This window comes from Centruroides vittatus, unplaced genomic scaffold (assembly GCF_030686945.1).
Source record: "Centruroides vittatus isolate TY-2023 unplaced genomic scaffold, ASM3068694v2 scaffold_1782, whole genome shotgun sequence".
Classification (NCBI taxonomy): domain Eukaryota; kingdom Metazoa; phylum Arthropoda; class Arachnida; order Scorpiones; family Buthidae; genus Centruroides; species Centruroides vittatus.
Window position 1 is genome coordinate 1 of NW_027122685.1, and position 536,640 is coordinate 536,640.

Consider the following 536,640-nt stretch of genomic DNA (forward strand, 5'->3'; position numbering starts at 1 on the left):
TTTATTTTTAGAAAAAAATTATTTTTTTAGAGGAAAAAAAATAGAAGTTAGAAATAGTTTTTCTTAAAGAAAACGACGCGAACTTTTAAACAATAGAACAATGGGGAAACGTAGATCGTCTATCTCCGAGTGGGAATCGAATTAAACTTCGATTTTGACCTCTCCCGCGCCCCCGAAAGGTTTCGAATTGTCACCAGGTGACGAGAAGAGACCAATCGGAAAGCGGAATCGGAGGAAAACAGATAAAACCTGAGAATTCAAGGACGCGAGGGCTTCTTCTCCCGAAAGTTCCAAGTGACGGATCTATTGTTGTGTGTGTGTCTGGTGCCCATCTTCGTCTCCGTCTCCCGACCTCGGATCGACATCTTTCCATCAACGGAAGTCGACCGCATCGTCCTGGAGTCGCGGAGTCGTCGAGGGAACTGGCCATTCGCGACCTAGGGACACTCCTTCAAAATGAGACTATATTCGAAAGGAGAGGAAGACCCAGAGGCTGCTGCCGACCTAGAACTTCCAAGATCGCGGAAATCTTGTAAGCTTCTTTCGTGTCAAATAAACGGTTTCTTGTAACCGTAGAGTCTGTCTCAGTGCCGATCGCCCACATACGACCCTTCGCGACCGCTCGACCCTCTTGACATAGTCGGCACCCTGTCGGCAAACTCACACTGGTGTCAGAAGTGGGATTTTAAATGCAGAATTTGCACAAATTCAGCGGGCCCACACTATAGTTGAGGATGCCGACATCAAAATTTCGCCCCGAAATTGAGTTAAAGGTGGGTCGGAACGATAGATGCTGAGACAGACACTTCGGCGCGAACTCGCGAGTTAGTTAGCAGTTCTCTTTCATTGGCCTTGAGAGGAATGATACCTGCTTTCTTCGGTGAAAGTAAGCGTATTATGACTTCTTCGATCCCTTAAAAAAATATCGAGCTTAGCTGGATGATCCCGCAGAAATGCTTTAGTTAACCAAGCGCAAGCTCGCAGGTGCGACAATGATAGAATAAATAGGCTTGACCGAGCAACAAAACGCCACTATAAAATAGTGCCAGCAGCGGAAGTAGGCAAGATGTTCCGAGGTCAGTTTTTCAAAATATAAGTAAAAACATTAAACTGAGCGTCAGGATGCTTGGCACTGCTTCATTCACAAAAGCTCTAAAGGTAGCCATTAGGGAAGAAACGAGTGACTAGCAGAATGCACAGTTTTGTCAGGCGCGAAGCTGAAACGGCGGAGAATAACCTAATGGATTCGGGAAGAGTGAAACTCCATAAGAAATCTGCGTTCGGTGCAAAGATGGGTCAAAATTTTAAACAGTTTAAAACTTTAGGAAAAATTGTTAGATAATCGAACATTGTCAGTACCGATAACTGGTGCGCAAAGATAATATTCAGAATAAACAAACAGGACAACCCATGGAACGAGGGAATAGCGAAGTAGGAAACGCACACCCCTATCCGAATTCGCTGCAATGCTTTTCACAACCTCATAACATGCAACCACTGTCGCCCGATTGGTACGGAGAAAAGGACGTCCCTCTGCCATCTCTAGTCGAGTGGAGATCGAGGCCAATGCGTTGCAGGTTCCGATTATAAATCCATCGTATTCATTGCGATATAGGCTAATTATTTCAGTAGATACTCTTTCATCAATCGCAGAATAGGCAAATCGAATCCGAAGTCGATTGAAATTTAGAACAGGCACTTTATGTAGAGGATTTTCTGACAGTATTAGCCCGGAAACAGGCCAATGCGACCGCAACTAGATGCTTAGCTTTTCTCAGTCCCAAGGTAGACGCAAAGCAAGCAGATTGTCAATTGCAAAAAAAAAATATAGCAACTTTAACCTAAGGTCAAGATTATAAGCGATTACGGTATCCTACTCTCTATTTTCTATCGGTCCGGTTTTGCGAACTGTGAATGATGAACTTTCATTCTGGAGAGGAGAGATCATCATAAAAACAAAAGCGAATGTTAATTTTAATTGAATTCACGTTTTCTGAAAATAAAAATTGTCGCTGAAAAAAAATGTATGCAAAAAACGTGCTTAAATGTTAAAATTGTCGCGAATCGGAATTCAAGTCAATGTGAGCGTGGTGCATTTCGAAAGGGAGCCATAGTATTGTTTTTGTTTCGTGTAAACTGTTCTGTCCATCCCTTACGAAGCGCTCACGATTGAGCCTACACTGGTCAAGGGAAGAGAGTCATGTCGGGGAAGCGACTTATCTCCTTGGTCAACGCCTTTCCAAAATTTTCTCATACTTAGGATAGATGACAGAAAATTGTCACTTTGTCCGTCCTAGAGAGAATGAGGATTTGATCACTCTCGAGAAAACTTAACGATGATCTTCTATTTGATTCGCGCTCATCGGAAAACAATTTTGTCGTGATCAAAACATTGATGAAAACTTCTGTTATAGATTGAGTAATTTATATAGTCAAAATGTCAGAAAATTTTTTCCTTTTTTGCGTACATGATGATTGATCATACCTGTCACAGTCGAGACTGCGAATAGACTCTGACCAGATCAAACGGAAGTTACGGAACAACACTCTGAACTGCGTGACCTTGATTAGCGGTAATCTGCGTCGGAAAACCGATGATAGAGAACTGTCACTGGTTCAAGAGACTGACATCCGGAAGTTATGGCCGTAAAGACATTGGCAAGATCACAACTGCACACCGTCAATGCAGAAGCTCCATGATCCTCTTTCGGTCCAGTACAAAAAAAAAAAAAAAAAAAAAAAAAAAAAAAAAAAAAAAATGGAAAAGATTCGACCCCCATGGTAAAGACGAAGTTTTTCAGAAAACTTGGAACGGAACTAGATGCATAGCTTCGAAAAGCACGTGTCTTCAACTTAGATCCAGAGAACTCCGCGCTACACGTGCACCGGAAATGGCTATGAAGTTCCCAAGTTCCAATTCTGGTTGAGACAGGCGAATCAAACTAAACGTTGAACCTGTTATCAGATTTCTGAATCAGATGTTCCGAAAAATTAGGAAGGGAACACGAATACATTCCATTCCCCCCCCTCCGTTTCAGACCATTTTCTGAAAATTTTGAGATAGTGTGAATTGCTCAGTCTGAAAACGAAAAAAAAAAACTGTCACATGATTTAGAAAATAGTTTGTCGATCATTTATGTTGTTAAAATATTATTTGATGACCGTGATTGTTATTTGATTATTTGTAACCAATCTTATAAACAGACATGTGATGTTACACAAACATTTCGATGAATTGTAAACGATATTCTATACCATTCAATAATGTATCGAAAAAAAAACTTTGTTGTAACGCGAAACCGAACGCGCGCCAGAGAAGGCTGGATTCTCAGACAAGTATCGCTGTTACGTCACTTAGCAAACAAAGGGAGAAAGGACTGTCAGCTTTCAGAGCTGCCAGCTAAAATGTCGTTATTCCGTTACGACATTTTAAATTGGCGGGAAGCTCTGTGAGGCTCTGGATAGGTCCGAACCTCACTGAAATTCGCGTTAAAATCATTTATTTTTAGAAAAAAATTATTTTTTTAGAGGAAAAAAAAATAGAAGTTAGAAATAGTTTTTCTTAAAGAAAACGACGCGAACTTTTAAACAATAGAACAATGGGGAAACGTAGATCGTCTATCTCCGAGTGGGAATCGAATTAAACTTCGATTTTGACCTCTCCCGCGCCCCCGAAAGGTTTCGAATTGTCACCAGGTGACGAGAAGAGACCAATCGGAAAGCGGAATCGGAGGAAAACAGATAAAACCTGAGAATTCAAGGACGCGAGGGCTTCTTCTCCCGAAAGTTCCAAGTGACGGATCTATTGTTGTGTGTGTGTCTGGTGCCCATCTTCGTCTCCGTCTCCCGACCTCGGATCGACATCTTTCCATCAACGGAAGTCGACCGCATCGTCCTGGAGTCGCGGAGTCGTCGAGGGAACTGGCCATTCGCGACCTAGGGACACTCCTTCAAAATGAGACTATATTCGAAAGGAGAGGAAGACCCAGAGGCTGCTGCCGACCTAGAACTTCCAAGATCGCGGAAATCTTGTAAGCTTCTTTCGTGTCAAATAAACGGTTTCTTGTAACCGTAGAGTCTGTCTCAGTGCCGATCGCCCACATACGACCCTTCGCGACCGCTCGACCTTCTTGACATAGTCGACACCCAGTCGGCAACCTCACATTGCTATCTAAAGGGTTTAGAAGAAGTGTAGCCAATCTCTGTCTTTGTACCAGAGGCCATAAAAGATTCTTGTATTTAGCAATTCGTGTAGATGACGTAATAGCAATGGCCACAGACAAACATACGTTACAATATAATTGGATTGCTGTATGTTAGATTTCAATGTAAAACGTCTGTGTAATCCAAAAAATTATGGTAGACGGACTCTCAGCAATTCTCAGTTAGAATTATGATTTTATTTGGAAATTGAACTACAAATCCATTTTGGGTTGGTATAATATATTCCAACTCCTCCTCAGTGCTGTTTTGAAAAATAATAAAAAATAAAAAACAAAAACAAATTAAAAAATTAGAACATGACAACGAAAATACTAACAGAATTATTACAACAATCAACTTACAATTTTCAAATATATAAATTAAAACAGGAGACAACACCTCTTCCTTATTTCCGACCAACACATTACACAAGAACAAATTTTCTAAAAGTCACGAATAGGTACATTGTATATACTCGAAGAGCTGTATAAGGGTTTAATATAACAAGTTTACATTAATGCTAAAAAATAAAGTTGACAATCATTTGTAAAGAATTAATAAAGATGTATTAAAACTTACATTACTTTCATATTGTTAAAATACATCTACAAGTAAAGATATACAGTGATTAGGATCCACACTTCCTAGAAGACAAACAAATACCATACTCACAATATTTAACTCGACGTAGCTCCCTCTACTAATTTATACCAATGGTAGTCAATTTACATACATTAAGAACTGTTTATTAAATTATTTTTTTGTTGTTTTTTATTTCTAAATGTTCCTTAAATTTTCTTTTATAAATGTCTTTTTCATTATGTAAAATTTTTATATTATTGCGATTGATTTTACAGTTATTATTTTTTGTATGGTTATACCACGGGGAATTATTCTATTTTAATCGAATGGCCGTTTCGTGTTCTTTAACCCTAACCTCCAATACGCGTCCTGTTTCACCTATATACATATATAAATTCCAACAATTACATTCTAATTTATACACTACACCAATTGAATAAATTGAATTGAATTGAATTATACACTACACCAGCCGTTTTAAGGATATCTGTATTATTACTATTACTCTTATTAATGTATCTATAAAAAGAAGATAAAAGTAATTTAATTACAACTATAATTCCAAATTTAAAACGTATTGGTCAAAAGGATAAACATAAAATTAGTAAATATAAAACTAGCATAAAATATGTTATAACTTTTCTTAAAAAGAGTAATATTACAATAATAAAAGCTGATAAGACTAAACAATTAGTAATAATAGACAATAATAATCTAAATAAAAAAACTATTGAACAAGTTAATAATGATAATTATATTCAATTAAATAATAACCCATATGAGGAAATAAAAAAGGAATTAACAAAACTGATTAAAAAAAGTTATCTAAATAATAATATAAGCAACAAAGACAAAAATTATATTCTTGATTTCAAAAATAATAGAACCCCAAAGCTTAATATAAGATTAAAAACTCACAAAGAAGAAGAAAAATTTAGACCTATTGTTGATTTCAAATTTTCCATCCATTATTATTTAGAACAATACATTAAACAGCAGTTAAAATATATAGAAAATTCTATCTATAGTGTTAAAAATGCTGATATTGTTATTAATAGAATACAAAAATTAAAAAAAGATAATACTGATAGATTAATGAGTTTAGATATAAAAAATATGTACCCCAGTATAAATTGGGAATTGATAGAAAGCAGTTTAATTGATTTTTAATGTACGTGAAACTTTAATAGATTTAATGCAATTTGCTTATAGTAAAAACTATTTTGAAGTTGGCAATAAGTTCTATAGACAGATTGATGGTATTAGTATGGAGTCAAAGATGGGGCCAAAATTAGCTGAATCAGTAATGATTAATATAGATAAGCAAATACATAATATCCAGGAAGTAAAATTAATTATGAGATATGTTGATGATTATTTAATAATATATAATAGTAATTTAACAAACAACAAAATTATCCATAATTTTATAAATAATATAAATAATAACATCCAGTTTGATATTGAAGATGAAGAAAATAAACAAATTAATTACCTAGATATTACTATAATAAACAACTCTGATAAATTTGACTTTATAACATATAAAAAATCGTGTAACGTTAATAAAACTATCAATTACCATTCTTATATTCCTGAATGTATGAAAGAGAACTCATATATCACGGAATTAAAAAACATACATACATATATATCTGATAATCACAATAAAGAAATTGAATTAAAAGAACTGGAAACAAAATTTATACTGAATGATTACCCAAAATTTAAACTTACTATGTGGAAAACACATTTTTTGAAAAACAGGTATAATACAAAGTATAAACATGAAAAAACATATAAAATATTCCCGTATATAAAAAACATTTTTGAAAATTGCAGTAATAGCCTTAAAAAAGATAAGATCTGCTTGGCCCCATCTTTAACCAATAAGATTTCACATATTTATAGATACATTAATAAGAGTAATAATAATAATACAGATATCCTTAAAACGGCTGGTGTAGTGTATAAATTAGAATGTAATTGTCGGAATCCATATATGTATATAGGTGAAATGGGACGTGTATTGGATGTTAGGGTTAAAGAACACGAAACGGCCATTCGATTAAAATACAATAATTCCCCGTGGTATAACCATACAAAAAATAATAACTGTAAAATCAATCGCAATAATATAAAAATTTTACATAATGAAAAAGACATTTATAAAAGAAAATTTAAGGAACATTTAGAAATAAAAAACAACAAAAAAATAATTTAATAAACAGTTCTGAATGTATGTAAATTGACTACCATTGGTATAAATTAGTAGAGGGAGCTACGTCGAGTTAAATATTGTGAGTATGGTATTTGTTTGTCTTCTAGGAAGTGTGGATCCTAATCACTGTATATCTTTACTTGTAGATGTATTTTAACAGTATGAAAGTAATGTAAGTTTTAATACATCTTTATTAATTCTTTACAAATGATTGTCAACTTTATTTTTTAGCATTAATGTAAACTTGTTATATTAAACCCTTATACAGCTCTTCGAGCATATACAATGTACCTATTCGTGACTTTTAGAAAATTTGTTCTTGTGTAATGTGTTGGTTGGGGATAAGGAAGAGGTGTTGTCTCCTGTTTTAATTTATATATTTGAAAATTGTAAGTTGATTGTTGTAATAATTCTGTTAGTATTTTCGTTGTCATGTTCTAATTTTTTAATTTGTTTTTGTTTTTTATTTTTTATTATTTTTCAAAACAGCACTGAGGAGGGGTTGGAATATATTATACCAACCCAAAATGGATTTGTAGTTCAATTTGCAAATAAAATCATAATTCTAACTGAGAATTGCTGAGAGTCCGTCTACCATAATTTTTTGGATTACACAGACGTTTTACATTAAAACATACATTAACCGAATTTGAGACCAAAATGAAAGAAATGTTTAAAATCAAGAATTTAGGTGACTTAAAATATTATCTGGGAATACAATTTGAAAGAGATGAGAACAGAATATTTTCACTCCACCAAGAAAGATATATAGAGAATAAATTGCGAGAATTCAACTTATCCAATTTAAGACCGTCTAATATTCCTATGGATACAGGATACTTAAGAAGAAATGAAATGCCTGATACGTTCAAAAACAATAATGTATACAGAAGTGCTATTTGATCTTTATTATATCTAGCGACTAACTCGCGTCCAGATATTGCGATAAGTACGTAGATATTACCAAGAAAAGTAACAAAACCTCGGAAAGTGATTGGGTGGAAGTAAAAAGAATCTTTTGTTATCGGAATTCGACATAAAAAAAACTTAAATTAGGAAATAGTAATGAAGAATTATAACTTAAATGTTATGTAGATAGTGGAGGTGATCGTATAGACTGGAAATCAAACACAGGACATTTGCTCTTGCTAAAAGGAAGTCCTATCCATTGGATTAGTAAAAAGGAACAGTGTGTAGCACTTTTGTCCATCGAAACCAAGTACATAGCCTTGGAAGAAGCTACTCAAGAAATTGCATAGATAAAATGACTTCTAGAAGAAATAAATCTATTGATTACAACACCTATCAAAATTGTTTAAAATTCAATTTCTTTAAAAAAGATTTTTCTTTCTTAAAAATAATTGGTGAAACTTTACAGTTAAGAACGAGAAGTTCAACCGTTGAAATGCGGTCCAGATAAAATAACATCAGAGACAAAGACCACTGGGTTTTATCTTCGTTATTCTTTATTTTACCACGCATTTTGGATGCACCCGAAATGCACCCGATATTTTAATTACCTAGGTCAAAATATTTGAGGAGAATCAAATTTGTATTCGACTTTTAGAATTAGGAAAGGCACAACAGCATACAAAACATATCAACACAAAATACCATTTTGTACATGATTTAAAGAATTTGGGAGAAATTATTGTAATCTATTGTCCAAGTGAATGGATGATGGCCGACTTGTTAACCAAATGAGATTAAGAAATTTACTCATGATATCGGATTGTTTTAATGATCAATCATTGAGGGGGTGTCTTGGAATCAACAATTGAAATTATTGTTAAATGCTATATAACAGGGATGGCCAACACGTAAACCGCGGTCGACCGGTCGACTGCAAAGGTTTTGAAAGTAGCCCGCAAAGTTAAAGTTGAATAATTTGCTTTCACTTAAATTAATGTTTAAAAATCTTAATTTGATAATTTATTCTTACAATAATAGACTGTCTGTGCAACATACCCATACTGTTTGTATTTATCCTGATGAACAATGCAAATGAATGTTAACTGTTAATTGTAGTTGCAACGCATGTACATATAAATGGCAATTGCATAAAATGGCACAAAATCATGTGTCAGACAGTAATGTGACAGCCCCTGGCTTCAATCCACTTGTTACTCCTTGTTTGTGCACTTGTATTTACTTTCAATTTTAGTTTTTTTTTATTTATTCATACAGTGAACAGAAGCAGGTATGTTAGTTTATTAATTATTGTTTTAAATGTTATTAATATTTAACCCTATTATTTTAGAATGAATAAACCAAGTACAGGCTGGTAAAAATAAAAACTTATCATTATTTATTTATCATTATTAATTATTTATTAAAATATCTATGAAAAATTTGAAAAATCCTAAAATTGTTTGCCCATATACATAGTCGCCCGCAGACTATATTTTACTGAAAAAGTAGCCCCTATGGGATAAGGGTTTGGCCACACCTGTTATATAACATTGTTATGTACAACGCATTGTGTCACAGTGATGTTTTGTAAACGTTTTTCTGTTACGTAATAAAAGGTTGGTGGTGCTGTTAACCCCCCGAGGAGCCGTTGGTGACAGTGACCTTGTTTCACTCTCCCCTTTCTCAGTGCTGACCTTCTGTGAGTCAAGACAATGTAATCTTTATGTAACAAAGAAAGAAAGAATACACAACCAGTTACGCAAGTCTAACTAGTATTTACTGATCTCCAAAAACTAACATCAAGTGTAACACTTATCACACCTTGTAGGTCAATCTCTGACTCCGTTTCATCACTTAACTTACAAGGTGTGATAAGTCTGTGCAATCAGCAAACTTTGGGCTACATCAGGAAGCATTAACCTCGACGAGAAACGAGAATATCTAAGAGATCTTGGGCTACAGTTCGTTAAATTAAAATATTAATTTCAATAAATTTGTTAAATAAAAAGCACAAAACTGGGAAAAAACAAGGAAGTGACTAGATTCTCTCCATGATAACACTCTAAACAACTCCTCTTCCTGGAGCAATGATTCACCCAAAAAAGTAGAGAATAAAATACGAGATTGAATGACAAAGGAGTTGTCCATCCAATAATGACTTTTTTGGTAACACCTTGATTCAGAAAGAGGACAAAAACAGATAAAAGGACCAGGAAAGGTTGAAAAGGTTGTCTAATTTGATCGTCATCCCTCAGTTTAGTTCAGTTAATCCCTCAACTACAGTCCAGTTTAGCTGCCAGTTCCAATTCAGGTAATTCCAATCAATCCAGCTGCCACTTCAGATTAAAGAACAATGGACTTGACCCAGTTGTGACCATTAACATTATAAATTATTACCAAGAATCTTTGATAGAAGTAAGAGATGCCACCAGCAGTCACCAAACCTCAAGGATTCAGGTATTTAGATCGACCTGTGATGATTATGTCAAAATACTCTCCCCCCACAGATAGATTATAGACTAGTCTGTTAGGATATAGGAACCCTTATAGATAAATCTTATTATTATGCCATATTTATGTTGCATGTATCTGTATATCTGGTTGTTAAAATTAAATGCTTATACAGTAGACCCCCCTATAACACGGGTTCATATAACACGGTTTCCTATAACACGGTGGAAAAAATTGCGATTGGTTTCGTTTAATACACTTACTTACTTACTTAAATGGAGCAGTCCATCCTTCCTGACAGTTCATCAGGAGGTTGGTACTCCAACTTTATTCATTGACCTTGCTTTGCAAGGGTTTAAATACATACATGGGGATGTAGTCGCTATATTATTATCCCGACATTGTTATCTAATTTATAATTTATTTGTATCCGGATAATGTTGATGAGTTCGAAAGTTCACTCATGTTAGAATGTTTGTTAAGTTTTTGAGTAGTGACAGTTTGTCTTTTCCTTGTCTAAGCTCCTATGAACTCCCCTAACACTTTGTGCACAATACTCACTTCGGTATTAAGAGGTTTCTTATGTCTTATTGTGTTGTTCTATGGTATTAGTGTGTATTTCTTCTTCCTCCCCGTTGTGTTTTATCGCTGTTTTTCTGTCCTCCATTTCGTTGTATTCTATCCTTTCTCATCATACTATTCTGTCGTTCCCATAGACATATTCTGTTGCATGTTTCCAATACTTACTTTGGTGAGGATAGGGGTTTCCTGTCTTTGTCATTGTGTGCTATCATAGTATTCTGTGATTGTGTTATTCCTCCTAGTTGTTGTGTTATATCTTTCTGCTGACATTGTATTCCATCATGGAGTTTTATTGGTATTTTCCCTTCGTTGTTAATCTTGTAAATGTGTTTGCAGTTAGTGTTTCATATGAAACCATTTCTTGTTTCAGCGCGTTTTCTCAGAACGCACTGGTTGAGTTCTTACATGTATTCCATTATATATTAGTTATCAGTTGTTATGGTTATAGAAACAATAATAATATTAATTGCTTTATAATACAGTGGAGAGTGTATCACTATAATCTATGGTCAGCTATGAAAGTTTATTTCACAAACTATTCCAATAGTTGATAGGAATATGTTAGATAAGGCACCTATGTGGTGCAGGTGGTTTTGATGATTTAATTTACTTAAGTGAGCAGTGCAGAGTATATCACTATAGTCTAAAGTCTGCTATGAAATATATTAGCACTCTCATACTATTGATGTTGAAGAGGTGAACAATTTGGCATTTGTCGTTCAAATGATTTAGTTATGTACATTTGCGGAAAGTATCCTAAGCAGTTTGAATTAGTGTCCACCGTAACACCTACGTGTTACGGTAGAGAGGTGAAAGTCCCATTGCAGATATTATGTATTTCACTGAACTTTTGGACCTATTTTATATATAGAATTCAGCAATCCCAAGGGAAGCACTGAGAATTAACGTATAAAGAGGATGGAAGTGAAATGGAATGTCCTAAACTCAGCATTGAATGTGAACACTAAAGACCGGTTACCAATTTGTACTACCCTAACTGCTACAACAGAAACATTCACCCCTTAGGAAGAGCTAGTTTTTATCAAGATAATTTCGATTATAGAGGTTTCCCAGCATAAATTAGCTAGCTGTTATTTACTTATGTGAATTTTTTTTTTTTTTTTTTCTATATTCTATTTTTATAGCTTATTTTAATAAATTCATTAAAATGATAGTAGATATGCTCATTATTGATCAAGATTCGTTTTCGTACTGGCCATTGATATCCTTCTTTATTGCATATCAGCATTAGATTGTCTTGGTAATTCATATCTGATACAGTCCATTAGTATGTGCGTTTAACACGCTAAAAGAGACTCATATAACACAGTAAAACATCATCGCAGACTTGTATCGTGACAAGATTGGTTGAATCTAGACCAATAGTGGACTAGCAGCCGAACTATTTGCTGCTGTCCAGTGCCAGGCGTGTATACACGGAGAGTTTAGGCGGGAAAGTATTGATAAACTTTTATACAGTTCTTGTGAAAACAACATTTACAGTATTATTCAACGGCCATAAAAATTATATTTCTATTAACGATGTCTCCAAAGTTTGGCGAATTCTTCTCAAAAAGAATAACTTATCAGGAAATGCATCCGCCGTTCGATTAGTTGCTCCGTGACGAAAACAAGCTTAGGCAATGGCGTCTTCAAACAGTACACACTCGGTAAGTAATCCAACAATTTTTTGTTTATAGCATAATTTACATGGATTATTCCCAAAAAATTATACATGATTTGGAAATGTTGAGTCAAATTATTCTAGAATCGATTAATTTATGGAAGAAAACCTTTCAAACAGCCGTAGCCACTAAACTGCACACGTGCCGGGCTGTGATTGGCTCATATTTAAATATATAAGCCAATCACAGCCCGGCACGTGTGCAACACGGATTCATATAACACAGAACTACCGTGTTATAGGGGAGTCTACTGTACTTTTATTTTAGTTAATTGAGTTGTCGAGTGCATTACTTCTAGACCTCCCTCCTCTATCCCTTACTCTGTAAAGTTCCACATACGTGGCTGCTTGCATGTGTACAGATGGTTCCTATGAGTCAAAAGTCACAGTTCATGTCAGACCTGACCCGAGGGGGTGCTGCCGCCCTGTTCATATATTTATATGATGATGGCTGTCTGCCACACAGGTGCATTCCAAATTTTCTGTGGGCCATAGTTCCATTGATATGTTGCTTCATAAAAAATGCTCGTCTCACCAACCTCTGTCTCTCTCTGCATGCCATATCAGAAATCCTGATGTCAGCAAGCACCTGGTTAATAAGTGGTTAGTAAGGCACCAAGGTGTATCCTGGGGGAAGTTACAACCAGAGTGGTTCCCTGTTGCCTTCTCTGATGTGCAATGTTACGTGAGGGAAAATGCCTTCCGGGAGGTCTTTAACACCAACCTCTACCACTTCCTAAAATTTATGGTACATTTAACATTAACATCCTGAGTATATGCAATACACACAGTGTATAAGAAATTTACATTCTCATCTATTTTGTTATACATCCAGTAATAATTCAATAATAATCAGAATAAAGAATTAGAGGAAGCTGTTATGATATAGTAAAAATAAAAAGTTAGACGATTCTTTCATGTAAATTTTTAATATATTTAAACAAATCTGATATCATTTCATGCTTTTAATAGTATATTAATCATTAAAAAAGTCTATAGTTATTTTGCTATAAGAAATAGAAGATTTAATTAAAGTTAGAAAACAGTATTTATAAAATGAATATAATAATATATTTTATATAATTCTTACTGTATCAGCATAAACCCTAGACTAAGTAAAGAGATTATAAAAAATTTCAACTCTAGTAAATTATAACTCCCTTAACATTTAAAATTTTTTTTCAAAACTTTGATTTCAAAATTCATTTCAATATATAATTTCTAAAGTTAATGAGTATGTATATATGAGGTGTATAGTTTCAAAAATGGCCAACTTCACTTTTTCTGGGTCTGGAACATAAGGGCAATGAATGAGACTGATTTTGAAACTAACTTCCAATTTTCATTTCCCTTTTCATTCCTTCTTTGTTTTGTGGCTAGTTTAGAAATTTATTACAATCACCATTGGAGTCTGAAAAAAATACTTAAGATTAAATACTTTGCTAATTTTTTTAAAAGACAGTCTTAACTGTTTTTGAAACTATACACTTCATATATTCTAATTATTCATAGCTATTTTATTATATATTTTTTACATTTCTTCACTATTTTCAATCATTCATTAAGAGAGATATTAAAACATTTATAATTTTTTAATTCTTTAATCTGTCTTAATTTTTAACTAGGAAGTATCTTTTCTTTTTAATTTTTCCTCAGAGATTTTTAATTTATGCTTCAAATATTCAGTGCTAATCGGAGTCAATGGATTCATAATGCAAATGAAATTTATTGTTAATATAAACAACACCTTTAACAATCCAGCAATAAATATTTAACGTGATAACAACAATTTCGACTATCTCAAATAGCCATCTTCAGTTAAACAAACTCAAACCAAAAGAATGCAGAAAAATAGAATACAAGCAATACAAACATTCAAAAGTTCAAATTAAATTCCAATGTCAAAACGCAGTCACATATTAGAAAACATTAAAATGCGCATGTGCTATAAATAGTAATAATAATAATAAAACACAACAAAAATATTGCCGCAATATAGGCATATTACAAGATAACCATTACGCATTATGGTAAAATGATTTCCATGCAGTGCATCCGCATCTCTGTGGTTAATACAACTCGCACTAATGTGGGCCTTGTAGATTTCTAGCTTTTCCAGGTGCTTCAGCACTTGTTTGTTGTTCCTGGCCCTAATGATAGATGCTTTGTCCCAATGCATGTTGACATCCTGATGCTTAGCGAAAGCTGCTAGTACGGTACTATCCAAGCACTTATTGATGGAGTATTTATGCTCCTTAATTCTCTGCCTTAAATGCCGCATGGTTGCACCAACATACACAAGATCCAAATTAAAGCGACGATCCCTTAAAGGTATAGAATATATCCGTCTTAGAATCCTGATCTTCTTTTTTCTTGTCGTTTCTTAATATTCTATATATTGTAGGATTACGTCGATATAACAAAGTTAAGTTATTGTTTCTGGTGACATTCTTAACCAATGTGTGCAAGAAAGGTAAATAATTGAGAACCACCTTTCTTTCTTGATCTATAGGAGGATGCTGTCGATTTTTTGGCTTCTGAAATTTAGTGATAAGCCCATCAATTTCTTTACTTTGGTATCCCTGCTGTAATGCTGTAGTACAAATGTAATTTAATTCTTTATAGGTATCAACCACACTGGTACAATGCATGTAAGCACATTTGATTCACGAATGAAATGCTGCATATTTAAAATTCCTAAGACCGAAAGAATTTTTTGGGATAATAATGGGCTGATAACTGGGTTTTCTATAAATGTCCGTCCATATTTGACCCACTTTGCATGTGATGGCGAGATCAAGGAAATTTACATTAGAGGCACTTTCTTGGTCCAGTGATAATGCCAAACCGTATGGGTTTCTGTTGATTTCGTTAAGGAAATCCCAAGCACTGCTATAATTTTTCCAGAGGATGAAAACATCGTCGACGTACATTGTCCACATTAGCGCAGGTTGTATTAACCACAGAGATGTGGATGGTTTATTCAAGTTTCTCTGCACACAAAGCTAGAACTAATTTAAAATCGTAGGCACAAAAAACCTTTCACACACTATTTCTAGCAGACAAATTAATGAGCACAAACGTTTTCGGCCGTTTTAAAAGGCCTTCTTCAGGTGCACTGAGGACGGTTGGAAAGTCGGATAGCCAATGTTTACGTGGAACCCCTCATAAACAATGACGTCACGTAAACATTGGCTATCCGACTTTCCAACCGTCCTCAGTGCACCTGAAGAAGGCCTTTTAAAACGGCCGAAAACGTTTGTGCTCATTAATTTGTCTGCTAGAAATAGAGTGTGAAAGGTTTTTTGTGCCTACGATTTTATTCAAGTTTATTCACTGCATGGAAATCATTTTATCATAATGCATAATGGTTATCTTGTAATATGCCTATATTGTGGAAATATTTTTGTTGTGTTTTATTATTACTATTACGGATTTTGAATTATTTATATCAAATAGAAATAGTCTAACTGTACTTTGTTCATAAATTATACTGGAAAGAAAAATACTGGGCTAAGCACTACAGATATAGTAATAAAATAAGAAGTAAAACTGATATAAATTAAAAATTATTTGCAAAATTATGATATTAATCTAATAATATTTAGACTGGAAAATATAGATAAATGGGAAATTATTATGCTTTTGGTCAATAAGATAGTAACAGAAACATTACTTACTGATGAGAAAAGTTTACAATCTCAATATCATTCTTGGTACAAAGATATTTTGGACTATCCTATTTAGATTGGTTATCTTTAAAGTAATTTCTCATTCACCACAGAAAAATTAGAAATTTCATTAATTAAACAGTGAATACCTATTTTGTAGCAAAGAAAATTTTTACTTAAGATTTTAGAAAAACCTCCACGATGATGGAACTATATAAGTTATTAAATGAAGAATCCTTCCGGATAATCTGAAGATTAACTACATTTTTAAGATCATTAACAAATTATAACTGAATTTTTTAACTTAACTAATTGTAATTACAGAAACAGTAAATGACATAATAATTGTATCATTGCTTTACTGTAACATGAATAAATTAAATTAAATTATAATATTGTCAGTAACCTGGAGATAATTTTACTTTAGTTACTTTAAAATATCTGATATATTCTAATTAAGTTTCAACCTGTTCATTAACAATAACTCCTGTTCCTGTTTTTCTTTACCATTAGTTGGCTAAATGAAACTTTTCTAATAACATTTGAACTTGAGAGCATATTTAAAAAGATGAGAAAAAAATGCTTAATTCAGGAAACCAAATTAAATTTTATTTCATTCTTTTGTAAGATCATCATCAACTGTGAAAATTTTCAACTGCATTAGAATGAATATATTTGAGAGAGAACATTTTTCTGTTCAAAAGTTTTGAAATTTAAAATTGAAAGGAAAATCATAATTAGAAAAAATCAATAAAATAAAGTAAAATCAAAATAAATTAAGACAAGAAAGTAAACAAACTTAATTAAATATAACAGCATAATGCTAAATGCAGACTTGTGGCTAGCCACATTACATGACCTTCGACACATACCTCCCATGTATAATTGTGACGATCGTTCGCCAAGTTTTTCATATATCAGACAATGCCCTTTGTTTATTGCATTCCTGAACGTTCCATCGTCTGTTAGACCCGGAAAGGACGATGGAACAGCAGGGGGAGGCAGGAGGGTATAAAGGGTGATAAGGCCGACGGAAAGGGACTTTTTACGGACTATCTCGGAAGCGAGCGGGATGAACAACGGAGGAACAGTGAAAAAAGATGATCGACGATCGAGCTGGAAGGTGAACAAGGAGTGGGAAGAGAGCTTCTAGATGGTTTCGCCCATGTATAAAATTGTATACGGTATATATATATATATATATATATATCTTACATAATGATGCTACTTCTTGACATATCCTTTCCAACTTTATCTAGAAGCATCAATATGTAGGGTGGTATATTTGTTGTGAGTTGTAGTGTGGCTGGCCACAAATCTGCATTTAATGTTATACTGTTATATTTAATCTAATTTATGTATAATTATAACTTTCCTTGTAATTTTAAATTTCAAAAAGTTTGAATGTAGAGATGTTCTCTCTTTCAAATATATTCATTTCTAATGCATTTGATAATTTTCACAGTTGATGATGTTCTTATAAAAAATAAAAACGTTTCCAAATAATATTTAATTTGGTTTCCAGAATTACACATCTTTTTTCTCATCTTTTTGAACTGTTTCTTTTTCCAGCTGAGTCAAGTTGAATCTTCCTGCATTCTGGTCAGTGGAAATGTCCTCTAAATCAGCGGTCCGCAACCTTTTTATTGTTGCGGACCATGTTTGATAATTTTACCGCGGCCCACTGAGGGGGGACGTTGATTGTTTATATTATAGATTGTTTTGATTTAATAATTTTAATTTTAATTGTATTTAAACATGCCTTCAAAATAAAATACAGTTACACCAAAACATGAATATAAAGTGCTATAACATTTTAACTCACTAGAACGCTAAATCAATCAGAACCCTCAGCTTGTTTCTTTGCAACAAGACGGGGTAATAGGAGACAATGACACCCAAAGTGTGTTGCTTATGTCCAGTTTATTCTGTTGTTTTGGTTTGGTTGCTGTCACTACAGAAAACCCCGCTTCACACAGATAGAATGTCGGAAATGGAGATAGGGCAATAGGGATTTAAGTGCTGTGGTGGCGATCTCAGGGTATTCCACCATGACTTTAATCCAGAACACCGGCAGAGTTGTTGTCTTGAACGTAGTTTTAAGGCCACCGTCATTTGCAATCTCCAGCAGTTGATCTTCTTGCACAGACATGCTAGATTTGCCTGATTTGTTAACAAATGGGTCGTGGATCTATTCCTTACCAGTTCGTGGGTCTTTTGTGGTTGGGAAGTAGCACTCAAACTCTTTTAAAAGCAAATACATGTGATTGTACATCAACTGGGAGAACGAATGCTCAGGCTCAGTCTCGACTAAAATCCTCGCTAATGTCTGAAACATGTCCAAAATGCCTCTGTTTATGCGCCGTCCCCACAACTCCAGTTTGGCTTTAAATGCAGCTACTTTGTCTGCCAATTTGAAAACAGTTGTCATTTTCCCCTGAAGGGACAGATTGAGTTCATTGAGCAGGCTGAATATGTCACACAGGTAAGCCAGTTTTGTGACCCATACCTTGTCATTGAAATGTGCTGCCAGCGGTGACTTCTTTTCTGAGAGAAATCTTTGCAATGGCTCTCGTAATTCAAATACAGTGGTGCCTCATATAATGTACTTAATCCGTTCCAAGTGCACGTCCGTTAAGTGAAACGTCCGTTATACGAAACACATTTTCCCATAGAAATACATGTTAAAACATCTAATTCATTCCGCAGCATAAAATAACCGTACTGTATCATAAAAAATGAACATGGGGTGCGTTCTTTTATTCCTCCATCTAACTCTGCACGAGCGACATCCATTTAAAAATTCCTGCGGAACGCGTTCCTAAATTCCGGTGGGAGTGCACGCCGTCGAACGGCAAAAACGGTCGCTTGTAGCAGTAGTTTATGGTGGAAAGCAACATGGCGTCCTCCATGGCTCAGATAGTTTTGTTTCCGGGTCCATTATGTAGTTTTATGAATGAGAATTTAGAAATTGTGAAAGCGCGAGTTAGAGCACGTGGTGATGTAAGTGTCTTTATGAATTTTTTTTTGAGGCTATTTTGAATGCTCTTTCAACAAATATTCCATTTTATGGTTAAATTTTACAATTGGGACCCTTCTTTTGCCTTTTAAAGCTCATATTTTAGAATTATAGATTCCTCCATCACCATACTATCGATAGTGCAGGTGCTGTCATCTTTCTTTCTTTCACCGTCATTTCTAAATGCCTACAAACAGCAGCGCACTCCCGTAGTAGCGGAGACGCATTAAAGAACGCATCCATGGAGCAGTCACCAATTATTCCGGAAAGTCCGTTGTTCGCAGCCAGTCCGTTATTCGAGGCGTATGTTATACGAGACACCACTGTACTCTGGTTAGCGATTTTCCTCTGGAGATAACCATCTTATTTCTGTGTATAAGAGAAGGCATCTGTGCTCTGCGTCCATCTTCTCACAAAGCTGCTCAAACAGGCGCGAGTTAAGGACATGTGCTTTGATGTGGTTAATAACTTTAACGATATCAATCAATACGCTGTTAAATTCCAATGACATTTTTCGGCTTGCTGGCATTTCCCTGTGAATGATACAATGCGTAGATTCACTCTCAGGTGCAAACTCCTTAATCCGAGCAGTTAAACCAGACAGTTGTCCGGTCATGGCAGCATAGGTCAGGCTCTCCGTCTGTGCATATGTCAACACAATTTTAGTTGTCCTGATATATAACCATCCAGTGACTTGAACAGTTCTGCTCCTGTGGTGTTGGTTGGCAAAGATAGTGCACATAACAAATTCTCATGCACATCCTCCTGATATAGATATCGCACATAAACAAGTATTATTGCCTTGTTGTTGATATCTGTAGATTCAACCTGGAGTGCGTACCACAGTGATGTATTAATCTTCTCCAACAATTGTGTCTCGAGGTCTTTGGCTATTTCCTCAATGCGCCTAGTCACAGTGCTAGCCGACAAAGGCACATGTGCTATCTTTTCCACAGCAGCCTCTCCTAGAAGTTCATGGCAAATGTCTTTAGTGGAGGGCAATATCAATTCTTCACCGATAGTGAATGGCTTTTTAGCCTTAGCAATACAGTTAGCCACCAAATATGATGCTCTCAGTGCATACTCCCTTATTGATGTAGTGGCCCTCAGAAATTTCTTCTGTCCTTCGTTTTTTTCTTTCAAAATACTCCAGGGGCTTGTCTTTTAATCCGGGGTGCATGGTGTTCAAGTGCCGAAGCGGTTTTGAAGGTTTCATTGCCTCATTAGAGAGCTGGTCGCCGTAAACTGTGCAGAGCTGGGTTGGTGTGTGGGAATCACCTGTCCCGATAAATTCATATTTCAATTAGGACTCATGGAATTGTCTGTTAAAAGTTTTATGTTTCTTTGATGTTGAAGCTCTTCTTCTGTCTTTTCACTGGGCCTTTTCTTTTTCCCAAGTAAACTTTCTAATGACGTCTGTTTCGTACTCATTTTTGCTAATTTGTAGGTTAAATTTGAACAAACACAATATACATGTAGCACTGTTAAACATGAGAAAGTACCAGTGAACAGAGAGAAGAGCAATACACACCTTCTCTCCACCAAAGCTACACTGCCACTGCCGCTTGCAGCCACTCAGCTCCAGACGTCACCCGAAACCGCCCGATATCACTATATTCTGCGCATGCGCGGTATTGGTGCGGCTTTAGGTGACGTCTCTCAGCTCCCGGTTAACCTTTCGTCCATTGAAAGTCGCACAAACCCGAGAGAAATACACCACAGTAAATAAAATGGAAATAATTTAATGTTCCTTGGGCAGCCCGGTACCATTTGATCCATGGACTGGTACCGGTCCGTGGCCCGGTGGTTGGGGACTGCTGCTCTAAATTGTTAGTGCCAAGAAGGGATAATTAAATGAGATGAGGATTGAAAAGGGTAATTAAGACAAAATTACAAATTACAAGTTAAAATGTACTGTACAAATGGATCATAGACCATAATGACAACAACCTATACATTCTATTGTCTACATGAACTTTCTGTTTATTACTTAAGTAGAAAAACATACAAAATAGTCATACAATTCTAAACATAAGACTGTACATTGGATCTCTCAGTATAAAATATCTGTATGACAAATTCAATGGGCAATAAAATGAAATTCAGATTTAATAATTAAAATAATTATTTATTGTGACATCATCACAATGCCAGGCTGCAATTTTAGTCATCTTTTAATTTAAAAAAATCACATGATTTTCAGTTGATTCAGTGAAGTTCATGTATATTTATTGGAGTCTCTGACCCCTAAGCTTTCTATATATGCTCTTGATTTTCATCAGTTTAACTCCATTCTTGAGTTTAAATGTTCTTGAAACCATGTTTTTACTGTATATTGAACACTGAACACAAAACCGTGTTATTTATCAAACACCTGGCTTTTTCAATTAATAAAGGTGGAAAAAGCCAGGTGTTTGATAAATAACACGGTTTTGTGTTCAGTGCTCAATCCATTCTTGAGATTAATGAAAGACAAACAGACAACAATGGGAATGTATAGATCTGCAATTTTGAAAATTAAAGCCCAACAATAGATAGCAGTTCACTTTGGGACACTGTTATTTATATATTAATTAATAATTATTATATAAAATAATTTTTGTAATTAAGATGTTACTGAATTGGACATAAATCCAACATGGTATGGTCTCCTCAAAGTCTAAATTTGATGTATGACAGTTCATTTTAGGGCATTGTAAAAGATAAGATATTTACACTAGATTTAAAAACAACTATCAGGGACTGTTTTAATAACTTCAAGTGTCAACATTGAAGTGGAAAGCAGAAGAATATGGGAAGATAGTGCTCAGGTAGAAAGTTAAAAAATGTGAAGAGAAATTAAAATTTCTGCAGATAATAGAAGGCAGCATACAGACAATTTCTAATTAGAGTATAGAGGCTGTCCATAAATGATGTCCACACTGGAAGGGAGGGAGGAGGTTATGACAGGTCAGATAAAGCCAGATGGGGAAAGGAGGGTTGAACTTCAGTAGATGTCCATTTTGTTGTATGAAATTTTATACAGTTTATGCATTTTATTATATCTATTTCAAAATTTCTTGTACGTTTCATTTCTACTAATGGTATCTATCATTCATAAAGTGATAAAGGTTTAAGGAGGGTCAAGTTTTGTTGAATGTCTGAAGAGGAGAGGGGATTATGGAAACTTGGACAAACTGGGACAAGAGGAGAGGGGGAGTGAAAATTTCAAGAAAAATGGAGGTGTAATTTATGGACAGCTCCATAGAAATTTTTTTATACAATTAAACATTGATAAAAAGTGTAGAATTTGCAAAAGAATAGAAAAAGAATGGCATTGGTAGAATGTATATATAACAGAATTATTTTAATAATTATTAAATTTTTAAATAAGTAAAAATTATTCTTTTACTTACTTTTAAAAGAGTTGCTATGTGTTCTTACTCTAGGTTCCTATATAACAATACAACTTTATTTTGTAATAAAAAATTATATTATATTTAAAATTATTTCAATTATATTAACCGTTTTAACTACTAAACATTACATCAGATGGCATATATAACAAATGGGTTTTAAAAACTGAATTATAATTTTGACAAAATAAATAATGAACTGTATTCTGCTAAACAATTATTCAAATTTTGCTGTAGCAAAATTAGCTAGTATAATAAATGTTTAATTAAATAAAGCATTTGTATATTGATAAATTAGGAACAATATTATATGAAAGAATTTGTATAATTAAGATTTTTAATGCTAGTCATAAATTCAGCTAAACCCACAATGTAATGGTTTGATGAGGAGGGATAGAGCCAAATTTATTTGATCAAACTTGCTAAAAAATTTCTGAAGAACCACCACAGACTCAACTCAAACCCCTCAGGGTGACAAGTCTGATGTTTTTACTACAACAATCATGTAGCTATCAATAATATGTTGAATTACTACAACACTAAAACAGTGTCTAAAAATATTAATTATAATATGTAAAAAATAATAACTTTCATCTATTTTTAATTTCATGTTAATAATTAGATAATCATATTTCTATTAATGATGTACTGTACACACATAGCATCATAAAATAAGTTATAATATCTAATTTCATAAATACAAAAGAAATAACTACGTTATAAATTTGAATGATTTAACATGCTAACAGAACTTAGTCTATGTAAAATTAATACATAATTATTCAAAATGAATAAATCAACAATAGAATTTTAGCAATGTGAATTTTTAATATCTATTAAACTGTATCTTAAAGTTGAAAGATCATAATAATAATTATATTAATTTGCAATATTGGGTGTGAAATATTTAAAGCTTTAGCTTTTCATTTATTTTTTATAAAACCTAATAGAATATTTGATTCTTATATTTTTGTCTTTAAGAAAGTCCTAAGATTTTGTATATTTTTTAATTTATTAGTTTATTTTATTTTATTATGAGTTTTGTGCATTCATGTGCTTAGTATAGAAAATATGAATAAAATAATGGTGACTTATATGTGTGATGCTTAAGATAATTAAATGACCAAATTAGAAAACCATTTCTAATTTGGAGTCTGTTGTTTTCAAGGAAGTCAAAGTCTAGGCCAACTCAAATTTTTTTACATGCGTTGACCTGAATAAATTCGGCCCTTCCCTCACCACCTGGTTGCATTCATTGTGAGCTAGTCATTAATGTGTATGAAGAAAGGCTCTGTCAATGCCTACAAGACTAAACAGCTGAAATTTAAAAAAAATGATACTAAAAAATAATAAATTTAGAAATAAACGTAATTGTAAACCAATACTAAAGTAATAAAACAGTGCTGGCTAAAGCATTATCCATTCAATAATTTCTGTCATTTTATAGAATGAAGAATGATTCATGAGACTAGTTGTTAATAACCAACGTAGGGTTTCTCAAATGGGATCCTGGGATTCCGGTTGTTTTTTTAACCCGGGAAATTTTTCTTATTCCGTGAAATCCCACAAATTTCTTAAAAATTCACTTTTTTCTTATTTTATGTTAAGGTTGAGGAAATTTTGCAAATAGAAAGTATAATTAACTCATAAACTGTCAGAATATATTTGTATTTATTAATTTTAAACCTACTTATTAGTTTTTTTAATTTTTACTCGTTATGGCACGTCACAAATGGTCGATAATCAATACGTAGCTTATTTGTGGCAGGACTCTCGAAATTCTTTACCAGTAAAATCTGGAATAATTGTGCTTATGTTGTCTTAATTTTTAACCATGCCCAATAGCTTCAATAACTGCGTAACGCCAAGTTGTGCAAATTGGGCCAGGATACGAACGAGTACGAAGTCAGCAAGTACGAAGTTTTTCTTCATAATACGATTATTAAAGACAAACAAACTGCCGAATTATTGGGCTACGATGTTTCTATTAAAGCAGTCGAGGTAGACAAATCGAGAATACTAGGGAACGAAAGAAGTACCGCAATCTCAAAAACGAACTAGAAATCTTTCAGGATACAAGTGAAAAACACAATATTTGTCTTCTCTTAAATGCATTAAACACGATTCCAATCACATCAATTGAATCGGAAAAGGCATTCTCGGTAGCAAGACCTTTCATTACTAAGATAAGAATTAGACTGAGTGATCGCAGTACTGTATTGACCATCTTTGCTTTTAAAATCTTATAAAAATTTACAATATTTTGTATTATATTTTATTTAAAAAACAAAAATTACCTTCTAAGTTAGAAGTTTGATCTAAGTTCTTTTTTTTTTTTTTTTTAATTTTCAACTCAATTCGAAAGGCACTTTTGTTGTTGTTGTATGCAGTTTCCAGCAAACTTTAATAATTTTTTCTATTTGTGAAAATTTCTACATAATTCAAAAGTAATTTTTAATATATATCTTACACAGCATTATTAATATGATTTTGGACGTTACAGAACATATTACATTACTTTAAAAAACGAAAAATAATTATATCATTTGGTTTCATGATATTTTATATATCTTAAAAATAATTAATTTTGTCCCAGGATTTCCTGGGATCCTGGGAATCAGTTCACTTTTATCCCTGAATTCCGGGACAAGCAAAAGACCGGGAAATGAGAAACCCTAAACCAATGCATATATTGAGTTTTGATAGTATCTGAATACAAATAATTCTAACTGTCTTGATGTCAAGATACAGTAATTCTTTGACTTGGAAAAAGATTCTAATTTTTATTGTACAGTACATGTAGAAGCAATCAATAAAAATTAATACAGTATACTTATATTAATTAATGACTTGTAATGGCAATAACTGGATGCATTTAATAGTTTTTCCAACATGCTAGCATATGTATACTGTATATGTAAAGCTTTAAAATCTTTGAAGAAAAGTTTAACATTTAAAATTTAAAAAAAAATTTAACCAATTCTTTACAGAATTAAGAATAAAGCCAAATTGATGGGAATATTACATTTCAAATTTCATAAAAAAGAAAAATTGTAATTGTTTGATATAATTAGAATAAAATTAAAATAAAATTAAGGATTTAAAAATTTAATATCAAATTTAATAAATTTATTTTAAGATGCAAAAAAAAACTACATGAAAATTAATTTTTTTGTAGTTTTATATTGTAAAGAATGTATTTAGTTTTTCAATATTTAAAAGTAATAAATCTAACATTTTATAATGTTTAATAGTTATTACAGTAGCAGAAAGAAGACTAATCCAAGCAAATAACAGAAATATATTTGATTATCCATTTAAAAATATAATTATTAGTAGGGATGTCACGGATAAAACTAAAAAATGAAATTTCTGACATCCACATATACTGATGGAAATATAAGTGCTATACTTATCTATAACAGTGTAATAATGATATAATATATATTTAATAAAATTACAGAATAAAAGTTTTTCAAGAACAAATTTCATTTAAGACCATTCATCAATTCTTAATACTTTTCCTTTTTCCTGGTTATAGTTTTAAGTTAAATATAAAATAATGAAAAGAGTATCATATAAACCAGGGCTGTCCAACTGGCGGCCCGCCAAATTATTTTTACGGCCCGCAAGTACATTTTACTATGAATAAATTTATGTTACTAAATTATTATTATTAATATTAAAATTATTTTACTATGTGAAAATTACGGCCACAACGTTCTCATTAATATATTACGAATATTTTAAAGTTTTCTTTTTAGTATAAATAAAATATTTTTTTAATTAACATAAACTGACTTTTCATTTATCAACTTTCTTGGCCCCCGAAATGTTTGGTGAAGAAAATATGGCCCGCGGGCTATGATAAGTTGGACAGCGCTGATATAAACATTTAATTGGAGTCTAACAATATTTTATTTCTTTAAATATTTATATTAATCAAAAATATTCTTCAAAATTATTATTAAAATTATAATTCATCAAGGAATTTTATGAATACTGTATATAATTTTCCGATTTAGTCCAGTTTTACAAAAAAATAACATATCTATAGAAATTTGTTGTCTTCTCTTTTTTACTCATTGATTAATGTATTTATCTTTGATAAATCAATGCAAAAATATTCAAGTCCAAATTAAGCTAATATTTTTATTTAATCCAATATAAAATAATGTTAAAGTTCTAAGAAATATAATGGATATATTTTCTATAGTTTCATATGTAAAATTACATCTCATTTTTGTTCTTAGAAATTGAAAAAGTAAAATAAATAAACACTAAAGTTTAAAAGTTAGCTGATGATATTCAGCAAACTATAGTTTTGTAACAAGAAATGATGTCAGATTTGTTTATATTACAGTTTAAGAATTACAGTTTAAAAGTATAACATTTATGAAGAAAACCGTTCAAACATAATCTAATTCAAACTGCTTTTCTTGGAGCAAAAACTTGTTAGAAAACACTAACACTTTCAGGATCTATAACTCTCACCATTCTAATGATGGATATATTATATATACCTATTGTGGCCAATCTGTGGCTCTTCTTAAACCTTATTGTGGCTCCCATCTATTTAATTATTATAATTAATATACAGGAGTACATATACATTACATAAAATATGGTTTCAATAGAGAATGCAGCTCTCTTATTTCTGATAGGTAATATGTGGTTCCTGTTGTGACAAGGTTTGGCTGTGCTGATATATATAGTTAGAAAGGACTACAGTTTTCAAATAGTTTTTACTGTTATAAAAGTAATTTGAATTAGATTAGCTAAAATAAAAAAATGATTATTTGAATGATTTGTTTCAATTTGATTACTAATTTATTCATATATTCCTGCTTCAATTTTTTTTCTATATCTTTAAACAAAATTGAAAATTTGATCATTCTAAGTTTTTATAAAGTATGAGAAAAACAATAACTAATAGAAATTCTTTAAATTTAGTGTTTTAATATTAAAATAAGATAAATGATTGTATTATTAAAATAAAAATTTCATAAGAAAATAATTATCAAAAATAAAATATAGTAACACAGTAATAATTGAGACTCTGCAAATATCCATGTTGGAAAGTGTAGAAATGGATATTAAAAATAGTAAAAATGCCTTTTGTATGTGGATGTAAATATGAATATCCGCAACATCCCTATTATTACTATTATTTAAAATTAAAATTCTAAAAAAATGTTTACATTTTTTATAATTTAAATATAGAATTATGATAAAAATTTAATATTTTACAAAATTAAATATAAATATAAAAGTAATGACAATTATAAATAAACATTTTTATTAACTGTATCAAAAATAATCAGCTACTTTGGAGTACATACATACATGCTTCTCTCCCTCTTCATCTATTGGACAATCAGAATTACATGGTGAATGGGGCTAATGCGAATTAAATATTTTATTTTAAAGAATTCAAAGTTATATAAGCATTATTTAAACATATATATAAATGTATAAAATATATTAAAATTCAATTACTTACATTTTCACTGCAAACTGTGTAACATCCAAATATTACCAAACCCTGAACAAAAAGATATGTAAATAATTTTCCCAATATATATTATTCATTTTAAAGCATAAAAATATAAAAAAAATCATTTAAACAACAGTGATATACTAAATTAAATTTTTTTAATACTTAATAAAAATTTAATTATTATAACAAGCTATATTTAATACAGAAAATGTCTTCTGGAGTAAATAGAAAAGAAGTATATCATCTTGTTATTATGACAGCATTGAAAACATAGAAATCTTGGAAAAGTAAATAGCCTTATAAAAATACAGAAAAGACTAAGTCATCTTCCTTTCCGTCTTGTTCAATCACCAAGAACAAAAACAGTTTTCCTTTGCAGAGATGACCTTTTATTAGAGAATATGCCATTGCAAAATTATGTAAAACAATTTAAAAAAAACTGTTTTACATACTGTTTGTTCACTGATTGTTCCTGGTGATTAAACAGAATAAAAAGGAAAACAATTTAGTTTCTTCTGTATTTTTATATTGTGAATATACTGTCTGATTTTAAAATGAACTTAAATAGTCTTAGTTCTAGACAAGTTCACAGTCTGTAAATAACATAAATCTATCAAGATGAACTGCAGATTTTACTGCAAATTCATTAAAGTAGAGATCTGATAAACAGATGGATATTACAGTTGACAACCATGTAAAAATAAAGTATTAAGGATACAATACATCCCAACAACTGGTTCGTATAAATATATATATCACTCATAAAACCAACTCCAGCAAATAACAAGAAAAAAGAAAAATTTACAAACGTTTTCATCTATGTGAAATAGCCATCCTCAGATATATACGTTATCAAACAAATGGCTAATGAAAATAGAATGTTTTTTAAAAGTTTGAACTGATTACGTGATTCGAATACCTTAAGTTAAAATTTATATGTTTGGGATAAAATTTCAATATATGTATATTATTTAAACAATAAATGAATAAATAATCAATTAATTCCTATGATTTAATATCCTCCATAGTTTAAATTTTCGTTAATGTGAGTTTATGTCGGCAGAATCTAGTTCAAAAATGGCATGCCGTGCTGTGGATAGCATGTCCATTTCCTTGAAGTTAATAGCAACTCTCTGTTTAATTGCACAATAGATCTCAAGTTCTTCAAGGTATTTGAGTTGTTGTGCTTTATCCAGCACTCTGAGTACCAATTTTGCATTCTGTAGTTCAACTCGGACTTCCTCACTACCCGCATAGGTTGCTAACGCCGTGGTTGTCAATTTTTTTCTTATGGAAAATTCGTGTTCCTTCATCCTCATGGAGAGACCTCTTGCAGTTGCTCCAATATATATTAATGAGCAGTTAACTTGGTCGTCATAAAGAGGTACAGTACATTGTAAACCCCTGAAGAGTATGAGTCACGTATATAGTTTTTATTATTTCTGATGAGAGAGAAGATTGTTGGAGAGTTATGATATGCTATGTGCACTTTAGTGGTCTTGGCTATTTCTCTCTATATATATATATATATATTAAAAAGTGTTTCATTGTATGTAATTCTGGTTGTTCGTACTGAGAGATAGAAATGCCTGCAAACAAACATTACTAAGAGGGATACATAAAACAGATGTACAAACAAAATATACTTTATTTCTCTCCAAACCAGTTCTTTTAGTACAGATCCCAACTTTACCAATATTAATATTACTAATTAACAAAAGGGTGGTCTATTGTCCCCTCATAAACATATAGGTAATGCGTGTGTATACATACAGTGTCAACCCGACCAACTTACAATTAAGCTTATACCTATCTTAAACCTAAGAAAAAAGAAAAGGAAGAAACAGAGACTTAAGGAAGTATGTCAGATAGACAGAGGAAGGTAGAAAATATCTGGGTCTTCCTAAGTGGTAGGTACCAATATGGAAGGTCTCTCTTCAATATTGTGCTTTTGGATGCCTCCCTCCTTTGAAATAAAAAAAAACGGTGCCTCGTAGATCTCCAGCCATACTCACTGTCTTTACAACCCTCCTCTTTCTGTTTTTTTCAACCACTATGGTTTTCCTCAGTGTTACAGTCCCCTTTATCCCTTTTTCTGGTTTGGAACACTGCCTTGTCCTGTCATCCACTCTGAGATCTTGACCAAGAATGACTCTTCTGTTGGCAGTTTTGCCTCCGGTCCTTACCTTCCTTTTGTTTCCCCCAAAAATTCAGAGAAATGATAATTCCCCTAGCCTTTTGTTCTACCAAGAGTTCTGAGAAGGGGTAATCCCTCCTTAAGGAATGAGATTTAAGACAGAAGCTTCTAGAAGGAAGTTATGACAAAAGGGAGAAATCGAATATAAAGATAAATAAAAAATATAACTAAAATACATATAACAATATGGCCGACAGACACACAATAACTTTCATTCATTCTTCTTGTAGAATAGTTCTGTTCCCCTTATTTGTATATTGCTTTATAAGTCATTTGACCAAAGAGGACGGATATCCTTGAAGTGTTGCTAGGCCTTGATCCAAGATAATTCACTTTCCTTTTCATTTTGCTTCGAACAATGTGTATGGGCCCTTTTTACCAGAGATCAAAAAGTGGAGACTTTGTAACAATAAGGGTCATGTGAATGGTTAAGTATAAATAGAGGTGTATATGACTCCTTATGGAAAACACATGGACAGATGACCATGCTTCATATTGACGTTAATATCCAAAAAATGTACTGTCATACAACTCTCTTGTTCAACTTTTAACAACAGGCCATAGGGGTTATCGATGAAATAAGTACTGAGTCCAGGTTGGGTATCTTGTTCTATACTATGAGAATGTCATTAATGTATCTGACATTTAATGCTATGTCCACATGAAATTTAGGTAATATGGCATTCTCGTGTTTTCTGACCACTAATTCACACAATGTTCTTGATATTGGGTTACCCATAGGTACAGTACAGTACATCCCATGTCTGGTGACATCTTCATATTTGAAGAAGGACGAGTGCACCATCAAGTGCATTAGATCTAACACATCAGGGAGATAAGTGCCCTCCACTTTTGCCAGAAGAAAATCTCTCAGCTCACAGAAACAAGGTTCCAGTTTTATAGACAGGAACAATGCTTCATAGTCACATATTGTGAAATAGGCCACTGTTGAATTGTTGAGATTCCATAACTTTTGAAGTACCTGTTCTGGATTAGTGATGGTGTACGTATGTTCCTCAAGATTGCTAGTGATTAGGGATTGCAATTGCTGGATCCCTCATCCAGCAATCCAGCTGGATCCAGCGCATTCTTCGGCCTGCTGGATCCAGCACCAGGCGCTGCGAATCCGCAAATACTCAATTAACTTTCTAAATAATGGCGCAAAAGTCTATGTTGTCGGCATTGCTTCTTTGCTAACTACAAGACTGCTACTAATTACTTACTCACTACTTTACTAACACTAATAATTAAATTACTTATAAATAAACTATACCTTTATTAATCCAGCAAAATTTAATAAAATGATAACGTATTCAATCGCTTTTAACAATCTTCCTCAGTTACAAAAAAAATACAACATTAATTATAGAACATAAAATGTGTTTGGAATAAATATAAAAAGAATAGTGCTTAATTACATCCCATTTTTAAACAATAGATGTACTGCCAGGTCTAATAATTTTTGCATATTGTATACCGATGTAATCCCACTGTTTTCAAACTTTTAAGAAACGATAAAAAGAAAGAGGATCGGAATTCAACGACGGGTATATATTTGGTGCCTTTACACGACCAACGTTTCAATTCCAAGCTTGTTTATGTGGGTGCAACGATGTGCAGTTTAAAACAAAGGCTCAAGGAGTACAAACATACAATCAGTAAGAACCTTGACAACACTGCACTGGCATCATACGCAAGACAGAAGGATGTTAACGTCCAATGGGATCAATTGGCAATTATAAAAATGATGACGAATAGGCAACCGGTCAAACATCTTGAGAGATTAGAAATTTCAAGGTGCAAATGGCAACTGGTTGTATAAACCATAGAGATGCGGACTCATTGTCTACCGCATGGAGATCCTTTTACATTAATTAATGTTATTAATGGACAATGCTGGTTTTGTTGTTATATCTTATATTTTTTTTCCTTCTCTCGATTTATTTTGTCTTTTTTATTTATATTTTGTCCGCTTCCAAAAATTTTTATATTTATTCCAAACACATTTTATGTTCTATATTTATTGATCTATTTTTTTGTAACTGAGGAAGATTGTTAGAAACAATTGAAAATGTTATTATTTTATTAAATTTTGCTGGATTAATAAAGGTGTAGTTTATTTAACTTATTCTACTTCCAGTACATAGTTTTTATATAGCCTACTTATAAATAACTACAGACTAATATGTAGAGCCTATATAAGAAAACTGGTAAGACTGATAGCTACTTAGCCACTGATTATCATTCCTTACATTATTATAATATAATAAATTAATATAAATTAATTAGTAGAATTACCTTTGCTATTATTTAACTTAAAGATTATATTATAATTATAATCTAAGTAAACATTTAAAGTTAATTATTTCATTAAATAAATCTACACCTTTCAAGGGTCCAGCAAAACGTTTAATTCTATAAAAACGTTTTCAATCCCTTTAAGAGATCTTCAGTTATACTTCACAAAGAAGCAAACGAGAAAATTCGAATTTACATAAAAAGGAACAAAATTTCAAAAAACTCGGTTATACATCCAACAGTAAAACGTAGAACCATTCTTAATAACGTTAAAAAAAAACAACCAATAATAATAACATTAACAAAGCATATACAAATCACCCAATGTCAAAAATAAAAATTAAAACAGAAGTAAACCAAGGTGACGTCTGTGGAGTCATAAAAAACTACGTCAAATCTTTTACGTAGAAAGATTTCCAGGCCGTGGATAAACTATCGGCATCTCTATGATTAATGCATTGTGTGGTGAGCTGCGCCTTGTGTATTTCCATTTTTTCTAGATATCTCACCGATTGTGCCGATCTTGTAGGTTTAATAATCGCTGCCTTGTCCCAATAAACCGTGACATCCTGCTCCTTGGCGAATGCAGCTAGGACCGTACTATCAATGCTTTTATTAACTGTGTATTTATGTTCTTCGATCCTTTTTTTCAAACTCCTCATGGTAGCACCTACGTAAACCAGGTTGGAGTTGAACCTATTATCTTTCAAAGGTATAAAGCAGTGTTTTTCAACCTTCTTGAATACGCGACCCCTTTACAAGTTAAAAAATTCTGGCGACCCCCTAGGGCCATATTAAGAACGAATGCCCCTGAATGGCAGGTCCCAATTGTAGGTTCGACAATTTCACCACGATATAATTGTATAGAACAGATACCATTTTATCAAGCACGTTATGGTCCTTGTGGACGAGGAGTTGATCAGAATAGCGAACAGTTGACATTTTCTCAAGCGCGTTATGGTCAATTCGGTCCAGAAAGTAGTTTTAATAGTGAACGAACCCCAGTTAACATGTCCTCTCCTAGACATTTAGCGTTACCAGCTCCTGAAGATTTTAGGCAAACAGAAAGCCAATCGCAGAGAAAGAATGGTAATGATGTTGATGTTAAGAGAAATAGAAATAAGATAACATCAGTAAAAACAAATGAACGACCTGACCTAAGATGTGATGAAAATAGTATGCGCAAAGAAATGCGCTTAAATAGTATAAGTAAATCAAAAGGTGGAGAATTACCTCCATGTACCATAATTTGCGAAGTAGAAAATAAAACAGCAAGATTGACGATCGACACAGGTGCTGCTGTGTCCTTGTTATCAAGGTCCTTTTTCCAAAACTTAGATGAGTTAACTAAAGTGGAAATTGGGACTTTGGATTTAGTCGGTGTCACTGGACACACAATTGAGACAATAGGAAAGTATAGGGTCAAGTTTAGACTAGGTCGATTGACATTTTATCATGACTGTTATCTTGTAGACTCCAAGATTACGGAGCCAAATGATGGAATTATGGGTATCGATATCATTGCAGAATATGATCTAACTATCTCTATTAAAAACGCAAAAATGATTTTCCCCACAGGTGACGAAATAACTTTCAGGGAACTAGCAGAGATATGCCATAACACCAATCTTCCTGCTGAGAGAGAAGCAGCACAAGCAAACAATACCCAAAATAGTGACAATAGTAAAAATAATGAGCAGAAGAAAAGAACAGATAATCGAGCACGAACGAGGAAACAAAGTAAATCTCGGAAATGTGTAAAACGAAACGTAACGAAATTCGAACAGCTAGAAAACACTATCCCTAAAGGAAGTGACACTTCAGATGATGTCACACTTGTTGATGACTGCGTCATACCCCCTCGATCAGAGGTAATTCTAGAAGGGCGAGTAAGAGGAAGTAGATATAGAAAAGTAGGTGTTGTTGAACCTTTACCTCTGAAGACCAAGGGTTTATATAGTGCAAGTGTGTTAGTAACAACTCAAAAACGTGGGAATATACCCGTTAGAATAGTGAATACAAATACGCAACCAATTAAATTAAATAAGGGAACAAAGATAGGAGCATTTTTCAAGGCAGAAGAAGAAACTAAAGAAGAAGCAAATCAATACAAAATACCACACTTTGATAACAATGATCTGACTAGAGCCCAATTAGCGAATTTGTTTGATCTGAGCGAAGTGGAAAAGGATAAACTGATCCCTTTGTTAGACCTATTATACAAATATAGAAGTGTGTTTGCAAAAAACGACTTTGACTTGGGATATTGCGATTTGATACAACATAGGATAGATACAGGGAACAGTTCCCCGATCCGTCGTGCTCCTTATCGCATCCCTTATGCCCAACGCGAAAAAATGGATAAGTTAGTAGATGACTTGGTACAACACGGTATAGTTGAGCCTTCAAGCAGTCCATGGGCTTCGCCTGCACTCTTGGTAAAGAAGAAAGATGAAAATTATCGATTTGTTGTGGATTATAGGCAATTAAATAGGGTTACAAAATTTGACCCTTATCCTTTGCCATTGGTTCAGGAGTCGTTGAGCCTGTTGGGAAAGGCAAAGTATTTCTCTACGATGGATACGTTGAGTGGATTTTGGCAACTGGGTTTAGAGCCAGATTCAAAGGAAAAAACTGGATTTAGCACTCCATCAGGACATTATCATTTCAATCGCATGGCAATGGGTTTAGTAAATGCACCTGCAACATTTTCTCGCTGCGCAGATTTAATTTTGAGCGGATTAAAGACCAAAATCTGCCTAGTCTATATGGATGACATTTTAGTTTTCAGTTCCGACTTTGAAACGCACCTGGAACGTTTGGAGCTTGTCTTCCAGAGACTAGCTGCAGCCGGACTAAAGTTAAAGCCAAAAAAATGTCACTTCTTAAGACAAGAAATAAAATTTTTAGGGCATGAAATATCAGATGAAGGCATTAAACCAGATTCGGAAAAGGTCAAAGCTGTCCGAGATTTCCCAAGACCTCAAAATGAACGTGATGTCAGAGCATTTCTGGGTTTAACGGGATATTATCGCAGACATATTCCCCAATATGCAAAAATTTCAAGACCTCTTTCAGATTTATTAAAGCAAGATGTAAAGTTTCAATGGACTGAGGAACATGAAGCCGTCTTTACTAGGCTGAAGGAGATATTAATAACTGCTCCTCTATTGCGATCCCCAGATTTTAGCAAGCCCTTTATTTTGGCAACCGATGCATCAAATTTTGCAATTGGTGCAGTGTTGTCTCAGGAGGACGAACATGGAGAAAGGCCAATAGCCTATGCTAGCCGCTTATTAAAAAAAGCAGAACAGAATTATAGCACCACAGAAAAAGAATGCCTAGCCCTAATTTGGGGGACAAAGCATTTTAGGCCTTATCTGTATGGAAGACCCTTTAAAATTATCACGGATCACAGGCCACTTAGATGGCTTATAAATGTTAAAGATGAAAGTTCAAGATTGAGTCGTTGGAACTTAGCACTGCAGGAGTATCAGTTTGAAATAGTGCACAAACCAGGAAAGATCCATTCTAATGCAGATGCATTAAGTCGTGCACCAGTAGCACCCATCCGTGAGATTCATCCAATATTTAGTAAAACGCAGATTAGAGAGCAACAACAAAAAGACCACTTTTGCAATCAGATTAGAAAACAGTTGTTAGATGACACACCCTTGCAGGAATTAAATACAAACTCTAACACAAATTATTATTTAGATGCAGATCAGACACTTTATCACAGGAAATTAATCCCTGAACGAAATGAGATTTGGGATAGATTAGTAATCCCTAAAATAATGGTAGATTATATCCTTAAATTATTTCATGACATTCCAAGTTCGGGACATTTGGGCGCAAAGAAAATGAAGAAAAAATTACGCATGCAATTTTATTGGCCTGACATGAACAAAGACATAGCCCATTACTGCGACAGTTGTCAGGAATGTGCTGTTAGACGACGTCCACTTCCCGGACATCAAGCGCCATTACAGATATTTCCTAAGGTATCAAAATTATTCGAACGAACAGCCATGGATATACAGGGCCCATTACCAACAACGCAAAATGGAAATAAATATTTATTAGTCTTCATAGACCACTTTTCTAGATGGGCTGAAGCCATCCCAATACCTGATGTAACTACTAAAACAGTTGCAAAGGCTTTTGTTACACAAATTATCTTACGGCACTCGGTTCCTAAACAACTACTTACGGACCGAGGTACAAACTTTACTTCAAAAATGATGACCGAAGTATGTAAATTATTGCGCATAGAAAGACTTCTCACTACGGCTTATCACCCTGAATGTAACGGAGTTGTTGAAAGGCTCAATAAAACACTAACTGATATCTTGACATGTTATGTCGATAGGGATCAAAGAAATTGGGACATTATGGTCCCTTACGCACTTTTTGCCTACAACACAACGGTACACGCCAGTACTAACGAAACTCCGTTTTTTCTATTATATGGGAGAGATCCTGTTTATCCTTTTGATATAGCTACCGAACCGAATACAATCAGATACGATGCCGATGAAAATTACGTAAGTGAATTACGGTTACGACTCTCATCAGCTCACAGATTAGCCCAAGAATACTCGGAAAAAGCTGCTAATGACAGAAAAACGTATCATCAACGCAAAAATAAACCATATGCTTTTTCCATAGGCGATAGGGTATTTGTTAACGCGACCACTGTTACGCCAGGCCTAAAACGAAAATTAGCGCCAAGATGGTCTGGTCCATATCGCATTATAGCCGAAACCAGCCCAGTAGATTTTAAGGTGCAACATATACATTCAGGAAAACAATTACATGTACACTCTAATAGATTAAAACACGCAATCGCACGGATGGAATTTGGAACCTCTACTTTGGGAAGTGACGTTCCCGAAGGAAGAGATCTAAATAACCAAGCAACTCACGTAGAACAATTGACAGAACTTTTAGACCCCTGGGATGAAATTATACTGACTTCTATTCCTTCTGGTCAAGTAGATGATCCGGAAGAGGAAATTGGAATTCCACAAGTAACCAATCAATCGCAAACCTCGTCTAGGTATGCTCTTAGGAGTCAGGGTCCCGTGGAAGAATACCCTTGGGTCCTTCCAACGCCTACGTGGTCCAGGTCACTGGACACGGAAACAAATTCAAGGGCGGAAGTAGATCAAGGTTCTTCAGTTCAGGGCCAAGACCCCGAGCAAGAGCAACCACCTGTGCCCATCGGTCTCTTTGGAGCTTGTAAATGGTGACCTTTCCCTCTTTTACAACAGAAAGGACACCATCACAAAAAAAAAGAGAGAGAGAGAGAGACGAATGGTATAGAATTCGCGTATTAGTTAAATATTAGATTATCGGAAATCGAAAATTATATTAATGTGAACTCTTTTGTAGATCACAATGGGAAACCTCGTACTACTTTACTTTTATATGATAATTATGACCTTTAATTACAAGGCATATACGATTGCACCGGCACTGACAAAAGGGATTATCTTCCTACCGCAAGGAAATTTCTTGATGACTACAAGTCAATGGACAATAGCAATAGAAATTTCATTTAACGACTATGATAGATATCTCAACGATCTACGCTATCACCTAAGTTCATTAGTTCCTGTTATTAAAAGAGCTAAGCAAAACAAGGACGATCCTATGGGATCTTTATGGTCACTGGCAGATACCGAACTGGCTACGATAAAACAAGAATTAGCTGACTATGAATTAGAGTATAAAGAATTAAAGTCCACGGTTACGACTGGTAAAACTACAAGAACCAAACGAGGCCTTATAAATGTGGGAGGAAAAATATTAAAATTTTTGTTCGGGACAGCAACCTCAGATGAGATCGAAGCCACTAATAACGAGATTGACAAACTGAACAAAAACAATCAACGAATAATACACATCTTAGAAGCCCAAACGACGGTATTAAACCAAACACTTCGAGCCGTCAAGGACAACCGGAAGTACATCGACATGTTATTACGTAGACAAGAATATTTGGATAAAGTCCTACAAACTTTTAGCTACACATTTTTCATAAGTACTGTCTTACGATACGCCGAGAGCGCTATCGCCGAATTCCGATCAAGTATCACCGACCTACGACAAGCAATTGAAATGTTGGAGCGCAACCGACTTAGCTCTTATTTCTTATCAAAATCCCAGTTATTGAAGATGCTAGCAGAAATAAACGGATACTTACCTAGTGGAGTGTCCTTAATAGAACCAGTATCAGAAGATAACGTATTTAAGTACTACCAATGGATCACGACGACGGCAGTCGCGCTTCCCGGTATACTTCGGATTTTCGCTAAGTTTCCGTTAATCACTCCGGAAGGGTATTTCGACCTCTTTGAAATAATAAAATTCCCCGCTTATTTTTCGCACACGAAAGTATTCGCTTTTTATCAAGTTGAATATCCATACATTGCTCTGTCGCGAGATCGGCAGTTATATATGTTATTGGAGGCCCACGACCTTCAGAAGTGCAGAGCGAGTGTAGTAACCGTATGCGCACCGGAAGTAGCAGTATGGAAATTACCTTATCATTCGTGTGAATATGCATTATTTATGGCCGACGAACCATCGGTTAATAGAATGTGCAAACGGAGGGTTACAAGTTATCCAAAACCGATGTTCCGCCGAATAGATGAGGAAGGAACTTGGATCTATTCGACTCCTTCCCCCACTGAATTTGGTGGTCGAATGTCGTCAGTTAAGCAACTTACCAAAACCCGAAATTAAAATGATAAAATTAAATAATACCGGCATTTTTAAATTACCAATGACATGTACTGGACATGTGCCGGGAGTTCGTCTGACATCACACTTTCAATCGAGAGCAACCTTCACACTCGCAGCTCGCAGTCATTACGTCATACCAGCAATATCCGATATACTTAATACTACGGAAACCAAAATTCTCCAAGAGTACATCCACGGAAACTCGTCCCCGAGTTTTCTCCGAGAACGAAAGGATGACTGGTCTTTAGAGATCGCTGGACGTGCATTACGCGATATTTCTAGGGATATCGCGACAGTGAAAACCGATGTCTTTCAAAATTCGTTGGAGGCTTACAATCATCCGTTATTAAATTGGAATATAGTCGTTATCGTTACTATAATAGCAGTTATTATAGGTCTCGTAACCGTTTGGCGTTGTCGAAATCGCATACGCCGAATAAAGAGATGGAAAGAGAGAAAAGCGACCTCTTTTTCCAGACCGAGAGAACGTCAAGAAGCAACGCCAACTGAGTTGGTAGAATTGACTTTGATTCCGAGCAGAACCGATCAATTACAGGTAAACAACACATCAGTGGAAAAGATCTTCGTTCCGGCCGTACGAGAGGGAAATATGATACCCCTCCCCGGAATAGAAACTTTGCCGATACAAACGAGACGATTATAATCAAGAAGCTGAGAGATATCTGTGTCACCCAGCAAAATAAGGGACTTAATCTCCTCAAACTTTACACTATCCAGAATATTATATTAATAACTTATTCCCTTTCTTTTCTGTTTTTTTTAGAAAAATAAATAAATAAAAGAATGGAGGGACAGGAATCAACCGAATGTCGGGAGGTGTCTGGAGTCACTCAGGCTATTCCTCCATCTTCGTCAACAGATCCGGCGTTGATGACCCTCTTCCAATGCCCGGTTTGTTATGAATACATTAGACCTCCGGTCTATCAATGCTCCACGGGACACGTTGTATGTGCAGAATGCAGGACACGGGTTCAAAGATGCCCCACCTGCAGGGGATGGATGAGGGACAACAGGAATTTCCTACTGGATCAGGTGGCGGAGATGCTGGCGCTCCCTTGTAAATTTAGAGACAATGGTTGTCAAGAGATTTTGGCTCTCAGGGATAGACGAAAGCATGAGAGACGGTGCGCTTTTCGAACTTGCGCCTGTCCGTCGCTCAGCTCAGGCTGCCATTGGGAGGGAACCCATCACCAGGTTATCCCTCACGTAGTAGACAAGCACCCCCGAGTGATTCATTTGAACAATCATACCGTTTACATGGCATTACTCGGTCTGGACTTGCCTCAACGTTTGGCTTGGACTACCAGAACGACCTGCTACCGACATCATTTTATAATCCAAATCATCAAAACCGAAACAGAGGATGATTTTTACCTACTTCATCTCCTCGTCCGATTGGTAGGACACCGGGATGAAGCAACTCATTTCAAAGGACGGATAGAGGTGAATGGAAGAGGAAAGACATCGATTTGGGAGTCTATTCCCAGAGACGTCGCAGGAGACATAAACCAAATCACAAAAAACGGGGATTGTATGACTATCCGCGCACCCACAGTTAAACAGCTTTTAGTGAATCGCATCTTGTCGATGGCAGTATTTATACGCCCAACACAGACGGAAAGGAACAGTTTGACTGTGAATCAGGAGGAAGAAGATATTTAATGATACAGATCGGTCCACTATAAAACAAAAACAAAAGGGAGGAAAAAGGTTTCCTATGAGAAAATGATTATGGTCATAGTCCTTGAAATGTATATGTATATATCGGTAATCATGATTCCCTCAAGTTTATTTTGACTGTCTCTTTCTGTATTTTACCCAGACCGAATGGCGACGGGACCAATCCAGATCCATAGTTCAATCGGAGAAGGAGACGGCCCCGATAATTGGGATGATGAGTGGGAGCCGTTTGTTTCTACTTCGACATCCCATGAATCGGTGAAAAGAGAAGTGGATACAGAAACGGTCCGATATGCGATCGAAAGAACCCGCAGAAAATTGAACTCTCCGAGAGCTGAAATTCTCGTCCTACCGGAGGGAGTCGTGTTAACTGAGGAACTTCAAAGGGATTTGGATAGGGTAAACTCACTCGTCCAGGTTAAAGCGGACGAGAGGGGCGCTACGATACAGGAAGAAAAGAGCACAAAAGAAAGAAAAACTTCGACGGATCTAACCGAAGAAATTACACAGAAATCTCCATTATCCGAATCCCAAGGTCAAGGTCGGAGAGCGGCATTTTACCTGGCTTGCCTGGAGCGAGCGGGTGCGATAGGATCTACTGATGTAGGAGGAAGAGGAAGAACACTAGAGCGATGTAATTCCAACGACATCAATCCACAAGGAGGTAGATCAGTAAGAGGAGCGTCCGTTTCAAATACTTCCAATTTTAGAGGAAGAGGAAAAGGACGAAGAGCTTCCGCTTTAAATACCACTAACGTTGGAGGAAGAGGAAGAGGGCATGGACAACCGATCTTAGACTCCCAGTAGAAAGGAAAGAAAAACAAAAGAAAAAAAAATAGGGAGAGAAAAAAAACCCTCCTATTGTATACACTGTTTCTATAGAAAAAAAAACATTTAAGATAATCCACCAAATAAATATATACTACGTATATGTATATACAATATATGCTTTGTTTTAAGAAAATATATTCTTAAGATATACTTATTATTACTATTGAAAAATTTAATAAAGCCAAATACAGTAAGATGCTATTATGTCACCTATTTTAGAAAAATCATTTGTCAAAAACAGAATTTATGTTATTGACATTTTATTTCGATAAACGCGATTGTTAAGACATAAATACGACGTTACTCTGTCATATTAATTATTGTACCTACCCTGTTTTTGTTATCCGTGTGATTATACCTTGAAAAACTGTTAAGTATCATAAACTTTATATGTATCCCAAGCACTGAAGAACGTTATTCTGGGTGCGACCGGAAACACCTGATATTCATGATTGTAACGCGAAACCAATCTCGCGCGCGCGCAAAGTAAACTTCGTCTCCTTGTCGCGTATCGCAAGGTGTGTAATAACCGATTTAAAGAAAAATGTTTTTTCCGCGCGGTCGTACCTATGGAAAAATGTTGCATTCCATTTTGTAGCAACATTTTCAAAAGCGCCGGAGCCCTGTGAAGCCCGAGCGATACTCGAGCTCATGTGTTTTTGATATCATAAAAAATGTCAAATCAGGGGAACAAGCTTTTGATTCTGATGCTCGTAGAAATTGGAAGGATACTTTAAATCGGGAAATATTAAAGCTATTAATCGAGAGAAAAATGTTCTTTTTTTAACCTTAAAAGGAGATGCAGCGCTGATATTATGTATCAGACTTATAAGAATTCGAAACAATTGAATACGAGCAGAGGTTTCAAGTTGCGATTAAATTCCCTTGATCGGAATAAAACACAGTGTCGAATTTAAACCTTTGATAGCTCGAAATGGTCGGTCGTCTGCCTAGAGACAGGAAACCGACCAATCAGGAGCTGGAGATCCAGGGGAGAAAGATCTTATAAAAACCTGGATCTCAAGGGCAAAGCAGACTTTTCTCTGCCTCCCCTTGTGAAGACTTCTCCCAGCTTCTGTCCGTGTCAACCACTGTTCAGACTTTCCCCAGCTAACAACTATAATCAACTGTCCAGACTTTTCCCTGCCTCTACAAGTGGACACCATCCGATTGAACTTCGGGCTTTCACCATTCGTCACAACCTCCCACGGTCGAGCATCAACTGTCTGCCCCGGGGCCAACAACCGAACCATCAAGAGCCACCAGAAGACAAGACACGCAAGACACACTAGATTGTAAGACTTAGTGTAAATAAACGGGTTTGTTTGTCACTGCAGCTATTTGCCTCACTTTCCTTCACCCCACATACGATAAGTCCTGACATTTGGAAATCACGAATTCGGCGACCTCACACGTAGGTGCTACCATGAGGAGTTTGAAAAAAAGGATCGAAGAACATAAATACACAGTTAATAAAAGCATTGATAGTATGGTCTTAGCTGCATTCGCCAAGGAGCAGGATGTCACGGTTTATTGGGACAAGGCAGCGATTATTAAACCTACAAGATCGGCACAATCGGTAGATATCTAGAAAAAATGGAAATACACAAGGCGCAGCCCACCACACAATGCATTAATCATAGAGATGCCGATAGTTTATCCACGGCCTGGAAATCTTTCTACGTAAAAGATTTGACGTAGTTTTTTATGACTCCACAGACGTCACCTTGGTTTACTTCTGTTTTAATTTTTATTTTTGACATTGGGTGATTTGTATATGCTTTGTTAATGTTATTATTATTGGTTGTTTTTTTTTTAACGTTATTAAGAATGGTTCTACGTTTTACTGTTGGATGTATAACCGAGTTTTTTGAAATTTTGTTCCTTTTTATGTAAATTCGAATTTTCTCGTTTGCTTCTTTGTGAAGTATAACTGAAGATCTCTTAAAGGAATTGAAAACGTTTTTATAGAATTAAACGTTTTGCTGGACCCTTGAAAGGTGTAGATTTATTTAAATTGATACAGTTCCAGTAAGCATTTCTTTATATACAAGGGTGTCGCCAGAGAGGGGCAGAGGTGGCAGTTGCCCCTCCCTAGACATGCGAAAAAAATTATTTAAATGCTAAGTCATTTATTGCCCGATTTATAATTCCCGCGCGATGCGACCTGAAACGCACACCTATGCGTGTTTATGTTGAATGTAAAAACGATGCCATGCATTTGTATTAAATATAATTTTTTTAAATCATAAAGTGACATATCTTTTCTATAATAAGGAAGATATTATAAAAGAAGTAAAAGAAGCAGAAGCATATAGTGTATTAGCAGACGAAACAGCTGACATTTCTGGAACAGAACAGTTATCTATTGGACTGCGTTATTTTCATGAGAAAAACAACGAAGTCCAAGAAGTGTTTGTTGGATTTGTTGAGCTAAAAGGTCTGGATGCGAAATCTATCGCACAAACCATTGATGAATTTTTGACAAAAGAAGAACTTATTCCAGTAAAATGCGTTGGATTAGGATTTGATGGTTGTTCGACAATGTCCGGAAAAGAAGGTGGTGTACAAGCAATCTTACGCAAAAAATACACTGAAGCTTTGTTCTTTCATTGTTCTTCGCACAAACTAAATCTAGTAATCAATGATCTCAATGCTTTGACTGAAATTCGGAACACCATAGGAACCACGAAAGACATTATTTCATTTTTTCGGGAATCAATTTTGAGGAGGAAGTTAATACCTAATATTTCCACGCTCTGCGAAACAAGGTGGAGCGAGAAACATAAAACCATCAGAGTTTTTAAGGATAATTTTCATGTTATAATGGAGGCCTTAGAAACTTTATCGCGTGATGGAAACAGTGCGACTCGAAATCATGCATTCCAGCTCCGTGCCGCCGCTTCAAGAGTTTCGTTTATTCTGTGCCTTTTGTTGATAGCCAAATACTCGGTTTTGATGGAACCCGTGGTAAACGTACTCCAGTCTGTAACTTTGGACGCGATCAAGGCCTCGCAGCACATTAAGAACATTATGCAATTGCTTAAAAGACACCGCGATGATGCCGATAAAGTCACAGATGAAATTTTAAGGGATGCTTTTGTCATTGCAAAAACACTCGGACTGGAGGAGGACATGACATCAGTGCCGCGCATTTTTGGAAGACAAAGTTATCGAAGCAACCATCCAGCAAGAAGTCCTTCAGAATACTGGAAAAGGTCTTTAATAATACCATACCTGGACTCCATTATTAATTCTCTTAAAGGACGATTTGCAAAAGAAAATACTCCATCATTCGCATTATCTAAATTACACCCGGCGCAAATGCAAACCATGTCCATGGAAAGTCTCACAAAAGCTTGCCAAACTTTCTCTCAATTTTACGATTTACCAAACATAAAATACGAAATTGAACTGTGGCAACAATTGTGGCAGGATAAACCCAATGTAACTGAGCTGGCCGTTGTGGATGTTCTAAAAGAAACGAAAACTTTCTTTCCCGAAACGAGTAAAGCGCTAAAAATTTTGATTACTCTACCGTGCACAACGTGTACTGTAGAGCGATCCTTTAGCAGCCTGAGACGGATGAAAACCTGGCTAAGAAGTACCATGGTGGAAAGTCGCCTCAATGGTCTTGCAATGATGAGTGTCCATAGAAAGATCATCAATGAGAACATAAAGGATTTTAATAATAAAGTAGTAGAAAAATTCACCAAAAACCCAAGAAGATTATGTTTTAATTAAAATAATCTTCTTAAGCTTCTTAAAATTTATGAATCGTTTTTATTTTACCTACATACAATTCATATCTTCTATCAATTTATATCATCTTGCCCCCCCTGGCCCATTGGCTGGCGACGCCCTTGTTTATATATGTTAATTATTTCTATCTCAAGTGTTAAACTGAACAAAAGTTAAGCTTACTACCTAAATGTGTAAGAAGTTTTACTGATTTATAGTGACCAGTCTAAGTAATAAAAGCTTCTTAAGTATTTTAAAAAAATGTTTTGTTTCTTTAAAAAAACCATAAATTGCTGGGTAGATAGATAGACAGATAACACTTTATTGCACCAAAAATACATCTGGATTGAAAACACTGCTGGATTGCAATCCCTACTAGTGATATATTTGTTAAGTAGTCTCTCCATTTTATAGTGGGAGAAGTAGTTTTATCCACTACCACACATAACTGTTGCCATTTTTATGGGTTTTATGGATGCAAATATTTGAGGGAGGGTCGGCGACATGACTCTCATTGCTGAGAGATTCAAAGTATTAGTAAGGAGAGTGTTGAAGATCTTCAACACCTTGGCAGATATTTTTTCAAGGAAACCATGTGGCACTATTGTGCATTTCGTGTCTAAGATATTCTGTGTTCTGGCATTGCAGTATGATCCTTTTTCATAAGCACGGCGTGTTTTGATTTATCTGCCCTTAAGGCAACAATGTCATTGTCAGTCAACCATTTTCTAGATGCCCTGATGTTTGGCCATACTGTCCTGTGCAAAATAATGCCCTTTCTATTGCATATTGCTACCAATGATTTCCATCTGAAATATTCCTTAGTAGTGTGGTCTAGTCCTTCTATCATTTTTTCGACATCTGGTATTGTGCTAAAGGTAACCACTCATTAATATATATTGGAGCAACTGCAAGAGGTCTCTCCATGAGGATGAAGGAACACGAATTTTCCATAAGAAAAAAATTGACAACCACGGCGTTAGCAACATATGCGGGTAGTGAGGAAGTCCGAGTTGAACTACAGAATGCAAAATTGGTACTCAGAGTGCTGGATAAAGCACAACAACTCAAATACCTTGAAGAACTTGAGATCTATTGTGCAATTAAACAGAGAGTTGCTATTAACTTCAAGGAAATGGACATGCTATCCACAGCACGGCATGCCATTTTTGAACTAGATTCTGCCGACATAAACTCACATTAACGAAAATTTAAACTATGGAGGATATTAAATCATAGGAATTAATTGATTATTTATTCATTTATTGTTTAAATAATATACATATATTGAAATTTTATCCCAAACATATAAATTTTAACTTAAGGTATTCGAATCATGTAATCAGTTTGAACTTTTAAAAAACATTCTATTTTCATTAGCCATTTGTTTGATAATGTATATACCTGAGGATGTCTATTTCACATAGATGAAAACGTTTGTAAATTTTCCTTTTTTCTTGTTATTTGCTGGTGTTGGTTTTATGAGTGATATATATACAAAATAACATATAGACAATACATTATTACTGAAATACATTTAACTAGGGATAAGGTTAATAAAATAATATTGCAAAAATAATTGCTAACTCAAGATTATTTTGGTAAGCGGTATATAAATAGTATAGTATAGTAAGCAGTATAGTATATTAGCAAAATTATTTGGTAAGCAGTTTTTAGTTAAAAATACATAAAAATTGATTATTTACTTACCAAAAATGCTGAACAGAGGGAGAAAAAGTACTTAAAGATGCTATCATCAAAATTAATGTATAAAATACTTGAGAATGAAACTAATAAGAGAGTTGAACTGATGATTAATGACCTATGTAGCAATCTTGATCTGTAAATAATTCCAAAGAGATGATGTTTTCATGTCAGAATTTAATTTTATTAAAATTATTTATTTTTCACTTAGGCTTCATCCATAAACAATGTATTCCAATTTAGGGGAGAAAGGGATAAGGTTAGAAAAAACCATGTGGTTATCATTATTTTAATAAAATAAGTGAATTTAGAAAAATTAAAAAAATCTATATATTAAATTTAATAATACATTGATATTTTTACAATTAGTCAATTAAATTAGCCTATTTTCTTGCAACATCAGTACATGATCTGTATTAAGTAAAAGCACTATTTGCAATACTTTTTGTCCCATTTATATAGCACATGGACTGTAAACGTGTGCATTTTGTTTTAAACAATCAATGAAACATCATGTGCTGACATCAGTATACCAAATATAAAATTTCTGTTTTTATTCGAAAGATTAATAAACTGTACTTTAAAGCAGTGTTTCTCAAACTTTTTGGTCCGCAACCCACCCTTTTGCATTTAAAAATTTCAAAGGACCCCGAAGAATGAGTATGTGTAGAAAAACATCCTGGAGGGAGGGGGATAATTTAAATTCAGGAGGAGTTAATTTCTTTTGTTTAATTAATCTATTCCATGTTGAAATTTCTCTCTGTTGCATGTCACTTTGGGTTGAACTTTTGTCAATGTTAAGACTAACAAATTTTTTTTTAAAATTATTTCTTTATTTTTCACAAACAAAATAAATATATTGAAAAATATTAAAAACAAACAACATTATATTTCAAAAGTTAATCTAGTCTCAAAACGTTCCGATTCATCACAACATAGTCCTCAGAAAAACAAGCAAAACTTACCATTCACGATGGGAAAAAAGTCTCGTTCAAATACTGGCACGTCCTTAAGTACCCTCTCATGGTCACACCAGTGCTGCCAGCCAAAAACACATATCAACTAAAATAATATCGGAGTATCCCAAGACAGAGCCAAATATTGCAGCACCACAGCACTAGCGGAAATTCAAATTTGCCAACTGAAACGTTTTTGGTTGATCAGTTTTCGGATAATCGACGCTCTACCGTATTTCTAACTCGACTTGCCTACAGACGCAACGCTGTTCTATCATAGTTTAGGCAGAGAGTGGAACTTGGGATTCCCCAATAGTACACAAATTTATGAATTTTATATTTAGGCTCGTATTTAAATATTTATATTGTTTTTATTATTTATATATGCAATTTATTTAAGTAAAAATTATTTTATATTTTTTTATTTCTATTATTTCTAAACACGAATCTATAGTAAATTTATAAAATATTTGAAAAAAAAATCGATCTGGCATCAATTTTTCAGCGACTCCCCAAATATTTTTCATGACCCCCATTTTGAGAATCACTGCTTTAAAGGAATATAACACCAGAGTAAGAGTAAGAATATAATTTTTAAAATAAAATTAATTATACATAAGATCATAAAAATATTTATAAATTGGGAGAAGTGAGAGGATTGGATCTTCCAGAAGATTTGGAGAAATTTAGTAAAAATGGAACAACATTAGTTTAAATTGAAGTGTGAGAGAAAGTAGTAACTCGTGGGTATTAAAAATATATTTCGTGTAGCTTGAGTTACTAAATTTATATTGTTAGAAGTAAGCATAAGATTGCTTAAGAAAACTAATTACAGGAACACAACTGGGATAGATATACAAACTGTATGGGCTGTGAAAGAAATACATTTCAGACTATATGCCATCAAAACAAAAATAGTGGTGGATGAAAAATTTAGTTGACTGATGAGAGACATAATGTAATTTTTCCAAAAAGAGAATCTTGAATTCCACATGGTTTTTTGGGGGAGTAAAGACCAAATTTAAACATCAAAAGATGAGAGAAGTTTAAACTTTAGCTAAAATAAGACATGGTTTATGAATGAACACTTATGTAAACCTCCAACTAAATTTTAATTACAAAGTTTACAAAATTATTTTATTTTAATTTTTTAAACATGTCATATAAATTTATTTCAAATTAACTTAAATTAATATTTTACTACTAATATATTAAAACTGTGATGCTTATAGATAAAAAATTATTTGCAAAATGATAAGACAAAATACCTATTTTGTAATCTTCCATAAAAAATTTTCTAAAAGTCTAACTTTCAAAAATATATAAATTTCACAAAAACTTAAAATTTTTCTAAGAGTATAGAAATAAAGAAAAAAGCCAAATATCTAATTGCTGCATTTATCAGACTAAATTTGAAAATTGATTTAATAAGTTAACTATATAAACTAATAATTCATCCAAAAACCTTTTACCGGTTAAAGTATACTCAAAGTCCCTCAGCGAACGTGTTCGGACACCTCACTGTCCTTTCTCAAGCTTTCTTCTCTTCTTAAAACGATTTTCAAATTATCGAACTCTTATTTCCGCGACGCACGTGCCAACCGAAAATTCAAATCGTTCAAATAGCTTCCGTAGAAATTCCAAACGAATAAAGCTTCAACTGAAACACTTATCTTGTGCTATTTACAAATTTTTTACAAAAAATGCTCCACAATTCCTTTAAAAAACGATCACGTGAGCAGATATATGCTGATGTAATACGATGCCAAAAACATACTCTAGGGTGCAAAACCATTCATACCCAACTGTGTCCGAACCCCTCTTATTCATATGCCTTACGTTATCCTCCTATCCTTTACGTTTCCCTTGTTTTATTCCGTCTCTTCTTTCTGCAGTAGTGCCTGCCATGCTAGCGATAAAGTTACTTCATCTTTGGCGTTGATTGGCTGGGATGACTGGAAGGCTTTACATATTTCTATTTGTTCCAACCATCTAATGTGGTCTGTGCATTTTGTGGTGACTAGTAGTTTAGCGGCCTTGAAGTCTGGGATGATTTCCGGATCCGACACATATATTGCTAGTAAAGGTTCGACTTCTGTACTGGTGTGAGCAAATAATTCACATTCAACCTTTTAAAAACCAGTAATAAAAATTTGAAAACAAACGTTTTCGACCGTTAACTCGGTCTTCATCAGGTTCTAACTATTGAGATTCAAAACTGTTCCAGAACGTATTCAAATTTTCGAATAGAACCGTTGCGCATTCGTGTTACGTGTTGGCATGCGTAATACGTGTGGCGCAAAACACAACGAAATTACAATCCATATACAAACGAATTAAATGGAGCTATGGGGAACATCCCCTTCGTAACAAAACTTCCAAGCTTGAGAAATGTTACACGCATCTTTAGAATTGATGCAGGTTGTGTGCAGTCCAGCCTTGTATATTTCCAGAGTTTCCAGGGATCGCAGATGGTCCAATCGGTGGGATATTTTAATCAATTCCGCGTTTTGCAGATCAGCACTTATGCCCAAGGTCGAGGCATAAGCAGAGAGGGTAGTGGTGCCTCTGTTGCGGTCGATATCATATTTATGCTCGCGTAGACGCTTGTCGAGCGACCGTTTCGTTGAACCGATGTATACAAGCTCTCTTTGGAATCTGCTATCCCATAATGGAACAGAGTATACCACCGGTGCCATTCTTTTATCTACGATGTCCTTGGAATTGCGCATGAGGTCATATATAGTGTTACGTCTCTTGTAAGCGATCTTTTTGTTGGTGTATGCGGCAATTTCCCTGTAAATGGAGTCTAGGTGTTTATTATATTCAACTACTACAAGTGCTTGAGTGGTATTGGAGTCATTAGTGCGTGTGTTGGTGTTGTCAGTACGATGCAAATGTGCAGACGCAAGGTTATGAACTAATGTACGGCTATAGCCGTGTCTTGTGGCTATGATCTGGATGCGCTCTAATTCAGATATGGTGTCCTCGATTCTGGAGTGGTGCGTGAAGGCTCTTTTCGTAAGGGCACGGAAGGCAGCTACCTTGTAAGAGAAGGGGTCCTCCGAAACGGCAGGGATGAATAATGGAGTGTAGCATGGTTTGTAATGGACTTTAGTGGATATTGTGTTGCCATCTATTTGCATATGGATGTCTAAGAAGTTTGCATTTGTGTTGCTTATTTGGTCAAGCTTGATGTGGAGTCCATATGGGTTGTTGTTCATTGCATCGATGAACCTATTTATATTGGGCTTAGTTTTCCATAAGATAAAGATATCATCGACGTACCTCCTATAAATATGTATATCTGAATTAAAGAGGGGTATGATTCTTTGTTCCAGTTTTCTAATGACCAACTCGCATAAATCGCCCGACAGCGGGCTGCCCATCGGAACACCACGTTTCTGCAGATATGTTTTGTCGTCGAAATGGAAAAAGGAAGTGTTGCACAGAATGTCGGCTAGTTCCAGGACTAGTTTACGGTGCGCTCCGTGCGATGTTAGTAAGAGATCTCTAATCGCGCAAAAGCACGGTTGGATTTTTATCGACGGGTACAATGAAACGAAATCGAGAACAGTGATGTATGCACGGTCCGTTACGTTGAGGGGTCTCAATACGTCTAATAATTCTTGTGGGTTCCTGACTGTCCATGGATAATTGTTTAAGTCGTGAATTATGCGCTTGTGCACCGCCGCATCCAGCTCTCTAGTGGGGGATCTTGCCTTGTCAAGGACAGGTCTTAAGGATGGCGTATCTTTGTGCGTTTTAGCGAACGCGAATAGCCTGGGGGTATCAGGGGAAGGTACCACTGCTCTGCTAAGGTTCAGCTCTCTGGCTAAACAAGTTTGTGTAAATCTTTTCACACGTGCTTGTAGCTTGTTGACAAATCCATCATCGATGCGTTCACATTCTGTGTCGTTGATGTATGTTTGCATCATGGAAGTGTATGTTTCTTTCTTCAATAACACGAGAGCCTTGCTTTTGTCCGCCTTGAGGACGATTATGTTATGGTCTTCCAACCATTTTTTGGATTTGGTGACCTGTTTCCAAATCGTATCCTTTTGTTTCCGGTTGTTAGCAGCTATTATCTTGAAGGCAGATTTCCATCGGTAATATTCCTTGTGTACGTCATTCATTCCAGAAATGAGGTTTTCTACGTCAGGCATGATCTTTTCCGGTCGTATGTACCTTCTCTTACAAGGTAGCTGCCTTCTGTGCCCTTACGAAAAGAGCCTTCACGCACCACTCCAGAATCGAGGACACCATATCTGAATTAGAGCGCATCCAGATCATAGCCACAAGACACGGCTATAGCCGTACATTAGTTCATAACCTTGCGTCTGCACATTTGCATCGTACTGACAACACCAACACACGCACTAATGACTCCAATACCACTCAAGCACTTGTAGTAGTTGAATATAATAAACACCTAGACTCCATTTACAGGGAAATTGCCGCATACACCAACAAAAAGATCGCTTACAAGAGACGTAACACTATATATGACCTCATGCGCAATTCCAAGGACATCGTAGATAAAAGAATGGCACCGGTGGTATACTCTGTTCCATTATGGGATAGCAGATTCCAAAGAGAGCTTGTATACATCGGTTCAACGAAACGGTCGCTCGACAAGCGTCTACGCGAGCATAAATATGATATCGACCGCAACAGAGGCACCACTACCCTCTCTGCTTATGCCTCGACCTTGGGCATAAGTGCTGATCTGCAAAACGCGGAATTGATTAAAATATCCCACCGATTGGACCATCTGCGATCCCTGGAAACTCTGGAAATATACAAGGCTGGACTGCACACAACCTGCATCAATTCTAAAGATGCGTGTAACATTTCTCAAGCTTGGAAGTTTTGTTACGAAGGGGATGTTCCCCATAGCTCCATTTAATTCGTTTGTATATGGATTGTAATTTCGTTGTGTTTTGCGCCACACGTATTACGCATGCCAACACGTAACACGAATGCGCAACGGTTCTATTCGAAAATTTGAATACGTTCTGGAACAGTTTTGAATCTCAATAGTTAGAACCTGATGAAGACCGAGTTAACGGTCGAAAACGTTTGTTTTCAAATTTTTATTACTGGTTTTTAAAAGGTTGAATGTGAATTATTTGCTCACACCAGTACAGAAGTCGAACCTTTACTAGCAATATATGTGTCGGATCCGGAAATCATCCCAGACTTCAAGGCCGCTAAACTACTAGTCACCACAAAATGCACAGACCACATTAGATGGTTGGAACAAATAGAAATATGTAAAGCCTTCCAGTCATCCCAGCCAATCAACGCCAAAGATGAAGTAACTTTATCGCTAGCATGGCAGGCACTACTGCAGAAAGAAGAGACGGAATAAAACAAGGGAAACGTAAAGGATAGGAGGATAACGTAAGGCATATGAATAAGAGGGGTTCGGACACAGTTGGGTATGAATGGTTTTGCACCCTAGAGTATGTTTTTGGCATCGTATTACATCAGCATATATCTGCTCACGTGATCGTTTTTTAAAGGAATTGTGGAGCATTTTTTGTAAAAAATTTGTAAATAGCACAAGATAAGTGTTTCAGTTGAAGCTTTATTCGTTTGGAATTTCTACGGAAGCTATTTGAACGATTTGAATTTTCGGTTGGCACGTGCGTCGCGGAAATAAGAGTTCGATAATTTGAAAATCGTTTTAAGAAGAGAAGAAAGCTTGAGAAAGGACAGTGAGGTGTCCGAACACGTTCGCTGAGGGACTTTGAGTATACTTTAACCGGTAAAAGGTTTTTGGATGAGTTAGTGGTTTCAACCCGGTGTTTTTAGGTGATTATATATAAACTAAATAAAAAACATTATATTTGATCTGTAAGATGAACTATCTGCATCCATATTTTCCAGTATAATAAGTCCTGTTAATATATAAAAAGTACTAGTATACAAAATAAATTTAAATTAATTAACTATATAATTTGACTAAAAGTTAATTCTTATTATAGTATAAGAGAAATTTTGTTTTCATGTCTTAATATATGTGGCTGGATGCCATAGTTTATATATATTTTATTTTAATTTTTGTATAGCTTCCTTTCTTTCCTTTGTCTAGTGTTTGTCCCTTCTAGAAATTTCCTTCTCAACTCTTTCTTCTTGGGTGGTGGTGACTAATCCCTTTGGAACAAAAGAGGAATTTGGCTCTGAGGGCTGTGTGTGTGAACAACAGCCATTCTTGGCTGGGACTCCGACAAAACAGGACGGAAGAAGTAGATTCTCTGGTACGTTTCAGCAGCGCATAAAGAAGAAGAAGTTGGATGAAAGAATCAAGGAAAATTCGATCTAGAAAGATTCTTGAGCTCCAAGATTACCATCGAAGTGAACTGGGAAAGAATAAGAACTATCCAACTCCTCCAAGAAAGCAAATGTTCTGAAAATCCACCACCCCAAGATCGTCACCAGTATTTGGGTACCCACTTTCCTCTATCATCTATCCTATCATTGGTTTCTGATTATAAAATTCTTCATCACTTAGTTGTAATTAGTTGTAAGTGCATAGTTATAGTTTATATTATATGTGTTGCAAATCTATTGAAGACAGGAATTAATAGTGTCGCAAGTGTAGAATTGATAACAACCTGTTATACAAATTGTAGAACGGCTTGTATTATACTGGGACAGAGACTAGCTGGCATCCCAAAAACCTGTCTTACTTCACGCAAAATAAAGATATTTATTGTATAAAATCATATCTTGTAACTCATTTCGCACCTATCACCACACATATAGTTATTTCTATAAATGATAAATGCTATTATCCAATACATTTGTGAATTCCATTACAAATCATTTTAAGTAATGTTTTAGTAAGAATATCTTAGATAAAATAGACATAAATCAAAAAGTTTCAATTTTTTATTGATTGGAAATAATGGATAATTCTCATATAATTCACTATATTATAACCACAGTTCCATAAGATTATGAATATAAAAAAAGTTTTGATTAGGTTTTATTTCTAGCAACTACTCACAGTACACTTAAAGAGTAGAAAGTTTGGTGAAAAAATAAACTCTCACAAAAAGTGATCCAGGATTTATAAATGGAACTATCACAAAGTGTTTCAAGTGCATTGACAAAAAATAAGTGCATGAATAAAACAGTAGAAGAGTGTTTGAAGAATCATACTTTTCTGCAGATGTTGTCTCAATCTCTCCTAATGTATGAAAAATGAATATAGCATTACATAACTTTAGTTCTAATAATATTCCATATTGTTTCCTGCATGCTCAAAAAAATAAGTACAAGTATCAACTTATTAATTCATGATTGACCTTATATGTGAAAGGTGACTGAGATATTAATGTGAAATCTACACTACTGATTCTTTTGATCAAAATATTAGATTATAAGATACTAATCTTTAATTAGAACACATTAATAACTTCTCCATTTCATTTTATCAGTATAATCAAGATTATTGAACTTCATTGAAAATATCAATGTGAAGGTACTGTAAACATTTGCAATCTCAATTACAATAGTTCTTGAACAGAAAAAGTGTATATTTTAATATTGTTTAAGATTCATTACAGTTCAGTTGACAATTACAGTTTTTTTCCCATATATGAATGCAAAAAAGGGTTTGTAGAGAGAGAATGTAGAACAGGTTACCAGACCACAACTCCAAAAAAGACAGCAAGACACTCAACATTGATGACAGTCTCAAAGCTCAAGATAGACTCCTTCTATCCCCTCATTGATGTAATAAAGAACCAAATGACTGGTAACAATGTGACCAATGTCTAATTCTAGGAAGCTATCCCCAATGTCCAGATACAAAGATATAAGGGGCAGTCAAATGAAAACAAGACAGATGGGAAAAAAGTAAGTAAACTGTTTATTATTTCAAAAGAAATTGCCAGAACTGTTAATACATTTATCCCACTGTGAGACAAGACAGGCAATGCCTTCATGGAGAAATGTTTGCAGTTGCCTACAGAACCATGTTTGTACTCATGTGCGCACCTCTTCGTCTGAAGCAAATTGACGGCAACGAATGTCTTTCTTCAGGGCTCCAAAAATATGGAAATCACATGGGGAGAGATCGGGAGTGTATGGAGGATGTGTAAGAGCTTCCCAGCGAAACTTCTGCAGCATAGTCAAAACAACATTGGCAACATGTGGGCAGGCATTATCCTGCAACAGAATGATGCTGTCTGTCATCATTCCTGGGTGTTGGGCTTGATGGCACGCTTCAATTTTTGCAAAGTTTCCACGTACTGCTGTGCGTTAATTGTGGTGCCGTGTTCCAGAAACTCACCTCGCCATTCCTCTTTCCCAGCCTCCATAGTGATGTCGAACGCACATACGACTCGCCGACCTCACTTCAAGCAAGTCTAACAGACAAATGGCATAGCGATGAATGTTTGTGCTGTTCCTTCCTGATTCCCAATAGAGGGCACTTCTTTACACACATTTACCTGCATTACCAACTTCTGCACCACGCTCGTTATATAGTCTGTCTCATTTTCATTTGACTGCCCCTTATATGTTGCCTTCTGAGGTGCTTTTCACACACAACTGTTTCTCCACAAACAACTGCACACATTATACAGAGGTAAAGCAACAAGTTACAAGTTTTATGCATTTTTATAGAATCTCTCAATTCAAAGTACAAAACATTTGAATCTTTTATTTTTGTTTTGTTAAAATCAGTTTTCTTTTCCTCTCTCTCTCTTCTCCATCTTTTTCTTCTTATCTAATTAGTTAAGAGATAACATCTAAGATTCATGAGCCTTAGTAACAAAAATGTGTTGCTAGTGCTCATGAATCCCCAAACATTTTATTTTTGGGATATTCATGAGGATGAATATAAAATAAAATAAAATATTCAAAATTCAGAAATAAGCTTTAATTACAATTTTATTTTTTTATTAATGGCAAGCTTTTATTTTTCTTGTTTTAAATTAAAATAAAAAAAATTTATATATGTAAATTTTATGTTTATTTATCAGCTTTTCTTAGTTGAAAAAAATATATAATGAAAAACATTCATTATATTATCTAAATTTGTTTCTTTTATTTTTTCTTATATAATTGCTGTAATGTAGTGGTTAAATAAAGTTTTTTAAATTAAAAAAATCCTGTAATGCATTGCATAACTATAAGGCTGTTATGAGATTTTATTAAAAAATAACTTTTAAATTATTAATTAATAAAAAAGGCAAAAGGCTTAATTTTGAGGGTATAAACGAGTTTTTAAAAATATTGTAAATGCCAATAATAATGAAAATTTTCATTAAGTTCGACACCACCTGAGATATGACATGACCTTCCTCTACCTTCTTGCTTTCTTGAACTTTCCCCATTGAAATTTAATAGTATCAATGCCCCTTATATACAAATTATTATGCAAAATTTCATTGCTTTATCTTTACCCCATCCTGAGATATTAAATGAAATAGCCCCCAACACACACACACTTGCAAAATTTTATTCCTGGTTTTTTTGACCTTTTGGGTTCAAAGGGGTCTCAAAACATTAAGACTTGCAAAAAAAACCTGGAAGGTAATATCTGACACAACTGCAATGCTTTTCCATGTTATAAACATAAAAGCAGAAAAAGTAAAAGGATGTCTTAATGAAATAAATATTATTTTCTTTTCATAGAGTCTTTGCTAATACTGTAGTAGACAAGTTTGTATTTTAAATTCAATTATTTATAATATCAATAGCAACAAACTAAAGATATGAATAATTTAAAATAAAAAAGTGCAGTATTGAAAGTGAAATATTACATCTTTCATTACAGTAAAAAGAAATAGATATATCATTATTATATTTGCTTTTATTAAATACAAGAGTTCTGATTAACTGACACTTGTTTCACCCATTTAATGTGGTGAACTATTTTTTCCATAGTTCATCACATTATCTCTGGCAAACTATGGAAAAATACTTCACTAACAAAATCAAGAGAACATAGTACAGTGGAACCTTGCTTAACAAGCATAATTTGTTCTAGAATCTTACTCGTAACGTGAAACATTCGTTAAGTGATTTCCCGTATAAATTAATGTAAAATACAATAATGTGTTCCACGCCAAAAAGTATACTCAAATATTTTATGTATAACATTTATTCAACAAAAATTATACAATGCACTGTATTAAATTTAATACGAGATTGCAGCATAACTGCCTACCTCTAGTCAAATTAATTAATTTATAATATTTAATTATAGCCTTTTTATAGCCCAAGAATTTGGCATATCATTTGGCATGTTTATTATATAATGGCTATTGTTGTTGATGTTTATATGTAATATGTCTGAACACAAGTTTGAAAAAATATGTGATCACAAGCGACACTAAGATGCTAGCAGAACGAGTGCTAAACACAGACTGATGTAGCATGCACACAATCCAGGACTTTCCCTCTCCTCGTCACTCGTTATGCAAAACATCGCTTGTTAAGTGAGTCATTTTCTTTACAATTTGTTTTGCTCATTATGCAAATTACTCGTTAATTAAGGTTCCATTGTACAGTACAGTACAAGTCACTTTATGAATCTCAGCTGGTTGATGTGTGGTACTTGAAAGGGATTTGCAAAGTTTAAAAAAGTTACTCTGGTAATTTCCCATAATATAAATTTTAGGAATGATTATTACTTTTGTTTTATAATGATATTCTTTCATTCTGTCTATTACTTTGTAGTAAACATCTGTGCTACCCAAAATTTTGATTATGCAAGGTACAGTACATTCAGTCCACATTGTCTTGTATAATCAAGGGATTATACAAGATAATGTGGGACTCTACAGTACTACTCTGTAAAATTTTGATTTATTCCATTAATGAAGAAAATTTGTATACTGTATTTTGTTTTTAGTATTTTTATAGTAATTCTTTTATGTATAGTCCCTTTTTAATAACTCATATAATCACTGTTTTTAATCAAAAGTGATATTATTTATTAACTAAAAGTAACATTAAAATGATTTTAATTTAACTATTTTATTATAAACTGATAATGGTTTTAAATCAAACATATTATCTTATAAATCATTTAAATACTGCTTTATCTCTTTTACTTTTAAAAAATATAATTTAATATTGTAATATTTACCTATTTTTCAATTTGTTCTGTTTTAATGGATCTATTTTTAAATGACAACGTAGTTCTGCTTTCACTGTCAGAAATAATAACACTTGAAACTAAAAGAATGAAAATACAAAATAAATGATAATAGCATTATATATTTTGTTTAAAAATACTAAAAGAATTTAAGTACTATTGAAAAAATTTATGCTTAAAAAAACAAATAAAAAATATGAAATATATCTTTAAATATGCTATGTTAATTAGCATATTTATAGAATAGAACGCTAAACACTAAACTCCTCACTAAACCACTGCTTAAAAGCTTTAAATTAATAATTTTCAAAATACAAAATAACAATCTATATTTATAAATAAATTTTGTATTTGAAAGTAAATATTTTCTTAATTTTTTAATTCAGGTACATGCATATTACTTACACATTTAAGATACAAAACTAGTATTATTATTTAATGGAAAGAAAATTAATTGCCATATTTTATTGGCAATTAATTTTCATCCCTAGGAAATATTTGAAATAAAAAATTGGTCAAAAATTTAATTTTTGTATATACTTTTGCTAATGACGTTAGCTGAAGAAGAATGATTCAGACCATCACTTTTTTCTAACCTTTTCTGCTCTGTGAGCATTGTGAGGCCATTATGGGTTTGGCCAGGCCCATAGTTGGATGGCTGAGTGGTGAGGGATGGGCCTGTTGTATCTGGGAGAGACCACACCAAAAAATTCCTAGAGATTGATTGCTCAGATTTGATCTCAGGTCTCCTAGAGCAATAGGCTGATGTATTGATTACCTTGGTCATTTGGCTGAAGATCGTGACTTAAATTAGTATGATTTCAATGGCATATATTAACATACTTAAGCTCTCTTTCTTTAAAACTTGATAAATTTAAAAGTTTATACATAACTTTAAGATTAATTCATACAGATATGAGTAGAAATTTTTCAGTTAGATCAACTGAACTACAATGATTCTGTGACAATTAGTCGAACATTGTCAACCTACTATTTCTGTGAATTACATGTCTAAGCTTTTTTCAAAAATCTTTTCTAGACAATTATAAATTAATTAATAAAATTATAAATTTGTATTATTATTATTAACTTTCATTAATAGCCTTTTAAGTTAATGAATATAAAAATAATCTAATAAAGAAAATGTAATATAAAATTATACTTACAAAAGATATTGCTAAAACTGATGTAACATAAGCATAAAAATAATTTGTGTGAATTTTTAACCACCAACTGAAAAAATAAATAAATTATATAAGAAATTTTTATATCTTCATATTATTTTAAGTTTTAATATAATAACTATCTGCAAAAGTCAACCTTTCCAAAGCAAATCCTTCTAAAACTTGAGCTGCAAGTGTTGCTCCCACTACAATCATTGGAACAGCTGCGAGTGAAAATAATAAGATATAAAAGAAAATTTGAAATATAGTTCAATTAATTTGATTTCATCAAAAATCATAAAACTTTTGAAATTTAATGATTATTTTTACTATAGATATGAAACAATGTAAATATTATATTAATCAAAAATTAAAATTTATGAAAATGTACAAGAGAATCAATGGAAATCAGAATTGCTAAAATAACTATAGATGAGTTCAGTAAATAAACTTGGATATCTGTGCCAGTTCTTTCAGTGCACAGGAATGATGTAATACAGCAAAGAATTACTGCATGATTAATGCATGCTGTGAAGTTTAGGGCGACAAGTACAAATAAATGACTAGATTTTCATTCACGTGACAAAGTAATTTATTATCGCTCTAAACAAGTTCGTTGGATCCCAACAACTACAAGTAATTACTATACACACGCACGCTACAATATATACTAACGAACAAAAGATCAACGCGCGCGACAACTATACGCGGGCCGAAACTTACAAACTAATACTTATGCTAATTACAACTAAGGAAAGACGAGAAGATGGAAAATAGAAGAATGAGAAAAAATAGAAATACCCGGGATTTTCCTGGTTTTAACGACTTGGGTGAGACACTAATCTTACGCTTTTCTTGGGGTAAATGTTGCACCTCGATGTTATGCGTCGGCGCTCTTCAATTCCTTTACTAGTTCTTTAGGGTGAACGTAGCCTCAAATCGTCTAAAATTCGATCGAGTGGCTACCCAAATTCCGACCTTATTCTTCAAGATTTGAGTACAAGTTTCCCTTTCGCAACTCCGTGGTCTCCCGATTAGCGTGCTAGCTATATCGAGCCTTCCTTCTCTCAGTCCGTACTCGTTGAGTGTCCCGACCAAAGTGTCTCTACCCTTTGTTCATCGGCTCCAGGGCCTTGCCTCACCCTTTGTTTACGTACTCCTTTTCTCAGAATTGGTAATCCCACCCAAGGGATAATGAACCAGAAAGACAAAGCAAGAAAGTTCTAGAAGGGGATGAGACAAAGAATAGGAAAAAGAAAGATATCAAACTAAACTTAAATCTATATTTACAACAAAAAAGTATAGCGTACAGCTACAATGCTTTTAAAATAGTTGAAAAGTAACTTTTAATTCACTAGTCATTTTCCATTGTCCATGTCATTTTCAATTGTCTGAGATAAATTCTTCATCCAAAAATAAAGGAAACTCATACTATGTGTAATGAAATAGGTAATGTGGAAGCAACTGTATTATTATACTGATGGAAAATTGAGTATAAACATAGTGCACTCAGTGATGGCACTGGAATCAATTGGTTTTTTTCTAAACACTACATACCAAAACTGATTCTTTTACTAAATAATCTGTACAATTTCCTGCCTACAACTTGTAGTGGCATATAATCCACAGATGATAACTTTTCATTGACTAAGAAAGTTTGTTCCCATATTATTTGTGCAAGTTTGTATCAATGTTTATTTGTTTCTTGACACTCAGCAATAAAATTCAATAGTTAAGGATATTTAATAAATAAAAAGAAATATTTTCAAATCTATAAAAGAAATTAAATAATTTATTTTAAAGCAGTACAACAAAAGTTTAAAATCCTGAATTATAAAATGCATTCAGCCCTTGATTTATGCTCAATTTCCAACAACTAAAACTGATATAAACATCTTGTCGCACCTGTGAATGTGAAATGTAATGTAATATGATTTATTTAATTTTTCATAAAAATCTCTGAAAAAAATAACTGAAAATTTATATAAATTGAAAAACAAGTTCTTACCCCATCCCATTGAAGCTATTTTAAGTTCTAAATAACGAATATTCCTAAGATTTACTAATTCTGTATAAATAGTAAGTCCAAGGCACAACTGCATACAAAGTGCTGCTAAAAGGAAGAACTGAATAAGAGAGACAATATGGGGATAATATTTCTGAAAATAAACAAACAAATAACTTTATATAAATAAATGATTATTATATACTGTATATTATATAATCTCAATATGAAATAAACAAATAATATTTAAAAAAAAAACAATAATTATTTTCAAATAAATAGATACACTAATAAAAATAGTAAAGTGTAAATATTTTCAGCAGATTGCTATTATCATCATTTTGCAATAATTCAAATTTGGAAATGTGGTGTTTTCATTTTTTAAAAATGAAATTGTACATAAGGAGGTTATGTACTTATTTAATACAACATAATACAATCATATACAGTGGAAACCCTCTTAATCAACCTTTACTGGATCACACCTGACTGGTTAATCAGAAGAATATAAATACTATACCATATCAGTATGTAAATGAAAATTCATAAGTACATTGTCATTTTAAAATGATTTAATACATATGTACTGCACCTCAATTTATCAAATACATATATTGTACTAATGTGTATTGCTTTACCTTGTTAATATACTAGGTACAATGAAAAACTAAAATACTGCATATACTTTATGTACAGTCTTCAGTTAAACTCACTTAAAAAAACTCTGTGATTGTTCTTTGATTTTTGCAATCATTGCTTTTTTGAATGAAAAATTGTGTCACTTTCTAATAAACATCACATCAGCAGCAGTTGACTCACACTGCTGTTCAATGTATCTTACTGCCACATCCATTAATTTTTTGCTGAATTGGATGAAGAAGAATAAGAAGAAAAAATAAAGTGAGGGAACCCACATCATTGATGGCTTGTGTAAACTTAGCATAGATAGGTAGGCTACTATAAAAATGCAATAGTCCAAAATCACTAGCAATAAATTAATATGTAAAGATCTGCCATACCAATGTGGCAGCTCACTGGTTTGCATATGACAATGCTCCATAAAAAAATAAAAAGCTGAACAAGAACAAGTATTAAATCTTATTTTCATTTACCTCATAACTGTTTATGTATTTGAGTCTGATGTACTTGTTTTCTGTTTGATCAGTGGTCAAATGCTTGTAACTTTTTTATGCTGTTTACTTTTAAACCCATATGAAGTGGCAATGAGGGCTGGCAGAAAGTTAAGGGCAAAATAACATTAATGTAAGAAATGCTGTCCCTTGATAACCCTGTGTGGCTACATCTCTGGATTTTGTTCTAAAATTATATTAGATCCTTTCATCATTTTATGTTAGATAATAAAATTTACACTTAATTTTTTTATAGAATAGTATTTTTTTAATGCTGATTATATTCATAAAAAGTATTTTTAAAAATAAAATAGAATAAACTTAGAATTAAGAATTGAAATATGCTTTTAATGGATTCATTATACATTTTTACAAGTTTTTTTTTGACAGATAAATTGAAGTATTTCCTTTTATTCAAATTATTACTCAGTTTTGTTCACCTTATTAAATAATAAAGAATATTCTAAATTTTATTGTTAAAGAGAGGAAAAACTTAAATGGATGACTTCTGAAAACCTACACAATATTCTGTCAACTTAATCCAAGTTTGATTTAACTTGGATTAAGTAGAACTATCATTACTCTTCCAAAAGTCAACTGACAGAATTTGTTTATTGGTGTTCAAATTTCTTGTTTTTGAACTTTATTAACAATTTCAAGATTGGAGTAAGCCCTTGCAAATAACTCTAAAGACTGGGAAGTTTTGGACTACAAAACTACAAAAAAAGGAACAAATAAATACACACTACACACATAACCAAAATCCAGCAAGAAAAACTGGATTAGAAGCATCATCAGGCAGACTGACCTTTACAGTTCAAAGGCAGTTTTCTTGTAGTTTCTTGCTGGATCTGGATTTTGGTTATATGTGTAGTGTGTTTTACATTTACTCAGTTCGAGAAATTGAATTTAAGGAACAAATAATATTTGTTATAATATTTTGGAATTTATCTGTACTTTTATTAACATGAACAACCAACAGAATAATCATTAAAAAGAAAAAAAAGGATTTTTTTTTCTTTTTAATGATTGTTCTGTTGGTTGTTCATGTTAATAAAAAATTAGAATAAAATGTCTTTAAATTTAAAAAAGTCTGATATGTATCAGATCGCACCAAATGGGATAAAAAAAAAAAGGTTCAAAAATTTGTTTTGGTAGTCAGAATCACTAAGTCACAATTGTCATTATTTGAATTATAATCTAGTTCTTTAACAGACTTTTCTATAATATTGTTTATCTGAGAAATTCTCAAACTTCTCCTAGGCCATCAGTCTTATATCAAACACTAGCTGTGCCCGCGGTTTCGCCCGCGAGGAATTCAGTTTTTGACTATAACAGTATCAGTAAAAAATCAATATACAAATTTTTATCACTCTCCTAAAGTAAGTATTTTTATTCAAAAATCACGTAAATTTTCATTGTTAACTTTTTAACGTGTACATGAAAGTTGCGGAAAGTTTTTTTTAGCGTTTTTTGTATTTTTTATATATTTTTGTATATATTTTTATTTTATTTTGTATTTTTTATATTTGCCTGTAATTTTTTGCACGATTTTTTAAAGTAATGTTGTTGTTGTTTTTTTTTTTGTATTATATATTCCACTCTTTTGTATTTTGTAATTTCTGTTGTTATCTGTGGTAGACATATTTAAATTTATTAGTGGCTTAGAGCTTCTCTGTACACAATGTTTGATGTCGTGTTATTTTTTGGTAGCAAAATGTACTGTTTCTGTGAAGTTCCAACTCGTGATAAACCAACATATAGTTGGCCGTGAGAAAAAAACTGTTTTCGTAGGTCCATTCCAACCAAAGAGAAGGTTTGTCCCTGGGACTTATTAATAGTCATCGCAAACGATGTTTTTATGGGAAATTGCAGCCGTTTGAAAGATATTGGGAAGTCCGTGGGAATCATTGGAATCCTCGGGATGTTTGCCAACTGGCCAGCTGCAGGGCCGGTGAGGATGGTCGCCACAATTAAGTTGTCTTTTAAGTCATTAATTAGTAGCCTTGTGCCATTGCACATGTTAGAAGGGCTTAAATTTCTTAAAAGCACGATAAGTGTACTGACTTTTAATGGTAGTTCGTGAGATGGCAAGCCAGAAGGATTAAGTGAATTTAAAAATTCTTGTGGATAGTGGACTGCATCCTCGATATTAGTGACTGTGTCAATCGACTTATAGTTTTTGATTTGGCCGAGGACTTTTTGTATAATTAGATTGTTGATTTCATTGACAGTGTTGTTCCTAGGCAATACTATTGCCCTTGGACACAGCCAATGAAAGTCTCTTTCAAGTAAATTTTTAAGGCCAGAATATACTGCATCTATAAGATGCTGCAGACTGTGGACTATCTGACCTAGTGTCTCATTTAGAATGATTTCAGCACAGTTAGTGCTCAAATTTGGAGAAGGAAAAACTCCTTCCCCAAGTTTGAGCAGTTGTTGTGGGAAGTCGTGTGTGTCTCTGCTAAGATAGGCTCTCATGTTAGTTCGCAAGTTCAGGTTTTGAATGAAACTCCATAAGGGAGACGATTTAAGGCATGCTTTGATGATATCTGTATGCGTCCCTTTTGTAACTACAGGGAGTGTCTGCCGAAAATCACCAGCAAACACAAAAGTAACTCCCCCCATAATGGCACTCCAGTTTCTAAGGTCCTTTAACGTTTGGTCCACAGCTTCAACATGGGCTCTGTGACTCATGGTACATTCGTCTCACATTATCAGTGACGCGTCCTGTAACAATTTTCCAAGAGGCCCGTTTTTGCATATGGAACATACGGATTGTTGCTCCAGAGATACTGATAATGGGAGTTTGAATGTAGAGTGTGCAGTTTTCCCGTCACTCAACAGAGTAGCAGCAATCCCCAAAGAAACAACTGCGATAGCTATTTTTCCAGATTGCCTTACCTGTGCTAGTAATGAATTGGTGAGGAATGTCTTTCCCATGCCTCCTGGGGCATCCAAAAAAAAATTTTGCCTCTATTATTTGTCACACTGTCAATTATTGTATCAAACGCCTGTAATTGATCTGTGACAAATTTTGACAAATTTTTGTTGACAAAATCTGTTAACTCAGTGACGTTGTACTGACGTACCAGCCATGTACCCATCACATCATTTCGTGAACGAATAGGAGAGGGTAATCCGAAATCACTTAAACTTTTGTCATTCAATTCCAATAACTTATTATCGATTTGTATCAAACCTTTGTTGTACATATTGTCATTGAAAGGCAAAGTAAAATCCTGATTTTGGTGTCGAATTCTGTGTCTGATGTCTTCACAAAAATCTTTGAAGTTGTCCCACAATTTTAATGGTTCAGATGGCTGACAAAATAGTAGAATGACTACAAACAACTCCCTCAGCTTCAATGGACATTGCAAAATCGAAGCTTCTCTCAAAGTATTTTCCCAATGATCATCAGTTTTGAGCAAACCTCTACCTCAGCAAGCTGCTTGATACATTTCTTTGACAACTCCGTTTACAGTTTTTAAGTTCTTGAATGAGGTTGGACCACATACGTGATGCAGTAACATTCTGAGATAAAAACACTCAGATTGAGAAGAATGTACTGTACACCATATATTCTTCCCAAAGCAGCGTCTTTCTTTATGCCTGGATGCCCATCAATGTTTTGACCACACCTTCTTCTTGAAAATTTGTTATTAGCCCACGTATAATAGTGTGGGACTTCATGGTACAATAGAGTTTTTACAAATTCGTCCGTGTTGCAGAGCTCAAAAAAAGCTAAAAGTGTGGTTTTGCGTGATTTTGGGCAAGTTGTTGTGCCGTTCATGCCATGAAGTACACCCTTTGACAGTTTTTTAAGTGTACAGCCAAATGCACAACAGCAGGATACCAATCATGGATCAGAAATTCTAATATTCTCCAGACAGATTCTGATGTACTTATGTACCAGCCATTTAAATAGTTTTCCACCTCGTCATGAGGATTTCTGATGCTGAAAGCAACTTGGTCCGATCCTTTATTCATATATTTACATATATATTTGATCGCCTGAACTGAATGGCAGTATTCCACATTAATGTGGGTGTTAAATGATTGACACAATATTGGGGAATACAGGACAATCCACCTATTGTCTATAGTAACCGTTCTTCCTCTGATGTTCAAGGTAGCATTCCGACCACCATTTTCAGCGTCACAGCAACGATATACTGGATACCCATCCTCTCCGGTCTGGGTGTTGTTGATGAAATGCCGAGGGTATTTTTTTGAACAAATACCGTTTTTCATACATGGTGATGTTACATTTTGATCTCCACAGGGTCCGTGCACCATATTTTTGGTCACAATATCAAATAATACATGGCCGTCATCTTTATCCAGTAATTCAGCAACTATTACACTGTCAATTTCATCTGGTTGTATTTTTCTTTCCAACCAAAACAACATATGACAGTGTGGTAATCTGCATTTTTGCCACTCAACACTGAGCATATGGCATTTGATTTTACCAAATATCTCGTCTTTTGTGAATAACTTGATAATTTTCTTTATCTTTAAATGGAATACCCTGGAAATTATGTCATGACGATCGAATGACTGCTGGCCAGGTAATAGCTGTTCCTTAATCTGTGGCCATTCTGGGTTGCAAGTAAATGTCACAAATAAATTGGGTCTCCCATAGTTTCGGACATACGTCATAGCATCCTGAGTTTTTTTGTGCATATAACGCAGGAATCCCGTGAAAGTTGAAGGCATGATGATGTGTTGTCCAATATTTGCAGGGTTAGCATTAGCATCCTGATTTAAAGTATCTCATAGATGTATATAGTAGTCAGCTCTCAGTTGTTGTTGATTTTGACGTATGTAATTTAGTCTTTCTGATATCATTTTAGCCATCATGTCGACACAGTATTGACTGAACAAATCTCTGTAGTAATGTAAGGGATTAAAACAATCAGCTCTGATCATCATCCTATATGCATAAAACTGCATACATGAACTATTACCGTTTTATTCCTCGCTGAATTTTGTTGAGGGATTGTCAAATAATAACCATCTTCACCTTTTACAAACATTAAAGGGTATTGCAAGGGATCATACGCACAGTGTAATTCAGTGATACTCTTTTTAGGTGGCTATCTTTACAATGAATCACTATATCCCTAGGTCCTTTGTTTTTGTCGACTAATAAGACTGCAACTTCATTTACTGTAGGTGAATTGTATCTTCCTTGATGTTGATGTTGGGGGTGCGGTCGGCATAAATTATTAATTTTAAGTTGTCTGATGAAAAGTTATGCTGTAAGTTGTATTTGAAACTGCGAATGTATATATTATGGCTGCTTAATGCAGACTGCAACTTGTTGATTAAATCTATTTTTAGGTTGGAAGCAATATTAGATCGCAATGATAATTGATTGGCATCAGATATGAAATAAATCTGTAGAAACTGCAGACTTTGACCTAAAGGTGGGAAGAGACTATCAATCAAATGGTACACCTGCCCTTCTACCTTAAATGTAAGCATAAAGTTTTCTTCGTGAATTTCTTTAGCACTGAATGATGTCATCTGAAACAGTGTATTATACCTGCGTATGTTATTTAAAAAATGCGCAGATAATGGATGACTGCCTGGCAAAAGATCTTTTATTGGTTGTGGTGGTTCCTGTATATTAGGGAGAACCACTTTGCCTCCAGCACAACACATACCATTTGGTTCATCACTCCATTTTTTAGCAAAGCACTTAGGGCAAGTTCTGTTCATTCGTCCAATTTTTACAGTGTTTAGCTGAGCATAATCTATATTTGGATCATAATTGAAAGCTGATCTATTCCCGTGAGCAACAACATGTGCATCTGAGACATGCTGTCTAAGGCTAGCAAGCTGCTCGGAGCGATCACAGCTAGATTCCCTAGCACGGACCTGCAATGCTCTTATATTTTGGCAAGCGAGTTGCTGTGAGCCTTCTGCTTGGCATATTTTAGCTGCTCTTGTCCGAGATGTTTGCCGTGAAAGTTGTGATTTTCTTTTAGGCATGTTGTTAAATTTTTCTACACATATTTGTCAACGAAAACATGATTTCGGACACATGCACTGCGAATCTTGCCGACCACATGACTATCTCGTATACAAATGCGTCTTGCGCCTCGTTACCCGCTGACACCAAAAATATAACACTTACCTAGATGATATCTTTTAATTTATATGAGTGTTTAACGGAATTTACATCCAAACTTAGTTACCTCTTTATAATACAGTAGAGCATCGATTATCCGACCCCCGATCAACCGTCACATCGGTTAACCGACCGCGTTCTAGTCGGCAAATTCAAGTGTCTGCTAGTGATGTGGTGCTACAATATTTGGCTATGTCTTGGCTACTTTAATATTATTTTTGTTAAATTTTTGCGTGTTTTAGCTGGCAACATGGCTCGACCATGAAAGGGGGGCCAGTATTTCAACCAGGCTTAATTTTCAATTTTTCTTTATTTTTGTATTTATTTTGTGCAAAATAAAGAAATAATTTTTAGCGACAATTATTATTTTAAAAAAAATTTTGTTAGGCTTAACATCGATGAAAATTCAATGCGAAGTAGGTTAATAGCAATATACTAATATACTAATTACATGGGATATACTAATATACTATACTAATAATGTATTTTTTCATACCTTTTGGTTATCCGTTTTTTCAGTTATCTGACCAACCCCAGTCCCCAATCGAGTTGGATAATCGATGCTCTACTGTATTATCAATAGTATAGAAGTATAGATAAAAACATGTGCGTATTCAAATGCAACATTGTGTCAAAATGTCAAAGGAATCGGTGGGAACAAACGAATGTTACATTTTTATTTGTATAGATAGATAGAAAATGATCTGCTTTAATCCATCCTCACAGAAAAGCAAACTTAGGTCGTCGGAGTTAGCGCCATCTGTTGGACATAAAAGCCTTAATCCTAGATGATATCTTTTAACTTATATGAATGTTTAACGGAATAATATATAGCCTATGTCCACCCTAAAGGTCCATTCTAAATATTGGCAAAAGAATTTTTGAAATTGGATGAGTAGTTTCGAAGATTACCTGTTACAACCAAACTTAGTTACCTCTTTATATATTATTAGTAAGTATTAGTATTAGTATTAGTATAGATATAGATATAGATGATCTTGTGGCTGTCAGCCATATTATAGTTTGTATATAGTTCATAATTCCTTTATTTCATTTCTATTTTCTTCTTTCATTTCTATTTTCTTATTTCCTTTCTATTGTCTTCAAGAACTTTCCATATCACCGTTACTGCTTGACGGGGAGGATTACCCTTTCTGAGAACCAAGAGTTAAACAAAGGAGAAGGGTTCCTTTGTAAAAAGGGCTGGCAGAATTACAATTTAATAAAAAGTAAAAATGCATTACAGATGGATACTAGTCCAATCTTCACTGCTTGCCATGTCCAATCACCAGGAACAACTATTTCCATTGCAGAGACAACCTTTCTTAAGAGGCTATGCCTCTGCACAAATATGCAAAACAGTTTAAAATGTCCACAGGTGACAATCCCAACACAATTAAAAATATATTTCTTTGTAAAAGAAAGGCTGTCTCTGCAATGGAAACAGTTGTTCCTGTGATTGGACATGGCAAGCAGTGAAGATTGGACTAGTATCCATCTGTAAGGTATTTTTACTTTTGATTAAAAAGGAGAAGGGTATTAGGACTTCCCCAAATTTGGGAAAATAGACAAAAGAAACAAAAGCCCGAGGCAAAGAGAAAGACGAGTGGTGAACACTTTTTGGCTGGACCTGGAAAGGAATGGACGTACAAGGCAGTGCTCAAGACTCGGAAGGGAGAGAAAGAAAGGAGACGGCAGATATAAGACAGGACTGTCGAGGCCAGAGAATAAGAGGTACAAGGGACTATAGGACACAGAGAGTCGGAGAACCTCTATAACAAACTGCTGAATCAGTAGAGAAGAATAAAAGATCACAATTGTGAAAGGGCACTTCATCGAGGATATCGATTTACCAACGTGGACCAAGATATTTACTATCTGTTTGTCTATCTTTTCTATACTTTCCTAAGCCTATCCATTTCCCTGTTATATTAGTTTTAAGGTAGCCATAAGATTAGTTTTTAAGTCAGTTATCAAGGTTTTGTGTTACGCGTGCGAGTATTATATACTAGTACGAGAATAAAAGGTGACCCATTTCCCTGTGTGGATACTAAGGTATAAATCTGTCAAGCTGGGATCTTTGTAACAAAATAAAAGAAAGAACAGTGTTCGGAGAGCATTAAAGGAATATTTGTCGCACACATATTTGTTTCCGTGTTTCTATTTGTAACATTTATTCACGGAATTACAAATCTCTCGTTACAAACAACCACAATATAAGACCGATAGTCCATCTACATTGACAGTGCTCGAATTGAATACAATTTTTTTGGTTTCAGTATCAGAAGTATCTATATCTGATCCAGGATTATCATTTATTAAATCTAAAGCTTCATTAACCCTTAATTTTCTGCACATGGCCATTATGTGTTCCTATGTATGTAAGTACAAGCAGAACCAGTTTTAATGAAGTTATTGTCCTGGTCATTTACAAAACATTGAACAATACATGTTGCTACTATATATATATATATATATATATATATTTCAAATAAACAAACACAAATTTACAGGTATTTATATAATAAAAATAACAATAAATTCAATATACTGAATATATTTCCTTTAGTTATTAAATTTATTAACTAAAGGAAATATATTCAGTATATTGAATTTATTGTTATTTTTGATAATTTGATAAATTACTAATTCATATTTAAAATTTTAAAGCTAATGAAATAATAAATTAGATATTAAAGCATACATACCTCATGTAAAATGTCACTAATAGCAATCATGATTGTTATGTAAGCTCCTAAAAGAGCCAAACATACTTGAATTTTTAATGCTGTTATGGCACCTTTGATGTGTCTAAATACAAAAAATATAATAATTATTGCTTTTTTTCTATATTGTGTCAAATAGTAATTAATTTAATGAATATAGTAATAGTTTAATTACAAATCAGAGTTTTACTTTTATTTAGAAAAATTCAACTTATTATAGTAAATATGGTATATAATAAAATACATAAAATATATTATTATTTTATCACTTTAAAAATTTTCTATCAAATTATATTAAAATTAGATAATTTCATTGTCTCATTGTTATGTTTTTCATATTATTTTTTGTATTTTATTTCAATTTAATTGCTCTTATAATTGAAAAACTTTTTCTATCCTTTAATCATCATCACTTTTTTAACAGTTGTCTGATCTAACTAAGCTAAGATTTAGTATTCTAATGCAAATAAAAAATTGCAAATTAAATTGTTTTACAAAAGCATTTTAATATTATATATAAATGTTTTGATTAAATGTAGTTTAAATTATTTCAAATTTTATAACAAAAACAGAATCTTTAAAAAATAAAAAAATATTTGATGGTTAATTTTATTTTGCTAAGTTGAATATATCTGTTAAAGATGATTTATATTATCATTAGGAAATGTTTAAATTGCTAAATAATCTACAAAGTTCAGCAATATTTTATGTGAGAAAGAAATATTGTTATTAATGGCACAAAATAATTGATCTTACAAAAGATTTTTTAATTCATACGAATACATATTCAACATTTATTTGTTTACACCTTAACCATCTTCAAGTTTTTTCTAAACATTTTAAGCATTATAACAATAAATTTAAAAATGTGATTTTAATAAATTGTATGCCATTAAATTAAAATATCATATTTATAAACTCCTTTAATCATTGGATTAATCAAAATTATCTTTTAAGTATTTAATTACAAACAGTATTAAATAAATAAAATTTTATTTTAAAAAGAAAGTATATTTTTGCCATGAAGACATTTCATACATTTAAAAAAATCATCTTTCAAAAAATTGGAATATAATAAACACTGCAAAAACCTAACAAACCAGTGACAAAATTATAAACTAAGTACGAACATTTTTGGCCATGTTAAAAGGGCATTTTCAGGCAACAACCGCTGAGAAAAAGTTAGGATTGCCAAACAAGTGTGTGGGGGAAGATGGTATGAGGTAAGAAGAGAGGAGGGGAGGAAAAAAGGAGTTTATATTTTATAGAAAGACTTCCAGGCAATGGGGAAGGAGTCAACATCATGATAGTTTATGGCTGAGTTATGGTGGCTGGCCTTGTAAATTTATGGAATATATTTCAATTTTTGTAAAACAATTGAAAAATGTTTTAAATATATTCCAGAGCAAACCTTTGTTATCTTTGTTTTAAATCATTTGATATTGTTTTATACCTTTGTTATCTTTGTTTTAAATCATTTGATATTGTTGACACGAGTATACTTAAAGGATAATGTAATATTAATGTTTTAAAAATATCAAAGAACAGTTATAAAAAAAGGAAGAAATAAATCAGGATTATTGAATTTGTAGTGTCAGTGTGACTACCAAAGTATACAGACATAGGGTTGGGTAAGGGTATACGAAGGACCTTACAATTAGAACACACCTTACTAAATGGTTATTAACAAACTTTATAATACTAATGATCATATACACATACAAACTCACATGAATTACAACTTAACCGTTACTGTTACGTGACAATTCAGAGGTTACTGACACTTAATCTTAAGGATATCTAATACACAAGTACAAGCTAATATCAGGATAATAATAAATTATTAACAAATATGTACAAGGACGATCGATTGATGCTGATCCACTGAAGGACATGGGTTAATAACAATTATTATACAAGCTCAATTATTATAGAAGCTCTGTGTGCAATGTTCCTGTTAGGAGTCTACCCGTTGATTCTCAAGAAAATAATCTAGTATGTAGATTAATCTGGTTATATCCTTCCTTAGTATCAATTGATTTGTGGCTGTACGCCTTTATTTATGTATAGTTTTTAGTTTAATTTATATTCTATTTCTATAAATCTATCCTTCTTTCCAATTTTCTTTGTCTCATTGTCTTGAACTTCCGAGAATTCGGACTTACCCGTAGCCCACCAGGAGGTAGGGGAAAACAATAGACGGCGACGAGCCTGGAGGGAGAAGGAACGTTCCACTGAACATTCTTTGGCCAGACACGAACGAGGAAAGACGTGTGGCTGCAAACCTCAAGAGTGAGAAACTGGCGAGCTCTGTGGAATAGGGCCAAAAGGAACAGATCGAGAAGAGAATCCGATCACTGGAAGAAAACGCTAAAAAACCATCTTTGTACGAGAGAGTATATGAGCAATATAAGTCGAGACAAGGATCTCCGTCCAACAACAGTCAAGGAATTGGGTACCCATCTATCCTATAATCCTTCTTACTTCCCTTTTTTCTTCTATCCCTTCCTATTAGTTTTAAGTCCGATTAAAATTCGTGCGCGTTAGTTAAGTAGTATTGTCGGGCGGCATTTGTAACGGAACTGTACTCGCAAATTACAGTTACAGTACGAACACCGGGGAACAGCGGGAATCCATAAAGAATTTGTACCATTTATTTCCAACGCGAAATTAAATTTATTTTAATTGATCAACATGTGTACGTGTTTTTCTTTCACGTCATACTTTTAACAGATTCACTCAATTTCTTAATGCTCTGATGTCAATGCAAGTAGATTTCAAGCTCCGTACCGTCGGTTCTTTCTGTTTCCTTCACCTTGTGTGTCCGACCCTTACCTCTCCTTCCTTACTGCTCTGGTGATCCTAAGTTCTCCCCGGTCATTCAGGTGAAAGCAGGCAAAAAGGTGTACACACATGGTGTGAGCATACCTTTATACCTTCCCGCCATCTGGGGCACTTATGACGAACACGTGATGCTGGTTGCCCAATCACGAGTCATGTAACGCTACCATCTAGATGGTATGTGAGAAACAAAATTATCCTCCCCCCCCCTTTTTACAGACAAACATGGTAACCCAACAATTCAGAAAATGCAATGCGGATTAACCAACACTTACGTTACAATGACAGGATAACATAATAGATACATTAGTTGCAAAGCACTACAAATTTCTTAATCATAACAAAAGATATTTTTCATCATAAAAAAAAATGAAAGTTTTTAATATTGTTCACCACATAAAAAAGATAAGAAAATGACTCTGTAAATGCCAAATTATACACAATTCAGACTTCCATCATATCAAAAATCTCATTGAATATAATTCCTTTTGTCTGGTAAGTCTTTGCTTAACAACAACAAAACAAAAAAAAAAAAAAATGTGTGTAAAATTTAAAATAAGATTGTAAAAATTCTTAATAACTATATGTCTGTTTTAAGCTGAACTATTTGCAATATGGAAGAAAACTTCCAATATTAAACAATTATTGTTTAAAATAAAAATAAATTATGTTTAAAATGTGTATATTATTGAAGTTTATAGACCAAAAGTTACTTTTTATGACTTCATACGTGCTACAATTTATGTATTCTTATATAATATATTTTAATTATAGTAATTATTTATATTAATTATGTAATTAATTAATAAAAATGTCCTCACCTCCACAAAATAAGTAATAAAAGAAGACAAAAAGATATTAAAAAGGCACAAATGGCACAACCAATGCCTGCAATTATTTCAAAGCCTTCATGGACATGAAAATCATCCTGAAAATTAAAGTATCTAGTATTATTATTAAATTCTTCTACATCATTAAAACTTAATTAGTCGAAATGTTAAAAAATATAACATTCAAAATTAATTTAAAATGTTATGTTTTATATTTTTATAAATTATATATAAAAGATGGCTTGAAAATCAGTTAACTGATTAACTAAATATCCTACTCAGCTCCTTAAACAACAAATCATCCAACACCTGTTGCTGAGAAAACATTTATTAAAGAAACATTAATGTTTTCGACCTACTATGATAGGCCATCTTGAGATGTAACAGAAATTCGAACGTATTTAACATTTAAACAGCAGAAAGTTCAAACGCTTTTTATATTTAAATTTACTGAATAAATTAACAAATAAATACTACATATACTGAATTAACTAATACAAAAACGATGTAAATAATGTGATAAAATAAAAATATATGTAAAATAAAAAATAAAAATAATAAAATAAATACACAAAAAATGCCACTAAGTATAAGGGCAAGTACAGATTAAGAACTTTTGTGTTTTAACTTTTCTTTTATGAAGAACTTCCATGTGGAAGCTAGTCCATCTGCATCCCTGGCATTAATACAACCATCTTTTACTTTACTTTCGTATACTTTGATATTTTCTTCATGCATTGCCATTGATGGAGAAAGCATAGTCTGGAAAATAGTCGCTTCGTTCCACTTGACCACCGAGTCCTCTGCCTGTGCCATACAGGATAATAGTGTTGCAGTGCCCTTTGTTGATATTGTATTTAGCCACCAGACTTAAGGAGCACAAATACAATATCAGCAAAGGGCACTGCAACACAGTATTATCCCGTATGGCACAAGCAGAGGACTCTGTGGTCAAGTGAAATGAAGCAACTATCCTCAGGACTATGCATTCTCCATCACTGGCAATGCAAGAAGAAAAAATTGAAATATATGAAAGTAAAGTAAAAGATGATTGTATTAATGCCAGGGATGCAGATGGAAGTTCTACATAAAAGAAAAGTTAAAACACAAAAGTTCTTAATCTGCACTTGCCCTTACGCTTAGTGGCATTTTTTGTGTATTTATTTTATTATTTTTATTTTATTACATTATTTACATCGTTTTTGTATTAGTTAATTCAGTATATTTAGCATTTATTTGTTAATTTTTCCAGTATTTTGTTTAAATTTAAATGTAAAAAGCGTTCGAATTTCTGTTACATCTGAAGATGGCCTATAATAGTAGGTCAAAAACATTAATATTTCTTCAATAAATGTTTTCTCAGCAACAGGTGGATGATTTATTAACTGATTAATTTATCTTGATAATTAACTTTAACAATTCAACAATCAAAATATATTTACATATATAAAATGAATATTTGATAATTAAAAGTTTTTATTTCTTATATTATGAAAATTATCCTGCAAATTGAAAGCAAATTAAAATTCCTTTATATATTATGAAGAAATATTATGTAATGTTACTAATATCTACTATTGCACACACTATTAGCTTTGTGTTTAAAGATAGTATTTGATGAATATTTTTGAGGATGATGATAAAACTGTAAAATATTCAAATAAATATACATAAAAAATTATTTCATTACACCTCATATGATTTTATTTTGTTTTAATATATTTAATAAATCATAGAAAACAATGGACTTAAAGTATGATTAAAAAAACAGACTAAACATAAAATTAAATGTTATAATTTCCTAATTTTAAATTTGTATAATCAAACTAATTAAATAAATAGAAATTTCTAATTTTCCAATTAAAAATGTTTACTTTGTAACTACTGTAATTACTGCTTGTTCCCGTAACATTTCCATGATGCTCACTGCAATCATCATCAAATGAAGCATAAGCAAATGAAGTAAAGCTAATATTGAACAGTACATTAGTATTAGAAAATAGTGATTACCATTAATGATAGAATAAAAAACTTATGATAAAATTTTTCTGAAGACATTATCTATGATTAACATAAGAAAAGATCTGGTTAAAACTACATCGAAACATCTTGTATTATGCAATGAAGATAATTTAGTCTATCTATATTCTCCTTTCACTATTTTCAAGATAGCTGATTTTATAATTATATTCCGATAAAACCTAAAGAAGATTCATTTTTCTATATAATAATACTAGTTTCATATATAATAATACAAATAGTTAAACGGCAAGGCCATTTTTGGGATGAGACTATGTCTCAGAGACTCGGGGCTCAACTGTGCACCATTTTCTAAGGAAAAGAAAAAAAATGAGCACACTCCAATGAGGAAAAGTCGACACCAGTACTTGAAGACCTGGCGCAGATTACGGCGAACTTCATTGCCACCGTGGTTACGACGGGTTGTGTTGTCACAGGCCTGTTATTGGCTACGGTAAGTGGGATCACTTCGACACTCGTGGCGGGTCTTGTTCTCATTCTCCAATCTTCTTTGGTATTGCTGGTTTTGAGCACAATCGTTCAAACTTCTCCAGCCTTGGCCACAGCCATGACGACAAGGTCGTCCACAAGACATTTTCGATGAAATTAATGGGTCAAAGGGATCCGAATGAGGTGTCAGCAACACACAAGAAAATCGAAATGACGAGAGCAAGAGAATACATGCATAATGTGTGTCACACATTTGTCAAAATTTGATTTTGCAACGTTTGCATTTCAAACTTCCCAATGAGCAACGCATGTGCAAATCTCACACTAATGCCTGTTTGTAGAAACAGAGTTGCCATTTTGTATTTTATTTTGACCTGGTTCTCAGTCCCTGATACCTACAAGCCTAGTTTTTTTATGTGCACATGATTTGGTCACCAAATACTCTGTGCCAAATTGCTACTCCTGACATGTACTCCTTCATACTTCTAAGGTGTCTAGCCATTGACAACAGCATCATTTTATAGGTGAGACATAGTCTTGTCAATAATATTACATTTATTATAGTAATTATAATTGCTAAATTATAGTAGTAATACAAATATATTAAGACAACTCAGATAATAGATCATTAACTTCTTGTACAGGATCTGGCCATGATCTATAAATCATGTGTTTATGATCTATTTGACTTTTTACTAAATGAGAATTGAGGATGATCTTAAAATGTAAGTGACTAAAGCATACAGAGCACTGATCACATCATTTCTTTCTAGTGACATTGATGGAAAATTGATAATTTTAATATTCAACATCCCTACATAGCTATATGTTTGTGATAAAAAAAAAAGTGTTTAAGGGCTGTCCATAAATGACATTCATGCTGAGAGGAAAGGTCATGACAAGTCAGACAAGGTTGACATGGAGGAGAGGGAGGAGGGTGGACATCCATTTTATTTCATTAAATTTTATGAATAATGAAATGCATAAACTGTATAAAGTGGTAGAGATTTTGAGGAGGAGTTGAGTTTTGTTGGACATCGAAATAGGGGGAACTTGGACAAACTGGGACAATGAGGAGAGGGGGAATAAAAATTTCAAGGTAAATGTGGACATAATTTATGGACAGCCCTAATCTCTTTTTTTCTATTACCAAATATTTATGTATATAACCCATAGTGGCATATATCCTGCAGAAAATTGCTAGAATAAAACTACAGTCTTTGCATAACCTGCATCACTGTACAATCTATGCCTATGGGAAAAGCAATTGCTTCATAATTAGACCTGAGTTCATAATTACAATTTAAAATCAGCATATAACCTAACCCTACTCTTTCAAACTGCATTTCAAATTCATAACTTGTGGGTTATACACAAAAATCTTGGGAGGTCATTTTTTGACCAATAATTATACTTTCACTTTGTTATATATAACAGAGCTAGGAAAGTAAACATACAGTAATTATATAACTTATAAGTAAAAACATAAAAGAAATTACTTAGTTATTGACAAGACTATGTCTCGTCTCTAAATCATGCTGATGTCAATGGCTGGACACCTTAGAGGTATGAAGGAGTACATATCAGGAGTTGCAATTTGGCACAGAGTATGTGATGCCCAAATCATGCATACACAAAAAAAACCAGACTTGCAGATAGTAAGGGACCGAGAATTGGGTCAAAATAATACAAAATGGTGAGACTGTTTCTACAAACAGGCACAAGTGTAAGATTTGCAGATGCATTGCTCATGCTCTGAGACATAGTCTTGTTCCAAGAATCGTTTTGCCATTTTACTTGTGATTAATATATAAATTTGAACTTAGTATAATGATTTTGACATAAATAAGTAGCAGACAAGTAAATTTTTTAATTTTATATTATTTCCAAAATTATTTGTATAAGTGCTATTAAAAATTAGTGTTAATATAACATTTAAACACAAATAGATACCAAAAGAATGAAAAATAATACAATGAAATTTTCTATATTGTTAATTAAGCTAATTATATTAATTTAATAATTTACAAAATTTTAAACTATATGTAAGTATATTGTCTTCATACGTGTCGTTTGCGGAATCTACAGTTCTTATAAGATTAAATTATGTCCACGATCAGGATAGCAATAAAATAACTGCTATGATTATATTCCAAATAAAAAATAATTCACTAAAATTCTTTTGGATCACCTTCAGCCTAAAATGGGATTATAGTATTCACATAAAAATTAAGGATTAAATTTAGAATTAAACCTTAATTTTAAATGTGAATACTTCCTTATTCTAAGTAATTTGCTCTAAGCTAGGTGATCAGACTTCCATTTTGTACAAAATTTAATAATTTAGAAAGTTCTAGGCAAATATTTTGTCAGATACACTAAAATTTACTTAATAAATATTTACTGATTGCAAAATTTTATAATGAATGATTTATCGCTCTTGAATTTTAAAATTTTGCAAATCATATAAGTTAAAACAATTGACCTAATTATAGTCCAGAAGTTTTTAATGCACTGTTTTGATAAATATATATAAAACCTTATTTAACTTAAATGTTTGTAAATCAGACAATAATAAATTTAAACTATGTGAGGTCCTGAAAGTGAAAATGTTCAGCCATTCACATTAACAACCCTCATTTACATCACTAGAATTTTCACTCTAGGAAGGCAGAGATGGAGTGGAACATTGTTTCAGTGGTGTGGGTGTTATCTGCATATTTTATCATCAAACAAACTAATTTTTAGAATTTAACAAATCAATTTTTAGTATCACATAAAAGCAGAAAAAATTTAACAAGATCATGTAATTATTTGGTAAACAACCAATTCATATTTAAAGAAACCACCCTATAAGCTATTACTTGAACAAATTATTTCAGAGTAGGTGGACAGGTGGGAAAGGATATTTTAGGGTAAGCCCACCCTAGCACCATTCCTGCCTCTAATAATTTTGTAAAAGAATGTGTTTTTTCAAATCCATCCAATGAACAAAGCGATAATACAAATATGTCTCACTAACCTTGTATAGCTTTGCAGGTAATACTTAGAACGTACCACTAACGTTTTCGACCCATTTCTAGGGTCTTCTTCAAAAAAATTTGTAGAACATTTGAAGAAGACCCTAGAAATGGGTCGAAAACGTTAGTGGTACGTTCTAAGTATTACCTGCAAAGCTATACAAGGTTAGTAAGACATAATGTGTTTTTTAACTGAATTGTTCACATCCTGTTATGATAACAAAAACATTGTTGTTTGTTCCTGTCAAACTGACATTCCAAGCAGAGAATTTACAAATAACTTCAAACTTAATATCCATAACTGTCAATGAAAAGTACATACCATATGATTTAAAATGAGGCTCCTATAATTACAATTGAGATTGAATTAATTGTCAACGTCAACCTTTTCCCACAGCCAAGAAGGCCTCTAATTTCACATAAAAACATATGAAGGACAAATGAACTCATGAGAAAAAATGTTCAAACAAACTAGAATGTAAGATTGAGAGATCCAATGTATATAAACCCAACTTAGAACACAGTGCCTCTCTTGTTTAGTTTTCTGTCTAGCCTATCATGCACTCTTTCAGATAATTCCTGCCTGGTTCACAGTGTTCTCTATCTTCCATGTGACTCTTTCTAGATTACTGGTTACAATGCCAAGCATCATCAGAGATTTGTGTGTGTGCTTCTGAAGCCTGTCTTCAAGTCCTTCACCAAAACTTTGAGTTTCATCACTTTCAATATCTAGAGCCTTCCTCCTTTGGAGAAATGACTGGACTTTCTTTGCTGGAATCAGAACAAAGAATCCTCAAACCTTTTGTAAACAATTGTAATATTCAAATGAATCAGATATTGCAAAAATATCTCTCTCAATAAACAGCCTTTTAAATGGAATAATGATCATCTTTCATCCTGAGCACCCTCATCCACATATGTGACCTTTCTCTGCTCACACTATCCAGTTACAGTGCCTTTCAATTCAAAAATCAAAAATCTATAAAAAATTATTTTTTTATTTCACTATCTCACTGATTAAGATTATATAACTTCAGAGCATTGCTAAAACATTTATAATGATAATTTCAAGTCTTTCTTGTTCTACAGTAATTTAAGTTTTTTATTATAATTATTTTCAAAATATTAAAATAAAAATAATTACTATTTGAGCATAAGTTGTCAGCAGAACAGCATACGTTCCAACTCTATCACACTGACATATTGAAAAGTTTTCTTTATGAACTGGACGACAACCTTCCATAGAAAACTGAACACTAAAAGCAAAAAGAAACATTTATAAAATTTATTACTATTTATTATTGATATATTAAAAATAAAATACATACATACATACATACATAAACCCATGTCCAATCCATACACTGAATAAAAAATAAACAAAACTAAATTTATGTGAACATTTTCAGACAATAAATATACCTAAAATCAGGGTCGGATTTACATAAGCAGGCCTAGGAGTGCTATTTCCCCTTTGAAAAAGTGAGAAAAGTGAGTTAAAATACAGAAAAAAGTGAATAAAAAGTGAGTGCAATAGTGACAAAACAAAGTGAAAACACAGAAGGAAAACTCAGCAAAATAGCAGTAAAAATTGTTATTTTCTTTTTATTCTGTTATGGTTAAACACATTTTAAAAATTTCTGTATATACTGTAATATAGTAGCCACTCGTTATATCGCGTTTTTTTTCTGTCTCCCGATAACCAGTGGCTTCTGTATTTCAAGTAACCATGAATACTTGAAAAGTCTTTGGCTTCTGTAAATAATCAGTCATGAAAGATGATGTTCTTTTATTAAGATTATTCTGCATGTTATCAGCTTCTTTCTTTTTCGCTTCCTCTTGCTTTTGAACACTTAACACTAATAAGCATCACACGTGCTGCTTGTACTTCATTCATGTTCTTGCTGTTAATAGCCTTCTCCAGTTTTTTTTGTTCGCTGCTTCTAACTTGGACTGTCGCATGTATTTCATTTTCTTCTACATTTTTCTGGTTTAAACTCAATTGCAGTTCCATAATCTTCATGTTACGAACAACTTTCTTTTGTTGTTCTTCAAAACATTTCTGTGCTCTTTTTTCCGTTTCTCTTATTCTTTTAACTTCTTTTCATTTTCCAATCGTTCTTGATAATTTCTATGCACCGAGGAAGCTAACTTCAGTCGTCCTTTGTAATAGGTACAAGATATGGGCTTTGGTCATACATGTTCAGTCCCTCTTTAACAATCAAAAGTGAATTAAGCATTCTTTCCAACACTGATGCTCTATCAGGAGAAAGTGCCCGGCATAAAATTGATCCTCTCTTTCATGGGAACGGGATTTTCGATGCTGATTTCACTAATTTGGCTATTCTCGGATATTTATCATTATCAGAAACTGTTTATTTTTTAATGCTTCGAGATGTGTAAATATTGATTTCAAAATAAAATAATAAATCTGAAATAAATATACTCCAAATAATATAAGTAAAATAATATTTTATTAATGATTTCATAAATAAAAAGGAACTTGTTCCTGCAGATGACTAAAAACCAACATCGTTGCAAAGTTGTTAACCTTTGGGAAGCCTGTGAAAATCTTTCTCACAAGCAATTACCTGTTGTACTTTTTACAACACTTCGAATATTTTAATTTATTTGGTAAATTTTATATGTAAATATGAATTTACATTTTCGTTTACTTTTTTAGTCTCACAATTAATGCACAATTATAATCGGCATAAGAGAAGATTAAAAAATGGATATTTCACAAGCAAAGTAATCACACATTTTATGAAAATAACACTTACTATATGGAATAATTATACTTGTAGTCAATTTAAACATACATTTATGGGAAGATGTAGATGTGATTTAACGTTAACAATATGCTATGAAATCATTAAAGTAATTTTATTAAACTCAAGTTTATGAAATTATTTAAAGATAAATCAAGTAAAAAAATATTTTTGTAAACGACAACTCCATAACCCGATTGTTAATTAAAACCAAATAATCTGCCAAATTATTGGGCTATAACCAGGATAACTAAATGGTCAGAAACGAAATCTTTTTTAGTGGTAGGAGGTTACGTTACTATCTCGTGTTAATTTTAATAATTATATATTTTGAATTTAAAAGCGGCAGCAGTGTTGTCAGCTTGAGAGATTAATCCCTCTGCGTAATGTGTTTTCCCCTGCAAAAGGACTTTAGTGATTTTCTTAGAAAACAGCCAAAACCGCAGGGATGCTTAGAATACTTATTTTTAAACTCTGTAGAAGGAAATGCAATTCGGATAAGGTAGATTTTGGCGAATAATGAAAATATGGCATGAGTACATAACTTTACTCAACACTGGCTTCTGAATTTGTAATGAGAGGGATTTTTTAAGTGCATAAAAGATTTTTTTAAATACGTTAAATAAATTTTTGTTTCCTATAACCTAACGACACTGAGCGGGCAGATGCAATTTTGAGTCTGCTCAGGGCCGCATATTTTCTTCTGAAAAATTTCTCTTCCGATAGTCCGATAATTCGGCAATTCGTTTGGCTTTAAAATTATTTTTGGTTTGTCCCACATCTTAATTAAGCATGTGAAAATGACCAAAAAAGTGAGAAAAGTGAGAAAATGACCTGAAAAGTGAGAAAAGTGAGGATACTTCAGAAAAGTGAGTACAAGTGAGAAAAGTGAGCAACTGCGAGGCCTGCATAAGAACATTTGGGGCCAGTGCCCAGGGCCCCCACAAAACTATGTTTAAACATAATTTTTTTTCTATTACTGCGACAGCCTAGTGTGGCCTAATCATGAGGGCCACAGGCAAAGAAAACCAAACCCAGGAAAAACCTATGAAACGTCGGAGAATTTCGGGAAAAAATTTTACATAGGTATTTTTCAATTAAATTAAAATAATTAGTTTTACACAATAAAATATATGTAAGATTACAATAACCTTATTTTTAAATGAAATTTACAACTTCCTAGTTGAAATCTAGTTGAAAGTACAGTATTTTGTGTAAATTTTCTAAATCATCAAATTTGCCTACTCTTAAAGGGGGGCCCCACCGAATTTGTGCCCAGGGCCCCTGGATTGGTAAATCCGGCCCTGCCTAGAATGTAGTCAAATGTATTAAAAAGCACAGGTTTATATAAAATATGCAGGCCCCATAAATACAGCAGTAAAATGACATTGTTTCTGTTGTGGTTTAATCATTAAGGACCTTTTGTCACTGTTTTATTTCATGATACTGACAGTAATGAAGCCACAAAGACATCTCACAGATGATTTCATAAAAGAAAAAATTATTAGAAGGTTGAAAACAGACTAATCACAGATAGATGTGTCTAGGATCTGAAAGAGTCACAAAGAATCACATCCTGGCTTTGGGCCAGATTTCAAAAAACATATGTTGGACATCAATCAGAAAGTGAATGTCGAAGAGATATCACTCTTCAAGAGGATTGCAATTTAATGTTAATGGGGCATTGTAACAAAAGAATGTTTGGTAGGCAGATCTCTACAGAACTGTTACCACTGAGTGTTTTACAATGAACTGTCTACAAGTGACTTCAGACAAATAGCCTTTTTTCAGACCCAGTATATTATTGTATTCCATTGTGTGAGTTTGCCAACTTTCAGTGAAAAATTTGTTAATCCTGTGTCAGGAAGGCTAGGGTTGTCGATGTGTGAGTGGTGGTGTCAGAGACAGAGATGACAAGTGCCCTACAAAAACCTGTTTATTGTAACTGAAGGATGCTTACATTTTAGTGTTGTTTCAAAACAGTTCATCTGAATCTGCAGTAGTTCATGTCAGTGCTGAGGACAGATGTATTGCCAGACCTAAGATAGTCCCAGCTGGTCAGTCATAGCCCCAGGGCAGACGAGACGGGTTCCTTCATTTACGGCATCAATGGGTAAGTGATGGTAATGCAGCATATGGTGCAGCGAATGAGACACATAGCACAACTTTTGTGATACACAACTTTGAGATTATTCTGGAGGGAGACTGCTCCCTTGACCTTGAATCTTTGATTTTTATAGTTTTTCTCTCACCATCAGTTTTTCTGATTGGCCCTACATCCCTTTCCTCGCTTCCTGATTTGTCTCTCTCCTGTCTCCAGGTAAAAACCAGGACCTGTTTGGGTTGTGAGAAAGGTCTGTTTTGAGGCATCTATCTGACACCTTCCATTGACTCTGATTGAGAATCATTGACAGAACTATAAATCTTGTGCTCGTAATTTATCCCGTTGTTTCTGCTTTCTGTTAATTTAGTATTTTCATGATTGCATGCAATGTTTCTTTAATTGCCAAATCTCTCTCTTTCTGAATTTCTAACCTAGATCAATCATTTACGAGCACTCATGTCACAGTCCCATCTTCCCGGGCTGACATTCCATCTGATCCAACACATCATTTATCTCTGTGTTGTGTCTGTTTTGACAACTACAGTGTTTTTTCCTTCCTCCTCTACATAACTTCTACAATATTTGGTCCAACTTGGCAATAGTGATTTTCTCGTCTAATATAACTTGTAATTAATTTGTAATTTCGACCTGTGTCGAAACCTCACAACTGACACCCGTACACAAAAGAGATCGTCATCATTAGACTTTGAATGAATGGGACAATGTTCTGTAGACTGTAATTGGATAAATCCAGGTACAGTCTACTGAAAGATTCTCATTGGATTAGAATCTGAAGCAAGTGAGCAACCCGATATAGTCCAATGAAATTGAGGAAAGAGACCAATTTTGGTGACACTCATATCATGGTGTGAGGTGGCATTATACTTAATGACTGCACTGAGCTTAGTTTTGCAAGAGATGCCATTACTGCACAATGGTATAGAAACAAAATTTTGGAACCCCATATGAGACTTTTCCTAGGTGTTATGGATGCAGATTTCATTTTTATAAACAATAATGCTCATGTACTATACAATACATAGGACTGCACTCATCAATTACTTTCTTGATGACAAAGATACTTGTCATGTGGAATGGCAGCAAGATCTCCAGATCTAAATCACAAAGAACACAAATAAAGTGATCTAGGAAGACAGGTTGCATCCCTTCAGCCTCTACCAAGAACACATCAGGGGCTTCAAGATACACTTGTTTGAGAATGGACTTTGCTTCCAACAGAGCTGACAAACATTACAACCAACACGAGCAATAAGTGTGCAGCATGTGTGCATGCAGGAAGCAACCACACAACATGTGAATCATTTTCTATGCAAAAAGATTTACAACCATGTTTAGTACATTTTCTTGCTGTTTTAGTTTGATGTAATGTAGTTTAAATTTTCGATTGTTTTTTTGCATAAAGAATACAATGTTCTGCTTGTATGTCAAATTTCACATAGGATGATCAATAGTTTGAGATACAGACCAAATTAATGGTCACTTATTTTTTGGACATGGGTATATGAACTAATTAGCATTCAATCAAAAAAGATTCAATAACAAAAAAAATGAATTAAATACTATTTAATCATCTAAAAGATAAAAAATAATCATAAAGCTTACTAAATTGTCATTAAAACTAGTGGTATAACTAATATTAAGGAAGGTTAAACGACATTTAAGGACCTATTAGATAAGACAACCCTTTAAGCACTGTTTCTACAGAATGGTATATCAGAACTTTTTAATTATATAAGAAAAATATCGATATTTTTTGTTTTTTCTCACTGGGAACAATTAATTTTAAATATATAAATTTAAACTATTTATTTTAGACACTGTTTACAGTTTATTTGTTCTAATTTTGCATCGTTGCAAAATGATAAGTTTAGCTCAGATTCAACATTCTTCAATTTAAAAAAAAGTGGTCTAATTGTAGTTAGCCAATAATTTGACAAGAAAGAATATGCTGTCCAATGAAACATCATTACTTATATATGATATAATTAACAAAAGTAATAGATTTGCAATTTTAACTTGGTAGATGTAGAAATATACTTATATACAGTGGAACCTCGCTTAACGAGCATAATTCGTTCCAGAGTCTTACTCATAATGTGAAACATTCGTTACGCAAAACAATTTTTTCCCATAGAAATTAATGTAAAATACAATAATGCATTCCACGCCAAAAAAATGCTCAAATGTTTTATGTATAACATTTACTCAAAAAAAATTGTACAATATACACTGTTAAGGAGTGTGAATCGTCATCATCTTTTCTCCTAGTGCTAAATGAACCATCCTGAAATGAGAATTCGATTTGCAGAAACAAAAAAAAAAAAAAATTACAGCTCATATGTTTGATAAACACTCCAAACGATATGCCAAATTCTTGGGTTATGTAAAGGCTATAATTAAATATTAGAAATTAATTAATTTGACTAGAGGTAGGCAGTTATGTTTCCATCTCGTATTAAATTTAATAATTATAAATAGTTAATTTTTAGTTCAGACATTTCTAAAATTTAATTTGGAATCGGTCATTAAATTTAATGATCCAAGAAGTTGGCATATTGTTTGGCATGTTTATTATATAACGGGCTATGGTTGTTTATGTTTATAAGCAATGTGTATGAAGAACACAAGTTTGAAAAAATATGTGATCACAGGCGACACTAAGATGCTAGCGGAACGAGTGCTAAACACAAACTGATGGAGCATGCCGCATGCACACAATTCGGGTGTTTCCCTCTCCTCGTCACTCGTTATGCAAAACATCGCTCGTTAAGCGAGGCAAATTTTTACAATTTGTTTTGCTCTTTATGCGAAATACTCGCCGTGCAAAGTGCTCGTTAAGCGAGGTTCACTGTATTTTGTATCCATTAATCCAATTACTTAATCAAGATACTGGCTGTAAATCTTATACGACTGCTGTGATTATTTTTGTAATTGCTTTGTGATTTTGCTTTTGCAAGTTTTGTACTTTTTTCCTCTGCTAATTTTTTGTTAAAATGAATACTTTTTATTTTGTTTATAAATCATTTTGTAGATTTATTTTTAGAATGTTTTTTCCTGTTTTATTTGATATTAAATTTGCCTACAACAAAAGAAATTCTAATATATCTACCTATAATATTTTCTAACAATTTAAAAATGTTTAAATTTCTATACCATCATGAATATGAAGGGCTAGTCTCTAAGTCTAGGGCCAGAATAGGGCCATTTGCCATATTTTGTTTAAGAGGCTAAAATTAATAGTTATGCCACAGATTATAAGATATAAAAAATTCAACAGAAAGAAAAAAACTGCATAAAGAAATGATTTTAAAATATCTGAATCAAAAATAAATCATTTTGATTAAAGATAAATAAGTTAATTATCATATTACATAAATTTATTTAATCAGATAAAAAGCACAATCTTTAGAATTCTCTGTCTAGGAAAGTGTTGTATAGCTAAAAAATATAATTACCCTTGAGAGAAATCAGCCAATCCACAAGAGATGTTCCAAGTAATTTGTCGATTCTAATCAAAGAATAATATAAAATCTACATTAATATAAATATTATATTATATATCAATAATTCATTAGTAATAAATAACAAAAATTCCAAAATTAAAAAGCATTAAAATACTCAAGGCTGGCTGGATCCAATGAGTAGGCTACATTTTCAATGCCAATAACATATTTTGAAAACCATAGGTAAAAAAAGGCAATTTTGCAAATAACTGCACTTAAAATTAAAAAAAAAAAAATATGCACTGTAAGTTATACATTATTATTTTTTCTGTTTTATCATAATTATTGTTGAAATATTTGTATAGTTTTTAATGTAAGTATAATTGTTAAAATGGGGGGTCCATGGATATTTCTTTAATTATACAATAAATAAAGCTGTTCTCAGCCAAATTTGTTGATTTCTGGTTGCAATCTTCATTACTGTATTAAAAAAGTGAAAAGTTATAAATTGAATATTTTGGGAATTTAAGTTCCTTTGAAATAAGGAGAAAGCTTCTAGAAAAATGTTTAATGAATTCATTTATATAAACTTTTGCCATCTTTAATAAATATTAATAGAATCCAAGACAGAATAACATTTAAATACTTGAAAAAATACTCCTTTCAGTACAATTCCAGTCTCATTTTTTTCCATCAAACATTTTTGGTTCCTTTGATAAGCCTGCTTCAATCTGTCAAAGATTCTAAATGTTGATGTTCTGTATTGGTATGTGTTGCATGAACACACAATCCAATATAAAACAGTGACATTTAGTATCTTTGACAGACTTGAAGCAGGCTTATCAAAGGAACCAAAAATGTTTGCTAGAAAGAAAAATGAGCCCGGAATTGTACTTAAAGGTTTTTTTAAATATCTTTAATAAATTATTATTTATGGTGATGAAATCTCAAATAACATTCACAGAATGACTCAGATAACAATATTAATGATAAAAATATTGTGATTAATAACAATAACTTGGTATAAAAGCCAATGCAAATGCCCATTATCAAGAGTCAATTACAGCAAAATACTTTTTCCCTAGTTGATTCCCAATGATGAGATAACCAAAAATTTTAAAATTTATTTTGTATACTAGTACTTTCTATATATTAACAGGACTTATTATACTGGAAATTATGGATGCAGATATTTAGTTTTACAGATTAAAAATAATGTTCTTTATTTAGTTCACCTGTTTACTATTAATTAATTTTCTTTTTCTACATCATGTTGTTGTAAATTTTTGCTGATACTCACTGGTAAACTCAACGTTGGTAATTTTATGGCTTCTATTTTACATTTCTGTAAATACCATATTTCTGTTTTTAAATTTGTTATATCTTCAGCTGTGTTCCCCATTCTCTGCATTCTCCAATTTTCCAGAAATTCGGCTATAGATTATTAAATAATGTTTAATTATTATGCCTTTGTGTCCTTTTTAACTCTATTTAAAATTTATTTTGTATACTAGTACTTTCTATATATCAACAGGACTTCTTATACTGGATGACGACATGATGTAGAAAACATGAGGAACGACGACATGATGTAGAAAAAATAAATTAATTAATAGTAAACAGGTGAAATAAATAAAGAACATTATTTTTGATCTGTAAGACTAAATATCTGCATCCATAATTTCCAGTATAATAAGTCCTGTTAATACATAGAAAGTACTAGTATACAAAATAAATTTTAAATAGAGTTAAAAAGGACACAAAGGCATAATTAACCAAAACTTTTCCTTGCTATTTCTAGAAGGTTTTTGTTCTGAGAAAAGCAATTTGAATTTGAAGCATTTCCCTTAACAAGTGTGTTAAATCAAAGTTGTTAAATGTTAAATATTTGTATTAAGTCATAACTTATCAATAAAAATATTCATTGATAATCAACCTCATCCATAATGAAACCCATAAAGAATGTCTCTGATAAACTTCACAAGTCCAAATTTTATTAGAATAAAACTTTTTCGAAACTTTAAAATTTCATATTTAGATCAAAGAATATAAATAATATACACCATTTGAATGACATATTATTTATATTCTTTACATTTGAGACTTGAAAACTTTATGTTCGAGACTTGCTTGAGATTAAAGATGAGACTTTAAAGGCTTGAAAAGTTTATTCTAATAAAATTCTGACTCCTAACAACTTTGTTAAATTATGCATTGTCCATTGTCTTAATTACTCCCTTCTGATCTTTTAATGACAACACTTTCATTTATTTTCATAAAATTTGTTCATCTGTATGCTTGATGCTTTAATAAAATTATATCAATTATAAGTTCTCTATATTTTACTTGTCTGATCTCAAAGATTCCTAGTGGTCCATCTTCAGTGGTAATAAATTATGTTATTACTTGTGGCCGTACGCCTTATTTTGTATATTGTAGTATATGTTATTCTTAGTATTTATTCCATTTTCTTCCTCTTCATTAGTTCTTTTGTCTATCTTTTCCTAGAAACTTCTTTCTTCCCTAAACCTTCCCTGTTCAAATGGTAGTGACCTAATTAAAAGACAAAGAAAAGGTGATAGCCTGAGGGCTAAGTGTAGGACAAGAGGTAACTTTTCGACTGGGACGTTGGAGAGATAGGACTTGTTGTGAAGGCCTCCAGGTCGTTCTGGCATCGACTGGAGAACAAAGGAGACGACAAGCCTAAGCTGACTTTCGAGAGAAAATCCGAAATATATCCCGATATAGAAACCTCGAGAAGCTTATTGAGAGAATTGGATAGACGTCCTCAATCAACAACCCGAAAAGTTAATAATCTAGCAAGTGCCACCATCACCCCGAGATCGCCGACACTTTGGGTACCCATTCTTTTCTATCATCATATATCCAACTATCCTATTGTCTATCTTTTCTTCTCTCTTTTTTTTATTTGTATAAGTAGTTTTAAGTATTTAGTCTTAGTTCCTTATTTTTGTAACGCGGTGAATATTCCTTTGTTGCGAGGTTGCTTAACGATTTCCTGCAGATACTCGGGTATCCGCAGGAATTATATGTAGAAAAGGTTAATAGTGAAAGAACGAGGAGTGTCGGAATTGTAAAAGAATCCTGTAAAGTAAATAAACACGGGTGACGAGAACATTTGTGTGTGTTATATTCTCTTGTTGAATAACTCACCACGTGCATATCCTACAACTAAAGACATCCAAGAATTTCAAAGTTAATAAAACCTAGCTTCTTGAATAACATTTTTGTTTGTTAACTTTTGTAAAAAAATAATTGTTTAATGGTTTAGAAGATTTTATGTATGTTTCTTGATTAAATTAAATATATTTTTTATTAATTTTCAATGACTGTGAACTGCTTAAGAAACTTTTTCATTATTTACAATAGCTGTTCTCAACTTGGGTCACAGCACATTAAAGAGGCCATAGACTAAAACCATTATAAGAGGAACCTAGAATTTACAGGAAAAGCCAAAGAAACACCGTGGATGAAACATTTTTAGACAAAGAAAAAATTCTTTGTTGTTAGAATAACAAAAGTAAAATATTCTATTCGGTCGTAAACAAAACTTCCTCAACTCTGATACAAAACTTTCAGTAAGTTTTTCATTACAACTGAAATATATATTGTAATCAATATAAGAGCAGATGGAAGAAATTTGTCAACCAGACTTGATTGCTTCATAGCAAGCTGTAGAATTTGACAAGAGTCCTGCAGAGGCTGTGGCAAAAAAAAATAAAAGGTTGAGAACAGCTAGTGTACAATAATGGTTGGTAAACTTTTTTAATCATATAGCCCTTTATCATTTAAAAAAAAAAAAAAATACAATGCATCTCATTCAACATAAATCTTCTGGAAATTTTAGAGATTTATATTTAAAATCCTAATATGTACATACAATATTAGAAAAAATTGTTGTCATCCCATTTATTATTATTTTAAGATTATGAACATTTAATTAACCAATATACTGAAACAATTCACAATTGACACAATTTTTATATTCAAAAAAAAACCTTACCTATTTACTCCAGCAACATTTAATTGAAATTACAAATGTTTTTGGCCACATTCAGAGGCCTTCCTCGAGTAAAAAAGCCATTCCATAGATAGAACATTCAAAAATGAAGAAATGTTCCAAACAGAATAAGACGTGATTTGAAATGTACAGTACATTATACATCAACCAACAACACATTATAAGGTTTACATATGACAAATACAATGGATTAATATAAATTTTAAAATAAAAGTAAAACATTTGTAATTTCAATTAAATGTTGCTGAAGTAAGTACATGAGATAATTTTTGTATGTAAGTGTCAAGATTATGAACTCATTTTACACTTAAAAACAATATTGACTAATTGAAGATTTTCTCATACACCCCAAAAATTTTTATACACGTTGTGAGTGCACATATGTCAACTTTTGGCACTACTCACGTACAAAGCAAAAAGTTAGAAATTGATCAAAAACTTTTACACTAACTGAATAATATATTCCTTGTTAATCAAAATCTTCTTGTATATTACAATAACAATAATTATTCCAAGCAATATTTGAAAAAATAATTACTACAGTTATCTCTTTTACACATATATATATTATATATATATAAACAGTATTAATAGAACAAAGAAAATCATTGAAAATTATTAAATACTTACAACAGTATGATTAAGATGAGCCAAACGGGCTATGATTTTCAAAACTTAATGATTTTGTTCCTAGCATGTGTTCTCCAGTTTGTATAGCAACAGAAATTAAACGAGAATGCAACTGGTATTCCATATCCTGTGAACTATATTACATTATCGTAAGTGATTATGCATGCTAATATATTTAATATTGAATGTGACAGCTCAATCATAAGCTGGTATCAAATATCATCAAATAGTTTAATATATTGGAACACATCAATTTAATAGATTTAGTCATGTAACGAAAAAAACAGATTTAATTAAAAAAAATTATAATTCTTTTAGGTTCACATAAAAAAAACTACACAAGAATAGATAAAAATAATCATGTATGAAACTGAACTTTGGAAAATGCTAAAATTCCATGCAGCACCAGCTCAATGGTAACTTGATCTGAAGAGAACCAATTTTTGCTGTGAAAATTTCCAAACTGTTGTCAATAGAAAGCACTTCTAACACTGACATGTTTGTATGAACTATTTATAAACAACTTTAAAGTACATTTACAGAATTTTATTGTATTGGCTTATTAGTTTTATTAATTTATTTTTTCCTTTTGAACATTTTTGACCACTCATTTTGCTGCTTGAAGCAGTCACTTTGTCACCTCACCCATCAAGGAGGCCTGATTCCAAGATTATCTAACTTTGTTTTAAATCAAAACAAGTAAAACGGCAAGGCCGTATTTCGGCAAGACTGTCTCGGAGACTCACTACTAAGCGGGATCACTTCGACGCTCACGGTGGGTCTCATTCTCATTCTCCAATCATCTTTGGTATCGCTGATTTTGAGCACGATCATTGAAACTTCGCCGGCCACAGCCACAACCACAAGGTCTTCTGCGATGCATTTTCATTGAAATTAACCTATTAAACATTGAAATTTCTCTCCATCGCATGACACCCCAGGTTGAATTTTTATCAATGCAAAAGTTTCCCGTTTTTGAAAAAAATAATGGTGGCTATTGCATCGTTCACAATTATTATTTTATTTTGCACAAACGAAATATATATATATATATATATTAATAAATGTAAAAATAAAAAAGAATTCTATTTCAGAAGTTAGTTTTAATATAAAATTATAACGATGCGCCATCAATTTTCAAAAAGTTCCGATGATGAAAAAAGAGATCTCTGGTCAATTGGTCAAGATTAGCATATGGAGACCAGAAATATGTGGGGAATAACACGGGACAGGTAAATGGGATTTTTTAAAGATTCGTTTGTCAAAATTTGATTTAGCAACATTTGCTTTTCAAACTTCCCAACGCACGTGTTTGTCAAAATTCGATTTCACAATATTCGTATTTCCAACTTACCAACCAGCAACGCATGCGCAAATCTCGCACTACTGCCTGTTTGTAGAGAGTGTCATCATTTTGTATTTTATTGTGTTTCGATTCTCGGTCCCCTGACAACCTACAAGTCTGGTTTTTTTATGCACGCATGATTTGGGCATCTAGTACTCTGTACCAAATTTCAACTCCTTCATACCCCTAAGCTGGTAAGACAGCAAGATGTACGATTTTATAAACGAGACATAGTCTTGTCAATACACTACGTTGAAAAAATGGCAGCCTGTTTCCAAAGTATAAAAATTTTAGGATAAAAAAAAAAACTCATCAAAATATCTAAGTAAAAAACTTCTAGTAAAATGTGACTACAAAACAATATTTTCCAAGATAAAAGATATTTTCAGTTGTGAACCATCAATGTTGGATCTGAGATATTTGCAAAATTTAGTGAATACACTAAATTTTTCAAATAGTGTTTTTTCAAATAGTTTCCGTTTAGTGTATTCAATTGTGTAGACACAATTGAATACTCTAAAAGAGAGGTGATGGCATTAATGTCAAAATTAGCAACAGCTGCCAAGAGCATGGGTCTGATCATCAATGAATAGAAGACTAAATATATGGTTATTTCTAAAAAGAGAGAATCCCACAAAGAACATCTAACTGTAAACAATATGACATTCAGCACTATGGAATCCTTCAAATACTTAGGGACTGACATAAACAGAAACAATGACATCAAGAAGGAGATAGAGACTCGCCTACTAAAGGGAAACAAAATCTACTTTGGACTCACACACATAATAAAAAGCAGACTCCTTGGTAAAAGGACAAAGCTAACTGTATATGAATCACTGATTAGACCTGCAATTCTGTATGGATGTGAAAGATGGCCAATGACAAAGCAGGAGGAACTACAATTAGAGATTTGAAAACAAAATACTAAAGAAAATCTTCAGACCTGTGGAAGATTATGATGATAATGGTATCATGGTTAATGGAGAAAAACAAACCAAGGACTGCATATGGATTCCAATATGGAGAAGAACAAACCAAAAACTGCAGACAATGTATGATCACATAGGTGATTAAGGCTGAAAGATTACATTGTCTACGCCATGTTGTAAGGCTTCCTATAATGGCAACAGCTTCACGAGAGCTCCACTATGAAGGAAAAGGGAAGAGGCCAAGAGGCTGTCCCAGAAAAAGGTGGATAGATGGGGTCACTGAAGATATTCAAGACCTTGGAATTAAAGATTGGCAGAAGCAGGCTATAGACCAAATGAGATGGAGAAGGATTGTGGCTAAGGGCCTCCAAGGACCATAATGCCAGACAAAGAAGAATTGTTTAGACACAGATTATTGAAAATGATGTCAGCAAACTGGAAATAACCTGGAAATGCTTTTGAACTGAATTCCAAATCACATGGAAGCTGGATATAAGTTTTATCCATTCCCATGTGAAAACATAATTATTCGGAAATTAGAATTCGAAGAAACTCATAAGTGTAATCGACGGAGAATGGATTCAAGTGGCAAAAAAGGTTCCCAATTGTCCAGCTTTACATGAACAAATTATGTTGTCAATTTTACAAGATTTTTCCTTGAAGTTTAAAATGCCAGTATTTTTTGCTGGACAATGTGTGCATTTACGTTCATTCAATATTTTACATTTGATTAAATGAAATAAAATTAGAATTGTACTAGTAAATCTAATTTTCTTTATTTTGATCTGTAAAGTCACAGCTCGTCCTGTATGCGAGGTCGTCTTATATGTGAGTAAATACTGTATTTTAGCAATTTCATGATTTTTGTTTACAAGAATTCTAATTGGCATTTGCAGATCACAACTGGAAGCATTCTTCAATTCAATAAAAATAATTTCTATTAAAGAAAATTTCATCTATATATTTGTTTCTGTAAATGTATTCAATGACATATAATAAACCAACAAATTCTAACTAAAAACTTTTAAATATACAGTAGAGCATCAATTATTTGAAACAATTCGGGACTGGGGTTGTTTGGATAATTGATTTTTCGGATAAACGATTATGTACGAAAAAATATATTAACCTATCCCATGAAATTCATTCAAATCCTGGTGCAACCTTAAGTACCCTCTCATGGTCATGCCAGTGCTGCCAGCTAAAACATGCACACGAACAAAAATAATATTGGAGTAGCCCAAGACATATCCAAATATTGCAGTGCCACAGCACTAGCGGAAATTTAAATTTGCCAACTGGAATGCTTTCGGTTAACCGATGTTTCAGTTGATCGATATTTGGATAATCAATGCTCTACTGTATAATATTTTTTTGTTTTTATATAAATTAATAAATATGAACATTTCATGTTCAGAGGCTAATGTTATTGAACCTATATTATAATAATAATATAATAAAAATAAATAAAAATTTTACAGATTTTATAGACACACAGATTTTGTTATAAAATTTAGATAATTTTTTAATACATACCCATGCCGATTCAAAAATCTTTCTGGTAAAAACGCAGAAAAATTCTTGTAAAATACTACAGCAATATTTATTGAAGTATTAACTGTAAAAATATTAATTGTATTTAATATGCTGTTTTACGTGATACTGAATATGTTATAAAGTTCACAATTTTATACTAATAATAATAATAATAATATTTTAAATTTTAACCATTACATTCATCGTGTATCATTATTGTATATTAATGCTATAAAATCTTCAATTCAAAACAAAATGAGTTACAATTAATATAAATAGAAATATAATGTCTGCTTAATAACGCAAGATAGAATATTCGACTCCCCTCCTGAAAAAATGAGTTTACACTGTACAATAAGCTGTGTGGTGTGAACTCATTTTTCAGGGGGAGAGTCGACTTATCAGAATTCTAAAAAGTGTGAAACAGAAAAAGTATGTTGATTTATCCAGTGGTGACGAGTTAAATGATGTCGAGTATACCGAGTTTTTTAAGGTTAATAACATTAATGCCTATGAAAGTCGGCCGGGACCACAAGAAATTGACTACATTACCGACGAGTGACGAGTTATCCGGGTGTTGACTTATGCAGAGTCAACTGTATATAAAATCACACAGTTTATGTGAATAAATTAATTAAAATTTTATACATCTAAAAAACAATCTGTTCAGAATTTCAAATTTTCATCTAATATAGGACAATATTGCAATTATGCTATCTGAATGTCAAATAGACATTAGATAAGAGTTGCAGATTTAAATTTCATAACTGGTAGATTAGATGTGTGATGATATATAGGGTACATTTGTAAAGCTGAACGAGTTAAATGAGGTTTACAACAAAATGACGCAATTGAAATGTCTAACAAAATGTTCCTAAAATCAAAGTCATGAATGTTGTTAGTGTAGTTTTATCTGAAATATTTTTCTTAGATTGTTTCAGATGGACAGTTATTTGTGGATTAAAAGGTGGACCCTTTCTTAAACACTCCAATAGATTAAGAAACATCGATATTGCCAGGTACCATTTTCTTCACAAAGTAAACTAACTTTTCATGAATTTTGCCAGAGTTTCATTTGAAATGTCATCAAACATTGAGCATGCGCACCAAGTGAAATTTGTACTTTATGACAGACTCGTTAGTAATGAATTTAACTCATTCAACTTTACAAATGTAATCATAAATACTGCCATTTTTCTTAGGTGCTTCGTTCATTCATTCTTCTTTGTCTGGATCTAATATGGCTAGATTTTTTAGTTTGGAGAATGTTTATATGTTTGCTTTAAACAGAATGAGAAATTTATAAAGGAGCAGATAATGACTGACTCTGTGTGCTTTGGAATGATAAGAACAACAACAATTGACTATTACTTATAAGACCTTATTGATTTGTTATTTACAGAACAAAATTTTGAGACTAGAAAAAAAATAAGAAGACTAAATTTGAATTAATTGCAGAAAGAAGATAAGCAAGATTTTGAGAAACAAAAGCGAATTGTTAAATAAACTTCAAAGGAAATCTATAAAAAATTTATGTAAAGAAATCTCTGGTGAAAACATGTTGAAAAATTAGAGCTCAGCAAAAACATATAAGTAAAGGAAACTTTTGAAAGTTGTGACATAAATGTACCGGAAACAGATTTGACAGTAAGACTCAATATGTGAATAAAGTGCACATTACACAGACTACAATTACAGGAAATTTTGAATGAAGTAACATCACCATAATAATAAATAGGAAAAATAATCATCGGCACAAAAAAAAAAAGACTTCAAGCTCTACTTTGTGCCTTAAAAACATTGCGCATACTGTACATTAATTTGGCTGAATGTTAAAACATCTTATGCAGTATCAGTGAAAGAAGTTTGGGGTAATGGATTTATGAGTTACTAAGGGGAGATGAAATCAGGGGAGGGGTGGGATGCCGTGGTAGTTAAACATGTCCTAGTAAATATTGCATTTATAGAAAAATTATTAGAATTGGTTTGGTTTATTTGGTTATGGCAATGTGACATGAGTGATCTGCCAAGGAAAATGCATCCCAGAAAGACTTTTATGTAAAGCTGACTCAATTTAAGTGTTACTAATGTAAAGAAAACCCAGAAAACTCCATATGGCCAGTCCACTGGCCTTGCGCAAACCTACGACTGACTACCGTGTTCATTGGTTTTGTCCACTCGGATATTGGAGGGTATTTATTCAGCTGCAATTTGAAAAATTATAGACCTATAAATTCCGAATGTTGTCCATCCACTCTGTCCTTCCTTAATCTTGAGAATGGAATTAGATAGATGAAAGTTGAGACCAGACATGGAAATCATAAAAGAAATGGACTTGATTACCTTATATACAAACTTCTGATTTGTACCGCAAGTCATGTTATTTCAATTAAAAAATTTTCCTCTGAACAGCGTTATGCTAGCACGACTCTACTGCTAATGGGAAAAGTATGATGTACAGAAGCAAAACACTATGTGCTACCTGTCGCAGTATTGGCATAATTTTGCACTATATCATTAGTGCAGTAATTTGATGAATATAATACAGTAAGACCCCGCTTAACGCTGTCTCGCTTAATGCTGATTCAATATAATGCGGTCTGCTTGATGCCTAAAAAACGCTCAAAATTTACACTGATTCAAATTAACATGGTATTTCATTGATTCGCATATAATACAATTATTCCCAAACACGAACCAATCAGCAAAAGGTGGCAATTCATCATATCGCTGTACTTCCCTTAAATCTATGTTTGTTTTGTGCAATTTTGGAAAAAATATAACATCATGGATGCCATAAGAAATATCGACTTCATTTGGCAAGAATTAACTGATAAGTGCATGAACGAAGTGTGGAAGAAGTTATGGCTGAAGATATCCAAGAATTCTCATCGAGAAGAGCCTATTGCTGCATCGTTAGGTTGACAAAATTGTCAACTTAATCGATATAGGAGATGTAGACGAGCAGGATATTGGGGAGTTACTGCAGGTTTCTGGTAAGAGCCTTACCAACGACGACCTTCAAGAACTGGCAGAACAAAGAATTCGTGTAGAACTGGAAAATAGAGATCCTGAAGATAAACCCAAAAAATTTCTCTACAGTTCCTTAGTAAAAGTTTGGTAACGATAACTGAAATCGTTGGTCAAATTGTACCAGATTTGATCGAATGATCCAGATTTTCATAGGATGCCAAAGCAATACGAGGCATTTTGGATGCTATCTTCTGCTACCAACATCTGCTTAAGGAAAGAAAAAGAAAGTGACCAATGAAACCTACATTACTTCATTGCAAAAAACAAGAATTTCAGAAGAGCCAAGACCTTTGTCACAAAAAATTAAATTTACATTTCTGTGGGCATATGTTTATGTGTTATTTAACATATATTATTATGCAAAAATTTATATAAAAATAATTTAAAATTATAGTACAATTTGCTTAGTTTTTGGTCATGTGTTCTCCTATCCCTATTTACTATATGTTAAAATGGTCTCATTTAATGCTGTTTCGCTTAGCACTTTGTTGTCTAGGAACACATCCCCCACGTTAAGCAGGATCTTATTGTGTATGTATATATATATATTTTAAATTATATTCTTTTTTGTAAGAATTATACTTAGTTAATTATTTTGTTAAATTTTTTCCAATAGATGACACTACAGGTAAAGCCAGCAATCAAATGTAGACAGAAATTAATCAATATATAGAAATTCAATCAATAATTTGGGATGGGGTGTATGACAACATATAAGTTAAAGTATTTGAACGTAACTGCTGAGTTTCATAGCAATTGGTCAAATGGCCTGGCATGAGGATGTTTGTTATATATATATTATAAATATACAAAATTTATACTTAAAATTTTTAAACTTACTATGATAAATGTCTTGAAGTAACCAGGTGTTAAAATTTAATTCAATGGAATCAGTCATCCAAGCAGGTAGTAATGGATATCCTTCTTTCTGTTTTGATTGAGAGTTACGACTACTTGGAAATGTTAAAATATGATGTCCTTCATTTTGTATCTGACCAACCTCTATAACTAAAAAAAATTATTATATTATCAATAAAAATGTTTGAAAAATAATTTTTGTTTTCAGTTTAATATTTAAAACATTGTAGTAGTAATAAATGCATTTTGTCAACTATTAATCTGATCCAGATGCAGCTCTTGGCTGCCTAATATGAGAATGCTGAATAACAGTAGTGTAACTAGAACCAATATTGGGTTGAACCTTGTTACAATATGCAAGCTTACATTCATCCTTGTACCACTATGGATATAACCACTAGCACTATGAATGAAGAGTAAACTTTTAGATATTTTGCATTCATAACATATATATTTTAAATTTAATTAAAATAAATTAATTCAAGGTTTGATGTTTTTGTCTTTTCCATACTAATGCTTACAAGTCAAGGAGTACTCTGCACTCCTGCTTTGACTCATTAACTAATTTCTGTCATGCAGCCACACTACTTGTGGTAGCACTACTAAACAGTGCAGTACAATCTCAAGCATTTCATCAAATCATAACTCATGATGGATGAATGAGCAGAACCATTCTCTGAATGGAAATGTAGGAAATAGCACTGCACTGTAATTGTTCAATAGCACTGTACTGTTGTCAAAGGAGAATGTATAGCATGCAACCATCCTAAAAGAATCATTTTTATTTTCTATACTGTTTTGTTCAGTACTGGTTTTGATAAAAATATTAATTTTAATCATATATAATAATTTATATGATTTCTACGTAATAAAAACTGAAACATTATGTTAAGTATATCATTTTTGCAAGTTATGTGTTCACAGATAGTGAGTAGGATACCTTACAAGTAAGTATAAATCATATAAAACTACTTTGATCCATTTTCAAAGACACACTGAACCAAAAAGTGGCGGGCCCAACAGAAACGCCACTCCATGGCTGTTTATTCATTTAAAGAAAAAAAATACAAACAAAAGATAACACAAATCATTGCCACACATATAGGAAATGACAGGAGAGAAATTTAACACATTATTTTATGATTATCTCTAATAATTTCTCTAATTTGAGAAATACAAACAATGGCCACAATGGGCAATTTCAAAATGCCCTTAAGTGATTCAATGGTGTGGTTCCTATGTTTAAATCTGTTACTCATCAGAATTTATTCATTTATTCTGTATTAAGTGTTTAATCTGACAATGAAATGAAAAGGTCTCAAAAACATTTAATCAGAAATAAATAAGTTAGACTCATTGAACTGTATAGTAATTCCTTGAATTAATATAATGGAGTTGATAATTTCAAAAACATTCTTAAGTAAATTATCCTGTCTTTAAATCACTTTCATCACTTATATACAAGTGATTGTTTTATAAATTAACATTTTCAGCATTTTTTAAAATATCAGCATTTGTAAGGCTGATATTATAAAAAATATCGATCCAAATCACAACATTTTTTCTCTATCCAAAAATGACACTTTGACAATGAAGCAAAGATTAAATTAACTTTTCTCATTATAAACTTGTAAAATCAACTTTCTAATAAAGCATTTTTATACATAATACCACAAATTAGTATGTGTATAATTGTGCATAATATGTATTTGTTCTTTTAAAGACAATATAAAAATAATTTTGAAATTTTTTATCATCTTGTACTTTTATGAAGTTAAGTATTAAAATATACACAAACACACACAAATGGTTTTACTTGCTACTTCCAGCACCAATGTTTAATAGATGAATAGAAGAAAACAAACTTTTTTGGCTGCGTTAGTTTTGTAGCCTCCTCAGGTTACAAAAACTTTTTTCACACCCTTTAAATGAGCTTGTATATTTGATGAAAATATTTTTATCAAAATATACAAGCTCAATGTATCTGTATGTAAAAGTGCCTCTATGTGTTTATTAAATTGTTCCAGCTTTTAGGAGTAATCTTGAAACAATAACAACCTAAATCTTTTAAAATTAACTAATAATTGCTAAAAGTTTAACCAGTTTATGTATATTTCCTGAATTATTGAATTATTAAAGAAGAAATCATGAAAGATGTCAAGTTTTATTTTAGAAAATGCTAATTGGAAAAACTTTTTAATGTTGTTTAAAAAGATCTAGATAAATGCAATCAACATATAAATTCATCAGGAACATATTGTACTTAATAAATATAAAACACTTCAACAGTTATAAATAACTTAAATATAAAAAATATGTGTTAGTAATTACTAAATATAAATATTTTTTGCTTGGTGAAATGAATATTTTTCAATTTTATATTATATTTGCATGCAAAATCTAATTATTATCTCAAAGCTTTAATTCTAAATTCAAAAAGTCATGTTTCATTATGCTAAAATAATTTCTTTTTAATATTTTTGATTTTATAACTTATTGCAATCATCGATATAGATGTTTTTCATTTTCTAAACTTTAATCTGTTTGATATTTTAATGATTAAATTTGGTCCATAATCACATTCTGTTTGCTTGCTTGTCAAAACACTCTTTTATTATTGAAGAAAGGAGAAGAAACAATGTCTCACAATTTTGTAACATTACAATTGTAAAATAATAATACAGTAGAGACTCGTTAATCGGAACCCCGGTAATCGGAATCGCCGGTAATCGGCACGATTTTCAGTCGGACTGTGTCGTGCCGAATCGAACGTTTTTGATACTAAATTTACTTCTAAAGTATAATTTTCATGTTTTTATATTCTTCAATATATTTATTTTGTTTGTACAAAATGCAGAAATAATTTTTAACGATACGATAGCCTCGATTATTATTATAAAAATTTTCGTTAGGCTTAAAATCGACGAAAATTCAACACGAAGCGACACGCAACGGAGAAAAATTCAACACGAAGCGACACGCAACAGAGAAAAATTTGAACATCAGACAGGTTAATGTGTTTTTTCGTACATAATAGGTAATCGGAACAAATCACTAATCTGAACAACCCCAGTCCCCAATTGATTCCGATTTTCGGTTCTCTACTGTATTTATGTATATAACAACTATTTCAAATGTATAAAATCTAAAAAGTGACTACTGTATTTTGTCTTTATAACACATATAACTAGCATTTACAATACAGTCATATGCTTTCATTTTTAATATAACTATCATTTAAAAAATAATTTCAATCTCATTTTGTGTTATTTCTATCAAAATAAAAGCAAATTATAAATAATAACCATATTTTAGAACATTTTAACTGTATTTTTTTCAGCTTTCACGAAATAGTTACATAAAATTCAATGTACAGTACTTAGGAACAAGTTTAAACAATAATATGTCAGCTCTGCCGGTGATGTGCTTAGTTAGTATATTATATATTTATATATTAACTATAATATTTTCAGCTTCGAAAAGATCAAGTAAACATTTAAAAATAAAAAGTTTTGATAATTTAAAATTTCTATGTACAGTTATATTTCTTTTTTCTTTATTAGTATAATTTTGTCTATTTAATAGAAAACTCTTACATTGATAGATCCATTAATTAACTCATCAATTAATAATTACACATATTATTAGTATAATTTATTAATGTTACCTAATGCTGATCGTTCATGAGTAACAAAAGTATTTTCTTCAATATAATGGCCTTGCAGTAAACCATAATTTATCACTTGTTGATGTAGTTTCAAAACTTGCTAGATTAAATGAAATTATATTAATATTTAAAAATAACAACTGCTTATATAGTATCATTTATAATATACATAATGTGCTTAAATGTAGAAAATTCTGTTAAAACAATATGTAATCACATTATTATAAATAATAAACCTCACTTATAAACTTCACAAAATCACAATTATTAGTTATTATTAAATACAAATGATATATTATGAATAATTGAGCAAAATTATATACAGGGTATCAGAAAAGCTGCACAACTCCACTTTTTGTTCTTGTAAAGGAGATATCAAAACATATGTCATTATATATATGTCAGAATATATATAAGGTATGTTCTGACATATACACATGCAGGCCTAGGAGTGCTATTTCCCCTTTGAAAAAGTGAGAAAAGTGAGTTGAAATACAGAAAAAGTGAATAAAAAGTGAGTGCAACAGTGACAAAACAAAGTGAAAACACAGAAGGAAAACTCAGCAAAACAGCAGTAAAAATTGTTATTTCTTTTTATTCTGTTATGGTTAAACACATTTTAAAAATTTCTGTGTGAGTTTGCCGACAGGGTGCCGACTATGTCAAGAAGGTCGAGCGGTCGCGAAGGGTCGTATGTGGGCGATCGGCACTGAGACAGACTCTACGGTTACAAGAAACCGTTTATTTGACACGAAAGAAGCTTACAAGATTTCTGCGATCTTGGAAGTTCTAGGTCGGCAGCAGTCTCTGGGTCTTCCTCTCCTTTCGAATATAGTCTCATTTTGAAGGAGTGTCCCTAGGTCGCGAATGGCCAGTTCCCTCGACGACTCCGCGACTCCAGGACGATGCGGTCGACTTCCGTTGATGGAAAGATGTCGATCCGAGGTCGGGAGACGGAGACGAAGATGGGCACCAGACACACACACAACAATAGATCCGTCACTTGGAACTTTCGGGAGAAGAAGCCCTCGCGTCCTTGAATTCTCAGGTTTTATCTGTTTTCCTCCGATTCCGCTTTCCGATTGGTCTCTTCTTGTCACCTGGTGACAATTCGAAACCTTTCGGGGGCGCGGGAGAGGTCAAAATCGAAGTTTAATTCGATTCCCACTCGGAGATAGACGATCTACGTTTCCCCATTGTTCTATTGTTTAAAAGTTCGCGTCGTTTTCTTTAAGAAAAACTATTTCTAACTTCTATTTTTTTTTCCTCTAAAAAAATAATTTTTTTCTAAAAATAAATGATTTTAACGCGAATTTCAGTGAGGTTCGGACCTATCCAGAGCCTCACAGAGCTTCCCGCCAATTTAAAATGTCGTAACGGAATAACGACATTTTAGCTGGCAGCTCTGGAAGCTGACAGTCCTTTCTCCCTTTGTTTGCCAAGTGACGTAACAGCGATACTTGTCTGAGAATCCAGCCTTCTTTGGCGCGCGTTCGGTTTCGCGTTACACCAAAGTTTTTTTTTTCGATACATTATTGAATGGTATAGAATATCGTTTACAATTCATCGAAATGTTTGTGTAACATCACATGTCTGTTTATAAGATTGGTTACAAATAATCAAATAACAATCACGGTCCTCGAATAATATTTTAACAACATAAATGATCGACAAACTATTTTCTAAAACATGTGAGTTTTTTTTTTCGTTTTCAGACTGAGCAATTCACACAATCTCAAAATTTTCAGAAAATGGTCTGAAACGGAGGGGGGAGGAATGGAATATATTCGTGTTCCCTTCCTAATTTTTCGGAACATCTGATTCAGAAATCTGATAACAGGTTCAATGTTTAGTTTGATTCGCCTGTCTCAACCAGAATTGGAACTTGGGAACTTCATAGCCATTTCCGGTGCACGTGTAGCGCGGAGTTCTCTGGATCTAAGTTGAAGACACGTGCTTTTCGAAGCTATGCATCTAGTTCCGTTCCAAGTTTTCTGAAAAACTTCGTCTTTACCATGGGGGTCGAATCTTTTCCATTTTTTTTTTTGCACTGGAACGAAAGAGGATCATGGAGATTCTGCATTGACGGTGTGCAGTTGTGATCTTGCCAATGTCTTTACGGCCATAACTTCCGGATGTCAGTCTCTTGAACCAGTGACAGTTCTCTATCATCGGTTTTCCGACGCAGATTACCGCTAATCAAGGTCACGCAGTTCAGAGTGTTGTTCCGTAACTTCCGTTTGATCTGGTCAGAGTCTATTCGCAGTCTCGACTGTGACAGGTATGATCAATCATCATGTACGCAAAAAAGGAAAAAATTTTCTGACATTTTGACTATATAAATTACTCAATCTATAACAGAAGTTTTCATCAATGTTTTGATCACGACAAAATTGTTTTCTGATGAGCGTGAATCAAATAGAAGATCATCGTTAAGTTTTCTCGAGAGTGATCAAATCCTCATTCTCTCTAGGACGGACAAAGTGACAATTTTCTGTCATCTATCCTAAGTATGAGAAAATTTTGGAAAGGCGTTGACCAAGGAGATAAGTCGCTTCCCCGACATGACTCTCTTCCCTTGACCAGTGTAGGCTCAATCGTGAGCGCTTCGTAAGGTATGGACAGAACGGTTTACACGAAACAAAAACAATACTATGGCTCCCTTTCGAAATGCACCACGCTCACATTGACTTGAATTCCAATTCGCGACAATTTTAACATTTAATCCCGTTTTTTGCATACATTTTCTTTTCAGCGACAATTTTTATTTTTAGAAAACGTGAATTCAATTAAAATTAACATTCGCTTTTGTTTTTATGATGATCTCTCCTCTCCAGAATGAAAGTTCATCATTCACCATTCGCAAAATCGGACCGATAGAAAATAGAGAGTAGGATACTGTAATCGCTTATAATCTTGACCTTAGGTTAAAGTTGCTATATTTTTTTTTTGCAATTGACAATCTGCTTGTTTTGCGTCTACCTTGGGACTGAGAAAAGCTAAGCATCTAGTTGCGGTCGCATTGGCCTGTTTCCGGGCTAATACTGTCAGAAAATCCTCTACATAAAGTGCCTGTTCTAAATTTCAATCGACTTCGGATTCGATTTGCCCATTCTGCGATTGATGAAAGAGTATCTACTGAAATAATTAGCCTATATCGCAATGAATACGATGGATTTATAATCGGAACCTGCAACGCATTGGCCTCGATTTCCACTCGACTAGAGATGGCAGAGGGACGTCCTTTTCTCCGTACCAATCGGGCGACAGTGGTTGCATGTTATGAGGTTGTGAAAAGCATTGCAGCGAATTCGGATAGGGGTGTGCGTTTCCCACTTCGCTATTCCCTCGTTCCATGGGTTGTCCCATTTGTTTATTCTGAATATTATCTTTGCGCACCAGTTATCGGTACTGACAATGTTCGATTATCTAACAATTTTTCCTAAAGTTTTAAACTGTTTAAAATTTTGACCCATCTTTGCACCGAACGCAGATTTCTTATGGAGTTTCACTCTTCCCGAATCCATTACGTTATTCTCCGCCGTTTCAGCTTCGCGCCTGACAAAACTGTGCATTCTGCTAGTCACTCGTTTCTTCCCTAATGGCTACCTTTAGAGCTTTTGTGAATGAAGCAGTGCCAAGCATCCTGACGCTCAGTTTAATGTTTTTACTTATATTTTGAAAAACTGACCTCGGAACATCTTGCCTACTTCCGCTGCTGGCACTATTTTATAGTGGCGTTTTCTTGCTCGGTCAAGCATATTTATTCTATCATTGTCGCACCTGCGAGCTTGCGCTTGGTTAACTAAAGCATTTCTGCGGGATCATCCAGCTAAGCTCGATATTTTTTTAAGGGATCGAAGAAGTCATAATACGCTTACTTTCACCGAAGAAAGCAGGTATCATTCCTCTCAAGGCCAATGAAAGAGAACTGCTAACTAACTCGCGAGTTCGCGCCGAAGTGTCTGTCTCAGCATCTATCGTTCCGACCCACCTTTAACTCAATTTCGGGGCGAAATTTTGATGTCGGCCTCCTCAACTATAGTGTGGGCCCGCTGAATTTGTGCAAATTCTGCATTTAAAATCCCACTTCTGACACCAGTGTGAGTTTGCCGACAGGGTGCCGACTATGTCAAGAGGGTCGAGCGGTCGCGAAGGGTCGTATGTGGGCGATCGGCACTGAGACAGACTCTACGGTTACAAGAAACCGTTTATTTGACACGAAAGAAGCTTACAAGATTTCCGCGATCTTGGAAGTTCTAGGTCGGCAGCAGTCTCTGGGTCTTCCTCTCCTTTCCAATATAGTCCCATTTTGAAGTAGTGTCCCTGGGTCGCGAATGGCCTGTTCCCTCGACGACTCTGCGACTCCAGGACGATGCGGTCGACTTCCGTTGATGGAAAGATGTCGATCCGAGGTCGGGAGACGGAGACGAAGATGGGCACCAGACACACACACAACAATAGATCCGTCACTTGGAACTTTCGGGAGAAGAAGCCCTCGCGTCCTTGAATTCTCAGGTTTTATCTGTTTTCCTCCGATTCCGCTTTCCGATTGGTCTCTTCTCGTCACCTGGTGACAATTCGAAACCTTTCGGGGGCGCGGGAGAGGTCAAAATCGAAGTTTAATTCGATTCCCACTCGGAGATAGACGATCTACGTTTCCCCATTGTTCTATTGTTTAAAAGTTCGCGTCGTTTTCTTTAAGAAAAACTATTTCTAACTTCTATTTTTTTTTTCCTCTAAAAAATAATTTTTTTCTAAAAATAAATGATTTTAACGCGAATTTCAGTGTGGTTCGGACCTATCCAGAGCCTCACATCTGTATATACTGTAATATAGTAGCCACTCGTTATATCGCGTTTTTTTGGTTCCCTAAATTTTAAAAGCATTTGAGTCAATTAATTTTAAATTACCAATTACCACCGAATTTCTATTTGCAACGAAATACGAGAAAGAGCTAAATATGCAGAACAGGTGGATAGATCGATTGTCATTTGTTTCCTTTTGATGTAAAAGTTGTTTATTTATTAGTTTTAAGTACAGTCTCCTCATTTACAAGTTTCTGTGAATTCGAAATTTCATACATTTATGTGAATTAACGGTATTGCGTCAATTCACATAAAGGTGTGAAATTTCGAATTCACCGCATAACGTGTAAGGAAAAGATCTCTCTAATTCTGAACGAAAACTTCTAAAATTTTTATACAGTAGTAACTTCATTTTGCTTTTTAGAGAATTTTTACTCTGTAATTTTATAAGTTTTGATGTTCTATTATATATTCAATATTCATTTTTTTTAAATTTTCAATTACAGCATTTATAATTTTTATTGAAAAATATAAACTACACGAATTTCTAATAAGCGATTTATAGTACTGTATAATAAAATCGCAATTGATGTTTTGTTTTTATATCGACAGTATTTGTCTTTCAATGTCATTGTTAAAGAAACAATGCTAAATGGGCGTTCATGGTTTCGATGTTTACGTAAACGTCAATTAATTCGATATAACCTACGAATAAAATTCAGGATTGAAAAACTAAGCTTATTTTATATCAGAAACACTTGCTGATGAAAGAACAGAGATTCCATAGCATGTATAATCTGTTTAGTAAAAGCCCAGAATTTTTATTACTCGGTTATATCGCGTTTTTTTTTTCTGTTTCCCGATAACCAGTGGCTTCTGTATTTCCAGTAAACCATGAATACTTGAAAAGTCTTTGGCTTCTGTAAATAATCAGTCATGAAAGATGATGTTCTTTTATTAAGATTATTCTGCATGTTATCAGCTTCTTTCTTTTTCGCTTCCTCTTGCTTTTGAACACTTAACACTAATAAGCATCACACGTGCTGCTTGTACTTCATTCATGTTCTTGCTGTTAATAGCCTTCTCCAGTTTTTTTGTTTGCTGCTTCTAACAAAACTTAGACTGTCGCATGTATTTCATTTTCTTCTACATTTTTCTGGTTTAAACTCAGTTGCCGTTCCATAATCTTCATGTTACGAACAGCTTTCTTTTGTTGTTCTTCAAAACATTTCTGTGCTCTTTTTTCCGTTTCTCTTATTCTTTTAACTTCTTTTCATTTTCGAATCGTTCTTGATAATTTCTATGCACCGAGGAAGCTAAGTTCAGTCGTCTTTTGCAATAGGTACAAGGTGTGGGCTTTGGTCATACATGTTTAGTCCCTCCTTAACAATCAAAAGTGAATTAAGCATTCTTTCCAACACTGATGCTCTATCAGGAGAAAGTGCCCGGCATAAAATTGATCCTCTCATTCATGGGAACGGGATTTTCGATGCTGATTTCACTAATTTGGCTATTCTCGGATATTTATCATTATCAGAAACTGTTTATTTTTTAATGCTTCGAGATGTGTAAATATTGATTTCCAAATAAAATAATAAATCTGAAATAAATATACTCCAAATAATATAAGTAAAATAATATTTTATTAATGATTTCATAAATAACAAAAAACTTTTTCCTGCAGATGAATAAAAACTAACATCGTTGCAAAGTTGTTAACCTTTGGGAAGCGTGTGAAAATCTTTCTCACAAGCAATTACGTATTGTACTTTTTACAACACTTCGAATATTTTAATTTATTTGGTAAATTTTATATGTAAATATGAATTTACATTTTCGTTTACTTTTTTAGTCTCTCAATTAATGCACAATTATAATTGGCATATGAGAAGATTAAAAAATGGATATTTCACAAGCAAAGTAATCACACATTTTATGAAAATAACACTTACTATATGGAATTACTACATTACTTAAATTGACTACAAGTATAATTATACTTGTAGTCAATTTAAACATACATTTATGGGAAGATGTAGATGTGATTTAATGTTAACAATATGCTATGAAATCATTAAAGTAATTTTATTAAACTCAAGTTTATGAAATTATTTAAAGATAAATCAAGTAAAAAAATATTTTTGTAAACGACAACTCCATAACCCGATTGTTAATTAAAACCAAATAATCTGCCAAATTATTGGGCTATAACCAGGATAACTAAATGGTCAGAAACGAAATCTTTTTTAGTGGTAGGAGGTTACGTTACTATCTCGTGTTAATTTTAATAATTATATATTTTGAATTTAAAAGCGGCAGCAGTGTTGTCAGCTTGAGAGATTAATCCCTCTGCGTAATGTGTTTTCCCCTGCAAAAGGACTTTAGTGATTTTCTTAGAAAACAGCCAAAACCGCAGGGATGCTTAGAATACTTATTTTTAAACTCTGTAGAAGGAAATGCAATTCGGATAAGGTAGATTTTGGCGAATAATGAAAATATGGCATGAGTACATAACTTTACTCAACACTGGCTTCTGAATTTGTAATGAGAGGGATTTTTTAAGTGCATAAAAGATTTTTTTAAATACGTTAAATAAATTTTTGTTTCCTATAACCTAACGACACTGAGCGGGCAGTTGCAATTTTGAGTCTGCTCAGGGCCGCGTATTTTCTTCTAAAAAATTCTATTCTGATAGTCCGATAATTCGGCAATTCGTTTGGCTTTAAAATTATTTTTGGTTTGCCCCACATCTTAATTAAGCACGTGAAAATGACCAAAAAAGTGAGAAAAGTGAGAAAATGACCTGAAAAGTGAGAAAAGTGAGGATACTTCAGAAAAGTGAGTACAAGTGAGAAAAGTGAGCGACTCCGAGGCCTGCACATGTCCAAAACTTGAGGACGGATAATAGAGAAAACTGTAAATGAATGCAGGCAAATATGGCAAGAACTGTATTACTTGATGTCTAACACAAGGTAACCACAACATACCTGTTACAAACTAAAGCAATAAATGTAAGTCTTTGGTGAAAAAGATATATACAGTAGTTGGGCATAGGTGGAAAATGAATGGAAAGTGCTTACCAATACCCAGGCAGAGAGATCTCTCAGTATGCATTTGCTCTCTGCTTTGTTCAAACATCTGAGCAAATTGACACCAATTGGCTTGGTGATTTTTTTTCTAGTTATCACTGCTAGTAATTGTGTTTGTCCTTAAGTTTTGGACATGTGTGTATATTTTTATATCTCCTTTACACAAACAAAAATATGGGGTTAAATGATTTCCCAGACACCCTGTAGAATTCATGTAATAAGTTTTATTATATTAAGTTACATTAAATCTTTGTAAACTCCAAATTTCAAAACAATTTCTTTTACAATGATATTAAACAAATCAAGTTTAAAATTAGAAATTAGAAGTACTACTATTTATTTAACATTTTTGGTGATATTCCACCCTTATAATCTGTACTAAAATGATGTTATATTTATATAAAAGAACTTCAAAATAACTAAAAATTCATACAATGTAAATCTTATGACATTTTCCTAATGTAAATGTCTCATCATCTTTATGTAGATTCTGAAGTTAGGGCTTCTTTAAAAAAATTGAATAAATAGTATGATAGTACAATTTATACAAATATAATGCTTAATTAAGGAACTGACTTGATGGTTATTCATCCAGAAATGCTTTCAGCTTATGTGCAGCCATCTCCAGCATTGGATAATACAAAGAACAGTATTAACAATATTATATAAGTTGAATTATATAAAGAAGCCAATTTTATTCAATTTGACGATTTATTAAAGTTTTGTCACTGGAAGTAAAGGTTATTTAGTGTTATCAATTTCATTCATTTTGAAAATAAATGGTACTACTTTTGACTTTTAAATTTAAGCCTGATTTGTTTATTTATTTTTAAATCATCAGCTATCTTCATGTTATTTTTGATTTATATATAATCAAAATATATATTCATGAAATTAAAAAGCTTTTTTATTTAATGATACTAAGTTTACATAATTTGGATATCATTTTTGTATTCATTGTTTTAAGATACTTCAGAAATTCAAATAGTTTAGTTAAATCATGCTTAAACAGTTGGAATACTTTTATTTATAAAATCAAAAATACAATTTTAAAAATATTAATATTGGTTATTAAACATTAACTATATCTACAATTTTATTCGAAACATTAGTTAATTTCCTTACTTACGGACTGCTTCTGGATTAAATTAGGTGAATCCAGTAATATTGAAACAACATCAAGAAACACCTGTAAATAACATTTTTTAAAATATATACATATATATTTTTTTTTATCTGAAAGTTTGAATATAAATTTCAGACTAAAATATTATTATATAATAAATTATATAATTTTCATGTTCCAAACTAAATATTATCTTGCTAATAATCTAAATAATTAACAAAACATTATAAATTAAAATGAAAAAATTTCATTTACTAAAAAGTTTCCTAATACAGTGGAACCTTGCTTAATGAGCATAATTTATTTCAGAGTCTTACTTGTAATGCAAAACATGCATTAAGCGAAACAATTTTTCCCATAGAAATTAATGTAAAACATGATAATGCATTCCATGCTGAAAAATATACTCAATAATGTTTATTCAAAGAAAATTATACAATAAACATTGTTAAGGAGCCTGAATCATCATCTTTTCTTCTAGCGTGGAATGAACCAACCTGAAATGCGAATTCAATTTGCAGAAAACCAAAAAAATAAGATAATTTGTCTGATAAACACCAACCGATATGCCAAATTCTTAGGCTATGCAAAGGCTATAATTAAATATCAGAAATTAATTAATTTGACTAGAGATAGGCAGTTATGCTTTTATCTTGCATTAAATTTAATAATTATAAACAATAACTTTTTAATTTAGACATTTCTGGAATTTAATTTAAAATCGGTCATTAAATTTAATATGAGATGAAGTATAACTGCCTACCTCTAGTCAAATTAATTAATTTCTAATATGAAATTATAGCCTTTACATAGCCCAAGAATTTGGCATATCATTTGATGTGTTTATTATATAATGGGCTATGGTTGTTGATGTTTATATGTAATATGTGTTGGAAAAAGTTTGGAAAAATGTGTGATCACAAGTGACACTAAGATGTTAGCTGAACGAGTGCTAGATGGAGCATGCACACAATCCGGAACTTCCCCTCTCCTGGCCACTCATTATGAGAAAATTCACTCATTAAGTGAGTCATTTTTCACAATTTATTTTGCTCGTTATGCAAAACACTCGTTATGCAAGGTGCTCGTTAAGCGAGGTTCCACTGTATAATTAAAATTTTCAATTATAATAATACATAGCCAATATTATTTACTCTTATTTTTCTATTAAATTTTATAGTATAATCTTCTTTATAACTGAATTAGTCATAATTTACAAATTAGACTTTACATTAAGATTTGTCAATTTTATTTTCAAAGAACAAAATAATGTTTCTATAATATCATTTGGCTATAGTGCTAGAATTTTGAGATGCTGCTATTTTTCTACATGCAAAATTCCTTTATAAACAGAAAAGACATGAATGTGATTTTTCCATTTGGCATGACCTTTATTAGAGTTTTTGTTTGTCCATTATTTTCCATGTTGAATTTTTCCATGATAAACTTTTTGGATCATATTGTTTTTTATCATTCTCAAAGAATATGTTTGACTAGTTAAAAATACAGGAACATAAGCAATAATTCTAAATATAAAATGATAATTATTGCATTCCTTTCATTTCATCATATTATTAATACTTTTTACAAAAATTTGGTATTGTTAAAATACCAAGTTTTTTTTAATCAGATAAGAACAAACTATTTCAAATAAAATATATATGTCGATATTTATTGTGAAATTTCTCTACAGCTGTCCATATCCACATCACTAAATTACTAAAAATGTCATTGCCTCAATTACTTATATACTAGAGAATTAAATACATTGTAAATTTGAAACTTGCCTTTGAATTATTATGTATCTCGTAATATAGCTGAAGATTTTTTTGTTGGTAATTTAAAACTTCTTCTAAAAAATCAACAACAGGTTCTCCCTCTGCAACGTGATACCTTGTTTTCTTTGAATTTAAGTAACCCTTTAATTCATACAGTAATGATCCTATATCTGTTATTTGATATCCAAGTTTTAAACTATTAAACTATACATAAAAAAACAAAAGAAAGTTATTAGAAGTTACTTATTATATTGTATTATACATGAAAAAATATCATATTAAGATTGAAATACAGTGGAACCTAGTTAATTTAATGTTGCATTTACTTGAAGTCATTTTCTTTCCCCAATTTTCTAGCATAGCATGTTAAATCAAACTGGTTAACCTCAATTCCAATCTTTTTAACTTGAAGTTTGAATTTTTTCCCCAACTGATTCAAGTTAACCAGGTTCCACTGTATGTATATTTAACTTTTTCATTTAATTATTAGCGAGGTTAAGGCCAAAGTTTTCAACGCAAAAACGTGTACGTTGCACGTTCGACACTGCTTTCCTGTAAGCCTAGAAGTTTGGCAATGGCATTTGGAAAGTCAGTAGAATCATGCTCGACATTCCAAATGCCATTGTCAAACTTCTAGGCTTATAGGAAAGAGGCGCCGAACGTCCGACGTACACGTTTTCGCATTTAAAACTTCGGCCTCAACCTCGCTATTATCTGCTAACTAGTATGTCAAAAGAAAATTTTAGTAAAAAGTATAATTTAAAAAATATTTGTCTAAATTTCTTAAATTTATGATTCACTATTAAACTTTAATTGTCATAATTAATACACTTGATATATCTTTTCATTTAAATATATTGAATAATATTATATTGATAACAAATCGTTTCTATCATCCAATATGAATGTCGCATCCATATTTTCAATTTTTGTACTTATAAGGATCAAAGTATTGAAAATAAACTATTTATATCAAACTATGATTGATATGTAATGCTATGAGAATAACAATTAATCTTAATTATTAGTAGTTTAATATGCATAAAATTTTTTTATTACTAACATGATCAGCAGTTGTGATCAGAGTTAGCTTGTGGAATTGTGAGTCCTTGGGTCTACTTAGGTGCTGGTGCCATCATACTAATTATATTATTTTTTGTTGTAGGTTTTTCAATTTTTAGTTCATGTCCTAAAGTCACTCCTAAGTGTAAATTATACTTATAAAAAAATTGTAGTTAGTAATAAATAGTTGCATAAACTTATCAACAATATAGCAAATACACAGAAAAATAAAACTCTCAATTCATTTTTTGCATATGTTGCAAATCTCTAACTGTTATATGTATTTTGCTAGAAATTTTATAGAAAATTCAGTAGTATTAAAGAATTTTATTTTATTTTAATATGATTTAAAATGTACACTAATTCTTGCATGCATTTTACTTTGATAATTTAAAATATCATCCTCTTACCTTTTTTCTAATTTCTAAAAACTCTTTAGAAAGGCATTCTGAAAAATTTGGTTTATCCCAAAAGGCTCCACTTTCTTTTTTCAAGACACATTGCCTTTTAACATTACCTAAAATAAAATTATGAAAATCAGCTTTTATGTAAAGGTTAAAATATATATATTTAATATCTTTACAGTAATATATTTCTATTTTTTTAACCTGCATAAGAAATTGAAGTTTATTATATTAAAATGTAATTTTTTATGCATTTAATGAATCTGATTTCTGTACTTTTACACAATATTGAATCCAGCACTTTATATTTTATTTCATTTTTTTAAGTTGAAGTGAAATATTGCAATCTTAATTACTTCTCAATTTGACTATGATAATGATAAAGTTATGATTTTAATATGATTATTATTCATTTCAAAATATTTTCTAAAAATAGCAGTTTATTGATATCAAATTCCATATTGAGTAATCAAACATTCTAGTATATGACCTACCATCAAAATAATCTAATATTAACTTAGATTTGCTCTTTCTTTCGATGTGATAGAATACAATTATTATGCTCAACACAATTTTTCTTCAATCAAAATAATGCTTTTTGTATTTTAACCATCACTTAGTTTATAAATATATGGTTCAAGACTATTTTATTTTACCTATCATATGTTAATCCTATGCACTAATATCAAAACGTCCATAAAGTTTTTGACTTAATATAATTTTTATATATAGTGTTAATAAACATAAGTAGTAGTGGAATTTATGAATTTTATTGACAAAAATCATAAAAAATGTTCAGGATAATTAATTTAGAATTTTAACAAAATGGCTCCTTCATTTGTCAAGTGCTTCAAACATACAGTTTTGTATTCTGAAAAAACAGTTTAAACTGGATTTATTTTGTGTTATTTATGATTGTACGTTTAGTTTATGTCTCACGTAGCAAGCTTTTTACAAAAAAAGTGTTTGGAATAAGAACTGGTATACATTATTACAGGAAATATCTTTTATTAATGATTTTATTATTATTGTTGTTACATGATTTTACAATGTAGGCAAATAAAATCTTCATTAAATGATTATCTTAAGTTTGAAACTTGTACCATAGTTTATTACAATATCTGAAAACGTGTGCTTATAATTGTATTATTATTGTAAAATTTCAATTTAAAATAAATGATACAAGTGAAATATCCAGCCAAAAGAATCCTAAGATATGAATTATGATTCAGTTACTTTGAAAAATATATCTGTGGTAATATTAAACTCTACAAAATTTCAAATACACAGAAATCAAAGAAATTGTTTTTGCATTGAGTAAAAAGTAAAAACAACTTGCAAATTGTCTTTACTTTTTTCCAATGCAAAAACAACTTCTTACTATAACAACTATTAATTCCTGAAAACTCAGAATTTCACATTTTACTCAGAAATTATGCAATTAGATTGTATCAAAGAGATTGTATTATTAGAACACAATGATTGAAATTGTTAATGACTGTAATGTTGATGTTTATATTGTATTTTGTTGTGGCAATTTTGTAAAGTTTTTTCTGTTACATAATAAAAGGTAGTGATGCTGATGTCAACCCCTTAGGGAGCCAATAGTCACAATGATCTCATTTCACTCTCCCCTTTCTAGCACTGCCCTTCCTCTAGACAAGTTGTGTTATCTTTGTTCTTTGTTCATGTAACCAGTTCTATAAGTTTAACTAGTTACATCACAATCTCTGACAAGCTCAACAAGTCTAACACATATGCAATTTGAAAATTTCTATTTTTATCAAGAAATTATGTTTTATTTTATGAAACAGTGTCCTTTTCCATATTTCTGACTTATTAAACACTAGTTTTATAGTGTATTTCAAAGACACCTGGTAAGTTCTTCATCAGTTATCTTTATTTAGTTGAGTTGATACGATACATCTTTTTTGTATGCGTTTCGGGCTATGCCCCTCCTCAGTCAACTATAATATTTATTACAGTAGGGAAAACGTACATAAAAATTAATGAGTACATAAATCATATATAGACATACCTTTAGGTTACACGTTGTATAAATAAAAATCTTGTAAAATCTGATTTTTAACTATTTTAAATCCTTTTGTGGATAGACAGTTATACATTACAGTTTAAAAAGTTTTTAAAATTTCTTGTGGATAAACATTTATACATTACAATTTTTAGAAATTAAGCTTTTTTTTGCCCCCTTTCCTCTCCACCCCTCTCTTGACGTTTCTGCTGGTATTTTGATGTTGCCACGTATGACGGTTAGTCACCTTGTGGTGGTCTGATTGTGGAATTGTGAAGAAATTGTTTTAAAACATTGGAAAATTTTTTTATCAAACAGATTACAAATTATTATTTTCAATAAAGTTATTTCAAGAAGTAAATCAATTTTTAAAATATTTAAAATAAAAATTATTAATATTCTGAAATTAATACCTGAATACCCTGATGGACAACGATGAATATCTTCTGTGTTAGCAGCAGCCAAAGACCAATTTATTTTCATGAATTTTTCAGGAGAACATGTAGGAATCTGTCCTTTAACAAACATAATTAATATTATTTAAGGCTATATATAAATTTAAGTTTATTACTGTAATATAATTTTTTGAAGTAATAAATAAATAACATCGCTAGACCCAATGTAGTATAAAGCTAGACTCCAACCAAATGCCAAATTCTATTGGGCTAGTAATGCTAAATACTAAATAAATTATGCAGCCAATCTGGCACTAGAGTGAGGCATTCGGCACCATCTCTTATTAGCTTTAATAATTATCATTTTAATTAATTAATTTAAATAATTTAGAATTACTGGAAGAAAAAAAAATCGGCCTGGAGTGGGACTCAAACCCACAACTCCTGCTTATCGTACAGATGAGTTGCCAGTTATGGTATCCGGACATCCAGTCCAATCTCCTCTTCCAGCACATATAAGCTTACGTTATAACTGTCGATGGTATTATAACCATCGACAGTTATAATACCATCGACCATGTACCTTAAGCTTATACTATATAATACCATGTAAGCTTATATGTGCTGGTATACGCTAAGAAATTTATGATTTGAATGATTTTTATTATTTTTTTGCACTATTATTAGATTTTTATTGATTCAAGATATATAAATTAAGAAATATAAAATAAAATGTGTCTCACTAACTTTGTATAGCGTTGCAGGTAATACTTAGAATGTATCACTAATGTTTTCGACCCATTTCTAGGGTCTTCTTCAGATGTTCTCAATTTTTTTTTTTTTTTTTGGTTCGATTCCGATCTTTAACGCTCCAGTCTCCAATGCTTCTATCTTCGAATTTATTTGTCAAAATTTCAAAATTTAAATCTCTGAAAGATGTGCCTGCGCCGGCTGTTATAGAGTTGCATCATAAATAGCCTGCCATGCTCTTGATAGTTGTTTTTCTTCTTTATAATTGATTGACAGGCCTTTGCAGTCTGCTTTAAAAATTTCTAATTCCTCCAGATTTTACAGTTGGTTTATATGCCAGATTTGTCAGATCATTTCCACTTGTTGTAGATTAGATGTAATTCTGTTTTCATTGGCATATATCGCTAAGGCTATATTGCTTTTCTTTTTTCAATGTCCGTTTTGTGCTCGCAGAGACATTGTTTGAGCAATCATTTTGTAGATCCAACATACACGAGGTCTCTATCGAATCTGTTATCTCTTAGCAGAATTTTATATACTCCCAGCGCTCTTTTAATTTCTGCGTAATCCTTCTCATTTCTTAATGTGCTGAATGTATCTGGCTTACGTCTGTAGGCTATTTTTGCATTAGTGTAAGCTCCAATTTCTTGATATAGGGACTGCATAAGGCACTTATATGTTATAGCTATACAGTAGAGAGATGTATCTTGTTGTGGATCCTTTCAGAGAATCTTATTTAATTGGCCAAAGTCCAATTAAATAAGATGTGAGCCTAGGTATACAAAATGGTGGCGCTTCCGGTAACCTTGATGGCAAGTGTTTTTAGAAAAGAAATGTAGATGGCACTGATAGTAATGATGCCTTTGTATACAAATATCCATCAAAAAATTCCATTCAGGAAACATGAGGAATAATGTGAATTTCGAATTTTGGTTACGATGTAGACGGATTATGCGCGTTGTTAATTTTTTTAAAAGTGTCTGTGTTTTTTTAAAGTTTGTACAATTTACTTGAAGTCTAAAGTTATTGAGGAGGAAAGTTTGTCAATGGTAATTAACATGTTAAACGTGTCCTTAATGTGTTTAATGAGTGTTAAGTGTCATAAAAGCGCATTAAAGGTGTGTTAACATTGTGTGAGGTAAAAATTTTGTAAAAGGTTTATGTGTGGTACAAATGTGCGTTTAAAGTGTGTAAATGTGTTTAAAAGTGTGTAAATGTGAGTTAAATGTGTTTAAACGCGGTTTAAATGTCCGTTTATAGTGTGTAAATGTGTTTAAAAGTGTGTTAAACATGTTAAATTTGTCATAACCAAGGATATGTAATAGTGCTTTCTGACCCGAAAGACAACGTGGACGACACATGGAAGGCTAGATGGCCGTGGATCGCAGGTGCCACCCTTTGGGAGACGCCTATCGTAGATGAAAAGACGAGAGATGTGAATCCTAAGACTGCAGTTCTTAAGAGGAGTAAAATTTATGTACAATACAGACAAATTTTGTTCGAACCACTGATGTATAGAATCTCATAATTCACTTCATCCATGCATTGATTGAATTTATAGGTAGTATGATGACTTTTTTATTTTTCATTTCTGGTCCAAGAGTAGGAAAAGTAAGTAGCAAATTTACGTTTTAAAAAAGTTTAAATATAGGCGCATTTAGGTTATTGTCAACGGTCGCCATTTTGTATACCTAGGCTCACATTAATCGAACTTTGAGTTGGTTTTTTGTTTATCTGCCATTCTATATATTAGGCTTTTATTGTAGCCATGATTTTCAGCAATTTCTGCTATTTTTCTTATTTCCCTCCATTTGTCCTGTTCTTTGCTACAGTGTGTGTAGGCCCTTCTGATAACCGCTCTAAAAGCTGCCATTTTTTTGTTGTATGGGTTGTGTCGTTAGAATTGGCAGGAATGTATATTGGGATAGCACTTGTTTTTCGGTATATCTTGTTGTCATATTCGCTACCATTGAATGTCATACTAATGTCCAAAAAATGAGCCTCTTTATTGCTTATTTGTTCCAATTCAATTGTAAGGCCATATGGGTTGCAATTCATGCACTGTGTGAATTCTTTGATGATTGGCTTTGTCTTCCATATGATGCATGTCATCGATGTATTACTTATATACTTTAATATTGGGAAGGAACTTGGGGATGACCTTGGCTTCTAGAAGGCTACAATTTCAGCTGAGTCCCCTGACAGTGAGCTACCCATAGGTACCCCTCTTTTTTAAAGGAACATCTTCCCATCAAATTGTAAGCATGATGTATAACATACTACATGCGATAGTTCTAGTATTTGTCTTTGGTCTGCATTGTTTGCCATCTTAGTCATGAGCCAATCTCGTAGACCACAGAAACAGGGCTCTAGTTTAACTGACAGATATAGCACCTTGAAGTCTAAAATAGTGATCCAAGATTCTTCATATGGTTTGCAGTTCTGTATGACTTCAATTACTTGTTTGGAATTGGAAATCACGAACTGATAGCCTTCTAGGTGTTCAGCCAGGAGCATGTGAATCTTCTGTTCTATTTTTCTGGTGGGTGTGTTGGTTTTGTCCAAGCTAGGTCTTAATTCCATGTGTTTTGGCATAGGCAAATAGTCTGGAGACTGCTGGTGAGGCTATTGTTGCATTGCTCAGCCCTAACTTTCCTGCCAGTTGAGTGTGTGTAAACCTATGGACTCTTGATTGGAGCTTGTCGATGAAGTCTTTTCCTACCTCCTCACATTCCGAGTCCTGTATATATTTTTGTAGGATGGTGGTATAGGAGTTCTTCTTCATCAGTACTATAGCTTTATTTTTATCCACTTTTAAAAGAATGACGTTATTTTCTCATAGCCATTTTCTGCTCTTATCCAAAGCTCCAATATTCTGTTTCTCTGTGGTGTTTCTTACAGTTACATTGTTTCATTTGGAAGTATTCCTTCCATCTAAAGTGCTCCTTTCAAGTTTCATTCAGGATATGTATGAGGGTTTCGATTTCTGGCAAATTTAAAGAAGAAAAACAACTATCAAAAGCATGGCAGGCTATTTATGACGCAACTCTATAACAGCTGGCGCAGGCACATTTTTCAAAGATTTAAATTTTGAAATTTTAAAAAATAAATTCAAAGATAGAAGCATCGGAGACTGGAACATTAAAAATCGGAATCGAATCAAAAAAAAAAAAAAAAATTTGAGAACACCTGAAGAAGACCCTAGAAATGGGTCAAAAACAGTGATACATTCTAAGTATTACCTGCAAAGCTATGCAAGGTTAGTGAGACGTATTTGTATTATAGCTTTGTTCATTGGATGGATTTGAATGGAATATAAATACACATTTATACAAATAGAAGTAAGATCACTTTAGTAATGAAAATATTGGTGAGAACTAAATGGTAAATTTGGATAATATTAAAATACTGTATTATGTGAAAATAAGAATTTTTAAAATTGATAAAGAGAAGCTTAGAATATCCTGTTTAAACATCTGAAAGCCCAATGTTATTAATCTAAGTCAAACAATTGCCACAATGGACCAGATTAATAACATCAGACTTTGAGAGGTTTATTGCAGTGATCATTTGGCTTATCCTGTTTAATATTTATATGCAGAAAAATGATAACAGTTGAATAATTAAATATCAAACCTTGCTAAAATTTATTGTTTTATTTATAATTAGCATAAGTAATTTAATGCTTAGAGAATTAAACTACAAATTGTATTGTCATCTATTGAAAACTTTAATAATTAATAAATTTGAATTTAATTTAATTTAATTTTAATGTCCAAAAAATAATTTGTCTGAAGAGAAATGTAAACAATTTTAACAGATAAGTGTCTAACAAATTTTACAATCTACACTCTAGATATAAACTGACCAAGATATATATTAATTTTAGAATATAATCACAGTAGTTATTTAATATTATGCTGGTGAATACAACATCTGATGGTTCACTAAATGGCAATTTCTGGCTATAACTATTCTTGCGATGGTAAAGGCTGGGAGGGTCAAGATCCTTTGCTTACTTGAAATTAATATATTTTTTGTGTTTTAATTTTACAACTTTTTTATTTAGATAGAGTTAGATAGCCTAATAAATAGGATTTTAACAATTTAGAGGGCTTGTTGGACACCAAGGCCAACCGAAAACTTTCTTAACTTTTTTTTCATTTCAGATTTGAGTCTTTGTGGATAATTACAAGATTTAACATGAATAAAACTGAATCTGATATGAATATTAGATGGGGGAAAAAATACAATATATAATTGTTTGAAATCTGCTTTTAAATCAATAAAGCATATTTCAGCAAAGTGAGACTATGGATCACACTGCTGGAATTAGTAATAAAGATTCCTATAGATCTGTTCACACATCACTTAATCTCATACTTTGAGAAATTAATTGGTTGTTCCATTTGCCTACTATAAAAACAGATTTTTTTTTTTTGTAGTTACCTAAAAAGGATATGTGTTTATTAAAAAATCATAAACATTCAAATTTCTTGAATGATAATAATTGGTATGACTTACTCATCTAATATCTGGGATATAAGACTATATTAACAATAAATACATACTACATAAAACTGGATTAATTAAGTCCAATGCACCTAAAACAAACATTTCAACTAAGGTTTATAGAAAACCAGAGTATAAACCACTATTCATTCCAATAGAATCTAGAGACCTGTATATATTTAAAACATCAGCTTATAGAGCACTAATCAAAAGAGCATTCTCACACTGCACTATACATCATTGACAGAGAGATTGAACTAAACTACATCGCAAGCATAGTGAAACAACATGGGTATACTTCCAGCCTTGTCCATCCATGTCTCATCCATGAATATCAATCTGGGTACACATCCAACAAGGACAAATCTAAAACCCACCACAAAGTTGTCAGGTTTAACCCAAGAACAAACTAACTTAGTCTCTTCTACATGAGAAATCCAACTGTATTCTCTTTATTACAGAATGTCAAGGACTCTTATCAACACACAGAATTCACCTGAGATCTATTCTATTGCATTATAGACAACAGATTCAACAAAAAGTAGGTCTATATAAAAGCAATGGATCAATCTCTTTACGAGCATATCAAGAAGCACCATTATTCTATCCAAAAGGGTCTTTCCACCACGTTAGTGACATTTGCATCTGAAAATGATATAAGGGTACTTCTCAATGAAACAAGATTAACACATCCTAATAGAAACCGGACTTATCTAAAACATCTAGAGATCCTCAAAATATACAAAGCTATTTTTAGGACACAGCCATAAATTACAGGGAGGCAAATAGATCTCCATTCCAAGACATGGAGATCTATTTTTGAAGTAAAACTATAAATTAAATCTTGTTACTTAAAAAAATAACCATCATTTTTTGTGTTGGCATTTTTCAATGAAATATATGCTCCATGTGTTTTAAAGTGAAGTTTAAATTTTTACATTGATTTTTGAATGGCTTTAACCTGAAGACGACAATTTAAAAATTTTCAAAAACATTCGTTTTTTCTTTATTTTTAGTAAGTATAATTTGTGCTGGATATTTTTGATATATTTACATCCATTGGACTATATTAACTAAAATTATAAAGAGTATCCTCACTAAAACAAGAATATATCAATATAGCAATAGTTATTGTTTACGGAAAATTTTAAGAAATGATATGCAAAAATCTTTCTAAACAATACAGAACAAATCTTTGTTTACAAAATTAGTTTTCATTAAATATTAAATAAGATATAGAAATTAAAAACAAATAAGGACATTGGATAACCTTGTTTATATAATGCAATTTCTGTTAACAATTTGAACTGAATAATTGATATGCTTGTATTTCAGGAAAGAGTTGCCATATTCATTCCAAATAATTTTCTTTTTTTCTCAGAAGTATCAAAAATTGAAATTAATTAAATTAATTCATATTCTTTAATCATTAAATTACTTAATCAGCTTAATTATAACTTAATATAAAGCAATCTAACAAAATGTAGCATTTACTAGATTATATCATTAAATTATATTTATAATATTAAATAAAGTGAATCCAAATATAACAGATATCTTAAAAAAGCTTTGAAAAGAGAAGATTAAAATAAGATTTCAGTAATTAAGAAAGTTAATTTTAAAGAAAGTAATTAATATTCATCTGATAAATTTTATTAAGATAAAAAAAAGAAAAAGAAAAATTTTATATTTTATATTTAAAGCTATCCAAATCTGAAAATATTATATAACTGAATATCATATTTTGAATATAGAATTTTATAAATATTTGATGTAATAGATTTATAGAACTTTTTATAATTTTATTTTATAACTACTTATTCACAAATTCAGATTAGTTAATAATAATTTATATATAAATAAATATAGGTCTATTAAGTGATAATGAGATAAAATGTTATGTAATAGGACAGAGGATACTTTACAATATTTATTTCAGATTAAAGTAAGTAACCAGATATCCTGTATTGTGTGAAATAGTTCTGTATTTTGACCTTGTGTTTTGTTGTCCTAACAGTTACTGCAAAACACCAAAATGTTTTGTATTTTTGAAGAATCCCAGGGAATTCTCTCTATAATCCCAATTCTTTTAAGTGTGTGCATATTAGCAAGTAAACAATTGCTGCTGTTCATTAGATATTACTTTTATTGATATAGAAGTAAAGTGAGGCTGTATGTAAAATTTTTGGGCATCCTCATTCTTTTAATTGGCAGCAAGCACTTTGCTACATAATCAGGCAGACAGTTGTCTGCAAATAAAAGTAAACAGTGTACCAGTACCATATATTGCTACACATGGGACTTGCTGAAATAAATAATAATATAAATAATTATCATTCATATCACAAAATATATCTTCAATACAGATGCATGATTTTACAAATTTTGCTGGAAAACAAATCATTACACATTCATTTGAAAAGTACACAACCTAGTGTATTGAAAATCCTACAGCAATGTAACTTTGTTCTTCACAAATTACTGAGGTAATTAATTAATTAAATACAAACGAAACCTTTTATCTAGTAACAGCACTTCAACAAAAACTCGAACATTTTCGGCCTTCACCAAGGTCTGCCTCGGGATTTTTAACGAAACTGAATTTCCAAAGTCAAATGTCAGAACAATGATGTTTGAAAATTGCTTTTTTAAAATTTCGAATATCTCATCACGCAAGGCAAATTTTACAGTTGTTTGACTAAAACTGTAAAAATGTGATCGTATGATCCATACCAATTTTTTAAACCGTATTTATTGTATACATTTCATACATGCACTTCTATGCATGCACCACTGTATTGCAGCCCTTAAAGTTAATACAATTGCCTGTTAGGCTGGCTTTATATATTTCCAATGCCTCTAGGCTACGAATATGATCTGTTTGAAAGGCCTGCCTGATTAACATGGCGTTCTGGAGGTCTGCATGTATTTCCAGATGGGTGGTATATGTGAACAAGGTGGTGGTATTGATGTTCACGTACCCTTTTACATACTGATCGTTCGGTTGAGCCAATATAGACTAAATCCTTTCAGAATCTATTGTCTCTTAGAGGTATAGAGTACACTCATGGGGCTCTGGTTTGATCAGTTTTATCTTTTGCATTGTGTAGCAACTTGTATATTGTACTGGATCTCCTGTATGCGATTTCTGTACCACTCTGGCCTGCAATCTGTTTGTATAAGAATTTCAAATGTTGATTGAACAGTACTGTGCACCTGGAGCCTGTGATGTGTTGTTCGTTTCTGTTAGAAGCAGACTGAATGTTGGGACCGTTGTGTGTGGCAAATTGGTTGGCGTAGTCGCTGGCTAAACCATGTACCAGGTCTCTTCTGTAGCCATGTTCTACTGCTATATCTTTGATACATTGTAGCTCAAGTATAGCGTCATGCCTATTAGTGTGATGAGTGTATGCCCGTCTGGTTAGGGCATGGAAAGCAGCAATTTTATATGAGAAGAGGTCAGACGAGTTTGCTGGAATGAATTGTTGTTGTTGTTGTTGTTGTTATAAAGGTGTGGCGATACGCCATATTATTGTATATATATATGTAGCGTTAAGCCTAATATTAAGTTTCGTTAATCTTTTGTTCTATATCTTTTCTTCAAATTTTCTAACGGTCTTCCCTTCCCGCTGGTGGGAACGCAATTTCGTAGAGTAACACCGGAAACAAGTGTGTAAAACAAAAACCCTGAGGCAAGTCAGGGAGCGGGTGTGAGGCATTCCGAGGCTAGCGCTGAGAAGAAGCGGACGGAAAAGAAAGTGGTCGTCGTCACGGATCGAGACAAAGTGCCTAGGTCGTCTACAGGAAAAGAACTGACATAGACGAAAACTAAAACCGAGAGTTTGGCGATATAGATTCTTTCATTTGATCGGAGCTATTGAAAAGGACAACTACAAGTGACTGTGGTAGAAGTCTCCATTTCGTCAAGAGTGAAGACCAGACAAGAAAGAAACCCGGGTACCCCACCAGCATTTTTCTTCTATTCTTACTCTTCATTCTCTTCTCCTCTATTTTCTTTTAGATTATAAGTTAGTTTAAGATAGTTTAAGATAGTTTAAGTTAATTCGTATTATCTCGGTAAGGGCTACAAACAAAGAACATTGTCACGTAAACACATCAATCCCCTTTGTGTGTACATGGTTTTACCGCGCCGACCATATACAGGTATATATCGGCGGTGTATAGTTGGGATCACAAAGAACATAGTGTATAAAGGACCACGTGAAACAATAATAAAATATTATTCTTTTGTGTAAAATCTCATATTTATTGTTCGTCCTCATGAACACCACAAAGGATTAGAGGGCTGTCTGTTATGTAAACTGACTTTACCCTAAGGGTTGAAAAGAGAGAAGGTTGGGAAGAATTGGGAAGAACTTAAGACGGAGAAAGAAAGAGAGAGATTGATTGGAAAGTGGAAATGAAGGGAAAGGGGCCCCAAGAGCTGTTAGTATTTATAAGGATCAAAATTATACAAAAGTTACAAAAATGGGATGAATACACAGATATTTACAATAATGGATGGGTTACAACATAGAAAACAAAGAACAAAAAATGTAGTAAAACAATAAACAAAAATAAAAACAGAAAAAAAAAACATGCTACATTGCAGTGAAAATAACAATAAACCAAACCAGTGAGGAGGGCACATATAGTCAGAGCTGGATGGACAATACAATGTCCTGGTCCTGCCTACCAATGGGAAAACTGCAGACCACAACCAGGGTGCAAACCCTGACAACCAGAATGATGGATCACCACCTTTGCCACCACTATCATAGTAGTTGTCCTCATCCTTGTTATCACTGTTGATATCAGAAGAAGCTGGTAAGTCATTATTGCTCATTTGGTTGGGCTCAACAAACATTGGCATAAACAGGTGATCTGTGGGAGAGTCCTGGTCTTGGTGATGAATTTGCTGAATGCCATAAAAAGGGTACTGTCCATGACTAAGTCCTTTTCATTAGGAGGTCAGTTGTAGCTGACAGAGAGGCATGATGCCTCAAACTGGTTGCATTGATTTTCATATTTGGTACACTCACATACAAAAAATGATTTACGTCGTCATCTTGTTCACTGTCAATATTACAATTTTTAGAGTTGGTTTTCCGAAAGTGGTAGAGGTAACTGTTAAAGTTCCCATGCTGGGTGAGGCACTGGGTGATACCAAAAAAGGGTTTGAAATGTTTATTATTAATCATCTTGTGAACAAAGGGGAAGAATTTGTAACAGTGTCTACCTGTAGTTAAACTGTGCCACTCTTCCTGCCAAAGCCTATCGGTGATGTCTTTAATATTTTTATTGATGTGTTTCAGAGGGATCCTACTGTAAGTAACTCGTGTATTTGAATCAGCCGCCCTTTTAGCCAACTTGTTGGCCTGTTCGTTGCCATCATGTCCCTTGTGGACCAGGATGCAATGAAAAGTAGCATTGTGTTTGGTATGAATGGCTTCAGCAATTTGGATAGGGTCTAATGCCAGCTTGGAGTTGGCAGTTTTATTTTTGAGAATATGCAGTGTAGCTCTGCTGTCTGTGAATATTTCCGTCGGTTCTGTATAATAGTTGCTATTTTTTTGGATGTGTTTTAGAGCATTGAACATGGCCCACATCTCTGCTTGGATGACTGCAATAGTTGGCCATTTTCATGGAAGCTTGGTAAGTTGTACAGTTATTATTGTTTTTAATTATTATCCCACAGCCAACTCCTTTACTCATGAGAGACCTATCAGTGTAGATTTTCCAGAGTTTTGTTTAGTTTTCCATCAAAATCCATTTCTACCTCATAACTCTCAATCTCCGCTGGGTTACTTGTTGCTGTTTTATCTGAGATAGTATCGATTTCATTACTATATATCTTTTTAATAAAGTCAGTATCAGGAGGAAGGTCACCATTCTTAATTTTTAAGTTAGTTTCCTTTTCATTATTATTTTTTTGTTTCTCTCTTGTAATATGCCATTCCCACCTTTGCTCTTTGGCTTTGAGGTGGATAGGTTTAATGTTGGTGATTACCAGAAGAGCATCTGTAGGTGCAGTCTTGTAAGCCTTACAGACCCTTATTGTTGCTTTCCTTTGAAGAGAGAGAAATTTCTTCCTGTTGTGAACATTATCCAGAGTCTTTCCCCATACCTGGACACCATATAAGACCGCCAGCTCTATGGCCAAGGTGTAAATCATTCTGACGTTGTCTGAGGATATTCCCCCAGGTGTTCCTGGAGATATACTGTAGGCAGTTGGCCCTTACAATAGCTTTCTTATAGGTCTATATATGGTATATGGTGGTTCCAGCTTAACTTTCTGTCTAAGTATATCCCCAGATATTTGATCTGCTAGAAATTTTTGATATTTTTCACATCAATTTAATGCCAATGACCTTTTTAAGCTGACTTCGTTTGTTCTTCCTAGTGCAGACTACTGCTTCACATTTGTTATGGTTTATGTGGAGTTTGTTTTGGTGACTCCAAACATTCACTGTCTTGAGAACTTTGTTTACCACATCCCTCAAATGATCACAGCTGGGATGAATAGTGGTACGTAATAGTGGTACGTTATAGTGGTTTGTAATAAATGCTCATTTCCACTCAGCCCCTGTTGAGATGCATGCTGACATCTAAGAAATGACCACTACAGTTATTTATTTGGTCTAGCTTAAGGGTAAGATCATAAGGGTTGTTGTTCATAGAACTTAAAAACTCATCGACCTCTGGCTCCATCTTCCATAGGATAAATGTGTCATCCATATACCTTTTGTAAACCATAATGTTTTCTAAGTACATAGGTAATATCTTGTCTTCTAAATGTCACACCACTAACTTGCATAGGTCCCGATAGGGAGCTGCCCTTGGGTATACCCCATTTTTGTAGGTATGTGCTGTTGTTAAATTGAAAGAACAAGGTATAGCACAAGAGGTGTGCCAGCTCCAAAATTTGCTTGCAATGCAGATGGGCCCCATTTTTGCTTAGTAAAAGGTTCCTAAGTGCACAGAAGAATGGTTGCAGTCATACTGATGGGTATAGTGGTACGAAATCAAAGGCTGTAATGAGGGCCTCGTTACCTACGTCTACCTGCCACAAGATATCAATCAAATCAATGGCTTTATTGAGAGTAAACATATAACTCTTCAAATGGTCTGAGGTGGTGATGTGTATAGCCTTCTTGAGTAGCCTAGTTAGCAAATGCAAATAACCTTGGAGTGTCAGGCAAGGCAACCTCCGCCCTGTTTATCTCCCACTTCTTAGCCAGGGAAGTGCGTGTAAATTGCGAGATCCGAGTTTGTAACTTGTTTACGAAGTTCTCATCGACAGGTTCACAGTCAGTGTCCATGATGTACCGTTGCATAAGGGATGTGCAGGTAGCCTTTTTTAAGTAGTTCTAGCTTTTCATGCATGGAAGTCTAGGCTAATACAATTTGGGTGACTTACTTACTTTTGTGTCATTTTGAAAATAATTTGGGCCACATTTCGAGGAGTTCTGTTTTACTTTTTATAAAACCTATCATATAACCTGTGAGGTTTTCACCAGACACATTCTATTCACACCTGCAGTTTGTTTCTATTATTATTAATTAATGAAATTATCATTCTGTATACATAACCATATCCCTTTTGCTTAATAAATTACATCAGTTACCTGGCATTTGGCATATTATACAGAAATATGTAAATGTTGAATAATTTGAACTCAATACTTCAAAGTGACAATTATTTTGTCTCTTGAATTTCAAACTAATGAGGATTTTGTGTATTGACTAAACCAAAATCTGGTCAGATTATATTAAAATACTATTTTATAATATACTGATACAACTATTAATGATAGAAGAACAAGAACTTCTGAAAATAGTACTACTATATTTTGAAATAACACATTCTGTGTTATTTTAGCTTATTGAATTTTTAATTACTTAATAAAATTAAACATTGTATTAAGTTTAAATTTTAAATTACTTCTAAGGTTAATATAACATACTTACTATCAGAAGTAAGAACAGTAATGACACTATCTTTACGTATTGCTCCTGCACTGCTTGTAATAATACAAGTATATACAGTAGAAGTTATAATAGATTGTAAAATTATACGACTGCCAGTTGGAAAAAGATCTTCAATTAATTCTGGTTCTGAAGATGGATTTAATATTTTGCCATTCTTTAACCAGTTATAACCAAAATTTCCATATACACTTTCTTCTGACAAGCAAGTTATAATTACATTTTCCCCTTCTTTTACTGTTGCTGTTAGAGGATGAATTTTTGGTTTAGGAGTTGAAGTAACAGTTACAGTAATATTTTGATTTTGTATGGTTCCCCAATCAATAACTTCACATGTAAATACACCTAGAAACAATAAAAATAGGAATATTTTCTTGTTTATTAAAATCATTATTTTAATTACAGTCAAACCTGTTTTTATGCGCTCTTTTTATGTGCGATTTTTATTTGTGCGATTTTTTTAATGCGAATTTTTAATTTGTGCGGTATAGTTGGCGACTAGTCTCGCGCAATTCGTCATGTCTCACGTTGACTTATTATAGCTAAATAAACTTATTATAGCATAAATGCACTTATTATAGTAATATTATTGCATGAATATGCGAAAAATGAAATAATTTACTTTTTAAGTCAACAAAACACCACCTGGACAAAAATATGTAAAACAGACGATAGACCAGATGATGCAGTCAAGTGCTGACATCTGTTGTCAATAAATTCTATTTCGTACGGTTTTGAGTTATTTTCTATGTGAGACTTTTTTTATGCGGTCCCTGTTGACCGCATAAAAAAATTATTTTTTTAATTGTGTTGCGAAAACTATTATTTACAGCCATTCGTGAAGTTTTCATGAGATTTTTTTAATGCGTTTTTTTAATGCGGTCCCTATCCCCCGCATAAAAACAGGTTTGACTGTACTATTAATTAAAAGTTTAAGTTCACTTAAGCATATATTATAGTTTAAATAATTAAAACAATATAATAAAAAAGTAACAAAATTAATTTAAAACATTAATTAAGCTGTTATCTATTCACTATTAAAAATTTAAATTATATTATATCTGTGTGTGAGTGAATGTAAAAGCTTCTCTAAGGTAATCAGTGAATGTGAAACAAACTGTTTATTTTTAAAATAATAAATTCACATTCACTAATGATTGTATACTGTTTCTAATGTGTTTGTGAGACTGCGGATTTTAGCGGAAAAATTTCTGTAAATGAAAGAAAACTTTCATTTTTTTGATCAAAAATTTTGTAAACAATCACTGATAGAAAAATATCCTCGCAGAGAAACGGAACAGAGGTCTTCAGTAACTATCAACAGTTAGGTAGGAAAGTTGACACTTAGCTGTCAAGAATTTGCAAGTCATTGTCGTCAACTGACCGCTTCCCACACTAACACTACAAAAGCTTGTGCCACCGGAAACTTAGCGCGCTCACATAGGAAGTTGTTTCTATACTTGTGTCCATCTCCATGCCCAGGAATGAAATCCCATCAGAGAAGACCTTCAGCGACTCTTCCATATCATCGGTGACTGCCACACTCCAGCCATATCATTGGCAACTATATCGTCCAATCTCACACCAAGAGGTATTTTGTTAGGACCTTTGTAAACTCTCTCTCTCTCTCTCACAACAGCAATAGGTTTAACGTATAGCCATCTTAGTTAGAATCTGTAAACTTGCATATACTTGCATTCAAGCGTATGTTAACCGCATTTAATCTCATAATTTATCGTAGGATAGTTTGTAACCGCCTTTGTAGTTTATTCTAGTTATCCAATAAATGTTTTGTTTGTTAACCTGTCTCCTATCAATCCAAACCGCCTGTCTACTTACCGACGCACCTCCCCACTCATCACTTTTTGCCCTCCTAGCCATCCAACGACAAAGAGATCGGGTTTTGCCAACCCGTGCAGAGTAAGTGGTCAGCGAAGATTAACCGCTGACCCTCTGCTTATCTCACATGTTTGTTTGCTGTGAGATGAGGTTGTGAAATGTAAAGTTAAAAGAAGACAAAAGAAACCTTTTAATTAACGTTTTTATTTATTGCAACAAGTGAAAGAGTTATGAAATTTAGAAGTATATAAAATGCCATTCTTCTTGCATTTACACTTCATAATCTGGCATTTCAAAGTGCAAAAATATTTAGAAAAGGCCTTGTCCTGTACAGCAAGATTGGATAGATGCAATTGTCCTTCAAATAACAGTTTTATCTGAAGAACTTTACATTCAGCGATCAATTTTTCAGACAAGCCAAGAATTAAGAACTTGAAAACACTGTAGTACAGATTCACTTGTTACTTTAGTGAAGATATACAGTACAGCCACTGACCATCTGCTTTCACTGTAAGATACACATCATTAGCATTGGATGGTCAAATAAAAACAGAACTTGTAAGAAATAGCATGAGATACTTGGCAACCTTTGAGCTAACCATGTTCATTGTATCACTGGCTGAAGGTGTCACAACTCTGACTTGCAAGTTCTATTTTTATTTATTCACTATGTACAAACAGCTTAATTTGATTAAGAGTTATTACTTCCTGGAACGGGACCGGACTCACCCTGTGGGACCTTTTGGTCAGCCAGTTGCCTTTTGTTAGCCACATCGTCGAGTCATGTAACTGTTACGCGAGCAGAAAATAAACGTAGTTTTGTTACTGTTCGTCTCATTCGTTTTTAATCGCGCGGAGTGACGAGAAGCAAAATTAATAGCAGTAAAAACACAACATTGGTGACCCGAACCCGGACTAATAACGTAATTCAACTAAGAAAACTACCGAATCCACCCATTGGAACCTTCATCAGGTACGTCGTTCTTCCTTGTTCACGACTTCAATCGTCAGATCATGGCCGAGATTGGAGCAGTAAAAATCCCTCCGTACAACTTTTCCGACCCAGCCTTATGGTTCCACATGTGCGAAAGCACATTTGCTCTAGGATCTCCAAAGCCGATCACGGAAAGTGCCACAAAGTTCAACTACGTAGTGGCTCATTTACCACCGGAAGTCGCATCAACGGTTAGAGACATTATTATTTCTCCGGACCGTACAGACCCGTACGGTCACATAAAGGTGGAACTTATTAAACGATCCGGCGAATCGTCTCAACAAGAGTTACGAAAACTATTGGCCGGAGAACAGCTAGGAGACCGCAAACCTTCCGAACTACTACGTGTTCTAAAGCGTCGGGCGGAAAATTTTCAAATCCCGGACGCAGTTATACTAGAGTTATTCATACAACATCTTCCGACTTCCGTCCAATCTATCCTAGCCGCCATTACCCCACTCGACGTAGACAAAGCAGCGGAAGTAGCGGACCGCGTGGTGGAAGTAACCCCTGCAACGATAGCTTCAGTGTCGCAACCTGAGAAGCCCGATACCTTAACCAACAAAATACTAGTCGAAATAGATAAACTTAACAAGCGAATCGATAAACTAACGCAGGCACGTCGGGATCGCAGCGACCATTTTTCTCGACGCTCCCGCAGTAGTTCAGGACATCGCAACAATTCCACTCACCGCAGTATCAACAACTACTGCTGGTACCACAACCGTTTTGGCGCAAAGGCACAAAAATGTACTCCGCCGTGTAGTTTTCCAACAAACGAGAGCGGCGAAGCGTAGAGGCGACATGCACTTTGCCGGAGCAATCTCGTCGCCTGTTCATCCTAGACAAGAGAACGAACGTAAACTTTCTCGTCGACACAGGTTCCGACGTATCAATATTTCCAGCCTCCTCGTCACAAAAGAAGCGCGCATCTCAAATGACCTTGATGGCAGCAAACACAACTGCAATTCATGTCTACGACCAACGAACACTCACTCTCGATTTTGGGTTAAAGAAAATTTTTCGTTGGAAATTCCTTATTGGCAACGTGTCAACAGCAATAATAGGCGCAGATTTCTTGTATCACTTCCATTTGGTACCGAATCTTAGACGAAAATGTCTCACAGACGTTCAGACAAAGGTAAACTCTCCAGGCAAATTATTAGAAACCTCCATCCACTCTATCAAGATAACGACCAACGACTCCATATATCATAAGATATTGGAAGAATTTCCTGAGATCACCAGACCTCCACGTCCTAACCAACCCGTAAAACACAACGTTGTACATCACATAGAAACTGTTGGTCAGCCCGTAACTGCGAAACCACGTCGCCTAGCACCCGATAGGCTTAAAATCGCTAAGGCCGAATTCGATAAGATGATAGCTCTCGGCCATATGCGAACATCAAAAAGCAATTACGCATCACCACTCCACATGGTCACCAAGAAAAACAGTTCAGATTGGCGACCCGTGGGAGATTATCGTGCTCTAAACGCACAAACCATAAAGGACAGATACAGCGTTCCAAACATCGCAGATTTCACATCGGAACTGCACGGAACACAAATCTTCTCTCACATAGACTTAATCAAGGCCTATCATCAAATACCCATCTACCCACCGCACGTGCACAAAACAGCTATAACGACACCGTTTGGTCTCTTCGAGAGTACCAGGATGCAATTCGGATTGTGCAACGCATCCGCAACATTTCAACGGTTCATCGACGAAGTAACCAGAGGACTCCCCTTTGCATATGCTTTCGTCGATGACATATTAATAGCGTCACGCTCCCAGGAAGAACACATCTCGCATCTTCGCGACTTATTCCAACGCCTCCAAGAATATGGGTTAACCATAAATCCGTCGAAATGCACCTTCGGCGTACCATTAATCGAATTTCTCGGATTCAAGGTCTCGGGAAAGGGTCTGGAACCACTCCCTGATAGAGTCAGAGCCATCCGAGAATTTCCCAAACCTTCGTCTCTCACTCAACTTAGACGATTCTTAGGCGTAATAAATTTCTACAGGAGATGCATCCCTCGAGCGGCGCACACCCTCGCCCCGCTAGTGCAGCTACTAGAAGGAAAAAAGAACGGGAAACGTACGTCACTCACTCGGAAAGCAGAATCACGATCTCTGCAATGGTCAGAAGCGGCAGAACAATCCTTCGTATCAGCTAAGGAAGCACTGTCCAAAGCCACACTTCTCCACCATCCACTACCCGGAGCTAAACTATGCATATGGGTAGATGCGTCAGACGTAGCGGTTGGAGGAGCACTGATGCAATACAACAGGAAATGGGAACCCATCGCCTTTATCTCAGCGAAACTGGCACCAAATCAACGCAACTGGTCAGCTTACGACAGAGAACTATTGGCAATATACACATCAATAAAACGATTTCGCCACATGCTAGAAGGCCGTGAATTCACGATCTACACGGATCAAAAACCGCTCATATATGCCTTCAAACAAAAACCAGATAAATGTTCACCACGACAAATGCGGCATCTCGATTTTATATCCCAATTCTCTACGGATATACGTCATATTCCGGGCACAGCTAACACGATAGCAGACGCGCTCTCCCGCATCGAGATAGATTCGATCACCTCTGCTTCTCCTGTAGACTTCCGAGAGCTAGCCACAACGCAAGCTACAGATTCGGAACTTCATCAATTGTTAAAGGATCCTATGTCGCTCAAATTAGAGCCGAAATCCTTTCCACCTAACGAAATCGACCTATACTGTGACACATCATCCGGAACACCTCGCCCCTTCGTGCCGCATAATCTCCGACGAACCATTTTCGACCATCTACATGGACTTTCTCATCCAGGAGCAACAGCAACCACTAAGCTAATTTCGAGCCGTTATGTTTGGCCGGGCATGCGGAAGGACATCCGTCAGTGGGCACGACATTGCATCCCCTGCCAGAAATCGAAAATTCACCGCCACGCCTGGACACCGATAGGAAAGTTTACACTTCCGGAAGCAAGATTTTCCCATCTTCACATGGATCTGATAGGACCACTTCCGCCAGCTGACGGGAAACACTACTGCCTTACAGTGATCGACCGTTTTACCAGATGGCCAGAGGTCATCCCAATTGCCGACATATCTGCTGAGACGGTATGCCGAGCCTTTTTCTCAGGTTGGATCGCAAGATTCGGATGCCCTACTACGATCACCACCGATCAAGGACGTCAGTTCGAATCGAACCTCTTCCGAGAACTGACCAGACTTCTCGGCACCAATCGCATCCATTCGGCAGCATACCATCCCCGATCAAACGGTTTAATAGAACGATTACATAGACACCTGAAGGCATCGCTAATGGCACACGAATCCTCCAAATGGACCGACGCCCTTCCGGTAGTCCTCCTGGGAATTCGTTCAGCACTTAAAGCCGATATAGGCGCAACAGTAGCTGAACTGTTATATGGTACCCCGTTAAAATTACCAGCTGACATCATTAGCCCCGACACCCCACGAATTTCTTGCGAATCTTTTGTCAGCCAACTAAAAACCCACATGGCCAATCTGAAACCGTTAGCAACTTCCGCTCATTCCACAGAGAAAATTTTCATTCATCCAGAACTAAAAGAGTGTACACATATTTTCTTAAGATTCGACGCAAACCGACCTCCTCTTCGTCAACCTTACTCAGGCCCATACAAAGTGCTAGAAAAACACGACAAAACACTAGTAATTGACATCCAAGGTCGCAAATCCACCGTCTCAATTGACAGAGTAAAACCAGCGTATATCTTACAGGACGAACCACTTCAGAAATCTAGTATAAAACCCGTCCAATCAAGACCATCACAGACACCATCTTCATCTGCAACAGCGAATAACAAAAAACTGGAAACGACCTCCAAAAAAGATCAAACTGTTACCACGAGATCAGGCCGTCATGTTCATTTTCCTAAAAGACTAGTCACCATAATGTAACGTTAAGCGATTCGTTCGACATCAGTTCTATCGCTCGTCCCTCACTGGGGGATACTCTGTGGGGAACGTCACTCTCCACATCTTAACAGTCGTAACGAACCCCAGGTGGTAAGAGTTATTACTTCCTGGAACGGGACCGGACTCACCCTGTGGGACCTTTTGGTCAGCCAGTTGCCTTTTGTTAGCCACATCGTCGAGTCATGTAACTGTTACGCGAGCAGAAAATAAACGTAGTTTTGTTACTGTTCGTCTCATTCGTTTTTAATCGCGCGGAGTGACGAGAAGCAAAATTAATAGCAGTAAAAACACTACAGTATCACTGGCTGAAGGTGTCACAACTCTGACTTGCAAGTTCTATTTTTATTTATTCACTATGTACAAACAGCTTAATTTGATTAAGTTAGTTTAATATTCAATATTGAAATATTCACACATTTGAAACTTTTTCATCTGGAATATCAATAAGTAATAGTACTTTGTCATCAGGATTGGACTATGATTTCCTGTAGGGGCAGAGATGGAACAGAACATTCATTTTGTCTTTGATGGTGTGTGCACATTTTATTATGAAGCTAATTTTTACAATTTAGCAATCAATTTTCAGCCAGATACATAAGCAGATAAAAGTTTAGTGAAAACATACAATTATTTGGCAAACAATCAATTTATAAAGAAACCATCCTATAGTGATCAGTAGACTTCAATAAATTATTTCAGAGAGGGCAGACAGATGGACAAAGAGACTTTAGAGTGGCCTAGTGCCAATTGTTATTCCACCCTAGCATCCTTTATGTCTGTCGTACTTCTGAATTAGTTTGTTATATCATAATATTACAATTTAAAGCCAAGTTTGTCTGCTAATTTTAGATTCTAACATCAATTTTTCAGATAGGAGTATTAGAATTATGGGAAATTTAACAAAAATAATATCTGTGCACTTGTGCTACAAAAGCAAGTAGAACTTATATATCTAAAAACAAAAGAAATTTATAAAAATATAAACAGTGATATTACTTATCATCATAATAAAAAAAATATCAAGATAATGACAGGAAAATAAATGACTGTCATATTGCTATTGTTTCCTTGTGAAGTCATATCATTTAAAATGTCAAAACAGAGACTCACTATTGATGCATCTAACTTTAATAGATTTTTATCTTATACCATAAAATTTTCTTAAAATCTTTATGTAAAGAAATTCAAAAAACAAAAATTATTTTTTGGGCTTTCTCTATGTAATAAAATATTTTATATAAATCTATATATGCATACAAATCATATATATAAATTCAATTTTTAAATTGTTTTAAAATCTATTTTTATCTTACTTTCAATAAACTATCACTCAATCCATAACAAAAGTATTTAAATGTAGTTTATTCAATATAGTTTGTTCAACACTTCAATCTATTTTAAATCTTATTTTCATAAGTTGAAGATATATTATTCAAGTTTTCCCTTTCTTTTTTTCATAAAGATCCTTTCAGAATAATGGAAACATAAATTTTGTTTGTATTATTATTATATATTTGATGTATGGGCATTTTGTGACAGCTTTTATTCATGTAAGTTTAAAAATTGTAAATTCTTTCTAAATTTTGAAATAAAAATACTTGTTGAAATGTCAAATTCCACATTAAAAAATGTATAGCATCTGTATAATTGTGTGTTAAAATTGTAGTGTTTCCTGTAGATTGAAATCCATGGAGTATCAAAAAAAAGTATTGTGACAAGGACTCAATCATCAACAAATAACATGTGCACATAATCAACAAACAAAAATCTTTATTCTAACAGCAGGATAGCACAGTGAGATCGATTTACACAATATATCTAATTCACGACTTAAAACTAACAGATTTTCAAGACTATATGCACACTTCCCTTTCCTCATTTACAGTTAATGTACTGACACATGGTAGCCCTTAGCGGTCCACAATAATATATTAGTTGTGAATGTGACACAGACACATGTGTTTGAAACACCAATATCATGAAACTAATAGTTCTATTGGCAACCTCGATGTAATTCAATGCACAAGACGTATATCCCTCATTGCCATTCCTTAATTTAATTTTGGTTCAATGGAAACGGATTGTACTACTCAAATAGAAGATAGTCCTTTGTCTAGATTATGATCTCCCAGTTCAGCTTGGAGGTCCTTGCTGACTTCTCACCTGGCTAGCATTCCCGAAAAATCCAAAAAGCAAGAGAGCACAAATTCATAGTATAAGTTCTGACTTATACTATGACAAATTGTGAATGTTCACTAATTTATACTTCCCGCTCTCTAGAAGTTGGCTTCTCTATGTGTCACATCCCTGGACCAATCGGAAGGCTTCTCACATGGCACCTAAGAAGAGGTGACGTCAGGACAAAAAAGGGAAAGTGCACATGACACCGTACAACACGACACAGAAAAAATAAAACATTAAAGACATATGAAAAAAAATTAATAATAACAAAACATAGTCACATAGTGCTACAAAATAATTTCACTAATTATATAATATCACATTCTTGTAATATGTTAATAAAAAATATGTTTCATAAAAATTATATTAAATGGAGTTTATATATTCATAAACTAAATATTAAAGGCAATTCTAATGTAACCATTCTGAGATTAGGCCATTCATTATACTACATTAAACTAATTTAATTACAAAATTATCAACAGTGTGACCGGAAGGTTGGCATCTCTTTAGTGCCTCATCAGGACTGATACCACCGTGTCCCGATTGACGTGGAAGCTGAGACAGTCTGTTGATTTGGTCATGCGAGCAGCTGCGTGCACAGGCGATCAGATCTGGGATGGAGATGGGTGGAGAGACAGTGTACCGGAAGTGAATCACTCGGATACCAAGTTAACAACTAATAACGATTTAATTTCAAAGACAACGTGATACACTTTACAATTTCGCTACAGTTTCCTTAGGCCTTAACTTCAAGGGATTGTTAAACAAAAGCGGTCACGAGAGAGAGACAGTTTACATGAGATTCGTGTGGCAATAAATACCTTGGGCTGATGATGTTCAAAAATAGTCTGATGCTCGTTCCTGGGAGGTGTTCTTGATCATTCTTGATCGTGTAGCAGTGTATCTTAGTCTCCTGAGATAGAGTTCGTCTTCAAAATGCATACCCATAGACAGGGAAGTATCTGTTAAACTGAAGTATCCGCAAGAACTAGTTATATCCGTTGGCACTGAATTAGACACTAGATGAGGATTGATATTCCATTGAGGGACTGGGGCGACAACTGCCTAAACTTGCAGTTTCTGGCTATATTGACTTGGAGAAATCGAGATGGTAGGTCAGGTCACTTTTACTGCTGAGAACTTAACAAATGATTTACTCCCAGGTGTGAAAGTTGATGTTATGACGTTAAATTGTTTATGTTGAAATCCGATTTCTCACATCAACATCACATTCTTTCTTTCAGTATAACAGAGATTAGAATCTATACTAGAATTTTTTTTGTATTCGTTAACTCAAATACAGATTTCAAATTAGTTTGCCTTAATTTTATATAATATTAATGACATATTTCATGTATTCACAAATCTACAAAATCCAATATTATTATCCAAATTAAATAAAAAGCATCATTGCATTTTTTTTGTGTTATGCTAACGTTAGTAATGTAATCAGTTAATAATTTTGTGAAATAATGTCATCACTTTTTATGAATTTTAATTATTAAATTAATTCAGAAATATCTAGATAAAAGACAGATTACTCAGTCTGGAATTCAAATTTCTATAGGTATGTTGCAACTTAAACAATCTGGGCTTAACCACAATTCTAGCATAAAAATAACTAAGAAGCACTTTATTATTTGATTTAAATAAAGCATTATTCATCTATTTTTGAGAAATTGTAAAGAAAAAATATATATATTCATTGACAAAAAAGTCACACACAAAAGAGGAGGTACTAGAATCAAATGAAACTTCATTAGGATACTTGGGGTGATACAACCGAGTTTGGAAGCATACAAGCACTGTATATTATTTTGTGACAGATTTTGCAACTACTTCCAGATGTTTTGCACTTGTACTTGGCCAAAACTGGCTTCTCATATGGTCCCACAAATGCTTGATAAACAAACAAATCTGGAAAGTAGGTAGACCAAATAAGTATAACAATATGATAGAGACAATGCCTTTCAGGGAAACTGTAGCTGTATGTTGGTGAGCATTATGATGCTGAAAAATGGCTGTTTGCAGTCCTGACATGAAAGGCAAAACATGAGGGTGCAGCATTTCCTGAATATACTTCTGTGTCCTCAACAGTGTTGCTACCTTTTCAAAATTGCTGACCCAGACATTTTAAAATTAGGGTGTTATACTTAGAAATAAAAAAATTAAGTTTCTTTACTGTGAGTAGAAAATAAATATCTTTTTTTTATTAGAAGGTAAACATGTACAGTACATGATATATTAATTATTAAAGTAATACAATAATCACATGTGGCATATCCAAAAATAATTAATAACAATCCGATGTTGACATTAATTGCAAAAATAATATATAAAAATAATAATAATACCGTATTTTACGGACTATAAAACGCACTTTTTTCTTCGAAAAATTGTCTCCAAAATTCAGATGCGTCTTATAGTCCGTAGTGTCTTATAGGTATTTTTTTTTTTAAATTGCTTAAAAATTAAGGTGCGTCTTATAGTACGTAGCGTCTTATAGTCCGTAAAATACGGTAAATAAAAACACACAACAACCCAACACAATTCCCTGACTAATTTAAATTTGAAACCGTATGAGGCATGCACGATGTCCTTCTACAGCCAAGAACTGAACAATGCGCATGCCAGTTTTAAACCAGTTAGGGACCTGTGTGGAACAAACCTAATATTTGCCAAAGATATTTGCAAATCAGAATTTTAAAAGTACATTTTCTGTCACTCTTAACCCAGGGATAAGTTTGGATGGGGCTGTGAAGTTAAAGTTTTTAATTGTAAAAATAAAATACTCGCAAATATCTGTTTATTAGAAGACACACACCGGTAACAGGCTCAGTGGTATGTTTTGTTTTTATTTTACTCCGATGTAGTATCACTGCTGTTGTTTTTACTTATCTTTGAATGATTGACCAAGGTGTCATTGTGGCTGTTAGCAGTGGCAGATCCAGAACCCAAAGGGAGATTCAGTCAAAAATGAAAAATATTTGATTAATTACAAGTACCTTTTATTAACGTGTACAAGATGATTGTATTGCAGATTGTCTTATAAACCACATTTGCCATCATAAATGTTTTTAAAAATAATGTTTTGAAGTTCAAATAGAAAAATTGGAAGCCCCTGTTGAGATCTGTCCCTGCTGTTAGTACTTGTCTCACACAAACTATTATCTTTCTTGGTGATCTGTCTGGGGCATCTAGACCCTATCCACTGTATAGGTGTCCTGATATATTCACCACTTCCAAAACCTTCTCACAGTCTGGTCAGAATGATCCAGAAGACATGCAATTTGGCAAAATAGCCATCCTGCCTTCCTTAATCCAATGATTGAGCTTTTCTCAAACTCCATCAGCTGTGCATAATTTTTTGACTGCATTGTACAGGCATTTCTTGCATTAGAGGACCTCCAAACAACAGGTACTATACATTACAAACTCTGAATACAATGAACTTCTGCAAGCCTTTACATAGGATACTGGGATAGCAATTTTAAGGCACTCGGGTGACATTACCTGGTTTTCAATTGGCCTACAATTGTAATTATTTGCAAACCTGTGTGGGACATAGCTGTATGTTGAGTTTTTCAGTTATTGGACAATTCTACCTGGGTGGATAACTTTATTTATAACTGAATGAACAAAACACAAAGAAAAAAACATTATGAATTTTTTTGGTTGTAAACTGCAGAAAGGGAGAAAAACTTTATTTTTATTTGAATACTAGTTTTTAATAATGATTGGATAAATATGTAATTTTCTTTGTGTATATTTTTATAAATATGAGTGCTCTATAAAAATTTACTAGATCATAACTCTTATACCTAAGCTAATTGAAAGATTTTAAATTATAATTAAATTATCAAATTTTCTTCTTCATTTCAAATAAAATACATAAAAAACTCAGTTTAAAGAGCCAAATTATAAATTTATATCATCACCAAAACCTATATAAATTACAAAACATTTTACACAAATCAAATTACTTTAGTTATGTTTTGTTTATAACAGTCATCGAGAAAGATTAATTTTAATAATCATTAAATTAAAAAAAATCAAACACCTTTAATGTTCGCTGAGAAATTTATTAATTTAACTAACGTTTTCGGCTTATTCAATAAGCCATCTTCAGGTTTTTAACTTTCGAACAAAAAACAATATCGTTCTATTAAAAGAATACCATAGTTTGAAAAAATTCAAATCATTAGTAACGGTCAAAAAATAAAACAAAGAGGATGAACATGGTAATAAAAATAAATAAATATACATAAATAAATAAAAATGGTAATATAAATAAATAAGTATACAAAAATATATAAAACCAAAAAAAGAAAAAAAGAAAAAAAAAAAAAAAAAGGAAGAACGTGGTAATATAAATAAATATACAATAAAATACAACAAATGTAAGGTAAAAACGTTTTACTCGTGCCCATATATACTACCATCTATCCTAACCAGAAATACTTCCCCATAGAACTCACGTGTCTCTTATAAATTTTTAACTGCATATTTCCAAGCTGAAGGAAGACCTTCTGCGTCCCTTGCGTTAATACATTTATCTCTTAGTTTGCTTCTGTAAATTTCTATCTTTTCAGCCGCTCTTGCCAAAGTTGGGGAGTGTACCTGCTTTATGATTTTCGCCTCATTCCAATGTACTAAGGATCCCTCCGTCTGCCCCATCTGGGCTAATACCGTCGTGTTGGAACCTTTTCTAATATCATATTTATGTTCCTTGATCCTTATTCCTAGGTTTCTAGTAGTAACCCCTACATAATCTTTATTAATACCTAATAGCTGGTTCTCGTAGGGAATCTTATACACACCCGCCTTATCTTCTTTTTTAACTAACCCTTTATCGTTTCTAAGTATTTTATACAAATTCGGAGCTCTTTTCAAGATCACCCTTGTATCCTTAGTTCTTGCTATTTCTTTCATAATCCCTCCCAGATACTTATTGTATGTAAATTTCGTGTATCTGTAAGGCCCGTGCCTGGTGTTCTTATCATTACTGGCCTCAAATTTTCTAATAATTCCCTCAATGACTTTCCTCCTATAACCTAATGTTCCTGCTATCTGTATAATTCTTTCTATCTCTGTATCCCGGTCTATCACATTTTCACAGTATATAAAGGCCCTTCTAACCAATGCTCTAAATGCTGCTAACTTATATTTATAAGGGTCATTAGAGCTTGCAGGGATATATAGTGGGCTATGTGTAGGTTTAATGAAAACGCCGGTGGATATATGCCCTTTGTTAAATATAACATTAATGTCTAAGAAATGTACTATCCTGGAGCTTTTCTGCTCTAGCTTCAGGTTAAGGCCCTCTTCGTTCTCGTTAATTCTATCTACAAAGTTAGCAATTACTCGATTGTTCCTCCATATTATAAAAACGTCGTCTACATATTTCTTGTAGAATACTATATCCCTTTCGAAGCCCCGCAATACCTTTTCTTCTACTTTACTAACCACAAGCTCGCAGAGGAGCCCCGAAATTGGGCTTCCCATCGGTACTCCCCTTTTTTGCTTATATACTTGTTCTTCGTACCCGAAGAAGGATTCGCAACATACTAGGTTAGCCATTTCTATAACCTCATCTCTGTGTTGTGTTAACGTTGGGTTATCTCTGAACAAGAACTCCATAAGTGCTTCTACACAGGACTCAATCTTAATAGACGGGTACAAACTTTCGTAATCTAACACAGTTCCCACTTCTTCATCCTTCAAAGCGATGCTTTGTAGCTCTTTAACTACCATAACAGGATCCTTTACCACTAATTTATTATTTTCCATCCGTGAGGAGAGGTACTCTTGTAATCTTTTTTCCAGGAAAAATGTAGGTGCTCTTCGTTTTTCCACAATAGGCCTTATTTCTTTTCCCTCTTTATGTGTTTTGGCGAAGGCAAAGAGTCTAGGGAGCCCTGGTCTAGGGTTCCGGCATTTACGGACAAACGGTATGATCCTCGCTAGTTATGGCCCCGACACCGGCTGAACTTTATAAAGAATATAGGAAGTTGGCGTTGAAACTAGTCAAGGCTAATTGTAAGTTGGAATTTTTAAGAGAATGCATGGTGAACAAAGTTTTTCCGATGTCCATTTATAGAATCTGCATCCCGAAAGAGTGCAGCTCGCTAAAACTAAGAATTTGTTTTGCGTGCCTTAAGAAATCCATTAAATTTACAAAAAACAAAAAATATGGGGTCCTGAGAAACCTCATTGATTTGGAAAACAAAGTTTTTAATGAAAAGCCTGATAAGCTTATGGACATGAACTTAGGAGTGGCACATTTTACTGATAAGGTTTACAAGAACTTAAAGAAACGCTATATTAAGAGAATGAAGTGGATTATCTATAAGCAGGTTCCAAAAAATAATAGGAAGAACGTTACAACGTACGTAGTATGGGACCAAATTGAAGTACCCAATAGGGTAAAAGAGCTGCTGAACAAAGGCCCGAACTTCGTCCCGGAGAATGCGGGGATATGGGAAACGTCTTACCAGGAGATCGAAAGAGGAATTAGTGGTTTGGACCCGGTGGAGAAGGACTATTTTCGTTGGAAAACTGTGTTAAAAAATCAAAATAAATGGAAAGGAGGAAGCTATAGCAAGGACATCAGGTATACCAAGGGATGGTTAAAAGAGAATAATTTGATTGCGGCAAGGGCAGATAAAAGCAAACAAATTGTCATAATGAGGAAACAAACATATGATAGAGCCTTAGAGGAATATATCAGAAAAACGGAATGTGTGAAGGTCAACAGTAAAATAGTTCAAGCTATTGATAGAAGGGTTAAAAAACTGGAGGAAACCAAACTAGCGAGGATCTTACCGTTTGTCCGTAAATGCCGGAACCCTAGACCAGGGCTCCCTAGACTCTTTGCCTTCGCCAAAACACATAAAGAGGGAAAAGAAATAAGGCCTATTGTGGAAAAACGAAGAGCACCTACATTTTTCCTGGAAAAAAGATTACAAGAGTACCTCTCCTCACGGATGGAAAATAATAAATTAGTGGTAAAGGATCCTGTTATGGTAGTTAAAGAGCTACAAAGCATCGCTTTGAAGGATGAAGAAGTGGGAACTGTGTTAGATTACGAAAGTTTGTACCCGTCTATTAAGATTGAGTCCTGTGTAGAAGCACTTATGGAGTTCTTGTTCAGAGATAACCCAACGTTAACACAACACAGAGATGAGGTTATAGAAATGGCTAACCTAGTATGTTGCGAATCCTTCTTCGGGTACGAAGAACAAGTATATAAGCAAAAAAGGGGAGTACCGATGGGAAGCCCAATTTCGGGGCTCCTCTGCGAGCTTGTGGTTAGTAAAGTAGAAGAAAAGGTATTGCGGGGCTTCGAAAGGGATATAGTATTCTACAAGAGATATGTAGACGACGTTTTTATAATATGGAGGAACAATCGAGTAATTGCTAACTTTGTAGATAGAATTAACGAGAACGAAGAGGGCCTTAACCTGAAGCTAGAGCAGAAAAGCTCCAGGATAGTACATTTCTTAGACATTAATGTTATATTTAACAAAGGGCATATATCCACCGGCGTTTTCATTAAACCTACACATAGCCCACTATATATCCCTGCAAGCTCTAATGACCCTTATAAATATAAGTTAGCAGCATTTAGAGCATTGGTTAGAAGGGCCTTTATATACTGTGAAAATGTGATAGACCGGGATACAGAGATAGAAAGAATTATACAGATAGCAGGAACATTAGGTTATAGGAGGAAAGTCATTGAGGGAATTATTAGAAAATTTGAGGCCAGTAATGATAAGAACACCAGGCACGGGCCTTACAGATACACGAAATTTACATACAATAAGTATCTGGGAGGGATTATGAAAGAAATAGCAAGAACTAAGGATACAAGGGTGATCTTGAAAAGAGCTCCGAATTTGTATAAAATACTTAGAAACGATAAAGGGTTAGTTAAAAAAGAAGATAAGGCGGGTGTGTATAAGATTCCCTACGAGAACCAGCTATTAGGTATTAATAAAGATTATGTAGGGGTTACTACTAGAAACCTAGGAATAAGGATCAAGGAACATAAATATGATATTAGAAAAGGTTCCAACACGACGGTATTAGCCCAGATGGGGCAGACGGAGGGATCCTTAGTACATTGGAATGAGGCGAAAATCATAAAGCAGGTACACTCCCCAACTTTGGCAAGAGCGGCTGAAAAGATAGAAATTTACAGAAGCAAACTAAGAGATAAATGTATTAACGCAAGGGACGCAGAAGGTCTTCCTTCAGCTTGGAAATATGCAGTTAAAAATTTATAAGAGACACGTGAGTTCTATGGGGAAGTATTTCTGGTTAGGATAGATGGTAGTATATATGGGCACGAGTAAAACGTTTTTACCTTACATTTGTTGTATTTTATTGTATATTTATTTATATTACCACGTTCTTCCTTTTTTTTTTTTTTTTTTTCTTTTTTTCTTTTTTTGTTTTTATATATTTTTGTATACTTATTTATTTATATTACCATTTTTATTTATTTATGTATATTTATTTATTTTTATTACCATGTTCATCCTCTTTGTTTTATTTTTTGACCGTTACTAATGATTTGAATTTTTTCAAACTATGGTATTCTTTTAATAGAACGATATTGTTTTTTGTTCGAAAGTTAAAAACCTGAAGATGGCTTATTGAATAAGCCGAAAACGTTAGTTAAATTAATAAATTTCTCAGCGAACATTAAGGTGTTTGTTTACACAAATCAAATTACTTTAGTTATGTTTTGTTTATAACAGTCATCGAGAAAGATTAATTTTAATAATCATTAAATTAAAAGAAAATGAAACAGTCTGAAAGAATTTGGAATTCTTTCAAGAAGTTCTATTACAAATGACAGAACTTATATTTTCTAAGTTGATTACCTTTTCAAATTAATATTATTTGAAATACTACTAAAGAATATCTTTAAATTAGAATCTTTTAGGTTTCTTTACAAAAAAGTATAAACGATTTAGCAATTACAAATTTCATCCTGTTCCAAAAAATTCTAAATATATATATATATATATATATTTAAAACAAATTTAAGAAATATATTTAAACGTTACAAACCTGAATCTAATATATCAATTTTATCAAATCCTAGTATTGCTGTATATTGTTGCTTTGAATTTTTAGGTACAAGAGTCATCCAAATATTACGATACAAAGTATCGACATTAATAGGTCTGTTATCCTTATACCATTTAACCTTAATATCACTTGATCCTTGTATAATGCATGCTAAATTAAACTCAGTACCTTCTATTACTGGTATTCTTTCTGAAGACTCCAAATCTTGAATTTGTAATGCTAATAAAATTTCAATATAAATTAAATATATTTTAATAAAGATGTTTAAAAGTGAAAGCAAAATTATTAAATTACGTACGAGGTTCCGATTCAAATCGAAAATAATCGTATGCCAAATGAAATTTTTCTATTCTTCCACTTTTATAGGCATCTTCCATTATACGTTTCGCTTCTGCCGAATCTTCTTTTTTTCCAAAAAAATGAAACTGAATTTCTAATCCTGATCTTAATAAATTGAAAAATAATTTAATATTTGAATGAAATTCAAAAACAGATTTAAAAATTTGTAACTTAAACTATTAAACTTTTTCTGAGTTTCCTCTAAGAACTAATTAGTCCAAAACAAGGCAAGCATTGTTCTAAACTAATTAGTTCTTTTAGGAAACTCAGTAAATTAAGTGTCTTAATGTGATTCCAAGATTTACAAATTAAATAACTTATCTATGTATTTTGATTCATCAATAATTGAAAAAATTAATTAAAATCTTTGAAACAATATGCAAAAATATATTTGGGCTGTTGTATAGATTGCACCCTATGGAATTTTGGAACTTATATACGGGATGAGTATATGTCTGAACTCGGGGGACCAAGACGAGTTTAACAATACCCTACTTTTAGACTGGAGACGAAAAATAAGAAAGTCATCATATTTACGATTTCTTGCCTTTCACAATGCATTCTACGCCATTTTTCCACTAGGTGGTGTTCGACTATTTGTGCTCCCAACGGACTCCTCCTGGAGGGAAGCTGCCGGCAGGCCGCCCAGTGTTTAACGTCAGTAGTTATCGATTCATGGTAGTTCTTGAACAAAAAAAAAAAAAAGGAAACATATACTGAACTACAAGCAGCGCCACCTAGTGGAAAACTCTAAAATGTTGTAAATGCATTGTGAAAGGCAAGAAATCGTAAATATGATAACTTTCTTATTTTTTATCTCTGGTCCAAAAGTAGGGTATCGTTGACTCGTCTCAGTCCCGAGTTCAGACATACACGGAACCTCGCTTAATGAGCATAATTTGTTCCAGAATCTTACTCGTAATGCAAAATGCTTGTTAAGCGAAACAATTTTTTCCATAGAAATTAATGTAAAATACGATAATGCATTCCATGCCAAAAAAATACTCAAATATTTTATGCATAATGTTTATTCAAAGAAAATTATGCAATATACATTGTTAAAAAGCATGAATCATCCTCATCTTTCCTTCTAGCGCAGAATGAAACAACCTGTAATGCCAATTCGATTTGCTGGAAAAAAAAAATATATATATATATATATATATGTCTCAAACAACCAAACAATATGCCAAATTCTTGGGCTATGTAAAGGCTATAATTAAATATTAGAAATTAATTAATTTGACTAGAGGTAGGCAGTTATGCTTTCATCTCGCATTAAATTTAATACTTATAGATAATTAATTTTTAATTTAGACATTTCTAAAATTTAATTTGGAATTGGTCATTAAATGTAATACGAGATGGCAGCATAACTGCTTGCCTCTAGTCAAATTAATCAATTTCTAATATTTAATTATAGCCTTTCCATAGCTCAAGAATTTGGCATATCGTTTGGTGTGTTTATTATATAACGGGCTACGGTTATTAGTGTTTATATGTAATATGTGTTGGAAAAAGTTTGGAAAAATGTGTGATCACAAGCAACAGTAAGATGCTAGAGCAGCATTTCTCAAAGTGGGTGATAATACCCCCTCGTGGGTGGTAAGTAAATCTAGGGGGGTGCTGGAGGCAGGGTACTGAACGGTGACCAAAGGCAAAAGTTGGAGTCACTGATAGCCGTTTCTTTCCTCTGTTAAACAGATAAGAGGAAACATTGCATTTAATGGTTTCCAGATGTTGAGGGCAATGTACGGTAGGGGAAACTTGCCTAATTCGTACCCCTTAAGGAAAAACCATCATATTATCGAAATTAATAAACACAAATTATTTTTTATTTTAAGTAACTTTTATTTGAGAAATATTTTATTACTACCATAATCAAATTTAGCATAAATCTTATAAACTTCTGAGAAATAAATGTGAGATCGGGGAGGTGCCGAATAAGTCGAAACCCCACTCGATTGACACCAATATGTGAGATCCCGGGGGAGGTAAGAGGGAGTCGTACCTCTTTTACCGGCAACTCACTTGTCAAGGATGGCTGTTATGTTGACGGCGTGTTACGCGTTACGCGAGTGGATTAGGAGGAAGGATGGGGTCGACGATAAGGCGAAGCCGACAGTCAAGAAAGACACCATTTTATAACAAAACAAGATTTATTAAAAGCTAAACGAACAAAACTACACTTCTACCCTCATATACAAAAAGGGGTCCGGAGAGAGAGAGTTTACAAATATTTTTCATACCTCTTAACAAGTCCGTAACAGACGAATATTCTCTCAGAAGTGACGATGATTTTCGGGATGACGGAGAATCAGTTAATGGGACGATGGCACGTAGAACCTTAGAATTCGTAGACTGGACAACGGCACTTAAAAACTTAAGAAACTTAGAACTTTCGGGTTCGGTCGACGGCGCAGTGCACTTCGTAATGGAGAGACGATCGAAGAGCCCTTTAGGGGGGAAAGGAAGCGTCTTTTATAAGTTTTTCTTGACGGGAAAACCTATCACGTGATCGATAACGGATCGCAATTTGGGCCATAGGTGTTCCCGGGAATAAAATAAACGACTAGCTCGGACGCTAACTGTAAACCATCGTGCAAGATGATCTACCTGCATCCGAGGGAATAACGGCTTGTTGACAGTTAGGGGGCGATCGTTGCCCGTCGAGGGTCAACAATTTCCCGGGTATGGAATGTTGTTGATTAAGTCGTTTATAACTGGAGTGAAAAAATTCAGAAATTTCTAGGTTTTTAACTTCCAGATTTCACATAAACAATTTAAAAAACACTAAAAAAGTACGATTTAGAACCATTCATCTTAAATCGTACTGATATATTCTTAAATCGTACTTTGAGATCCTATCATTGGTTTGCATCTTAAGAATCAAAATCTTAATCAATAATGTATTAATACGTGTGTAGATTTGGCTGATGGTCTTCGCCAATTCTTGACAGTCATTGCAGTTGTAATCTGTTGCTTTTTATTGGTTCCTGTGCAAAGTTCATATACCTATATCTCACATCGTGTGCATTCGATCATACTTTCTTTTACGTCTTCTTGGCATAATTTACAGTACCAACTGTTATTTTCATTTTTTTCTTATTTCTTTTTTTATTCTCCTTTTGTGATAGTTTATTAGTTTTACTTTTCTTTGCACCAAGATTCTTTGATACGTTTTTGTTCTTGAATTCTTCTATTTTATTCTCGAGCTCTTTTTTATAAGGACTTTCTATAAGAACAAGAACGCAACTTATGTGTGGTATGTGCTGGCAGAGAGAGCATGATTATTCCATAGTCCCTTGCAAGATAAATGGCATCAATGTTCTTCGTGTGCGTCGAATGACCGTCTAAGATGAGAAGAACTTGACTGTCTTGTGATGTTTGCAGTCTCAGACACTTTATAAAATGTTTAAGCCATTCGACAAATAATGTACTCAGAATCCATCCGATTTCTAAACAACTGTACAACGTATTCGGTGGCCCTCCACGCTTTAAGTCATCAGCCATTCTTTTACGTTTACATACGAGCATGGGTGGCACGAATTCTCCAGCAGCATTCATACAGCAGATGCGTGTGGTGTTGATACCACGTTCGCTACTAGTGACAGCTCAAACCTGGTGTTTCCCTTTTTGAGCCAAAATTTTAGAAAGCTTATAAACCGTCATTATATTTTTTAATCGCTTCTTCCATATTTTCTTTACTCCAAGAATTATATTTTCTTTTTGACATGTTGTTCTAAAATTAAAGACAATTTGGTTTTAATTTGTTTTGAACTTTTGCGGTTATTTTTGAAATCAGTAACTTATTAAAAAAATAACAGTTTACGAATCAGTAATTATTGTGACATTCATCTAAAATAGTTTTCCTAAATCGTACCAGTACGTTTTAAGAACTTGCCTGGAGTACGAAATAGGCACAAGAGTCGAACAAGTTTTGCATTTGCCTCCAAAAAATTTGACAACAAATACTCGTATATCATCACATCAGGTGAAATCACAAAAATACGCATCAATACATCACAGATAGTTAAAAAACTTATACACGATCCAATTTGAAGAAGTTTCTTACGAAATGTGCAAAAATATTACAGAAAAAGTTGAAAAAACTTACCTTTTCAATATTTTTGTCAGAAGCAGCGTAACAGTGTGTTGTCTGTCAGATGGTAATATGGCCGACTGTTATTTACTTTTTTTGTCACTAAAGGCACTAATAGCTATTACCGGAGTTGAGATATAAGCGAAGTACGAATTAGAAGCAAGTACGAATTAAGCAAGTTTCACCTAAGAGCACAAAGTGTGAGATTCATAGAAAAGTTTTCCTAAGAATATTTCTGTCAAAGTATACCTAGGGCACCCCAATGGTGGTGCTATGGCCACGCTTCCAACTGTTTGTGCTCCCGACTGATCTCCCGGAGGGGAGCCGCCGTGTGCTAAATGTCACTAGTTATTGATTCACGGTAGTTATTGAACAAAACAAAAAAAAGAAAAAGTTACTAAAAATATAGTTAATCTAATCTAACCTAACCTAACAGAAGCACCGCCATTGGGGTTCCCTAGGTAAACTTTAACCAATATTTCCAATCCATTCTCACACAAGAGAAAATGAGTTAGGGGGCATTGGGAACTTTATGGAACAAAGGGGAGATGGATTGAAAAAGTTTGAGAGTCACTGTGCTAGAGGAACAAGTGCTAAACACAGACTGATGAAGCATGCGCACAATCGGGACTTTCCCTCTCCTCATCACTCGTTATGCAAAACATCACTTGTTAAATAAGCAAGTCGTTTTTGTTACAATTTGTTTTGCTCATTATGCAAAATACTCGTTGTGCGAGGTGCTCATTAAGAGAGTTCCACTGTATACTCAAAGTCCCGAAATTCCATAGGGTGCAATCTATACAACTTCCTATATCTGTATTTATGTCTGTATAATATGACTATATAAAAAATATTATATAATATCTGTAGGTCTATTTATTTAAGTACAGCTACAGAAGTTATATGTAGGTGTTACATATAACATCTATAGGTCTACTATGTAGGTATTACATATAATAGCAAGGTTGAGGCCGAAGTTTTCAATGCAAAAACGTGTATGTCGGATGTTCAGCGCCGCCTTCCTGTAAGCCTAGAAGTTTGACAATGTCCTTTGGAATGTCAGTGGAATCATGCTCGACATTCCAAACCCCACTGTCAAACTTCTAGGCTTACAGGAAAGCAGCGCTGAACGTCCGACATACACGTTTTCGCATTGAAAACTTTGGCCTCAACCTCGCTAATCAGTATTATATGTAAATGTTATTTCAGTAGACCTATAAATGAACAGATGTTGTATATGTCAGATGTTTTATTAATAAAAACTGGTAGAAAATGACATTTTCTTCCAGTTATTTCCTTTCAATTTTCATTAATAAAATCTGAAAAAAAATACAAAGTGCATAAACAAATATAACTTAATTAAAAATTCCAAATAGGAAATTATACTAAACTGTAACCAAACAACATAACAACAAGATATTTGTTTCCAACAGAATCTTTAATAAGACAAATGTTTCAATTAACAATAGACGTCAACCTTCATATCTGTGATAGTCCAAATGAATGCAGTTGACAAGTTTATTTCAGAATTTCAGCTTTATTAACTTTTATAATAAATTTTCTTTACATGTAATTAAACTCATTTATATACTTATGAATACAAGATTTTTTGTACTATTAGTCAATAAATATTTTTTAAAAATTTTTGCTGAAAGCAAAAGACATCGTGACCAACCTGGCAACACTTACTGTGCCCCTAGATTTAGTCTTTTGTCTCCCTCTAGAGTCAATCTAACCAAGTATATGGTACTTGTGACAGTCTTTGTACTTGACTCAAAATAAATTTATTTTACCTTTTAAGATCTGTGTTTATTTGGTCAAGAACCCAAAGTGGTGAGCCAGACGTGATCACAAGAACTTATTTACCCAATTCTGTATTTTTATTAGCTATATATTTCTGTCATGATCAAGAGCGAAGACCCCATCGAGGTAGCACAAGTATTGGTGAAAATTCCAGCCTTTTGGAGAAAGAACATTGAAGTATGGTTTACACAGGTGGAATCACAATTTACTGTCTCTAATATCACAACAGAGGTTACAAAATATCATCATGTACTAAAATTGCTTGACTGTGAAATAACCGAATTGGTTGCCAATCTAATATCCCAATCATTGACAAGCATGCCCTACACGGACTTAAAAACGCAATTAATCAACGAATTTGAAGAATTCAAAAGTAGAAAAGCAAAAAAATTTACTCCTAAAAATCAAACTGGAAGACAAAAAGCCCTTGGCACTACTAGGAAATGCGGGCACTGGCCAGTATGCAAGTAATGGACGAGTTCCTTAGAACACTCTTTCTACAGAGGTTGCCTAACAATGTGCATTCAGTTTTAGTGGCCAATCAAGAGAATCTCTGTACCTTGGCTGCTATGGCTGACAAGATTATGGAGATAACCAGTCCTAATTCTGACATTTGTTCCACCAGTGGTTCAACCACACACCAGACAGATCGGCTCTCTTGTTTGGAGAAAGAAGCATCAGAACTTGCCATTTCAATCCATGAGTTACGAACATGTTCTCTCTCATGCTCAGAGAGAACATGAGAAGACTGGGAGAACGCTGTATGACAGTGTTCTCCCAGTCCTCTCATTGCACAGCATTCTTCTGCATTCTCCCAGTCCTAATCTACTGGGTTATAATGTTTGTTAGTATCACTTTAAATTCAAAGCTAATGCCAGGAAGTGCACACCACCTTGTTCTTTTAAACATGTCATCAAGGAAGCCTTGAGAAACAACTAAACCTCACTTGCTCTACGACTCAGAGGAGCAGAGAGAAAACATCCAATCACTTATTTATTTTTGATACTACCACTGGCTGCAGATTCCTAGTAGACTTAGGAGCAGACATCTGTGTCTTACCTCCCACTGTTCTAGAAAAATGACATATCAGCAATCATCAACTTTATGCAGCTAATGGCTCCATGATACCTACATATGGGGAGCGCCTCCTTAAACTCGATATTGGACTCTGATGCATGTTTTGATGGCCATTTACCTTAACAGACATACAGCACCCTATTATAGGAGCAGACTTTTTGTCACTTCAACATTCTCGTGGATTTAAAGCACAAGTACTTAAGAGATTATCTCACTCACCAATCAACCTCAGGAACTACCAACACCATCACTAATCAGCAAACTGTGCTAATGGTATCACCTCAACAGAAGTATTCTAAGCTTCTCTTGCAGTTTCCCAATCTCCTGAAAGAACAACCTACATATCAACAAGTTAGTGACCATAATGTCTATGATACAATTGTCAAGACAGGAGCTCCAGTAACTGCTAAGCCAAGACGACTTCCTCCAATAAGCTTGTACAGGCAAAGCTGGAATTCCAACAAATGATGGACATGGGAATATGCAGGCCATGGGCGTAGCCAGGAAGGGGTACGGGTGGGCGCAACCCCCCAGTTAACCTGGTGCCCCTCCCATAACAAAATCCTGGCTACGCCAATGATGCAGGCCCTTCAAAAGTTGCTGGTCTAGCCCTCTACATCTTGTAGAGGGCTGGACCAAGAAGGATGGTTCATGGTGTCCTTGTGGGGACTACCAGGCCTTGAACGCTATTACTATACCAGACCGGTATCAGATACCCCACCTTCAAGATTTCAATTGCCAACTAAGAGGCAAATCCATGTTTTCTAAAATAGACCTGGTATGGGCAATCCACCACATACCCATGGCACCTGAAACAGGACATTCCAAAAACAGCTGTGATCACACCCCTTGGCTTATTTGAATTCTTAACCACTCAGCAGTGAGGGACGTATATATATACGTTGAGGGCAATCATGTGGCTGTGGTGAGGGACTTATATATCCACTAAATTCTTTTGGGGGTATTGCCAAAAACTAGCCAATAACTACTGCAAAAAAAAATTCACAGAAAAAATGAATTATGTAACAATAAAAAAAGACTTTTCTTTACTAGACATAACTGTTTACAAAATCTTTTTCTGAAATGGTAATGAGAAAAAACATGTGAAAAAATACTTTAAAAATTTTCCAGGTATATTCTCCACTACCTTGGGATAGCACCACACCTGACTATCCCACTGCTAAAAGGTTAAAATTGCCATTTGGACTTGACTTAAATGGAGCAGTCCATCCTTCCTGACAGTTCGTCAGGAGGTTGGTACTCCAACTTTATTCACGACCTTGCTTCGCATCTTGCTTTGCAAGGGTTTAAATACATACATGCGGACGTAGCCGCTATATTATTATCCCGACATTGTTATCTAATTTATAATTTATTTGTATCCGGATAATGTTGATGAGTTCGAAAGTTCACTCATGTTAGAATGTTTGTTAAGTTTTTGAGTAGTGACAGTTTGTCTTTTCCTTGTCTAAGCTCCTATGAACTCCCCTAACATATTGTGCACAATACTCACTTCGGTATTAAGAGGATCCTTATGTCTTATTGTGTTGTTCTATGGTATTAGTGTGTATTTCTTCTTCCTCCCCGTTGTGTTTTATCGCTGTTTTCCTGTCCTCCGTTTCGTTGTATTCCATCCTTTCTCATCGTACTATTCTGTCGTTCCCATTGACATATTCTGTCGCACGTTCTCGATACTTACTTTGGTGAGGATAGGGGTTTCCCGTCTTTATCGTTGTGTGCTATCATAGTATTCTGTGATTATTCCTCCTAGTTGTTGTGTTATATCTTTCTGCTGACATTGTATTCTATCATGGAGTTTTATTGGTATTTTCCCTTCGTTGTTAATCTTGTAAATGTGTTTGCAGTTAGTATTTCATATGAAACCATTTCTTGTTTCAGCGCGTTTTCTCAGAACGCACTGGTTGAGTTCTTACATGTATTCCATTATATATTAGTTGTCGGTTATTATGGTTATAGAAACAATAATAATATTAATTGCTTTATAATACAGTGGAGGGTGTATCACTATAATCTATGGTCGGCTACGAAAGTTTATTTCACAAACTATTCCAATAGTTGATAGGAATATGTTAGATAAGGCACCTATGTGGTGCAGGTGGTTTTGATGATTTAATTTACTTAAGTGAGCAGTGCAGAGTATATCACTATAGTCTAAAGTCTGCTATGAAATATATTAGCACCGTCTCATACTATTGATGTTGAAGAGGTGAACAATTTGGCATTTATGTCGTTCAAATGATTTAGTTATGTACATTTGCGGAAAGTATCCTAGGCAATTTGAATTAGTGTAGAAATCACCTATGTGTTACGGTAGAGAGGTGAAAGTCCCATTGCAGATTTTATGTATTTCACCGAACTTTTGGACCTATTTTATATATAGAGTTCAGCAATCCCAAGGAAAGCACTGAGAATTAACTTATAAAGAGGATGGAGGTGAAATGGAATGTCCTAAACTCAGCATTGAATGTGAACACTAAAGACCTGTTACCAATTTGTACTACCCTAACTGCTACAACAGAAACATTCACAGACTGTATTCATCCCTTAGGAAGAGCTAGTTTTTATCGAGATAATTTCGATTATAGAGGTTTCCCAGCATAAATTAGCTAACTGTTATTTACTTATGTGAATATATATTTTTTTTTCTATATTTTTTTCTATATTCTATTTTTATAGCTTATTTTAATAAATTCATTAAAATGATAGTAGATATGCTCATTATTGATCAAGATTCGTTTTCGTACTGGCCATTGATATCCTTCTTTATTGCATATCAGCATTAAATTATGTCTTGGTAATTCATATCTGATACAGTCCATTAGTATGTGTGTTGGGGTTTCCTCAGTTCCGCAGTTTTCGCAAAGACCGTCACTCCCATGATTAAATCTTCTGTGGTAGTCTGCAAAATCTCCGTGTCCTGTCAGAAATCTTGTATTTTTATGGTGTATAATAAAGTAACTATTCGTAACTCTTTGGTTTATATCCGGTAGATATTCAAATAGTTCTCTGCCTGTTCTTGACTCTTCCCATCTTCTTTGCCAAATGATTAAATATTTATTTTTTATTTCTCTTTTTATATATTGCTCTGACAGCTTACTGTATATTTCCTTTAGTGTTAAATCACTGGCCTCCTTTGCCAAGTTATCCGCCTTCTCGTTGCCAATGTTTCCCATATGGGCTTTAACCCAACTAAGTTGTATCTTATTTATTCCAATTATGATGTTTTGTCTAATACTGTTTATAAGTTCATGCGTATTGTTTGGGTCATTAAGTGCCTTTAGTATTGATTCACTATCCGTGCATACTAGTATTTGTAGATTCTTCTTGTTTGTATTGATCCACTTTATTGCCTGGTGGATTGCAACCAACTCTGCTTGGTAATTATTACATCTGTTATCTAGTTTAAATTTTTTGTGATATTGCTCACGTGTTCTTGTAAAATAGATGAAGGCGGCACCCACTCCCGTTGAACTTCTTGAACCGTCCGTATATACTCTGTGAGGGTGTGATTCATTGTATTGTGTGATTTTGATATGTTTCCATTCGAATCTTTTCAGATGTTGATGCACTTTTAGTTTCTGTTCTATTATGTCTCCGTTTCTGAGGATATCATGGGAATTTATATTCTGTTTAATTATATTTCTGGTGTCTCTTCTTTTATTCACTTCCAGATCCAACGGTAGCAGTCCGGCCATTACACATAAAGCGTCGTTAGATGTAGTGCTATATGCACCTGTAATTCTTAGTAAAATTTTTCTTTGGAGACTAATTATTTTTCTTTTTGTGTGTATTAGATTTACTCTTTTCCCCCATACTTGTGCACCATACGTGACAATTGGTATGATGACACCTTTATAAATTTGTATTAATGCTTTCCCACTCCTGCCCCATTCTCTTTTCGCTACCTTGGCAATCTCTTGGAATAAGTTACCTACTTTATTCTTTATTTGTTCTATCTGTGGTGTCCAGAGGAGTTTATTATCTATTGTTATTCCAAGATATTTTATTTGAGTTGTGCATCTGATTACCTTTCCATTCATTTTTATGGTTGGTTGTCTACGTTCAATTTGACATTTTGTAAAGGCAATGGCGTTTGTTTTGTCCGGGTTGAATTTTAATTTGTTCCTTTTCCCCCAATTAACTATTTTTTCTAAGGTCCTATTGCATTCCTCCTCTACTCTTAATCTGCTACCTGCCGAACAAACTACCATTATATCGTCTGCGAAGGCTGTAATTTTGTTATCTTTTAGAGAATTATCATTTAAGAGATCGTTTAATATTATAGACCAGAATAGCGGGCCCGAACACGAACCCTGCGGGCATCCCATAGTCATGTCTTTTTCTATTATAATATTTGAGTATTCTATGAAGGCCTTCCTGTTTGTTAAGTAGTCACATATGAGTGCGTAGAGATTACGTGGGCAATTTAGTTCTTCTAGTTTTGTATGGAGGAGAGGCCACCATGCATTATCAAATGCGCCCTCTATATCTAAGCTTAAAGCTATGACCCATTTGTATTTTTGTTTGTCTGTTTCAATTTCGTCTATAACTTTTGATATGGCGTCTTCGGCTGAACAGCCTTCTCGAAACCCGTATTGATTTTTATTTATCCATTTCATTGAACCTAGCCATGCTGTAAGACGATAGACTATCATTTTGTCTAGAATTTTCCCCATTACCGGTAGAAGGGAAATTGGTCGATAACTTCTCGGATCCCGTTTGTCTTTGTTTTTCTGTTTATATATTGGTATGATTTTTGCTTGTTTCCATTCTGATGGAAATATTGCGTATTGTAGGCATTTATTATATAGAGTGTGTAATAGCGATGGAATCTTATTATTTATGATATTCACCATTTCTATTGTTATTAAATCGTGACCGGGAGCCTTTCCTTTCTTAAAATTAGATATGGTCCATGAGATTTCTTCTTTTGTAAATTCTGGTATATCTGGTCCATTTGTTTTATAGTTAAGTTGTTCTCTTATTCTCTTTTGTTCTATGGTGTCCAATATGGGATTGTCTTCTTTGACAAATTCATTGATTAGTAATTTTATACATTCGTCCTGATCACTTATAAGATCACCATTTTTGCTCTTCATTTCTGTTAATTGAAAATGTTGTCTTAATTTCCCCGCAGCGATTTTATATATTAACCCCCATGGATCACTTTCACTTTTTTGACACAATTTATCCCAACTCCTCTGTTTAGACTCTTTTATTTGTTGTTTGTAGTTCCGTTGTTCTACTAAAAACTTTTCCTTAAGGTATGTCCTTTGAAGTGGGTCTCTACATTTGTTGTATTTTCTTCGTTTAGCCCGTACTTTACTTTTAAGAATTGTCAGGTCAGATGTCCACCATTTTGCGGTGTTATTTTTCATTTCATTGCATATCGGGATATGTGCACGTAGTGCTTTATTTAGGTTATCTATAAGTTTCTTTATATCGCGCTCAGCTGTAACTTTGTTTGTTGCTGTTCCCAGATGTGTTAGTGTTGGTTTTATATCCTGTATAATATTTTCCCATTGTGCTTTTCGTAGATTATATTTCTTAGTCGTTACTGTGCTTAGGTCGTGGGTGATGTCATATTCTATATATCGATGTTCAGATAAGCTTATTTCGTCATTTACTATCCAGTTACTGATTTCATTTAGGGCTAGGCTGTTTACTATGGAAAGATCTATGTTTGATGTGCCATTTGTACTTTCAAATGTACTAACCATACCTGGTTCATTCAATATAAATAGGTTTCGTCTATTGACAAATTCCTCTACCTCTTCACCTCTAATATCAGAATTATCATCAAACCAAACGTACGAGTGGGCGTTACTATCCCCTCCAAGGATCATTGCATGACTTTGTTGGTATTTATCGCAGAGCCTGTCTAGTTTTTCTAGGTATTCTGTTATATTTGAGTCCATTGGAATATAAAATGTGCAAATTATCCAGTTTTTGCTCTTGTGGTTGATTGCTATTGTTGTCATGTTATTGTCACTGTATTCTGTGAGTAACATACATTGTATGTTCTTGTTGTTGATGGCAATGATAGTCCAAGGGGTTTGTTCAATACAGTGATAGAGAATTTTTGTTGCCATTTGGACTATGCAACACTGCCCAGTCCTTTCAAAGATATATTCACAATATTTTACGTGAATTAGACTTTCTCTACTCATACTGTGGCCGTCAGCCATATTTTATTTATATGTATATATTGTGGTAAGTGCACGTGGTGAGTGATTCACAATGGAATATAACACAAAAATATGTTCTCGTCACCCGTGTTTATTTAATTTACAGGATTCCTTTACAATTCCGACACTCCTCGTTTTTACAATAATAACCCTTTCCACATATAATTCCGGCATATGCTCGGATAGGATCGTTACGCGACCTCGCGACAAAGGAATATTCAGCGCGTTACAAAATATAATGAACTAAGACTAATTACTTAAAACTAGTTATACAACTAAAAAAGATAGGGAAGAAAAGATAGACAATAGGATAGTTGGAAGTATGATAGAAAAGAATGGGTACCCAAAGTGTCGACGATCTTGGGGTGATGGTTGCAAATACTAGATTGATAATTTTCTGTGTTGTTGATTTTGGACGTCTCTCCGATCCTCCCAATAAGGTTTTCGAGGTTTCTATATCTGGATATACTTCGGATTCCTCACGAACGTTGGATTAGGCTTAGGCTCTTGTCCCTCACTAGGCCCTCAGGCTACCACCTTTTCTTTGTCTTTTAATTAGGTCACCACCATTTGAGCAGGGAAGGGTTAGGGAAGACAGAAGTTTCTAAGAAAAGATAGACAAAAGAACTAACGAAGAGGAAGAAAATGGAATAAATACTAAAAATAAAATATACAATATACAAATTAAGGCGAACGGCCACAATATATAGTTCATAAGTTGTAAATACACGTATATTTTCTATCTTCCTTCTTCCTTCATTTCTATTCTCTTATTTCCGTTCCTTTATTCTTTGTCTCAACAATCTAACCATTATCGCTGGAGGGCAGGATTACCCCTTCTAAGAACTAAAAGGGAGTGTGAACAAAAGAAAAGAGGAAGCCCTGAGGACTAAAGGGTAGAAGAACGACCACTTTTTGGCTGGACCTCGGAGGGAACAGACGTCGTAAGCAGTGCTCCAGATTCGAGAGAGAGTGGAAGAAAGGGGGCTGCGGCCGAGAGAGAGGACCTGCCAAGACCAGAGAAAGAAAGAGGTACGAGGGTCTATAGGACACTGGGAAAATTGGAGATCCTAGACATCGAACTGCTGGTTCAGTAGAGACAGAAAGGAGATCACAATTGTGAGAACACAAATCATTAAGGATATCGACTAAACCACTTGGACCCCGGGTACTTTCTATCTGCCTTTCCATCTTTTCTTTACTTTCCTAGGTTTATCTGTTTCCTTTCCTTATCAGTTTTAAGATAGCTATAAGGTTAGTTTTAAATTAGTCATTAAGTTTAGTTTTTAAGTCGGGTATAGAAGTTTTATGTTACGCGTGCATGTATCATCGCTTGTACGTGAATAAGTGGCGACCCCCCCTTCCCCAGCGGGAATACTCAAGTTGGGATCTTATTGTAAATACAAAAGAAAAGAACCGTGTTCCAGGAGTAATAAAGGATTATTTAATTGTATACAGGAGTTTTTTTTTGTTCATATTTGTAACGTTTATTCGCGGACTTACAATTCTCTCGATACGAACAACCACAATACCTTGATGACCTTCTTGTCGCATCAGTCAGAGGAAGAGAACTTGTTCTATTTAAGAACACTGTTCACAAGACTGCACAGGCATGCCATCAACATCAACCTGTCAAAGTGTGTTTTTGGTGTGCCAGAGGTTTCCTTCCTAGGCTATAACGTCTCCAAGCAAGAATTATTTCCTTGCCCGAATGAGTTCAAACCATCCGGAACTTTCCACATCCAGATATCATAAAACAGCTCTGAAAATTTCTAGGACTGGTCAACTTTTACAGATGTTCACTTCCAACACAGCATCATGCAACAAGCTCTCTTTGATGACCATTAACTCTTAGCAGCATATTCAGCAGCTATTTAGCGAGATATTTCAGCCACATCTTAGAAGGCAGGAATTTCACAATATACAGGGCGAGATTTTTATCTTGAGACAATGAAATATCTTAATTGGATCTCATTATTTCAGAAAAAGGCTTAGACAAAAGTTGTAGGGTTTCAAAGGGGCAATCAATTGGTGACCTTGGATATGACCTTGACCTTCAAGGTCATTTCTGTTTTTTTTCCAATGGGAATACATATTCTTGACCCCAGCAATGGAAAGAGCAGGAAATTTCACAATCGGATATATCCTTGACCTTAAGGTCTAGGTAAAAGGTTAAAATTAAAAGCTTTTTCTAATAGGAAACCATACTTTTTAATAACTGGAATAGACAGGGAAATAAAACTTACATTTTTTTCACTACCTTATTACTTTGACCTTTAAAGCATTCACTACTTTTAGCACTACCCAGGAGTAACCATGTGGATGTAATAATTTTCTGCTCTCTTTGAGGTGCTTATTTTCAGTGGGTCCCCTTGCCTCTCACTATCAGGTGCTGTTTTTGGTGAGTCACTTTACTTCTCACCATTGCTTGAGATATTGGTTTTGGGGGAAAATTTCATAACAAATGTTCAAAATGATGCTCTTCCACTTCGATGATTTGTTGAGCCACGCTTCAAATAATCACACTTGAGAAGACCTTCAGAGGTCAAATTTGGGGTATTCAGGGTCATGGCTGATTGTGAAATTTGTTGCTCTTTCCATTGCCAGGGTTAAAAATATGTATTCCCATTGAAAAGACAGAGGACCTTAAAATGACCTCGAATGTCAAGGTCAAGGCCACACCCAAGGTCACCAATTGATTGCCCCTTCAAATACCTACAACTTTTGTCTAATCCCTTTTCTGAAATAATGAAATCCAATTAAGATATTTCATTGTCTCAAGATAAAAAACCCACCCTGTATACCAGCGGTTCCCAACCTTTTTTGACCAGGGACCAGTTTGATTTCATTGTTGTTAGCAGGGACCACAAGGTTTAAGAAAAATAAACTGTGTCAATCTAAAAATAAACTTTAACGATTACTTATGTTAAAAGTTTTGATTAGAGTAACATGCTTTAACAGTACTATTATAACAGAAAACATTCTTTCGTAAAAATTAAATTCAGTTTGTATCAATGTGGGAATAATAATTTAAAATGAGTAAAAGTTTTAAATCTTTTGCAGACCATATTTTAGCTCTTGCGGACCACTGGTTGGGAACCACTGCTGTCTCCAAACATACATATTTCCTAACCTACACATTCCAGCAGCATTCGAATAACGCATTCCCTCGCCAACTCCGTCATTTAGATTACATAGGTCAATTTGCCACAGATATCATGTACATCCCAGGGAAGGACAATGTAGCAGCAGACATCTGCTCAAGAATTGGCTCTATTTTTCTATCATCTGGAATACCTCTGGAAGATATTGCCACTGCACAAGCTGTGAACAAAGAGCTTGCTCAACTTCAACAGACGCAAACATGTTTGCTGAAATTTCAAAAGGTTTGCCTCGAAAATGGAATTGAAGTGGCATGCAACATCTCAACCAGTAAATACATGCCTTATGTACCTGAACAGTACTGCTGGCTAGTTTTTGTCTCCCTACATGGTTTAGCACACCCGGGAATAAGGGATTCAGTGGATATGGTCAGCAAATGCTTTATTTGGCCATCAGTAAGGAAAGATGTCAGATTGTCAGAGAGACGAAGTGGGAAGACACACCAACAGTGCAGTGGGGACCTACAGCCAAGTCGATCGCCGTTTTTCACATCAATGTGAATATAGTGGGCCCCTTGCCACCTTGCCAAGGCTTTACTTATCTAGTTACAATCAAAGATTGATTCTCACATTGGCCAGAAGCCATACCAGTGGTAGACATCTCAGCTGAGACTATAGCCAATGCAATCCTTTTTACATGAATTGCACACTTTGGCATACCATGCATTATAACTACTGACAGGTTGCCAATTTGAATGCCAACTTTTTGCTGATCTCACCAAAGCCCTGGGAATTAACCATGTAAAGTACTATTTTTAGTATCTTAGGAAACTGACACTAATTGCGGTCGGTAAAACTTCCGTTAACCTAACGGGTACTTTACGTGGATTCGAGATTAGTTTGCCAGGCCTGGGCTTTTAAGCGTGCACCGAAAAATTAGTACATAATAACGATAAATATCAAGTCAAATCAAAAAGTTCAAATATATTTAATTAGTAACTAGAATGTACTACGTACAAATGTCAATAATCCAAACAAAATTTATTAACGAAAATCAACAAGTCAACCCGACAATAAACTCAGCTACTTAGCTTAACTTAATATTAATTCCCCTTTGTCTATCTCCCGGTGATCCGTGATCCCACATTATAATAAAGTTGAATAAGAAAAATTAACAAAGTATTAAAAACAATTTCAAATTTCTTGATTTAATAGCAGATTTTGTATTTAATAAATAAATTAGTAATAAATACTATAATTAAAATAAGTGAACTCATTCATTTCATTTAAGTTGTAGTAATCATGCATGGTCACTATTGAAATTGTTCTTTGTTTTATTTTTTTACTGTTTCCCTGTCTAATTCCTCTTCTGCTAATGGCTCTCAGCAGGATGACTCTCTTGCTCAAGAAATCAAACCTCAGGGGCAACCCAATATAAAAGAATAAAGTTCAAGCAAGAGAGAAAATTCTAAAAGAAAAATGAGAATAAAAAGAAGAAAAGGGGAGCAGGTATTGAATTTGTTCAAAGGGAGAGCTTTTGCTGAAGAATGATAAACTTAGACTATGTCTGAAAACATTAGTATCTAATGCTAAATTGTTTACTGAAGATTACAAGGTGAAGTTGTATGAGTAAATAGAATCCAGTTAGCATTCATGCACTGAAGAGTAAGGAACTGGGTAAAGTTGAGGTGAATTATTTTCTTAGTTTGGTTAAAAAAAGACTATGGTGTTACCCAATATGTTTGGTGTGATTAAACCTACAGGAAATCACTAAATGTAATGAACTTGGTGAAAGTAAAAGAATTCCCATAAGTACAAGTAAGAAATTAACTCAAAATCCCTTGTGTGTATGAATTATTCTTTTACTCTTTCATAACTCTTTTTGTTTTAGTCTTTTTTGACTTTATTTCCCAATATTTTTAAGTGATAAGTTTTAATTTTTTTTTTATTTGTATACTATGTTTAAGATCTTTGAAAAAATTAAGAAATGAATGTGTGAAGTTTTATTGATGTACAGTACATATAAAATAATTAAAGACATGTGTGGATGAAGTTTTGAGTAAATTCATGTTCAAGTTTTTATTACATAATTATTTCAGTGTAAATATATCCACAAAATAGTGTATTGTAGGCAGTATTACATTAAAATTCAATTTTAATTTCTGAGATTTTTGGTGGCAATATGTGAGAGACATAGGTTTTGATACAACACACATTTATTCATACAAAACAATTATTTTTTGAATGATTGTAGCATAATATCTTCATCCACTCATGTCTTCAATTGTTAAATATTACTGTTAAAAGAAAGGAAATTAATCTGTTAAAAATATATAAAATTTGTTTTTGTTCCATAATCACAACACAAATCATCAGTTCCACTGCAAGGGTATTTACTAATTAGCTTTTAGCATTACATTAATTTGTTTTCTTAGCTTTGATGATAATAACTGAAAAATTTTAAATAATATACAGAATAGCTGTATGTAAATAAAGTAACAAAAATAAATGCATAAACATGTCAAAGATATACCATAATTATATAATGAGAAACAACTCAAAGTTCTTTAAAATATAACAATAATAAAAATTCTGCTATATTGGAGTTCACTCTAATAATAATTTTTCTCAAACAGTTCAAGCAAGTGCTTGAGAATAACTGTTATTGGAGTGAACTCCAATATAGCTGAATTTTTCTTATCGTTTATTATATACAAATGTACAAAATTCAAGAAGAGGTGATTTGATTCCCAGGTATACAATTAATTTAATTTCTTAGTTAAGATTACAATTAAATTAGAATACTTTTATTGTCAAATTATATATAATTCTCTTGATTATATTTCAAATTATTTATTGAAATTTTTTAATGTTAAACTACATAGAGACAGCATTAACATATTAGGTTTGTAATTGCAAGATAATCAAATTTAAATAATTTACTTTTCAAGTTCAAATATTTTACTTGCAATAAAAATATAATGACTGTTTTATGTAGACTATCATTAATATAAAGTTTGAATTTTATCATAAAGTGTATTTGTTATAATTCACAAATCAACTTTTTTACAAGTGTTTTCAGTTTTCAAAATGAGTTAAAATCTTTCAATTCTGAAATGCATTGATAAACATTAAAATAAGTTAACATTAAACATTAAGATACAAATTAAAATATGAAATCATAAATAATATTTTAAAATTAAATTATAAATACAAATGTAATTAAATTAAGTTCTTGTATTTAATTTATTACAGTTATGATTTATTAAATAAAAATGTTTTTATTTATGATAAATTATCATAAAACTAAATTTCAATTCTTCATTCAAATTCACTTATCGGTTTATGTAACATGTAGTAATAATCTTCTGCATTTTCTTCAAGTATAATGAATAGCTATGAGCACAAAGTCACATATAAGACAGTTATATCATTGATTATAATAGTTCTGAACAAATATCAACAGTTATAAAGGTAAAGAAATGACATGAAACATAACAAAAACAATCATTAATATCAACTATAGACAACATAGTCTATGTATAAAGATCGCTTTCTATTTACTCCACACAACAGAAAACAACAAAAGTGAATAAACAATACATAAGTAAAGCAGTAACAGTCATAAATATACAAGAAGATATAAGAGATGATAGAAATAAAGTTGCCAACTTTAGCAATAAACATCTATTATGCCTCTCCCATATTCATTTTTCTCCAGTCTCATATCAGGAGAGATGTAACATCAGTATTTAGGAAAACCATTACAGAACTAACACTGAATAAATTCTAAAATCAAAAATTATAAAGCTAAAAATAATTAAAATTTAAAGAATTATGAACTGAAGAATGAGAGACAGAAATTTGAACTTTTATTTACTTATCAAACTGAGTATATGTAAATAAACATTACACATATAACCGATATCTAGGAAAACAAAACAAAAAAAAATAGAAGAAAGCAAAAATTTTCATCTGCATCATCAGCATGACAATGCTCATTCAAAATGGATGAAAACTTTTGCTTTGTTCTATTTTTCTCTTCTTCTTCTGGATATTGATTACACGTAATGTTTCTGAACTTTTATATTCCAAAATACAGCTGTACTATAGATTACCACCTATGGAATTTTGGGACTTTGAGTATATATTTGAACTCAGGGGACCGAGACGAGTTCAATGGTACCCTACTTTTGAACTGGAGACAAAAAATAAGAAAGTCATCATAGTTTTTAAGTTATCATACTTTTTTAATGCTATCATGCAGACAGCACCGTAGTTGCTAGTACTGCCAACTTGCAGTAAAGTCTGCAAACTACAACGTCGGACTACGGTCATCTCCCGGAGGGATAGGTTAGGTTTGTTGGACAAGCCGCGAAAGCGGCGCATAGTGCTAGCCGACACGCTCGCTGTCGCTTGCTCGCGGTCAGCAGCCGAGGGGCCATAGGCCCCAAGGTCGAGGAGCGCGAGGGTGTGCGAAAAGGACTTAACTCCAACTGCAGACGATCTGTGTGCTCGTGGATTGACATCTGCCTCTGTTGAAAGTATATATGGCCGACTTGCCGGACTGCCTGTTAAATACGCGATAGGCTTAGCGGAGAGAGCAACGTGATTCCCAATCGTTGTGCGATCTCCGAAAAAAGAATGATAACTTTTTTATTTTTCGTCTTCAGTCCAAAAGTAGAGTATCGTTGAACTCGTCTCAATCCCCTCAGTTCAGGTATATACTCAAAGTCCCGAAATTCCATAGGTGGTAATCTATAGTATCCCTCAAAATACAAGCAATAATAAATTACAAATTTGTGGAACTGTATAGATTACAATAATCATGTAATAACTCAATTATATGAAATAAAAAGCATCAAAATATCAAATAATTTTACTTTTATTACACCAAAAGTATTATCAAATAGAATTTCAAGAAAAAGAATTACAGGAATTATAATTTAAAGTTTAAATTACAATAACAGTTAGACAATTATAACACACCTTTTTCATTGCCGAGATAGTTTTATTTATTTAAAACTAATGTTTTCAACTCTATTCTATAAGTCATCTTCGGGTTGAAATGGATTGGAACATCTGCATTCCATAAGATAGAATGCATACATTTAAATTTAAAAAAATTGACAATGGAATAAAAACAAGAAAAATAGCATAAGAGTAACTTATAAAAATATATATATGAAATAAAATAAAAAACTCAGATATATTAATAAAAAAGTTTGGAAGTTTATATTCAAAAAGTTTGCCATGAACTTGTTATTTATACATTAGTCTATTATCAATTATACCTTAATCATTTATTTTAATGTTCAAAGTAATATTACTGGATCATTATTTTTATTAATATATCTGAGTATTTTATTTTTTATTTTATTTCATATATATATTTTTATAAGTTATTCTTATATCATTTTTCTCATTCTTATTCTGTTGTCAATTTTTCCATTTAAATGTATGTATTCCATCTTATGGAATGCAGATGTTCCAATCCATTTCAACCCGAAGATGACCTATAGAATAGGTTGAAAACATTAGTTTTAAATAAATAAAACTATCTCGGCAACAAAAAAGGTGCGTTATAATTGTCTAATTGTTTGCCGAGCATGTTCTGTTAAATACAATAACAATATCAAATGATCTAATGTCTTATATTCTCATGATTAAAACTAATAAAATTTAATAAATTACTAATGTATAGTTTTAAAAAATTAGATATATATTTTTAAAATGTAGGGGAGATTATTTCATGTATGGACAGCTCCACCATGGACAATTTATACTTTGCAATGTGTATCTCATAGACTTCCTGTACGTGGCATCCATGTACTGAATCTGCAGCATGAATTTAGCAAGATGAGGATAACCATGTGGACATAGGAAATGATAAATAACCAATTTCAGGGATTTTATTTAATTTTTTTAGGCAATACTTGCAAGATTCTAACATTCATTCTAGCATGTTTTACAGCACTCCAGTTGAGACCAACCCTTGAAGAAATAAGTCTATTCGGATGCATACAGATCCCTGTTACATTGTCGTCAAATCAAGAGTCATTATCACACAGTAAAAAACACATTCCATTTCCACAACCAGACAATACACACAATTCCACTAGCAAATGCATCCACTGATGACATGGATTTTGTTTATATTTCAACAGGCTTGTATCAATATTGAATCTTTTAAAACTTAATCATTATTAATTAAGAGCCATATTTACATCATTAATAAGTACAGGCCAGATTTATATGAATTTAAAACTGCAATATATTTGTATACATATGTAGGTAAAAGTGTCAGATATGTGCACTGTTATATGCACATTATTGCCTGTTAAAAGCACCGGTAATATATGCTAAAATTTTTAGGTTGTATTTATATTTTACTTCTGTCTGTGAAAAAATCTTACTAATATCTATTACGTCAGACTGTTTATGTGGGAGGGAATAAACGTGCAATAATAACTGACACTAGGGATGAAATACATATTAGAATAATATTTCAGGTAGGATGTGCACAATCAAGTAAATTATAATAAAATTACATGTTCAATAAAATTTTATGACTTTCTACACTATCTAATTGATCATTATTAAACTTACTTCTATATATACACAATTGTTTACAAGTTATTTGAAGATGACTGGGTTTAAAGAATGTTAGATATTTAAATTTAAAACATTTTGAATTTTGCAGTCATCTGTAATTGAATTTCAGAGTGTTATTTCTGACAGGAACTGTAAATGCACAAAAAAGATTCACTGTACAGATAACAGAAACAGATTATAGCTTATTTGAAAAAATAGCACTTGCAATCATGGACACAAGCCATAAAGTTTATAAAACACTTTTGTCCTAAAAATGGTCAAATCTATCAAATATGCAGTAAAAAATCATAAATGCATATAAAATGTGTATTATTGGATGACCTTAATTTGATCTACTTCACGCAAATTGTGTTTCTGTAGAGGTTTCGACATCATAACATTTGACAAGAAAAACAAGCACTTGCATACAAATCTGGCCTTTATTAATATGTTTTCTAGGTAGTATGGATCTTCAAATGCCATAGACAAAGTATTGACTGAATAGAAATACAGGATGAATTTGCATCTGATGACAAACTTCTTGTCACGTTTTGCAAGGAAAAATTGTTCGAAGATATTATTAACATGTGTAGCTTTTGCTTTTAAGTAAAAAGTAGATATTATGTATTCAAAATTTTTATATTGTGAAATGAGTGTCACTCCTTTCATTCTCAAGTGATTTTGTAATTACAAGGATGATAGTTCTAACTTTTTACAAAATGTGCATATTTAAATTTTAGGTTAATGTTACCGTAGGTAGCCAAGATGGCGGCTTGTCTCCAATTCCAGCAAGGAAACAGTGGGATGCATGTTCTAACCTAACCTAAACTATTCTAATAAATACCAATGATTATTAGCAACCAAATTAATAGAATAGGTTAGGTTAGATTAGAATATGCATCCCACTGTTTCCTTGCTGGAATCAGATGCAAGCTGCCATCTTGGCTACCTAAGGTAACATTAACCAAATTTTATTTGGCTTGAAATCTTTATGTCCAAAGGTAGAATGCCACTGTCTGGTCAAATATCACCCTGTTTCACCATTGGATGATGTGCCATTTTTGATATTGATATTTGATGAAGTAGCAGCATCAAAAGTTGCACAATGGACAGTGCTGTGACTGAGTATAATTAAGTTTGTTCTCAATTAGCCTTAATTCATAAAAAATGACTGTAAACCAAAAAATGTCTAGATATAGAATGGTCTCCCCTACATATATACATATACATAATTAGTTAATACTACTAATTAAATAACCAAAATTTAAACTGACTTACTTAATGCTCAAAACTGTTAAGTTCTCAGTTTGTACAGATCCAGCATTAAATAATTTTGACAACTGGAACATGAAACATATTTATTATTTTTATGCAAAACTTAAATTTAATTTAATAGAAGTAGTATTTTTAATATGAAAGTCATAAAAGATTTCAAAACATTACAAACTACACCTAGTTTTTTAACAGTAAAACTATACTACAGAATTAATAATAAATGTTTTATAGTCAATTTATTTTTATAAGTATCTTCATTGAAAATTTAGCATAAAAATAAAAATGCTTTATTTAAAAAAAAAATAGCCCAAAATTTAGATAAAAAATCCTGAAAAAAATTAAATCATCACATATGAATAATCGGAGCCACTAGAAGATCACTCAAGAAAAGGCTGGCAGAACACCAGAGAAACATAAGAAGCAAACAGCCATGCACAGCGCTGGTGACTTACATCCTGGCAGACCCCCTCCAAGAAATCCAAGCTGAATGGGTCCACGCAAGATTAATAAAAACAGTTCGCGACATAAAGCACCACCGATATGCAGAAGCATGACATATCTGCAAAGCCAGCCAGAAAGGACAATCTATCAACTTCCGAGAGGCTAGTAAAGTATCTGCAGCTTGGCGCTCAAGCAGTATGTAAATGTCAGAAAAGTGGATAAGTGAAAGCTTACTTAAGAAAAGTGGTTAAGCAGAAGATTACTGAAAGACAGAACCCATTAGTTATTGTCTTCGCCCAGCTCATTTCCTTCTCTACGTTCGTTGCGCCGTTCGGTTTGCACTTTATTTTTGTATTTTATTTTTAATATCTCCCTGGAGCCTATTATGTTTCATTGCGTTTTATTTATTCTTATGTATTTTGTTATTTAATATTCGTCGATGTAGAGATGGTGCACGTAATTCTCTTTAGAATATCTTTTAAAAACGTTCCAAACGCTTGTTCGTTACTGCAAATGTTTTAAGCGTTCGATTTTTTGCTGTTTTTTCCCGAAGAAGGTCGTTAAATACGATCGAAAATGTTAGTTAGTATCTAATAAACACGACTGCAAATTTACAAGGTGTTCTGAGTATGTTGTATTGATAAGTTATGCAGTCTACAACGAGTTCATCACATATGCTTTAAAAATAATGTGAAATGGATATTTATAATGCAATAAGGACAAAGATTTTATGAATATTTTATAAATTATATAATTGATTTTTATTCATATAACATTACAGTTTCCTAAGCAATTACACAAAATTGATTTAACACTTGTAATAATGATGGATGCAAGACAGATTACTTTGTTATAATCTGGAATCTTGATTATTTTTCTGTTATGATTACATTTATTTTACATCTTCAATTGGTAAGAAAATTTTAAGTTTGAACACAGAATCAGTTATGATTATAAGCTTTATATATTTTTATCTAGCAATTGTTTTAATGAAGAATGATTAAAATAGATAAGAGCAATTAGGATAAAGTATCCAATTTATGAGTTATAATGTTAACCAGATAAACAATGGCAAGTATTAGCTACTCTATTCCAGTTGTAAACAAAGAGATCAGCAGAATTTGTTTTGATTAAAGATTCTCTTTACTCTTTGCACCAGTTCTACTAATTGCAAAATCCAATAATATAGAAATTGCATCTATTCCTTGAATTACGTGACAATCTTTTCGACTGCTGATTCGTAACTTCCATAATTTACAATAAAAAACAAATTATAATGATTTTATTTTCTATTCTGTGATTAAATTGCATCTGTCTTTTTCTTTACCAGTACTTCATACAGTGGATTTTCCTTTAGAAACCATCATACTTTTATAAAAGATAATAATTACTTTGTTTAATCAACATGTTTGTATCTCCAATGTTAGCCAGATTAATAAATTGACACCGATATCGACAAAGATGGATTAATAAAACATTATCTTTTTACATGTTATTGTAATAATATTAATAAACTTAAAACATTTAGCAATTGTATTATAAAGTTACAGGCATATTTTAATGCTAAAAATTAACATCAAACATGAATGATGTAGTAAAATTACAATTATATACTTCAAAACATAAATTAGACCAGTACATTAAATAATTAATTTTAAAACATTTTGAAAATATGATGATCTCTAAAGTGATTTTAAAATTCTATAAAAAACATTTCTAATACATCTCATAAAAATGGAAGCTCCTGTTTTATAGAATTAGATTAATTTATTCTTAAACCTAATAGATAGTTTATCAGCCAATCTATCTCCAATTAAGAAGAAATTTCAACAGAAAATAAGATCTATGAAAAGACTGATTAATAATAACAGAAGAGAACATCATCATTGCTCTGGTTCTGAAAACAATAATCTAAATCAACTCTTACGAAAAATATCCACATAGGTATTACAAGAATTAAACGAATATACAATTTTTACAATTGTCTACCATCAATTTCCATACACACAAAATGGTGATTAGGTTGCCAATTTTCAGAGCACAAATTCCAAACAGTGTGAAAAAAACCCCAACTTGAAAAAGTGTCGAACAAAACAAACAAATTCGAACACATTTTTCTCCTTCCTTCGAAGACGACGACGACGACGAAGAGGAGGAGGAGCGGACGGCCGGACAACCGAGGCATCGGCCCAAGGCCGAGGGGACCCAGGATCGAATCCGACGAGCAATCCCGGGAAATTTCGTAATCGGTCCGTTCCGGACACGTCGGGCCCCGACCCTCGCCGCTCGACGGCCGCCGTCGTCGGCTCGACCGGACCCACGTTAGGTATAATTAAAACGAGTTCTTGGCGGCCGAGGGGCACAAAGAGAGAAGAACGGAAAAACCCTAAACGGAAGGGAAAAAATAAATCGGAGTACAATTAGAAGTGCCGACTTCACACGAGGGAAAAAGAACAAGCCGGAAAAAACACGCACGATTCGTTCATTTTTCGAAACATTTCCGAACAATTTTTAAAAAAGAACCGACATTCCACGGCCTACGGTTCGGAAAAATCCGATCGTCGACAACTCTACAGACGACTACATAAAGTTATATAGAATAGCGTCATTCGGTATTATCTCGAAGGAAAAACTGCTCGTGGTTTAGCCACGTGCAGTTTTCTGGGTTTTCTTTGTTTGTAACATCTAAATAAAGATAAATTTCCCATAAAAGTTCTCCCGAAAAGCACCTCTTCGGCAGATTGCCCACGCTTTGCATTGCCATACCCATAGAAAAAAAAATCAACATCCAGATGCATTAGTGTTGCCACCTTTACAAAATCGCCGACCCGGACGGCAGGTCGGGTTCGTTCGAACAGAAGTTCCCGACGCATGCGCAATGTCATTTTACAATGCAAAGAATAACGTGCATGCCGGTTCTAAATCAGTTACAGTTAGGAACTAGGGACTTGGGTAGGAATAGCAAGTAGCATACAAGCAACAAAAAAAAAAAAAAAAGGTTGCGAGGTAGGTCGCGCGTCACACGTCAGCATAAACAGAGTAACGTGCAGAGTAACAGAGTAATGGCAGACGAGTTTCGGCGAGTGCGAGGTCTTTCGTCATTCAAGTGGTTTAAATTTATAACAATATTTGCAAGAACTTTGTTTCGTCATAATTTCACAATTTCTACAAAATTCCCGGACAAAATTAATAGTTCACCCGGACGGCGAGTCAATTCCCGGACCGTCCGGGTGGTAACACTAAGATGCATACTCAATCTTCCATCCAAATTGCCCCAAATTTCAATATCACCTAACAACAGAAAATTCACAAATATAGAACACTAGCCTATTCTGCAAATATAAAAGAAACTAATGAACATTTGTCCATTGTCCCATGCATCTATTCTTACGTACTGTACAATGTGGATTAGTCTCTGTAAACCATACAGTGATACCATACAGCAAGCCGACTATATATTCTTACGTAGTTACTTGTTAGCCAACTCTCGTTGGCAAGTGTTGCCAGACAATGTTTGGGATCTCTGGCGCTGGCGGCCACACGCGGAACACTTACAATACATTAGCTTTAAAGCAAACCTTTTTGAAATCGGGCGCAGTCGGTCTAGTAGATGACGACATTGGCGTTTGCCGATTACATTCCCATACAAAAATTATTTTACATTGTATTGATTTTTCTTTTACAACAAGTTTTAACTGTATATTTGATTTTTTCGCGGAACATCTGAAGTGGCTTCACGGAGCATCCCTGTTCCGCGGACTACGGGGTTAGATGATAGATGGAGCGGTCACGCTCCCTAGTAACGATGATGTTTTGAGTATTCGCTGAAGAAGGATTTTAATATACGTGGACTTGTTTTTTTTTTTTTCTTTTTTAATGTTCGCGAGGCAGTCACTAATCTTATTGATGCCGATGTCTTGAAAGTTCGAAGCCAACTTAGCACCGAGCGCAACCGGTGCTACCTTGTTCACCGACGTTGAATCATAGAGTTTGACGCTTCTTGCACACTCTACCATTCCATTTTTTGATGGCTTTTGCTCTCTCTTTTCTATAGTCCGCGGGCACCGTTGTTTCTACACCACCATAACTGTCGCCTCTAATGTTATACTGTAGTAAAAGTAACGTTTTTCGTTATTAGATTTTCGAAAATTATTATCACTAATAGTGCATAATCCATATTGCTTGATGCAATTTTAGTAAAAGAGGCCTGTGTTGTATTTTTTAAAATAATCCGTCCTGTGAGCACTAAGAGCGTTTTTTTTTTCTTTTTTTTAGCAAACCCATTATGGGTTTGGCCAAGGCCACAATGGGGCGGCCGGGTGGTGAAGAACGGATCCCGAAAAATTTCTGAAGTGTTTTTCACCTGTTTAAAAAATCTCAATATATATTATTGGGGTGTACTATAAATTACCCCCTATGGAATTTCAGGACTTTGATTATATATTGGAACTCAGGGGACCGAGACGAGTTCAACGGTACCCTATTTTTGGACCGGAGACGAAAAATAAAAAAGTTATCATACTTTTTCACTTACCATACTTTTTTAATGCTCTCACGAAGACGGCACCATGGTTGCTAGTACTGCCATCTTGCGGTAAAGTCTGCAAACCACGACGTCGGACTACGGTCATCTCCAGTAGAGATACGAGAGCGGAGAGAGCGACGCGACTCCCTATCATCGCGCGATCGCCGGAAGAAAGTATGATTGTTAGGTCACGCGAGTGTATGGCCAACGAAAGGACAAAAATTACAATAAAACAAAACTTTAATTCTAATGTAATAGAATTAAAACAATTGTCTACAAAACACTTTTTCTTCTCGCGTGATGATACACAGGATTCTTTCACGACTTCGACTCGGGACCTCACACGTGCGTAGGCAAGGAGTAGTAGACAAAGAAAAACAAAAAAAAACACGTGGTTCACACAAACGAAGTGCGACTCGCTGATAGCGAGTTACAATGGAATATTAACCCCGAAATGTTATAAACTAAGACTAAAACTAACTTACAAACTATATAGAGAAAAAGGAAGAGTTAGATAGATATAGAGAAGTATATGAAAGTATAGGGGGTACCCAGGATAATGATGCGTCCTTTGAAATCTTCGGGTCGGGGAATTATATTTAGACCCTGGCTACTATTCTTCGTCTTTTTCGGTCGTATCTCTCTCCCGCTGAACTAGAGCCGTTCGGATCCTCTCTCCACATCTGCTCCGTCTCAGCTCCAAACCAAGAAGGACCGTTACTCCCGTTCTTGTACCTCAGAGTCTTTTTACTCCTTTGTCCTTCCCCTTACTTCCTGGAAAAGGACTGCCCCACCCGCAAGGAAAGTGAAAATAGAAAGATCGAGAAATAAGGGAAATAAAGAACAAAGAATTGAAAGATTAATATTAGGCTTATGACTATCGCGTATATACAAAATTATGACGTACCGTCCATGATAACTTTTTTATTTTTCGTCTCCGGTCCAAAACTGAACCATTGAACTCGTCTCGGTCCCCTCAGTTCAGATATATACTCAAAGTCCCGAAATTCCATAGATAGTAATCTATAGTATCCCCTATTATTGTATTAAATTTTAATTGGTTTTCCAACGTATTTATTTTCTTACTTCTATCTTCCTCCATTATCTTGCATTTTCTCGAAGTTGTATTGTTTCGTTTATTGATTCAACTCATTAAATTCTAGTCCAGTAAAATGTGTAAAAAAGTAAATATTAAAAATTATATAAATTCTATTGTTCGACAGATTTAAATAACTGCAGTCGCTCGGACAGGTCTTTTGACTCTTCGCCACACGGACCGCGTAAAAAGAGAGAAGATAGGCGTACTGCACTCGATACAAGCAAGGCCGAGTGGGCCTACTTCAGTTTACGCTCGTACGTACACAAAAGAAGCCCAAAAGTTACAGTTTCGCTAATGGGTTCCGTGGCACTACTATACACGAGATAGGGGCGGATAAGAAATCATTGGCGAAGAAGTAAAACGGTGTCTTTACATCAAAAGTTGTTTATTGCGCTCAAATTTTACAAATGTCGGTGCAAACAAGACACGCGAAGAAAACCCAGAAAACTGCATTCGTCGAGGGCGTGATCGAAGGTTTTAATAATAGACTACGTAAGAACGTCCGTAATTGGCAGCGGCATCCGACTCGCATTCGTCATTTTTCATTACTCCACACGCACTGAGTGCATGTTTCGTAATTCTACACGCACTCAGTGCGTGTAGAGTAATGAAAAAATGAACTTTCTGAATTCCAGAATCGATAGCTTTTCAGAAATTGGAATAAAAATTGGTGATTGGTCGAAGTGACGGGTAAACAGAGGTGTAAAATGGCTCGACAAATAAGTCGAAAGAATTGGTCTACCAGAGGTTTCATGTTTGTAATCGTAAGAAACACTTTAAATTAAACAGAATGAATTTCTTAATATAATTTTCCCCGTATTGGATAGTTTAAATATTGAACTTATTTAATTAAAATGCAATAATATTGAAATACAACATTTTTTCACCTGGCAATAGCGAAAGCCACAATCGTAAAGCGTATATATTTTTATATATATTTAGAACGAAAGTGTTTACGGGTTATCAATAAATACTGTACCATTATCTATGTTTTTTAGAACTCACAGGTTAGTACTCACTGCATTTTCAATTTCTTTCTTTAGTTGCTTGTCAGCCACTTGCAAATAATCCTTATTCTTATCGGAAATTTTAAAACCTATCAGGAACCTCGTTCTGCCTACAATACAACGTTTTGATTTATAAAAAAAATATACATTAAATTATAATTAATAATAACAGTAATTCGAGATTTTAATATCGAGACTTAAGTTCTAAATATAAAATAAAATAGTTTTTTAAATTACGAAGATTGCGACACAAAGCCACTTGCTCGCATTTTGACTTCTCCGAGTGGTCGAAAGTTTGTCGTATCGAATTTTTTACTCCTCTTCAAATTTAGAGAACTTATTAGGACCGTTTTATCTGTAAAATATTATCCTTATTTTGTTACGCTACTCGCTAATCGGTACTAGCCTATACGTAATTCGGATAAAATCTTATAATCGAATTTTTAAACCGATTCGAGCTCAAAGAGGCCTTAATTTTGCAAAATTCCGCAGTGTTTACGGCCAGGATTTTTCGAACAGTTTCGATCGTTTCGTTTCTAGAAACCAAGAATACAAACAGACAAATTCCGAGATCGACGGCCACAAAATTCTCGGATGATTTTCTACGTTATATCTACGAAATTATCCCGAAACGGCATCTAATATTATAATTACCGGTGTAACTGGTATAAAGTCCGTAATGTTTCCTCTCGATTATAAATATTTTTAAATACGCTATAAAATAAATAAATTAAAAACAAAAAATTAATTCGGTTAATGGCGAATGAATCGGTATTAATAAAATTTCATTTCGTTTATAAATATTTACGTTCGGTATTAAAATTTATAAGAGAGAGAATTGCTCCGGTCAAACCATTAAGTAACGTATGCTATGATTTTCTTTTTTAAAATGGAAATACGAGAAAGCGGCAGAAACGAAGAAAGAATTTTATTGAATCCGAACCAAAAAATAATCGAAAATCAATAAATATAAAAGAAAGTCATTGATTTTCTATGATTTCCTTTCCGGGAGATTCGGTGATTCTCTACGTGTGTATAGCGCGGAATGAGACGATAGTCGCGCAATAGGGAAACTACGAACCATTTTCTCATTAGTATAAATGTCTTCGATCGTGGCCTTAAAGCAAATTCTGTCATATTATTACCCAATTCGCTATCAATTTAGATGCTGCCGGGTTCTAAAGTTCAATACGGCGCTTATGTTTAATATCAATCAGTTTGTAGCCGGAAGCAAAATGTTAGGTCAAGAGCGAGACGAGCTATTCCCGAGAAGATAAATCGATATTTATACGAATATAATAAGAAATATTTTCGTAACTTTCGGTTTTATATTTTTACTACACTTTTTGTCAGTTAAAAATAAGAATAATAATAATAATATTCTATACATCGACGAGGAAATATTTACGCCTAATTAATAGATACGTAAAGAAGAAACGTAAATATTTAGTAAAATTTCGGTATAAATTAATACCGCATTATTGTTTACTTACTATTACTATATATAGTATAATATTAATCAATTATTCGTGATAATACATTTAATTATTGTTATTAAATTCAAATTCAAATCGAAATAAAATAATGTCTGCTTTTAATTTAAGAAATTTAAGCCAAAATTATAACGAATATATACCTTGGCGAACGCAGTTTTTCTCGTCACTTTCTAATTTAAAATCGGGAGGACAAGTGCATTTATAATCTCCATTCGGCGTTATTATACAGGAGTGAGAGCAACCGTACTTTGCACATCCAACTAGAAACAATAAATGATTTTTAGTAAATAAAAATGAAAAAGTTATATTATTAATCGAAGCAACTTTCTGTTTTTTCGATATTAAATGCTCGATAAATAGAATTTTATGAAATACTTGCGTTACGAGCACTTAACGATTTACCCTTTTCGCTGAACCTTTATCCTTTTCACTAGACCCTACCCGTTTATCCAGGAAGATCCTCGAAATACGAATATTTTAAAGGAATTTTAATATTTAAAATAATAATTTTTAAAGATTTAAAACGATGGCAGACATATTTTAAGAGTTTATCGTGAATTTTTTCTACGGTCACGACACACGAAGCATAAATATTTTTGGGCTGTGTCGGAAAATCGGAATAAAAAAACGAAAAATATTACTAATTTTTAAAAAAATTAATTTAACATATTTTAAGAAAAGGAATGAAATTTCTTCCGAACAATCATAATTCGCCATTCATTTAAACTTTTCATTTAATTTTCAATTAATTTTCTCGTCGGAACGGTTTTAAACCCTTCAAATTTATTCTATTTTAAATTAATATACGTCTTCCTACCTTTTATAAGTTAATCTCGACGTATTTTGCTAAATAATCTTGTATATAAACTAAGTTTATAACCTATAATTACTCGAATATCAAATAGTTTCATTCAAAAATCATTTAACTCGATACGGCTTATAATGAAGACAAAAATCGATAATTGATTACCGTCTTTCTACTCTCGATAACATCTTTGAATCTAAAACGACGTATCCATCATCAGAATTGGAAATTACTTAATTTTTTTCCTTCTTTTTACTCGGATTCCCGATCTAGACGTGGTTATTTTAATGAAAAATGGATGCAAAAATAAATAAATAAGAAAAGAAAATCGAAGAACGTCGAGTCTAAAAATGAGTATCAAAACAAATAAAAGTTAATTTTATAGATAAATTGATAGACTTAATACAAACGTTTACACGAAAATTCGTTTCGTATCGAGCGATTAATCATTATTTTTGACACGATCGAGAACATGGCGACGACTCGTTCCGATAGGAAAAAAATTATTGGCAATTCCTTCCTTTAAAACGACCGAAACATAAAATCAATTAAAAACTTTGTATTAAATTTAAGAAAAGAACAAAACAAACCTTTAATCGCCGACGACGATCGAAGAAAATCAACAAATATCACTTTAAGCGGTATATTTTGTCATTTTTACCTTAAAGCGGTAATCCGTTCGCTCTCGATGCACTTTTTTAAAATCAAATATCGCTTTATAAATATGAATTTTTTCTAGTATATTTTGATAATTTAAAGTAAAAAAATTGCATTTATTTATAAATTTTTTGCTATCGTTTTTATTATATTAGCATTAGAATCTACCGGCGACTCGTCGAAATTCTGCCGAATGCGCGATACTTATAACGTGACAAAGTGGTTGCGTACGATTAAATTCTACTTGTAAAATTAATTTGCTTATGAAATCTGAAATTTTTATTTTATAATTAGTAAATTAGACCACTTACATTTGGCAATGTCTTTCCTCTCTTCGCATTGTTCTCCTTCGAAATTTGGTAAGCATTCGCACGTATGGATCGAAGAACCAATATAATATCTACAAATTTTAGAAAAAAGCAATAAATTCTCGAAACTTTTAAACAAATTTACGGTTTAAAAGTGATAGAATTAATAATTATTAAAAAATACAATTTTAAAACGTAATGGGGCGTCGAAAATGGCCAAAATTTAGTATAGAAATAAACATTTTGAAGCAAATATTCTTCGTACTTCTCGTGGTAAAATAATAATAAAATTTTATTTCCATTTAATATCGGAACGAACTACAATTTTAGTATTTGATTTTATTCGTTTCCGAAAGAAAATTTCCGCAGAAATGTGTAAAACATTCCATAATTAATATATCGAAATATTTTTTATGTTCGACTTGCGCGTGGTTAGACTCTAGTGCAACTCTCGAATAGTTTAAGCTGTCGTAAGTGCTGCAAATGCAGAAGTAATCCCTTCGTTTAAGTTTCTATAGATTTTTTGCACTTTCTAATTTATCAATTTAAGCAGAATTATATATTATAATGATGTCTTAAGCTGGTTACACACTTCAGAAATTTATATCGAAATGAAGTGATTTGGTGGATCGCGATTGTCCACGCTTCTAAAATCACCAGACCAGACGTTTAATTTATAATATTTTATTCACAAATTGCTTTCATTTGTTGTTACTAAGTAGATTCGGTACGGGAACACGAAAATGAATTTAGATGTTACGTAAAACGACATTTCTTCGTAGTTTTTATGGATTTAGCCGAGGATTTTTTTGTAAAAATGTATAAAGTTATCTATATTTCTTTTTTCCTTTTTTCTCGAAAGAGTTTTGCCGCTTGACACGTCTTAAAACCGCAAAGTGCGTCGAATTTCGAGGCGAAAGCTTGTCATCGAGAGAGGAAAGATTGATGAAGGCGGATGTGCTATCACGTCGAACACTCAAACCACAAAGGATTAGAACGATACGCAACATTTCTTCACGTTTTGAATAACAAATTGCACAACTCGAACAGATAATGAAACATCTTTGGAAGCCATCTTACGTATGCATAATAAATAAACCTATAAAATGCCAAGAAAATTTAAGCAATCTCGAAGGTCGAATTTCGAAAGAAGAGATATTTTTATTTGTATTTCGTTTTTTTCTTCTTTTACCTCGAAGAAAAATAAAATAATAATTGCATTTTCGAGATGTTGTATTACAAATTCAATTTTTTCCATCAAATTAAAAATTGTTTTAGAAAATTTTATCTTAAGTTTAAAATTGCATCGACAATTCTTGCTGATTTTATGCTTTAAAATGTTCATTTTCTTTATTTTAAGAAGATCGAAGCCATTTCCGATAAAAGAGTATGTAAATTTGGCCATTTTTATTTCATTTTATTTTTTCGCCGGTAGACTTTTATCTTCAATTAAGAAACCTGTACAAATAACGAGAGATAACGGCGGACACTCGAATACGAAACGTTACGGCGCATCTACTTCGATATTTAAATTCTATTAAATGCTCTTAAATGCCCGAAAACAAGTAACTTTTGATATTTTAACCATAGTTTAACCCATAAAATTCCCTATAAAGAACAAACTAAGGATTATCGAGAGAATAAAGTAAGCCACCGACTCAAATTTTGCATACTGATGCGGGCATTTTCTTTCACTGTTTTAAATTCTCATAACAGAAAAGTGATTTTACAAGTTATCTTTAACATCTTTCTCCCGTAAACGTATACAGGGTGATTGAAAAAGTAATAAAAGTGTAAAACGTGTATACAATGAACAATCGATCGCGTGCCAATATACTAAATTTTATTTTTAAAACGTCTTTCGATTAACTTGTACGGATATCAATTTGTCTATATTTACATAAAAATGTGGCCCGCAATTTATTTCGCATTTAGAAAACACGATTTGTCACCGCAATCTACAAAATTCCAAGCCGAAGCGTTAATTTTTAATCAAATAATAACATTGCCTACACGCTACGAAGCGATCTTCGCGTCGCGACGCAGACCTTCCGAATCTGCGTCGCTCGTTTCAAAAGTCGACAGTTGCGTGCGCATTCAAATCGTTCGAATATGCACGATTTTCGTCTGCGTCGCCACGCAAAGGCTGGGTCGTAACGCAGCGAAATTATACATACCGGTAGGCTGTATTTTAAATTTAAAACCGAAATATATAAAGAACAACCGGGTTAATAATTTTGCTAGGAAGCCCGATAAATTAAATTTGTACGTGTTAGATAAAATTTTTCCTTCGGCAAATTTAATTTCCATGAATTTCGATCCACTTAAAATCCTCCTACTTTAGTAATTTCAATTTTAAAGCTATTTTAAAAATATATTACGTTACATTTTTCAGATAATACGGTAATAGTAATTATGAATACGGTGAGATGCAAATCTTCGGCAATCTTCATTCTTACGCGAGAAAGGAAAATGGATGAAGAATGACGATGATAAGCTTCGTATCAGCTTATGAAGAGATACTTTGTAAGATCTTTCTCGCGTGTCTTAAGAACGTTCGGAGTGAATGCAGATTTTAAAATCGAATTAAAACTTCGGTGATTAAAAGATAATCATTTATATTCCGAGAAAGGAGCGAATAAAGACCTCTCTTTCAAATGTACAACTCGAGATTTTATATTCAAATCACGTACACGATAAAAGACTTTCCTCCAGATTACCACAAAATATTATTCGAAATTTAAAAATTAAATATAATTTTAATGTGATTTATTTCTAGAAAAATAAAGATTTTTTTAAACATTTTATCAAAATTATACCGAAATTAACTCGTGTTTTCGCGTGTGACGCCGTGTCGAAACGATATATCGACTTTTTCGATATTCCTATCTCTTCTCAATTTTTCTCTCGGTCATTGAGTTTCTTCCTAGGAAGACGTTAATATTTTAAATAATTTTTGAATATTTAAATGGTAAAAATTAGGCAGTGGCGCTTGAGCTCGTGACGTGACGCGTCGTTCGCACGTGCCGCTAAAATGCAGATAAATGTACATTAAATAACTATCAATAGTTGCGCAGTACACTTAAAACTATAGTTTAAAATTAAAATAATGTACAAAATTTTTATTTAAAACACGCACACGCACGCAAAATTTAGTATAATTTCTCGACACCAGATGGAAACACTACACAACTAGAAATCGCTAGGAACTCCGACCTCCCCTTTCTTTCCTCTATTTTCACAATAGTTTCTGTCTATTTAAATTTAAAAATATATATATTTATGAATATATTTTATACATTTTAAAAGTGTCACATCGATCGGAATTTATCCAGGGGAGTGGAAGGAGGAGTAAAAACCCCAACTATTTACACCATCGAGTATAAAATATTATTTATAAAAAGATACCTGGCATGTTTCCAAAATATTTTGAAACATTAATTCAGAAGATATGCAAAAGTAACATATTCTTCCACTCGATAATCGATGAGGGAGCGAGTTTCGTGTCAATGTTTGAACATGGAGAAGAGGAGAGAGAGGATGAAGGCAATCCTCTCTTGGCACAAATCCATATACAGTACCACTTTATAATGTGGTCGACACCTTCTGTAAAGTGTAACGTAGATGAATGGCAAATGGCATCGTGATAAATTTTATTATTATTCTATTTTCTGTTATACTCCTCCCTTACAACACGTTCCACATCCCAATGTTATCGGATTTTCAACATTTTATCACATGAATTATTCTTTCCCACTTATTTTTTTTATCTATTAAGTACTTCTTCTTTAAATGTATTTTAACATTTATTATATTTTTGAGGTATTTATTAAATTCTTAAAAGATAATTTATTATTTTCTATAAAAATTTAGGTGCGGATCGTTATGTTTTAGCAAAATACAGCAAAACCTGTTCAGAACTTGTCTAAACGGAAAAAAACTCTTCGGAGCGCAGCGATTTTCGGTGCTAAAACGAACCTGTTTAAAACGGAAACCTGCCAAAGCGGAGGAAATATTCGGTTTCGCGTGAGTCCGGTTTACACAGGTTTCACTGTATAATCGGATATTTTCAGATTCGGCGAGTAAAAATTTTAGGAATTAAAACGTGTTTTGTATATCCATTAAGTATTTTATATTTATATACAGTAAAACCTGTCAAAAACAAAACACGAATAAAAAGAAAACCTGCCTAAAAGGGAAAAATTCTTCGGTTCCGTGCGATTCCGGTTTACATAAGTTTTAATTTTAAAACAAAAAAAGATTTAATTACAGTAAAACCCGTGTAAACCGGACTCGCACGATACAGAATATTTTTTCCGTTTTGAACAGGGTTTACTGTATCATTTATAAACGATTGCAATTACATTTTTAATTGTGTACATTATAAATTAATGAAAATTGCACGATAAAATTTAAAATTTTGGCATCGCTTTGCCACGCCATTATGTAAAATATTTCATTTAACGCGTAATGGCGTAAGTTGGCGCGTATCATTTTCAAAATTTCTCACTCAATTCTAATTATAATTAAACTGTAAATTTAATACAAATTATATAAACTATTTCAATGACTTTTTCAATAAAGAATTTCACTTAAACTTCCGCAATTCTGTGGCAAGAGAAGAATACTTTACTAACGCACGTTACTTAGCATTAAAAATGGCGGAATTTTAGCAATTTATAGTCATTTTGAATAGCGAATTATGTAATAGCAGCACATTAATTTGTCATCGTTACAGAAACATTCATCTAGACTACATAAATAAGCAATTAAACAAAGTTGCTTCGTTATTCACAATCTACAATTGTTGCATTCAAGATTCTAACTTCTGTTATTGTACGCTTTATAATACATGTCGAGAGAATTGCGGCATTTCTAACAGAATTTAATAGTCAACATATACAATTAATCCATTATTTAGATAGTTTGAAATTTCAAGCAACATTTCATTATATAAATTATAGACCTACTTCATATAAACTGTCTATTATTTAACTTTTAAAGAGCGAAACAAATGCATTTATGAATGATTTTCCTGTTTAAAAGTAATAATAAAGTAGGCCTAGATATGTAACGCGATTTTGTCACTTAGAATAGTTCACGTAAGGCGTGACGGACAAAAAACGCAATTTTAAACCTTACATTTATATAAATAATCTGAATTGTATGAATTGTTAAGAAACAAATCATTAAAAAAGAAAATACAGCAACGAGTTACGTAAGACAAATTAATTCGTTGTATTTCCCTACCCTATCGACCTTTAACCTCCAAATTTTAACAGCATTAATTTCCCTCCCTGCAAAATTTTACAAATTTTCGGCAGAAAACACAGGGGTTATTAAGCTTCAAAGTGGATGAACAAAATCGCGCCCCTCGTCACATCCATACAAACAAAAATCCCTAAATTTTTTGCATTTCTCGATGTTTCGAAGTCTCCCGAGTCCAAAATTTTAGAGCGGGGTCATTTTTTTTTTACCGATCGCCATACTTTTCCTCTGTTATAAGTAAAAATCGTTTATTTGCATGAGGGCGCGTCACTTTTGCGCAACGCGACGCGCCGAAGCGTTTGGTTGCGACGACCGCTTCTTCGCGAACGAAACTTAATTAGCAAATGCTTAATAGTTGATTTAAACGCTTAATTTATGATAAATATCTACAAAATAAACAACTGGTTTATCTTCCACGCATCATCTATCCTTAGTTAAGCCTTCATAAGCTGAATTTCTCCTTTAATGAAAATCAATAATGTATGTAAGCTTATCGTAAATGCATTTAATTCTTAACGACAATTTGTTAATACAGTTATTTATTTTATTTTAATAAATAGTACGACATCGAAAATTGCAGTTTTAAATATCGAACGAGGAGCGGAAGAAACGGAGAATTTCCAAATTTCAACGAAAAAAAAATTCCGTGTTCTCTTTGCCATACGTAACGATCGGATTTCAATTTATGGACCCGTATTGAATTTACATAAACTTCAATGCCGAAATTTTGTTGTAAAGTTAGAAACTTTGACACAGTTCAATATTTAAAGCTGAATGACAAGAATACAATGATAATTACACGAAAAAATACAAATATTTAGAAAGATTTTTCCATTAAGAAAACGAGGTCAAGTTTTTAATTTTAATTACTGTAGTCGTTTGTTTGTCTGTCTGTCTGGCCGTTATCAACGTTAAAATATCATATTGTTTACTACGTTATATCAATTAATTAATGAAAATATTACACGAAAAATTCGGCTCTAAACTCGATTAACCGCATTTTGCAAATTTTAGCGTATCGAACAAGAAAGAGCCTCATTTTTTCAGGTTGTTGCGAGGTCTGTAAGTAATGAAGTAGACGAACGAGACAAGAATTTGGCATTACAAATAGTTAACTGACTTTTGGGCCATCCGTCGTTGGCGCGACGCTTTGTGACATCGACGAAAGCGACGCGCCAACTAAAATATTTTAAAGAAACAAGAAGTAATGAACAAAAGGAATGTAGATAAATCGTGATGATGAGATGCGATGCGATGCGATGCGACGCGATGCGACGCGATGCGACGCGACGCGACGACTTCTAATATAATGAGTAAAATTCAATATCTAATAAAATGCGCAATAAAAAAATATATAAAATTACGTATTAATAAGCTCTTAAATCTTTTTATCAAGGATACTAAAATAAAAATTTTAATTAAAAACACCAGATTAAATAAACATGGAAGAAAGAAAGAAAAAGAACTATTCAAAAACGAAAGACGATGTAATAAATTTAAAATTTCTAAAATTAGTCAACTAATAAATAATAATTAAACTTTAAGAAAATTATGCAAATCTTAATTTATCGAAAGAGTCGCACGTCAATACAAAAATTAATTATTCAATTCTTCAAAAATGATTTCCATTCTGAAGAACTTTATCCGCATTGTTAATGCCACTAGAAAATGTAAATTAAGGATATGAATTATAAATTTATGCCTTAATAATTAAATGATAAATTATATTGCTAAACGAATATACTTACGAAGATGTTAACAACAATCGAAAGCGCTAATGCTGTACAACCGTTGCTTGATTGTATTGAATTAACGTATTGTTCGAGTCCCTCTCATAAATATAAATCATGTCAATATCTTTTTGGACGTAATTAAATATATATAGGGGTAGAACTCAGTGGCGTAGAGTAGTGGGGGCGGCGGGGGCGGCCCGCCCCGGGCGGCACTTATAGGGGGCGGCAAAATTTCCCAATAAATAATAATATCTTGTAAAAGTACCTAAATAAGGGGGCGGCGAAATTTTTCTCCGCCCCGGGCGGCTGACACCAACGTTACGCCACTGGTAGAACTATATTGATTAGTAAGTAATTCAAATTTTAATTTTTAAAATAAGTATAAGTATTCCATACTTTCATATGAAAACTGAAAGTACAGTATCTCATTATAGTCTCGTTTAGACCTTAGACTCCTTGCTGTTATGTATAATAGAGAGAAAGTATGGCGATGTGTCAAATGATAACCTCCAAGATTTTTACATTTTTGTACTTCGGGGGACCGTCAAACGTCTAGAAATACAAAAGCCAGCTCCAAAATTTGGGGGGTTTCTGTACGTTTGGATAAACGTGTGTGGGAGCGCGATTTTGTACACCCAATTTGAAGCTGAATAACTCCTGTTCCTTTTGTCGAAAACGTTCGAGATTTTGCAAGTAGTTTTAGATATTTGGGGATCGAAGTTATTAAATTTTGCTGGTTAGAGGTTGGGGTGGGGAGATAGAAGGTGTCGTGTGTCGTATCTCGAGTGGAGTCGGACTTGACGATTTTATTCGTTATTAGCATTTAATTTTTTTAAATAAAACTCGTTTCTATCCTCCAAAATTAATCTTTTTAATATTTTATAATAATTAATTATGCAACAAAATTTTAAATATCATAAGAGATGGCGGCAAACGCAATTTTAAATGTTGCTACCGGGAAAGTTACGCAATTTGTTGCTGGATTTTTAAGCCTGTGCATTGTTAATAAAAGTAGTACAATTGTAATTTTATAAAGTGTGGTAGGGTTTGTTACTTTCTTCTTCTTCCTTTTTTTCCTGCCTTTTTTTTCTTCTTATTTTTTTTAATAAACGAAATTGCTTCCTTTAATTTATAAATTTTCTAAAGGAAAACATCACAATTTTACTTGATTAATTATTTGAAATATTATATGGATACTTTTACTTCTTATCTTGTTCTCTACCTTCCCAAATTGCGTGTAATCCTTCTAATTTATTGCTTATAATCATTTTAAATTATTATTTTCGTTCATGAAACCTTTTTAAAGATAGGAAAACGTAATCATGCTTTTTATTTTTCTCTCATTTCACAAATTTGCCTTCTTGTTTCATTACTTTTCAGTTCTTTTTATGCAATTTTCTTTACAGGAAAAATTGGCTTGATTGATTAATTATAACATTAATTTCACTTAATAAGAATAATACGTTAATGTAGGAATATAAACGGTGAATAATAATTTAATAAAATGAATTTCGAAGATAGGAAGAAAATTAATTTAAAAATTCGCTTTTGAATAAATGCAGTCCTTTGCTATATCTAGAAAGAATAAGAACGCTAAAATTTAATGAGGATTGGTTTAAAATATAATTCCTATAACAACAATTGGTTTATAAAAATAATTAGGCGGAGTTACTTATATTCCAGCTTTCTAATTAGAAACAGAATATAAATATAACTCCGCCTCTTCTATTTCTGACCAATCTTCGTTAAGAAATTTTTAAGTTCTAATATCTTACGTATATTGCGAAGGACTGCATATCTTAATAGATTTTATTTCGATTGTTTCTTCTGTAATGATTATCAAAGTTATTATTTATATATTATTATTATTATTATTATTTTATTTGTATCATAAATAATATTCAATTGAATAAGGCTTACACAGTTAGAATTTATAAAGTACTTTTAAAATGTAAATAATAAAAACGAAAGTATATAAATTCTATATACTGCAGTTTAGTTAGAAATTATAGAAAAAAAAGGAATGTGGATAAAGATAAAAATTATTTTCTATTACTTTGAAAATGAAATATTTTTAAAATTGAAAATACTATTTTTTGAAAAATTTTAGGCAAGTGAATATAGTGTAAAGATTCTTTTACAATTATTTTTATTAAAGATTTATCCAGTTTATATATATAAAATTAAATAATAAATTTATTTCGTATGAATTTTATATATATCTTATCTTATAAAAAATTCGAATATCTTAAAAATTATTTTATTAAATAAAATAATAAGAAATTTTTATTCGTAATTAATCACTAGATCATTAAATATTTTCTACGCAGCTAATTTCAATTTGTGAAAAATATTTAAACCTAACAAAACCTTGAATAATTTACGAACATAATAAACATCAAAGGCATCTGTTTATAAGAATTCTCATTTAATTAAAACTCATAATTTAATACTTTCATAACGAAGGAAAATTTTAGATTATTCGCAGCAACAGCACAATCAATGTGGGGGGAATTAAAGTCGGCCATTTTTTTTATTATTATAATTATTATTTACTTTTGAAAACTTTAAATAACATCTAATGATGGATTACAAGATACGTTTCTTATTAAAAAGTTTGAAAAAATAATTTATTTTCTACGAATGGTTTTTATATCGCTAATTCTACTCTTAATTTACACGTCGTGTATATATTTAATGTAATTGAAGTAAATGTTAAATTTTTAACCTTAATAATACATTTAATTAAATTATCTTCGAATTAAATAAGAATTTTTCCAAGATATTCCGGCTTTTTCTCCCTTCTTATTTTTATTAATGCATCCTAAACTGCAATAAAATACTTTTTCTCTCCCCCTTCTCTCTCTGGCATTCGTAATTACTAACATCTGATAAATGATATTAATAAAACTCGAACTAAGCTGAAATGGTAATAATCAATATTCACAAGGATATAATTTGCTTAAATACAACTTGAGAGATTTCTTTTTATCCTCCTCCTTACATACACACGTACATAAATTTGAAAAAAGGAAAAATTTGGGAGGGGAAAAGCTGTAAAATGATTATCAAATTTCTTAAGCGCATAGAAATATTACTTTAAGTTTTATCCTATTGAGTAATATGTAAATGGAAAAAAATCCTATTAATCAAAATCCTTTCTAACGCATTAAAATTTAAGCGAATTTGTTTACGTAATTATTTGATAAAAACTTGTTTCCTTACAAGAAAAATCGATTGATTCTGTTGTAAAATAACGTGTTAAGGCCAGAATTTAAAATATTTTCTTGTTTAAAATTAGAATAATTATCGGAATAACATCGATTTGTTTTAGTAACTTCGTTACAATTTTTACAGATAAATTTTTTTCGTTCTGTTAACGATAATTCGTAAATTTAATTGTCTTCTTTTTTTTCAATAACGAAGCCAAAGAGTAAATACTTGAGTAGATCAATTTGTCTGTTCTTAATAATGGTAAAATATTTATACAGATTTTGATGAAATTTTGTATTTGCGAGATGAAAATCTATTAAGATATGCAGTCCTCCGCGATATACGTAAGATACTAGTAACTTAAAAATTTCTTACCGAAGATTGGTCAGAAATAGAAAAAGAGGAGTTATATTTATATTCTCTTTCTAAGTAGAAAGCTGGAATATAAGTAACTCCGCCTAATTATTTTTCTGGGCCAATTGTTGTTAAAGGAAATATAATTTTAACCAATCCTCGTTAATTTTTAGCGTTTGATTCTTCCTACATATAGCAAAGGACTACCTTTATTCATAATATAAGAAAATTCTTTTATTATATAAGAAAATACAGAATATATTTTAAAATTCCTTAGTATCTAATAATTAATATTCATTAAATTTAAGCAGTTAAATCTTAATTAGAATATTAATTATTATTTTTGTGTTAAAAAATTAAATATTATAAGTTTATTATTTGATATTTTTTTTAACGTAAATTTCTCATAACCTCTCTTTCCTATTTCCAGTTGTAAGAAAGGATTAAGATGAAAGATTATATAAGCTACAGTTCTACTCGTATGTATATAAAAATCCTTAATTTTCTAACACGGAATAGGGCGTATATACATGTCCTGGTAGTAAAATTAAATTATTCAAAAAATACAAATGCAATTAATTAGTAAATTGACTACAAAGTATAATTTCCAAAATGTTTGCCTTCAGACACAATTAAATTCTGCAGACGTTCGTAAAGTTGTCACTAATACGGTGTTTTACCGCTGCCGAAATTCCTTTCATTGCGTCTTCTGAAGAATCCGCAGGTTCTTCATTGGAAGCACATAAACATTATCTTCAGTTGCTTCCATAATGTAACGCCTGGGGGTTTAAATAGGGACTATTTTGGAAACCGCCCTCAGCCTTTTTCTGGTGCTTTCAGAGCTACAAATATGGGACAAAACACTTATTTTGGGTCGTCAAACACTTCTTGGGCCTAAATTGTCTCTCTATAAAACTCTCATATACAACTTTTCTACTGTTCAGAACTTATAGTATTTTCCCTCCAGGACATAGGACTACATATGCTCCATACTGTAGCTTTAAGACTTCAAGTAGCTTTATTTGTATTAATAAAATTTATAGGCTTCAAAATATATCATTAATATTCTACTAATTTGTATAAATTTAAATAATAAAATATTTAATTTCAATTGTTTTAAAGCCAATTTACATTAAAATTAAAGTCCTTTGAAATTAAATAATTTATGCAGTCACGATTTAATCTGTAAATCTATAAAAATTACTACAATGTTGGGCTACAATTTTTAATCATATTTTTAATTTATTTAATTTAAAATATATGATCTCTACTTCAAATTCGTAGTGGCTTACCCCTGTACTGTACATCATACTTTTCTTGTTAGCAATAGAGTCATGCCGGTCATCTATCTAACTCCGTTCCGAAGAAATTTTTGAATTGAAATAACGCGACTTTTGGTCTATACCGGAAATTGAATACAGTTAATCGAGACCTATTTCCCCTAAGGACAGACAGACAGTGGGAATTTATAGGTCTACAATTTTTTAAATTGCGGACCAACAATTGTAAGAATAACGAGAAACAACAATAATTATTATATATATGCATAAAATAATATACAATAAACAATCTTTTCATGTAGTAAAACCTGTGTAAACTGGATCGTACAGTACCGAATATTATTTTCCGGATTACCAGTTTTTCGTTTTAAACAAGTCTTTTCAGCACCGAAAATTGTTGCGTTCAGAAGAATTTTCCTGTTTAGGCAGGTTTCCATTTTATTGAAGTTCCATTTTGAACAAGTTTTACTGTATATAATACTCAAATTATGTATGTATGTTAGGTAAAGGCTTCTACATCGTTTAACGTATATTCACCAAATTTGGCATGAATATTCTTCGACACCTTAAAAAAAATGCTACCCCTAAATCTCACCCCTCTTAGTCTAGGTCCTAGGTTGAGGGACAATATTACAGGCCTAAAGTTATAGAAACAATCTTAAAACAATAAACGATAGTAATATTATTATAATTTTAAAGCTTTTTAAAGAATTTCCTACTAAATATTAACTTCTAAGGATATAAAAATCTGCTTTTTGATTTTACTCTATTGATCTTTATAGAAAAAAGTATACATGGTAAAGCTTATGCACAGTAAATTTGGTATTATCAGAATGGTATTTTGAAGGAGATTTATTGTTTTTTTAAATTTATTTATATTTTTAAATATTAAAAAGCAAAACTTAGGTAGGTAGACTACTTATTGATTCCGATACTTTTCTAGAAGATAGTATTCTATTACCGATAGGAAAATGTCAAAGCTGAATGCGACCACCGAACTGCTATACTTTCTGAATGCATATGCGATCCGATTCTTTGTAAAACAAAAAAGACAAAAGTGCTTTGGACTTAAAAAAACACCGGGAAAAAATCAAATAAAGTCAATTCTCGTTTCAAATCACGAAAATCCAGATAAGACATATAGGAATCAATGTGTAGGGGACCTTATGTTATTATGTAAAAAAATTTCTTCTGTTTGCTCATCCACTGCCATTCGTAGATGACTGCAGATGTTTGGTAATGACATATTCGTCTCCATACCGATAATCTCCTTTAGCTAAGAAGTTTTCTGCGAAACTTTATAGCAAATAGTCACAAGAGAATAAAATTTTAAGATGGTATAATTAATTTTCTTTTTGTTTTTTTAAAGTCATTTCTAGTCTGAAAGTTAAACGAAATGAATTTAAATTTTTAAAATTTAAAATTGTAAAAATTCGTGTTGAAGTACATAAAAAGAAACTGTTGTTTTGCTTGTAATTTTTAGGAATTTAATTGAGAACTAAAAATAATGTTTAATTTTTTAAAATATATTTTTAATTAATAATTAAATATAGAATTATAAAAATTAATATTTTAAAATGATCGTTATGCAATTTATGTTATTGATTTTTAAATTGAGTCATAATCCATTAAAAAACGAATTTTTTAATTTATAGGACCCCGAAAATATTTTGTTACCATGTTGTTGTCAGGAAAAGTATGATTTACAGGGGCAATGCACTACTAAAATCGAGAGCATATTTTAAATGAATAAATTAAAAATATGATTAAAAATTGCTGTTCGGCATTGTGATTGTTACAATAAATAATCGCTTGTATTGAAATTAACAACGGTGACTTCATCTATAACTGTCATGCTTTAAATAACTTTTACAAAACAAGTACCGAGTCATATAAAAAATTTTCCCACAAAAACTAGAAAATGTCAGACTTCAATAAAAATTTTCGTTACTGACAGTCGTCATATTTTAGATATATTTGAACAATACTTTTTTATAGCTCGTCCGTAGTACTTTTTCAGGAAAGAATGATGATGTATATATGTAACGCTGATGTATATATATATATCGCTGAAACATTAATTTCGAATTTGGAATAAATATTTTCGCGATTCACTTCTGTGTTTTTACTATACGAGACATTACAAAATCACATCACTCAGTATATCCGTAACTATTGTCAAATCTCTTTAATGGCGACAACTTAATCATTTAAAAATATTTTATAATCTAACGAGCAATTATTTATTGTGACATGGTCACAATGCCAAGCTGCAATTTTTAATTATATTTTTTATTTATTTAATTTAAAATATATGCTTTCCACCTCAAATTAGTAATACATCATACTTTTCCTTTAACAATAGAGTGATGCTGGTCATCTTTGTAATTCCATTAAAGGGAAATTACGTCACTTCAAGTTTTTATTCAGGACGTTCTAATATAGTTGATCGGGGCCTCCTGCCCCTAACATTTCATATTTTTTCTCGGCTTTCATCTATCTAACTCCATTCTCGATATTAAGAAAAGACAGACATAAATTCTCACGGTTTAAATTATAAATTATCTAAGTCTACAATTTTTTCAAATTGTAGCCTAAAAGATACAGTAAAAATCCAGGATAAAATGAATATAAATATCTTTATTGTTCATATAGAAAAATAATTGTAATTATAAGGTCTTGTCTTTCACGAATTGTATCAATTGTTTCAGTAACAAATGTAAATTTTTCTTCCTTGTAAATTTAGAAATTCGTTAAATTGGAAAAATTGGTACCGGTAACATTTCTAGTTTAGAGGAACTTCCTCCAAATTTGTTAGATTTAGTGGCAATATTTTGTAATCTATGTCAGCCCTTCTTTAACTACTGAGATATGTAACCCTCTCCAAAAATAAAATAAAAAAATGTTTGCGATTGTCTGTATGAATGCACGTTTGTTTCTCTATGTAGATTATATGTATGACTAGGAATCGCCCACAAATTACGTAACACTACTTTTAAACTATCATCTACCCCTTTGCGATGCTCTGTGACGCTGTCGCACGTACCCACCCCTAAGACGATTACGTATAAATTTCATTGAAAAACGCAATATATATAAAATCCACACCGTTACTGAACAGAATTTTTGTTTAAATTGTTTATTTAATTTTTAAAAATTTAAATTTAAAATAAAGTACAAGTAATCTTTAATAATAAAAAATAATATAAAGTACTAATTTTTTTCGATATTTTAACATCATAAATCTTCTATATATAAGATTTATTTTACAGAATATATAAAGATTAGCCTATTAAATTCTTCACTTAAACTTTCATCTCTATCATTTATTCCTCTGATAATATATATAGAAGTTATAAAATTCTTCATAAATCAAACTAAATATGAGTCATTCACCGAGGGACAAATATGGTCTACGTGAAAGAATGATCAAGAAGAACATCCAAGTGATCTCATTTATGAAAAATTCGATAAATCAATAAAAATGTGGACCCATTATAAAAAGAGTTATCCAATAAAATTCTATAGAAAAAAATCAGGTTAAGCACCATTTTTATCCGTAAAGTAATCAAATCATTTAATATTAAAATGCAATTTAACTTCGAAAATAATTAATGTAATTCTTAGTTATTTCTCTACTCGAGTGGGGTGACCTTTGACATTTATAAATTTAGCTACGAAGATAATCTTACGTATATTTTACTTTTTTACTGTATTAAAAATTGATTCGACAAGTTAATCTTACAGAAAAGACTGTACGGCTAAACTGTAAGATAAACTTAAATCTATATATATATATAATTCAAAACTGGAAAGGAAAGTACATCGATCTAAACGTTAGTTACATAAAAAGTACAGATTTATATTATATTAAATTACCATTTTCAAATAAAATTACTTTCCCTTTCCTTGAAATCAACTTTGATGAATATTCTTGTTTGATAACTTCTTTTATATCAATTTGCATTACAAAATAGATAAAGATTCTCTTGAAATATTAAAGAATTTCCTTCTAGACTGTAATTCCATACGTTTTTTTCTAGATTTATTTAGTTTTGTGTGTGTAAAGATTCTTCGAATGTGAGCGCAATTGATTTTATATAGAAAGAGATTCTGAGCACGAAATTGTATATTACCAGAAAAATCATATTAGAAATACATAATGCAACATCGTTGTATAAAGTCCATATTTATATACATTTTTAAAAAATAATCCGCATTCAAAAGTCGAATAAATTTAATGATTTCGATGGAGAATATCCATTAAATCTTTGGAAAAAATCCTTTGTCGTACAACGCGGAAAAGTGGGACATCCCCTTAAAAATAATTGTAATTAATTAAGCATTAAAGATAGAACCGTTTACGCATAATGAATTTTACACCGTTATTTATATTGTCTGGCACTAAATATTATTCCTCTTAGAATTTAATTTTCTACAATATAAATATAGCTAGAGGCTATTCATTTTCTTGAAATTGGCTTCATTTTCGGCTGTAAACCAGTGTTATTTTTACACAATTATAATAAAAATTATGAAAATCTCTACGTTGAATTCACTTTTAAAAAATATAATACGAAGTTTTAGTGTTATAGAGATTAATACGTGTACAAGAATTGCGTAAGTTTGTAATTGGCTTCAGTCTTCTTGTCTCGTCTGTCAGGCAATTAAGAGTAACATCGAGTTTTGGAGTAGAAATGGGGGATTTACTTGTCATTCATATCTTCAAATTACACCACTTCATAAATTACGTACTCTAATTTATTAAAATTCGAAGAAATTATATCGATTATTTGTCGAAAGTGTATAAAAATATTCTAAAAATAATATATTTTTCCAGTTCTTTTGTATGTATTCATTGAGAATTATAACGGAAAGTTGAAGTCGACGAATCAACAACTTTTAAAATAATTTAATTTCATTTATTTTTAAAAAATTCTTTGGGAGGATTAAGTTCCTCCTCCTCTTCTTATTTTTAAATCAATCAAGGAAGAATAGATTAGAAGCCAAAACAGAATAACAAAAAGAACGACTACAACTCTCATTAAGGCTAACTTGTTCGAATTCTTTTTATTCTAACGTGACAATGTAGTTTTGAAAAATAAAAATAAAATAAAGTGAAAATTCTGTTTGAATTCTGTAATTCACAATAAAATAAAGTTGTTTGAAAAAAACTACAATTATTTACGTCTTAACCATGAATTTTTAACTTATCCAATAAATTTTCTCGTTATATTCGAGCTTAGACAACGATAATATACGCTTTAAAAATTTATATAATTAGATATAATTATATAAAATTATCTTCGTGATAAATTGTATTTTTATAAATTCTTTAACCTTTCGAAGAATGAAGCTATTAAATTGACTTTAATCGAGTTTTTACTTGGCTAAAGTAAATTTAATAGAGGAAAAGTATAGCGATCGGTTAAAAAATCATCCCCGAAGATTTTTAAAGTTTTCGACTAGGGAGACCTTGAAACGTCGAAAAATGCAAAATATTTCGCGGGTATTTTTTATATGTATGAATGTTTATGTATATGTGTCTGTATGTGTGTGGGGGTACAATTTTGTTCACCCACTTTAAAACTTAATAATTCCAGTAGTTTTTGCCAAAAATTGCTAAAATTTTGCGCAGTGGTTTGTTTATTGTTTATTTGATGCTGCTAAATTTTGGTGATTGAATGTCGAAGGGGTGGGGAGATAGAGGGGGTCGTCTGTCGTATCTCGAGTGGAGTCAGACTTGACGAAGATTTTATTCGTTATTAGCATTTACAATTTTTTATAAAGCCCCTCCCTACCCTCAAAATTAAGCTTCTTGCCCTTTTATAATAGTTAAAAAATATAAAACGTTTAAAATAAAATATGATAACAGATGGTGCCACCAAATATTTCCGGAAGAGATAAGCAACCGGTTACTGGATATTTTTTCTAGTCGTTTATTAATATTTGATGACTGTTAAGAGGGAGGGGAATTTATGTGTAGATTTTTAAAAGGGAGGGAAAATATTGCGAGAAATTATCTGAAAAGCAATCGGAATTGTAACAAGAAGAAAAAAAGTTTCGCATTACTTCCGACACAAAATTTATTGAATGATTATATCCCGAACACGTCTATTGTATATAGTTTGGCTGTGAAATTCGGTTCGAGAAACATGTCTAACATGGCATTCAATACTGTAAAATAAAATAGGTATTCTAGTAGCAGACCACTGCATTAGTTGCCACAAAGGTTCTTTATATACAGAAACGAAACTAAAGTTTTTTTGAGGGAAAAGGGATTTTATTTTTTTCTAGTAGAAAGAATGTTTTGCGATGTATCCGGAGATCTATGCATCGATTCCCAAGGGCGAACAAAAGATTTTCTCTGTTTTTTTAAAGACTTTTGGGGTTTTGTTGTTTTTATAGAACATGAAAATTCTCAGAGTGTAAGTGGATCAACAAAATTATATTTTTGTTGTGCATATTAAAAAAAAAGCTTGAAAAACAAGACAAAACTTTTCATCCTTTACAAACTGAAGCTATTCAAAAAGATTTTTTTGTTTATTTTTTTCTCTTATTGGGCTAAAATTCAAAAAAATTGTCGTCCGTCCGTCTGTCTGTCTTTCCTTAATCTCTAGAATAGCGTTAGATAGATGTAAATCAAGACCCACGTGATTTCAATTCAAATATTTTCTCCCGAAAGGTGTTAGATAGATGACCCGCTCGGCTCTACTGTTAAAGGAAAAGTATGATGTACAGGGGCAAGCCACTACTGATTTGAAGTGGAGAGCATAAATTTTTAATGAAATAAATTAAAAAATATGATTAAAAATTGCAGCCTAGTATTGTGACCATGTCACAATAAATAATTACTCGTTTTTGTTTATGTTTTCCTCCCCATTAATTCTATAAAAGAAGGTTGTTTTAGTTAATTTTTTAAATATTTTTATGCTATCTCTTTCAGGTGTTCAGCATATTGCCTGGTAGAGACGTGATGTCTGCAGATTGATGAAGCAACCAACATCTGTCGCTTTTTATTCCGAACGATACAGAAAGTGATTAAGGAAGAACCATAGCAATATATCACTCTCATTGACAGAAGAGTATTGAACATATCAATAAAATGATTAAACACAAAGAGGTCATTTTTTAAATCAGCTTAAGATATTTTGTAAAATGAATGCCTTGTTGCGTAACATTGATCCATTACTTTCCGTATCTAAGCATGAATAAAACGATAATTCTCGCCGGAGAATTTTGTTAAATTAATGAAAATTGTTCAAGATTCGACGAGTTAATTTTTAAATTAATTCAACATCAAATATTTTCTTTGTAATTTTCATTTATCATCGTCCTTATAAAGATTTCCTTCTTCGTAAGGAAAGCTCGTTATAAGGTTGATGATAACTTCATCCTTATGTTATCGGGAAAAGTATGATGTACAGGGGCAAGACACTACTAAAATCGAAAGCATATATTTTAAATTAAATAAATTTAAAATATGATTAAAATAGCAACCCGGAATTGTGTCGAATGTCAGAATAATTTTTGCTCGTTTGCTTTATTATTTTCCATTATATTTTTCGTATTAATTTGCTTAAACTCGAAAAAAATATTATATATTTACATTAAGATCACTGGAAAGAGATATAAACAATTTATTTTTTATTATTTTGTATAGAATGATGTAGAGAAATTTTCTACCTGAGGCTAGTCCCAGTACAAACAGCAAGACAAAAACAAGTTATTTTTAGGTTATTCTGCAAACACTAAAGGTATTAAGTGCCTTTTCGCATTCATTAAATATGCAAACAATTATTTTACATTTAGAAATATAAAGAGCATGCATTAAATCCATTTAAGAAGATGCTCACTGGGATATTTATTGAGGAGAGGCAGCAATATTTGATCTTAATTATTTTATACTGAATTTTATGTAGCACGAGAGAAAAATTTCCATTGCTCACAGCTGGAATTTAGTTTAAGAATAAAAAAAATAAAGAAAATTTTAAAAATAACGCTGAGAACATGCAAACATTCGACTGCTTTCTTTAAGCAATAAAATGTTGGCAAAGTCTTTTTTAAAAAGTACATTTGACTTCTAACTCAATTATTGACTTCTCTCTCCATTAAATCTGAAGTTAATTTTATTATAAAAGTAATAAAATTAAGAAAACTCGAGAGAGTTTTAAGAAAAAAGAAACTCACCTGCAGGTTCCACCATTTTGGCAAGTAATCAAACTTCCTGACGGTCCACAAAGTGGGCTATGTTGACATTCATCCCCATAATACGTATCGAAACAGTCACAGTAATAACTATGATAATCAGCTGCTGCTAAACATCTTCCAGTGTATGAGCAATGATGATTTATGCAGCCATCTTTCTTAACGGCTTGTGTTTTGTCCATGATTTCGTAAGTGATGTTGAAACCGAAAACATCCAAAAAATATTCACGAATTCTTAGATGAATATTCCCTATTTCACGGACCACAAATTCGAATACCAAAATCGGTTTGTTGGTTAATAAATACGTAGGTCTGTTATCTGAAGAGACGGGATCGAATTCGTGTTTCCCAGCGTAGAAGTTGTCGGCAAAGAAAGCATATTCTGTTAACTTCACCCCTTCTCTCATGTAGAACTGCGTGAAGTATATGGCAATCACTTTGTTGACGGGAGCTTCGATAACCCAACGACAACTGATAGGAATGGGATATTGTTTAGGGAAATTTGGAGTTACGATAATTCCTCTCGGATCTTGTAAGGTTCCACCACAATTTGTGTAAACGATTTCCTGTCCGAGGGATGCTCCTCCGACACTCATAATCAGCATCATCCACCAATGCCATTGCACCGTATCCATTGTAATTATATTTATTTTCTAGTCAGGAGAATTTTTTCGATTGATTTTCCGTCAAATCGATACACATAACTCGAATATTTCAAGTTAAATCTGTAAAGAAACAAGTAATAAAGAGTTTATAAGTAGGTCACAAAAAGAATATATTGTCTAACATTTAAACACATTAAAGAAAGAGGAAGGAACCTTCTTCTAAATCCTACTACATTAATTCTGTAATTGGCTAAATGCGGAAGAATCATCAATAAGATATTTCATGTCACGATAGTTGGAACGTTACAGCATTGTTGAACCGCCTTCGTTCCTTTTTCCATCATCTAGACAATAAATCCTCAATTCTCCTGTTGTAGACATGGCAAGCGTCTTCTCTTTCTCAACTACACATTACTTAGACTGGTGGTCGAGACATTCCGTCGTCCCACTTGTCTCTACAACTTTTATTGTTCGATACACGTAATTGTTTACCCCGCATTTCGACTTGGACTTGGAAATCTCAACGATTATTTTAAAACATTAAAATGGGCAATAAAAACATTTTATTGAATGTAAATTCTCCTGTATCATCCTTCTATTCGATTTATATTAACTCGTTTTTTACCGTTTAACCGTTTCCCTTCTACCCTTTTGTCAAGCTGTAGTGCATTGAACTTTAAGTAAACTAACCTCTAATTTTTCATCATTAAAAGAAAAAAGATATTTATTTATCTATATCATAAAAATAATATCGATTCACTACAATTTTAATTCTTTATTAACGAGCAGATTTATTTCATTTTAAGTTTAAGGTTTTCTTAACCATTAAATTTCCTCGGAACCTATCACACTTAGTAAATTTATAACGTTCTGGGTATTTCTCGAGTCTAACAAGAACAAATTACCTCAATGGACTTTGGTCAACCAACAACAACGCTATCATTTTAACAGGAGCTTGCATTTCGGTTCCTTGTTATCAATCCCTGGAGCAAATTCTCTTGAATTATTATCAAAGACACTCATTTAAATGATACGATACAAATTTACAGGATATAATTTCCACATCTAACATCATTTTTCTCTTTGTTTACCGTAAATTTTACGCTCCACGCGACAGTTTAACTAGCTTAAAACATATAATACGACGAATCCTTTCATTCGTCAAATTACTTAGACAAGAGGGAGAGAGGGAAAAATATCTTAATATTTAAAAAGTTTATACAAATTTACTAAACGAGTAAGCCGAATTTTGAATTGCTAAGTAAACACGACTTTACTGTATAAACAAATGAAAGACAAATACGTTTGGATGTTATACATTTCTTCGAAACTTAAACAGAGTAAAATTAAATCTAAGTTCTAGATAACTTTATTATTCAAAATCGATGAAAGTCAGTTTTCTTTTGACAAAAGAACCAATTGGTTTTCTTCCGATACTACATTCTTTTTCCTCTAAAGAATGATGAACGACACGTTGAAATCGTTACTAGGATGCAGTCTATTTTTGGTGTTTGGTGTGAATGGCCATCTCAACTCCGAACAAAAACTCAATTCCGTACTCGGATGATAGCAAATGGTAGAAAAGAGTCACGAGACCAACAAGATATTCTTTACCTCTCTTTTTTCCCTCTATTTTTTGAAAAAATAGAAAGAAAAACTAGTTTATACTTTGCAACAGAAATCCTCAAACAGAACTATATAAGCTTATTTCTGGTTGCACGCGGTTTTAAAAGAGGGGAAAATAAAGTAAATGCTAATAAAATAATCGATAAGAAACGTAACTCCAATTCTCTAAACTTTTTTGATGAATTTACGCGTAAATTTATTTACATCCTGCTAATTGTACACGCGATTCTTTCAGATTCAATTCTTTTGAGATATTGATTCGAATTATTTAACAAATATTTCTTTTAAAACCTTTTTAAATATATATATTTTTAATAATTTTGTTTAATAAAGAACATCGGAATTTTACTACAAGAATGTAACCTTTTACTGGTGTTTGAACTGATTTAATGGTGGCGAATTTTAATTAGTTTTGCCATAAAAACTAAAGGAGTAGGAAATAAATGAAGGCCAATTTAGTGTATTTAAAAAGTAATCTAAGAAAAAATATATACGGTAAAACCTGTGTAAACCGGACCGGCACGGTACCGAATATTTTTTTCGGTTTTTGAACAGGTGGCTTTTTAATACCAAAAGTTTTTCCCCTTTAAGAAGGTTTTTGTTTTCTTACGGTTCTGTTTTTAACAGGTTTTACTGTATATAAATGTCAAAAAGTCGCGTTTAAAGTCCAATAAAAGATCGATAAATCTAGACAGAAAGAATCTTCTTTAGTTCGACGAGTATTTTTTCCACCATTTTATCAAAACAAAACATGAAAAAATGTAAGATACTGCAGTTGCTGCTTTCAGCATGGGAAAAAAGGCAACTAACCCGTATTTTTCCAGTTGAAACTACCTAAACATGATTTTTCAGAAGTATGACGACAACCAAGAAAAAATTATTTACATACTTTTTCAAAAAATTCGCTCGCTTCGGAGGCTTAGGATTTTTGAAATTCGAAATTAGAAAAAAATGTTGACTTTAATTTAATTTTAAATGTTTTCAAAGTTTTAATTTTTCATTCTTTTTTAAATTCCTCGACATTATTTCATTTCATCCTTATCAATCGATATAAAAAGCGGCCCAAGAGTCGGCAAACCCGAGAAAGTAACTTGAAATAATTGCAGGCTCCGAGCCTGCAATTATTTGACACCGATTTTCACTATTCTTGCAGAAAAAAGGTTCTCTTTCGGTTAACTGACTTTTGGCCCACCCTGTATGCATAATTCAACTATAGCCGCATAATATATACAGTATATATTTATTTATTTATTTACTTTAAGATCGTGGTCTCCGAAACAATAGTAAAGAGTGTTTATTTTTATTTACTAAAAGGATTATTTTATTTATAATAGAGGGCGTGTTGCTAAATAAATAAATTTCAGAACATAAAATACATATTTATCCTTAAAAATGTTTTGCCCATTGTGCCTTTTACATCACCGCGTCATTATCTGATCCATCCTTCTTATGGCGTGATGTACAACTTTAAATTATATCGTGTGTAATGTAGGTGCAGTGTAGGTACATTAAGGTGCAGTAAAGATGCGTTATGATGCAGTATAATACATCTTGTGCTGAACGGTCACAAAGTCACTCTTGACCATTCTGTGCTATAATTCTAATAATCATCTATATATACAGTATCAAACAGAAAATAAAGTCACGTTCACACACTTTCGTCAATCAAATTCGTCAAATAATGATTCGAATTAAACTAGATATGTGGATAAAATATCACTACAAACTTTCACGTACTGTATTTTTAAACCAAGTTCATTCAGTTACGTGACCAACCTCATTGTAATGTAACGTCATCTATTTGTCGATGTATAAATTTCCTTTAAAAAATACAAAGACGTCAAACATTATTTAAAATATATAGAATTATTAATGATTTTCTACTCAGCCACATACCCAATTTATCAATTGAATTGCTGAAAGACATTTGTTTTCCAACAATTCAATTCAATGTATTGTATGATCTATGGTATAGCACGATATAGATATCATACGTTACTATAGATCAATGTAGATAGAGAAATCATACCATAAATAGCCATAAATCAATCGATCTATGAATAATCTATGGTATCGATGGTATGGCTTGACGAGAAAATTTACTATATAACTTTAATAATATAGTACATTATAAACTGTATAAATTATAATTCATACTGCATCAACTGTTGACGTGTAAATAAATATAAATTTACACTAAATTATAAGTAAAATATAATTTATAAATACAGTAAAACCTGTTCAAAACGGAAGCCTGCCGAACTGGAAAAAGTGCAGTAAGACCTGTGTAAACCGGAATCCGAAATGTTTTTCCGGTTTGGCAGGTTTCCGTTTTGTACAGGTTCTTTTTTAACATAGAAAATCGCTTCGTTACGGAAAATTTATTCCGTTTAGGCAGGTTCCATCTTTATTCAGGTTCCGTTTTGGACATGTTTTTTACTCTATTCGGTGCAGTGCGATTCCGGTTTACGCAGGTTTTACTGCATTTAATTTTTTTAAATAAAATAAGTGTCATTTGAGATGCTTTATAGTTTATTTAAATATATATGTATAAAAAAATAAATAAACAGAGGTAGAAAATAGAAAGAAATTTCAACTGACTGAATAAGACTTCTGTTTATTTCTAAAATCGACATTTTATGGCTTGTTGAAGTGTGAAGAGTGTTAAAAAAATAGCAAACAAACATTTCAAATGTTTGGCACGTATTAGGACATCTTGTTGTCATCTGAGAGTCAGACAGACCGACAGGCATTGGCACTAGAGAATTGTTGCAACATGCGATTAAAGATTAGCCAGTTCCATTCAACTCAATTCCAGTATTTTTCTAGTTTTTAGCCCTTCTAACCACAATTTCTTTAATCTAAATATATTATTCCGTTATTCAGAATTTATATCGATGAATAGGTCTACCGTTATCTTTGTATTTTTTAAAATATTTAACGGGAAGAATATCGATTTATATATATATATTTTTAATTCTTTAAAAGCGAGAAATTTCGAAAGAAAAAAGAATTTAAAATTGTTCGGGACATTTTGATGTCAACAAAAGACAAATTCTATTCAATACTGACGATGAAGAATTGCCTCTTTCTCCGTTTGTATTCGTAAAATGGTTGCTTTTCTCACGAGAATGTAAACTTTTTGCATTTTTTAACATCTAAAAATACCGAATAAACTCAGAAACTTGAAAAAATACACATATTTATGTGCAGGGTGGCCAAAACCTTAGTTAGCCGAGAGTATCAAGAACTAATAATTGCTGCAAGTCACTTAATCCGTTTCTATCGTTAATGGAATTTACCGTCTTTAGAACGGTTGACGAATTTTTGGGCCACCCTTTATTAAACGCAGGGCAGTCATCGCAATCAAATTTATTATACGCGCAGTCTTGATTATCGGGAAAGATTTACTTCAAAATTCAGTCGCTAGGACGAAATTTGACGCCGTTGTCTTAATGTAAATTTTACGTAGGTTTTCTAACAAATTTTGGATAGAAAAAAGTCCTTCATAAATCTTCGACGGCGAAAATTTTGCCTAATGTACGAAACAGCAATGCCAATTGGTCGCTTAACAATTGGATTAATGTCAACACAACGCAACACATGGGACAGTTGCCAAAGAGATGGCTCCCGAAAGACTTCCATGGCAAAATGGTTTTCCTACTTAGGTGTTACACACGTGAAGAAGACACGGAAAACTCCGCGTGATCAACTACTTAGCAATTTTCAATGGTTTTATCCACTTCGTCCACAGCATTTAATGAATTTCGAAGCTTAAAAAACTTAAGATTTACTCTGACGTAAATTCTTACGTAAACGCGTTAAGAAAATAGCAGCACCAAATTTTTTCGAAAGTCGGAACAGCATACTCTGGTCGGTATGTATACGAAATTTGGTTGATACCTGCCCAATAGTTCTTTCCACGGAGAACTTTGTGTACAGCTTTACATCAGTTGGCAGAAGCCGCCTTGCCTTTAGGACAGTTAACTACCCTGTATATTGTTATTGTAATTAAGAAAAAGGAAAAAAATTCCAACTCGTCAAACTTGTAAATTCTGCACATTCAATTTAATAACTTCTGACTTTGATGTCGAGATTATTTATTCCTTTTCACTTGGATAAAACTTATCTCACGCTTGTGGTCCAATTCAATTACATAAAAGTGAGAGAAAGTCTTTTTTAAGCAAAAAAAGTAAAATTACTTACATTAAAATTGATTTAATTAATGAAGAAGAATGAGTACATCTTTTATTTCAATTTGTAAAAATAAATGAACTTCATTTAATTGACTTAAAATGTATTAGAAAATAAAAGAAGAAGAAGAATTTTACAAGAAAATTTAATTGCAGATAAAGAAAAAGAAGTTGTTGGAAATTTTATAAAGTCTCATACAGATTTTTCAACATCCCTTTATGTTCTTTTCTAGATTCTCGTGAGATGGAAATAGTCATCCATCTGGGACATTAGAGCCACACTCAGAAGAAGGGGATTCACGTTACAACCGTAAACTACGAGGACATGTTATTACGAGCAGTTTCAGTTGACACATTGAACGCAACGGAGCAATCGCCGGGACTACAGAAGAAATTGGACGACTAGGATTAGACACCAGATAAGAACTGATGATGAACTGGACAGTGGTGATGGGTAAGAATCTTATTCCCAGAATACCAATACTTTGTTGCAACGATCGTTTCGTGTTTGTCTGATGGGTTCCTGTCGTCACACGGCAACTACGTCCATTTGCTCGACACTTTCCCCTTCGTTTTTTTCAACTACCAATCATTTTTTATGCGAATAATGATTGGCATAAGTTGAATTTAAAACGTTTCTTTCCTTCTAATTTCTACCACCTCGCCATTTAAAATCACACCCCCCATCGTCTTCTACTTTCGCCAACAAGAAAACTCCATTAGGCTCATCTTAACTAATCCTATTTTTGAAAAATGTAAGAAGAATATCTTAAAGTTTGATATATTTATATATTTATAAGGGGGAGAAAGATTGCTGAATAGTAAAAACCTAAGTAAGACATACCTATTTTTACCGAGGAGGGGAGAAATTGGAAATGAAAATTTCGTCAATCTTCAAGAGGGAGAATTTTTATATCGAATCATAAATATTGAAAATGAAAGTCGGCACCACAAATTCCCAAAACTAAAGAATGTTAATTATGTTAGCTTCTACCTCATTTCTTGTAGGAGCTGATAGACTCCGATTGGAAAGGCAGCCATCAAAAGCATTGTTCGCATCCTTCTTTCTTCTCCTAGTTCAAATTACATTCCGATATTCTGTTCGTTACCGATAGAAGATAGGGAAAAAAGGGAAATTTTTCCCCTCCCCTCTATCTTCATATAATATTCTTAATCTTATAATGCCTCGTAATTATCTGAAGTATTTTTTTTTCATTTTTAATTTTTGTTTAAATATGAACATAGGAAAAATCTTACCTTATTAAATATAGAATTTAATTAATTTTTAGTGGACTTCTTAATGAGTAATAATCTAAAACCGTTCATTAATATTTAATAAAATAATAAATTTTTATATTAAAAAAATGTTTTCGTTGTTTAATAATGTAAAAAGGAAGAAGTATTTCGGTAAATTTTGGCTTAAACTACGATCAATTCGTTAAATTTCCTAATAGAACTGTTATAAAAATTTATTCGTCATTATATAAAACTGTTTAATTTACGAATATAACAAAGAAAACTTCCATTTGCTGTCATTTTACTACTCGAAAAATATATTAAGTAGATGATTAAGTTATAGAAAAATTTTTATACTATTAAGGAAATAATGTAAAGTTTAAATTAGAAAAATAAATTTAAAATTTAATAGCGAGATTATTTATAAAAAAGAATATTTTAAATACAGAGAAACACGATAAAGGTCATATTAATAACGTGTAGTTTCCTTCTGGATGATAAAGAAGCTATGAAAATAATGCTTGTCAGTCTAGACAATAGTTGCTTTATAGATTATAACCGTCAATAAACGAACGGGTAATTAAAGTTACACAAAAATAATGGCCAAAATGATAACAAAAGAACATGGCGTAACAGCTGTAACACTTAAGACATTCGCTTAAATGCCAAACCGTTCTAAGAATATTTACGCTTTTATCTAAAAAATAATAAACAATAACTTTAAAATATTGCTCAATTAAATCGACCAGAGAAGAAATAATAATAATAATTTCATTAATTTAAAGAACGTAACAGTGGTTTTTTTTCTACTAATGTTATAAAAATTCTCATTAAATCAAGCTGTAAAGATACTTGATGTATATTCATTGAAAAAATTGGATTTTTGTAAAATATTATTATTTAAAAATACTGTTTAATATTAAAAAAATATAATGTTTACTTTGTAATATAAAAATTTGAATTGAAGTAGAAGAAATTACTCGAAAGGATCGTAAAAATAAACAGTTTAAAATATAATAAATGCGCTTATCCATTGTTATAGATATAACGGTGCGCGTGACAGATTGAAGGTGATTGAAAGCATAAAAAATAAAGAAAAACAGGGAAAAACGAATAATAAAATTACATTTTCTTGTAAAAAAGTATTTAAAATGGATACGAATATTTTACTCGGTAAAAATTTTAAAAAATTATATTATTTGATAGCAAAATTTAACTGAAATAGAAGAGATTAAAATAATCTCAATTAAAATATAATAAATACTCTTATCCTTTTTTATTTATAACGGCGCGTATAACACATTAAAAGTGATTTAAACTATAAAAAAATAAGACACAAAATTATAATAAAAGATTGGAAAAAATAATAAAACGAGCAAAAATGATTGCGACATGGTCACATGCCGGGCCGTAATTTTTAATTACATTCTTGACTTATTTAATTTAAAATATAGGCTCTCCACCTCAAATTAGTGGTGGCTTGTCGCTGTACATCATACTTTTCCTGTTAAGAATGGAGTCGTGCCGGTCATCTATGTAATTTCATTCGGGGGAAGTTTTGAATTGAAATCACGTCACTTCCGGTCGAGAATGGAAGTTCGTGCGTAGTTAATCGGGACCTCTCGCCCTTAAGCTTTCCATATGTGTCTCGAATTTCATCTATCTAACATCGTTCTCGTGATTAACGAAGAAAAGTGAGACGAACGGACAGACGACAGCGGGAATTTATGGGTCTACGATTTTTCGAAATTGCAGCCCAATAATACGAAGTTTGGTTTGCAAAATTCCTAGATTTCAGCAGTTAAACATCAAATAATACATCGTAATTAAATCAATAAAGAAAACCTTTCATTGGACTGCGATTTGAGAATAAATTAAGAATATGTTTAAAATTGTAGCCTGGCATTGTCACAATAAATAATTGCTCGTTTCAAAATTTATATTATTTTATAATAACGAAAATGTAAATTGAAGTAGAGGAAATTACTCGAAAAGATCATAAAAATAAGCACGTTTAAAATATAATAAATACTAATATTCATTGTCGTAAACAAAAATGAACTTTAAAAAAATTGAAGAAAGAAGCCTAACAAAAAATACTTCCCTTTTAAAGAAGAATTAAGAAGTAATAAAAATAAATAATTTTTTTTGTCAGAATTGCAGAACTCCAACAATTAAGCATCAAAGAACAGGGCTTGTAATTAAATCTAGAGGCATGAACATTCGTTCCCACTTCAAGATCCTGTTGTAACACCTTTTTTCCTTACTTTTCTTTTTATCTTTGTTTCAAAGGAACGTAATAATAAGAGATTTGTGGTCAGTCTTTATTAGAGGAGACTCCTTTAATAAAATGTCCGACCAAACAACATCTGATCAAACGTCGAAACTTATTTTTGTTTATTATTTTGTTTCACACGAAAGAACAAAAATCGATAAAAACTTGTCCAGATATTTAATAATTATTTTAAAGATTTATTTACAAATATTTCAAAACAAATTATAAATTATATTTTTACGTATATTAGTTTAAGCCTATATCTAGAATTTAATTATCAGTTTATATTTATTTCTAGAACTTAGTAACACGATTTAATTCTATAATAAAGTTTTATATACTTGAAAGTATATATTTAAGAAGATTTTTCTTCCAATTTATTCAAATCTGTAGAAATTTAAGCGATTTGCGATGACGTTTCTCTGCTGTAAAATGAAGAAGTTAATGGTGTGTGATAAGTAATTTGATCAACTGAGCACGTGAGTGTAACCTAGATTTATTCTAAATTCGAATTTTTTAAACATATACCAGCAAGAATTACTTTTAAAAACCTTATTTTTATTATAAAAATTTACAAACGTACAGTACAAAGCTGTCAATGTTGTTTTCATCGTTAATAATTGCCACCATTACCTTTAAGTCTTTAGATTGGTTCGAGAAAATATTAAGAAGGTGGGGCCTTATCTCCCAAATCGACGGTCCGGTTTTCCTGAAAATTTCTAGAAAAATTTCTCCCTAATACATAAGCCTTCATGCAGAATTTCAGAAATTTTCGACCTAAGGCACGGGAGTTATTAAGCTTCAAATTGGGTGAACAAAATCGTGTCTCCTCCCCATATGCACACAATTACATCCATACATACAGGAAGCCCCTTAATTTTTTTCATTTCTCGACTTTTCAAGGTCCCCAAGTCCAAAAATCTTAAGAGTCATCTTTTGAACGATTGCCGCGCTTTCTCTGTTATATAACAGCCGGAAAAGTGGTACAGGCATTTTTGTTTAATTGTATTACTTAATTAAGCATAAATATCCTACACACAACACTAAATTTTAATGTAAAAAATCTATGCTAAATACACTTTACATAAATTTCCTAAAAGACTTGATCAAAAATTCATGAATTTCATTACGAAAATGTTCAAATTATCCGTACGAAACACAATTCTGTATCACTTTCACTTTTGAAAATGAAAAATTTAGACATTTTTGAAAAAATATGAAACATGTAAAACATAAATTAAAAACCGTTTTACTGTTAATTTGCATATTTTTTTTATATTTCTGTAATATTACGATAAACACACAGACTGACAGAGGTAACAATAACAAACGATTTATATACGAGAAAAAGCTTAGAAGATAAATAAATTTAATTTTGAAAAAAACGGTATTTAAATCGCTTCAAAGTTTTAAAATTTAAAAAGTAAATCATAAAATATCCAAGGGGAAAAAAGAAGATTCTTTCCTGCGGAGTAACGCATTTCATACATTCATATCTATAACTCGCTTTTCTGATTATAGAAATTATAGGAAAAGATTTAAGAAGAAACCATTATCTTACATTTCATCAGCAGCAGTGAATGTGTTATCTTCTTCCACCATTCTTCCATAAAAATCGTATAGTTTGTGGAACGATCTGCAATTTTTATATGTTAAGAATTCGATACACCTCCGAGCTAACTCGTCGACATCGGTCGCAAAAAGCTTACTTCCAAGTTAAAATGTATGCGGCAATAAAAAATAAACTTAAAACTAAAACAAAACACAAAAAATAGAGTTTTTGGTTTCGGTAAGTCGAATTTTCTGCCATTGACGAATTAAAGCGAAGAATGAAATAAATTAATGGGGGGCTTTACTTTAGCAAAGTGCAGAATATACGAAATGAAAACCGATAAATTAATTCTTTAGACTATTTATTTTTTGATTTTAAAATACTGTTTGGAGCTGCAATTTTCAAATTCAAGACCTATAAATTCCCACTGGTGTCTGTCCTCCTCAATCTCGAGAATCGAGTTAGAAAGATGACCGGAACAACTCGGTTGTTATCGGGGGAAATATGATGTAACACTAAAAAAATCGAGAACATATATTTTAAATTAAAGAAATTAAAAATATGATTAAAAATTGCAGCCCGGCATTTTGACAGTGTTTTTGCTTTATTTTATCGTTTTAAGGAGAGAGAAAAGCAATGTACTTAGCTTAAAGCTGGGATTTTAGTTATATTGTTTTTATATTTTATTTTCTTTTGTCGGAAGAAGAAAATAAGAAATAAGTAAAAATATATAAAATCCTTCACAGTATCGATTGTAAAGGTTCTTTCCTTTTCCCCTCATTGTCTATTGTGTGTGTAGGATTAGTGGTGGCTAGTTAATTTTATACTTTATTTCACAAACTGAATTTTACAGGCAAAATAAACAAAATTAAATTAAAAATAAACATTGCAAAATAAAAAGAAAAGAATTCTAATAAAATTAGCATTATAATAAATTATAATTAATATAATTTAAAGAGTTAAAATTGTATGCATCATTTTCAATTACGGTTCACTTTAAAAATGCTCTTTATTAGAAGAAGAATTATAATTTTCAATAATAAATTTTAATGAAATTTAATATAAATAATAAACATTTTAAATTTAATAAATCGTCTCTATAGAACTAATTAAGTCTTGTTATTTTGTATGTTCTTCAACTAATTTTACAGGAAAAATAAATGGAATTAAATTAAAAATAAACATTTTATAATAAAAACTGAAAGGGATTTAATAATATTAACATTTTACTTTATAATAATGAATTTTTCAAAATTTTATATAAACAATTCACCGATTAAAAATATAAATAAAATTTATATAAAATTATTTCCATAGAATTTGTTGTAATTAGTAATTTAATCCTTTTCACAGAGAAAATAAAATAAACATTTTGAAACAAAAAAGGAAAAACACGAGTACGGTAAAACTTGTGTAAACCGGAATCGGAATCGCTCGTAGCAAATGTTTTTTCCCGGTTTGGCAGGTTTCAGTTTTGAACAGCTTCATTTTTGTGCTGCAATTCGAAAATTGCGGGATAGATGATCAATTTAGACTAAATTGCCTATCTATATCAGTCCGTATGTCTGTCCTTCCTTCCTTAATTTGGCAAACAGAGTTAGGGACAGTACATGATGGCTCAGTTGTTGTCAGCAAAAGTATGATGTATAGGGACAAAAACTATTAAAATCTAGAGCATATATTTTAAATAAATTAAAAATTGCAGCCCGGTATTTTTAACATAGAAAATCGATCCGTTCCGAAAAATGTTTTCCATTTAGGCTTCCTTTTTATTCCGGTTCTGTTTTGTACAGGTTTTACTGTATAATTAACATTACATTTTATAATTAAACTTATATATATATTATTCACTAATATTATCTTCAATTGTGATTTAATTAAAGAAAATTGTTCCTAATTGCAAAATAAAATATAATTTCAATAATAAATTTTATAAAATTTTATATGAATAATACAGCCTTTAACAATATTTATACTTTTATTTTTTAGAGAAATTCGATTAAAAATAAAAGAAATAATTAACCAACTAATTGATTAAATAAAAAACCCGCGAGAAAAATATCTTAAAACGTTTTAAATTAACAAATTATACTTTAAAAAATAATAGTTCAATGGGCTAAAAATATAAAATTAAGTTGCTAAATGTATGCGTATGCCTGATTTATTCTTTTATGAAAATGTTATATAAATGAATTTTGAATAAATGAATATTAAGTAATTATAGTTATAAAATCAGAAAAGAAATTAAAGTCATCAACTGAATATTTTATAAAATTTATTTAGTTAGTTTAAAGAGAAAATAGTAATTATAGAATATAATACAATGTACTTAAAATTAATGTTTGAATTTTAAAATACTCGAAATAACCTTTAAAATTTTATTGAATAAAATGTATTTACGTTATTATAGGGTGCAGAGGTATTGCGCGAATAGAGGGGGCTAATTCTAAGCGTTGTGTGTGCTGTGTGACGTAAATACTGATGTAAAACCCTTTTGTGAGTGCCTTTGATATAAATCTAATCTGTTTATCAAAGAATTTTATTGAGTTTCTTGTGGATTTGGGTTCTAAACGGGTCCATCTGTACTGATTGTACAGCGTATACAGTTTACGTGTCGTTAAAGTTTACCTGTAAAACAATGTAAGATACAAGAGAATTGAATTGCATTCATACGTAACACTGTAATCTTCATATATTTTCATCCGTAACTGGTATTGGCATCCAACAGTATTATGGAAAAATGTCACCATCACGTTTGAACGCTATGCGGGACTATTTGAATAACTAAACTAAAGCATGTTTGGATTCGAGTTGTTTCTTACTGAGGAGCAGTAATGAGAGTCTACCATTCTTTGATCTATTACAGATAGTGAGGCGCTATAAAAGGAAAGATGGCCGGCTCGAATGGAAAGAGGAGTCCATGAAGAAGGTAGTCGAAGCAATAGTTAAAGGGATATCGATACCGGGATCCATAAAACGTTTGCTGTGCCATTCACATGTCTGTACCGCGATAATATGGAACTAGTGATTTTTACCAGAAAAATATTTGTGCCTTAACTGTTAACTATCCTACAATGTTTAGCAAAGTACTAAAAATTACTATATTAATAAAATAAAATATTCAGGCAAAAAAAGATTTGGACTAACACAGAAAGCCGGTTCTCTCAGAGAAAATTGACTAGTGTTGAGTTATAAGTAAGACAGTCTCAACAGCATAATAGGCCCTGGACAAAGCAGGGTCCTGTGTACACAAGAGGAATTACTGTTAAATTCTAATCTGTGCATAAATTAAGGGCCACCCGGGCGACTGTCCAGCGTGCTCGTTAATTAAGACGGCACTGGTCCCAAGATGAAAACAAACTGGATCCGATGCCAAAAGTGTAATAGTGGTACCACGAATACTTCAAGCAACCCGTGAGACTTTGAGTATAAACGTCTTTCGAGGGTTTATTACTTTACTTTTTAAAAATATTTCCGCCCTATGAGCACCTTTTTAGCAAGCTCATCGCGGATTCGGTCGGTCCCACAATGAGGCAGACGGACCCAATATACCCGAAAAACTCCTGGAATTTTTCAACCTGTCCAAATTCGATCCCGAGTCACTCACAGCGGTAGGTTGCCATCTTAAGTTCCTCCGTCCGGCCGTCGATTTATTTTTACTATTCTCTAATATAGCCTATATTTTCATCCTACATTAAAAACAAATTTATATTGTTTTTCATCATATTTCGGGAACTTCATTTACATACCTGTGTTTTATTACGTTTATCCAAATTGCTCTACTTACTACCTAAATAGCCCCCGCCCAATTTACGTATTTTTACATTGAGAGGGTAAAACGAATAACAGCATAACTTACTTTTCAATCTAGCGCATTCACATTTCATAGAATGGAAGGTTATACACATCCCATATGTACTATATATTTAAAAGAAAATTACTATAAGCAATTTCCCACAAAATTTTCAATGGAAATTAAAATTATTCTTATAGCCCCGTTATACTACACTAAATATAAACACTCCCAACATTTCTGAATGAATGAAAAACAAAATAATAAAACTTGAAAAATTTGAATAAATTACTAAAAGATAAATGTGTACTCCAATATATTTATTGGGCTGCAATTTGAAAAAATTATAGAGCTATTAATTTCTAGTCTGTCTGTCCTTCCCGAATCTCGAGAACGGTGTTAGCTAGTTGAAATTCGAAAGCAGACTTGGAAAGACTATAGTCAGAAGGTCCCGGTTAACTATATACTAACTTCGATCGAAACCGAAAGTCACACGATTTCAACTCAAAACTTTTCTCCCGAACGGAGTTATATAGATTACCGGCACGACTTTATTGTTATCAGGAAGAATATGATTACACATTACAGCCCAGCATTGTCACAATAAATAATTGCTCGGTAAAATATAAAAACTTGGATTTATCTAATCATTTGTTTATACAAAATTATCTTTCTCGCGAAGGATTTTCCAGATGATAAAAGTACAGGGTGACCCAAATTCGGTTAACTACATTAAAACCTAGGTTTCTGCCTTACCAAACACTTTATTACTGACAAACTTAACAAAGGTAAAAATACATTTAAGTTACAACGAAATGAAATTCACGAAAGGCATAAACTGTTAAATATTTACCGGTATTCACTCGTATAACATGAGAAGACGTTCCTAGCGATGAAATTTAATACGATTTCAATATATATTGACTAGAAGCGGGCCAACAACTTATCTACCGAAACCAATTTAGTTGGAATTCGGTAATCTGACATTTAACAGATACATTAATAGTAGCCTTTAGGTATAGAATAATTGACGGGGGGTATTAAGTATTCAGATATGTGATAGTTTTGTGATAATTAACATAGATAACTCAATGTTCGCTTGTATATATATTTATATGTATATACATACATATACATATATTTATCGACGAATAATTCTCGAGATCGTAGGTTAAATTTTTCTGAAAACAATCGATTTAAATATCGGGTATGTACGTAGAATAACTTAAGCTACTTTTCAATTTTGTCATCTAACCACCGTTCGATAGACAAGAGAGTTTAGAATTATGAAAATAAAATCAACTTTCAGATACGTGACGATTATAATAAATTTTGAAATATGTTCGTGCTTTCGAGCTCAAGTAAAGACTTAGTTTAGGATTTGAGTTTATTTTTTATTTTTCTTAAGGTATAGAAATCTTTAAAGAGATCTATTATAAGAAATAAGAATGGGCTTAGAATTTATAATGCGAGAAGTTAAGTAGAATGCCGGGTTTTTATTTTAATTTTCAGAAGTGAAATGCTTTTAAAATCGACTGCTGCATGCACTTTGCTTAAAATTTGATGCACGAAGTGTTGGCATGATGAAAATCCGAAAAAATAAATAAAAATCGATTGAAATGCTTTCTGCTAAGATGTAAACTCTTTCTATCTAACAATTTTTTTCCTACTTCGCCAAAAAATGGCTAAAATTATCTTTCGTCCAGTCTTGTTTTTTAATATACTACGTTTAATAGGTTCTGTCAAAATTTATATAATAATACATCAAGAAAATTCTTCTGCTAAGAAGTATTTGTAAGTAAGTATTATTTATTCAAAATTTTTGAATAAATAATAGAGAATTCCTCAAAATAATGAATTATAAAGATTAAATTTATTAAATTTTATTTATAATTTAATTAATTCATATAAATATACGATAATCGGCTTTTATAAGAACCGCTTTCTGAATGATCCGGGATACAAATGGGGCGATAAAACTTAATTTTTTGTATAAAAACACAATATAAAACTGATATAAATAATAAAAAAATCAGTATTTATCTTATTTTATATATATTTTATGGCCGTTACAGAAGAGCGGAACCGCGTGTGTGAGTGATCCAAGCATCGTTTACACAATTTCAGCCCTCTTAATAAATACATTTTCGGCTCTATACACGTAATATTTTTAATATAAATTATAATTTATTAAATTTTGTATTAATTTATACGTGAAAAACGAAAATTTTCTTCCAATCAATTGAAAACAAGAAAGAAAGATAGAAAAACGAATTACTTAAGAGATTATTTTTATAGACTCGTGCTGTATTTTCGCAATGAAATTAAGCAAGTTACAGTAAATAAAATGTAATGTTAAATGCATTTTATGTACTCTAAACAGCGTCATTTCTTACTGTAATTTGATGTTTAAGATGCATTTTATTGCCTAGTCGATTGCATAAATTCATTCTAAGACTTAACTTTACCCAAAGAACAGTAGGCAGCAAATATAATTTAATCTGTTGATAACTCCGTATATTTATTATTATACATATAAATATAGATAATATTATGTGGAATTTTACAAAATAATTACTTATTAAATATTATTCAGATAAAATTACACTATTATTTTATATAAAACAAAAAGTTTGATGAATAAACCTCTTAATAACGCCTATATTTTATGTCATTTTAATAAATTTTACAAAATTTGCTGTAATTTATATGTTAAAAATTCAATTTTTTATATGAAATTTTATAATAATTATACGTAACAAAAATAATGATTGAATTAACCGTAAATGTGGATAATTTTCTAAACTTTTTAAATGTAATTTTAATCATTTTATGATGTTATAATTTTTGGAATGAAATTTTCAAGTTGCAGATCTATAAATCCCCGCTGTCTGTCTGTCCTTCCTTAATCTCGATATTTAAATTACGTGATTTAAATTCAAAAATTTTTTCTAGAACGAAGTTAAATAGATCACCAGCATGACTCTGTTGATATCAGAAAAAGTATGATTTACAGGGGCAAAACGCTGATAAAATGGAGAGCATATATTTAAATTAAATAATTTTAAAATATGACTAAATTGCAGCCCGGCATTTTAAATATAAAAATAACAAATTTTAAACTTAACTATTTTCTTTATTTTGTTTATTATACTCCCATTTATTATAATTGTTCAGACGTTAGACATTGGTTTTATAGCAGTTTTTTTTAATATTTTGAATCCGTTACTTTAGCATATATAAAATGTATAAGAGATAACAGAGATTCAATTAAATGAGGAAAAATTATTTCTTTAAGATAAAAAGTTTTTTCGATTATCTGGATCATTTCACAATCACGATTCCATATAAGTGAATCTTCTACTATTTATATATATAAACGAGGGATAAATCGCTCTTTGAAATAATTTAGATAGATTTTTAGAGGATTTAAATCGATTTTTTTCGTTAAATTTGCGAAGAATCATCCTTCCAAAAAGAACATTTTTAATGCTTTCAATAGAAAGTTCATGGACAAAAAATAGACAAATAAAAAGTCAAATAGACAAAAAATATCCATTCTATAGAAATTAAATGAATAAGTTCAACATTAAAAATTAAAAATACAATAATTTTCACGTCTATAATCTGTAAAACAAAATTCATTACAGGGTTTAATTAATGTAAAAATTTAATTAAAAAATTTAAAAAAATTCAAAATTGTGTTATCTTAAGCCAAACATGAAATTTTCCAAAGATTTAATATTTATTTTGCAAATAATTAAACATTTAGCTAATTAAACAATTCAAAAATAAAAAATTAGAGAAAAAATTTGTTTACTATTCAATTTAATTAGAATTTAAAAGTCAAGCCGAGAGATTAAGGTGCATGTTAAGATGAATGACAGCACTAGCAATAAGAAAAGTAATATTAATATTTAATTATAAAGAATTTGTCTTTTCTACTGTTAATTTTATATATTTTCATCAATAATCAAGTAACTTTTTTTAAAATTTAGATAATAATTAATTTATACTTGCGCATAGACCGGTTACAAATCAAGGAGGGATCATATTTTAGTCATTCATGAGTATGAAATAGGACTGCTCATTAATACATAACATCATTAATATTAATTACATTATGATCCTTACTATAGGATCCTTACTATCGGTATAACATTATTAAAATTTTAAGTAATGAAACGTAAATACAGGGGGCAACTCAGAAAGCGTGTGTAGGTAGGAAGGTCGGAGTGGCGCCTTATCCTATTGGGAAAAAGGTAATTGCCCGAAGTCCCCCCTAACAGAGGGCCCCAACCAAATCTTTAATAAGAAAAATGTTTGAAGTCAACACTACACACGAGGCCTTCTAATTCAAATTCGCCTAGGCCTGGGGATACCACAACGTGCCACTGGAAGGTCGAGTCTAACAAGGCAATTACACGAAAATCTACGAATTCACAATCATGTAACAAACACACACATACAAGCTGAAAATATCAAGAAAATTTTTCCCATGAAAATAAATATTTATTCAAGTTAATTTCGTTTCATTTAATGAAACTGAATCAAGTTCTCATTGATTGCAATTGTTAAACTTTCAAAAATTTTGAAGTGTTGCAATTATATTTAACTGCAGGAATAATTTTTATTTATAAATATATATATTTTTTTCTTCCAGCAATCTATGAGAAAATGTCAAATATTTGCACTCTAGAAAAATCTGAAATTGTCAGTAATGTCAACAGATGCATCTCAGAACAATTCTCAACTGAAGGTTTTTAGTTTCTTTTGCTCCAGATTATTTTGTTGTATGGCATTGATGTTTCTTTCTAGATGAACGATAATGGAAGATAAAAATTGTCAGAAGATAAAAAACATATATAAAACTTTGCCACTCCATTTATTCCGTATCAAAAAAATGTAACTTTAATTGGGTTACGGCATCGAGTCCCTCATCAGTTAAATAAATTCGTATTAATGGAAATGTATTAAATTATACGAAAAAATATTCTTAAAAATTCAAAAAACATGCATCTAAGAATGTTTAATTAGTGTAAAATTGTAAAATTTAATTAAAACACTTCTAACCTTCGAAAATATCCTACACTTACATTCAAAACTTCGGAAACCTTTTAATTTACATCAATAAAAATAATTATTGGGCTGCAATTTGAAAAAAAATTGTAGATAACTTTGCACTGTCGTCCGTTTGTCTGTCCTTCTTTAATCTCGAGAACGGCGAGAACGGTGTTAGATAGTTAATCAAGGCGTTGAATTTCACCTATTTCAATTCAAAAATTTTCTCCGGAATGGAGTTACTCAGATGACCGGCACGACTCTATTGTCTTCGGGAAAAGTATAATGTACAAGAGCAAGGCACTAATTTAAGATCGAAAGCATAGATTTTAAAATTTGCAGCTCGATATTATGACGATATCACAATAATTTTTGCCGATAATTTATTAATAAAACAACTCAATAATTTAAAGAAATAAAGAAAAACAAAGAATTTTTGTGTTAAATTGAATCAAGTTTTGAAGCTAAGTTTGCAGAGTTGTTGGCGATTTACGGTGGAATGTTAGCTACGAGATGCGAAGTGATCAACGTAAATCGTAATACCGCGATTGAACTACAAGGATAAACGTAATAAGTGATATACAGTGTTTCATAAAGACAACAACGTCACAGTAATTGCTTCGAGTCTCCGAATATCAGACGAAATTACATCAGATTGAAACTAGAAGGCAGCCAGTTGAAGCTTCATAATTTTCCCAAAACGAGAAATAAGGATTACTAACGAAATAAAATTATAACTTACAATCTCATATTTTCTTAATTACAATATAAAGTCTGGTATAAGAGGGCACATTTTGTCTAGATGAACAAATATGCAGCAGATTAAGATCTAAGTAAACGTATTACTCCAGATCCGATTACTCTCCAATTAAGTGATACAACCTTCCTATAAGCATTTACATTGGATAATGTTTGAATAGTTTTATCCAATTTTCTTAGTTTTATTAAAGTGCCATAAGCAAAATTAATGATTTGAAGATAGTTTAGTAAAGAAAAATATTTGCTGCATGTATAGTAAATATACTATAATTATAGCAGAAATTAAAGTTTTAATAACTACGAAACGGGTAAACAACAAATAAAATCGAAAATAACCCATTTTAAAGCTTGATAACTCTTGTATCTTTTGTCGAAAATTTTCGAAATTTTGCAGGGAGGTTTGGGGTTTTAGGGGGTTGATGCTATTAAATTTTAGTGGTTAAAGTCGAGGGGTTAAGGAGATAGAGAGAGTCACGTGTCCTATCTCGAGTGGGGACTGACTTAATGATTTTACTTGATATAAGCATTTAAAATTTTTTTATAAGACTTGTCTCTGCCTTGAAAATTAATTATTTGCCATTTTATAATAAAAAATAATATAAAATTTTAAAAATAAAATCCCTTAACAGATGGCACCAAACACAATTTTACCTTTATTTGCCGGGAAAGTTACGCAACTCGTTTGCTGGCGTTTTTTAAAAACGATTTTTCCCCAAATTTTTATATTAAGAAAATTAAACATTGCGCGAACAAACAATTAATTCTTAAATCATTTTTATTTGTTCCGTAATAATTAAAATCGCTTAAAATCTTTTTCGCATTAATTTAATTAACAAAAAACTCGAACATTTTATAAGCTGGCAAAAATTATTTTATTCAATTAAATATTCATTTAAATGACTGGAAAAATCATAAATTTGTAAACGTAGAAGAGTTAATTTTCAGGGGGATGAGTTTAGAAGCGATTTAGAATGATATTGTTGATGTCGAATGTAGAAAGGATGCATAATGTACGTGGCTAGAAGGTCTATATTCTGCTTTTTATGTGGTGTAAGCAAATTACAGGAATCCGAAAAGGTCTGTAGAAAAATGCAATATGGATGAGGTAACCAATGACCAATGTCAGTTGAATATAGTAACAATACATTCGGGTAGTTACTTCAAAGAACCGAAAAACAGTATTTTAAATCTCCCATTTGTTGCGGACAGTATGCTGTCAACTGCAGAAGAATAATGGATTTTTGAGACTTCTCGTATCTAAAAGGATTACCTTAGGCAAAACTTGGTATATTTTATTTCTTCCAGCTTTTAGTAACTGTTTGCATTTATTTTGACTCCATTCGAATTTTTTTTCTTTCTTTCTTAAATATCGATTAAATTCCTTCTTAAAGTTTGATTTTACATTAATTTCGATGTAGAAATTGCAATTTTTAAAACGTTTAACATTTATAACACGGCAGGAAATATATGATTTAACGTTGATCTAAGAGCCGAAGTCGGAGACGGATCCAACATCAATCACTTTATCTCAATAAAGTAGAAGAGAGAAATATTAAATCAAATGATATACGATGTTATATATATATTATTTTTCTATAATGGTGTTATTATTTTACTATTTAAAACCGAATTTTAATGAGAATTAAGGGGTGGAAGTAGGGGGATAACGTATTATCTCGTAAACATCCAAATTAAATCTGAGTAATCATTCTCCGAAACAAAACCGTTGTCTAATAATGTGTAGAAATTCTTTCCATTATCGATCATCTACTAACAAGACGAGGAGGCATCTTACGAATGAAACATTCGATTTGATCTTATTACTGCCAACTTAAAGTTCGATCAATTTTTCAATAGAAAATCCCCCTCCGTGCCTTCAATCTCCAACAGCAATCTCATCGAGAGCGATTAATTCGATTGTACTTCAACAAAACTGTTGAAACTGTTATCTCCATTTCCATTCATATACATTGTATATAATTCAATGATTCGAATAATATCTTTTGAATAGCTTATCACTGGGTTACAGTTATCCACAATTCAAATTTACCAGATAGCTTTGTTGTAACAGCGTTTTCAATTTTATAGTTTTCTACAGACATCAATAATTTTTCTATTAATTTTATTTTAATTTTTATTTAAGAACCGTACACTGAACTACAGGAGTGTTAAGAATAGCTATATATAAATAATAAAAATTGAATTATTTTTTGTTATAAAAGATTTTAATTTATTTTTATGCTTTGTAATAAATCGGTAAAGATTTTATATTATAAAAAGTACTGTACATTTTTTAAATAATTTACAGTAAATTTTTTGTTATAACCAAAATGTTTATTGTAAAATATAATATAAAATAACATTTTGATACACAACAATAACTTTTATATATGTATTTTATTGTAAATCTTTTGATATTTTGCTGTATTTCTGATCGTAAAAGATGAGGAAATTCTTTAAAAAATAAAATAAAATAGCAAGTAATTTGACATTTTTCTGTTAAGTTAATATATAATATTATATATATATATTATATCAATGCATTAATTGGAAAGTCTTGTAATTACATTAAAATTCCTGTAAACTACTTAAAAAATAGAGATTATTTCGTAAGATTTTCTATAAAACACTTTATTAAAATATAAAATATCATAATATTTATTAATAAAAATTAATATAAACTATCTTACAATAAATTGCATTTACTAAAGTATTATTTTCTAGTAAAACATATAATAATAATTTTTATATAATTATATAAACTTGCAACATAAAAATCTTATTTAAAATAATAGTAAATATATACCAAGAATTTGAAAAAAATAAAGTTCAATATCTTCACAGAAACTTATATTTAACTGTTTTCTTTTCCTTTGTAAGAAGTAAAATAAAAAAATAATAATATAAAAAATCGAAACCGAAAAAAGTATTTCATTCTTCTTACTTTAATAGCAAAGGAGAGAAAAATCGATAATTTATCTTTTGGTGTTTAATGTAGAAAGAAGAACGGTTAGAATTTTCAATGTTCTTTTACTTGATGACATTGTTATTACAATTCCCTTTTAATTACAAACGTTTTCTAGAATAATAGCATCTGAACGAAATTTCCAGAGAGAGTGCTATTTGACTCATTTATTTCCGCCAATCAGACCGTTTAGAAAATAACATTGAAGAGAAAAATGACTTTTTCTTTCTTCTCTTCAAAGAAATCGGCGAAGGATAATGAGACAGAACTAGTTTCATAAATTCTTTAATAATAATTGCACTTCAATCTTCCTCTGTGTATATTGTAGATACGTAAACTTTGCCAATTTAAAATTGGTTCTAGTTTTTTCTTTTTCTTTTTAACTTTGGTAAAATATTGCTTTACAGTAAATTAAACTTAAGAAAAATTCCTTTTTAAGTAAAAAAAAAATTAGCAATTCTAGTAATGAACTATTTATTTATTATTATTATTATTTTTTTTTGCATTTTTCTGTGAAGAAATTTAACCGGAATAAAGCGAAACTTTATTTTAAAATGCGTATTTAAAGTACGATTTTAATTATTTATTTATAGAAAAAATTAATTAGAATATCGAATAAAATTACGTAGGCTTATTGGTCTTCGATTGGGAAAAAATGCAGACGTAAATTCTCTCTGTCATCCGTCTATCTGGCTGTCTCCTTAATCTCTAGAATGTGAAAGACGAGGCCAGATATGGAAACCTTAACTATAACTATATGCAAACTTTTAGTCTGAACCGGAAGTCACGTTATTTCAATTCAAAAATCCCCCCCGAAAGGTGTTAGACAGATGACCGGCACGAATCTAAAGGAGAAGTATTGTGTACAGGGACAAGCCACTACTGATTTGAGGTGTAGAGCATATATTTTAAATTGAATATATTAAAAAATATGATTAAAAATTGCATTCCGGCTTTATTTGCTTGTTGATTAAAAAAAGAAATTCTTAAAATGTCAACGCGCTGTTTGTCGAAACATTTTTGTAACGAAAGGGAATAAAATTCTAGTCAATTTCTATACGTATGAGAAAGAATTTTTAAGGAAAGGATGACAAGCAAACCAACAATGTCACCCGAAGACTTTGGAAAGAGGCAGAATAATCAACCAAAGAGTCGAGGAAAACATCCATGGATGAGAAGATGTCATTTGAATTATGTTTCCATGAGTAGCTTGACACAAGACCTGTCAGCCAACCTTCACTGGTGGACACTCGATGATTTAAGAAAGATCTTCGTGAAAATCAATACACCCGACAATCTTTTTCCAAAGTTGGGTTAACTAACCGACTATGGTGACATTTATTCCTTTTAATTAAACTCGAGAAAATTTACTTTAAATGAAAATGAAAATCCTTGTAAGAGTTAAAGTATTTTAATTAACTACATAAAATTATTTGAGTAGAAGGGCTTAGTTAATTAAAAATTCACGTTGATATTTTATAATATTTTAATTAAAACTAAATTAAAATCAATTTTTTTATTTTAAAATTAATCGTTATAAAAAAGTATATACTCGTGTATAATAATGTGAGTATATGTATATATACAAGTAACGATAGTGACTTTATCTTTTTTTACGATTTAAAATAAATCATTTAAATATTTATAATATAATATAATAATAGTAGCGTAATTAAAATTAAATAAGTATTATGTTTTATTTTAAAATTAATTATTATATACAATCGGGCCTTCGTCCTCTTAGAGCCTCACTCGTCATTACCAAAGCAGCGCTCTATGTTTATATTTGTATAATGCCTCTGAAGAAATTGGACTGGAGGCCTCAAAACTGCTTAAAATAACCCTATATGTGATTTATATATGGAGGGAGAGAGAGAAAGGAAAAGGAAAAAGAGAGGGGCAGAGGACTCATACATAAAGTATATACACATACGTATAAGAAAAGTGTATTTATTTTTATTTTTCTTACAGATTTACCGTGCATTTACCGTGTAGTAAATTTAGTGTAAAAAATGTAGTTACGCATAAAAACAGTTCAATTTTTTCTTGTTTTCCCTCTCGAAACATGTTTCAATAGGAAAAACTTATTAAAGAATTTTTTAAAAAACACTCTATTTTTCTCATGATCAAACAATCATATATAAACTTTTATGATTGTTTGATCGTGTTAAATAAGAGATATACAGTGGACTTCAAATTTTATGTTTGTTACGCATAAAAATTTAGCAGAAATTTGCATTTAAAACATATCTTATTTGAAATTAATAGAAGAGTTGAACCCCCTTTGTACATTTATTTAGTTTTTTTTTAAATTTTTCTGTCGAAAGAAACATGCAAAAGATAAGCGTAAGTCGAGTTTTCCTTTCATATTAACAAAAATTGGTATTTACCAGACAGTTAAGAACAAAATAATGATTTATTTCATCTCAGTAAGAAGTAATAAATGGAAAAATACCGGAAATTTCTAAGAAAAAATGCGAATTTTTTTATTGCCTAAAATATCCGAAATCATTCGGAAATGCATAAAGGATTCAGCCAAAGATATGATAAAGGAATATGCCAACTGCAAAATATTTCAAAACTTAAAAAAGTTATTGGAAAAATACGAAACTAACGCTATTAACATAAGATTATATATGGCCAATGATACTGAAGATTCAAAAAAAATTCAACGCGGCGTAATTAATTTACTTAGAAAAAAAGACACAAAAATTTATAAAATTATTCTATATATTTAGAAATAATTTTCATAATATTCGAATTTTAAATATACAGTACGTGTTTAAGTAATGTACTAGATAAATATAATAAGCACAAAATGTGTTAAAATTTAAAGGAGAAGCAAAATGAGTGAAATTAGAAGAAAGTACGAAACTGCGCTGTTCAATTCTGATGGCGAGGAAAGTAAAAAATAAAATAGCCAATAAAACGAAATAAATTTAATTACATTTAAATCATAAAAGTTTATAAAATTTTCAAACAATTTATAGAAGATAAAGTTTTAATATAAACAACGACATCAGAAAATACAGTATGAAAGTTTAACATTCAAATGACACGTGGATAAAAATGTCTGCCCAGACTGAAATTGTTGAAAGTTTTTCAAAGTAATAACTAGAACATTCTTTATTATTCCTGTCGCATCTTTTTAAAAATATTCAGTCGAGCGAGGATCAAAAATTTTTTATTGAGAAAATCTACCTGGATGCGAATAACTAGAATATATTTTTGTTAAGAAAAGTAGTTAAGTAATCGCTCTATACTGAATATTTTCTACATAAAACCTTAGAAATACAGTAATTTTTTAAATGGAACATATATACCGGTATATAAATAAATGTATTTATTTATAACTTAAGCTTTCCAGATATCAATTAAATTTTTAGTGAAAAGTTCGGTAATTTAAATAATAGAAAGGCTGAAAATATAGAAATAATTAAAAAATATATTTTATTATAGCAAATATAATTTAAATAAAAATATTTTCAATCAAATTCTAAAATCACAGCGAGAATCGCTTCTGTTTTTCTTCTTATTTTCTCCGGCTGTAAGGACTTAAGAATTATTAAAAATATGTGGATTATATATATTTAAATCGTATAAACTTTAATTTAAATCTTTCAGACAGTTTAGAAAAATAAAAGAAATTTTTAAAGTAGTTTTGAATAGAATTTAATATTAAAGTTAATAAATATTCCGAAGATAATGTAGATTAGTATTAAAGTATTTATTTTTTGTTTCTTACTACGTAAAGTGTTTTTTAAGATAATGAAAACATGAAAAAATTTTAGACTTTTAAAGTTCTTTTTAGCATTTTACATAATACTAAGACTATTGAAACGTTATTAAATGTACAGTACGTTAATTCTCAATGGAAGAGCAAAAATTCTTGTGACCGTCGCATGCGGGGCTGCAATTTTAATTTATTAAATTTAAAATATCTGCTCTCGATTTTAGTAGTCCTGCCCCTGTACATCGTACTTTTCCTGATAATAACAGTCATGCCGGTTATCTATGTAACTTCGTTCTGGAGAAACGTTTTGAATTGAAATAACGTAACTTCAGTCGAACCGGAAGTTAGTATATGGTTAATCGAGACCTACTGCCCCTACACTTTCCACATCTAGTCTCAAATTTCATCTAACTCACTCCTTTATCGAGATTAAGGAAGGACAGCAGACAGACAGTAGAAGTTTATGTCTGCAATTTAAAAATTGCGACCCAAAAATAATACGAAATGTATTTTTCTCAATACTTTAATGTTTGAATATTCTTCCTCAGTGCAAAATACTAACGTCTTACTGCCTTTGTACTGATGATTAGAGTATATTTTTGCATTATAAATGTAGAAACATCCCTTGAACTTCAACATAAAACACCGAGAAGTGTACCTTATATGAATATAAGAGAAAATGGAGGTGGTTAGTTGGGCATATTGTTTTAAAAGTCGGCGATGCCACTTTCCTGCCATAGCTTCCCGATCACGAATCTAATTTGGCTGCTTCAGGTTAGTTCTAACATACTCTTACACACTAAATCTGTATCTGAGAGAGTGTGTAACAAAGATATAGCTATCAGAATGGCGGTGCGAAATGATTTGCTTCGTGCTTTATTTAGTTTAATAGGTTGGCTAAAAGTGTAGGTTGGGGCATGTTACGCTGTAATGTTTGGTTTACTTAAACTAGTCGCGTAAAGTTTATACCGAAAGAAGTGCAAAATACATACGCCAAAACTGCAACACTGATAATGATAGACCTATATAAATGCTTGTAACAAGGCATATAATAACCGGTCCCCATTTAGGGGAGTTGTTATATTATGCATCACTTTGCTACTTTTGTTTTTCTGCAACTTCGTATTATTAGAGACAAAAATAATTATCGTAATAAACCTAAATACGTGTGCAATTTTATTTCATTACTTCCTTAACCGAAATATGAATAATGTCCCCAAAATTGTAACAACCGCCCCCCAGTTTCCCCTACTTCCACGGTACAAAATAGAAGAATTATTCAAGCAAATTTCATTAAAATAATGTAAATTCCTAGTATTTAAATTATATAACTTAAAATTTTAATCTTTCAGCAAATAAAATATTTAAAATAAAAATTTTTTAATTAATTAATTATAATATTTAACAGTAGTATTAACCAGAATTTACACTGTTTTTGGGAGATGTTGGCGTAGTAAATACTTTATAAATAGTTACAAATAAAAGCAAAGACATTCAGCATTTTCAAAAGTAAATGAAAAATTTTCCTCGACATATCATAAACTTATAAATTAAAAAATAAATAAATAAATAATTTTGCATAAAGTAAGTATCGTTTGTATTTATTTACATCAACGTTAAATGCAAATCCCTTTTATGTAAGCTGGAGATCTCTTTGAAAAGTTTCGAAGAATTTTTATAAAGTTCTGATGTAAAATACTTTAAGGAAATCAATCAAACTGGGAGAACATCGTTAATATTCTTTACTTGAAAACTTTATATATATATAAATGGAAGGGGACTTATTTAAAACTAGAAGAATATTTTCCCATTCGTTTCAATTGATGTTGATTATACAATGAGCGGTTTCTGACATGTAAATGTCATCCATGTATGTACGACACACAACTGTATTACTTGTCATGTTTACTTGCCTTCAAATACATTCAGGAGCTCTGTCAGCAAAATCCAAACGCGAACAGTTCTCGGTCGTCATCTTGCAGAATTGCACAGCTGGTGTTGGAATGAAAAAATCCTTTCATAAAACTATTCACTTAAAAAAATGTATAGAGATGGATCAAATTTTCTTTTTATACGACTCATAGAACATCGGAATATATACATCAAACATCCATCACTACTTTTAATTTTCTAAGATTTCACTTTATATTTATTCATTTATTTGTTTATTTTTCGCATCTATACACACTGCTATATTAAGATGATTTTACAGAACTTTCTTTTCTAAAAATTATTTTTTTTATTTTTAAATTAATAACACATCAAATATACGCCTAAACGACAGTACGTTCCGTCTGTTTGTTCGTCGCATTCGCCATATATTTAAAACCCGTTAAAATCGATAAAGTGAAATATTCCGGAAGATAAATAAACATTTCAAATAATTATATTTAAGACTTTTGTAAATATATATATGTAAAGAAATTTATAAAATATGTAAATTCAAAAATACTTCCTTTTCCGCTTCCTAGATGGCAGCAATTGCAAACACATATGTGAAAATTATAGTTTCTTGCAGGTTTGTCGTATGACGTCTTTAAAACCAATTAAATAATAATTAATACGTTGGAAACACGTCTAAAGTTCTAAATAAACGATAACCGAGTTACATTTAAAATTCATTTTATACTTTATAAAATTGATAAGTGTATGTGTGTGTTTGTGTGTATGTATGTATGTATATATTTCTGTGTGTGAGTGATCAATGCAGCATCACTCTAGTCGAGTTTAAGAGCAATTGAAAACAAATCAAAAGGGAGAGAGCGAAGGGGAAGCTCAATCGAAATAAAGCTTATTTATAGATAATGAAATTAGACATTCCGATAAAAAAATTCAAAGGAAATCACAGAAGCAAATCTCTTCAAACATAAAATAAAACGAACTTTTCTAAATAGGTTCGAGAACGTGCGAAACGATTCAATTTTTTCGAATTACACACCCATTATCACCGACCACAATGAATTTTACACACGCATAAATCACGCTAAACTAATGAAAATCACGCGAATAAAAAAAACTGAATTAAAAAAATTGAATACTTTATTTAAAAAATAAAATACAAACTAAAATCCCGTATATTTATAATGTATCCCGATACATTTTAGATCGAAGAAAATTGATAAAACTTACCCCGTTTATTGCTTAGAAGTTTGCAGCATCCGAAGAAGCAACATGTCTTTGTAAGGGAGACTCGATGACTGACTCAAACGAGTCCGGACAGTGGATGGAGGATTTCTAGAGAGAGGGAGAGAGAGATGGAACAAATGCGCGCGCAGCATCACATCATTTAGCGTTGCCTACAGCAACCATGGAGTCCAGAGTGAAGACGCGGAAGGACGAAGACTTCCTCAGGAAATGGACTCCTGAGCTTCCCTGCTCTTTTTATACTTATCGTCTGCAAATGGATTGTCGTATATCAGAGATCCATCCTGATCCCATCTAACTTTCCCTAATAAAACTTTATAATTTTTTTCTTCTCTCTCTCTTTCTCTCCCCATTCCCTCGCTTCTGCAATTCTTTTTCATTTATTTACGCTTGATTAAGGTAATGTTTCTAAGTGAATTATTTAAAATTAATGTTTATTTTTCTTTAATATAAAAATGTTTTCAATTTCTCCATTCGTTAATTTTAATTAATATAACTATAACTAGTTAGAATATCAATTTAAATTATATTTAAATGCCTGTATTATTTTCTATTTTAAGTTATATATTTTTTTAAACGTAAAATTATAAAATTCCCTTTAGAATATTTATAGACAAATTAGTACATTATATATATTTTGTTTTCCTTATACTTAATACAAATAATTAAATTTAATTCACAGTTTTTGAATTATATAATTAAAGAATGTAAATAGTGTCGATTCTTATAAATGCTTTAAAAATAATCAATTCTAATTAAATTATAGCACGCGTACAGACATAGCAATTATATAATTCATCATAAGTTTAAGTCATAATAGATTACACGAAATCCTCAGAAAACTTTTTTATTTATTTATTTTTTGTTTGTTCGAACAGAATGAAAAATGATTCCTTGGCTTTTTTTATTTGTCTAGAAAAATACTCTATCCTCCATTACATATATATATAGAGAAGAAAAAAGAAATATACTTATAATGACAAGAGATTGCGTGGTTCAGTTTAATTGATACATTACAACACAAAAATTCTAAGGGGATTCGTAAAGAAAATATTAAAAAATAAAGATAAAAATCTAATTGAAATGGTGGAAAAAATTGCTTTATTCTTGATAAAAATGATCTTTGCTTCCAGTTTGATTCAATTTGCACTCACCAAATCTTAACTTATTAAATAGTAATGTCGTCCTCTATTCTATAAATACTAAATCAAAGCGTGTTTCCATCGTAAAAATATAAAAATATAGAGGAATTAATTTTTAAATATTTATTGTGACAATACCGGGCTGCAATTTTTAATCATATTTTTCATTTATTTAATTTAAAATATGCGCTCTCCAACTCTGTAAATCAACTTTACCTTTAACAACAGAGTCGTGCCGGTCATCTATTAACTGCTTCCAGAGGATAATTTTTGAATCGAAATAACTTGACTTCCGGTTTTTATCGGAAATTCGTGTATATCGAGATTAAGGAACGACGGGCGGACGGACGGACGGACGGACGGCAATGGGAATTTATAAATCTACAATTTTTTTTTTCAAATTGAAGCCCGTAATAAATGTCGTAGCTGCAGTTGTGCATATAAAATTCTAAAGAATTATTTTTAAATACAAATTAAAAACTTTTAAACGTGTAATTAAAAGTGTTTTTAAATATATTTTTGCTTGTGAGACTTGGGTGTGAATGTATGTATATGCATCGACGACGTCCGAATTTCTTATAGAAATACATTTTTTTATTCTGGAAAATGCTGACGTAAAGAATATGACATGTTGATGTCACCAAAGTGACACATCGTTTACTTGCCTGGAAAAAATTATATTTATTTTTTGCTGATAGCACCACGAAGTTTTTTCATACATAAAATTTTCATTTTGCTTATTGTAATAATTGCGAATTTATTATTATTTTTTATACAGAATTTTTTGCTTTTTTTACAAAAATATTTTATATTATTTCGAGCTTGAGAATAGAGCCTACATGAGATGCCTCCTATAGCGTATTAGGTTCTATTTGGCTGGGGCCTTTATGAGGCTTGAAAAAATATTTATTATATATTATTTATTCATTTTTCTTGTGTATTAAAAAAAGTTTTATTATCTAATAAATAAAACAATTTTTATGCTGTTTTATTTTGTAAATAAGCTAGAAAACTTCAAAAATGACTGAAGATTTTCTTAAAATTTTGAAACGACTCAATCTTATACTAAATATATATATATATTAAACATTTACAGGATAAATTTTAATTTAAAATACAATTTTTATTTCTACACATCAATAATTTAACTTCATTTAAGAATTCCAATTTGGTACACGTATACAGAATTGTCTGACATTATTATTAAAAATAAATAAAAATTTCTTAATAAATTCGTTATTTGAAATCTTATAAAAATTAAATTAACTAAAAGTTTACATTGGCATAGTAAATATTTCTATTTTTCTTAGCACTGAAGTAATCAAATATTTAAATAATCTTAACAAAGATTACCTTAGGGGAAAACATAAAAATGTAAGTGTGTAGCGATTTATTATAAATTTATACATTTTTTTGATAAAATAAATAAATAAAAACAAAATAATATACTTAAATTACACAAGAATTTTTAATATATATATGTATATAAATAAGTAAATATCTGTGAAAAGCTATATGTTTGCTTCATATGGTTTCTGTCTTGCTGGAAAAACAACCTTTTTCCTAGTCCCCATATTTTTGTTGAAAGTATGTGTGCACACGCAGAAAGATAAAATAAGTCATAAAGAAAATATCTCAGTTGTTATATTATAAATAAATTCGAGGGGGTGGACATCGTAATGAAAAAATATCCTTCTACACTTAATTTATACTCACAAAACAAAACATACTTTCAGCAAGACATAAGGAAAAACATGGATTTTATTTTACTTTATAAAAATTTCTAAAAAATTTTATTTTGGAATTTTTATAAATAATAATAATAATAATAATAATATAATTAAGAATAAATAATAATAATTATATTATTATTTTAAATAAATAACTAAATAATAATAATTATTATTATTAAATGTGTTTACGAGGTGTATTTTGTTTTGAATTATTTATTTACATTAAAATTTTAAATATACTTATATAAAAATTTTTAAAGTTTATTTTAAAGATATTTATATGTATATAAATTCACAAAGGAATAATATGTAGAACTAGATTTTTTAAGGAGTGAGTCTCCATCCCTTGAGAGACTCAACCTTATTCTTGAGTAACGTCACTGTCCACTAAAAGAGGTTGATAAAAATAAAAACTAGAAAGTTTTAAGTCATTGCTTTATGGGGATAAAAAACAAAAAATTATTAGAAAATATCCTTTTATTTATAATATAAAATTTATATTATAATATCTTTTACTACGGCCATTCTTATACATCACTTTTAGAATGGCCAATTAAATAATTTCTAGTGTTTATGAATTATCTACATCAATAATATTGCTTTATTATAATAGTTTTACATACAGAGGGTAGACCAAAAATCAGTTAATCGAAATATATTATAAATGTCTTCAAGCTTATTTGAAGAACAGCCGGTTTTAACTGTGCTCGAATCTAGGTTAAATAACTTTTGGGCAACCTTGTTTGTATTATTTTACATTACGAAACCTTACCTTATAGGATGTAAGGTACATTTGAGAGGTTTGCCTTTTTTATATCTCGATACGCTGTCATTTACATATTCCTCTTAATTTATCTCCATAACTTCTTTCCTATGCCAAAATTTCGGTTTATATTTACTTATATATACAAATAAAGATCTATTTCTAGTTGAAATTAATAATATTATTTATTAATGTATTTTATATATATATATTACATTAATATTAATATATATATATATATATATATATATATATATATATATATATATATTAATAAATAAAATTAAAAATTAGAAATTAGAAAATCAAGCAATTCTTTATAATTATTTAAAATACATTAATAAATAATATTATTAATTTCAACTAGAAATAGATCTTTATTTGTATATATAAGTAAATATAAACCGAAATTTTGGCATAGAAAAGAAGTTATGGAGATAAATTAAGAGGAATATGTAAATGACAGCGTATCGAGATATAAAAAAAGGCAATTCAATTGTTTATAATGATTTCTTGCATACAATTTTGGGGGAGTGAATTTTTTAGAAGGGGGTAAAAGCAGAGAAGGAAGGGGAAATGCAGGGAATCTGAGACGAGTTATTGCAAGTAGAAAGCATCTCTCACTAAGCAGTGGGGAATTGGAAAAGAGATAGAGAATTAATAATTTATTGAAAGAACAGAGATATTCTTTGAGAAATGAAAGAACGATTTCATTAACTCTGTTCCAGCAACAATCATTTATATTTCATGAAAAAGACGAACCGTCTTCCAACAAGCTTTTACTGTTTTCTGATCAACAGTATCTTTCCGATGAAAGCACTCCTCGATGAAATATTTGTCTTTGACTACTACTAAAAATATTCGATTTGGTTTCATCTTGATTACGACAACTTTTCTTAAGCTTAAATTTTATTAAATATAAACTCCATTTTTTAAAAAATAATGTTTTATTTTAATTTCTATACACTCGCACGAAATTCTATCTCGCGTATAAAATTTATTTATATTTATTCACATATAAAGCATAGAAATGAATTGGGTTGCAATTTTTAAAAAAGTCACATGATTGGAATTAAAAAATTTCTCCAGAACGGAGTTACATAAATAACCGGCATCACTCTGTTGTTATCAGGAAAAGTATGATGTACAGGGGTAATGCACTAACTCGAGATCGAGAGCATATACTTTAAATTAAATTTAAGCCCGGCATTGTGACGATATCATAGTAATTTCTGCTCTTTAATTAGTAAGATAATTTAGCGTATTTTGTATACATTTATTAACTTTTTTATTATGTAAATAAGATTCTTGCGTAAGCCAACGTAAGAAAGTTATGTTTTACGGCATCATTCCCAATACAGTAAAATAATGTTTGAGATAAAATAATGTCAAAAATGTTGATGTTGGAGTCATAAAATATTTGCACGGATTTTTGCAAATAAAAAAAAGAAGAAATAAGAAAATTGTGTTCTATAGTATTTGTTTGTAAGGAAAGAGAAAAAATTTATCAGAAACCGGAGATACTCGGAAAAGGTTTTCTATTTATTGCCGAAAATAAAACCTTTCTTGAAAAATGTAAATACGTCTACCTTTCTTCTAGAAAGAGAGGGAGAAGTAACCATAGTGTGAAGAATGTCATTGTGCCAAGCGAATGGTTTGCAACCAAACACTGTGCAAGATTTAGAAAATACGACGAGTATTTATTTGGAATATACAAAGAATAGTCTGTGGCTCGGATAGAAACCACATTAAAGAATTAAATTATAAAATTTTAATTAAATCCATACGCAATAATATCTCATTCGATAATTCATTTAAATGCAAATGAATAATGTTAAACAATTTAACGTTTAAATAATTTACTTTTACAAATTGATAAATTATATACGTTTAATTGTTAATTATAACGAATTTAGAATAAGGCTCGATTTAGGGCTTTATGGTTTGTTTGTCCGTTTGTCTGTCGGCGTATAATTCGTTAAATATCTCGAAAATTTTTACAATAGGATTGAATTGTACACTTAAGTGCCAAATCTCGTCAGAATTGAATTAATAAATGTTTGTTAATATTATCATTTCTATAATTGAGACTAAACGTTTTTGGAAAGATAATAAAATAAGAAAAAATATGATAAATTTTAAATAGGATTATATAATTAATAACATTGTAAACGGTAATTAATATATGTAAATATAATTTGGTTTCGAAATGACAATAAATGGTTTATCGAAATGTAGAATGGTTGCCTTATAAATCAATATGTTGATTATTAGTTAATATGTATTAGATATGAGGAGGATGATAATTTATATACATGATGCAATCATAATTAACTTGTCAAAATGATTTCATTACATATTCTTATGTCTATATAACTATATTTTACAGAATAAATATTTAAACCGGTAAAATAATAAATAAATAAGTTTATTTAAAAAGAATTTTTCTCTCTTCATATCGATTTTAACATACATTGAGTGCATAATTTAACTGTTTATTTTAATATAATTTAAAGAAAATATTATATTTTTCACTTTTGTAGACATATTTTAATGTATTTTGAAAATATATTTCCAGCTTATTTAGATAACTTGTATTTTATAGAGAGAAATTTCATGAAGTTTCTTGGATTAATGAAGTTTTCTAGATGAGTTTGCCAATTTTATGCCGAACCTTCGATCTTGAAAGACCAGAAAAAGATGATAATAAGCTTACGAAACTTGTAAATACTAACTGATGCTGATATGAAGGTGGTAATGGTGGTCTCTTAAAAAACACTTTTAATTGATTTTTGACATTTTTATGTGCATCAGTAAATTTCCCCATTCTGGAAAAGGAGCAAAATTCTCAATTCCTGTTGCAGATAGAATTGCATTTCAAGTTACAAAGTTGTGGATCAGATCGAAATTAGTATATTCCACATTTTTTTAATTAAAAAGGGATAAAGAGGCCGCAGACGTACTCCCGAAAATTTAAAGGGTTATGTAAGTTCGGCTTCCCTGTGGTGCTGAGCTACTTTGTAAGTGTATGCTTCTTAAGCTTTGTGATAAAGCTGTCAGTGTATAATACATTTTAGTTTCACTAAATATCTCACGGGACGAAGAGAAAGCTATAATTTAGAACTTTTTTAGAACATTTTATTCACATACAAACGAGCGAACGAACATAACAAACGAAAATAATAAATCAATTTTTACAGATTTACAAAATACATCTAAACAAAAAATTCGCATTACATCAAAATAAGTAAACAGTTCCATTTAGCAGTATCTTAAAAAAATCATTTAAACCTATCTCCATTAACAGTAACGCGTGTGTATTCGTTTAATTGTTAAGTTATGAATACGAGAAATCACGTCTGGAATTAGAGTTTGACAGGCCTTCACAATCCTCCTTTCAAGATCCACAGCATCCAATATACTTGCACCACTGGTCGACACATAACACACATTGCTCTCGATGAACACCACATTAAATTCGTTTTTGTCTTGTGAGATATTTAATGAAACCAAAATGTATTCTCAAAATACTTATTTTAAGCCCTTTTCCAATGTGAGAGTACAAAAGGCATTTCAAACTACTCAAAGCTTGAGAAGCACTTACCGTACTACAGGTAAGCCGAACTTACACAACCCTTCAAATTTTTGGGAGCACGTGGCACTCTCTCTTTCGCCTTTTTTTAACTGAAAAATGTGTGGACTATATTAATTTTGACATGCTCTACAACTTTACAATTGGAACTATAGTTCTATCTGCAATGGGAACGGAGATAATTTTAACCTATCTTTTTGGGGTAAGGAAAATTAACTGATACATCAATTTATAACCCATGCTAGACAATGTACGAAAGCAAACGTTATTTAAATAGTTCTGAGCTATTAACCCGATCGCTTTAAAAACTGTATAATTAAACTTATAAATATAATAGTCATCATTTATTCTCAACAAACTCACATCTATACCATCTTAAACGTGCTATTCATTTTATAGAGTAAATCGATATTTTCAAACAGAATTAATAAAATAATAATAATAATAATTTATTCGAATCTAACAATAAATATAAAATTTAACTCCAATTATCTCACACAAAAAATAAATAAATTCTAAAAGTCGAATCAATGATTAGGAACGATTCAATAACGAAGAGCGAAATTATTAAATTGATTAAAATGAATTACGTTTAAAAAAGTAAATTAATTATTTTTACAGTAAGTGTCATTCGATTTACTCATTTCACTTAATTCATTCAGTTCATTTAATATGAGTTTAAAATGAAATTTTAAATCTTTAAAGACAAGTTACATAAATATTCAACAACACATTGTGAATGTACAAGTTTTAACAAATGGAATCATTGTATCAATTATTGTAAATAACAGGATTATTGTGGTAGCAAGTATTAATTGTTACAGAATGATAGAGATTAATTGAATGCCCCCCAGAACTAGAGTATTAAAGAAGCTGAATTTAATTCGTTTTGGTTAAAGCCACATCTGCTGACGTATCAATGTAACAATCTGTTGTTCATTTATTACAAAAGCATTTCTATACAATTTGCTTTTCATTGTTATGTCTAATTTAAATCAAAATTTCTCTTTGTCATTTTCGTATTATTATAAAGAGAATAATTTAAAATTTATATTTATCTTATTTATCTTTAAAGCATATCTCTGGCTTACTGATTCCATACAAATTTATGGAATCAGTATCTATATCTGTTATTATTAAGCATATGTAAATAATTTATACGTGTTAATTTATATAATATAAATTATAGAAATTAAAAAATAAGATTCTAGTATTTAAGAAATACTTATAAATGGATTCATAAAAATTCATTTGAATTAATTATTGTTATTTGAGATTTGAATAAATAATGATTTAAAAGAGTTTTTTTCAAAATATTATTTTATTATAAATTATTTTTAAAATAAATTTATTAATTATACAAAGTTCAAATATTATTTAGACTTTTTTGCAAATTAAATACTGTACAAGTAGCACTGTTGCTTTATTTTTCATTAAATTATGCTTTATGTTTTTAAACATTATGCTATATTGAGTTTATAAAAATACTTAATAAATTCCAACAAAATTTAATTTAATCTAATTTTAATATAGTAATATTTATTCAATTACAAAAAAATTCAATACATTGCATTAAATAAGGCCTAGGCAATTCAACACCACGCGATGGGCAAAACATCTCAATGATTTCAACCCCCTTAAAGGAAAGGTACAATTGGATACCCATATGTTTCTCCGTCATACAAGAACGACGGGAATTCTGGATGTAATTAAGAGTTGAAAACCTTCTTTCTACTAGAGCAGCCAAAGCCAACTTACTCAATACGGGAAGACCAATGGTTCGTCTCTTCCAAAACGTGATGGAAGAAATTGTAAGTCGCCAAGTTGAAGCAGCGCTTTGCAACCGTTTCTTGTAGTATAGGAAGGTTTAAAAATCTTTTTCACATACTCCCAAAGAAAATGTGGAAGGGCTGCACTTTAAGGGATTCAGATCCTTTACTTGTCTCCAGAAGTTTAACTCGACACCACCGTCTTCCAAATAAAACCGCCCATCAATGATCGAGTGGTAAAACTACTAAACGCTGGTAGTTGGTGGAGGGTTCGCTCATCGCCAACGAGATGACCACGTGGAATTTCCTAGGTTTTTCTCCCGTATCTAATAAGTAAATAGAGGCTGGTTTCCATTAGAAAGTCTTCCCGAGAGGCAGATCGTCCATGAGTTGCGTTGCCTTTTTTCATCAATTCGATTCAAATAAAATTGTAGTTTGTGTCCTACAACTTAAGCACTTATCATCAATCAGTAACGTGTTAAGGCGTAACCATATCTCCTCGTTACCACAATCTGTGATTCCGGAACATTGATCTTTTGGCAAATTGTTTCAGATATTTTGGAAATTCTTTTTAATTGGAAATACAACTCAGAATCATCTATTAGTCCCTTCAACTCTATAGTGGCAAATCTTCTGTCTGCAATGTTCGAATGACAATAGCTCACCGATTCAAGTCACGTCCCCCATTGTATTATAACAGGGAAGGAGGTACTTTGCTGCAATCCTTCTCTTTCCAAACAGTTCGACAGTAATTCCCTTCTTGCAGAAGCCTTGCACAAAGCACTTTTAATACCGGCAACAAAATGGGTAAGTATTTTAAACGTATCCTAATTTCTTTTGTAGCAAGTGTAAAGTGTGGGTAGAGATAAGCTCTACTAATTTCGAGCTTATTTGGAGCACGCTTACGTTTTCCGAGGAATTTTCTGGTGGTATTCGTATCCGACATAATTTGTAGGAATTGGGTATAGAAACTGGCATAACATTTCTCGTTTTTAATTCCTGAAGATGCAACAAGTACAGTACGTCGATAATAACCATTGATTTCTTACATCCACATATTCATCTACGACATGTAAACATCATTTCCTTCATATTTGGACACAACTTAAATATTATCTTATGACTCAGAAGGTATAATGTGCATAGTTGTTACTACCCAATTTCTAAACATACCTGGAAACATGGAGTATTATGCCACGCGGCAAACACACGCACTCTTTCAGTAGATCGAGCTAAATTGGTCTCAGTGGAACGAAATGTTTGAATTATCTTTTGAGAAAATCTTGGAGAGTTCTCACAGTATTCCTTGACTCGATTGCGGCTCTTACACGTAAATGCTTCTTCTTTTTATATGAAAATTCAAAACACTTTTTATATGGCTTACAAAAGTCACGCAAAAACTGCAGAGTATAGGTCCATTCTCGATTTTAAGTTCATCGTTTGGATACTGTCGAATACATCACGTTTTAGCCACGATCATCGGATAGAACAGAGTCATGTTTATATAAAGTTTCTAAAATAGACTTAATGTGCCTTAAAATATGCCAAAACTGACTAAACGTGAGTACTGTTTATCTTGCACAATTACATATCTAAACAGCATCGCTTGATCTAGAATGCAATTGCTCCAATACAAAAATTCCTCCATTGCTGAATTTTAATAGTCACGAGTCCAGACGCTTGACAATTTACTTACAAGTTACTCTAGCGAATATGACGTATTTCCTCTTTCGAGATTGATTTCAAGACTGCCAAACCTGCGAGTTGTAATCACGTGGGTTTGTAGAGTTTGACTCGACTACAACACACAGAAGTCGAGACTAGATGATCCTCCTAATATTTCGATACATCTTTAAATGTAATTCATTTACAGAACTTGCTGCAAAGCAGTAAATTAAATTAGTTTGAAACGGTTTAAGGGTTCACCGAAAAAATCCCCATGTTATGCTCAATGTACAAAATTATGCTTTTGGAGAATAAATAAATAATATTAAAATTAATTAATAAAAATTAAAACACAAATAAATTTCAATAGAATTATATAAGTTTAATATCTGAACTTTAATATATAAACAATTTTTAAATTAATAAAGAATTTAATTAATTTTAAAGGTAGGTCGACTGACTTTTGAGCAATCCTCTGTATAAAGAATGTAACCATTCTGTGTATATTAAATTTAAATTATTGTATCTATAATGAATTCACTTTTCTAGGTTAGGAATACAGTGAGACCTCGGTTTTCGTCAATAATTCGTTCGAAAACCGAGGCAATTATTTCCATACCAATCAATGTAAATCCAATTAATTCGTTCTAGACACTCCAAAATACATACCAAAAACACATTTTATAGAGAATTATATAGCGTTAAATACTAAAAGCAATAAGAAATTAATATTAAAAAACTAATCTAAAGGATAGCGATGGAATTGTTTGGCTAGACGTGCGGGGTAATGTCTTGTAGAAGTTAGTTGGACACGAGCTTCTAGCCTATATCGCCCCGTGGTAAAGTGTGACCTAATTGTCACGTAATAGTAGTTGTATGCGTTTATGATGGTCGTGTCGAGGGGAATAATGCCTTCCGGGAGGCCCGTTTAAGGGTAACTGGCCCCTATTCGGGCGTTACAGACGTGGAGAAAACTCGGAAAACTCCCCGTGACTAGCCCGTCCTGGCCAAGCGCGAACCACGACCGAACTCCCAGTGTTCGGGGAACGGAAACGTTGGCCAATGGTGGGCCGTCGCGGGGTAATGCTCGCAGAACGAGAAATAACGTCACACCGAGCCGGAAAACGCGTGGGTCGTCCTTTGTTTTCGCAAAATTGGCAGCGAGGTCACTCGGCACGCCGACGAAATCCGAGACAAATTTTTCGCGAAAAAAATCGACGAAAACCGAAACCGACGATAACCGAAGTCAACGAAAGCCGAGGTATACTGTACAGTGCTTTTATACAGTTTATGCATTAATTTTTAATTTCATTATTTATACACAAGAACGTAAAGTATATTTATATTTAATATTAATGTATGAGTTTATAAAATTATATATATAGGAAACACAGAAGATGACTGGCAATTTGGTTATTCTATATTACTAGAAAATTTGTTTTACAATTCTATCCATCAAGAAATAGTTAAATTACAGAGTTCAAAGTTTCATCCCTGGTATATGGGTAACTTAAATCTTCCGCCTTCAAACGAATATATCAATTTTCACTTACCGTTTACGATAAAAAAATTTTATATGCAGCTTCTTTTAAACAGTTTTTATATATTAGTGGATCAGAATTATGTAAAGATCAGGAGCGAAACATGCAAATTATGTGAGGAGCAAATTTCGATCTTCCGTATAATATGTTCGGAGATGAGGCAAAAATACGGCATTTGCACTTTATCCGAGAGTCATCTAAATCAACTAACGAATTCTATAAAAAGTTGTTTCGAATGAGCCCAAATTTTTTCGTTAAATATGTTAAACTGTCTGAAGTCAGCAACAAATCCGCTAACGAGATATAAACAAGAGTTCTTTTTTGTAATTCAAGATAATATATACTGTTATTAATGTAAAATCATTAAATGTTCAAATTATTGTTCCCCTTGTAACGGGATAATCCCCCAATACGATAATAAACATTATTATTATTATTATTATATATCTTAAATTTTATGTGATTTTTTCTAATTTGTAATTAGTTATTAATCAATTCGTGGATCTTTTTATTTTAAATATAATTACTCTGTAAATCTCTACAAATTTATTTTACTGTAAATGATATTTTTAAGAATTAAAAAACGTTGTTGTCAACGTTTAATTTAAAGAATTAAACGTTGACAACAACGTTTAATTTAAAGAAATTAACGTTGACAACAATTTATAAAAAATTATACTTTTAATTAATGAAATATAAAATTAATTTATGAATATTTATATGAAATAACAAAAGAAATTAAAAAGTTAATAAGTAATAATTCCAATATAAAGAATACTTTTTATTTTCTTCAATTATATAACTTCGTTTTTTGTTATTAAAAATAATTAAAATAAATAAAGTTTACTAAATAATTTCATAGGGAAAAATTAATTTACTCGGTTTAAACATTATATTAATTATTATTTAATTATTTAATTTATTTAAATTAAACAAATAAACCGCTATAAAAATGTTATTTTAATTTATTCTCATTTCAATTTAAATTAAGTTGAAATTAAAATTATAAATGACTTAATAAGGCAAAACACATTTTAATTTTTATAACCAATTAAACAGCGTTATATATATATATATATATATTATTTATTTATATTAATTTCCCAGGAGCAGCAATAATATATTTAAAGAATATAATTTAATTTTTTAATCTAATTTTCTGTACAATTAAAGTGTAATATATAGTAATTTAGGGCATATAAATAAATATTTCTACATATAAAAATTTCCTACAAGCAAATCGTTTGAGCAACATCAGTTTGTACATTGTTTTTATTATTATTGTTGCTGTCTGTAGGAAAAATAAAAAGAATTAGAGGGGAAAATGAATATCGTTTTATTTCATTACACTTAATGACCTTCTATGTGTATTTAATTGAAGCTGAGAGATTAAAGAAATAATATTGTGATTTAAATCCAAGTGGAAAAATAGCTTTAGGTTAATCTAAACTGAATTAAATAATTGCATCAATAATAATAGGACACGGAGTTTAATTTTAACAATATTTTCCCCTTCCTTATCTTTAAATAGTGTAAATATAAAATGGTGCAATTAAAATAAAATAAATTCTTTATAGTTAAGAGAATGGAAAAATGTGTATTTTATTTATTAAAAAATTTAATTATTAATTATTATTTTTTCATTATTTTCTATATTTGAAGAAACTTTCAGTTTTGTTTAAAATCAAATTTTAAACAAAATTTCTTGCGGCAATTGTTGTTATCAATTAATTTGTTGCTTTTTTTACTTGCTTTTAGTTAAATTATGTTTTAGAAATTAAAATTTAAGTGCCATAGAGATGAATTTATTAAAAGGAATCTCTCCTATTCCAATTTCCATCCTGTGTTCTATTAATTGAAAGTTTCTTCTCCTTCCTAATGTTAATTTTGTTTAAGAAGAGATAACAAGAGAAGATGAAGAGAAACTGAGACAGAATTTATAAATGTCTTCGATTAAATTTGGTTTATATCTGTTTAGTATTTAACAATATACATATCGTTGTTAAGATCTACAATATTTTTCTTTCTTTATGATCTCGTCTGATAAAAGTAAGAGTACTTACTTTAGACTGCAAGTAATTAACAACTGAGTGAAAATCAAAATCATTTATGCAATTTTTTTACTCAGATTAAATTAACATTTATTCTTAATATATCTATAATAAGTAATAAAAAATTAATTAATACGTTTTAAAACGTTGCCATTCCTTCACCTTCATGTTCGAAATCATTCTACGCGCAGCGCAGCGCGTTGCATCTAACAATATGTCCTATATGAAGGTAGATGCTGGCAATTTTAAATAGTTATACTTAAAGAACAAAATTTATACTTTAATGGCCAAAAAATAAAAAGTTTTATTGTTGTTTTAGAAATAAAAATCATTATTTTCCAGATTTTACAAAAATTAAAAAATAATATGATTAGCTAAGTAGACTATAATATTATTGGTCTGCAATTTGAAAAAAAAAATTGTAGACCGATAAATTCCTAGTCTGTCTGTCCTTTAATCTCGAAAACGATGTTAGATAGATAAAAGTCGAGACCAGACACGGCAAGCTCAGTGGCAGGAGGCCCGATTATACGAACTTTCGGTCTAGACCGAAAGTCGTGATTTTAATTCAAAAATTTTCTCCAGAACGAAATCATACAGACCACCGGCATCATCCTTGTTATCCGAAAAAGTATGATGTACACTACTAATTTGAAATCGAGAGCGTATATTTTAAATTAAATAAATTAAAAATTGCAGCTCGATATTATGACAATGCGACAGTAATTTTTGCTCGTTTTATTTTTGATTTTTGATTTTTAGAAACAAAAAGTAAATATCTGAATTTATTACATAATTGCGTACACACGGGACCCTTCTAATGATATAAAATCAACTTTTTTGAAACAAGTTTGTTTTACGAATTTTAAATATTAATTTTAATGCCAATCTTAAAAAATAAAATAACATTAATAAACTTAATACATATTCTTCTTTAAAACTTTTTATGTCGTTTTTTACTGAACCTCTTCATCAAAACTGCCTTTAGTAAAATACATTGAAATTCTGGTCTATATGTTAAATTGTAACGAACGATTTTGATTTCATAATCGTATCTAAATCCATCACTCGTATATTACTTTTAAGTGTAATTACTGTAATTTCGAATCGTAATTACGAATCAATATGTCAAATTTAAATTAAATATTAAAGTTCTCTATAAAATATAAGTCCGTTTGTGATTAGAACTTTCAAGATAATCATTTTATATCATGAGAAATTACAATTCTTTTGGCAAATTATTTTATTTTATAAAAACATTGCAATGTAATAATTTTAAAATTCAATAAGCCGAAAATAAAGACCTCTTCTAGTATAATTTATATAAAAAATAAACTTAAATTTGACTACAGTACTGTACATCGAAATATTTGTTAAAAATCTGCGAATTATAGGCAATTTATCAGTTAATATTACAAATAAAATAAAGTAAAAGACTTTCCTTTTAAATATTTTAACAGCTATTAGAACTAAAGTTCAATTTAAAATTCGAAATTGCAATTTTCCTGTTGGTAAATTCGTACAGATACAAAAAGTTGAATTAATTTAAATCTGGAATTTATAAAAATGTTCGATGTAAACATTTTATAAAATTCATTAAAACCAGTTTTGAATAATCATCAGAGGATTCCACGCTTTTGAATTTTTTTCTTTATAGAATTAAATTCTATTAAAATGATAAGATTTATATATATATTTATAACATAAATTTAAAATAGTTTCTATTTTAAATTTATTTTAAATAAGTTTTCATATGTATAACGCTATCATTATTATATATTCTAAGTTAGTTTTTTTTTATATTTCTAGCTAAAAACTTATTTTAAAAATGTAGTTTTTAACTGGAAAATTACAGTTCAAGATCATCACAATATTTTTAGCATATATCTGTATGTGTTTATATATAAGTAATCTATAAATTAAATTGCAAGCAAAATCACATTAAGCTAGTAAATAGCTTATAAATATTATGTAGAAAAATGTTTAAAATTTACATAAATGATAAAGTTTATAAATTTAATGAGACTTTTTTACTTTTTTTATTGGCACAGTGTAAAAATGTTTTATGAACATAGGTGATCCTCTGCGATTGTAATAATAAAATGTTTAACAAACTTTGATATCAAACCTCGTATGTCTCAAGAATGATTGGCTGAGAATAAGTGTGTTTACGCCCATTTTTATTAACTCAACCAATGATTTTTTAAATCTGTTTCATATGTCAGTTCATTATAAATACTTTATTATTTATCGTTTTTTGTTAGGAATAATCGATTATCAAGATCAATTCAAACGCAAAAAATAAAGTATAAAAATACAAATATAGGTAGAATATAATATATGAATTGTTTTCTTCGATATAACGAATAATAATTGTAATAATTTTAGTAATTTAGTTAAACAAGTAAAAATGAACAGAAATAAATGTTTTCATAATTTTTTTCCGATTATTCTCTTTACGATAATAATGTCCCCGTTTAAGTAATTATTCAAAATCTTTTACGTTTAATATATTACATATAAATTCGTTTAAAAATGTCCTCCCTCCTTGATTTTACAATTATAGAAAATTATTATTTGCTTATATACAGTTCACTTTGCATATATAAGTTTTATTCAAAGATATGAAAGAAAAAAATAATAAAATTTCATATATAAATTATCATTATAATAGACTTTTGTTTAAATTGTTCTATAAATAAATTTTAAAAATCAAATTACTTTAAATACAAATGATGTATAAAAATATGTCATTTATTTAAGTATTTCATATAAAAATTCCATTAAAACAATAAACAAATTATTATTATTATTAAATTTATTTATAACATTTATAATTTTATAAAAATTATTATTTTTTTGCTTATTAAATACTGTACTTTTTTATATATTATAATCTTCAATACCTCTACTTTCAAAGTTTTGATATCTTAAAGTATTTTACTGTTAAAAATAAAAAACAAAAAGTATAAAATAAATTTTTACCTGTTGCTTAAATAACTTTTCAGATAATTGATTTTTTAATCATTTATTTTATTTTCTAATGAAAAAATATTAGATAAGTACAGATTTTCCCTGAGGCTAAAAACATTTTTTATCCCTGAATCTCCATTTTTTCCATTGGATAAACGTATTGTTTATAGATTAAAATAATATTTTTTAGAAATATTATTATGAAATTTTTATTGTATTATTTTTTAAAATATTATGTTATAAAAAAAAGCAAAGTCAATATCATAAATTATTTTATTTTTATTATTTAACTCATTTTATTTTTCTTTTATATTTGAAGTGTTTTAATGCAATACGTGAAACTAGTAAAGATTTTTTAAAATTTCTTTGTTTAAAAAATTTATTTATTTTAATTATTACATAAAATTAAAATTAATTATATAAATATTTTCCGATAATAAAAAATTTCATAATTAATTTAAATATAAAACGCAAATATACATTTTTTTAAATTTAAATTTAAAAAATTAAATTTTATTTTTAATTTTTTTCATAATTTAAAAAAGTAAACAGTTTGAAATTTATTTTATTTATTTAAAATAATGAAAATTAATACTTTATTGTAAAAACAAACAATGATTTAATATAACAATATTATTGTTTAAGATATAAATTAATATTTATAAATAAAAACGACACTGTAAAATTCATAGGGAATACATTAATAAATAAATTAAAACGAACTTTATAAATTTATTTATTGTTTTATAATTTTTTCTGTTGATTCAAATCAAATAAATGATGTAAATAATTAAGTAAAATAATATTCGGTAGTTGATTTCGGTAAGAATAAAACAATCGGAAATTTTTATTGAAATAAAAAAATCTGATCACGTTTTCTTTAATCTACTTTTTTATAAATATACTTTTTCCTACTTTTTTATTTTAAAAAAATCCAACTTCACTTTCTACATTTTAATAATGACGTTTTTTGAAATCAATATGGCGACCGAAAGTCCGTAAAATTAATCCTTACTAAATTTTTTTAAATTTAATAAAATAAATAAAATTTAATATTGATCAGAATTTTTAATTTCTTAAATTTTATTAATTTTTTAACGGATTTTTCTTTAAAAAAGCGTAATTTGTAATCAATTTCCATTTGAGAAAAAGAAATATTAATTTTTTTGTTAATATTTTCTGCTAATGACGTCAATTACGAACACCGTTTAGAACAAGAGAAATAAATTTAAATTAATAATAATAATACATTACAGAAGTAATCCACTTATTACAAAGAAAATCGGTTTATAGGTTAATGGGATACATCTGACGAAATTAAGGATAAAATTAATTAAAATATTTAATTAAGGATTAAATAAATAATTTACTATTTTAAATACTCAAAGAAAAATTTAAAAAATGTATATATATATATATATTTTCGAGGGTACTTCAAGAATATGAAGTGGATCTTATAGATATTTCATGTCAATGGATTCTCTTTCCGGTTTTACGGATTATCCACTCAAGTTAGAGTCATATAGATGACGTGCAAAGTGCATAGCATGACTTTTATCGATTTCCAACGATTCATCTTACATCCGAAGTGACTCCTACTTTCCGAGAGTGTCGTCCTTACATATATAAATGAACAAATAGTTGCCATAGATCAAACTGTTTGCTGTTGTCAAATTCTACACAGTCTTCTTTACTATATTCTATACATCTGTTTGCTTTCTCTTGTCTCCGGAATAACTCGCCATATAAATCATTGATGACTATCCTTTTGGAAAATCTTATTTATATGTTGACAATAAACATTCTAGCATCATTATCAGTTAAAGATATGATTTATACGTAAAGTATATAAGACTCTTTAATCCTCCTTTCTGCATTTTACAGCTATTTCGGCCGAAACAATGAAAAGAAGAAGAAGAAGAATATCATCTATCTCTTCATCTTTTAAAAAATAAATTGATAAAATTCCAATCGTGATTTTTTTGTTTTTAATTCTTTAATGTGAAAAGCTGGCTACGTTTTTGCTGTAATTTTTAGGCATTCTATATTTGTTTTCATCCATAATAATTGCTACAATCACCTTTAGGTCTTCGGATTGGTTCGGGAGATATTAAGAGTGTGGAGCCATATCTCCCGAACCGATGATGTGATATCCCTGAAAATTCCTGTAAACATTTCCCATTCACACACAAACCTCCCTGAAAAATTTTAGAAATTTTCGACGAAGGGCACAGGAGTTATTAGGCTTTAAATTAGGTAAATGAAATCAAACATTCGTACAGTACATACAGGAAATACTCCCGTCAACATTTTTGCATTCTTCGATGTTTAAAGATACCCTGGGTCCAAAAATGTAAAAATGTTGGAGGGGGTCATTTTTTGAACAATCGCTATATTTCTCTCTGTTATTTATAACAACTGGAAAAGTAAAAATCGATTAAACAACGAGATTTTCTGTCGAAGTTTTGTTAAGCATTAACATAAATATATTGAAGAATAAATGTTTAAATAGATAATTACACGCAAAATCGAAGAAAACACTTCGTTTCCATTATAAAAGAGTAAAGATTACATTATCTTATATAATTATCAAGAAAAATTTGCACGCCAATTTTGCTAGAAGAGTATCTTAATTGCCTCGAAGAAAATACATAAAAATTGAATATTATCAGCTTACGTGTAGCAGAAAAGATGCTATTTTAGTTTACTCTACCGTAAAGAAATGGTTCCACTCGACTGTAGTAGGTCATCTTCGTTCTAGCGAGAAGATCACGAGGATCGTTCAATCATCAAAGATCTGCGGTATACGAGTAATAAATATATCTCCCAACACAAAAAACATGGCTGCATACGTACTAAGTATAAGAACGATAAGCAGAAAATGTAATAAAGCTGATAATTGCTATCACAAGCTCACAACGATCACTTTAATGGAGATTTTCGTGTTCTTAGACAGCTTTAATTATAGTGATGGTAGCTAAGATTAATAACTTTTTTCCTCCTTATCCCACCGTCACACCTACTTTGTAAAAGTTTAAAAGCCAATTTGGTGCTTACCAAGGAGTAAACGACGATTAAACGACCAGCAAGTTAACAAGTCAGCTTTGGGCTATACGAGAAACCAAACCCTCCCCCTTTTTTTCTCGAAGTTTATTGTGGATAGTTTGTGGTAATTTTCGATCTTTCTAACGTAACAATAGAAGAATAAGTCACCATATTTTGGAGTGGAGCCAAAATACTCGTATCTGATAGAACAGATCGTTCAAGTCTCACGTCACTTAACAGATGTTTACTCTCACTTTCAACCAATCATTAATGTCATTGCTAAGTGGTCAACAATGGATGAACTTCTGATGAGTTCACTGTTGATGGTGTAGTTATAACAAGGATCTTTTTATGGAAAAATTCATCAATATGACTATTAAAGGCGTATAGAAAAAAAGGAAGGTTGAAATTTCGGTCTGCAGGGTGTAATTTTCGCATATGAAGAGTGGTGTGCAGCAGAATTTTAATTAAAAGTTTTCTCAGTTTTAAACTTCTCGATATTGTTTTATTAATATTTATAAAATAAGATTATTTTAAAACGTTTTAGAAGAGCTGAATTATTACATTAAAATTATTATTTAAATATAAATAAATTATATAAAAATTAAAATTTATAATAAAGATTATGGCAATAATGTTTCGAGGCTAAATGAAAGACGAAATTAATTTTTAAATGTAAATATTTAATTAAGGTAATTTTAAAAAACGGTCGTGATTATATTTATAAAATTTATTTAAAAAACAAATGTTTTTATGAATTTATAATTAAATTACTAGTTTTTTGCGATTTATTGAAAATTTACATAGTTAATTAACTAAAGAGATTGATAGTTTTTTCATTTCGTATAGGTCTTATAATTTTAAAAAAATGTTCTTTACTTGATAAATCTGCTTTAAAATAAACAAAAATATATTTTAATTAAAAAACAATTTATATTCTTCTATAGTTTTCATATGAGCCTTACGTTTCTTAATTAACAATTAAACAAAAATCATATTTTGACGGATTTTATTTAATTTATGTGAATCATTTGCTAATATTTTAATAAGAAACTCGTGAATTACATTATTTTTAATTAGATAAAATATTAGAAATTATATAAATATATTTCTCCATTTCCTCTTATCAATACATTGAATAAGAAACCGGTAGCGAGTTGCTTAACTTTCCCGGCAACGACATTTAAAACTGCGTGTGGCGCCATCTGTTACAAAATTTTATTTAAAAACTATTTAAATAATTATTATATTATACCGAAAGAACTTTAATTTTAAGGGTAAAAGGTTTTATTAAAAAAATTGCAAATGCAAATAAGGGTAAACTCTTCATTAAGGAGTCCGACCCCACTCGAGATCTCCTTCTAACTTCCCATCCCGTCGAAATTTAAACACCAAAATTTAACAACCTCGAACCCTCTAACACAGAAACCTCCACGCCAAATTTCAGAAATATTCACAAAAAGCACAGGAGTTATTAAGCTTTAAATTGCACGAACAAAATCGTGCCCCCCGCACACACTAAGGCCTAAACATACAGAAAAAAACTCCCAATTTTTTGTATTTCTACACATTTCGAGGTCTCCCGAGTCCGAAAATGTAAAAAATTTTGGAGGGGGTAATTTTTTGACCGATTTGTTATATATAACATACGGGAATGTAAAAAAAACAATAAAAATCTCAAATTTTCTAACTCGTTTCTACGAGTTGATCATCTCATCACTTCATCAATTCTGTTAAATTTGAACAATTTCAGTTATTTTTATCATTTTCTCCTGTCAAAAACTTATCTTCAATCAGATAAAAAAATACTAGATAATAATATAAAATATATTCTAAAATCTATAAGTTATATATGATATTTCTAATAATTCAGTAGGTTAAACATTACATTATTTATATTAAAAAAATATATTTATATATAAAGTAATCTTTCAAAACAGTTTTATTTTTTACTTTAATATTGCTTACTTTTCTAGAAATAAATTTTAAAGTTTTCATTTTGAATGAAGGATACATTTTGATACTTTTTCCTGCATCATAAATGATGGAGCTAAGATATTTGCTAGTTTATTACCACTTCCATTTACTTATGATACTCGATTATCACTGACGTTTGATACCATACAAAGGGGAAGGGAAAGGGGGATAATATCGGTTATTCGGCAAGCTATCGATAGGATAAGATCCCGTAATTCTAAAGCGGTTCACGTTATAACTTTCCTCATTCAATCATAAGATTCAATACTTGTCAAAGAAAAATCATAGTCTAATATTTTTCGTTCAATTTTCATTAATCATTTTTCATTCTTATATTTCATGAAATCTGCTTCCGTACAACGTCTTTATGCGTGTAAGCGAAGTAATTTTAATAATTTATTAATGATTTATTCTTATTTATTCGAACATTATTTTTGTATGAAAAAATTGCATTCGCGGCGATTACGTCATACATAGAATTTATTTATGTAGAGATAAACGGCCTCGTATCACTATCCATTAATCTCCTAATCTAGATTTAGTTTTAGATAGAATGTTGAGGACAGACGAAGGGACGAACAAATTGGTGATTGGATACCAGCATTTTTTTATTAGCTGATAAAACTAGCATTTTGTGGTTTAAATGGTGAGTTTAATACGAAATTGAGCGAAAATATATCATAAATTTAAGGGTTTTTTTTATTGGTTTGTAAACAATCATGCAAATAAACGGACAGACACACAAATGGATTCAAATTTTCTAGCTGAGGAGACTATAATTTTGTTTAAATGGTGCTTAAACAGTAAAATTTGCAAGAAAATATGAATTACGAGTGTTTTATTAATTTCTAAAATATCTTGCAAACAGACATACGAACATACTGTACAAAAAGTAGGTAAAATTTTAAGAAATCGCCAAAATATTAATTTACATAATTCAGTTTCTGTATAAATTTAAAAAAAATTATTCTGTATATTAAAATTAGCAAAATTTCTTTTAAAATTCGAGATATAACAGATTAATTTATATATTTTTTTAAATTAAAAATTATATACGAAATCTGAAAATTTCAAGGTAATAATGGGAAGAATATGTATATAAAGTAAAGTACTTTCAGCATAAAACACGATAAAATCTGTAAAAAAATAGGAAAAACGACATAAAACATTTTTTTATAAAGTTATATCAGAATAATGGCAAAGTATATAAAAAGATTACGGAAAAACGAAATCAGTAAATATAAAATAAAGTATAATCTCTACACATCTGAGATTTAGTTTTAGAAAAATCATGCGAACGGACAAACAGACGAACAAACGAATAAAAGTATTTTAAGTAAACATGAAATATATTTTGGATCAAAAGAGGATTGAGATGCTCTGTACATTTTAAGTTAATATAGCCTATATATATAAATTCACGAACGAAAAATTTAATAAATGTACAGAAAATAATCTTAATTTATTAACATAAAATATAGAAACTAATTATAAAAAATTCGTGCTTTACATCAAATTTGCACGCTTGAAAAGTTATGCGATTATCTGATGAAATATGGTAAGAAATTTTGACTAAAAATTTCAATCAATCCCTCAAAAATAAAATGAAAATATTTTACTTTCAATTGCATCGTAGCAATAAATCTTTAAACACAATATATCACAAAATAACGTTAAAAATGATTATTTCCAATAAAATATATATTTATATATTAGAATATTAAAATTGATAAATATTTATACGATTTAAAATCTTCATCCACAAAAAGAAATTTATGTATAAAATTAAATTTTAATAAGATTTTTTCCCCTGGTTATCAAAGAAAATTCAAGCAATATAAAATCTTCATTAGATCAATAAAAAAATTGTGTTACTAGTGATGAGAATGCGAGTAGAAAATTTTGTTTTTATAAAATAAACTAGTTGCGAGTTGCACGAGATTCTGAGGGGTCGAAGAATTGGGGAAACAATGACAAAAACAATGGTCTTAGTAGCTAAAATGCACATTTGTTGACCCCAGTATTTGCTATAATGAAAGTGCAAAACACAAAAAATAACTCATGTTTAAGTTAAGAGAGGGTGGAATTTATGGTATTCAGAGTGCCCAAAAATACTCATGCCAAATTTGATGCGAATACGTTGAACGGTATAGAAGCTTCTACCCAATATACATACATACATATTTTCACTTATATAAAAGTCCGGTTCCGTGCCAGTCCGGTTTACATGGATTAAAACCTGTGTAAACCGGACTAGCACGGGACTGAATATTGTTTACGGTTTGGTAGGTTTCCGTGTTGAATGGGTTTTAGTCCTTTCTTAATCTCGAGAACGGAGTTAGATGATCAGCACGACTCTGTTGTTAACAGGAAAAGTACGATTTACGAGACACTACTAAAATCGAGAGCATATATTTTAAATTTAATTAATTAAAAATATGATTAAATTACAGCCACGCCACAAGAAATAATTGCTCGTTCTGTTTTACACAGGTTTTTACTCGTAATCTATGTTAATTTTAGATAATTAAAGTATCAAATGGTAAGAGAATTTATACGGTATGTAAGAATGTTATGTTCTTATCGTATGAAAAGGAATGCAAAGTTCATTATAGTACAACACCTAACTGGAATGAAGTTGAATAAAAGGAAAGGATAGGAAATGTATAAGTTTTTGAAAAGGTTGGATTAAATCGTGCAGAAACTTTATATACAGACTTTTCTGTTAGAAAGATTCGAGTTTCGGATGTACGAAAAAGACTTCTCTTATTTCTCTTTTCGATTAACTCGGGGTTTTGATTGATATATAAGAAGAGAACCATCCAACAATTTTTTTTTCTCCACATTTACATATTTATAGATTAAACGGAACAAATAAATTTCATGCAGAAATATTTGAATTTTTTAAAAATATATTTTATTCTCTAAATTTGCATTATAAATATGTATTTATAAAGAATTACTCTAAATTTATAAAACTCGATATTTTCTCCCCAAAAAAAATAGTTTAGAATCCTACTTGTAGCTTCAGGATAGAAGCTGTGATTTCTTCAAGGTTACAACAGATAGCTTCCCCTCAGGGAAATGTATTTTTTATTTTTTATTTTTTTTCCTAGAATTTCAGACAAAGAAAATCGCTACTGACCACCAAAACAAACCTCAATAAAACAGATAATAAAATATAAAATTATAAAAATGAAAGTTTTAACATCAAGTTTTACTAGATTTAATTTGAGTGAGTCGCTAAATCTCCATTTGTATTATTATTTTTTTTTTGTTTAAATTGGAAGACATTTTTAATAATTTATTTACAACCTAACGAATATGCAAAAATTAAATTTGGAGATAAAATTTTATATTAAAAATTTTTATGTAGAGGTGAATATTTAGAAAATGAATTTTCTAAAAATTTCTAGTGATGCGTGAGAAAAATAAAGTGATAACTTTCGACCGTATAATCCATATTTTTATATATTCTTTTTTATTGTATATACCTATAAATTTATATATAATACATATATTTCTCCTACGTTCTTCAGTGTACAATTTTATATTTTTGTGCTTTATGTTTCCATTGTATGTTCTATATATATATAAAATGTATTCTGTATTATAAAATAGATACAAACAAATTCCTCTTATATTGTTTATATTATACTATTCCATGGTATGAAGTTAAATAGAATGAAATTTTTAGAATTAATTTCATAGTTTTTTTATATTATTATAAAATTTGTAGAAGTTTTAAACAATAAATTTTAAAAGTCTTTTAAGGAATACTTTTCTTCTAAATTATTTATAGGTGTAGGATACATGTTTATATATATAAAAACATGCTTTACTCAAAGTTAACATCACGTTTATCTCTTAATTTTATAAATAATCATAAAATATCTTGCATATTTTAAACTTTTTACAGTTATTTTTCGTTTAATAACATTTTTATCACATAATATTTAAGTATTGTATACTTTAATTTAGTTTTATAACTTCTTTCTCACTTAGAAACCACACTATTCTGATTGATAACGGCTATTATTATACATAAATTTTAAAAAAATTTCCTTATAATTTTGATTATTTTTAAAGAAATATTCCTTTCAAAATCCTGTCAACACTCTAGTAAAGTAAAGTATGCGCATATTTTATTAATAATTTACTATAATTCCAAGAAAAAAAAATTATTTCCAAGCGCGCAATTTCTCTTGATTACGGAAAAATGCCACACATATACGTAGATACGACTTTTTTCATATAATTTATATAGTAGCATGAATATTATACCCACCGATTTCACTATAAAACTATAAATCTTACCACCGTAAAGATATATTTAATAGTCAAACACGCTTATCCTTTTAAAGTCTACTTAATAAAATTCATTGGACTAGTTACAAGTAGAGATAAATCACGCGTTACTTCTAAAACTTAAAAGATGAACCGAAAGCAAGTTTCCTGAAAAGAATTCGACGTTAGATGTACATCAGGTGAGGGAACGGACCACCGAATAACGTGACCAGCATCCAATTTATAAGCTAAAGTGATACGAAGCAAAAGAAGAGATCATCGTGAACGGAATGTCTAACCGTAAAATGTAATAGTTGTATTGATTGTAGAGCTGTAAACCTTAATTTACACAAGAGAACCCTGTGTAAACAAATCCTCTGAAACTCATATATATAGAAAATGGATAAAAGAAGTAACTGCTACTTTCGTAAATAGAATTTGTTAATCATTCAACGTGACATATTTTTTTTTCTTCCGCTGTTCCCTTCTTACTCGTCTTGAAATCTCGAGTATTGTTTTTACAATAGATAATTCATTCGGGAATCCATTGTTTCGTCTTACTTTGGAGGGGGAAAAAGTAAAATAAAAAAGGCAACATTCAACGAAAAATATTGATTTTTCTGTTAACTAATTTAAGAGGAAATCTCTAAAGGAATAATAGAACGAAATGGAAGTTTTACTTTATCCACTTTGAAAATACAGATTGTTTTGAAAATCCCAACCTACTAACGTGATAAAATAACACCCGAAAAAGGTAAAGATAACAATATATCTCGGCAAAAATTTACGATGGATATAAAAAATAAATCTATCTTCGTGTTGGAACGAATACTTTTCCCGAATATTGAATATTTTTTCAAGTATGACATAGGTCATGAAGCTTGAGGATGAGAAGATTCTTCCATTTTCTTTTTTCCCCTTTTTTCTACGTTTTATAAATAGAAATTTGCTCATCTTAACAACGTCTAGAAAGTTAGAGACGGTTAAAAAATCATTTTTTTATTATAATAATAGTTTAGAAATTCTAGAGAAGGAGAAAAAATCTTTATGATGGTATTCACCATTTTCAATCTCTTTAAGAATTTCATCAATATGTTAATATAAAACCATTGAAATATCCCGAAGGTTTAGTAAGTTATAAAAGGATAAGTATAAAAATCAAGACGTAAAACTCCAATATAAGGTAAGAGATGTTTTAAAATTTATCATATCCATAGCTTTAGTAGTTATAGAAGGAAACAAAATGGCGGAAAAAATATATATATTTTTAAATTCGAAAGAAAATTATACGTAGGTAACTGAAGATAAATGCATTTCGAGAATTTACGAATATTTCGCCAGAGGTTAAATGGAAAAATGCGATTTATTTTCAAAATACTTCGGGCGTTACAAAATATTATATTCCATACATAAATGAAATATATATATCGAGTAATATCAACAATACAAGAGAAATAATACATCGAAAATCCAATTTCTGAATGAGTTTTAGGTTTAGATAATGCAAAAATTAGTTTAAATTTAGGAATAAAATTGTATTTTTTCAATGAAATTAAGTTCCTTTTTTGATTAAGCATCAAAAATTCAATGCTGAATTGCCAACGTATAAAATCTGTTTGATGGAGTTGTAAATTTGTAACGATAAAGCTAATCTATAACTTTATGCAGAAAATTGTTATATAAGTTAAGCATGGTTATCTGTATTTATAGAGGATGGCCCAAACATCAGTCAAGCGTTCTTAGTTTACGCGTTTAGCTACTGAGTTGAGAACAATGCGCCTTTCGCCTTCAAAATTGCCAGAATCTTTATCGATTGTAAATTTATAAGTAATAAAGCGTATGAATAGAACAACTTTTTTGTCTTTAGAATGGCCAACTGACTTTTGGACAACCTTGTATAAAAAAGCTATTTACATAAATCAGCTTCAGCTAATTTATACACTGTGCAGAGGACCATCTATATTATATAAACTCAATTTATCGGTAATTTTATATATATTTTATTAAAATCGTAAAAAATTATTTAATAAATTTATGTTTATACCTATAAGCGCCTTAAGTTTTATCATTAAAAATATAATTTAATATCAAAAAAGCTGGCAACGTTGTTATTAGACTTTCCAGGCATTCTTTGTTTTCGTCCCTTGCTCCCATTACCTTAAGTCTTTAGATTGGTTGGGAGATATTAAGAGGGTGAAGCCATATTTCCCGAACTAATGGTCCGATTTTCCCGAAAATTTTCAGAAACATTTCTCCCTAATACACAAACCTCTCTGCAAAATTTCAGAAATTTTTGACAAAGTTAAGTTGGAGTTATTAAGCTTCAAATTGGATAAATAAAATCGTGTCCCCATATACACACTAACATACAGAAAAACCCCCAATTTTTTTCTTTTTGCATTTCTCGACGTTTCAAGCTCCCCCTAGTCCGAAAACGGGTCCATTTTTGACCGATAGCCATACTTTTCCTCTGTTATATGTAACAGCTGGAAAAATAAAATTGATAACGATGAAAATTTGCTTTAAAAACAGCATTACATAATTATTTATCATTCGATAAAGGAGGTAATTACATAATTATTTATAGAATCTTCTTACAGATAATGATGGAAGACATAAGTCGTTTGAGAATTCTTGAATCGACTTATATCCTAATTTGCCTCAATACGAAATGTAAGAAAGAGCAATTAACAGCAGATTTAACTGGTAATCTCTAATCAGAGAAAAGTTAAGAGATCAGTTTTCGTTTCCTTTCGAAAATTCCGGTATTTAACTTGCTAATTTTAGAAAGAGCGGAGAGATAGGACATCCCACTACTTTAAAATTGTCTTTAAAATATAAATATGTAAATTAAATAAAGCCGATCATCTCTCTCTCCAATTTATATATGAGCATTAATTTAATTTAATTAATTCTGATGGTTATTGAGATGAATTTAATAATGAAGAAGATCAAATAAATTCTTAAACTTTTAAAAGAAAGAAAAATTAATTATAATACATAAATAATACAAGTCACATTTTCTTACATCCTAATTAATTCGTTCTTAAACTTTGCATTTTTTACTTAAAAATTAAATTTAAATTTAATTATTTTTTTAAACTTGTATTTATGTACTTTTAATTAAATTTTTCGTTTAGTATTTTTTAATCAAGAAATGTATTTTAATATTTAAAATATGTATATAGTTTTGTAAAGAATAAATTATTAATAAGAACGGTCTTGAGAAATTGTAGAATGAAAAATGGATTTTGTATACAGGCGGTACTCTATGATATATACAAGATATAAATCGAAAACGTATTATAGTAAAGATAGTTACTTGAATAAATGATTGGTTATTTAATTGGTTGAAAAATAAAAACAAGATGTCTACTTTAAGTCGACCAATTACGCATCTCTATTTTAAACCGACCAATTACGCATCTGCTCGACTTTCAGCCAACAATCATTAAAATGATCCGATTACTAAGTGAATGTTATATATTTTTTCGGAGTTTTTAATGTTTCATTTTGAATTTAATTAGCTACAGAAGTTAATTGTTTAATGTTTAATAATTAAGAATATTTCCTTAAAAGCAATCATTTAGAAATATATAAATAAAAATATTAATTAAATTTGGAAATTGTAATTTTAACTTTTAAATTTCCCACAGTTAAAACTATTATATAGAGAAAGAAAATTTAGATATTCATACGACGAAAGAAATGATTTCATGCTAGGATTAACCGGTACTTTATAAAAGATAATATCAGAAAAGTAGGTAGATATGTAAATTTTTAAGATAAGAAGGATGTAATCCAACATCTTCATCAGCATAAAGTCGATTTTGTAAAGCCATATAAGAGCAACTATGCAAAATGGCATCACTCGAGAATCGAGTGTACTCCATTACTAAGTTTAGAACGTTAATTAAAATGGCATAAAATGAATCCATATAGGCGTAAGACAGCTTTCAGTAAATGATAGAGCAGGGTGGCGACAGCTTCAGCCACAGGTCACATCCGGCCATATCTACCAATCTGTCGCTCTGAGCCACACTCTAACGACATCGGTATCCACAACCGACAGATTTAATCTAACCTATACAGCATTAATGATCGAATTTCTCAGTAAATAGCTCGAACGTACCATATCAAAATATATAAACAGAATTTATTCATCCAATTTCCAAAAAGTCAGTAAAGAAAATGGCCAATTTACACGATAATACAACGTTAAATCTTAACACTATTAATGCCGTATACGCTATTGTTTAATTGTTTCCCAGGATTAATGTAACAATCTATTTAGCTTTATATAGATTAATTCTGTAGTACAATAAATCATTTAATTGACATAATTAACTTTAAATTTTAAAAATATTAATTTTTTAACGAATAAAAATTCTTGTAGGAGAATCGCTTAAGGATAAATGTCTGATGTTTGGTTAAATTTTGTAAACAAATTAGATCTAAAATTAGACGGGTAATAAAAGAAAATTCCAGATTGAAAATTTACTTTGATAAAAAGGAAAAGAATTTTCTTGAATCTTGAATAAATTATTTATCTTAACGCCAAATGTACATTTTAGCTTTCAAGAAATTAAGATCAGCAGCAACGACAAGAAGAAAATGCTGCCACATAAATCTTTATTTGCAAAGAAATTCAGCAAATTTTAATGATTTAAAACAAATTTAACATATCCAACATTCAAATGTACGTCTAAACTTTTCAAAATAACCCGAAATTAACACAGAAATTGAATAAATCGATAAACTTTCAGCGATCTAAGAAATAAATTACGTCTGTCCGTGTGTATAACCGTACAGATTTTACTACAAGTTTGAACAGGTAGAAATGTGAAATTGCAGTGAAAATAATCTGTTTACGAAATGTATGTGTTGTACTGTACGTATATGGCAATAAATATGTATGTGTGTACTGTATACATATTTTTTCTTCCTTCCATTATTTAAATTTCAAGAAAAGGAATTTTATAAATGAGGAGTGAGAGTGAGATTTTATAAGCACACATACATGTGTGATGTGTATATGTATGTGTGTATGTATATATATAATATATATGGAGTCAGACTCCACATTACAAAACTTTATATAGCGAATTCTCCACATTTCTTGGAGGCAATTCGTTATGCAGAAGTTCGATTATATGTATATACATCGAATTCTTATTTCCCTTTCTAGTATGCTCCACTTGAATATAAAATTCCTTTTTTTCATAATTAAAAAAAATTATATAAATGAACCTCTGTATTGATTTCGTACGTCAGTATGTTGATCTGTCATCCTTCAGTCTAATTTCCGACAAGTTTTCTAGAAATTTAAAAAGTCAGAATGTTAAGATCAATGAATAATGATGTCATTTTTTAATTAAAAATATATCTCTTCAACTGATTATCACACACAATCCATCTTTACTGCGTTATTACCTAATATGTGTATATATATATATATCTTTTTTTAACTTTTTAATTTCTATAAAGTCAAAATTTTACTTTATCTTAACTGCAAAATGGTGATGAAGTAAATCTAAATTTCTAATTATCTACCGGAATATATTAAAAAATATATAATTTTTTTCTAAATTAAGATGAAGCGATAATTTAACAATATTTTGTTGATGAAAAAATCGATTTTTCTTAATAATTCCTTACGAAAAATCTGTAAAATCGATAAAAATACTTTAAAAATTTTGCATTATTTAACAGGAATTTTATTTTTTTTCTAAATAAAAATTTTCATAAATAACATTAGATTTGTTGTTTTCTCATTTAAATTTCAAGCTTAACTTGTTATCAACTTATAATAGTATCAATGGAGTAATAAATAATCCGGTGAGTGAGATGCAAGAGAAAGAGGATAAAGAAAAAACTAAAATAATAATATATTATATATGAAAGTTAATGCAGTTAGAAAAGATTAATCGTCGACAGGAAATTCAGATATTTTAAACTTGATACATAATAAATTTCGAAAATTCTAAATATTTATCACGCTGGAAATAACATTTATGATCGAGGAATGACGTGTATTGAGATAAATAATGAACACGACAGCAGATGCAACAAAATTAAGCAATCATTAGACAACTCATTGTAGTTAATTGAAGTTTATACAGTAAAATGTAAGCTTAGAATATATATATATACATATATAAAATCGAATAAAGTCGTTAACTTTTAATTTCTAATAATTAAAGCGGGTCATTTTCTCTTAATAAATCGATTTGTAAATTATCTTGATTTATAAGCTAGTTTAAAGTTTTAAAAAATGATGATTATGGTCATTTTTAAATATCACTCTATTAAAATTGCCATGCAAAAATTATAAGCTTAAAATGTTCTAAGGAGAAGCTTCTAATTTCTAATGGTTAGATGGATTGATTATTAGATGAATAACCTCCTGCTCTGAGGGATCCAGCATCCAAACCAGAAGAACAAATCTAGTCATTTTTAGAAGTAATCTATCCCGATATCACGGGCTTCGTCGCTCATCTTCTAAATTCTCCCATTGCGCGCCTAGCCCTCCCTCACCTCCCAAATGCTCCAATTTAGATCTAGCTCGACCCTTCCTCCATGCCCATGAAGGAAGGGTCCTCTTAGTGATCACAGGGCCAACAGTTATAATGTATATATATATATATATATATATCTATTATTTATCTACAAGTGTTTGACTTGAACCAGTTTCGTTATTTAGATTTAAAATGTCATTTAAAAATTCACTTTTGAAATAGATTAATTATAAGTGTATAACAGTATAATATAAACTTAAAGTATATAAAATTGAATTGAATATCCTAGCAATAAATTTCTAAAGAGTTTTTCTTTGCAATAACGCTTACTTATTCGCATCATAAATTAATTCTGCTCCATAAAAGTTTTTAAGAAATTATTTTTTAACATTATTTATAGTTAATTTAATTTAATAATGTAATTATTTGAAGTTTATAGAGCCAACTTTGAGCTTAACAAATATATAGAATCAAATTTAAATATTATAATAATAAATTATTTATGTAATTTTTATAAATTTTAAAAATAAACTACTGTTTAAAAAACTTTTAAAATTATAATTTAATTTTATATACATTATTTATTAATTATGTTTCTGTATAAACTGCTTTAAATGATGTTTAAAGCAGTTTAGATTACAGAATACAATTAGTGATTTTTTAAACGAATTTATTTATTTATTTCCTCTAAAAAAGCTTAAAAATATAATAAACTTTTATTATTATTAAACAATAAACTGACAATTCATTAATTCAGAATGTAGATAATTGAAGTTTACGAAGCATAAACTAAGAATATGGAATCAAATTAAAATATCCTAGGAATAAATCGTTAAACTTCTGATTACTATTAAATTACATTGGTTAATTTTCCTTAACAAATTTATTTACAGAATAAATTTGATTTTTTATAAATAATAATAATAACAATTTTTTCAAATATATTTAAACTTTGTTGAATTTAATAGTCGAACGAGAAGTTTTCACAATCTGGTTTAATTGTTATAGGTCAAGTAGAATCTAACTCTTATCTCTAACGTTCTTTCTTAATCTGCTTTATTCAGACAAGGTTAATTCACACAGTCTCCTTTACGACTCGATACACACCAATGGAAAATAGAGCCGGAAGAGATAGCACAGCCTTTCAAATGTAATGTTCTATTATCTGCCATGTCTTAATTAACTGTATCACGTGATAGTTTTATATAATTACTTTAAAAAAATTTTTAAATACGTAAACAGGATGCTTTTAATCAGATGAGGCTTACAAACACCTTTCCATGTTAACTACTTTGTTATACATTTATAAAAAATCTGGTATCTATGTTTTATGTTTAAAACATATACATATATATATAGTGAAAAGTCTAAACTTTAAATTAGTTGAGTTAATATTCCTTCCATTTCTTGAAAATTTAATGATTAATATCGATTGTTTTTACTCTTGTTCTTGCGAGGAGCGGCTTTTAAATCTTTATTTGTTTATTTATTTATTTTTAGTTTATAAATAATTTATTAAAAACAACTCCTACATTAGTGAGAGTGAAAATATTTTTTGTCATGTTTACTCAAATATACACCTTGAACAATTAGCTTTAAAAATTTTAAATATAACTTATATGAAGTGCAGTGAAGAGTTCGTTTATTGAACTCTCTATATTCTATACTTTAGGGTAGATTCCTAAAACTTTTTGGCTGTCGACCCCTCAAGGATTTCTCGGTCTTTATTGGCTTCTCGAGGATTTCTTGATCTTTCATCAACCTCTATTTTGCTAACGCAGTTAAATTGTAAATAAATAAATTTGATAAGCCAGCATTAATCCATCCATCATTTTCATAGAAAAGATCTACTTATAGTGTGCGAATTTCCAATTTTCTGAATTGTCATACACGCAACCCATTGAATTGTTTTTAATAAACTGATTTAAATTGATTCACAGTTACATTCCACTTAAAATGCCTTATCGATCATTTTTGGAACCTCTGCTTTAGCCTATAATTACTATAGGCCTATATAGTTTACTGTGTAGTAAATAAACTGTTTGATGTACTGTGCTTCCTACATATACTGTATACAGTTTAATGTAAAGTTAGCAAACTGTTTATTGCACTTCCTACACGCTACACATTGCTTACTGTATTATTTGTATGCATTACTATGCGGCAAGTACTGAAGTTTCTTTACATTTGTAAACTAATTTAGAGTAAACAGCAGCAGAATTTCATCTTCTTTATCGTTTAATATCATTTAAAATACATATTTAAAAATTATATATTTTCACACATAGATTTGATATACACGCGTGCCATTTAAGAATAAGCGATATGTATGAAAAAAATATCACGTGATAAATTATACATAGAAATTGGCAAAAAATCTGGACTCGAGAACATTAACTTAACTAATTTATATCAAATGTTGAAAAATGAATCAAGATGGATGCTTTCCTCTTACAAAAAGGAAAGGCGGTTTTAAAGTAATGATCGGATAAGATAATCGTAAATAATTCATAAAAAATAAAATCTCGACATTATATTTTCGTATATGTAACTTACATAAAAGAACATGATACGATTTATATATTTTTAATAAAAGAATAGTATTTTATAGAGAAGATTTATACTATTTTATATTGCATACGATAAATATACATATGACAGTTTAATTCGGTTGGGATACGATAAGAAACGAGTAGAGTAACATACTGCTTTAATTTCTAAGTTTTCTAAAGTGCTAGGCTATAAGCAATTTGACTTGATCTGGGATTTTTTTAAGAGTGATGTTTTACAACTTGCGAGTGAGTTAACGCCCCGAACAGATTTTAAACAGACATCCATTAAATGCAAGATGTTTCTTAGATATCATTTTCTTCCATCTAATGGACCATTCCGGGTTTTAAACAGCTCTTTTCTTTATTATGAATTCACCTAGAAATAAATTTAAGGTTTGCTTTCTATGTACGACATTTCATAATATATAAATATTAAGGTAATTCACGATTTGTAAAATTTAAAGTTGGTTTAGAATAATAGATAATTTTATTTATTTATTTTTTCCTGAATTACAACACAATTTAACTTTAAAGTCCTATAATAATTTAGCTATTAAAGTGAAGTAAGAGAGAGTATATCAAAATTTATCTAGTAGTTATTGAGGGAATAACTGCATAATCCCTTTTCTCTTCCTTTGGGAAAACAACTTTATGGAAATAGTCCCACATTGATTAATAATATATATTAAGCATACATACTGCTAATTATCTTGCACCGAAATTTACTCAAACCTATCAAATGACGAAATCGAACGAAGGATGAATTTGTCGTGCAAAATTGCACGCTCTCCATTCAACCACCCATCTATCATAACCTTGTAAGGTTTGACAGTGATTAATGCTCATTTGAATTGGTTTTTTTTAAAGTTACTTATATTATTATTATTATTATATTTTTATTTACATTGTTGTAAAGCATAGTTTGATTAATCTATACAACATTGAACTCACTTCAATTAAGATAAAAACATGAATACATTTTCGAGTTGCTTCCAATGATTCTTTTTTTGTTAGCTCTTTTTATCAGTTTACTATTCATTTCAGAGTTTAATAATTATTAAATTAATTTTCTTTTTATGCAATTTGCTTGAAGATAAGCAAGAACTTTTTTATGTTTATATTAATTTTCTATGCTAACTTTAGTGAAAAGACGTTTAAGGAATAAAGAACGTTTATAGAAAATGCCCTTTACTCTATGAGAATTCAATAAAAATCGATTTTTCTTTAAGTATGAATTTGTAAAGATCTTTTTGAAAAATTTTGAATAATAATAATAATAAAATATTCTTTATTTAGTAAACATACTTTCAGTTACTTGAATGCCGAGGTTATCTTTATCTTTATATACATAACTTTCAATCAAAAGTAAAAACCTTTATCTGTATAAAAATTTCAAGCAATTTTTAATAAAATTATAACTAGGAATATTTTAAATAATATTGACTCTTACACATTTTAATTTTATTTAATTATTGTTAAAAATCAGTTAATAAAAAATAAATGTTTGTATTAAAGAATTAAACAAAAATTAATAACCAAACACCTTTTTCGTTGCCGACAAAGTTTATTTAAAACAAACGTTTTCGACCTACTCCGCAGGTCATCGCCAGGTTGAAAACGGACAATTAAAACATTTCCGTTCCACAAGATCGAATACAAATATTTAAATTTCAAAAAACTGACAACGGATTTAAAAAACATACGAGTAATGTATAAAGATATATATAATAGAAAACCAAAGAATGAAAAGAAACTCAGAAATACTACTAAATATAACTATCAACTAATACTACTTTGAACATTAAAAATTTATGAGTTCCAGGCCGATGGTAGGCCTTCTGCGTCCCTGGCATTTATACATGCCTCTTCTAGTTTGCTCTTATAAATCTCTATTTTCTCAGAGGTCTTTGCTAATGTTGGGGAGCTCACGGGTTTGATAATGTCCGCTTCATCCCATTTAACTACCAAGCCTTGGGTCTGAGCCATCTGGGAAAGTACCGTCGCGTTGGAACCTTTCCTGATGTTATGCTTGTGTTCCTTGAGTCTTACTCCCAAATTCCTTGTTGTAACGCCGATGTATTCTTTCTTAATTACCAGCCGTGCGTTATCGTATGGAATCTTATACACACCTGCTTTTTCTTCCTTCCTAATGTTATTCTTGTCATTTCTTAAAATTTTATACAGGTTCGGAGCTCTTTTTAGAATTATTGTTGACTCTTTACGGTCCGCAATTTCTTTCATAATGCCTTTTGTATTTCTGTTATAAGTGAATTTTGTGATTTTACTGGAATTTTGGGATTTTACTGTGATTGTTTTAAATCCGTTGTCAGTTTTTTTGAAATTTAAATAAAACCAACTTCTCGCACAATCCCTGGGAAGGATAAATCAACACACTATAAACCTTTTTTTATATCCCAGTACGAATAGCTTTAGATAAAAACTAACGTTTTCGACCAAAACTTGGTCTTCGTCAGGCTATTGACCAGTATAAAATTCGAAACTGGAATTCGAACAACGTGTTTAAAATTATTTTAAATTGCAAATTATTTAAAAATTGGGACTAATTTTCGCCGTACTTGCTACTGAAGTGATAAAATATTTCGTATGCATGGAAGTGGTGCTATGAGAAAAAGCGTAAACAACACTGGCATGTTGCTAACGTTTCTATACCAGCAAATACATCGTATTATTTATTTGTGGGGTGTAACAATATTTTTATCATTTCAGTAGCAGGTACGGTAAAAATTAGTTTCCAATTTTTAAACAATTTGGAATTTAAAATAATTTTAAACGCGTTGTTCGAATTCCAGTTTCAAATTTTATACCGATCAATAGCCTGGCGAAGACCAAGTTTTAGTCGAAAACGTTAGTTTTTATCTAAAGCTATTCGTACTGAAATATAAAAAGGTTTTTAGTGTGTTGAAATTTAAATAAATTAGATAGAATTAAATACCTAAATAAATAGGATTTAACAATTTAGAGGGATTATCGCACCAAGGCCGACAGAAAGAAAAACCAGATCTTTTACAAAAAAGTTAGTCTAATTTAACAATCACATTCAAATTCAGGTAAGGATGCATTTCGGGTACAAGGACTTCTCATCAGCTTACCAACACATGGTACCAACATAATAATTATAAGACTAATAGTTAGCCAATACAAAGGGATATCTAATATATACAGTGCACTGAAATTTAAATATTTGTATTCGATCTTGTGGAACGGAAATGTTCCAATTGTCCGTTTTAGACCTGACGATGGCCTATGGAATAGGTCGAAAACGTTTGTTTTAAATAAACTTTCTCGGCAACGAAAAAGGTGTTTGGTTATTGTCTAATCTTTTGCTGAGCACATTCTATTTATAAAGTATGTCAAAAAATTAAAATAAAATAAAAGTTAATTATGTAAATTTAACAGCTTTTAATTTAATTTTAAAAAAATATTTACTAAAATTTAATTTTATGGAGTGAAAAATAATTCAAAAATACAAATAAAAAAAGAAAATGAAATATAAACATAGGTAGTTCTCTGAGAGTCATTAAAATATTAAAACATAAACATTTTTACTGATAATTGGCTGAATATATGATTGTTAAAATTCAATTGGAGGAAAAGAAAAATGTCTACGCCTATTATTTTCAATTTCGACCAATCGTCGTTAGAACATTTTATAATTGACAGTTTATATAAACATCGATATTCATAGCATATTTCTACTTATAAAATTACTATATTTATTTACAGAAATTTACTCTATTATTATTTAAAATGGCTAAATACTGTTACTTAATATGTAGCACGAAAAATAATGCAATAAATATAAATAAATGGGTCAAATTCTAAAGGTTTTTTATTCAAATAAAATAAAATAAAGCTAACAAAATGATTACGGGTTAGTGCAGTTTTGTAGTTTAGAGAGTTCTTAACTTGGAAGAGTAATGGAATGTGCCGCATCAGTCTATGTAAGAGATAATCTCCTCAACAATTACGACATACTGCAATGTTTGCAGTGTAATGAAGTTAATGCTACTCAATTGTGCTAAATATTTAATTTCGTCAGAGAAACCGGCTACGTTGATTCATTAAACTTGAATTTTCTTGTAAATATAATATTCATGCGTTTATATGTGTGCGGTCACAATATTATAAATTTATTGTTTATGTTTACTTGTTTATGTATATTTATGCTTTTTTTATATCATAAAAATTATTTTGAAAAAGTCTCGAATTTTGTTATTTTATCTCGTTATAATTAGAATTTTATGTAAATTTATCTCATTATATCTCTTCGCATTTAAAATAATTTTTTTTACCAAATTAAAATTAATGTAAATTTTTAAAATATTCAAAGTACTATTTAAAATTATAACTTTTACAGTTTATTATTAAATTTCTATGCTTTTATTAATTCTCATAATGCGAATTTTTTCTTTATTCAAAATATTCCCCTGTAAAGCGTGCATTACCTGCAATACAGAAGTATTGCAGGTAATGCAGTTGTTTCGAAATTATGAAATATAGCGCTTTTCTTATCGAAAAAAGCGGAATATTTTTATGAATTTACAAGATTTAAACTTTTGAATATAAAGTTTATGTCAATATTATATGATTTATCCATACGAACTGAATTACAGTGTCTCGAAGGTAAAATATCAATATATAACGTATGAAGCTCATTTTATTATTCTTATATTCAATGCATTGCATTCTAAAATATAATTAATTTTATTAAAAAATACAATTTAATCTGAAAACAATTTTTTGAAATTTTTTTCCAATTAAAAATAAAATTTAACAAATCCTTTTTATTTTTTCATTTTTTCTAAATTTTTATTCTAAATAAAACTTTATAATTAAGAAAATGGCTTTAAAAAGATAAATTTTTTAAACATTTTATTTGGTTAACAATCTTTTGAGTGCATTAAAAATAAATTTATCTTATATTTAAATTATTTAATACTGAACAAATTTATTAATCATTAGTTAATATCCTTAATTAGTTGTATTAATTATTGGAAAAACAGGATTCTAATTATTAAAAATAAATTAATTAAAATAAAAAATTGATTATATTTTCTTATGATTTGTGAACTTGTATACAGTATATATTTAGTTTTATACCTGTATATAAGCGTTTAATGTATACTAAGTTTGCTTAGTTAATTCTATGTAGTTAACCATCATCACGTTTTGAATAACGTTAAAGATTTCATCGTATTCGTCAATTTTTAATAGGGATTTGCTATTATAAGAAAGTTTGTAACCTTATTTATTTAAAATTCAATTTAAAATAAAAATATCAACTAAACTAAAATTTAACAGAAAATAAGAAAAAATACCGAGTTTCTTAACCTTACATTTCAATAGATATAATTTTCTCAAAAATATCAACGTTAAATTAGATAAAATTTATTAAAACTGTTGTATTAATTTATATATGTATAAATAAATTGAATTTTATAATTAATTTACTATGAAAAATTTAAAACTTAAAATTCTCTTTAATTTTAATGAAAAATTTGAACAAAAATTACAAGCAACTAATTCATATTATAATTCATATAACATGAACAAATCGGTTAACTTTAAGATAAAAATCCGAAAAAAATTAAACATGCATTTAATAACTGTTGATTAAAAGCTCATTTAGCCAAGAAAGGTACCTGTTATACTTGTTATCAGTCTAAGAATCATTAGATTTTATAATAATTAAGTAATTTATATTCAGTTTACCATCGCCGGTAATCGAATTAACTGCTCTTCAACAAAGATATCTAAATATAAACTTAACTTTCCTATTCAAATATATGTTAATCATTTTTTTATTAAATTTTTTAACATTGTATAGTTAAGTAAAATGCCAAGATAAAAGAAGTTAATTTTGTAAATTTATATTTGAAAATCAAACAAACCAAAAGAATTTTTCAAAAATAAAGGTTCTCGAAATAAAAACATTTTGATTTACTGTCTTGGAATTGTTTACTCATCCTCCATTTTTATTCTATTTACTACTTTTTTCCTACATAAAAGTGCATAAATATATGTTAAGTATAAAATGAAAAAAATTTTAAAGTGATACTTAATGGAAAATTTATGAGTATACAATTTTGAAAGAGATTTTACAATCTATTTTCGATTTTTGCCAACAGGTAAGATAGATATAATTCAAGTTTATTGTCAGGAAATCCTTTTTTCCTCTTCTTCTTCTTCTTTACACCACAGATTTATACAAGTTGCTATAACCTAGTCACTTCAACAAATTTATGCGTTTTAAATTTTCAAACGTTGACAACAATATAACAAGAATATTTCAAGCCCTGTACCAGAAACAGAATTAGCATATTTGGAAAGCAAATAATTTCAGTTATTGCCATTCCATAAATTCAAGATAAGCTCCCATTCCTAAAAGAGAATTTAAAGCATTATGATTAAAGCTTTCTCTTGGGATAAGCCGTCAGAAACTTCTTTACAACTATAAGACTTTTCTAACAACTTAATGATATTTATTTCTGTTTTTTATACAAGTATCGTGGTTGCTTACAGTGACAGCAATAATAACTGTCAGGGGAGATGAAGTTGGCATTTAAAAAAGAGATAAAGACCTGAAATTAATGGCATGTCGTTTGGAAATTCTCTTATATGGGTGCAATAGTAAGAAATATCCTTGAAGTGAATGTATTTTCTTAATGATTCTGCTTCCCTCTTAACAACTTTCTGAATAATTGCAATTTTACGTAATACTAAATACTATATTTTGAATAATTTTATATCTCGAGTACTTTATAAGAGAATGGTATAATGGTAGTGATTATTACATCTGAATTTTCTCAAACAAAACATTAAAAACGTCGCTATAATAAGAGAAATAAAATCCCGCTTTCCTTTTAACAAATACAGTAATCTAAAATAATTAAAATTTAGTAAAAAAATATTTTGAAACATCTTCATTTTAAGAAGAATTGCTTATTTGTATTAATGTTGTCTGTTGATTTATCTCTCTACAAGATATCTCGAAAACAAAAGAATTAATCATTTGATACTTTAAGGAATAAATGGAGTATTTTTGATCAATTTGTTATCAAATTTCGCTTCATTTGCCTGTTTTTACTCAAAAATGTGAAAATAAATTCTTAGATATCATTAAAAATAATTATAGCTTATGAAGTGATTCGCAAGATCAGAAATGACGCATTAAAAATATATATTACGTCAGAATTTCCAAACATTCAAACACATGTATTGATATATATCCACACAGATCTTCCTGTGTGTTACGTTTAACGCAAACATTTATAGAATTTCAATTTATTTTTCGGGAAATAAACCCACTATTTTAAAAAAAGTTATGAAAATTGACCTTCCACCACTTTAGTTCTTATTCAACTTTCATTACTTTTTAGTTAAAAGCAAATCATTTGATGAAACTAATTGTTTTCAACTTCGTAGGTGTACCTGAAATTAAACATTAATTATTTAGAGTTGTTTGGATTTAAGAACAAATGTTAACACAGCGAATTGTAATTACAGTAATTCATTTATTCATTAAGAAAATGCGAAGTTAACTAAGTAGGTCTGTAATTTGAGATTTGTTTAATTTACTATCCTGATGAATAATTTGTTACTTATATCATTCAGATCTGAGTTTTGTCATCAATGTATAGAATGTCTTTACTAAAAACCGGATATCCGTAAATCAATACAAAATAATACCCGTATAATTAATTGTAATTAAACAGTATACTTTAACTTTCTCAAATATTTTAAAATTAACTTAATTAAGTTACTCTAGAATTACTTATAAACTTGTTATAAAATTAAAGAAGATTTTAATTAAGGAAAACTTTCGCTTAGATAAGCCAATAAATTATTATTAAATATTTATATTCGTAAAATTATAATAATTATAATCATGTTGATAATAATAGAATTAAGAATGAAGGTGACTCGTCCACAAAAGTCACCGTAACACGTAATAATGAGTAATTGGTTAGAGTAACACAACCACAATCGCCATTACAAGCTTCCATTTGGTCGGAATGTCATCTAAAGAGAAACAAAGAGACAAAATGGGCGTCATCTAGAGTAACTCTCCAAAACTAGTATCTACAAACTGCTCATTATCAATTAAATTATATTATTCTACATAAAATCCCAATTTAAAATATTCCAAAGATAAATATTCAACTTATTCTTTGTCAAGAAAAATCAAAGGTTTATAAATAATAAAGATATTTATTGGCGTATACACTTGAAAACATCATTTAATGATTACGATTTTACGAAAAATAATTGACTTTTATTACAATATTTAATTGATTAATTTATTTTATTTGATGTTACAAATGTTCTTCCTTTTTGCTCTTTTATGATTAATTTCTACAAAAACATTTTGATAGATGGTTCCTCGCATTATCGAGAAAATATCAATGTAAATAAATGTATGGCATTTTATTGACGATTCATCGGTTGAAGTTGATTAAACTCAACCTATTTCAATTTCCACAGCCAATCTTTCCACGCGTCTTTGTTAAAATTATTGACGTTCATTGTTTAATATTATGCAGAAGGCTCCTTATGTTCATAAAAGGAAAGAATTTACTTCATTTAATTTAATTTATTACCACTCGAAATTACTATATTTACTTTTGGAATATTCTATATATTTAATTACGTGTTTCGATGTAATGCTTCCCATATTAATTATCAATTTAACTACGAAAAATATTTTAAAAATATATTATTATTTATTTTCAGATACAATTTTCAAAATATGACCACGAAATATAATTCTAAAAGTTAAAATCATTTTCCACTTTTGCAAGTTGTGAACAACAGAATGAAAATTATTTTCACATTCTGCAGTTTTCTCTACATTAAACTCGCCATTTTAAAATATGAAAACAAGAAAAATCTTTCAAAAAATCAACATTTCCTATATAAAAAAAATTAAGAATAAAAGAATTTTCGCGAATCTTTCTCCTTTATTAACCATTAAAAGTGTAATTAATGTTTACAAACGGGGAAAAAGTTCAGTATCTTTCCAAGAGACTTTTCCCTTCAGGACATAACCCATCATAAAACTTGAGTACATAGTTTAATATCTTTAATGTTTTAAATGGATTTTATTCTATTCAAAGATATTTACAAGAATATGAGTTCGCCATGACTCCGATTCTAGATATTCACTTCATTTTCTATCAGTTTAGCTTTAGGCGTTGGTCATTTTTTTGCTCCTTCTCCTTTTTCTTCTTCTGTTAATAAACAAATTGAGAAGTTGAAAAAGAATTTTTATAAATATCTGAAATACCGAACCAACGTATCTGAGCGACAACAGCAAGGGTGAAACAAGAGAAAAATTTCTTTTCAGATTAAACAAGTTTTTGAAAAACTACAAAACAAGAAAATGATTAAATCTATACGTATCGAAACATTTTTCCATTAGTAAAACAATTTACGCATCGTCTAAGTGTAAATATTTAATTAGTTTATGGCGTTTAAATTTTAAAATTCACCTTTTTTCTCCTCAGTTAAATTTAACTACATTCTGTATTAATTAATTTCGAATAACTTCATATTTATTTGTGTAATTAATTATATTTAAACATCGAATTTTTACTGTTTTATAATTCTTTTTGTTGATCAATGTGTTTTTTTACGTATAAAATCAACTTTTATTCATTCTCTCTCTGCGTGTCATATCAGAAATCCTGACGTCGGAGAGCACCTGGTGCAGATTAATAAGGGGTTAGTAATGCGCCAAGGTGCATCCCGGGGTAAGTTACAACCAGAGTAGTTCCTGTTGCCTTCTCTGGTGCGCGATGTTACGCGAAGGGAAATGCCTTCCGGGAGGTCTTGTAAGGGAAACTGGCCCCTATTCAGGTGATACAAACGTGGAGAAAACCCGGAAAACTCCACGTGGCCAGCCCGTCCGAGCGCGGCGCGAACCCGTGACCGAACTCCCAGTGTTTAGTGCCCGAACCGCTCGGCCACTGGTGGGCTTTTATTCATTAAATGTGCAAACAATATTCTAATAAACATAAGCGGTTCTCTGCAATGTATAGAGCATTTTTTGTAAAATATTTTTATTGATAAATGGCGTATAATTGGTAGGAAATTCATCTAACTCCGCCTATTTCGATTTCATTAACCAATTATCATCTATAATCGATCGTTTTTGAAATTATAATATGTTCTATTTCTCAAATATCACGGGAATCGTCTATATTTTAAAAAAATGATTTTTATTCAATTTTTTCCCCTGTTAATTATTGTTTAAAAATTAAAATAATGAATAGAATAAAATAGAAAATTCGGTTATATCTTGTCCATTATCGAAAAACTGACAAAATTAATTTTTATTTTTAGAATTTTTCGATATTACAAGAAAAAACTAACCAAAAACTAGAACTAATTGAAAGCAATCAATAAGAGAAATATAGCTCTTGTCAAGTATAATAATGTATGAATATTCATTGTCTTACACTCAGAACTTATCTCTAAGATTTGCCCGAAGTACGGTTTGATATATTAATGCTGAGGTGATAAATTAGATCAACGAAGATATTGGCTTCTCGATGATGGAAATGCCGTTTCTAACAATATCAAAATTTCATTTTTAGAAAAATCAGAAAATTGACTTTTAGTATTATTGGTTATATTATTTGAAACAACGGAAAAAATTTGCATTATTTTAGTTTATTTGAATAGCAAAATATCTAATTTCAAAGAGAAGAAAATACTCTTTTTTCGTTGATTAATGGCATAAAAAATGCAAATTATCGACGAAACTCAAACGTTGAGATTTTTTTCTATATTTTTTATACTTCTTCCTTGTTTATTTTATTGAATATTTAGTAAAATTAGTGGAATATAAACTATTTTAAGAGTTTTTAAAAAATTTAGTTTTTATATAAAATTAAGAGAGCGACATTAATTACATACACGAGAGAGAAGAAGAAGAGGAGGAGGAGGAGGAGGAAGAGTAAAAAACCAGGTTTAATATAATTATTAATAGTTAATCGCTCGTTTTATCTTAATTGAAGCTTAAAACATATCTCCATATTGAATTAATTAAAGCTTTTTCGAAAATTACAGCAATTAAGTCGTTAGATTATCGATAACTTCTAAAAATTTATTAAAGAAAAGAACAAGAAGAGGAGCATCTCTTTTTTATGTATATAAAAATGAAAAACATGGAAGAGATAATAAAATTTTCTGATGTTATTTTTATTTGTTGTAGAAATTTCATTAAAAAAATTTAAAGTTTTCGAGAAAGTAAAGATTAGAGGAACAAGTTTTTGAGTTATATCAGACATTGCACAGTTTTCGAAGCGGAAGAAAAGCACAGAGTCGAATCAGAAGAGCCGCAAATACTGTAACGTATCTTTTAGATTAGGTGAATGTCACAGCAAGCTGTCAGATTGCGCTTGGCTTCCTCCATGAGATGGGTTGGTTCACGTGCCAGCCAAATCTGACAATACCTTGTTATTTCTTCTTCTTCTTTAATCTATCAACAATGTTTTCCAATTTTCAGAGTAAAATAAATTAAATAATATCATTTAAATAATCCGATAAGGAAAAGCTCGTTGATGTATACTAAATTGTTTAATATAAGCTACGTTAGATGTATAATTAAGTTCATATTAATTAATAGGCAAACTCTGTGTTGACGAAAAGCTCGAAATGAATGTCGCGTACTATACGAGTTTCTTAATTCTTTTTAATTTTAATAAATTTAAAAATATATATATTTAAAGGAGAACATATTATTAAATAGAAAATTCTCGTAAATTTCTTTTTGAAAATGTTAATGAATGTTTTAAATGTTTTTAGTAAAATGTATTTGATTAAATGTTACTTGGGCGACGCGACGCGACCCCGACGCAACGCGACCGCGCGATATCTGATGCTTCTTAACGGTAATTCGATCCAATTAATAATATTAATATCGGAAAATATTTATGAAACGAAAATTATAGATTTTTAACGTATTTGTTTTACTCTAAAATTAAATTTATTACGTGAAATGTCCATTAAATTATGAAAAATTTACTTGATTTATTTCGTTATAAAAGTAAAATAATATTCATAAAAATGCATTTCCCCCTTTCTCTGCAGCATCACCATTAAATTTCTTTCTTATAATCTCATAAATTTTTATAACTTAATTTATTTCTTGAAAAGTAAATACAGCGTGTCTTAGTTTAGTTACTTGAAACTAAGTTCAATTTTTATCAAATTATGCGAATATATTAACATTGGAAACTTCGGAAAATTGTTTAAGAAGATTATTTTAAATAATAATAAATTAAAATCAATTAAAAGTGTCAAAATTTTGAAATGGAATAAATTTTATAAAAGTGGGAAGAAAGTTCGTTTCTGAGAATAAAATTATTTAACACTGACTTGACCTATTTTGTCACATCATTTTTCATATTTTTCTATAAAATTAAAGATTATTATACCTTCAAGAATTCTTGTCATTTCAGTAAAATTTATATTTTAAATTCTCATTTATTTTAACGTTATTAATACTTAAATTTTACATCTATCTATAGGCGTGTTTCATAGCGCGACGCGTCGCGTCGCGCTTGACGTATATCGCGCATGATAATAAAATTATACTAATCTATCATTTATTTTGGAAGATTGACACTTAAAAATCATTCTAAAATATTTAACAGAGTTAAGTAAGTAAATTTAGATTTAGTAATGTAATTAAAAGCTACGTTAATCCGAGGCGCGCGCTATCGCTTCGCGTCGCGTGTAACATATCCTAAAAGTTATGAATAAAATCTCAAATTAAGCGTCTAAATATTTAAAACAAGAATATATATAGTAAATAGCCTAAACGAAGATATAAGAGTCATATTCTAGTCTATCATTATAGAAGTTGATTAGAGGAGAGTGAGAAACGACGCGCACGACGTCGCTTCGGGCGTAACCGAAAGCACAAGTTTAAACACTTGGAAGTAGAATTTTTATCGATCTAAGCAGAATTCTATATATCCGCCAACAGATTAAAAATATAATATATTTAATTATGCATAAAATTTCGCTTAGATCAATTTTAAAAAAGATGATAAAACACAATAACGCATAATAAATGAATGAAAGAGTATAATTAGTGACAAAAATAAGACATGATTGAATAATTAACTCGCTTACAATTATTATTAATGAAGAAAAGAAAAGAATGTTAAAGAGATAAAGCTAATTTTATAAGACGTGGACGTGTAAAGAAGTATTAAAATTCAGCAAAACAAAGATAGAAGAGGATTGAAAATTACACAGTAATGAACTATTCCTATGTGCTTATAAAATGTAAACAGAGTTATTTGTACAATTTGTAGCCGAACATGGCCAAGAGAAGATAATACTGGGATGCTGTCATGCTTTATATATGGAGAAGTCCAAGCCAAGACAAACATAGCTTAATGGCTTTAGACAAGACAAGATTATTTGGACAAAGACAAGAAAGATTATTTGGATATTAAATATCAAGAAGGAAAGCCAATCAGAACACATTGGAGAAATTATTAATTTCGTGTCTAAAAGATTCGGATAATATCTAATTTATTTATCTTGAGAATTAAATTTGCGACCATTAAATGAAAGAATTTTCAAATTCTTTCCAATCTTTCGTATTCTTAATTGCTACTTACATCTTAAAACTAATATTTTTAATTCAAAATTAATATTTAAATTGAATTTATTAAGTAAAATTAAGATGAAAATTTTTAAATTTTTCTTATATGTAAGAAAAAATATTGAAGTTTAGTAAAATAATTTAATTTGTTTTATCGGGTGATGGTAATTAAATTACCCCATTTAACGCTGTCTGAAGAGATATTTACTGGTCTAAACGGTATTGTGGCATTTCAAGACATTGCTGTAAAAAATTAGTACTAAAACCCACCACTGTAGCACTTTTGGCGCTTTGAATCCGCATGGAGACACTCAAAAAATGTGGTTTATACAGAACATGTTCAAATTTGGCAGCCTTGAAAGACATTGTCATATTGCGTGTGAGAAGCATTACAGAGGATCAATTGTGGTCGGTTGTCGAAGGCACTGTCAGGTTTTACACCTTCAGAATGGGAACCACGTTGGACAGTATCCTCTGCATCACTAAGGTGAACTCTATAGCATGTGTGTGTTTCACAGATGATGTTGCTTGCAGCGCCAAAATTGCCATAATGGTGAGTTTGCTACCATTTTTTTTTTTTTTTGTTTTTTAATAAAACTGTCTTTTCCGTGTCCTGAAATGTCACCGTACCAGATTTGGTTGCATTTGGACTGTTAATTATCTCACTAGATCCAAAAGAATCCAGTATATTTTTAAAACTAAAAATTCAATTTTATAAAATTTGAGTAAATAAAAAGTTTAATAATGTAAATTTAAGTGAAAATAAATCATGTAATTTACACAACATTTTGAATAAATTGAATTCTATATGCTTATAAAATGCTAAAATAATTATAATAATTATGATAATTTTAAAGAAAATTCGTAAAAATCCCTGTACTTTTGGCAATTTATACGATTTTACTCGCTTGTTAATAAAATATTATGCAATATTTTAAAATTATATAAAGTATAGATAATTTATACAAAAATTTATGAAATTACAACCGAAAAGTTTGAGTACATTTAACACAAACCCAGCTCTTATACTTAATTATCTTCCTGTCATAAAAGTTAATTATAGCGTGATATAATTCTATCTTTTGAAGGTAATGTTGCACTCTTTTGAAAGTAGAATGAAAAGCGAATCCGAAATCAATTTATGACGAAAAAAATAAAAAATAAAAATGTTTTTCATTTTTATTTTTATTTTTATGAAACTTCAACCTTTATCAAAAGTGTCTTAACTACTTTTTTCCCTCCCATTTGTTCCTACATCTAAAGTTTAAATTTTGATGCCAAATTCCTAGATCCTTAAAGCGGTCCAAGGATTTTTCAAGGAACTTTCAGCTAATTTTTGAGAGATTCTTTCCAAAAAATAAAAAATAAAAAATAGAGATAGCTCTAGTAAAGAAAAAAATCTTTAGAAACTAGCACAAAGACGTTGTACCTAGTTCTAAGAATGAGAAATCTCAGGTTGACTGTTCGCCAGAAAAATGTTAAAGTTGGCCGTTTGCCATTGTTTGTTGTTGGAAATAAAATAATATTTTACATTTACAATATGTTCCATTCTTGTTAAATATAAAATAAAATCCTGATGACGTATTTAAATAACTTAAAATGGTTCCAAACAAAAAAAAAAAAAAGAAAGAAACTACAACGTTATAATGAAAGATACGCAAGGTTCTATTTTAAAAAATTATTATTATTTTCAGTTTTTAATACTTTTCATTCAATTAAGTATTTTTTTAAAATTTTTATGTTCTTTTATGTGTAGCAAATTTCCCGATGTTATACTTTTAATGATTCATTTGCTGATTCAACAGCCATATGCAAACCACCTGCAACGGATAATAATAATAATACCTTCAGCAGATCGTAATTTTTAATATATATAAAAATGATATATGGAACAGTTTGTATTCTATTAGTCGGAAAATGGTAGATTAATTTTACATTTCCGACTGGAAAATTCCGGAAAACACTCTTCTGTGAATGAAACAAAACCATTGACGAAACGATAGAAGATAAACACGGAACATTTGTAATAATCTTTCGAAATTGTACAACTTTTCAAAACTTTACTAACAAAAATTTAAGCTCCATTAACTAAAGCATCATTACTTTTTTCTAAACACTTAAAAAATTCGTCAGGAAGAAGAAGAAGGTAATTTGATCGATGGACACTACCTTCTAGAATTATGATTTTATCAAGTACTTTTCGAGTTCTAGAAATGCAATTGCTGTAAATAATACTTTTCTTTTCTTTTATTTTTACTTTTTTATTATAAGTTAATTAAGTTTTTGTTGAATTTTTATGTCCTCTCATAAATAAAACCACGCGGAAATTCATTATATTGTTTGCCAAGAAAAGGTTCTTTATGCATGAAGATAAGTTAGACAGTGATCTCGTTGTAAATATTTAATACTCTTGTCTGTAGCTGGAAGTTGTTGGGAGCAGAACACGTCAATATTTCATCCGAGAAGACATAGAATCAATAGGCTTCGTTGAAAGCTATGATGAAATATTTACATTGGTCATCGTTCCGTTCCGACGCTTCTCTTCACAAATTACATCAACAGTTTACTACATGGGCTGTGGTCAGTCGCCTATGCTGAAGCATAAGTATGGTGGCTTTCATGAGAATACATTGATTCATTTATAAATCCTGCCATTTTCTATGATTCATTTAATACAAACTGCATCCAATCGATGGCAATTACGTGCGATGCGTGTAATTGAAACTGGCAAACGTTTAAATTTTGAATTTATTTAATAAAATTGCCAACCGTGTGTTAAATTTAATATTTAATATAGAATAGGAATCGATAGAAAAGTATTCGTTTTATATGAATTTAAAATACAATTCAATTTGCAGTGATATAGAAGCAAGAGAATACAGGGAATTGTATTGATTGATTCCACATACTCTCTTTACATTGTCACACGAGTTGGTGTGTTGATGTTTGATTAACTGTACGCAAGTCTCTGTTCACGACTGATTAATTTCAAATACGTTTCTCAACAAATTACATTTTAGAACTATCGTTTCCGTCACTGTGGATCTGTAAATACTCCACCGGACAATATCTACTACGGTTTTGATTGGATACATTCGCAGAAATAGGCGTAAATAAATTAGAAAAATCTTTGTTTATTTTATACTTTACGTACGAATAAATAGAAAAAAATATAGGAAATTTCTCAAAAAATAAATCTGACGTATACGTAAACAACATTTTCATAAGTTCGTGATAGAAATTATTATAATTGTTTAATGCATTTTAATTAAGAGAGAAAATGCTTCGTCCGTTGTAGATATGAATTGCTCTTCGAGGAATCGATCTTGACAATTTATCATATATAACGCGCACGTCACGAACCTCGGAGGCGCGTTATCGTATGGGTAAAAAGAGCACCTCCAACAGGGGGCTCCAAACCGATCTTTTCCCCCAAAATTCTCCAGAAGTAGTGTCTGAAGTCAACACTGCATATGGGGACCCCTAATTCAAATTTACCCGGGCCCCACGAAGCTACAACGCGTCACTGAGGAACTTCACTATAGTCTTTTATATAATTACGCATTTAATATGGTTATATTCGAATTTTAGTATATTCGACTTCTTTAAAAATCGTTTCATTCGCGTTGAATATTTGTATTATATTTACTGTTTTTGGCGGAATACTCTGGCGAATTGTCATCGCGTAGATGACGATTATCGTTTGCTATAATTGCTTCTCTTCCTTTTTAGGCTGCAATTTAAAAAATTGTAGACCTATAATTTTCACTGCCTTTCTTTCCTTAATCTCGAGAACGATGCTGAATAAATGAAATTCAATACCATATATGAAAATCATATAGCAAGAGGCCCTGATTAACTATACAAAAACTTTCGGTCCAGAACGAAAGTCATTGTATTTCATTCAAAAATCTCCTATTGCTAACGGGAAAGTATGATGTACAGGAACAAGACACTGCTAATTTGAGGTGGCGAGCATATATTTTAAATTAAATAAATTTTTAAAAAGTGTAATTAAAAATTTCAGCCTGGCATTGTCAACATGTCACAATAAATAATTTTCGTTCTTCTTAGGTTCTGTTTCTTATATCTGCATTTCTCCAGAATAATAGTCTCCTTTTCTATAACTAAACAAAATGAAACCTACTTGCACTTAATGATATATGTCACACTGCCCTTCGAATCGGTTTTTCTCCTAAAGAGCCCATTTGTGCCAATAATAGTGGCTTGATTCACTTTTTTAATGAGGTGTAAAATCTTTTATTTCCTCTTACTGAACGAAAACTCTGAGTTACTTCAGATTTGAAGATTTCGTCTCCCATAACTGCTACTCGCCATACTATTTATTAATACAATTGAGATATAAGTCATTTTTATTACGCACATATTAACTATTGTTCATATATTTTACTATAAATCTGCTAGGATAATCTCTGTTTTTTATCAGCTTAATAAATAAATAGAATCTAGAAAGTTGGTATCAGTGAATGCTTTTAGTGATTTGACTAGATGTGTAATCTGATGCGGGACTCCGAATCCCTTCTCTACCTTCTTCATTCTCCTTTAAACAGCTTTCAATTGTTTTGTATCCCATCTATCCACTACTTTTCTCCAATTCTATATTTAAACTTGTTTTAGTAGCTACAGCAATATTATAACAGAAGCCGTCTTTTAACTCCACATACTCAAAGGTGCATAAACATTATAATACCACGTTATGTGTTTGCATTTTATAAAAATGTAAAAAAATACTTGGTGCATAAGAAAACATAGAATTATATCACTCCAAAAACTATAAATTTTATTTGAAATGTAATTAAAATTTAAACTTTAACTTATAAGGAGCAGAAGGCCGCAATTAACGACATACTGTGACCGGAAATATCAATTTAAAAATTTTCCTCTGAAAGGAGTTAGATGGATGACCCGCAGGATTCTATTTCTAACAGGAAAGTATTATGTACAGGGACAAGACACTAATTTGAGGTGGAGAGCATATATTTTAAGTTAAATAAATTTTGAAAATATAATTAAAAATTGCAGCCGGCATTGCGACCAGGTCACAATAAATGTTTTGAAATACATTTTTAGAATTAAGTCATAAATGCACGCGTGAGAAATTTAGTTATGGTAAATAAACCGAAACAAAATTTTATAACAACAACAACATTTCCTCTTAATTATCTCGAAACTTTTAAGATGCGGGTATGAAGTACTTCGTGCCTTAACAACTGCAACAACACACTTTGATTACAATGGCAACTGTTGCTTTTACATCTATCTTTAATATCTTATCAGCGTATATAAAATGCAAAGAACGAACTCTTCAGCACAAAATTTCAAATTGTGTACTGAAGAGTTCATCTCTTTGTCGAAAGCGAACACGAGTAGAAAGAAATCTCAATTTTCCTCCTTCTTAATAAAGTAAAAATTAATTAAAATTCTTGTATTTTTTCTTAAAATTTCACGTAAATTATTATTATTATTTCTACGGGATAAACATTTTATAGAATAGTAAAAATATGCACATAATATAGAAAGGTTTTCATACGATTTCAATTTCATTCAAGAATAGATTTAGAAAAGTACTACTTGGAATTTCAGTTTTCTTGTAGATTTAGTGCTGGCTCTAGCAATCCCATGTCATACGTCTTGTCCCGACATTCAGGAATTCGGTCCCTTAATATCGTGTCAAGGGATACCAATGACTCGGAAGTAGTAGGGTGACATTACTGCTGTTGGCATATATTGTGAAATGCATCACACGTATATGGCTTTAACAGAAAGCAACGTTCCTTATCCACGACAATATAATGATATGTACAGTACTTACGTACAGTACGACATAAACATTACTTAAAATATATCTAGATCTAACTTATTCTTACTTATATATCAATTTTATTACACATACGAAATATGATTTCTAATGAAAATAACAGTAGAAAATTCGAAATAAATATGATAATATAATTTTCCCCTTTATATAAAGTTTAAAATTTAATTTAAAATGAGAATAATTTAAATGTCAAAGAGGATGTAATCATTTATAAGAATTAAATATTGGATTTATAAAATTTTTCCTCGTTTTAAAATAAGCTTCACTAACAATAAGCTGTTTATAGTAAAGTTGTAGAACTTGTTTAAAGATTTAAAAGTGCGCTTTCATCATTTCAAATTTCGACTCGAATTCACTTTTTTCTATAGTAAATTCCCCTTTCTTAAACATTGAGTTATTAAATTGTGAGGAAAAAGAATGAGAGCTGAATGAAATCTTCGTAAAATAAGTCAGACAATTTTTTGTTTTACTTTTCTACTTGTTTTGCTAGTTTAAGAAATGGTTATTAGAAAGAAGAGAGTTTCAAAAAATTAATTAAATTTTTGTTAATTAAAGAAACGAAATCATTAATTAACAAACTAAACAAATAGGAAAACAGTACAAGAAGTTTATATTTGAAGATAAAAATCTTATTTTTCTTCTACAAAATTTACTTTTCTAAGTAGAAAGATCTAAAAATTTTAAAGGAATGTCTTAGTTGTCAAGTGTAAGTGGCTACTCGCTTTCTCTCTCCAAACTTTCCTCACTTCCTAAATGTGCCTCTTTCACTCATTGACTGTGATAAGAAAACACAGGAAAATTTATATCTAAATTTAATTTATCCCCCAAAAATGGAAAAAATATAAGAAAATTAACCATTAAGTGAATTATTTTCCCTTAAATAATTTAAATTTAAGCATTAAATCTTATTATAATTTATATAATTTAAAGATGAAAGCGAGGATAGATTAATATTAATAATATTTTTTTTAATAAAATGGGAGAAAATATGTTAATATTCTTTTCTTATGAAATCTAAACAAGCAGTAAATGATTTTCATTTCCATTAAAAGAAAAAAATACAAGAGAAGCTAATTTTTATATAAAAATTCTTCAATTTTACATATTAAAATTGCTATATTAAGATAAGAAAGAAGTCATCTTTTACTATGAAACCAAATCGATTTTCTTTATAAAAAAATAAGAGAAAAAAGGGAGGAATCAATTGTACAGAATGAAAGCCAAGAAGTCCGATGCCATTGCAATCACCCTCCAAAAATAACTTGAATTTTTAAATAAATTATTTTATTTAAATTATAATTTTGATCATATAAAAGTAAATATAAAAAGATTAATACATTAAAATAAAATCTCGCGCTCACTTATTATATACAGTAAAACCTGTCTAAAAGGAACCTGTATAAACAAAAACCTGCCTAAACGGAAAAAATTCTCGAACGGAGGGATTAAAAGAGAATCTGTTCAAAACCGAATATTCCGGCTTACACAGGTTTTACTGTAATCTCATCCGCGTATTAAATTAATAATGAAAGAAATACTTTATTCGGGTTATTTTTATATATTTAAGCGATTTCAAATTTTAAATTTATACGGGAAAAAATGTAAAAGATCAAATTAAATATATATATATATATATATTATATATATATACATGGATATAATATTTTAATAATTATTATTAATTTTTTCCACGGACTAAAGTCGTCAGTAGAATGTTCCATTTTTATCAAACAGGGAAGACTTTTTTAACGATGTGAATCATATATGACGAAAACAAATAGAATGCGAAAATGGGGGAAGTATAGGGGAAAAACCTCCAAAAAAATATGGAAACGATTCGATCGATCAATAAACTCCCTTTATCCAAATATATTGTTTTTTGTTTTTTTTCGATTCGGTTCAAAACGAATTTTACGATATAAAACCCTATCTAAAAAGGCGAATAAAAGTATTATTTTTATATTAAAAATGTGTAGTTTTCTATTATTTTTTAAATAAAATAAAAATTAAATTAAATTACCTTTCGTGTCCTATGGAGTAAAGCGAGTGGAGTCTGCGATAGGTGAGTTTATCCTTATTTTATGCTCTTACAAACGCACATGTGGCTAGAACAGTTGCATCTGTCGTTTATTATAATGATTTTGTTTATATATAACTTAAATTTCAGCATAAAATTTAAGTATTTAACTAGAAAACATCTTAATTTTTATCTTTCCGGCTGTTGTATGTATATGTACTGTTTGTACAGTACAGTACCTTTCCCCTATGTAACACAAGGGAAGATACGGCGATAGGTCAAAAAAAATGACCCCAGATTTTTACATTTTTGGACCGCAGAAATGTCGAGAAATGCAAAAAGTGTTGGGGGTTTGTATGTATTAATGTTAGTGCGTTTAGAAGTGCACTTTTTTTGTTCACCCGGTAGCGCATTATAGCTTCATGGGTCCCAGGTAAATTTGACTTTAGGGGCCTCAAAAACAGAAAATTTTTCTTCGGAGGAATTTTTGGGAAAACATTTTCTTATTAAAAATTGCTTTGGGACCTCCTGTTGGTGGGGCCACAGACAATCGCCCTTGTTTGCCCGTAGGATAACGCGCCACTGTGTTTACCCACTTTGAAACTTAATAACTCCCGTGTCCTTTGTCGAAAATGTCTGGAATTTTGCAGGGAGGTTTGTATATTACGGGGTTTGGTTCTCTTAAATTTTGGTGGTTAAAGATCAGAGGTGAAGAGATAGAAACGGGTCACGCATCGTGTTTCGAATAGGGTCGGGTTAAATGAAGATTTTACTCGTTTATTAGCATTTACAATTTTTCGTACAACTCATCTCTATCTTCAAAATTAAGTCATTGCCATTTTATAATAATTTATTATATAAAGAGTTTTTAAAACAAAATATCATAACAGATGGCGCCACACGCAATTTAATTTTTTACCAGGAAAGTTACGCTACTCGTGGCTAAAATTTTAATTTCAAAATGAAAAATATACGTAGACAACTTAAGTATTAAGCTATTAAGCGTATATAGTGTTGCCTTTTGTTCCATTAATGTTAAAGGAGGGGGCGAAAATAGAATTAATGGTTCCTTTTTATTTTACTTACTAGAAATGGGAATTGTATAAAAATGAGTATTTGATTGTTACAGATGGTTAAAGAATATCAGTTTGAATGTTTTAGTTTTGTAGTAATGACAGTTTGGTAAATGGTTCAAGTAAAATTATTCTACTGTCAGAAAAATATTACATCTTTTTAAATTCGATTTTGGCCACTTGAATTCACATTAAATATAGGTTTTGTTTTAAAAAAATCCTCTTCCTTCCCTCTTCTTCTAAAATTTCTATTTACTAAAATTGTTTAAAGTTTCTTTATATATATATAACTATTATTAATTTCTATTCCATGAAAATATATTTAAATTTACATCAAAAACTTTTATGTTTTACTGAAAATTTAAATTAATTATTTATTGTTTTTAATATTCTTTAAAATATTTTAAAGAAAATTTGAAGTAAAACTAAAATTTTTGATATAAACTTAAATATGTTTTCGTGGATTAAAAGTGAATAATGTACTGTACATAAACTTTTTACAACTTTATAAACATAAATTTTATAAAATGATTTAGTTTTTAATTTAGTTAATTAAATGAAATTAAAGATTTTACTAAAGCATGGCTCCTATCTTCATCAATAAGATGATTACGTTTAAATTATATAAATATCAGGCTATTTATTTAAAAATTTGCTAATTAAAATCATTTCTCTTCATACATTTAATAAACTAAATTTTTAAAATACTTTTATAAACCTGAACTTTAACATATCAAATATAATTTATTTAAAAAAGTTTCAAATTTTATACAAAATTATAACTATTCTGTTATTAAAAATTCAATTATTAACTTCTTGAAAATAATTATTCACTTATTAAATTTTGAGATTTTTATCAGGTAAGCATTTTAAATGCATTTTTAACAAAATAAAATTTTCTTTAATAATAATAATAATAATAATTGTTTAAATAATATAAAAAACTTTAAAGTTAAAAGTCAAAAGAAAATTTAAAAAAATATTAAAAGAAATTTTTAATATTTTATTTTAGTAAACATTAGCTTTAAGGTAATAAACTTGAAAAGTTTACAAAACTTTTTTTAAAATTTAAATAAAAATAATACATAAAAATTTTAATATTTAAACACGCTTTGCCTTATTGGATACAACATAATATTTTTTATATTATTATTAAAAAAATAAAAAGTACTTTGTAACTTGACATGAAATTTTCAAGGAAATGAACTTACTCCAATTCTAGAAATATTGAATTTTTGATAATTTTTACTGATTTTTTAAGAAAAAATATATATATAATATTAATTTTGTTTTTATAAAAGTTATTCTAAAATTAAAAATTTAACAAGATGTATATAAACCAAAATAATATCGTTAATTTCTAATGTTAAGTAGATTTTTTTAATTTTAAAAATAAAAGAGAATATAGAAACAGAAATGTTAATAATTAATATATTTTTTAGGTAAAAATTTAATTAAAAAATGTATATTTAGATTTTCTTTTGAATTTAGAGCACGTTATCGTGTACGTATGTATGTATACAGTATATGAGCATATACATACATTTAAAAATAGTGTTTAATAAAATGAATTAATCTAAAAATTGTATTTATCTTTTTAATAAATAATATAAATATTTATTTATTCATTCTATATTTTTTTAAAATTTAAATGAAATAAATCCCAAGTCGAACATTATAACAATGGATTATCTTAGTGTCTGATGGAGTTTTATAAATAATAAAAGATAAAAATGAATGGTTAAACATTATCTTGTCACAAAATATTGATACAAAAAACATTATCAGAAACTCTGATTACAATATATTGCACATTTTCAGCATTAAGAGATCAACTGACATAGCCGAAGCTTTCCCTTTTTAAAAATTCAACTCGGTCTCGACTGATTAATGATAAGCAATAAAGAGTTTATCACTTTTCTTTAATAATTGCTTAGATATACACAATTTTATATAAGAAATATGAGACAGATTTATGTTTTGAAAGGGCAGAGTTTTGCTCCTCTACCGAGATTTGTTACTTATTTATTAAATTTCATTTATAAGAAGGGTTTTTTAATATTATTTTTAATAAAATTAAGATTATATTTATTATTTTCTATAAATCAATTTTAATTTATTTCGCTCCAAAATTTGAAATTTAAAATTCAAAAAATGTAAATTTATATTCTTGTATTATAATTAATGTTTTATTTATTTATTTATTTTTTAAATTGATTTGCAACATATTGTACCCAGTTGCTTGTTAACAAATTTTATTTTATTTTTAAATAAATTAATCGTTAATAAGCTTAATTTATATTTTTCAAAATTAATTTGATTGTTTACTAAATTTTATTGCAATTTTTTAGTGGAAGAAAATGATGATTGCTGAGTCACAATTAAAATTTTTGGGAGTAAATGTGGGTCTTTTTTTAATTTGAATTTTTAATTATTATCAAGTATTTTTTAAAATTAACTTTCAGAAGCAGGCTAATTGTTAATTGAATTTAAAAAAATAAAATGTTAATAATTTACATTTGAATTTTTAAAAATGAGCAATTAATAATTTTTATTTCTATTATCAGAAGCAAATTGTTAATGATTTTGCTTTTTTTTATTTTTAAAGTGGATTTTTATTATTATTTTTTATAGAGAATTAATTAATTAGTAACAAGTTTTATTCAGTTTTAAAAACAGGATGATTATTAATAAATTTTAATTGAATTTTTTTACAAAAAGTTTTAACAATTTTGATTTGAATGCTTAAAATAAAGTGTTGACAATTTTTTGAAATAAATTATAAGGTTTGTTCGAATTTTCATTTTTTTATTTCTGGAAATGAGCATATTAATTTTTAATTAAATTATTTTTTCCAGTAAGGAACTGTTAGCAATTTTTCAAGTAAATTGTTAAAAAATTCTTATTTAAAACAATTTCTAATTACATTTTTAAAGGATAAAAATCTAATCATTTATGCTTGAATTTTTTAGAGATAAATTGTTAAGAATTTAAAATAAATTTTCTTTTTTACAGATTTATTTGTAAGAATTTTTACTCAGATTCTTTTTATAAATAAGCAGATTTAAATTTATAGCAACTAAATTAATCAAAATTTAATTTTTTAAATAAATTAATTAATTGTAAGCAAGTATTATTATTATTATCATCATCATCATCATTAGAAAATTTTGTGGAAAAATTCTTTGTAAAATTACAAACCTTATTATCATTTAGATTGGGATGGAGAAATGCAAATTTCTATAATTATATTCAATATTTTCACTATAATTATAGTCATTTTTAAACATATATAAGTCACTTGAGATATTTTACTTTTAAGTCTAGACTTAAATTAATCGATTTGAATGCGTAAGTCTCAGTTTAGATAGAAACAAATTAAAATTCGTGCTTAGAATGTTACATTTTACAAAAGTAAACAAGAATTCATTGTGATTCTATCCTTCTTTAATAAGTGCTTTAGGCATATTTTAATTAACTACATTTAATAATTTAATATAAAAAAAATATATTTTTTTAAATACTCATTTTATTCGATAATTTGTTTTTATTTCTTGTATAATATTATCGTGGTTAATTGAATTTTAAATTAAAAAATCCATTTATAAATATATAAGCTGTACTTTTATATTATTTTATAAAAGAAAATTAGCTTGGATGCGTTAAAATCTCAACGTACAGACATGCAGACAAACCGTTAATAATTTTTATTACGTTTCTAGAAATGGGGTTAAGTGTTTAGTAATACTTTTACTTAAATTTTCCGGAAAAAATTCGTATTTAAAATTTGTTTACGTGGTCAGAAACTAATCAGAAAATTGTAAACAGCAGCTGTCCCCGTTTGTAACCAAGCAATTTTATGGAATGTGGGGCCCCAAATTTTGTTCCTATCCATTCAAAATTCGTGGATTTATCTCCTTATCAATACAATAGATTGAAAACTTCTCTATTCTGATATTGGTAGTGATATATATATATATATATATATATATATCACTACCAGGAAACAGAACTACCTGATATCTATATATATATATATATTTTATATTTTTATATTTTGTTATAACAAAAACTACTGAAAACTTCAAGATTTATGTTAGCATTATGAATAGAAACAGCTATCATTTTAAAATAAAATAGCTTATATATAAATAATTTTTTTGTATAAATCTCTCATCCTTGGTTATTCAGAAAATGTTCTTAAACATATAAATCTTCCAGTCTGACTCGAGAGAAATTCATTTTATTAATATTAAATTTGAAAACATTTAAGTGCTTAAAATATATTTAAGGCTTTATTAATTAAAAGAGAAATTTTAAAACGAAATATTTTATCGTTTAGAATTTATGGTATTATTCGAATCAAATAATAAATTATGTAAGTTGACAGCACCTGAGAGGTGTGAGGTGGAATGTGAGCAACAAAAACTTGCTCTTTTGAACGCAATAAAAATATACAACTAAATGAAATAAATAAATAAATAAAATCAAGTTTTTGGCATTTATCAAAAAAAAACTTTAATGTACATCATGTTTTTATGTAAAAGATTAAATTTTGGAGAATCCTTCGCGTGTGGTGCTTGTGTTAAATGGCCCTATTGAGATTTCCTCTGTCAAAGTTTGTAAATGGCTGCTATAAATTATGATCAAATTTTTATAGAAAAATTAGATAAAAGATTATAAATAAATAAATAAATAAATAAATATAATTGTGTGGATTTTATATAAATTATACCATTAGGAAATGAATAAAAAGTTAATTTATTCCTTTCTCTTCTAAGGTTATTTTGTTTATGATTTATTCTACAAATCAGTTCTTAAAAAATTGAAAGTTTGAATTTATTTAACATATTTTAATGCATCTGAATCCATTTTACGCATAGTAAACATTTCAAATTTCAATCTTTAAAATGTCAAAGTCAACATTCTACAGGATAAACATTTATAAACCACATTCTTTTTCTTATATTTATGAGATAAACTTCATAATATTAAATATATAAACATGTTTAATGTGAAATTTATAGTATCCGTATTGATAATTTATTTTTGTCATCCATGGCACAAGTCACAAGATTTTGGTATAAGTCAATTTTATTTTATTTTCATTTTTTGGTTTGATCTTTAATATTTGATACCGTCGACTTATTCCTGTCTTCGAGAGATTATAGAAAAGATTACATAAAATACTATTGAAAGACGAAGGAGCTTCTTCTTTATAATTAACAACGAAAGTTGTTTACAACAGGCAGTAAAAGATTCAATCTTTAAGAAAATATTGAAAGCTATTTGGAGAATCTTCAATAGAAATCAATTTTGCAGTATCTTAACATAGAATTTCATCTTTTTAAACCAAACTTGCTTTTCTTTATACCAAAGAAAGAAAAAGAAAACTTACAAGAAGTGGCGAAAAGTAATTTTTACAATATATCAAAGTGATGATGCAAATTCACTACCCTTCTCCAAGAGAAAGAGGAACAGAAAGATAAATTCTATGCGAGATTTTAAACATTTTTCGCATCATAAAACAGATTAAAATGTATTTTATGCTATAAAAGTTAAGTAGAGAAACTTACTAATATATTTTTAAACTTAAACAATAAAAAAATCCAGCAACGAGTTGCTTAAATTTTCCGGCAACATTTGGTGGTGCCATCTATTATCATATTTTGTTTATAAATTTTTTATATTTTTAACTGTTATAAAATAACGAAAAGCTTAATTATGAAGATAGGGATGGGTTTTATAAAAATTTTTAAATGTTATATTGAGTAAAATCGTCATTAAATCCGACCCTAATAGAGATACAAATGACCCCATTAACTCCCTACTCCCACGACCTTTAACCACTAAAATTTAGTAGCATGGATCCCCCTAATAGACAAACCACCCTGCAAATTTTCAGCAATTTTCGACGAAAAGCACGGGCGTTATTAAGTTTCAAAGAGGGTGAACAAAACGACTAACGAATAAAAATTTACCATACGAGAAAGAATTAAACTATAAAAGCGTATACAGTAATAATAATTAAAAGATTTCTTTTAAAATATATCCAAGGAAAGCGCCATTTTTAACGTTTAAAGAAGTGGCAGGCTTTGTTTCAAATTTATCACAATTCCTGTAATTCCCACTACAAAATAATTTAGTTAAACTTATAAGCGACTAAGTTGTTATTAATTAATGCGAAGAAGTGGGCTTATAAAGGCATTTAGTAATAAGAGAGAATGCCATAAATCACGTGATTTGCCTTTTGATTTCGATAAAAACCAGAGATAGTTCTTTTTAGACTAGAGAACTGCACTTAAAGCTTCACTCCATCTGCGACCAGTCACGGAAGAAATGCCACACTTTACGACAACAGAATTTGTCAAGAAAACCAAATGATTTATTGCTATCTACCGTATTTTACGTATAACATTGTTAAGAAAGTCGTTTAGCTATATTACTTCCTTCGTGCCGTGTTATTCATCATCATTATCTACTTTGCATAGAAGAACCTTAAAAAGAATGGCGCATTTTTTGATATTTTATTTTATTTTTTTTCCTGAAGAACTTTTTCCTCCTGAATATCTTATTCTTTTATAAATAAAAGCGAAAGAATAAGACATATTGTGTGCCAAATAGTTTATTATACTTGTGTGTTGTGTATTGATATTGAGAGGAATACCGGCGATCAACTTGTAATTTGTGTTCCTAACGACGTCATTAAATCTTGTTCAGGTTGTCTTAACTTAATTGGAGTGTTTACCTTCTACCGCCCTGATGCAGATTTTATAACAAAATCCTTTACTGTTCGTAAAATTAGGAACGTCCTTTATGTCTGTCCTTTCCTAACTCTTTATTAAAATATTTTTTTTCTTCCTTGTCCTCCATTCTGTAGTTAATTTTAAACATTTACGTGTTTATTTTAACACAAAAAACCATATCCTTTAGAGAAATTTATTAATATTTATATTATCGTTATCGTTATGTTCCGTTTAAATTAGATTTAATTTTAATTAATTAACTTTAAAAAATAAATTTTATATAAAATTTTTAATTAAGTCATTTTATTTATTTATTAGTTTTATGATGTATATTTATAATTTATTTATTAAATTTTTAATTATTTTAATAATTTTAGTGTCTATTGTTAAGTTCTTCCAATTTTCTTGAATTAAAATTTTAATTAATAAATCATTCGATAATAAAAGTTAATAAATTTAATAAATATTTATTATAAAATTAAATAATTTTACAAAATTTTAATATAAAAAAATAGAATAAACGTAACAAAATTTAATTATAAAAAGTTTTACATGAAAATTTGACTTAATTCTTGGCTTATAATTTGTTAATTTCACGGCATGAAAGGTTCTTACCCCTGTTACAGGAGACAAAAAATAAATATTTACAGTAAACAAATATGGACGATAATTAAATTTACAAGCTTTTTACTATATTAATTAACTAACTTGACAAAACACGTACTGAATTTTGTTAAGTTAATTAAATCATTTTTATAATTATTACTAGTTTTATTCTTAAAAAATCCAGTAACGATTATGTAACTATCGTGGCAAAAAAGTCAAAATTGTATTTGGCGCCATCTGTCATTACATTTTATTTTTTTAATGTGTCATATTATTAATTATTATAAAATGGCAAAAAGCTTAATCTACGACCCCACTCGAGATACGACACGTCACTCTACTCTATCTCTCGATCCCTTTGACCTTTAACCACCAAAATTTAACAGAATTAATCCCACCAATACCCAAACCACTCTGCAAAATTTCCGAAAATTTCGACAAAGGGCACAGGCGTTATTAAATTTTAAAATCGCCCAAACTCCCAAATTTTTTTGCATTTCTGGACCTTTCAAAATCCCCTAGTCCAAAAATGTTGGGATGGGTCATTTTTTGACCGATCGTCATACATTCCCTCTGTTGTATAACTAAGAAAGTAAAAATCAGTGTATTCACGTGACGAGATTCATTTAAATGATGATAAACAGTACAAGGTGATTGTTCGCACCAATAACAGCTCAAATCAACAGTTAATATTTCCTGACACAGTAGGCAAATGAATTGTTTAATAACAGTGTCGTTTACAACTAAGAGTTGCCAGATTTATACGGCTGGATTAAAGGACACTTAAAAATGATTAACTCTCCCACCCTCCAACTCTAACCGGTTCTACCCAAAAAAGTAAAATTGAATAATTTTTTCGACAATTTACAGCCCATAGTTTAATTTAGAATTTAAGATGTTTGATGGTAAACCATAGCTTTCTATGGGAAGGATATGAATTGGTATATTAGGATAGGCCTGTAAGAAAATCTATTACTGCCATTGCGAAACACAGGCATTAAATAATAAAAATAAAGGACAAATTGCATCCTTTCTCGTGTCAATAAAGGGTTAAACAGATGATTCAATTTACATGCCTTTGTGTCTTTAATATAATAATTTGAATTTAAATCGTCAACTAGGACATATCTATTGTTAGGACTTATTATACTGGATAACCGGTTCTGCAAATTAAGTAAACAATATCAGAAAAAACAGTCTTTATTTATCACCTGAACACACACACGATATCTTCGTGTTTCGGACCTGTTGGCCCCTCATCAGCAGGTACTTAACCGACAATATCTAAAATTCAATATATAAATGTTATCAACTTATTTAAAAAACATACATTCTCGACAATACAATAATGTAAAAACTTACAATTTCTGGGTTTTTAAATACATCCACGAATCCAACAAAAAACAATATTACAAATGCAACCATACTCCTATTTTTAAAATTATTTATTTATTTATATTGTTTTTAAAGACAGGAGTATGGTGGAAATTTGTAATATTATTTTTTTTGTTGGATTCGTGGATGTATTTAAAAACCCAGAAATTGTAAGTTTTTACATTATTGTATTGTCGAGAATGTATGTTTTTTAAATAAGTTGATAACATTTATATATTGAATTTTAGATATTGTCGGTTAAGTACCTGCTGATGAGGGGCCAACAGGTCCGAAACACGAAGATATCGTGTGTGTGTTCAGGTGATAAATAAAGACTGTTTTTTCTGATATTGTTTACTTAATTTGCAGAACCGGTTATCCAGTATAATAAGTCCTAACAATAGATATGTCCTAGTTGACGATTTAAATTCAAATTAGTCAAACAGATGGTTTAACGCCCAAATTGGGCTAGAATAATATACTACGAAATTAATTATTGGCTTATACAGCTTCATAGGAAGACGGATATCTGTAACTTTGAAGGATAGAAATATTAAAATTAAATTATTTATTAAAGATTTGGAAGAATTTATACGTACTTATATTCGTAAGTATGTCGATACGTATGGTTTTGTTGTACTGTATTGTGTGTGTGTGTGTGCTGAAGAATTCCGAAAGATGTGATAGTTTAAGAAATTTTCATGGTATTAGATTTTTACCTGGATAAGAACAAACTTCATTCAATTCTTTTATATTAATTTCTGATTCTAAACGTTTATCAGATTCACAGCTAAATTCTAGTGCCCAGCGGTGACTATGTTGATACACCAGCAAACACTGGTCCTGGGTTCCAGCCTAGCCTAGCCATGTTGAGTTTCCGAGTTTTCTTCATGTGAGTAAAATTAAATAAGGGCTAATTTCACTAACACTAATTTCAGCATCGTATCATTTGATACTGTAATACAATTGTGTTTATCTCTTTCAAATTCTCGGTATATGTATTTTATCTTTCGACACAAAAGGACCGACCATAACATCAGTTTGAGAAGGAAAATAATCTTACGTAACAATATAAACTTTATACACAGATCAAGCAGAAACTCGTAACATATAGTGAAGTATATTATTTTTCCCTGTAATATTTATATACTAGGTATGTTATTTCAGATGGAAAATCTGTAAGCTGTAATTGAGAACGTGGAACTGACTTAATCAATGAAAAACCAAAGGATTAATCCTATTATCCTTTAAATAAAATAATTATTTATCTAGAATTAAATAAGCTGGCAACGTTCTTGCTAGACTTCTACGTTCTTTACCTGTTTCTATCCCTAACAATTGCTAACATTACCTTTAAGTCTTCGGATTGATTCGGGAGATATTAAGAGTGTGGGGCCCTATCTCCGAATCGATGGTCCCATTTTCCTGAAAATTTCTAGTAACATTCCCTTCTAACACACAAACCACCATACAAAATTTCAGAAATTTTCGACTAAAAGCACAGGCGTTATTAAGCTTCAAATTGAGTAAACAATATCGTGCCTCTCACACGCTAACATCAATACATACGGAAAAATCCCCAAATTTATTTACATTTCCCGATATTTCGAGGACCCCGAGTCCATAAATGTAAAAATTTTGGGGAGCGATGGCCATACTTTCCCTCTTATATATAATAACCAAGAAAGTAAGAATAATATAAATGAATTAAAATAAGAGAAATTTTAATAAGGAATAGTAATTACAATATACAATCAAAATTGAATTCTTTCTTAATATATATTTTTTATTTTATTTTTTTAAAAAAGTAGTTTATTATGAATATTCATTAAGTCTATTCTCTTAACTTGAGTTTTATGTTTCTATAATCAGCTTTTCTTTCAAAAGAATTTTAATTAGTCAGAAAGACATAAGAGGAAGATTATCCGTAAACAAACAGCTTAAAAATGACAAAATTTCTCTCTAAAAGAATCAAAAAATTCGAAAATTTGTACAAACATCTTTTAAAATTATTTTTTGCTCAATTTTTTAAATAATTTAATATTTTTATATAAATATGAAAATAATTATAAATTAATTACTAATTATTTAATCTTCTTTGATTTATTAAAATGAAACTTTTGTGAATGAAATGAAAAATGAATAATTGATATAAATTACAATTTAAGTTAATTACATTTAAAATAAATTTCTTATTTCAATTCATTAACGATAAATATGAAATGAAATTGATTTTATTTATTGATAACTTTTTTATAAAGATTGCTTTTAATAAAAATTTTTCATTTTTAATTTTAGGAATTCAAAAAATTGTTGACGATAACGTAGTGACAAATCTCCATTATCATAAGAAAAATATTAGGAAGATGAACAAAAAATTGAAGAAATAAATTTTAAAAATAGAAAATAATCGTTTAAAGATTTTAAAACATATTTGATTACAATTTTAATATAATAAAATTGCACAGAGCCGAATTTAGATCTGTTATGGCCTTCCAATTTTATGGAATATTAGTAAGGCCTTAAGTTATAACTAAACGTTTCCAGGCCCTAAAGTGTAGCCAGTTATGGCGAGACTTATAGCCACGTGGTTTAGATCCCGAGTCGTTGCCTCGTAGAGTAAGGCCCTAGGTTATAGCCACTCTTCATGAGGTCGTGAACTGTAGCCAAGTAGCCTGGACCCTAAGCTGTGGCCATTTAGTTTGAGTCCCTAAGCTATAGTCACTCGAGTTGTAACCACTTAATATAAGGTCCTACGTTCTACAACTTAAAACCTTATGCAAATTGTAGCCACGTAACGCGAGGCTCAAAACTATCGATTTATGCGTATATCAGATCCTGTTTCGATACAATTGAAATAATTTATTCAAACCGTGTAGCAAGTATGTTTGACTAAAGATTAGTTCGAGAGATTATGCAGAATTGTAGATATTCATCCGATTTTCCTGCAGGAAAAAGTTTATTAAGAAATGTCTGAAGAAAATCGATACTTTCCTGTATCTCCTTTGTTTGAAAAGAACCTTTCAGGTGAATAACTAGATAAACAAAAGTTAAAGTTAAGTGTTTTCTCCTCTTCTATACTAAATTATTTGTCTTGATTTCGTACATTTTCTTCTCTTTTTTCTTTAAATAATTTATTATTTTGATAGATTGAATTTTCTGTAAAGCATAAAAATGTCAAGTTTTTGACATTGAAACTTGTTGCTTTCATAACAATTAATTGCTTTTAGTTTATCGTTATATTTAATGAAAAATTAAGCTTAATAGAATTTATTTGGTGTATTTTTAAAATATTTTTCGAGCTTTATTAGTCTTTTTCCAGTCGACTTTCTAGGAAACTTAATCGTGTTTCTTGCTTGATTTAAGCTAAATAATGATAGAATTCATTCAAAATATTTAAATATTTTAATGTATTTATAGAAATTATAGATTTCTACAAATCAGAATTTAAAACTTTTCTTATTTTTTAACAGATGTTTTTACTATTTTCTTTGCATATTCTTCTCATAAATTCGAGTGCTTCTGAATCTTTAAGAAAGATGCGTAAATATCTATCAAGTACCTTTCTAAAAAGCAAAAATATTAATTTTTATTTTATTTAAGATAAACATGAGTGATATAAGATTAAAAATTTAATGTTTTTACTGTATTTTTTAAACTCTTTTTAAATGAAATACATGTGCTTTAACGAAGTTTAGCACTTACAGATATGGTAAGACGTTATCATCGATACAGTTATCACTTCAGTCATCTGACACTAATCTTTCATTTCTTCGCGTTAATTACATTCCTGGCAATTTTTATAGGGTATAAGGACTGTAAATTATGTTATTAACTCAATGAAAATGTTAATATCATCGACTCTGATCGTGATGTTTGGTATATTATTGTTATTAACTGGCAATATCATGAAGAATAATTCATTTAAATTAGAAAATGTAGAGAGAAATAAATGAAGAGAAACCAGATGTTACATAATTTTAAACAATTCGAACAACATAATTGAAAATATATTATTATTTTCTTTGACAACTTGTAAACATGAATTTATTGCAATAGCCAGCATTGTAATTGTATTTACATAGAAGAATAATGATAAATTTACGACGTTTGCCTGCTTATTTTTTAAAAAAAAAGAAGAAAAATAATATAAAATTTAGAAAAAACAAAATAAAATTGAATAAATTTCCCCATAAATATTTTATAATAGATTTATGAAGTTAATGTTTCATTTTTTAAAAGTAGATTAATCATAGAAAAATGCTGGCAGATAATATCTGATTACATAAACATTAAATGCTAGACATATAATTTATTTTCTGCTTATATATTATTTAATGGATGAGAAAATTTGTATAAATATTATTATAAAATCAATAAAATACGGTGAAATTTTGTAGAATGTTTATATAACGCTCATACAAAGCAAAATATTCGTAGAGAATTTCGTGTGAAGGAAGGTTGATTGACAGATTCATCGAAATTTATCAATTTTAACGGTTATATAAATATAGTTATATGAATATTTTCTATATAAAATATCATATTTAAGATTCCCGAAGCCAATAATTAAAGGAAATGCACTTAAATCTTTATTTTGTTTTTCGCAGTTTCGCTCGATTTTCTTTAAAAAAGCGTTTAATTCATGAATTTTTTCATATTAATTACTAAAATAGAAAAATTTAAAGTAATTTTAATAAGTATGAACCGCAGATTAAAATGTATTTATAAATATAAGTGAATTTTTCTCATCCAAAATTCAAGCTGAAGAAAAGAATTAAAAAAAATTTTTTTAATATAATTTTATAATTTATTTTAAGCAATTTTAAATAGAATTTTTCCTTACTTTTTACATTAAAAATAATTCTTTTTAAATATCAATTATAAGAAAATAAATAAATTAAAAGTGACAAAAATTGAAAAATTCAATTTAATATTTTAATATTTTTAATTCCCAAAAATGAATATTTTAATAAAATCAAAATTTAAATTTATTATTGTTATTATTAATTTTTTGAATAATGAAATTAACGTTTAAACGATTAAAAACGTTCTAAAAACTTCTACAAAATTTCAAGTCTTCAGGGCAATTTACAAATTTTCGAAAATTTTTAATTAAATTTTATAAAATAAAATAACAAATCATCTTAATTGACGAATTATGAATTTTGTTTGTTTTGTTCTTTTATTAGAAAAGAAAACTAAATTCCTTGATTGGCAAAATGAGGGATGAGAAGGAGAAAATCTTGAATATCTCATTATAAATTGTGTCACACATAATTATTTTATGTGAATTATTTTAAAAATTACAAAGTTTAAATCTTTTTATTTTATTTTACCTTTAATTTTCTCTACAAAATTAAGCTTTTGTAAACACTTCGTTTCTCTCAAATTATAATTTCTTGCCTGTTTTTTATCTGATATTACGCCTTTTAAATTAAATTTTATAAAATAAAATAAGTTTTCTCTATAAAAAGGAAATTATTATAACATAAATCATCTTAATTGATGAATTATGAAGAATTATAAAGGTTTCATTGGAGGGAGATGAAGGATGAGAAGAAGAATAATCTCAAATATCTCATTGTAAGTTGTGTTATACATAATTATTTAAAGTACATTATTTATAAATTAACAAATAAATTATTTCATTTATAAATAATGTACATAAAGTAATTATTTTATTTTATTTTTATGTATTTAAAACCGAACAAACTCACTTCACAAACTTCCTATTGATCAAATTCAGCAAGTCTCAAAAACGTTTCAAAAATTTAAATATATTTCGAGTTAATCTCGTATATAAAATATAAAAATTGTAAAAAATTTCAGCTACGAGTTGCGTAACTTTCCTGGCCAAAAAGTTAAAATTATATGCGGCGCCATCTTATAAGATTTCATTTCAAAACTTTTTATATTATTCATTTTTATAACATGGCAAAAAAGCTTAATTTGCAGGATGGAAACGAGTTTAATGAAAATTTCTAAATTATAATAACGGGTAAAATCGTCGTTCAGTCCAACTCCTCCGACCTCCTCTATCTCCCCATCCCCTTGACCACCACCAAAATTTAATCGAATTTATCTCCCTAACACACGAACCTCTCTGCAGAATTTCAGAAATTTTCGACAAAGAGCACAGGAGTTATTAAACTTCAAATTGGGTGAACAAAACCGTATCCCTCCTCAGACACACTACACACTCACAAACAGCCATATAGAAAAACCCCAAATTTTTTCTACTTTTCGACGTTTTAAGGTCTCCCGAGAGCCAAAAAATGCAAAAATGTTGGGAAAGGATCATTCTATGCCCTACAAAAAAACAAAATAAAAGAACATAAATTGTGTTAAGTGACGAATTACAAAGGCCCCTTTCTTTCACTTTGCCTCTTAAATAAAGAAAGAGGAGAAGAGTGTCTTAAATATCACATTATAAATTGCTTTATACATAATTATTTTATGTACATGATTTATAAATTACTTAAAAAATAAATAAATAAAATTACAATGTTTAGACTTTCTATTACTTTCAGATTCGGTTCTCTTTACAAGATTAAGCTTTTGAGACAGTTTCCGTTGTTCTCGAATTTCCTGCTTCTTCAAACACCAACTTACAAACTCTTTACATTAGACATGAAAGGAAATGCAATCACCTTTGAGAATTTGAGTTTTCGAAAATGCTTTGACAAACAACTATTGCTCGAGTCGACAATAAATTGAGGAAATAAGATTTTTTTCCCTACTCCTCTATTCCTTTTTTCTTTCCCCTTTTCTGGAGATTTGCTAACTCTAGAATTTTAAAATATTTATGATTTATTCTACACGAAAAAACATTTGATTAAACAAAAAGAATGTGACTAATTTACATAGAAAACTTGAAAATTAACGATTATTTCGTATTTGAAATCAGAAGTTTCGGAGCTAATGAATGGCTGGCATGACTCTATTGTTAACAGGAAAAGTCTGATATACAGGGAAAGACACTAATTTAAGATCGAGAGCATATACTTGAAATAAAATAAATTAAAAATTGCAGCCCGGCATTGTGATCACTTCACAATAATTTTTGCTGGTTAACTTTAAAATGCATTTATATAATTTTCCAACTGTTAAATTATGTTTTATAGATGGAAATGAAGATTTAAAAAATACATATATATTTTTTTCTGCATTTTTTAAAGCTATCATTCAAAAGAAACTGCCAATCTAACTGAGTTGTCTGCTATACCATTTTCGAGCAGTATAGTAGGAGTGCAGACTGAGTGGATGTGACGTTAGAAGTAGATAGAGCATAGATACATTACTGTCATGGTCGGTCTCTGGACTCACTTGCCTAGCTCATAATTACATTTCTAACTTGACGGATAACATGTGACAGATACTCGTTGGACTCTCGCTGCTTATTTGATTTAGTAGCAACCACACATATACAACACTTTCGATAAGGAACAGCGTGCGGGATATTTCCTTTTTTTGAGATATTTTTTGTGTCGTTTACTACATTTTAAGCTTAAAATGTTTGCTTTTATAACGATTAAATATGTGAAATTCCTTGACATTCCCTACATTTAGTGCTAATTCGTCATCAAATTTACACGCAAAAAAGTAAAATCAACTGATGATTTTACTTTTTCAATTGTTATATAACAGAAGGAAAATATAGATCTCCCCCTCAAGATTTTTACATTTTTGGACTCGGGGGACGTTTAAACGAGAAATGCAAAATATTTGGGGTATTTTTAATTTATGTATGGATGTTAGCCTGTATGAGAGGAAGGGCGCGGGTTTTGATTCACCAAATTTGAAGCTTAACAATTCCTGCGCTTAAAATTTCTGAAACTTTGCTTGGGGGGCAGAATGTTTCTAGAAATTCTCAGGGAAATCGAACCATCGGTTCGGGAGATATGGCTCTCAACCCTTTAATATCTCCCGAACTAATCCGAAGACTTCTAAAGGCGATGACAGCAATTATTAAGGATAAAACAAAGAAAGAATGCCAGGAAATGTTGTTAGCTTTTCTTAAATTGCATTTACTTTAATCTAGAGGTTCTAATTAGTGTTTTCTTTAGATTAAAGTAAGTGTTTTGATATAAAAATGGCTCTTTGTTTTTTGCTTTTGTGGACGAGAAGCATCAGTTTAAACATCATTACATGAAGCATTGTGTTCTGGAGTGAGTCATTATATCTCGATTAGGTTGGCTCTGCAGCCAGGTTAGGAGGTCCAAGATTGTGAAGAGGATATTGTCAATACAGTTTTATTCCTGTCAGTATATATACGTGGATAAACAATATCAGGAAAACGTATCTTGTATGATATCATCCATCTGTTATTATACTTAAATTGTTTGAGTAAATAAAAAAAATAAGGATAAAGTAAGAAGAAAATGAGAATTTTTTTATATATACACAAGCTAAAATTTAATTAAAATGCACTTTCTTTCTTTATTTATTATTTCTTCGGTTTTTATCTTTCAATTGATCAACAGGAACACTTAGTATAGCTCCAGTTCAAATAAAACTCGAAAGAAATTTTGTAAATAGGAAATAAATTTAATTAAATTTCTTCATAATAACTTACTAGCATTGTCTTAAGCTTAAAATTTTATTTAAATTTGTATCGGGAGTGATGGCTCTGAAGGTAAGAAGCCCCAATACAGTAGAGAAATCATACTCTAGTTATAATAGTTATTATAACTAGAGCATGATTTTAGTCATTATATTATTGTATTAAATACAATGGTTAATAGTAGAAAATATGCTAAAAATATGACTTACATTTTCATGAAAAAGCATGTTTTTAGAGCCATTAAGACTCTAAAAACGTCTTTTTTTAAACATAAGAACAAAGGAGCCATTTAGCACGAACACTCAAAGTTCATAACTCCAATTTTCTTTGTTTCTTTTATTTTCTTTCACAATATTACTTTTTAAAAATTTTTATTTATCATTTATCCTCGAATCTTCCTTTATAAAATTAAAAAAAGGAAATTTGAGTATAATAATACTCAAAGAACCTCTCGTTCTTCTCAATTTTTAGAGATATTTCTTTAACTTAATCATTTAAGTTTGCTTCTAATGTTATTTAAAGGGTTTAATTTTAATTATTTATTTGAATTTTTTTAAATGTAGGCACAATAGACAGATCTATAAGGATCTATAATGAATATAACAGCGGTGAATAAAGTTAAGAAGATGATGAGGAGGAGGATAAGCAAACGTTGTTATGTAATGATGATAATGAATTTTCAGGTTTGCGAATTAGTGAGTATGATCCATTATGGAGCATCCCCAACCGGAATGTATTGCTATATTATCCACGAGAAAACGATTTTAAAAAATACTTGAAGAAAGTAATCGATCGTTTTTGCCAAAAGATAGAAGAAAAAACATATAAATCTTTTAGAAAATTGAAATTTTTATATATATTATACTTTGTAATATAGAATAAAATTGATATTTTTATACAATTAGACACATATATTATAATTGTTAAGGGTTATGTTTGCTTTCGAAACCTGTAAGAAGCGACAAAGTTTTTATGCACGCGATTGTATTGTGGATCTCTCAGAGAATACCTCAACAACCAATTCAGTTGACCATGAATCGAATGTGGATTCGATACAGTGAAGAAGTCCAGACTTAACAACACGTGACAGTTGCTTCGGGCAGTGTGAAAAGAGAAATTTCCAGACATACTTACTGTATTGAAAACTCGCGAACAGCTAAGTATTGACTGCTATAATGTCTTCCAACTGTTAGGAAGGAGGAAAATATTCTAACGAATACGGAGAAAAATTAAAATCTATGCAGGGAGGTATAAAGAAGGGAAATCCATACGCAACTTCTATCATGCATTCATACTTACTTCAGACCTTCTTGTGCTTCAAATTTTTTATTTTAAGAGATCTTCTACAGGAAATTATACCTATTGATGCAATCTTCTTGACTTAAATCACAATTTTCTTAATTTTTTTCTTGTAATATATAAAACTATAGAAATTTGATATTTCTAGCATACAAGATACGAACATGCAATAAAAGTTTATTCGTTTACGAATTATTTAATAGAGAAAATATATATTATTTTAGATTAGTAGCGTATAAAATAAATGATTTAGAGGTAAAAAATGAAATTTTATTAGATTTCTAAAAATTGTGTAAATGTATTTAATTAAGAAATTTCCATTAAATGAGATTGTTCTTTAAGATAATAACTGTTTCTTACAGCTTAATGATAATTACTGACATGATAGTTCTTAAAATTTCGAAGAAAAAAGGGAGGGAAAAATCTTCTTAAATCAAAGCAATGAACATTTATTTAAGCTTAATTGAACTAAAAATCATTTAAATGTAATCTGTTCTTCGTCGCTATCGACTTATTGAATTGAAACAAAGTTAAAAAAAATAGAACAAAAGAACGTCGACATTAAAAAATTTAATTGTTACAAACATTTAAAGTAATGCAAATGATTTTTTAATCGTTTTAAAATTATTTAAAGCAATAATTACCGCGATAAAATTGTATTATTTTACACAATTAAATGGTTAAGATCAGCTAATTCTACGAGAGACGAGGTCGAAGTTTCTAAAATAATTTGTCCAAAAGCCTTTATTCCAGCCTCTTAAATACTTTTAAAATTATACAAAAAACAAAAGAATGTAATAAATTTTGATGGTATTATAAGGATATATTTCTTCAATCATTCTGAAATATCGCTGGAGGAAAAGAAGTGTGAGAAAGAGAAGTAGATGAGACAAGACGTTGGATAGAGTATATATAACAAATGGCGAGAAAAGGTTGGAGAAAGTTAAAGGGCAGACATCATTAATCATTCTATTACTCCTTGACATCTTCTGATATCTCTTACTACGTTGGAGCTAGTGGTCTGCCACACCTGTCAACATACACATCTAGATACAGGTTGACATTGTCATCAAACTCTTTTTCTACAGGCTCTTATCGTCCTGGAAACACGCTATACCTATTACAAGAAGCTATAATTTCTGGGAAACCTTTTTGTTTTTCGCCATTCTAGTTAATTTTAGAAAGTGGTTCCCTTATTTAAAATCTTCATCTCTTGTATTCAAAGTCTAAATGATGCTATTAATCCTCTTATAATCCCTTTGGTAAAGTGCTCCTCTTTTCCACTTTTTTCTCCTCTTCCTGTTCATCGATCTGTTTTACTTTCCTTAGATGGCATCAGATAAAATTACGTAGATTAGAAGATAGAAAACGATTATAGGGATGGATAAACGAAACCAATGGACCTAACTGATATATTTTGGATTCTTTTTTACACTCTTGATTCAATTTTCATAAATTATTGCAAAAATTTACTTTGACAAGGTGCATCCATCCGAGTAAATTACTCAAGATAAATGACTGAATATACATATACATTAATATTATAGAATTATTTTATCACTAAATTTTGATATAAATATTTTAAAAACGGGTCAAAGTTATGATTCGTCGCCATTACGATGCCTTATAAATACATTTACTGGTGATATTAATGCTACAAAATTACAATTTATAGCTAAATTTTAATAATATATAAGTGCAAAATGTGATTGAAAATGTGCATATATAAATATTAATGCTATGAAATTACTTCCGTCCATAGATTTTGATATATATTAAGCTTATAAGTGGGTGTAAATTACGATTTTTTGCTAAACTTTATGTGTACATCAATGAAATTTTACTGAATATATTTTAAGAATCGTTTGTAGATATTTACAATCCCTGTTAGAGGAAACTCAACTGAATTCATACACAAAGGGGCCTCGAAAACTAAAATTTTATATAAAAATGGGTTATAAAAGTGATGCAAACAAAAATTATTTTGGTGTGTATTAAAAATATGCATTTTTAATGATTTTATTGTTATATGTTTTGGCTTTAGAAATGAAGGAAGGTCCGCATTTTTGACAGATCACCTCATTTCCTCCAGCCAGCACTGTTTTTTATTGATTTCCATAAAAGTAATTGTATTTTTTGGTTAAAATTGCAAAAATAAGCCGAATTTTACTTATTTCTTAAGCAAAATTCCGAGCATCAAAACTAGTATAACCATTTAATTTCTGAAGATAGAGGGATTGATTCTAGTATACTTTAACGATTCATAACCAAATTTTGTATATATTTTAATAAATATTTTAGTTTAAGTGATAATAAGGAACCATATTTAAAGCTGGGACTTTGCATTAGAATAACGTATTATTAAATCTTTAAATACTTGGAAAGCAAAGTTGGAGAGTTTATGAAAGTGTGGAAGGTACTTCATTGCAGGAAAGTCGTAAGAGAAATTCGATCGATCATAGACATTAATCAGTGAAAAGAGCTTTCTCTAAGTCAACAAATTTCCTTTTATATAACTAGTTTACTCCCAAGTATACCAGGACATGTAATAGACTTTTATCGTGAAAAAAAAGTATATATATATATATAAGAAAGTAAAAAAAAATCAATGTTCACAATCTTATTTCCATAAACAGTTCGAATTTTTCTTGAAAATAAACGTTCTTTGATATTTGATTATATAAAGAAAAAGTTATATCTCATAATACTTTCCTAGTTTTTGATCTAGAAAAGTAGATTGTTCCTCTACCGCATTGAAATATCATTAACGAATATATATAGGGAGAGTTTATTCTGTAAAATGGAATTGGATTGAGTAAGGTAGAGAAGAATTTTCTCTTCTTTTAAGTAATATTTCAAAGTTAAAATGAAAAAAAATCTTGACGATCACGCATCTTCTTTTTTTTCATTTTTTCTGTAAATTCGATTAAAACTTTTGATTTTTTTTCGTGTTTTATAACTTAAATATAGAATAAGAATATAAAAGTTAAAATTGCTTATAAATATTAAAATTTGTATGCATTATTTTTACCATAAAAAGAAACCATATTTTATGGAAGGAGATGGTTAAGAAGTCGTCCTGTCTCTCTAGGAGATCCGGGATCGAATCTGGGTGATCTTTCATCTCCCAGCTGCACCATTGTTAACCTGACAGAACGGAACTACTACCAGAAATGTTGTGGGCCTTACAGGATGGCACTTCTAATAGGACCATTATGAGTCTAGCAGAACAAAACTAGTAAAAAGGCCATTGTGAGCCTAGCAGAACGGAACTACTACCAGAACTATTGTGGGCCTGACAGAATAACACTTCTAAGACGACCATTATAAGCTTGGCAAAAAAAGGTACCACTAAGAGGCCTTCCTTCGGGCATTTTTAATAGTGCCCATTGAGCAGAAAAAAAATCCAAAAAATTAAATAGTAAATTTCTTTGAAAAATATAAGAATTTCTATATTCAGAATAAACTTTTTACTTAAAACATTAATTTTTAAAAAACTTATTACTTAATTTATAAATAAATTATTAAGTTTCTCTTAATTTAAAGGAAGAAATTTTTAAAAAGTCTTCATCTTATTCACTTTAAAATGCTTTCTTGAAGAACTTTACAAAAAGTAAACTTTGGAATTTTTCTGCAGTTTTTCCACTAATAAATCGTCGCATAAAGAGCAAAATTAAAGAATATGTTTTATGGAAATTCTTACTTGATACACCCATTAAATGGAATTTCTTTAAACGTAGCAAACCGTTGATATCATCTTTCGAATTGGACATTCACACGTTTAACAGAAGAGTAATCCCTATTCTTCTACTAAACGATCCTAATTTTATTCATTGTTTAAAGAAACAATTCTAGAATTCTTCATTGCACTCATTTGTTAAAAGAGAAATGTTAAAATCCCACATTTCTGCTCATTGCTTTGAATGAACAATTCTGAAATTGTTCACTGAAAACAATGATAAGAATGAAGGATCGATATATTCGGGAATTTCAATCCCGTTCAAAGTTTGTTTGAAAAGTTATTTCATCACTTTCAATTGAAAAATCGTAAGATGTAAATTCTAGAATTAATTTAAAAAATACTTTATATTTGTTAAAATTTCATGTTTTTAATCTTTATCCTCACTTGAAAACAATGGTCACAATGAGAAATCCGTCGAAGAATCTCAATTCTTCTCGCTGTTTTTATAATTAATTTTTAAAAAATTTCTATCGTTTTCACTAAAAAGGTGGAAAATTTTACAACTAATTAATGAAATTCCATGTTTTACACAATGTTTTTAAAAATTACTCGTTTAAAATAGCGATCGCGATGACGAATCAACTTATAAATCCGTTAAAAAGTCGCAGTTCTACTCGTGTTTTTTAAAATAAATAATTCTAAAAATTCCATTATAACCCCATTCAGAAATCTGTCAAGATGAGAATTTTTTAAGTTAATTAATAAAATTGCTATTTGTTTTGAAGAAATACTTCAGAAACCGCTCATCATAAAAGAAGAATCTATACGCATCTGTTTCGAAAATATCTCAATTCTGCGAGTAATTTTTCACTAATTCTAAAAGATTTCATCACTTCTCATTTTATCAAGTTTCAAAATAAGAATTTTTAATAATTAATTATTTAAATAATGAAAGAATTTGGTGAAATATTCGTGCAAATCACGCCTGTTTTGACGTAGAGAATTTACGTTTTCTCTTATCTGAAAACGAAAAATTCAAGTGTTATGCTGTGTGATAAGATGTTTTTTCCTTTCTTATAATAGAATAAATGAATGGAATTTGTGGATAGGAGGGCAAACGTTTCGATTCGGGAGTGATACGAGGAATTTCGAGAAGCGGCAGTTTCGAACATTTAACGAAATATCATTTACGGATATACGCATTTGTAGAGATGTATCAAACGAAAATGTCAGCATGTTTTGACCCTTTTTAGTACAAAATAGCGTCATTTTCCAAACGGATATTTTCACAGCAAGATAACGATTGAGAAAGGAAAAGGGCAACCAGTCGAGCGATTTACCAATCCTTTATAAAGAAAAAAATATATATAGAAGAAAGACTTGGCTTTGAATAATCGTTTCTACAAAATGTTGTGGTACCAAGCGGAAACTTTTTACAGTTTTCTCTCAAACGGGTTAGAATTTTTATATATAATTCTTTCATACATATATATGCAGGCCTATCTTTAATATATCTGCATCAGTTACTCTTAATACACATCTCTACTAAAACTTCTTTTAAATAATTTAAATATTAATTTATTTTTACAGAAATATATTGATAAAAGAATTTTTTTAATTTGAAATTTTCGTGTAAAATTAGATTTTTTTCTAGTATTTCTGACATTTAACATTTTATAAGATGCAGAACTTTATAGAAAAGAAGAGAAGGGAGGATGAAGAGGAGGAGGAAAAAATCTCTAAATTTAAATTAAGGAATCTTACTTTTCTTTGTAAACAACTCTTATATGAAATCTTCTTTTTCACATCCCACTGAGAACTTTTTATTTTCGGAAACACTCTTTGAATTAATGTTTTTTTAAAAGTTCTCTCTTTGAGGAGAAGATATAAAAATTGTAATCAACTAAAACAGAATATCAAGAAGAGCTAAAAGAAAATATTTAGACAGAGGAATTAACAAGCTGAAAAAATTCTTTTTCTTCTTCTTTAAATTCAACTCATAAAGTAAGTAGTTATGATTAATGTTAAGTCTTTTGTCAAGTTAAAAAGTGAAGCAATTGAAGAATTTTAAAAGTCAATTCCTAATCTCGAATTTTTTTATGTTTTAAAAGAGAATTTATCTTTAAAAATTGATAGAATTTAACATTTTGAATGTATCAATTAGAATTTAATTAAATTATACATACATATTTCTTTTTTTGAAATGGTTTTTGCTGAGGAATTTTATTCTAAATCTAATAAATTTAATTCAATTTTAGAAAAGTTTGAACTTTCTAATACATAAATACACAAGAATGAAATGTTTTAAAGTTAGTTTTATAACAAAATATGTTATATTTTTCTATATATATTTATCTAATATTTTTGTTAGAAATATATAAAATAATAAGTAATAACATAAGTAAGATATAAAAATTTGACTTCGATGTACAAGAGCATTTATCTTTTAGCACGCATTTTCTAGTAAAACTTTAATAAATTTTATACATATATATATTTTATACTTATTTATAATTATTTTTAATAAAATATTTATCTATTATTAAATTAAACATCGTATCTGATCGTTTACTACCTCGCACATCATTCTTTATGACGTTCGACTTCCCCTATAAATATACGAAAAAATGATATTTTTAAAGCACAATATAAATATTTGATTACATTTTATTGTTTAACAACCTTAATATTTATATAATTAATGAAATTATGTACATAAAATGCAATTTTTCCGCGCAAGAAATTAAAAATAAATGTAAGGAGACCAATCGAAGAATGCATTAAAAACTTATAAATATCTTTATTTTCTAGGACAAATTCTAGTTTAATTTATGTACAATTAATTACATTATTTTGGAGTAGAATTTATCGTAGAAAATAAATGAAAAGTAGGAGAAAGGGGATCGATATTTGGAACTGGTTTCTGGATAAGAATGATACACAAATGATTTGCCAAAACTTTTGTAGATCTTGTTACTATTTATAGACTTTCTGTTCAACTTTTGCCAAGCGATGAAATTGGTATTGGCGATATTTAGTGTAGGGAATACTCGAGAGAATAACTCTACTGATTACTAATCTCTTTTCCTATCTGTGCGAATGATTTCTTTCGACATATTTATAAGGTAGAAAGAGTAGAATTCGATAAAATTTTTACTGATAATACTCCCATAAACAAGTAAAAAAATTATATAATATATGAATAACTTTATAAGATTTTCAAAGAATATTATTAAAACGAGTTTATTACTGGTCACCCCAGTGATAAATTGGCTACTTGTTCTACGAGTAAGAGAAAGTTTTAGTTAAATAAATAAATTTTAATTTCCGCTTTCTAGAGACTAAATTTACATAAAAATGCATCGTAAATTTTAATTTCTAACTACTTATTTGGATAACTAATAGAATGGAGAGCATTTTTATTAAGTAATCATCGAAAAATGTGTAATTACTTTAGTAAGATGCGTGAAGATGAATGGGGAATTATTAAAGTTTTTATCGTTGTAGAATTTTGCTTTTTTATTCCTTAATTTATTTAATTTATAAAAAAAAGTAAGGAGGAAAAAATAAGGTAATTTTCCACCAAACTCACTTCACAGTCGGTATGCAGTAAAGAAATGATAACCATTCTATTCCGGGTAGGTACATAGAAGTCAATTTTCACCTATAATTGATTTCGTTACATAGAGGTGTGCATGGTACATTCTTACTTCACTGCTAAGAGATAGCAAATTGGTATAGAAGAAAACTATACCTCTTGGGATAGTGGAAAGATCGAACAAACTAGTTTCTAGATAAGCTTGCATGTCGTGAACGGAATGGCAATTATCGTTGCAGCAAATGGTACCCCTTCTCCTTTAATCACTTTGCAATTAAATGAGTTTTCTTGCTTCTATTTTGTTGATTTTAAATTCGAAACTCGGCTTATTTTGCTTGACTAAAATTATCACTCTTCAGATTTCAAGTTGAAAATTAAGTTATTATTAAAGAGGAGACGAGAAGATGAGGAGAAAGATAAGGAGGAGGAAGAGGATGGAGAGAAAAAAGATAAAAGAGTAAATGATTATTATTCAAATTATTTATTGCTAATAATCTCGTGGAATTGAATATTTAGAAATATTCCTCTGTGTAAAATGCAATTATGATGATTTAATTTTAAGTATTATATCAAATAATTTGAAATTTCCTCTCGAATTCCATCTTTTTTTGCGATTTTTCTACCGTTTAATGATGAGAAGAGTGGGTTTATCCTTACATTTCCTTCGTAAATTTATTGTATAAAGTTATAAAGTTTAATTATTTATCGTGTTTGTTAATTTTATAAATAAATAATTATTATATATAAGCCTATAAAATAGCTTTAATCTCTCGGCTTTCTGTGTAAGTCAGAAAAATTAAATCATTCATATTTAATTAATTTGTGATAAAAATTCAATAATTTACGCACATATTTTGAAATTTAAAATGCAATGCTCCTCTCAGCTCCTCTCTTAATCTGTTAAAATTTCGTGTGTACATACACACGAAATTTGAGCCGAGTACAGACAACTGACAGACTAAAATATAATTTAAAAAATAAAGAAATAAGCTGTAAACCTGACTTAAATTAACGTAAAAAATTCGGAAAATATAAGCTAAAATCTTTATTTATTGACGAAATTCTTTATATACTTATATAGATTTATGGCTAACATTTTTATAATTAATTTCCTCTAGATGACATATAAAATATTTATATTCAAAGAACAATATTTGGCACATAAAAGAAAGACCATTGTACATCCATTCTTTAATAGATCAGTTTACCAGATTTAGTAATAAACGAAGTTTTACGAGTATTTTATCTGAAGACGGGTGACCCAACGTCCGAAATTTCTATTTTTTACCAGATAATGTAGCAAAAAGGAATATTTAAAAAAATAACCGAATATTTATTTAAAACATTCAGAACGAGTTGCATAACTTTCCTGGCAAAAGAACTTAAAATTGTGTGTGGTGCCATCTGTTATATGTTACTTAAAAAGTTTTTTTTTATTATAATTATATATAAGGTCATTTTTTGACAGATGGCCGTACTTTCCCCGTTATGTATAACATACGGGGAAGTAAACACGAATATTTGGTAAGTAAGAGCATTAATATTCTATCAAAGAACCCTGTGTTGATTGAATAGTTCATTTTTTTATTCCACATTATGATTTAAAATGTCGATTGTAAATACTCATATTCTCGAAGTATTCCCTTAATATATTCACAGAAAAAGTAGAGGTAAAGAAAAGATAATAATAATAATAGACACGTGAAAATTTAGCTTTTGGTAAAATTCGAGTATAGAACGAAATTGAAGGTTGTTTCATACAGAAATATTGATCTGCAGAAAGGCGATTGTAAGGGGGGTTTCAGAACAGAAATGGAATACATCATCTAGTGTATGAGAGAGATTTTCCTGTTCCATGAACTTAAATGAAAGTGCTAGCAAACAATTGATGTCAGTTCCAGATTTGTCGTATTGTCCAGTAAACTAGCACGTGCCAGAAACAAGTTTAAAGTATTTAAATTATTTTTATTTCCATTGTTTTTTTCGTCTTTTAAGGAATTGGTAAGCTGCACGCGAACTTGTCAAGTAATCACTATCTGATGAAGAAATTAATGTCGGCAAGTTGTCATTGAATGTGTCAGTACGAGCCACGGTTCATCCAATTACTTCAACATTCTTCACTTCCGTCCGAAGTTGGTAAGTGCGTTTGGATTGCCTGTCACAATAGACACTAATCAGCCAGAGGAAAGAAGAAAATGAAAGCTCTACGTTCAAGATTCTTCCTATTGTTTTTTCTTCTGTTATTTACTTTTTTATGTGTTTCTCTCTCCCCTTTATATGCAAATTGTTAATAAACTCGTATAGAAAAAATATAATAATATATACAGAAGTAGTGTCACTAGACACGGACGTACTCGCATTTCTGTTCGTGTCGATTAAGTTACGTGATGTATTCGTTGTTTTTTTGCGTACTGTGAAACCTGTTCAAAACGGAAGCTAAAGAAAAAGGAAACTTGTCTAAGCGAAAAATTTCTTTGGAACGGGCGGTTTTCTATGTTAAAATTAGTAGTGGCTTGCCCCTGTATATCATACTTTTTCTTTAACAATAGAGTCATCCCGGTCATTTATCAATGCTTGAATTAAAATAACACGACTTCTGGTCCGAATCGGAATTTGATGTTATAGTTAATCGAGACCTCTTGCCACTATTATTTCCATATCTGGTCTCGTCTTTCATCTGTCTAACTTCGTTCTCGAGATTAAGGAAGGACAGACGGACGGACAGCCAACAGTAGGAATTTATGTCTACAATTTTTTTCAAATTACAGACTAATTAAAATTGTAGTGGCAAGTAACAGAACAGATAAACATACAGGCGATATTTATCTTAGTTGTAATTATATAAATGGTGTGAAAGATGAAGAAAGAAAGGAAAAAATTTAAGAATTTTCATCGTGTATAGAAAAGTTTCAGCTGTGTAAATTCTCATAGAAAGTTGGTCTACAACAACTTTCTCCAGGTAATTTTTTCCCTTCTTTATATATATATACATTCTCTACGGGGAAAATTGGAAGGAGCACGGTTGAAAAACGTTTGGTCCTACTGAGAATAGAATCTCTGTGAGAAGGCTAAGGAATTCATGCATGGATTGCACAGCCGGATACCAATGGTTGAAAGAGGTATCTACTTCATTGAACTCTATTTCACGAAATGTTTGAAGAAACACTCGTTCTATGTACCAAAAAACGTCTTTTCTTTGATCGGTAAATTTACTTAAAATTAAAATTCAAAAAGAAAGTGAATTTAAAATGCCCTTAAAATCCTTCAAGAGAATAAAGTTCAAGAGGAAAACTCATCTGAAAGTCTTTAAAACATAAAATTAAATGTTGAAATCGGCTTTAAAACGTTAAAAAATACCCCTAGAAGCAAAATTCGATAAGAATGGCCTTTAAAATGTCTCAAGAATCCTTTAGAAGGAATAAAATTCAAGAAAATTAATTTAAATGTATTAAAAAGATTTTTAAAGACAAAATTAAAATCCTTGAAAAAAGTGGATTATATCCATTGGCAAAAAAGAGCACTTTCCTGGGCCCTTATTGCTGGGGACCCGGGAAATTGCTGATGGCCCTACTGCTGGGGACTCAAACCAACATTTTATAAATTCATTACTGTAATAAGAGTATCGAAATTTAAATTTGGGCCATATCTGAGGTCCTTAGATTGCCGGTGTGATGCAGAACATAACCCTCAAGGGGTCACGTTAAAAGAAACGAACGAGGATACCGAGGAATTCTCCCCGAAAAAGAAAACTGAAGTCAACACTGTACATGGGCCCCCTAAGTCAGAGCTATAAAGCCCCAGTGTTAAAAAGTTTCCCTGAAAATCGATGAAACGAGCAAAATTTAAGAAGAAAATTATTATAGAAAAATCTTTTTAAAATGTCTAAAAAATTCAAGAATATTTTAAAAGTATTTAAGAAAATAAATCACCAAAATTAGCACTAATAATAGATTTTCAAAGTAGTCTTTTCGTGTTTTAATTATTTGAAAAATCACCATTAATAATTAAAACCTTCTCGTAATTTAAATAAGAAACTAATAAATTACTTTCTAAATACTAAAAAAGAAATGAAATTATAAAAAAGTAATAAAACTTTAATTTATATTACTTTGCTTTCTAAGATTTATATGAATTGATCGGCAACCAAAAATGGAGGAGGAGGAGGAAGAGGAGGAGAACAGGAGGAGGAGGGATGTAGCAAATATTTAACAAAGGAAATAATTATTCTTTTATTCATTCTATCGTTTCTTATCACTGATTTTTCCTGGAGGGCTTTCAATTTTGTATTTTTATCATTTTGTTTCCATTAAAATAACGTTAGAAAAATCCATACATTACATCGTAACTAATTATTAAAAATCAACTTTTATATAACAGAATCAGCTAACACAAAAAGCTTTCCATCTATTGGGTTGCATTATATCGGCAAGTGGGGGTCGTAATTAGAAGGAAAATCTCATTAGACGGTTTTAATTTGTGCAATTAGCTGAGAAAATTGGAACTGTCTTTCCCATCCGCAGATAACACAAATTACTAAATAAAAGAAAATCAAGATGACTATATGTAAATACAGCATCTGTCTTGTACTAACGTACGATCCAGATAAGCCCACTGAAGAGTACGAAGAAGAGGAGGTAGAAGGGGAAAAACGTATTGATATTTTACAATAAATGAGAGCTTTTTATAGGATTTTTAATGTATAGAGATCGTTTCGGCGAGAGTAGTTATTTATAAAACTATTTTTCCTGTGTTTTTTTGGGGTGCATCCATTTTCTTAAATTGCAACGCCGGTGGTTATTCTTGCTACCAATTATTCAATGTGCTTTAATTTACATTATAAAGAAGGTGGGATGGCTTCGTCGTAAAAGTCCTCGAGGAGATAGAGAAGAATTCAAGAAGGGCTACGCTTTTACACTCTTCTAAATCAGTCTTTGCATATATCAAACCTTAAATACTTTCTGGAAGCTGCCTTAAAATATATTTCTAGTTAAATTGTACAGTTTAATTGAAGCGAGCGGGGGCCATGTGATAAAAATTTACTTTCTACTTCAGTAATTTTACTTGGCATATTGCTTCTTACTTGTATTTTTTAGGCAGATGCTTTTTATCAGATATTTATATAAAATATCTTTTAAAATATTTATTTTTAATAATATTGAAGCACTTTTACCGTTTAACAAAGAGCAATTAACGTTAAGTAGTCATTAAACTTGTCACTATTTATTTAAATCGCGGTTTGTTATAAATTCTTCCAAGCGTAATGTTCAAAGTAAAGCTTGGAGCATTATGCTCATTACATGTTGCACCATGTGAAGATTATGTAAAAGAAGAATTTTTAAAATTTATTTTTAAAAACTTCGATTTTAATTTACTTTCTTTGCAATTTCAAACCCTCAGTCTACTGCTACGAAGGATAAAGTTTCACACCCTCCCATATTTTACCGCGTGTAGAGCATATTGTTACTGGTTCTTTAACGGTAGAACCCTACTCATAATGCGCATAGTTTATAATGCTTACAATAAGTAGGTCCTATCACAGGGAGGTCAGCGGGACCATTTGGTTTGAGTTTTACAAATGAGAGGTGAGAGCCCTCAAATACATTTATTACCAAAATGTTCTTGTGTATTAACGAGAAACCACTTTCGAATTTCAATTTAAAAAGTATAAGACAACTTTTAAACTCTGTCAATAAGGTAAGTGAACCGCGTCAATCTCGATAATTGAAAGGCCCGAATTAATATAATTATATGTATACAAATAGAAAAATCTGAATTTTATTAAAAACATTGTTCACTTGTCTTTTATTTCTTTGAATCATAAAAAAGAATTGAAAAAAGGAATGTTTAGTCATAAAATAAAGTGAAAAAAGTATAACAACAATAGAAAGGAACCTGTAATTTTTGTACTCTGGAGACAAAATTTTCTTCTTTCTTGTTTCTTTCAGATGCGAAAATTTATTGAATTTTCTCGGAGAATCGATTGTCTTTTCTCACTTTTACAACAAACAAAATTCGATTTTTGTATAGGAAAGGTTCGTTTCGCCGCTTTGTAACTGCTTGCATCATTTATCGAATACGGGATCCAAAATGGCCGAAAGTACATCCCTCAAGGCAACCAATTAAATTCGAAGGGAGGCTTGACTTCTTTCGATCAAATATATGAGATGATAGAATCAATGATCGAAATGAACGATGAAAATCTTGAAAAAACTTTTCCTTTCCTCTTATTTATTTTTATTGTTTTCCTTACGAGATAACTTAAATTAACCACCAGAGGGCTAATTAATACCCCAACGTCACACAGAAATCGAAAGTCGTACATGGATGTGGTTAGTTTTAAATTCAATTTTTTACGATTTCAAATAGAATTTTTGAATTAAACTAGGACAGATATTTTACGCATTTTCTAAAACAGATTCCTTTATTCCATGTTTAAATTTTTAAAAAGTTTCACAACTTTTTTATATAAAATTTTAACACTTTAAAACGTTATTGTGGCATCGTCACAATGGCGTTTTAAAGTGTATTTTAATTTTTAGGGCCGGAATTTTAATCATATTTAATTGAAAATATACGCTCTCGATTTTAATAGTGGCTTGCCTCTGTACATCATACTTTTCCTTTTTCGCCTGTAAGGTGTGAGATAGAAGACCTTTGCAGATCTATCTCACACGTTACAGGTGAAAATATTTGAATTGAAATCACGTAACTTCCGATCTGGATAGGAAGTTCGTATATAGTTACTTGTGGAAAATTAATTTACCCCATTAATCGCGACATTCCTCTATATAACTTCGTTCTGGAGATTAAGGAAGGATAGCACCTATTATATTTACAGGACAAACTCGATCCCGACGGTGTCCATTATTAGCAAGTTATACTGTATTTAAGAGGGGGGAAATCGATATAAATTAACGAAACGTTATTTAAAAAATCTCAGCATTAATTACTTTCCTAGATTTTATGTCTGTGAACCCGGGCCATAATTTCGTGTTCTCCAATTAATTGCTGTACCCAGAACACTAATTACTACTTAGGAATGTTAAGAGGCACTCTTTACATTACAACTCATACTCGTGTATTCAATGAGAAATATTTCAACAATCGAGAAAGTTGGTAAACAAACATGTGTGACAAGACAATGTTTATTTGTAGTTATTGTCGTTCTTTTGTTTCTGTAAGGATTATTCTTCAGTTTGTTCGTTTTCTTTATCCCGTTGGATGGATTAACACATTGATTTTTTCTGTTTTCTACCGACTGAATTGTCTAACTTTTATGTTTACACTAAGAAAAATCATCTGCTAAGCAAATCTGAAAATATTTAGCTTGTTTAGATTTGTCTCCTTAAGAACGTAAGATAATAATTTAATTAAATAATGTTCCTGCCCCCTTTTTACGCATTAAATAAAGCGATTAAAATGTAAAAAATGTATTGTATTTTTTAATAATAAAGTATTAAATACTGTAATGATTTTTATGTATACGAAATCTTGGTAATTTTAATCATTTGGCAAAATAACGTATACGGGGTGGCCCAACAGCGATGAATCTTAAACCGCTTTTTCCCTTTCTGCAAAATTGATAAAATCGGTATTACGTATTTTGTGTTCGTAGGAGGGCGGAAATTTAGTCTTTTCGGCCGTCGACGGCCAGCCCTGATATAGTTAAATTTAATTATCTCTCCGAAGAATGAATTTAAGTAAAATTTCGTAAAGAACGTTATTATTATTATTATTATTATTATTATTATTGTTCTTATAATGAAGAACTTCTGACAAGTTTTCATCGATTTTCTGATAAATTGCAATCTGATGACCGTGTTCGAAAATTATGAGTTTATATTGTTAATTCTTTATTCGGAATCGCAAACAATTTTTGGTGACATCTGCCATTTAAGACAAAAGGGGCTTAAAAAGCTTAAAAAGGAGATATTCAATGACGTCTACCGCTTAACTAACTTGTAATCTATTGATTTTTCATTTTAAAAGACAGATTTGTGGATTAACAAATATCCTTTATCTTAAACTAAATAACAATCTCATATTTTTCTATAAAATTCTTCTTTCTCTTCTCCTCTTCCGCCTCCTCCTCTTCCTTCGATCGTTGATAAAATAGATAAAACTAAGATTTTATTATGCAATTAAATTATTAAAATTGACTTCGATTTTTAAGTAGGACCTTTCAGAGGGGGTCCAAACAGGCCATTTAGACTTTAAAAATGTTACAAATCATTCATTCGATCACATTTCTTATGTATTAGGAAGGAGAAAAATCCCATTATTTTCTGTCAAATTTTATTATTTTAAAAATATAATACAATTTCTATCGCCGTTTTGAGATTTTCTAATATACGGGCCTCGAAAAGGCCCATATATTAAATATTAGTCTGGTCTTTCTTGAGTTTTTCAATTACAATTGTTATACATTTGCAATCGAGTGGCTTAATTGAGGCCTTTGAGAAATAAAAATTGAGATAAATTGATCAGGCTTTATCGTAGAAGGTCTGCAAGACTATTTAGTTCAAGCCTCAAATTTACAGGTCCTCAAAAATATTTATTACAAATTAGTCATTTCTTGTGTACTAAGGGGAAAGCCTTTTTTGGTCAACGTTTATTATTTGAATGATATTATACAATTATTTAACACAATTTTATTTTACTTTTTTAATTTTATGACCCCAAAAAGATAATTGATTTGAGTATCCCTTGATTTTGAAAGGCTACTCACCTAAGTTTTTCTACTGGATAGCTCAATTGTAATTGGTTTATAATTAAAATATCTTACGAAATTTTAATTTTGTAATATTATTTTAATATATATATATATATATATATAAAATATTCTTTTATATATAAAACTTTTAATAAATGCGTTTAAAAATTCATAAAAATATTTTATTCTATAGAATTCATATTTTTTCCTCATTTTTTTAACGCATTAAAAATGATTTTTAAATATGTTTAGCTTCTATTTTTCGTTTAAAATATCGATAAAAAATAATTTCCAATAAAATTGCTATAAAATTTAAAAAAAAAAAAAACATTTTTAATATACCAAATCCAATTTTTTGCATTAATTTAAAATCAATTTTAATACATAAAAGTCGAAATGTTTCTTAAAATCGCGCATTAAAATCCCCACAAAAAATTTAAATACGATAAATTAACATAAATAAAAATATATTTAAATAATTAAAAATGACTTTTTTAGAATTGTAAAATGTGTTTAATGATATTTTTGTATGATATAAAGTTCAATAAACGTGAAATCTTTCATTTAAAACGAGCAATTATTTATTACGACGTGATCACAATGCTGGGCTGCAATTTTCAATTATAAAATATATGCTCTCCACCTCGAATTAATAGTGGCTTGCCCCTGTACATCATACTTTTTAAACAGTAGAGTCGTGCCGATCATCTATCTAATATATTATGAGGGAAAATGTTTGAATTGAAATCACGTGACTTCCGGTCGAGAACGGAAGTTCGTATGAAATTAATCGGGCTTCCTTCATTTATGATTTTCATATCCGATCTCGATTTTCACTTGTCTAACTTTCTTCTCGAGATTAAGGAAAGACAATTTTTTTTCAAATTGAAGCCCAAATATATGAGAGAAATGATCCTTCCTTAAAAGATTTATTTAGAAAGTTTTATACTATATCTGTCATATATAAAAGACAATATATATAAAGTAATCTTCATCCAAAATCAAAAACACGTACTCAATAAGTAAACTTTGACTGAAAGTTAGTGATAAGAGTTTGGGGTTTGAAGGCTTTGGAATAAAAAAATAGTTTCCTAGTCAAATATTCCTCAAACAGTAAATTTATGGTTCTAGAAACGATATGACAGATGCACATTTTTTCCAACTCTTGGGAAATTTACTCGGAAACTGTAAGCAAGAATTTGTTGTGTGAATTGTGCAAAGAAATTTTATACTTTTCAATTCCTTGTGGATTTGTGCCTTGATACGATCCAGAAAGATCTCCTTTTGTTACTACTGGCCTCATTGTCACAACCGAATACTGAATATTTGAGTATACCAAACCCTTCAATTTAAATTTTATCTTAAACTCTGAAATAAAATAGCTTCCAGGGATTTTTCCCTCTCTAGAAACTTAATTTGCATACGGTCTCGGTTAATTTTAATAATTATTTCTTAAAAGTTTAACTGTAGATCACAGTTTTTCTCCATAAAAATCGAATATTGGGTTGCAATTTGAGAAAAGTGTAAACCAATAAATTCCCACTGTCATCCATCTGTCTGTACGTACTTCCTTAAACTCGAGAACGGTTAGATAGATGAAAATCGAGACCAGATATGGAAAACTATATACGAATTTTTGGTGTAGACCGGAAGTCACATGATTTCAATTTAAAAATTTCTCCCAGAACAGAGTTACTTAGATGTTATTGTCGGGAAAAGGGGCAAAACACTAAGATCGAAAGCATATATTTTAAATTAAATTAATTAAAATAATTTTCCCAGAACGGAGTTACATAGATGACCGGCACGACTCCGTTGTTATCAGGAAAAGTATGATGTACAGGGATAAGACATTAATTTAAGATCGAGAGCATATTTTATATGAAATAAATTAAAAATATGATTTAAAAAATTGCAGCTCGGCATTACGACGATGTCACAATAATTTTTGCTCGTGTTTAATAATGATAAATGTGTTTATAGGTAGGAAAAGAAATGTTTTAATGGAGTTCCAATATTCGATTAAAGTCTTGGGGGACAAATATAAATTTTCTTTCCATACGACGACTCGTACGAAAATTTAGAAATATGACCTATTTAATACTTTCGGGAGTGACTCAGAAGTCATTAAGATGTTCAACAATATTTTCAAAACGATTGTTTCCTATCAAATTTAAACACAAAGCGTACCTTGGGCATTTTACGGATGCGTGCTCTTTAACTGTGGCACACGAATACCCCATTTATCAACTAAGAACAGCCACCGAGCTTCGGAACATAAATAGCAAAGAGTTGATGCATCTCTTTACATTATCTACTCGGGACAGTGTAATTAAACTTGTTTGCTTAGACACTGTACACGTTGGAAACCGTTTCTTCAATGACAAGGAGGATACACGAGCCATAACTTAAACATATGTAAATACATCTCTTAATTTCTACACTTTTCATCGATTTATCTCACTAAATTTGATTCTTATTTATCGAACGAGAGTTATAATAGATGGAAAAGATGGATATTGATCTAAGTTATTGGTATAAGAGGAGAGATTCTTTATAATAATAAGCGTGGCAGCGGTTTTCCAGATGGTGTTATCGACTGATACTATAGTGTTTAACCGACTCATTTAGTTATAAATAAAGTGGCCATGTAGGACGTATCATTGTTAATCTCTCGGGTATAGAACTTTGAAAACAAAGGATATGTTTTGCGTTTAGAGGAATTTGTCTTCTGACATCTTGCTTAAATTCATTTCTGTTTAAGGAGAAGGAGAGACATGTTCATTTTGCATCGTCTGTGGGGATTGCCAAAGGATCTGTGGAAAAAAAGATCGATGTCGACTGTTTGAAAGTTTCAGAAGTTGATACAAAATATTTTTTTTTATCTTTTAAATTTAAGCAATATGAATTTAACCACTTTTCACTTGTATCACACTTTTAAAAGAAATCCACATTTAATACTATTAAATTTTTATTTTTTAATCATTAAATTGATCTGTTTAATTTAATTGGATTTTTAATCGTTTGAAATGTCTAGTTTTAGTTCAGAACAGTTAAATATAGTGTCTTTAAATGAGTTGTTTGTTTATATATCTTTAAGTGCTTTATTTATTTTTAAAATATGCAAATTGAAAACTCGATAAAATGATTTGTAAAATTTGTACTTTAAATTGAAAAATTGTTAAAAATTAAATTAACTTAGTAAATTATAAATAAGGAAATAAACGGCTTTATTTATTTATTTTTCACTAATTATTTTTGAATTTAGAAAATATTTTTAAAGTAAAAACTCCTCAAAATAAATTTATAACCAGAGAAATTCTGTACTAGTATATACAATAAAACCTGTGTAAACCGGAATTTTTTTCCGCTTTGGCAGGTTTCCGTTTTGAAAAGGTTTCTTTTTTTAACATACAAAATCGATCCATTCCGAAGAATTTTTTGTTTAGGCAGGTTTCCGTTTTATTCAGGTTCCGTTTTAGGTAGGTTTTACAATATTTAATACGGAATTTATTTAGTTTTAAATCTTTCGTCTCTTCTAAAATAACAGTCAATAATTTACTTTTTTATAATTTATAAATGAAAAATTACATTTTATTAATAATTTTCAATTTTTTCTGTCTTTTTTACTATATAAAAGTACAGTACATTTTTGTAATATACATGTATTGCTGAAAAATTTTATCTTATGAAAGATTAAGTATGATAAATCGTAATAAAACTTCGTAAAATATTTTTTTTAATATATGGATTTAAAATTTAATTTAAAATATATTATTGAATGGAAATGTAGGATTTATGTATATATAGAATTTTTAATATAAATGAGAAAGTATTATTTTCGTGGAAGCAATTTATTCCGTGATGCTCCTGAGTAAGATTTGTCCGATTTCAACATGATACGTCTCTGTACGCGTGATTAAACTAGACCAACTTATTCGTCTTTAATACGGAAACTGTTTAACTTATAAAATCGTTACAGACATAAAAATTCTCAATTTTCACGCGTATATACGAGTTAATTTTCATAGCAATCAAATTATGGGAACTGAAGTTATTTGAGATTATATTAAGTGATTTTCAAGATGATATAAGCGCGATCGCGCTCGACCAGTTTTTTCGGCTTTAAGTGAAAAATTATTTCGCGTATAAAGTCAATAAAGATATCAAATAATTCGGCATTTTCACGCGAATATATGAGCAAAATTTCATATTAATCACAATACAAGAATTGAAATTATTCATTGTTTTCAACAAGTTTTTTTCACAATTATACACGTCCACACGAAAGTGATCGCCCTGTATTTCAATACACAGAATCAATTGAGATATCAAAAAATTCAGAAATTTCTTAGGAACATATTAGCTAATTTTCATAATAATCCTAATATCGGGATAAAAGATATTTGCGTTTTTAATGCTGATTTTCGCGATGTAAATGTGATTGCACTCGACCGATGTATTCAGTTCAACTTAACTGGAACTCGATTTAGCTTAATAAATCGATTGAAATGTTAAAAAATGGAATTTTCACGCAAATATATGAGTTAGTTTTTAATATATACTTTAACGCGTACGCGCCGTTTAACACGACTTACTTTTGTCAAACTTTTTAATTTGAAATTAATTAATTAATGAAAAAATTGGCTAATTCCTTTAAAAAATAAATCCGCGCGAGACTAATCTTCTATCAAAATCAATTTGTTTATATGAGAAAGGAAAAGGTCAAATGTCAAAAGTTGACAACCTTTACTTGAGATCTTTTATATTCCTTTTATCAAACGTTAATTCTTATGGGAATGGAACGGCAATTAAGTGAAGGGGTAATAAATAATAAATCTCAAATAATTAAAAATATTTTAAACTTAAATAAATATAATTTTTACAATTATTTTCTTTTATTTTATGTGGTTTCTCCTAGTTTATATCTATCTGTAATGTAATATATAAAAATCAAAATATGTATTTATGTTTGTTACGCAAAGGGTTCTATACCGTTCAACGTATCCGCACCACATTAGGCATGAATACTCTTCGGTACCCTAGAAAAATACTGGGGGTCTCATCTTCAACCATCCCTACAACTTAGCCTCTCTTACTGTTGATTTGAGTTGGCCTAAAATAATTAAACTTTTAATAAAAAATATTGCTTATTAAAGGAATCTAAGTACAGTAATTACAATATAGTCGAGATAATGATGTTGCTTCTATAAATATTTTTTATATTTACACGATAAACAAGCTTTATGCAATAGAATAAAGCGCTAAATTCGTGTATCTTTTAATATCCTACCGCCCGTGTTACTCGCGTCGTCTTAAATACGAATTAAAAACTCAAAAAACTATTTTAAACTTATTATTCTCTTTAAAACCGTATATATTTACAATTTACGATAAGGTTTTGAATTCTTAAACGAACAAAAACAATACCGCCCATCTCGGCGCGCCGCGCCGCGTCGCGTCGCAACTAAACACGATTAAAACATTATAAAATTACCTGTTAATAGCTTATTTTATTCATTTTCTTATAATATTTCAATTTGTAGTGTTACGCGCGTTCGTAGCGCATGTATTTTCGGTGCGACGCGCGCGGTCATAATCATTCTATTGTAAGCGCAACGAAGAATTAGAATTATCAAATAAATAAGTATATTTAATTATTACAAATGTAATAAAGAAAAGTGACAATTTGACCTTTAAAAATTTACAGCAAAACCTTATTTTATCAATAGGAAATTTCGAACGTAATTTAAATATTTATTTAACATTGTTTAACACGCCTTAAGATTCTTATTGAATAAATAAATAAAAGGGAAAAAACTCATTAAAATTCTGGAAAGAAAAATATTTCTTTGTTCTATTATTTCTATAACTTTGCAATTACTTCATTTACATATTGTATAATTACTGTTTGTAATTTTTAATTTGTATCTAAAGATGCATCACTTCTTTATTCATTCTTCCTTTTTCATTTATTTGTGATTTTTCTTGCCATATTTAAAATTATATTTTTCCTTTTTCTGTACAATGAAAATGATATTTTAAACTCTAAATTCTCCAATAATAAACTTTTTTAACTTCTAATTTCCAATTTATTTGTCAAAACTTCAGAGAAAGTTTCATTTTGAATCAGCAAAAGAAAAAAAATTGTAAAAGTTTTAATATTTTTTTCTTAAATTTGGTATAAGTTGCTATGTTAATTAACTAAAAAATTTGTACAGTCGAATCCCCTATAACTGCCACCTCTAAATGGCGGTCCTTTTTTCAGGATCATTGTTATTGGAAGGAAACAAAACTGCATACAAAGTGACCTCTAAACAACAACCGCCTCCAAACAGCAGCCACTTTTTTCAAGAACTTTATTTTGGGAGGGAAACAAAAGTGCATAGAAAGTAACCTGTAAACGACGGTCACCTCTAAAACAGCGGCCATTTTTCAAAAACTATTTCGGGAAGGAAACCTGTTCATACAAAGTAACCTGTAAACAACAGCCATTTCTTATATTTCTGTCAGTGGCCGTTGTTCACAGCTTTTACTGTATATATATATATATAGAAAGAGAGAGTGTGTTAACACTCGATCTTCTCGTTATTAGATCTGTGGTGCGTCGCGTCGATTTAAAAACGATACAAAATAACGAAATTTTAAAAGACGATTTGGCTTATAACCGTATCACGTATTTACAGCTTATCCCATTATTAAAAATATAATATTTATTAATTTAAAAAAGAAAAACCACGTTAACGCGTCGCTTCGCAATATGGCGCCCAAATGATTTACGCATCGCTCAAAATTACACTTTTACACAAATAATTAGATATACTCAATTTTAGTGTGAAATTTAATAAGAATTCAGAACTAAGTTATATTATATTTATTTTTTCGAATAAGTTGTACTCAGGTAGAAATATCAAATAACATTTATAAAATTGCATTAGAAAGAAGATTTTTTCAAAATAAGGGAGAAGGAGAGAAGGGGGGAAATGATATCCAATTTATATCATCTATATCAAAGTAAATATAAGAACTTTGTATAATCACATGAACAATTTATTATGTTCAAGTTACTATTTGTTTTCAATGGCTTCAACAATACACAAGTTACAGATTAGATCTGTTTTTCGAGAAATTTTTCTATCTGGAAAGAAATATCCTATCCTGTTAGCGAAGATTCTCTAGGAAAAACAAACATCGAGATGTGATAACGTTGAAAATGAAGTAAAGAATACTATTGGCTTCTATAATACACACACGAATCTCTCCTTAACAAAATTCCAAAAAAAAATCTTGTTTGATAAATTTGTCCAATCAGAACAACTTTTTATGAAGATCGTTACGAACTTTCTTTTATTTTTTTCTCTTTTCATCTCTCATTGGTTAAAAGTATTCTGTAATGTAATCCTATATATCTAAGTCGAACCTCCGAACGACGGCCACTGACGGGAATATAAAAAGTGGCCGTTATTAACAGGTTGTTTTGTACGCATTTTTGTTCGAATAGTTGTTGGGGGGCGTCCGTTATTGAAGGTTCCCCATAACGTATTTTTATCGATTCAAATAGATGTTTCGATTTTCTCTCTAATTTTAAGTTAATTTACAAGTAAATTTATACATTTATATATAATTTAAGGGATATAAATGTTTCGTTATATTCTTTTGAAAAGGAAAAAAAATAATCGTAGAAAATTTATTACCCTTTAGGACCTTAATGTATTTTTGTTTGAATTGAGAAAGAAGTAGACGTAAAAAAGTAAAGAGAGAATATGGAAGAAACATTTATCTTATAACTCAATTTACTTATTCGTGATTGTAATTATGAAATAATTGATGATTTTCTTAGGCAATGTTACCTATTTTTGTTGTTTTCCCCCTTTTCTTATTTCGTTGCATTATATTTAATATAATTTACAAAAAGGGAAAGTTTATTGATATTGCAAAAGTGTAATCGATTTTCTTCCTCTTCCCTTTCTTGATACAAATATTTGAAAATAATTCAATTTATCAAATCGCTATTATTTTTGATTGATCATTTGTCAAGAGGATCATTTCTAGAAAGAATTTTCAAAAGGTATACTTGAAAAATTCCTCAGAGTTATAGGAAAAAAGCGCGTTATACACGGTCATATATAGAAAAAATCATTATAATTATTTTGACATGTAATTTTTTATATTTTCTGAATAGAAAAATATATTCCCCTTATTTTTATTCAAATAAATTATTTCATAATTTCATTTTTTACGTTATAATTTTTTATATGTAATTACTGCAGAAAAGTTTTAATCATTTAAAAATCTATTGATTTTTAAATTATTTTTTAATGTGGTTTTTAAACCAAAAATTTAAAATAAAAAATTATTATATTTATATATTTTATGTTTTTTTATCGTTTATAAACTTTATAAATTATCATTTTTTTAAATTTTATAAATATTTATTTAATATAATAATAAAATATTTTATTTTATTTTATAAAAAATTTAGAAAACTTTTATTTGTTTACGTTTATTATTATTTATCTTTGTAAATTTATTTGTAAATCTACAATGCATTATAATAATTATTTTATTTTTTATTCTTTATAAATTAGTAAAAAATAATAAAAAATTCAAGTTAAAGAAATAATCAGTTTTAAAATTTTTATTAAATTTACTCCTAAAACAAAATAACGATGAGATTTTTTAAATGAATCGAACCTGTAAACAACGACCACTGACCTTAGCCGTTGTTTGGATGTTAGTTTGTATATATTTCAACCTTCCCGCCGTTTAGAGGTCCGTATTTCACAGGTCCGATTGCAATTATCTATTATAAATGATAAATTTGAAAAAATGACACGGAAGAATTGATTTATTATATAAACTTAAAAATTCTTGAACTTTTTCCTTTTTTAAAATATAAAAAAAGGATAAATAAATTAAAGTTTTTAGAATTTCTAGATAAAAAGTCAAAATTTATTGATTTAAATTCAATTTTCCTGTTGGCGTCCAGCAGGAACGGAAGCATACATTAACGCTTTATGTCAATAAACAAGCTAGATTCCATCTAAAATTATTAATTTATTCGACGTTGAATAAATTATAAGTGACTTTATAAAACTAGAATTAAGTTAAGTAAGTAAATTCATGCCTTTAATCTTTAAAATATATAAATTTATAGAAATTTTATGAAGGTTATGCGATATTTACTACGTTCGATTCGGAGTTATAAACTATGATTTGAATATCAAGTAATATTCGCTTTATTCAATTCATATTTAATTGAAATTATTATAATGACATTTAAATTACTGTTAATGTAGTAAATATATATAGATAAATAAAGGATATATATTAAAATTATTTTTATTATCCTTACCAAAGTTTATGGTCTGGGTCGGGTTTATACGTAAGCTAAACAAGTTACAGCTTAGGGCCTACGTCACCGGTCTATAGCTCAGTGCTTTGTGTCACGATTCTACAGTTTGGAGCATCAAGCAGCCATTTTACAGTTTTAGTGCCTCTCGTGTTACAGTTAGATTGCTTAGAACTCCACTCTTAAATTAATACAACAGAGCAGACGAGCATATTATGTATTGCAGCTTGGGGCCAAACTTGTTTTACAGTATATTCAAATAATAAATAAAAACTTAAATATTAATTTAAATAGCTAAAAAACTTGAAAATTGCTTAATTTTCACACTATTTAAATGCTATAACACGATGAAGTGAGCAACTTAAGTAAATATATTCACACTAACGAAGGTATTGAATGGAGATAAATGAAGTGAATGGTATCACTCTTATATATTTATACATAAAGAAATATAATAAATAATAGAAATTTTCTGTTGTAAAACATTGGTTTTATCTTAATTGAATCGCTCGATTCATTACAGCAATGAACAAAGAGCTTTGTCATAAAAGTTTAGAAGAATCAGGACTATTTTGGTAGCCAACTTATGTAAATATTGAATCTCCTCTAATGGATTTACCTTCGTCTTCCTCGAATAGTATAAGAACTTTGTTATCCTGATCAAACAAACGTAGTGCATTAAGATAATGCTGCAACATTTTTATCGTTTTTTCCTTACTTTTGTTGTTTTTATTCTAAATGACATCTGTGATCCCTGTAAACTAAAATTCAATTTATTGTTAAGCAATATTAATAATAATTTTATTAATTAGAACAGATTCGACACGTGGATAAGGAGCATATTTCCTTTGAGAACATTTACTGACTCAACAAGTTTTAGAGTCGAGTCACGTATTTTGTGTGGTGAAAGGTTATATTATGTTATGTATTTTATATATATTTGATTAAATGTAAAATTACAGCAATATCTTTTGTATTAATTTATAGAATTTGCCAGCTCGAAGAGGGGAGTGCCAGCAATTAAAGGGAGATGAAATCAGGGGAGTGGTGGGGTCTTTAGATGGCCTATATTTTCCACAGAATCCCAGAGAGTAACTCTGAAAAATCTAGTTCTGATCTGACAAAAGGTTTAAAGTATACAGAGCAGACAAACAGACATTCTATTATATATATATATAATAGGCTTACACGTAATATAACTCTCTCAAATAGAACATTTCTGTACTTATTAATTGTGCAATAAGGATAAAAAATGAAATTAAGAAAAATATTTATAACAGATTCTTTCCCAAATTCTTAAGGATAAACTATAATATATATATAGGCCTATATATAATAAATTCATTTAAATTAAACGGATATTTTACAATGATTAATCATAGTCCCCATAGAGAAAATGTATACCTCCTTTGTGGAATTTAATTCATATGTTTGCTAGTAATTTCGTATTGCTTGTATAGATATTTGATTAAATTTCTCTGACATACTCCAATATGTATTGTTCGGGGCATAACATAGTGTATAGTCCCAGTTACATTGTGTCTATAATAGTTTCAATACCATGCAGTTTCTAATTAAGTTGCAAATTATTCGCATTAATTTATTGATAAATGATTAAAAGGGCAGGTCATATAAATATGATTTTTAAATATAATACAGTAAAAAATTCTGATTATATTTTATAAAATTAAATTTATTGCCAAATTTAATTAAATTTACGAACATTTCTTTTGTGTAAATTAACTTAAATGATGTTTAAATTACAAAAAAGTTATTAAAAGAGCATTACAATAGCTCCAAAATTAAACTTATTACTTTTTAAATTATAAATCCTTTATAACGAATTTCATTGAAAATTCTCGAATAATATAATTTCACTTCGATAAACTTAAAAAAAGAAATTAATTCCACATTGAAAAAAGTGTTTAATTACTTTCCTCTGCACTTTTCATTAAAATATAATCAAACGTTAAGTAAATTGTTTATTCAAAGATAATATAAACAAGTTAAAATATTTAAGAGAAATGCGAAACACGCTGCATCCTCCGCATCCTTCCATTGTCTCATAAGACCTTTTACAGTTTTAATTTAATATCGAAACGCATAAAAGGACGAATTATTCAAAGAATTTGATAATAAAATTATATGAAAAATTTAAATTTAAAACATATTTTGTATTTTCTGTAATTAGGATGATACGAAGCTATCTTATAACAAATACCAGGATCGTTTCAGGATTCTACAGTAACATCAATAATTAAATATTTAACACTTAATCTAGAAGGGCCGCGAGGGGGATTTGACCCCTTTTACCTTTGTAGATAGAATCGAATAAGCGTTGGAAAAATGTTTAAATGTGACACTCTTGCATATTGCTTGTAGGTGTAGCCATACGCTAGTGGTATATTCTAATGAAAACTAGTAGCCATGCTGTGGATGTAGACAAGACACACTCCAGTGACTACATCCACAGCGGTATAAGGATGAATATAGTTTGCACTTTCTAATATAGGCTTCCTAATAACGGTTCTAGTTACGCCTCTGGCGTAACGATCCATAAGCTAAAATCACGAGTTAAAGAAATTCTACAATTACATATAAGTTTAGAGTATAAAACTTATAATTATGAGACATGTAATTTAATTTTGCATATCTTCTCCATTAATGAATGCTATTATAGATCTCGTAGGATCATTGCAGGATTCTTTGAGCCTGATGCCACAATAGGATCCTGAAACGATCAGTTTCTTTAAGCCTGGCGCCACAATAGAATTCGGTCATGATCCTGATATTTACTTAATAAAACATGTATTAATTCATGAAAATTAAAGTAGGCCTACATAACAAAATACTCGTATATAACGAATTATTCCAATTAAAAACAGCATCGATTCGACGAAGAAGAGTAAAATGTAAGTAAATTTAAATATTAAAATTTTCTTATTTATTTTTTCCTGTTTTTTAAGTAGAAAAAGGATAAAATTTCGTTACTCATCTATCATCAGCGTGAGCAAACATGAAAAAAACATTTAATCCTAATGGTTTCAAAGCGAGTTAAGGCATTCGCTATAGCCACGAATTTAACATGTGTGCCATGAATGTTTCATTGTTGTTGGAAGTTAAGATGAAAATGCAACCTTATTGAAAACTTTCACGGCTACGAAACTAATCCATTCCCTTTTAAAAAGAAGAAGAAGGGGGAAAAAGTAAATTTGGAAGCCAGTAACAAAATATTTTTTATGTGTAATGTAGTATGCAAGCCGAGACACTTTGTAATCTTCTCTTCGATCTTGTAACAAAAATCTAAAGATAGACGAAAAACCGTGAAGTAGTTTATCAATAACTGGCCCCAAAAAATTGGCCAAAAATATGCTTAGAATGTTGTGATATTGATGCCATAAGAGGAAGGTGAGTGAGATGTTATAGAGTTTTATTGATTTGATTTTATTTTTTAATATTTTCCACTTTGTTTATTTATAAAACAAGTCTATATATAAATATAATCTTACTTTGATAATATAAGAATTTTTTAAAGTAAATAAACTTAAAAAATAAGAAAATTCATACATTTTTTAAAACTTCGCCCCCTAAGTCTGCGTTTCTCAACGGGGCGATATCGCCTCCATGTGGCCGATTTGTAACAATTTATAGTTTGGGGGCAAAAACAGTTTTTTGTGGGATATAATAAAGCATTATATTAAGAGTAATTAGATATTTTATTCGTTATATCGTACAATAATTAAACAAAAAACATTATACTAGTCACTAGTCTATTCAATGCAATACGAATGTGAGGGCCGAGGCTAACGCCCAACAAAATTTTTTTCCAAGTGAAGGGGGCGATACTACGTAACGGTTTTATTGAAGGGGGCGACGATTCGTTAGAGTTTGAGAAACACTGCCTTAAATGTCAATGTGTCAATTTTTAAAAGCGATTTTTTACTTTTCTCGTTCTATTACATATAACAGAGGTAAAGTATGGCCATCACCGCCAAAATTTTTACATTTTTGGAATCAGAGGACTTGAAACGTCGAGAAATACAAAAAAATTCAGGGTAATTTCTGTATGTATGGATGTTTGTGCCGTGTGTGGGAGGCACACGATTTTGTTTATCCTGTTTGAAGATTAATAACTCCTGTGCGCTTTTTGTCGAATATTTCTGAAATTTTGCAGGGATGTTTGTGTATTAAGGGGATTGACGCTAATAAATTTTAGTGGTTAAAGGTCGAGAGGGTGAGATGATAAAGGGGGTGGTGTCGGATCCGACTTAATGACGATTTTACTCGTTATTAGTATTTACAAATTTTTATAAAATCCATCCCTACCCTCAAAATTAAACTTTCCGTCAGTTTATAATAATTAAAAATGTAAAATTTTAAAAAATCTAATAACAGATGGTGCCACACGAAATTTTAAATGTTACAGGTAAAGTTAAGCAACCAATTGCAGGAAGTTTTTTGTAGAGAAAAATACATCTAAATAATGAGTTTAAAAAATCCGAAAACACATAAAATTTTCGATACTTACCTCGAGTGATGCGCGGCTATTTTAACAGCTAAATATATACATATAAATATAATTTTTTTAACTCGCTTTTCTGTGGACTTTTAAGAGTTATTTTGTAATAAAATCAATCAATAAAACGAATTTTACTAATTTAAATTGAAACGTAATGTCAGTAGAACGATTTTTTAGCACAATTAATTATGCGGCTTTCTCTTCCATAAAATCTGAGAGTTCCTCCGGTAATTGAAGTTGTTACATTGCTTTAACTCAGCAGTTTTAACGAATTGAATACGTTTATATCTCTTTAATTCCTTGGTTAACGAGTAAGTTGCCAAGGAATAAATTTTTGTAAATATATACTACTCGGTTTTAATTGTATAATCTGTCATTAATTTTAAGAAAATATGCCGAATTCCCATGTCACATCCAGAGCTTTCAACTTAGAGCCTTCACATTGATTTATGTTGTATTGAGAGCTTATAAAAGAAAAAAATGAAGGAGTTGATTAATGACATATATATATACTTTCGTTTTCAGTAAAGATGTTGATAAACTTTCTACAAATGGAAGTAAAGACGAAACGATGTATCAGCCATCGCATCTTCTCTTCCTACTTCATCTCTCATACTGTGTACTATTATAACTGTACTGTATCTACTTTAACTTGGAAGAAAACAATGAGAAATGAAGGTGTCTTACACAAATCCGTAGAGAAAAATGTTTTTAAGTTGTTGTAATCTCTTCCAAATAACAACTATCGATACAACTTTCTCTATTAATCGATTATACGAAGTAACTTTCGAGTTATATTTAACGATCAAAGAAGTTATACCACACAATTTAATACGGAAAATTTTATGAAGATCATAAAATAAACTATTTTGTATAGTAATTACAATTTTATTTTCCATTATTTATAACAAAATTAATAATATTTTTCGAAGGATAAGGAAGATACTCAACTATGGAATTTACGCAAATGATTTAAACGGTAATTAATAATGGTTACTAGACATGGCTCCAGTTGAAAGACTATTCAATCCGTTAAGTTGAAAATAGCCGTTCAGTTACAGGAAGAAAATTGGTATAATATCATGAGACCAGTAAGGCAACATTTTCCGTTGCTACAGGCCTTACATTGATCTGAAGCTAACATTAGTAGACCAACGAAGTACTAAGACCCAAGTGGATGATTCTCAAAGGGCTAACTTAATGTAGTTTGTCTTTAGTGTGGTGGAAGGAAATAGCTTTTTTTCTTTTTATTTATCTGTTTTTTAAGCTGGAACCCAGTTTTCGATAGTACATTCAATCGTTACTTTAGAATGCACGGAATTCTTTTGTTATATATGTACATTTTTTGGAATAAAGCTTACTTTTTCAATTGATTCGTCAAAAGAGTCTTCGAAACTTTGGAAAATTTTATAAATAAAATGAAAGGGAAAAATATAAAAAAAAAATGTAATAAAATTTTTCGAGCAATTTTAGAAATTTTTGCGAAAATTTTTACTGTTTTCTTAAATAAAAACTGATAGTTTCCAATGAGTAAAAGTTGGAAGGATGAAGAAAAAGTATTAAAATTCAAGAATATATACTAAAAATTCGCTTTTAAAATATATAAAACTGAATAAATTCGACATTATTTTTAATATACAGTATTTATACATTTTACCACAGGATATGTGGAAATCATAATTTATGCGCATAACTAAAGAGGAAAACAAGCTTAAAAATGCATAAACTTAACTAAAAATATGCAAAATTTCTTAACCAAAATGAAAATATTTTATTAATAATAAAGAATGGAGAGAAAAATCACCACGCAAACATGCGCTACCATATTGAAAACATTTGATCATTTCTCAATTAAATATAAATTACAAAAATATAAAGCCTAAATCTATAAAAATATACAAAATTCTTAATCAGAATGAAACTATTTACTTAATAATACAAAAATTCGGGAAATATTTCGCATAAAATAAAGAGAGATCGCCATACAAACATACGCTGCGATATAATAACATATAGCAAACATTTGATCATTCCTCAATTATAATTTTAGGAATTTATTAAGCATAACACGTCAGACGAAATCCAAAATCAAGCCATGGCATAAAATGTCCGAAATATTATATAGTTGAATGATTTTAATGGTGTAACTGCGAAGTGTGGCAGTAAACTAGTGCAGACGCCATTAGTTCCTTTGCCTATTTAACGTATCTACAACGAAAGATAATATTTTCCTTGTATTACTCTCACACCAATAAGTTGTTGCCTTTAGTCTCGTGTGTAAAAGAGATGTGAACTTTTACTAATTGGAATGTATGACGTTACACAATAACTCACAAACCGGCTGATTTCAATTATCATTTTCACGTAAAGAGATAACGAAATCAATTATATAAATATCAGCCATATTTATTCGGGATATTCTTCGATTAGAAATATAAAAATATAGTATAATTGCTATAAATGTGCCAGTATAATCTATTGTATGTTCATTAGATTTATTAATCTGTTTAAAATCTATATTCATTATATAAGGCTTTGTTGTATGCTGCATTCACGCATTGCAAATAAATAAATTGTAAATTTTTTACGGTTAATAACTTTTTTATAAATATAGAAACGAGCTAATAACATTTTAAAAGTCAAAAAAAAACAGAGAAAAATAAGCGCAGTTCTTGTATAAAAAAGAATTTCCTCTGCTGGAGGAGGGGAAAAATCAGTAAACGTTAGAGTCATACGATGCTGAAATTTTAATTTATTTCGTTAAATTAAATCGATTTTAAGGGAGAAAAATTCCCTTTTTACATGTATAAAACTTATCAATCAAGCCGTGTCTCAAATTGATAATATAATAACTGGAAGAGATGAGGTTTCGAAACAATTTCTTAATCCAATAATCGTTGGAGTGGAAAGTTTCGAAAAAAACTCGGAAATTTTATTCTTTTAAACAGGCCAAATGATGTCCAATTGGATTGAAAAGTATAGAAATCGTTCTAATTTTACATTTAGGGGATTTTTTTATTTTTAGATCTGATCTATCGATGATATACCGTATAATATTTCATATAAGAGATAGTGGGAGGTCGTTGTCCTCTTGCTTTCCGATCGCAAGAGAATGTATAAAATGATGTGTAAGATGACGTTAAAATTCGAATAAAATATTTTTGTAATTACAAAAGATAATTTATTATAACCTATTATCGTGTATAACGTTTATTAATTACCCGTGTAAAATCGTTAAAGAACTTACTTATCTTCTAATCTATGTATAATTATTCCGGGATAATTTTCTGCATTCTGTCGTTCAAGATAGGAAATTACTGTGTCATATACTTACATCGGCGTAGTCATACAATCCACTTATTACCGTGTCACATAATTACGGCATCGGGACGACATACAATCGTTCTTGGCCCTTTATTGTTACGCCATTATGACGTGTTTTTCTAGGAGTAGAATTTATTTTATTTTTCATTTATTATTTTCTTTAACATTTAATAAATCGTTACGTCATTAGTTTTTCGGATTTTTTTCTAATATCTAATCGCAACGTTACTCTTTTGTCAACTATTATGCTTTTTTCAGTGACAGTGAAATCTGTTATTTTAATTTTAGAAAAACTTAATTGTTACGTCGTTATTATTCGTATTCTTACGTCATCGACTTAATGTTTTCAATTTCAAATTGAAATACTGCGTGAAAGCAAAATCGCTACATTTTCATTGTTGAGTTACGTCATAATAATATTTTAATAATTATTAATTACTATACTGTTTCAATAAATCAGTAAAATTTGTATTACTTTAAATTTAAAAACAGCCCGCAAAAGTAAATTTTTACGTCATAATTCGTACTATCACGTCATTGGCTTCAATTTTTAAAATTTGAAATTCGAACGTTAAAAAAAACCATGGCTAATTTTAATTATTACGTCGTAACAGGAATAATAATAATTAAAATTCATTATATAATTAACAAAATGAATTTTTATTTAATTTTATTTATTAATGAAAGAAAATATATTTTCCTTTGAATTTCTAATAAAATTAAAACTGGAAAACTATTTAAACCATCATTAATGTAGTGTAATTAAACATTACTTAAGTGAATACAAATTTAACGATTAAATATATATTTTATCAAGAAATAATTTATTAAATAATAAAATGACTTTAAAATTAACATGAAAATTTGGATTTAACTCAAATAATTCTAAACATAACTAAGCAAATGAGGTAAGTGAACCGAATAATGGAGAGTTAGTTATTCTCATATTCTAGTTGCACTTATCATCTTTATAATTAAGCAGCTTGTGTCTGTCACGTTTCGAAACTGCTGATGCATTTCTGCCTTTCACTTAACTGTCAAGAATTTGTACACCGGCAAACACAGATAGAGTGATACTTCTCTGACACTAACAACTTTGATTTACATCATAATAACCGTGTATAATGTATGTTTACTTAAAAAATTTCTATTAAAAATTGATTCCTCTCCCTTCCCCCTTCATCTTCATCTCCCGCCTGTACTTTCTAGAGTCGAATGTAAAGCACACCGCGTTTAAAATATAAGTAGAGGTTAACACGTAATTTTAAAATCAGTGAAAAAAAGGATTTATTTTTTTGCCTCACTAATTACGTCTTACTGTTTAAACGGTTGATCTTGTAATCAATATGGCGGCCGCCGGTGTTTCATCCAAACCGGCGCCATCTCGTGTCCATTAGCAGAACCTTTGGACCTGTTGAGTAAAGGTTATTGACTTTCTTTAGCTTTCTGTGTACGCAGCTGCCTTTCCGACATGTTGAAAGAGAAACTTTGCTTTACTTCATCGCCATCATCTGTTTAAATTTCTTCTATTTCTTTTTTAAATCCATCTTTTATTATACATTTATATTTATATAATAATATATTTAAAATTTAAATCTTATTTTTTTCTTTATATGTATATTAATTACGGTAAACTTAAATATTTTGCTATAATGATTAAGTACTTAATCTACTCTTTGTGTAGATCTCACTTAATATTTTTGATGTTTCTTCTCCTTAAGAAACAAAAATTAAAAAAAAAATCTTATTATTTTTGTGGTGAAGCATCTAAGATGATAATTTATTTTGTCATTTTACATAAGAAAATGCACTTTTTGCCTAAGGATATTCTTCAATGAAAGCTTAAAAGCATTTTTGTTCTTTTTTTCTATATTTTTGAAAGGATATAATAGAAATTTTTGTGTAAACTTCTTTAAAAAAAAAAAAAAAAATTTGCCTTATAAATCTTTCAAGGTATTCTTGTGTAATGACTTCTGGAGATTGGTACATCATTTATTCTACGTTTAAACGTTTTAAAGATATTTTCTTCTTCTTATCGTATTTTCTCTTCAGCAGAGTTATTTCTTAATGTTAATGCGATCGATGCAACATTTATATGTTTACAGTAATCGAGCTTGAAAGTTACTCATTAATGTCAAGTGTATGAGTCAGTTTTAACCTATAATCCTCGATATAAATGTCGGATTCAATGAGCAAAATTACAATAAGAGAATGAATGGAAACAACTAGTTAATAGTTAATTCAATAAAATAAACCTTTAGAAATGAATTTAAATACGTTCCTCTCGATTTTAAACTTAGAAAAAAACGAAATTAAAATGGTTTCCTTACTTTGATAACATTGACAGATTAGACAATTAAAAAATAATAAGAGAAGAAGAGCAAGAGCAAGAGAAAAGGTGAGAGAGGAAAGTTAATTAATTTTCAAAGAGAAATTTTAATTAAATGACAGATACAAAACTTTCATTTTGTCTCGAGATTGTGTAAGTTAAATTAATGTTAGTTGTCTCTACGTCAGGATTAATAAAAACTGATTTTTCAATCGAATCGCATTGATGGGAATTGTGAATTTTATGATAAATAACACTTTAAACTATGTTGTAATTTATAACTCTGTGTACAATATAATTTAGGTTTAGAATTTTATATGATTAATTTCGAGTTTATAAGGTTGTTGAATTTTATGTACAGCTATATATTTATTTATATTATATAATAAAATAACTAGTTATATATACTATACCCTGGAGAAAGAACGGTACTTAAGAGTGCGCTTTAAAGCTAAACGTTTGCATGAAATTTTTGTGAATAAAACATTTAAAAAATCGTAGATTTAAACGTTTTAAATATATAATTTAATACATTAAGTTTTGGAACTTTTTTATTCTTTATAAAATAATATGCTAAGATTTCGAATGGAAAATCGAGTTATTTTTTCCCTTGAAATGGAATTTCTTTTTCTTAGAACATAAATATAAATATTTTTATATCTAAAAATTCTAGAAAATATAGGGAAGAAAAAGCAAAATAAAATTCTTGAAGCTTCAAAAATAAAAGAAAAGAAAACAAAATTTAACGAGATGTCCTATAACTTTGGTTTAAATTCCGAGAGTTTAGAATAATTTAAACACGAATGTATATATATATAGAAAATAGAATGTTTTTAAACCAAATTTTATATAAGAAATGTAAATTAGCATCAAGAGAAATAATTGATAGAAATTGTTAAAATTCATTTTAAATTTTTAGAAAAAAATAAAATACATATAAAACTGAAAGAGAAGAGATGAGAAAACTCAATTTAGTAAGCAGTTGAAAATGTCACCATCAAACAAAAGAGGAGAGCAATTGGTAAATTTTCACACCATCTAATAACTTAGTGAAGTGCCAATATTGGGACTTGTAGCAACAGAGTGTGATGTTGTCTCAGTCAACACATAGATCCTTCACGTTCTGACTAACGTCAACAGAACAGAGGTCGATCTATGTCAAATCTAAATCACCCCAACGAAATTTCAGAAAATTAAAGCTTCCCCTAAAAATCTTATTAATAGTTAATTAACCTTTAATTTTAATTTGAATATTTAAAAGGTTCGTAAAAAAGTATTTACATATATTAAAACTGTAATAATAAATATATTCTGTTATATAATATATGGTTTATATGTGTATATTTATGAAAGAAATAACATTTTTTGTTATAAATAAATATGAATAGCATGAATGAACGATGAGATGAAAGAGTGGAATTTATTTTTATGTTTACTTTACTTCTTCTTCATTCACATAAATAAAAAATGAATATAAAATTATAAAAAATATCTTGAAAATAGCAAAAATAGTTAAGATTCTTGTGTAGATAATTACAATTTTTTATAGAAAAAAATATTAAAATTATAAAAAATGTGTAGAATATTTTTAACTTATTTTTAATGTTTTCTATAGATTTAAATATTTACAAATTATTTTCTAAGCGGTGATAGAATATATACAGTGGGTCATCGGTTAACCAACAGTTCGGTTAACGAACACAACGAAAGGTGAGAGTATAATAGCAAAGGTGAGTGGGCAAATGTCCGATGTCGCTGGGCACTATGGCTCGAACAGGTCTACAGTAGGCCGCAGTTCAATCTTATCTAAGAAAGATACGGTGTAACCAAGAAGACTCAAACAGAGTAAGGAGTAACAAAAATCACATCCGAGAAATAAAGAACATCGAAGAGCTCGTAATGAAACTCGAAACTGATCCGACGACAGAAGAACACCAAGAAACTCGGCCAGATGTTTTCTTCCGAAAAAGAGGATTAATGCCGGCATCCGCTATTAAAGATCTTTCGAAGAAGTGGGAGGATGCCAGAACGACGGTCTTAGAATGGCAGTCCAAACCGGGTTGAGGTTCATAGGCTCGGGGATCTCTGCAATTACAATGCTATTAATTACTTCCGAAAAATCCTGCAGAAGAGAGAAAAGCAATCGACGTTAGTCAGATTCTTTAATCCCCACAAACGGAAAAATCGTGACTAATAAAAATGCAAGACTGCGTATATATGTATTTTTACTATTACATATCAATAAACGTAGTAAGAAAGTATACATTTTCGATTTTTTGGAGTTTTCAGAACGAATTAATCAAATTTCCATAAAAACCTATGGTAAATCGATGATCGGTTAACGAACAATTCGGATAGCGAACAAATTCTTGGAACGGATTAATGTTCGTTAACCGATCACCTACTGATATATATATAAAGACAAAGAAATAATTATAATAAAAAATACAAAAATAGTTTAAAATTTTTTATTAAAATTCAATGTGGGACCTTAAACTATAAATGATAAAAATTCATTAAAAAATATTAATTTCTTTTTTAAAACATTAAAAATAGTAACTTTTGAAAAAAATAATAATTAGCCTTAGAAGCGGGCAGACTCACATATATATATATATATAGTTGGACAGGTTATACATATATAACCTGTCCAACTGTCCAAACGGAAACATTTTTGGATGGAGCCATTTTCTGTTAAAAAAGAACCTGTTTAAAAAGTAAACGAATCAAATCGGAAAAAATATTCGGTGCATATCACGTAAGAAAGGATTCATAAAAGAAAGAAAATTAGGTAAGGTTAGAAAAATTAATTTAGACAACAATAATAAAATTTTAATTTATAATACACTAAAACCTGTGTAAACAGGAGTCGCACGCTATCGAATATTTTTTCCGGTTAGGCAGGTTTCCGTTTAATTTAAGTTCCGTTTTAGACAGGTTTTACTGTATACGAAATTACAAACCTTTTGTACGTAAATCCAGTTAAATGTATCAAAATATCGTGAAAGAAGGAGAAAACTGTCCTGAAAGGGAGGACAGCGTGTATTTAAATTGATTAGTAAGGCAACACAAGACTTGAGCGATCTGCCAAGGGGAGGGTATCTTTTGGGAGGACTTTCTACAAGAAAACTGACCTCTAATTAGGTGTTAGACGCGTAAGAAAATTTGGAAAATTCACGTTGGTGGGAAACGAACCCGCGATCAAGTGGTTTTATCCACTGGGCCAGTGGAGGACCAGTCTATACTTAAAATTGTGTTCGAGATTAGAAGATTGTCTGTATGAAATTTATCTTAAAATTTGTTATTTTTTAAACATTATTATTTTAAAAAACGATTGCGTTATCTCACTGCTACTAAACAATCATTTCTGCATGACCAACGTATCGGGCACAATCGTTTTAGATATGTTTCGAGTTCTCGATTTCAGATAAAATCTTCCATTTATTGATACTATGGCCATATATACTTTACTTTCAATTGTTTTAAAAGGTTAAAAGAAGATTCTAGACCAAGTACATTTTATAGAAAATCACTTAAGGCCATAATATGTTTAAGTTAGAATTTGAACAGTGAAGATAAACCGCCAGATGATATTTAGATGTAAGTCGTACTCTTAGTCACTTTTTGAGGCAGACATATTGGTGTTTCATCACACGCTCGAATGGAAAATTGTAAATTGCAAGGGTCTTCCTGCGTGTAAAATGTTTTTAAAAATTAATTTAATTTTGAATTGTCAGTTTGGATTTTCAGTCACTTTCCACTTTTGCATCAAAGTTCCAATGCAAACGCCAATTACGCCATTAACGACACTTGACTTTTAAGTACGTTAACCTACGAAAATTTGGCAATGCATTTTAATGCTTCTTGTTAGGAGAAGATAATCAGAAAATTCTTCTTACTCTGTATTTTTAGAGATTTCATTACTTAATAACCAACAAAGTTCTCGGTAGCATTTACTTAATTTAAGCGAATAATGTAACCGGCAACACTTCATTTTCACTATTGCTATTGTTAATTTTCTTAATAAATACAATTAAACTCAATTTTTTCTGAACACCAGCAATTAGAAGTAAGATGAAGTTCAAAACTTTTGGGCTAAGATTTAAACAGATTTGCTTCTTCATCCCTATTCATAATTTAAAGCAGCTTTTCTGCTTCATTCCCGTTAACTTATTAGCGCTTTATGCAGGTAGGATTATTCAAAAATCGTTATACAAAAATTTGACTGTAGATTAAACATATTATAAATTATAAATTACAAAATAATAATTTTGAAAAGCAAATTAAATTAATATATACCGGTACTTTAAAAAAATCACTCGCATATAAATAACAAAATTTTAAAAATTATATACTAATTAAATGATTAAAAAATGATTATTTTTGGTGAATTAATTTTCAAATTATTATTAAAATGCCTTGAAAGAACGAAATTTTTCATTTGTCAATCACCGAGTCGTGACATTCTTGGGGTTAAGAAGGAATCTCAGTTTAATAGTATGAAATAGAAAACCTTTTATGAAGGTGACAACCTTCAGTGCTAAGAACTCTCATCACTTCACCTAATATGAAATAAATCAATTAAGTTTTATATGTTGTGAAATTTCAGAAACTATTTTTGAAAATTAAAACCTTGTTGTAGGCGTGTAAGACGTTTGCCATTAAATAAATATATTGTAATTTATAAATTTAAATTCTGCATTAATTCTTATTTATTATATACACTAATAAATTTATAAATAATTAAAAATGAAATTTTAAAAAGTATATGGTGTTATTTTTATGTTTAAAATATTTAAAAAATTATTCAATAATTTTATATTATTATTTTTTAATTTGTTTATTATAAACATATTCAAGTTTATTCTAAATTATAAAAATGATGGTACAAAAGATAAATATTTTATAATAAAAATTTCACAATGCATTGTGTTGCTCGAAGTTATTTTAAATAATAAAATTTATTCTTCTTGTCACTTTTAATATATTAAATACTAAAATATTAAATGAATGGTAAAATGACATAAATAACAAAGATTGAATATTTTATTTATATAAATTTTTAATAATTTTAGTAAAATAAAAATATATGTACAGGGGTGTTTCGTACTTCGAATTTCATTCATTCTAATGTATTTTCAGTTAAAGATTTCCTAATTTCGTTTCTATAAATTAATTTACTTTAAAAATTCCTTAATAATTTATTTATCTGAATTTTAATTACTCAACCTTCATACCTATTGGGCGCTTCGTAATATGGTTGAGGGAATCGCGATCTACCAGTTGAATTTTTTAGAAATTTTATCTGTAAATTTAAATAGATTTTTTTCAATTCTTCGTTCTGTACTTTCAATAACTCAATAATTTAATAAATGATTTAAGAAATATGAAAACATTAAATGCAAAATAATTTATTTTAAGTGCATTTGAAATCTTTCAAGTGATTGTCATCGCTATTCCAATGTATAAAATACAATAAACAATTATTGAGACAATAATAATAAAAAGGCTATTTTATTTTATACAATAATTGTCAAAAATAATATATATATTGTATGAATTATCAACATCTTGCACGAGATCTTGAATAATATTTAAATTGAATTTTTTACAATTTTACAATTTTGATTTGTCAATTTAATTATTTTAATGAAGATTCTTTTAAAAAATCATGGAAACAAATTAAATTTCGAGTATTTTCTTTATTCTTTTCTTATATATAAGTGGAAAAGTGTCATCTGGAGTTATAATAATAAAAGTAATAATTCAGTCGTCGAATGAAAAGTGCTTCAAGTTGCGGAAATTGTTGAACTACTTTAGATTCTGTAGTAGTTTGTTTGGTTCAATCAATGATTGCTTAAATTCAATTTTGAAAGCCAGCTTCTAATTCTGTAGTAACCAACAAAAGGTTGGAAGACGACGATCTGTGAATAAGGCCAGAGGAGTCATTTTCGGGGAAAAATTACACTATCACGGATTAAGTAATATCCACAAGGCTTTTTCCTACCAATTAAATGGATTCTCAGCTATTACGTCAGCTAGCAATTGCACTATTAAGACTGATACCCAGAGATAGATCGGCCATTTTATTCTTTGTCTTCTTTACGACTCGATCTTTGTCGCCTCTTCAGCGCGGTTTTACTTAAAATGTAGGCATATTAATTTAACTAAATATGTTTCCATCTTCAAGAATTATCGTTATGAATCTTTCATTAAATTATATTAATCCTTCAGTAAATTCTAATTACTTTATAACCGTTTGACGAACATTAAATTAATTAAAAGAAACCTCAGGAGTGATGTGGTAAGGAATACATCTTATACATTTAGGCTTTAATTTTTAATATTTCTATCGATTATTTTGAAAACTGTGCTCCAAAACTTGACCTTTTTATGAATTATGTGATTTATATCGAGATTATTCGATTGGTTTTATGGTTTAACTAATGTCAATGTGTGACGATCGATTCATTTGGATGAAGAGTATCGGAAATTAATAGCTCAATAAAAAAGAATGAAAGAAGATGGAATGGCATAATGGGAGATTTAATCGAGAAAAAAATGAAGAAGACAACAATCTCGACAAGATACAATGGAACGAACAGAAAAAGGAAAGACACTGAGTTCGAAATGGGATCGAACAACGGTAGTGGACGTGTCAAGAGCATGGACAAATCTGAGAAGCATGACGGAAAAAAGAAATACCAGGAAAAGAAAAAAAAAGAAAACAATTTCAACTGTCACAAGTAAGAACAGTGATTTGTTATCTAATGCTACAAGGATTCTATTTTGTGTGGAATGGACAGTTTGTATGAAATGGTTTATTGAGAAAAATCCAGCATAAACTCTCATGTCTATTACGTTACTGTTTATTACGATACACATGATAATCTCTGGAATTTTTTCTTTGATTTATAAGGATCATCCCGCGTTTTTATCTGAAAAGTAAGACGTGAATACTTCCCCGACATCATCATCAAATTACAAACGAAACGATCATCATTTATTCTTCTTTTCTATCGCGGGATATTTTTCATTTTTGTAAATAATACAAAAATACTTAACTTTAATAAAGTACTTATATGCAAAGTACTCGGATATATCGAGACTACGATCGATTATTATAGTTTTCATAAAGGAAAAATCATGTTAAGGCTAGAAATCATTTTATAGCATTCATCTGCATCTGAATAAACTACTAAATATATACTTTATACTATATTATTTACTTTATTGAATTATAAGAAAATCGAATTTAATTAATGTAAAAAACTTATTAGCATAAAAATTAAAATTTATGGATGTAAACATTTCCTTGCTCAATTAATTATTCAAATTTAGTGAAATATTACTTTAAATATTAATAATAAATTATTATTATTTGTTAGAAGCAGCAAGGGAATTATAAATGTAACCATTCTTTATGGGGCATCAACAGATATTTTTCTTCATAGACAATTTAAATAAAAATAATAAAATAGCATATTTTAAATTATTATCTACATTAAAACATGTTTATTTTATTATAAAAAGGCAAAAATCATTTAATCAATTATTTTCCAAATTAATGAGCTAATAAGTTAGTTGATATATAAGAGGGTGTGTAATAGCGTATATTTCCTTTGAGATATTGCTTTCTAGTATTATATATAGAAAAGAATTCTATTAATAAATGGCATCCTTAGTTTTGGTAACTACTTTTTCGAGAAAATATCAAGAACGAGAAATCAAATCTTATTATCTACGGTTGAAAAATTGCTGGCTCGATATCTCTTATCACAAGCTAATGACAGTGATGCTGCAATGTGTGCAATGCAATAGTCTTGTTGAAGGATTGATATCCCGAAGGAAAACTGTGGTATAGACATTGGAATGCATTGAATATATGGAGAAAAGGAGAAGACAGATCGAATAGATTAAACTACACTATTCATTATTTTCAAAAGCTATCGATCCTATTTTCAAGATGGACGACTTTGATGACGATTTTAATCCATTGAAAACTAAATTTGAAATATATACAGTGGCAGATTGCCCAATAGGCGCACTAAGCACGCTCCTGGGCCTCAAAAATTGCTTCTAAAATTTAGTAAAGGTTTAAAAAGTTTATATTATTGTATAAAGATTATTTAAGGATTTTATTAATTTCAATTGGACTGAATATATATATATGCAGTAAAACCTGTGTAAACCGGAATCGCGTGGGACCGAATATTTTTCCGATTTGACAAGTTTCCGTTTTGAAAGGGTTCTTTTTATTCTTTTTAACGTAGAAAATCGCTCCGTTCCGGAGAAATTTTTCCGTTTATGCAGGTTTCCTTTTTACTCAGATTCCGTTTTGGACAGGTTTTATTGTATTACTATGCTAATAAAAAATTCCACATTCCTTCTTTATTTATTTTTATTAATACAGTCAAACCTTTGAACAGCGACCACATGGACGTTATTTTCTATGCATTTTTATTCTTGAAAAAATGTCCGCTGTTTACAGGTTTTACTGTATGAATTGTACTAGAGAGGATACATAGAGTAAATTTATTATAAGTTTTTAAATGTTTATTACATAACTTATTCATTTTTATGGTTTTAATATTTGATATTAACTTTTACTTCTAAATAAAAACTTAATTAATGCCTAAAAGTTATATAATTTAATAATTTTTAAACTAACAAATGTTTTTAAAACGGAATATATTTATTTATGTAATTTCCATTAATTTGTATATAATTTCATATAATTTATAACTGAAACATATAATTCTGGTTATACAGTAAAACCTATCCGAAACGGAAACCTGTCTAAACTGGAACGGAACGATTTTCTATGTTAAAAACATATACGGCAATCTGCCAAACCGACTGTGCAATTCCGTCTTACGCAGGTTTTACTGTATATAGTTAAATTATTGAACAATTTCAAAAGTTTAAAAGTAAAGTTTGAATAAATTTTATCCTTAAATATAAATATTTTTTTCATACTTTCAGGCTTTATTTGTATATATAAATAAACAGAATATATCTCAATTCAGTGGGTTATGTCAAATTTTAGGTAACATACGTTTTGATTCTTTCTTAGCATACAATAAAAGATGCAATGATTTTCCGAGCGTGACGAAAATAAATAATAATAATATAAAGGAATAAGAAGAAGAAGAACTGGAGGAGGAAAAAGAAAGGAACAAAAACCTTTTTTCCTCAAGTGCTGAAGAGAATTGTGTAAGCTTGTAAAATTTTATTTCGGAAACCATGAAAAAAATTGTTACACAATTTATTTCAAATTTATTCAGGACCACTTTCTACTAAATTGAAAGAATACACTTGAAGAAAAAAAGAAAAAAAGAGAAAGTCTTTCATAAATTGGGAGTTGATAAAATAAATTCGACAAACTCTTAAAGAAGTATTTATTCTTTTAATTTTTTGAGCGTTTTTTTTATATTTATTTATTTATATTTTACTAAAAATGAGAAGAAAATATTCGGAAAAACGCTTTAAATTATTGTGGAATTTATTTCAAATTTATTCAAAAACACTTTCTATTAAATTAGGAGGACATTTGGAAAAAAAATCCATAAATTACAGGTTGATTAAAAAATTACCTTATGCAACTCTTAGAGTTGCATAAGGTAAGTTTTTTCTCTAAGAGTTGCAGAAGCGCTGCATTTGTTCTTCAATTAATTTATTTTAGTTTAAAATTACGTATTTTTTAAAAATAAATTTATTGCTAATTTAACTGGAAACGATAAGGGGGAAAGTAGATAAAAATTTAAAATTTTTTATGCAATTAAAATTCGAAACGGCTACAATTTATTTCGAGTTAATTTAAGATCAGTGCGTATAAAATTGAAGAACAGTTGGAAAAATTTTATTAAATTTAAGTAGATAAAATAAAATTGTCCGTTTTTTAATTTTAAAATTAAGGTTTTATATTTATAATAAAATTTGTCTAAAACGGGAAACCTGCCCAAACGGAAAAAAAGTTCTTCAGAACGGTTCGATTTTCTGTGTTAAACGAGGAAAAAACCTTGTTCAAAACGGAAACTTGCCAAACCGGCTTATACAGGTTTTACCGCATATATTTATTGCCGTTTCGCCTTAAAAATAATAAGAAATATCGAAGAAATTATCAAAAAGAAAACTCGAATTATATTATACAGTAAAACCTGTCCAAACGTAAGCCAAATAAAACAGAAACCTGCCTAATCGAGATAAAACTTTTCGGTACAAAGCGATTTTCTATCTTGAAAAACCCGTTTAAAACGGAAAAGGTATTAGGCATGAAATTCTAGTTTACACAGATTTTGCGTAAATGTAATACAGTAAAACCTGTCTAAACGGGAAAAAGTTCTTCACAACAAAGGGATTTTGTGTGTTAAAGTAAATAAAATCCCGTTCAAACAGAAACCTTTTAAACGGGAAAAAAGAAATATATTCTGCACTGCACGATTCCGTTTTAAGCAGGTATTACTGCAGAATCAAATGGCAAAACTGTTATACAATTTATTCGTGGTTAATTTGAAAAATTTTTGATAATTTAACAGTTGTTAAAATAAAAAAAAAATGACAAAGTCGTAAAGAAGTATCTAGACATTTAATTTCTTTACTTTTTAAAAGGAGTTATTACGTTACATTTTTAAATATATTTAGTGTCGATTGGAGCGATGAACAGAAAGAAAAATGGCTGAAAAAAACACGAAATTTATGCAAAAATGAGATATTTCTGGTAGTAATATAGGTAGCAATGACAAAAGAAAAATCATTTAATAGGATTACTCTGCCAGATTAGTGAGTCATTTACACAGTTCTATGTTGAATTGAAAAGCTACAGAAGACATGAATAGAATTAGGCAGGTTGCCAAGTTTCTGCAAAAGACGTCTGGCTAGGCCACTGGAGACAACATAATGACTTGAGGCATACAGTCACCGTTAAGCCTACTTGTACTCAACTAATTAGTCTCTATTATGTTCAACTTCATTAATTGCCGCGAGGTAGTTGTTACCCATGTCAACTTGAAAATGAAAACAGTATCAAAAGTGAGTTAAAGGGGCTGAAAAAGTCGGAGGAAGAAGGGGAAAAAATGGTCATTTTCTTCTCGAGTTCCTTTCGAGATTATTATAAATCAAACATTATACTAAGTGTAATTAATAGTGTGTTTATATACCCTCTCCCTTTCCATCTCTATGAAATTTTAAGAGAAACCAGCAAAAAATTATTGTGATGTCGTCACAATGCCGGGCTGCAATATTTCCTTTACCATATTTTTAATTTATGTAATTTAAAATATATGCTCTCGATCTTAATTTAGTGCCTAGCCCCTGTGAATCATACTTTTCCTGATATCAATAGAGTCGTGCTGGTCATGTTACTCCACTCTGGAGAAAATGTTTGATTAAAATCACGCGACTTCCGTATATATGCGTATATATGTTATAATATACTATTACTTATACTATAATATACTATATAATTTCCGTATACATACAACTCGATTAATCGGGTCTTCCTACCACTAAAGTTTCCATATCTGGTCTCGACTTTCATCTTACATTGTCTCGAGAGTAATGAAGGACAGATATATAAACAGACGAATTTATAGGTTTACAATTTTTTCAAATTTTAGCCATATCTTCGTTTGATTTAATACGTGTGTCTAGCTTTCATTTCAGGATGGATGGTCACCATGTGAAGGATTTCTGCTTTGTAAGATGCTTCCACTATTAACATCTGTTACAAAACTGTTGGAATTTGCAAGTTCGATAAACAATATTTTAAATGAAAATGCTTACATTATGATTTAAAAATCGTTTAACGTTGATTTTTACACGTTCTCGTGATAGATTTCACACCCTTTCTTATTTTTTCACGCTTCTCTCTTCTGTTATTCTTCAGGAATCAGTTGAAAGAGATTGATGATTCTCTGAGAAAATAGATTTTTGAAAAAAGCAAAAAGTATTATCTTACGAAATGTGGTTATGGAAAATAGTTTAAAAAATACAATTTTTATATAAATACATTTTTGTGTTTTTATAAACATTAATTTTAAAAAATAACAATTTTTGGATGAAACTAGTGATCGCTGGGATGGGAAATATCTGTTTTAAAAACAATTATTTATTGTGACACGGTCACAATACCAGGCTGCAATTTTAATCACATATTTTTAATCTATTTAATTTAAATATATGCTCTCCACCTTAAATTAGTAGTGGCTTGCCCCTGTAAATCATACTTTTTCTTTAACAATAGAGTCGTGCCAATCATCTATCTAACTCCTTTCAGGGGAAAATATTTGAATTGACACCACGTCACTTCCACTCTATGCCAGAAGTTAATATATAGTTAATTGGGGCTTCTTGTCCCTAAGATTTCAATATCTAGTCTCGGCATTCATTTATCTAACACAGTTCTCCAGATTAAGGAAGGACAGACGGATAGACAAAATTACAAATGGATAACAGTGGAAATTTACAGGTCTATAATTAACTTAATTTTAAGCAATTTAATTTAATATTGAAGAAGTAAATTTATCTAAACGAACCTCAAAATGTTTTTGGATGATTGATACTTTTCCTAGGTTCAAAATCGTGCTCAAATTTTGATAATTAAAGGATGATTAGTAGAATTACAAAAAAATTAAATGACATTTATAATATTAATTTTAAAATCGTGCAAATGTATTAAAACAGGCCTAGCCAACCCGCAGCCCGCATGTGGCCCGTCACGTTAAATTGTGTAGCCCGCTAAGCAATGTTATATATCTATTAAAACTTTCGTTTCCTGTTATGTGTATACCAAAACAATTAAATAAATGAAAATTTGTATGTGTCATTGTAATAATGCGCAAGTGCGAGTACGATTTCTTGGTATAACAATAAAATCTAATTCGTTTTGCATTTATTTTACTTCTTAAAAACATGTTTGCCTAAATTGTGGCCCGCCGTAATGTTACGCGTGATCAAAGTGGCCCGCCAAACAATTTGGGTGGGCCAGGCCTGTATTAAAATAATCAATAAATTTATGAATTTTAACACAAAGAATAAGCGTTGAAAGCGCATCAAACCATGTGTTCTATTGTAGAGTATTGTTGTAATCTTTATAGAGGAATTTATGATTTAAAAGTAAATTTTACCCTTAATTATTGCCTGTTTTCATCTATTTAATTATTTTATGAAAAAAGGCTTGGTAATTTTTGAATCACACGGACATTAGGGTCATTCAAGTATTATTCTGTAACAGAAACATTAGAGCATATTGGGTGATGGACAGCGATCGAAAGTGCAGACAGCCATGCGAGTGCTGATGCAGAAAGTTGACAGAGAATTTATGGCACTTAAGAAAGAAGAAATTATAAGAAGACTTTAATATATCTTTGGTTTCGCTTCGTCACCCGTCATTTTTATCGAAATATTCTTATAATTAGCAAAGAAATGGTAATTAAAATAATTAATATAACGATAATATTTAATCTAAACTAAATTAAATTTCCGTATAATTTATTCTTGTTTCGTCCATGTAAAATTCGTAAAAATTATTGAGCTGCAATTTAAAAAATATTGTAAACCTATAAATTCCCACTGTGTGTCTGTCCTTTCTTAATCTCGAGAACGGAATTTGATAAATGAAAACCTTAGGGGCAGGAGGCCCCAATAAATAGTAACTATATACTAACTTCTGGCGTAGACCCGAGGTCGCGTGATTTCGATTTAAAAATTTTCCCCCGAAAGGAGTTAGGTAGATGATCTGCACGACTCTATTGCTAACAGGAAAACTATAGTGTAAAGGGGCAAGACACTACTAATTTGAGGTTTGAGAGCATTTATTTTAAATTAAATTAAATTTTATTATTAAATTCCTCGAATGAACGAAGTAAAAAGTTAAGTATATTAATAATGACGCCTTTGACAGTATCTTAGATCAATGAAGATGATGTTGAGGAGATGTTCATTTGAATAAATTTCCTGTCTAATTTATTACATTTTTTACTTTAATTTAAGCAGTGTGTACAGGCACAATGAAGTGACGTTTATTTTTTCAACACTAGGCTAGTTGAATCTTTATTTAGTTAGTTTAATTTAAGCATATTTAAATAAATTCAATTTTATTTTAAATAAATCTTTATACAGTATTATTTTATTTAATTTAAGCTAAATAGTGCATGTATACTTGAGCGGTTTAAGCTTTGTTTAAGCTTAGAGAAAGAAGAGATAAGTTAGAATTTAACAAATGATATATAATACAATTGTCGAGATTTATGTTTAGACCCATTTACTGGTACCGTTTTCCATTAATTGTGTATTATAATGCTTCCTGTTAAAGCTATCAATGCAACGCTCTAAAGGATCATTTCTATCAAAACTTCCTTTCATACTTTACTTTCGTGGGATTTATATGCTGTAATTAAAGATCAACGATTAAAATCATATTTTCTGTCATTAAAACACGATATCTATTCATTAAATTAACTTGTATTATTATTATTATTCGGAATTACAAATTATGTTTATAATTGAGCAGCGGTTCAAATTTCAAAGAGACACCCGCCTTGAGTAGGATTTTTATGAGGATGACGTTTTATTAGGGTTTAAACGTCTCATTTTTCTACTCAAATTTCAAAAAGCACCCTCTTTGAGTAGGATTTTTAAGAGGGTGGAGTTTTATTAAGATTTAAACGTCTCATTTTTAATACAAATTTCAGAAAGCACCTTTGACTAGGATTTTTAAGAGGATGGCGTTGTATTGAAAGGTCTAAATGTCACATTTTTCTATTTTAGTTGTAAAATGGGAGGAGTTTAACCCCAAAAACCTCCCGCATATAGCCTTGCAGAGACTCCCGTGTAGAAAGATGGGGATTATGCTACTAAAAATAGATTATTTTTAACTAAGAATTTAAAAAAAAAATTGTTATAATTTTAACAAAATCGTTAAATTTTCTCATGCATTTCAACATTAACTTATCTACAGTTTAAGTTGAAGGAATGTATTCCAAGCTTTCAACTCATTAATGAGAAACACTTTTAAGTTTATAGCTCAAGAAAACTCAGCTATCAGATCAATTATTTATACTAGAAACGGCTAGAATTTTAGGAAAAATAAAAAAAGAACAAAGATTTGTAAAGTACAAGTGCAGTAATTGGTTAGAAGGTTTCATTACTCTTGCTTAATGGTCCAGCTACAACATTTAATAGGATATTTCTCTATTTTATCACACATTAAAACAAATCGCTTTAAAATTCTTTTAATGTAGTAATGATGGTAATAAAAAGAGGAAAAAATGTATTTATTTTTTGATTTATTAGTTTGTTTTTCTTAATTTAAATGATTATTTTCTATGTTAAACTATTTAGGAGCAATCCTGTTAAGTATCGACATCTTCAGCAGGAGTATTGAACACGTTTGATAGGAGATAAAGTTCATAGGTAAGGCATTCATGACAGAACAGAAAAGAACAAAGACATTTTATTGAGTAACAACAAAAGGCTAAAGTAACTCAGTAACTTACACTACTTATATATATATATTATAATGGAAATCCAAGGAATCCTTTAATTAATTTAATGCATTTAAAGTATATTTTAATCCATAATTTCCCTTACAAAGCAAGTTGAAAGCGTCAAGAAAAGCTCTAAGCATGGGAGCAGTTCATAAAATGTAAACAAATTTAGTTTTGTTTAAAAATAAATAAATATTTTTATTTTTTTGTAATAATCAACTTTAGTAATGTTATTAAAATTAATTAAATGTGTGTATAAAGTCGTAAACAAGTTTTAATGATGTCATTTAATTATCGCATTAATATTAATGAAAAATATTATTTTATCGCGAAAAAATTCTTTAAAAATAAATTATAAATCGTATATTAAATCTTTAAACAAGTTTAAAATTTTTTTAAAAAATTTATATAAATAAAAAAGTTAGAAGACAAGTTGGAATGAGGCCAAACACATAATAATCCTTACCTGACCTTATATTAAAATACATTTTGTAAAGAAGGACCCTTGTAGAGCGTGTTATAATTAAATATATATAAAAATTTAAGTAATTTTTTACAAACTTACTTTTAATAATTTGTAAAAGTTTATTTTTAAACGCGGCAAAAACTTATTGAAATCTAAGAAAATCTTGTAAGAGGAGAAGTAGAAAAAGAGGAGAAGAGAGGTAATATTACTCACACTCGATGATATTAAATTGTTGGTATATTCAAATAAGCTTCATTTCTGATTCAGAAGCGTTAGTTGGGATGGCAATTAGTTGCTTTGATGATTTCTATGAAACACAAGACACTAGACTAGAGCCGTGTGTGTTAGAGAAGAGAGAGGCTAATGGGAAGACTCTGAGATGTAGAAATGTAGTCATCGATTGAGCAAGATAGTCGAGCATGCGCATTAAATGATTTAGAAAGGACCCCCTTCTCTCTCTCTCTCTCGCTCGCTCTTCCTACTCTGCACCGTTTTAAACGACCACAGGTAAACATATATAATTTGTATAGCTTACTTGAATAGGTCTCTAATGAGAAGCAAGTAGATAAATAGGAGCTTAATTGAAGAATTAATTTGATATTTACTGTCACATGGCAACTATGTATTACATTAGAGGCCATTATGCAGTCTTATCTATTTTATATATCGAGTAATTTTGCTATTTAAATACAATTAAATAAAATTAAACTAATTGAATTATATATAATTTACGAAATAATTAGGCATTTAAGAAGATGGTATTAATGGTAAATTGTTTGAAGTAAGTAATATATGTATGTATGTATCGAAAAGAGAAGAGTGGAGAATGAATCGATTTATCTGGGAATGTTCTTTCACCTTTTATATATTTTTGTAGTGTATTTTTTTATTTATTTTTTGAAAAATATCTTCTCGGATGTAATAAGTGTATCGAAGATCCTCGGACCAATTTTGACAAGTGACAAATGGAGGAAAAACGCTCAGTATGACAATCAGTACTTTTATTGGAAGAGAACAGCTTTAGTGACTTTGCCCATTCTCGAGTCGATGCTTTCTTGGGACAAGTGGTTTTACGCAATTGGCCACTGCCATTGAGTAACTTGAAATACCTTTCCCTTATTGAAGCTGATGTACAGTACAGTACGTTATTTTCTATTCCAAATCTCTTCTTACAGTACCTTTCTTATTCTATCCTCCTTCGTACAATCCAATAGTACGAAATATAATCTATCGAATAAGCTTTTTGTCGTGTAATTTAATGAATAAATTATATTTTACTTCTTTCGCGGGTGAGATATGATTTAGAAATTAACATAATTTTCCTGTTTACTTTAGCTTTAAGATTGTCTACAATTTTCCAAAACTTTGCCGGTTTCTACAACACAAACCCTTCATTAAATATAATTTTTTTAATAGTTTATGATAAAAAAACTATTAAAACTTTGCTATTTTTTAAATTACACATTTTCGAGTTAATTTTATTTAAAATTTACATTTTTTCACAAATAGTAATGACTTATATCGTAGAAAATAACATAAAATAGCGTTATTTATGGAATTGCATTAATTTCAAGTTTAATCTGTGCTTAATTAAATTTTCGTTTTATTTTATGCTTTTCCATAAATTATATTATAGAAATCATTAATAAAAAAACTAAGATTAATGATACAATTCCGTAAAAATGAAATTAATCCCATGATTGACGTTGTTAAAGTTTACATTTCCTTCTACATCTTTATCATTTTCTATAAGTTATTTCACTTTATGCTATAGAAAATCAGTAAAAATGGATTAGATTTAATATAGAAAATCATTTATTGAATTATTAAAAACACATCAGAAAATACCATAAAATCAAGTATTACATAAATCTTCATATTTTGTCGAAGAATGTAAAATGAAAAGACAGGAAAAGAAAAAAATTATATTTAGGAGTTATTTGTTTAAACATTTGATTTTTCCGAATGATTTCTAATATTTACTATCCCAGAAACAATTTTAGAATCGCCATCTAAATCAAACAAAATGATTTTTGAAGATAAATCTCAGAAGAAGAAGGAGGGGAGGGAAAAAATGTCCAAAAAGGGAATGAGTTGGCCTAAAGAGAGAAGAACTAGAAAACTGTTTGGCAGAGTCTACCACAAAAACTATAAAGTCAGATTCCAGTTTGTATGCTCCTTCGGCTAGAAAATTAGAAAACGTATGCGGGTCGACGTGTTCTGTTCAAAGCGTAGAAAACCATAAACTTACAGTTTGGCTATAAAGTCAGAAGAAAGGCAGAGAGTCAACGAAAATCCCTGGTTTACACATCCGAGACACTTCCTTAGTAAATGGGACAGTACTTCATTAGAAGAACATGCTACCTCTTTTCTTTATAATATATACAATAAATCATCCCCATTTGGGCTTTTCAATCTGTTTTTCTTGACTGAAAATGGCACCGGTTTATTGATATATGGCACAGAAAAAATAGTAATGTTAAAACCCGATTTGTACCGTGTATAACCCGCACTTGGTAATTTTTTACGAATAGAGATAACTGATTAACATTAATAAATTGGCTTGATTAATTTCGTTTCTTTCCTTCTACCATTTTCTTAATCAGAGATATGCTAACCAGATTAATTTTCCAATTTGGACGACGTGAAACTTGGTATTATTTTTAGTTATTGTCTTTTTTTAAGCAGTAAGTAATAAAAAATAAAAGGAAATAAAAGAAAAAAGCAATTATAGTCGCATCGACTTGTTAGATGATATATTTTCCCCTCCTCCCTACTTTTTCTTCTTTAAACAAATTGCATCTATTATATTTTAATTAAAAATTAATTATAAAAACACAAATCTACAATGAGGATTTCATGAAGCAGTTCTTAAAATTTAATTCGGATTTTTAATAATTTATACAAACAAAATTCCTTTTTTAATTTCGTTAAATTAATCTGTAGTAAATTTGTAAAGTTTAATTTAAATGCGAATATATACAATACCATGCATTATAATAATATAAACTTCCATCTCGAACTTTATTATTTATGATACGCTTTGTGAATTATTCAAGATATAATTTTATGCTGAAAAATATATTTTTTAAATATATTACATGGTGTATATACCTTTTTATTAATCAAAAAAGATACATCTTAATAATATATCAAAAATTCTGTGTACGTAATAATTCACATAACAGTGCAACTCCACAAGTGAATGTCACAATGACATGGTGACAAATATTGCGTGGTGAAGTTCGTGACTATCAGTTGTTCTGTTTGCAGCCAGCAACAACATGATTTACGTCGATTGAAGTGAAAAGAATGCGTTAATGGTGTGGAATGTCCACTGACTATGGAAAAATTTCAAATGGATAAAGCGCACATACACAAACCTCACACGAATTTTTAGTCATGCTCTCGAAAATATTCTTTACTTTTTCACTATCTACTTCCATTTTTACCTGTTTTAATTATATTTTTTCTCTTTAAAAATCCACGTTTTAATTGCAATAATTTAAGTAATTTTTTAAAGTTATTTATGCGTACATCATTACTGAATATTTATTTATTTTTAAAATTTAATTTCGAAGGTGTTATAAGATTAAAATTTTGCAGGAGTTTGTTAGATATGAAAAATAAAATCATCCCTAAACGAAGGAGAAATGTTATTAGCTGAACCATTCATGTATGAGTTACATTAGTAATCTGTACTTCAGTTCTACAGCAAAGGGAAAAGTTAAATTCCGCATCCCGGAATGAGATTTGAATAAACATTAGAAATGATGATATTGCCATAGAATAAACATTAAACAGAAGCTGAATAATCGTAGAAAATTAAACCATTTACATGTCCTCATATTTATTCGAATTGTGACTGAATAAACATTAAGATGAGCTTATTTTTTAAATGAAAAAATAAAATACTTTAATCGATATTTCTGGAATTGTTTTAAGTTAAATAAATAGATTAAAATGTTATTTCTTTGGTAAAATAGGTTTTGTAAAATTTAATAGCATAAAATGATGGTTTTTCTGCTGTGAAATGCACTAAAGGTGTGATTAAAGAAGCGAGTATAGGCGCCATTTTCTTCAGACTTCACACGAAGATAGCGGATTATTCGGCGATTCGAAATGAAATTATTTTATTTTCTGAGTTAAGTGAATTTTATAACCGTTACAAATAAGATAAGAAAAATTTACATATATACAAGGGCCTCCAAGTGAGTAACGGAGCATGAAAAATACACGTTAGGAGCCCTGTAGCAAATTAAATTATTATGCTAAAATAAAGGAAGTAAACGAAAACTAATGTGTTTTTTTATTTATGACATTGTACAGAGGACCCTACTTCCTCAGGGCCCAGGGCAATTTGCTCCTTCCTCTGGGTATCCCTTCATATATAGAATTTAGAGTCTTGACATACGACTCGAGCTGTCACGAATGTGGGTGGCCCTATCCTTTTTTTCAAAAGTCGTAAAAATATACGAATAAAATCAATAAAAGAGATAAAAGCAAAAATTTCACCGAGATTTCATATTAAATCTTAAGGCCTCTGCGTTTTTCTAGTCTTTTACGTAAAAATGGGGCCTCTTCCCTGTCGGTATTGCAGAGACAAAAACATTCCAACATACATATAAAGAAGGTATTGACATAAACAGTAAAACCTGTCCAAAACGGAAAGAAATTATTTCTATATTTAAAAAAAACTTGTTAAATCGGAAAAAATATTCGATACTGTGAGATTCCGGTTTACACAGGTTTTACTGAATAAAAATGAAGTTACACTGTACAAAAAACACCTGAAAAGTACACCAACAGAGATTTTACATTGATTTTTTTTCAAGAAAACACATTCCTCTATACAAGATACCATGGAGAATGTAAAAAATTCATGTCACATCCATTTTAAAAGTGTATTTATATTTAATTTTACTTAAAAATTCTTCTAAGTAAATACTAAATTTATTATACTTTCCAGCAAATTAACAAAATATGATCGATACTTCAATTAAAACTAACTTACGATATGAAAAATGTATTAATTAAATTAAGAATTAGGCTTAATATATTTTATTTATTATTTTTAATTTAAAGAATAATTATTTTATCATTAATTTGTTAATTTGATTTCATTTCAATTTTCATTTTATCTTAATTAAGTAATTCATAAATCATATTTTTAATATTAAGAATGCTTATGGCTTGTTTATCTTACTCAACTTTAAGCTTTCTTCCCCCTTTTCGGGGTGTGTCACGTGGGATTTACGCTTTCAACACTTTCTAAATCTAAGTGAATTTTATTCTTTAACTTTACAAGGGTAAATTCATATAAATAAGATTCTAAATCCGGATAAACATCATTTTATAGTAACGCTCTCGCCGTCGCGTTAAAGCCATTTATGAATAAAATTATAAAATATTTTAAAAAATAAATGTACGTATTTAATATAAAGCTAATTAATTAATTAATATTTTAATTTTAAATGTTTTATATTGTTTTTCAATCAAATGTTGGAGTAAAAATTCATGTAAAGTACGTATAATTTGCATAAATATACAATAAGGTTTCAGCTATGGTATCATATGTGGAAGGGAGTGAGGAAAATTGCCATTTTATTACACATTACTATAATATATTATAGTTAAAATTATCGTAGGATGAGATGAATTGATGTTTTGCGTGAGCTCTAAGCATGATTCTTACATTTGTAAGAGGCGAGATCATCGTAAATTTTTTATTTAATCGTTCACAATACGTTATAAAGTCAAAAAGTTTATGTTATTGGATAGAATATATTATAAATTCCGTAAATTTTAACATTTTTATACGTTAAGATTAATGTGCAATCATTTTAACATCCATAAAAACACTGGTACAGTACGTGCGATTTTTTTTCGCGCGTCGTGTCGCGTTACCTCGAGCACGAATGTGTTTACTTACATAATAAATGCATTTCAATTTTACTAATATATTTAAATTTTTCTTTGAACTAAAATATGCAGATTTATATATATATTTTAAAAGTTATATTCATAACGAGTGCGGAGATAATTATGAAGTACGCAGTCAGCGCGACCATACACGAGCGCGCTATATCGTATAAAAAATAGGCTTTTTTTACAATTTTTTATAATAGTATAGTTGAATACTTTACTAAAACTAAAAAAGAAATATTTTTAAAATTTTATGATATATTGTGATATAAAACATGTGTGTACGTAAAAATTGGTGCGTGGTTTAGCTGCGCGCAACGCAACGCGCCACTTTAAGATCGTCAACAAAAGAAGTGTTTTTTCAAAAGAAAATATGAACATTTATATATATTTTAAAAAAGAAGCTTAATTATTTTTATTTTTATATTTTTTATATATTCTATTTATATATTTTTTTTACTTAATTGGTATTTATATATCGGCGCGCTACGCGACGCGACACGACGCGCTAATTTAAGATCACGTAAAAAAGTAATTTTCCCAAAAAAGTAAGAAAAATTAAGCATTTTTAAGCATCAAACTAACAAAAAAGTTCTCTGCAACTTATAATAATAAATTTGAAAACTTTTAACCATATATTTCTTTAAAAAATATACAATTACTTGGGCGTAAGAAACAGATAACGTTATGATTTATTTAAAACAACGCGAAAGGTGGATAATATAAAGAAACATTATCACATAATCTATATCTCAAGTAATAATATTTTTTGACCCCGATATAAACTATCATATATCAAAAGTTACATTATTAATTGACGTCAACACAACGTCATACCAGATTGACATACAAAATGTCATAGAAGAGAGGAAGCATTGTAAAGTTTTCACTTAAAACACGTCATTATATCAAGCGAGTGATGGATATATCCATCGCTCACAATTATAATAGTTTCCTGTCTTTCGATCTAGCTACAATTTAAATAGACTAAGTTATTATGTAGAAGGGTATCTAAAGACCTTTATCTGTCAAGTAGCAACACCAAGATTATACTTCATCAAATAGGAACAATTTGCTCGGTTTAAAAGGGGGGAAAATATAGAAGAATGAAAAAAAAAATCTTTGATAATAGAAAAGAAAGATGTAGAAAAGATTCGTCGATTCGTGAAGATACGATTCGATTAACGTTATGCAAAAACCGATAAAGAAGATGACTCTTTATAACTTGGATGAGAGATGCTGTTACTGATAAAAACAAAGAAAGTAGAAGATATTAATCATGTCCTATCCCATTACTTGCATTTTCCTTTTTTAATATTCGAGTGGAAAAATATTAAAAATTGTTAACTTTATTTTCCGATAAAATTTCTTTTAATATAGGAAACAATCAATTGTTGAGCTGCAATTTCCAAATTGCAGATCTATAGAATCCGCCAGTCTGTTGTCTGTCCGTTTTCCCCAAATTTTTCCAAGAACGCAGTTAGATATATGACCGGGCAGGAAAAGTATGATGTACAGGAGCAAGACACAACTAAAATCGACAGCATATAGTGTATTTTAAATGAAATAAATTAAAAATTACAGGCAAATTTTGACGAATTTTACAATTTAATACTTTTCCTAATTAAGTATATTTTTATATTCGCCTTTTAATACAGAATTTTGAAAATAAAAGCGCGTATGTACTGAGTGATTATAACGTCTTTGCGTAACTTTAAACTTTAATAACTTTTGATATATATAAGATAGAAACACGCTGTAAACGGCGTATAAAAGCTTAACTCTTTAAGTTTTACTACATATCACAGTTATGAATCTTAATTCTGCCAGCAGCAACACGGTCAAAGTTCCTTCCACTATCGCTTTTGAAACGGATAAGAGATCTGAAAATAAATTAAAATTAATTAGAAAAATGTTTAGTAATTACGCTTTTATATGCCTTTTACTGTATGTTTCTATCGCGTATACATATAACGTTATAAAAGTTTAAATCTTGCGTAAAGGTATATTAGAATATTTTAAAATCGTAAAAACAGCATAAAAGTTTTCCATTTTTTAACGGTAGAATTAGCATAATGAATCTTTTAATCAAACTTAAATTTTAAAAAAGAATTTTCCTAGTTTTAATTTACCTTTTTGATTAATTCTTTGTTGAAGATTTGAAATAAGAAGATACAAAATTTCTACTTGGCTGAACTTTTCTCTAATAAAACTTCTTAAAATCGATAACTTAGAATATTTTCATTTAATTTATAATAATATATATATAACCTGTGTAAGCCGGACTCGCACTGTACTGAATATTTTTCTTCATTCTGAGCGGGTTTCCGTTTTAGACAGGTTTTATTCTATATATAATGTATCTGAAGCTACAATTTTTAAGACAAATATTCTTGACTTTCTACTTAAGAAATTACTTATTTACATTAACACGAAGAATAGAAAACACATTAAACTTTTAAGATTATTAAAAAAATAATATAATATAATTTTTATAAGCATTTATATTGCTATCTTTAGCATTTTTTTGCTGACAATTATACAATATTATGGGTTTATTTATTAAAAAACGAGCATTATCTACAGAATTTTTATCAGAATTAAAGCAATTTCATAGAAAATATACGTAAAAATATCTGTTTATATTCTTTAAAAATGATTTTCTTTTATAAGATTTTTAAACATTAAACTACTTTATAAAAAAATAAAAATATAATGTACTAGATATATAAACTATAAATATAAGAATATATAAAAAAGAATTTTAAACTTAAAAAGTAATAATTTTAAAATAAATTATTCTATAAATTCTCTAATATTGGAAACATTAAGAAATTTTTAAGTTTAAAATAAATTATTTATTCAAGATTTTTAGAAATATATTTTACTGGTTTAAAATAAAGAAAATTGAATTATTTTCTTATGCAGAAGCTTTAATTAAAATTTTATTTTTTATAAAAATATTAATAATTAACAATTTAATTAATTTAATTTAACATATCTAAGCTAAAAGTCACTTTTTTTTCGGATGATGAATGTTTTATCAACTTACAGTATTAATAAATACTCAAATTAATTTATAATTTAATTTATATTTTAATTTAATAGAATTTATTTATAAATATAAAAAATAAACAATAATATATAAATAATGAGCTGTTTTACTTCTTCGAGTTTACCAAAATAGAATAAAAAATACAAGAGTTAGATACAGATTAAAGAGATAAAAATATTTACATAAGATCCTTATAGGGAAGAGGAGGAGGAGGAAAGAATAAAAAAAATATGGAGTGTATCGAGAGAATTAGGAAAATAAAAATAAAAAATACTTCCAAAATATTATGTAGCGATTATTGATGAAAAATATACGATGGTAGCAGGGGATTGAGAAGATTTACGGGACATGGAGTGAAACGTTATCAGAAAGAATTGACGAAATGTTGAAGATGATTGGTCAATTTCTGTACAGAAATATTATATTAATTAATTTTAAATTATTTCAAATATATAACAAATAAATTATACAATAAATACGATAAAAGTATATAAAGTAATGTAGATGAAACAGAAATCAATAAGTGACGTTTCTAAAATTTTAAAAAATAATTTTGCTTTTAAAACTTAATATAATTAAGATAAAAATGTAAAAAAAAAACATTTAAACAACTTGATTTAAGAAATAAACTGGAAGTGACGGCAAATCATTTAATTGTAATTAAGAATAAGAAACAATTTAAAGAATATTTAATTTTCAAATAATTCATCCTTTGAATCATAGAAAATAAAGACAAATTACAGTTTTTGCATATTTTTACAGTGGAAGAGGAGAAGAAGGGCGGAAAATGTAAAGAAGAAGAAGAAGAGAAAAAGAGCAACAAACCAAGGGTTTAACTTTGAGTAAGGAGTGGAAGGAATTTTTAACTATATTGGGAAATTATGCAGAAATTTTGTGGAAGAAACTTTATAAAATCAATTATTCATTCAGATAGTTTTAGCAAATGCATTTGGTTAATGCATTTCCGTTTGATATTTTGTTAATTTTATTGATTTCTGTTTGTTGTCCGGAATATTTTCTCTTGAACTTTTATTGGATTCGGATATCCGATTTGCACACTCTTTTCTTCCTTTCCTTAAAGAAAAAATAAAATAAAATAAAATAGAACCTAATTAAATACTTTAGAAAATTATATTATGTTAGAAAATATTTATTCTGTAGTTTAACAGGAAAAAGATCTTAATGCAATTCTTTTTTTAAGGTAATGTTGTTAGAAACTTCTCATTTTCTCAAATCGATAATTGAACTTAATGTTCTTTTCGGGTAATGCGAAGAACTCAATTATAAAATCTTGTTTTTGTTGTATTTGCTTTAAAAAATAAAATTTACTACTCTAAATTATATTAATTCGTCAAAGTAATCATTCTAATTTCAATAAAAATGAATTAAAATCGAATTCATGGAGTAATTAGTTATCGATCCCGCGAAAAAATCTTCGAGTAATTCGTATAAAAATCATTTGGACATAATTTTAGGACTATAAATTACGGTTTAGAATGAAAATATTTACGTTTAAATATCGAGAATAGTATAAAAATTGGCTTTTACCCTGTAAATAGGGTTCAAAGTTCAACGTTTATGGAAGGGGCATAGACGTTTGTTACTTAACATGAGCAACAGATGGCGCTTTTAGATTTGTTACGTCCTTAAACTCGGATGTGAACACATTAAGCACGATCAGCCATGCTGGAGTAGAGGGAAAATTCCTTCTATAATATAAAATCCCAACACTATCTCAAAAATGTATCTAAGGATAATGGCTACCATAAGAAATGTCTTTAGAACGTAAACAGGATCGAACAGTTAAAAATTATTGATACACAACGAAATTTCGGCAATATTTTCTTATATTTTTGATTTTATCTAAAGATTTTCACGTATTTTTCAATTTATTTATTCATTTTGCACGAAATTTACAAGTTATTCGCTGATAATCGAAGAGGTGAGGAATCCGAGATCGTGTCCTTACCTTTGATGACATTTCAATATTTATGTTCGTGTAAGATAATTTACAGAACTTTTTGAAGGTAAGCACTTATTTATATTAAACCAATCAGCTTCTTGGACAGCTTAAATTGGTTTTATTGTTTGTTCCTTTCATTTTTCAGTTCTCTCTTCAAAATTTTACACTTCCGAAATACCTCGAGTCGATCATCTTATCTTCCCAACGTAATTCCCAATTTATAGCAAATATTAACAAACTTTACATTGATTATATACAAATCAACTGATTTTTATAAAATAGTAATAACTTTAAAAATACCGTAATTAAATTTATGAAGAGGCTTGAAGAAATTCTAAGGGCCTGTAAAGAAATGAGGTTTATGTTCTTACGTTACACTTGCGGAATGGCATTCAAATCGATTGAATCAAAAGAGTATTTTATCTGAATAAATAATGTGGTTCCTTTTTTAATTCTTAAAAATTATTATTGGTAATTTATTAAAACTCGAGTCATTTTTAAAATTAAATATAAACGTAGATCCATAAAGTCCTAGCATTCTTGTAGTCGGTCGTGGGTCCTCACCTGACCAACGAGCTGGCCGCTGAGTTTTCTAGGTTTTCTTCGCCTTTTGAAACACCTGTTATTCATAAAATTCCTCCCAGGGGACAACCTCACTTGGCAGATTGCTTATATATTGCGTTGCCTTATCCCATTAATTTACTTCAATTCACCAAGAAAGTAAACTCTGATCAAGCCTTTGAACCCGATAAACCAGATGAAAATACTAAAAACTAAATATTTTAGCATCGTTTGTACAATGGAGTTAACTCATTTAAGGAAATTTCTGAGCAGATGGAAACTCGAACCCAAACTCTCGTAGATGCACGGGTTCGAGTTCCGAGTTTTCAGTCATCATTCTGTCTAATGTTAAAGAGAATATGAAGCGTACTATATTTAACAATAAAGCGATTCATTTTTAATGATGTTTTAAGGGATGAAAATACGTGTAAATGCATCGTAGTGATATATATTCTCACTCTCTTCCTCCCAAAGATGGAAATAATGACTAAAAAAATATTTTTTAAAAATGTTCAAAAATAGATAAATAATTTACACATTTTTATTATTTTGTTATAATAAACATATTTACGAATTTATATTTTGAAATAGTTAAAATATTTCTTTACAAGAGATCGGAATCATAATTAATTAGATATAAAATATTTAAAATAAGCCAATAAAATTAAAAACTAAAATTTTCTCTCTTTTTATCAAGTTTTGAATTGAAAAAATTTAAACGTAGATAAACAATAAATGTTTTTTTTAATTTTAATTAACAATAAATGAGAATTCGTCACAGAATAATTTATCTCATTATTAATTAAACAATAATTTTCAGAATATTTCTCATGAAATTTTTACTAATATCGTAATTATTTAAAACGTAAACATAAGAATTTCGATTCATTAACGAGTCTATAAAAATGATTATAAAATATTTAAAAAAATTTTTTAAATAATAAAAATGTCGGATAAAAACACTTTATTGTACATTATTTACAGTCATAAGAATTATATTTAATATTAAATTGAATTATTTGTGAGATAATTAAATTCAAAACCCAAAATTTTTGTTTACTTAAAAAGTATAATTTTTTAAGTTATTTTTCCCTTCACATTATTTAATAGTTTTAATAATTAATTTATTTCTGTAAAATCCAAGAGATACAAGCTATCACCAGTTGCAATTTTAAACGTAGGCACTTAAGATCCTCGTGATTTAAGGGGCCTCAGACATACTCAAAAATATACCTCTTGATACTTGGTTTTTGTACAGTATTCAGGATCCAACAATGGACAGAATTCTACACTTTGTATGTCAAATATCATGTAAAATTGGTTTTATATTACGTAAACTTGTATAAAACGGATTTTCAAATGCATGTTTCCTAGGGTTTTACACAATTGATAACCAGGATTGGCTCTAGACGTTTAAAGTGATAAATTAAAGTATAAATAGAAAGAATGTTTTCAGCTATATTTTAGGGGTTTATTCAAGATTTTTGTTTATTTTGAATGTTATTTGATGAAAGTAAGTTAATATTTTATTTATTATAATAGTAAAATGAGTTAAGACATTGAAGACAAACAAAAGTTTTGAATCTTCTTCAGTACATCCTTCATAACCACAAGAACATAAAAGTGAGCTCTTCTTCGCCTAAATTATGTAAAACTTGGATCAAAAATTAAACTTTGTAAGTCAATTTCTACATTTTAATTCCTTTTGTCACTTATAAGAATTGTATATACAGTATTTAAGTACATATATTCGTCTCGAACTTTTATTTTTAGACGAATTTAATTAGTACGAACAAAAATTATTGTGACGTCGTTACAATACCGGGCTGCATTTTTTAAATCATATTTTAAATTTGTTTCGTTTAAAATATAAGATCTCAATCTTAAATTAGTGCATTGACCCTGTACATCATACATTTTTGACATCTGCATAACTCTGTTCTGGGGAAAATTTTTGAGTCGAAATCAAATCGTATACAGTTAATCGGGGCCTCCTGCCTCTGGAATTTCCATGTCTCGTCCCGACTTTTATCTATCTGACATCTTTCTCGAGATTAAGGAAGGATAGTCAGTGAGAATTTGTTGGTCAAATTGCAGCCCAATTAAAGTATAGAAAAAAATCAAATTTATATTTATATTTAAGGGCATATAATGGAAAAAATTCGGCCAGTTAGAATGTAATACAATAGATAAAACTGATACATATCTTTAGATACAGAAAATATGAAACTTTTTTGTATTCTGTATTGATTTACAGTAAAAAGCGGCAAAGAAAAATTGTAAACTTTTGCCATCAGTTATTTATATGGAATTTTAAAGTTATTCTCACCCCGAAGCAATACAACATTCAACTGGTACACGAGTATTTTTTATTTTATTTTATTTTATTTTATTTACAAAAATAAAAGAAAAACATAAATTTGCATAAAGTGGATTCTGCCAATTCGCTAATTGATGGTGAGTCCGGGTTCGCGTTTTCATAAAATGAAAAAAAATCTTGAATACGTAACAGCGTAGTTCTAGAAAATATCAGGTGATGAATGTATACAGAAAATTTGGAATAAAAAATATTTTAAATTAAATTGAATAGCAAGAAATGTTACAATCAAACGTTTTTTCTCATTCAATTTATTTAGTTTCATTTTTTATTTTTTAAATTTAAAAATAAAGTTTACAAACGTAACTAACAATCTCATTGAAAACTTTTTCAATTTTAAATTTATATATATATATTTATGTAAAAGCATAAATAAAACAGCATTTTGTTACATAAAAAATGTAAAATTAATAAAATATTTTTGATAAATATTCGTTAAAAAATCACAGTAGCGCGTACAAACATTGGTAGAAATTATGAAAAATAAGAATATGGTAAAGGAAAAATTGCATTTTAATATATTTTGAAATATTTGATTAGTAAAATGAAATTTAGAAGAAAATATAAAACGACTTGTTCCAGATTTCATATATCTTAGAAAATAGAATCAAGAAACGCGGAGTTTGCCGAGAAAAGATCCCCATGAGTATATATATTAAAGACAATCGGGAAATGAAAGTCGCAACTTCTGCATCAAAGGTTGTTAAAGGAGAGAAATTGTTCTTGGTTTTGCAGTTGAAGCAGTTTGTGTTCAAAGAAAATACCCTTTTACCTTCAGAATAGTTGGTTAAACAGCAATTGCCAACTGGAGAAGCATCCTTTGATTATTTTGCTGATGCATTACAATACTTAGACAGGCTGTTTTTAATTATAAAGAAGCGCAATCTACATATTTAAAGTGTCTTATTTCTCTTTCCTTTATTTTTTTCTAATTTGAAACTACTATTAAAATAGTTTAATTTATTTTTATATTTTATAAATTCATTTAATAGGCCTAAATATCATACTAAATATCATAGTATATTGTTAATTTTCACAATTAACAATATATTTTTATTGAATAAAATATTATTGTCATTTATTGTCTGTCTTTCTGTCTGTTCTCTACGCATTTCGACCGATCTGCACCAAATTTTTCACAGTTACTCTCCAAGATCTATGGAAAATATAGGCTACCATAAAACCTCGGCACCTTATCCCCCTGATTTCATCTCCTATTAACTGCTAAACTCTCTGACCGATATATTTTGTATCTAATATTATAATTTAACATAAAATAAATGAAAGTGTTAAAATTTATAATAATAAATCAATTTAATAAAGTAAAAATTGCATTACAAATACTAGTCGTATCTTGCTTGCTCGCCATATCCAATCACCTGGAACAACCATTTTTCACTGCAGAGATGACCTTTCCTTGTAGGCTACAACTCTTTAATCGGGGTATTTTTAATTTAATTTAACTCTTTAATTTAAGGTATTTTTAATTGTGTTGGAATTGTCACTTGTGGACATTTTAGACTATTTTACATATTTGTGCAGAGTTGTAGCCTATAAAGAAAGGTTATCTCTGCAGTGAAGAATGGTTGTTCCAGGTGATTGGATATGGCGAGCAAGCAAGATACGACTAGTATTTGTAATGCAATTTTTACTTTATTAAATTGTAATTTCCGCCAGCCTTTTTTACAAAAAAAAAATAATAATAAATCAAATTAATCACTAAATGGAGTCTATATTAATATTTTTATTGGTGTAAAAAATATATTTTGCTTTATTAATAAAATTTAAAAATAAATTGATAGAAATGGATATAAAATTTTAATTAATTTGCTTTAAAATGTTATTTAAAAATGAATATTGAAAAAGTTTAAGCGTGTTCATTCAAATTTTAAATACATTTATCTTTAAGGTTTGGGGTATGTGTACATTAATAATAGAAGATGAGACAATAGAAGAAAGTTATTTTCTTCTATTCATTTATTTAATATGGCCCCATTTTTAAATTTTTAAATTAAATATCTTCAGAATGGCCATGGAAAAACGTTCGAATATATTTATAAAGTAAGCGTTAAGTCCGGATAAAGTCCACCATAAATTGAACACAAGCCTTTACAATGTAACTATAAATTTTTTCATTATTTTTAATGCGAAATTTCCATTCTATGATTTTAAATAAATTTCCTGTTAGAAATTTTTTAAATATATATATATTTATATATTAAACGTTAAAGATATTTCTATGCGGAAAAGATAAGTTATATCGACTAGAAAATTTCCTTTTCATTCTTAGCGAATATATGTAACTCATACAAATATCCACCCTCCAGCTTACATTACTTTTATGCAGCGACATTTGTGTTTGTAAGCATTCACATACCAATGCGTTTTTTGGACCTTCTGGCTAGAAACCTACAATATAGCGTGTGACAATGCGACAGTGTGCATGGGAATGCTCGCTTGGGACCAACTTCATCATAAAGATCACTTTATATCGTTGTTTGACGCTCGTTTCGTCCATTGTTATTCTGACTGAATAACAAAAACCATGATTTGTTTGCATAATACAATTGTATAAAATTTATATATATATATATATATATATATATATATATATATACATACATACATAAGCTACGTATATAAATCTATATTTAAAATGTATGGATTAATAGAGCTAAATGCTTTTAAAATTTGAAAAAAATTATATTAATATAGCAATAATTATGCATTTTATTTATATAAAAGTAATTATTTTTGTGCATAAATAGATTATTTTTTTAATTATTCAACTCTGTTAAGTGACTTTCTTCTATATGTTGGAATAAAATGTAATTGAATATTTTTCATTAAGAAATTTCATTTTTAATACAGATTTTAAGAATGATCTTAAATTAAATCGCGGTTAACTACCTTTTGGATCCCCCTGTATAAAGTACCGATACATAGTGAGTTGAGATGGGCTCCATCCGTTTCAGAAAAGTCATAAAAATATATCCATTGGAACAAAATATATAAATAAAATCAATAAAACAAATTAAAACAGACTTTTTCACAATTTATCAAAATAAATATAGTTTGTATTATGTTTCCTACATGAAATTTACATAAATTACATATATTTTGGGGCCCAGGTAATGAAGGGACTACTAGCCTCCATTATCCGAGCCTGTGTATATTTTGTATTTGTAATATAGTTTTAACAGATTTGTTTGTTTTCTTTATATAATTTTAAAGAAACTTTTAATTAAACGTATATAATTTAAATATCAGTTTCGTTGAATTATGCAACAATTATTAGTCAATAAATATATTATTAAAACATATTAAAGTCTATAGTGGTGCGTAATCCTATGGGCAAAAAGAGCAATTGCCCGAAGCCTCCACTAACAGGGGCCCAAGCCAATCTTTTCTAAGAAAATATTTCCCCAAAAAATTCCCCCGAAGAAAAATGTCTGAAGTCAACGCTATACACGAGGCCCTCTAATTCAAATTTCTTTGGGTCCCACGAAGCTGTAACGCTCCACTAAAACCCTAAACCGAAATGGGCAGATCTTATAGAAAATTGTTTGCCTGTCCTTCTCGTTTCATATAACCGTTCATCACAAAAAGAATATCAAGAATCTCCCATTCATCACAAGAATATTAACAGTATTACAATTGCACATTTAATATGAAATTATTTGCTTAATGTAACATTATTTTAAAAATAATGTTATTTTACAATGTTTTAATCCCATATTTAAATTTAAAAAATGCTAAAAAGTTAATTTATGTTACAGTTTTTAATAAGTAAAATATTTAATTTATTTCCGGTATCGAATCTGAGGGGTTGAAAACCCCAGAAATATTTCGGGGTGAGCGAGAAATGTGGCCATAGTACACTTCGCCCCAATTATGGGCTAGCTAAATCATGATGGGCTCGAAGTTCTTGTTCGCCTACGGGACTTTCCTAGTTCCTACAGGGCGAAAAAGAATCCAAAAGTGTTTTAAGCATAAATTTAAAGGAAAATTATAAGCCCTATATCACAGCATTGAGGATAGGAAGCATCTCAGGAATATATGTAATGAAGAATAATAAATTATAATTACAAAAAGAAATGAGAATTTTATATGCACTGTATATAAATATTCCTTCTAAAATAAATAAATAATATTTATGGAGTTGAGAAGACTATATATATATATTGAACAGAAATCTTATAGAATGATTCTTTTAACCAAAACTTAGGATAAACAAATATTTTTCCCTTAAAATTGATCGGCATCTTGGAAGAAAAAAGACAATATTATATTAAAATTATTTTCTTATAAAATTTTAATAAAACAACATTTATTATTAATAATATTTTATTAAAAAACTAGAATATAAATTTTGTTTTTTGAGATAATCGATGAAATGCAGGGTTTTTTAAAAAACACAATTCAATATTTTTGTTTCTTTTTCTCGGCTTCTTTAAATATTAAAATTTGATAATTATAGAAATGTTTTGGTTATATTTTAATTTATATTTTATAAAATATAGAATTGTGAATTAAAAATCGTAGTTTTTTATGCTAAACGGAAGAATTAGTGCGAAAAAATAATTATTAATCCTACATTTAATTAAATTTACAATATATATTATAAACAAATTTTTTTAATGTGCAAAAAATATTTTATAAACATAGGCAGTCCTCTTTATTTTACGTGAGATAAATTTAAATACAGGTATATTACAACAATGATTGGATGACGATTGGTCCATAACGGAAGAATAAATTTATTCCTTCCAAAATTTTCTCAAATTATTCTTCGTTATTTTTTTCTATTTCTATGAGGAAAATATTCAAATTCAATTTAAAATTATAACCATACGTTTAATATTAGTCGTTTGTTATAACTTTAACTTGCTAATTTAATTAAAAAATTTAATAAATTTTAAATTTATTAACTAATTAAATTAAAATTCGTTATTATTCATAACGAACTTGAAATTAAATATATTACCTTGGAAAATGATATGCAAAACAAATATTAAAAAAGTAGTAATAATAAATTTGATGAATTTTAAATGTTCAAATAATAAAATAACGAATGATTTGGGAAAATTTTGAAATTAATACATCTATGTTTATTTTATTAATCAATCGTCATTTAGACGATCTGACTTTCGTCCAATCGTCTTTGAAATCTATTTAAATGCAATCTTACGTAAATTGAAGAGGACTGCCTATGTTCGTAAAATATTATTTTATTTTATTTTCCTTTTTATATCTTCTAATATAGATTTAATCAACGTGGAATTGATAATTTTGCCCTTTTTAAATCTTATCTGCAATGGAAAATCGAAGAGATTCGTGCTATAAGGAACAGTCACGTTTCAGTGAAGATATGTGCAAGATTATATTCAAATAATCTTCAAAGTAAAAATATCCATCCCATCAATCACATGCAAAGCATCTCGCGATCACGAAGTACGATTTTCTCTGAGATTATTTGGTCGAACTGTGACCATATTCTTCTTGATTTTCGTTTCAATATATGCAGTTTGCATGAAACCTTCAATCACTTTTCTATTGTAAATATCATCCACGAATGCACGCCAACTCCAGATAATTCCGAGATAAATAAATCAACAACAATTATATAAATTTCATTTAATGTAGACTAGCAGATAAGCCTGACATTGCCCGGGCAAAAAATAACAGCAAACATTGAGATTATTAGATTATTTCGTTCTTCTAACTCTTCTATTATAATATAGTATTTGATTTGTAATGTTACAAATCAAATACTATACTTACAAAGGTTGTCTTACGTAAGGGTTTTATCAAACCAAGTGTCCACTCTAACACATTTTAAAAATTCTTTAAATTGTGTACAGTAGAGGAATAAAGAATTTTAAAATGTGTTAGATTGGTCACTCGGTATGATAAACCTTACGTAAGATAACCTTTCTTCTTAAATCAAATACTATAATATAACATAAACATCAAAACGAAAACTATGGAAAGAGTTTGGTTATTTTAGACTACCATCGTCACGTTTATCGCGATGCTCGGATTGTACGAAATGGCACAAATTCATTGGTCAAGTAGACAGGAATTGAAAATATATCTTACATTTTTCAGATGTAATATTTTCTGATGTTAACTCTAAGAAACTCAAACGGTCATCTGTCAAGTAATCAAATTTTGCGAAGAACGGATCAAATATTTTAACTCGGCACCCTCGAAAACCAGTTAAAACATATTTTGTTGGCCGGTAATCTCGTATTATGTAATTTTCCTATATCCTCCTATAATTTTCCTCCTTTCTATCGGACCATGCGGCATGGTGACATTCGAATGCCACCGTACCGCACGGTCCGATAGAAAAGACTGTTGCAGAAGGGGAGTCGAAGTTAATTCGACCAAAACTAGTCGTTGACCTCCTCCCAGAATAGAGAATGGACAACGACTACTCATTAATACCGTTCTACTATTAATATTTGAAAAATAATTCGTGTTGGATGGGTTGTGATCGAAGTTACTAACCTTAAAGTCCCAAAAATTTCGTATGACTTGTTTAAATAAAAATAATTTGTAAAAATGCTAGAACAATTGCTTTTTGTGACAATAAATTTCTTAAAATTTTGGCAACAGACTGTATAAACTACGCGAGAAGTATGTTTTTGTAAATATTACGTTTATGAAAAAATTATTGGGCTGCAATTTGAAAAAAGTGTAGACTTATAAATTCTCACTGTCGTCCTCTATCTATCCTTAATCTCAAGAAAGCAGTTCGATAAAAGTCGACATCAGATGTAGAAAGCTTAAGGCAGGAGACCCAGATTAACTATATACGAACTTCTGGTTTAGAACGGAAGTAACGTTACTTTGATTCAAAATTTTTCCCACAACCGAGTTAGATATATGATCGACACGACTTTGTTGCTAGCAGGAAAATTACGATGTCCAAGGGCAAGACCATCACTAAAAGAATTGAAAACATTATGACGATGTCAAAATAAATAATCGCTAGTTAGAACTAGTTTAGCTTATTTCGTTACGACATCGCGACACGAGTGATCTGCTGAAGAGGATCCATCCTGGAAAAACGTTTATGTAAAGTTGGCCCCAATTGAAGTGTTACCAACTCGAAGAAAACCCAGAAAATCCACTTGGCCAGTCCGTTGTCCATGCTGCGAACCCACGACCGACTAACGGTGTTCGGTGGTTCTATCCACTCGGTTACTGGAGAGTACTTATTGGACTGCAGTTTGAAAAAATTGTAAACCTATAAATTCCTAGTCGTCCGTCCGTCTCTGTCCTTCCTTAATCTCGACAACGGAGTTAGATAGATGAAATTCGAGACCAGACATGGAAATCGTAAGAGAAAAAGACGAGATTACCTTTTATATGAACTTCCGATTTGTACCAAAAGTCACATTATTTCAGTACAAAAATTTTTCCCCGGTCGGAGTTAGATACATAACCGGCACGACTCTTGCTAACAGGAAAAGTATGAACACTCCACGCAGGCAAATGCTATGTGCTACCTGTCGCAGTAATGGTGTAATGGCGCATCTATTTCGCGCTGTATCATTGTCGCAGTAATTCGGTGAATATGATATATATTTTTTAAATTATATTTTCTTTTGTAAGAATTATATTTAGTTAATTATTTTATTAACTTTTTTGCCAATAGATAGCGCTAAGTGTAACTCAGAAAATGGAATGTAAATTAAAATTAATCGATATTCTGGGGTGGGATGTACGACAAGATCTAAGTTAGAAGTATGTAAACGTAACTGCCGGGTTTCGTAGCAATTGGTCGACCGGCCTAGGGGTGTATAGCGAACAAACAAACATATTTATTTATATATATAGATGAATATTACAATTGGCATTTTTCTTATAATTTAGGATTTAGGAAATGTTCAAAACCATAATTTTTCTTCAAACTTTTAATTAGTTCTTAATTCAATGTCTCTCTAACGTTTAATTTTTCTGATAAGCAAAAATTTCTTGCGTGGAAAATTCCTTTTTATTAATTTTCCACGCATTTTTATCTGTCTAAACACTTGAGCATAACAAAAACATAAAATTTAATTTCCTAAAAATTTGCTTTCATTGATAGATTCATTTCTTCAAATTTCCTAGAAATATTTTTGGCCCAAAAACTATGTCAAATGAGCTGGGGTTACAGAACCAAGAACAAGGACGGGTTGGGATAAAGAAGTTAGTCTTGAAAGAGAAGAGGAAGAAGACAAGTATAAGAATAGGTAATTAGAAAAGCCTTACTGCCCTTAAAATTTATTATTATTTAAAGTCGTCTACGTGGACGTTATTTATTAATAGGACCTTGTACTGGTGTATTGGCACAGTAATGAGAGTTAATTCAGAAAAATTTCTTTATTTTATCACCTGTAGTAGCAATATCCGTACACATTTTACACGTGTTTCGGGCTAGCATGCCCCTCATCAGCAGTATTACCACTATGCTTATGAATACATATTTCAATTCCGAGTATTGACAATTTCGAAATTGTCAATTTAAGTTGGAGTACGTATTTACACAATATCTGTAATTGTAAAAAGAGAAACATCTATTCATACTCGGAATTGAAATATGTATTCATAAGTATAGTGGTAATACTGCTGATGAGGGGCATGCTAGCCCGAAACACGTGTAAAATGTGTACGGATATTGCTACTACAGGTGATAAAATAAAGAAATTTTTCTGAATTAGCTCTCATTACTGTGCCAATACACCAGTACAAGGTCCTATTAATAAATAACGTCCACGTAGACGACTTTAAATAATAATAAGAATAGGTACTTTAAACATCGGAACATTGAATAGGAAGAGTAGAGAGTTGGTTGATCTTATGCAAAGGAGGAAAGTGAATATTTTGTGCCTGCAAGAGACAAGATGGAAAGGAAATAAAGCTAATGAACTTGGTGAAAGGTTCAAGCTGTTTGTAAGTGGAGCGAATAAGGGAGGAAGGAATAGAGTTGGTATCGTAATTGATAAAGTTCTAAAGGGCAGCGTCTATGAGGTTAAACGAAGGTGTTATAGAATTATGAGCGTTAAGTTGGACGTTGGTGGAATTTTCATTACGATTGAGCGTGTGTATGCTTCTCAGCCAGATAGTAGAGAAGAAGAAAGGACAAACTTCTGGACAGATCTTGACCAAGTTATAATATGTGTTCCTATGAACGAAAGATTAATGTGTGGGGACGATTTAAATGGTCATGTTGGGAAGAGGAAGAATGCAGAAAGAAAAGATCTTGGGAGATGGAATGTGGGGGGAAAGAATAGTTGATCATGCTGTGGCTTTTGACCTTGCACTAGTTAATACCTACTTTGAGAAGAAAGCGAACTAACTGGTTACATACATGAGTGGAGGTAAATCCAGTTAGATTGATTTTTTCTTGTGCCGCAAGAGACATCTGAGTGAAGTGAGAAACAGTGAGATGTTAAATGGAAAAAGTGTTGCTGCACAACATAGAGTTCGACTGATGGATTGTGACTCTATTATGGGGCATTGTAAAAATTGTGTTAGCCAGATTGAACAAAGGATCAAATGGTGAAGATTGAAAGAGGAGAAATTAAGGAAAGAGTTTAAGGTAAAAGTGTTAAAAGAAATCCAGTTCCCGGATGATGTGCAAATATGGTGGTTGCTGAATAGTAATTGCATTTGAAAGTTGGAGAAGAGGTTTTGGGAAAAACTTCAGGGAAGAGATCGCCAGAATAAAAGGAACTTTGGTGGTGTAATGCTGAGATACAAGCCGCAGTTAAACAAAAGAAAGAGGCAAAGAAAAGGTGGGATTTGATGGAAAGGCCTGAAGATAAAAAAAACTTACCATTTGGCAAATAAAATGACTAAAAAGGCGGTGGCTATTGCGAAAGCAAAGGCTTTAGAAGACGCTTATAAAGTTTTCGAAAGGAAAGGTGGTAAAAGGCAGTTGATGAGAATTACCAAAGCAAGAGATAAGTCATCAAAAGATTTTACCGCTATTAAACTGATTAAAGATGATATTACAAGATTACGAAAGGGTCAAGGAAAGATGAAAAGTATATTTTATAAATTTATTGAATGGAAAGGCAAATGAAGGAGTGGTGCAAGATATTAGCAGAGAAGAAGTGGAAAGTGTGCTTAGGAAAATGAAGATGGGGAAAGCGGTAGGCACTGATCGGATTCCGGTTGAGGCTTGGAGAGGTTTGGGTAAGGAGGGAATTGATATACTCTGGGACCTTAAGAAGAAACTCTGGCAGCAGGTGAAGATCCCAGATGAATGGAGGAAGAGCATTCTGGTGCCGACCTTTAAACATAAAGGGGATGTACAGAATTGCGGAAATTACAGAGACATAAAGTTATTGTCCCATACTATGAAGATTTGGGAGAAAATTGTAGAGAGAAGGATTAGGCAGGAATCTGAGATTGGAGAGGAACAGTTTGGCTTTTTGACGGGAAGGAGTACGACTGATGCTATCTTTGCTCTAAAACAGCTGATGGAAAGGCACAGGGAAATGCGGGAAGATTTGCACATGGTATTCATAGATCTAGAAAAAACTTATGATAGGGTACCGCGGTAAGAAGTATGGAGATGTTTGAGGGAAAAGAATGTTCCAGAAAAATATGTTAGGCTCGCCAAGAAAATGTACGAGGGAGCAGAGACCCAAGTTAAGAATAGTGTGGGCACTACAGAAGGGTTGTTCGTTAATGTGGTTTGCATCAGGGATCGGCTCTTAGCCCTTATTTGTTTGACCTGATAATGGACGTGTTAGTGCGTGACGTGAAGTGTGAGACTCCGTGGAGTATGCTGTTTGCGGATGACATTGTGCTGTGTGAACTTTCCCAAATCAAGGCTGAGAAGAAACTGGAAGATTGGAGGAAAATTTTGGAAGAAAGAGGCATGAAGATTAGCAGAACTAAAACAGCTTATATGACTCTGAATGGTAGAGACGAGTGTATTATTAAAATCCAAAATGTGCCACTCCCTTTTGTTCCGAGTTTTAAATATCTTGGGACATTTGTCGAGATGGGAGGAGGATTGAACTCGGAGGTGCAACATAGAATTTAATGTGGATGGATGAACCGGAGGAAGCTGAGCGGTGTGTTATGCGACAAAAAAGTTAGCTGCAATCTGAAAGGAAAATTGTATAAATCAGTTGTTAGACCTGCAATGTTATATAGAGCGGGGACATGGGCAATAACAAGAGCCCAAGAAAAGAAGAGATGAAAATGTTGAGATGGATGTGTGAAGTGCCAAGGAAAGATAAAATAAGAAATGATTTTATTAGAGGTTCTGTTAAGCTGGGCCCCTTGAGCAAAAAGATGCAAGAATATAGGTTGAGGGGTTTGGTCACGTAGAGCGAAGAAGTGACAATTATGTTGAAAAAAAGATCGGAAAACTGGTAGTAAAAAGAAAAGAGAAAAAGAGGAAGACCAAAGATGCGTTGGAAAAAAGACTTGAACCGGAGGGGACTTAAGAGAGAAGAAGCCCTTGATAGGAAGAAATAGAAAAAAACGTATTAAAGAAGGAAACGTCGACTCCATATAAACATAGGAAAAGGAGAAGATAAAGAAGATTATAAACTGAAATTTCTGAAAATGCCACCACAGTTTAAACTTTATATTCTAGATTATCTAAAATTGATGAAACATCTGAAAACCCTTTGTGGTGATTAAACATTTACTGATTAATGACTTGAATATAATGTAAATTAAATGTAATCTGATTAATAGAAGTCATAAATAGCTTAATTATTGTTTAAACTAGCAGGTAGGCCCGGCGTTGCTCGGGCAAAAGTAACGATAGCAAAGATTGAGATTATTATGTTATAGTCACAGAAGAAAAAGAGTAATTTCATCAACAAACTAAATATTTCTAAATAAAGGTCGAATTTGAAAATCGAATTGTTCGATTTTCAGGACGTGTTCTGATTTTATCGTTCGATTTTCTTCGAATTTTCTAAAGAAGAAAAGTCGAGAAAAACCGAACTAATGTGTTTAAATTTGAAAATCGGATGTCTTTTAACATATTACTCTTTTTCTTTTTTCTTTTTTTTTCCAGAGCCCGTAAATCTTGCACGTCGCTTTCTTTTGTTCTCCATTGTTACTTAACGCTTCCATTGTTGACACTTCCATTGTTACTTAACACTTTGGTACTTAAATTTGGTACCCTAACCGTGTACCAAATTTCAACTTTCAACTCCTAACCGTTTTAGCGGACGGCCGGATGGCCGAGCGGTAAAGGTGGCAGCCTACCGCTCTGGGGGACCCGGGATCGAATCCGAACGGGTCGAATAATCCCCAGGAATTTTTCGGGGGGTGGTCCGTTCGGATATGTCGGGCCCCGTCCCTCACCACCCGGTCGCCCCATTGTGGGCCTGGCCGAACCCATAATGGGCCTACTAAAAGAGGCCCTCTTAGTGCCCACAGGGCGGAAAGAGTTAAAAAAAAAAAAAACCGTTTTAGCGAAAATTAAGATTATTACGTTACAGTCAACCTTGCCCGTTTTCACAGAATGCAAGAATTCGGTCCCCCTGTTTCCGGACTAATTACAGAATTTTTAGATGGGTCTAAAAATATGTTCGATTTCCTGCAAAAACGAAAAAACTGCATTTGCGTCTTGCACGTCGCTTTCTCTTAACGATTCCATTGTTACGTAACACTTCCATTGTTGATGGAAGTGTTAAGCCTTCCTGTCCCTCTCCCCGTGGGGAGGAATTTCGAAAAATCCCTTCTTAGTGTGCGTTCTCGTGACGTACCCTAACTGTGTACCAAATTTCAACTTTCAACTCCTAACCGTTTGGGCTCTGCACTGATTATTATTATTATTATTATTATCAACTCGTCTCGATTATATAATATATTATATAGATTCTTATAATTTGCCATACTCATCTATCATTTTCTACAGATTTAATTTTGTTTCCTTTATGTTATTTTATTGATAATGGCTAATTTAAGAGTAAGATAGCATCTTTTAGACTTGTTATTTATTTTTAAAATGTTTTTTTTTAACATAAATTACATTCTATTAAATAATTGAATATAAACGTATTTTAACATTTTTCATTTAAAAATATACATAATTCATGTTCTATATTAAACGGAGTTACATAGATGACAGGCATGACTGTTGTTGTCAGGAAAAGTATGATGTACAGGGGACAAGGCACTACTAATTTGGGGAGGATAGCATATAACTTAAATTAAACAAATTAAAAATATGATTGAAAATTGTAGCCCGGCATTGTGACGACGTCACAATAGTTTTTACTCGTACTCGTGGAAAAAGTAAAAAAGATTTTCCACGAATCTTTTTTACTTTTTTCGCCATTTTTGCAGAAAATAATAAAAAATAAATATTTTATTTTTTTTATTTAATTTCTCATCCGTGAAGCTTTCTGAATACTGCCCTGTTATCTGCACACCCAGAACTCGTTACGAGTTCCTGACGTGCACCCATATCATTTCATAGTCTATATTTGAAATTGAGATAAAAATAATAGATTTTGCTTTTTACTTCATTATATTTTATGTTTAAGTCTGTGTTTTTCTTTTATATCAAATTATAAATAACTTAAATACGTGAATTAGTTAAAGATTTGTTTTTTTTATTGCTGCTAATTGTTTAAATGGTCGCGCTACTTCAGATTTAAAAGAAACAACCCCATTAACTGCTCCACTCAGTTAGATTTCTTTTCCCCCCTCATATTACAATAATTCCTTTGCACTCTTCATGTTTTTCGCTCTCTGTTAACAATTTACTTTTTATTTTTTTTTCGTCGTTTATCTAATGGCATTGGGACGAATGAACTCATTCTCTTCTACCATCTTTTGAAAATAGTCCATTCAATTTCATTGGAAAGTATCATTGAACCTGCTCTGAACCATGGAGTGCCCCATTAATAATATTTTAAAACGACAAGATTTTATCTCTGCCAAACATCCCTCCAAGAGTAATATAGATCAATCCCTATACGAACAAAAAAAAAACCAAAAGAAATTACGGATTCAGAAGGAACTCTTCACGAAATATGAAACTGTTCTGTACAGTTCTAATGTACGAGTTCTGTTCTAACTTATACTCCATATCACACCTTAGAATAAACAATTTCATAATAAATATGGAGTATCAATAAACTGATTACAGAATTACATTAATTTTTATGATGATTTTCTTACTTAATTTACCATGTCTTCGAGACTGTTCTCCGAGATCGTTATTGAAATCGAAATTGTGAAAGCTTGTTTATTTCAACATAAAGTTTCATATAATATTACAGAAAATAATGAAGTCGTTTGCAGATAGAAGGAATATCATAAGAATTTTTACATAATTTAGCCTCTTCATTGACCTCTCTAAATATTTATGATTTACTATGTTTATGTATGGTTTCATTTGCTAAGGTGCAGTATAGGATTATTCTGCCGAAAAAACTTAAAAATATTCAATAAATAAAAAATATTCTGTTTAAATTCACTTATAGTTATTGATATTTATTATTTAAATATTTTATTTCATATATTAAATGACTTTTTCCTTCCTTAAAACGAGAATTAACTTTTATATTTATTATACAGCAAGAATGCTTCGTGTTAATTACGGCATATTTTTAAAATTAAGTTAGTAAATTTTTGTTAAATTTCTTTTAAAAACACTGAATAAATTAACCTAAAAATACGGCGAAAAGAAAGAAGCCGAAGACAATTAAATTTCTTTTTTTAAAATGTTGAAAAGAATAAAAAATAGAAAAAAGTAAGGAAGTAGAATGAAAGGAAAATGTTCACATTTTTTTTTTATTTATTTTTTACTGAACATGGTAAAATTTAGGATGTTTTTTATGCTTTTCCACCAAAACTTCAATCGTATTTTACATTCTTAATTAAGAAAATGTAATAAAACAAGCGACTGACAAGAAAGAATCAAAGAAAAAGCAGAAAAATATGATTGAAACTTAAAATTTTGTGTTTAACTTTGTCTTTTTCAAAGAATAGTAATAATAAAAAACATCTTTTTATTCTATTTGTTTGTTTTTCTATAGGTAATTTATTGTATTTAAAAATAACGAATAATAATAATAATAATTTTGTATAAATCAATTTATATATATTTCAATAAATTTTTAATTTTTTCATTGACTTAATTATAAATTTAAATATAAAAATACATTTATAAAGAGAAAAATACCCAGAAATCGAAAAGACTAAACAATAGGAAAAATAAATAAATAATTATTTTTTAATAAGTTAAATATTTAATAATTATAAACTTCGAAACACGAGTTTATCTATTTTTAAATCAGTTTCTTATATATTAATAGTAAGCTCTTGTAACAAAAAAATTACAACAAAACAGTATTTTTTGTAGATAAGAAATTTCCAGAATGCATTTATAAATATTTTATATTAAAAGAGTGAATTTAAAGTTATATATATTTATAAAAATAAAAGAATTTTCTGAGAAACAAAAGATGAAATATTAATGACTTTCAAATTTAAAAATAAATGAAGTACAATTTATTGTCTTTGGTGAAATTAATATGGCAGATTTTTTTAAAGATAAAATAGAATATTTAAGTATTAAAATAATGAAATTTGAAAGATTATTAATGCAAAAAACTAATAAATAAAACAGCAACAGCTGCAGGTATTAAAACCTTTATTATATTTTTTAAATTATCGATTAGAAAATTCAAATTTAAAAAGTACAGAATGTATTCTAATTATAAATAACTTTTAATAACATTTATGAGCTTTTAAATGTTATTAAAAGCTTATTATTAGAAAAATATTTATATTCTTCTGATAATGAAGTTTTAATAACCATTAAAATTTCATACGTTTTTGATATTTTCTAAGAATATATAAAATAAATTAGCACGTTATAAATACATTCTCTCACGTTATTGAGACAACGTTAATAATGGTTTGATTTCTTTGTGTACTATCAGTTCAATAAAGGTGGCATATCGCTTGTACTCCTCAATATGTTTAGATAAACGTCTGTACGCGGGATCAATATGATCAGTGATGATCCTGGATAAATTCAAGTGATGCAGCTTCATTTTTTTGATAGCTATTGACTTTGAACTCTCCGGATATATAATAAGAATAGAGTTTGATGAATTTCCATTCGCAGTTTGATCTTTTTAATGCTATTTAGGACTTTCTTTCTAATATTTAACAAAAAGTATGGCTCCCTGGATCCCTGAATTGCCACTGTCTACTCCCTACTGCTACTACTAGAAAAACAATGTTTCATCCTTGGTTTTCAGAATGCTTAATTCATGCCTATTATATATTTAATTATAGTCTTCATTACGAAGCTATACGATTACAAATTAGGATGATCAAGTTTCGCATTAAATATAAAAAACCACATTATTCTTTTGTATCCAGTTACTTGTTCATTCTATGGAAAAGCTCGAGACTCTATTAATCATCAGTTTTTCTATTGCTTAGTGTTTAAGAGCAGAGAAGAGTTTTCTTTTATATAAAGAAATTTTTATAAATAAATATAAAAATTTCTAAATTCATTTTATCAAAATAATAAATGAAAGATGTAGAATTCACTGACATTTAATATATAACTTATTTACTTACATTTATAATAAGTTCATTTGCACTGATTTAATTTAATACTTAAATCATTTTTGGCATAACGTGACAATTAACTAAACTTGATCTATGTGATTTGTAAGCGATAATCTGTTATAAGGAATAAATTATTCATGAGTATACATGTAAGAAGAAAAGTTAATAAATACCGTAATATCTTGTGGTATAATAATAAAAATGGAATTTGCTTTAAAAATATTTTTATGAGAATATAGACGGTCTTATATAATTAATGTAAGATATAAATTGAAATATATTTGAACAACGAACCAATGGATAAATGGAAATTATTAATTGTAGGCGTGTCCGTGCTTTTTCAGCCAATCGGGCTTGGAAAAAGCTTTATTTTCAGCCAATCGTTTGCTTAAAAATTCAAATTTTCACTAATTATCTTTAGTATATACTTTTTAAGCTCTGACGTGCTTCTTATAAAATGCTTACATGTATAAAAAATATTTTAAAATAATTTTAAATCGTGTATATGATTCTGAAGTAAGTACATTTTATACAAACCTTTAACCAGTAAATATTATTTTAAGGTAGAATTTAGACGTATAAACATCTATTTAGATTAGATATTTAGGATTGTAACTATCATAAAATGAAAATTTCTGATAAAATAACGAAGTCTTGAAATATTTGAGATTATTTTTAAATATAACGGAACTAAATTTATTTGAAAAATTAAATTAACGTGATAAATTGGGTAAATCTTAAGAAGTTTCGACGAATCACAAGATAATTGGACACTAATTCTAGAGTAATGTTAATCTGTGTCATTATCAAAGATTACAAGTTAAAAAAAAGAAAAACAATAATGCTAATTGTACTTGATTTAACTTAAGCATAATAAATTGTTGGAGAAGGTCCCAATAGCAATCAATTAACTGGGAAAAAATCTATAACAAAAGAAAAATCTTATATTTAAAAATTATCAAGGGATTAAATTGAAACGTTGTAAGCTTAAGTTAAGTAAGCTTTCAGATTTAAATGACATTTCACTAAAGTCATTTGTTCAAACGTTACATTAAATCTTAAGTTATAAACTTTGAAATATTTAAATAAATTTAGTAAAATTATGGCCTCTTAATAGTCAAGAAAGGCCCTGGCCATTTTCTTTTTTAATGTATTGAAGTCTTTTTTTTATATTGGGATCTAATATAGCTTACTAAAAATCGAAGTTAGCTGTTATGACCACGTCATAATTCCGGGCTGCAATTTTTAACCATACTTTTAATTTATTTAATTTAAAATATATGCTTTCCACCTCAAGTTAGTAATGTCTTACCCCTGTACATCATACTTTTCCTGTTAGCGATAGAGTCATGCTGATCATCTGTGTAATTCCGTTCTGGAGAAAATTTTTGAATTGAAATCGTGTGACTCTCGGTACAAATCGAAAGTTTATATACAGTTAATTGGTGCCTCCTGTTCCCTAAATTAGATAAATGGAATTCGAGATCAAAGAGAGCCTCTTGCCCCTTTGATCTCGAATTTTTATCTATCTAACATAGTTCTCGAGATTCAGAACAGGCAGCGGACGACAGTAGAGATTCATAGATCTGCAGTTTTTTTCAAATTGCAGCCCAATAAATTTCATATAAATATTTTTTGTATATTTTTGATATTTTTACGTTTACTAACTTGGATATCAGCTAGTTTCTTCGATTTTATACGTAGTTTATCTTTAAAATCTCTCTTTTTTCGCTCTCCCTTTCTTTGCCGTTTCGGTTCGATATAAGCCAAAGAATAAAGTATATTTATTCGATTTTGTAAAAAAAGGAATCGTCGATACAGTTCAGAAAATAACATTCAAATAAATAAATTTCTGAAGGTCATCCACAAAGAAAAGATCATTGAATGGATTTGTATAAACACGGATTTTCCACTCGAATTTGCATTGCTTCTGTACACTACATAGGCCTGCAGGCCCATATATTTGTTGATTTATCCATTATTTTCTCTGCAGGTGTAAATTTTAAATTCAACACGGATATAATATAATCAAAAATCAATATCAGCCTAAAGCTCTGGGAGATCCAGAATCGAATCCAAGTGAGTCAAAAAAAATCTTAAGAATTTATTTCCCGATACGTCGGACCCTATTAAGGGCCTTAAAAAAGGCTCTGAAAGCAGAAAATGCTTACATTTTTGGACTCGGAAGCTTGAAACGTCCAGAAATGAAAAAATTGTTGGTGGGTTTCTGTGTGGAGTGTTGGGAGCACGATTTTATTCACCAATATGAAGCTTAATAACTCCTGACCCTTTGCCGAAAATTTCTGAAATTTTTCACGGAGGTTTGTGTATTACGGAGATTGATGCTATTGAATTTTGGTGGTTAAAAGTCGACGGGGTGAGGAGATAAAGGAGGTGGTGAGGGAGCGGATTTAATGATGATTTTACTCGTAATTAACACTTACAATTTTTTTTAAATAAAACCTATCGCTACACTCAAAATTAAACGTTTTGTCACTTTCTAATAATTAATAATTTATTAAATTTTATTTTAAAACTTTTTAACAGATGGCGCAACACGCAGCTTTAACTTTTTCGGCAGAAAAATTACGCAACTCGTTGCTGGAATTTTTAGGTATTTAAATTAGAAAACCATCGTTTTATTTTTGATAATAAATTTTATTTGTAACGAAATATTAATAAATTTTTCATGCTCTTATCTATGTTTATGTGTAAAACATTTTCTAAACTTCTAAGACGAGTTCCTTATTTAATTCACGTAAATATATGGAAAATTCTTTAAAAAATATACAAATCTACTTAAGAATTTTCTATATATTTGTAAGTAGAAGTTTAAAGATTATATTAAAGTTTACATTATAAAAATATTTCCAATATTTCTTACATTAAAATCATGTTTGTTCATAGTTTTGTAACAGGCAACTTCATTGACTGAAATATTTTATTGTGTTTATATTTAGATCCATTGATGTATTAAATTGTTTTATATACAGTATATAAAAAATCATTCATCTTCGTTTACATTTCTATAAAATTTAAGTTTACATCAAATGTTTTCTAACCAAACACAGAACGTTCCAATGACTATGCGGGTTTGATCTGACCAAACATTGACAACTTTTATTTTTAAATTTAATCCTTCAAAGAGTTTTCGTATAAGAAAATTCATGAAAAAATATTTAAAAACAATTGAAATATCTAAAAATTTCTTTAACTAATCTAAAAACACTACAAAATATCTTAAGAGTCAAACTGTAAACAATTCAAAAAGAAAGAAATATTCGACAAAAATTTTTAATGATAACATTTCTAAAGTCTCATAAAACTCTAAAAATTCTCACAAAATAATTAAAATTTCTTCATAAAACAGTTGAAACCTTTAAAAATTTCATGTAGTATGCGAAATACCAAAAAAATCTCTTAAAACAAGGCAAAACTTCAGGAAACCTCAAAAAATCCTTTCAAAAATCTCTTTAAATAATTAAAAAAAAGTCTTTTGAAAATCCTCACAAATTCTAATCTATGAAATTTTTAGCCACTTTAATTACTTATATTCAAGATATATTTAAAACAAAACTCATCTAGAGATATGAGATTTTAAATATATATATATCACATAAAATACTAATTAATTAATTCAACATTCAGAAGATTTATATTAAGAGAATTCTTAAAGAAAAATGGGAGAAAATTAATAGTATATTTGTTCGATGAACGACCGATTGATTATAATATTTAGAGAATAAATGGAGTTTAGAAGATGATACAAGTCATGAATTAATGAAGTAATTAGTCTTTGTTCCTAGGAAATCTCCAAGTAATTAAAGGGTGAACATGTAGGACTAATAACGTAAAATATTTGTAATGGTGTTTGGTACATTTGAAATTCAATAATGTACAAAACTACTGACTGAGATTATTTTGAAACGTTATAAATTGAGTTGATACAAGTCAGATCACTTTTATTAAATTATCGGATACAAGAGCAAAGAAAATTCTAAATAATTGCTATAGTTAAAGATAAATTGTTATCGTTACATTTACACTTTTTCCCCTTTCCCCCTTCCAATCGTTACGAGCAATTCAATTAAATTTATCTTTGTTGAAATTTTGCTTTATGTAAGCATCCTCTAATTGACTTTATCCAGATAATTGTTTTAAGATTTTTCTTAAAAATTTAATTAAAAATTATCATTTTAACTGTTTATTTTTGTGTTAAAATTCTTTACTTAATTATCCTTTGTTTGAATTATTCTTCTTGGTTTTTTTATTGTTATAATTAGTAAAAGTGTGAAAAATTATGTTTGCTTTTTTGCTTCTTTCATCTCTATAAAAGCCTCTAATTTTATTGATAAAAATGGCGTGTTGAAGTTTATATGACTTAATATAATTGAAACCATTATGGGAATCTGCATTGGGATGGACCAGATGAATGAGAGATTCATCTGGTAACATTTTTCTTTGTAAATTAATTGGTTAGGGATTTTAGAAGATTTTTAGTTCGTCCACAATAAGGTTATAAGAACTGTTCGAACATAATTTCTTATTCCTACCCGTAATTTATCAGGGGCATCTCTCACCAATGCCCTATGATAAATTATGTGTACGAGTAGGATTCGAACAGACCCCACTACCGTATTGTGGATGACCCACATTGGAGCGGACTATCAGCATTGGTGAGAGATGCCCCTGATAAATTACGGGTAGGAATAAGGAATTATGTTCGAACAGTTCTTATAACCTTATTGTGGACGAACTAAAAATCCTCTAAAATCCTCTAAAATGTTTAAAAATTAGAATGCTAAAACATATGTTTATTACTTAAATGATTTAATTTCTATAAAGTATACATTAAATTTCGTCAAAGTTTATTAATAACTTGCAGTTACACGAGAAATAATTGGCCAATTTTATTGATTAATTGTAATAAAAAAAAGCCGCACTGAAAGTATATAAATTCCTTAGATAGTAAAGAAAAATGATTTAAATTCCATTAAGAAGAATCAGAATCCATAAATTTCGTAGTAAATCTTTATAAAAACGTAGTATTTTGAAGAGACAGGGAGTCAGAGATTCTCGCGATATCAATAACATAAACATTGGTCCACATAAGTAAGATTACTGAAGAATATAAAATGTTAAAAGTCATTCGAGTGCAAGTGCTCCATTAAATTAAACATCCTTTTCGTCTACTTCAAAATAAATATAAAAGAATAAATTATAAATTTGTAAAATTTCTATTCTTAGTGCAGAAAACTTTCCAACAGTTTGATGGAAACGAATAGTTTTTATTTAAAAATCAGCTCTTTTTTCCGTAATTTAACAGCAAAATTATTTATTTTCTTTGATAACATCTTAAAGTATATTTGTATTTTTTATGAGAACTTCGTAATTAAGTCGATATTCGCTTTTACATATTTTAATAATGGAGTGATTTGTAAATATTACTTCAAAAATTCCAAAAGAAATAATGACAAAAGAGTAGCTTTGTTAAGAAAATATTCCTCGTTTTTTCCCTCTCCTTAACTAAAATATAAAAGAAATATACGAGTTCTAATATTACTTTTCTTTAAAAGTATTTTTTATTTTAAGTAAACTTTAAAGAGAAATGAAACAATACAGCTGCGAAGGTTGCCCCTTTTTTAAAAAGAAAATTGGACGATTCTTCATAAATTGATTGTTTTCTATGCTATTTTTTATATTTCAGTATAAAATTATTATAAAAATCAACTCGAATGTACCTTAAAAAGTTATAAATTCTTTCGAAATAATAAAATTTTTTCTTAAATAAATTGTACAAATTCCTTAAAAATACACGGAGGTTCCTATCATATTTTTGTTTATTTATGTTTGTTTTGAATAATTTTTATTGTGTTTCCTTAATTTTCGTGTGTAAATTTAACATCAACTTTATATTTTCTAAATATAGAATACAATCTAATCCAATTTATCGATTAATTTTCGGCACGTCAATGGCATCTATCTTATTTATTTTGATGTATATAAAAGGAAAAAAAAGAACGGAAAATCGAGTCTTAAGCTCTAATTCATAAAGGAAAAAGAAGATGAAGGATGGAAATCATAAATCAAAAATGATCTCGCCCGGATAAAGTATAAAAGAGATTTTAACGTCAATACAAAGATGGCTTATTACATTCTCAATACGCTCCTTTATAATTATCAAATTTATTTTTATATTTATTAAAATTTAAGCGAAAAATACTAATAATTCCTATTGTATTCTTTACACAATTAAAGTTTCTCAAACACGTGTTTAACATTTAATGCACACCCTATTAACCTTTAAACAAATAAGCTTTAAATACTCGAGTTAGGAACAAACACATGTTCAATATAAACGTATAACACAAGTTTAATTCACGTGTTTAAATCATTAACAGGTGCTCAACACGCATACCGATACAAGATAAATGTAAGTATATTTACTTTAACACGCACCATACAAACAGGTCATTAACTCATGCATTTAAAACTTTAATAAATATTTCATACTGGTGTATATATGCATATATATATATATACTTATTATACCTTTTATATATGAAAAAATACAGGCAATACTTTACGGGTGATGCTCCACGCTTGCGAGTCTTCTTAAGATAAATATTTAAGAGAATTTGATGCTAGGAATTTCATTATTTCCACCCTTGACACTTATTTATTTTTGTAATTACCACTTTCTTTATCATAGATGAAGGTTATTACAGCTTAAATGTTTAAAATAGCATTAACAATCTTGCGCCGCGCCGCTTAGCAGCGCGGCCGTGAGACTCACCGAAATTAGAGCATTCGATATTGAAATTTTTTTAAAGTATATTAGTTTTTATACTTTTTATTGAGAACAAATTAAATTGTTAAATTGTGAGGTAAATTTTTTATTAATCAATTAAAAATCTGTACTAAAATCTACGAGAAGTGGAGGAAGTAATTTAACTTCGTAGAAACAATTTACAGTTGAAAAGAAAAAATCCACGGAAGTAATTTGTCCTTCCGCTGTTTGTTCGAACCAGTTACAATTATCTTAGATATTGTCTTGTGCAAGACTTTGTCAAATTGGCTAGAATACAGAAAAAATTTTAACCTGGATAAGGGGGGAATGACGAACAAACAGAGTAAAAGTAATGAAATCTCTTGGAATCAAGCAGGGTTTCTTTTACCGAAACTTTATATATATATAAAATAGGAAATCTGACATGTCACAGTAAACTAGAAATGTGACTTTCTTGTTATTTTAGTTTCAGTGACACGAAAGAGACATTCGTGGTTTTGTTTGCGCTTTTCATTGACAGATGTCTTTGTTTAAGTCACTAATTCTCGAATTTCCAACCTCGTAACTATTTAATTTTGCAGGCCATTCTTTTATCCAATGATAGATTAAACTGTAATTTAAATAAGAAAAGAAAAAAATAATTCGGGTTAAAACCTTTAAAAAATGCTCCAACAATTTAGTAATTAGTCGTATTTGATGATTAAAAGAAATGAAGTGAAGCCATAGATAGCGTGATGGGAAATGTGTTCGTTTGATCCTATACATCGTATCTTAATCTGTGTCTGCAACGTAGTAGATAAGTCTCTGCAAATATCTTCTCTGGATTCTCAACTGACAGCTAATCTATCACAGGTAAGGATAGAAAAAAAGACAGCATCAAGCACTTTCACTTCAAGAAGCATCTATAAAATGAGAGAATGGAAAACCTTTATGTTGAATAAAACTAACTTCAATTCACAATATCTATTGGAAGAGAGGGAAAAAATAAAATATATATAAAAGAAATCTTTACTTTAAACAGGTTTAAGTACTTTAAAACCATTCTAAAGTCTATTTCAGGCTCACAAAAGAAAATTTAAAAATCGCTGAATAATTAACTTTTACAAGAAATTTGTTTCTTGCAGTCGAACCTCTAAACAGCGAACACTTTGTTTTTCCGAACAAAAAAATGCATACAAGTTAATCTCCGAACGATGGCCATTTTTTTCTGTATGTTACCGTCAATGTCCGTTGTTCACAGGTTTGTAATAAGCAGAATATATTTAATTACATTTAAATGTGTTAATGTATATTATAATTTATGAACTAAAATAAACTCTTTCTCGTGTTTATATAAAAATAAATTAAACTTTTTATAAATTCGTTATATAAGTGAAGATCTAAATTAATTTGGTGTCAGGTTTTCAGCGTATTGACAAATTACTCGTTGTAAATGATAATTTAAGTAGATTTTAATGCATTAATTAATTTATAATTATTAATAATTTATTTTTTAAAAAATTATATGTAAAATTTCGAAGAATTTTAAACGTTACATTTATTTATTATAAGATTATCAAGGAGACTTCATCTTTAATTTTCCATGATTGATGCGTGTCTTGTACTTTAGTTGCATATAAAAATTTCTTATAGTTTATAAAATTTATTATTTATAAATAAATTAAGTTAAAACATTTTAAATTAATTTTCTATAAGATTTACTTTAATGGATTTCTATTTTTCTTCTTTTTAAAACAGAAATTTACATCTTTCTTGTCATGTTCATTTTACATTCCTAACGTGTTTATAATAATATAATAATTTTTTACAAGTTAGATGACAACTTTAATTTTAAAAAAATTATGTTTTTTTATTTTATAAATTAAAACAATATTGACAGGAAAAAATTAAATAAACATAATAATAAGCTATTATTTAGCGAATGTTTATTATTTTTTAACATTTACTCGCCTATATAATTAATGTGTACAGTAGGAAGGGGATGATGTTGCTGTTGTTGTTTATAATTGAATTTATAATCAAAGACAGTTAAAGATTTTAAAATGGTATTTCCTACTAAGTTCTAGGTTTAATTAATTATAAAAAATATATAAAAATTGATAAAATTTAACTTAAAAAAGTTTTAATTAATTGTTAAATTTTTCTATTGTTAATCAAAATTTACTGACGTAGGAAAAGGATAAAAAAATTTTAAATTATAAAAAAAAGAAAATTTGGACTTAGAAGTGAGATTTATATAAAAAAGAGAAAGAAAAAGTCAAAAAGTTTGTTGAAAACTTTATAAGAAATTCTTGTTATTGGCGTTTTTCCAAAGTAATATATGTCTGTAACAACAACTGCAGTTAAAGACAACTACATATTGTATATATATACGTCAGTAAAGAAAAGAGTAAGAAGTATATAACTAAACTAGAAAGGGGATTTACTTTATTTACGAGATTCATTTAGAGTTAGAAGAGTTCTTAACTTAAGACGAAACTCTGCAAGACGTTAGAATGGAAGAGTTGGAACTCAAATGTGCATTAATCAAGGCATCGGGGTCTTCACTTAAATGCTGAAAGCTAGTATCTCTAGAAAGCAGGTGCCTCTTTTCGTTATAAATGTGCTACGACGTGACCTTTTGACCCATTCGTCATCCATCTATTCTTTGGTCATTGAAAGGGAGACAACTGCAATGGAATCGAAGGGACACCTTGCTTTATTCGGTTTATTCAACGAATACGATAAACGTCACCCCTTTGGAAGATTTTGAAATAGCTTTTAGAAGATCATCTTCCACAGTAAATCAATAAGCACTCCCATTATTTGAGATGATAGAAGGAAAAAGAAAATCGTTTAGTAAATTCTGGATTGCAAGAGATGGTAAACAAGATATTATCATTTGTTTATGGTTAAAGGCTGTAAACGTTTATACAAACAATTACACAGCTTCTAGCGATAAATATGTAGCTTTTTAGTGTATTAAATCAGTTTTTAAATATTATTATAAATTTCTTCGTGTAACCAAGTCGGAATTTTGCTAAACAAATATTTAGATTAAGACATTAAGTAGAGGAGTTTGGTTCTGTCGAACGAATTATCCAATCCAGAAGTTAAATACTAATCGATATATCATTAGAAAAACAGAAAAAAATTGCTAGGATATGTTGTAACGATCGTATATTATTACAATATTTTTTTAATTGAGATTTATTTAAATAATGTAAACTCTCAGCTTCCACTTTCAATTTTGACGTTTTCATCTATAAATCCGCAAATTTTACGCTCGAATGCGACGTGTACTTAAGAAGAACCGACATTTTTCATAGAGAAGAATCGTAAACTGGACGACATTGTAGTTTTGATAAATGATTCTTTCGCTTCAAACGACAAAGAAATTGCTTAAGATATATTTCAAATATACTACCGAGAAAAAGTACTTTATAAGAAAATATTAACATCTCATTGCAATATAGTAAATGCGAGTAAAATCGTGTATTTTTAGACTCTATTCGAGTAATGCGATGAGTTGAAAGAAGGAGAGAAACAGGGAAAGGGGGAGAAAAAGAAAATTGTCAGATGTCGAAAAGCTCTTTTGCCAATTTTTTATTTTGAATCGTTCGTTGGGTGATGTTGTCCCTCTTCCAGTCATCAATTCCTCGTTCGATTTTTAGCAGCAGTTTCAGACTTGAGAGGTTATTTTCGCTATGTTACTCTTTCAGCGGCTACGCGTTCAACAACACTCATCTATTTTCTGCTTTCTTATCTTGGACTCTAAACAATTTCTATTGGACGTTTCTTTACTAAAAAACACCCCCAAAATTCTTTTTACATTTCATATCCATTTTCCATAATTTTATTTACGTAAATTTACTTTTCTTTTTGTTAATATTTTTTTTCCTCTCCTTGTTATTCCTTACAAAAACTTCAACACTCTCTAACTTACCTCTCCCTTCTTCATTTGTATATTATATAATTAGCATATTTTGATGTTGAAATAATATAATTTAAGAAACCAGACTTGTTCCGAAAATTAAATTTGATACACGGCGACTTATCACACTTTCATTTACATCAACATCTATAATTATAATAATAAAATTCTTAATTTAGAAACTTCGCTAATGATTCGTGTTTGTTTCTTTTTTTAAGTTATTAAAAATTCGAGAATAGAATAATTTAATATTTTCTTTAAAATTTTACTTAAAAATCGTGTGTAGAATATATAAAAATTGCTTAAAATTAACCTGTACTTTCAATTGTAGTAGACATTGCTTTGCAAGTAGAGATGCGGAAGGATCTTTTTCTCACTTTGGTGGAAAATTAATGGTGCTTCAAGTATCGGATGTCTCGGTGTTCTAATCGAATAACCAGAATAAATTCTGTGTCGTCCACTGAACTTATTCAAATCATGCATGCAATAACAAATTGCACGGCAATAGATTGTTCCTCCCAATCTACAATACTTTTCGCTTCTTCTATTTATTTACTTATTCTTTTATATTTATTATTATTATTATTATTATTTGAAAATAGAAAAATCGATATCGTCTCCTTTGCGGTTGAGATGAGTTCTTAAACCTTTAAATGAAAACTCACATTTGTAAAATCCATTTTCGCTACTTGAAAAATAACTATATTTTCGAATTTTTCCCATCTTACGCCCAATACGTTTTGTTTAATAAAAATCAAAATTTTAATTTTTTCTAGCTTAAAAATGGTATAAAAATCCTGGAATTTGATGTCCGAAAAGGAAAAAATAAAATAAAATAAACACCAAATTCTCGATTATCATTTAGAGTATGGTACAATAGTTTACGGGAATTTGACCTTTATGGCATTTTTACTGGCATTCTTGACAATTTCTTAACATAGCAATTGCTAGAAAAACAATCAGCGTGAAAGTCCATCCCTTTCTTATCAGGTACTTCTTACAGAAATCAATGAAAGTAAATTCTTTTTCTCCAGAAACTTCCTCTAGAAAACTTCCATAAGAAAATTGTAATAAAAAATAAACATTAAATCGAAAATAAAATGAATTTAAATTTTAAAATACATATACATGTATATTTTTCTTATAAAGAATAATTTTTAAAGTAGGTATATTTATTTTTCTTTCGGCTGAATGAATTATATAGTTATATAATAATAATAATAATCATTTGCTAGGAACTTTTCCTTTGGCAACATACTCAACAGAAAAGTTCAATAACTTAATAAGAAAGAAGGTAGAGAGAAAAAACGCTAAATGGTCTGTATTTTATTTTAATCATACACATTAAACATATATTTATCGATCTGTTTTGAGAGTATTTATATCTCCTTCCCCAAACAAAGAGGCAAGAAGTATAGCAATCTCTGACGTCATAATAAAAAAGAGGCAAGTAATAAGTAACAAGAGTTTTTACTGCTCGGAATTTTATAACTTAATTCGAACAGGTGCTTTTCTTCTACTTTATTATTTTGTATATTTATTACCGGGAATTTGTATCTTTTTTCCCGTAAAAAATAAGTTTATTAGTTTCCTTAATGCACTAAGGGGTAGAGGGGGTGGCAAACTACCAAATCTTTCATTTCTGTAGAGGACGACTTAAACAGTAAGAAGAGAAACAATAAGGATGTATTACGAATGTATCGACGCCATTTTGTGTGTAAAAAAAGATAAAAATATCGAAAGTAGCTCGTTAGATACAACGAAAAACGTGATGTGAACAGTTAATCTAGTATTCGGCTAATTACATAGAAAAGGAAATTAAAAAAGATTAATCTTTGAGTAAAAGATTCGATGTAAATTGCGTCTTGTAGAAGGAGAAGAAGTAAAATAAAAAATATATATATATAAAAGAAAGAAAGTGTTGCTTAAAGTTAACGAGCCTTCTTGCAGCTGCTTGCCGGAAATTTAATATACAAGTATCTTTGTAGTCATTTAAGTTAAATGACGAAATATCAAGATACATAATGATGCTTATATCGTGGAATGAACCAAATTATAATTGTAATGATTACAGTAATGGATTTTGTGTGGACCGCTTTATAAATCTAGAAAAATAACCCAACGCATATAAAAACTTCTTGTAGAAATATCTCTCAAGAGGATCCCAATTTCTTAAACGTGAACAATTTAAACTTTTTTGAAAAATTGTATAATTATAGATACTTTTCTACAATAAATTCGGTTAAGTGTAACGTAAGCAAAGAGTTACGCCGTAATATCGACTGGTGGCGATGGTGGCGGCGGTGGTAATAATATTAGATGCAACAGCCAAGTTTTCCATCTTGCAACATTCCTTGTTCAGACCACGTCTTTTCTATTCATTACACTTTCTCTGCCGAATTAATCGATGTTGTTGTTAGGTTGTGTTAAATCACCCGGTAGTGATTTATTAAGGAAGTTTAAACATGGCGTCCAAGAATTTGTTGATAGATCTAAACAAAGGTCACGTCGTGACAAAGAGTTTATTGCCGATATAAATGAAAAAAAAAAAATAGGCGAAGATTCCAACCATTCATTACATTCTCCAATCTTTCCAGAGTACATCGTCTGGAATGGAATGACTTTAATGTCATATTTTATAAAAGAGAATACGTGGATTCTATTAAAGCAGTTATATTTTATTAAAGTGCAGTTAATGCCCCTTTAAAAAATTGTACTAAAATCTCGATGATGCATTCAATTAACTTTAATTATTATTTGTTTTTCTAGCCAAAAAATGATAATAAAAATTCAATTATACCTGGAAGGAAAATCGTCAATATTTATATATTTAAAGACTATAAAATAGCAAGAAATGTATTTAAATATGAATTAAGCGTATTTAATTCACTTCAGTTAGCAGTGATAATAGAAATTTTTATATGAAAATCTCAGTCAAACATCTTCGAATTATATTATTTCGTTTCTTTTGTTACTCTTCTTAAAATATGAAATACATTTTGTGTTAGGAATAATATATTTTATTATTCTAATTTTTAAAATATTGAATGAATAAAAAATTTCACATGCTTCCAGATTTATCGTATCCTATCGCACTTTCAGGTACACATTTTTTTTCAAATATTCAAACGGAAAGAAATAAATGAGAAAAATATGATAAGTATGTATTGTTTTGGCTTCTTATATACCATTTGTTATATTGAAAAACATATGAATGCAGAGTACAGATGCAGCTCAAATACGCACATATATATGTAGACCCACTACGATTTTGACTATGCTATAAGAATGTACTGTATAGTACTCGATGGAATTTCTTCAGATTTAATTACATATACAGAAATCATTTGGGGTGACCTCCATTTTTTTCATTTCTGCGTGTTAAATGTGGACAACTCTTTATAAAATCCATATAAATCGATTGAAACTTCAAGTACTTGTGTAAAAATGCCGCCATTATGACTTATGAAACTTAGTATTTACCAGATGATATGATGGAAATGCTGAAATTTAATTTGCATCGAGTCAAGATTTACGCTAATGTAACTAATCTAGCATTTACGCTTATTTAACGTCTCATCTGCTATTTTGAAACAAAATGGCGGCGTATGAGAGTTAGATTATAAACGTAATTAGTCTTGGCATTAAAGAACTCCTGAAACTTTATATAATTTAATTTATGAAGACAATGTTTTCCTGTTTGTAATTAGGAATCCTGCTGATAGAAGCGAGAAAATACTACTTCCGCTCTCTTAATATATTTTAATTTAATTATTCAAAAACTAGCTCGCGATCTACTGATTGGAAGCTTCGTTATTGAAATTAGTTACCCAAATTTAGTACACTTATATTTAATTTAAATAAGTGATTACATATTAAGAACATGTTAAAGATGTAAAATATGTAGCAAAATTATACAATTAATAATTCGTGTTTGCCCGCTTTTATAGTTAAAATATATGGAATTTATCATTATATGGCGGCTTCATCGCCTACAATTAGCCAAATTACTTTGTATTTGATTATAAAGTAGCCTTAATATAGCCCAATCGAATCGGTTGTTCGTTTGGTATTAATATTTTTATTTATTTATTTATATAAATATATATTTTCATGCGTTGTTTTTGATACGCTTCCAAATATTCTTCCGTTTATAAAACAAATTCAAATTGCATAAATGATTATTATTTTATTCAAGAAAAAACAATATTCGACTGCTTGCATATATCGATAATTTGTTGCATGTAAAGAGAGAAAAATTGATACAATAAACATAAAATCATGTTCCCTAGAATCTTCGACATATATTAAAATTAGATTTAAAGAATAATTCGAATTTTTATTTAAATTTATTCTCATGAATTCGCCATAAGTACAATGATAACTTGCCTATAATGTAGGCTTTAGTGGCTTTTCGTAGGCTCACGATTGATATAAATTTAATCGAAGTATAATTCACTGTTCATAAATTCATAGTCGAAAAATTATACTTTATTGAATGATAAATAATTTAGAATTTTTATCTTTTAATTTTAGGAATACTCGATTATTTAAGGCATCATTACTCTATCGAAGCCTTTCAAATGGAGTCGATTAAAAAAATAATAAAAAATTATAAACTGTTTGCATAAATATCGAAATGAATTTTAAAATAATTATAATTATTTTACAATTCGTTTATTAAAAATTCATAAAATAGGAATGTAAACTTTAAAAATATACGAATTTTATGAATTAAAGCGCTATAAAGACATAGCGGTTGATAGGCAAACTATTTTTTGAAAAACACTGTATTTATAATACTTTTACATCCGTTTATTTAAACCTATTTAAATATTTTAAATATATTTAAAAATACATTAATATAACAAATTTTTTAAAATGACGTCAAGAAAATTTGCTTTCGTCACTACTTAACAACTTCCAGAGGGCACTGCACTGAAAAAATGAAAAAATGGTTTCTGTGTAGAAGATGTAAAGTTTCGTTCGCTTCTTTTGTCTTTAATGTATTAAAAATAATTCCGAAAACGGGAAAAAAGTTATAATTGAACTTATAGAAGTGGAAAAAGTAGATTAGATGAATAGTTCGATTCATAATATGCACCGTTAGTCGAGAAAATTAGTAATTTGTTTGAGTAGCGCTTCTTTTCCCTACATTTTATAAAAATAATGTTACATATTATGAATTCAAGTATCATTATTTTATCATATTTATATTTTCTCTGTTGGAATATTATTCGACAAGTTCAAAGGAATTATTACTTATATAAATTCTTCTTGAAGCAATTTTAAATACAAAATAAAATATATAAAAATGAATGTATTTATAAAAAATTCTCCGTGTATGTTAAAGAAAATTAATCATGTAAACCCGTATTATTTATTCATATGTCATAATTTTTTATCATCTTCCTGCTAAATAATGTAAGTGTGTATCTTCGTTTTTTAATGGATTACAGTGAAAGAAATGATTTATATTCAATTCTTATGTAAACTTTTATAAATTTAATTTACTTTTATGAATATTTTTATATTATATAACTTATGTTTAATTTAAAAAATATATTTAGTTATTGTTTTCGGACTTGTTCCGTATGTTAAACTGTAAAGAAAAAAGGAGGCCGCCATTATGGTAATCCATTTGCCAAATTTCAGCTTGATCGGAAGGTGATAGAAAATGGTTAATAGTAAATTGAATGGCATTCTAAATGTTTAATTAATTAATTACCATTTTTTTAAAAGTTTACTGACATCTTACATGTTGTAAGATTTAGTAAATTCCCCTGAAAAGACACTCCCCGTCATTTATCAAATACTATTGATTTGGGGAGGTGCCACGGAAGAAAATTTTTCTGCCATCCTTTTCACTTCTCTCTATTATCCGATTCTTTAAACTTTTCTATCTGTTCGCCTACATCTATGGATCTTGTTTGACACGAATACTTTGTATAAAAATACGAGTTAATAGTTTTAAGTTGCGACTTGCGAGTAACGTAAATTATAATGTGCAAGAATGGTTTCCACTATTATTGATGAATAGCAGAATTGTATAAACGAATCTGAATTCCTTTTTTACTCTATTCTAACTGAAATTTTTCGGAATAATTACTATAAATCTTTGATCTTGAATGAAGATCCATTCAGATTCGAGTCACGGACCGAAAAAAATAACTTCCAATTCGTGCTCGGAGACCGAAAATCTACAAGTATTCACTGCCCATAAAAATTTGTACGTTTGTAGTGCGAATTTATCTCCCGAAATTAGATAAATTATTCAAATTAAACAACAGAAACGTCTCCAAAAAAATAATTTTGGTATAAATTAATGACTTATATTTTAATATCTAAGTTAGAATAAAGTAAAAACAAATTTAGAATTTATTAAAACTAGCTTTTAGCATATTTCAACATTCATTAGAACGTATATAAAACTAATGAGATGTAATGCAATTAGCTGTTTTGTTAGCCCGGTTGAAATGACCATTTAATGACAGTAATTGTTCCTGTTTCCAGCTTCCACATACAGATTTATATCAAAAAGTCTATCTTTTTATTTTTATCACAATATTGTAATTTCACTGTGAAAAATTATTTCGAATGAATTACAAAAGTAACCGTCATCATTTAAGCTATGACGTTGCAATGTTTCATTCAGAAGCAACACAATTTATCTGATAAATATTGTATAATTTAATTGTTATTTTATGATAATTATCGTGAATTAATGTAAAATAATCTACTTTAATATCGATGCATGAATAAGGAAGAAATCTGTGCTGATGCGAAGAAATTTTCACGTAAAGCAAACTGCTTACTCATGAATTTCATTTATTTTATAGTAACCCAATCTCCTTAAAAAAAAGATGGTACAAAAATCGATTTGACTTCTTTCTCTTTAAAAGAAAATGCTATCGAGAAATCCATTTCCTAATTTTTCAGCGGCCTGATAAGAATACTTTTCACTAAACAGCGTGTAGAAACCTTCAGACACTTTTCAATTATACGATGAAGAATCTCTTTCCCTTCCATTGACAACACATACAAGACGAACAGAAACTGTTGACAATTGGTGCCATGCATAGTTTCAACCTTAATACATATCACGAATTTGAATTGCAAAGTCGATTTAGATACAGATACACGTCAAATGCGTATAAATTTATGAATAATAAGAAGTGTGATGCTGAATACATTATCTGTACTAGACTTCATTTATAATGGGGAGGTTGTCTTCTAATGACAAGAATATAGAAGACCACTGGCAAGTATGATAAAGATCAGTAAAAGCTAAGAAGAAAGGAAACGAATTAGCCATCAAAATCTCTTTTCTCTTTATATTAAAACTTTATCTGGAAGAGAGTGAATATTTTTACATATTTTTCCTTTTCGTTTCTACCTTTCGATGGCTGAATGGACATAAACGAATCTCGGTAAATATCTTAAACATGAAGTAATTTTGAAAGTGTTTTCTTAATTGGTTTCCCATTAATCGCTTCGTAAGTCCAAAGGTCTGTACAATTTGTTTAGGGATAGGCTTTAGTGATTTCATTTGCTCTCCTGTACTGCTCAGTCAATGACCGTTAATGTGTTTTGTCATTAAGAGATCCGATGGTCGTTCTGCTTGATCTATTTAAGGGTTCTGTGAGGATAACGTTAAGGATTAAACAAAATCCTCGCTAAGGTAAGCAATCCTTCGTTGACGAAAATGTCGACTAATGCATTTATAATTTATAAATGTTGATTTCATTATTGTCTAATTCCAAATAAGTGAAAATTTCATGCATGTTTTACATCCTTACCTGGACGCCATTTTGTTTCTGTGACGTGTATCACAGAAACAAAATGGCGTCCAGGTAAAACATGCATGAAATTTTCACTTTATTTGTAATCCTATCAAATCGTTTCTAAATTAAACTAATTATTGATTTGTTGTATTAGTATCTAATTTGTTTTTAATAATTTAAAAAGCAAAAAGCCTATTAAATTAAAAACAATAATAATGATAATATCCTCGCTACCTTGATGTGACGCCATTTTGGAATTTTTCAATTACGTCAATTCGCGCTTGGTTTAAGTAAGTACATAAACCCAGTTCAATTTTTATAAAACCTTTTAAAAATTATTTAAAAGTTTTAATTTTAAGTCTTCTACTTTTATCCTTTTTTAAAATTAATAAGGAACACGAAACAAATATAAAGATTTCCTATTAAAATGTAAGAAAACATCAAATATAACAACTTAAAACAAGATCAAAAGTTATATAAAATGTTCCAGTTTGATATAAAACGATTTATACCTCAAGAACTTTATAGAATCTTCAAAATACAATATTTATATGTTACAACTATTGACAAATTCGGGTCAGAAGATAAATCGACCATCAAAGGCAAGGAAGGATCCTGAAACGATTGAGTCAGACAGCGGTAAATTGTGAGAAACTCCACACTTCAATTGGATTTTCTCACCACCTATTCACTACAATGACAGTTACGTTTACCATTTTGGAAAAAAAAGAAGAACAGAAAATTTTTCTACAACTTCGTTAGCGGAATCCTATCGGGAATTCGTATCTGACTCTGATAATTTGTTCCACGTCTGGCCAAACGTTAATTACCGAGCTACAATTTGTCTTCCAACTTCCAATATCACCTTATCTAACCAACCCAAGTACTTCCTTTGTCTGTACATCTCTTCCTCCTTTTTCCATGGTCTTCCATCTTCAACAGCAACCAACCAAATACAGAACTTATTCTCCGAAGCGGTCTTTTAATTAGGTTTTTTAAATTTATTTTTATTATCATTTTGCTAATCTTAATGAAAATGAGAATATTTAAATGGTCTACCTAATCCATTAATCCGATTATTTTCTTAAAGGTTGTTACGATTTGTTTTTTTCTACGTTATTTCTTAGGTAATGTAATTATTTATTTTTTTACGCTAAAGTGGTTATTTTAATCTAATTTTTCCAACTTAATACTAAAACCACGATTTTAAAAAATTCAAATAAAAATCAAATTAGGTAAAATTCTTACTATAAGCCTTTAATCTATACAGTGGAATCTGTCTGTCACGATCTGTGTTTTAATTATTATTCAGGCGAATACACTATTATATCTATTATAGCATTTTATTTCGTATATTTTAAAAGAAATCAGGGTAAATTTTTACATTCTATTAGTTTTTTCATCATTCACTAAATAATATAAACTTAATAAATTTGTGTAACAATTATGCATATTTTCCTACAAAAGTTCCATAAATTTCGATCTGTATCGTTTGCAAATTAAATGTCTATTGGTGAGAATAATTCCTCATTAAACGCAAATGCGAAAATTACGTCATTGACTACATCAAATGAGTCGTTACGTCAATCGCATTCGAATATTATCGACTATGAGACAAACGCTGACTCAATTTCCGATTCGTTAACGCTTGGAATTCAAATAAACATATTTATTTTTAAAAAGGTAATTTTGTTTATTTACGCAATTTTTTCCGTTTTCTACTTTTTATTTTAATTATGTTTGAAATTAAACAATTAATACAACATAAAACTTTTGAATATTTTAAAATTTAATTATTCATAGTGAAGTAAGTAATAATAAATCTTATCTTTTCATAAAAATGTAATTTGTACTAATTATTAGTTAAAGGACGACTTGTTTAATAAATTAAATTATTTTTGACAAATATATTTTCAGAATTAATTAAATTAAACAATAATACTACCTCCACTTACTAGTGTTACGGTTTTTTTACTCTAAATTATGGCGCCATCTGGTGAGAAAATAAATTAAATTTTTTACATATTTTTCTCCGAAATTTATTTATTTTCACTGTAATTTTTTAAATAAACTTATCTAAAAATTTAAAATAATATTTTAAAATTATGTAATATTATATTACTAAATACTTAATAATTATTTTGAAAAATTTTATTTTTATTATTATTTTCTTCTTATTATTATTTACAACTTTATTTTAAATTTTATTATTGGCATATATTTAATATTACGATTTAATTTTTTATTAATTAATTTTCAATGACCAATCACGAGCAAGTTCGTTTTCAATAAAAATAATTTATAAATACTTTGTGTTTAAATATTTTCTCGAGATTTTTAAATTTCGTTTGAAGTTATTTTATTATAATTATAAATATTAATAAACTAACATCGATGTCCGTCATTAATATAATATAATATTTAAAATTTTTTATTTTTATAATTTGTTAGTTTGACGTTTTTGTTACAGAGGGCGCCATATTCGGCCGTAATATTCAAAAATATTAATTAATTAATAAATAGTATTACTTTAATTGCTAGTTTTCTGATAAAGTTTTAATTTATTATTATTACGTATTTAGCCAAATATATTTTTAGTAAATCATTTATCATTATTGGCAAATGTTATAATTAAACAAACATCATTTATTTTATTTTATTTACTTTTTTTTGGCCATTAACCAAACCATGCCCGGGTATGATTTATATACCTATTACTCATCAGATAAAATAGTTTCTTTATCCTTTACGTGTAGAGAAGGATGTATTACTTATGTTGAAAAGTACTTCAGTAAAAACTAATCGGAACTCGAGTCACGACACGGGAAAAAAATCGCTTTCGATATCGCTTGGCTTAGAACTAAAAACTTTTCAACGTGTTAAGTACCCAACTGATGAATGTGGCTTGTAAGGAAACAATTTTTATTTTTCATATTGTGGTCCTGTAATCACCATAATTTATGTTATCATCCCGCCGCGTATCATGTTTAAATCATATTGTAGAACTCCAGGCCGTGCACCAAGTATTTTATAACTTTCGCGCATCTTCTCACTACAAAATTGAACTTTTTGATAAATAAATAAATATTAAATCAAATTATTTTCGTATTAAAAAATTTTCTCGACATTTCTAATTGCTTAAATTCTGCTTTAAAAATAAAGATTAATCAGAATATACAACAAAGATTAATCATTTAAGAATTAAAAAATTAAGCGTAAGAGGTTTAATTCTTCATTACTTACATTGAATTATTTAAATTAATTTTTTATACGATTTTTTTCCCATATTTTTGTCTAATTTTATTTTATTTTTTAAGTAAATAAGTTAAATTTTATATTTTTTAAAAGAATTCATTTCGAATAAAATTTGATTTAAAGTTTATACTTAATTTTTTGCTTATAAATAAATAAATAATTTTTAGTTGCCCTAATTAGATTATAGATACAATTATAATGAGATTAAAATAAAATATTCCCGTCTCATTAAGAGTCATACATATTCAAAGTTCATTTTAAATGCGGCGGATCCATTATAAAATTTACATTTGGCATGTTATATTGAATTTAGCAATTAAAAGTTTTGAAATTCATGAAAAAAAATAAAATAAAATAAAATAAACTACTGTTAAGTTTTCGTACGTTTCCAATTGTGAAAAATGTGTTACTAGAAAATGACACATGGAGACACGTAGAATCGGTAGCATAAAGGGGGAAAGGGGGTGTTTTTGGGGGCCCCCCCCCCCATTGCTCTTTCAACAATACTCCATCTGTCATCGAGATCAACATTTCGATTTTTCTCTTGTAAAATGCAAGACTTGTACTAAGGGACATATTTTATGATGGAGCGTAAAAAGTAGCGAGTACAACCGGCCTTTAAAATACACCAAATTTGTTACGCTGCTGCCATGATTTTATTAAAAATTTTTTTTTAAATATTTAATTAATTTTTGCTTTAATTTTTACATTTTTCGTGTATTCATTTTAAGGAGAAAGGAGCCTTTTTAGTGTTTTAAATCTGTTACGCTGCTGTGGTATTTTATTAAAAATTTTTAAAAGTATTTAAAAATGTAACACTTTAATTTTATTCATTTGTATTTAATGTGATGTTTTAATTATTACACAATAATATATAAGAAAGACTCTAATACAGTTAAACCTCCAATAATGGCCACTTTTTTAATTGTTTTCATTTATGGCCGTTGACTATAAATAGATTAAATTTGCTTTTAATTTTTTGTGATAGAATATGGTAATTATCGAGCAAATCTTTCAAAAATTTCAATAATTTGTTACGCTGTTCTCTAATATTTAATTACAACTTTCAAAAATTGGAATTTTAATTATGTTAATTTTGATTTGAGTTCTTTATTTTAATATTTAAATTAAATAATAAATAAAAATCGAATTCAACATTGGCTAAATTGAATTCGTCTCCATCTGAATGGTAAAAAATAATAAATTAATTTTACAAATTACACGTACGTAATTCATAATGGCAAGTGTCCTGAAATTTATATTAATTTACGGATACTAAATATTGTAATTCTTGTAAGCAATAATTGAAAACATCCCAGCAATATTTTAGTTTCTATGACATGATATATGTAATAATATTCTAACCTAAGCATTTCTGGTATGGTCAATTATCAATTACATATTTTATTGCATATACATTAAGAGTAAATTTCGGAGGCCCCTCTAGGCCCTCTAATTTTCGAGGCTTAAAGTAGAGAACAGATAGAGTGGTATTAGGGTCATTCACTCCTATTATCTTCTCTCTCTGGACCTACGTGTAAACAAAAAATAACTCAACAGAAGAATTTAAACTTTTTAGTTAAAAAATAAATATGCGTACGAAAGAATAAAAGTTCAAAATTTTGGGGCCTCACGCACAGAGAGAGACCTCACCTGTGTCTATTTGTTTAATTGAGAGATCTATTTCAATAAAACAAATAAAGTAGAGGATAGAAAGTGATTACAGACCTTACCACCGGACCTAATCTACATGTAAACACTTGAAAGTAGTAAAATCGAACACACTTTAATGAGGAATTTGAAAGAATAAAAGTTCAAAAACTTAATATATTCTCGAATAAAATTCCATGCAAATTCAAACCGTAAATTACATTTACGGTCCGAAATGCACGATAATTGAATATACGAGTCATTGCTGAAGTCTAACTTACAACACGAATAATATTCAAGTGGAGTGAAAATACTTCAGGTTTGAATTACTCGTAAACAGTTTGTAATTAGACGATGTTCAATGTCAAAAGATATAAAGTGTGTTTGAAGTGTTTAATTTCTTTAATATTATTTTAGTTTTTTAATTTTTTCCTATTAAAAATAGACACGCTTACAAATTCCAATATCATAATTGATTCTCATTTAACTCTTACTTTTCAATCATTTGCTATAACTAAATACAAAATTGAAGCAGATTAGTTATATAAATACGTGATTGTCGCCAACCTTATTCCATGATTTAATAATCTTTTCATACAGGAATCGAATTTCTAAACTACTAAGCTCCATCACCCCTTTGTAAAAGTTTCCATTTACATGCCGATAATTTATCACGTACGACGAATTATCGAGTAATTTGTATTTTAAAAATTATTAATAATTTGAATAATACATATAAATTTTGTCTATAAAGTTAGTTTTAATATTAAACGGAAGATGGCGCTAATGACTAAGACGCCATTTTTATTTATGGTTTTTTTGCGTAAGGTACTGTATTTATTATTAAATTTTACGAAATGATGAATTATAAGATTTATCCCTTAATAAATTTTGTATTTTACGTTGTAAAATTATTAGATTTTGTTAGAAATTAATTAATTAAACAATAATGATTTGTATGTTTTTGGAATTTTAAATTAAATTTTCTATTTCTATGTAGCAAAAATGTATTTATGATTCAGCATGGTTCATCTTTGTTATTTTTACTCTTCTTGTTATATTTATTATATTTTAGTTATATTTTAGCTTAAATGTTGCTTTTTTCTACATTTTATGCCTGTATTTTGTATTTTACTACATTTTTTCATAATTTTTGCTACATTTTGATTTCTTGTTACAATTATCATACAGCAAAAATGATTCTATGATTCAGCATAATTGCATCAAAAAATTTCAATTAAGTTTTTATTATGTAAGGATAAAGCCTTAATATTTATTTTGAATCATTTAATATTCCATTAGTGTATTTAATAATTATTTAAAAAATAAACAAATAACTATTTTTTTTAATGAAGATATATCTAATTCTAATTTGATTATTTAAAAATTATATTTTTAATTAACAATTTTTCTTAATATAAGTACTACTTAATGTTATTTAAAATAAATATTTCTAGATTATTTAACTTGTGTTTTTATTAAAAAATTAATTTTATAAAAATATTTATTTACTTATTTCAATTTTAGGTCTAAAATTGAAAACTTTTGTACAAAAATTTCGAAAGTTTTGCGAAGAAACTCGATATTTTTGTTAAAATATAATCGATTTTTAAGGATTTAAATGGATTTTACGAGTTTTAAGTGAAGAAAAAATTTTAAATAGCTAAAAAATAATATATTTTCTTTATAAATTTTTATTTTATTTATTAAAAAACACATAAAATAAAAATAAAAAAGCGTACTCGGATTGACATTCAGAAAAATTTCATAATTATAAACACGGATAATATGTACAGTACATATACATATATATTTTATTTAAAAAATAATAATTTTTATATAACCCCAGATTAATTTAAAACATTTTTATATCACTTATATATTTAAGTTCGGGCTCCTCTTCCATCTGTAAAACCATTTGGAGCTGGCCTAGACACAGAGGATGTGACAATTAAACTGATATTTTTTTTGCTGAAAAATGTAAAAAATCAATGTAAATTTTCCACATTTCAGATCGCATAAGATAGCATATATATCAATAAATACGATTTTGTTATCTATATAAAGCATTTTTGAAGAATTTACAAACTGCGCATTATACTCGATTACGCTATTTACTTAATATTAACATCATTGTTGTAAATTCTTAACATTCGAGCTTATCGGTACATCCGAGATAACATGGTATGCTCAAGGTAAACATAGGAGAGATAAGTTAATAAAACATTATGAATTTTACAGAAACAAAACAGGATATTAATATATACAAGTATCGAAAGCTAATTATGTTATTTCTATGTCAAATAGGATGAAATTAAATATATAAAAGTGTAAAAGAAGTTTTCGATTAAAAAAATATAGTAGTAATAATAATAATAATAAACTAAAATTCAACATCCAAAAATAACCAACGAGTTTAATTGGAACCAATTAAAATTCACACAGTAACATTTAGAGAATGAGTAGCCTACAGCTATGTTCTCAGTAACTGTTGAAGACATCTTCCCCCTGCAGACCTGCCCTCTTGTACCAGGTACAAAGACTAGAATAGGAGAGAGAGAATGAGAAATAGTACAGCACATATTAAAAAGTAAAAAACCAAAAAAAGAAACTTCATATAATGAACTGTATTCTTGTCAGAACTGCGATTTTTTTAAGATGGTGTCGTTGCCATCCTCCACTTTTCTCAAATATTTTTCTCACACTTGAATCGTGTAAATCGTGGTTGAAATCCTACAATGGATTCGATCTAAACCCCCTCCCCGTTTTATATTTATAGTAAATTGTGATTTTTTATCAACTATAAGGAGGGTACATTGCAGGAGATGAGAAGGACTGTTGTGATGAATGGCGTCGAGGCGATGTAGATGCTGCGAGCAACAGAGTAACCCTGCGAAGAGCTGAGTGGTACTAGCAAGCATTCTGTCAATGCAAAATGATGATTATCTGGGTTCAGCTTTTTCTCTACAATTCTGACTCTGTGCCCGAGGGGTGAGGGTTGACAGGTCAGCCGTAGGACTCGACTGCCAACTGCGACGTCTCCCTTCACTGCGTAAATCAAACGAGACAAACATCAGTCAGCACCATTCGGTCATCTCTTATCGGTTACATTGCCTGCCGGCCCATACCGACTCTTAACAAGAAGACGGACTCAGATAAGAATGGATAGTTGCGCGTAACAGTATCTCTTGACAAAAGTACAGCTTGTCTCGAGTTTTTTCTCCCTACGTTTTTAAGATACCTGTTTCCTTCTTTATCTGGCAAAATGTCGAATATTTTAATAATTGTCCGCTTTTGACAGGTTTCTTGGGGTCCGCTTTATGCAGGTTAATCTGACTACTCCGTGACAGTAGAGCTTGTCTTACTTGCGTTTTTTCTACGTTTTCGACATACTGACTTCGTTATTTGTGCACAAAACTGTCGAATATTTTGATAATTGTTCGTGTTTAGAGATTTTTAGAAATCCGTTTTAAACAGGTTAGTATTGATATTAGTACCTCTTGACAAAAGTGCAGCTTGTCTCGCGTTATTTCTCTACGTTTTTAAGATATCAGCATCGTTATTTCCCCACAAAAACTTGGAATATTCAAGTAATTGTCCGTTTTTAGAGGTCGGAGGTCCGTTTTAGAGAGGTTAAGTCACTTCTGACGACGATAGAAAGTAATAGGATATGAATGACGATTGCGGATTATATTCGGAAGCGACATGACGCGACGCCGCGCGCCCGAAGGTAAGAAAACACCTGCTTAAGAGATAAATTCTTTAAGATATAATCACTTCTTAAAACGGATTCTTTGGAACCTGTCATTATTGTACAATTTATTTATGAAAAAATCAAAAAACCTTATCTTCGTCTACTCAACGATAAACAAGATTATTATTGTTACTAATTTTCCTCCTTAACAAAGAGCAAATTGGTGCAGAAAGTATTGAATCGCGCTTCCGAATTACTGTAATTAATCAATTTTAGAATCATTTATTAATCGATCAATTAATTTTTAAAAATTAAAATATTCCTCTTCTGATGACTTCATTTTAATCGTAATTAACAAAAAATCACTATAATTTTCATCAAAATTTTAATCATAAAAAGATCATAAAATTCATTCTAAAAAATTTATATTTTAATTTTTATATTCATTTAAAAAAATTAATTTGTTTTATGCTTTTGAAAGAATTCAGTTTTATTTTTAACTTTAAAACTTTATAAATTTAAAAGAAATTAAAAATTTTTAAATAATTAATTAATATTAATAACTAATCAAAATTGTGACTTTAATTTTTATAAATTTATGTAATTTTTAAAGTTATAATTATTAATTAATAAGTAATTAATTATTTTTAATTTTTATTTACATTTTATAATTTATATAATAATTTTTTTTTAATTTCAAAAATAAATAAATTACTTTCTACACTTGAGTATAAAATTAAACATACATTATATAATATATTATATATATAATATATAATATATATATATTATTTATTTATTATATTTATTATATTTTAAAATATATTTTAAAATATTCATTTATGAATTTAATAAAACATAATTTTAAAAATTGTGACAAAATAATTCAAACAATCGATTGTTAATTAATAAAATTTATTATTAAAATAATTTATTCGAGTATAAAAAATAAAAAAATTTTAAATGAAATTTATTTTATTTTAATTTAAAATAAAAAAGTTGCTCGAGACTTGGTTAACTGAATTAGCGGAGCTTCTATATAAATAGGCTAACTGATTTGTGGGCCACCCTCTACCGTCGAAAACTGTAAATTGTGTAATTTTGAATGAATAAAAATGCCACTAATTGAGTTTTACTTAAAGTAAATTATAAATTAAATTAAATTAATGTTAAGAAAATTCGATTTTATCATAAAAATATTTTGATAAAATATAAAAATTATCATTGAACTTTGGAATTAACAATTAAATTTGTTTTTTATGTATTTTATTTATTTATTTATTTTCCGTTTTTTCTTAATTTTTTGCTTGTTGCTTTTGCGGTAATTGACCGTGCAGTTGTTTATTATACTCGCAATTTATTCTAATTTAAATACGTTTTTTTACAGACTTTTTTAAAAAAAAGCTTTTGTATTCACTTTGTTCGTCCGTCCGTTTGTCTGTACATTTACGAGATTTCTAAGAAAACAAACGGCAGAAACATAAACTAAATGAAAACTAGAAAGTAAAATTGAATTTCGGTATTCGTTTGTTCGTACGTGTGTCTGTTCGATGATTTCTTGTAAAATTATTTTTTTCGTTCGTTCGTTTGTCTATCTATTACCGTTCATTGTCTGTAAAACTTAAAAGATCAAATTTATAAATTTATTTATTTTCGTTCGTTCGTTCGTCCGTATATCTGTCCTACCGTCTCCCATTGTTATTCTATCCGCAAGATTTGTATAAATCTTAAGAATCGAATTTATTTTATCTTTCTTTTTACCTTGTTTCTATGTCTATTCATAAGATTTATGTAACTTATACGTTCAAATTTATTATTATTATTATTATTATTTACTTGTCTTTCTGTTTGTCTATCCGTAAAAATTCTTTAATATTAAAATCTATTAAAGTAAAAGAAATGTTTACTTTTTAGATTGAGTTCAACTTTTTTTAATTCTTTTTTTATAATTTAATATTAAATTAAATAAATAAATTATTTATTCAATAAATATTATATACAATTCTCATTATATAAAATTAATTAATTAATTTTTATATAAATGATTTATTTATTTATTTATTGCTTTTTTAAAATGCTATTAAAGTGCTTTTGTAATATTTTAAGTTTATTATGTAATTTATTTTGTAATTGATAATTTATTTCTACGAATTCCTTTAAAAAAATTTTTATGTCCATTTTAAATATTTTTTTATTACAAAATCAATAAAAATTTAAATGTATTAATTTTTACGTTAAGAAGTTAATAGAAGACTCTTACGTCTGGTTAGGGCCTCGTCTCAGCTTCTAAGGTCCCCAGCCGGTCTCAAAAGTGGGGCCTTTTCTTAATGTCATAAAATAATCATAAATATACGAATTAAACAAGTAAAACTAGATTAATATAATGGTTTTTACTAAACTAAATTTTGGGCCTTTCTGCAGGCCCAAAAATAAGTAGATTCAGATACAGGAGAAACAGAAAGGCCTTCTGTATCTGAAGGATTTTTATATGGGTTTTAAGCTGTTTAGTGAAAATGTAAAATATTTTTTACTCACAATTCACACAGCACATACACAACACATACAATATCTGTACAATGCATAGACACTTACACACAATATATGGAGAACAATACATACAACACACACAGTATACAACACACACCTACATACATAACATGGACACAATACACACACACATGGAACTTACCGTAAACCTTACATACAACACAACACAGCACCAACAACACACACATTCGATACTTCAAATTAAATTACATAAAAATGACTAAAAATAATGAATAGATAAAGGAAGGGCCCTCTGTATCTGAGTGTGCTGAACAATGGGCCCCAAAATTATAAATTTTTATTCTCTCTTTAAAGAGAGAATAAAATTTGACTTTTGATACGTGTAATACATCTGTAAATAAACAAAGTTATACACAAAGTGTCTTATTTATAACTAGTATGGCTTCAGTCACTTGAGTCGGTGTGTTTTGTATCTATTTAAATAAATAAAACTATACTTTATACGCATTAAACAAATACTGATATACAAACAATGTGATATATAATTACATAAGTAATCTTGGGAGCCAGGAGAGGGCCTCGAACACAGAGTGGCTGCAAAATTTAGCGTTTTATATTAAAAAATTTGATTCAGAAATGTTATAAATCTATTTTTATTAGTTTTATTCATATATTTTTGTGCCTTTCGGAGAGGATGAGGCCTCATATTTATTACTAGCTCAGTTCTCGTTTCGTATCTCAGGCTATATTATAATATAAGCACTTATATAGAAGAGGCCCTAAAATTCGCAACGGAAATTTTTATTAAATTTATTTGTATATTCCGTGGCTTTCGACAGGGGTGGGACTCATATTTACGATTGGCCAGGCCCTCGTTTCGTATCTCTCAGATTTTGAGCATAGGCCCAGGCCAAGGTCAAATTTATAGTTAAGTTAAATAGATACGGCTTAAGGCCTCAAGTTTTTAAATTTATTACTGTTGAAAGACCTCTTGTATTTTACAGCTTAGGACTCTACCAGTCCAAAGTCAGTTCACCGATTTAACTAGCTTAGTTACATCTCGAGCCTGAAACCTTCCTTATAAATCAATAAAAATAATAATTATTATATAATAAAACATTTAAATTTAATGAAACTTTAATTATATTTAAGAAAATTTAAATTTTTCCTTAAAAATACGAGAAAGAGAGGAGGAAAAAAGAAACGGTCTGTCCGCAATAGTAACTTTAACATCCAGTTTATGTTACTCCCGATGAAATGTGAATTGTTTTTATATAAAGAAATAATTATTTAATGCATAAAAACATAATAAAAGATTTTAATTTAATAAAATTAAATTTTTTCTTTATAAAAAACGAAGGAAAAAAATAAGAAAACAGAAGCCGAGACGATCCATCTTACTTACAAAGCAAACATTAAACGGTGTGTAAAAGAAGTTATAATAAACGACTGAGTAATATAATACACAGTATCTATTGCAGACTGTTTGTCTGGAAAGAGAAGCTTACTATTAAATTTATGCAATTTAATTTACACTCTCAAAAACTTGTACTAGTTTCGAGTAAAATGATCATTTGCAGACATCTCAATGTTAATTGAATTCCAATGGATAGGTTATTTTATATAAGTATTGTCTTAGTTTACCAAAAGGGGGGATTATTTAGCACAAAGAACATGCGCATTTTACATTTTTCCACACTTAGAAAAATTCACTTACTTCTAGTATTTCTCCTCTACTAAAAATCAATTAGTTATAATCTTAAGTAGCGTATCGTTAAAGGATAAACTTATATTGATGGATGGTAACTTTAAACTTTAATTAAAAAATTTCACACATTTTAAAATAATTATAAAAATATTTTTTTAAATGAATAAATCGATTTATATCTTAAGGAAACGTTTACTTTCTTTCTATTTCTTTGTTTGTTTATTCGAATAAGTTAATCTTTAAGTAAGAGCAAACAGAAATCCTCCCCCTTTTTCTTAGTGTCAAAGCTCAATGACTGTTTCCTGTATTAAATTCGAATAAATTTCTTCATCTCTGGACATTTTTTTAATTTTAAAAATGCTGTATCTTTGTAAAATAATCAGGAAATACGTCACGGATTTCAAGATGGTGTCGTGGAGCAGGCATTATTATCGCCTGGATGAAGTTCGAATTTTTGGAGGATTTTAGCTTTGAAAATTCCAAAATATATAATTAATTCGATCGGAAATTAAATTGGATTCATTTGTGTAGGTGTAAGTTACAATTTGGAGTTATCTTCCTTGTTTTTTCCACCTACAAGATAAAGGAGTCCTTAAGAAAAATCTTATCGTTTCAACTGATTTCTTCATTTCCTGTCGTTTCGAAACATTGAAAAAATTAAAAATAATTATTTTAAATTCAAAAATTCGAATTTTTACCATAAATTACAATGCTTAAACGTAAATAATCCAGTCGAGATAAGAGACAAATAATTAATGTTTAAAGACGTCTACGGGTGGAGAATGGTTGTGTATTTCAATCAGCTTAATGAAATTTGCCTTATTTTCGACATATATGAATTTTATACCATAGAATGTCTGTCTTTATCAATCAAGAAACCTTGCGAACCGACATATTTACTAAAGAAAGAAGAGATATTTACGTAGCATTGATGGGTCGTCCTTGAGCAATGGGACCGCCCAACCACTCAAAAAGGTAACGTTGGAGTGGCATTGAAACACCTCCCCTCTTAGTTTGACAGGTCCCCGACTGCCCATGGGCTTAAACGACTCGGGTCATTAATTAGTTGCGAGCAGGAAAGTTTGGTTATCTTGTTCAACAAATATCTCTCGGTTGAACCTCACATGGTTCGACATCTGATGGAAGAAATCGCTTCGACCCTAGCGTCCTTCTAACTAAAGATAGGAAGATCAGATAAAGCTAGAAAAACGGCGATAACTCGAGAACGGTATGAGCAAGTTGGTGGGTGCTGCTAACAAGCTAGTGGCCGTGTCTGATATTGAAAGACACAAGTCTGAATGATAAAGACACGTGCTAGACCTTACCCCGAATACGTTATAGAGCCATTACCACAAACCTCTAACGTTAATCTGATTAGGAACCTTAATTCCGCTCCTCTAGAGGGTGGCAATTCTTTAAAATACGCATTCCCCCTGAGTTGCACCCAACTGAAGCACTGGATCCTAGCCGTGGCGTGGTTGTAAACCACAAAAAAAATCTATCTGTTATTGTATTGTTGGCCGGATTTTAGGAGGTAGAGCGGTGAGAGGACGTCGTTATACTTAAATAATGTGAAAATTGTGACTCTAAATTAAAATCGAAGGTTGTATAATCTGTATTCAGACGGAGCCGAGCCGGACACGGATTGACACATTTTGGCGACAACTTGGCTGGGAAAAGACGTCGACGAGTCCAACTGGGGACATTCTTATCTACCTGCCATCTTTTGGCGCAAACCTAGCTTACAATCAGACACGTGAAATAAGAATTCGATAGAAAAATTTCCAACACCGAATCCTCTTTATCAAAGACTGAATAGTCAATCAATGTCGGATGATCTCATCAAGAAAGTTCCTTAAAATCCCTTTGAATATATATACTTTTAATAATTAACCAATTTATATTAATAATAATCGATTAAAGGGTCGTTTTAAAAGCAATTTTTAAATCATTTCCATTATATTTGGCACAGAAATCGAAGTTGAACACGCGCTTACAATAGTACAAGGTTACAGCCATTATAGTAAGTCTGTACTGAAAGAACATGTTTTATTTTGATTTAATTTACAACTAATTTGTCTATAATTTAAAATTTCGTGAGTTAATTAATTAAAAATTAAGTTAAGGCCGCATACAATATGTTACTGAGCTTCGCTATTCTAAGAAAAGGCACTTTGAAGTACAGTTTCTTAGAATAATCAGAAGAATGATATTCTATCAAGCCTAAGTAATTTAGTATAAATCTGGTAAGTTATAACACACTTATCACTGTCATTATTACTACTTTTTAAAGCATTTAATCAATTTTACGATAAGTTCTGTTGAAATTTATAATAATGTAACGATTACGAAGGTAAAAAAATATTTTTTTTAATAAACTAAACTTCAAAATTACACAAGACAATTGCTTGTTTATTAACCAGTTTCGATGTATAACGTATTTAATGTATGACCTTTATCGTCTCTCATCCGTAATATAACTAATTTTTTTTAAATTATTAATTTGCATATGAATTTTTAATATATATATATACATATATATATTGAGTATTTTACTGTAAAAATTTTAGTAAATTAAGAATTAAGCTTGTTTATATATTAAGTTGGGACGGTAGTTTAATTAAACGTCATCATTTGTTAATGGGCGAGTAATCTTTAGGTGTAAACAAGAGAATTTGTAAAGCAGGAAGTGGTGTCATTGCCGTTTGTATGTGGACAACCCTAGTGTTGTATTGTCATTCAGATTGGTAGAATGGTGCGGACTTGTTCTCCAAGGTAATATCTCATTAAGGTCAAGCGTTGCGGATGAGTGATTTGTAGATGAGATCTGATGAAATTGTCATTCAATTCCGGTCACGAGATATGCGAAACACCTCATTCAGAGTCGATCTGCTATCGAATTTATCTTAAGTATTATAGATGCATGCAAAGAAGATCCCCCTTTTATACGAGTGAAGAATTGTACACTTTTCAATTATAACATCGGAACGAAACGTAATTAAGTTTAATATATATGAAGTGTATTCTAACATAATTCGTTAGGACTTTTAACTATTTCATTGTTGGAAATCTAAAAACATCATTAACGAGGCGATTTTTAAAGGCACAACCCTTAAACTTCCCTCCTTTATCAATAGACGAAGAAATCATTGAAGAGAGTTGGAAATTCGTGCAGAGGAATATAAAAAATTGTACATTAAATGCATCGAGATACACTCTTAGCCTAAATCCTTTGTGATGGTTCTTGTGGACTTTCACAAGAGTGTCTTTTGACCCGCTTTTAAGTTCACCTCCACCTCCCTTAGAACGGATCAGCAGTGACCCGCATCCCCCATCTTCCACACCTGGTTACTTTCTGTCACACCTCGAACCCCACCCCAAGTGACACTTTATGACCCACAGAAGTAGGTGCCAAAATTGTTTTTCTTTCCACTGAAATTCAATAAGCCGCAGAATTTACTCCTTTTTTCATGTCAATAAATTTAAATGATTTACTCCGGAGCATTACAAAGTTTGTCAGAAATGCTCGACGTCTCTGTGCTAAATCAGGCGTAAAAATTGTAAGAAATAACAATTTAATAAACAATTGACAGATTTTTTAAATAAAAATCTCACATTTTAAGATTTAAGGATGGAAAATTTACATTTTCTTTGAAATTTTCTTCATTTTTCTGTCTAGATTTCGTTGAGTAAGCTGTAAAACAAGGAGTTCTGCGCGACTTCTTCGCTACTTTAATTAAAATACAATAAACAATTGATATAAAATAAGATTTAATTCCATAAATAATTATATTTTATACTTTTATAGAAGGAAAAAACTAATTTTTCGCCGTTACTTTCCTGCAGAATCGAACTTTATATGTATCCATCAATTAAAGACGTTCGTCAAGCATAGGAAAATGACGAAGATTGATAGCAAGAAAATAGTCTAAAACATAATTGAAAATGTTAAATAAAAAGGGCGAAAAATAAAGAAATTCGAGTAATTTGAGATCAAATTGAACGTGCAATCTTCTATAAAAGTAAACTCGAGCACGGATGCTATACGAGGATATTGTTAACAAATTAAAAGTCGAACAATTGCTGATTAATTAGAGATAATAGGAAGATGGAAAAAAAGAAGAAAAAAGCAAAAGTTCCCACTCATCTGCAAACGTTGTAAACATTCAACCAAGCAATAAATTGTTAGAGAATTACGCCTTTACAACTCTTTATTGTTTAAGAGGTGTAAATGAAGTGTTATGTTAAGCCTGGCTGACCATTCCAAATGATTGTCAGAGGAAAACATTTGGAAATTGGCAAAATAACAGGATATTTACAATGGCTATTTTTCCAGTAAGCAGTGGTGTATGACGCGCTAAATAAGATAAAAGTTAATATCTTCTCGCTTTCTTTAAATTATATAAAATAAAAATAGATGTATATATAAAAAATATATACATAAATAATTCAAATTATAATTTTTCTAATGATCATTTCCTAAACAATATGCATTTGTACAGCTTTCTAATTCAATATTTCCGCACTATTTAACAGTTTACTTTGGAAACTTACCAAAAAATCCACTTAAAATGCTACCTTTATATGCTTTTTTTCTTTAAAAAATATATATAAATAAGCTAAAATTCATTTTGTTTTATTCACTTTTTTCCTCATTAATTTCCATGTTTTCATCGCGCTGAAGTGTATTCTTCTATTTAAAATATGATTTAAATTAGAAAATAAAGTCGGGTTTTCTAAATCTATTGAAAATTTATATAAAAATTCTATTTTAATTTCTTAAAAAGTAAATAATAAAGATATATTAACAAGTTTTTTGCGTGTTAAAAGAATTCTGACGCATCGCTTCGCCTCGCCTGTAATCGCGCGCTTCGAATATAAACCCGATAATTTATTACGTTAATTACGTCACTAGTAAATATGCTAATTAATTTTCGAATAACGTATGACACTTCCGTTATTTTAAACCAAAAGTTTTTATATTTATATTTAATAGAAACAACAGTAAACGTGCTTAAGCGCGCGACACTACGCGACGCGAAGCGCCGAGCTTTTAACGTAACTTTAGCAAATTTATAGAGAAGAATCTGGTATAAAATTCATAAAAATCGATAGAAAGGATATTTATCATTATGACACGAGAAGTGAAAAGATGTTTTTCGTCTCTCGCATGCAACAAACGTGACAACATAAAATATTTCAATGTAATCGAATATACGTGGAAGACATTCGATGCGGCGAGTGTAAATTTATTTATTTTCTATATTAATAAAGTCTCCGATTTTAATATTATTAATGCCGATTTATATAAGAGACAATGTAGGTACTTCTATTTACCTGAGAGAATAAATATATTACATTTCAGATACTTTAAAGGCGGAGGAAGTGACGTGAAGTGTCGGTAGGATGAATAAAATCATGTAGAATATCTTTACCATGATTTACAGTTGAAAAATCGACTTTATGTCTAGTAGGAGTTTTAGATTGATTTAAGTCAGCGTCGAGCTCGACTCGCCCCTTTTTTCTAATGATATTCATGTTGGAGACAGTCCAGTTGCGAACTTCCTCCCCACACGAACGACCCGAGGACACGCTGTTTGTCACTTGTATTGTTTCTGTCATTGCATGAATGCTAGAATTTTATGCTCTAGCATGAACTTGTTCTCCAATTGGGTTTTTTTTTTGTGCTTTTCGAACTAATTCGTTGGGTAGCGAATTAAATTGTCATTAATATCGCTGCCAAACTACACTCACCTATCATACACCACTTCATTACATAGGCATTGATCTAATACTGGTTTTTACAACTGTTTTATGTATTAAAAATATTATTATTATTATTATTATTATTATTCTATTCTATTATATGTTTATGACTCACACGTAAACAGGAAACGGCGCGTGGTATATATTTAAATAGATTTAAAAAGGGGATAATGAATGACTCTACATCTATATACTTAAAAAATTATTTTCCTTAAAATATTTATATATTAAACATCATCAAAATTAATATTTAAGGTCATTTTTTCGTTAAATTTAAATAAAATTCAATTAAATTGACGTAAATTGCTGCTCGAATGAGAAAACGATTGCTTGAAACCATTGATTTGTAGGGGTGTAATGGAAAATTAATATCCTAGATTTAGTTTTGCTGTGTATAAAGTCTGCTTGTATTGAAAAATATCTGTAGGTAGACGGGGAGAATGGATAGAAATCACTAGTTTTGCTGACAGGATCTGTGTTATTTGTATCGATCGTCATTTAGCTAAGCTAATGGCTCAGAAAATGAAGACATTGGCGTTTACGAGAGTCAATTCAATAGCTGAGGGCCAGAAGGTCATCATTATAGACTTCGCAATAATGAGTAGTTAGAGAATATTTCTTTGTGCTGTCCTACTTGTTAAAAAGTAATTTATTTTCCGGCAAGTCCTGCTGGACCAGCTTACATTAGGAGAGCTGGACAGTTTGTCAAGGATGGGAAAACATACGATGTGGAACATTTAGAATTGTATTTACAAGGATATTTTAATCCGTTTCTTTAAATATACCGTTTTATACCGGTTAATTATTAATATTTCAACAGAACGGGATTCAAATTTTATAGATTTATAAGCATCTAACCTATAGGAGCGCCCCTTTCAACGGCTCTTCGTTATCCACCTTACAAATCTTATAGATTTTTTTAAATAAATTAAAACCATTTTCGTGACATTCTAGAACAGAAATATGCTACAGAATATGATCTGTAACACCAGAGAGGGTGACCGCGTTCTTAAAATTGTGTAGAAAAAAGTTAACGCGGTTACGATCTCGGTGATTAATGTTTACAGATTAAGACTTTAAACGGGTTAATTTAACCTGGATTAACATTAATAGGGTTTACAATAGAATTTATCTATAAAATCAACAGAATTTATCTAATAAAATCTATATAATGACTCAGTTCGAGTAAGAATAGCTGGACAGACTACGTGTGTGTAATTTCATGATTCACACCTTCATCCTTCTTTTATTTTATTAATTATTAAATAATCGAAGCAATAAAGTAATAAATTCTGATGTAAATTGTAATATACATACATCATCCTAGGCGTTAATGTAAAATTTAAACACGTTTTGCTGTAAATCAGAATTAACTGCACTGATTCATATAGACAATATGTGATGAGATTGCATGGAAATAATTACATTGTATTGTTTTACTTCACTATTCTGACCTAATTTTAATTATTAATTCTTAATTAAATATGAAATCAAGAAGCGGAATTTATTATTTAAATTGATTAAATTGATTTCTTTCTTTCCCCCTCCTTACAAATCCATTAAAAATTTTTTATAATTATTATTTTTTTAAGCGGAAATTAGGAAATTCTTAGAAAATTAATTCGTGAATTGGGCGGAAAACAATTGGCTAAATTTTTATAATTCTGCATCTTAATATCATTTGGGGCTATCAGTTCAAGTCTTTCGTTAATTAACAATGAGTTTACGTGTAAAAATACTAATTAAACGATTTAAAATTATATAATTTGAATGCTTTAAAATAGCATTAAGTGCCACCGACTCTATAAAATAGCCTATATAAATATGTTGTTTTGCAACGAATGAATTTGCATCCAAAGTAGACTGGACACGTTTTTATAGTCGCTAATGGTCTTGTCCTTCTGGTACCCTATCTTACTTAGTCTGTTGTTTAATCTCAGATTTACTTCTAAAGATAAAAATGAAATTTTCTCTAGCGAATACTTAACACTTATCCTTAAGTAGGTCGTGCTGTGCCTACGTACAAGTCAAAAATAAGAACGCTTTTAAGTCAAAATTCAAATTGAAAACGTATTTTTTAAGATTGTTCATGCCCTTGCGACCTCGTAGTTTCAGTTAGGAATGAAAAAAAGCAAATTTAATAATAAGTTAATTGTGAAAGTTCGTCGTCATTTTTCTCTCGATACGGTTACATCGAAATTAAAAGTAGAAAAAGAAAACTTCGAGCTCGTCACAGGTTCAGAAGCTTAATTACGAAAAATACTTTACGCTTACGTCCGTAGAGGGCTATTGACCGAAAAACTACCACACTTGGTCAAGAGACGATCGTGACCAGTCACTTTCTAACGTGACTGGGTCACGTTTACCAAATTACATCCTAACGTTTTTTGTTCTTCTTCTTATAAATCCGTAACAAACACTTAATTATGTTTTCTAACGAAGACAAACATTTAGCTTAGATTTATACGCTTTAATTTAGTTTAACAAAAGTGCTTATGGATCCATTTCAATTTTTTACAGCTGTTCCGAAGGAGGGTCGAACCTAATGACTACACAGTCTGCGGGGTCGACCACCAGGGGCGCTCTTATCGGCACGTCAACGTCTGATGTGTCAAGGAACAAATCACGATAGGATTTCCACTTGGTAGATTTTTATTAATTGTCAAATTATTACTAGTCATTTTAAGCTGTAATGGCAATTATATGTATGACTTTTTAAACGTATTTTTTAACAATTTAAAACGGCCAACACCCTCGCCTTATTACTAAGATCACGTGTTTTGTTATGTAAACAATATTCGCTCTTAAGTAAATTTTAAAATAATAATATTATAATAATAATTATGGCAAAAGGAACGCCCAAACACGACACGACCTCTCTGTCTGTCTCTCTCTCTCTCTCCATCCTTTTCTAAGTATACAGGACCGTTTTTTTGACTTCCCTTTGTGCAATTTAATGTCTCATAAGATGGCTCGACATGCAATTTCCGCTAATTATTCCTCCTGCATATAATACCATATAATCAACCTGGGGTTACATAAAGAATCATTTGTGAGGCTAATTTTAGATATACATTTCCCTTTGACGAACTTCCGCCACGTTGAAGTGGTAAAATTTCGTAAAAATTTACGAATTTCGGCATTATTTTTAACCACTCATTTGCTTAATTATCGAAATTATTCGCGGTCGAGACGACGAACCGTGCTTGATCTCGAGCCTTAAAACAGTAAAAATCAGGCGTAAAATGTAGGAAAAAGTGTTTTGTAAAATTTAGCCTAGATTTAATTTTGTTACACTTATAAAGTAAGGAATAAAAGACAGAGGAAGGTAAGGAAAAGCACGAGTGAGTCTTGAAATAAAATACAGAAATTCCGCTATGTATAAGAAATGAATTATAGCAAAATAAACGAAGACAAATGTATCTACAAACGATGTATTCTGTACCTAGCTCGAGTATGTAGAAATGTTGCTGTTACCCAAGAGCGAGTCCATTTGTTAACAATTTTGACAGTATAGCAAACACTCTCCGAGCCACCTGTTTGCATTTATTTTTTCAAAAAAATATTTGTCACAGCTTTTAAAAAATCAAGCTACAGTGTTATTTATTTGATAAAAATTCAATTTTTCCTTCCTTTTTTCTATAGTTTAAAGTACAATGTTTTCTAAACTAATTGCGAAACATTCGTCAAAAATCCTGACAAGATACGGTATGTATATAACTGATATCGATGGTGAGATCGAACATATCCAGATGATTTTAATAAGATAAAATCATTTTATCATTTTACAGTTGCACAGATTGTGAAATTTTCCTTATAAAGATTATTGTATAACATAAATAACCAATGTTACGGTACAAGATTTTCGTGTTTTTTACAAAGGAAATGGTTGATTTCGTCATAATAACTTCTGCACAATTCAAGTGACAATATAATATATATATAAAATAAGGGAATATCCCCCTTTATAATTTACTTTATGGAATTTATAGACATCACTACAACCCATTATGTCTAATATTATCGATGACACGAGAGTAGGAAATCGAAATAATAGTATTTAAACTGAAGGATCAAGTTCTTGAAGCACGTTGCAGACCTCCAGGAGGATATTTTTAAAAAATACTTTTAATTCGGAAAAAATTATTTAAAAATTACATACGTATTATAAATTAAGAATTTTATATCTTTTTTAAATCTGTACAATGTATTTTTAATGGTTAAAAATGAGAAGTATTGTTACTCATTATCCAATGGGATAACGTAACCCATGGGCATTCGTGATTCTATTATTTGCAACGATCGTTTACCTCTGTTAGAGTGTGTTTACATACTTAAACGCTTTTGATATATATTTTAAATAAAATATAGGAGATATTTTTTTAATATTTAGCTTTTAGGTGGAGGGAATGTTACCAGGAAGTGCTCGAGATCTCATAAGTAGAATCTTTTTAGATAATGACCATTTGGAGATGTAATTATTAGATCTTTATGATTTATGACGTTTCGTGATATAAACACACTATTATATAACGCAAGTAAGGAAAAATGTTTACGAATGTTCGACGAATTCTTCTACAACAAAACCTAATAAAATTACACAGGTAATTGTAAGGAAAATCCCGTATAAAATTTTAAGAACGGATACGGTAAACAAAAAAGAAAACTGTTTTGTGCGGTTTACGAAGAGATTCCTGGTCCGTTAATGCTATTGAAATGACGTCAGCGCTCCCACACCCGTGTCTGACGTCGGATTAAACAATTACTCTGGGAAAAGACAAATTGCTTATGGATGTAAGCGCTTGAATTATTCCTTTCAGTTTGAAGTTTGGAGGCTCTAAAAGAAAATGTTAAACAATTTAAAAATTAATAAATGTGTAGTTTGTTATCAGAGTGTGCTCGGTGCTCAATTTCCAACATTTATTCATATCAAAACGTGACCCGAACACCCACATAGAATGCGAACGAGATTTGAAGTCAGTTAACAAGACAAATACCTGGCTATGTTGAACGAAAGCGATATAGTCATAGTAATTTCTCATTTCTGACACGTGGGGGAAATCTGCCGAGTGCTAAGTGTTCTCCACCATCGGATCTTAGTTTATAGAAGAGGTGAGCCTACGTTTTGACCCGAATGTGTCAAGCAATCAGAGGTCGCGGAAGTGATGCAGCCGGCGATACTGTCCGCCATCACTAATTGCAGTCGAAGAAAACACGGGAGGCAAGCAAAGTGATTAATTGTTCCAACCCTTTTAGATTGTGTAATTAAAGCATTTTAATTTTTATTTATTTTTCTCATTGCAAAGCGATCCGAGTAATCAAAGAACTCGTGATGCCACAACCGATCCAATTACTGGTCGTGACTAACGGAATGAAACTATTTTCAAAATTTCTAACCTGAAAATAAGCACCAAATTGACTAATGTGAAGAAAGGGAGGGAAGAAACGGTGCAAAGTTCCCTTCCCCCTTTTAACCAAATGAAGAGGTCAAAGTGCAATCTCTTTAATTTTTCATTGATTGCCGACTAAAGTACAGACGGACGTAACCTGTCTGAGTTTCTCATATCAGTTTCAGTCTTAGCATGTCGTTTGGTTAGAAACAAGATCTAATTGAAGGAAGTGAGCACCGATGAAATTTTAGAAGAACAGTTTAAAGTTTAAAGCCAGAGGAAGTTATTTTAGAATGAAAAACGAGCATCGGAATCCAAGATTTCTGTCAGAGCGTTGTCAAAATACTACAAACAACACACCGTACTGGAACTACTGCAGCGAAACGGGACACGTTTCCACACCCTCCCCCACACAGATTTAAGAAATAAACGTATCCAGAATTAATTTAAACACGAAAAAAGCTATAGATTCTCGAGATGTTTAAGTCGCTCTGTCGTACTCTTAACAAAAGTATTCGATCTTACAATGCATTCCACGCCACTAAGTCGACGAAACAATAAAAACAAGCTTTCTTCTAGCTACTCGTTGAGGCAGAGTGCCAACAAAAAAGTAGGAATCACATACCGCATCCTAAAGAGCGAAAGGGAGATTTATGATGCGCAGCTGACTTTATATACTGTTGTTTCCAGTAGCAACTTGGAATTTTTCGGTATAAGTTCACAAGAAGATTGTATTTTTTTCAAATCATTTTTTCCCTTGGTCTGTCTGTTCCTTTTTTTCCTACTGGAAGTGGGACGTGTGATTCCGTTTAGTCACGATTTGTGTCAGACTCGCGATAGGCGGCAGTCAGGGCGGAGTTGGGAAGGACCGGAAGTAGAGCAACTTTATACAGATTATTTCTTACCTAGATTAAGGTGTGCGTATGTTTTCGACTTTTGTTACATCGCATTTTGTACTAGTTTATTGATAAATGTGTGATATTTCGGAATGAAAAAATCCGCTTTTCCCTCTTTATTAATTTGCAATTTAATATTTAAATTAGATATGATCCAGTTTAATGTGTAACACCTGTACTAAAGTAGAGTAGACTTAAGCGTTAAATAGCGTTATATTAAAAATCTGTTTCGGTATTGAATAGATAAAAATTGGAGTAATTTAAACATAGATTTTCAAATATTTGTCTTATCTTTATCGCGATATAAAAACAAATGATGACAGAATGACAGACCGAAAATGACAGCAAAGTCGATGTCGATTTTATAAACGATAACAAGAACAAACTAACCTAAATTTTAAGCTTATTTTTCTATATTTAAAATTATCCTTACCCTATACGTCACTATATAAGTGACTTACAGCTTCGTAGTGTAGCGATGTGTATATTTATACGTATATATAAACTCTTAACTTAATTTAATTTTTATTTTATAGCTAAGAAATATGTAAAGTAAAGATATTTTATAATGATATATATATATATATATATATTTCCCTCTTTTATCAACTTAAAAATGTAGATAGTGGGTGTGTAGAAAGCGAGACAGGTAAGATCCGAGATGATGTTGGAAATGATGGATGACTCGTACTTTCACCAAATCGCTGTCTATTAAATCATTTTTACCTATTAAATGACCCGATACATTATCCAAACCCTCTGTTTAGATATAATTAGTAAAATGTCCAATTTATGTATATAACAATGTGACGTAACCTAATAAATAGTCAAGAAGAAACGTGATGTGCCTTTAACTAAACTTTAAATATTAAAATAGGGAGCAGGATTTTTATTGCAGTTCAATTTTTTTTTCTCTTGATTTTTAAGCTAATTGAATAACAAATTTATTATATGGCCTAAGATAAGTTTTTCCCATTATTTTAAAACGAAACTTACTTTGATCTAACGTTGCGAGTCGTGAAAAATTTGTATTTTCATTTATCATTATCACCCCAATGGCAAGAGGGAAGCAGATGACATCTTTCAGATACTTCTACCGTGTTTATCTATAAGCATGTGTAGCATAATATTATCTTTCTGACAGGCGAGTTTGGAAAAAAAGGATTTTAAAACTCTAGTAGACAGTAAGCTGAAGCATCGGTCCTTCACCCCATTTGGCCACACGACTATAGAACGAGGAACAAACGCTGTGGAGGTAATCCCGATACTATGCTAGAATGGGGTCAAGATTAATTAATAGTTCATTAACCACTAATAAAAATCCTCAAATGGAGACAAGACTTAGTCGATAAATGTCTTTCGAGTCGTTTCTTCGCCACAGTTTGAATATTTTTTTTATCGATAATGATCCAACCTCTAGAGATTTCTTTTTGTAAAATATTGTAATGATGTTTTAAAGTTTCCCCTCCCCAAAGAAATACTTTCTCCGATACAGTAAAGTATGCAGGTACAATATGAATAGAGCGATAACATCGGGTCATTAGAAAAGCACTCTAACACCTAGACTGCTAAGGTCAGAGAAATTATTCTTGTGGAACTAATGGATCAGAAAAAATAAGATGCCATAAGCTTTCTCCCCAACTTAAACGAACTCTGAGAATCATCAGAGAGCATCCATTGTTCCTGGATCATTATCAAAGTTTTTACGTTTTCTCTAATTAAATATACAATTTTTAATCGAATTTTCTAATTTAATTCAATGTTACTCGATTAAAATGAATTACTAAACGACTGCATTTTGATTTAAAAATTCGAGTAATTGATTAATGAAGAAGATCGTCGCATCATCATCATCTGGATTCTTTTCAGAAATGTTTAATTATTACCTCGTTAACGTCTTCACCAGTCGTGATGATAGACGTTTTAAAATTATGTAAGGGTGTACCAATGTATATATTTTTGGCATAAAACAACGTGATAACTGGAAAATCTTCATATCACGAATGGCAAATGTTAAAAGATGCTTTTGTAATCATAAATCAAAGTTAACCTCATTACTATGATATATTTCGTAAAGAAGCGAGGCAGGTACAAGCTCTATGACATCATAACAACGCTTCCTTCCTATAAAAATATTTGTCAAAAAATAAAGTTGAAAGATCTTGTCCAAAATAACTAGTTTCGTTCGGACATAGAACAGCTTTCGTCTCTTTTATATATACTAAGCTTCATGTAGTAGTCGTTGCACGTTTTACGAGTGGAAGGTCAAAGGTTAATAAGTTAGTCATCTAGAATCGGTGGCCAGTTCAATACCTTCTGTTCCCTCATTCACGTGACGTGTCCCTAAAGCGTTCATTGGCCGTTCGATTGCGGAAGTCAAATTATTATATCACGTTGATGTTTGGCGTGAGAAGGGCAGAGCTGTGAGTGCTCACGCGAATCTCGACAACCTCTAATTGTCCCTGATAGCGCCACAATTGAAAGAATCGTGAGCAATTATCACTCCGAGCACATTCGTGTTCTATAAGAGCCCCCTGCTTCTTACACCCCGCGGATATTTGATTGAATTTGTCACCAAGGTGGGGCCGATTTGGTATGCACCTGCTTCCCCCCTTACTAAATTCACCAACGTGTCCAGTTTTTATAATCGTTCTCAAGTCGGTTTTAAGCTCTTGATTGATTACCACATTAATTTAATTAGCGAATTTACTACGCTTCGTCGGGGGTTAGATAACGCCAACGTTCACACTCTTCACCCCAGGCGAGACAAATATAAATTTAATGGAAAATTTATGAATTAGAGCACGTTTCGAGTGGGACTTTTATCTTCTATTTCCCTTCCACTAAAATGGACGAAAAAATATTTAATTTGAAGTAACCACGTTTAGATGTCGGCTGCTTAGGGTGCATCTAATTTGTATTCAGCAGCTCTGGAGGCAATAGTTACGCGAAGAAATGATGAGTAAAATGGCGCAGTACAAGCAGTTAAATATCTATAATACAGACCTGCCAGAGTGCTGACATGTTGAATGTTCAGTCTGATGGAACTACCTAGTGGTTAGCTGCAAAGTAACAAGGTGCAGTTGACATGTCTGACAACATTGCTCCCAGCTAGAGTGTAACTTCAACTCTTCCTAAGAGTTATAAACACAAATAGATGTTATATTACTTCATATTTTTATGTGATTAACGTATAAATAATATTCTTTAATTTACTTTTAAACATATCCAAGTATATAACTCCTATATTAACCTTAGCTTCCATGTAGAGCGAGTGTAGGATGAGGTATAAAAAATTATTTTAAACAATTAATTAAAAAGTATATTAGTTTTAATCGTTTTAAATAACGATAAATCATGTAAGTTTTGTGGTAAATTAAAATGTTTTATGTTTTTCTAGTTATAAAACCTGTTATTTATACAAACAAAAAGTACATTTCCGGTTAATTTGCACGACTTTATATATGATAAATAAAGACGTACAATTTAACCAACATTCAGATTCCTACCCCTCACGGTTCACGTTATGAGTTGATGTCGTGATTAAACTACTAACTCACTCCTTCATCAAGATGGCTACTACGAAATTGGAAAAGTACACCTTTCAGTCACGATACCATTTTTCAGCATCAACATATTTTCTGAGCTGCGTAGAAATTAATGGGATGATACGAAGGGAGAAAAATAGAATAATACGAAATATTAATTCACCCTCTTAACAATAATTAATAAAAACTTTTACACGCCACCCCTCTCTACGTCAGGATTTAGAATTTAAGAATTGTCACGTAGTTTTTCGTCCGTATCCAAGCCAATTACGTACGACATTTTTCGATTCTTCGAAAGAAATGAGTGTCATGCAATCAGTATCGACATTATTCATAGGCACCCATCCACAGCTCGAAGAGGGAGGATGGATGAGGTGCAACACAGATCCCGGACATGTTAAAACACTGTCTAGAATTAATGAAGTGCACAGAGGTCAGTGCGGATAGCGGGGGTTTGTGTCAGTGACCCGTGGGTCATTTGTTTTGTATGCGGTGCTGAAAAGCTCTTATCCTCTATCTGTAACATCTTCAGATTCACTTATCATTTATGAAGAGAATTAGTGATGGAAGATGCAAATTAAAAACGTAATAAATACGTTTTCCCCCTTTTTTTTATCTGTCAGACATAAAGGACGTACTCCTTAGAAGTATATACACCTACTCGTGTTGCAAAAAAATGTTCTTTGTAGCAGCTTATGTGGGTGTAATGTAAATATATATATAAATTTACATCTTTTAGATTTTTCGCTTGAAAATTCATCTACTCGTATGGAATATATATATCCAATCTCGTATATATGAAATTTTTATAAAAATAAACGTTTATAATGTATAAAGAAACAATGGTTAGAAATGAAATATAGCACCAAAAAATTCATTTGATCGGTTAAACGTTATTAAATAAGGGAAAAAAGTTAATTTATTGTGGAATTTTTCTTAAAAATAATGATTAAAATTACCAATAATTCATTTTTATGCTCTTTTACTGAATTTTGACCGAAATCAATTGAAAACTTTAACAATTTCTGCAATTCGATAGGATGAAAAAAAAGATCTATTGGGAGGACTGAACTTAGGACTATTGGCTTCTCGACCAATTACTATACTTCAACGTATTTTTCGCATTCTTCGCTCACTATTTACCTAAATAATCACTTAAGATTTATTAGTCTAGTAAAATATAAGTTGAGAAATTACAATGCCCTATAAGAAAGACCAGTCTACTGATAGAAATGTCCACTCGACCGTTAAGAAAATTCATCTTTTAGAGGGGTTTTTGGAGAAGAAAAAATCTTTCTGCTGATTTTCAGGAAGAGAAACTCTTCTTCTATCCCATAAAATCGTTTTCTGAGCCACAACACCATTAAAAATAAAATTATTACGTAGAAAAGTATAAATATTCACAGGAGTAACGCGCTGATATGTGATTTGCATAAACGTCGAGCGTGTAGATTATCGCTTAAACTATAAATACATCTAGAAAAAAACAATTCAATTTAATCTCGTTGGCATTTTTCTTGAAAATTTGGGTAAAATAATTCGTTATAATTGGTTCTGCGGGGATGGAAAATATGTAACGCGCTGACCTCCCTTACTACTTCATACTTTTCTAACTATGATGAAGAGTTGTTGTCGCTCTTATCTTAGCCAAAATTAAATTTGGACACGTATTTAGTCCACTAGTTTATTAAATTTTATACTACATCAATACAGGAACTCTTTAAAACATGTTCTAAAACTTGATACTAGACAATACGTCTACAAATTGAGATCTAAGTTAGATATGGAAATTTTAATATTAAAAAATTTTTAATGCTTCCATTATTCAGGAAAATTCAATTAAATTTGCATAATTTTCCTTATTATATAACTCGTGTTTCTTTGTCGATTTGAAAGTTATTTATCCTATTTTTTTTAAATGATAAACATCAGCTAGATACCTTATTGTGTGTCAAGAGCTAGAGGGTCAATCCCCTCTATTACCATGATGATACGGAATAAATTTACTAGACGTTTATCATGCTTCCTACTTTAATTCCAAACTTAATAATTAATGGTTTATTTACATATTGATGCAAATCACAGGCTAGGTAGACTGTTGAGTCATACAAAAACTTCCACACAGACATACAAAGTTATGTTTAAGTCTTCTTTAAATATAAAATCGTTAATTTCGACCATTTTTAAAACATTTACACTAGTTTTTCTTGATAATATCGATTTTTTAAAGCCGCAAACTTACTTATAAATGTGGCTTCTAGTTTAAAATATGACAAGATTTACCAACAATTCAACCTCAAATATTATCTGCAAGAAGGTAAAGATAACACGATGCAGGTCTAAAGTTACCAGCAACACCCTCTCTGTATCAAACAGCTTTAGACAGTCGGTGGGCGAGCCTCAAATTTCTAACTTGGATTGTGGGACAACAGTGGGTTCCACGCCCAAAGATGGCGACTCATGACTATTCCGTTGGTCAGCTACAATGAAATTTTTGGTGTCAAACCTGTAATTTTAAATTTCGCACATTAATCTCCAAAAATTGAGCGTATAGAACGGTGCGTGTAAGAGACCTCGTCTTCCACACCCCAATACCACAACTTACCACACCTCCCTTACCTGATTGACATCTACAACAACCGAGATCATTGTCATTAAACATTTCCCGCATTCTCCACACTTAAAATCACGTAAAAATCAATCGCTAAACATTAAAATTTCTTGTAGAATTTATCGTAAATTTAGATAAACATAATGTATTTTTATCAATTTAATTGATAAAGTAGTTTAAATGGATAGTTTATTGAAGCAATCTAAGTATTTGTAAGTACAGATTTTAAGGATTTCTCCTTGTTCAAACACTTTACAAACGATAACAATCACCCCCCTTTGATAAAGATGAAAGAATTTAAGCTTCTACGTTGGTCTAGTATACAAAATATTTGTTTAGTTGCAAGCTTATCAATCATAAGCTGGATATATTCAAGGTCTAGTCGAAGTTTAAAATGCTTAATTTTGAAACAACAGATATAATTATTGCTAATTGCTACAAATTATCATACTTTTTATCAATTCTTATCTACCTCTTTACGTCAATATTAGTTGGTTGGTTTGCTTTTATTTCGTGTTATTTGATAAAATATCCTCATTTTTCATTAAAAATTCTGTTTCAGCTTTCTTTTTTTAAATACTCCAAGTCGAGATAATTTATAAATAAACAATACTTTCGTAAGCTGTGTTATGTAATTTTCTATTATTAATAGTAGAAACTGTTTAGCTTTGCTGTTTTTAGATCTGGATTTTTATTAGAAAAATTCTTTTTCTTTAATTTTAGACACAAATTAACAGTTGTAGATGAGATCACACTTCACACATCAAATCTGCTGCCATTAATAGGAGGAAAATATAATTTATTTAAATTGATGATTTGAAGCAATTTTCTTGAATTTTAAACCTAAATTAACACTTACGGCTCGTATGAAGTGCAGCTGAGGGGGAGAGTTGACTCCATTAACAATGTGTTAATTAGTTTAGTTTTGCATTATTTTTAAGGTAAAATATTTATAGAAAATTCAATTTTTCTACTTTTTCTGGGTTATTTAGGATATTTTCTCGGGTCAAAACGTAAATTAACATTCGTAGAACTTATATAAAGCGTAAGAGTTGGAGTAATTTCCATTAAGAATGTGTTAATCTGTTTAGTTTTTCTCTTATAACATCTGATTTTTATAGAAATTTCAAGTGATTTTGGATTATTTTCTCGAGTTTAAAGCATAAATTAACATTTAAAAATCTTATACAAAGTATAAAAATTAAAGTTGTCTCCATTAAGAATACGCTAATCTGTTTAGTTTTGCTTTCTTAAAGCAGGGAATTTTTTAAATTTAGAGTTATTTTAGGGTATTTTCTAGGATTTAAACACAAATTAACACCTGTAGAACTGTATGTAAGGCGTAAGGATTAAAGCTGTCTACATTGAGAATACGTTAATCCTTAGTAAATTACCTGACATGTTATTTTCTTGGATATTAATGAAAAGTAATTCGAACCAAATTAAAATGTCTTGTATTCAATTAACTGTAATTCTTTATTCTGAACATAGTCACAACAGAAATTTAAATATCTTTTCTTTGATAGAATTTCTGTAAGAGATCTTATTGCCTACACAAAGATATGATTGCATTCGATTATTTATACAACTGAAAGTGTTTATTGCAACATTTAAATGAACTTAGATTATCGTGATGATAAGTACACGTGGAAAGAATTTTTCTTTATTAATCTATCAAATTTTATCAAACTAAAAAATTCAATTTTTTAGGGGAGATTAAAAACGACCGTAAATACAGGGGAAATTAACTTTAAAAACACTAGAAAGAGGGAGGAAACATTAAATTTTGGCTTGTAATCTCATAAAATTAAGAAGATATTATTATAAAATACATCTTAAACCCTAAAATTAAGATAATAAGCAAATTATCACGTATTAAGAAATTGTCGTAAATGTTACCTTTTCTCGATTTCCTACGTAGAGTTCAGTTCTCATCCTTCGAATTTTAGGGGCTAAGTATTAAATTATTATGCTTAATTCGCCCGTGAATGGCCCGGAAAACATGCCAAATTTTATTACAGTTGTTCTATTAGACTAGACATCAGACAGATGTGTGTGGGGACTGTTTAATTATAACCACTCGATACAAAGATGACGCCCTCTCATAGGCTATTAAAGTGCTATCTCGCCATTTTGAACGATAATATAACATTATTACATAAGTTAATACAATATATATCAATCTTTAATGATGATAATATACCCCTATAATCTTATTTTATGCAAATTTGACGTTTGTAAGCAGGAAAATTCGATAGGAAACGTGTTTAAGCATCCTCATCTGTGATAATGCAGGATTAGAATTAGGAGGAACTGGTGGATGGTGTTCCGATTATTTAAATTATTTTAATCAAAATAAATATTAATTTTAAAGTGAAATCAATTTAATTATCCAAAAAATTTGCTCAGATATTATCTAATCATATCATATTTTGATATGAAGAATTAATATCAAAAAGTCTATTTTCAATCAATGTTTTAGATTTAACTCGTATTAAATCGAGTAGAATCAATAAAAATACATAGATTAATTAGATATAATTAATAAAATTTAATAAAAAATAAATAAGAGATTTAAAAAGGTCCAAAATGAAGTTAATGCAAGAAATCGAAACTTGATCCATTCTTTTTAAGTCATCACCTTTGAGGGCCTTAATTAATTAATTAGTTTATTAATATTTTTGGCCAGGAACCTGTCTAATGAAGCTTGGCCTAATAGATCTAGTGCTGTGCCTAGATAAAATGCAGCTTTACGCGTAGACACATGAGCCTATATTTTCAATATCATCTAAACACAAGAACCTATTAAGTTAATACTAATAATACAGCCTTTTTATATTATGTAGGCACAAGAGCCTAGCTTATCAATGCATCTTCTAGGCATAACAGCCTATCTTTTCAACAGAAAAATCAAACACAAGAGCTTATCAGGTAGCCTACTTCATGCTTTATACAGGCACATGAGCCTATCTCATTGGAATTTCCTGTTTATAAATAAAAAAATTAATATAAAAATTTATGAATTTAACCTTAGAATCGTATAATTTTTTTAAGTTTATCATTACACTCATAAATCACTTCTATTTTCATGAATTAATCATCATACGTCTTGTATATCTGATAAATATATTTAAAGTTATATAACTAAAATGTATAAAAATTAGATTAGATTAATAACTGCGTTTAAATCACTGATTTAGCATTAAAAGTTTAACGTTGATTAATTAAAAACACAGAAAAATTATAAAATGCTTTAAAAACCAGAACTTTCCATCATAACTCGATATTCAAAATAAGAGGATAATAATATAAATTTCTTAAAAATTTCAAAAAATATAGAAAAATTCAATTTTTATAAAGGATTTACTGCAATTCTTTTATTAATTAATGATTTTTCAGCATAATTAACAGCGTAATAATACCAATCGTTTTTTACGTAATATTTAAAGACCAAGAGGTGTAATGATCTTGTTTCGAGGGAAAATTACATCCAGACCCCCAAAATTTAGTCTTTTGCGTTCAAAAAGTGATACAGAAAGTTTCTTTTTTGGTAGTGGTGAGGAATTTTGACAGTTTCTACGACGAATTTCCTCTGGGATACACGGGGAATTCGCTATATGGAATGTTGTGTCTTCGTGGCTTTCGAAGAGGTTTGAGGCCCGAGCATCACTTTACTTATTTCAATCCGAAATTAAAGTTAGGCCTCTTCTGTTATTTATTTTATAATCCTCGCTTATTGTAATCACGGATACCGTTATCAGCCATTAAATATTCTGTGAATTAGTAAGTCAAACTCAAAATACACTCACAAAACTTCGATTATTAGATCATTATCTTCAGTTAATAATGCTTTTTAAGCTCTCTTTTCACGTTACCAACACGTGGCCTTTGGCATACAATTGCTGTTAATTAACGTCAAGGGCATTCCCGTCCATAATCGAAGGCCTGTCCCTTCTTAAGGACCTCGTCTCGATGCTCATTACAAATATTTTAGTTCTATATCAGTATAATACCTTGTAATAAGGACTTGGAGGCCTCCCCCGAAAAAAGTGCTTAAAAAGTCCCCTTTGTAGGGGACTTTTGTGTCTATGTAGGGAGTTGCAGGATTCTGCTTTGTTTTTCTTTTTTACTTTTAATAAAATATATTAATTTATTTTTTAAGTATCATTTTTAAAATATTCTTTACAACGATGCATCAGGATTAGGAGGAGACACACACTTTAGGGCCCGAACCTAGGCGTGTACAGCTTAGGCCCTTCATGCTTTTAAATTTATAGTTTTAGGTAGGAGAAGGGTCTCCTATGTAAATATAAATATATAGAGATATTCCTACATAAAATATAAAATCAAGTATAATTTTATATATTTATAGGAGTATCATTAAATAAAAATAGTTCAATTAGCATATATTTAGAATTATTTAATAGATTGGTAGCGGTATTTAGGCTATCGATAGATAGTTTTACATTGTCGTAGATAAGGAATACTTAAGATTTAAGTAGTTATGTGATAAGTTGTATAAGCGGTAGAAGCCAAATGCCTCCTTCATTTCCTTTTCTATCAGTACAACGTGTCCAATTGAAAATAATAAGGAACCCCTCGACGCCAACAGCCATACAATTTGATGGTGCCAACGTGTCACTTCTCTTAAATCGACAGAACCAAACCTACTGTGAAAGAACTGGCAAAGAAGGGAGCTTAAAACAGGCAGAAACTCTTAATTTTTTTAATTGAAAATTATAAATAATACTTTTAAATTTTGAGGATTATACTAATATTAGACTTTTTCTTTTAAAAAATAGTAAAAATTCCAAGGATTTTGCTTATTGATTTCAAGTTTTCAAAGAGATTATGAAGGAGCATCCTGAAATTTTATTAAACATTGTGGCCAACCACAAGAGCCAAAAAATCTTCAAAAATATGCCAAAAACACAATAAACTCTCCAAATTTTCAGAAAATTATACTTAACACGACATTTTCAAGCAATAAAAGCGTAAATAAGAGTAATTCCGTGGCTCAACGTTAAGTTAAACCATTATCTAAGCTGACGTTCGACGTATTTCTTTTAATATCGATAAAAATCGATAATAGAATAAAATTACTCTAGTGTAAACTTTAAAAAATGTAATGTTTTAAACTAAAATTGTGTAATAAATAAAAATTTGATTTCAATTTTAATTTATGTCGCGTAAAAAAAACAAAGGAATATTTATTAATGCGTGAACGTTAGCAAATTGTATCGATACTTTGTCGAACCTTTTAAAGACAAATTCTATTCTTTAAATTCGAAAAAACAATAAAAATAAATAAATAATGAAGTCGTGGAATTACATAATAGAAGAGAAAAACTTGATATGAATGAAACCAGCAAATAATTATTCCACGAATCAACTCATTCGTTACAAACAATGCGTGTTTGATCGGAAGAGAAACTGGCAAAGGTCCTTAAAAAAATTCAAAACTGACAAAAAATACATAATGATAGCTTTGATTCGATCTAATCACAAACATAAATGATAAATAGCCAATCGTACACCGCGCAAAAAAGGCAGAAAAAATGTATTTTGACAAAAAATCCGGGTGTTGTCTATCTTTCTTTATAACACCGTTACACAAAGAGAAATAAATAAATAAAAAAGGGAAAGTCTCCACCAGATATCTCACTAATTTAATAATAAATAAGTTAGTTCCATTAAAACAGTATTCTGCAGGTGTGATGATGGAGAAGAAAATGTTGACAATTGCCGAAAAGTCAAAAGGACCGCTAACGATCTGTTAACAGGTCGTTTGTCGAATAGCAATTAGAGCGGTGGGCTTTATCTACACCTCTCATCTGCAATCTTAATAGCTTCTAATTAATAATTCTAAATCGGTTCACACTTAATGGACGTCTTAAGATAGTTTTACGATTTTCAATACTAATTCGGGGTTAGAAAATAAAAGATTTTTGAGTGGTTTTTCGCCGAAAGAATCCATTAACTTTCCTTTGTTCTTTCGCATCTTTTAATCCTTCTAACGAAAGTTTCGTTAATTTATAAACCCTTCTAGCTATATTTACTTTGTTTTTACAAGTAATATTCCCATTTCTTAACCTAAATTATCGCTTTTTACTGATGTTTATCTATTTTAAAAAGCGTAATCTGTTTCGACCAAAGGAGCAACACACAGATTTCGAAAGATCCTCCTCATTCGCCTGAAAAATAATAATAAAAAAATAAGATAATTAATAGAAAAATTCACCGAATATCCCCGTGTTTTGACTTTGTCCTGTGTACAACTCATATCGTGTTGCCTGTAGTTTAATGTGACGCAGTGTTATATAACCGATATGACAAAGTCCTCTGTCTATACTTGAATTCGTAAACAGTGTCTCCTCAAGAAATGAGCTACAGAGGGTAAGAAAACAAATGAAACGAGAAAAATATATAAATTTCGACATTAAAGATATGATTCTTATCAAATTAACTCGCCTGCGATAAGCTCAGTTTCTTAACAACTCCAACAAATCAAGCAATCGATCACTGGGGGTGAAGGCGGCGAGGATTCTTGGGAGTGTCTTTTTATCTTCCTTTTTTTCATTTTAGAGTCGAAAGGGCTGAGTTTTTGGACACGTAACCAAGAATTTAGAACGTTTAGTTGTTATTAATGGCATATCGACAGAGGTTAGGTTAATTAAAGCATTACGGAAACAACGTGCTACTATCTGATGACCTCCTAGGTACGGCCGACTTGAAACAGTGCATTGCGGATTCTGCACTAGTAATAGCACTAAATTTCTTGTAGAGAATCGCTCATTAGACACTACCGGTTGTTTTTTTAGTTGCTAAGGTGAGTAAAGTTGGCGTGTTTGTCTGCAAATGCACGCGATGTCACCTGACAGTTGGGAGGGGTCAGTGACAGGCAACTACAGCACCTTTTAACTTTGTATATAGCTTTCTTCACAGGTCCCAGATCTTTACTAGGCTGTGACAAGATCTAAGAGGTATATCTCTTTGTCTATATTTAAAAACCGAGCATGGGTCAAATCTTTTTTTTTATTTTTTCCACAAAAAAGGGAATCATTTTTCAATTTCGTCGAATTTTTCCTGTTTTCGAACGTCATAATTAAGTATTAATTATTACACTCGATGCCTTTCGGGGTGGGTGCTAAAGGGATGGTTTGTGTCATTCGATGTTGAAAGAATTGACAGTATTTTACCTCCTTACAGAAATTAGAGAGACGTCAAAATTATGTTTAACTTGTAGATTTAATCGAAAAATAATATTAAAAATCACTCTTCTTTCTGTAACACCATGCAAAAGGATGAAGCTTGAACGTGCTTCATGCTTCCACCCCTCATCAAAAAGGCGAGAAATATAAAACACGCTCCCGCTTTAGCACTTTTGCTTTAATAAAGTACCCAAATTTTTGAATTTATAAAATAAAAAACGAAGCAAAATTTAATTTAAAAATAAATCTCGTATCAAATTATAAAAAAGTATATTTATTATCGTTAAAATTAATCATTTATATATTCAATTAGTTGTAATTTGAAGACAATGTAAGCGGCGCGTTACAGCTTGGTCATAAGAAATTCGATACTTTCTTCACTAATTTTATAAATAAGAGAATATATTTTAAGAATTTTAAGAAATGAAAAGATTATATTTTCGTTTAATAATTAAAATTTTTATAAATTTGAAGATCTAACGGCCCTACTTAACGAGAGAATGACCCTGGTAAGTGGAAGATATTCGTTGCTACAATTAATGAAACGTGTCTTGTAAGAGGATGCTCTGATACTGATTGATACAATCCTTATAAACTTCGAAGGTGTAAAACATCAACGGTGCACAAAATGATTATAAAGAAACGTGTCGGTGGGGGACGTATCGCTTGATTGATTAGAATAGAAATCGATTCCATTCATTTGTACCAGAACACTATTCATCCTTTAATTTTTTTAAGCTTTTTTCCTTCTGTTAGTAAACTAGAAGCCTTCTCTAGCTATTTAAATAATTAGATTATCATTTTTTTGTGTATTTTTTGTTTGGTTTCCGGTTAGGTGATATGCCTAGTAATTTTATAGAAAGTCTGTTTAACAGGCAGCTGTGAAAGTGTGTGGCTCCTAATGGCCAAATGCTGTGATTTCCCGTCTAACATCTGCTTAGCAGACCGATTTTTGCTCGACCGTTTCGTATCGAAAAGGGTCCAAAAACCGATAATTTTTTTAAATTTCTGTTAGAGATAAGGAAATAATATATAAATGTATAAAAAATATACGTTTAAAGGTGGAGTAGAGAAGAAATTCCGAGTTTTGTTGACTCATTATCATGTGTGTGATGTGTGTATGATTTTCAATTTTACTCCCCGAAACAATAGAGATTTATGGGAATTTGTATACTCATCCAACTACTTTAAATGTAAATAATTCTATTTAATAAGAATAAAAGTATAAGAATTTATCGTAAAAATTATGCAAACAAAACGCGTTCAAATAAAATTCGGTTGAGAACTCGGCGGTGACGTCAGAGCCGGGAACGAAACAGAACGTGAAATAGCCTCGTGTAACCGGTTGCTATTGGTCGTAAGAGGGGTGGACTGTTTACCCGTCATCCCTTGCGTCGCAGCAGGTCATGAGTGCCTGCGGAGAGCAGATAGAGAAGAGTACTGTGATCTGGCTGCCAGCCAGTTGGCATATAGGCTGTCTGATAGGCAAGGCACTGCTGGCTGGGACTGTCCATGCTGTTAACTATGGCAAGCTACGGCGATCCAGACATAGTCTCAAACGAACGCCTTAGCATGTATTGTTATGGCGAATGGCAAGAATGCTATTCAACAAACTTGGGTGACCACGAGACAGTCCGTCAACCCGAATCTCCCATGACATCCCCGATCGAAACGCAAAATCAGACCAAAAGTGGAAGTAAGGAAACGAGGATCCGTCGACCCATGAACGCATTTATGGTATGGGCTAAAGTGGAAAGAAAACGTTTAGCGGACGAAAATCCTGATTTGCATAACGCGGATCTCAGTAAAATGCTAGGTGAGTCTGACTTAAATAAGTTTATATTTAGATCGTAGGCTCGAGTAGATATACTTTAACGTTTTAACTTTATGTTGCTAGGAGGTTTTATTTATTTCAAACGGGATAATATCACTGACAGTATGTGACAACTGATTAACCCATATACTAATTCTTATTTTAGACCGCCACTTAATGCGAGGCAAGAACTTTTGTCAAATATTCCTCTTCCTCTAAAATAACTTTTAAGCAATTTCATTTCGTTTTACCTCCGTTTCGCTCCGGTGCTTAGCTTAAATGATTTATACCAATCGATTCCGTGCAAATTCTTTAGGATCGATTGTAATCGACACGTGCTCTGAGACTACCTCGCATTGCAATCGAACGTTCCCAGTTTCCAATTTTATTTGTTTAAAACAATATTTTCGTATATTTTTCCGTGGAAAATTCTTTATTCCCGCGTCTAGAATTAGGGTTAAGGACTGTTGTAAAACCCGGGGTGGAGATATTTATAGAAGAGCTGTCTTGGCTGTTCCCTTCGGGTCCACACGATCGTGTCTTCTTCAGTCTGACTATTTTTTATTTTTATTTATTTATTTTTTTAAAGTCAAAGCAATCGGGGGAAACCTTGACACGAGCGACCTACAAAACTTATTCAGGTCGAACTATTCTTTTATATAGTGTCCGAATGAGTGTCTCGAAAATAAGAATTCGTCACGGATCTTACTCACAGGGGAGGGATGTTGAATTACCTTCCAAATATTGTCTTTTTACACGTCTCTATTCAATTTATAACATCAGATGACAGGGACTTTTTGCTGAATTTTCCTCACTTTGTCCATCCGTCTGAATTGTTGACAGAATCATGTCTTTGAACACCGATGCAATCGCTACCTGCTGAGATGCTAATGAAAGCAATGGCGCAATTTCGCGTTTAAAGCAAATGTTAGTGTAGTAAAATTTCTAAGAATAGTTTATCTAAAGATAACTTTTTTATGAAAGAAGTAACTAAAATGAAGAGAAATTTTCATTTAAATGTTTTGCTAGAATTTAGACTAGTTGTGAGAAAATTCTAATCTTAATTTACGTCGGTCATTCGTTTGTTGTTCGAGAGAATTTTTCCGTTCAAGAAAAGGGGGTAATGCGCGGTCCAGCGATTGCGTCATTGCACGAGAGCGACCCAAATTTCAACAGGTATCTATCTGTTAACATAATTCAAGCTACTTTAGGGAAGGAACAGCGGATGGAAAAGTAAATTCGCTCTCGAAATAAAATTGAGCTTCCAATTTTCGTTAAGAAATCATTATCTGCACTTGCAAATTTCACTTTGGCTTAAAAAAAGCTCGCTTTCTCCTCTTAACACAGGCCACTTTCAACCACTTCTTACGTTACCTTCTTAAAATAACTTTAAAAAATAAATATATATATATAATTAAAATTAAAATCTTTCCTTTCTTTCCTAATTAAACTAACTATAATTACTTAATTAAATAAAACGGAATTTATGAAATCCTTCGTTGTAAATTGATGACTAAGCAGGTTGAAGTGTTGCTAATGGCTCTAAGATTAGGACCGCGAGTTACGACACTTCCCATGAATAGTCAAAGGCAGGTGCATGATTATTAACTTTCTGATTTATTTCATAAAGAGTCGACTTCTTAAATCTAACAAACAATTCAATTATCAAAGGGTTAAGAATTGACCCATTGGACGAGTTTCCATTAAACGTGATCCTAACGAACTGTGTATTAATTATAAACAGACGAACGGTGGGTACTGTCTGTAGATAATTATAATAACTAAACTCCAATTATGATCAAGATTTGTTGTTGTTCGTTTGCTCCCGGTGATGATCTTTGACTTTTCGGCCCGAACCGAATCATGATCGAGTCTCATCATTCATAGTAAAGATACTTAGAAGTTGTGGTAACCCGTTCTAAAAAGAACCGAGGAAAACCTTCCTATAATCCAAACGGGATAGAAACTAAAATTCTTTAACCTTACCTTGACACACGACGGACAGAAAAGGAGGGTGTTCCACGTTACAAACACCTGTCCATGGCGACAGGTGTTTGCGTAGAACGTGGCGCACGTGCTCGTCTACCACCTGGGCCAGGTATCATCGACTAACGACCACACAAGGCGGAGAGAATGGATTTGATGTAGATTAATTGGGATAGCTTCTATCGGCTGCTTCAGCTTCCATGACTGACCTTTGACATTGACTTCTGTTAGGTCACATCGTGGAATGCGGGTTACTCGGTTGCCAGAAATGGCATATAAACACGAAAACAGTTTTTTTCATAATTTCGGCAAACATTCCTCATTACGGAAATAAACACGTGGCAGGAAAATTACGAGCGAACAAACAGGGGTTTTACCTCTCGAACAGGAAAAACTGTGTAAAAATGAAGAGAAAAAAGTCATTCAAACCCGTTTTTTTCTGATTAGATCCTCATTACATCCTTTAAATCCAATCGAAATCGCTTTGTCGGCCATTATTGTCTCGGTTCATCACATTAAACAACAATTTGATCGCTCTGTCACTGCTTAAAAAGTCGAAAAAACTGGTTCTGGATTCGTCTCCGACACACAAATTCTCATTCTTATCCACCTCGAATTTCCATTTAACCAATTGTAAACACTGGAAACAACAATGCAATCAAATATTCCAACTTTTCTAATATAAAATTCTTGAATATATTCGAGTTTCAGATATCTTAAGAAAGTACTTGTCTTTATTTTCTTATCTGACGGATTACAAGTAACGAAATTGAAAGGAATCCTTTCAATTTTTATCTACACCTTTCATAAAAAGCAAACAATATTATATATATAATATTGATAAAGTGTGTGGTTCAAGTTTTAATTTAATACACGCTCCACTCCACCCTCGATTTTGAAAGCTTATCGAAGAGAAATATATATATATTTGTATATTATATTTAACTAATTTAATAATTGAGTTTTAATATATGTTATGTATATAAAACATCATCCAAGCGTATCCTCTGTGGGAACACACATATGCATATTTTTAATTACTTGTATTTTCCTGTTCCAAATACTAAATGTATGTCATGTAGATCCGTTTTAGAATCTCACTTTCTCCAAGCGTTATCTGTTCGGTGACGGGATGGAGTTCCACGCGTCGATGAACACACCCAGAACATGTCCGAAAAACACTTTCTACTTTCTGAATGTTTCCATTTTTCCTTCATTAAAATTCTGTTTAAGGAGAGGGAATGGGCAGTTTTTTATCGTCTTTTATGAAAGATTGTGCGATTAAAAGGTTCTTTGATTCTCTGTCGGAATTTGTGATGTGTTTGTCAGAAATTGATCAAATTTGGCATGTTTTACCGGATTTAAGCTATGAAACTTGCATTTTTGTTTTGAGAGTTGCGCTTATTTTAGGTTAATAATACGAAATCTGATCTTTTTTGGGAACGAAGCGATGAAATACATGACGTTTTTCTAGAGTAAAATATAAAATTTCATTATAAATTTACATTTTCTGAAATTGTAATTGTGAAATTTTCTATTTCTCGAAATTCAAACAATGAAATATAAATAAGGAATAAGAAATTCTAAATAAGGAGAAATGTATGCTTTTTGAGATTGAGACTATTAAACTTACACTCTTCACGAAATATAGCTATGAAATTACGCGTTATAAGGAGGGAAGCTGATGAAATTTAGGACTTCTTCGAATGAAATTAATAAGCAGATCAATGCAATTTCCTTTTTAAAACAGCGTATAATTCAATTCGTGCAATTTTTATGAAAAGAAAACTGCTAGAAATTCTTTTTATTGCGAAAAATGTTCATGAAATTTTATATGTTTAAACGGTAGGAACGTGCTAACTATCAAGACGACAATTACTCTGCCTACTTTCAAATGTAAAAATCTAGTAAACAGAATCAAGTTGCATTCTATTATTATCGAGGGAGGTCTATCAAAAAACCGACGACAGCCAACAGAAAAGAAGAAAAAAAGGTTTAGCAATTTCTAAGCAAGGAAGCAATTATTTATTTGTAAGTGGAAATGCTCGTCGGCTACTTTCACTTCCTCTACTGGGCATTATACTATTGTACATATTAAAGAACCAGTTGGAGACTCCACCCAGTTCATCCAGTTTGCTCCATCCTCTAATTTTGCAACGGTGAGAATGCCACAGCATAGGGGAAAAAACATGAAAAAAAGAACCGAAAAAGACTTCTGTTTAACATGACGTCATTTGGGTCAAACACACGAACGTACGAAAAGTCCAACAGATGTTAGACACAGTCACGCTTCTGGAAAACTGGTACTCTCTCCCACTATTCTAGGAGATGAGCAACTTGCAACATCGTCCTTGTCACCTGTACAAAATTCGGAAGCATATTATGCTTTATTACTAACAATTAAACGTCATTTAAAGCTAATAATTGCATATAAACACACATAAACGTGCTGAATTTCCTGTTTTTTAAGCAATCACACGTCTGGAATCTTATCCTTAGAAATCATTGAAATTTTTAAATATCAGACTTAGTGTGGTTTGTGGATTATTATTTAGCTAAGACCTCGATTTCTTACCGTTAAAATAAGCGTATACGAAACGAGTTTAGGGCGTCTATCCCATGAACGTGCTGACCTGAATTTCGTTCCGCTTGTCCTCCCCAACCTAACCCTATCTCCACCCACAGCCTACTGATTGACTTACCAAGGTTCGTCGTCCGTTTCTTAGTTGGTAATTTAACGAAAAATCTCGTCATGGCCTCCAGCTCGGTTTGGCCATCTTCGTGTAATTACATATGAGGCCTACGTAGATCTGCTATCTCGACTCAGTTCAATGTTGCACTAAAGATGAAAATCGTTTGTACGAGTCGAAGAACCAGGATGTTTCCACTTAGAGAGAGAGTTCGATATGTAAACTTTGCTTAATTTCGTAGTTTTTAAATAGAAAAACTATAAATTTAATATCTAATATCATATACAAACTCGCTCGACCTGTCTTATTAGGATAAACTAAACTGGAACTTCGCACCAGTTGATGATTCGTTTTTATCAACTAGTTTACAATCAAAGTCGTCAGGATATATTAATGAGATCCAGAAAAATGGATTAAGTGTCTTATAAATATAATAATTACGTATAAATGTGTCCTATAAAGTCATAATTCACGCGTATCGATACCGAGAGATGTGTGTACTGTTGCCATTAGCCTACATGTGAAAAAGTGAAGCTACTATAAGTTAGGTTGCTCCGAACGGGAAGCAGCTATGCAGACAACGTCCTGTCATCTTGAGGTCAAACCTATGTTTAGTGTGAAGACGATAACATCAACTAACAGAGACAAAAAGCGGAGAGTCACCTGCTTCACTCGGAAAAGATTTTTATGAAGATTTCAATACGGAGTTGCAATAAGTATGCATTGCTTTTTTTCGAATCTTTCAGATAAAATTTCACAGTTTGACATCTGCTTACGTTTGTTATCTTATCCTCAAAACATATCCGAGCTAATCGCTCGAGGTTAATAGATCCTATGTCGTTTAAGCATTTCCTGTCCAGCTTGTATAACATGGAGCATTTATCAAGTCTTTGATGTTATTTGATCCATTTATGTTGTGCCGGATCCCCTACCGAGATAATAGGCTGATTGAAATAGTTTCTCCTCATCCAAAAGCCATATAAAAGCAAAAATTTCTGTAACACGAGAACGACAATATCGACAAGAATCTCCGCTCAGATAATGAAAGAAGGTGCTCTCAAACACTTAAAAATTATCCGTATTTTACTTATAAAATCGTATATCAGACTCACATACTTAGGCTTTCTGCAACATGCGACGAAAGGGGTGGAAGCTTCAAAGTTACGACATATTTTAAGCGATTTTTTGGCAAATTTAGAATACAATAAACAGTAAAAGAATGCTTTAAATAGTCAAAGACAGTGTTATAATTTAGTTCGGTATACTTCTTTATGAAGACAGCATATCTCAGGTGTTATAGTGGACACATAATTTATAACGTTAGTGGAGGATTTCAGATAAGTATTGGAGCCTAGTTTATCGTTTCCTGTCTGAATGATATATGAATCTCACTTCCCCACCTTATGAGGCTCCTTTCAAACACATCCTCATTTGTTAAAACTCTATCTTGTTTTTCTTTACTATAAATTTTTTTTTAAATATTTAATTATTTTTCTATTAATTCCACTGGCAATTCTACTCAGTAGTCAATCACGAAGGCGTATAGATAAATTTGAGTTAGTTTTCAAGCAAATATTTCGCGTTGTTTCGCTTAAAAATCTATAAAAATAATTATAATACAGAATAAAAATTTTATTATTAATATATAATTATAAGGTAGCTGAGACAGAAAGTAAATTAATCTGGGTGTGATCGTTTAGACAAATAAGGTCAAATTAACGAAGGTAAACGTTATTTTTAACGGTCGAACACGTTTAAAATGGGTAGAATATTATCAAATTTTAATACACGACAGAAATAACTCTAACTGTTTCTATAAAGAGTACATTTCATCATTCTATGCAAATCTCCCGATGCACTCTCACCCTATGCGCTATATAATTATTGCTTAGAAACAAGTTGAATGTAGACTAATTCCATTATCAGATGAAATATTTTTCCCGAGAGTTTTCATCTAGTAATACATTGCATAAAGTCGAGCAATTCGAGTTTCATTAAAGTATTAATAAAATTATAATTACGTATCAAACTGCACGCAGAAGTTTGGGGGAAATTTTTTTTTCTTTGTTAAAATTCTGTAAAGTAACTGAATATTTCCTCCAGACAAACTCCATTGGACTGTAATCTAGCCAACTGGTAGTGGCAGAAAGCCAAATAATTGTGGTTAACTTGCAGCACTAGCAAACTTTCGATACATGTACAGTACAATCTCCCTTTAACGTTATTCCTTCCAATGACTCATTATTCAATTGCTCAGAAAAAAATAAGTAAAAAAAAAAAAACAAGTTCTATATCAATACTTAGATATTTATTGCTAAATAATCTACAAATATTTTTTACATTAAATGTCGATCGTTTGGATAACAATTTACTCAACTTTACAATACTTGGAATATATTTCTCTATGGTAGCGAGGCTTCTGTACTGTACATAAGAATTTGTACAAAAAAAATATATTAAAATTTTTAAGCTTTAAAATGTTATTTTTTAGAATAATTTTATACATTTTTTTGTGGTTTTAAACTTCTTGAACCGTTAACTCTACACAGTTGCAACCTTCAAAAATATTTATTTATTTTATAAAAGTAATGGCTTAAAAGTTAATGTTTAGGCTTTAAATTATTATATTTTACATTCAAATGGCTTCTATTTTTTAAAAATATTATATATTAGATATAATTTTAAGAATTTTTCCTAGATTTTTTTTGGTGGGTTTAACTTAAAAACGACATCTCTATACAGTTTTACTGTACAGCTCGAAAAAAATAATTTAAAAATAAAAGTTTAAAAAAATTTCTAATAAATTTTAAATGAATTAAGTGATTTTTTAGAGGAGAATTAAAATAAAAACTTAAAGAAGATTTCTTTCAAATTCTTATCGGCTTAGAAGCGATTTTTTGCGTGTTTTGCTTAAAAATACGATCGATTTACACACGAAAAACATGAAAAATTTACCTTTAAAAGGATACTTTGCTGTCTTTTTATTGAATTATAGAAGATATCCGGACATCTTTGGAAGCCTCAGAAAATTATATTTATTTCCTGTATCGTCGATATATCATTCTGTCATAGAAAAATGAAAGAAATGCCTTTAGTTAATACTCTCAGGTGCAATAAATCTATTTCTCTTTCAAAACTGTAAAGTTTTAAATCCGAAAAAGTTGTAACTGAAGAAAATAGAACTGTTGGCATGAAAAAAACATGGTTTTGAGATGTTTCTCGCCTTTCTGGCGGCTACAATCTACGGTAGAAAGGCGAGAATATCTCAAAATGACAACTTTCTGCCAACAAATCTATTTTCTACGAACAATTTTTAAAAAACTTAATGAATTGGCTGTATTATTTTAACTTTTAAACTTTAAAATAATTAATATACACTTTTAAAAAATAATGAAATTAAATTTTAATATTTTCTATACTTTATCGTGTTTTATTATCGAAGAGACGTAGCGATTCTCACTCAGAAACGCGTTAGAAAAACTCATTTTTTCAGGTTTAAGCGAATAATTTATAATCTGTAGGCGTAATTTTGCTATTTTTATTAAAAGGGATATAAATATATGTTGCCTTATATATTATATAGAGAGACGAAAGCAGAAGTTGGCTCTCCAGTTATAATAATTTTATTTTAATTATGTATTAAAGATCGTGTAACCCGAATGATGTTATAACGAGTAACTGGCGCAGTATGGAAGTAAATGAGCTATAGACGTAGTAAGGTGCGAGCATGGATAAACTGGATCGCTAATGTTTACCATTGACAGAAAAATCTCTCCTTTGGCTGTTTAGTAGAGGTTACTGTATGATTTAGCACCTGTGATTAATGTACTGCCAGCGGTTGTGTCACCGGAACGAATGCAGTCAAGAAGAATGTTTAGATGAAAAAATGACGGACGATTTTTCTGAATTAGTTCGCACTTTAGTTCATTTTAGTCACAACAGAAATTTCCAATGAAGAGCCTACACTAAACATATCCATCTAGAAAAGACAATAAATAAAGTCAATTGTTTTTTCTCACATGTATCAACTAGATATATTTATTTTCTACGGATCAGTCATACTATTACTTCTCTCCCCCTTCTTCCTATACAAGAGGGTGGACTCGCAACAATTGAGTGAAAGGTTACTTTCTAAGTGGCTCTAGACCAGGATTTTACAAAAATAAATCGATTTACAATATAGAAAATTTTTGTAGGGCCTCACTTTTAATATATAGAAAAAGTTTTTCTTGATTAGATTAATGTTTTGTTTACCTTTATAAGGCTACTTTCGAAGCGAATTTTAGAAGAAAATATCGTTTTTAAATATAGAGAAAATGCTTCTATATTAAAAGTAAGGCCCTATAAAATTTTCTATAGTTTAAATTAATGTTTTGGGGGATAAATTCTGGTAAAAATGAGTAGAAAGTAGCCTGCGTATATAAAATTAAAGCTCACTTAGAATACGTATAAATTAGCCTTCACGTAAAATTAAAGCCTGTAAAAGGCTGTATATAGGAATAATTAGTAGGTTATATTATTGTAAAGGCCCGATATGTCTAGAGAGACTAAGAATGTTACGAAGCACGAAAATCATTAAGTGAGTGACTTCAACGTTGTATAAAAGTAAATTAATTTGAATAAAAGATTACGCAATTAAAATAAATTATTATTATTTTTAATATGTTAAACGTGTCCTTATCCACTGCAATGTCGTTTTTTTAACAGGTCAAATGGATCTTTTTTAAACAAAGTCGTCCATTTCTTGTCGACAATTCTTTGGCTTGTTTTCAACAACTCGCCAAGTTTACATCAATTTTTTTCGATTATTTTCAAGCGACTCGAAGTAAAAAATTGTTTTACGTTTTAAGGTTGAAAGTAAACAACAAACGAATGAAAAATCATTTTATTTTACGTAACTCCGGGGACTCGAAACCAAATTTCATCCACTCTTAATTACAGTCTCACTCGAAGGCTCCTTCACGCTTCTATAAAATCGATTTAAACTTAAAATATAGAAAAGAACATTTCCCCTGAAAAATTTACATTTTTTAAAATAGTGTTTTATTTAATTTATGTAAAAGCTTCTAAAAGTGATTTTTTAAAAAGAAAAACATTGGCATTCGTCGAAGTTTACGTAAAAAAGTATAGGAAAATACGAAGGAAATTCGAAATTTATAGTTTAAATTATTAAAATAATCTGTAAACACTTTTCTCGTAATTTAAATCACTTTTTTTTTAAAATGCTAATAAACGAGATTTTTTATAATCTGAGAACTTTCTCAGACTCCGAATATAGATTTGAATATTAATTATTAAAGTTAAGATTCCTCTTCCTGCTCCAGTTCGCATCGTTCTCATCACAATTGCAATTTTTCCCATCCCCTCAACTTACAAAGGCTTATATACTTTTTTAGTAAATAAAAATCTTAAAAATTAACTTAAAATATATTATATTTTAAAATAAATATTTCGATAAAAATTTCTACTTTCAATAATAATACTGCACTATGTTGCAATCTCCTTACAGTTTCATGTAATGCAGTGCTCTATGGTCCCATCTTATCTCCTTTCATATCTTCTTTCTCTCAAGGTTTATTGTTTATTCGATGATTTGAGATTTAAATTCAGTTGCTAAACAAGTTATTTATACGAAAAAATATATAAATACACTTTAAATTACACATAAATTTCCATAATTTACGCGTTGAAAGTGTATAAAAAATCGGCAATTAAAAAAAAATTCGTGCGAAAGAGGGAGTTAGGCTCGTTTTGGGTGTGAAAATTAGGGATTTATCCCTAAAGTGTTTGATTGTATTAAATTAAAAATTAATTGAAATCAAATAAAATTTTTATTAGATTGTCTCTAGTTTATTATCTCGTCTCGTGATTGTTCTGGAAAACGTAAACAGCGATAAGATTGGAGAACAGGATTAAAATAACCCAGAACATCCCTTGATCTGAAGGACATTTAACGTGATTAATTTTAATTTTAATTCGATTTTTTTGAATTTATTTCTTATTAAATGATGAAATTCTATAACTTGACACATTTAATTTTAACGTAGGTTTTATTATAAAAGAAGAAAATTGGGTGTTTAGTTAGAAAAATATTAATAATTTATTAAAGTTATATTATGTAAATAGAACGTGGAATAGGTAAAATGCCACTCATCTTACACTACAAGAGCACATTTTATTGTTATGAAAGTGGATTTTTCGAGAATTTTAACTCATTTTTTAACGTTTTAATCGTAAAAATTATGTTTAATTTTATAATTTTCTATATACAAGCGATCAAATTGGTAACGAGATCGAATGAGGAACAGAACATTAACCCTTTGGTGGAGTCTAGAGAGAGAGGAAATTAGGTCAAACAGGCATTAGAAGGAATAAGAAAAACGGAGGAAATAATTAACTAAATATATCTACGTTACATAAATTAAAATTAATTTTAAAAAATTCGATTTTTTCAGGCCTGAAGAAGGAGGTTTTAACTTAGATACGTGTATTAAACGGTGGTTTAGTGTCTTAATGACGACGTGTCGCCACCTGGTGTGTGGGATGAGAATTAGGAAGTAGGACAGGTAACTCACTTCCCACGATCCACAGACAGAAATGCCAATTCTGGTGACATCTGACTGAAAGTCGGTGAATTAGAGCACGGAATCGGGTATATTTTCGGGTTGCAGTTTTTCAATATCGAGTTTGGTTCCTATCCTGGTAACAAACAACGACGTTTTTTCCATTAAAAAATAAATAAATAAAAATAAAGAACTGGTTAGTTCAGCATCTATAAATTATTATTAAATCTATTGTGTATATATGATAGAAAAGGTAAAATAGAATCGAGTTAGAACAAAGGAATATAATAATCAGAATAAGTAAAATGACTTGGATGCAGTCATGTTGAACTTAATGGTTGAGATCTGAAGAAAGAAATTGATATTTTGAAATAAATCACAAAAGGAAAGGAGAGGAATTACGTCACAATGCTCGTTATTTGATTAGAACATGTTTGCTTTCGCGGAAAGTTTTGTTATCGTTTTAAAATTGTGTAGTTTCCTCTCTCTTCTCTCCCCTCCCTTACTCTCTCTTCGGTTCTTCCTGTCCTAAAAGATTACTTTCTCATTCTGCATATAATTTCGACTTTCTTCCCCAAAGCTACGCACTTTACTTTCCTCTTCTAAAGTAGAGTACTTTTGCACGTTTCCAGGAAACTTATCTGATTATTTTGGTTATTTGCTCCAATGATTTTTCTTTCTTTCCCTCCAGTTTTCTTCCTATAGAGTATAGATGAACACCTTTTCTTTCTGTCCCTCTCTCTTTAGGAAGAGGAAACAAATTCTTTAATCCTTTACACTCCTTAATTTCACATACACCAGTCGATCTCTACACTTTTACACAGTGGATGTGAGCTTTCACTTTTCACCTTAATTAAATTATTCTTGGCGTAATTAATTCCCGAATTTAAAATTTAGACAGTTAAATAAACTGGGCCAAACTTAAAAAATAGATTTAATAGTTAATCGAGCCCAATTATTAAGCAGAAAAAAAGTAAAATTGGCAAGCTAACTTCCTGCGTCAGCGGCTAGACACCAACTTAGGTTATTGGAACGTATCTTTTTATAATGCTAGATCGAAAAAAAGAGACAAGTACAGCTTACTCAATCTCCTCTACACCGCACCCCCTTTTAGCGATTTAGTCTAGAATGTAGGAAAGTGCGTATCCATCCCGCATTTAACAAATTCTAAGTGACAAAGAAGAAGAACTTTCAAGAATAGATTGGCATAAAATCAAAATATTGTCGGAAGCGATATAATGTAAGGTCACGACTCTAGACTTAGGTAAGGTAGAGAAAACGTGCCACGCTTTTCATCGCTTGCTCATTTGGTGTAAGGCAACCTTGACCCACCATCCGTTGGTTTGCCACCGAGCGGCATAATTGAAAAGGACCGAGTGCCCCGAGCCAACTTCTGTCACCTCTATCTTGTTATTAACACTTAAAGCACGGCAAATCTTCAAACCAGTTGATTACAGAGGGATACGTAGGACTTTAAAGGACTCATTTATGCCATCATCGATCAGGATTCTTCGCTGTTTTCTTGTCACAACAGTCAACCGAGATTCAATGATCGTTGTGTTTAAGTAGTATTGAAAGCGTGAAGATGTTTAATAGCCGGTTGCTCGGACATAGACGGGGGTTTAGTCACGTTTTCTGTTGATTGAAGTTGGCAGGGTTGTGGTTTTAACATTACGAGATGAAAATCATAAACAGTTTCTGAAAATCTCTATAAACATTTGCACACAAATATTGAATAAAGTCCCTGCAGAAATTCCATTGTCGAGTTCGATGGACTCGTGAGAAACATTGTTCTTTTTTTGCAGGTGTGCTCCTGTCGATTGTTTGCTCACTTTCATCTTTATTTAATCTGCTTTAATTTCCATATTATTTATTTATTTATTTTAAAGTTAAGATGGCTGCCGCCTCGTGTCGTTTCCTCGTTGCTTTCTAACTGTTTAAATAAGACTAAATTAAAGGCAAAATTTAAATTATTAGAAGAATAATTTGATGATATTTTTTGATATTTTCAGTTAAATTTACTGCATTTTTTACACTATTAATCAGGAAAAGAAATCCTGAATATATTTTGTGATTTTGTATTTTTGTAAATTTTACCGTAATAATTCTTTATTTTTTTTGATTTTCTTCCTTTAAAATAATAATTAAACGTTTCATTTACAGCTTTAAACTCGAATTCAAGTAAAATGGCGCCGTACAAACCAGTATTTAATCTATACTAAAACGTTGCATAGGTAAACCCGCGCATACTAATTGATTATGAATTTCCTATAGAAACTCGCTTAGTAATAAATTTAAACACAAAATATCGACATTCTGTTTATAAATTCCTTATTAATTACGAAACGGACAGCTAACGTATCGAATTTTCCAAGTTTATAAGGCATGGCCATTGTACTTTTTTCCCGGCAATAAACGCATAAAAATCGTCGGGAAATGAGGAATTTACACACGAAATGAACGACGATCAACGATATCCCCAGAATTAACATTTCCAAGAAAGTAAACTACGTCACGTGCGAACCGACCATCCTCTTGTAGATTGCGTGTCTTCAGCTTGGCGGAAGATGAAAGAATGCTTCTGACGCATAATTGATGATTCTCAGAATCTATACAGTTTGTTACATTCGTTAAATATTAATAAAAATTAATGCAAAGAATTCTATGCATTAATATTGTCACATCTTTTAAAAAAATGACTTCATTTTTACAAGCTTATTCATTGTAAACCAACGTTTTGTATCGTAAATTATAACATGTATAGGTTATTAAATATGATATATTATTAAATAACACCCCTATTGTTTCTATAATATATTTATATATTTTCTTTTTAAAGATTGTTTAACATCTTTAACAAAATTTTCCTCTAAGCTTGGTTAGTTTCTATCCTTGAGTAATTCTCACTCTTAATAATGTCTTAATATTAATTTTTTATGTATCAAAATGTCGCAATATGACGTCACAGGTCCTTGTGACGTTTCGCAACCTTCGACAAAGACCAGTTCTCCGGACTTATGCTCAACTTAAACGATATAATCATAGTTAATACACGGTTTGCGACTGAATCAAGGTCTGAATTTTTCAACTTTTCCTCTAATTTCACGTTTATATATCACATTTTTATCGCCTGAATTTTATTTTTTTAACTTGGAAGAATGTTTATTCCACTCCAGAATAGGGTTTAAATTAATTAAAATTTATGCTACTCCAGTGAAAGAATAGGAGCCATGAACTGTTGACGAGAGATATAAATCACGATAATAAAAAATCGTTTTATCTTATCAAATTTTTAAAAAAATTATCAAAGATTATCTATTTAGGTAATGACGTATTTTGAATATTAGAAGATATAATCCACCTATAAAATAATTTTTTTCGGGCTAAAATTTCGAATTTTGTCCTACTCCCCCTCTTTTAAGCAGGGCCACGCATTAAGACAAATTGACAATTTTGTGTCCTGGTTGAATATTCTCTTGCATTAATATTCTTTCTAGTTTTACAGGTTAAAGTTCAACTTGTCAGATAATCAGAAGTGAAATTGTAACGAGAAAACTAATCAAGGTTATTATATTAAATCCGGTTTTTTATAAGTCGACTTATTTTCTCTGCCAAGAAAATCGTGCTTCTCGCTTTTTGATCGCCCACGATTGATAAATTGCAAAAATTTGCAACCGAAATATATTATATGTGATATAAATTTCCATGCGAGATGTATTTTACTTGTATTTCATGTTCGTCGATAAATATTTGCGAATTATTTATTTGCTATAATATGCTATTCATTTTTTTGTGTTTTTCTAGCCTACGTCACAAATCTACTTATCTAAATCCACGAATAAAACAAAGATATATTCCTCGGGGCATAGAACAATTTATTATAAGGATGAGATACATATATATTATTTTCATTTACTTGTCGTTTTTATGCTTTATTTGTTAATGTAAATTGCTTGTTTAATTATCAATTTATATATAACATATATATATATATATATATATATATATATATATATATATATATATATCGTATTTTATCAGCTTTTCATGCCACTTTCTGTGTAATTTTCAGGTAGAAAATGGCGGAGTTTAACACCCCAAGAACGTCGACCGTATGTGGAGGAAGCCGAACGACTTCGTGTCCAGCACATGCAAGACTATCCCAATTATAAGTACAGGCCAAGACGAAGGAAGAATGGTAAGAGGGGATCTAGGAAGAATGCCAACATTCCTTCGTCGTCTCCTCCACCCACTCTTCAGCCAATGGTGTTTCCGGCAGAGAGCTGTCAATTCGCCCAACCATCCAAAGTGGACTTTAGTCGTCTTTCATACATGGACGGCGTGCAAACACCCGATTCGTCACCACACGGTAGCCCCTGTTCGGAAGCGACAAGAATCCAACGGTGCCCGGAATATGGTGTGGTAAATGGCGGAAGTACGAGTGATTTGAGCGGTTCCTCCAATCTAAGTGTCGATTCGATCCGATCCTTACCTACACCAGAAATGTCACCTATAGAACCCGAACAGGAAGGATTTTCATTCACCAAAGAGACGGAGGTTTATAGAACAGCAGGAGAGAACCCGTTCAATCAACTGGTATCGAAATTCAGCGATTCGTCAAACTTTCTTAAAAACGTCCGTCCACCCTTTCGTCTCAGGACTAATCATACAGTGCAAATCGATAACAATGCTTCTCCCACACTGCGTGCTTTAGTCACTTCGTCCAACATGAACCTAGAAGGACCTCAATATTCCAGATGTCCTCCGAGTTACGAACAAACCTACGGCCAAAACTACATGAAATCATCACCGGAGAGGGCCAATTGTGAGTACCAAGCGTATTCGAGCCGTCAGGTCCCTCAAGGATACATGAATTATTCGTCGATAAATGTTTCTGGTGACATTTATTACGGGGAAACAGACATTTTGGAAGACGTCGATAGAAGTGAATTCGAACAATACTTGAAGCAACCCAACCTTTCCGTCCAACAGTACTACAATGCATCCGATTATCATAATGAAGCTCCCGTTCTCTCGGATACAGAATTTCGCTGCGATAATCGCTATTATCTACCAGGAAACACAACTACAAATTATTCTATCAAACCTAAAACAGAGTGTGAAACGGGTTCTGCGTTGATCGATGCACTTGCCGAAACTCGTCAAATCATGCATTAGTCTTAAACGTAAATTATTTTTTGTTGGTGTACAGGAATTAAAAAATATTATATATTCGCTGCCTAGTCACAAAGGTAAAGAACCATTTCACCTTTTCAAATTTTTTAAAAAAATAAACGAAAAAACCATGCAAGAACATGTGTACATAGAACTTCTGTACAGCGTGCTGTTCTTTCTGACATATTTTTTATACGAATCTACCAGAAAGTGTCTTCGGGCCTTCAGCAAAGGGGACTTCAAACATAAATTTATTTCTTTTTCAGTGCCTTAGAAGGGAGGAGTAATAAAAACACCAGAATATATATATATAAATAGCCTATACATATATATTTGCCAGAGTTGACCTTACGTGCCTTTGGGGGTTCTCAACACGTTTTTAATGTCGAAAAAAATCAGATCTTTTCGTTTATTTTCTTGGTATAATATATCTTTACGGTTCCACATGGTATGGGTGCATGTGCCTGATACACGTGAGACAGTTTATGTAATGTGGGAATATATTAAAATATTAATTTGACTGTTATCACATACATCTCCTGTTGTGTTTATTGATGACTTTCCTTCAACCACATTATCTTACATTAAAAAAACTGTATATTAAAAACTTGCTTAAAAATCAATTGTCTTTAATAATTTTAGTAATTAAAATCATAATTTATGAAAAAAAATTTAAAAAAATGAATTCAGCGTGTTGTAAATCTTATTCTTCTTTCTCTCAGAGTGGGGTGGAAGTTCACGGAATTGTAGAAGGGGGTCGAAAGTTTAAATCTATTCTCAATAAGCCAATAAAGTAGTAGTAAGGGATGATAAAATAATGATATTAGAAATATTTTTGGACAGTTTAAAGATTCTTTTCCCGAAATCAAAGATATATTAGTGTCATCTGTCATTTAACAGTTGACGGGCGACGCCATCCAGTCTAATGACGTCAGGGATCGTGAATGAAATCAAAGTGGTCTCAATGAGAAATTACTGTACGTTAGAGCATACCATATGAGACCAATGTTTGAATTATAAACTATCTCCATCAATTGACACAGATTATAGGACATAATCAATGTGTTGACAGACTACTGGGTGCGTGTCATGTCCGTGTCAAAACAATCAAGATTAAATAATATCTATATAAAAAAAATAATTTTACTATAATTATACCTAGAAAGGTTATATAACAGAATTTATCTCTTAGACGTTTTACGCTGTTGTAAGATCAATATTATGTTTTAAATATTCAAATAGACGTGATGCAACACATCCAAACGCCTTAACGTGTAAATAAATAGGCGTGTGCCTTTATAGAGATTTTCATGGTTAAAAATCATAAATTTAATTGAAATATTTTCGATTTTCTTAACGTAAATAAAGAGATAAACACTTTTTAAACGTTTGTTTACTTCATAAAATCACTGCAAAAACTAAAAAAAAAAAAAAAAAACAAGCGAAAAAACATTAAAATTATACCGAATTTTAAAACAATTAAACTCACTTAAATATATATATACTTTATAATACACAAGAATCGGGGACTTCAATAAAATTTATATAACACGTTACCATCATAAATTAGCGTAACGTTATTTTAATGTCAATAATAAATGCTTAGATTATATACAGAAATTTGGTAAAATTAGACCTATTTTATTTCATTTCTCAGTTCTTCCTTTGTTCTTTTGGAGGTCATTTTCATCATGATTCTGTATCGACGCCAGAATCTCTTTAAAAGAACGAAGGTTCCATCTTAGAAGGTCATATATAGGGATGTCATACAGGAAACGATACTTTCTATTGAACTCTCGGACATAATTAATCAATAACTTAACATCTTAAAAAATTATATATATATATACATTTTTTTATATAATTAAATTTTTTTAAAGATTAAATTTCGTAGATATATATAATTTTTTATATATTATATATTATAATTTTTTTTTCTAATCTTAAAAAAATTCGAACGAAATTGCTAACAATACCTTATTATTACCCGGATGTGCGAAGAAGTGTCCATGGTTATTGGCAGACCTACTTTTATAGATAGTCCTTGAACCGAACATTTATTGAAGATAAATGAGTTTCGGCTTTGGATTTTCCGTTTATATTGCGTGGCACGTCCGGTTATCCCTATGAAAAGTACAAAGAAAGAATTCAAATTTCATTTAAAAATAATAATAATAATAAATAAAACTTAAAATTAATTTCGCGAATGAAATTCAATTACTGAAGTTTTATTACGTGGTATTTTTTAAATAGGATTTTATGTAATTTTCCTTATTTTCTCCTTTATATTGCGCTTTGCATCCGGTTAGATGCGCCTCGTAATATAAGGACTCGAATTTTATGGAAAAAATTTAGCAAATTTATTTTACAATTTAATCTTATTAAAACCTAACTTAAAATGTAATTTTCATACTGTTTATTTTCCTTATTTTCTTTTATAATGCGCGGCACATCCGGTTATCCCCATGAAATACAATAAAGTGACATTAAAAATTAATTAACTTGAATATTAAATCGCAAATTTAATTATTTAAATCTTATTCTCTTGCAGTTTAAAGAAAATTTTCCCTATTTCCGTTCATACACTGCAACGAGGGGTCTCCCAATAGAATATACAAAGAGAGAGAATTCAAACTTCGAATTTCGAATTTCAAATGTAAAATCTAAACTATTAATTAAAAGTGCACATTTTTCCTGTTAATGAACACGTAAATGAATGTATACATCGTGAAATGACTCAACACACGTCACTTCAAAACAAGAAAAAAAATGAAATATTTGATATTATTTTTCACTGAAAATCTTCAATATTTTCACGTTTATGTGTTGTTTAACACAGCGCAGAAACAAATCATCACTCTTGTCAGTAAAAAAGAAGCGCAAAAACATCAATCGAATAATCCCCCTTTTATTAAGAACCTAATTTATTATAGAAATTATGAATAGGACGAAGATAAATCGCGTATTTTTATATATACAAAAACTTAATTAGTTAGTCGTCGTCGTCAAAAAAGAAAGACAGCTGACATATATAATTATATTCGCTGGCTTCGTGACACAAAGCGTGCACCTGCCTGGCAATGTGGGACACAAGACACTCGCTCCATCTGACGTGTAATTGTATATATAATTAGGATTGAATCGCGAGTCAACTCGGTAACAAGAGAGGCCATTTTTCAGTCTGTAGAACACAGTGGTAGTCTTTCCCTCTGTTCGCACGAAAAAGATCACTTCTGGAACTTTGCCACTTGGCACCAACAGAACACTTTTTATCCAAGTATATCGCGAAAATTCGTGCCAGAGATTCTTTGATTAACAAATAAAAAACTGGCTGTTGTTTTAATATATATATATATTATATACTTTTTATAATAAATTCGTCCTCCTGTAAACAGAAGGAAAAGTAAAATAACTGTATTTTCTTGGCAGCATTAACACTTCCTTATCGAACACTCATAATTGTCTTTATTATCATTACTTCTTAAAAAATACGTTTCTAGCTCAATTATTACATAAATATAACGTTAAAAACACAAGTATAACGAAGAAAATAGTGTTTTTAATATTATACGTAACCTATTTTTCTTATAAAGAATTATAAAATTGCCAGGACACGAATCTTTCACGTTATATAAGTACTAAGTGCGTTATAAATGTATTGAGGTATACGGATATCTTTTGATATATATTAATCATACGGATAGTAAGACACGCGCTTACTCCAGGGCAACATGATCTAATACTACATATTTATGTTCATAATTAAACGTTACGAGTTATAGAATATATTTAAAATGGTAGATCGACATTCAAACGTTCGCTTGGAAAATAATTTCTAGCAAGTTTTCGGTACGAAATAATGCTGTTATCTACCGGATTATGAACGATACTACCACGGTTTATTATATATTTTTATATTTTAATTATTTATACATGATTTAATTTATTTTTTATGGGTTGAAATTTGCTTTATTTGAGATTTAATTATTCTTAACAGCAGAAGGTCTAGACTTATTGCTTATTATTGTGCTTATTGTATCTTTTGGCTTCCATTCAAAGTCAACTTAAAAGTCCTCTCACAGAATATACTATCTTTGATATAGATCTGAAAGTACCAAATTTTGCACAATCAGGTTATGGTCGAAAGCTCTTTCTCACTATAAAAATATAGCAGAAAATATTCGTCAGAGTGGGAGATTTTTACTAATTATTTTATATTTTAACAGAGTAATTTATCATAATTTAATAAATAAGCTTACACCTAATCTAAAAATAAACTTTTAGTAATATTTTTATATTTTTATGAAGTTCTCCCCACAATGCTCCAAAGAAGATCACTTTCTTGAGTATAAAAATTGATGCTGAGGGGAGACCTTAGCGATTTAAAAACTAAATTTATACTTTTTATCATTAAAACCTATAATAAGTCGATAAATAAGTTTGTATAGAAGCTAGAAGTAAATTTAAATTATTTCTCAGAAGCACTTTTATGGAGCTCCCACTATTGCTTCAAATGAGATCCCAACTATAAAAACAGCAAAAAATGCTTCCAGAGTAAGGAATTTTAACAATTTTAAGGAGGAATTTACGTTATTTTTATCATTAAAACGTATAATAATTTGATAAATAATCTTGAAAGCAATCTAAAAGTAAATTTAAATCGTTTCTTAGCAACCCTTTTATGAAGCTCTCTGGACAACGCTTCAAATGAGCCGCACAATTTGAAATTTAGCACACGAATGTTATATAGAATTAGAAAAGTTGGCGATTCAATTATATAAAATTATTTGACTTAAAATGATTATTATTAGTGTGAAAAAAGAAGTATGTAATGGTTTGCTTCACGTTTAACTGAAGGCCAAAAAATGAAGACGTCATGATGTATATATAATATCATTCGTGATAACAGAGTCACTTTTAAGGCTAGTAATCTGCATTAAGAGACGCATTTTTTCTCTTTTATAATGTATTATTTGTAACTAGACGTGAATTTCTTTTATTTTTATAAATTATTTCACTCTTTAATTGCATCAAAACTTTTTAAAAATATGATTAATGTGGCACGAGTGAATTCCGAAGACGAAAAGAAAAACGATTAATAAAATAAAGCCAGAGAAGTAGGAAAAAAGGACATTAATCTGTGGATTTGCATCACTTAATGTCAGCTAAACGAAGAATTTGACTTTTTACGACTCATCAGCTGACCGGCGACGTGTTGAAAGGTAGAGTCAATGAAGGGAGCAGGTAATGACAGGTGTGAAAACTCTCCTCCCACACAACTTCCCAGGTAGTAGATTGACCACCTGCTTACTGCACGCTACGAGGGTCAAAGTGGACAGGGTCAGGTCGTCAGTTAGAAAAGAAATTATCTGGGTCCAAGGAATGAGTTATGAAGTATCTAATGACATGCTGGAGAGAAATGGACCGTCTGTAAATCGCCCTTACTTATTAAATTGTAATGAAAGGTTAGTTGGGGGAATGGAATGTGGCTTTCTCTTTGGCGTAGTAGAAAGTGTATTGCTATTCTTGACACGGTTTCCGATTGCGTTGGAGTCATTGAAACGGTTGGAAATAAATTGATCCTCTAAAATACTTTCTAACAACGACGAAATCTGGCCTCAATATGACTGCACTCACGATGTCCTAAATACTCGGGTTAATGGAAGTGAGCCTTATGATGTGTTCCTACTGTGGACTTATCTATTACTAAGAAAAATTGCCGCTTTAATTATAATTCTAAAGTATCTTTTGATAATCTAAATTCTGTTTCTTCATATCTTAACGTTCTCTTAATATAAATCTTATAAAAATTTATCTTTAAACTTTACTTAAGATCACGATCAAGACTAAATTTTCACGCGGTTTCATTATTTTAACTCATTCATTTTCACTTTAAGCAATCTGTTTACGCTTATCCCATAACAATTTATGTAAGAAAATTTATGGAAAATGCACGAAATTTTCCATTTAGCCTTATAAAATAAATATTTATAATAATAATAATGATTTATTTTAAAAATATCGTGTCAGGTTTTAAGGTAAATGTCAAGGATCAAGCAATGTTAAAAAAATTAGATTGGAGCAGCTTACCGAATTTTTATTATAAAATTTATAGCAGGCATTTATTAAAATTAAAAATAGGCAAAATATTTAAAGAATGAATTATAAAATATTACTTTACATAAGAAATTCATCTATAGATCGTACGAAACTGTTGTATTTTTGTATTTATATATCCTGCTGAAATGGCATTTAGTTTTTAATTTATGAATATTTATTTATTCTTGATTGTTTTCCATCTTTTGACGTGGCAGAGTGGTTTCTGTGCCAAAAAATCAACCAATCAGCTATACGAAATTGCTTTCCATTCACGCATTTAACAGGAATATTGTGGAACCAAATATAAAAAGCCAGCAACGAGTTGCTTAACTTTCCAGGCAACTTTTGGTGGCACCATCTGTTATCATATTTTATTTTAAAGAAATGTACATTTTTAACTATTATAAAATGACAAAAAGCTTAATTTTGAGGGTAGGGATGAGATTTATAAAAAGTAGTAAATGCTAATAACGAGTAAAATAATCATTAAGTCCGACCTACCGAAGATACACACGACCCCCTATATCTCCTCACCCCTTCGACCTTTAACCACCGAAACTTAAGGCATCAATCCCCCTAATAAACAAACATCCCTGTAAGATTTCAGAAATTTTCGACAAAAAGCACAGAAGTTATTAAGCTTCAAACAGGGCGAACAAAATCGCCCCCACACACTAACATCCATACGTTCAGAAAAACCTGCCGATTTTTTTTTTTTTTTTTTTTTGCATTTCTCGACGTTTCAAGCTCAGTCCAAAAATGTAAGAATTTGGGGTGAGGGTTACTTTTTTTTAATAATTCAACCACCACATTAAATTCGTGAATTTTTAAATATTTATCCCTCCCCATTTTTAGGAACTAAAAATTTCGTTACTTGTACTTTTATTTCTTTCTCGAAGAAAATGAAAATTTTTTGATATATTCATTTGAGAGAGAATCTAATATCCAGTAGAAACTATCGCAAATATTTTAATAGAAAGAAGATTGAACAAGGGAACAAAGGAATTACAAAACAGGAAAAGATCTCAAGGCAACGGAGAGAGAAAATATTTGCTATTTTCTCATTTATATTCTTGATTAGTTTTCCAAGATTAATTCAAGACTTTGAAAGAGAAAAATATATGATGATTAGATGAAATCAATGACTGCAGGAATTCATTAAATTTTATTAAATTCTGATGCGAATATCAAAATGACATGTGGAAAATTATCATGCCAATCTAATAAAAGTTTCTTTTATTGAATTTTTAATAAAATATATTCTTAAATCAATATATTAATATACAATAAATAAGTATTTTATTATTATTATTTTTACTTTTATAAAATTCCACATGTCATTTACTATGTAAAAATTTCGAATACTCGCTATTCTGTTTAATTATAATTAAGTTGTTATCATGAAAAGTGAAAAGCAGAATTTTTATTTTACTTCTTAAACTGAATCGAAGCATCGTAAAATATTCAAGGAACCATGACACAGAAGAAAAAGCACCAAAACTCACGTAACGAGAAGATACTTTAGAAAATTTTAATTCAAATTCACTTAAAATATATTTTAAAATTAACAGAAAATTAAATTTTATGAGCTCACGATCTTTAACTGCCCAAAGCATGTCCGAGGTTTTCAAAGATGGAGACCGCGTTGACGCACAGACATATTAAACAGTTGTTTTCAATGTTTCAAATATTTCTTAAAATATTTTAATATAAAAAACGTAAAAGTTACTTCTGTTTTTTGTAACAAAGCAAAATATCCGCCGTTATATTAATTAAGTAGAGATAGGAGCATCACTTTCCATCCTTCACCCATGCAGGCCGTCCCCATTGCGGGTCAGGACACCTCTATGAGATAACCATAATTGTGGCTAACCATACCCTCTTAATGTGTTGATTTCGGGTGCTGATGAACCAACCGATGTGGGAATCGAACCCGGATACTCTTTTGCGGAAGGGCCATACGTTTTCAAGTCACCGCTCAGAAAATTCTGTTTACATTCTAACTTGCAATTTATTCAAACTGTAAAAAACTACTAACTCATTCATAATTCATTATACGATTGCATCGGTGCATAATTCTTCATACCTCAACCACACACAACTGACCCAATTACAGTTTAGATCCGTAAATGAGATCAATCATCTAACCTGTATTGCGTTGGTGTCTGACGTGAACAAATTCTACCTGATAATTGATTAATTAAGCACTAATACATTGTAAGGAACGTGGTTAGTCACATTTTTTCCTTGGCGGAGGATTTGATCCACAATAGGGTCGATAAGGTTAGGTTTATTTGTTTTTGGCAAAACGACACGTGGGTGATCTGCCGAGGGGATGCCTCCCGAGAGGACTTTTATGAGAAACTGGCCCCTATTTAGGTGTTACAAACGTAAAGAAAACCTGGAAAACGATAAGAATAAATATTATACGGTTTTAAAAAAATGGAAGGGAAGATCTTGTTAGTAATTTGTTGGTGAAGTTGGATAAACTGAGCCAGCAAAGATATAAACGGGAGACAGACGAAACTTCTATAGTTCTTCTTATTCAACAAAGAACAACAGACAGAAGACATTAGAAAACAAAGTACAGAACTGAAAGGGTAGGGTCATAGGTAACGAGAAATTAAACAGTGTCATCGTACACCATATCCTGCCTTTCAGGCAATAAACTTTTGGCACGTGACAGCCACATACCTAACAGATCAAAATATTAAAAATTCATTACTTGATTGTTAAACAGCAATAGACGAAATTCTTATTGTTTATAATATAGTATGGTTGCTGTTTATTCAATTTCTATGTATAACGTTCTTTTAATCCAAAAGCTGTGAGATCGTCTACCAAGAAAAATTTTTTGGATTAAAAGGACGATGTTATACATAGAAATTCTTATTGTTTATTTTAAGCAATATTATACAAGTGGATTCAATACAGGGTGTTCCGCTCGAAAGTACTCAACTTGATTTGGCTATAAAAAATTAACGGTTGAAGATATAAGTTCACCAAAAATTTTATATGAGAGCAAATATCATTAGATGTTATCAAAAAAATTAATACATCTCTATGGATTCTCCAGCAGTCACACTGACTACATCAAGACGGTAGGCAATTTCCTGCTACGTACGCTGCAGCATGTCCTGTCTCACAGTGGCAATGGCTGCGATGATGGACTACCAAGATCCAGATCTTCACAGTAGCATAAACCATATCTTTCAAATAACCCCACAAAAAGAAATATAAAGGGGTCGTATTAGAATATCTTTGCGACCACGCTATCGGGCATACTAGACCACAACCTGCACTTTCTTCTGTGGCAAAACCATGACTGGACAATAATGCTCACAGGTCAAGGAACGTGTTCACAGCAAATGGATTCAACCAACACATGATTTAGCCCAATTTTTGACAGAACACGGGCGCTTTTGTGTTTACCTGAAAAGGTTTCATCACTCTAATTCTGATTGCTGTCAGCCCTGTGGGGTGAGGACGGTGTCATGCACTATTTATACAACTGTCCTATGCTGGATGACATCAGGCATCAGTACATGCAGCATGCCAATATGAACAATATAGACTGGCCAGTAAAGCCTGATTTTTTCTTACAAAACAACAGTAACTTTAACTTGCTAAAGGAATTTGTTTCATTCTACTCTATTAGATGTGAGATCTGTTGACCTGCTCTCTTGTGATCTGATTCATTCTAGCCTTGATGCCAACCTTGCCAATGTATATACACGCCTTGCTCTGCTATTACAGCATTTTGACTTTGATGTACAATTATGTTACTTTAGTTATAGTGTACTTTTATTTTTATTCTTTTATTTTTTTAATTATTTATTTAATTTTTATTCTTATTTCCATTTATTTTAATTCATTTATTCCATTTATTTTACACATTTATTTTATTTTGTTTTACTTTCCCCTTTCTCTGCCATTTTACTATTGTATCCCTTGTATGACTAACAGCATGTATCTACTATGTATTTTTCTGTACTTCTGCCTGGCTGTGCACAGCGGTGCCAGACAATAAAGATTATTTTGACTGACTGACTGAATAATGCTCACAGCTACCGCCGTCTTCAATCTGCTCAGCGTAGGGTCCTTCTTAGGCTCACAAGAGTGTATTCTACTGACTCGAATTATTCTCTTCAAGTCATCAGTAGGAAACCACCTCTGGATCTTCATTTGAGGCACATTGCTTGTACTTATCATATTAGGAAAGGTCACGACATCATTATGAACTATATGCTGAAGGCACCTATGAGACAGATATCTCGTTTACCCACCTCTCTCATTTAGCAGTGAAATGTGGGTTCGACACATCCTTTACAGTGGCTGCTGATTATACAATCTTCACAGATGGATCAAAGAATGCAGATGGCACGGGCTCGGCCTTCGTCGTTTTTGCCAATAAGGAAATATATAAGAACTCTGGCACTCTTCACCCGGACTGCTCTATATTCCAGGCAGAACTCTGTGCCATTTACATGGCTGTTCAATGGTGTGAAGCCAATCTTACTGGAAGTAGAGTTACCATTTACTCTGATAGTGCTTCAGCAATCAACGCACTTAAGAATCCCAACAACTTTCACCCTCTGGTTAGGAAGGCTCTAAACCTTATACCTTGTGCTCAGAACTCCTACTCCCTCGAATGGATGAGGGGTCATCAGGGTGTCCTAGATAATGAACGTGCAGATCTACTTGCCAGGGGGACTGCAACAACCAGTACCTCTGGCCCTTTCAAGTATTCAGTGCTATCTGCCTCTTTTCTTAAGCTCCAACATTGGAACTATAGCTTTGATCTCTGGCAGCAGAGATATCCGGATAGCTACAATGGCCTTGCCAGAAACTTTTTTCCATCTATTCATGACCACCTTTTTCACCACTGCGTTAGTCCGGACTTTGAAACTACCCAATTCTTCACTGGACATGGGAGATTCGGAACCTACTTGCAGAGGTTTGGCAAATCTGCAACGGACATCTGTACCACCTGTAATTACCGTGATGGGGTTGAGCACTATACATACATATGTTCAATGACCGAGGATGCATGAGCTTGCCCTTGCTCTTAGCCAGAGAGGTATTAATTGGCCTTGTGAACTTCGTGTCCTCCTTAAGGATAGTGACACCTACAAAGCATTCAAAATATTGATTCATAAGTATCACATATGCTCCGTCATTCATTAAGTTGGTCATGTCTGTCATCAGGCACTATCTTCATTTGCTCCCTGAACATTATTGTACATATCATTACTCGTTCTGCTACAACATATATCTGTGTAATTTTTATTATTACTATTAGTATTGTCTATTTTATACTACTGTACATGTCATTCTACTCTCAAGCTATGTATCATATCGGTTGATTTGTATCGGTCATCTCACCATCTGTTCATACCTCTCTTCTATTGTCATACTGTTTGTACGTTATCTCTCTGTTATTATGTATGTATTTACTAGTGTTTTAATTATATCTCTGTATTTAACCCGATTATGGTTTGTCGGTATCGGGAATAAATAAAGATAAATAAATAAAATAATGCTCACGATGTGACTTCTGCGTCATCTTGCAGCACAAAAAGTTTTTATAAAACATAATGAGTTTTCCTGCCAGATGCCATTTGTTACTTTTATATATCTTAAACCATTCATTTTTTCTGGAAAATTAAAATCGCGTTGTTTCGAGCGGAACACTCTGTATAAAGAGATTATATACGTAGCCTTTAAAGAGTACGCAAAAAATATCAACATCCTTAACTGAATTCTCCTACTTAGTGGTTATTACAGTATGATCAGTTGATTTACGTAGCACTAACGGAAGTTTGGTAATAACTACGTTTATGGCCTTTCGCTCTACTTATGTAAATAGTCACGCCTAGTCCACTCCACGCGCTTAAATATGTATTCAACAATTTCTATATTCCTTGTTCTACTGTTATGTAGTATTACTTTGTTTTAAATAATAGCGGTGCGGTCGCCACGGGATCCCACGGTCCACAACTATCTTTCATTTTTTCCTATCTCCTTTCCCTTCACCTTCACCTTAACTCTTCAACCTTTCCTCCTTCTTTCCTCTCCATGTTTCTGGGCTATACCTATGAGTGAGGCCCATAAACAAATTTCTGGATGTATAAAGAGATTCAAAACACGAAAAGTTTGCTTCATGTAAATCCAATTCAATATGTTTTAAATGCTTTTAGACCTTTGGATGCTATGAAGGTCTTTTTCATGCTCATCAAGAATTTTGCTAGGCCCACCGTGGTGAGAGGAACGCGACACATTCCTTATTTATTCATAATAAATAAGGAATTATCATTGTAGCATCGTTTTTAATCATCAATTTGCTTAAAGAGAGCTTTTAAGATTCACATCTCTTTATATTTTGCATTAAAAAATGATTTATTGCAAAATATCTGCAGATGAACTTTAATGAAATTCAAGAATTAAATTTGAAACAGAAGATTGCGTAATTGAAAAATGAGGATTCGATTAGGCAATGCAACACATCGGCACGTGGGCGATCGGCAATGAAGGGGTGTTTCCAAAAAGAATTTTTATGATAAACTGGTCCCTATTTAGGTGTTAGATACACGAAGAAAGCCCGGAAAACTCCACGTGTTCAGCCTGTTGGCGAGGCGTGAAGCCACCACCCACTACCCACTTCAGTGGTGTCATCCATTCGACCATTGGTGGGCCAAACCCCTACACTCGAGATTGAATTCGACAGCAAGTGGGAATAAATTTCTAAGCATTTCTGTACTTAATTAATTTATTAAGAGCATAAATTAAATTCTTTTTCCTATATATTTTTCTGATTTGGAGTTATTCAAAGGTTTCGAATCCTTTCTAAGTATTGACAAAAATTCTTATTTCTGATACTTTTATAACACGTTAGATCTCTTTTATATTCTTGAATTGTATCAATATATGTAATATCATTAATCAAACTTTCATTGAATTTTATTAGAAATATTAAATTCATCCGTTGAATTTCCATATAGTAATTAGTTTACATGGAAGTTTATAGGAATATGAATTTTACGTGGTTGTAGTTGACACGAAATTACCAATAATGTTATTAATTAAAATTTTAGCCATCCCTCCTGAATACTAATAAGGACATTTTCACTCGAATGACATTCTATCTCCGTTCGTAAGTCATACAATAAAGATTTATTAGTATAAGTCGTTAATGACTTTATAAATAGGAACGATTATATTACTTGTTAAGATAGTTTTCTCTAGGCTTAGCAATTTATAAATGGAAACTATGCAAGAAAAAAAAGTATCAAACTGATCAAAATTCAAATAAACAGTGGTGGAATAAGATAATTTTCTTTTTTATATGAAATTTGATATCCTTATTGAAGACTCCTCAGTTTTCAGATTATTTGTTGGTTATGCTTGATTTAATAATACAGATAATATAAGAAGATTTATTGACACTAATGGCTTTCTACTCGATATCAAATTTGCATACGCCTATCACAGGTTTTCCTCCCTCCATTTTTAGGTTTAATTATTTCAAATAAATGAGTTACTCATTTAATTTTTTTACAAATTTTCTTATTCTAAATATATTTAAACACTAATCAAATAGGATTGTAGAATTAATGGGATAAAACATGCAACACGTGGGCGATCGCCAAGAGGGAGTGCCTCCAGGGAGGACTTTCTACGGGAAACTGGCTCCTGTTTAGGTGTTAGACACGTAAATTAAGCTTGAAAAACTCCACGTGGCCAGCCGGTTGGAGAGGCACGAACCCGCGACCAGTAAATCGAACCACTACATTTAAAAATTTTCAAAATTATAAATTGCTTGAAATTTAACATTTAAAACTAACAATATACATCATTTAACATTAAATTTCCATAAAACAAGAAGTATTAATATTTAACAATTAGAAAATGCATAAAAATAGATAAAGAACATATTTTATTAATATTTGTTTTCATTGTTCGTTAATTTATGTTGGCATTTGTGACGTTTTTAAAATCGAACAATTGAAATATAAATTATTATTTGCCTTTGTTTATGTTTTATAAAAAACGAAGAAAATAATATTTAAGTTTTAATACCTTCTTTTCTTTAATTTTTTACTGGAGTCTTCTTGAAAGATGAAAACAAGTTCAAAATATTCTAAGATAAATCTAAAATCTATTAAAATCAATTCTTTCGTAGTTATATTCATAGTAGGCCTATACAATGGGTTAATCAGGCTCAAAGAGGAGATTTTAAGCACCATTCGAAATGTCCTTGTAGTTACTTTGTAAGCCTCTGTGATTCATATCAGAGGGACTCCAAAAATGTAGTCTAAAGAAATAATATGTCGGACTGATGGAAAAATTCAATACAACACATGGGCAATCTGCCAAGGGAGTACCGTCTATAAAGACTTTCTACGGGAAGCTGGCCCGTATTAATGTGTTAGACTCAAAGAAAGTCCGGAAAACACCACGTTAGACACGTGACGTTTTCTGCCAACCCGTGACAAACAATTGCTGTTCGGTGGTCTTATCCACGCGGCCATTGGAGGACAAAATACAAGTAATTTATTTTATTTATTATTTTTATGGCTTTTGGAGAGTTGCCCCATATTTGTAAGTGACCCATGCATCTTCTCATCTCATTCAGCCCCAAAATAATCAAAAAGAAAGCATATTCGAAATATAATCCTTATGGAAAATAAAACATAAATCCCCAGAAACAAATCGATTGGCACGAAAACTGATGAAAGACAAAAAGTATAAAGATTGTTTTTCGGAAAGAAAAATCGGTGTCAAAAATCAAATAAACTTAAAAGTAACGTTTCAAAGAATAAAATATATAGATTATATAAAGCAATTTATTGAATTCGACGTAGATTTATTTATATTCAGCAAAAACTTATTCAGGAAAACATCATTCAATGTTTACATTTTTCTGAAATTCGAGTGGTTCAATGCTACGAATCGCAGGAAAAAAATAATAGAAATTCCTGAATATGAAATTAATGGATGGTTCAAGAAACTTTTTGTAATATTGTACATAATTATATCACTATTTTGAATTTTATAAATCGTACTTCACGATATTCGGAATAAAAATTTACGTTAAAAATCTTTCTTGTAGCTTTATTCATGAAATCTTTCCATTAGAATTGCACGGAAGTCGTCAGAATCCATTTTCGGAATTTGCCTGAGGTTCGGATTATGATTCGAGTGTGACGTGACAAATTCAGGATAATGAGGAATTTATGTAACTGCAATTTTTCAAAGAATCTAATGCTCCAGCCGAAATCTATTGAAGATTCTTGTATAATATCTTTATTGATTCATCTTTTATAACCTTAATATATTAGAAATAAAATTATAAGTTGTTTTATTATTATTTATTACGATTTAAACCTTATTAATTTACTTTAAAATTATTGTGAATTGAAAATAATTTTCGGTGTGTAACTGAAATTTTCTTAAAAATATTCTGTAAAAAGATTTTCGGGTTCTGTTAAATTTAAATTTATGAAACTTTAACCCCAATATTATAAATTGTTGAAGTTTCCTTACTAGGAGAAGAGCGATAGCGATGCTTTATAAATAAAAATAAAAAAATTCGTTTAATATAAATTTAAAATATTTTGTGAGATAATGTGAAAACAGTTTTTGATGAGAATGTCTAAAAACCGAAAGATAACAAACGTCAGTAGATAAGAAAAACATTTAACTTCCGTCGAATGAAAATGTAAATTTTCATACCTCGGTCATCCATCAAGGAAATTTATGGTCAATGTCACAGTTAGATATTGCTAAATAAATCTTACCTTCCCCGTATCTACGATTTATAATTTTCTACTGCAACAATTAATTGAGTGGCCTTAGCTTCGGCCATAATTAATTTGGCCGCTTTGCAAAGTGTCCGCTGACAGCTCCCTCTATAGGTAATATTCGAAAACAAAAAGTTTCTCCTCCAACCCTTGAAAGAGAAGTCCTTTTTCTCATAAAGGTGGCTACTGCGATAAGTAGCCGTGTTGAGCCTCGGGCCAAACGTGATACAAGCAGCTGGAGTTGATGTTTGTTTATGAAAGAAGTGCTTTCCTTTATGTCCCATCAATAACACACGTAGCATGCTTTAAAAAAGGGTACTCTCATACTAAAAAATAAGCTTAAAATCAATTTGTTTCACCTATAAAATTTACATCAAATAATAATTAAACTTTTTAAAAAAGGTAAATATTTTCAAAATTAATGAGAAGGCTTCAAATTCCTGAATTTTTTCCCACTCTTCTTGATCGGTTTTAGTGATTAAAGATTTCACTTCAACAGTCAATAATTTTTCTTAAATTCTAATTTATATATTTTTAATTATTTTTATTTATTAATATTTTATAGAAAATAAATTGGAAAAAAGCCAGAAAAGTCTTACGAAACTACTGTAAAATTTGTAATTTACAGAACTGCTGATTGGTCAATATCCGCAGAAGATTTAAAAATTAACCAATAGATTAAACATGCCAGCGAAAAGAGTAAACAAAAATATTTTATTAGTAGCGAAAATAGCATGAATTAAATAAATTACAGAATTATTTTAGATATTTTTTGATTTTCTTTCGTTAAGTAAAATTACCTTCATTAAGATAGCGAGAGAGAAAACTAAATTATGTGCATGTTTTTCCCTTTTTTTTTATCGGCTATTTCCTAGAATCTAGTCATCATCCAACGACTTGAACTTTACTGTATATTTATTTTTGTATCTTATCCCATCTCGGAATCCACCCATTTTAAAGAATCATGCCTAACCCTCTACAACCTGGTTTCATGAACTTGATAAGAAATCCTCCGGCTGAGTGGTTTTAAGTGATGGATTATGGTCATTATATTACTGAATAATATCTTATGGTTTAAACATGCACCTGACAGCAATTCGGGTTTATATCTGGGATTATAAAACAGAAATAACTCGTAGAATGTATAAACGTTAAAATATATATGTATAACCCTTCACGAGAATATAATCCCATTCGTAAAATAAATTATCCATTTATTTTGGAATGTATTTACTCCTTGTAATAAAACATGTCGCGAAGATCAAAGCTTTCCTCGAATTAAAAAATAAAGTAAATAATGGACATATTACAGGAGGGATATTTAAATAAAATAACCTGTAAAGAACGATTATTTTCTGATTTTGTAATTGAAAATAAATAAATTTAATTCTAAATAATTTTAATTAATGTATAAGAATTTTTCAAAAGGTAGAATGTGAAGGTTTGCTGTTTAACATAACAATAGATTAAGTGATTGATATACTTAATTGTATTAAGATCTTAACAGAAGAATGAAAACATTCTTTCACACTTTATTATGTTAGACGTTAAGACAAATAACAGAGATTTTCAGAAGTCAAAAGAGATATTGTTTTAATGAAACAAACCCGAAGACTTAACAAGCGATTTAAAATATCAAGAAAATCTAGTGTTAGATAATTAGCAGACGGAGAAACGCATCTATCAAAGCCAAATCACTAGTTTACCTGAGTGGAAATATCTTGGTCTTGACAACAAAACGAGAAAGATAACCGCCAACTGGGCACATCTTCGAGCAAAAGTAATTAGAGGTCAGTTAAAAGATTGCACTTATACAAGCTGACAGATAATGATAAAGTTACCATCCACCTGAAATGAGCCACAGAGTCAGCAATGGGTTGAATTTTGATAAAGGAATAAATTTATATCCGACCTTTCAACTTTTCTCTAAAATATTTTCTTTTTTTTAAATAAATATAAATCTATTTTTAAGAAATGACAGTTCTATTATTTAGTTATTTTTTTACAAAATATTTTTAAATTGCTGTTTTACAAGTTAAAGAAATCGAATTAGAATTAAAAATTCTTTTTATTAATAACACTAATTACGTTAAATTTAATAATTTAATGCGAATTTCTACTATAGACTAAAAATACTAACGAAGATAATAGAAGATTTCTACATCAAATAATGTTAAATCAGAATAGTAACTCAGGAAACAATAAAAATATATGGCAGTATAAATTTAATAAATTATTACAAACATTTGGTGTTTCAAATAGAAACAGACTGGCAATACGGTAATATTAATAATTGAGTCAGCATTTTTCCAATCTATAATTAAAGATCAAAACTCATCGATTCATTCCGTATACCATCCATGGTACATTAACATTTTAAATATCCCTTCAACTTCGAACCGCATATTATAACCGCAAATATTAATATGAATATAAAAAGACTATTAATCCAATTAAGACTCAATAAATATTCACTGTTAATTAATATCACATATAGATTTTACCACGGACAAGTATTATTGGTGCAACTCTAGAGATTTTTCTTTGAGCCGTCTACTAAGAGACTGCGAAAGATTAGAAAAATACCATCAAACATTTGAAATTAAAGAAATAATTCGCACGAAACAAAATCAAGATTATAGAATACAACTAAACAATCTTGCGTTAAATCAGATGTATAGAATAAATAATTTCGTTAATTAAATTGCTAATGAGTTAAAACATTATGAAAAATTAATAGAAATGAAAAAATATTAACTAATTATATTGTAAATTAAAGTGAATCATTTAAATGTAAACAAATGATAATAGGTATTACTATACGATTATGGTAATTTCACTTATTATCTTTAAGAAAATGTATAATGAATTAACGATGAATAACAAATGTAAACTATTAAATCCCTGTAACAAGGCTTGCCTTAACGCGGATAAAAATATTTATTTATTATAATTTAATGTGAATTTGGATGGTGCATTAAGATAATTTATAATTTTAATTTATTTTGTATATATTTAAAATCAATAAATCAGAAAAAAGTAAGTTAAGATGCTTAAAAATATAAAAATTCAATAAACTTATAATAATTTTAATTAAGTTTTTACCTTTTTTAAAGTCTTATTAACTTATTAACAAAATCAAATTAAGGATAACGGAGACAGTTAAATTTCACCTTTAACCTCAATTTATTTTTTTAATTAATAAACTTTTAAATTAGTAAAATTAAGAAAAAACAGGTAGGTTACAAGATTAAAATTGGTAAAAGTTAATTACAATTTTAATTTTATTCAGACTCTTAAAAATTAATTAAAATTATTCTAATTTCGATTAATTTTGAGCATAAATAGAATAATTATTTTTAAATTTATGAATTAAAATATAATAATAGAACGGCTGAATTTCATTCTCTTATTTTCTATTCTAAAAATGAATAATGATTAAAAACAAAATTTAAATTTAAAATTAACGAGTTGCCATAAATTTTCACATACGACATGAAAAATAATTATTGCCCAAACGATATTTGAAATATTACCAATTTTTTTAAATTAGAATTTCATCCTTACCACCATAAAAATATAAAAATAAAAATCATGTCTTGTCTATTAAATAATTTTTTCTTTATTTTTATATCAAGGAAAATAAATAAATAAATTATCATATTGTCATACGTAACAGCTACTATCGATTTTTAAAATTAGTATTTATTAAAATTTATAAGAAATTTAAAAAAAATAAAAAATATGACACTTATAAATTAATTTATAAGGCTCTTAATTTACATTTCTATAATTAATCATTTATTAATAGGAAATAATGTAAAATTTATTATTTTTATAACTTGCCTTAATTAATTTTATTTATACTTTATATAAAACTTTATAAAAATTTTAAAATTAATCGAATTTATAAAATTTTAATTAGTTTTTAAATATTTTTTCAGATTTGTTTCTTTAAATAAAATTGTGTAAAACTGAAAATTAATTAAATCTTATAATAAATTTAATGAAATTTTAACTTTAAATATAAATTAAATCTACGTATTAAAAAAATCCAGCAGCGAGTTGCATAACTTTCCTGACAACAGTTAAACTGCGTGTGACGCCATCTGTTATGATCTTTTTAAAAAACTTTTTATATAATTAATTATTATAAAATGACAAAGAGCTTAATTTTGTGGGTAGGATGAGTTTTATAAATTGTAAATGCTAATAACGAGTATTTCTTCATTAAGTCCGACCCCACTCGAGACAGGTGACTCCTCTATATCTCTTCACCCCCTTTAACCACCAAAATTTAATATCATCAATTCCCCAATACACAAATCTGCCCGCGGAACTTCAGAAATATTCAACAAAAGGCATAGAAGTTATTAAGTTTCAAAGAGGTTATACGTAAGAGTTATACATAACAACCAGGAAAGTAATAAATAGATAAAACTTTTAAAAATAAAATAAAAGTTTTATACTAAATTAAATTTTACACTTAAGATAAGGTATTAAAAACATTTTATAGTGTAAAATATTGTATTAAAATCAAGTTTAAAAATTCAAAAAAGAATAATTTATTTAAATACGAACTAAACAATAATTTAACATTAAAAATACTCTTTAATGTTTTTTATCAATTATTTTTACTAAAAAAAAGGTCTGTCGCCATGAATGTGTATAGTCTGGAACAGAAGAAATAAATGGTGGTCCCTTTTGGGCAGACTTTGTCTACGATTTTATTAATAATAATCTCCATCGGACGAAAAAATTTACCAAAAAAAAAAAAAAAATTATTTTTACGAAGTTTATATACTAAAAATGCTTAATAAAATGATAAAATATTATAGAATACGTTTTCAATTATTTCCGGTAACTTATTTATAAACTATTAAGCATTTTATTAATGTTGTACACGATTTTTAACTACTAACACAAGCGATAACTTAAAATACAATGTCAACTAATAATTTTTAAATAAGTTTTATGTTCTTTCTTCTTATTTTCCTGGTAATTTTTCAATAAAAACATAATTTCGAATCTCTTCGAAGCAGAAACAATAAGAATTTCCAGGAAGATAGAAGGTATTTTAAAAAATGTCAAAATAAGTTTAGTTATACACTTCGTATATATTTATCGAATTAACCATAAAAATTAATTTATAAATTAAATACGAGTGTGTCTAGTGGCAGTTTTACAATAGGTAAATTAAGTTTCTGCTAAGACCTCAGACACACTCAGATATATGCTTATCTATACTCGGTCCAAATTTCGAATAAACTGCAATAAATTAGGGCCTCTCAGACTTATGCGTATGTATTTGAAAATGTTAATTTGGCTTTAAAAGTTGGCTTTCTTAGGGCCTCGTACAACTTAAAACCACTTCTGTAAGCGCCTTATTGTACAAATTAGAATGTATAATTGTAAGAAGCTGTTGTAAGATAGTAGAACTCTATTTTTTTCTATTTACAGAAAGGATTTGGTTTCAAAGGTTTATAATTCTCTTTATAGTTTACTAGAAAGTTGATAAGTATATATCAGATTATTTTATATATAAATAAAAGTGTAACTTTAATAATTATTTATGTTTAAATAAAGAAAATAATTAATTAATAGGCCTATGTTTAAGTACAAAAACAATGTCTAATGCTTAGAGATGCTTTGAATATTCACTCTCAGAAGCGCTTAAATGAATATTTTCTGAGCATTTAACGTTTAAAAAAGAATAAAATATTATTTTAAAATAAGAAAATGAATATAAAATAATTATTTTTCTGAGTAAGCAAGTTGATAATACGAATTAAAATGCATTAAAATTGATATTTACCAAAGAATTAAGCAGCATTTTTAACGCTTATAAATGAGAAAATTCAAGAAAAAAATAATTAAAAATAAAGAATATTATTTTAAATTAATTAAAGTTATTTTTATTATATTTTAATCTAAGGACGAATTTGTTTTATGAGTTACTCGATGAAGAATCATGCAACAAGAGACGTGTAACTCGACTCTAACTTATCAAAGTGGGATCCTTTAAAGGCTAACAATTGTTGATTTTTCTTTTTGATGAACCTTTTTATATGAAAATAAAGAACGGGTATCGATTCGTAACAGATGTTTGCACATTTTTCAATTAAAATAAACAAACCATAGAAGATAATTAAGCGTAAGATTTCATTGCTCGCATTGTTTCGATATTTGCGTCGCGTCGCGTCGCGTCGCGTCGCGCCTCGTTACAAACTCCCATTACTTGTAAAACGTGGCAAAATTTTAATTGTTTACTCACTTATAATGAAAATAATTAACGTCACAGGTAGATATTTCGCGAATTAACCTAACTAATCTAGAATATTAATCGGTTTACTCAGAGGCGAATTCCGACCAAAATTTTTGAGCTTGCTGAGAGTTATAATATGAATAATAAGCACTAAACAATAGGCAGAAACGTTATTTGACGCGAATAAAAAAGTATAAAGCCCATTATATCTACACATGAAATATATGAAATATATTATAATGAAAGAGTATTAAAAATTTATGATAATAATTCAATTTTTGTGGGCCCTTGATACTGAGATCCCAGGGCTTAAGCCCTATTAATCTCTATGTAGATCCGCTCCTGAATACATGTATACTGACTGGGTACCGCGAACTTTCGATACAATTCGGTCGTGTTAAATGCTTCGAACGACGTACTTGTTTGCTGGAAAAAACCTCCATCGAGTTCCCCCAAGCATCGCACTGACTTAACGGCTAGCCGCTAGCATGTGGAGGTAAAAGCAAATACGAATGATAAAAGAGTTTACACGTTAGAATAAATTATTATTGGCATATTTCTTCTCGTACAAAAAGTATATTGACAGTCAAAACTTTCTCTTAAGCATGCGGCGCATGCTAAGCAAAGCCCAGAGAATTCGCCCCTGAGTTTACTTTATACGCAACCATTCGCGCACGCTGCGACGCGTTAGTGATAGTTAACGATGCAGATAAATATCTACTGTTTTCGCTTTAACGACTTTTATTAAAACATCAGTTATAAAAAGAAAAATAGTATAGAGATTTATATGTGATTTAATTTATAAAGTAAATTCTATTAATTAATTCCAAATACATTAACTTAAAATCAATTTTAATAGCGAATGTATGTATTAAAAAAAACTTAAATTTTAAAAATTAGGTTAAACACTTTTCTATTCATTTTATATATTTAAATTAAAGAAATAAATATTTTTACTACTGGATGTATCGATATATTTACATAAATTGTCAACAGATGGCAGCACAATAAACTAGTACCAGAAAGATAAATTTCGTATCGTTTGATTGATTGAAATTGACCACCAATCGTGCTTTTTAAACTTTACGAATCGCCATTTTTAATAATATTTAAATGTAATTAAATGAATATCGTAGATTACTTTCTAATAAAATGTAATAAAAAATACGCAAAAGCAATTAAATAATTATAATAACTAGGGAAAAGCGGAATGCTAATCTTAATAATGAACGTTTGCATATTGGCAAAGATATCGCGAGCTAATTACTTGCTTTGGTCCAGTAAATTATAATTGAGTCAGATTATTTTAGTTTGATTTTTCATTTTGGTAGTTAGTTTCTATATCCGTGACTAGATGTCGCTACTTGCTATTTGAACTCGTATTTACAACATGGAGAGTTCCAGATGTAAGCAGGACTGTACTGCACCTCATGAACTTGTTCTTTGTATATATGTGTAAATATAATGTGAGCCCGGGCCTGACAGCAAATTTATTCAAACAAATTTTTTCAGAGAAAAGTTATCCAATAGATGATTAAACCTGTTCCCACGGACTTGGTTCCTTTCAAAGGTGACACATTCAATGTGTCATCTACGAATCATGTAATCATGTGTCATCCAGAACCAACGAGTGAACATTCGACTATTGGTTCAAAAATACTAAAAATCTTAACCAAGTCATGGAAAAAACCAGGAGGTGCCCCCAAATGAAAGGGAGGGAGTGATAACATTCCTGGGCTGTTGTCATCATGTTTTTCAAAAAAAGTGTGTGTGTTCCGACCCCCGCCCTGCTGTCGTCGCTTGCCACTAACTGCCGCCCAAAAAGCCGAGAATACGAGGATTATTACATCGAGAATCGAGGACAAAGAGAGGATTATGTCGCATCGATACGTCTAGGAATCACGACTGTTTTCAGGTATTTATCATCTCGCGAACTTACTGTGAGCTCTCTCTCTTGGTCAGGGACGCGATAGAGTCATCCCTTCCTTTCTAGCTATTGTGCTAAGCTTCTAAAATGTTACCATAGAGTTGTACTGTACATAATATTCATTAATAAACAGGTTTTTTAGTTATATTTGTGGAGTGTACTTCCTCCAGTCGTCTCCTTCCGTCTCCAGTCTGAATCCGAAAACCTACAAGTGCGACTGCTCGCGTGACGAAATTTGTGGCCAACTTGGTTTTTGTGTCTGTCCAAATAGACACGGTGGTGTCAGTCTGACAAGGTACCAAAGAGGTGCCGACCCTGTTGTAACAGTGGTGTTCAGAGTGGGATAGATTTTGAATAAAATATTTCTAAAATTAGAATGGAGCAGAGGTGACGCACAAGGGCGTTTGCGTGGAGACACAGGCGGAAGTGCACTCTTAGTGGGAAGAATATCCGGAATGATTCCCTTAATTCTGACATTTACTGGAGATATGACAGGCTTAAGGATAGGAGAGTTTTTCGAGTTCCTGGACGAAATTGCCAAACTAACGAACTGGTCTAAGTAACAGTGGCAGGAATAGCGAAGTTAATACTGTCGGGAATCACTCAAGACTTTGCCTGGAAAGATGTGCGTATGAAGTAGATAAACACATATAAGGAGTTTAAAAGGTTAGGAGGTTCGAGAAAGAACCCTATTCTCTTCACCTTCAAAAATTTTATGTTTGCATGCATGAATGCGACAAGGACGTAAACATACGCTGTCAGATTGCAAACACTCGCCTCTGTAACGATTATAGAACAGGTTGGTAGCGATGCTCGCGAAACACCAAAATCATAAAGAGGAGTCAAGCAAAGGAAAAGGACGAGCGATTGCTTGCTCAATTCTTAAGCGGCTTAAATAATAAAATAAAGCGATAGATAATGTCACGGGAACCGGATACTTTCGATAAGGCAATTAGGGCGGCCATCAGAGAAAAGACAATAGATCAATTAGCGGGAAGATCTCGCGCATTAATAAGAACAGTAAATTTTCCCGAAGACAAACGAGCGGACCATACTGATAGAAATATAAATCAGATGATCAGACAGATACAGGAACAATTAGACGAATTAAGGCGTTACAAAAGCCAAAGAAACGAACATACAGATAGGAATCCTCCATTTGCGCGACAAAAACGCTATCAAAATGGTAGAAAGAGATTTAGTGAACAACAAGGCGACTCAAGAAACATAGTAGGTGGCGTGCAAACTCAAAGAACCAAATATCGAAAGGAAATAAGAAACAGAGTGGGCAGCGCACGAACAGATTGGCAAACTCGAATAAATCAACCTGAACTTCAGATACAGCGGCATGAGGAAAGGAACAACAGAAACTGGCGAGAAAACAAAAGAAGCTATTGGTGGGAGAGACAAAAACCAATACGAGATTAAAATCTCGAGGTTCCACGAAACAATAAATTATCTAAAAGATAGAAAGCAAGATGAAGAGCCGACACTACACTGTCAAATCAACAACGCGAAGACGCAATTATGTTGGACGACTACGAATGATTCAGGCAACCCAAAGTTAACATAAACAAAAACAGTTTATTTCTACGTCTAATCCATTTGAGAGCAGCAGAGAAAATGAGTGGAAAAATAAATAAGTGTGTTACATACAAGTTGTAAGTTACGTCACCCTTCTGACACCTAACTTCACATACTTTTAGTAATAAGTGCAAAGTGACAGAAATTCCACGAAACTTGCTACAAATTCCCCTTTTTGGGAAGTTTCGCGGTTACATTTATTTGTATTTAGTACGAAGGTTATTTCACATTGATTCTGTCTAAACAAGTTTTCAATTTAATCGCGTTTAATGGCGTCAAAAATCTGCCAACATTTCTTCCATTGAGATTTATTTAATGACAATATTAGCTGATTTAACGTTTTCGTGTACGTAGGGTATTTTTCTTAGTACATGTTTCGTTTTGTAGTTAGGACTTCCGTTGTTGATTAAACTTATTGCAGCCTGATTATCGCTATAAATTGTAGTTATTTTGTTAGAACCTTTTTCTTCTAATTCATTTAGGATCATTTTTAGCCATGTTGATTCTCTCGTAGCTTCGGTTAATGCTGTCAATTCACTTTCGCATGTCAATAGCGCCGTTTGATTCTGCTTCTTGCATTTCCACAATATAAGATTCTGTCTGAGTTGAAAAAGGTATCCGCTGTTCGAACGTTGACCTACATTTCTGTCTTTCCAATTAGCATCCGCGTATCCAATTAAGTTGGTGTTTTGGTCACGTTTGTATACAATTCCCTTATTTTGGGTTCCTTTTAAGTATCGTATCAGTCGTTTCGCTGCTTGGACATGTATTTCTTCGGATTTTGTGCGTACTGTGACAGTTCGCTGATCGGCTGACACAAATCGGGTCTGGTTGTCAAACTGGTATACATCACACTTCCCAAAATTTCTTGGAAAAGTTTCGTATTTCCGCACGGTGATCCTTCGTTGTCTAATTTTTGGTTAGGATCCATTGGCGTGTTTACTGGTTTACAATCCTCCATTTTGAATTTTCGAAGTATCTCTTTTATTTGTCTCTGTTGCGTCAGTTTTATCCCATCTTCGGATTTCGTTATTTCGATTCCTAAAATGCATTTAGGGTTTCCCAGGTTAACTAAGTTGAAATATTTGAAATTTTTGCCATAGCGTCGTGTTTGATTTGCTCATTCGAGGATATTGTTTTCATATCGTCAACGTGCAATCCTAAGTATAGAACGTTTCCATCTACTTGGTATTTAAATGCGCATGGATCGGCTTTTAATTGTTCGAACCCGTTTTGGCACAGGTGTTCGGTAATCGTCTTAAACCATGCCCTTCCAGCCTGTTTTAAGCCATAGATAGAGCAATTTAGTTTGCATATTTTTGATTCGTCTCCTTTAATGAATCTCATTGGTTGTTCCATATATATGCATTCGTCCAAATTGCTGTGTAAGTAGGCTGTTTTAACCTCATATTGGCTTATTTTCCAATTCTTTTGTGTTGCCATTACTAATAAAATTCTTAGCGTTTCCAATTTCATTATAGGTGAAAATGTTTACTTGTAATTTATTCCATATATTTGGGAACATCCCAAGGCTACCAGTCGGGCCTTTTTCACATTTATAGATCCATCCGGATTCATTTTGTTTTTATATACCCATTTTGATTTTATAATATTAGCGTTTGGTTCTCGGACTATTAGGTCCCATACTCCGTGTCCCATAAGTGATTGATATTCATCTTTCATAGCTTTCCACCACGATTTATGTTCTCGACAAGTGATTGCTTCTTTGAAGGAATTTAGTGTGAAATCTTGTGTCATATTTACTACATCCGTATAACTCCATTCGTTTGTATCAGAGAAATTTTCGTCGTAGTTGGGTCTGATTCCTCGTTGGATTTACTTTCTGATTCTATGTGATCTTCTAGGTATTTGAATGTTAATGTCCTCACTTCGATTATGGTTGGGTTCTTCATTTGTGTGGGTTTCGTCGTTGGGCATATCGTAATCCCTTCTTTCCGTATCTACGGGTGTAGAATCGTTGTGCTTATCGATTTCGCCTAGATCTATTTCTATCCAGAAAATTGTTTGTTTTTCACTATTAGTTTCCCTGTCTGACCTGCTTAACAGTTTACTTCCGAATCGATATTCGATGAACATAATGTCCCTGATTTCCTTCACCTTATTTGTTTTTCGGCCATATCTCGAAAAGTTACTAAAATAAAATAACTATTTTGATGGTTCTAATTTCGCGACAGTTATCTGCACCGAAAGATACCAAAGAATTCTATGTGAATATTTAAATTTTTTATGGAGGCGCGATCGACTGCCGAAAACCAAAGAAAAAAAGTTTTCCATTTTTACAAATGTTCGTCGCCATATCTCGAAAAGTTACTAAAATAGAATAATTATTTTGATCGTTCTGGTTTCGTGACATTAATCTGCACCGAAGGTTAGGTTAGGGAGGTTAGGTTAGGTTAGGTTTTTTGTATTTGTGGTTTTAGGCCCTTTACCGCTCTGAGAGCACAAAAAGGCCAAGAAGTGATATGTAGACAAGAGTGTCTGTGTTGTTTAGTAAAAGGTGACCCAAAGAGGACTTATAAGGTCTTATGAAGGGCGCATAGGAAGTACTAGTTTTTTGTGAGGGCTCATAAGATTACGTGTTTTGGGTAGTGTTTCAGTACTTTATTCTGCATGTTACGTTTGATGTTCTGCTATTATAACTTACCATTGCTGTTTGTTGAGAGAAGAGGAAAGACAGATTGATAGAAAAGTTGCAGTTTGCATTCAGTAATCAACCAGACCTAACCTAAATTTCTGAGTTACTCAAAGTTTCCGAGGAAAAGAAGGCAGCAGTGAGCAATTCAGTGATAACAGTTTCTCAACAATTTGGAATAGCAATTTAGAAAGGGGAGAAAACCACACGTCTTTCAGGTACGATTGTAGCCTTCCGGGAGAACTTTGAGGGGGGCTGGCTTCCATATGGGAGAGAGAGTGGAGGAAACCTGGAAAAACTCCACTTGGCCAGCGAGAGAAAAACCAAAAATTAGTTGGGAAGCCAACAAAGTAAAAGTTTAATAAAGCGAAGGGCAAACAAACTAGGGCAGGGATGAGCAACACGCGGCCCGTTAAACATGTTTATGCGGCCCGCCAAGCATTTCTCAAATTGAATTTATTTTATCGACTTTCTCCCATCAATATATTGTTATAAAATTAATTATAATAAAATGGTAGTACATACTAAACCGAAACAATTTTTTGTGACGAGTTACTCACTTGTCGGCGACAATTCGGATCATGGAGGAGTTTATTGCTATTCGCTTGTACTCCGAAAGACAGGAAAGTGATCGCTAGGCGACCGAAGAGTTGGCCTTATAGAAAACGGCTGTACGCGAGAGGGGCGATAGAGTGCCTTCCGGGAGGACTTTGATGGGAAGCTGGCCCCTATTCAGGCGTCATCGGCAAGGAGGAAACCCGGAAAAACTCCTAGCTGCCAGCCCGTCCGAGCGGGGCGTGAACCCACTATCGAACTCCAGTGTTTAGGGTCTGGTCTCCGCAGCTATGAGCGGAGACGGAGTCCACTCGGCCACTGGTGGGCCACTTGTCGGCGACTTGTTTAAACATGCAATACGAACGCGCCGCGTCTGTGCTTGTTTGTGTTTGCTTCTGTCACACAATCAGTCAGACTGGTAAGCTGTTAACTAGCAATTTTAGAAATTCTTGTGTTTCTTGAAAGGCGCGAGTGCAATATTATTGTCAAAAAGGTAATATTAGAGTTTTTTTATTCAAAATTAAGTTTTCCTACAAATTTTTTTAACTTTCAAATTTTTAATCCATAATAGCGTATCGGAAAAGCAAACAAAAAAACGGAAGGTTGCGGATGAGCACAGGCATTTCCAAGAAAAGTGGAAATTGGATTATTTTTTCACTTTCGTCAAAGGTAAAGCTGTATGCTTAATACGCTCAGTGACTGCGTCGACATTAAAAGAATATAACCTAAAAAGGCATTACAATACAAAACATGAACAACAATATAAAAACTTAACAGGACAACTCCGGATGGATAAGTTTAATCAAATGGAGAAAAACTTGGAAAACCAACAGGCTATTTTTAAAAATCAAGCTATTTTATCAAATACCGCAGTAAAGGCTAGTTTTAATGTCAGTCAAATACGAGCAAAAAAAATGAAACCCTTTGCGGATGGAGAGATGATAAAAGAATGTCTGACTGCTGTTGCAGAAATAGCATTTCCCGATAAAATAAATATTATTTCAAACATTAGTTTATCAAGATTCACCATTGCAAGGAGAATTTAAGACTCGTCCGAGAACATAGCAACAACGCTTCGTGAACGCATTGCAAAATTCGAATACTGTTCTTTGGCACTCGATGAGAGTTGCGATATTAGCGATACGGCACAACTGGCTATATTTTACGTGGTATTGACACCAAATTTAATATTACCGAAGAATTGTGTTCACTGATTCCAATGCAAGGGACTACAACCGACAAAGCCCTGTACGATGAACTAAAGTCTGTGTTGGAAAATGTTTCAATTTCATTAGAAAAGATTATTGGTATATCGACAGATGGAGCACGAGCAATGTCAAGCGTGGCGGTAGGAGTATCGGGAAGGCTATTTCGAGACATTAAGAAAGTCACAGGAAGAGAAATATTCGTTAACTACTGCATAATTCACCAGAAAAATTTGTGCGCGAAAAGATTGAGTTTGCCAAATGTCACAGTACCAATAATTAAACTAATCAATTTTATAAAGTCGCGCGCGTTAAATCACCGTGAATTTAAAGAATTCCCGAAAGATTTAGAAACTGAATATGGCGACGTGGTTTTTAATACCAAAGAACGTTGGCTTAGTAGAGGTGCAATGCTAAAAAGAGCATACAACTTAAAAAGCGAAATACAATTGTTCTTGGATACGAAGGGATATGCCTTTCCTCATTTTGGTAATAAAGAATGGAGGTGCGATTTTGGGTTTATTATCGACACGACTCGGCATCTCGATGATCTTAATGTGGAACTTCGAGGCAAAGAACAGTTTATTCACAATTTGTATGATAAAATTCAGGGCTTTGAGCGCAAATTAAAATTGTGGAAACAGCATCTTTTGCAGAATAATATGTCTCACTTTCCACATTTAGAAAAAGTAAACGTTACTACTTCTAAAAAATACGCACAATATATAGACATTTTAATCAACGAATTTCAATTACGATTCCAAATATTCAAAGCTGAGAAGACGGCGGTTTTCATGAAAATGTTTTTCTCGCCATTTAATATCGATGTGGATACAGTTCCCGAAGACTTTCAAATGAAAGTGATTGACATGCAGAATAATACCGATTTAAAAAATGTATTTTTCTCGGTAAACATCGAAAATTTTTATAAATCTTACGTGAGCCCTGAGAAATTTCCGCTTTTTACGAAAAATGCAAAGCAAATTATGTCTCTGTTCGGAAGTACGTAAGTTTGCGAACAATTATTTTCAACCATGAAATTAATCAAAAATGACCACCGATCGAGACTGTGATGCACGATTAGAAAGCTGCGTACGTGTAGCTACCTCATCAATTCCGGCTGATATTGATCGGCTCGTATCGAAAAAACAGTGCCAATTTTCTCATTAAAAATTTCAAGTAAATTCGTTTCTCTGTTTGTTTTTTTTTCATTAAAATTCGTATATGAAATCTTTACTTTTTTTAAAATTTTATAATTTTTTTATTCTAATGTTTATTATAAATAAAGTTTTGTAAATTATTAATAAGTGTTACTTTATGTGTGGCCCGCCAAAAAATTTTAAAATTTAAATTGGTCCGTTGATTAAAAAGGTTGCTCACCCCTGAACTAGGGGATGCTAGAAACTATTACTACATGGGAGAAGAATAGAGGTAAGAAAAGGCTTCAAAACCAGTGACCACACCACACAGTCTTCAACAGATGTGTAGTTCTGTGCAGTAGGTGATGAACTTGACCTGTAAATTTAATTTATTTATTAGTACCTAGCAGAGGGCTAAAAGAAGAAGCTCTGCAGGGCTAGGTAAAGAGGAGAAGAAACGGATATAAAGATTAGACAATAGCAGCAGTGGATAGGTGCAGTGGCCCGCTAACGCCACGCCTGGAGGCGCCCATGGGTGGATGAAGGCCACGGGAGGCAAGATGAAGAAAGCCAGTTGCCGATTGCAGACGGCAACCCCGGAGCAGAACCGCCGCTGCCGATCAACTGAGGGATACCCATACCGGGATCAAAGCCACTATCCGAGAAACGAATAGGCCAAATGCAGTGGACGATGAGGTCCACCCGTTCAAAGCAAAGGCCTCGAAAAGCAGAACGAGCGGGTTTGGTGCAAGAACTTCAACATCTAACATCCATTCAGGAATAAGGAAAAAGACCCGGTTGTCTGCTTGCACAAGTAAGGGCTGTTTCACACTATGACCGACTGGGCCGACCGGTCCGACTCCTAGTCGTATTGCCATGGCAACAGCAGTCGGTCGACCGACTGGTCGTTCCAGTCGGACAGATTTAAAAAGTTAAATATTTGTAGTCGCGTCGGAGCAGTCGGTGAGCTACAGCCAATGAGAGCTTCGAAGCTATAACCAATCAGAGTTTAGATTTATCCGAAGTTAGAAAATGGCGGAAGGTAAAGTTTCTCGGAAGCTTTAATAAACGAAGTCAGAAAATATCCGTGGCTTTATGATATTCGGCGAGCCGATTATAAAGGCGACATTGAAAAAAATAATTGGTTAGAGTAAAGCGAAAGGTATCCAGCTAAAAAATAGTCTTAAACTTCATATTAACGAATAGACGTAGACATATCTAAATGTAATTTGATACGCTGAATCGATTGGTATTAAAAAAATATTACTTACGATCAACCGTTTAAAAGTTACGAACGATTTTTTATTTCCGTCTATTTGCTTCGTTTAAGAACAACTTTATTAAGAAATACGCAGGCACTTATCGATATTAACAAAACGAATTACTTTAATTCACCATAATACATTTCATTTACAAGAGAAAGCGACATTAAAAATGCTAAAATGGTGTCGTTAGCCCGCGAACACACGACAACCTTTCAAAGACGGCCATGTTTTCTGTTTAAATTGAAAAACTTACCACGATTCTCTAGTGTTCTGATCTGTAAGACGCGTTCCGATTGGTCCTTACGAGTCGGCCACCGACATAATCGTACTCAGTGTGAGTTCTTTTACTACTAGTCGGTCCGATTATAGGCTCGGTCGGGTCGGACCGGTCGGACCAATCGGTGACAGTGTGAAACAGCCCTAAAAGGGGCGGAAGGCGACAGAGACTGGGCGCCTTATTGACAGAGAAGTATAGGAAGGACGATTAGTGTGAAGTATTTTTATGAAGAAAGTGAAATAACAATATTCTATAGTACTTAACAGTTGAACGTAAGTGAGAAGGGATAGGGTGAGCCTGTCATCCATCAGATGGTACTAATCCTGAGGCTGAGACAAGAGTAAGAGGTGCTCAGCATGAGTAAGGGAAGTATAGATTTGAAAGGGGTGAAGAGAGAAGCATAGGTGGCAAGCAAACACCCACGGAGTGACCGTGGGAGTACCAAGCAAGCCAAGAGCAGGGAGGAAGATTGCCGCACACCGCACCGGGAGACGGTGGCAGCAGACACAAGGCACTTTAGCTCACAGCCCAGTGCCAGAAGAGGACAAGGCCTCTCCATATAGAGAGACAAGCAGCGACAGCGAGGTAAAGGAGGAAAGGAAAGTAAGGATAGTAGAAACATGAAAGAATGGTGCCATATGAACACTGTGGTGAGGGTAGATTCTTTTTCTATTTATTTAGTTGTTTATTGCTTATTTTACAATTTCCACACTACTGATGAAAGTACATTTCACGTGGAAGGAAAACAATATATCTAATTAAGCGCCAGGCAATATTGCAAAAGCAGTGCAGCAGCATAAAGAAGAGAGAAGATCGAAGTAAGAGAAGTGTGTGGGGTGATTAGGATTAGAAGTGAGGGAAGGTGGTGGAATACGGTGAGATGGGATTTATAATAGTTGTAGTAGAAAGGGAGTGATAGGGGAGTTAGGTTAAGTGTAGGTAGAGTAAAGATTGAGGGGTGAATTGAAAGGTATACATACAATGATTAATAATATATACAGGCTGAAGTAATGAGCATATATACAATGAGTGTTTTTTCCACCAGAAATGGCCGATGAAAACAGGGCCATCCCAGAGGTTTTCAAGAGTTATAAATTTTTTTTCCCTCCAACATGGCCAGCCGATGAAAGCAGGGCTGGCCAAGGAGTTTTGTAGACTATAAAGTGATGAAGAGTAGATAGAGTGTGTAAGGGGCTGTCCATAAATTACGTAAGGTATTTTGGGGTTGGTGGGGGTCAAGGATTTCTTACGATTTCTTACTCAGGGGTAGGGGGATAATAGATCTCGTCTTACGTAATGTTCTTATTTTTATTTTTTGATTTCGTTGAGTGGTGGAGTTTTCAATTTGGCTTTAATTTGGCGGTTTTTATTAAGAACGATCGTTCGTCATCAAGTGTGACATAATAGAATAATAACACTAGCAGACACATTTTTTTTCATGGGAGAAAGGCCATGTAGTTGTCTCTCTCGTTTTTTTTATTTTTATTTTATTTGAATAAGTGTATTACTCCTATGGGTGTATAACACTAAGAATACATAAACCAAAATACATGATACAAAGTAAACATAAAATTAGTATTCGGTTTTTAGTGAAAACTAGAATGTAAAACTAGAAATTATAGTCTTATCTTCCATATTTTTTTAACATAATTGTAAAAACAATCAAACAGTGGCTTCTGAACAAGCTTATGGAATGGATATGGCCACCTGAAACCAAGCGTAAAGATTTCTAATTTCAGAATAAGTCTATCTTGATCGTAAATTGGACAATAATAGATCATATGGTCGACGGTGTCTAGGTTTTCTGTAGAGCAAAAGCAAGAGGCAGTTTCTGCCCGGTTATACATACACAGTAAGTAGTTGAGCAGTAGCAAACGTTAAATCTCTAAATTGTGATGAGAACCTGCATTCAACCCTAGGAAAATAAAGTTATTCTACCAGTTTTACTGCTCAACTATTGTTGATTCCACTTTTGCATAGCGTTGTAATAAATATAATTTTTAAGGCTGCTGCGTGAGAGAGGGATGTGAGTGTAGTCCCTTGAAGCTGACTTAGCCTCAAAGTCGGCTTTTTCATTTCCTAGTACGCCGGTATAACGAACAAACATAAAAGTTATCTTATTTACAAGATTTTTAATATGGTGCTGGATATACAGTCGACTTCACATAAGTCGACACCGGATAACTCGTCACTCGTCGGTTACGTAGTCAGATTTTTGTGGTCCCGGCCGACTTACATAGGCATTAATGTTATCAACCTTAAAAAACTCGGTTTACTCGACATCGTTCAACTCGTCACCACTGGATAAATCAACATACTTTTTCTGTTTCACACTTTTTAGAATTCTGATAAGTCGACTCTACCCCTGAAAAATGAGTTCACACCACACAGCTTATTGTACTACGGTGTAAACTCATTTTTTCAGGAGGGGTATCGACTTATCAGACGTCTAAAAAGTGTGAAACGGAAAAAGTATGTTGATTTATCCAGTGGTGACGAGTTAAACGATGTCGAGTAAACCGAGTTTTTTAAGGTTAATAACATTAATGTCTACGTAAGTCGGCCGGGACCACAAAAATTGACTACGTGAGTGACGAATTATCCGGGTGTCGACTTATGCAGAGTCGACTATTGCTATTGCAATTGGGATTTAATAGAGCTTTTCGGACAGACTAAGAATCACTGTAAATGTTGATAGACAGAGGTTTGTTTGGTAGTGAAGTGGCCCACTGAACAGCTTGGTAGACAACATCTTCTTCAGCTTGATGTGTGGGGGTATCTTCTAACATATTTTGGCAAAATATGTTAGTTTGGAGGAAGATACAGATACTTGAAGGGGGCTTTTGGACCCATCTGTGTAGATATCAATGTCTGCATGGTTATCCATGGAGGAATGTACCCTGGGGATAGCCTTGTTTACAGGGTGATGATCAGAGCTAAGGTAATTGCAATATGGTAGCATATGAACAGCCGCAGATAGGAGTAGAGCTGTTGTTGAGCCTTTGATGTTTGTAGTTCCGATGTAGTAGTTTAGAACCTTTTCTATAATACATAGTGGCAAAGGAAGGAGCTCCGCTAGAATCAGAGAGGCATTAGTACAAACGGTTCCGTAGCACTTTGAAATTCTGGTGGCAAACTGTCATTGAAGAGAGAGTTTTGCTATTTACTTGCTACTGAACTTTTACTAGTTACATGACCCCAGCTAGAGACCGCATAAAGTAGCATTGGTTGTATTACCCCATTATATAGAGTTTTATAAGCTTTATGATTTAGTCCCCCGGTGCACCTAGCACATTTTATCAGCATGTAGTTTATTTTCTTGGCCTTAGCCAAGATGTAATTAATATGGCAACGGAATGTGGTTTCTATTCTCTATTGTTTTATTTTGTATGACGTTTCTGTTTACACGTGCTACTCGATCTGTCAAAGTATTTTACGTCCTTTTGTGAAAATTAATATAAAAATGAATATTATGATGTTGATTAATGATGAAGATGATGATAAAAAGATTGTTAATAATTAAAAAATAAAGTTCTTAAAATAAATTGTTCATTCGAATTCATTAAATTTTTATATTTTTAAATTCGTTCACATAGTCTTTTATAAATAATAATACATATTAATTAACTAATTAATAATTATATATTTTGGACCTAAGATTTTTAGGGTTTCATTAAAAAATTTATTTTTGTTAAAATCTTTTTATAAAATTATGCTTAAATATTACGTAAGATAAGGAAGGGGAGGGGGTTAAAGAAAATATTACGGTTTCTTACACAGGGGTGGGTGGGTGTCTAGAATGACCGAAATCGTCCTTACGTAATTTATGGACGGCCCCTATGGTTTAAGATCAGTATGTACAATGAAAGAGGGAATTAGGAGATAGGAAATAGGATACAGGAGAACAAAAAGAGAAGTGGTAGTGTTTGATTAAGTGGAAAGTGGTGTATAGGGAACAGTAGATTATAACTTGTGTAAATTGCTATAGAGTGCGTCTAAGATGTATAATAATGATTTGATGAGTATTAAAGTTAATAGAAAGACCCCAGTAAGAAGAGTTTAGTTTGAGAAGCCCGAACTCCTTTGCAGAGGAATGGGCTGAAAGATAGATGTTAATAATTTATTAATTTGTGTAAATTACCGAAGGGTGTGTGTAACAGGTGTAATAATGAATTATTGTGTATGAAAGTTAATAGAAAGACCCCATTAAAAAGAATGCTTTAATTTGAAAAGCCCCAACTCCTTAGCATAGATTTGGGCTGAAAAATGGTTAATAATGATTTATTAATTCGTATAAATTTCTGAAGGGTGTGTGTAAGGTGTATAATAATGTATGATTGTGTATTAAAGTTAATAAAAATACCCCACTAAAAAGAATGCTTTAATTTGAAAAGCCCAAAATCCTTTGTAGAGGATTGGGCTGAAAGATGAATGTTAATAATTTATTAATTTGTGTAAAAAATACTGAAGGGTGTGTGTACGATGTGTAATAATGTATTATTGTGTGTTAAAGTTAATAGAAAGACCCACAAGAAAGAATGGTTTAGTTTGAAAAGCCCAAACCTCTGCAAAGAGGTTTGGGCTAGAAGATGGTTTTAATAAAAAGTATTAGTTTTGAATAGGATAATTAACCAATGTAGAAAAGTGCTATAGATTATTTAGTTTTCTGTAAGGAAAAAGAGTTTTGTACTGGCAGCTCCCCGAGAAAACCTCGAGAACGCGCGCAGGGATTTTGGCTGGAAAAAGAAGGCTACCACGCGCCAGGAGGGCGTGAGAAGCAGCCAACTCGGTCAATTCTACTAGAGTAGTGGAGGGTAGGATACATCAAAAATTGAGAAGAAAGGCAAGCCTCATTCAAGAGAAGTCCAGTGTCAGATAAAGGTAGGAAAACGTAATTTACTAAAAAATAACCTGTAATTTATAATTACAATTTAGCTGAGAATGTGCCCACTAAGGATTAGTTTATGAAGTATAATTTACTTTTTAATTATTTTAAGTAGGAGTTGAGTTTTTATTTATTTATTTAATTTTTCTTCAGTTATCTTTAAGAAATCGATTTTATCTAATTAGTTCAAAATGCTTTTTTAATTTGACGTATTTTGAAGTAATTTTTGCAAAAAACAAATAAGGAAATTTTGGTGTTTAAATTTTTAGTAGTAAACCGCGTTCCCAGGTGGCGCCGCGATCGCCAACCGCGGATATAAAGGCTGCGTTTCTTTATGCAGCGAGAGTGTAGCGAAAATGACGTCACGAGCAGCTATCGCTACACGTCGCTGCAGTATAGTTTAGAAACGCTTTTCGCTCGAGCTAAAGATGGACGCCGTAATATATTCTCTGATTTCGATTACGGCCGAAACAAGTGTTTTAGCTAAAGAATTACAACAAAACAAAAAACGAAAGTATGAAGAATTGAGCCTTGCTCTTTCCAAAAAAATGAACAGAACGAAGAGACAGAAGATAGATAATTATGTAGAACAGTGATTCTCAAAGTGGGGTCGCGACCCCCAAGGGAGTCGTGAAAAATATTTGGGGGTTGCTGAAAAATTGATGCCAGATCAATTTTTTCAAATATTTTATAAATTTACTATGGATTCATGTTTAGAAATAATAGAAATAAAAAATATATAAAATAATTTTTACTTAAATAAATTGCACATATAAATAATATTTAAATACGAGCCTAACCCCCTCCCTCCGGGATGTTTTTCGACACATACTTATTCTTCGGGGGTCCTTTGAAATTTTTTAGTGCAGAAGGGGGGTCGCGGTCCAAAAAGTTTGAGAAACACTGATGTAGAAGACATAGTATTTTCATATTCTTTAGATGACTTTCAGAGTCATTTTCGACTTTCAAGAAATTCTACAGAAGTAAGTTTTACTTTAAATACTTTTTCTAATAGGAAACAAAATGCCATAATTTATAAAATAGCTTATTTAGTTTTACATGTGTTATTCTGTAAGATTTTCTGAAAATTAAGTTTTTTAAATGAATCAAATTTTGATATTCGTTAAGTTAATCGAATTATAATTACATTTAAGTTTCGGAAATTAGTTAATAATATATTTTTTCTTGTCAGCATAACTAAACAAAGAACAGTGTCATTGTACTAACATTCGTAAATTAAGTTAGTCTACTGTATGCACTATAATATTAATTATATGTTTCTGCCTGTTATTTCTTTCTTGTTCATTAAATAAAACTTATCGTTTATGTATTTATTTTATAGGAAGTTATAAAGTTGATAAATGCAACAAGAAGTGAAAAAAAGATGGGTGGACCTTCTATTTCTACAGACAAAGAAGTTTTGTTAAGTATATGGACACTTGCTAATCAAGAGTCTTTCAGAGGCATTTCCGATAGATTTGGTTTAAATAAAGGTCATGCATACAGAAGTTTTATGAATTTTTGCAATAAAATGAGTTCCATGTTGAGTAATTTTATTAAGTGGCCATCAAACAATTTGGACGACACCGTACACAAATTTGAGCAATTACGAAAGATTCCATTGCCCGGTGTAGTTGGATGTGTTGATGGAACACATATATTTATAAAGGCGCCTAAAAAAGATAGCCAAAGCTATTATAACAGAAAAGGAAGACATTCCATTTTGTTACAAATAATTTGTGATGCAGAAATGCAGATTATTGATGCTTTTGTTGGATGGCCCGGAAGTTCCAATGACTCTCGGGTGTGGAAACAAAGCCCAATATACAATTTATTATTGCAGGAGCCAAAAAAATATTTAGGAAACAGTTATTATTTGCTAGGTGATTCTGCATATCCTTTAGATACTTTTTTATTGGTACCATTTAAGGATTATGGTACTCTCACTATAAAACAGAAAACTTATAATAAAAGCCACAGTTCAGTCAGAGTAGTTGTGGAACAGACTATAGGACTTTTGAAAGGACGTTTCCGCAGACTGAAATATTTAGACATGGAGAATATCGCAGCCATGTCTAAAGTGGTTATGACAGCATGCATTTTACATAATTTATGCATTAAGAAAGGAGAAAAGGATATTCCAGAAGACATCTTACTTGATAACCGTGATGATGATGATGATGATGATGATGATTTTCCTGAAAGAACACACAATCGTGCAGCTGCTGTAGAAAAACGAAATAGAATTGCAGATTTCTTGATGGAGAAGTAAAATATATTTTACGTGCTTTTATTGTATGAAACTGTACATACAAAATAAAATTTAGATTTAAATTAATTATACAATCTTGTATTTTTTTTGTATGAGTACATTTTATTTTAACACATTACATTTGTAATATTGTTATGTACAGGGTTCTTTCTGATGCACCTGGAAAATGAGGGATTTTCATTAATGTTTGGAAAAAGTCATGGAAAGTAGGAAATTTTACAAAAATCCTCAAGTCAAGAAATTTGCTACCTTGTTGATTTTTTTTGTTATTAATTATCATCATAGTTTGGAAAATTCAAATTAAATTATACATATAGGCAATTAAACCTATCATACAATTTGCCAAACAATGCTAAACTGATAAGTTAAAGCATTCTTTTAATTTTAATCTAAAATATTTGTTAAGTACATGTTTTCATCATCATAGGATAGCATATAGAATTATAAACTTGATGCAATATGTTGATTAATAGAAATAAAATTGAATTCAGTGCTACGATTATTTTTATTTTTAGCACAGACAGTAATTAAGACATTTTGGCATCCAAAAATATAAAAATTCATTCTGAGGTCACTGTCATAAATTTTTTAAGGTTTAAAAATTTCAGTTAAGGATGAACTTCCAAGTAATGAATACCAAAAAATATTGAAATATTTAAACTATGAATCTCTCTCAATTACCATTTACACTCAATTTGAGGGCAGATTTTAATGAACTGAAAAAAAGATAAGGTACAAAAAAGTTAAACAATTTTAATTTAAATGGGTATTTTTTATGTTAATAATTTTTATTGTATAACACTGATTTTTTCCAGTTCATTAATATTTTTTTTATAAAGTTCAGGAAATTTAATAAATATTTACTTTTGTACATAAATTATACAGGATTTGTTAATAATAATGGCTTTTTATTTTTTTCAAAGCCACATAGATTTATGGTTGTGGATAAAAACAGAATTACTAAATTAAAAATAGTTTAAATATTTTAATTTCAATTATTCAACAATTATGAAAATTATGTAATTGTTAATTAGAAAAAATAACTAATTAAGAACTTGAAAAAGCAATAGCATATTTGCATATAAGTCATATACTGTTTTATTTTGTCAATGTGCTGTACTGTGAGGGTCGGAATTTACAAAGTTGGTCGGGAGGTCATGGAATTTAAAACAAACATTTGAGTAGGAACCCTATATGTATGAAATTTGAAAATTTAATCAAATTTAAAATTTTATAAGAAAGTCTGTAAAGTAAGTATATTTAAATTATTTCAAAATTGAAAAGAATGCACTTCAAGATAAGGAAGGTGTCTCATGTAAGAGAGAAAAATATTTGAAATACAGTAGAGCGTCGATAAGTGGAACGTCGGTAAGTGGAATGGCCGGAAAGTGGAACGATTTTCAGTCGGACTGTGTCGTGCTGAATCGAATGTTTTTAATACTAAATTTACTTCTAAAGTATAATTTTCATGTTTTTTTATATTCTTTAATATATTTATTTTGTTTGTACAAAATGCAGAAATAATTTTTAACGATACGATAGCCTCGATGATTATTATAAAAATTTTCGTTAGGCTTAAAATCGACGGAAGTTCAACACGAAGGGACCCGCAACGGAGAAAAATTCAACAGGAAGCGATACTCAACGGAGAAAAATTTGAACATCCGACAGGTTAATGTATTTTTTCGTACAAAGTCGGAAACTGGAACAAATCATTAACTGGAAGGACTCCAGTCCCCAATTGGTTCCACTTATCGACGCTCTACTGTATTCTAAGTGTCAGAAATATTTTCCTATGTTCACCACATAAATACGTTCAACTGTCAGTAGATGTATTTACTATTTATTAGATTAATTATCTGATGTTTGCCGCACTTATTAAAAACAAAAAACGAAAACTAAATAAATGTTTTTTATCATGAGATAACTGAAAATTCAAATAAATTATCAAGGTTCCTGTTTTTAAAATAAAAATAAATGACTTAAAATACACAAATAATATAAATTAACATTTTATTTAAAAATCATAAATGAAAAGTAATTAAAATAGTAAAATTATTTATTTTTTAACTATATTTAATATATCTTGTAAAATTTTTAATTTTTCATGCTCTATTTCCTCTAGTTTCTTCCATCTTTTTTCCTCCAATTCTTCCTGTTTTTTAATATAGCGTAAAAACCACTCTGGAGGTTCAAATGATGATTTTTTTTTCTTTCGTGGTGGTGATGGAGGAGATGAAGATGGTGGTGAGGATGGAGGTGGAGGTGGAGGTAATGGTGGTGATGATGATGATGGAGGTAGCGGTGCTGGTGTTGCTCTTTTCTCAAAATTTTCATTAAGTTTGAAATTTGAAGGTACTGTTGAAGCTAATAGGGTTTCTGAAGGAGGACTAACATTAGCTTTTAAACCAAAGAAGTGGTCGGAATCTTCATGATATTCCCAAAAAGGAAGTCGACCACTTCCAGATTTTCTCGTCTGGTCTTTCCTCCTCCTATAAGTTAGAATTAAATTTCGCCACTTCCTATCACACTCCACTGCTCCTATGTTGATGCCTTCTTTTTTCATTTTTAAACAAACATCTCCCCATAGTTTCACTTTTTTACAATTCGGTTTTTCAAATAAGGAGTCCATTTCTTGGCGAATTTCAATAAGCTTTTTCACAGCAAATGATGTCCAAACAGTTTCCTATGAAAAATGAAGTTTCATCAGCATATTTAAAATAGTTTTATAAAATTTACACTTAAAAATTACTGTTACTAAGTAAAAAGGCTACTTAGACATGTTACTCAATAACAAAAATATAAAGAATATATATTTTAAATAAACCTAATACAATTAAATACTTACAGAATCTGATTTGTTATCTTCGTTAATTGATGGAACTGAGCCCGTACTAGTATTTTTAGGATTTAAATCTGAGGTAACTGCAATTTTAAATAATAAGATTACTTTTTTCATTTATCCACATTATAAGTTTTATTTAAACATATCTCAGAATATCAGGCATACATACAACTACTTAAATATAATTTAAACTATTTCATTTACATTTTACAAAATAGATAATTTAATAGATTATATAATTTAAAAAATATCTAACCTTTATTTTCTGTGTTCTCATGGCAGGAAAACATTAATTTAAAATACTGTTCTTTAAAGGCATTGTCTGGAAAATATATAAATTCTAATCACAATACAAGAACTCATATACAATAATAATTGAAAATTTTTCAATTATTATGGTCTATTCAATCTGTACATTGAAGTGTTATATGAAATATATTAATTATTAAATTATATTTAAATGAATTATATAAAAACAATCGATAACGGCTATACTTTAATAATTCGAAAGTACATTTAATCTGTAAATTTACCTGTTGTTAATCTTTCCATAATGTTCTTGTCGACAGTTACCTCGACTTTTTTATTTTCGCCGGTTAATACAACATTATACATGCAAGCGTCCATTTTGATTTACACGTGTAGCGAACGTAAAACATGCTTTATTTTCGCTGCAGCGACCTCTTGCAGCAAACGTTTAGAAACGGTTCGCTACATTGCAGCGCTGCATTTAGAAACGGGTTTCAGTGAGTCCGCTGTAAAGCGCTTCTCGAGCGCTGCATAAAGAAACGCAGCCAAATAAAAACTTCTTGTGAGATCTTGTAAGGGGAGGTACGAGAGGGGGGATGGTTTGTGGAAGCTAAAGTCCTTGCATATTCCAGCTGCAGCTGTAGGTTTTCATTTTTGTAGGCCAGATTGAAGAGGCATTGTTTTAATTGTTTGAACAGATAGGCTGCTTTGTCTAGATTGTAAAATATTTTGTCCTTTAAAGCCCTGCTGAAATTCTTAGATTGGTCAAGAGACGCCTTGGCTCCTGTTATGCGCTCGTTGAACACTTCCTGTAAGGTTTCTATCGACATATTCTCCATGCCTGTAATTATTCTATTTTTCCGATATTATTTTAATAGCAGAAGAGTGGACTGACCCGTTGGTCGTGTGGCTGCTAGAAGATCGTGCTCGTGGATTATTCGTGTTATTTGTGGGAAAATTCCTCTTTACAGCGGATTTTTGTGTGAGTCTGCAAACAACTAGTCACCCTGACCCTGTTGACGTCGATTTCGTCTTGATCGGACCGGAATTTTTGGAGATAGGACCACCTGAAGATCCCGAAATTTGGATCGACTTTCCGGACTTCGAGGGATCGGTTTTCCGGACCACAGACAGCGCTGGACCCCCGACGAGGAAGTGAGTACGATTTCAAAATTTGGTGAACTTTGGCCCACTCAATCCGGAGGAAATGCCTATTTTTGATGCGGCAATCGGCGGGCCATCGCGGGCCTAATCATAAGGGATTTTGCATTTCGACGACCCAATCGGCTTCGGGCTCCTTTCAGCAAGTTTCCTGTGGAGTTATGTCAATTTACTGTTGTTAGTTTATAAGTTATCGTAGTTTTAAAATTTTATCATCGACTATTTCTTCCTAGCAACCGAACCGTTATTTTATTTTTTTATTTTTTAACGTCTAACGGCCGAGACAGGTCAGCGCCGTCCGCTGTTGGTTAGCTTCCGGGTCATGTTGTTTATCTTTAATAACCGTTTACGGCATTTCACTACGTGCATACCATTGATTCATACAATTTGCTGTTTTTAATTAAAGTATCTAGTATTTTGGTTAGAGTATTTTACTGTTATGACTTCCGAAAAAATTGACGAATTTGTTAGTGCTTCACAAAAGGTGTTAGAGGAGTTGAAAGGTTTCTGTGCCAAAAATAAAAAACTGGGTCCTAAAGAATCGGTTAGACAACTAACAAAGCTATTTACTAAGGTCATTGATATGGCTGTTGATACAATGAAAGCTAATTTTCTTCCCACAGCGCTTGAACGTAAATTGACCGCTTTGGCTACTAAAGAGGACATTTTAGAGATCTCTGCTTCTCAAGAGGAGAAGTCCTATGCTGCTATTTCTGAAATAAAAGAACAAGTTAACAAACTTAGCAAAGGGCTTTCTTCTAATCAAGCTATAGAGAATATAGCAACTAAGGCTAGTTTTAGTGACATTTTAAAGCGAAACTTGCAATCCCCCCAACCTGTGCATAAGCCTCAGGTAGAGACACACACACTGTTAGTGTATAACGAAGACAATGATGATGATTCTGCTAAAACCCGGGCGCTCCTTACTGGGAATATCAAACCACATAACCTCGGTATAGCGGTCACGCGTGTTCGGAAGATTGGTAGGGGAGGTGTGGCGGTAGATTTGATTGACAAAGGAGACAGGGAATACTTGGAAGGTTTTGTGAACAGGGTCCCGGGGTTAACTTCAAAAGTACCACATAAACGGCGCCCACTCATTAAGATTACGTCTGTCCCGATAGCAATCGAGAAGGACGAGCTCCCCATGGCGATCCTTGAGCAAAACGCTTACTTATCCGACAGTTGTAAAAACCAGATAGAATTTATGAAGGAATTCGTAGTGCGCTTTTCTATAAAGCATAAAGATCCCAATTATTTAACATGGGTTGTTGAAATTTCCCCGAGGCTTAGAACTATACTTTTAAACAAGGGCGCTGTTAACGTAGAATGGACGAGATGTCGTGTTTATGATTTTGTACCCACAAATCAATGTTTTCGGTGCCTTGGGTATGGACATCACGCGAATAGCTGCCCATCAAGCGAACGTGTTTGCAGTCATTGTGGCAGAGACCATCTCTTCAGAAATTGTGATCATAAAGAAGTTCCACCCATATGTGCTAACTGTACAAGAGAGCACAGAGACAGCGTAGATCATAACACAATGGACAAGCACTGCCCCATTTATTTAAAGATCGTAACCCAGGCTATGGCTAGAACGGAATACGCAGCTTGAGGTCTCTCTCATGCTTGCGTGTGTTTCTGTTGTTTCTTTGCTGCTCTGTTCTTGGAATTCTGATTTCTGACCCTGTTCGGTTGCGATGGCAGATGCCATACAACACTTACACTGTCTTTCGCGTCGCTCCCAACTTGTGGATGCCTTGTATTTAGTCAAACTGTGGGATTCCTGATACTTTGAACTACACGCGAGATTAGTGTGCGGATATCCATGTTACTACTATTGTATATGCGGGCAAACTTTGTCGCGTGAGCTTTTGGACTGTGTCCACTCTCCACTTTATGTTTTCCACTCTGTTGCATCTGTACTCATCCATGTACTTATTGTAAACTACTTCAATTGTACGTTTTCTCCCTGGTTGTGCCTCTGGCAGGTACAGGGAATTGTAAATTATTTTACAGTCAATAAACATGAATGAATAAATGAATGAATTATTTTAATAGCTAGCCCTGATTCACAACTATCCGACACTAGACCCGAAATTGAATGGGACTTACCAAAATCGACGTCCGATGGCTCTGAATTGAAGACTCTGGAATGAAAGAAAGAATGGTTAGTCGAATTATTTCTACCTGGTTCGTTCTTTTGTTTAAGAACGGGTAATGGGATTCCCGGGATCCCTGCGAGATAAATAATTAACGGATTTTAATGTTTAAAAATATTTATAACGAATTTAATATTACTTGCATCTATTTATTTTGCGTTTTTTGCCTGTATTTTATTTTATATCTTCTTTAAAGTTAATTAAATACTATGAAATTTTTAATATATCGAGAGTTAGAAGACAGAAAACTACAAGATATTTAATAGAATAGAAGGAGAGTTTGAGAGAAGTTTAGATTCGGGCACAATTCTATGTCCGAATGAGGGGGTTGGGACTTTAACAGAGCTGTAGAGCATACTGATAGGAACAAAAAAGTCTAATAAACGATGGGTGTACGGGCGACCCTTCGCGAGATACAGGCCTCCCAAAATGACTATATATGAACTTTTCGAAACCCTCAAAAATGGGGTAAAATTTAAAAGTGAAAATTTTCGCAAGTACAACTCAAAATTGCGTTTCGAACGTTTCTGTTACAACTTACTAGAGACTCCTAAAACCCCCCTAAACACGAGGGTGCCACCTCTCGACCGCCACTTCCGGGGAGCGCCGTCGGGACTCGCGCCGCTCTCTCCGCTAAGCCTGTCGCGCGTTTAACAGGCAGCAAGCGCTATTCTAACGATACTCGTCGGCAATGACCAAAGAAAAGCCAATGAACACGACTAATTAGGCAACCCTTTTTTCGACGCCGCTGACAACGCTCCTATCTAAACCCGATCGCGCTTCTTCTATTTCGCGCTATCTCTAACACGTTCTAACTACCGAAAAGGACAAGAAAACAGATCCTGCACTCACCTTCGACAGCGTCTCCTCCTCTCGCTACCTGAAGAAACCTAGCCTCTTTCCAATCTTGTGTAGAACGGTCGCCGCCGCCGCCGCCTCCTCGGATATGTCCCGGAAGTCGTCGACGACGACGGGATCGCCCGATGTGGTCCGAACAATCGCATATAATCCAGGTTTCGCGTACAGTACAAGTATCCTTCGGTAACGCGCACCATATATATATATATATATATACACACACACACAAGCTTCGCTGTTTGCTGGGCAGTCGTCTTTCCCCTGCCGTTTCTCTTCATCGACCTCGTGCACGGGTACATCAGAAAACACACGTGTACAGATGATGTAGACATGTCGGCGAAGACAGAAACGTCGGTCGATGGTCACATATAAACCTTCACTGCCAAACTTTCCAAGCTACGATTAAAAAAAGTCCTAATCCATGTTTGTTGAGGTTAGGCATCCATTCCATACGAACCACATCGTTCAAGCTTTTAACGAAATCCTCAGCGGTCTTATAACCTATCTCAACATAAGGAAGCCTTCTACCGTTTAAGTCACGATAATCCTTACGTAATTGTTCAACAGTTATGTTCGAGGGACAGGAAATCGACAGCGAAGGCATGATTTGTTTGGTTTCTAAGAAAAGATCGTTCATTTCGCTCAGTTTCGACCTTATATTTCCTAAACCATCGATTACACTTCAATTTCCGGGTTGTGAATGGTCAAAACCGGAAATCTTGATGCACAGGAAAGCTGTAATTGAAGTACGAATGAAAAGGCAATCACTACATATAAACTTCTCTTTGCGTTAACACTCAAAGCTGCAGAGAGCAGTGCTTTTAACAGATCAGATGAAGACAGAATGTGTCATCAAACTGAAATCAGTTTCACATGTTCTGGATAATCTTTAAAACAATGCAATATTTGGAAGTACAGTAACTATGTTCTGATTTCATTAATTGTGATAATCAAGACGATGAAAGCGAATTTGACATTTCATTGCTATGTGATTACAAACTGACAATTTAAAAATTCGGAAACAATATCATTTACTTTACTTCTTCAAAGACGTAACTAAGTCTTTTAGAAAAAAAATAGTTATTTTTAAAAGAAATGTATATATATGTCTTTTGATAACATACAAAGCAGTGTGGAGAAAGTAAAAGTAAATCACTTGGACCAGTGATTCTCAAAGTGGGAGTCGCGACCCCCAAGGGGGCCATGAAAAATATTTGGGGGCCGCTGAAAAACTGAAGCCAGATCAATTTTTTTTTCAAATATTTTATAAATTTACTATAGATTCATGTGTAGAAATAATAGAAATAAAAAAATACATAAAATAATTTTTTCTTAAATAAATTGCACATATAAATAATAAAAACAATATAAATACAGTATAATAATCATAAATTTGTGCGCTATTGGGGAATTCCCCGAGTTCCACTCTCCGCCTAAACTATGATAGAACAGCGTTGTCATTTGGAACGGTGTTCGCTAGCAGCGTTGTGTCTGTAGGCAAGTCGAGTTAGAAATACAGTAGACCGTCGTTGTCCGAAAACCGATCAACCGAAAGCGTTTCAGTCGGCAAATTCGAATTTTCTCTAGTGCTGTGGCGCTGCAATATCTGGCTATGTCGGCAGGAAGAGACGGTGGCGGCAGGCCGTACAGGCGGGAGGAAACGCGCGCGGGGGGCTAGGAAAGGGGCGCACGCTTTTTTTAAACACAGAGGTGGAAAAAGCGAAAAAACTTTCGGTCACGTGACTCGGCCCTTTTGGCCGCGAAGCCACGTGACGTGGGCGCATCTTTCGAGGGCTATATTTCGCGACGGGTCACGTATAGAGGCATGGTTCTTTTGACTTTTTTGCTCGCACAGGGGGACGACAATTTGGGGAACCCCGCCCCCTCATTCGGACCTAGAATCTTGGCCATGCGGAAACGGACGACGGAAACCGTCGATGAAAACGGTTGCCATTCCGTCGTCTTTTCGTGTCGCGTGTATTCCCATGCGGAAATTACCCTACAATTGAAACGCGCCATCTGCCAGCCGTAAATATAAACAAGCTACTACAGTAGGTAGGTCACGTGCCAGTAGTCGAAAATGGCGTCTACCTGGATTGCTTTGTTATATCAATTAAACTTTTTAAGTTTGCCTTTGATCTTATCGCAAATAAGAAAACCTCATAAACGAATAATTTGGATAGAAAAATATTCTAAATCGTCGAAAGTTAGCTTTCGTCACCGAATTTCGATTACGCCATTCCCAAAACTTTACGCAGTATGTATGTTTATTTGGCATTTATATTTAAATCGGATAGTAATATAGCGTATAAATGAAATATATTAGCGTATTAGTGTACAAATATAGCTTTTTAGCTTTGCGACCGCCATAGTTCGAATGCTATCGTCCCACGTGATCTTTATGACGACATTGCTAAACGGTCTTCCTATTTGTCTAATTTTTGCCGTTCCGCTTTCCGCGACGGCAAAAGTTGAGGGGTGAATATACTTTTCGTTTTGTATGGATCGATCTGTAAAAGCAGATCAGTCCTTGTCACGTGATACAGATAGCTTCTGTCATGGCGGAAAGTATACAAGTAGGATCGAAGATGGCGGCAAACATTTGTTAGTTAATAATAGTCTCTTCTTATTAGTTAACATATACTGAGTTTTAAAAATATTATACGTATAATATCTTTGAAACTCTGTATATGTTAACTAACAAGGATCAATTAATTAAATTAAAATAATCCATTTTATCTCTCGATATTAAAACTGTAGTTAGTACTAAACGACATACGCTGTTATGAATTATCGTTTATTTGACAAAATTGTTTGTGCTCATTCGTACGAATTTTTAAATCGTATTTCTATGTGAATAAAATTGTTTTCCACAAAATAAAATTTAAATAAAAATTTCACAAAATTAAAAAAAAAACTTGCAGAAAAAATGAAAGTGCACGCCATACATTCTTCAGGCACAACTTCGCAAAATTGTCTCTAAATACTTACTTTTTCATCTCAGTTTATCGGATATTTTAATAATAATGTTTTTACTTGCCATTTATAAGTTTTAAATAAGTTTCTTTGTCAACAATTAAACGTGTTTCTTCGTTATTTACTGTAAGCTTAACTTAAACTATGGAAGCCGCCATCTTTAATCTCTTTTATCCGATCCAAACGATCCTATCCTTCGCTCGGATTAGTTTGATCGCGATCCAGTTGATCCTAGATGGCGTTTGTATACGCAAATAGAGATTGATCGGATCGCAGTAGTTCCTTTCTATACACGATTTGAACGATCGAAGTGATCTTGGATCAGTTTGATTCCAAAAGTATATGCACCCGAGGATTTTCAACTTCGTATTTCGTGGGGTTCGACGGCAAAAGTGAAGTTATTTTGCCGTTCCGTTGACGGTTTCCGTCGTCCGTTGCCGCGTGTGAGTACCAGGCTTTAGAGAAACGGGAGATAATTGATATTTGACTGTTAATTGGAAAATTGATACAAGTAAGGAAAATAAGAACCGCAGAACCGCGAGAAAAGATATTTATAGACGCAGCTGGAGGATATTAGTGAACATATCACGATTGTAAGGTATAATAGTGATAAATAGGTATAATTGATAAAAATTTCAGATCCAAGATGTAATTATTGCGGAAGGGAATTAGGAGTACCGTTTAGTCTTGTAAAGTACATCAGTGATATCTGTGCTGAAACATGGGATACTGCGAAGTAAGTTTTGCATCATTTGCTACTCGCTTTGATTTATGTCGATTTGTTAAGTGTGTGTTGTTTAATAGGATTGACGAGGGCTGGAGAGAGACTGGACAATGATGAGAAATAAATTTTTATAGCAAGAGCAGATTGAAGGAGACTACCGAAGAAACTCCCTACAGACAGAGGAGAGATCCATCCGAAAGGCCGAATATTTGCTGTGTGTTTAATGCTTGATGACTGTATTTGATACTGAGGAGGCCAAGATGCTTTATTACTTTTACTTTTGTAGAAATTAATTTAACGGAAAGCGCGAGAGACGAGACAGCCGAAGCTGCCGGGCCGCGATTTAACAGTGAGACATGTGTTACGTCGTATAATTGTATGTAACTTAAGCTAATGCGTGGTTTATATTATGTATAGGATTATCGAAAAGTAATGTTTCAAGAGGCGCTGTGGTTCCAAGATGGACATAACAGAGGAGATAAGGCCAAGATAATTTACGTTGTTTGTTACTGAGAGAATAATAGAATGAGCGAAGCGGTGAAATAATGAGCGGGAGTTAGAGGCTATGTGTTTTGTAAAATTTTTAAATAAAGTTTGACAGGAGGAACGAAAGCCGACGCCATGCTAAGCAACAGCAAGGACACAGGCAAGTTGGAGCACTACCAGCCAGTTGTGGTTGCTACGTGACGGTTGCTAGGCAACGGCCTTGAAAAGTGATAGATACAGTGTGTGATTTGCTGTTCAGAAGGGACGGTATAGAAGCATGAAAATTGTGTACCTAAGATATGTTTAGGATGGAGCGAAGCACGGGAGTTTGCGGGAGCAGGCCTAAGGAAGAGAATCGTAGTTATTTTAATAGACTTTAAAGGGAGGTGTCAAGATTTATTTTGTATTTGATGAAGATTACAGAGGAAAAAAGATGACTATTCAGGCTGTTTTAATGGAGAGAGGGCAGAAAACATCTCGAAGACACGAGGTTGTAGGTGTGCGAGCGTATTTATGATTAAGGAGGAAAACAGGAAAATTTAGAAGAGGGGCGAAGAAGGCGGGTCGTAATTCGAGGGAAATTTCACCGATGAAAAGCTTCGGAACGGGATATTCGAGATAATCCTGGATGGGTTTGTAGAAATACTTATGGACTGTGTGACAGGACTGGGACAGCTAGACACAATCGGGGGGTACCAAGAGGAGAAATTGGAGGAGAGAGGCCGCGGATCGTAAAGCGAGGTTCTGGCTGATGGAAGAGACGGGAGAGAATTTAATTAATGAATCTGTTGGGCGGCCGGATGGCCGAGCGGTCAAGGTGGCAGCCTACCGCTCTGGGGGAGCCGGGATCGAATCCGAACGGGTCGAGAAATCCCCAGGAATTTTTCGGGGGGGGTCCGTTCGGATATGTCGGACCCCGTCCCTCACCACCCGGTTGCCCCATTGTGGGCCTGGCCGAACCCATAATGGGCCTACTAAAAGAGGCCCTCCTAGTGCCCACAGGGCGGAAAGAGTTAAAAAAAAGAAAAAAAAATGAATCTGATGGAAGAGAAAAGAAAATACGTATAAGTTTTACAGGTAGAGAAGTGGGTTAGTTAAATTGGAAAGTATATTTGTAGTTTAGATTCCCGGAGAGAGATGTACTATTTAGATATATTAATTTATAAGTTATTATACAACTTAGTCTATTTTGGATTTACTTATGCTAGGTTTCTTAATTAATTTTTACTCGTAGACGCGCGCGAAGGCGCCAGCCAGTACAAGAGAGTTAGTTGGGACCGTATAAAGCTGCGCACTGCTCAAAACAATTTCTGGTTAATATCGAAACTGATAGTTTCTTCTTTATTCTGAAAATTTTTATATCAATTTCAATAGCAATAGACTGCGTAACGTGAGTAAGTTTTAAGATATCGTACTAAAGATTTGAATTTGTTACATTCACAATTGACGTCGCCATCTTGGAATAAAAGAAATTGGCTTGAAATCGTAAGTTTCATAGTATTTTTTCTTTCTATAGTTTTCATACAATTTTCAATACAAATAAACAGCGTAACGTAAGTAACTTAGTATTTTCTATGATATCCTACTACAGATTCGAATTCGTTACATTAACAATGGGCACCACAATCTTGGAATATAAGGAATTTCGCTGAAAATCGAAAGCAATCTTTTCTTCTTCATTTTGATATTGACTTGATTTTGAATTTCGATAGCGATAAATTGCGAAACGTAAGTGACTTAGTATTTTTAATAATATAATATTACAGATTTAAAATTGTTATATTTACGATGGGTGCCGCCATCTTGGAATTTGAGATATTCGCTTCAAATTATAAGTTTCATAGTAACTTTTATTTTCATAGTTCTGATACAATTTTCAATAGCAATTGACAGCGTAACGTAAATAACTTAATTATTTTTAATGATGTCGTGCTACAGAAAGTAATTCGTTACATTTACAATAAGCGCCGCCATCTTGGATTTTGAGATATTCGCTTAGAATTATAAGTTTCATAGTAACTTTTATTTTTATGATTCTCATACAATTTTCAATAGAAAAAAACAACGTAACTTAAATAATTTAGTATTTTTTATGATATTGTAGTATAGAATCGATTTTATTACATTTACAATGAGCGTCGCCATCTTGGATTTTGAGATATTCGCTTTGAATTAGAACTTTCATAGTAACTTTCATTTTTCTGATGTTTGTCGTTATATCCCGAAAACTTACAAAACAGGATCATAATTTCGGTGTTTCCAAATTCCGTACAACGATCTGCATGAAACGGTATCAAGGGAATCTCTGTACAGTGGTACCTTGGTATTCGAACATAATCCGTTCCAGAAAGAGGTTCGAGTACCAATATGTTCGAACTCCAAATCATTTTTTCCCATTACAAATAATATAAAATAGATTAATGCGTTCCAATCCCCAGTTGATTCGCTAGTATGTTTTTTATTGTTTTTTTATTCTTTAAAATAGTCGATATCGTCGACTTAGCCATAGAATATTTGACAGCGAGATCCGAAACACGCGCTCCATTTTCGTGTTTAGCAATGATTTCTTTTTTCGGTTCGATTGTTGTTCTCGCTGTTTTCCTTTTCACTCGACCACTTTCACTTTTATTCTTCTTGGGACCCGTGTTTAAGGGCTAATAAATCAAAAGAAAAGGATGCTAATTCAAAAAATATAGCACGGCGTAAGTTAATGTGCATGGCAAACAATGACTGTCTCGTAAAGACCAACAACTGCCGTATTATCGGGCTAGCAAATGGCTATAGTAATATTAATAATTTAAGATAATTTGGTACTAGAGTTAGGCGTTAAGCGCCATCTCTTGCTAAATTTAATAATTGGAATTTTAATTAAATAATTTAAATAAATTTAGGCCTAACTGGACTGTCTCGTAACTGACGCCGCCGCCTTGGCGGGCTTTCCCGTTCGAGTACCAAAATTTTGTTCGGGAACAGGGGCATTTTTTTTCGAAATTTTTGGTCGAGTACCGATTTGTTCGGGCTCCGAAACGTTCGAGTACCGAGGTATGACTGTATATATATATTTTTTTCGTAGACGCGATCGACCGCCGAAAGGCAAAAAACAAGATATCCAGATTTTTTCTGATGTTTGTCATTATATCTCGAAAACTTACAAAGACAGAATCATAATTTTGGTGTTTCCAAATTCTGCACCTTACCCCGCGTTCAAAGGTACAAAGGTATTTTTTCTATACATGTAAATTTTTTTCGTAGAGGCGATAGACTTTGGAAAAATAGAATGAAAATATTTTCCGATTTTTTCCGATGTTTGTCGTTATATCTCGAAAACTTACTAAGACAGGATCATAATTTTAGTGTTGCCAAATTCTGTACAATACTCCGCGTTTAACGGTTTAAAGGTATTTTTCCTATACATGTAAATTTTTTTCGTAGACGCGATAGACCCAGGAAAAATAAAAAAGAAAATTTTCCGATTTCTTCCGATGTTTGTCGTTATATCTCGAAAACTTACAATAACAGAATCATACTTTTGGTGTTTCCCGATTCTGCACCTTACCCTGCGTTCAAGGGTACAAAGGTGTTTTCTCTATATATGTAAATTTTCTTTGTAGACGCGATAGACCCCAGAAAAATAGAAAAGACAATTTTCTAATTTCTTCCGATGTTTGTCTAGTAGTGAGCAGGAGAAGACGTGGTGAAAGTTGGCTCTGGATCATCTCGCGATTTTTGAGTGAATTTTGGTGATAGTGCATAGTGTAATACATCTTTCGAAAGAGGATAACTAGTATGATCGAATGACGTTGGAATTGGAAAATTTGGACCACTCAATTTTGTAGAATCTCAACCTAAAATGGAATTTTTCGGGCCCGATTTTCTTGACAGGAATGCTTGATCAACCGGACTGAAGGACGGATATCGGTGGACACTTCAACAGTGAGTACGGTGTAAAATTTTGGCGACCTTTGAACTATTCTCGGGGGAGATATTTAACTTTTAATCTGGGGACATATCGGGCCGCATCGGGCCTAATTTTAGCCATCCAAGACTTTTGACGACACCACTAGTTAGAGAACGACAGGTGTTATATTCTGTCCAAACTTCGTAGTGATATGATAAATAGTTTTTAAATTAGAGCAAGAATAAACTTCTGTATTTTTCTCACTGAACATGCGACAGAAATTCAAACTCTAACGGTCATTGATTTCAGTCTACAGCGACGGACTTCACGACGGTCGTCAGCAACGGTTGTTGATTACGGATTTTCTTGATCTAAATACTGTAACAATAACGTGACCATTTATTTTTTGACTCAAAACGGGACATTGGTTTATTTAGGTTAATTAACAGGTAATCAATAAAAAAAAAACACTTTTTAAAAGTTATTTATTCAGAAACAGTCAGTTAGCTTAAAAGTTACGAATTAAAAAATATATATACCCGAAACGTTTAGTTATACAGTAGTGAACCGAAAATCGGAATCAATTGGAGACTGGGGTTGTTCAGATTAGGGATTTGTTCCGATTACGGTTTATGTACGAAAAAATATATTAACCTGTCCGATGTTCAAATTTTTCTCCGTTGCGTGTCGCTTCCTGTTGAATTTTTCTCCGTTGCGTGTCGCTTCGTGTTGAATTTTCGTCGATTTTAAGCCTAACGAAAATTTTTATAATAATAATCGAGGCTATCGTATCGTTAAAAATTATTTCTGCATTTTGTACAAACAAAATAAATATATTGAAGAATATAAAAACATGAAAATTATACTTTAGAAGTAAATTTAGTATCAAAAACGTTCGATTCAGCACGACACAGTCCGACTGAAAATCGTGCCGATTACCGGCGATTCTGATTACCGGGGTGCCGATTTACGAGTCTCTACTGTATTTATATTTATCAGAGGAACAAATTTGCTTTAATATAGCTGATGATTTTAAGTAAGAATGTTTGTGCACGTGTTTTTTATATTTACCTTAATTATCAACATCGCCTTTAGAACTGAAATTTGTAACTGAGTCTTCTCAGATGGCCACAAATTTGTTCATCATAGGAAATACTCTTTGTACTGGAGCATTTGTAGCAGGCAAACATAAAATATATTCAATTAAAATAGAAAAGTTTTCATGCTGAAGATTGTTGGCTTGAAAGTGTTTGAATACTTCTACCCAACGAGTTTCCGTGGAAACATTTAGATTATTCCATTCGGTTACTTTATTTGATGTAATGTAGTTACAAATTAACGAAAATTCGTCAAAAACTTCTGCATCTTTATTACAGTCAATATATTTCTTTTCAATTAATACATCCAGAGATTTTTGAACGTCTTCCAATGCGGGGACCTTTTTTAAATCTGCCCAATAAAATATCTCCATTTCTTTGGTAAGAAAGCAAGTCCACTGCTCCAGATATTCACGGCTTGTTTGATAAAATTCTGTAGCCGCCCTTTTCACAAACTCTTTATCTATGTCAGTAACATTATCACTCCAATAACCACCACCTTATAAGTTGTCGAGGGAATTTTTAATATTCCATAGATCATCCTCAGGTTTAAACTGGAATAGATCGAAAACGTTAGTTTTCTTAATTAAAAATTCCCTCGACAACTTATAAGGTGGTGGTTATTGGAGTACATATTTTTGCTGAGTACGTTTATGTTCAGTAACATTATCTTTCGATTTCACTATTAATTGACGGACCATAAATGAATAAAATGGATAAAATGAAACTGTAATTATATACATTTTTTTTATTATAAAACTCATTTCACCTCAATGAAAATTATTATATATCAACGAACTTAATTTTAGTTCGTTGATATATAATAATTTTCATTGAGGTGAAATGAGTTTTATAATAAAAAAAATGTATATAATTACAGTTTCATTTTATAAATTAAATATCTTTAATTAGAGTTTATCAGTTAAATAAATATTATTTCAAAGAAATTATGGTTTAGTATAAACCGTATAGTAATTCAAAGTTTAATAAGTTGGATCACACAGTATAAATTTGATTTGAAGAAAGACCATTTTGTAATATTATTATTATCATTATTGCTACTGTACAATTTGAGTTAGATTCTTATAATATGTCTTTTACTTTTATTTCATTTTAGTAACTAAGTTTCATTTCAATTCAATTACAATATAAATTTTAAAAATTATATTTATATAGGTTTTACATTAACAATTTGGTATATCAATTAACATTTTATATAGTCAGTAAAAAATATTTATGTATGAAATCTTTTCGTTATTTTCTTATTAAATATAAAATAATATTAATCCTAATTTTTATTTATATAAAATTACAGAATGTCATGCCGATAGATTTTGAAGCATTTCAACTTTTTGACTGTTGGCCATAAAAATATCAAACAGTGATATACGAGTTATCCTTGTCGAAGCTTTCACGATTCGAGACAAAAATCTTCCATTCAATACCTCATGTAGACAAATTGGGTTTGTAGCAAAACATACAAACAATTTTGGAAAGATAGATTTTGTAATAAATTCATTACATTTCTTTATCATATTAAATTGGAAAAAATAAGGCTTATTACATATATACCGTTGTATTACTATTATTTTAATATAAAAAGTGAATTGTAATTTAACTTATTGTTAAATACATCAAAGTAAAACTAAAATGTAATTGATTATAAAACAACCATTACAACCATTGTTCTGTTAAATTTTTTAATAATTTGTATTCTAATAATGTATAAATGTACGTCCACTCGCCATCAGGAAATTTTACTACCGTTAATCAATTCATTACTTTTGATAATTTATCACCACGAAATAAAAAAATCTGTTAAATTTGGAAATTTCTTACAAGAGATGTATTTATCATATAAAAATCATAATTTTGGAAGTTGGGAAGGTCATAGTAAGGTATATGAAATTATATTTAACTTATATAAGAAGTACAATATAATTTATTACAAGGAGGATATATTGAATTTAATTTTTTAAACTTAACCGATGCAATAATGTACATAAAAATTCCATCATTTGACATTGAAAAGTTGGGGGTACCTAAATCCTCAAAAATTGACAAAAAATGGACAGATAGAAATTTTTATTTTTTTAAATGGAACTACAATTATTCAGACATCAAACTTCTTAGGGGTCTAGATTGGATAATATTTAAAAAAATATTATTACCACAAATATTTTTAAAAGAAATGTTCTTTTTGTGATATTCTATTTTACGAATAATTCTTAATTAAACGAAAACAGATATTTTCAAAATGAATACATTGTATAGGTATTTAATAAATAAGTAAGAAATATAATTTAGATAATTATTATGTTGAACTATTTCTGTATTTTACTTTGTCTTATTGTTAAAATGTTATTTAAAGTTGTCGAGTTATAATTTACTCTTTATATTAGAACAAATTGTAAAAATTATTAATGCGAATTAATTTTATAATAAATTTAATAATTAGAAAGAATATATTAATTAAACTTTGCTTTACTGTTACAAAATGTTTTATAAAAACTAAAGAAATAAACTGAAAAGTTTTCTAAATATGAAAACTGAATTGAACTAAAAAGTTTTCTGAATATGAAAACTGAATTGAACTAAAAAGTTTTCTGAATATGAAAACTGAATTGAACTAAAAAGTTTTCTGAATATGAAAACTGAATTGAACTAAAAAGTTTTCTGAATATGAAAACTGAATTGAACTAAAAAGTTTTCTGAATATGAAAACTGAATTGAACTAAAAAGTTTTCTGAATATGAAAACTGAATTGAACTAAAAAGTTTTCTGAATATGAAAACTGAATTGAACTAAAAAGTTTTCTGAATATGAAAACTGAATTGAACTAAAAAGTTTTCTGAATATGAAAACTGAATTGAACTAAAAAGTTTTCTGAATATGAAAACTGAATTGAACTAAAAAGTTTTCTGAATATGAAAACTGAATTGAACTAAAAAGTTTTCTGAATATGAAAACTGAATTGAACTAAAAAGTTTTCTGAATATGAAAACTAAATTGAACTAAAAAGTTTTCTGAATATGAAAACTGAATTGAACTAAAAAGTTTTCTGAATATGAAAACTGAATTGAACTAAAAAGTTTTCTGAATATGAAAACTGAATTGAACTAAAAAGTTTTCTGAATATGAAAACTGAATTGAACTAAAAAGTTTTCTGAATATGAAAACTGAATTGAACTAAAAAGTTTTCTGAATATGAAAACTGAATTGAACTAAAAAGTTTTCTGAATATGAAAACTGAATTGAACTAAAAAGTTTTCTGAATATGAAAACTGAATTGAACTAAAAAGTTTTCTGAATATGAAAACTGAATTGAACTAAAAAGTTTTCTGAATATGAAAACTGAATTGAACTAAAAAGTTTTCTGAATATGAAAACTGAATTGAACTAAAAAGTTTTCTGAATATGAAAACTGAATTGAACTAAAAAGTTTTCTGAATATGAAAACTGAATTGAACTAAAAAGTTTTCTGAATATGAAAACTGAATTGAACTAAAAAGTTTTCTGAATATGAAAACTAAATTGAACTAAAAAGTTTTCTGAATATGAAAACTGAATTGAACTAAAAAGTTTTCTGAATATGAAAACTGAATTGAACTAAAAAGTTTTCTGAATATGAAAACTGAATTGAACTAAAAAGTTTTCTGAATATGAAAACTGAATTGAACTAAAAAGTTTTCTGAATATGAAAACTGAATTGAACTAAAAAGTTTTCTGAATATGAAAACTGAATTGAACTAAAAAGTTTTCTGAATATGAAAACTGAATTGAACTAAAAAGTTTTCTGAATATGAAAACTGAATTGAACTAAAAAGTTTTCTGAATATGAAAACTGAATTGAACTAAAAAGTTTTCTGAATATGAAAACTGAATTGAACTAAAAAGTTTTCTGAATATGAAAACTGAATTGAACTAAAAAGTTTTCTGAATATGAAAACTGAATTGAACTAAAAAGTTTTCTGAATATGAAAACTGAATTGAACTAAAAAGTTTTCTGAATATGAAAACTGAATTGAACTAAAAAGTTTTCTGAATATGAAAACTGAATTGAACTAAAAAGTTTTCTGAATATGAAAACTGAATTGAACTAAAAAGTTTTCTGAATATGAAAACTGAATTGAACTAAAAAGTTTTCTGAATATGAAAACTGAATTGAACTAAAAAGTTTTCTGAATATGAAAACTGAATTGAACTAAAAAGTTTTCTGAATATGAAAACTGAATTGAACTAAAAAGTTTTCTGAATATGAAAACTGAATTGAACTAAAAAGTTTTCTGAATATGAAAACTGAATTGAACTAAAAAGTTTTCTGAATATGAAAACTGAATTGAACTAAAAAGTTTTCTGAATATGAAAACTGAATTGAACTAAAAAGTTTTCTGAATATGAAAACTGAATTGAACTAAAAAGTTTTCTGAATATGAAAACTGAATTGAACTAAAAAGTTTTCTGAATATGAAAACTGAATTGAACTAAAAAGTTTTCTGAATATGAAAACTGAATTGAACTAAAAAGTTTTCTGAATATGAAAACTGAATTGAACTAAAAAGTTTTCTGAATATGAAAACTGAATTGAACTAAAAAGTTTTCTGAATATGAAAACTGAATTGAACTAAAAAGTTTTCTGAATATGAAAACTGAATTGAACTAAAAAGTTTTCTGAATATGAAAACTGAATTGAACTAAAAAGTTTTCTGAATATGAAAACTGAATTGAACTAAAAAGTTTTCTGAATATGAAAACTGAATTGAACTAAAAAGTTTTCTGAATATGAAAACTGAATTGAACTAAAAAGTTTTCTGAATATGAAAACTGAATTGAACTAAAAAGTTTTCTGAATATGAAAACTGAATTGAACTAAAAAGTTTTCTGAATATGAAAACTGAATTGAACTAAAAAGTTTTCTGAATATGAAAACTGAATTGAACTAAAAAGTTTTCTGAATATGAAAACTGAATTGAACTAAAAAGTTTTCTGAATATGAAAACTGAATTGAACTAAAAAGTTTTCTGAATATGAAAACTGAATTGAACTAAAAAGTTTTCTGAATATGAAAACTGAATTGAACTAAAAAGTTTTCTGAATATGAAAACTGAATTGAACTAAAAAGTTTTCTGAATATGAAAACTGAATTGAACTAAAAAGTTTTCTGAATATGAAAACTGAATTGAACTAAAAAGTTTTCTGAATATGAAAACTGAATTGAACTAAAAAGTTTTCTGAATATGAAAACTGAATTGAACTAAAAAGTTTTCTGAATATGAAAACTGAATTGAACTAAAAAGTTTTCTGAATATGAAAACTGAATTGAACTAAAAAGTTTTCTGAATATGAAAACTGAATTGAACTAAAAAGTTTTCTGAATATGAAAACTGAATTGAACTAAAAAGTTTTCTGAATATGAAAACTGAATTGAACTAAAAAGTTTTCTGAATATGAAAACTGAATTGAACTAAAAAGTTTTCTGAATATGAAAACTGAATTGAACTAAAAAGTTTTCTGAATATGAAAACTGAATTGAACTAAAAAGTTTTCTGAATATGAAAACTGAATTGAACTAAAAAGTTTTCTGAATATGAAAACTGAATTGAACTAAAAAGTTTTCTGAATATGAAAACTGAATTGAACTAAAAAGTTTTCTGAATATGAAAACTGAATTGAACTAAAAAGTTTTCTGAATATGAAAACTGAATTGAACTAAAAAGTTTTCTGAATATGAAAACTGAATTGAACTAAAAAGTTTTCTGAATATGAAAACTGAATTGAACTAAAAAGTTTTCTGAATATGAAAACTGAATGAACTAAAAAGTTTTCTGAATATGAAAACTGAATTGAACTAAAAAGTTTTCTGAATATGAAAACTGAATTGAACTAAAAAGTTTTCTGAATATGAAAACTGAATTGAACTAAAAAGTTTTCTGAATATGAAAACTGAATTGAACTAAAAAGTTTTCTGAATATGAAAACTGAATTGAACTAAAAAGTTTTCTGAATATGAAAACTGAATTGAACTAAAAAGTTTTCTGAATATGAAAACTGAATTGAACTAAAAAGTTTTCTGAATATGAAAACTGAATTGAACTAAAAAGTTTTCTGAATATGAAAACTGAATTGAACTAAAAAGTTTTCTGAATATGAAAACTGAATTGAACTAAAAAGTTTTCTGAATATGAAAACTGAATTGAACTAAAAAGTTTTCTGAATATGAAAACTGAATTGAACTAAAAAGTTTTCTGAATATGAAAACTGAATTGAACTAAAAAGTTTTCTGAATATGAAAACTGAATTGAACTAAAAAGTTTTCTGAATATGAAAACTGAATTGAACTAAAAAGTTTTCTGAATATGAAAACTGAATTGAACTAAAAAGTTTTCTGAATATGAAAACTGAATTGAACTAAAAAGTTTTCTGAATATGAAAACTGAACTGAACTAAAAAGTTTTCTGAATATGAAAACTGAATTGAACTAAAAAGTTTTCTGAATATGAAAACTGAATTGAACTAAAAAGTTTTCTGAATATGAAAACTGAATTGAACTAAAAAGTTTTCTGAATATGAAAACTGAATTGAACTAAAAAGTTTTCTGAATATGAAAACTGAATTGAACTAAAAAGTTTTCTGAATATGAAAACTGAATTGAACTAAAAAGTTTTCTGAATATGAAAACTGAATTGAACTAAAAAGTTTTCTGAATATGAAAACTGAATTGAACTAAAAAGTTTTCTGAATATGAAAACTGAATTGAACTAAAAAGTTTTCTGAATATGAAAACTGAATTGAACTAAAAAGTTTTCTGAATATGAAAACTGAATTGAACTAAAAAGTTTTCTGAATATGAAAACTGAATTGAACTAAAAAGTTTTCTGAATATGAAAACTGAATTGAACTAAAAAGTTTTCTGAATATGAAAACTGAATTGAACTAAAAAGTTTTCTGAATATGAAAACTGAATTGAACTAAAAAGTTTTCTGAATATGAAAACTGAATTGAACTAAAAGTTTTTCTGAATATGAAAACTGAATTGAACTAAAAAGTTTTCTGAATATGAAAACTGAATTGAACTAAAAAGTTTTCTGAATATGAAAACTGAATTGAACTAAAAAGTTTTCTGAATATGAAAACTGAATTGAACTAAAAAGTTTTCTGAATATGAAAACTGAATTGAACTAAAAAGTTTTCTGAATATGAAAACTGAATTGAACTAAAAAGTTTTCTGAATATGAAAACTGAATTGAACTAAAAAGTTTTCTGAATATGAAAACTGAACTGAACTAAAAAGTTTTCTGAATATGAAAACTGAATTGAACTAAAAAGTTTTCTGAATATGAAAACTGAATTGAACTAAAAAGTTTTCTGAATATGAAAACTGAATTGAACTAAAAAGTTTTCTGAATATGAAAACTGAATTGAACTAAAAAGTTTTCTGAATATGAAAACTGAATTGAACTAAAAAGTTTTCTGAATATGAAAACTGAATTGAACTAAAAAGTTTTCTGAATATGAAAACTGAATTGAACTAAAAAGTTTTCTGAATATGAAAACTGAATTGAACTAAAAAGTTTTCTGAATATGAAAACTGAACTGAACTAAAAAGTTTTCTGAATATGAAAACTGAATTGAACTAAAAAGTTTTCTGAATATGAAAACTGATTTGAACTAAAAAGTTTTCTGAATATGAAAACTGAATTTAACTAAAAAGTTTTCTGAATATGAAAACTGAATTGAACTAAAAAAAGTTTTCTGAATATGAAAACTGAACTGAACTAAAAAGTTTTCTGAATATGAAAACTGAATTGAACTAAAAAGTTTTCTGAATATGAAAACTGAATTGAACTAAAAAGTTTTCTGAATATGAAAACTGAATTGAACTAAAAAGTTTCCTGAATATGAAAACTGAATTGAACTAAATAGTCTTCTGAATATGAAAACTGAATTGAACTAAAAAGTTTTCTGAATATGAAAACTGAATTGAACTAAAAAGTTTTCTGAATATGAAAACTGAATTGAACTAAAAAGTTTTCTGAATATGAAAACTGAATTGAACTAAAAAGTTTTCTGAATATGAGAAACTGAATTGAGAACTAAAAAGTTTTCTGAATATGAAAACTGAATTGAACTAAAAAAAGTTTTCTGAATATGAAAACTGAATTGAACTAAAAAGTTTTTCTGAATATGAAAACTGAATTGAACTAAAAAGTTTTCTGAATATGAAAACTGAATTGAACTAAAAAGTTTTCTGAATATGAAAACTGAATTGAACTAAAAAGTTTTCTGAGTATCAAAACTGAATTGAACTAAAAAGTTTTCTGAATATGAAAACTGAATTGAACTAAAAAGTTTTCTCGAATATGAAAACTGAATTGAACTAACAAGTTTTCTGAATATGAAAACTGAATTGAACTAAAAAATGTTCTTCTGAATATGAAAACTGAATTGAACTAAAAAGTTTCCTGAATATGAAAACTGA

General features: G+C 30.8%; 3 protein-coding genes and 1 long non-coding RNA gene across 4 annotated transcripts; 2 read left to right on the forward strand and 2 right to left on the reverse strand.

The window, feature by feature from the left end:
- Positions 1-22,718: 22,718 nt before the first annotated feature.
- Positions 22,719-295,310, reverse strand: LOC136987413 (uncharacterized). The gene is given in 31 exon segments (XM_067285148.1): positions 22,719-22,757; positions 28,063-28,120; positions 28,224-28,265; positions 47,452-47,581; positions 59,518-59,606; positions 60,693-60,759; positions 60,847-60,913; positions 62,698-62,848; positions 72,675-72,777; positions 76,355-76,461; positions 82,997-83,108; positions 90,204-90,256; positions 94,864-94,905; positions 94,907-94,997; positions 98,677-98,758; positions 102,550-102,717; positions 106,235-106,334; positions 115,261-115,320; positions 117,045-117,239; positions 118,508-118,614; positions 120,947-121,048; positions 134,162-134,524; positions 152,263-152,502; positions 152,582-152,727; positions 176,787-176,848; positions 183,868-183,965; positions 185,492-185,611; positions 187,125-187,213; positions 207,160-207,902; positions 269,927-269,974; positions 295,235-295,310. Coding segments are annotated over 29 exon segments (3,699 nt in total). The 5' UTR covers positions 207,813-207,902; positions 269,927-269,974; positions 295,235-295,310; the 3' UTR covers positions 22,719-22,755.
- LOC136987410 (uncharacterized) lies at positions 136,981-138,158 on the forward strand. The gene has a single exon (XM_067285144.1). It carries the CDS (start codon positions 137,033-137,035, stop codon positions 137,807-137,809), a length of 777 nt encoding a protein of 258 aa, XP_067141245.1. The 5' UTR covers positions 136,981-137,032; the 3' UTR covers positions 137,810-138,158.
- Positions 295,311-454,951: 159,641 nt separating the features above from the next.
- On the forward strand, positions 454,952-472,302 carry LOC136987420 (transcription factor Sox-17-alpha-like). The gene is made up of 2 exons (XM_067285158.1): positions 454,952-455,365; positions 470,674-472,302. Exons 1-2 carry the CDS (start codon positions 455,062-455,064, stop codon positions 471,777-471,779), a joined length of 1,410 nt encoding a protein of 469 aa, XP_067141259.1. The 5' UTR covers positions 454,952-455,061; the 3' UTR covers positions 471,780-472,302.
- A 9,986-nt stretch (positions 472,303-482,288) lies between these two features.
- LOC136987421 (uncharacterized) lies at positions 482,289-483,397 on the reverse strand. The gene is made up of 2 exons (XR_010882613.1): positions 482,788-483,397; positions 482,289-482,749 (listed from the first exon to the last, which is right to left on the reverse strand). It is a non-coding gene; the product is annotated as an uncharacterized lncRNA (long non-coding RNA).
- Between the last annotated feature and the right edge of the window lie 53,243 nt (positions 483,398-536,640).

What these genes read in the sequence shown, in the direction of transcription:
- LOC136987410 (XM_067285144.1), top strand. Translation starts at nt 137,033, where the DNA reads ATGGCCGAGATTGGAGCAGTAAAAATCCCTCCGTACAACTTTTCCGAC.
- LOC136987420 (XM_067285158.1), top strand. Translation starts at nt 455,062, where the DNA reads ATGCTGTTAACTATGGCAAGCTACGGCGATCCAGACATAGTCTCAAAC. An exon ending in GGATCTCAGTAAAATGCTAG is followed by an intron (nt 455,366 to 470,673) that starts GTGAGTCTGACT and finishes TGTAATTTTCAG; the next exon opens with GTAGAAAATGGCGGAGTTTA.